This window comes from Oncorhynchus kisutch, linkage group LG4 (assembly GCF_002021735.2).
Source record: "Oncorhynchus kisutch isolate 150728-3 linkage group LG4, Okis_V2, whole genome shotgun sequence".
In the NCBI taxonomy this organism is placed as follows: domain Eukaryota; kingdom Metazoa; phylum Chordata; class Actinopteri; order Salmoniformes; family Salmonidae; genus Oncorhynchus; species Oncorhynchus kisutch.
The window spans coordinates 29,884,840-30,428,974 of NC_034177.2; the positions used below are offsets into that span (position 1 = coordinate 29,884,840).

Below are 544,135 nucleotides of genomic sequence, written 5' to 3' on the forward strand. Positions count from 1 at the left end.
CAAGAGTGTGCAAAGCTGTCATCAAGGCAAACGGTGGATATTTAAAATATATTTTGATTTGTTTAACACTTTTTTGGTTACTACATGATTCCATGTGTTCTTTCATAGTTTTGATGTCTTCACTATTATTCTACAATGTAAAAAATAAAAATAAAAATCCTTGAATGAGTAGGTGTTCTAAAACCTTTGACTGGTAGTGTATATACAGTGCCTTGCGAAAGTATTCGGTCCCCTTGAACTTTGCGACCTTTTGCCACATTTCAGGCTTCAAACATAAAGATATAAAATTGTATTTTTTTGTGAAGAATCAACAACAAGTGGGACACAATCATGAAGTGGGAGGACATTTATTGGATATTTCAAACTTTTTTAACAAATCAAAAACTGAAAAATTGGGCGTGCAAAATTATTCAGCCCCTTTAAGTTAATACTTTGTAGCGCCACCTTTTGCTGCGATTACAGCTGTAAGTCGCTTGGGGTATGTCTCTATCAGTTTTGCACATCGAGAGACTGACATTTTTTCCCATTCCTCCTTGCAAAACAGCTCGAGCTCAGTGAGGTTGGATGGAGAGCATTTGTGAACAGCAGTTTTCAGTTCTTTCCACTGATTCTCGATTGGATTCAGGTCTGGACTTTAACTTGGCCATTCTAACACCTGGATATGTTTATTTTTGAACCATTCCATTGTAGATTTTGCTTTATGTTTTGGATCATTGTCTTGTTGGAAGACAAATCTCCGTCCCAGTCTCAGGTCTTTTGCAGACTCCATCAGGTTTTCTTCCAGAATGGTCCTGTATTTGGCTCCATCCATCTTCCCATCAATTTTAACCATCTTCCCTGTCCCTGCTGAAGAAAAGCAGGCCCAAACCATGATGCTGCCACCACCATGTTTGACAGTGGGGATAGGGTGTTTAGGGTGATGAGCTGTGTTGCTTTTACGCCAAACATAACGTTTTGCATTTTTGCCAAAAAGTTCAATTTTGGTTTCATCTGACCAGAGAACCTTCTTCCACATGTTTGGTGTGTCTCCCAGGTGGCTTGTGGCAAACTTTAAATGACACTTTTTATGGATATCTTTAAGAAATGGCTTTCTTCTTGCCACTCTTCCATAAAGGCCAGATTTGTGCAATATACGACTGATTGTTGTCCTATGGACAGAGTCTCCCACCTCAGCTGTAGATTTCTGCAGTTCATCCAGAGTGATCATGGGCCTCTTGGCTGCATCTCTGATCAGTCTTCTCCTTGTATGAGCTGAAAGTTTAGAGGGACGGCCAGGTCTTGGTAGATTTGCAGTGGTCTGATACTCCTTCCATTTCAATATTATCGCTTGCACAGTGCTCCTTGGGATGTTTAATGCTTGGGAAATCTTTTTGTATCCAAATCCGGCTTTAAACTTCTTCACAACAGTATCTCGGACCTGCCTGGTGTGTTCCTTGTTCTTCATGATGCTCTCTGCGCTTTTAACGGACCTCTGAGACTATCACAGTGCAGGTGCATTTATACGGATACTTGATTACACACAGGTGGATTGTATTTATCATCATTAGTCATTTAGGTCAACATTGGATCATTCAGAGATCCTCACTGAACTTCTGGAGAGAGTTTGCTGCACTGAAAGTATGATGCCAGCAGATTACAGATGGCCTTTGCCGAGCGCTCGTCATCTTCATCCATTAGTGAGTCGTTCACTGGAAACGGAATACAATGTAAAACTGTGCAGCAGTAAATACCAGCAGTCATTTATTTAAGCAATATTTTTAGCATTTTTAGGCCTACTTTACAGTATTGTTGTAGCCTACTGTACCTGTTAATTTTCCCGGGGTTTCACGTTCGGCGTAACACAGGAATCTGATGATTGTGTTTTCAAATAGCACTGTCCCATGACCAAGATCCCTAAGTCCACCAGTATTTTTGAAATGTCTCCAGTAGATTTTCCATTCCTCCTGAAAGCACTAATCTCCTGATTTAAATGAATAGAGATCCTGGTTATGGTGCTACAGTATGTTTCAGCATATTCAAAGTGAGGACAATCTGCGATCTGCTGTATACTTATGGCCTATTGTAACCTGAAAGTCAAACCTTTCCAGTACTCCTCATCCCGCCCCAAACGCCACCCATAACACAGTTACCATTCAAAATGAGCTGTTTATCTAAACAAAAAATGGGCTATTACAGTAGTTCTTCCTTTACAAGTTGTGGCGTTCTGCTGCACAGCTTGCGGGGGGCTACAGAATTCTATGGCACGTTGTTTAAGTGTCAGCCATTGTTGCCAGAATTACGCAATTTACCATAATCTGCCACCATCTACCACAAACGGTCGTGGCATAAGCTCAAAACTTTTAAAGGAAGAACCACTGTAGCAGGACAATATATATTGGTCATATTGGTCATGGCTTCCATGTGGCGCAGTGGTCTAAGGCACTGCATCTCAGTGCAAGAGGCATCACTACAGTCCCTGGTTTTAATCCAGGCTGTATCACATCTGACTGTGATTGGGTTTCCCATAGGGTGGTGCACATTGGCCCAGCGTTGTTCGGGTTAGGGGATAGTTTGGCCATCCAGGATGTCCTTGTCCAAAAAATAGGCATGGTGGGCTTTTGGTTTCTCTCCCTCTAAAAACAGAAATAAAAATGTTGGCCTTATCAGCCATATGCTCGATATGTCAGGCGTGAATAAGTCCCATATGACACCATTTCATCCTATGGGACGGCTGCACTGAGCACCTATGGGACGGCTGCACTAATCAGACGTTGGACAACATGATTAAAGCCCTCCCACCCAGCCCAAAATAGAACTGATCCCAGATGCTTCACATGCTTATCTTCATGTATAACTGCACTGCTCACGAAACAACCGTCCTTCCACCATTCTACTTTATGTTTGGCAAAGTTCCCTGCCCTGCATTCCTGTTGATGTGGTTTTCAAGAGTGTCCTGATGGAAGGAGGAGAAGTGACTTACCCAAAGCACATAGAATCTCTCCAGAAGGACCTGAGGAAAGTGATCGCCTTCACTGAAGCTCACACCATTAGAGAGCAGAAACATCAGGCAGATGTGAATAATAAGAGAGCAAAAGGATCCAGGATCAAGACCGGTGACAAGGTGCTCATGGCTAAGAAGGGAGAGCGTAGTTATCGGAAGGTTGCAGACAAATGGGAGAATGTCTACATTGTGGTGGATTGCAAACCACAGACTTACATCTACAAGAACGGGAACCCTGAGACTGGACAGTTGAAAGTAGTTCATCGCAATCTCCTGCACTGTGTCAACTTCCTTCCCCTGTCCTGTGAGTCAGAAGATGACTGTGAAGCCCTGAGAGTGATGTCTGGGGAAGATGCTGATGATTCCAAAGATTATTCTGAGGATGCAGCGAGTTCTGACAAGGAGGACTCTGAAGTTGATGTATGTTCCCCGGATGGTGATCGCCAGGATGAGGAACTCTCTCAGAATGGATTGGATGACCTGGAGACAAGCTCGCTCAGAGACCATATAGAAATAGAAGGAATATCAAGTGAAGAACAGGAAACCGTACTGCCTGAATATGAAGAATATCGGAACTTGTTGAAATGTCAGATGATGGACAAGAACCAGTCCAGAAACAGAACAGAGCAAGGTCAGAGATGGGACCTGTTGACGAAGAAGAGTCTAATACCCCTGGCCCCGCTGTAACTAGGTCCAGAGTTGGCAGACTCATAAAGCCAGTCTCATTTACTCATAAAGCCACCCGATGTCACAGGAAGGCCAAAAGGATCATCAAGGACAACAACCACCCGAGCCACTGCCTGTTCCCCCCGCTATCATCCAGAAGGCGAGGTCAGTTAACGTGCATCAAAGCTTGCACTGAGAGTCTAAAAAACAGCTTCTATCTCAAGGCAATCAGACTGTTAAACAGACATAACTAACATAGAGAGGCTGCTGCCAACATACATACCCAAATCACTGGCCACTTTAATAAATGGATTTAATAAAGGTATCACTAGTCACTTTAAATAACGCCACTTTAGTCATGTTTACGTATCCTACATATGTATATACTGTACTTCATACCATTTACTGCATCTTGCCTATGCCGCATGGCCATCGCTCATTCCATATATTTGTATGTATTTATTCTTATTCCATCCCTTTACATTTGTGTGTATAAGGCAGTTGTTGTGAATTTGTTAGATTACTTGTTAGATATTACTGCACTGTCTGAACTAGAAGCACAAGCATTTTGCTACACTTGCATTAACATCAGCTAACCATGTGTATGTGACAGATAACATTTGATTTGATTTTGATTTGAAATACATGCTTGCTAGCATCAGAAAACGAATCATTTTAACATCCATAATACATTCCAGTAATCTCCTTCAATCTCCTTGACATTTTAATGCACATGCGGGCTGATCAACAGTGCTACTAAACTAACAACTCTGCCATGTGTTGGATACCTGTGTGAAGATAGCCCCAATAAGGATTAGCCACAATAGTGGAATTTTTTGGTTCACCTTCAAAATAAAAGTCCCATATTGGAAGTGATTGAAACTGACACAGATAGTGGAATCATGTCATATTTGGACTAGATAATGCAAAACAAGTTCAGGACATTGAACAGCCCTTAGCCATGGTATATCGGCTATATACCCCCCCCAGGGTATAATGTTCTGTAATAATGTTGCATAATCACCTTCCAGTGTAAAAACAATGGAAATTAAAAACAAAAAATATGTTATAAGTGAGAATAGGCAATGGTCTGAAGCTGAAGAATTAAGAAAAATCACAAGTACCGCAATGCCTATTCCATCCATGCTCTATCAAGGTTTTCCAGCACACAGCTTTGACCAACTACAGTAGCTATGTTGTTGTTGTACTTCAAACTATGTGTAGACAGGTTGCTTAGGATTCAAACATTTTAAAACAGCCCAATTCATACTCTGAGGGATAATGGACTTTACAGTGTTCTGCTATTCAAATAATGTCTCAAGTTGCTTGCTGACTGCAGGAATGTCCACCAGAGCTGTTGCCAGATAAATTAATGTTAATTTCTCTACCATAAGCCACATACAATGTCGTTTTAGAGAATTTGTCAGTGTGCCTCACAACTGCCAACCACATGTAACCATGCCAGCCGAGGACCTACACATCCGGCTTCTTCACCTGTGGGATCGTCTGAGACCAGCCTCCCGGACAGCTGATGAAACTGAGGAGTATTTCTGTCTGTATTAAAGCCCTTTTGTGGGGAAAAACTAATTCTGATTGGCTAGGCCTGGCTCCCCAGTGGGTGGGCCTATGCCCTCCCATGGCATACAGTTATCGTCAGGCAATCGCATTTCTTAAATCATTTCAGGTTAAATTCCAGCTAAACTTGGAGAGGTCTGTAAACCTGGAGAGGCCTAACTACTTACAAAAAGCGTGCTTCCAACGAAGAGCTACTAAAGTAAGTAAATAGCCATATTATACTAAAAGATACAAGTTAATTTTGTCAAACTTGTGAGGCTCTCCATGCTCATTGTCGTCATATAGAGGAGACCAAGGTGCAGCGTGGTAAGTGTACATAGTTCTTTAATTAAAGAAAGAACACTGAACAAACTTTCAAAACGAACCGTGAAGTTAATATGCAAACAGGCAACTAAACAGAATAAGAACCCACAAAATATCCAAGGGATATGGCTTTTGAAGGGAGTGTAGCACTTTTTTTTCCAATGCCAGAAACGCATAAAATCGTAACTTAGAGCACCCCAAGAGAACATTCCCAAATTACAAACTCATAAATCCATTGATATATTATGTTGTTCTCAAAGTTGGTTTTGAGGTTTTCTCCAAATCAGCTCTAACTTCAGACAAAATCCCACAACGCCCTGCAGTCAGTGTCACATGGTGAATGAAAACTTCGTAAAAGTTGAATGAATTTGTGAGAATAAGGCAGAAAAATGGATCCCTTAACCACACTGCTTACCTTTGGCCTAACCATAACCTTAAATTAAGCAAATTTTTCTCTTAGTGAATTTTTACGATACAGACCATTTTGACTTGTGGTAATTACTTGAAATCTGGCGAATTGGGTGTCTATTAGTCAATCTGAAAGTCACATTTCATCCCTGAGAACTTCTATGGCTATCAACAATGGAAGGAGTGCTTCAGCAAGAAGTTGCTTCTCAAAGTGAATGCTGTCCCTACCATCAATGTGGCTTGTAAAGCATCTCAAAAAGCCAGCACCACCAGCAGAGATTGAGCATTTTCATGGGCTTCAGTGAGCATGGAGATCAACTGGGTAAGTGAAAGAGCTAGCTTGCTATTACACATTTAGCTCAAGTCTTCCATCTAAATAACACCGATAAAACGAACCAAATGTAAACTTGTCTACCAGCTGTTGGTAGCTAACTGCTGATGCTGTCATACTATAGATAGTACAAGCAATCAAACAAATGCCATTTTTATATCAGCAGATGTCACAAAGTGCTTATACAGATACCCAGCGTAAAACCCCAAACAGCAAGCAGCAAGCAATGCAGATGTGGAAGCACAATGTCTAGGATAAACCTCTTAGATAGTATACTGAGTTCAATACAAAACCTAGGAGGCTCATGGTTCTCACCCCTTCCATAGACTTAGACAGTAATTATGACAACTTCCAGAGGATGTCCTCCAGCCTATCAGCGCTCTTGCAGCATGAACTGACATGTTGTCCACACAATTAAAGGGTCAGAGAATAAATCTAGTACTGAAAGCATAAGCTGCAGCTAGCTAGCACTGCAGTGTAAAAAAAGGGTGAGTAGTTGACTCAAAGAGAGAGAAAGACTATGGGTGAACAGTATTGAACAAATACATTTCTTCCAAAATGAAGGAGAAGCAAGAGAGAAAAAGAGAGATTTCTTCATTTTTTTCAGTTTCACTTACTAGTTTAGCCTACTGAAACCCTGCTCAAACATAGGTATGCTATGTTAGATAGCTATGACTTTCCAACACAACACTGGAACTCTTCCAAGTCAAGGTAAGCTTTTGGTATTACAAATGTCTTGCCACCGGGGCCCACCGGTGTAACTGCTTACTGACTATACACGAACGTTACTGCATGATTGTAGCAAGTTTACCAGCGCTTTAGTTCTATTAGCTATACTGACTATGATGTTATTTTAGCTAATATGGTGACAATGATGTAGGCTGTGTGCAGCGGTTTGGCTTGGATTTTTTTTGTTGTCTGGTCACATACCGCTGATGTGTTTGTGCATTGAAGTCCACAAGCGAGGTGAAGAGGTGAGAGGAGGAGAGCACATAGATGCGAGAAGGAATACAACGTGGCTGCTATGAAAGTAAACGGTGTTTTACCCATGATTAGGGGTGTATTAATTTTTCCAATTCTGTTGAAATTGGAATGATTAAACCCTATATCAGATAGATGCAGGCAAGAGAGTGGAAGGTGGTATTAAATGTCACTGTCTGTTCATGTGTCACTGTCTGTCACCTCAAATGTGTCTTTCAACTTGTGTGCACCAATATTGTAAACTTTCATTCATAGGCTAGGTTGAAGCAACCTCATGATGGGTATAGGGAAAATTTGAGTATCATGTAGAATAAATAGCCTCCCTACTGTAATTTTTAACAGTATTTTTACTGTTATTTTTTAAAATTTACTTATCTATTTTTCACCTATTGAAATCTGCCATAGCCGTAACATGAAGCCAGCATAGACAGGCTAGTTTTGTCAAGATTCTAGCAGACGTATTTAGCACAAACTGAAGTTTATTTAGCATTTTATCCAGTTAGCCAGAGGGTAGAGCATTGCAGTAGTCAAATCTATAAGTTACAAAAGCATGGATTAGCATTTCTGCATTTCTGGACAAAAAGTATCATATTTTTGCAATGTTCTGAAGATGGAAAAAAGCTTCCCTTGAAATATTCTTGATATGTTCATCAAAAGAGAGATCAGGGTCCAGAGTAACGTCGAGGTCCTTCACAGTTTTATTTGAGACAACTGTACAACCATCAAGATTTATTGTCAAATCAAACAGCAGATCTTTGTTTCTTGAAACCTAGAAATAGCATCTCTGCTTTGTCTGAGTTTAAAGGTAGCCTACGGGAAAGGGTAATTTTGGCCAGGAAGGAGGTCACTTACCATATAGAGAAAGTTTTCAAGGCATTTGTGGGGCTGTGTGTTGCGGTAATTTGTCGTTCTGTGTTTTTGGGGGAGTTTTCTATACAGTCTGCCGAGTGCTGGCTTAACTGAAATGCGATGCCTCGGCCATGGATCCGATCATGGATCTGGTTGGATTTCAGAGAAGCCCCAGAGCCAGGGTTTCTTTGGAGGGGTGGATTGTGGATTTTGCTCCATGGAGAAAGTTTATTTTTGTCAATGTTGGTGCAGCTGCTAACGTTAGCTTGCTATAGATAGGTATCCTCTTCCTCCGTTTCTGAATACATTTGTGGCTATTTCTTTCTAGCTAGCAACATTTGTGAGCTAGATTTGGTTTGTCTACTGCCATATGTCGATAACATAGCTACTTTCTTCACTGGTATGGGCTAGTAAATATCCTAAACCTAGTCAACTAGATGGCAAGCTAAAACCGGGGAGAGAGGGAGGAGAGAATTCACTTTTTGTTACTGGCTTGGTACTGTTCACTCATATGTATTTCCACATTTATGTTCCACATTAATTTATGAAATTCAATTTTTATTCTATAAAAATTGTAATTGTCTATGTTGTGAATATTTTGAAAAATCTTCACAACCATTGTCCATGCTAAAAAGTGTCTACAGGCAATATGTTGGTCCACCGTGTGAGTCATAGAAATTACAATCTTCAGGCAGTCTTTGTGGATTTGATATATATGGGGAGTATACATTCGACAATTGTAAACAAAAAATATATAGAGTTGAAGTCGGAAGTGTACATACACCTTAACCAAATACATTTAAACTCTGACATTTAATCCTAGTAAATATTCCCTGTCTTAGGTCAGTTAGGATCACCACTTTATTTTAAGAATGTGAAATGTCAGAATAATAGGAGAGAGTGATTTATTTCAGCTTTAATTTCTTTCATCACATTCCCATTGGGTCAGAAGACTCAATTAGTATTTGGTATCATTGCCTTTAAAAATTTTAACTTGGGTCAAACATAATGGTTAGCCTTCTACAAGCTTCCCACAATAAGTTGGGTGAATTTTGGCCCATTCCTCCTGACAGAGCTGGTTTAACTGAGTCAGGTTTGTAGGATCCTTGCTCGCACACGCTTTTTCAGTTCTGCCCACTGAGGTTCTATGGGATTGAGGTCAGGGCTTTGTGACGGCCGTTCCAATGCCTTGACTTTGTTGTCCTTAAGCCATTTTGACACAACTTTGGAAGTATGCTTGAGGTCATTGTCCATTTGGAAAACACATTTCCTACCAAGCTTTAACTTCCTGACTGATGTCTTGAGATGTTGCTTCAATATATTCAATAAATTTTCCTACCTCATGATGCCATCTATTTTGTGAAGTGCACTAGTCCCTCCTGCAACAAAGCACCCCCATAACATGATGCTGCCACCCCCGTGCTTCACGGCTGGGATGGTGTTCTTCAGTCTGCAAGCATCCCCATTTTTCCTCCAAACTAAATGATGGTTATTATGGCCAAACAGTTATTTTTTTAATTCATCAGACCAGAGGACATTTCTCCTAAAAGTATGATCTTCGTCCCCATGTGCAGTTGCAAACCGTAGTCAGAATTTTTTTTGTGGCGGTTTTGGAGCAGTGGCTTCTTCCTTGGTGAGCGGCCTTTCAGGTTATGTCGATATAGGACTCATTTTACTGTGGATAACAGATACTTTTGTACCTGTTTTCTCCAGCATCTTCACAAGGTCCTTTGCTGTTGTTCTGGGATTGATTTGCACTTTTCGCACCAAAGTAGCGACAGAACGCGTCTCCTTCCTGAGCTGTATTACAGCTGCGTGGTCCCATGGTGTTTATACTTGCGCACTATTGTTTGTACAGATGAACGTGGGACCTTCAGGCATTTGGAAATTGCTCCCAAGGATGAACCAGACTTGTGGAGGTCTATAATGTTTTTCCGATTTCCTTTGATTTTCCCATGATGTCAAGCGAAGAGGCACTGATTTTGAAGGTAGGCCTTGAAATACATCCACAGGTACACCTCCAATTGACTCACATTATGTCAATTATCCTATCATAAGCTTCTAAAGCCATGATATAATTTACTGGAATTTTCCAAGCTGTTTAAAGGCACAGTCAACTTATTGCATGTAAACTTCTGACCCACTGGAATTGTAATACATTGAATTATAAGTGAAATAGTCTGTCTGTAAACAATTGTAGGAAAAGATACTTGTGTCATGCAAAAAGTAGATGTCCTAACCGACATGACAAAACTATAGTAGGTCAACAAGAAATTTGTGGAGTGGTTGAAAATGAGTTTTAATGACTCCAACCTAAGTGTATGTAAACTTCTGACTGCAACTGTATATATTCAGTTAGAACCCATGCATATTATTTCATATACAGCACCAACTACATACATATCTGTTAGGGTCCATTATCTGCTACCTGGACTTTAAAAGTCTCCCTTCGCCACTAGGCAGAATGTGCTTGGATTGAAACTAAATACAGGAAGGCTATTTAGTTTGTTAACCTCTTTCAGCTAGGGGGCACTATTTTATTGTTTGGAAAAATAACTTTCCCAAAGTAAACAGCCTATTTCTCAGGCCAAGATGCTATAATATGCATATAATTGACAGATTAGGATAGAAAACACTCTAAAGTTTCCAAAACGGTCAAAATATTGTCTGTGAGTATAACAGAACTGTTATTGCAGGCGAAAACCTGAGGAAAATCAAACCAGGAAGTGGCTTATATTTTGAAATATCCATGTTCCATAGCCTGCCTTCGCTCCATTTAAAGGGATATCAACCAGATTCCTTTTCCTATCACTTCCTCAAGGTGTCAACAGTCTTTAGACATAGTTTCAGGCTTTTATTTTGAAAAATGAGCGAGAAAGATAACATCGCGTCTGTGGATAGCTGGGTGTTCGCATGAGGTTTGCTTGTGCAACAGAGCGGGGCAGCCATTGTCTCTCCCTCTCCTATTGAAAAAGAGACCGTCGTGGTTGATATTATCGATTATATATTGTAAAAACAACCTGGGGATTGACTATAAAAAAAAACGTTTGACATGTTTCTGTGGACATTACGAATACTATTTGGAATTTTTGTCTGCATTGTCGTGACCGCTCGAGCCTGTGGATTTCTGAACATAACGAGCCAAACAAACATAGGTATTTTGGATATAAAAATAATCTTTATGGAACAAAAGGAACATTTATTGTGTAACTGGGAGTCTCGTGAGTGAAAACTTCCGAAGATAATCAAAGGTAAGCGATTCATTTTTATTGCTTTTCTGATTTTCATGACCAAGCTACTTTGATGCTAGGTGTTCATAATGTTTTGTCTAGTGATCGATAAACTTACACAACGCTTGGATTGCTTTCGCTGTAAAGCATATTTTCAAAATCTGACACGACAGGTGGATTAACAAAAAGCTAAGCTGTGTTTTACTATATTGCACATATTTTTTGTAATTTCTTTTGAATGTGGCGCTCTGCAATTCAGCGGTTGTTGATGAAAATGAACCGGCTAACGGGATCGGTTGCATCAAGAAGTTTACACCATCTTCTCTAATTTGGTAATGAAAAAGTAATTGAAGAAGCTCTAAATGCATATTCACATGAAAGGATGGAGATCAAAAGATAAACATGCAGATGCGGTTTGGACGTTTCACTAGTAAAAACTTGAAGATAACGCTTGTTGTATAAGATGAATGAGTATGATACTGTTTACACAATTTTACAATGTGATTTTGGACTGTTATTGAAGGAAAACTCAAAAAGGGAATTGGATTTGAACTAAATCAGAAGACTGCCCCTGAATCCAGTTAGGGTCAGACATCCTGGGACAGCACTTTTCTGCCATCCCGAATAAAACCCCCACTTGGGTTTTCGATCAGCAGACCGAGCTTACGTCAATTAAGGGGATGGCTAAAGGTTGCAGACCATGTTTCTCTCAATCACGGGAGTACAAAGGATGTAGACCATTGCTGAATCTTTTAACCATACCACGTGGTTAAACTCTTAGACTATCGATACCGCAAGAATAAGAACAAGTCTTTGATATTAATTACTAGTCTGCAGCTAGGAATTCAGTATCATTGAACGCGAAGAATGACAACCGCCGAAACATACATTCTATAACGAATGTCACTCTGAACTATCCCCTCTAACCACAACCGAGAGAGAGAGGGAGAGAGACGAGCAATTCTACAAAATAAACAAACTTGGATGACTCATAGTGAAGACTGGGTTTGTGCAGATAACCAACAATTTACGACGTTTGGAATGAGACTAATGTGAGGTAAAGTAAATAATTCATTCATTCAAAGACTAATCGATCAGATAAAATATCTGAAATGTTATTTTAGGAAATTATAACTTTGTAATCTGAATATTTTTCCTTGGTGCCCTGACCTAGTAGTTACATGACTAATCAGTCTAATCGCATAATAACTAATTACAGAGAATCTTTGTTAAAAAACTATCAGTCTTCAGTTAATGATAGTAAAGACACGACACAGGTAAAGTATATATTTTTTATTAGTATTCTAACTATTTAGTTATTGAAGCGTGATACGATCAATGCAAGCTGTAGAATCATTCCCAACTTAGAACACAGCAACCTTAGTATTGACATATGAGAGGAGCGCTTCTTTGCTTTATAGTTAATCAATGAGGTGCTCTTTGATGATTAGATTAAATTCTATAGAACAAAAACAAGTTGATGCTGGATAGTAAACAACACCAGAAAAGCTTTTATGCAAACAAACTTCCAGAAGTACTCAAGGCACTCATGTAGTGGAAAAATGTTAAAGCCTTTATTGATTTACAGTTTATGCATGGCAAGAATAAAAAAAACACAGACTCGTTGGGACTACAATAGCCAAGTAATGTAGCTAGCTTGCTAGTTAGCAACCAATATATATGTTGTTAGCTAGCATGAGCATGAGCATGAAATTGCTCCTTGTCCCAGAATGACTAGCTAGTGATAAAGCTATCTGCTTTATCACTAGCTAGTCATTCTGGGACAAGGAGCAATTTAGCAATCAGTATTTTTCTAATGTAAGTCTACAAAAATCTATAGGACAAGTAGTGTAAATCTAATAGTCATCAAGGCAGGACCCACTAATTACATTCACACTGACAAATAAGAAATGGCACATTATCCCATTAAATAGTTGGAGTAGGATGATTGCAGAGCTCCCGGCCTTAGACTCGGGGTGTTCATTTTCTAGCTCACAAACTACATTCATTTGCTGTGATTATTTATTTAATTAATTCTTGTCTCTCACTTTTGTCTCACATGATCTATTCAGGTCTCCTGTGTTCTGCTCCCAAAGATCAACCAAGTGCTATTCACCCAGCATTGGCTGATTCAGTCACTTGTGAGGAGAACCATCGTACTGCAGTTTGAACTAGCCCTGCCATCACTATTTAGACATTGGGACCACATATGGATTTGCCTGTTGTCTTTTCTTTGTGAGTTTTATCTTACACAATCTAGTGCATTTTAGAGATGAAGAACACCAACCTCAGATACACGTGCTTGTTTGAGCATCTCAAAGACTAAATTAAATGTAGAATCAGTTTAATACTAGAACAGCTGGACCTCGATGGACCCCCCTTCAAGCTAATGAGCTTCTGACTGCAACATTCTGACAGTGTACTTAATATATTTAATATATGCTATTGCAAAAATAACAATTTGGTTGTGTTTATGAAGGCAATAACACAATTGTATTTTCATTAGCTTATGTTATTTATTTCAGGCTGTGTGTTAAAACAAAAAGCATAAATTCAGGTGTACAACCCATTTTCTTTTTGGAGTGCCACAGAAAGCATATTTGTTGGAACACGATCACAATGTATTTTTATATTGACGTAATATAAATACCCTAACCACCAATAAGTACAGTCAAAAGATGCACGGTCAAATTATGAGATCAGTAGCCTTAACATCATTATAAGCACCAAATGGCCTTGATAAATAGTGAAACTCGGCACAAAAGCAATAATGGCATTATAATGAATATGTGTCGATATGACATGAATCAAAAATAGTAAATTATTGCCAGCTATTGCTTATATTGTGTGAATATTCACGCAATGGCATCAGTTGGATTTTATTTAGCTGTCATCTCTTGTCCTAACAGTTGACACAATTTACATAACTTTCACTTGCTTGACACACTTTGACATACCTTTGTTTGGTTTGTGGAGTACAACAGCTGTGCAGGTGCCTTATTTTGCTCAGAAGGAGGGACCTCCCGTTTCACTTTGTTCATGGTGCCGGCCAGACTTGTTTTCTTTGCAAGGAAATTGTTCACCAATGACAGTGAAGTTAAGAAATTGTCCATGGTGACATTTCTCCCCTTGCAAAAGGAAGATCTCCGACACTCGCTCACCTGCTGCCCGATGTGGATATTTTTCCAGATATTGAATGCCGTTCAGCATGTACAATTATGGACGCTCTCAATGTGTAGCCTGGTCCAAGACGGCCAGAGTAGAGTGATCAGACTGATATCGGGTACATACCATTGTAAGATTTTAATTAGAATGGATCAATACAATATAATGGCCCACCCTGTTCAACATTCACATTTGGTAATTACATAATTATGCATCATTTGCTTCTTCTACCTCATCAACTCACCCATTCTCCCCCTTTCTCCTCATCATTCTTAACTTTATTTATTTATTCTGTTGTCATTTGTGTGAAATTAGTTTCGGTATAGCTTAGGTTCAGTTTCGAGGCAATTATCGGCGGCATGACTTAAAAAATGGCAGAGTAATAAATACATAAAATTAATTAGCAGTCAAAATGACTGCTTTAGCAGTTCTAGTGTTAACAGCTGACAAACAGATAATTGTGCTATTGTAACATGCAGTGGGGAGAATTGTATTGTCCCTGTCAGGAGCCCAGCCTTTTGCCATAGATGGTAGAGTTCTCATCTCTGGACCACACACGCTTTAGACTGCATTCTGCAAAGGCACTTGTCTCTCTCCATACTTTGGTCAGCTATACCGGTGACCAGGGTGGGATCCTTTCGATACGCCTATGGGGCCTGGGCGCACAAATGCGCCTAGGAAGAAGGGGGGATACTGAAGCATACGTTAATGACAGTTCTACAGTCTCCATCAGAGGCCCAAGCTTTTGGCATAGATGGTAAGGCTCACATTTCTGGGCTGCAACATTGTAAGATTGTGCCCTCCACGACCCTTGAAATACTGTACATTGATTGGTAGGTTACACCATATTTAAATACGGAGAATAATACCTGAGACACCTTTGCTGTTTCCGTACTTAATAAATGGTGTAACACTTTTTTAATGGTGTTCTTTCTTTTCAAATGTATATACATGATACGTACATTAGGGACAACATGTCTCACACTCAGTCATAGTTAGTAGAATAATGGATGGATTAGCAAGATTTTGGCACCGTCAACTTTTAGGTTTGTAGGAAAGTTAATCATTTAAACCACCTAAATATACTTACATTCACTGAACATTTGGTATTTGAAACTCAAACAGCTTTTTCTATAATCCTACAGACTCTCTATCATTCTCCATACCTTATTTTCCAATACATCCAACATTATGCATGTCCACCATGGTATTGGGCAGCTGGTATTTGAGAACTCATCTGCTTTAGAAATCAGAATTTAATTTTTTGGAGAGTACATTGCACAACTGTTTTTAGAAAATATTGTATTACAAGGTTTGCTATAAATGTATGTGTAGACTATGACATATGCATATACAGCTGTCGTTTTTATACCTCCTTTCTAGCATATGTGACAAACACAGGGCTGCACATAGACACACGTTTCTATCTACATAGTTTTATTTGGGTTGCTATGCAAAGTATATGATTGAATGTTTCTTTAAGCCTGTAGCTAGTTACTTGAAATGAGACAAATAATCATGCCAAAACATGATTAAAACATGTAATTCACTGACAGAGAGCGAGTTAATGAAACACAAATTGACATTTAATGTAGCTGGCTAGGCTAGTCAAACTAGCTTTCAATACCTTGGCTAAATGGTTAACGGAGTTACATCTTCATACAATCAATTTGTGTTGCACGCTGCATATTTCAAGTGCACTCAAAAATATATATTAGGTTATCTTATTTTGGTCTTTGGGAGCGGTCACGAGGTCATACACGCAGCGCCTAGTCTGCAAATAGGAAGAGGCGGCTCTGATTGCCACAAAAAGTAACAACCAAGTGGGCAAGATGTCAGATCTACAAGTACATTAATTGCTTTTTGGTAGTTTGGTTGTCATGACTAGGGAAATTACTTTTTCCTGACTAGATGACTCAATTAGGAAAAACTCTGGGTCCTACATTCTGCCATTTTACCCATATGGTCAGAGAAACTCCTGGTCCTAGTCTTGAACAATATGCTATGATGACACAACATTAGAATTTAAGATGATGAACAAAGCATCATCAAAAAGACAAAGTAAATCAAATCAAATGTATTTATATAGCCCTTCGTACATCAGCAGATATCTCAAAGGGCTGTACAGAAACCCAGCCTAAAACCCCAAACAGCAAGCAATGCAGGTGTTGAAGCACGTTGGCTAGGAAAAACTCCCTAGAAAGGCCAAAACCTAGGAAGAAACCTAGAGAGAAACCAGGCTATGGGGGGTGGCCAGTCCTCTTCTGGCTGTGCCGGGTGGAGATTATAACAGAACATGGCCAAGATGTTCAAATGTTCATAAATGACCAGCATGGTCAAATAATAGGTCTGGGACAGGTAGCACGTCCGGTGAACAGGTCAGGATTCCATAGCCGCAGGCAGAACAGTTGAAACTGGAGCAGCAGCAAGGAGTCATCATGCCAGGTAGTCCTGAGGCATGGTCCTAGGGCTCAGGTCCTCCAAGAGAGAGAAAGAAAGAGAGATTTAGAGAGAGCATACTTAAATTCACACAGGACATCGGATAATATAGGAGAAGTACTCCAGATATAACAAACTGACCCTAGCCCCCCGACACATAAACTACTGCAGCATAAATACTGGAGGCTGAGACAGGAGGGGTCAGGGGACACTGTGGCCCCATCCGGTGATACCCCCGGACAGGGCCAAACAGGAAGGTTATAACCCCTCCCACTTTGCCAAAGCACAGCCCCCACACCACTAGAGGGATATCTTCAACCACCAACTTACCATCCTGAGAGAAGGCCGAGTATAGCCCACAAAGACCTCCTCCACGGCACAATCCAAAGGGGGGGGGGGCGCCAACAATCTGATCACAATTACAGGAATGTAACAAGCAAGGACGTCTAAGCATATCTCATCTTTGCTGTTGACTGCTTATCTGAATAGTGTGTGTCAGCTAGCCTGATTCATTATCACAATGAAAAGCCTGAAGTGAAACTCCTGCATATTTTTACTAATCTTCTCTGTCTTCTTGCACACATCTATGTACCAAAACTGGGAATAATTACATTTGTTCACATTCCACATTAATTATGATAGATTTGTTTAAACAGCCAAACTTTACAAAATAGTTGTTACTGTTACAAAAAAAGAGCTAATCTGAAAATCGCTTAATTCACCCATCTATTAATAGACTCATTCTTTCATAGTTTAATAATGAAGCTGACACATGAGTCTTTCCTCGGGCAGACTCCCCACTGCCACCCCTGCAGCATGTTCACATTAATGTGGATCACCTCACTTTGGTGTCTCTCCTGCTGAAACCTCAAACAGCGAAGCAGCAGGGGCTAACAGGCGCCTATCCACTTATTTCCAAGCCCTCTTCAGGTCTGCAATCATTTCTACTGCATGCCTTATTTACACATGCATCTATCCATGAAGGCTTCAACATCAATTTCATGTGTACACACACATGCACAAGACATACAGACATGACATGCCTGTACACAACACCTTATAGTGTCTTCAAGTGCTACAGATCTGCAGTTGTTATTTATTGAACATATATGGCATATTGATCTTAAACACATTTCTTAGAGCAAAGACCAACAGGATTGGTTAAAATAACCACAGTTGACCGTCGTATTACACAGTGAAAAGCCCAAGGCATACATAATAAAAAATTCAGTATACATTATGAATAGATATGGTGATCTGGTTGTCAGTAACCCCAGAAGTAATATACACTGGGTGTTCAAAAAATTAGGAACACATGCTCTTTCCATGACATAGACTGACCAGGTGAATCCAGGTAAAAGCTCTGATCCCTTATTGGTGTCACTTGTTAAATCCACATCAATCAGTGTAGATGAAGGGATGGAGACAGGTTAAAGAAGGTACACAGTGGCAACCAAGGCCGGAGGTGAGTGTCGGTATGTTCGCCATTCGAGGAAAGATGGTGGAAGCGAACGATGAAGTCGATTCTGAATCTAATGCAGGTAGAATCAAGGAGAATTGAAATATTGTCCAAAAGATTGGAAAACGGAGAAAAGTAGTGTACAGTGATGAGAATGTCCCTTCGTATCTTGTAGGAGTACAGTTTGGTAATGAGGAGTAGCTGATCGTATTACCAATCTTGAAGAATCTATTTGAGATATCCAAACTGGTGGAGAGAGTGCTGGGTAAAGTGAAGGCTGTGAGGATCACAAGAGCTGGGCTTTGTTTCGATTTTTTGTGCTTCTGTGGATCAGAAGGAATGTGTGTTGCGTCTCACTCGATTTGATAAGTTTGAAGTGTCATCTGTGTCTCTTCGAAACAGGGCACCCCTCAAGGGGGATATATCTGACGTCTCGTGGGAAGTCTATGTTGAAGAGATTAAAAAATATTCCTGGAGTGATTGATGCACATCGGATTAATCGTGTTGTGAATTTAGAGAAAGTGAAGAGTCTGTCTGCTATTTAGTTTTTGGATATGGAGTCTCTCCCTACTCATGTGCAGTTGGGGTATATCAGCTACAGAGTCAGAGCATTTATACCAAGACCAATGCAGTGAGATCACTGTAAAGCTTTTGGTAATGTTTCAAGTGTTTGCAGAAGGGAGAAGCCGAGATGTCCTAGTTGTGGAAAAGATCATGTGATGTGTTTTAAAAGTGATGAAAATGTTGCAATTGTGGTGGGAACCATGAAGCCAATTCTTTGGAATGCCCGACCAGGGTGAAAGAGAATGAGGTGGCCAAAGTCAGGGCTGTCCAGACCATTTCATATGCAGCAGCTGTTAAAAGGGTTGAGAGTTTGAATGGTGCACCTGAAGAGTCCATGGTGGTGGATATGCCTTCACTGAAAGGGGTTGTCTTTCAACAGCAAGTTCCGGAGAAGTTATATGGAATATTATCACAAGCCGTATCAAGCCATTCCCTATTACGTATGGACTTTCTTTTGACCTTGTTTTTGTTTTTTCAACCCATCCAATTGGTGGCAGCAGTCCACCATAAAACCCACAGAAGAAGAAGAAGGTTAAAGAAGGATTTTTACATCTTGAGACAATTGAGACTTGGATTGTGTTTGTGAGCCATTCAGAGGATGAATGGGCAAGCCAAACGATTGAAGTGCTTTTGATTGAGGTGGCAGTCGCATCGGGTTGAGTAATCAAGAACTGCAAAGCAACTGGGTTTCCACGCTCAACAGTTTCCTTTGTGTATCCAGAATGGTCCATCACATCTAGCCAACTTGACACAATGGTGGGAAGCATTGAAGTCAACATGGGCTATTGTCTCTTTGCAACGCTTTTTTTACCTTTTAGTCTGTGCACTGACAAATTGTGGCTGTTCTGAGGGCAAAAGAAGTTGCAAGTCAATATTATACTGAACAAAAATATAAACGCAGCATGCAACAATTTCAACAATTTTACAGAGTTACAGTTCATATGAGGAAATCAGTCAATTGAAATAAATAAATTAGGCCCTAATATATTTCACATGACTGGGAATACAGATATGCATCTGTTGATTATAGATACTTTAAAAAATAAATGCCTCACAATGGGCCTCAGGATCACGTTGCAGTATTTTTGTGCAATGCAATTGCAAAATGCAATTGTGTTTGTTGTCTACAGTTTATGCCTGGCCATACCATAACCCCACCTTCAGCATGGGGCACTCTGTTCATAATGTTGACATCAGCAAACCGCTCGGCCACACTATGCCAAACATGGTCTGCGTTTTTTTGGCCGGTTGGATGTACTGCTATAATCTCTAAAATGATGTTGGAGGCGGCCTATGGTAGAAAAATGAACATTCAATTCTCTGCCAACAGCTCTGGTGGACATTTCTGCTGTCAGCATGCCTATTGAAAGCACCCTCAAAACTTGAGACTTCTGGGGCAAACTGCACATTTTAGAGTGGCCTTTTATTGTTCCCAGCACAAGGTGCACCTGTGTAATGATCATTCTCTTTAATCAGCTTCTTGATATGCCACACCTGTCAGGTGGCTGGATTATCTTGGCAAAGGAAAAATGCTCACTAACAGGGATGTAAACCAATTTGTGCACAACATTTGAGAAACATAAGCATTTTGTGTGTATGGAACATTTCAGGGATATTTTATTTCAGCTAATGAAACCAACACTTAACATTTGAGTGTATAAAGGTATTGCTAATGTTTTGTACACTCAGTGTATATTTTAGACATTCTTGGATATATCCTACTGTCGTGTCTTTGGCTATGCCGGATTAAGTGATATGACATGCTATTCTATAAAATAATCTCTCCGTAATGAATATTACCTGATTGAGCTAATCATGTAAATGTAATTAACTAGAGAGTCTGGGCACCACAAAATAATATTTATAGAGCTGTTATCTTCCGAATAAACTCTTAAAGACCTAGTAATATTTTACATCAGTAGCAGTCAATATTAATCGTCACCTTAATTCAGTCTCATCTGAAAGTTGTAAATTCTTGGTTCTTCATAAACCCTGGCTATTCTTGGTTCTTCATAAACCCTGGCTAACAAGTTGAATCAGCAATGCAAAATTGGGTTTAATTATTCACTAAATACCTAACTAATCACACAGAATTACACATACACATAATTAATCATAACTTGATGACAAATTACGTCATAAAGGAAAACGTCCCTAGCGGGCGGAACCGATATGACAGCTTGTTACACAAAAGAAAAGGGGCTGGGTTTGAGAAAAAGAGCAGGAAGACTGAGTAACAAAGGAAGAAGCTGTGCTATCGTAAATACAGTATCTTATGCATTCTAAATTACCGCCCATTTGGAAAAGGAAAATGCAATAAATATTTACTCTGAGCTGCGCTCCAGTAGGTTGGTGGTAGATGGAAGGCCGTGTTGCCAAACCGAGTCCTTTGAAAAATGTCTCTGGTGGTCAATTGGATACGTTGTAGTAACGTTGTTGTGTGATAGACGGGATACTCTGTCTGTGCCTGCCTAACCCTCGTTTGCAGCTGCTGTTGCTAACTCAACGGCTAGGACGTATCACTTCTGTAGTGAATAAGAGTTCAAAGTTCATACCATTCGCAACCAAAGCTCACACTGATGTTGGCTTTGTTCTGTAGTTATTATCTGAACCATTCTGACATCGGACCGTCGTCCTCACATCCTCGGAACAGGAGGTTACATTTTTGTCAAGGCTTTATATAGTGGAGCGAGAAGGGTGTGTCTGAAAAGTTTTATAACCCATGACCCTTCACAGGGGCGGGCCACTGACTGAGCAGAGCCCTAACCTTATGAAAACCCAATTCTCACATTTCAGAAGCTAAAATCACATTTCATCCCATCACGAATAATTTCATATTCAAACATTTAAATTGAACAACAATTCCATGTGAATCTGATAACTCTGATGTGTAGACTGTAGAGTTTATGTCTTTTTATCATTGATGAGAATGTCTCAGATGACAACCGAACTGACATCATATTCATTAAGTACCACTGCATACAGTATGTTCAATTGGTCGGATAACTAGAAAATAGTTCATTTCCCCCCACGTTCTGATGTTCCCATAATCTCTATGTTAACCAAGGGGTTTGCAAATGTAACATCAGTAGGGTAGAAAGAGGAAAAAGGGGGGAAGAGGTATTTATGACTATCTCCAACCTACCCTCAGGCCAACGTCATGACATTACCAACGGGACATTAAAAACTGTAATATCTTATGTTTTACCGAGTCGTGGCTGAACCACGACATGAATAACATACAGCTTGCGGGTTATACACTGTATCGGCAGTATAGAACAGCATCCTCTAATAAGACAAGGGGTGACGGTCTCTGTATATTTGTATACAACAGCTGGTGCACAATATCTATGGAAGTCTCGAGGTTTTGCTGGCTTGAGGTATAGTATCTCATGATAAGCTGTAGATCACACTATCTACCTAGATAGTTTTCATCTATATTCTTCATAGCTGTCTATTTACCACCACAAACCAATGCTGGCAATAAGACCGCACTCAATGAGCTGTATATGGCCATAAGCAAACAGGAAAACGCTCCTCCAGAGGCGACGCTCCTCCAGAGGCGACGCTCCTAGTGGCCAGGGACTTTAATGCATGGAATCTTAAATCCGCTTTACCTAATGTCTACCAGCATGTTAAATGTGCATCCAGAGGAAAAAAACTCAAGACTACTTTTACTCCACACACAGGGAAATGTACAAAGCTCTCCCTCACCCTCCATTTGGCAAATGTGACCATAATTCTATCTTCCTGATTCCTGCTTACAAGCTAAAATTAAAGCAGACACGGTCAATAAAAAAGCGGTCAGAAGAGGCAGATGCTAAGCTATAGGATGGTTTTGCTAGCACAGATTGGAATATGCTCCGGGATTCTTCCGATGGATTTGAAGAATATACCACATCAGTCACTGGCTTCATCAGTAAGTGCATCGATGATGTCGTCCCCACAGTGACTGTACATACATACCCCAACCAGGAATCATGGATTACAGGCAACATACGCCCTGAGCTAAAGGGTAGAGCTGCCGCTTTCGAGGAATGAGACTTGAACCCAGAAGCTTATAACAATTCCCGCTATGCCCTCCGAAGCATCAAACAGGCTAAGCGTCAATACAGGAGTAAGATCGAATCACACTCGTCGCTTGTCGGATGTGGCAGAGCTTGCAAACTATTACAGACTACAAAGGGAAGCATAGTCAACAGCTGCCCAGTGACACAAGCCTACCAAACGAGAAATTACTTCTATGCTCGCTTTGAGGCAAGTAACATGCATGAGAGCATCAGCTGATCCGGACAACTGTGTGATCACACTCCGCAGCCGATATGTGTAAGACCTTTAACTTGTTATAGCTGCAATCCCACTAACGGGATAAGTGTCATCAACAACCACTGAATAGAATTGCGCTACATTCAATAAATATTACTACAAATATTTATATTCATGAAATCACAAGTGCAATATAGGAAAACACAGCTTAGTCTTTTGTTAATCCACCTGTCATGTCAGATTTAGAAATTATGCAGCGAAAGCAATCCAAGCGTTTGTGTAAGTTTATCGATCACACAAAGAAACAGTAAGTACACTTAGCATCAGGAATTTTGGTCACGAAAATCAGAAAAGCAATCAAGTTAATCGTTTACCTTTGATGATCTTCGTATGTTTTCACTCACGAGACTCAGTTACACAACAAATGTTCATTTTGTTCCATAATGTTATTTTTATATCCAAAATACCTCTGTTTGATTGTCGCGTTATGTTCAGAAATCCACAGGAAAGAGCGGTCACGATAACGCAGGCGAAAATTCCAAATAGTTTCCATAATGTCCACAGAAACATGTCAAACGTTTTTTTATAATCGATCCTAAAATATATAATCGATAATATGTCAACCGCAAATGTCTTTCACAGTAGGAGAGGGAAAAGCAATACCTATCCAAACTCTGTTGTGCGAGAAAAACTCATGTGACCACTTGACGCGATGTTATCGTTCTGGCTCATTTTTCAAAATAAAAGCCTGAAACGATGTCTGAAGACTGACACTTTGAGGAAGCAATAGGAAAATGAATCTTGTTCATATCCCTTTAAATCCAGCAAAGGGAGGCTATGGAACATGGAGTTTTCAAAATAGAAGCCACGTCCTGTTTTGATTTTCCTCAGGGTTTTGCCTGCAATATCAGTTCTGTTATACTCACAGACAATATTTTGACAGTTTTGGAAACTTTAGAGTGTTTTCTATCCAATACTAATAATAATATGCATATATTAGCAACTGAGACTGAGGAGCTGGCCATTTACAATGGGCACCTTTTCATCCAAGCTACTCAAATACTGCCCCTGCAGCCATAAAAAGTTAAACAGGTCAACATTCACAAAGCCGCAGGGCGAGACAGATTACCACGACGTGTAGTCTGAGCATGCACTGACCAACTGGCAAGTGTCTTCACTGAGTCTGTAATACCAACATGTTTCAAGCAGACCACCATAGTCCCTGTGCCCAAGAACACTAAGGTAAAATGACTACCGACCCGTAGTCTGTAGCCATGAAGTGCTTTGAAAGGCTGGTCATGGCTCACATCAACACCATTATCCCGGAAACCCTAGACCCACTCCAATTTGCATACTGCCTCACAACACGCCTCACGCCTCACCCACAACAATGAGACAGCCTATAAGGAGGAGGTCACTGACCTGACCGTGTGGTGCAAGGGCAACAACCTCTCCCTCAACGTGATCAAGACAAAGGAGATGATTGTGGCCTACAGGAAAACCAAGACCGAACACACCCCCATTCTCATCGGCGGGGCTGAGGTGGAGCAGGTTGAGAGCTTCAAGTTCCTTGGCTTCCACATCACCAACAAACTAACATGGTCCAAGCACACCAAGACAGTCATGAAGAGGGCACAACAAAACCTATTCCCCCTCAGGAGACTGAAAAGATTTGTCATGGGTCCTCAGTTCCTCAAATGATTCTACAGCTGCACCATCAAGAACATCCTGACAGATTGCATCACTGCCTGGTATGGCAACTGCTCGGCCTCCGACCGCAAGTCACTACAGAGGGTAGTGTGTACAGCCCAGTACATCCCTGTGGCCAAGCTTCCTGCCATCCAGGACCTCTATACCAGGCGGTGTCAGAGGAAGGCCCTAAAGGTTGTCAAGGACACCAGCCACCCTAGTCATAGACTGTTCTCTCTGCTACCGCACGGCAGCGGTACCTGAGTGTCAAGTCTAGGTCCAAAAGGCTTCTAAACAGCTTCTACCCCCAAGCCATAAGACTCCTGAACATCTAATCATATGGCTACCCAGACTATTTGCATTACCCCGCCTCCCTCTTTTATGCTGCTGCTACTCTGTTATTGTGTATGCATAGTCACTTCAATAACTCTACCTACATGTACATATTACCTCAATTACCTCGACTAACCGGTGCCCCCACACATTAACTCTTTACCGGTACCCCCCTGTATATGGTCTCGCTATTGTTATTTTACTGCTGCTCTTTTATTTGTTACTTTTATTTATTATAATTTTTTATTTTTTTCTTAACTGCATTGTTGGTCAAGGGCTCATAAGAAAGCATTTCACTGTAAGGTACCTGTAGTATTTGACACGTGACAAATCAAATTTGATTTGATTATGCATTCATATGTTTCTACTGAGATCAGTACTTGAATGAAATGACAGTGAATAGACAGTTCAGACACTAAATACACTAAAAAGTGTACATACATTTTGGATATAGTTGCGCCTGTTACGCACAGCAGTTTTCTCAATTTGTTTGTACAGAACTGATGAAGGCATAAAGCCGAAACATATGCTCCGTTCATTTTATTTTAAATGTATAGCATCTTGCACTTTCACTTTTTGTATTCTGGATTCAATTAATCTCAACCTCCTTGCGTTATTCCTTTTCATGATATTTCAAACCAGGCTATGAACTTATTCATTTACACAAAAATGAGATAATTCTCTTCCAAGCTGTCCACATGTGGAATGCTAGTTCCTAATTCCTTACTAATGTATTGTGACCCTTTGTGTAATATAAATACACTGTTAGGAAATTGGCTGGCAATGGGTGTCAAAAGACAGAGTACTGTACCATAGGATAGGAGCTTCCCAGTTGATTCTAAGAACATATTACAAGTGTTTATCTGTGTTTAATTAAGAGAGAGCGGGTGGGTCTGAGAGGGAGAGAGGGACTTATGAAGAGAGAAATAAGAGAGAGATGATTTTTTCAGATAAAGCACATTTGTTAATTATTTCAAGGGAATGTTGCTTTATCGATTTGACTTGTTTCTCAAAGACACCACCCCAAGACTATGGGTTCTCCTCTGCTGACCCCTGAACACCACTTCCAGCAAAATCTTGATTTTCCTAGTCCATTATAATTTGTTTTTCAATTGGACAATGACCCACAACACACCTCCAGGCTGTGTAAGGGCTGTTTTGACAAGAAGGAGAGGGATGGAGTGCTGCAACAGATGATCTCGCCTCCACAATCCACCGACCTCAACCCAGTTGAGATGGTTTGGGATGAGATGGACCGCAGAGTGAAGTAAAAGCAGCCAAAAAGTGCTCAGCATTTGTACGAACTCCTTCAAGATCGTTGGAGAAGCATTCTTGGTGAAGCTGATTGACAGCATGCCAAGAGTGTGCAAAGCTGTCAAAGGCAAAGGATGGCTGCTTTGAAGAAGAACACTTTTTTGGTTACTATATGATTCCATATGTGTTATTTCATATTTTTGATGCCTTCACTATTATTCAACAATGTAGAAAATAGTCAAACTAAAGAAAAACCTTGAGTAGGTGTGTCCAAAACTTTGACTGGTACTGTATGTCACAACAGATCTAAATATGTGTCATGACAGTGTTATGACAAGTTATATCAGCTGTTATGACATATTATGACATCATTATGACTGTGTAATAATGTGTTATGATGCTGGGTGTCAAGTAAAGTGGTACCAAATATGTACATGCTGTATCAATAGACTCTTCTTGGCCCAATCATAGCTTCTGAAGATTGCAACACATTGGCAGAAATACATTTTATATGTACAGTATATAAAGAGTATTTATGAGGATATATATATATATATACATATATTCAAATGAGTTTACACAATTTGACTGGTATTGAGGATCACCATCACGTTTCACACTGTTTCCATGGTTGTGTCCAACTTGGTCATTTTGCACATATATTAGATTTTTTGTAACTACTACATGTGCGCATCTCATTGATATCAAATCATTAGAAGTACAAAAGTTGTTTTTGATATAGGTCACTGTAATTAAATCTACGGCCACCGTGTCTGGCGCGTAATGGTCATATGGGCAGGTATTCTAATATAATATTTTTTACTGTTGCCTAGGTTTTAACTTGGACCCATTTGTATGTGTATAATCCTTTATGACCAGATGTACCTCTGTAATTAATTATGATTGGCTATGGGCAAAGTTAATTTAATTGTTTACACACACACCATGTGTCATGGGCGTAATGGTCAAATGAGGTGAAATGTGTACATTTTGGGATGTGAGCACACAGTCTGTTTGACCTGAGGAACATCAGTTTTGGATCGAAACGTAGTCAATAAAGAGGTGAATTAGGAGCATCAACAGGCCTTCCTGTTCTTTACATGTGTCCAACAGTTCTCATGGTGTTTTGTTTTTTCTATTTCATGCAAATAAACTCTAATTTCAAACCGGAATGGAAAGAAATCAGTCTTTCCTATTATTATTATAACAGTTTAAGGTTTTATCTGAATTAAAATGACTTGTAAATTGAGGCCAATTGGGTAATTGTTGTAATGGTCTTTGCCAGAGGACCTTACCTATTACATAACAGTGCTATTTGGCCACTTACATATCCATTAGTACCCTTGCAATAGAATGGAACCATGGAATTAAAGAAAATTATTTGCAGTCCAATTTTTTCATGTTCTTTCTTAGATATAATGTTTTAACTTCCATTGTCATTCTTGCATTGGAAAATAAAAATCCCACCCCCATCCCTCTGCATACAACAACTTACAAGAGGGGTGGTTATTTAAAGCTGCTCTGCCATTATCTCTGTGTTAGTACCCTGCAGCACAGATGATCATCATATCCTGACAAGGGTAAGAGTGGCAATCTAGCAACTACACCCAACCGTCTCATCCACAGATTATTCAAGAGCCATGGTGTCATTTATTATGCTGTATGAATGCACAAAAAATATGGTTGTTTATTTTCAATACACTTTTGTATAGACAAATCCTCAAACAATGTGGCTTATGAGCACATGATATTAGGTGTAAGATTTGAGTAGGAGGGGGCATTGCAAACAGTTTCCATTTTATTTTTGTTAGCCTGACCAAACGTTTTACTTGTTTGCTGTGTCTGTGTGTGGGAAAAAAAGAGAATGAGAGAGGTAGGAAGAAAGAGAGAGAATGCGAGAAAAAGAGGAACGGGGGGAGCGGGACAATTGGAAAGAATCAGAAGTGTTTTAAAAATGTTTTTTCTTTTGTAATTGATGTCATCTTTTTTTAAGAGAATCAGAAGTGCTTTAAAATTCTCTCATTCACTATTGTCCCTGTGCCCAAGAAAGCGAAGACAACCTGCCTAAATGATTACCGCCCCGTAACACTCATGTCAGTAGCCTTGAAGTGCTTTGAAAGTCTGGTTATGGCTCACATCAACACCATCATGCCAGAAACCCTTGACCCACTCCAATTTGCATACCACCCCAAAAGACCCACTGATGATGCAATCTCAAACGCACTCCACACTGCACTTTCACACCTGGATAAAAGTAACACATATAAGAGAATACTGTTCATTGACTACAACTTAGTGTTCATCACCATAGTGCCCACAAAGCTCACCACTAAGCTAAGGACCCTGAGACTTAACACCTCCCTCTGCAACTGGATCCTGGACATCCTGACGGGCCGCCCCCAGGTGGTAAGGGTAGGCAACAACACATATGCCACGCTGATCCTCAACACAGGGGCCCCTCAGGGGTGCGTGCTTAGTACCCTCCTGTACTCCCTGTTTACCCACTACTGCTGACGACACAACAGTGGTAGGCCTGATCACCAACAATGATGAGACAGCCTATAGGGAGGAGGTCAGAGACCTGGCGGTGTGGTGCCAGGACAACAACCTCTCCCTCAATGTGAGCAAGACAAAGGAGCTGATTGTGGACTATAGGAAAAGGAGGGCCGAACAGGACCCCATTAACATCAACGGGGCTGAAGTGGAGCAGGTCGAGAGTTTCAAGTTCCTTGGTATCCACATCACCAACAAACTATCATGGTCCAAACACACCAAGACAAGGTGTAAAGCGGGCACGACAACACCTTTTCCCCCTCAGGAGACTGAAAATATTTGGCTTCTGTCTCCAGATCCTCAAAAAGGTTTACAGCTGCACCATCGCCAGTCAGAATCTGACCGTAAGGCACTAATGAGGGTAGTGCATACGGGCCAATACATCACTGGGACCAAGCTTCCTGACATCCACGACCTACAATTGAAGTTGGAAGTTTACATACACTTAGGTTGGAGTCATTAAAACTAGTTTTTCAACCACTCCACAAATTTCTTGTTAACAAACTATAGTTTTGGCAAGTCGGTTAGGACATCTAGTTCGTGCATGACACAAGTAATTTTTCCAACAATTGTTTACAGACAGATTATTTCACTTATAATTCACTGTATCACAATATTCGTTTTGTTCGATTACGTCCATATTTATGTCCAAATACCTCCGTTTAGGTCGCACGTTTAGTTCACTATTCTAAAGGCACAATGCGCGAGCGCAAGGGTCAGAAGTTTACATACATTAAGTTGACTGTGCCTTTAAACATCTTGGAAAATTTCAGAAAATGATGTCATGGCTTTAGAAGCTTCTGATAGGCTAATTGACATCATTTGAGTCAATTGGAGTTGTACCTGTGGATGTATTCAAAGGTCTACCTTCAAACTCCATGCCGCTAGGCTTGACATCATGGGAAAATCAAAAGAAATCAGCCAAGACCTCCACAAGTCTGGTTCATCCTTGGGAGCAATTCCCAAACGTTCTGAAGGTACCACTTTCATCTGTACAAACAATAGTAGGCAAGTATAAACACCATGGGACCACGCAGCCATCATACCGCTAAGAAAGGAGATGCGTTCTGTCTCCTAGAGAAGAACATACTTTGGTGCGAAAAGTGCAAATCAATCACAGAACAACAGCAAAGGACCTTGTGAAGATGCTGGTAACATTGGATAGAAAACACTCTGACGTGTCTACAACTGTTAAACTAATGACTGTGAGTGTAACAGAACTGATATGGCAGGCAAAAACCCGAAGAAAATCCATCAGGAACTACTAACTCTTTTCAGATCACAGGCCATTTCAATGCAGGCCTATGGGATACAAAAAAATAGCTCCCAGATTGCAGTTCCAATGGCTTCCACTTGATGTCAACAGTCTTTAGACAGGGTTTTAGGTTTGTTTCTTGAAAAACAAACAAGTAGTTGTAGTATATCCAAGGTGTTCTCATCAGGACAGGCAGACTTTTGTCACGTGAAACAGGGCGAGCTCTTTGTTATTTTCCTTTTCTATTGAACACTGTTCTTTCTGTCTGAAATAGTATCATTTATTTACATATTAGGGTACCTGAGGATTGATTAGAAACATTGTTTGACTTGTTTGGATGAAGTTTACTGGTAGCTTTTTGGATTCCTTTGTATGTATGTTGAAGGAGTGGCTTACTGAAATCAATGGCACCAACTAAACAGACGTTTTGGATATAAAGAAGGACTTTATCGAACAAAACAAACATTCATTGTGTAGCTGGGACCCTTGGTATTGCAAACAGAGGGAGATGTTCAAAGGGAAGTGATTTATTTTATCGCAATTTGTTATTTTTGTGAAGCCAAGCCGGTGCTGGTTGAAAAAATATTTTGATGTGGGGTGCTGTGCTCAGATAATTGCCGTAAAGCCTTTTTGAAATCTGACAACGCGGTTGGATTAACAAGAAGTTATGTTTTTAAATTATGTTAGACACTTGTATGTTCATGAATGTTGCATTTTTTTTTTACTTAACTAGGTAAGTCAGTTAACATCTGCCTAAGTTACTGCCCAGATCTTCCAGTCTGGACGACCAGGTGACGGGTCTGGAATGGCGATCCCAATCTGGACCACACCAGAGGGGGACCGCAACGGCGCTCCCAATCTGGACATCCGCTGCCGAGCCATGAAGCGGACTTCTTAATTTGTAGACACTCTTTCCCGGGTCGACCACACCAGAGGGGGGACTGCAACAGCGATCACCAACTGGACATCTGCTGTCCAGCCATGGAGCGGACTTCTTTCGCAGAAACCCTACCCGGGTCGACCACCAGATGGGGACCACAATGATGGTTCACTACCAGGACAATCCACGGTAATTTTTATGTTGGTTTGCAACATGCAGGTTAATCGCAAGATTGAGCCCAACATGGGGGGACTGTCATGACGTTGGCCTGGGGTTAGGTTTATGACAGTCATAAATACCTCTTCCCCCCTTTTTCCTCTCTCTACCCTATTGATGTTACATTTGCAAACCCTTTGGTTAACATAGAGATTATGGGAACATCAGAAGGTGGGGAGAAATGAACTATATTCTGGTAATCCGACCAATTGAACATATGCAGTGGTACTTAATGAATATGATGTCAGTTCGGTTGTCATCTGAGACATTCTCATCAATGATAAGATGACATAAACTCTACAGTGGAAAGTCTACACATAAGAGTTATCGGATTCACAAGGAATTGTTGTTCAATTTAAATGTTTGAATATGAAATTATTCGTCATGGGAAGAAATGTCATTTTAGCTTCTAAAATGTGAGATTTGGGTTTTCATAAGGTTAGGGCTCTGCTCAATCAGTGGCCTGCCCCTATGAAGGGACATGGGCTATAAAACTTGTCAAACACGCCCTCCTCTCCCTTCCTATATAAAGCTTTGACGACAATATAACCTCCTGTTCCGAGGATGTGAGAACGACAGTCCGATATCAGAATGGTTCGGATAATAACTACAGAACAAGGCCAACATCAGTGTGAGCTTTGGTTGCGAATGGTCATTTTGAACTCTTATTCACTACAGAACGGATACCTCCGAGCCGTTGAGTTAGCAACAGCAGCTGCATACAAGGGTTAGGAAGGAACAGACAGAGTTTTCCGTCTATCACACAACAACGTTACTACAACATATCCAATTGACCACCAGAGACATTATTCAAAGGACAAAGGACTCGGTTTGGCAACACGGCCTTCCATCTACCACCAACCTACTGAAGCGCAGCTCAGAGTAAATATTTATTGCATTTTCCTTTTCCAAATGGGCGGTAATTTAGAATACATACGATACTTTATTTACGATAGCACAGCTTCTTCCTTTGTTACTCAGTCTTCCTGCTCTTTCACTCAAACCCCGCCCCTTTTCTTTTGTGTCACAAGCTGTCATATCTGTTCCGCCCGCTAGGGCCATTTTCCTTTATGATGTAATTTGTCATCAAGTTATGATTAATTATGTGTATGTGTAACTGTGTGATTAGTTAGGTATTTAGTAAATAAATAATTAAACCCAATTTTGCATTGCTGATTCAACTTGTTAGCCAGGGTTCGTGAAGAATTTACAACTTTCAGATGAGACTGAATTAAGGTGACGATTAATATTGACTGCTATTGATGTAAAATATTACTAGGTCTTTAAAGGTTTATTCAGAAGATAACAGCTCTATAAATATTATTTTGTGGTGCCCCGACTCTCTAGTTAATTACATTTACATGATTAGCTCAATCAGGTAATGTTAATTACGGATAAATTATTTTATAGAATAGCATGTCATATCACTTAATCACTTAAGCCAAAGACACGACACACCAAATTCCTATCCAGCGTTCATTGACCCCAACATATATAGTACATTCCTTATACATGTAAATTAATCAATAAGTTATAGTATTGTAACATGAATAAGTATATTTCAAGCTAGAATCCAACAGATTGCAATAGAGATTGCATCATCTGTGGATATGTTAGGGCGGAATGCGAATTGGAGTAGGTCCTGTGTGTCTGGGATAACTGTGTTGATTCTGAGCTGAAACTATTTTAACACTAGAGCCAAATTCACGGGACAAAAGTAAATTCAACATGCCACATTGGCTTCAGAACCGCCAAAAGCTTCCATTTACCACAGTGAGTGTTTATTTCTGTCTTTTCTCTTCTACTTTTCCTGGCTGGCAAAGAACCAAGATGTTGTGTCTGGGTTTGAATCTGAAATTAGAGAACTGTATTTGAAAACTTATTCTGAATGCATTTGAGAAGTTGAATTATTGAACTTTGATCAACTTGAAATATAGTTTGTAAACTTGATACACAGACAATGAATGCAATATCTACCATATTGCAACTGAATACATACAGTGCCTTGCGAAAGTATTCGGCCCCCTTGAACTTTGCGACCTTGTGCCACATTTCAGGCTTCAAACATAAAGATATAAAACTGTATTTGTTTGTGAAGAATCAACAACAAGTGGGACACAATCATGAAGTGGAACGACATTTATTGGATATTTCAAACCTTTTTAACAAATCAAAAACGGAAAAATTGGGCGTGCAAAATTATTCAGCCCCTTTACTTTCAGTGCAGCAAACTCTCTCCAGAAGTTCAGTGAGGATCTCTGAATGATCCAATGTTGACCTAAATGACTAATGATGATAAATAGAATCCACCTTTGTGTAATCAAGTCTCCGTATAAATGCACCTGCACTGTGATAGTCTCAGAGGTCCGTTAAAAGCGCAGAGAGCATCATGAAGAACAAGGAACACACCAGGCAGGTCCGAGATACTGTTGTGAAGAAGTTTAAAGCCGGATTTGGATACAAAAAGATTTCCCAAGCTTTAAACATCCCAAGGAGCACTGTGCAAGCGATAATATTGAAATGGAAGGAGTATCAGACCACTGCAAATCTACCAAGACCTGGCCGTCCCTCTAAACTTTCAGCTCATACAAGGAGAAGACTGATCAGAGATGCAGCCAAGAGGCCCATGATCACTCTGGATGAACTGCAGAGATCTACAGCTGAGGTGGGAGACTCTGTCCATACGACAACAATCAGTCGTATATTGCACAAATCTGGCCTTTATGGAAGAGTGGCAAGAAGAAAGCCATTTCGTAAAGATATCCATAAAAAGTGTCGTTTAAAGTTTGCCACAAGCCACCTGGGAGACACACCAAACATGTGGAAGAAGGTGCTCTGGTCAGATGAAACCAAAATTGAACTTTTTGGCAACAATGCAAAATGTTATGTTTGGCGTTAAAGCAACACAGCTCATCACCCTGAACAGACCATCCCCACTGTCAAACATGGGGGTGGCAGCATCATGGTTTGGGCCTGCTTTTCTTCAGCAGGGACAGGGAAGATGGTTAAAATTGATGGGAAGATGGATGGAGCCAAATACAGGACCATTCTGGAAGAAAACCTGATGGAGTCTGCAAAAGACCTGAGACTGGGACGGAGATTTGTCTTCCAACAAGACAATGATCCAAAACATAAAGCAAAATCTACAATGGAATGGTTCAAAAATAAACATATCCAGGTGTTAGAATGGCCAAGTCGAAGTCCAGACCTGAATCCAATCGAGAATCTGTGGAAAGAACTGAAAACTGCTGTTCACAAATGCTCTCCATCCAACCTCACTGAGCTCGAGCTGTTTTGCAAGGAGGAATGGGAAAGAAATTCAGTCTCTCGATGTGCAAAACTGATAGAGACATACCCCAAGCGACTTACAGCTGTAATCGCAGCAAAAGGTGGCGCTACAAAGTATTAACTTAAGGAGGCTGAATAATTTTGCACGCCCAATTCTTCAGTTTTTGATTTGTTAAAAAAGTTTGAAATGTCGTTCCACTTCATGATTGTGTCCCACTTGTTGTTGATTCTTCACAAAAAAATACGGTTTTATATCTTTATGTTTGAAGCCTGAAATGTGGCAAAAGGTCGCAAAGTTCAAGGGGGCCGAATACTTTCGCAAGGCACTGTATATTGAATATGAATGTTCAAATAGAATATTAAAACTGAATGCAGTGTTCACTCAATTCAGTTTTAAATCACAAAATAAAAGTACAATTTATGAATTCAATGATTCAATTTGTGCATTACAAATACAAATATTAAATTCTAATTCAATGTCCTAATGCAAATTCTAAATTATGGAATTCAAATACAATTTTTGTTGGCACTGAAATCGCTCCATAGAGTAGGCTACCAAGGCAGACAGTAGCTATGTTTCCATTATTACACAACACAGGATAAGACCCAGATGCAGACACAGGAGGCAGAGAGTTTGAATCTCAGATGTCTATTACAAAACAGGAGCAGGGAAACGGCAGGTCCAGGTCAGGCAGGGGTCGGTAACGAGTTGCAGGCGCCAGGTGGTGGGGTTGCCGGAGACGAGGCAACTAGTCCCGACTGGCCGTTAGACTGGGGGTGAAAACCGGAGGACAGCTTAGCCGACGACCCATTGAGGGTGCAGAACACCTTCCAGAACCAGGACGAGAACTGAGGACCGCGATGTTCACCGGAAGGCCATGGATCCGGGAGACATGCAGCACCATGAGCTGGGCCGTCTTCTTGGCTGAGGGGTAACTTGGGAAGGGGAAGGAAATGGGCAGCTTTGGAAAACCTATCCACCCCTGTAAGGATAGTGGTGTTGGCACCTGATGGAGGGAGACCAGTGACCAATCCAGGGATATATGGGACCAGGGGCAGTGAGGAACAAGGAGTGGTTGAACAAAGCCAGCCGAAGCTTGCCGAACGCGGAGACTTTAGGAACCATGGTGGGCCACCAAAAACGTTGTCGTACAATGTCCAGGGTCCGACGGGAGCCAGGATGGTAGGCAAGTCTGTCTGGGACAAACATCCGGTTAGCTCCCCACCACCCCACCCCACCAAGGGTCCGGCTGGGAACACTGTACCTCACCGACCTGGTTCTCTATACCCCAGATTAGGGCTGGGCGGTATACCGGAAAAAAAAACTATATACTGGTCTTCATTTATGTACAAGTTTGGAATTATACCTTACCTTCTGTACCGGTATTTTATTGTTTTCTATGTTAAATGTATTAATTTACAAATTACTGTGTCATTCTGCCAGCTGCATCAAATTAGAATAATCTCCCCTACCAGCATTGAAAAAAAACAACGCGCACTACGTGTTAATGCCGGTTGATGCAAACAAACACACGTGGGAAACAAACACCTAGAAGTCAGTTAGTAGTGGAAGAAAAACACGATGGAGGATGCAAGTAATAAAGTTTGAAGATAATCTGCCAATTCCCGCAGCAATTGAAGAATTTGTGGTTTAAAAAAGGTACAACGTCGATAGTGTGGACATGGTTTGGTTTTAAAAACATAATTTGCAAGTTATGCAAGCGGTCTGGGGTTGCATATGGGAGAAACACGAGTAGTCTCTATACCCACCTAAAAATCTACCATGTGGTCGTATATGGTGAAAGTATGAAGAAGCGTAAAAAACTCCAACGTCCACTGGTAGCAGGCCTAAAACGACATCAAGTTTGAACCAAAGCAGTTGCGTCATTTTCAAGTGGATGCCCGTACCACAAGAAATGCAAAAGTTGGAGGGACATTACGGATTCAGTAACTGTACATGACACCAAGGACATGGTCCCCGTTCAGACAGTGGAGAAGGAAGGATTTTAAAAACTTTGGATCCCAGGTATGTACTGCCTAGCCGAAAATACTTTAGCGGGACAGCCTTGCCAATTAAGTACACTGAATGCCATTAAGAGTGAAGACGGAGATTCAAAACGTGACACACTTTGCCAGCATAACGGACGTATGGTCAAGCCAAACATCCAAGCCTTACATTGGCCTAACTGTGCATTTTAGAACCGATGCCTGGAAGCTGAAGAGTAGAGTTTGCAAACAGTTTTTTTCCCCCCGAAAGACCATATAGGAGAGTTGCTTGCCCAACGGCTGCCCTAGAGTTATGGGGACTGAAAGAAGAACGACTTGTGTGTTTTACAACTGACAACGCATCAAACATGGTAAAAACCATGGAGCTGAACAACTGGACTAGACTGCAGTGTTTTGGTCACAGTCTTCATCTGGCCATCAGTAAATTTAAATAGTTGCCAAAATATTTTGCAGCTAATATGTTATACACTATCAGGAAGTTAGTTAAATTAATATGTATTCAATAACTATCTAGCCTCGCATTGTTGGGCAATTGTTGGATTCATAACTGAGTGTTCATCACATGAATTGAAATATATTTATTTTACTTTAAATAATTTAGCAATCCATTAAATCACAATTATTGTAATTATCCTTCACATGGAAAATGGTTAAATCAAATTTCATGTCATGTGTAATATACCTATTATTTATTATCTAGTGCTTTACTTTTTGGTTCTTGTTTCTATTTTGTCATCTGAATATAAGAAAAAAAGCTGAGTTAATATAGTAAATGGTTTTAAAGAGTGTTAAAGATCCCAGGATTGACCTGCAGTTGCTGTCTGCAAGAGAGTTGTCAGCGCCATTTCTATGTCCTGGAAAAAGAAAAAACCTATGAAAACTGCACAAGCTGAACTTGACTTGCCTGACCACTCACTTGTCGCTGAAACTCCAAACAGGAGAAGGCCATGTAATATTCATATGTGTAAAGATACTGAATTGTAATTCGATGCATTTTACCGCCGTATCATCATGTGCTATGATTGGTTAAGACCACCTGGATGGTTAGGTCATGGTTAGTTGATCATGGTTGGACATACGTGAACATGCCTGTTGTAGCTAGCTAATAAAGAGCTACATTAAGAAATATCCTGTAGTAGTGCATTTTATTATTTTGTATAAAGCGTGCAAAACAAGACAGGCCATAACTCAGGTCCTGGCTGCAGACAAGAAAACCAGGCATCTTGTAGGACATACAAGTCATTGAGTCGATCAACAAAGCCCTGGCTCCCCTGCAGGAGTTCACTGACACCTTGTCCGGAGAAGATTATGTAAGTGTCTCCTACCTGAAGCCTGTACTCCAGCTGTTAAACATCACTGTTTTGATTCTGGAAGAAGATGATCCACCCCTAACAAAGGACTTCAAGTGGACCATTCTTGACTATCTGAACAAAAAATACTCAGATCCTTCCACAGGTGACCTGTTGGACATAGCGTTCTTCCTAGTCCAACGCTTTAAGATCACATACATCAAGAGCAATAGGATGGACTACATGAAGACAAGAGCAGCAGCAGAGCTTCATAGACTGCTGACAGAGCAGGTGCCATCCATCTGAGAAACAGAATAATCACAGTCAGGAGCAGGAGGAGCGGAAGCACCAGGCCCAGTGGAACCAAAGAAGATTAAGAAGACACTTGGACGCTTTTTCAAAAAGGATAAACAAGCACCAGCAGCTTCCCTGTCTGACAGAGGGGCCATTGAAGCTGTACTGAATAGCTACCTGCAGACTGTTGATGCTGAAAGTGAGGCAGATCCCCTGGAGTGGTGGAGGGTCCATGAAGAGAACTTTCCAAGTGTGAGCAAACTGGCCAGTAAATTCCTTTTTATTCCTGCCACTAGTTAACCTTCCGTGGTGACATGCCACAGAGCTGCACTTAAGCCAGACACAGTAGATAGGCTTGTTTTTCTTTCCCATAACCTGTGAAACCAATATGATTGTTGGTTCTATACCAGGATTTAACAACCTGGTTAAATGAAAGTGGGATATTTTTGAAATTCATAAGCCTAAGCCCCTATTTGAAGCTGTGAACTTGCCCTGGTTGACTTGAATATTTACATTATTTTGTTGGAATTCTTTAAGTTATTCTGTTTGGTACCATTCAACAGCCTTTGCAATTTGCACATCGTGAAATAGTTGAACCCCAACCCTTGATAGAACCAACAGTTCAGTCGATAAGCGGATTGTGCTTCTGGAGCCATGACCTGAAGTACCTGAGGAGATTCGATGAGCAGAAATTGCATGGACTGTGGTTACATGACAGTCACAGGTTGATAGGAAACATATTGTGGGTGATTCTGCCAATAGAGTGCTCATCCAGTGCTTTTGATGTCCATGGGAATGGAGAGGGGTTGAGTGGGGATTCCCAGCTTTGACACCAGGGTAGTGTCCAGCAGATGTCACTAATGTGCAATGTTTTTAAAGCTCTGAGTAATTAACAGTTTTTTGGCACAATTTGGTGAAAGCCCCAGAGGGTTCAGAATGCCTCGGTTTCCCATCACTAAAATTTAACAAACATAACATACCCACATCGAACCACACCCCCAAGACCACATTTTTTTCCTGATCAGCATCGGTCTCTTCAGCCCCTATTTAAACGTTGGACTAGTAACCGGAAGGTTGCAAGTTCAAACCCCCGAGCTGACAAGGTACAAATCTGTCGTTCTGCCCCTGAACAGGCAGTTAACCCACTGTTCCTAGGCCGTCATTGAAAATAAGAATTTGTTCTTAACTGACTTGCCTAGTTAAATAAAGGTTAAAAAATAAAAAATAAAAAATAAAAAAAACAACCTAACCTATGATCTGACCCATCACTGTATACATTAGTGGCAAGAAGTAACATCTCAAAAAACACAACCTACTGTATGCAACACATAGACGGCTCCCAGCCTCCCATGCATACGCATCTTTCTGTCTTAAAACTTAAATTTAAACTGAAACTGAAACTAAATAATATAAAAACGAAATAGAAATGTTTTATCAAACTGAAACGGAATGAAAACAAGTAAAGTAGCCCTGAAAACTTATTGAAACTAAACAGAATTTCAAATGGAATTGAAATAAATGAATTGAAATAAAAACTAATATAAAAACATGAAACTATAATTAAGCATGGTTGTGATCAAAGTGACATGAGTGTTATGCCTCCAGCAGCAAAGCATCAGGCCAGCTAATCAGAGCAGACATTAATTCAGCTCAAACACTTTGTTTCCCAGAGGTGTAAACATCCCAGGAAACACATATCTAGTGGATATCTAAGGGTATGTGCTAGGTTTACAAATGGCTTGTAGTTGTTGTTAGCATGTTTGAAATTGACACCAAAAATATATTTGTGGAGTGTAAGTGGGGATGTAGATTTGTATGTAGGGTTGGTTGGTGCATATTGGGTTGGATATAAACACAAACAGTACACAAAACTTCTACATTTGGTTTGGAAACTTAAATTAGCTTCCATTAAAATTCTGAAAAAAGTGACAATAATGACTTCTCAAGAGGCTGTTCTGTGATGTGTAGAAAACATTAAGGACATCTTCCTAATATAGAGCTAACACCATAATTTGCAAATAAATTCATAAAAAATGATTTTCTGGATTTTTTTTCTTCTCATTTTGTCTGTCATAGTTGAAGTGTACCTATGATGAAAATTACAGGCCTCTCTCATCTTTTTAAGTGGGAGAACTTGCACAATTGGTGGCTGACTAAGTACTTTTTTGCCCCACTGTATGTAAAATAGTCTAGGACATTTTACCAAAGACTAGAGGGAATAACATATCCCTCTCACCACTGGAGGTATCTATTCTAACGAACACTCCAAGACAGAAAAGCTCTACTGCAAAGTACAGGAAACCAGAGTCTTACCAGAGTCTAACTTCACCATAGAACCATCGAGTTCAACAGAAAGACGACAAAGACATCTTTAAGTAAATATATACATTTCATTTATTTTCTGAATGAGCGGTCATTCATGTGCAAAGTATTCATATTCCTGTGAGCGTAGCTTCCAACTTTTCTCATGGTGCCCCAATTTCCTAATGAGTTAATTGTTAGATGATTCATTTAATCTAACAATAAACATAGTGGGTCATTATTTGATAAAGAACAGTCATCACATTAAGGATAGTCACGTCACGACACTGTTGTGATGATTCTAACGCGTTAACATTGCTTCCTTGACAAAGAAAGCCCCTTCATGTGTCAACCCACTAACTTAGCTGTACTCTGCTCACTGTGCAATAACACAGCTCAATCCTCTCCATTTTAATGAGAAAAATTATTGGCTCAAAAAAAGCTTGAAAAAGTGTGAAGGTTTTGGAATGATTGCTCTGGTATAATGAGAGCAGATAAAACAGTAAGGAGACTATTTGTTGAACATATGATGTGTTAGACAACTCTCCTGACAGCAGAAGGGAAAATGGTGTTCAATCTGGATCCATTTTTTTTTACTTTTCAAAGACAGAATAGAATAGACTGTCTGTCAGTCTAATATCACACTGAGTTTCTATTAAAAAGTAAAGGGGGGTGCACATTCTGATGGGAGCGCATGCTCATCCCTAGTTTTCATACAATACAATCCACAGTAAACACACACTGTTTGGTTGTAGTAACCACTTTCACTGCTCCAATCCTATTGAGACACATACAGTATAGTACCACTCACAGTGTACTCTAGTAACCATATTGGGATAAACAGTGTACCACAGTGTATAAACGGTGGTAAAAAGTGAACAACAAAAAATTGAGTTTCTGTACATTATCACAATCCCACCATGAGTAGTTAATCATTTAACATACACCTCTGCCTTTCTTCTTCCAGGAGAGTTTTTTTGTTCCTTTCTGTGCGATGTACTGAGAACCCAGCTGGCTGTATGGATGAGGACAGTATATCCGGAGAGAGCCATGATTCCGTGAAACAGAGAATGTTACAGTCCCTGATCTCTTTGGAAGGAGATCCTCACCCTGAGCTCATCTACTTTATTGTCCAGAGACTGAACATTAGTGAGTAAATACTCAGAAGTGGTGGATGGTGTGCACGCCTCCTGATTCAGACTAGAAGTCCACTCCGAATACCTCTTCTCCGCTGGCGGCATCTTGGAGCAGCCTCTGAGATAAGTTCAATTGCCAAGGGGGGTATGAACAAAGGATCAAATTCGTATCCCCGGTTGTAATGCTATTGAGTTAACGCCGCTCTGTTATTTCTGGCTGTATGTAATAGCACATAAAACTTCCTGGGCTAATAAAATAAGAAATAACACACACAAAAAAAATACTGCAAAGTTTCTCAGGAGCTAGAAGCAGAGCTGTTGGCGCCATCTTTAAAGCCCGTTGGGAATATACAATGCAATACAACGTCGCAACCCCCCAAAAAGTTATGAAAAAAAACCTTGCCAGACTGAAATAAAGGTGCTAGTGTGAGAGATTAAGTACAACCAAAAGGTTTTATTTGGCTCGCTCATTTGTGGCTTGACCAGTAAAAATAAAAACATACAGTGAGCTGCAAAAGTATTGGGACTGTGATACATTTTTGGTTGTTTTGGTGCTGTGCACTCTCCTCAAACAATAGCATGGTATTATTTCACTGTAATAGCTAATGTAAATTGGAAAGTGCAGTTAGATAAACAAGAATTTAAGCTTTCTGCCCATATCAGATATGTTTATGTCCTGGTTATTTTTCCTGTTACTTAAAACGTCATGCTACTCACATTAGCGCACGTTAGCTCAACTGTCCCGTGGGGGGGACACTAATACCATAGAGGTTTTAAAATGATACAATGACTGAGGCTTAAGTGCGGATTGTCAGCTTTAATTTGATGTTAATTTCATCCATATCGGGTCAAACCGTTTAGAAATGACATCACTTTTTGTATATAGTATATTTGTCCCTATACCATAAGTATAGGGACAAATTCACTTAAATAGTATATACAGTGCATTCAGAAAGTATTCAGACCCCTTCCCTTTTCTACATTATGTAACATTACAGCTTTATTCTAAAATGGTTTAAATATTTTTTGTTTTCCTCAATCAACAAACAATACCCCATAATGACAAAGCGAAAATAGTTAATAATTTTTGCACATTAAAACAGAAAAAACGTATTTACATAAGTGTCTTTAAAATTAATTATGTGAGAAATGGCAGTGGAAATGCTTTTAATGTGCAAATATTGATATAAGAACCATAATATTGAAGTAAACTTGGAGTCCCGCAATGACATGTTGTGTAGGCCTCTGACTACAACTTGGGTTTTTGGGTACAGATGAAATAAATAATAATGAACTTCACAGGTTGGTGAAAGTGAAAGGTGACAAGCTTGATGCTCCTTTCCAATAAATATTTCGGGTCTTATTCTGGTGACATGATGATCGATGCTTTGCTGCTGTTTGACAAATGAAAATAATCTAGCTATTTTGTCCATAATAATCTCATCATGTAGGCTATACCCACACTATATCTGCAAGCAGCTGGCTAAGGCACAGGTGCCAATACCAGAGTGGGCACATTCACTATATAATTTTTTTTAATGACAAAACCATCATTAGAGTTGAAAATGCAATGGAAACCCATTTAACTTTATACGGTACAATTAACTGCAAAAGTTATTTTTATGTGCACCATGTCATAATGCACAGCCTTTTATCCACAATAAGTCAATTTGATGGAAACACATCGCTGGATTTTATAATATTTGCATGAAAATCTGTCACCAGTTGGATGGAAACCTAGCAGAGTGTTCCAAATTATTAATTGTTCGTATTTTTATCGAAGCATTCCAACACCATCAGATATAATTGATAGCTAGCAGTTCACTGGAATGACATTCAGATGAACTGGAATGTCATTTACTCTCATGGGAAAGGTGGCCAAAAGAAAACGAACTGAAAGGCATACAGTACAGTGCCTTCAGAAAGTATTCTGACCCCTTGACTTTTTCAACATTTTATTACGTTACAGCCTTATTTAAAAATGGATTAAATAAAAACAATCCTCAGTAATCTACACACAATACCCCATAATGACAAAGCGAAAACACATTTTTTGGAAAACGTTGCACATTTATTACAAATTTAAAACATAAATACTTTATTTACATAAGTATTTAGCCTTTGCTATGAGACTCGAAATTGAGCTCAGTTGCATCCTGTTTCCATTGATCATCCTTGAGATGTTTCTACAACTTGATTGGAGTCCACCTGTGGTAAATTCAATTGATGAACATGATTTGGAAAGGCACACACCTGTCTATATAAGGGACGCGAGATCAGTGCTGGAAAGCCGGGTGGATGACTTTACTATCGGCCAGATGGGACGCCTCGGCGGAAATGGAGTCCCTAGAGAAAGCAAGAACAAGATAGTTGGCAGGAGTAGTGCAGTATTATTAGAAGGAGACGAATACGCCTCACAAGTCCTCAACTGGCAGCTTCATTAAATAGTACCTGCAAAACACTAGTCTTAACGTCAACAGTGAAGAGGCAACTCCAGGATGCGTTGAGACGGGTGTTTAGCGGGTAATATTTAATGAAGCTGCCAGTTAAGGACTTGTGAGGAATCTGTTTTTCAAACTAGACACTCTAATGTACTTGTCCTCTTGCTCAGTTGTGCACTGGGTCCTCCCACTCCTCTTTATATTCTGGTTAGAGACTGTCGGCACTGTTCTGTGAAGGGAATAGTATACGAGATCTTTCGTTTCTTGGCAATTTCTCGCATTGAATAGCCTTCATTTCTCAGAACAAGAATAGACTGGCGAGTTTTAGAAAAATATTTTTGTTTCTGGACATTTTGAGCCTGTAATCGAACCCACAAATGATGATACTCCAGATACTCAACTAGTCTAAAGAAGGCCAGTTTTATTGCTCCTTTAAATCAGTACAACAGTTTTCAGCTGTGCTAACATAATTGCAAAAGGGTTTTCTAATGTCAATTAGCCTAAACTTGGATTAGCTAACACAACGTGCCAGCCCGGTTCGACCTGAGCCTGCACTCTGGAGGGGCCGGTCTAAAGTGGGCATTCAGCATGGAGGAGTGGTGCCAAGGCTGCGCACCAGAGCTCCAGTGCTCCCCCACAGCCTGGCTCATCTGGTGCCTCCTCTACGCACCAGGCCTCCTGTAGGTCTCCCCAGCCTGGTGGGCCCTGTGGCAGCCCCACGCACCAGGCTGTCTCTGCGACTCCTTCCTCCAGAGTCGCCCTCCAGTCCAGAGCCTCCAGTGTCGCCCTCCAGTCAAGAACTTCCAGCGACACCCTCCAGTCCAGAGCCTCCAGTGTTGCCCTCTTGTCAGGAGCTTCCAGCGACACCCTCCAGTCCGGAACTGCCAACAAGGGTGCCCAGTCCAGGAGGCCTGGTGCCCACAACAAGAGTGCCCAGTCCAGGACCCACAATGAGGGTGCCCAGACCGGGGCCCGCTACGAGGGTCCCCAGTCTAGAGGCGCCACCTAAGTGGACCAAGCCAGAGGTGAAGCGGGGTCTACATCCATAACCAGAGCCGCCACCGCGGAGAAATGCCCACCCAGACCCTCCCCTATAGGTTCAGGTTTTGCGGCTGGAGTCCGCACCTTTGGGGGGGTACTGTCACGCCCTGAAAGCTTTTTATGTCTCTATTTTGGTTTGGTCAAGGTGTGATTTGGGTGGGCATTCTATGTTCTTTTTTCTATGTTTTTGTATTTCTTTGTTTTGGCCGGGTATGGTTCTCAATCAGGGACAGCTGTCTATCGTTGTCTCTGATTGGGAACCATACTTAGGTAGCTTTTTCCCACATGTTTTTTGTGTTTGTAGTTCATTTCTGATTAGTACTTTACAAGACTGTTTCGGTTATTCACTTTGTTATATTTGTTATTAGTGTTCAGTTCCAATAAACCGCATTGACACTTACCACCTTGCGCTTTGGTCCAATGATTCCTCTTCCTCTTCTTCAGACGAATACTGTTACACAATTGGGTACCGCCCCATGAGTCTCCCAGTTGCGGCAGGCTGCTACAGAGCCTGGACTCGAACCAGGATCTCTAGTGGCACAGCCTTAGGCCACTGCGCCACTCGGGAGGCCCACTTGAGGTGGTTTCACTGATAAAATGGCAGTATATCTACTGTGGAGAGACCAAAACGAGTTCCTCAGAGAACAATTAGAGACAGGTTGAATCATGTTGAGTTTTATGATATGAGTTTAAGGAGATACCGCTCTCCAAGGACTCTGTAATGCAACTGGAAATAAAGGTTGGACCAAACATTAAGCATGGGACTGATAGAAACGTGGCTATACCCCCACTACTTCAGCTCCTGTTGTCCCTGTGGTTCTATGCAACTGGATGTTTCCAGATGGTGGATGGGAAAATTTTTCGACTCCACAAGTCATCCGTCTTGAGGATTGTAGCCAGAGTATCCAGTGCTATTGCCAGTCTTAAGAATCAGTACATAAGTTTCAAACCTACAGAGGAAACAACAGCTTGATTTACAAGGGAACTAGATTCCCATTGTGTACTAGAGGCAATAGACTGTACACATATTCTTATTCCCATCCCTGGTGGTGAGAATGGAGAACTGTTCCCTAATCGGAAAGGTTTCTGCTCCATCAACTTGCAGACTGCCTGTGATGACAAAGGTCAGCTCACCAACATCGTAGGTAGATGGCCAGGATCCACCCATGACAGCAGAATCTTTAACAATAGTCCTCTGTGTGCAATGCTGGAAAGGGGGGCATACGAAGGCCACCTACTAGGTGACAATGGATATGAATGTTGTGGGTACCATACAACTCCCCTTTTAAACCCCCAGACACCTGAAGAGAGAAAATACACCTCTCAAATCCTGGCAAGAGGACTCTGAGAGTTTTTGAAGTATGGAAAAAAAGAATCCTTTTGTTTTTTGTTGTTTTCAATCTTCCCTGTGACCTGCCCTGTCTGGGACTGTGAGGAGCAACAGCTTAACCTACGTGGCTACCATGAAAAAGACCAAAGCAGACGGGAGTATGGTTGAGGACAGTGATGTTTCTCTATCACAGGTTAAGGATTTAGGGAGTGGCATCTAATGCTAGAAAGGAACCATTTGTTTTACTTTAAATATATAGTTTATTATATCAATGGCAGATGTAGGCTATTTTGGGGCATAATCAATATATCATTAATCTACCTGTCATCCTCAAATCAAATCAAATTGGAATGGTCACATGCAGATGTTAACGCGAGTGTAGCGAAATGCTTGTGTTTCTAGTTCCAACCGTGCAGTAATATCCAACAAGGAATCTAACAGTTTCACAACTACTTTATACACACAAGTGTAAAGGAATGAATAAGAATATGTACATACAAATATATGGATGAGCGATGGACATGCGGCATAGGAAAGATGCAATAGATGCTATAGAGTATAGTATATACATATGAGATGAGTAATGTAGGGTATGTAAACAATATACACTGCTCCAAAAAATAAAGGGAACACTAAAATAATACATCCTAGATCTGAATGAATCAAATATTATTTTTAAATACTTTTTTCTTTACATAGTTGAATGTGCTGACAACAGAATCGCACAAAAATGATCAATGAAAATCAAATTTATCAACACATGGAGGTCTGGATTTGGGGTCACACTCAAAATTAAAGTGGAAAACCACACTACAGGCGGATCCAACTTTGATGTAATGTCCTTAAAACAAGTCAAAATGAGGCTCAGTAGTGTGTGTGGCCTCCACGTGGCTGTCTGACCTCCCTACAACACCTGGGCATACACCTGATGAGGTGGCGAATGGTCTCCTGAGGGATCTCCTCCCAGACCTGGACTAAAGCATCCACCAACTCCTGGACAGTCTGTGGCGTTGGTGGATGGAGCGAGACATGATGTCCCAGATCTGCTCAATTGGATTCAGGTCTGGGGAACGGGCGGGCCAGTCCATAGCATAGCATCAATGCCTTCCTCTTGCAGGAACTGCTGACACACTCCAGCCACATGAGGTCTAGCATTGTCTTGCATTAGGAGGAACCCAGGGCCAACCGCACCAGCATATGGTCTCATAAAGCGGCCTGAGGATCTCATCTTGGTACCTAATGACAGTCAGGCTACCTCTGGCAAGCACATGGAGGGCTGTGCGGCCCACCAAAGAAATGCCACCCCACACCATGACTGACCCACCGCCAAACCGGTCATGCTGGAGGATGTTGCAGGCAGCAGAACGTTCTCCACGGCGTCTCCAGACTGTCACGTCTGTCACATGTGCTCAGTGTGAACCTGCTTTCATCTGTGAAGAGCACAGGGCGCCAGTGGCGAATTTGCCAATCTTGGTGTTCTCTGGCAAATGCCAAACGTCCTTCACGGTGTTGGGCTGTAAGCGCAACCCCCACCTGTGGACGTCGGGCCCTCATACCACCCTCATGGAGTCTGTTTCTGACCGTTTGAGCAGACACATGCACATTTGTGGCCTGCTGGAGGTCATTTTGCAGGACTCTGGCAGTGCTCCTCCTGCTCCTCCTTGCACAAAGGCAGAGGTAGCGGTCCTGCTGCTGGGTTGTTGCCCTCCTACGGCCTCCTCCACGTCTCCTGATGTACTGGCCTGTCTCCTGGTAGCACCTGGTAGCAAACCTTCTTGCCACAGCTCGCATTGATGTGCCATCCTGGATGAGCTGCACTACCTGAGCCACTTGTGTGGGTTGTAGACTCAAGCTATCACTAGAGTGAAAGCACCGCCAGCATTCAAAAGGGACCAAAACATCAGCAAGGAAGCATAGGAACTGAGAAGTGGTCTGAGTTTATCACCTGCAGAACCACTCCTTTATTGGGGGTGTCTTGCTAATTGCCTATAATTTCCATTTGTTGTCTATTCCATTTGCACAACAACATGTGACATTTATTGTCAATCAGTGTTGCTTCCTAAGTGGACAGTTTGATTTCACAGAAGTGTGATTGATTTGGAGTTACATTGTGTTGTTTAAGTGTTCCCTTTATTTTTTTGAGCAATGTATAAAGTGTCATTGTTTAAAGTGACTAGAGATATATATATTACATCCCATTTTACATTTTTTAAATGGCTAGAGATTTGAGTCAGTATGTTGGCAGCAGCCACTCAGTGTTAGTGATGGCTGTTTAACAGTCTGATGGCCTTGAGATAGAAGCTGTTCAGTTTGTCCGTGATGTGTATGCCGAGGAACTTAAAACGTTCCACCTTCTCCACTACTGTCCTGTCGATGTGGATAGGGGGGTGCTCACTGCTGTTTCCTGAAATCCATGATCATCTCATTTTGTTTTGTTGATGTTCGGTGTGAGGTTATTTTCCAAACACCGCACTCCAAAGGCACTCACCTCCTCCCTGTAGGCCGTCTCGTCGTTGTTGGTAAATCAAGCCTACCACTGTAGTGTCGTCTACAAACATGATGATTGAGTTGGAGGCGTGCATGGCCGCACAGTCATGGGTGAACAGGGAGTACAGGAGAGGGCTGAGAACGCACCCTTGTGGGGCCCCAGTGTTGAGGATCAGTGGGGGTGGAGATGTTGATTCAGCGGGGGTGGAGATTCCTACCCTCACAACCTGGGGGAGGCCCGTCAGAAAGTCCAGGACCCAGTTGCACAGGGCGGGATCGAGACCAGGGTCTCGAGCTTAATGATGAGTTGGAGGGTACTATGGTGTTAAATGCTGAGCTGTAATCGATGAACAGCATTCTTACGTAGGTATTCCTCTTGTCCAGATGGGTTAGGGCAGTGTGATTGTGATTGCGTCGTCTGTGGACCCATTGGAGCGGTAAGCAAATTGGAGTGGGTCTAGGGTGTTAGGTAGAGTGGAGGTGATATGATCCTTGACTAGTCTCTCAATGCACTTCATGATGACAGAAGTGAGTGCTACGGGGCTAGTCGTTTAGCTCAGTTACCTTTCTGTTCCTTTCTTGGAAACAGGAACAATGGTGGCCCTCTTGAAGCATGTGGGAACAGCAGACTGGGCGATTGATTGAATATGTCCGAAAACACACCAGCCAGCTGGTCTGCGCATGCTCTGAGGACGTGGCTAGGGATTTTGTCTGGGCAGGCAGCCTTGCGAGGTTTTAAACGTTTAAATGTTTTACTCACGTTGGCTGCGGTGAAGAAGAGCCTGCAGGTTTTGGTAGCGAGCTGTGTCAGTGGCACTATATTGTCCTCAAAGCGAGCAAAGATGTTGTTTACTTTGTCAATGATTGTAAATGCATAATGTCCACATGTGGTTGTATTGTGTTATTATATTGGCAATAAATTAAATTAAATTAAAATCCCAACAAATGTAATGCATTTATAGAATAACAAAAACAGCTTGCAGCCTCCGGCTGGCTGTGGTTAGCTGGAAGGTGGCAGGCTGAATTTGAGATTAGAGAAATTCCTTGCTATTGTTTTACTCATGGACAGATAGATTGCCTAGGGCTTAAAGCTGTCCTTTGAGTGGGGGCTACCTGGCAGAAATGCAATCACGTCTTGAACTGCAAACTTCACTCATCTACTGGTGGCAGGAATTTAAAGCCTTGGGCATAGTGAAAGCGGAGGTAATATCTTGTGTACTTGGAAGATAATGTTGAACATCTGAACGGGGCCTGTTTCCCAAAATAATCTTAAAGCTATGTTCATAGTGGAAAATGGGACCTGGTCATTAATCGGGTGTAATCGTTTATGCTGATTGTCAATCATTCATTATCAGTGAAGCATAGGAATTCTGACAGCGGAGTTATACAGGTATTGAGTACCACAGCATGAGTCATAATACACATAAAACCTAGAGGTAAAACCCAGAAATGGTTCCAATAGTTTTTCCATTTTCTGTTTGGAAAATTAGAGCTACAGGTCTGTGCTTCATGTAGGCTTACCCTGGTGTGATGTTTTGATAACCACACAAATCTCTCAAATCTCTCAATGTAACTTTTATCAATTTATATTTGCCTGTATTTACCCCCCAAAACGATTAGCCGTTAATGTGGTTATCATACAGAGCTACACATCTCGTTTCAAGCTTTGACATTATCCCTCAAGGCACATTTCTCCATGCACAATAAATACAAATCATTGACAAGTATCAAGTGCCCTAGCTAGCAGGTAGATTTTATAGCCTTTTTAGTTTATTGTGTAAATAATTGTTATTGTGTATTTGTCACGTGAATTCTTGTTTTAGCATTTTTCAAATGACCTAGCTAGATACCTTAGCATTTTTAAATTACTAAAATTAGTTTGAATCACCCTTTTTGGCCTTTGTAGCGAACTAGCTAACCTTAGGTCTGTCCGTCGATCAGAAGCCAGCATGGTGCTTCTACACCTGCATTGCTTGCTGTTTGGGGTTTTAGGCTGGGTTTCTGTACAGCACTTTGAGATATCAGCTGATGTACGAAGGGATATATAAATAAATTTGATTTGGTTCTGTGACATGTACCAGGATGGTTCTGTGACATGTAACCACTACTCAAATAAGTGCTCATGTGCATTTTAACGTTTTCCGACCTCTGTAATCAAGATAAAGTAAGCCCTGTTTGCTAGCTGCTAACAAGCTATATTTGTTAGGTCAAAGACCTGTGGTTATGAAAATTAGCTGTAGTTACGTGTACAACGCATGTTACCTTCCTTACAAGTAAAAAGATAGTCAGCATAGGCTAGCATAATGGCTGTTGTGACCTTTTTATTGACAAGTTTTTAGTGAATTAGCCAGCTAGCTAGCTCACGGTTAGTGTAATCATACTTTTTCATGTGGTGACATGCAAGCATTAGCCCACCAGGGAAGGGATATTTTGCTAGCTAGTTAACATTAACTCACAAATCAAATCAAATCAAATGTATTTATATAACCCTTCGTACATCAGCTGATATCTCAAAGTGCTGTACAGAAACCCAGCCTAAAACCCCAAACAGCAAGCAATGCAGGTGTAGAAGCACAGTGGCTAAAAACTCCCTAGAAAGGCCAAAACCTAGGAAGAAACCTAGAGAGGAACCAAGCTATGTGGGGTGGCCCGTCCTCTTCTGGCTGTGCCGGGTGGAGATTATAACAGAACATGGTCAAGATGTTCAAATGTTCATAAATTACCAGCATGGTCAAATAATAATAATCACAGGCAGAACAGTTGAAACTGGAGGTGGACTGGGGACAGCAAGGAGTCATCATGTCAGGTAGTCCTGAGGCATGGTCCTAGGGCTCAGGTCCTCCGAGAGAGAGAAAGAAAGAGGGAAAGAGATAGCATACTTAAGTTCACACAGGACACAGGATAGGACAGGAGAAGTACTCCAGATATAACAAACTGACCCTAGCCCCCCGACACATAAACTACTGCAGCATACATACTGGAGGCTGAGACAGGAGGGGTCAGGAGACACTGTGACCCCATCCGATGACACCCCCGGACAGGGCCAAACAGAAAGGATATAACCCCACCCACCAGTTTGTGTAGTCAGACTTGGTAGTTAACTTTAGGCCGGCACCATGTAAGGATAGTTTGTTAGAGTTAGAAAAGTCTGACTAAATGAATGGTGAGCTAATGTTAACTAGCTAGTTAGCTAAATATCCGCTGGTGGGCCAGCTAGTTAGGCACCTTGGTTGACTAGTTAGATATATTAGCTTGTGGACTCAATGTATTCCCATACAAAAAATGTACAGTTTTTTTCCACGATGCATCTGTTGTACATGACTAATCAATTGACCTGTGAAGTCAGTTAGAAATGTCAACAGCCCGAGGTCAGTACTTTTCAGACTGGGCTAGTAGACAATGTGCCAAATTAGCTTGACACAGCAGTGAAATATTGCCTTTACAAACTTCCCATGAAACAGATTTAGAATGTAGAAATTGTGGTCTGCTGGCCAGTGACCAGAATCCTTATGGTACATCCCAGCATGTAAGTCCCTTTCAGACAATCTCCTTATTGGTCCTCCTCAGTGGTTGGTCCTCCTCAGTGACCGCACGGCTGAGGGTTGTAACTTTCCTCTTGAGAATTAGTCAGAAGTACAGTCGTATTGTCACGTTCTGACCATAGTTCTTTTGTGTTTTCTTTGTTTTAGTGTTGGTCAGGACGTGAGCTGAGTGGGCATTCTATGTTTTGTGTTTCTATGTTGGGTTTGTTGTTTGGCCTGATATGGTTCTCAATCAGAGGCAGGTGTTTGTCATTGTCTCTGATTGGAAGCCATATTCAGGTAGCCTGTTTTGTGTTGGGTTTTGTGGGTGGTTGTCTTCTGTCTTTGTGTCTATGCACCAGATAGGACTGTTTTGGTTTTTTCACATTTGTTGTTTTGTATTTTGTAGTGTTCACGTTTATTGTCCTAAGGACGGCGCCCCACACACACAAGTATTACTAGCATTTTCCAACCAAGCATTAGCGTCACAAAAGTCAGAAATAACAATAAAATAAATCGCTTACCATTGAAGATCTTCCTCTGGTGGCAATGCCAGGTGTCCTAACTACACAGTGAATGTTCGTTTTGTTTGATAAAATCTATTTTTATAGCCTAACACGAAACATTTGTAAACCGGTTGCGTCGTGATTTCCGTCTCATTCAACTTTGGACGAAGCGTTCGTGGTAATTACACACACTAAACAAACATTTATCCAGTCATGGTTGGTTTCATTGCAATCCTCTGGTTGTTGCTAACACAACCATACATGATGGAAGACACCAATCAATGATCTCATTGCGCACCAATAGGACCGGTCTATCGTTGATTGACTGTATTTTGGCCCAATGACCACTGATCATCTTGAAATCTAGCTTGGAAGATAGCCAATGAGCTGAGGTAAACGGAAATATGTAATGGTTATACGTTCGAGGACCAGCCTTTGTCGGAGGCATGCATGGCCACACAGTCATGGGTGAACAGGGAGTACAGCAGAGGGCTGAGAACGCACCCTTGTGGGGCCCCAGTGTTGAGGATCAGTGGGGTGGAGATGTTGTTTCCTATCCTCACCACCTGGGGGCGGCCCATCAGAAAGTCCAGAACCCAGATGCACAGGGCGGGGTCGAGACCCAGGGTCTCAGGCTTATTGATGAGTTTGGAGGGTACTATGGTGTTAAATGCTGAGCTGTAGTAGATGAACAGCATTCTTACATAGGTATTCCTCATTTCCAGATGGGTTAGGCCAGTCTACATTCTGATTGCCATTGTATCGTCTGTGTACCTATTGGGGCGGTAAGCAAATTGGAGTAGGTCTAGGGTGTCAAGTAGGGTGGAGGTGATATGATCCTTGACTAGTCTCTCAAAGCAAAGTGAGTGCTATGGGGCAATAATCATTTAGCTCAGTTACCTTGGCTTTCTTGGGAACAGGAACAATGGTGGCCCTCTTGAAGCATGTGGGAACAGCAGACTGGGATCGGGATTGATTGAATATGTCCGTAAACACACCAGCCAACTGGTCTGCGCATGCTCTGAGGACGCGGCTAGGGATGCCGTCTGGGCCGTTAACACGTTTAAATGTTTTACTCACGTTGGCTGTGGTGAAGGAGAGCCTGCAGGTTTTTGGTAGCGAGCCGTGTCGGTGGCACTGTATTTTCCTCAAAGTTAAACAAAGAAGTTGTTTAGTTTGTCTGGAAGCAAGACAACGGGTTCCTCGATGGGGCTGGTTCAGTTTTTGTCATCCATGATTGACTGTAGACCCTGCCACATACCTCTCGTGTCTGAGCCGTTTAATTGCAACTCTAAAACAACACTCACGGTGTACAGATGTAAAAGAAATAAGGGTGTTTGCATCCTCAACACCATGCATCCCACTGTTGCCACCAGCAGTGACCAGAAGAAGAAACCGGAGACAGACTACTATCACACGAAGGTAAATATCTCTGCCATATATGGATAGCCTTTCCAAACACCAAATATTATCTCCTTTTATTATATTACATTAATATTATTACTATTAGTACTATTATTCTATGTAATTCTAACCTTTTCGATTATATTTTATTTTATGCAATAGGTTGGTGTGGATACACTTGACCAGATGGCAAGACTGTACACTGTAAAAGGAGGTACTCACTGTTGGCCTGTTATTGTGTTCTACAATGTGTTCGACATGGCTGCTATCAACGCGCACATGTTGTACAAGCAATGCCTTGACAAAACAGTCTGTAGGAGAATTTTCATCATGGATCTGGCATGTGAGATTAGTGAGAACCACATGAACGACAAGAAAGAAGCTACAGCCACCAAGCAGTCCGCCAAGGCAGCAGGACCTCCTGCTCTCCCTCTTCCCCAAGCACCACAGCTCCCACTCTGGAAAAAGAAGACTTGACTTGACTTGACGTTGTACACACGAAACAAGGCCCATGAAAACTGTGTGGAGTGCAACTGATTTGTTTGTTGGCTTGCTGTGTGCTGACTGTGGACCCAAAGCATAAAGAGAAGATGAGATTGATTCATGTGTAAAGACATGGGCATAAGGGCACAATACAAATTACTGTTTTTACATTTTGTCATTAATATATTTCCACAAATATTTGTTCATGCAATTCATCCTTTATTATTGTTCATGCACTGGTGCTTTTGTTTTGGAATACAGAAAATCATTTCACATGCACACCTGTCTGGTTATATTATTATTATTATCTTTTTAGTTTCTACCTTGTCAAAATAAGCCGTATGTCACGTGTACACCAGCTCCCCCTCTCCGGCGCTCGAAGTAGCCAGATTATTACACACACCTGCCACCATTGTTACGTGCACCTGCGCCTCATGAGATTCATCTGGACTCCATCATCTTCCTGATTACCTCCCCTATATCTGTCACTACCCTTGGTTCTTTCCTGAGGTGTTATTTATGCTGTTTCATGTCTGTACACTTTTTGTGTTTCTTGTTTTGTTCCATGTTTGTTTATTTATAAAATGATTCACTCCCTGTACATGCTTCCTGCCTCCCAGCATACACGTTACAGAATAACGCCTCAACAAAGGGAAGCAAAAGGGATAAAAACATTTTTTTTTTATTGATGACATCAGGTCCAAGTGCTGCCGCTGAGAAAAACAAAACTGATCCTCTATCTAACCCAAAATGCTAAATGAAGATCATTAAGGGTGGCATTAAAATTACATTAATTCATAATTTTGTTTTATTGTGGCATTGGAACCTTTGGGCCAGCATAGCACCCACCAAAATTGTAATGTCAAACACCTTACGAGAGCTTTTAAACGCAATCTCTACTTTCAGAGGTGGACACTTATCATTAGGATATCCTGTCAGAGCAGCAAGGACATTTTGGTAAGGAGAAGTTGCAAATAAGTATATATAAAAAAATATGGCTCAGTTTCATGACCTGGGGAAAATGAGCTAGATTTATTACATTGAAATTAAATCTGGGATTGTTTTTTTAAACTTTGTTTTACTCTGAGCCAAGAAAAACACTGGAAAACAAGTTTTATGCTCTGCTCCCTTTGAAACCGCTAACTCCATACAAAGTACATCTCAACTTTCAGTAGAGGTGGTAGCACATTACTGCCATCTAGTCTAATAAAAAGTGTACAGTACAACACAGGAGTATTATGTACATACACTTACAATTCAGCCATTTTGATATTTGACCCAGGATTGGCCCCATGTTTTTTTTTTTTTGCACTTTGCATTTACCGGTATCTCCAGCATGATCCACTAGGTTTGCTGCAGGTAGAAAATCAGAGGAAATGTTATTTAATTGAAACAAGCTGTCTCCAGTCGATGAATGGTTGCATCAGATGGTTGTGCTTGTGTGTTTGGTGGGGAGATCACATATGAAAGGGGAGGCAAATCTTAATCACATAAATTCTGTTCAAGGTCCCCAAAGCACACACATCCCTGGGTCGCTCCAGCTAGCGACTGGAACACGCTGCAAAAAACACTCAAACTGGACCATTTTATCTCTATTTCTTCATTCAAAGACTCAATCACAGGCACTTATTGACAGTTGTGGCTGCTTCGCTTGATGCATTGTTGTCTCTACCTTCTTGCCCTTTGTGCTGTTCCCGATAATGTTTGTACCATGTTTTATGTTGCTGCCATGCTTTTGTCTAAGGTCTCTCTTTATGTAGTGTATTTTTATTTTCAATCCCAGCCCCCGTCCCCACAGAAGGCCTTTTGGTATGCCATCATTGTAAATAAGATTTTCTTAACAGACTTGCCTAGTTAAATAAAGGTAAAATCAAATAAGCCTATTTGGCAGGGAATACCGTTTGTAGATCAGTGATTCACTTTGCTCAAGCTGATCCTCTCCAACAGACTCAGAAGTTGTAGCAAAAATTGGTAGTTTTAACCAAACATGAAAGTATATTGTAGCGAATTTGGGGGGGGGTTGACTCGACCGGGACTCGAACCTGGATCTAACGACTGTCAATCCAACACCTTAACTGAATGCAAAAAGTTTGAACCACACATACACACAGCAGTAGCCAACCAGTACTATCTAGCAAGCAAATGCAAGCCAACTTTGTTCCGCTGTTGAGTTTGTTCTATTGGCATGCTAACTTCATGATGAATTCTGCATCTTAGCTAACATTATTATTTGTATCTTCCTGTCAGACTCACACAGTCTAATCCATTCTTTGTGCTGCCAACCTAGGATGTGAACGCACCTCTTAAGCCTACTTCCGGGTATAAACTAATCAAAAATGAAATAGATTTAGTTTTCCGTTATTACATGTCCAATTCTGACAGTAATTTAGAAAACAAGTCGATTTTCGATTTTTGTTGTTCAAATTCAGAAACCAAAAACGAAAAATGTGACGTCTTTTCACTTGGTCTTTTGAATCATACAACCAATGAACGGATGTTACACAGACAAGTAGGCTACAGGATCCGATATGCGATGATAAAGATGCTGAGGAAGGGGTGAATCATGGAGTTATATCATTGCTATTGATGAAGTCTGATTATCGTCAATACTAAACATTCTCTCTATTATAAAAGCATTTCTAAAACCTGCTTCAACTTCAGGTAGAAAAGAACTGAGCGTGGACTCGTGTCAGTGTCCTTCACTGTTCTACTACGATAAGGCAAAAACTGTTTCTGCAGTGGCTTTGGAATAATCGATTTACGAGAAACAAACGAATATGTTTTTGATGGGGAATTGTCAGCCAATTCACAGGTCAGTAGTTTCTTCAGTCCAATTGGTAAACGTGGTATTAGGGGATTCTTGAAATCGGTGAAAAATAGAGTACAATCATATTAAACTTCTGTTATTCCAAGAGTTCATTATTAGTAAACTACTTCAAGGTCACACACAATGTTCCAGTTTTAAGGATGATTGGTTCCACATTTCTATTTATGCATACTAGTTGAGTTATGCTACATTATTAATGAGGTAGCTTCCTTACGCTGAGGAAATGGTCATTGTAATTAATGAACATTGACGTCTTAGCCCATTCATAGACGCCAACTACCTTTAGCGCCTATTGATATCTTCTGGTCGGTGAATTTAGTTAAGATCCCCAACGCTTTCTCTAAACCTTAACATTGCCTGCGGTACGGTTTTGGAAACATAAGGAAAGTATCTTACATATCAGCGATAAATGACTTTAAAAGGTTAAATTACTACCCACTTTATAGGGTTAGGGTTCCAACACGGCCATATTTCCATGTTACAGCACGTGTTTATGGAAAACCAACAGAAGTCAGACGACTAACTGTGCTCATTAACGATCATGCGTCTCTGAACACCTGTGTAAACGAAGATCGGACGGCACAATTGTATTGTCACAGAAAAACACTGTTGGCTGCAAATGTGTTAAAACCGGTACATACAGTAAGTGTATATTTAGTATTTGTTAAATAATTTGTGATATGAAAGTGGAGGGCTGTTTCTAGAACCGTACAATGATTCCATGGAGTATTTGTCTGATTTGGCTGCCAGAGCCAATTCGCCTCTAAACAGAACATGTAACATAATAGCTCCCCGATGGAATGTCCTAGGGTGAGTGATATATTTATATGTCATATGACCGTAGTGAACAAGGTGCATCTACCCCCCTAACTACTAAGGGTGCAGTTAGGGATGAAACATTCACCGATACGCATCGATCCCTTGTTCAAATGTTTAAGTTATGAGTGCATCGTTTCCAAATGTAACACCCATCGGTCCGAAAATCGATTCAAACGCTACGAATCACCTGTAAATGTTTTGCTCAAATTACTTTCTAACGTAACCTTCCAAAACGACCTGATCTTTTGTGACATTTGCATCCTCTCCTTCAGTGTTAAACTAAACACGTAATTATGTTGACAGTCATTTTGCATGCTGAACATCCCCGGACAATATCAGCAGCCAAATCAAATTGCGCGCTGTGTGCAGCTTCGCGCACTGCCCAACGAGGTAGGTCTATTCCTGATCACCTTCAGTATTCAAATGTTTGTAAAATGGCTTTTGCAATGTTATGCTTTATTAGTTGAGTAACAACAAATGTAAATTGCTATGTTATTTTTAAAATAAAATGTGGTGTTAAATTGTATTTTAATGGAATAAAAGTAGCCCATACTACCGCCAGAGACACAACTCTCATCTGGCTAAAGGTAGGCTACATGCTGATCGGGCTTATATTAGATTGTTCAGGTTCACCATCAGCAGTCCGTATACAGTACCAGTCAAGTGTGGACACACCTACTCAAGCAAGGGTTTTCTTTGATTCTACTATTTTCTATATCAAAACTACTAAATAACACATGGAATCATTTAGTAACCAAAATTGACCATTGTTAAACAAATATTATATAGCCACCCTTTGCCCTGATGACAGCTTTGCACATTCTTGTCATTCTCTCAACCGGCTTCACCTGGAATGCTTTTCCAACAGTCTTGTTCCCATATATGCTTAGCACTTGTTAGCTGCTTTTCCTTCACTCTGCGGTCCATCTCATCCCAAACCATCTCAATTGGGTTGAGGTCAGGTGATTGTGGAGGCCACGTCATCTGATGCAGCACTCTATCACTCTCCTTCTTGGTCAAAAAGCCCTTACACAGCCTGTAGATATGTTGGGTCATTGTCCTGTGGAAAAACCAATTATAGTTTCACTAAGTGAAAACCAGATGGGATGGCGTATCGCTACATAATGCTGTGGTAGCCGTACTGGTTAAGTGTGCTTGAATTCTAAATAAATGACAGTGTCACCAGCAAAGCACCATCACACCTCTTCCATGCTTCACAGTGGGAACTACACATGCGGAGATCATCCATTCACCTACTCTGCGTCTTCCAGAGACATGGTGGTTGGAACCAAAAATTGCAAATTTGGACTCCTCAGACCAAAGGACAGATTTCCATTGCTAATGTTTCTTGGCTCAAGCAAGTCTCTTCTTATTATTGATGTACTTTTATTAGTGGTTTATATTAGAGGTCAACCGACTATGATTTTTCAATACCGATTATTGGAGGACCAAAAAAAGCCGGTACCAATTAATTGGCCCATTTACATTTTTTACTTTTAATTTTTATATATATTTGTAATGACAATTACAACAATACTGAATCAACACTTTTTAACTTAATATAATACATGTAAAAATCTATTTAGCCTCATAAATAATGAAACATGTTCAATTTGCTATAAATAATGCAACAACAGTGTTGGAGAAGAAAGTAAAAGTGCAATATGTGCCATGTAAAAAATAAATAAAAAAGTTAAAAAGCTAATGTTTAAGTTCCTTGCTCAGAACATGAGAACATATGAAAGTTGGTGGTTCCTTTTAACATGAGTCTTCAATATTCCAAGGTAAGAGGTTTTAGGTTGTAGTTAATATAGTATTTATAGGACTATTTCTCTCTATACCATTTGTATTTCACATACCTTTGACTATTGGATGTTCTTATAGGCACTTTAGTATTGCCAGTGTAACAGTATAGCTTCCGTCCCTCTCCTCGCTCCTACCTGGGCTCGAACCAGGAACACATCGACAACAGCCACACTCGAAGCATCGTTACCCATGCAGAGGAAGGGGAACAACCACTCCAAGTCTCAGAGCGAGTGACGTTTGAAACGCTCTTAGCGCACACCCCGCTAACCAGCTAGCCATTTCACATTGGTTACACCAGCCTAATCTTGGGAGTTGATAGGCTTGAAGTCATAAACAGCGCTGCCTACCATCGCTCAGTCAGACTGCTATATAAAATCATAGACTTAATGATAACATAACACACAGAAATACGAGCCTTTGGTCATTAATATGGTCGAATCTGGAAACTATAATTTCGAAAACAAAATGATTATTATTTCAGTGCGGAACCATTCCGTATTTTATCTAACGGATGGCATCCATAAGTCTAAATATTCCTGTTACATTGTACAACCTTCAATGTTATGTCATAATTACGTGAAATTCTGGCAAATAAGTTCGTAATGAGCCAGGCTGCCCAAACTGTTGCATATACCCTGACTCTGCGTGCAATGAACGCAAGAGAAGTGACAAAATGTCACCTGTTTAATATTGCTTGCTAACCTGGATTACTTTTAGCTAAATATGCAGGTTTAAAAAATATATACTTCTGTGTATTGATTTTAAGAAAGTCATTGGTGTTTATGGTTAGGTACAGTTGTGCAACGATTGTGCTTTCTTCGCAAATGCTCTTTTGATAAATCATCCCCCTGCGTTGCATCGATTATATGCAATGCAGGACACGCTAGATAAACTAGTAATATCATCAACCATGTGTAGTTAACCTCTCTAGGGTATGTGGGGCGCTGGCCAACATCCAGTGAGATTGCAGAGCGCCAAATTCAAATGCAGAAATACTCATAAAAATTCAGAAAACAAAACATTTCACATAGGTTTAAAGATGAACTTCTTGTGAATCCAACCATGGTGTCAGATTTTTTAAAATGCTTTACGGCGAAAGCATACCTTACGATTATTTGAGAACATAGCCCAGTAGACAAATCATTACCAACAGTAACCAGCCAAGCAGAAGAGTTACAAAACTCAGAAATAGAGAGAAAATTAATCCCTTACCTTTGATGATCTTCATATGGTGCACTCAGAAGACATTAATTTACTCAATAAATGTTCCTTTTGTTAAATAAAGTCTCTTTATATCCCAAAACCTCAGTTTTGTTCAGTAATCCACAGTCTCAAACGCAGTCAAAACAAGCAGACAAAAAATCAAAATTGTATCCGTGAAGTTCATAGAAACATGTCAAACGATGTTTATATTCAATCCTCAGGTTGTTTTTAGCCTAAATGATCAATAATATTTCAACCGGACAATAACGTTGTCAATATAAAAGGTAAACAAGAAATGCACTCTCTCGGGATTGCACATGAGAACTTTCTGTGAAACGGCAGGGTCCACTCATTCAGACTGGTCTTACTCCCTCATTTATCAGAATACAAGCCTGAAACCATTTGTAAAGACGGTTTACATCTAGTGGAAGGCATAGGAATGGCAATTTGAGTCCTAAGTCAATGGATACTGTAATGGTATTAAATAGAAAACTACAAAACCAAAAAAGAAACTACTTCCTGACTGGATTTTTCTCAGGTTTTCGCCTGCCAAATCAGTTCTGTTCTACTCAGACACTATTTTAACAGTTTTGGATACTTTAGAGTGTTTTCTATCTAAATCTACCAGTATATGCATATCATATCTTCTGGCCTGCTACTTGGGCCCGTTAAATTTGGGCATGCTTTTCATCCAAAATTCCGAATGCTGCCCCCTACCCTAGAGAAGTTAAGGTAATGGGCTGATTCTCTTTGCTTATTTGAGCTGATGTGGTCATAAAAGGGCTATTTGGTAAAAGACCAAGTCCATATCTTCTGCATATCACCCCTACTTTGTCACAACACAACTGATTGGCTCAAATGCATAAAAAATGCATTTTTCAACAAGGCACACCTGTTAATAGAAATGCATTCCAGGTGACTACCTCATGAAGCTGGTTTAGAGAATGCGAAGCTGTCAAGGCAAAGGGTGGCTATTTGAAGAATCTCAAATATAAAATATATTTTGATTTGTTTCACACTTTTCTGGTTACTGCATGATTCCATATGTGTTATTTAGTCATTTTGATGTCTTCACTATTCTAAAATGTACAAAATAGGAAAATAAAGAACCCTTGAATGAGTAGGTGTCCAAACTTGTTCTTTATATGGTCATTTTTTAGATATACAGTGTAAAGTTAATAATTTCATAATGAGGACAGCCACTTACATGCTACCTGCGCTGCATGGTTGAAGAAGAGAAGCTCACTGAGTCAACTTCCAAATGGTCTAAACCGTTTCGATTATGAGACTGGGGTGAAATCCAAAGTTGTGCTACAGTATATATTCATTGGTTATTTCATAGCACATTTTTTAAAATAAATATTGATACATTAGTTACTAGCTCTAACACTTTTAATCTGCAAAAAGCAAACATTTCCCCCCCCCAAAACAAAACCTGATAGTTGGGTGGTAGATGACCAGTTTATTATATGGCTCAGCTCTGGTGCCTACATATAATTTATGCACATAGAAGTCAGGTCAGAGGTGCAGCAGCAGATTGTAATTTAGAATGGAAAGTGAACGTGTTCATGCAATGAATGCATCATATTGCATCTTTCATATACATCTAATCAAACCGAATCATTTCAAACTAAAACGTATCGTGTTGGAGCCCGAATCATTTTGAAAGGGAAAGATGCACATCTCTAGGTGCTATTTTTTTACCAATTTACAATCTGAGTTTTCAAAAGCTTCCTATCCAGGTAAAATAGAGATGTGAAGTCATTGACCCACCCCATCCATGCTACATTAATTAGAATTCCAGTTCACCACTTCCCTGATAAAAAAATAAAAAAAGTATTATATATTTTTTAAATAGCCATATTTCTTGTGATATGTCTAATTTTCAATACCTTCCTATCCATGAGCTACAGATCTATAGGCAAGGGCGGTGTGTTTCTTCACCTCTCTTATCAAAGGTACACCATTTAAAAAAAAAATGTATTCTTCCCTTTTGATTTCCTACAAATATTTGTCCTATTACGACTTTGGTTATTTTATTACGTACAGATCTCATTTTCAATAGCTTCCAGTCCAGTACAAAACATTAAGGACGTGCTCTTTTCATTACATAGCTTTCTGGAATAACCTAGTCAGTCTATGATCCATTATTGATGTGAATTCTTAAATCCACCTCAATCAGTGTAGAGGAAGGGGAGGAGACAGATTAAAGAAGGATTTTTTTTATCTTGAGACAATTGAAATCATGGATTGTGTGTGTGCCGTTCAGAGAGTGAATGGGCAAGACAATATTTGAACAGGGTGTGGTAATAGGTGCAAGGCGCACGTTTGTCAAGGAATGCAACGCTGCTTTTTTTCACACAAGTTTCCCGTCTGTATCAAGAATGGTCCACCACCCAAAGGACATCCAGCCAACTTCATACAACTGTGGTATGCATTGGTGTCAACACGGGCCAGCATCCCTGTGGAACGCTTTCGACACCTTGTAGAGTCCATGCCCCGACAAATTGAGGTTGTTCTGAATTCAAAATGAATTAAATATATTTTCTCACCCATCTACACACAATCTTGAAGATGGTGCCTAAGAACATGGCTAACATTTTACATTCTCCCAACCAATTGTGCTTTTTCTTTTTTTGTGTTTTGTGTAACTTATTTTAACTTATTGTGTCCATAATGTTGCTGCTACAGTCTCTATGACCAAAAATAAATTCTGGACATCAGAAAAGCGATTACTCAACACGGACTGGAAGAAACCTTTTCCTTTAATGAGTCCGACAAGAAGGATATCCTGCTTTCACTGGAACAGGCCCAAGCCTTTTGCGTGAATAAAAAACACTGTAAAAGTGGCTGCAGATCAGGCAACCTTCTGAGAATCCAGAGGCGTGCGAGTAAACTCCCATTGCCTTCCATTCTTCTTGATAATGTGCAGTCATTGGAAAATAAAATGGATGACCTACGATTAAGATTATCCTACCAACGGGACATTTAAAAATGGTAATATCTTGTTTCACCGAGACATGGCTGAACGAAGATACAGACAATATAGAGCTAGCAGGATTTTCCATGCACCGGCAGAGCAGACGCTACCTCTGGTAAGACTAGAGGTGGGGGGTTGTTTGTATTTTTGTAAATAACAGCTGGTGCGCGAGGTCTAATAATAAAGAAGTCTTGAGGTATTTCTTGCCTGAGGTAGAGTACCTTATGATAAGCTGTAGACCACACTATCTACCAAGAGTTCTCATCTGTATTTTTCGTAGCTGTCTTATTTATCCCCACAAAAGTGAAACTGGCACTAAGACCGCTCTCAACCAACTCTATAAGGCCATAAGCAAAGAAGAAAATGCACACCCAGAAGTGGTGCTCCTAGTGGCCGGGGAATTTATTGCAAACTGAAATCAGTTTTACCAAACCTTTACCAGCATGTGACGTGCAACCAGGGAAACATAAATCCTAGACCACCTTTACTCCACGCACAGAGATGTATACAAAACTCTCTCCCGCCCTCCATTTGGCAATTCTGACCATAATTCTATCCTCCTGATTCCTGCTTACAAGCAAAAACTAAAGCAGGAAGTACCAGTGAGTCCCATAATACGGAAGTGGTCAAATCACACGGATGCTACACTACAGGACTGTTTAACTAGCACAGACTGGAATATGTTCTGGGATTCATCCAATGGCATTGAGGAATACACCACCTCAGCCATCGGCTTCATCAATAAGTGCATTGACGACATCGTACCAGCAGTGATTGTACGTACATATCCCAACCAGAAGCCGTGGATTACAGGCAACTTCTGCATTGAACTAAAGGCTAGAGCTGCCACTGTCAAGGAGCAGGAGACTAATCAGGACGCTTATAAGAAATCCTGCTATGCCCTCAGATGAAACCTCAAACAAGCCAAGCTTAAATACAGGATTAAGATTGAATCCTGCTACTCTGATGCTTGTCGGATGTGGGCAGGGCTTGAAAACTATTACTGACTACAAAGGGAAACCCAGACAGGAGCTACCTAGTGACGCGAGCCTACCAGACTAGCTAAATGCCTTTTTATACTCGCGTCGAAGGCAAGCAACACTGAAGCATGCACGAGAGCACCCGCTATTTCTGGATGACTGTGATAATGTTCTCGGTAGCCGACGTGAACAAAACCTTTTAAACAGGTCAACATTCACAAAGCCGCTGGGCCAGATGGATTATCAGGATGTGTACTCAAAGCATGTGTGGACCAAATGTCAAGTGTCTTCACTGACATTTTCAACCCCATGACTGACTCTGTAATACCTACATGTTTCAAGCAGACCACCATAGTCCCTGTGCCCAAGGAAGGGAAGGTAACCTGCCTACATGATTACTGCCCCGTGACACTCACGTCGGTAGCCATGAAGTGCTTTGAAAGGCTGGTCATGGCTCACATCAACAGCATCCTCCCAGACACCGTAGACCCACTCCAATTCGCACACCGCCCTAACAGATCCACAGATGGCATAATCTCAATCCCACTCCACACTGCCCTTTCTCACCTGGACAAAAGGAACACCTATGTGATAATGCTGTTCATTGACTACAGCTCAGCATTCAACCCCATAGTGCCCACAAAGCTCAACGCTAAGCTAAGGACTCTGGGACTTAACACTTCCCTCTGCAACTGGATCCTGGCTACCCCCAAGTGGTAAGAGTAGGCAACAACACATCTGCCACTTCGCCCCCACCTACATGTACAGATTACCTCAACTAGCCTGTATCCCCGCACACTGACTCTGTACCGTTGCCCCCTGTATATAGCCTCGTTATTCTTATTGTGTTACTTTTTATTATTACTTTTTATTTTTGTCTACCTGGTAAATATTTTCTCCTTCTTGAACTGCATTGTTGGTTACGGGCTTGTAAGTCTGCACTTGTTTTATGTGACAAATGTAAGGTTTTATTTTGAATACCTCAAAATGACAAAGTGAAGACATGTTTTTCTTTCATTTTTGCAAATGTATTGAAAATGGAGTACAGAAATATGTCCTTTAAGTATTCACACCCCTGAGTCAATAGAATCACTTATGGCAGCAATTACAGCTGTGAATATTTCTGGTTAAGTCCCTAAGAGCTTTCCACACCTGGATTGTGCAACATTTGGCCATTTTTTTTTGTTCTTTTCAAATTCTTCAAGCTCCGTCGAATTGGTTGTTGATCATTGCTGGACAAACATTGTCAGGTCTTGCTGTAGATTAAAGTCAAAACTTTTAACTCCAGTGTAGATTTGGCCATGTGTTTTAGGTTATTGTCCTGCTGACAGCAGACTAAACCAGGTTTTCCTCTAGGATCTAGCCTTTGCTTAGCTCCATTCCTTTTTCCCCCTTTTTTTATCCATCTGGCAGTCCAAAGGACGAATCTGGGTATGGTGGATGGAAGGAGAACGCTACCTGCCCGACTGCATAGTGCTAACTATAACATTTGGTGGAGGAGGAATAATGGTCTGGGGCTATTTTTCATGGTTCTGGCTAGGCCCCTTAGTTCCAGTGAAGTGAAGTCTTAACGCTACAGCATACAATGACATTCAGACCTTGCTGTGCTTCAACTTTGTGGCAACAGTTTGGGGAAAGCCCTTTCTTGTTTCAGCATGACAATGCCCCCGTGCACAGAGCGAGGTCCATACAGAAATGTGATCAACCGGCTCAATTCGGTCTTATGTAGCAAAAATTAGAAATACAGTGCCTTGCGAAAGTATTCGGCCCCCTTGAACTTTGCGACCTTTTGCCACATTTCAGGCTTCAAACATAAAGATATAAAACTGTCTTTTTTTGTGAAGAATCAACAAGTGGGACACAATCATGAAGTGGAACGACATTTATTGGATATTTCAAACTTCTTTAACAAATCAAAAACTGGAAAATTGGGCGTGAAAAATTATTTAGCCCCTTTACTTTCAGTGCAGCAAACTCTCTCCAGAAGTTCAATGAGGATCTCTGAATGATCCAATGTTGACCTAAATGACTAATGATGATAAATACAATCCACCTGTGTGTAATCAAGTCTCCGTATAAATGCACCTGCACTGTGATAGTCTCAGAGGTCCGTTAAAAGCGCAGAGAGAATCATGAAGAACAAGGAACACACCAGGCAGGTTAGATACTGTTGTGAAGAAGTTTAAAGCCGGATTTGGATACAAAAAGATTTCCCAGGCTTTAAACATCCCAAGGAGCACTGTGCAAGCGATAATATTGAAATGGAAGGAGTATCAGACCACTGCAAATCTACCAAGACCTGGCCGTCCCTCAACTTTCAGCTCATACAAGGAGAAGACTGATCAGAGATTCAGCCAAGAGGCCCATGATCACTCTGGATGAACTGCAGAGATCTACAGCTGAGGTGGGAGACTCTGTCCATAGGACAACAATCAGTCGTATATTTCACAAATCTGGCCTTTATGGAAGAGTGGTAAGAAGAAAGACATTTCTTAAAGATATCCATAAAAAGTGTCGTTTAAAGTTTGCCACAAGCCACCTGGGAGACACACCAAACATGTGGAAGAAGGTGCTCTGGTCAGATGAAACCAAAATTGAACTTTTTGGCAACAATGCAAAACGTTATGTTTGGCGTAAAAGCAACACAGCCCATCACCCTGAATACCCCATCCCCACTGTCAAACATGGTGGTGGCAGCATCATGGTTTGGGCCTGCTTTTCTTCAGCAGGGACAGGGAAGATGGTTAAAATTGATGGGAAGATGGATGGAGCCAAATACAGGACCATTCTGGAAGAACCTGATGGAGTCTGCAAAAGACCTTAGACTGGGACGGAGATTTGTCTTCCAACAAGACAATGATCCAAAACATAAAGCAAAATCTACAATGGAATGGTTCAAAAATAAACATATCCAGGTGTTAGAATGGCCAAGTCAAAGTCCAGACCTGAATCCAATCGAGAATCTGTGGAAAGAACTGAAAACTGCTGTTCACAAATGCACTCCATCCAACCTCACTGAGCTCGAGCTGTTTTGCAAGGAGGAATGGGGAAAAAATTTCAGTCTCTCGATGTGCAAAACTGATAGACATACCCCAAGCGACTTACAGCTGTAATCGCAGCAAAAGGTGGCGCTACAAAGTATTAACTTAAAGGGGCTGAATAATTTTGCACACCCAATTTTTCAGTTTTTGATTTGTTAAAGAAGTTTGAAATATCCAATAAATGTCGTTCCACTTCATGATTGTGTCCCACTTGTTGTTGATTCTTCACAAAAAAATACAGTTTTATATCTTTATGTTTGAAGCCTGAAATGGGACAAAAGGTCGCAAATTTCAAGGGGGCCGAATACTTTTGCAAGGCACTGTATTTTTATTTTATTTTACATTGGATAAAAGTATAGAGTCAGAGCTAGAAACGTGTATCATACACTACTGTTGAGGAACAATAGTTAAGTCATTCTGCTTTGAATGTTGATAAACTTGTAACCTCACTTTTGAGAAAATGGCCCTTGAATGTTTTGGTATACCTAATGGGGATCTCTTTGTCTACACCCATTCAGTGTTGTTCACACCCTCTTAAGTTTTAGCCCCACCCAGCTCTTGAAGGATTCACATGTGTGGCCATGTACTAAACAACCAAAGATTTCAAGACTAAAGGCTGGTTTATACTGCAGGTGTTCGTAAATTCAATGTGGAGTGCCAGAGTATGCTCTGGGCGTCCGTAAACTGTGTTGTCAGATTGTCCATTCGTAAATTCAGGGCGTTTCGCTCTCGGAGCGTTCCGAGCACACACAAGATGCTCTGGCTGAGGAGTAGGGCATCTGAGCATTCTGACCCTAACAGCGGTAGTCAAGGACCCAAGCTAACTGGCTAGCTTGCTAGTTACTTCCAGACACAAATGAGAGAACAGCTCACTCTGACAATTTTACTCTGCCATGTAGAGCTGGTTAGGCTGTTATATTCTACAGAGCATTGGGGACTGCAATTGTGCTGCTGGCAACAATTTAATAATATATATTTTTGCCAACTTTTCCTCACACTGGCCATATTCAATGGGTGTTGAGTGTTTGTAAATTTGTCAGTTATTCTGCGCTCTGACACACTCAGACGAGTGCTCTGAAATTAGAGTAGATAGCCAGAAGTTGTCGCAGTGACATCATGAACAATCTATTGAAATGGTTACTTGCATAGTGGAGTAATTTTTTTGTTTAGCTAGCTAGTTAAACAATGAACCATAATCCCAACTCATAACTTTACTACCCAGTGTGACGACCCTCCCAGCCTGTCTGCCGTATTCTGTCTCTTTGCTCTTGTTTTCCCTAATAGGATGTCGTGGGCTGAGCCGGGAGGGTCGTCAGCGAAAGGGACACACCTGGGCTCGGGTGTGTCCCGGGATAAATACACCTCTTTCCCATTCATTGGGGAGACTCTCTCCATGCAGACACTGATAGATTTAGGTTGTGGTCGTTTTTTTGCTTTGGCACCTTTCAACCCCCCTCATTATCACATTTATGCACGCAAACACTCACTTACACTTTTGATTACTGACTACACACACACCATAGTTAATTGTATTTAGTTTACTTCAGTTAAGGAATAACAAAATATATTTATTATCTCCACATTGTCTCCCTTTTTGTTACAAACTTCGAGCCGGTTCGTGACACCCAGCATGAATCTGCAGGTAAATAACCAAACAGGTTCAATGTTAGCTAGCTAAAATTAGGCTACAGCTAGCAACGCAAATGGCTCCGAGTTTCGAATCATATCATACATGTAACGTTAGCTAGCGAGCCAGCCAGCTAACATTAGCTAGCTAACAGTACACTGTAACTTGAAATGTAGTTCAGAGACAGGTGATTTATACAACAGCCTTCTGTGTGTACTCTTTTGAACTCTGTCTGCAAATTTGCAATCAAATGCCAGAATCTCTTCAGCTGTCATACTCTAATTTCACCGTGCTTTCCACTGATTTCAGAACTCAGTCCTACAGAAGGTGGAGAGCAACACCTTTGCAGTTCTACTATGTGATATGTTTTTAAAAAGCAGTGTTAGAAAGGATTGCCTACATATACTGACCAGCTCATGTTATAGACAGAAAGAAGCATGCTATATGGCAGTCCAATCCAAACTTATCTCTCAGCATGTCCAGCCCAGCCATTATCTTAGGAGACTTCCCACTTCCCACTATGATTGACTGTCTTTTTCTGTGGCTAAACCAACAAGGCTTGTAATTTTAAACATTTTATTAGTATTTACAGATGGCATACAAGTTTGTTATTAAGGCACATGAAAGTTCACCCGTTCCAGATTGTATTTCTGGCAAAACAAAAACGGATGTTCAAATGGCTCTCCTGTGAATTAGTGACGAGCGACATACGCCTAGTTTCCTGAAATGAGTCACAAATGGTTTGTCGAGATCGGTGTGGAAGAACGTGACTGGCCTGCAGAGAGCCCTGAACTCAACCACATTGAACACCTTTGGGATGAATTGGAACGCCGACTGCGAGCCTGGCCTACTCGTCCAAGATCAGTGCCCAAAATCACTAATGCTCTTGTGGCTGAATGAAAGCAAGTTCCTGCAGCAATGTACCACAATCTAATGGAAAGCCTTCCCAGAAGAGTGGAGGTTGTTATAGTAGCGAAGGAGGTACCAACTCCATATTAATGCCCATGATTTTGGAATGAAATGTTCGACAAGCACATAGAATTGGTCATGTGTTTGTATAGTCAGTGTTTGCTTTTTTATTTTTACCCATGTACCAATAGGGCCCTTCTATTTGACACAATGGAAACCAGAGAACCTCTTTGGTTGAATCTGTGTTAGATATTCATTGCTCAACTGCTGGACCTTGCATGTGTGGGGTAAAGAAATTAGGTAATCATTCAAAATTCCATGAAACGTATTATATCGTGACATTTTTACTACTGAGCTTATTTATGCTCATAAAGGGATTGAATACTTATTGACGCAATACATTTCAGCTTCAATTTTATTAGTAATTTGTCAGAATTTCTAAAAACATAATTATAATTTTACATTATGGTGTGTTGTGTGTAAACCAGTGAAAAACCCCTCAATTTAATCTATTTTTAAATTCGGCCTGTAAGACAACAACATCTGGAGAATGTCAAGGGGTGTGAACTTTGAAGACACTGTGTATACACTGAAAAAATATAAACACAACATTTAACAATTTCAGAGATTTTACCGAGTTACAGTTCATATAAGGAAATCAGTTAATTGAAATAAATGAATTTGGGCCTAATCTATGGATTTCACGAGTTGATTGCAGATACCTTAAAAGGTAGGGCCATGGATCAGAGAACCAGTCTGTATCTGGTGTGACCACCATTTGCCTCATGCAACGTGTCACATTTCCTTCACATAGGGATGATCAGGTTGTTGGTTGTGGAATGTTGTCCCACTCTTCAATGGCTGTGCAAAGTTGCTGGATATTGGCGGAAACCGGAACACGCTCTTGATCAATGTGTACGGCAGCATCTCAAACATGCTCAATGGGTGACATGTCTAGTGAGTATGCAGGCCATGGAAGAACTGGGACTTTTTCAGCTTCCAGGAATTGTGTACAGATCCTTGCGACATTGGGCTGTGCATTATCATGCTGAAACATGAGGCGGTGGATCAATGGCATTACAATGGACCTCAGGATCTCGTTTTATCTCTGTGCGTTCAAATTTACATCAATAAAATGCTATTCTGTTTGTTGTCCGTAGCGTATGCCTGCCCATACTGTAACCCCACCGCCACCATCTGGCACTCTTTTCACAATGTTGACATCAGCCCGGTACAGTTGAAACCCGGGATTCAGCCGGGAAGAGGACACTTCTCCAGTGTGCCAGTGACCATCGAAGGTGAGCATTTGCCCACTGAAGTTGGTTACGACACCGAACTGCAGTCAGGTCAAGACCCTGGTGAGGACGACGAGCACGCAGATGCGCTTCACTGAGACTTTTCTGACTGTGCAGAAATTCTTAGGTTGTACAAATCCAGTTTTATCAGCTGTCTGCATAGCTGGTCTCAGACATCACACAGTTGAATAAGCCGGATGTGGCGGTCAGGGGCTGGCGTATTTACACTTGGTCTGCGGTTGTGAGGCCGGTTGGACGAACTGCCAAATTCTCTGATTTTTTTTTTTTGAGGCAGCTTATGGTAGTGACATTAACATAAAATTATCTGCCAACAGCTCTGGTTGCCAATATCTGCCAATTGCATGCTCCCTCAACTTGATGTCGTGTGACAAAACTGCCCATTTTAGGGGGCTTTTATTGTGCTCAGTACAAGGTGCTCATGTTGGTGATCATGTTATTTAATCAACTTCTTGATGTGCCACATCTGTCAGGTGGATGGATTATCTTGGCAAATGAGAAATGGTCACCTAACAGGGATGTAAACAAATTAGTGCACAAAATTTGAGAGAAATAAGCTTTTTGTGCATGTGGAAAATGTCTGGGATATATCATTAAACATGGGACCAACACTTTACATACTGTATTTTTGTTCCACTGTACGGTGCAATCGATCCAGCAACTTTTCGGTTACTGGCCCAATGCTCTAACCACTAGGCTACCTGCCGCACCGTTGTCTTGGTTGTGTGCTTAGTTGTTGTCCTGTTGGGAGGTGAACCTTCGCCCCAGTCGGAGGTCCTGAGCACTCTGGAGCAGGTTTTCATCAAGGATCTCTCTGTACTTTGCTCCGTTCATCTTTCCCTCGATCCTGACTAGTTTCCCAGTCCCTGCCGCCAAAAAACATCACCACAGCATGATGATGCCACCACCATGGTTCACCGTAGGGATGGTCCCAGGGTCCTCCAGGCGTGACGCTTGGCATTCAGGCAAAATATTTCAATTTTGGTTTCATCAAATCAAAAATCGAATCAAATTTATTTATATAGCCCTTCGTACATCAGCTGATATCTCAAAGTGCTGTACAGAAACCCAGCCTAATACCCCAAACAGCAAGCAATGCAGGTGTAGAAGCACGGTAGCTAGGAAAAACTCCCTAGAAAGGCCAAAACCTAGGAAGAAACCTAGAGAGGAACCAGGCTATGTGGGGTGGCCAGTCCTCTTCTGGCTGTGCCGGGTGGATATTATAACAGAACATGGCCAAGATGTTCAAATGTTCATAAATGACCAGCATGGTCCAATAATAATAAGGCAGAACAGTTGAAACTGGAGCAGCAGCACGGCCAGGTGGACTGGGGACAGCAAGGAGTCATCATGTCAGGTAGTCCTGAGGCATGGTCCTAGGGCTCAGGTCCTCCGAGAGAGAGAAAGAAAGAGAGAAGGAGAGAATTAGAGAGAGCACACTTAAATGGACACAGGACACCGAATAGGACAGGAGAAGTACTCCAGATATAACAAACTGACCCTAGCCCCCCGACACACAAACTACTGCAGCATAAATACTGGAGGCTGAGACAGGAGGGGTCAGGAGACACTGTGGCCCCATCCGAGGACACCCCCTGACAGGGCCAAACAGGAAGGATATAACCCCACCCACTTTGCCAAAGCACAGCCCCCACACAACTAGAGGGATATCTTCAACCACCAACTTACCATCCTGAGACAAGGCTGAGTATAGCCCACAAAGATCTCCGCCACGGCACAACCCAAGGGGGGGGGGGGGGGGCAACCCAGACAGGATGATCACATCAGTGACTCAACCCACTCAGGTGACGCACCCCTCCCAGGGACGGTATGAGAGAGCCCCAGTAAGCCAGTGACTCAGCCCCTGTAATAGGGTTAGAGGCAGAGAATCCCGTGGAAAGAGGGGAACCGGCCAGGCAGAGACAGCAAGGGTGGTTCATTGCTCCAAAGCCTTTCCGTTTACCTTCCCACTCCTGGGCCAGACTACACTCAATCATATGACCCACTGAAGAGATGAGTCTTCAGTAAAGACTTAAAGGTTGAGACCGAGTTTGCGTCTCTGACATGGGTAGGCAGACCGTTTCATAAAAATGGAGCTCTATAGGAGAAAGCCCTGCCTCCAGCTGTTTGCTTAGAAGTTCTAGGGACAATTAGGAGGCCTGCGTCTTGTGACCGTAGCGTACGTGTAGGTATGTACGGCAGGACCAAATCAGAGTGATAGGTAGGCGCAAGCCCATGTAATGCTTTGTAGGTTAGCAGTAAAACCTTGAAATCAGCCCTTGCTTTGACAGGAAGCCAGTGTAGGGAGGCTAGCACTGGAGTAATATGATAAAAAAAAATTGGTTCTAGTCAGGATTCTAGCAGCCATATTTAGCACTAACTGAAGTTTATTTAGTGCTTTATCCGGGTAGCCGGAAAGTAGAGCATTGCAGTAGTCTAACCTAGAAGTGACAAAAGCATGGATTAATTTTTCTGCATTTTTGGACAGAAAGTTTCTGATTTTTGCAATGTTACGTAGATGGAAAAAAGCTGTCCTTGAAATGGTCTTGATATGTTCTTCAAAAGAGAGATCAGGGTCCAGAGTAACGCCGATGTCCTTCAGTTTTATTTGAGACGACTGTACAACCATTAAGATTAATTGTCAGATTCAACAGAAGATCTCTTTGTTTCTTGGGACCTAGAACAAGCATCTCTGTTTTGTCCGAGTTTAAAAGTAGAAAGTTTGCAGCTATCCACTTCCTTATGTCTGAAACACATGCTTTTAGCGAGGGCAATTTTGGGGCTTCACCGTGTTTCATTGAAATGTACAGCTGTGTGTCTTCCGCATAGCAGTGAAAGTTAACATTATGTTTTCGAATGACATCCCCAAGAGGTAAAATATATAGTGAAAACAATAGTGGGCCTAAAACGGAACCTTGAGGAACACCGACATTTACAGTTGATTTGTCAGCGGTCAAACCATTCACAGAAACAAACTGATATCTTTCCAACAGATAAGATCTAAACCAGGCCAGAACTTGTCCGTGTAGACCAATTTGGGTTTCCAATCTCTCCAAAAGAATGTGGTGATCGATGGTATCAAAAGCAGCACTAAGGTCTAGGAGCACGAGGATAGATGCAGAGTCTGATGCCATTAAAAGGTAATTTACCACCTTCACAAGTGCAGTCTCAGTGCTATTATGGGGTCTAAAACCAGACTGAAGCATTTCGTATACATTGTTTGTCTTCAGGAAGGCAGTGAGTTGCTGCGCTACAGCCTTTTCTAAAAATTGATAGGAATGGAAGATTCGATATAGACCGATTTTAAGTTTTTTTATATTTTCTGGGTCAAGGTTTGGCTTTTTCAAGAGAGGCTTTATTTCTGCCACTTTTAGTGAGTTTGGTACACATCCGGTGGATAGAGAGCCGTTTATTATGTTCAACATAGGAGGGCCAAGCACAGGAAGAAGCTCTTTCAGTAGTTTAGTTGGAATAGGGTCCAGTATGCAGCTTGAAGGTTTAGAGGCCATGAATCTTTTCATCATTGTGTCAAGAGATATAGTACTAAAACACTTGAGTGTCTCCCTTGATCCTAGGTCCTGGCAGAGTTGTGCAGACTCAGGACAACTGAGCTTTGAAGGAATACGCAGATTTAAAGAGGAGTCCGTAATTTGCTTTCTAATAATCATGATCTTTTCCCCAAAGAAGTTCATGAATTTATCACTTCTAAAGTGAAAGCCATCCTCTCTTGGGGAATGCTGCTTTTTAGTTAGCTTTGCGACAGTATCAAAAAGGAATTTTGAATTGTTCTTATTTTCCTCAATTAAGTTAGAAAAATAGGATGATCGAGCAGCAGTAAGGGCTCTTCGGTACTGTCTTTCCAAGCTAGTCGGAAAACTTCCAGTTTGGTGTGGCGCCATTTCCGTTCCAATTTTCTGGAAGCTTGCTCAGGTATTTTCTGTGTACCAGGGAGCTAGTTTCTTATGAGAAATGTTTTTAGTTTTTAGGGGTGCAACTGCATCTAGGGTATTGCGCAAGTTTAAATTGAGTTCCTCAGTTAGGTGGTTAACAGATTTTTGTCCTCTGGTGTCCTTGGGTAGACATAGGGAATCTGGAAGGACATCAAGGAATCTTTGTGTTGTCTGTGAATTTATAGCACAACTTTTGATGTTCCTTGGTTGGGGTCTGAGCAGATTATTTGTTGCAATTGCAAACGTAATAAAATGGTGGTCCGATAGTCCAGGATTATGAGGAAAAACATTAAGATCCACAACATTTATTCCATGGGACAAAACTAGGTCCAGAGTATGACTGTGACAGTGAGTGGGTCCAGAGACATGTTGGACAAAACCCACTGAGTCGATGATGGCTCCGAAAGCCTTTTGGAGTGGGTCTGTGGACTTTTCCATGTGAATATTAAAGTCACCAAAAATTTGAATATTATCTGCTATGACTACAAGGTCATCAGACTAGAGAATCTTGTTGCGTGCCTTTTGGCAAACTCCAAGTGGGCTGTTATGTGCTTTTTACTGAGGAGTGGCTTCAATCTGGCCAGTCTACCATAAAGGCCTGATTAAGTGGAGTGCTGCAGAGATGGTTGTCCTTCCGGAAGGTTCTCCCATCTCCACAGGAACTGGAGCTCTGTCGGAGTGACCATCGGGTTCCTGATCACCTCCCTGACCATGGTCCTTCTCTCCCAATTTTACAGTTTGGCAGGACGGCCAGCTTTAGGGAGAGTCTTGGTGGTTCCAAATGTCTTCCATTTCAGAATGATGGAGGCCACTGTTCTTGGGGACCTTCAATGCTGCAGAAACGTTTTCGTACCCTTCCTCAGATCTTTGCCTCGAAACAATCCTGTCTCAGAGCTCTACGGACAATTCCTTCGACCTCATGACTTGGTTCTTGCTCTGACATGCGCTGTCAACTGTGGGACCTTATATAGACAGGTATGTTCCTTTCCAAATTGTGTTCAGTCAATTGAATTTACAACTGGTGGACTCGAATTTGTAGAAACATCTCATGGATGATCAATGAATATTGGATGCACCTGAGCTCAATTTTGAGTCTCATAGCAAATGGTCTGAATACTTATGTAAATAAGGTATTTCAGTTATCGCTTTGTCATTATGGGGTGTTGGGTGTAGATTGAGGAAAACAAATAATTTTATCAATTTTAGAATAAGGCTGTAACGCAACAATGTGAAAAGTCAAGGGGTCTGAATACTTTCCGAATGCACTGTGTATATACTACACTGAGTGTACAAAACATTAAGGACACCTTCCGAATATTGAGATGCACCCCCCCCCCCCCCTTGCCCTTGGAACAGCCTCAATTAGTTGAGGTATGGACTCTACAAGGTGTCGCAAGCATTCCTCAGGCCCGTGTTGATTCCAGTGCTTCCCACAGTTGTCAAGTTGGCTGGTTGTCCTTTGGGTGGTGGACCATTCATGATGCACTTGGGAAACTGTTGCGCATGAAAAACCCAACAACGTTGCAATTCTTGACACTAGCCTGACATGTCAACTCTTTAGGCTTAAAGATCCTTCTTTAACCTGTCTCTTCCACTTCATGTAAACTGACTTTGTAAATTCTAACAAATTACCATCAATAAGGGACCATATCTTTCACCTGGGCAGTCTGACATGGAAAGATCAGGTTTCCTTAATATTTTGTACTCTGTATTTTAATGCAAATCATAGCGTATAAATAAAGAGAAAACAATGCATTAAAAAATCATACCTGTAATTATTTTAATCTGGTGAAAGTGCGTAGCTTAAGCTTTATGGCCTGACCTGTACACTCCAAATACAAATGCTTTTGGGAACTTGGGCAGAAAAAGTTCATGTTTCTCTGCTGAGGCAAAAAGGAGAATGTCGGAGTTTAATTCAATAACAGAAAAGCTGTGAAATGGAGAGCTGAAAATAAATAGAAGGGAGGGCCAGAGGATGATAGCAGTGCCGGCTATGTTGTGTGATGATTGTGAGGCACTATAGAAATTTGATAGCCCCAAGACAAGGACTTCAAAATGGCACATCAAAGGAACTTTAGTTTAGGCCTACTGTTCAGATTAGGTAAATTGAATTACATTGACTGGAGGTCTATAACCTCTCACACAGCCTAAAATAGGGGGCATCAACAGGTCAATCTCCAAGGCATTCCCAGTCGATCACCAAACATTTATGTAAAAAACAACGATAAAGCCTTGCGTTCATTATAACATTTTTTTAATCAATTTCGCGCTTTTAGCGGAAGGTGCACTTGATTCAGCAGCCCTATCACCGGAATGTAAAGTGTTCCCATTTAAAAAAAATAATAATCATGTCTGAATGTAGAACCCAAATGTAGGCCCAAACAGCAAGTCAAGTGCACATATAGGCCTACCGCTGGCGAAATCATATTTTTATTTTTATTTCACCTTTACTTAACACGGTAGGCTAGTGGTTGAGAACAAGTTCTCATTTACAACTGCGACCTGGCCAAAATAAAGAAAAGCAGCTCGACACATACAACAACACAGAGTTACACATGGAATAAACAAACACAGTCAATAATATAGTAAAACAAGTTCATATACAGTGTGTGCAAATGAGGTAAGATAAGGGAGGTAAGGTAATAAATAGGCCATGGTGGCGAAGTAATTACAATATAGCAATTAAACACTGGAATGGTAGATGTGCAGAAGATGAATATGCAAGTAGAGATACTGCGGTGCAAAGGAGCAAGAAATAAATACAGTATCTGGATGGGCTAGGCAGGGTAGCCTAGTGGTTAGAGCGTTGGACTAGTAACCGAAAGGTTGCAAGTTCGAATCCCCGAGCTGACAAGGTACAAATCTGTCGTTCTGCCCCTGAACAGGCAGTTAACCCACTGTTCCTAGGCCGTCATTGAAAATAAGAATTTGTTCTTAACTGACTTGCCTAGTAAAATAAAGGTAAAATAAATAAAATAAAATATTTACAGATGGGCTATGTACAGGTGCAATGATCTGTGAGCTGCTCTGACAGCTGGTGCTTAAAGCTAGTGAGGGAGATATGTGTCTCCAGCTTCAGTGAATTTTGCAGTTCATTCCAGTCATTGGCAGCAGAGAACTGGAAGGGAAGGCGGCCAAAGAAGGAATTGGCTTTGGCGGTGACCAGTGAGATATACCTGCTGGAGCGCGTGCTGCTTTGGTGACCAGTGAGGTGAGATAAGGCGGGGCTTTACCTAGCAAAGACTTGTAGATGACCTGGAGCCAGTGGGTTTGGCGACGAGTATGAAGCGAGGGCCAGCCAACGAGTGCGTACAGGTCGCAGTGGTGGGTAGTATATGGGGCTTTGATGACAAAACGGATGGCACTGCGATAGACTGCATCCAATTTGTTGAGTAGAGTGTTGGAGGCTATTTTGTAAATGACATCACCGAAGTCTAGGATCGGTAGGATGGTCAGTTTTACGAGCATATGTTTGGCAGCATGAGTGAAGGCTGCTTTGTTGCGAAATAAGAAGCTGATTCTAGATTTAATTTTGGATTTGAGATGCTTAATGTGAGTCTGGAAGGAGAGTTTAGTCTAACCAGACACCTAAGAATATGTGAACAAATACCAAGTCAGAACCGTACAGAGTAGTGATGCTGGACGGGCAGGCAGGTGTGGTCAGCGATCGGTTGAAGAGCATGCATTTAGTTTAACTTGCATTTAAGAGCAGTTAGAGGCCACGAAAGGAGAGTTGTATGGCTATATAGCTCAGATTACCTTATCTGCAGTTTCCTTGTGCCATAGACTGTAAAAAGAAGCCTCGGGCGCACAGCAAAGTTGATACTGTGAGATTTCAAAGCTTTTAAAACCATGAGCTGCAGTTAAGATAAGTTATTCAGCACTGTCAACACTTTAATTTATAAGCCATAAAATGCACATTCTCTGTACTTCAACTCATGCTACAACCAGCACTGTAGCTGAAATTAATGAGTAGCAAAGTGTTTCGATAAGCTTGCATTGTTATTGTTAGTGGCTTTTGTCTTTTTTAATATCAAGGAATATGACTTTCTTTAGTTTTATAATTTCAAAATGGTCTGAGAACAACATTGACAGGGCAATTCAAGCATAGTCATTATGCAGTGATAATGTATTGGGCCTATAGCTTACTGCACAAACCTCATTGCTATAGAACTGTTTTTAATAGGTTCATGTTGCATAGCCTTACGTTTTTAAGTCATGTTTTTAAATAAATCTTGGCTTTGATTTTGATTCAGAATTGATCTTGACACTAACCTTTTCTGTGACTACTGGCCTAATATATAATATTAACTCCTGCAGAATTAAGCCTTCTTACAGTAAAATAATACACCAAATGTACATTTTGACTTGGAAACAGGCCTATGTAAAAAAAATTAAGACCTGTAAAAACATCACTCCACTGTTGTGCATTTTCTATATTTAGGGTTACTGTTGGGTGCTGGCCTCAGGTTTTCACTTCATCACATAGTCGGGCGGTTGTGAATGGGTTATTAGCAATTGCGGGCGGGTGAACAAGTGCAAAAACTGCATTCTTAACATCCATCTTTTCCAACCGTTTATTCTTACAGAGTGACCACAGTGTTCACATGAACACGTTGCTGGAGAACAACCAGAGAAGATATTGTCACTGCCTTTCCTGTGGGATATGAATGACAGCTTGAGAATGTCACCTGAGATCATGATGTTTCACCAAATGATGGAACAAGCTCAGAACGCCAGCTGTGAAGCCCTCGCCCACATCTGCAATAAGAGTGCAAGTAGAGACTCACTACAGCTGCCCACCTTCTCCACAGCAGCCAAAGTCCGAGTGATCATTACTTTTACTCTGTGTGCTATGTCAGCTGTCTGTAACCTCGCTGTGCTGTGGGCTGCCAATACTAACGGCAAGCGCAAGTCCCACGTTAGGATATTAATAATTAACCTGACTGTGGCAGACCTGCTGGTGACTTTCATAGTCATGCCTGTTGATGCTGTCTGGAATATCACAGTTCAGTGGCAGGCAGGAGACGTCGCCTGTAGGCTGCTGATGTTCATGAAACTTGTTGCCATGTACTCCTGTGCTTTTGTCACAGTGGTCATTAGCTTGGACCGCCAGTCTGCTATCCTCAACCCACTAGCCATCAATGAGGCCAAGAAGAGAAGCAAAATCATGTTGTCTGTGGCGTGGGCGATGAGTGTGATTCTGTCTGTTCCCCAGGTGAGGCTCTGGTTAAGAGAGGTTTCATGTTTTATCTCCTCAGCCTAATCTTAAGACACCACCACAAGGATACAACTATACTTCTGGTATACCCCAGTGATGTTAAATGTTTTAAGTAAAACATCAAATGACATAACCCTGCAGCAGCATTATAGCACATTACTGACTTAATGCACATTGTCAGGTTCACTTACCAAGAATAGAACATTTTGATCTTGACAGCAATTAGAAATGTAGTGATGGGAAGCACTAAGAAAACTAAACGCTTTCCTGAAGGGAATTTCAGTACAGGTGTTGCAGTTAATCAATATTGTCCATGGTTTAACCTTTTTAAATGTGATTGATAACTGGTGAATAGGGCCATCATTTACTGATTCCTGATTATGACAGTAATTTTACATTTGGAGGCTCTGCAATGAAATCCATTAAACTACATAGGCTTTGAGAAATGGAATCACCGAAAGAAGCCCTTACCTGCAATTAATTTCAAGCATTCAACGCTTGCCTCTTCACCTTTGTGCAAATTCAGTGAAATGAGCAATTAAACATGGTATTAGTCACATTGCAGACTAGGCAGGAGCAATTTTCTGCTGCATGAAACACTAGTATATTATGCAGTATATCACTTAAGCCAAGCAATAGATTTATGGTTAAAGACCATACTTTTTTTATTGTTAAAAACAAACGTTTCCTTTGTTGTCATAGATGCTGATATTCCACAGCGTGACCATCACAGTCCCAGAAAAGTTTACCCAGTGCACTACCCGTGGGAGCTTTGTCCAACACTGGCAGGAAACCATGTATAACATGTTCACCTTTGCCTGTCTATTCCTGCTTCCGCTGATCATCATGATCGTCTGTTACACACGGATCCTGGTGGAGATATCCAGTCGTATGACCCATGGAAACAGTAGGTCAAATTACATATATTACCCTCAATTGTACTATTCCTGTGGCAGTAGTGGTAGTTATTTCTAGGTGTAGTAGTATACAGTTGTTCGATAAAGGTCATATATATTGATGATAAAGGTCATATAAACATATTGACAAATATGGTGTTGAGATTAGGAGAAAGTGTTTATTTCCTTGTTTCAGTGTCTTCTAAGGAGATACATCTCAGACGCTCCCACAACAACATTCCAAAAGCACGGATGAGGACTTTGAAAATGAGCATTGTTATCGTGACTTCCTTCATCGTCTGCTGGACCCCTTACTACCTGTTGGGACTGTGGTACTGGTTCTTCCCAGACGATATGGATGAGATGGTCTCTCATTCTTTGACTCATATGCTCTTTATTTTTGGCCTCTTCAATGCCTGTTTGGACCCAATAACTTACGGCCTGTTCACTATCCATTTCCGCCATGGCCTGAAGCGCTACTGTCAGAGTGCAGTCGTGCTCAGCCGTGAGTCCGAGAACAACACTACCCTGACCGGCTCCTTCAGGTGCTCTTCCTTCCGCATGACACGGCTTACCCAGCAAGGCCAGACCACCAACACTGGCCAGATGGCAGAGGAGGAACAGGGCAAGAAGCCCTGCCGCTATAGCAACTACCTTACAGTTCACAGCAGTGGAGGTGACCCATGTCCGGCCAATCCTGAAAGCATGATATGAGGGATTAGAATAAATCCTACTTAAGAACATTGTTTTACCCTCATCTGTTGGCTGACAATGAATAACTTGAATACTTTTGTGCTGTAAGAAAGCACATTTTGCTTACATTTGCATTCAGCCAGACATGATTTTCACTTTAAGCCATAAGACACTTATCTGCATATTACTTCAAACAGTAGTACTCCCTTAGAGTGGTCTTTGGACTTGTCCTGGAAAAGCATTTTTCATTCAATAGAGCTGTACAGACCAAGTATACCAGGAAAAACAATATATCCAATTTCCTCAAGATGTGCAAAGGAGGAAGCCTATAAATGAATTGCTCTTTCATCTTGCAGGCAGAAATTATATATGCACTGTAAAAAGTGGGATGATGCTGTTGTTTATCTGAAGTGCTTTTACCTATTGGAATGATTGAAAATTATGCTTTGGTTTGTTCAACCTATTCTATAAAATCTGCCTGAGAATTTTTTTTTTGTTGAACAGATCAATTATGTTTTTTAAATTGAATGAAAGCTTCTAAATTGCTTTCAACACTGCATGTCCATTGAATAGTTGTGGGGGCAATGTAGCAGCCGCAGCCTATCAGAAGAGTTGGAGGCGTGACTTATTGGGAAGTGACTTTCAGGTTGCTGTTTTTTTCCCTCCTGTGAGAGTGAATGTCATTCCAGTTAATGTGGTCTACTTTAGTCACTTGTAATATGTGACTAAATACATGTAATGATACTTGCTTAAGAGCATGTGATACTGAAAACCCTGGTAAGATTTGTATATGTTAAGGTAGACAATGCTTGTTTGCAATATTGTAGCTACGAAATGTGAGTCTTTATGTAAAGAATGGTTGGAAAGGTTTTGAACAAGCTTTTTTATTTATTTACAGGAAATGTATTTAATTGCTTGTAACCCAGTTTGAAGAAATGTGGATATGTAATTCCAAATTTAAAATATGAAAAATGGGCTGTATTTAGGCTACATGGAATATTAGTTTGTATTTGTTATTTATTACTTTTAACCAAAGGGGACCAGTAAGTTGAGTGTTGAAATAAATAGGTTGAAACTTGAAATATAGTTTTGGTAATAATCAAATAAAACAGTTGGCATTGAATCTACTGTAGTCGTTATTCAAACTTAGTCTTGTACACTGCCAGCATATGTAATGATACTGGCATAAGAGCATGTGATACTGGAATTGCTTAGTTTCATCAAATCTAGCATTTTTCAATTGAGAACCTAACCCATTTACTTGTAACCAGTTGAAGTAATTTTTGGGGGTTGATCGAGTCATTTTAGACAGTGTGGACTTGGAACAAAACTGTAAATGTAGGAAAATTCAGTCTGACATCTAGATGCTCAACTTGTGGTTCATTGTACATAACAGCTTTTTGTGAATTCTATGATCAAATGAATGTTGTGATGCAGTAAATATTGTAATCCAACCGTATAGCAAAGTGTGAATCTACCTTACAGAAATATTTATAGTTTTGTTTGGTTCTTTAGTAATGTGTTACTTATGAAAGTTAGGTCCAGTGCCTCAGGGAAATCGCTGCATAGTGTATTGCATTGACATCAATCTGGAGACAACCAAACTGTAAAATGTGATTGGTTGGTTGGCTTGTCTCTAAAACTATATTGTGCGTGTGTTATACTTATGGCCACATTCTGTACATGTTACAGTAGAAGACAAACAGATACAGGTACTTTAATGTTGAATTTAATGGGACCCAAACATGTTGCAGAAAACCCCCGAAGACGCACTTTGTTAACTAATATTCGGTTGTATGCTTTTCTCTTAAATGTTAGCTTGTGTTCAAAGAAATAAGTTAAGGGGATAGCTATATTTGTGTGCATGATTGCAATATTTGTATTTGTGTACATTATTTAAATAAAGTTGTTCATTGTATTAATGCATACTAAGAAATTCCTAAATTCATTGAAAGTAATTAACACAATCATATGTGAGCTTGGGGGGGGGGGGGGGTCCGATTTAGTTGCATATCGCAATATTATTTGGGACTCAAAGTATTGATTTCCCCCCCAAGAAACATGCACTACCGTTCAAAAGTTTGGGGTAACATAGACGTTTCCTTGTTTAGAAAGAAAACACTTTTTTTTTAAATAACATCAAATTGATCAGAAATACAGTGTAGACATTGTTAATGTTGTAAATGACTACTGTAGCTGGAAACGCCAGATTAATTTTTATGGATATCTACAGAGGCCAATTATCAGCAACCATCACTCCTGTCTTCCAATGGCACGTTGAAGTGACTCCGGGATGCTGCTCTTCTAGGCAGAGTTGCAAAGAAAAAGCCATATCTGACTGGCCAATTAAAAGTAAATGATTTAAGATGGGGAAAAGAACAGACACTGGATAGAGGAACTCTGCCTAGAAGGCGAGCATCCCGGAGTTGCCTCTTCACTGTTGACGTTGAGACTGGTGTTTTTCAGGTGCTATTTAATGAAGCTGCCAGTTGAGGACTTGAGTCGTCGGTTTCTCAAAGACACTAAAGTACTTGTCATCTTGCACAGTTGTATCCCACTCTATTCTGGTTAGGGCCAGTTTGCACTGTTCTGTGAAGGGAGTAGTACACAGCATTGTAAGAGACCTTCAGTTTCTTAGCAATTTCTCGCATGGAATTGACTGACGAGTTTCAGAAAAAAGGTATTTGTTTCTGGCCATTTTGGGCCTGTAATCGAAACCCACAAATGCTGATGCTCCAGATACTCAACTAGTCTAAAAAAGGCCAGTTTGATTGCTTCTAATCAGTACAACAGTTTTCAGCTGTGCTAACAAAATTGCAAAAGGGTTTTCTAATGATCAATTAGCCTTTTAAAATTATAAACTTGGATTAGCTAACACCGCCCTATTGGAACACAGGAGTGATGGTTGCTGATAATGGGCCTCTGTACACCTATGTGGATATTCCATGAAAAATCAGCTGTTTCCAGCTACAATAGTCCTTTTCAACATTAACAATGTCTACACTGTATTTCTGATCGATATGGACAAAAAAAATGATTTTCTTTCAAAAACAAGGATATTTCTAAATGACCCCAAACTTGAATGGTAGTGTAATGTCACCTGGTAAATCCACTTCAATGAGTGTAGATGAAGGGGAGGAGACAAGTTAAAAATAAAAAAAGCCTTGACTATTCAAATCAAATTTGATTGGTCACATACACATGGTTAACAGATGTTAATGTGAGTGTAGCGAAATGCTTGTGACATTTAGACATGGATTGTGTATGTGTGCCGTTCAGAGGGTAAATTGGCAAGGCAAAAGATTTGTGCATTTGAACTGGGTATGGAAGTCGGTGCCAGGCGCACTGGTTTGAGTGTGTCAAAAACTGCAACACTAAGGGTTTTTTCATGCTCAACAGTTTCCTGTGTGTGTCAAAAATGGTCCACTACCTAAAAGACATCCAGCCAACTTGACACACCTGTGGGAAGCATTGAAGTCAATTTTGGTCACTGTCGCAGTGGACTGGCTGTTCTGAGGGCAAAAGCGGGTGCAAATCAATATTAGGAAGGTGTTCCGAATGTTTTTTTACACTTAGTGTATATATTTTTAGCTAGGTAGCATTAGCTAGTGTTAGTCTGCTTTACCTGCGCCAAAACGCTGGTATTTTTCATCCTATAGCTTGTTTACCAACAGTTATTTCCATGATTTACTATGCATATCCTATGAACATGTTTCAGCACCTAATATCATATTGTGAGGTCCTTGGCAGTTCCCAGTTCTAATGTGAGCCTGTTATTACAATACAGTTAAATTCGGTTCATCATCAGGCTGTGCAGATTGTCTTCTAATAGAACACTATCTCCGGACTGATCAAATATGTGATCTTATTCTGGATAGTGGTAATGTCCTTTGCATAAATAGTGTAGTATTATCTGATAAATCTATTTTTCATTTTCAGTGCATTGATCACACACTGACTGAATGGCAAATGCATCAAAATAAATGTCCTTGGACCCTACTGATTGCCAACTGTATGGAAAAACAACAATGTATCTTTATACAACGGGTGGTTCTAATCCTGAATGCTGATTGGTTAAAACTGCATTCCAGCCGGTGTCTATTCCACAAGTTACCACCAGCTAAGTCTATGACGTTAAAATGCCTTTTTTTTCTGTTCCATCTGACTACGCAATACACTGTCTTATCAGCCCAGCCAGGCAATGGTTGGCTAGCTAGCAAGCAAGGGATAAGAACGTTGCCAGCCAGTATGGCAATGGTACATTTAGAACGAACGAACGACTGGGTAGCGTCCATAGATGCAGAACAAAAAGACTGAACGACTCCGGCAACCGAACCGAACGACCAGGCTGTTTGGGTAGCAACCCTAGATTTGTGTCGGGATGATATGTTGTGGAAGGTTAAAATAGTATGAATAAATTGATCAAATGTATGTTTTTAATGAAAATGTCAATCATTATTTGAATATGTTAGTAACCCATTATATAAAAGTGATAATGCCCTCGAAGCTGGTGTTTGGAGTATATATTTGTCTCGGGCCGGCAAACCGTACCAATATATCCTCCAAACGCCAGCCTTCATTTATAAAGGCTATTCCAGGGAGTTAGCAGTTGTTTTGAATGTTTACCGCAACTAAATCTTTATGGCGATAGAGAACCAAACACATTCATTAATGATGCTTTATACTCAGGAAACTATTTCCGTTTTCCCCATGCTGTCAATGCATTTCTGAACCACAGCAATAAACAAGACATGGTTCAGTAAACCTAAACATTCGTATATATAATACAGGACATGTAGTTGTTGGAGGAATGTATATGTTTGACAACCTCATTAATATGGGTGCATCGGCTTCCCAGTCTGCAGCACTGTTGAGTGACACAACTGACAAAGGTCAGCAACGCTTTTTACACACCTGTATGGAATGACTAATGAGAAGGGCATTTCATTAATTCCCATCTAATAAATATGTATATCTGTCTGAGAATGCAGGGTACTCTCTGAGAGACATACATGATGATAGCCCTCTTGATTGATGCAGTTGTGTTTCCCTGTTTATCTAGTGAGACAAACATGTAATATTGTTAAGTCTCGATCCACTTTGTGGAACTTTAATTTCATGTCTGGTATTGTCTCAAAGCCCTTTGGAAGAACCCTCAGTGGCAGTTCTGATTTACGAAATTGTGAGTGATTGCCTGTCATTTTAACATGGAGCTTTTACTATGCAATAAGTCACAGGCTATGCTGTCCTGTACGGTCCTCCATCTGAGGGTGACTGTGTATTCTGTCTCACTTCAGAAACAATGCAAGTATAGATTCATATCTCCTACCACACAGGGACACTGTCAAGAAGGGAGCTAACATAACATTAATGATTTTGCCTCGTGTGGAGCTATGTGATGGTGATGTTCTGGTGGGCACTTCATAATATCAACCACAATTTAAAGCCATACACTGTTAAAACCTCTATGGGATTGGCGTGTCCCCCCACGGGACGGTTGAGATAATGTGATTAGCATGAGGTTGTAAGTAACAACAACAAAAAATCCCAGGACATAGATATATCTGAAATAGGCAGAAAGCTTAAATTCCTGTTAATCTAACTGCACTGTCCAATTTACAGTAGCTATTACAGTGAAAAAATACCATGCTATTGTTTGAGGAGAGTGCACAATTATGAACTTGAATGTATTAATAACCCAATTAGGCACATTTGGGCAGTCATGATACAACATTTTGAACATATATGCACTGGTTCATTGGATCAGTCTAAAACTTTGCACGTACACTAATGCAATCTAGTGGCCAAAATCTAAATTGTGCCTGGGCTGGAATAATACATTATGGCCTTTCTCTTGTATTTCAAAGATGTTACAAAAAAGTATTATCTTTTACCAGATCTAATGTGTTATATTCTGCTACATTAATTTCACATTTCCACAAACTTCAGTGTTTATTTTTTAATGGTATCAATCTGCATATCCTTGCTTCAGGTCCTGAGCTACATGCAGTTAGATTTGGGTATGTCATTTTAGGGGAAAATTGAAAAAAAGGGTTGGATCCTGAAGAGGCATTAAAATCTCTTTCCACCAGGAACGTCTTTTAGGACATTGAAAATTAGAAGTGTGCCAGCTCCCTTCAACTTTCATGTTTGTAAGGAGGGTTTGATTGTAACGAGAATTGAACTAGACATGATTTATTAAGAGTTCACAATGTTATATTGCAAGACACAATGCAGTTGTTCCCAAATGAATGTCAGTGTGTTAGTATATGACACATTATGTCCCATGCTGCTGAGTGAAGGTGTTGAGTTTTTAGGCTATTATGTTCTTAAATTGTAATGCAATAAGCAATCAAGCTCTGTTAAGTCATAAAATAGGAACTTATACTTGTTTGGTGCATCCTCTTTGCTGCAAAAACCTTACAGTGTAAAGGATGGTTCAGAGTTGCAATGCTACTTTAGTGTCATCAGACCTCTGCATAGATAGGTGGACCTTTTGTGACCTCAATGAGTTAAGCTTGTACTGAACATTGAGTGTACAAAAAATTAGGACCACCTTCCTAATATTGAGTTGCAACCCCTTTTGCCGTCAGAACAGCCTCAATTCATCAGGGCACGGACTTTACAAGGTGTTGAAAGTGTTCCACAGGGATCCTGGCCCATGTTGACTCCAATGCTTCCCACACTTGTGTCAAGTTGGCTGGATGTCCTTTAGGTGGAAGACCATTCTTGACACACACGGGAAACTGTTGAGAATGAAAAACCCATCAGTGTTGCAGTTCTTGACACACTCAAACCAGTGCACCTGGCACCTACTACCATACTCTGTTCAAAGGCACTTAAATGTTTTGCCCATTCACCCTCTGATTGTCACACACACAATTCATATATCCTCCATATATCTTTAACCTGTGTCATCCTCTTCATCTACACTGATTGAAGTCGATTCAACAATCAGGGATCATAGACTGACTCGGTGAATCCAGGTGAAAGCTATGTCATGAAAAGAGCAGGTGTTCCTAATGTTTTGTATACTGTATGTCTTGACAGAATCAAGAGGATCTTTGAACCCATTTTTGCCCGAGGAGTGGTCACATACGGTAGCAAAAGGACATGATTATCAAAACTAATGTCTGCTATGATTTGCAATCCAGTCGTGAAAATGTTAATTTCATTATTTTCATCTATACCAGACTACCATATCCAGACTGCCTTTATATCCACTTTAAAGTGTGCTGTTTCATAGCCATACACACTGAATGCATCACCGTTTTTCCTTTTAACAGATTTAAAACATTTGTTTGAGGTAACGAAGTCTAAGAGAGTAAATAGTTGATCATCAGTTTGGTATTAAACCATTTTTTTCTTGGTACTTGGGTCCCAGTAACACTTAAGGTTAATTGAATAGTTTACAGTAGTGAATTACTGTAGTCTATTGTTTTTTTTGTTTTTTTTACCTTTATTTTAATAAATGGGGATGCAATCAGACTTTAGAAGTTTCACATTTCAAGCACAAGTAAACATACATCATATCAGAGACTTTTGTGTTGCCAATTATGCAAGATCTGGCAAGACAATTGAAACTTCGTCTGGGTATAAATTGCAGCCAAAGTACGGGGAGGTAATATTGAAATATTATATTTTTGGTGAATAATCCTTTAATTACTTCAATAAAAACAATGACATTATGGCATTAATACTTACATTGTGAATAGTGCCACTGTCTCATGCAGCACACAATTTTGTGCCTCTCCGTAGACACATTTTTTGGCATGATTTTTTCCCCATCAAGTTTGGTTTGAAATTCTCTGTGGAATGTTGAGACCACAAAAACAGCAGGCAAAGTCCCACAGGCATGTTTCTGATTGTAACATTTTTTTTAAGAAGCCTTTGCTGCAAACTTTACTGTTACTGCCGCAGGAAGCTGGGATTGGAGAAATGTCATCACTCTCAAATTTATTGACAGAGCTATTGAAAGGACAGCTAAACAGGTGCTTTAAATATACGTCGTTTACATTCTCATTGTTTGTAAACATAGGATCAAAACAGCCTTGTATTTAGAATTACAATGAGGTTAGAAAGATGTGAAAGGCTCATAATCCATCAACAAGTCCAATTCTTCAAGTATATATTTAGACACATTCAAGGGTTTCTTTATTTTATTTTGACTATTTTCTACATTGTTGATTAGTGAAGACATCAAAACTACAAAATAAAGACATGGAATCATGCAGTAACAAAAAAAAAGTGTTAAACAAATCAACATATATGTTATATTTGAGATTCTTCAAAGTAGCCACCCTTTGCCTTTGACAGCTTTGCACACTCTTGGCATTCCCTCAACCAACTTCACCTTGAATCATTTAAATTAACAGGTGTTCCTTGTTAAAAGTTTATTTGTGCAATTTCTTTCCGTCGTTACGTTTGAGCTAATTAGTTGTGTTGTGACAAGGTAAGGGTGGTATACAGAAGATAGCCCTATTTGGGAAAAGACCAAGTCCATATCATGGCAAGAACAGCTCAAATAAGCAAAGAGAAACCACAGTCCATCATTACTTTAAGACATGAAGGTCAGTAAATGCCGGAAAATTATCAGATGGAAATTCTAACTATCAAGCTAGCTACACGGTGTCGCTCTAGCCTCCCATCTGGTGTGCTACGGGTGTCTCCGGTACACAGCAGGAGGGAGGCAGGGTTGACAGGTAGACCATGTCCTGCAGTTCTGTTAATGACGGTGAAGGCAGGTATTTGGCAGGCGGGAGCAAAGGACACTGTCTACTGGTACTGCTCCCGCTAGCTAGCAATGAAGCGGCGTTTGCCCACATGCAGGAATGCCCCGAATTGCCTCAGTTGCACACTTTTGAATTCATCCACCAGAATGACGTTGGAGTAGCCAGCTAACGTTAGCTTGCTAGCTAGGCTTGAATATTCCTAACTTGTAGCGAGTAACATTAGGTAGCTTTAGCTAACCATCGTCCTTACGATCAATGTTAGTTATGTTAGCTACCTACATGATGGATTTTTGTAGTCTTTGTTCATTGTTATCTAGTTGTTAGCTATGGTAATGTCAGAATTCAAGTTGTTTGCAGTGCAGTTATTTTTTTATTTTTTTATTATTTATCATACGCTTATTTGTATAGTAGTAATCATTGTACCTTAAGGTGGGTACAAATATTAACCTTTCTTCAGTCTGTGATTTTTCTATACCCTTTCAAAAGGTACATATTAGTACCTTTATGACATTTGTACTTTGGACAAAAACGTACCTTTACAGAACTGCTTTTTTTGAGAGTGTAGCAAGAGAACGGTGACTCACATAATCAACACTTTTGTCTTTCCACCCTTTCACTGTCTCTACCACCTGTTTACTTCATCTGCAATCTGTAGACAATAATATTTCATGAAAGAGAGTGCATCCAAGGAGATGAGGAACAATCCATTTTCTATGTATATGTTGAACTGAACTATTCCCCAAGCATCCGCTTTGATGGAAAATCAATCACTTGAGACCTGCTATGGAAATCAAAATGTTCAACCGATAGCTGAAGGGGCTATATGGGATGCTGTTTGAGATGCTCTCCATAAATGACATGGAAAATATTTTCTCCCTGTATTGTTCTTGACTGGTGTGTTATCCCCTGTCATTTTGATTAGGGGAGTCTTAGGAGCTCAATCAACCTATTTATTGTATTTGTAAACCTTAAATAATACATAAGAAACGCAATTACTATCAAATTAAAACACTCTTGTGGAGCCTAAACTCTAGGGTGCACGCACATACATACATTAATATTTTCCCTTAAGGTAATACTCCCTCATTCAAACACTCCTCTTGTGCAGTGAGAAAGCCTGAAAGAATGTTATTTGCAGTTTGGTTTATTTTTCCTTTTCACACAGTTATATTCTTGAGTGAAATAATCTCAAGCCTGAATTATTGTAGCACAAGGATAAGGTGTTTTAGGTGATGCATCTTGGGGTATTGCTATCCTTCACAATAAAATATAGAACAGATTTTCAAATATAAAATAATCAGGAATAATTGGGTAACAGAGTGCCTCGTGAGATAAATCAGCAAATGGGTATTTGCTCTAAATGGCATTTTATCCACCTACAAACATTTTCAGCTCTCGATGAAGAAATATCTAATTAGTCTGGTTAACACTGATTACCATTCTTTGATCCAGATGTTTTCATTGACTAAGGTCATAATTCGTTTTTTACTGTGTTATCCACAAACTGGAGTGAACTAAGCATGCCCCAACTAACAAGATCTGTTGAACTAAAATAGGCTAGAAGCAGGTAATCACAGTACTTGATGGCTGAGTACCTGCTTCTTATCTTGTGCTGTCCAATCTGGGTCAAGTAAGCCTGAGAGGGTGACTCAAGGCAGTGGGCAGTAGTTCAAACAGAGAGTGCTCTTATTCTAGTAGAAGGACACAACAGGATCCCAGTTTTCAGAGAGAAAACATTGATACTCTCTTTGGATATCTACATGCATGAGTAGTGCTACACTGAAGCTTGGGATGTTTTTCTCTCTTGGGTGCTTTCACATCTCTTGGGTGCTGTTAACTGTGTGGCATTTGAATCTAACTCTGCTGAAAGACACTATGCGTATGGAAACTGTATGCAAATTAGGCCTGACCATTTATGGTTCAGTGGCGCATCTCTGAATAACAATTGTCCCCTATAGTCCCTGATGCAGACCCCCAAATTTGGGCATTGCACTTGGGGTGATGCCCCTACAGTTAGAAAATGTGTGATAGCATTGCAGCAATGATAGCTTTCTGTGAGTTATTTCTATTTCTTTCATCCCATTCAGAAATCAGCAATTCTGACAGCTTTTTGGGCACATTCTTACAATTTTTCTGTTAATAATTTAACATCTTATATACAGTGCCTTGCAAAAGTATTCATTTATTTTTATTTTTTATTGTTTAACAAAGTGGGATTAAAATTAATTTAGTTGTATTTTATGTCAACAAAAAATACTCTAATGTCAAAGTGGAAAATATATATATATTTTTTAAGATGAATAGAAATAAAATAAAATATAGTCGTTGCATAATTATTCACCCCCGAGTCAATACATTTGGCAGCAATTACTGCTGTGAGTCTTCTTGGGTAAGACTAAGAGCTTTAAAAACTTGCACTGTGCAATATTAGCCCATTTATTATTTTCATAATTCGTCAAGATGTTGGTGATTATGGCTAGACAGAAATATTCACGTATTGCCATAGATTTTCAAGCTGAATTAAGTCAAAACTGTAACTTGGGGATTCAGGAACATTCACTGTCTTCTTGGTAAGGAACTCCAGTGTAGATTTGGCCTTGTGTTGTAGGTTATTGTCCCGCAGGATGGTGAATTTCTCCTAGTGTCTGGTGTAAGCTGACTGAAGCAGATTTTCCTTTAGGATTTTGACTGTGCTTAGCTCCATCCCATTTCTTTTTAAACTGAATAACTCCCCAGTATTTGCCAATGTCAAGCATCTATACCATGATGGAGCCACCACAATGCTTTAAAATAAAGAGGCAGTTGGATGGGCCCCAAACAAAAGGCTTTGCATTTGGATAAAAAAGTGTATTATTTTGCTGTGTTTTTTTGCAGTATTAGTTTAGTGCCTCGTTGAATGTTTGTGAAATATTTGCATTCTGTGTATTTGTATTTTTCTTTTAACTCTGTCATTTATGTCATTCTTTTGGAGTCACTACAATATTGTTGATCCATCCTGAGTTTTCCTGCAGCTCAGTTCAAAAGGAAGATTATTATTAACTTGACCATGCTTATAGAGATATTCAATGTCTGATTTGTTATTGTTACCCAAGGCCACTGCTCTTCTTTATGACACTTTTGAAAAAGCTCCTTGGTCTTTTTAGTTGAATCTGTGCTTGAAATTCAATATTTGACTGAGGGACCTCACAGATGTTGTACACTGCTCAAAAAAATAAAGGGAACACTTAAACAACACAATGTAACTCCAAGTCAATCACACTTCTGTGAAATCAAACTGTCCACTTAGGAAGCAACACTGATTGACAATAAATTTCACATGCTGTTGTGCAAATGGAATAGACAACAGGTGGAAATTAGAGGCAATTAGCAAGACACCCCCAATAAAGGAGTGGTTCTGCAGGTGGTGACCACAGACCACTTCTCAGTTCCTATGCTTCCTGGCTGATGTTTTGGTCACTTTTGAATGCTGGCGGTGCTTTCACTCTAGTGGTAGCATGAGACGGAGTCTACAACCCACACAAGTGGCTCAGGTAGTGCAGCTCATCCAGGATGGCACATCAATGCGAGCTGTGGCATGAAGGTTCGCTGTGTCTGTCAGCGTAGTGTCCAGAGCATGGAGGCGCTACCAGGAGACAGGGCAGTACATCAGGAGACGTGGAGGAGGCCGTAGGAGGGCAACAACCCAGCAGCAGGACCGCTACCTCCGCATTTGTGCAAGGAGGAGTAGGAGGAGCACTGCCAGAGCCGTGCAAAATGACCTCCAGCAGGCCACAAATGTGCATGTGTCTGCTCAAACGGTCAGAAACAGACTCCATGAGGGTGGTATGAGGGCCCGACATCCACAGGTGGGGGTTGTGCTTACATCCCAACACCGTGCAGGACGTTTGGCATTTGCCAGAGAACACCAAGATTGGCAAATTCGCCACTGGCGCCCTGTGTTCTTCACAGATGAAAGTAGGTTCACACTGAGCACATGTGACAGAGTCTGGAGACGCCGTGGAGAACATTCTGCTGCCTGCAACATCACCAGCATGACCGGTTTGGTGGTGGGTCAGTCATGGTGTGGGGTGGCATTTCTTTGGGGGGCCGCACAGCCCTCCATGTGCTCGCCAGAGGTAGCCTGACTGCCATTAGGTACCGAGATGAAATCCTCAGACCCCTTGTGAGACCATATGCTGGTCCGGTTGGCCCTGGGTTCCTCCTAATGCAAGACAATGCTAGACCTCATGTGGCTGGAGTGTGTCAGCAGTTCCTGCAAGAGGAAGGCATTGATGCTATGGACTGGCCCGCCCGTTCCCCAGACCCGAATCCAATTGAGCACATCTGGGACATCATGTCTCACTCCATCCACCAACGCCATGTTGCACCACAGACTGTCCAGGAGCTGGCATTTGCTTTAGTCCAGGTCTGGGAGGAGATCCCTCAGTAGACCATCCTCCACCTCATCAGGAGCATGCCTAGGTGTTGTAGGGAGGTCATACAGGCACGTGGAGGCCACACACACAACTGAGCCTCATTTTGACTTGTTTTAAGGACATTACATCAAAGTTGGATCAGCCTGTAATGTGGTTTTCCACTTTAATTTTGAGTGTGACTCCAAATCCAGACCTCCATGGGTTGATAAATTTGATTTCCATTGATAATATTTGTGTGATTTTGTTGTCAGCACATTCAACTATGCAAAGAAAAAAGTATTTAATAAGAATATTTCATTCATTCAGATCTAGGATGTGTTATTGTGGTGTTCCCTTTATTTTTTTGAGCAGTGTATATATGGGGGACAGAGGAAGTGTTAGTCATTCAAAAATACTGTCAAGCCCTATTGTTTCACAAATAGTGAATCCATGTAATTTATTATGTGATTTGTTAAGACAAATTTGACTCCTGCACTAATGTAGGCTTGTCTGAACAAAAAGGCTGAATACTTATGTAACGACTATATTTTATTTATCAAAATTTGTTTACTCTTTATAAAATAATCAATTGTTTTCCCACTTTGACATTAGAGTATTGTGAGTAGATTGTTGACAAAAAATGACAATCCAATAAGACCCGATTGAGTAGTTTGGCGGCAATATTTGAAAGAGTTCTCTGTGGGGTTAATGCTTGAATCCTATGATGGCCCTATATCGACAATTCTTTTAAAAACCCTGTTCTAGTTGTGTGTGTGAAATTTGGTTTCTCTGTCATCAAAGTTACAATCACAAAACATAGCTACTTCACTGGAATTTCATGGCTAAGCTTCCAACATTCTTATTCAATGGCACAATATGGGGGATTTTTAAGCAATCGTTGTAGCTGGTGCTTTCACATTTGGTTATATTATTTGAAAGGTATATTCATGACCTTTCAGAACCACTTGTCAAACAGAACCACTTGTCAAACATTATGAAAATGTTTCTGATGGATAGCTGTGAATCTAAGCGTTCCAATGATATATGAAGGCTATACATGAGCAATTACTTGTTGTATACGGACATTGTTATGGGAAATCGCTATGGGAAAAATTAATGGGATGGAGGAATAAAAGAAAGAGTGATGAACAAACAGAAAGTCACCATTGCTGCAATGCTATCACATATTTTCCAACTCTAGGGACATAGACCTAAAAATAAATCACACCAAGTGAGCCCGACCAACCCCCTTGACTCATGGACTACTATAAAGCCTTTAAGAATTCTCCCCCAGAGCTTAATTTTATCACTTTTAGTGAGTGTTTGTCTTTAAAGCTTCTGATGATTAAAATACATTAGACTAAACATAACAACTTAAATCTGAAATCCTTAATAGTGAAATTCACTGTTTGGCTGAGGGACCTTACAAAAAATTGTATGTGGGGGGGTACAGAGATGAGTTAGTCATGTTAAACACTATTATTGCACACAGAGTAAGTCCATGCAACTTATTATGTGACTTGTTAAGCAACCTTTTACTCCTGAATGTATTTAGGCTTTCCATAACAAAGGGGTTGAATACTTCTTGACGATTTCAGCTTTTCCTTTATAATTACAGAAAATAAAATAAAAACATTTTCAATTCCGGTTGTAACACAACAAAATGTGGAAGAAGTCAAGCGGTGTGAATACATTCTGAAGGCACTGTAGGTGCACAGGTCGAGAAACAAATTGGAGTAATCAAGGTGACAGACTGTGACATATTAAATACCGCCTTGCACACTTATGCCTGCATCTACTGTAGTAGATCTGGGGTGTAATCATTAGAACAAACCGGTTTGCAACTAAAACAAGAGTTTCTATTGGTCAAATTCAGTTAGGTCTCTCCCGGTTTTGTTCTGTTTGCTTCCGTTTAGGAAACGTTTTGCAACAAATCACCCGCACACACAGTTCACTTTCATAGCAGCCACATACAGCATAATCACTTTGCTCGTATAATTCCTTCTCGCATCTACGCGCTCCTATCCTCTCACCTTTTCCCTTCGCTTATGGACTTCTGTGCACAACACAACAGCTGTATGTGACCAGGTGCAAAAACATCCAAGCTAAATATACCATAACCGCTACACAGCCTACATTGTTGTCACCACATTAACGTTATAGTCAACAAACTATAACTAACATGTAACTAAACCTACCACAGGATGCCGAGGGAAGAACGGCTCATAATAATGGCTGGAACAGAGCAACTTTGATGGCATCAAACACCTGAAAATGATGTGCTTGATACAATTCCACTCCAGTTATTACCATGAGCCCGTTCTCCCCAATTAAGGTGCCACCAACCTCCTGTGAAACTCACAATCCAATCCATGTGTACTTACATGCAGTACAGTGTACAGCAATCTGTTTAGCAGTTATACCGGCAGACCCCAGTGCCAATAAATCCGAAGGCTTACCTTGACTTAGTTGGAAGAGTTGCAGTGTTGGATAGCCTTAGCGAGCTAGCTAACATAAATAGCATTCTTATAGCTAGCTCCCTCCTGCTTTCCATCATTTTTAAAGAAATTCATTTGTTCAAAGCTATTCAATTATTGTCTTTCTCTCTGTTTTAGTCAACTACCACATTTTATGCACTGCAATGCTAGCCAGCTGTAGCTTATGCTTTCAGTCCTAGATGCATTCTCTGATCCTTTGCTTGGATGGGCAACATGTCAGTTCATACTGCAAGAGCTCTGATAGGTTGGAGGACATCCTCTGGAAGTTATAATAATTGCTATGTATCTCTATGGAATGGGGTGAGAACCATGAGCCTCCAATGTTTTGTATTGAAGTCAATGTACCCAGAGGAGGACAGAAAATAGCTGTCCTCAGGCTATACCCTTGTGCTACCGTAGAGGGTGCTGTTGAGGCTACTGAGACCTTCAGTGCAAAACAATGTGTTTTAATCCGTTATTTGGTGACGTGAATATATTTAGTACAGTTTTATCTACAAAGGATAACTTTTAATGTTTCACAATTTGAATTTTTCTGAAATTCACTGAGAAGGATGGTCCTCCCCTTCCTCCTATGAGGAGCCTCAACTGGTCCATATTATTAGCAAAGTAATCAAACGCAAGGTAACTAACGCAGACTCTGGGAGTCGAGAAGCAAGTACAGGGGGTGAATTTAATAATACAACAGTACATGGAACAATACAAAACAAGAGTAGCGTCTGGACATGAAAAACATAACTAATACTGCCTGGGGACAGAGCCAAAAAGAGTGACAGTGGGTCTCATGAGGCGCAGGTGCTCGTAACGATGGAGGCAGGTGTGCATAATAAGTAAACTGGTGACGTCGAGCGCAACAGTAAAACATGAGAAAGAGGTCTTAAAGAACAATTGCCACTAAAAAACAACCAATCTCTTTGAAAATGGCCTACGTGGCATCAATAATATAAGTAAGATACACTAGTGTAAACATTTACTACAAAGTGGAAATAGGATCATTTTGGTCATAAAGTCAGTCTTGTCTAAAACAGAGTTTTTCCTGCTGATAAATATTATCTGTATTCATCAATCCTCTCTATCCCTCCCTCTCACCCCCTCTCTCACCTCCACCTGCCTCTCCCTTTCTCCACCTTCATCCCTCCACCTCTCCAGCCCCCTCCCCCCTTTTAATGATTGTGTTCTTTGTTGTAAGTGCTTGTTGCCGTTTTTGATATCTTGATGACAGAGGTGGGGGGGCTCCCACATGTAGCAGGCTGGTTCAAAGCCAGCCATTTTCACTGTCATAATGGAAGACCGGGTTCCATCAAAGGCCAAACTGTTTCTCATTTTGGTTTTGTTGAGCCCCACCACCCAGAAAACATGATCAGCATCCGCATCTGAGTGAGGAAGAATCAAGACCATCTTGGCAATGTTTGAGAGTCACCCAAATCTGTTTATCTCTGTCACCTACAAAGAATGTGCAAATAAGGCCTAATTGTTAACTTATCTAAAGTGCTTTAGCATCTAAGTTGATTAAGTCATTGTGCATATTGAAGAGGCCCCATAATATTTCTTACCTTATGCTTCAATGAGACCAGATGTCCCCAAAAGCTCTTAATGTCCTCTGTGGCTGGATTTTAAGGATCATCCATGAGTTGATAATCCAGGAACTACTTTGACAGATCCATGATATGGGAATAGGTGAGTGAAAATAAAAGATACACAGTATGCATTGATTTGAAATAGAGTAGTTTAAAGTAGTATTGAATTGTACAATCAAAAGAAAATATTAGCTTAAGAAGACATTAACTCTTACCTGTCCACAAAGTACAAGAGGTCTTCAACAGCACACTCTGACCTCTGCCGGACGTCCACAAATCTGGTTTCAGCACTGGCTCTGTCCACTGGCTCTGACAGCCTCCTCCAGAAATGAAACCGCAGCCTGGTGAAATGTATCCACTTTCCGTCGTATGATGTCTCCAGCCTCGAGAAGCCTGCTGAGCTTGGCTCTTATTGTAAAACCAACATTCAGCTTTGCTACTGCCCGACAGACATTAATGTTTTTATTTCACTGAATCTGCAGACAGTATTAAATCTAATGATTCATAAACAGCTTGTGTAATTCCACCTATTAACCATTACCTGACAGTTGGTTTGACTTTTCCTTGGAAAGGATTTCCTGTGGCTCTCGGTTCTGAAAATCAACAAGCTTCACAAACTTTGAGCAAGTTTGTCATCTACAACATGGTATTTTAGAAGGGATACACAAAATGTACATTTAATTCAGATTTTCTAAGTTAAATATAACATGGCTTAAGATGTAGTGTTGAATGTAGAAGAATAAAGAAACAATATTAAACATTAATGGAACTTGACAGAAGTATACCACCATCTCATTTTACCTCATGTAGTAGAAAGATGGAGGACTGCTCTCTCTGGAGTCGGAGATTGAAGCAGGAGAAGGCTGGGAGAGTAGCTTGGTTAAAGAGCAGGTTGATCTCAGTCATTGGGTCAGAGAATGCCTGCAAGAGCCTCTTATCTTAGAACTACCCATCCCGGATCCGGTATATTTGTCATCAGCAACGCTGAATAGCATAGAGCAACAGTCAGAAGATATTACTAGAAAATATTCATATTCATGAAATCACAAGTGAAATATAGCAAAACACAGCTTAGCCTTTTGTTAATCACCCTGTCGTCTCAGATTTAAAATTATGCTTTACAGCGAAACAATACAAGCGTTTGTGTAAGTTTATAGTTTATAGCATCAGGAAGCTTGGTCACGAAAATCAGAAAAGCAATCAAATTAATCGTTTACCTTTGATGAGCTTCGGATGTTTTCACTCACGAGACTCCCAGTTAGACAGCAAATGTTCCTTTTGTTCCATAAAGATATTTTTATATCCAAATCCCTCCGTTAGTTTGATGCGTTATGCCTAGGAATCCACCAGAAATAGTGGTCACGACAACGCAGACAAAAATTCAAAATTATATCCATAATATCGATAGAAACATGGCAAACGTTTTTTATAATCAATCCTCAAGGTGTTTTTCAAATATCTATTTGATAATCAACCGGGACAGTTGGCTTTTCACTAGGACCGGGAGGAAAAATGGCTACCTCTCTGTGTTGCGCAAAAATCACAATGAGAGCCAACAACAGACCACTTACCCAATGTGAATGTTTACACGCATTCTTCAGAATAAAGGCCTGAAACTATGTCTAAAGGCTGTAGAAACCTTAGGGAAGCCACAGAAAAAGGAATCTGGTTGATATCCCTTTCAATGGGCAATAGGGATGCATAGAAAGACAGGGGTTTCAAAATAAGACTCACTTCCTGATTCGATTTTTCTCAGGATTTCACCTGCAATATCAGTTCGGTTATACTCACAGACTATTTTTACAGTTTTGGAAACTTTAGCGTGTTTTCTATCCTAAGCTGTCAATTTATATGCATATTATAGCATCTGGTCCTGAGAAATAGGCCATTTACTTTGGGCACGTTATTTTTCCAAAAATGAAAATAGAGCCCCCTAGCTTCAAGAGGTTTTTAAACCTTGGTTGTTTCTCATTTATATTTTTTAAATCACTCAAAATGACTTAATTTGACATAACTGGCCAGTGGTTCATACTTCTGTAGAATCCTACTGACAATTATCCAAGCTCAGCCATCTCACAGAGACATGGGGGAGCATCTCCATGTGTTCATTTTCATGAAGCTCACACAAGATGACATGCTAATTTCAATCCATTCAAATGTACTGTGTTGGGTCTTTCAACAGCTACGACAATAGAGGTGGTTGTGTGGGCAGACTTGTAGTCTTTAGTAATCTGTGAATCAGTGAAGCACTCCTTGAAGAGGCCCTGGGTGATCCGCCACCGCCAACAGCACATTGTGTTCAACCAATAACACGGTCACCTTAACCTCTGCCCTCCTTGTCTGCAACAGAAAATACTGTAGTTATTTGTGATAGATTTAACAGTGTTACCAGTGTTCATGTTACATTCAGCCCTACACTTGTTTTCCCGATTTATACTGATAGTGTACTTTGGCTTCTTGTGTAGACATCCCACCAACAGAAGCAATTCTGGCTTCTCTGAATGATTGCTGATGTCTTTTTTTGTTGGGGGCTAATCATTTGCTGCCCACATTGAAAATAATGTTCTCTCCCCTGCCACATTACATAGCATCCTTAAAATAGACATTGATTGCATTAGCTGAAGTTACATCGAACAATGTCTAAATATCAATAGCTACACTATATATACACACTGCTCCGGTCAACTGTGGAAACCCATACAAATTAGTGATTCCGCTATTTCAGCCATACCCGTTGCTGACAGGTGTATAAAATCTAGCATACAACCATGCAATCTCTATAGAGAAGCATTGTCAGTACAATGGCCTTACTGAAGAGCTCAGTGACATTCAACGTGGAACCGTCATATGATGCCTCCTTCCAAACATTGGGTTCGTCAAATTTCTGCCCTGCTAGAGCTGATCCAGTCAACTGTAAGTGCTGTTATTGTGAAGTGGAAATGTCTAGGAGCAACAATGGCTCAGCTGGGAAGTGGAAGGCCACAGAAGCTCACAGAATGAGACCACCGAGTGCTGAAGCATGTAGCTCACAATAATCATCTGTCCTCTGTTGCAACATTCACTACTGAGTTCCAAACTGCCTCTGGAAGCAACGTCAGCAACAACCATTTGTCTGGAGCTTCATGAAATGGGTTTACACCACTCCAGCATCTGCTGGAGTGGTGTAAAGCTTGCCGCCATTGAGCAGTGAAAATGCATTCTCTGAAGTGATGAATCACACTTCATCATCTGGCAGTCTGACGGACAAATCTGTGTTTTGGCGGATGCCAGGAGAATGCTACCTTCCCAAATGCATAGTGCCAACTATAACGATTGGTGGAGGAGGAATAATGGTCTAGGGCTGTTTTTCATGGTTCTGGCTAGGCACCTTAGTTCCTGTGAAGGGAAAACTTAATGCTATAGTACACAATGGCATTCTAGAAGACTCTGTGCTTCCAACTTTGTGGCAACAGTTTGGGGAAGGCTCTTTCCTTTTTCAGCATGACAATGCCCTTGTGCACAAAGCGAGGTCCATATAGAAATGGTTTATCGAGATCGGTGTGGAAGAACTTGACTAGCCTGCTCAGAGCCCTGACCTCAACCCCATTGAACACCGACTGCAAGCCAGGCCTAATCTCTCAACATAAGTGCCCTATCTCACTAGTGCTCTTGTGGCTGAATGAAATAAATTCCCCAACATCAGGTGGAAAGCCTTCCCAGAAGAGTGGAGGCCATTATTTCAGCAAAAGGGGGACCAACTCCATATTAACACACATGATTTTGGAATTAAAAAAAATTGACAAGCAGGTGTCCACATACTTTGTGTAATGTAGTGTAGCTAGCTGATCTAATTAATCACCACCGTAATTTCTCAAAGGAGAGAAGGATGCCTCGACTGTGATCCGCAATATCCAAAAACAAAGAGGGGATGCTTTTATACTTTTTAGGGGAAACTTGTCTCTTTGGCAAGCCAGCACTAGTAGACTATCTAGCTAGCATGTAGCTAAGCTAACCTACCTAACCTACCTAAATGTTAGCTAGCTTTCTAGGTAGCCAACATAAACCCAACATTATGCCCCACATTGCATTTTCTGTCAGTGATAACGCCGACTATATTGCTACATTGCTTTCTTTGATGTGATTTCTCTCTCCGGACTTGCAGTGTGTTTTTATGAGAGCTGACCACTAAATTCTGTCAATGAAGTGTGACAACAATGCGTGAGTTCAGCCTGTATTAGCTTTCACCATAGCAATAAGTAGGAGGGGTGTTGTTTGGGCTTGCAGTAGATAGTGCAGTAGTACTGATGATTGCGTTTGGAGAGATGCTGCCTTCATTTTCATACCTGCACACAATTCATGAAAATAAAGCACACAACACTGTTTTGGGATTCCAACATGAGATATAAGAGGTGTAGTTAGAGAGCATGTGATCAGAGTCAATTGCGTGTGTTTCACAGTGAATGCGTGAGAGTTGGCAGCTCTGAGGTTGGGTTTGAATTACAATTATGTCAACAATTCACGCCCCCTTTGGCAAAGCTCCACGTGCCAGTCATCCCTCTGCCCACCTCGCTTTCCTTCATTGAAGGGGGCTCCGTTGTTTCATCACCCCCAATGTGTTCAAAGCTACAGGCTAGCTAACAATCACCTACAAGTTGGATTTGCAAGTTAGTTTGTAGCTCATACAAGTGTATTCTGTATTGTCTAGGGCAAAACGAAATAATGGATGCAGCTGTGGTTACTTCCACCATGCTAATCATAACTACCATTGATAATGTAATCAGTGCTCAGTGTGTGTGTTTGTGTGTGTGACCGACCAGTATCTTTGATGAGGGGCCAGGAGCTGATCTACTCTGCCATGTCCATCAATAGGGCGCTGACAAAGACCTTTCCTCAAGCCTCACCTCTTGCCTGCTCACAGTTGTCGATAGGGAGACCAGAATTCGGTAGGTTTAGTCTGGCCTGTTCAAACTTCAACATAGTATATGTTTGTTTGTCAGATATCACCTATCCTAACTGCCACTGGTAATAGAACAACGACTGCGTATGTTTTCACAGATGCATCTATGGAGCCAGCACTTGGAGACTTGCAAGATGTGATGGAATCCTGACCGACAGACAGGCTTGATACTGACTTCTCTGAATGGAGAGAGACCTGCCACTCAACACATCCACAATGTGGGACAGAAGGTGATTACTAATAATACAGTACATCAAAAATGTTCAGTATTTGTAACACCCTTTTCATTCCATGTGTCACTGATGAACTCTGCCTTAACTAGCTATTTCTACAGATGGAGAGAACTTTATGCTTTTGCCAGACGCCAGCCTCGGTTGTTTGAAGGGGAGAGCATAATTGGGTAGGTTTTATCTGACCTGTTAACATAATACCTGTTTGTGTGTCAGATATTGCCTATCCTGACTGCCATTGGTAATAAAACAGTGCCCATGTGTGTATGTGTTCACAGAAACATGTATGGAGCCAGAACATGAAGACTTGCAAGATGATGTGATAAAGCCCAGACTGACAGACAGGGTTGATACTGATGTGTATAAACGGAGAGAAACCTGGCACTTGCCATTAGACTTTTACTAGACACAACTTTTACTTGTATTGTCTTTTTTTATTTCCAATATGGGGAGGGAGAAACCCTGTGTATTCTGCACCAGGATCAGGAAACTCCTTTTGTATATGAGACGGTATGACCATTCTGACATGTTTGCCAAGGTAGCCTCATTACCACCAGACAAAATGCCGATAGGCACAGTATCTGAATTGGCTGGGAATGAAAAGTGAAAGTGCACATTGTTATATTAGCAGAAAACTGCTTCTATGGTGTTATGATAAGGGTTGTTTATTCTACATCGGCCTGTTGGTACATTTGAAAGTTATCAAAACACTTAGTTTAGAATATCTACATAAATTCAGTAATTGCACTCTTCTGATATTACTCTGTAGGTTACTGACCTATCCAAAGCTTCCACCAGCATCTCACCATACATCTGCCTGTAGTTATTGAACTCAACCTGCAGGATGTTAGCTTGTTTTCATTGAGTAGGGAAACAGCTGTGGGCATGGTTCTGACAGATTGGTGTGACTCGGTGGTGGCAAGGACCCACCCAACAAACCCCCACATTAAACCACACCCCCATGGCTTCTGTCATGGCCGCCAGCATGTCTTGAGGAGCAAGACAAACTAGGCCAAATCAGCCGGTGCAGTTCCTCTTTAATGAAATCTGTCGCCTTGAATCCACAATGTGTAAATACGTAACTGAGGTAAACTTAATCTACCATGGGATGGGCCCATACAGCGTGAAATAAACCAGATACATCTAGCTATAGTGGAACAGACAGAACCAGAGCCTTCAATTGAATAGGGAAGAAAAGTACAATGTCAAATTTAAGCTTGACATCTAGTGGTTTGGCAAGGTCTTCAATTGCTGTGTATCATTTATTAATTTTGCTTTCCTTTCTAAATTGTTAAAACACCTGCTGCAGTAGCCTTGATGAAGTAGTTATTTGACAGTATGCTGCCTGGGAGAATTCAACACTGGGAGAAACTGATGTGCTTTTATGCACCTGTCATGTGTAAGAAGTCATGACAGCAGTGTATAAGATTACAGCAGTGATGAGCTAATTGGATGTCAATGGTGGACAGCTGTCATCTCCCAGGCACATCTTGACATGACATGGGACTGCAGTATCTTTTGTCAGCAGGACATTATGAGTCAGAAGTGCTGCGAGCGCCATTTATGCAACAACAGAGGAGGGCTGGCGAATCTTTCTGTTACGCAAGATACGTCTACGCTTTAATTTCAAAAGTTCTAATTATAAAAAGTGACTTCTTAATAGAGTGATTAAGTTGTTTTATCTTGTTCCGTCTGAGGAAAATGCAGTGTGTGAACTTCACTTGCAGTCCAAGGTTTGGTCATTTCAAATGGAATGAGATTTAACAGGTTATTCTGCCCAATGCATTCAGAGGACTACAGGAGCACACAGTTCACACCTGTGTTTGTCAGCATATTGGAGGTCATCGTTCTGCTAGAAGGCACCTGCAGCAGCTATATTAAGATGTTGGTGCTTCAGTCTATGTCTACATCATAGGTCGAATGATGTTGCCCTCAGCCTGTTGATTTAAGTGGATGCTGACTCATAAGATGTGTCTTTCTACTCAGGGCCAGTTTAGCTGTTCTATGCAATCGACTGCTTTGACAGTGATAAGAGCATCAAAGGAAAAGGACAGACAATGTTTTCAAATGAAACAATACAGCACAGTAAACAACTGTGCAAGTACTGTATACGAATGAAAATTAACATACCTGAAACAAAATAGGAAAATCAGTTTTCAGTTATTGATTAAATTATTGTACAATCTCTAAAGCAGTGTAAAACAAACCCAAAAGTCACTAATGTGAATATCTAAAAAGTGCATGCTTGTGATACTAGACCAAAATAAATGAAGAAATCTAAGGAATGCATATTTAAAACGTGATTGGGCCATACTTGAGAACATAAGAAAAGGTTTAAGTTGTTTCTCCATCACAAAATGCGCACCAGCCAATTCAATTGTCGATTCACTTGCACGTGATAAAAGCGTTAGCCAATTAAAATCGTTAACATAGTTAGTTGGCTTCTTCCGCTCTGTGAAAGTGCACTTAACAGAAGTCCAATGTCACGTTCTGATAATCAAAGGAACAAGATCACATTCATTTCACTGAGTGCTCATATGCACTGAACAAAAATAAACGCATTATGGAAGATAATTTCATTTCATATAAGGACCTTAGTCAATTGAAATAAATTCATTAGGCCTTAATCTATGTTGGTCACAGATACTGTGCCTTACAAATAAGGCAGGGCCGTGGATCAGAAAACCAGTCAGTATCTGGTGTGATCACCATTTGCCACATGCAGCGCGACAGATCTCCTTTGAATAGAGTTGATCAGGCTGTTGATTGTGGCCTGTGAAAGTTGTCCCACTCCTCTTCAATGACTGTGCGAAGTTGCTGGATATTAGCGGGAAATTGAACACGCCATCATATACGTAAATCCAGAGCATCCCAAACGTGCTCAATGAGTGACATTCCTGGTGAGTATGCAGGCCATGGAAGAATAAGAAATAAAAGTAACAAGTAGTTAAAGAGCAGCAGTAAAATAATAGCAAGACTATATACAGGGGGTACCGATACAAAGTCAATGTGCGGGGGCACCGGTTAGTCGAGGTAATATGTACATGTACTGGAGGTAGAGTTATTAAAGTGACTATGCACAGAGAATAGCAGTGGCGTAAAAGAGATGGGGGGGCGGAAAAGCAAATAGTCTGGGTAGCCATTTGATTAGATGTTCAGGACTCTTGTGGTTTGGGGGTAGAAGCTGTTAAGAAGCCTCTTGGACCTAGACTTGGCGCTACGGTACCGCTTGTCGTGCGGTAGCAAAAGGAATAGTCTATGACAATTTTTAGGGCCTTCCTCTGACACCGCCTGGTATAGAGGTCCTGAATGGCAGGAAGCTTGGCCCCAGTGATGTACTGGGCCGTACGCACTACCCTCTGTAGTGTCTTGCGGTCGGAGGCTGAGTAGTTGCCATACCAGGCAGTGATGCAACCCGTCAGGATGCTCTCGATGGTGCAACTGTAGAATCTTGAGGATCTCAGGACGCATGCCAAATCTTTTCAGTCTCCTGAGGGGGAATAGGTTTTTTCGTGCCCTCTTCAAGACTGGTCCAAGCACAACAAGACATGTTAGTTTGTTGGTGATGTGGACACCAAGGAACTTGAAGCTCTCAACCTGCTCCACTACAGCCCTGTAAATGAGAATGGGGGTGTGTTCAGTTCTCCTTTTCCTGTAGTCCACAATTATCTCCTTTGTCTTGATCACATTGAGGGAGAAGTTGTCTTGGCAACACACTCCCAGAGCCCTCACCTCCTCCCTGTAGGTCTCGTCATCGTTGGTACTCAAGCCTACCACTGCCCTTGGGGGGCCCAGTGTTGAGGATCAGCGGAGTGGAGGTGATGTTTCCTACCTTCACCACCTGGGAGCGGCCCGTCAGGAAGTCCAGGACCCAGTTGCACAGGGTGGGGTTCAGACCCTGGGCCTCGATCTTAATAATGTACTTGGAGGGTGCTATGGTGTTGAATGCTGAGCTATAGTCAACAGCTTTCTTAAATATGTATTCCTCTAGTCCAGATTGGATAGGGCAGTGTGCAGAGTGATGGCAATTGCATCATCTGTGGCTCTATTGGGGCCATCTTGAAGCATGTGGGGACAGCAGACTGGGATAGGGAGAGATTGAATATGCCCGTAAACACACTAGCCAGCTGGTCTGCGCATGCTCTGAGGACGTGTCTGGACCGGCAGCCTTGCGAGGGTTAAACATTTAAATGTTTTACTCAAGTCGGCCACTGAGAAGTAGAGCCCCCAGTCCTTGGTGGTGGGCCACGTCGGTGGCACGGTGTTATTAGAGTGTGCGAAGAATGTGTTTAGCCTGTCCGGGAAGCAAGAAGTTGGTCTCGGCGACGTGGCTGGTTTTCCTTTTGTCGTCTGTAGTCCCTGCCACATACGTCTCATGTCTGAACCGTTGAATTGCGACACTTTATCTCTATACCAACGTTGATGTTTGTTTGATTGCCTTGCGGAGTGAATAACTACACGGTTTATATTCTGCCATATTATCAGTCGCCTTGCCATTGTTAAATGCGGTGGTTCGCACTTTCAGTGTCGGGCAAAATACTAACATCTATCCAGGGTTTCTGATTAGAGTAGGTTTTAATAGTCACAGTGGGTACTACAACTCCTATGTACTTCTTTATGAACTCAGTCACCGTATCTGTGTACGCATCTAGATTATTTTTGCATGCTACCTGGAACATATCCACGTGATCAAAACAATCCTGAAGCGTGGATTCTGATTGGTCAGACCAGCGTTGAATAGTACTAAATACTACCTATAGGACGGGAGGAGCAAGATGGCGTCGTGGTCAGATTTGCCGAAAGGAGGGGGGAGGGCCTTGTAAGCATCCCGGAAGTCTTAGTAGCGCGAGTAGGACAGTCAATATGTTGGTCGAATTTTGGCAGCCTCGTCCTCAGATGTACTTTGTTAAAATCCGACTGTTATAAATGTGACTCTCAACCTGGATTCTGTCTTATGTAGCAACATTTGAATTTCAGTTTTTTTTACATTGGATAAAAGAAGAGACTCAGAGCTACAAAATGCTGTATCATACACAGCATTTGAGTAAACAAGTTGATCAACTTGTAAACGCACTTTTGAGAACTGTTTTGGTGCTACTTTTGGAGAGCCCTTCTTTGTCTACACCCATTCAGCATTGTTCACACCCTCTTAGGCCTTAGTACAGAAAGGTTGGATCAACCCTTAATGAGATGGGTGGGGCTAACTTGCCAGCTACTTCCAGACATCTAAGAGAGAGAGAGAGAGAGAGCGAGAACAGCTCACTGAACATTACTCGCCCTATCGCTCTGTGGTTTTGCGTTCAGAGCGCACACTGGATGCTCTGACCAATAAGTAGGGTCTCGAAAGCTCTGACAACTCTCACAACTACAGTCAAGCACCCAAGCTAACATTGGCTAGCTACTTCCAGACACATAATGAGAGAACACCCCACTCTGACCATTTTACTCGCCTTAGCAGAGCTAGTTAGGCTTTTTTTCATGTTATCCAGAGCGTTGGTGACTAACTGTGCTGCTGGTAACAATTTAATTATGCTTTGTTTCCGATGTTTACTGACACCAGACATATTCAACAGGTGTTGAGCATTCAAAAATTCATGATTTATTCTGCACTATGGCACACTAAGACGAGAGACTTTTGTTAAGAAATTTAGCTAGATAGCTAGGTAAACAATGAGTCCCAACGCATGACGGAACGTTAGTTAGCAAGCAAGCCAGCTAAGGTTAGGTAGCTAGCTAACAGTACACTTGAACTTGAAGTGAAAATACTTTGTCAAAATTAGACTGGAGTCTTTTGAGACATACAGCTAGCTAGCTAGCTAGCTAAACAATGGACCATAATCACAACTCATAACATTATTGCCATGCATTAATCTGCAGGTAGCTAACCAACCAGGTTCTATGGCTATAAGTAGTCAAGCAAATGTGTCTGAGATACAAAGAATAAGATCATACACATAATGGTAGCTAGCAACCCAGCCAGCTAATGTTAGCTAGCTAACAGTACATTTGAAATGAAAGCACTTTGTCAAAATTAGAATGTGTAATATCTGAAAATCGTACCAGTACAGATCATGGTTGGACGCGTTTCCTGTCCGATGCCATACTTGGTTGCCTTAGTTTGATGATGTAATCCAGACTGGTGTTTTCTCCATCTCCTTAGCTATCATACTCGAATTCCACTGATTTCAAAACTTAGTCCTCCAGAAAGTGGAGAGCATACACATTACGTTAGCTAGTGAGCCAGCTAATGTTAGCTAGCTAACAGTACACTTTAACTTGACATTAGGTTTATACAGTTTTACTATCCAATAAAAAAAAATGTAAAGCCGCGTTTGACACGATTACCTAAACATACTGACCAGCGCCAATAGACAGACATGGTATATGGTAGACCAATCCGAACTCATCTCTCGGCTGCTTCCCGGAGAGATGTTAATTCCTGTCTGCGCGATATACTGAGAATCCTGCTGGCTTTACTGACTCTGACAGAGTATCCAAGAGAGCCATGTTTCCATGAAACAAAGTATTATACAGGCCCCGATTTCTCTCTGGAAAGAAATCCTTGCTCTAAGCTCATCAACTTTATTATCCAAAGACTGAACATTAGCGAGTAATATACATGGAACCGATGGGTGGTGTACACGCCTCCTAAGTCGAACCAGTACGCCGCCTCGAGTGCCTCTCCTCCGCCGTCGCCAATGTTTTGGGTCGGCCTCTGGAATAAGTTCAATTGCTCTGGGGAGTGTGCAGGTAGTTCTGGTGAGTTACCGCCGCTCTAATATCCAATAGTTCTTCCCGGCTGTATGTACTGACACAACATTTCCTGAGCTAAATGAAAAAAATAAAAGAATAGTACATAAAAATTAAAAAATACTGCAAAGTTATCAAAGAGCTAGTCACAATGCTGCCATCTCCGTCGGCGCCATCTTCAAACAATGAGCTGGCCTCAGGATCGCAGAATCTCTGTACCTTCGAATTTCCATTGATAAAATGCTAATTGTGTTCATTGTCTGTAGCTTATGCCTGCCCATACCATAACCCCCACCACGGGGCACTCTGTTCACAACGCTGACAGCTAACCGCTCGCCCACACGAAGCCAAACATGCTGCCTGCCATCTGCCTGGTAAAGTTGAAACTGGGATTCATCTGTGAAGAGTGCAGTTCTCCAGCATGCCAGTGCCCATTGAAGGAGAGCAATTGCCCACTGAAGTCGGTTACGATGCCAAACTGCAGTCAGGTCAAGACCCTGGTGAGGAAGACGAGCACGAGTTGAGGAAGACAAGTTGAGCTTCCCTGAGATAGTTTCTGACAATTTGGGAAGACATTCTTCGGTTGTTTAAACCTGCAGTTTCATTGGCAGGCCGAGTGGCTGGTCTCAGATAATCCTGCAAGTGAAGAAGCCAGATGTGGAGGTCCTGGGCTGGCGTAGTTACACGTGGTCTGCAGTTGTGAGGCCGGTTGGACGTACTGCCAAGTTCTCCAAAACGACATTTGAGGCAGCTTATGGTAGAGAAATAAACAAATTCCCTTTAACAGCTCTGGTGGACATTCCTGCAGCAAGCTTGACAATTCTTCGCTCCCTAAAATCTTGAGACATTTGTGGCATTGGGTTGTGTGACAAAACTACTAATTTTAGAGAGGACTTGGATTGTCCCCATTACAAGGTGCACCTGTCTAATGATCATGCTATTTAATAATCAGCTTCTTGATATGCCTCACATGGAACCCATGTTTATATTTTTGTTCGGCATTGGTCTCAGTGTAGAGTGCCTAGCTTCTCATAATTGATGCAGATTGTGGCAAGGGTTTGAATCCCATACAAGTTTTTTTAATCATTTGAAATGTAGAATAACATTTATTGTGTTAGTGTGTTGAGAAGAGAATTACAGTGCCTTGCGATAGTATTCGGCCCCCTTGAACTTTGCGACCTTTTGCCACATTTCAGGCTTCAATCATAAAGATATAAAACTGTATTTTTTTGTGAAGAATCAACAACAAGTGGGTGTAACGGTTCTCTTGTGGTGAAGGAGAGTCGGACCAAAATGCAGCGTGATGATGATTCATGATATTTTAATGAAGGAAAAACTATACATGAAGAAACTACAAAGCAATGAAATGTGAAAACCAAAACAGCCCTATCTGGTGCAAAGACAGGAACAAGGACACTAAGGACAATCACCCACCCAACACTCAAAGAATATGGCTGCCTAAATATGGTTCCCAATCAGAGACAACGATAAACACCTGCCTCTGATTGAGAACCACTCCAGACAGCCATAGACTTTGCTAGATACCTCCACTAAGCCACACACCCAATGACTAACAAAACCCCAAGACAAAACACACCACAATAAACCCATGTCACACCCCGGCCTGACCAAATAAATAAAGACAAACACCATATACTTCGACCAGCGCGTGACAGTGGGACACAATCATGAAGTGGAACGACATTTATTGGATATTTCAAACTTTTTTAACAAATCAAAAACTGAAAAATTGGGCGTGCAAAATTATTCAGCCCCTTTACTCTCAGTGCAGCAAACTCTCTCCAGAAGTTCAGTGAGGATCTCTGAATGATCCAATGTTGACCTAAATGACTAATGATGATAAATACAAGCCACCTGTGTGTAATCAAGTCTCTGTATAAATGCACCTGCACTGTGATAGTCTCAGAGGTCCGTTAAAAGCGCAGAGAGCATCATGAAGAACAAGGAACACACCAGGCAGGTCCGAGATACTGTTGTGAAGAAGTTTAAAGCCGGATTTGGATACAAAAAGATTTCCCAAGCTTTAAACATCCCAAGGAGCACTGTGCAAGCGATAATATTGAAATGGAAGGAGTATCAGACCACTGCAAATCTACCAAGACCTGGCCGTCCCTCTAAACGTTCAGCTCATACAAGGAGAAGACTGATCAGAGATGCAGCCAAGAGGCCCATGATCACTCTGGATGAACTGCAGAGATCTACAGCTGAGGTGGGAGACTCTGTCCATAGGACAACAATCAGTCGTATATTGCACAAATCTGGCCTTTATGGAAGAGTGGCAAGAAGAAAGCCATTTCTTAAAGATATCCATAAAAAGTATTGTTTAAAGTTTGCCACAAGCCACCTGGGAGACACACCAAACATGTGGAAGAAGGTGCTCTGGTCAGATGAAACCAAAATGGAACTTTTTGGCAACAATGCAAAACGTTATGTTTGGCGTAAAAGCAACACAGCTCATCGCCCTGAACACACCCTCCCCACTGTCAAACATGGTGGTGGCAGCATCATGGTTTGGGCCTGCTTTTCTTCAGCAGGGACAGGGAAGATGGTTAAAATTGATGGGAAGATGGATGGAGCCAAATACAGGACCATTCTGGAAGAAAACCTGATGGAGTCTGCAAAAGCCCTGAGACTGGGATGGAGATTTGTCTTCCAACAAGACAATGATCCAAAACATAAAGCAAAATCTACAATGGTATGGTTCAAAAATAAACATAACCAGGTGTTAGAATGGCCAAAGTCCAGACCTGAATCCAATCGAGATGTGTGGAAAGAACTGAAAACTGCTGTTCACAAATGCTCTCCATCCAACCTCACTGAGCTCGAGCTGTTTTGCAAGGAGGAATGGGAAAAAATGTCAGTCTCTCGATGTGCAAAACTGATAGAGACATACCCCAAGCGACTTACAGCTGTAATCGCAGCAAAAGGTGGCGCTACAAAGTATTAACTTAAGGGGGATTAATAATTTTGCACGCCTAATATTTCAGTTTTTGATTTGTTAAAAAAGTTAATATCCAATAAATGTCGTTCCACTTCATGATTGTGTCCCACTTGTTGTTGATTCTTCACAAAAAAATACAGTTTTATATCTTTATGTTTGAGGCCTGAAATGTGGCAAAAGGTCGCAAAGTTCAAGGGGGCCGAATACTTTCGCAAGGCCATCATATCTGGCCATCTTTGGGCTTACCGCCTTAGTGAATCACACAACCAATTAGTGAAAGCAGCCATGGGTAAATCACAACCATTTGACAAGGCCACGAGCGTCTTGAATGTTTTTTTTTATGACGTAGGCCTACGCAAATATAAAACGTACATGTTGTACAATCCTTCTACATCTTAATTGCTGTGTGCCAAACAGATAGGCAAAATGTAGGATTTTGTCATGTCTGAGAACTTGACTTTTAATTAGGAACCCATTATCAGCCTCAAAAGGTCATCCTGTGACGTTTGTGCAAAAATATTATCACCACAACATATGACACTTATGCCAATACATTGCAGTCAATGGAAAAAGATGAGTGTCACAGGGTTGATACTGCAGTCAATACATTGCATTCTCTCTCCCACCTGTCTGACTGTTGACTCTCTACCCCTCTCTCCTTCACCCTCTCTTTTTCACCTCTCTCCACCTCACTGAATTCAATTTAAATTTTAATATAAGGGCTTTATTGGCATGGGAAACATGTTAACATTGCCAAAGGAAGTGAAGAAGATAAACTAAAGTGAAATAAACAATCCAAATTAACATTACACTCACAAAAGTTCCAAAAGAATAAAGACATTTCAAATGCCATATTATATGCAAATTGCTAAACTACAAAAGGAAAAATAAATGTATTTACAATGCTGTTTGTTCTTCACTGGTTGCCCTTTTCTTCTGGCAACAGGTCACAGATCTTGCTGCTGTGATGGCACACTGTGATATTTCACCCAGTAGATATTGCAGTTTATCAAAATTGGGTTTGTTTTCCAATCTTTGTGGATCTGTGTAAGCAGAGGTAAATATGTGTCTAATATGGTCATACAATTAGCAGGAGATTAGGAAGTGCAGCTCGGTTTCCACCTCATTTTGTGAGCAGTGTGCACATAGCCTGTATTCTCTTGAGTACCAGGTCTGCCTATGGCAGCCTTTCTCAATAGCAAAGCTATGCTCACTGAGTCTGTACATAGTCTAAGCCTTCCTTAAGTTTGGGTCAGTCACTGTGGTCATGTATTCTGCCACTGTGTACTCTCTGTTTAGGGCCAAATAGCATTCTAGTTTTTTTTTGTGTGACTACTTCTCATTTTTTGTATTATCTTTTACCAGATCTATTCTGTTATATTCTCCTACATTCCTTTCACATTTCCACAAAGTGTTTTCAAATGGTACCAAGAACATGCATATCCTTGCTTCAGGGCCTGTGCTAAAGATTTAGGTATGTCATTTTAGGCAAATTTTTAAAAAAAAGGGGGTATTGGCCTAATTCTACTCTGCATGCATTATTTGGTGTTTTACGTTGTACATGGAGGATATTTTTGCAGAATTTGGTTTTGTTATATATTGTGAAATCTTGGTTGGTGAGCGGACCCCAGACCTCACAACCATAAAGGGCAATGGATTCTATATATTATTCAAGTATTTTTTGCCAGATCCTAATTGTTAAGTTACATTTTATGTTCTTTTTGATTGCATAGACGGCCCTTCTTGCCTTGTCTCTCAGCTCGTTCACAGCTTTGTGGAAGTTACCCGTGGTGCGGTTGTTTAGGCCAAGGTATGTATAGTTTTTTGTGTGATCTAGGGCAACGGTGTCTAGATGGAATTTGTATTTGTGGCTCTGGCAACTGAACCTTTTTGGAACACCATTATTTTTGTCTTACTCAGATTTACTCTCAGGGCCCAGGTCTGACGGAATCTATGCAGAGGGTCTAGGTGCTGCTGTAGGCCCTCCTTGGTTGGGGACAGAAGCACTAGATCATCAGCAAACAGTAGACATTTGACTTCAGATTCCAGTAGTCACTTTCCCCCTTCTCCATTCTCACTCACTCCCCCCCCTCTCTCTCCCCCTCTCTCTAACCCCCACAGACAGCTCGTCTTTTCAGTTCGCTGTAGCTAGCGACTGGAACGAGCTGCAACAAAACCCTCAAACTGGACAGATTTATCTCAATCTCTTCATTCAAAGACTCAATCATGGACACCCTTACTGACAGTTGTGGCTGATTTGCGTTATTTGTTGGCTCTACCTTCTTTGCCCTTTGTGCTGTTGTCTGTACCCAACAATGTTGGTACCCTGTTTTGTGCTGCCATGTTGTCATCATGTTGCTACCATGCTATGTTCTCGTCTCTCTTTATGTAGTGTTGTCTCTCTTGTGATGTGTTTTGTATTTTTATTTATTTGTAATCCCAGCCCTCATCCCCGCCCTCATCCCCGCAGGAGGCCTTTGGTAGGCTGTCATCAAATAAGAATGTGTTCTTAACTGACTTTCCTACTTTCCTTTTTCCTAATAAAAAAGAGATTGATGCATAAATATGCCTTAAGGGCATTGACACAAGTCAATCCATTGCTTTCAAAGCAAAAAAGGTTGGTGATACAGCTGCAATGGGTAAATTGATGAAAGACAGGCTGAGGAGAGAGAGGTGGGAGAGGGAGAGATGTAAAAGAGGGAGGAGAGGGTGAAGGAGGGAGGAGGAAAGAGAGGATTGTGGGGAGAGAGAAATAGAGGGAGAGATAGATGGTGCGTTTCATGTCCACAACGCAATTCTCTAGGCTTACATATTGTGATGCTAATCTTCTCCCATCGATTGCAATGCTCGTCTTTTCCCATTGACTATGTATTAACAAAAACGTAAATTGGTTGACATTCATCTTTTCCCAAGTTGTGAAGCTTGTGTTTTTGCGAAAACAGAGGATGATTTTTTCCTATGATGTAATGTTGCAGCCGTCTGTTAGTAGCTAATGGTATCCTAGTCAAGGTGCATGCAATATTGGGACAAAACCCTTACAAACCTACTGGAACAAAAGTAAACCTTGAATAATCCCTCTGCTAGCCAAATCAACCTTTATGAAATGCCATTGGTTTGCGGGTAAAAAGGTCTAAGTTCTTTGATAGTACGTGGAATTTGTTACACAAAATAATCACTGTCAGCATAGGGTTGATGTGCACCAGCTTATCTGATGCAATATTATAGCGTTTTATCACGTGCAAGTAAATCAATGATTTTAATTATTGGCTGATGCAGAGATTGACAGTTAAGTGAAACTTTTTAATAAATCAGAAGTATGGCCCCTGAAGAGTCTTCAGGGTGTCATAGTACAAGATGAACTTAAGCCAATTACTCCCACCCTTAGTAAAACTTCTTCCCTGTGTGAACTAGTTTAAACTCGATCGCATTGCTTTAGCTCTAACATTGTCGAGCTACCTCCCCCATGGCTGTGAAACATCAAAACCGGTACAGAAATTCATTTATAATAAGAAACAGACCTAAGGGGTTCTGGTTGATACAGCCAACCTAATACCAGGCCCTGAATCAGCCGTGGAGCCTCACTCTTTCCAATATAATATTGCTTTTTTGTTTTGTTTTGAACCCTCTGAAAAGCAAATGCTGTTTAATGTATTTGTTCCATTGAGAGTGTTGGTCAGGATTTGTCTAGTGTAGCTATGCCTTTCACCATACTGTTGAAGTTATTTTGATTTGTTGTTCTGTTTGAGTCAGTAAGGAAAATAACTTCAGTAATGGATTGGTAGTCCTAGACACAAGAACAATTGTATTGAATGCTATACTGTCTGCATTTCAAATATTCTCAGTGGTGGAAAAAGTACTCAATTGTCACGAGTAAAAGTAAAGAACTTATTAGAAAATGACTAAAGTAAAAGTCAACCAGTAAAAGTATTTGGTTTGAAATATGCTTAAGTTGTCACGCCTTGGTCTTAGTATTTTGTGTTTTCTTTAATTATTTGGTCAGGCCAGGGTGTGACATGGGTTATTGTGGTGTGTTTTTGTCTTAGGGGTTTTGTGGGGTGTCTACGTAGTCTATGGCTGCCTGAGGCGGTTCTCAATCAGAGTCAGGTGATTATCGTTGTCTCTGATTGGGAACCATATTTAGGCAGCCATATTCTGTGAGTGTTTTCGTGGGTGATTGTTCCTGTCTTTGTGTTTGCACCAGATAGGGCTGTTTCGGTTTTCATTATTTCATTTCGTTAGTTTTGTAGTTTCTGTATGTATAGGTTTTCCTTCATTAAAACATATCATGAATCATCATCACGCTGCATTTTGGTCCGATCCTTGTTCTACCTCTTCGTCAGAGGAGGAGACAAGTATCAAAAGTAAATTGTGACAACGTGCGTCTAGGTGGTAGGTGTCGGAGTCAGGCACAGGAGAGCAGGGATGTCGGGGAAGCGTGTTTAATAAGAAAGTCCACCAACACAGGAATGGCACAAGCAAAAAGGTACAACGCCCTCGACAACAGAAAACGAATACAAACATACGGAGGAACAAAGTGCCGACACTCATACTACAGAACCCATGAAAACAAATAACGGTAATACTTAATCGAGCACCTCACAATCAACAACTAATCCCGCACAAACTTAGGCAGGCAACAGGTTACAATTATACACACAGAAATTAAACGCAAATGAAACCAGGTTTGAAAAAGAACCAGACGAAAAAGAAAAAAAAAAGGAAATCGGTGATGGCTAGTAGACCGGCGACGCCAGACCACCGCCCAAGCGGGGAGAGGAGCTACCGTCGGTAGAAGTCGTGACATAAATGTAATTGCTGAAATGCAGTTACAGTGGGGCAAAAAAGTATTTAGTCAACCACCAATAGTGCATGTTCTCCTGTAATACTACATGTAGTGCATGTAGGCCTGTAATTTTCATCATAGGTACACTTCAACTATGACAGACAGAATTAGGGGGAAAAAATCCAGAAAATCACATTGTAGGATTTTTTATGATTTTATTTGCAAATGATGGTTTCACAGACCTGTAACTTCTCCTTTAAGAGGCTCCTCTGTCCTCTACTCGTTACCTGTATTAATGGCACCTGTTTGAACTTGTTATGAGTATAAAAGACACCTGTCCACAACCTCAAACAGTCACACTCCAAACTCCACTATGGCCAAGACCAAAGAGCTGTCAAAGGACACCAGAAACAAAATTGTAGACCTGCACCAGGCTGGGAAGACTGCATCTGCAATAGGTAAGCAGCTTGGTTTGAAGAAATCAACTGTGGGAGCAATTATTAGGAAATGGAAGACATACAAGACCACTGATAATCTCCCTCGATCTGGGGCTCCACGCAAGATCGTCGTGTTTGGAGGACAAAGACTGCTGAGTTGCATCCAAAGAACACCATACCTACTGTGAAGCATAGGGGTAGAAACATCATGCTTTGGGGCTGTTTTTATGCAAAGGGACCAGGACGACTGATCCGTGTAAAGGAAAGAATGGGGGCCATGTGTCGTGGGATTTTGAGTGAAAACCTCCTTCCATCAGCAAGGGCATTGATGATGAAACGTGGCTGGGTCTTTCAGCATGACAATGATCCCAAACACACGAAAGAGTGGCTTCGTAAGAAGCATTTCAAGGTCCTGGAGTGGCCTAGCCAGTCTCCAGATCTCAACCCCATAGAAAATCTTTGGAGGGAGTTGAAAGTCTGTGTTGCCCAGCAACAGCCCCAAAACATCACTGCATGGAGGAATGGGCCAAAATACCAGCAACAGTGTGTGAAAGCCTTGTGAAGACTTACAGAAAACGTTTGACCTCTGTCATTGCCAACAAAGGGTATATAACAAAGTATTGAGATAAACTTTTGTTATTGACCAAATACTTATTTTCCACCATAATTTGCAAATAAATTCATAAAAAATCCTACAATGTGATTTTCTGGATTTATTTTTGTCATTTTGTCTGTCATAGTTGAAGTGTACCTATGATGAAAATTACAGGCCTCTCTCATCTTTTAAGTGGGAGAACTTGCACAATTGGTGGCTGACTAAATACTTTTTTGCCCCACTGTAAGTATTAACAGTAGAAATCATTTCAACTTTCTTATCAAGCCAGAGGCATAATTTCTTTATTAAATGTAGTGAAGTTAGTTGTCTAAAATATAAATAGTAAAGTAAAGTACAGATACCCCCTGAAAAAAATACTTTAGTACTTTTACACCACTGTCAGGGGGTAATACACACTTATAGAATTGATACCACATGTGTGATGGGAGTCTGAGGTAGTGGAACTCATAACATATTTAACCTTCATTATATGGCTGCATTCACATCAATGTCACACTGAAAAAAAAAAACAGCCTTCCAGCTGGTGTCATGAATAATATCTATATCCTGCACCGAGAGAGAGGAAGAACAAGATTTTATTCAATACTCATACATACCAAATGGAACTATCAAAGCAGACCTCTTAATCAAGGCTCACAATTGTTTGTCATATACTGTTATGTTACATACATTGTAGAGGTTTTTTTAATGGAAAACTCACCATGTTGCAATTTATGTACTGACATTTTTTTTCCTCCAAGTTTCTGCTAGCTTACTCTACCCAGAAGGAAAGGTGAGCTAAAACAATTAAATACTGCCACACAATTCTTCCTACAAAAAGTCTTAACCCAGGCTTAGTTTAAGCCTGGACATTTATTGCCAATCATTTATTTAACCAGGTAGGCCAGTTGAGAACAAGTTCTCATTTACAACTGCTACCTGGCCAAGATAAAGCAAAGCAGTGCGGCAAAAGCAGTGTTACACAAACAGTCAATAACGAAATAGAAATATCTATGTACAGTGTGTGCAAATGAAGAGTAGGGAGGTAAGCAATATGATACAATGTATAAATCTAGCAAAATGCATAGTGATAAGCCATTAATGACCAGAGTCCCATGAGGGGGACCTTGTGACATTGCCATTATAGGTTGTGACAAACCTGCAGGTCTCTCCATGACAGAGGGATTACTCAGGCTCATCATAGCAAATGTAGCACAAATACTGTAACAGTACATCATGAGGTGGTTGTCAACAATGACTGCTTTTGAACACAGGGACATCTCAGTTCACAGCACCCATACCAAAACCTAGACCAGAATTTATATGCAGGGAAATGTAGCACAGTAAAATAAGTCAAACTCCAGTAATGCAGTCCTAAAGTTACTTTACTTCAATAATCATACTAACTATATACTGTATAAACAAAGCAAATACTACGTTACTTGGTTTCAAAACGTTTTTACAATGTTCTTACTGGAGTGATTACATCATTGCTACAGGTACACTTCAGGTGTTACCTAACACAAGGTCCATATTTTCTTCATGTGAAGTATATACTGTACAAAGACAACTAATCTCCTCCATTCACTCTCATACTTCTCACCTGTCACTGTAGCCCAGGGCTCTCCAAAATTGTTCCTGGAGCACTACCCTCCTGTAGGTTTACCCACCAACTCCAGTTTTATCTGACCTGATTCAGCTTATCAACGAGCTAATTATTAGAATCAGTTGTGCTATATTAGGGTTGGAGCGAAAACCTACAGGACGGTAGCTCTCCAGGAACAGGGTTGGAGAGTCCTGCTGTAGCCTGTTTCAAGCTCTGAATATTGGTACTCTCATTTTCTGAAGGATTTCCTATCAAAACGAATGGCCATACCTAACCCGTCTTACATAGGTCTTGGCAATCTGCTGGCATGTGATAAATGTAGCAGCCCACAGCCTGACAGGTCCCTGGATCACCGCTGTGTGCTGCATCCCTCGGGATCATTATTGCAGCTTCAGGTCTCAGCTTGGCAGTAGCAGACAACATTACTTGTGGCTCAAGGTGCATTATAAGTGTTGATTTAGTGTGGCACCATGTCAGATCAGCTCATGTCCCACAGGCGAGCAGAACCTCCTGCTGTAGATCTTCAGTCAGACTCAAATTAAATCAAATGTGATTTGTCACATGCTTTGTAAACAACAGGTGTAGGCTAACAGTGAAATACTTACTTACGGGTCCTTCCCAACAATGCAGAGAGAAAATAGAGAAATAGAAAAATAATAACACCAGGAATAAATACACAATGAGTAACAATAACTTGGCTATGTACACACGGTACCATTACTGAGTCGATGTGCAGTTGTACGAGGTAATTGAAGTAGATATGTACATAGAGGTAGGGATAAAATGACTAGGCAAACAGGATAGATAATAAACAGTAGGAGCAGCGTATGTGATGAGTCAAAAGAGCAAAAAGGGTCGATGTGGATTGTCCGGGTAGTTATTTAGTTAATTAGCTATCTTATGGCTTGGGGGTAAAATCTGTTCAGGGTCCTGTTGGTTCCAGTACCACTTACCGTGCAGTAACAGAGAGAACAGTCTATGACTTGCGTGGCCTGAGTTTTTTTTACCATTTTTAGGGTCTTCCTTTGACACTCCCTGGTATAGAGGTCCTGGATGGCAGGGAGCTCGGAACCAGGGATGTATTAAGCCATATACACTACCCTCTGTAGCACCTTGCGGTTGGATGTCAAGCAGTTGCCATACTAAGCAGTGATGCAGCCAGTTAAGATGTTCTCAATGGTGCAACTGTAGAACTTTTTGAGGATCTGATGGCCCATGCCAAATCTTTTCAGCCTCCTGAGGGGAAAGAGGTGTTGTCGTACCTTCTTCACGGCTGTGTTGGGTGTGTGGACATTTATAATTCCTTAGTGATGTGGAGACATAAGAACTTAAAGCTCTGGATCCACTCCACTACAGCCCCGTCGATGTGGATGGGGTCGTGCTCTGTCTTCCGTTTCCTGTTGTCCACAATCAGCTCCTTTGTATTGCTGGCGTTGAGGGAGAGGTTGTTGTCCTGGCACCACACTGCTAGGTCACTAAAATCCTCCCTATAGGCTGTCTCATCATCATCGGTGTCAGCACTTATTGATGGTGTTGGAGTCATCCGCGGCCACGCAATGGTGCAGTGAACCAGGTCTATATGCTGCAAAGGGCAGCTTGGATGAGAGTCCATCAAGGTCATAAAAGCCAAGAAGCATTGGCAATAACTGAGTGGGTTGAGGAATGCAAATCCCACAACTGTCTGGGGCATAGTTCCTTTCCTTGGCTTCTTTGAAACTTGACATTCACTCAACCATCTGCTCATTGCACTTCAAATATGCCCAAGGACCAATTATTTTTGAGTTCTACTTCAAATTGCTAATAATTCAGTAAGCACAGCGCTAGTTAATACAGGGAACCCAAGTATTGGTTTCAGTCATCATCGCACTAATCATATTCTAAAAAGAGGTCATACCTTAATATGCCTGTCTATTTAGCTGATCAGTTTTGCTCACTCATTTTTTGCCACCTCTACAGCTGTTCGTTGCACGATAGTATGCGGTTGCATTTCTTGTACCCACCCAACACCCCAGCCTCCACCTGTTAAGTTCTGTGTTTCCTTTGTGCATGGGGATTGGTGCCTGTGTACCTTGCTCACTGTCTGTAATTATTAAACAAATATGGGGCGTTTCCTGTCTGAAATGCATTTATTCCCCATACAAAGGGTGGCTACATTGAAGAATCTTAAATATAAAATATATTTTTATTTGTTTAACACTTTTGGTTACTACATGATTTCATATGTGTTATTTCATAGTTTCGAACTCTTCACTATTATTTTACAATGTACAAAATAGTAAAAATAAAGAAAAACCCTTGAATGAGTGGATGTGTCCAAACTTTTGACTGGTGCTGTATTTGTCAGTCAACATTCTAATTTCATCATATTGATGTGTTCCTGTATATCCAGATAGTCTGTTGTCATGGTTATCACCACTAAGAACTCTGTTTGAGCAGCTGGCTCAGTTGAGCTATTTCTGCTTTCAATACAGTAGTGCCCTCCAATCTCATCAAGTTAAGGACCCCCATATGTGTTATTTCATAGTTTTAAGTTTTCAGACCCCTTGACTTACTTTACAGCCTTATTCTAAAATGGATTACATTTTTATTTTTCCTCATCTATCTGCACACAATACCCCGTAATGACAAAGTAATTACAGGATTTCAGGAATTTTTGCAGATGTATAAAACTAAAAAAACTGAAAAATTACATTTACATAAGTATTCAGACCCTTTACTCAGTACTTTGTTGAAGCACCTTTGGCAGCGATTACAGACTCAAGTCTTCTTGTATATGTCGCTACAAGCTTGGCACACCTGTATTTGGGGAGTTTCTCCCATTCTTCTCTGCAAATCCTTTCAAGATCTGTCAGGTTGGATGGGTATTGTCGCTGCACAGCTATTTTCAGGTCTCTCCAGAGATGTTCAAGTCCGGGCTCTGGCTGGTCCACTCAAGGACATTCAGAGACTTGTCCCGAAGCCATTCCTGCTGTGTGCTTAGGTTTGTTGTCCTGTTGGAATGTGAACCGTCGCCCCAATCTGAGGTCCCAAGAGCTCTTGAGCAGGCCTTCATCAAGGATCTCTCTGTACTTTGTTTTGGTGGTTCCAAATCTCAACAGAGGAACTCTGTACATCTGTCAGAGTGACCATAGGGTCCTTGGTCACCTCCCTGACCAAGGCCCGTCTCCCCAATTGCTCAGTTTGGCTGGGTAACCAGCTCTAGGAAGAGTCTTGGTGGTTCCAAACTTCCTCCATTTAAGAATGACGGAGGCTACTGTGTACTTGGGGATTTTCAATACTGCAGAATGTTTTTGGTACCTTTCCCCATGTCACGTTCTGACCTTTATTTCCTTTGTTTTGTATTTATTTAGTATGGTCAGGGCGTAAGTTGGGTGGGCAGTCTATGTTTGTTTTTCTATAATTTGGGTATTTTCTATGTTTCGGCCTAGTATGGTTCTCAATCAGAGGCAGGTGTCATTAGTTGTCTCTGATTGAGAATCATACTTAGGTAGCCTGGGTTTCACTGTGTGTTTGTGGGTGATTGTTCCTGTCTCTGTGTTTTGCACCAGATAGGGCTGTTTTGAGTTTTCACATTTCTTGTTTTTGTTAGTTTGTTCATGTGAAGGGATTTATTAAAACATGAATCAAAACAACCACGCTGTGCTTTGGTCCGCCTCTCGTTCAGAAGTTTTTTCTTCATCATTATGGTTTATTGTGTGTAGATTGATGGGGATTTGTTTTATTTTATACATTTAAAATAAGACTGTAACATAAACAAATGTGGAACAATTCAAGGGGTCTGGATACTCTCCAAATGCACTGTATATGGCATTTTAAGTATTATTTTGTCTGCTTAAAATGCGTATTGCTCATACATGACTGATATGGTGAAGTGGTCCTGAACATGAAAATATAAAATGCCTTATTTCAGATATTTTATTTATTACCAACTTTTTGTTTAGTTTGTATTTTTATCAGAAGTGGGGGTGGTCTCTGGTCCTTGTGCATGGAGGGCGGGGGTATTGGGTATAACGTTCAGGTACAGGTAACAGTCTAAGTCATATTCATTCAGATATATTGATACAGTGCCTTTGGACAGTATTCAGAGCGAGAACAAAGCGAGAACAGGTTTTTAGAAATGTTTCAGTTATCATATATGCCACTCGAAAGAAAAAGAAAAAAAACCAACAGTTTTGTTATATTTTGTATGCAAGAGAAATAAACAAAAATGGCTCCCCCTCTCCACCTGGGAAACCATGTTATTTAGATGTATTTTATAACTGAAGAAAGAGCTCAATTTGTATTTGATCTTCAAAGCTTTTGGGAGAGATTGAGATACATTGTCTAGATTAAGTGAGATATTTTCTGCGTATAATGAGATGATGTGATCTGTAAAATTGAGAGATATTGGTGTAATTTCTTTCGATTGTCAAATTGCCTGGGCCAAGAGACAATAAAAATAGCAGAGGTGAGGTGGTCGCCTGCTACTTCTACTTATTCTGAACGGAGGAATGCAGGTATTACCTGTTATTACTATGACTTAGGGACTGACATATAGTCGTTTAATCATATTAATGAAATTGGAGCCAAGTCCCATATGTTCCAATGACCCTTCTAGTCAATCAATCTGCGTTGAAAGATATGACGGCCCAAGGAGCTTTAATTTCTGATGAAGGATGAAAGATATGTAAAAGAAGCAAAATTATTGCTGCTTTTGCATCCCTTCCAAATAAACCTTTGTGAACGACCTGTTGTTAATCATTTAGAATAATAGTTGATATAATTGGCTCCAAAATTTAAAAAAAGTTATCAATTCACATATTGGGTTAATGGAGAGAAACTTTAGATTTTGAACTTCAGAGAGGATATTGATTTCACAAGTTCAGAATACTGTAGGTTTACATCATCCCCATGCTAACAGTGTGTTTGCTTTAGCACTTCTCAACAAACCTGATGATCCCCTTGTCCCACATCAAGTAATGAAATGATATGGAGTATAATATCTCAAAAATTAAAAGTTTGTTTAATAAAGAATAGACATTTGAGATGCCAAAGTTTCAAAAACAGCATAATTTCTCTCCTGCTCAGCCTTCTAAAATTTTATTTGACATAAATTAGATTATGGCTCTTTAAACCCTTAACCTAGGCACAAAGTAACTCTTGACTTCCCTAATCATACATATTTAAAGTAAAGTTAATTCACCCTAATATGGCTGTTTTTAGAGTATATTTGCATTTGTCTATATAATGTTAACAAAGCACAAATATTTTGCAGCCTTTGTCCACAAGTGGAAACATTTCTTATAGTATCCTATTTCCCGATAACACAAGTTGCTCCAGTCATTGTAAATGTACAGTATATTACAGTAAGCCTGCTTTAGATATCATACTGTCGATCTCCACACTTCAGACTCAGTTGCATTCACTGACTATTGGCAGTATTTGCTGCATATTCCTTTTAGAGAATGAATTAGTTTAGATGCAAAGCACCTGGAATGCAGTGCATAAAGGTTGAACGGCCGGAAATGTTATTACTGAAAAGAGGATGTTTAATTCAGCTGTTAAACATTTAAAGCTTTAAACCATGCATAATTATGCACACGGAGGTACTGTACATGCTGATCCGTCCTCTGAACGCAACATAAACTAGCCAGCTATCTAGCTACTAGCTAGAAGACTGCTAGCGGTCATCAGCTACCTTTAGCCCGGACAACTCTCGCCAGTCTGCACAGCGAAACTCAAACCAGAGAAAATGTGACTTATTTTTCTTCAAATCTCCGGATTCCTACCGCAAGCTCTGAACCTTTTTTTCCCCCACCTGGATTATCGCAGCTAGCAGCTGATATCCGAGTGGCCACTCCTGGCTAACGTCTCTGTCCCAAAGCAAGAACCAATTAGCCTGGAACTAGCCTTGCTAGGCCCATCTGCTAGGCCCATCTCCCGGTCCATCAGCCACTCCTTGGTCTTCAATACCTATTTTGCCGACTGGGCTGGACCCCGACCGACCCATCACGACTGGACTACCAACGTGATTCACCCGAGGGGGCCTCTCAACTGGCTCCTCCGTCGTGACGTCCCTTGAATGCCTAGCCGCGGCCCGCTAGCTGTCTAGAGCACATCGGACTGTTAGCTTAAGAGGCCCATCGGACAAATTCTTTGGCCACTATACCAATTTTGTCAATTGGCCTGGTTTACCACAAGGAGCCCTGCTGATCCGTCTGCCGACGTAACTGCAAAAGGGGGCCACAACAGACTTTCATTCCATCGCGACGTCCCTCAAAGGCCCTTCTGCCTGCTTGCTATCGCCGACCCGCTAGCTGCCTGAAGCCACTCACTGGACTCCTATGATCACTCGGCTACGCATGCCTCTTCCTAACGTCAATATACCTTGTCCATTGCTGTTTTGGTTAGTAAACCTTACCTTATTTCACTCTAGAGCCTCCAGGCATGCTCAATACGCCTTAGTTAACACTTTAGTTCCACCTCCCACACATGCGGTGACATCACCTAGTTTAAATTATATTTCTAGAGACCATATCTCTTTCATTGTCACTGTATGCACATAAACAAGGTCACCCTCATAGATATCATCCTAACCAACCTGCCCTCCAAATACACCTCTGCTGTCTTCAACCAGTCAGCGATCACTGCCTCATTGCCTGCATCCGTAATGGGTCTGCGGTCAAGCGACCACCCCTCATCACTGTCAAACGCTCCCTAAAACAATTCAGCAAGCAGGCTTTTTCGAATCAATCTGGCCCGGGTATCCTGGAAGGATATTGACTTCATTCCGTCAGTAGAGGACGCCTGGTTGTTATTTAAAAGTGCTTTCCTCACCATCTTAAATAAGCATGCCCTGTTCAAAACATTTAGAGCCAGGAACAGATATAGCCCTTGGTTCACTCCAGACCTGACTGCCATTGACCAGAACAAAAACATCCTGTGGCGTACTGCATTAGCATCGAATAGCCCCCGCGATATGCAACTTTTCAGGGAAGTTAGGAACCAATATGCACAGGCAGTTAGGAATAAGAGTACCTCGTCCCAGCTGCCTACTGCACTGAGGCTAGGAAACATTGTCACCACTGATAAATCCGCAATAATTGAGAATTTCAATAAGCATTTTTCTACGGCTGGCCATGCTTTCCACCTGGCTACCCCTACCCCGGTCAACAGCCATGCACCCCTCACTGTAACATGCCCAAGCCTCCCCATTTCTCCTTCACCCATATCCAGATAGCTGATGTTCTGAAAGAGCTGCAAAAACTGGATCCATACAAATAAGCCGGGCTCGACAATCTGGACCCTCTCTTCCTAAAATTATCAGCCGAAATTGTTGCAACCCCTATTACTAGCTTGTTCAACCTCTATTTCATATCGTCTGAGATCTCCAAAGATAGCTGCCACGGTCATCCCCCTCTTCTAAGGGGGAGACACTCTAGACCCAAACTGCTACAGACCTATATCTATCCTAACCTGCCTTTCTAAGGTCTTTGAAAGCCAAGTTAACAAACAGATCACCCAACATTTCGAATCCCACCGTATCTTCTCCACTATGCAATCTGGTTTCCGAGCTGGTCATGGGTGCACCTCAGCCACGCTCAAGGTCCTAAACGATATCATAACCGCCGTCGATAAGAGACATTACTGTGCAGCCGTCTTCATTGACCTGGCCAAGGCTTTCGACTCTGTCAATCACCATAATCTTATCGGAAAACTCAACAGCCTTGGTTTCTCAAATGACTGCCTCGCCTGGTTTACCAACTACTTCTCTGACAGAGTTCAGTGTGTGAAATCGGAGGGCCTGTTGTCCGGACCTCTGGCAGTCTCTATGGGGTGCCACAGGGTTCAATCCTCGAGCCGACTCTTTTCTCTGTACACGTCAATGATGTCGCTCTTGCTGCTAGTCCACCTCTACGCAGACGACACCATTCTGTATACTTCTTGCCCTTCTTTGAACATTGTGTTAACTAACCTCCAGACGAACTTCAACGCCATACAACTCTCCTTTCATGGCCTCCAAGTACTCTTCAATGAAAGCAAAACTAAGTGCATGCTCTTCAACCAATCGCTGCTCACACCTACCTGCCCGTCCAGCATCACTACTCTGGACGGTTCTGACTTAGAATATGTGGACAACTACAAATACCTAGGTGTCTGGTTAGACTGTAAACTCTCCTTCCAGACTCACACTAAGCATCTCCAATCCAAAATTAAAGCTTTAAGCACCAGCTGTCAGAGCAGCTCACAGATCACTGCACATATGCACAGCCAATCTGTAAATAGCCCATCCAACTACCTCATCACCATTTTGTTATTTATTTGAATTATTTTGCTCCTTTGCACCCCAGTACCACTACTTGCACACTCATCTTCTGCACATCTATCATCCCAGTGTTTAATTTGCCATACTGTAATAATTTTGCCACTATGGCCTATGTATTGCCTCACCCCCCTCATCCTACCTCATTTGACTGTATGTTTGTTTATTCCAGACCAAAACATCTACACTTATCAAAGGGACAGCCATTGTTTTACACTATCACAGTAAAGATACCCAAACAACACAGACAGGCAGACTTATCCACAGTTTCTATCTGCAACAGCCCTTATTTTCTCTGTTGAGTGCATTCTTAATGTGGAACTTAATTGGAAGAGAAAAGGGGTCAGTTAAAATTAATTGAACCCTATCGGCATCCAAACAATCCCCCTCACACACACACACGCAAATGCAAATGCCTGTAAATAATTATTGTGTTCCTTCTTCGCTCTTTCATCCTCATTATTCTTTCACATTTCAAGATATATTTGAATATGCATGTGGTAGCTCAAACATGTTAATTTTAACACAGCCCTAAAACAAGACCTTCAAGAGAATTGTAATTGTGTTCCTACTACCCTTTTTCATTCTCATTATTCTTTCACATTTCAAGATAGTCTTGAATATGCATGTAGTAGCCCAAACATGTTCATTTGAATTCTGTCAGGACATACAGTCACCTCGAAAATTATTGGTAAACCTTGATAAAGCTGAGCAAAAAACACTGTATAAAATAAATCATACAAATTCGAAGTCTTTTTAATGATATAATTTCATTCTAATACAAATTGCTCAGATAATAAACAAAACTCTCAAAAAGATAGGTGTCAAAACTATTGCCACCAGTTTTCAATACTTTGTGCACCCTCCCCATGCGAGGAAAACAGCACTTAGCCTTTTTTTATAACGCTTTATGAGAAGATTGGAGGGGATTAAAGATTGGAGGGGATCTTAGACTATTCCTCCAGAATCTTTCCAGATCCTTGATATACAGGTATTTCAGTCTGTGCTGAAATAGACCGCCCTATTCAAATCATACCACATGTTTTCAATGGGGTTTTCAATTAACAATTTAACAATTTATTTGTCGAATTTGATGTGTGATTGGGGTCATTGTCTTGCTGGAAGATCCACTTGCCGCCAAGTTTCAGCCTCCTGGCAGAGGCAACAATATTTTTTTGTATTTTTAATACAACATAGCTCGCTATTTGGGTTGTATATTTTATACACTCTTTTTTGCTAATCTTTATCAAGGGTGGCAACATTTTTGTAGGTGACTGTATATTAAGTCATAAAGCATGTACCATCCTGTCTGTGATAAAAAGGATTTACTTTGAGAGCAGTTAGTTAGTCATCACCAGCTTTCATCTTGTGAAGATACGATATTATACTGTATGTTTTCTCTCTGGCACCTTATATACAGAACCAGGCTTACATGATTATCTAGTCTTACATCTTTGGATAATGTCGTCCCTATTGGATATCTCAAAGCAAACAAATCTATTAAATAAAATGAAAACTATGGTCAAATATTGACGGACTTGCTGAATTCAACTTGACCAGACAACCTTGTTGACTTACAGTACCAGTTAAAAGTTTTTGACACAACTTCTCATTCCAGGTTTTTCTTTATTTTTTACAATTTTCTACATTGAAGAATTATAGTGAATACATCAAAACTATGAAATAACACATATGGAATCATGTAGTAACCAAAAAAGTGTTAAACAAATCTTTACCTTGATGACAGCTTTGCACACTCTTGGCATTCTCTCAACCCGCTTCATGAGGTAGAATGCGTTTCAATTAACAGGTGTGCCTTGCTAGAAGTTCATTTGTGGAATTTATTTCTCTCTTAATGTGTTTGAGCCAATCAGTTGTGTTTTGGCAAGGTAGGGGTGGTATACTGAAGATAGCCCTATTTGGTAAAAGACCAAGGGAAGAATAGATAAATTAGCAAAGAGAAATGACGTGATGATGTGCATTATTACTTTAAGACATGAAGGTCAGTCAATCTGGAAAATTTCAAGAACTTTTAAAGTTTCTTCAAGTGCAGTCGTAAAAACCAAGCGCTTTGATGAAACTGGCTCTCATGAGGACTGCCACAGGAAAGGAAGACCCAGAGTTAAATCTGCTGCAGAGGATAAGTTCATTAGAGTTAACTGCACCTCAGATTGCAGCCCAAATAAATTATTCAGAGTTCAAGTAACAGACACATCAACTGTTCAGAGGAGACTGCGTCAATCAGGCCTTAATGGTTAAATTGTTTCTAAGTAACCACTACTAAAGAACACCAATAATAAGAAGAGACTTGCTTGGGTCAAGAAAAACACGAGTAATGGACAATCGACCGGTTGAAATCTGTCCTTTGGTCTGATGAGTCCAAATTTGAACGAATGATCTTTGCATGTGTGGTTCCCACCGTAAAGCATGGAGGAGTAGGTGTAATGGTGTGAGGGTGCTTTGCTGGTGACACTGTTTGTTGTTTAGACTTCAAAGCACACTTAACTAGCATGGCCACCACAGCATTCTGCAGCAATACGCCATCCCATCTGGTTTGCGCTTAGTGGGACTATCATTTGTATTTCAACAGGACAATGACCCAACACACCTCCAGGCTGTCTAAGGTTTGACCAAGAAGGAGAGTGATGGAGTGCTGCATCAGATGACCTGGCCTCCACAATCACCTGACCTCAACCCAATTGAGATGGTTTGGGATGAGTTGGTCCGCAGAGTGAAGGAAACACAAAGAACAAGTGCTCAGCATATGTTGGAATCCCTTCAAGACTGTTGGAAAAACATTCCTCATTAAGCTGGTGGAGAGAATGCCAAGAGTACGTAAAGCTGTCATCAAGGCAAAGGGTGGATACCTTCAAGAATGTAAAAACAAAAATATATTTTGATTTGTTCAACACATTTTTGGTTACTACATGATTCCATATGTGTTAATTCAGAGTTTTGATGTGTTCAATATTATTCTACATTGTAGAAAATAGTCAAAATAATGAAAAACCCTTGACTTAGTAGGTGTTTCCAAACTTAGGTTCTATCAAACTAATTGAGATAAATTGAGATAAAATCCTGAAATCCTTTCCCAGTATTTCACAAGGTAAATCTAGATTAAGATTACAGGCTAATGCTACTGTAGAAAATTACTTGTTGGAAGGTGGACCTTTGCCCCAGTCTTTCTTCAAGGATCTCTCAATCCTGACTAGTCTCCCAGTCCCTGCCGCTGAAAAACATCCCCACAGCATGATTCTGCCACGACCATGCTTCACTGTAGGGATGGTGTCAGGTTTCCTCCAGGCGTGACACTTGGCATTCAGAGAAAGAGTTCAATCTGGGTTTCATCAGACCAGAGAATCTTGTTTCTCGTGATCTGAGAGTCCTTTAGGTGCCTTTTTGGCAAACTCCAAGCAGGCTATAATGTGCCTTTCACTGAGGGGTGGTTTCCATCCGGCCACTACCATTAAGGCCTGATTGGTGGAGTGCTGCAGAAATGGTTGTCCTTCAGGAAAGGTTCTCCCATCTCAACAGAGGAACTCTGTAGATCTGTCAGAGTGACCATAGGGTCCTTGGTCAACTCCCTGACCAAGGCCCTACTCCCCAATTGTTCAGTTTGGCTTGGTAACCAGCTCTTGGAAGAGTCTTGGTGGTTACAACCTTCCTTCATTTAAGAATGGTGGAGGCCACTGTGTTCTTGGGGACCTTCAATGCTGCAGGATCTTTTTTGGTACCCTTCCCCAGAATTCTGTCTCGACACAATCCTGTCTCAGATCTCTACCGACAATTCCTTCAACGTCATAGCTTGGTTTTTGCTCTGACATGCACTGTCAACTGTTGGACCTTCTCCACTGTGCAATCTGGTTTCCGAGCTGGTCATGGGTGCACCTCAGCCACGCTCACGGTCATAAACTATATCATAACTGCCATTGATAAAATACAGTACTGTGCAGCTGTCTTCATCAACCTGGCCAAGGCTTTCGACTCTGTCAATCACTGTATTCTTATCGGAAGACTCAATAGCCTTTGTTTCTCAAATGACTGCCTCGCCTGGTTCACCAACTCCAACTCAGATAGAGTTCAGTGTGTCAAATCGGAGGGCGTGTTGTCCGGACCTCTGGCAGTCTCTATGGGGGTACCACAGGATTCAATTCTCAGGCCGACTCTTTTCTCTGTATATATCAATGATGTCGCTCTTGCTACTGGTGATTCTCTGATCCACCTCTACGCAGACGACACCATTCTGTATATATCTGGACCTTCTTTGGACACTGTGCTAACAAACCTCCCAACAAGCTTCAACACCATACAACACTCCTTCCGTGGCCTCCAACTGCTTTTAAATTCTAGTAAAACTAAGTGCATGCTCTTCAACCGATTGCTGCCCGCACCCTCCCGCCCTACTAGCACTACTCTGGACTGTCCTGACCTAGAATATGTGGACTACAAAACTACAAATACCTAGGTGTCTGGTTAGACTGTAAACTTTCCTTCCAGACTCACATTAAGCATCTCCAATCCAAAATTAAATCTAGAATCGGCTTCCTATTTCGCAACAAAGCCTCCTTCACTCATGCTGCCAAACATACCCTTGTAAAACTGACTATCCTACCGATCCTTGACTTCGGCAATGTTATTTACAAAATAGCCCCCAACAATCTACTCAGCAAATTGGATGTAGTCTATCTTGGTGCCATCCGTTTTATCATCAAACCCCCATATACTACCCACCAATGTGACATGTATGCTCTCGTTGGCTGGCCCTCAATACATATCCGTCGCCAAACCCACTGGCTCCAGGTCATCTATAAGTCTTTGCTAGGTAAAGCCCTGCCTTATCTTAGCTCACTGGTCGCCATAGCAACACTCACCCGTAGCACTTGCTCCAGCAGGTATATTGCCCTGGTCATCCCCGAAGTCAACTCTTCCTTTGGCCGCTTTTCCTTGCAGTTCTCTGCTGCCAATGTCGTGAACGAATTGCAAAAATCTCTGAAGCTGGAGACTTTTACCTCCCTCACTAGCTTACAGTGTCCCAGAACTTTTTTGAGTTTGTACTACAGGATGCAAATTTCTGATTGAAAAAGCTAGCCTTTGCTTTCCTAACTGCCTGTGTATATTGGTTCCTAACTTCCCTGAAAAGTTACATATCACCACAGGTGGACTCCAATCAAGTTGTAGAAACATCTCAAGGATGATGAAAGGAACAGGATGCACCTGAGCTCAATTTTGAGTATCATAGTGAAGGGTCTGAATGCTTTTGTAAATAAGGTATAGGAGTCATAGTGACTGCTTTGCACCTAACATATAAAGCTGGATGTCTTGGACTACCTCATAATAAGATGTATTATTGGGCTGCACAACTGCGTTCAATTAAACAATGGACAGCAAACTATCAAGTATTGAAGCCATAATTGTAATACCTTATAATTTTAATATATTCACTAAATGTGTTTTGTATGTGCTCATAAACAAAAACTGTGTTGTCATATTTGTTGCATAATGGTATTTTGGTCTTATTGTTTATTTATTTTTGCTTTGCTTTATTTTTGCCTTCCAGGGTACAAAACTTCTTACTCTCTTAACCTATATTTTGAAGTTTACCTTAATATTTTTTTATAGATCAATTTTGTATGAGTGGGAAGGTGTCACGCCCTGGTCTTAGTATTTTGTGTTTTCTAATTTTATTTGGCCAGGCCAGGGTGTGACATGGGTTTATTTTATTTTGCGTTGTGTTTATGTATGGGGGTTTTCGTAGGTTTTGGGATTGTGGCTTAGTGGAGTGTTCTAGCAAAGTCTATGGTTGCCTGAGGCGGTTCTCAATCAGAGGCAGGTGATTCTCGTTGTCTCTGATTGGGAACCATATTTAGGCAGCCATATTCTTTGAGTGTTTCGTGGGTGATTGTTCCTGTCTCAGTGTTTGTATTCACCAGATAGGCTGTATAGGTTTTCACGTTCCGTTTATTGTTTTGTATTGTTAGTGTTTATTCTTCATTAAACATGTATCGAATTAACCATGCTGCATTTTGGTCCGACTCTCCTTCAACGGAAGAAAGCCGTAACAGAAGGGAAGTAGGGAGGGTGTGGGAAAGGGATATTTATTGACATATGCTTGATTGAATATTATGGAAAAAAAAAAGGTTGAATAAAATATTGTTATAACACTTTTCATTATTCCATAGAGTATCATTATTGATTATTGGATTGTGGCTCTATCCCATTCATATTTGCAATATTTGAATGTTTAGTCTATAATGTTGCTTGATCCGCATTAGGCTATTAGCTGGACAAAAGTAGGCAACATGAAGTGCAATACTGTTAATATAACCGTGTGTTAGTGCGGGTTTTCAGTAAATTTATGTAAATCACAAAGCTCATCTTCATTTCAAGAAAATTGTCAGCAACAAAAGAGTGATCAAACTTGTATACCATGTAGAGCCTTTATTGGGGTATTTTCTTCCAGATGCACAATATAATGACTAACATTTCACCTCAATTTCAATATTTTCCTCTGATCCCACAATAGATCATCATAATGTTCATATTCAGACAGCCGTAAATGGTTTCAAAACTCCTTTAAGATATTGGTGGAGAAATAAGAAAGAATAGGCCTCCCGGGTGGCGCAGTGGTTAAGGGCGCTGTACTGCAGCGCCAGCTGTGCCACCAGAGACTCTGGGTTCGTGCCCAGGCTCTGTCGCGACCGGGAGGTCTGTGGGGTGACGCACAATTGGCCTCGCGTTGTCCGGGTTAGGGAGGGTTTGGCGGTAGGGAAATCCTTGTCTCATCGCGCACCAGCGACTCCTGTGGCGGGCTGGGCGCAGTGCGCGCTAACCAAGGTTGCCAGGTGCACGGTGTTTCCTCTGACACATTGGTGCGGCTGGCTTCCGGGTTGGATGGTGCTGTGTTAAGAAGCAGTGTGGCTTGGTTGTGTATCGGAGGACGCATGACTTTCAACCTTCGTCTCTCCCGAGCCCGTACGGGAGTTGTAGCGATGAGACAAGATAGTAGCTACTAAACAATTGGATACCACGAAATTGGGGAGAAAAAGGGGTAAAATAAAAAAAGAGAAAGAAGAAAGAATCAAGTGAAATATGACTATGCCAGACAGACTTCCTTTGGGAGGCATCTGTAATTGCACAGCAAGATGAGACAGTTGTGTAATGGCTGTCGTCGGTTGAAGAAGGTGAGGACCAAGGTGCAGCGTCGTAAGTGTTATTGATTTTTTCTAATAATCAAAACTGAACACTGAATAACAAAACAACAAAGAAACAACCAAAACAGTTCTGTCTGGTGTAGACACACAAAGACTGAAAACAACCACTCACAAAACACAGTCGAAAGGCTACCTAAATATGGTTCTCAATCAGGGACAACAATTGACAGTTGCCTCTGATTGAGAACCATACCAGGCCAAACACAGAAATAGAAAATCATAGACAAACTAACATAGACAACCCACCCAACTCACGCCCTGACCATACTAAAACAAAAGACAAAACAAAGGAACTAAGGTCAGAACGTGACAAGTTGTAACTGTCTTTAAAAAAAATTCTTTTTTAAACTTACATTAACATATTCTGCTTCATTATTAGAAAAAGTATAGCATCACCAAAATCTTATCCTCATCTCTCTGGAAACAAATACTGGAATTTCTTTGTAATCCACCTATAATTCTGTAAAAACATAATTATACTCATCTGCAATGTTCTCAAAGAGGTTGTTATTTGGACATCCATAGACATCAATTCCTGGCAATGAAACCATGGCCATCTGCCCGCTCTTGAAATGATTTATCCCACTGCAGTAAAAGGTTAAGAAGAGCACATTACGGCTCAAATTAACTGCTTTAAGTTTAAACATACATTTCAAATGGATATTAAGAATGAGCAAATTGTCTATCACGGATTCTCCTTGAGTGATACAACAAAGATAGAGTAAATGTAATTATTCTGGACATGTTCTGTCTATAGAAATACAGTATTAATGTATTGATATAATTCTCACATTAAAATGGACCCTCAAGGTATTGGAACATAATAGAATAGAATGTATATAAATGTATTTCAACTTTTTTTATTTGCAGTTTACTTTGTTTTAATGTTTTATGTAGTCACAAAATGGCTTCCTTAAAAGCAGTGGTTTAATTCCATGATAAGACTAGTTAACCATCATACATCTGACATCTTCTGTGAGATAGCTGACTTCTGCGTCATCTAGCTACTATGGATATTTTTTCCAAATGTGTCATCTATTGTGATAAGGTGCGTCTCGGTGAGAGGTGTAGGAGTCAGGCGCAGGAGAGCAGGGATTTCTGAGAAGCGTGTTTAATATAGATATATGTATGCATAGTCCACCAATACAACATTGGCCCAGGTGAATATCCAAACTACGCTCTCGAAGGAACGGAAACTCGTGTCAATACACGGAGGAACAACCACAGTTCCGACACTACATACACATACGTAAATGCGAAAACAATAAACAGCATAGAATACCGAACGCAAATACCCACAAGCTTAATCCTGCACGAGCGCCGCCCGAACAGGGAGAGGAGTTACCTTCGGTTGAAGTCGTGACATCTATCCCTATTTTTCCTTTCTCAAATGAGTGATAATCTGTATTCTACCTTAAATCCCCCTTTGCCATCCAACAATAATAGACAAGAAAGCCACTTATTTCCTTAAGATAATACTTTAGATAATATAATACAGTTCTGAAGTGTTAGTCTTACCATGTTAACAAGTCTTACAATGTTAACAGTAATTTCACTGCAGTCTATTCTACACCATTTTAAGAGACAGGCAAACATAATCAAGTTACCGACATGGGACAAGAGGAAAATGTAATCTATCCACAAACTTCTGATCATTACGAGTTACATTATTAATAAACATACAGTACCAGTCAAAAGTGTAGCATACTCCTTCAAGACTGTTGGAAAAGTATTCCAGGTGAAGCTGGTTGACAGAATGCCAAGAGTGTGAAAAGCTGTCATCAAGGCAAAGGGTGGCTACTTTGAATAATCTCAAATATAAATTACATTTTGATTAACACTCAAATAAACGTGTTTAGACATGTTAATAAAAAGTTATGGTTAAAATTGTGAGAGTCATTCGTGCTTGTCAAATTGTCAGCCTATTTAAGCTTGGTAGAATAATACTATAGATGCACTTAAAATGGTCATAAGACCAACTGTTACTCCATCATGCAACCTTGCAAGGGTTTCACTGTTGAGGAACATTCTCACTTTTGTGTAGGATGCAATGGTGCAATTATATATTTATCCCAGGAATTAAGGCATCATGTCAAGATCTGCCAATCCGTGCAACATGCTCGAAATAACGATGACCTCGTACCTATCCACATGTGGTGACAATGAGGTCATGCAACAGTGTGCAAAGAATGAGGTCGAAAAGGTCAGTGTGCAAAATCCAGACATGAAAGATTGCTGCAAAAGAAACAAAGTCTGGTAGATCAAAAACATCAACACAGGAGAGAGAAAGTAAGTTTTTCATGCAATTTGTTTAGCTTTTTTGGATACATTAATTCTGGTGTATGATTTAGCATAGGTAGTTAGCTAACATTTGCTAGCCAAGATTATCGATATACTAACCAGATACATGTCTCTCCGCCCCAACAATGGGAGTCGTTGTCCACAAAGATGCATGGCGGGCAGTCGGTGGTATATTAGTGTGTTTATTTTCACACTTGGATAGCGCTTTCAGAAGCGAACTATTAGATTGTCAGAATGGGTAGCTTACTTTGTAGATACACAATAATTACAAGGAAGTACCCCTCCAGATACACATCATTTTAACTCTCTAAATCCTGTGTAACACCTAGTAATTACATTGTGCATTTGCATATATTACATCTACTTTGTGGTGTACATGTATATTTATACTCTCACTTGTATGGCAAGTGGTTAGAGCATTGGACTAGTAACCGAAAGGTTGCAAGTTCAAATCCCTGAGCTGACAAGGTACAAAATCTGTCGTTCTGCCCTTGAACAGGCAGTTAACCCACTGTTCCTATGCCGTCATTGAAAATAAGAATTTGTTCTTAACTGACTTGCCTAGTCATAATGGGCAACATACACATTAATTCTAAGTAATTTTTCTATTATAATCTGGGATGACACCCATATGGTAGACCCCAGTAAGTGAGGTTGACTTATATCTGTTTTCGTAAACTCAACCAAGATAACCCAGATGGTACACTTTTTGGGGGCAACTGCTAGCAGCAACATTGAGTGGAGATTTTGAAGTGTGCACATTCACAGGTAGGTAATTAGAGCATATTGAGCCTCCATTCTGTGTAATCTCAGACACCCAGTGCATCTGTCCACAAAAGATTACAAGCTTGTGACAGTTATTACTGAATCAGATGCAACTGAGAAGAAACTAAACACTAAATTGGTGATTTTAATGGAAACTCGTTTGTAACAAGCATGGAAGCAAGCATTTGTTGTTACACCTCTGTAATTACAGAATGCAATTACCAACATTTACATGTTGATATAACATATAAATATGAGTTATTATGATTCACTACAATACTCATTATCGTGTAATTACACATTTAATTACACGGTAATAAGGACCCTTTAAAAATAAGTGTTACCCAATATTGCCCCCTTTAGATTTTATATTGTAATTACATTCAGTAATGCACTTTCTCCTAAGCACTCTGAATGTTTTCTCAGTCAATACATACAAGCCTCAAAGTTTGTTTTATAACTACTTGTAGAAGAACTCTAGAACCACACACCTATTTCTGAATGACCTCCAAGCTCTCTTAGGCAAGAGTTTTTGAGAAATGAATACACTGAGAGTGCCGCTAAACTCCTTCACACCCCCACTCAGTTAAGATCCTCACTTAGATCCTGATGGTATAAGCCTGTTCCACTACCTACTTCTCTACTTGACTCATCACTCGGAGCCCTAGAAGTAGTGAACATGGATTATAGGGTTATGTCAGTGTACATGGATTGTAGGGTTAGGGTACATGATGAAGATAATCATTGGTTAGGGCCAGTGTACATGAATTTCACACACACAGGGAAAAGGACCCCATCTACTGGACGCAGGCCTTATTGCAACTTCAATAAGGCCTGTGGACAGATTGTTCTGTTGGCATGGTTTGCCACTTTCTTCCACTTACAGTCAATTCATTATTAATTGACTATAGGTGGAAGAAAAAGGCAAACCTACTGATTCCCAAACATTTGGTTTTCAGAAACAAACTTCAATATTCCTGAAACTTTGAAAAGAAACATGACTGGGACTTAGGCCAGGATTGAATCACATCAGTGGTAACCTGCATTAGCAAAACAAACATGTAGCTTTTCATTGCTTTTGTTTAAGGGTGTCGGAGGTCAAATCCACAATTGGATGCACCAAGTCATGTTAGTAGAAATATCATTCATTACAAGTTCGAACACTCGAATGTGTGAGGTAATCTACACCTTGAATAGGCTGATATAAATCAAAATGATTGAGCTTATTTATTTTAAATTTGAGTGTCATTATTTCTATATCGCCTACACTTTCTTGCTCTGAACTTCTAATGCGGGTTTGATATAGGGATGGTTTTAGTGACAGCCGTTCATGGATTTGACAGCTCTAATGCAGTTACACCTCTGACACCACCTAAACAAAAGCAATGAAAAAGCTAAAACAAGTTGCCGGTGACCTATGTGAGAATGCTGTAAATTGACTACAGCTCAGCGTTCAACACCATTGTACCCACAAAGTTTATCACTAAGCTAAGGACCCCGGGACTAAACACCTCCCTCTGCAACTGGATCCTGAACATCCTGATGGGCTGCCCCCAGGTTGTAAGAGTAGGAAACAACACATTTTCCATGCTTATCATCAACACTGGGGCCCCTCAGGTTGCGTGCTTTGTCCCCTCCTGTACTCCCTGTTCACCCACGACTGCGTGGCCAAGCACGACTCCAACACAATCATTAAGTTTGCTGACGACACAACTGTGGTAGGCCTGATCATCGACAACATTGAGACAGCCTATATGGAGGAGTTGAGAGACCTGGAGCCGGAGCACCGGAGTCTAGTCCGAGCACCAAGTCTAGTTCCAAAAGGCTTCTTAACAGCTTCTTACACCAAGCCTTAAGACTGTTGAGCAATTAATGAAATGGCTACCCAGACTATTTACATTGACCCCCCCTCCTTTGTTTTTACACTGATGCTACCCGCTGCTTATTATCTAAGTTGAAGATTATCTGGTTGAAGATATCCCTCTGGTGGTGTGGGGGCTGTGCTTTGGCAGAGTGGGTGGGGTTCCTGTTTGGCCCTGTCCGGGGGTGTCCTCGGATGGGGCCACAGTGTCTCCTGACCTCTCCTGTCTCAGCCTCCAGTATTTATGCTGCAGTAGTTTATGTGTCGGGGGGCTAGGGTCAGTTTGTTATATCTGGAGTACCTCTCCTGTCCTATTCGGTGTCCTGTGTGAATCTAAGTGTGCGTTCTCTAATTCTCTCTTTTTCTCTCTCTCTCGGAGGACCTGAGCCCTAGGACCATGCCCCAGGACTACCTGACATGATGACTCCTTGCTGTCCCCAGTCCACCTGGCCGTGCTGCTGCTCCAGTTTCAACTGACCTGAGTCCTAGGACCATGCCCCAGGACTACCTGACATGATGACTCCTTGCTGTCCCCAGTCCACCTGGCCGTGCTGCTGCTCCAGTTTCAACTGTTCTGCCTTATTATTATTTGACCATGCTGGTCATTTATGAACATTTGAACATCTTGGCCATGCTCTGTTATAATCTCCACCCGGCACAGCCAGAAGAGGACTGGCCACCCCACATATGCTCTCTCTAATTCTCTCTTTCTTTCTCTCTCTCGGAGGACCTGAGCCCTAGGACCATGCCTCAGGACTACCTGACATGATGACTCCTTGCTGCCCCAGTCCCCCTGGCCGTGCTGCTGCTCCAGTTTCAACTGACCTGAGTCCTAGGACCATGCCCCAGGACTACCTGACATGATGACTCCTTGCTGTCCCCAGTCCACCTGACCGTGCTGCTGCTCCAGTTTCAACTGTTCTGCCTTATTATTATTCGACCATGCTGGTCATTTATGAACATTTGAACATCTTGGCCATGTTCTGTTATAATCTCCACCCGGCACAGCCAGAAGAGGACTGGCCACCCCACATAGCCTGGTTCCTCTCTAGGTTTCTTCCTAGGTTTTGGCCTTTCTAGGGAGTTTTTCCTAGCCACCGTGCTTCTACACCTGCATTGCTTGCTGTTTGTGGTTTTAGGCTGGGTTTCTGTACAGCACTTTGAGATATCAGCTGATGTACGAAGGGCTATATAAATACATTTGATTTGATTTGATCTATGCATGGTCACTTTACCTCTACCAACATGAACAAATTAGCTCAATTAACCTGTACCCCCGCACATTGACTCGGTACCGGTACCCCCTGTATATATTTTTGTTATTATTATGTAATTTTCTTGTGTTACTTTATTTTGTTTACTTTAATTTATTTCGTAAATATTTGCTGAACTCTATTTCTTGAACTGCATTGTTGGTTAAGCATTTCACAGTAAGGTCTACACCTGTTGTATTCGGAGCATGTGACAACTAAAATGAGATTTGATTTGATCAAATTGAACTCTGGCCTGTATCAGGTAGGCCTAAGGAACCTGTGTATTGAACTACTGCAGTACCTTCAGAAAGTATTTATACCCCTTGACTTATTCCCCATTTTTTTGCGTTAGAGCTTGAATTTAAAAAAAAACTAGTTTTAAGAAAGTTTTGCAAATTTATAGAAATTGAAATACAGTAATGTTTAATTTCCATAAGTTTTCACACCCCTGAGTCAATACTTTGTAGAAACACATTTGGCAGCGATTACAGCAGTGAGTATTTCTGGGTAAGTCTGTAAGAGCTTTCCACACCTAGATTGTGCAACATTTGCATATTATTATTTTCAAAATTCTTCAAGCTCTGTCAAATTGGTTGTTGATCTTGGCTAGACAACCATTTTCAGTTCTTGCCATAGATTTTCAAGTAGATTTAAGTCAAAACTGTAACTCGGCCACTCAAGAACATTCACTGTCTTCTTGGTACATTAAGCAACTCCAGTGTATATTTGGGCTTGTGTTTTAGGTTATTGTCCTGCTGAAATGTGAATTTGTCTTCCAGTTACTGGTGGAAAGCAGACTAAACAAGGTTTTCGTCTAGGATTTTGCCCGTGCATTCCGTTTATTTTTTGGCCTGAAAAATTCCCCACTCCTTAACGATTACAGGCATACCCATAACATGATGCAGCCACCACTACGCTTGAAAATATTCAGGACAAAAAGTTAATTGCTTTGCCGCATTTTATAAAAGTTTTACTACCTTAGTGCGTTGTTGGAAACAGGATGCATGTTTTGGTATATTTTTATTCTGTACAGGCTTCCTACTTTTAACTCTGTCAATTAGGTTAGTATTGTGGAGAAACTACAGTACAATGTGTTGATCCATCCTCAGTTTTCTCCTATCACAGCCATTAAACTCTGTAACTGTTAGTCACCATTGGCCTTATGGTGATCCCTGAGTGGTTTCCTTCCTTTCCGGCAAGTTAGGAAGGATGCCTGTATCTTTGTAGTGACAGGGTGTATTTATACACCATCCAAAGTGTAATGTTTGTTTCTTTATAGTTTTTTTGGGGGGGGGGGTATTCAAAAATACAATCTACCTGCAGTGAAGCCACTCAACATTTACATTACAATCAGTCATCTAACAGACTCCCATCCGGAGCGACCCACAGAAGCAACCAGGGTCAACGCCCTGCTTAAGGCCACGTCGACAGATCTCCCACAGGGTCAAAAACGGGGATCCGAACCAGCGACATATCAGCCACTGGCCCAAGCTCCCAACCCGCCAGGTCACCAGCCCTCCAAGATCCCCCCCCAACAACCAACAAAATTAACAAAAGAGAAAAAAGACAAAGAGAAAGGAAAACAGAAAACAATGCAAAAAACAAATTATATCAAGGACAACAAAAATCACAGCAAGGTCCACTGAATACATTTAAGTGCATGTATGGTGCATGTAAGAGTAATTAATAACTTCACCATGCTTAAAACCTCTTGGGGCTAGGGGGGAGAATTTTCACTGTTGGATAAATAGCGTGCCCAATTTCAACTTCCTCCTACTCATGCCAAGAATATAAGATATGCATATTATTCATAGATTTGGATAGAAAACAAACACTCTGAAGTTTCTAAAACTGTTTGAATCATGTCTGTGAGTATAACAGAACTTATGTAGCAGGCAAAACCCAGAGGACTAACTGGTCAGATTGTTTTCTTCCTCTCTCTGTTCCCTGGGTTGTCATTGCCCAGGGATATTTCTTAGGGACCTGTTTTCAGTTCCTACCGCTTCCACTGGATGTCACCAGTCTTTGGAATTTGGTTGAGGTTATTCCTTTGTGCAATGAAGAAGTAGGCCAACTAGGAACTGGGTACACTGTTGAGAGTTGCGCAAGACGTAAAAAGTATCGCTGGTTTGTTTTCATTCCTGTATTGAACACAGAAAGACCAGTCTACAATTTGATAGATTATTAACATTTAAACATACCTAAAGTTGTATTACAAAAGTAGTTTGAAATATTTTGGCAAAGTTTATAGGCAACTTTTGAAATATTTTGTAGCGACGTTGTGTTTTTTGTAAGCTGTTTTTTCTGGATCAAACGCGCTTTATAAATTGACATTTTGGATATATATGGACAGAATTAATCGAACAAAAGGACCAATTGTGATGCTTATGGGACATATTGGAGTGCCAACAAAAGAAGCTTGTCAAAAGGTAATGCATGTTTTATATTTTATTTCAGCGTTTTGTGTAGCGCCTGTAGGGCTGAAATATGCTAACCCCTTTGTTTACTGCTGATGCTATCATCAGATAATAGCTTCTTATGCTTTCGCCGAAAAGCATTTAAAAAATCTGACATGTTGGCTGGATTCACAACAAGTGTAGTTTTAATTGAGTATCTTACATGTGTGATTTAATGAAAGTTTGAATTTTATAGTATTTTATTTGAATCTGGTGCTCTGCATTTCCCCTGGCAATTGGCCAGTTGAGACATTTGCATCCCACCTATCCCAAAGAGGTTAAAGGGATAATCCAATGACTGCTTTTTATTTTGGCCCATCTACCAATAGATGGGTGCCCTTCTTTGGATGGCAATGGTAAACCTCCCTGAGGGACCTTTTAGATAATTACATGTGTGGGGTACAGAGATGAGGAAGTCATTCAAAAATCACGTCAAACAATATTATTGCACACAGAGTGAGTCCATGCAACTTATTATGTGACTTGTTAAGCACATTTTTACTCCTGAACTGATTTAGACTTTCAAAAAACATAATTCCACTTTGAGATTTTTGTCAATGTAATCAATTTAAAATGTGTGCTGTAACACAACAAAAGTCAAGGGTTGTGGATACTTTCTGAAGGCACTGTATCTGTGTAGTCGCAGGGCTCGCCAACCCTGTTCCTGGAGAACTACCGTCCTGTAGTGTTTTTGCTCCAACCCTAATCTAGCACACCTGATTCTAATATAGCTGGTTGATAAACTGAATCAGGTTAGTTACAGCTGGGGTAAGATTGAAAACCTACAGGAGGGTAGCACTCCAGGATCAGGTTTGGAGAGCCCTGATGTAGTGTATTGTATAAAAGGAGACAGACAATAGAGAGACAACCAGAAATTAAGAGCCCATTACAAGCGGGAAATTTTATTATGGGATAACAGCACATAAAGCACATCTAAAATCGATGTGTCCAATGCACTTTTAATAAAGGTAATATTAAAGGTACAGTTTCTAAGTACAATATAACAACATTCATATTAGAATGGAAAGTATTTCAAAGACAACATTGCATTTCTTATTTTTCTTTACACCTGTATGTACAAAATGAATCAAAATACTTATTTCCATATTTAAGAATCAGACAAGAAGGAGCAAAACTACTTTTGTGAATAGACTACCTGCTAAAGAGAGCTCAAAAGAGCTGGATAAAAAGGTACATGATCATCTGTTCCCATCGTAAGTAGCAAACATGTGACTTAAAAATTTGTGACAACCACATACCGGTTTCTGCTTTCTACAGTTCATACTGCTTTCACAAGGAGAAATATCCCACCCACACTCGACCCATCATGAAGTTACCCCAACCCCTTGAGCTTACATTAAACACAGAACATTAAAGAAATTCAGATGTGTTGTATGCATCTTTTGCATACACATATGAATATTTGAAATACAATGCATTAGTCAATTATCTGTTCTCAATAAAGAAATCATCATTTTATGATCACAAAACAAAGTGAAAAACATCAACGTGGATTGTCCATTCTTTTGTCAAATCCAGAACCTGGATCAGCAGGTCATCTTTTATGCAATATTGTCAGCCAGAATGTACTTCATCGATTTGACCATTTTACATTACGACATCCTTCCCAGTTATGCTACTCAGACGAGAGGGAGAAACGTATTTATATCATCTGAATATCTAACATGGTGCCTTAAATAAATAAGAAAATGTGTACTTTATAAAGACAGAATATGAGAAATGTAGTAACACATAGGTGACAGAGTTAACCTACGTGCAAATACATTGTCAGCTGAGTACATGTTCGGAAAACAAAAACAATAACATTGATTACCATTTATGCATCCTGTAACACTGAGAGGCACTCAGTGTAGTACATTGTGTATTATTGCAAGCACATTCTGGCTGATATTTGCTACTGAGTGAAAAGGAAAAAAAAAGGTTACAAAAAATATCTAACCTCTAACGGTGATCTTTTTCATGTCCATTTTTTCTAATAACACAATGGTGGTGCCAAAGGTCTAAACTGGTCGAAAGAAAAACACTGTTTCAGGGCAGACTAACTTTGAAATAAGGAAGCCATTTAAATGGACAATAGCACAGTACTTTCCTATGTAAAGTAAAGTACTACACAGCTTGAAGAGGTAAATACTCCGCATTTGCAAATATGACCAGCTACAGCCTCAGCAAGTGGTTTTTTACAATCAGAACAAAGAAAAACAATACTGCTGTTTTAGACTTTTTTTTCAGAAATCAGAAGAGCAACCCTTAAATAACCTGTTCATTAGTAGATACTGGTTTTGATAATAATTTAAGTGAGAAGGAAATAAGAGCCTTACCCCAGGACTAGCACACTGATACAGGTACTGTACTGGCTGGGTTTTGAAGTAAATTTACCACTATCATCATCATTATCATTACCATGATTATTTATTGTCCTAATATCAATAATGCACCAATACTTAATGAAATGAATGGACTAATAGGGTGGCCAAGTCTAGGAATCAAGACTTTGTCCACAAAAGGAACTTACCTAGCACCACACATCAAGATAACACAAAATAAATGTTGGCACACCCTACCACTATCAATCTAATCCTAAAGGAGAGAAGGATATTAAAATCAGAGATATTGTACAGCATGGTGTATTTGATAAACATGTAAATATTTGTAGGCCTTAGTAGCAGTATTTTCTCCTTACCTATACAGACAGAAGTTACAAAGTTACCTTTATACATGTGATCAATAATAACATTAAATATTGTGGATTAAAAGTTGAGGATGAGGGAGAGAGAGAAATGAAGATATATAGTTTACAGGTCATGAGGTTTAATCCTCCACCTGGGAACAGAACCAATCAAATATACTGACTAAACAATATAACAACCAAAACCAAATAACACAAATTAAAACAAAAACAAAAGTGATAAATAAGAAGTGTATTTACATGCAGATGTCCAAAGCCTATGCACAAAAATAAAATAATGCACCACATATTATTGCTTGACATTCGATTATGGCTAGAGGTTTTTTTTTCTCAATTTTCCATTTTTACTATATTCTAAAATGTTTTTTTTCAATATTTTTTTAAATCTTAAAACTGTATTAGCTGTGCTTTGGAAAATGAGAGTATTGTTAAAATGCAATTCAACTGACTGATAGATCTGGGTAACTCTTCAATACAGCACAGTTGTAAGCATGACATCACACATACCTTTACAATCTATATTCTATGTCAAATAAATAGGAGTCCCATGATTCCTAGGCAGTCAAATCATCTCAAGATAACATGTATGACATGCAGGATGGTGTGTCAACTTGTCTCTTTTTCTACCAATTACTCTGCACTGAACACGTCATGAGACTGAGTGGTTAGTCATTTGCTCCAGTGCGCTTTGAAGGACTATAAATTGTAAAGAGGTATTATGTCATGCTTATAACACTTAAACCCTATACGGGATGGAACAAATCTCTGTGTTACCGAATCCAGGGAAAGACCTACCAGACTCCTCAGTCACATAACCCTTTCCCTCTTAGTTTATTAAAGCCTTGTCTGGGATTTATCTTATGCACACAGTGAGTACACAAACACACACACACACAAACACACGCACACTATTGCTTGTTTACACGAGTGACACAGAGACAGAAGGACCATAAGGTGTTATTCACATTGATACACTAGCAGACTCAGCAGCAATCCTTTGCTACATATGTCTAAAATGAAAGCATGCAGGATGATGTATCCCTCCACGCAATGTGGGTGCAGAGATGTTTGTTGAAACTGACAGACACAATGCCTCTGATAATTTCCCATTGTCAAATCAATATTGCTATCAAACTGTACACAAACAAAGACTAAAAGGAGGACATAACACAGTGAACAGACCTATAATTTAGGACCAGTTTGATAGACATAGAGACAGAGAATGACATCTGTGTTTCAGGAAATGGGATTCCACTCCAGTGGCTACCTGGCAGAAACCTATCATAGTTACTTACACACAGCTACCAAATAGTTCTTGGCTGAGAATATGCTAGGGGGCAAGCGTAGAAAAAGACTTAGTGAAAAGAAGGTACAGTACTGCATGTCCAATGTGCTACGAAAATGTTAACCTGCCTCCCATAATAAATCGAGAGCTGTCTAAGAGTATGAGAAGCTCATAAATGAATGAAATAGCAAAGCATACATTATGTCCAGAGGAAAGAGTCCTGCTTCCCCGGTCTGTCTGTATGTTACCTCCCTGAGCATCCATGTCTCTCTCACTGGGCCACAGGGCAGGCCCGCTATCACCTGGATTGTCAATCACTGTTTGAGACAGACTGGGTTTCACTGGTTGGGAGTAGTGGTTACTGGTGGTCACCCAGGCCCTTATTTAAGCACAGCATTAATACAGCCGAAAGAAGAGATATTTTATATTGCGTAAGTATATTTGGTTTATCTAACACAGAGGGTAATCATAATAATACATTTGTGACAATGGCCCTGGTGACATTGGAGTCCACATGAAGAACGTTATCATTGGAATTGTATCTAATAGAAATATAGTGTAGATAAAATAATAACTATTCTGTATGGCCAATGGGAAAACTGACTGTAAACATGGAAAAAAATAAAGTTAGTTTTTGTTATGAGCTTGACTTCTAGTTCTGGTGCTTAGCCAAACAGCCCCTTACGTACTTTACATCAGCAATGGAAAATACTACTCAGTAATGAATTTAACATGTTCTTCTTAACCACTTAATATTGAACATCCCTGAACAAAACACAAACTAAACCTAATGAGGACCAACAACACAAGAGATCAAATTTCAAACAGAAAGCGTAAAATAACTCTTCCCTGAGGGGTGACAGCACAAGATTCTCTGTCTTGTACAAATTTCACGGCAGAGGAATGATCGTGTGCAAAATAAAATAAAAACAACACTATGGTGAGGGTTGTGTCTAAACTGCACCCATGCTGTTATGGGTTATCTAAAGGGATATCAGGATTAAATGGGAATTCTCTACAAGCCACCACTGAGTTTTCTGGAATGTCAGAACAATTAATTCTATATTATGGGCATGTAAACGGCAAAGCAGGAGAAACAACTTACTATATGACACATCCAGAGGGTTTTCTACCGCTTCTCTACCACACCGACAAGACACACGCAACAAAACCACAACAACAAATCATTCTGAAAATAGCACTTGTTCTACCATTGTCATGTTTCTCTACTAGTCATACAAACCGCTTCTCTAATTATTGCAGGAATATAGTAAGTGCTACCTGACTTCTCTTTCTCTCCCCCTCTCTTTCATGAGTTTAATTCACTCTACATGTTACAAAAATAGAAGCTTTACTACCAGACAAGGCTTTTAATATTACATCTCATTCTTCCCCCTTTTCTGTCCCATAACAAATGGCATAGCTTGGCTGAGGCCTTGGGGAAGAGGCAGTCACAGTCACTCCTCCACAATGATAACACAAACACACTAACGTGTAAGGGTAAACAGAAGGATCAACAGATGGTCTGAGGCCTGTGTGGACCACTCTCTAATCGGCATTGTACTGTATTTCAAAAGTTCTCTATCACATGGCCTTCTGTGTCTCCACTTTCCACTAGATGGAGACGTTGGATTGAGCAGGAAACATCTTCAGCATCAGCAATTCAGCCCAGGTTTATTTTGCATGTGTGCTTTTGTTTGAGAGTGCATGCATGTGTGTCGGCGGTATTAAACTAATAGGTGATGGAGTGAATGTGACTTGCCTGCCTCTCCAGAACATAACATCCTAGCAATCTCACAGCCGAACCCAAACTAGCCAAAACAAACCCCCACCCAGAACAGCATTGTCTGCAGCTCTAAGGACTAGCCTCTGTGACCATGGTTCAACTGGTATTTCTTGTGCACATGCAACACATCACTAGGTAATATACAAGTCTTAAATTAAAGAAAGGTGCAAATAAAAGTGCCTTATCAATTCAACAATTAAGAATTGTCTAACTACTAATATCATACATTTTATTTAAAATAGAATCTATAAACATTACTTTTTTTCTGTATAGTAAGTACTTATACGTATACCCTGTAGTACATTATAAAACAGGTGGAATGGACCCTTATTGTTGTGGCGGTGCCCTATGTTTCTCCAGGGTATCTCTCCACACAAGGATTAATAGCAGATGGCCTTACATGATTTCACTAAGCAACCATGGTAGATGGAGTCTTTGACAGCTAAAATCATTGTGTTTTGACTAGAATTACCAGAATTCTACTTTTCTTTTTAGATGATTGTCCCATAGAGAGGTGCCGTTTACATTGCCTCACACTGAAGGAGCCTCTCTCAAAGTCGCTGCGAGTTCTCATTCTAAACACTGCATTCCAAACATACAACTAAACACAAGAGAACAGGGGCTGAACTTGACCAGGACATGCACATTAGCAGCAATGTATTTCTATTTGTGATTCTCACAGAAGCTTTACCAAGGATTAATGGAGGATAAACATGCCCTGGCAGCTATCTTCGTTGGTGTATATGATACAGTTTAGATTGAAACTGTATTCCAATGCAATAAGACATGGGACATTGAAGCTCCAGAGGAGAAGTGGAGAGCCAGATCGTTGGTTGCTGAGGAGAATTTTAAGTTAGGCATGTGCACAGACATATTCAATAATTTTATCCATACAGTAAATGATCTTTTGTGGAAACAAGTCCAAACAATGAGTGCTAAACAGTGTGAGACATCCTGGGAACATGCTGGAATGATGTGCATGAGAGGGTCAAGTTCATCCAAAAAGAAAGCATTGTCTCCAACTTTTCTTCATGTCCCCTGGGCTTAGAGTCCCACCTGGGTTCTAAACAGAGACAACTAAACCCAGTGAAGTAAACAGACAGAATCAAACCCCCCCAACCCTCCCCTCCAGAAAGAAAAATAGATAAAAGTGTGCAGTGTGCCGTCCATCCTGGTTTGTGCAGGGCACCGTTAAAGTGTCTCAGATTCATGCTCCCTATGACATTCCCCGCGTGGCCACACTGGCACCTGGCAGGGCTACTGGCTACCCGTCAATGGGCATGGACTGCTCAAAGTCCGATCCGAAGAGCTCCTTGTATAACGGGGGAAAGTGGGAACGCACAATGTCTGGGTATATTGCTTTGAAAGCCGTCAACTTCTCTGTATGCCTGCTGCACAGCGCTCGCAGTGTTGACACTTTGCATATCAACTGTGTGAGAAAAGAAAAGAGACAGGCTGTTATTTAGATTCACAGTAAGGCAAGGACATGGAGATACGCTAAAGAAAAACATCTCTAAATTCACTTTCACACAGGGGCAAACAGACTGGTAAATATTGATACAGGCACTCAAGCAGGGGAAACCTTGACACTTCTTATGGAGCTTGCATGCCATTGTTACATATCTTCTCATCTCTGCTCAAAAATATGAACTTAGTTTAGCTTGCGTATGCTGCCAACCATGAAATCTACTGCTTGATTTTCATACAATAATGGATCACTGCATTACTGTAAACAATATTTTTCAGAGTTCAGGAGAGGTTTCGATAATCCAGCTGAGTTCAGGTCTTTATAGTGTCCCTTATAGATGACAGATACAGTTAGAGTAGGTGTATGGGTGTGAGGTGTACCTTGGTGAGTATGCCATCCTCTCTGTGGTTCTTCTGCAGGACATGCTGCAGTGCCAGCTGGATCTTCTGCTGGAGTTTCTCCACCTTCACCTTCTCCTGGAGCCAGGACCGGTCTACACAGAGAATAAGAAACACACTCATTATCAGCACTGCAATGTTTACAGAATCTACAGTTGATGAATACACTGAGTATACCAAACATTAGGAACACCTTCCAAATGGCTCACATCAACACCATTATCCCAGAAACCTAGACTCACTCCAATTCGCATACCGTCCTAACAGATGATGCAATCTCAATTGCACGCCACACTGCCCTTTTCCACCAGGACAAAAGGAACACCTATGCGAGAATGCTGTTCATTGACTACAGCTCAGCATTCCCACAAAGCTCATCACTAAGCTAAGGACCCTGGGACTAAACACCTCCCTCTGCAATTGGATCCTGGACTTCCTGACGGGTCACGCCCAGGTGGTAAGAGTAGGCAACAACACATCTGCCACGCTGATCCTCAACAAGGAGGCCCATCAGGGGTGCGTGCTTAGTCCCCACCTGTACTCCCTGTTCACCCACGACTGCGTGGCCAAGCACAACCAACACCATCATTAAGTTTGAGTACAACACAATGTGGTAGGCCTGATCACCGACAATGATGAGACAGCCTACAGTGACTTGCGAAACTATTCACCCCCCTTGGCATTTTTCATATTTTGTTGCCTTACAACCTGGAATTAAAATGTATTTCTTGGGGTGTTTGTATTATTGATTTACACAATATGCCTATCACTTTGAAGATGCAAAATCCTTTTTATTGTAAAAAAAACACAAGAAATAATAAGAAAAAAAAACAGAAGACATGAGCGTGCATAACTATTCACCCCCCCAAAGTCAATACTTTGTAGAGCCTACTTTTGCAGCAATTACAGCTGCAAGTCTCTTGGGGTATGTCTCTGTAAGCTTGGCACATCTAGCCATTGGGATTTTTGCCCATTCTTTAAGGCAAAACTGCTCCAGCTCCTTCAAGTTGGATGGGTTCCGCTGGTGTACAGCAATCTTTAAGTCATACTACAAATTCTCAATTGGATTGAGGTCTGGGCTTTGACTAGGCCATTCCAAGACATGTAATGTTTCCCCTTAAACCACTCGAATGTTCCTTTAGCAGTATGCTTAGTGTCAATGTCCTGCTGGAAGGTGAACCTCCATCCCAGTCTCAAATCTCTGGACGACAAACAGGCTTCCCTCAAGAATATCCCTGTATTTACTGCCATCCATCATTCCTTCAATTCTGACCAATTTCCCAGTCCCTGCCGATGAAAAACATCATCACAGCATGATGCTGCCACCCCCATGCTTCACTGTGGGGACAGTGTTCTCGGGGTGAAGAGAGGTGTTGAGTTTGCGCCAGACAGCATTTTCCTTGATGGCCAAAAAGCTCTGTCTCATCTGACCAGAGTACCTTCTATATGTTTGGGGAGTCTCCCACATGTCTTTTAGCGAACACCAAACCTGTTTGCTTATTTTTTTTCTTTAAGCAATGGCTTTTTTCTGCCACTCTTCAGTAAAGCCCAGCTCTGTGGTGTGTACAGCTTAAAGTGGTCCGATGGACAGATACTCCAATCTCCACTATGGAGCTTTGCAGCTCCTTCAGGGTTATCTTTGGTCTCTTTGTTGCTTCTCTGATTAATTCCCTCCTTGCCTGGTGAGCGGACCTCACTTGGTAGCTTTGTTGTGGTGCCATATTCTTTCCATTTTCTAATAATGGATTTAATGGTGCTCCGTGGGATGTTCAAAGTTTCTGATATGTTTTTATAACTAAACCCTGATCTGTACATCTCCACAACTTTGTCCCTGACCTGTTTGGAGAGCTCCTTGGTGTTCATGGTGCCGCTTGCTTGGTGGTGCCCCTTGCTTAGTGGTGTTGCAGACTCTGGGGCCTTTCAGAACAGGTGTATATATACTGATCATGTGACACTTAAACTCCAACTGTGTGCAATCAAACTAATTATGTGACTTCTGAAGGTAATTGGTTGCAACAGATCGTATTTAGGGGCTTCATGGCAAATACATATGCATGCACCACTTTTCCATTTTTCATTTCTCTTCACCAATTTGGACTATTTTGTGTATGTTCATTACATGAAATCCAAATAAAAATCAATTTAAATTACAGGTAATTTAACAAAATAGGAAAAATGCCAAGGGGGATGAATACTTTTGCAAGGCACTGTATAGGGAGGAGGTCAGAGACATTGTAGTGTGGTGCCAGGACAACAACCTCTCCCTCAATGTGCTGATCATGGACTACAAGAAAAGGCCAAACAGGCCCCCATTAACATTGACGGGGCTGAAGTGGAGCGGGTCGAGAGCTTGAAGTTCCTTGGTGTCCACATCACCAACAAACTATCATGGTCCAAACACACCAAGACTGTGGTGAAGAGGGCACGACAATGCCTATTCCCCCTCAGAAGAATGAAAAGATTTGCCATGGACCCCAGATCATCAAAAGGTTCTACAGCTACACCCTCGAGAGCATTCTGAGCGGTTGCATCAATGCCTGGTATGGCAACTGCTCGGCATTCGACAGTAAGGTGCTACAGAAGGTAGTGCGTACGGCTCAATACATCACTGGGGCCAACATTCCTGCCATCCAGGACCTCTATACTAGGCGGTGTCAGAGTAAGGCCCAAAAAATTGTCAAAGACTCCAGTCACCCAAGTCATAGACTGTTCTCTCTGCTATTGCATGGCAGGCGGTACCAGAGTGCCAAGTCTAGGTCCAAAAGGCTCCTTAACTGCTTTTACCCCCAATAAGACTGCTGAACAATTAATCAAATGGCCACCCAGACTATTTGCATTGACACCCCCCTCCTTGGTTTTACACTGCTGCTACTTGCTGTTCATTATCTACTTTACCCCTACCCACACGTACAAATGACCTCGACTAACCTGTATCCTCGCAGATTGACTCGGTACCGGTATTCCCGGTATATAGCCTTGTTATTGTTAGTGTATTGTGTTACATATTTTCTAAATAAACTAAAGTTTAAAAAAAGTATTTTCTTCAAACTGCATTGTTGGTTAAGGGCTTGTAAGTAAGTATTTCACGGTAAGATCTACACCTGTTGTATTCGGCACATGTGACAAACAAAATTTGATTTGATTTAATATTGAGTTGCACCCACTTTTGCCCTCGTCGGGGCATGGACTCTACAAGGTGTCGAATGCGTTCTACAGGGATGCTGGCCCATATTGACTCCAATGCTTCTCACAGTTGTGTCAAGTTGGCCGGATGTCTTTTGGGTGGTGGATCATTCTTGATGTATAAGGGAAACTGTGTTGCAGTTCTTGACACAAACCGGTTCGCCTGGCACCTACTACCATACCCCTTTCAAAGGCACTTATTAAGTCTTTCCCTGTGAATGGCACAATGTTTAAAAATCATTCTTTAACATGTCTCCCCCCCTTCATCTACACTGATTTAAGTGGATTTAACAAGGGATCGTAACTTTCATCTGGATTCACTTGGTCAGTCTATGTCATGGAAAGAACAGGTGTCCTTAATGTTTCGTCAACTCAGTGTATGTTGTACTCAGCAACACTCAGTAATCAGATAAACTGATTTCTCGCTTCTGTGTCTAATTGAGGGACATGCTGGATGGATGGTGTTCAATGGAATGCTGTTTGGAGAAGTTTCAGGGCAAGAGGGTACATTAGAGACCATGCAGTGTGTATCTGCAAATCTGTCATTTCTTGTACTGCGAACGACACCTACCTGCAGACATCAACACGAACGCGGAGAACAGGGCGATCTCATCCTCAGACAGGTGCATAGAACACAAGTTCTTCCCAAACTCGAAGACGGAGCTGATCAAATCGTCACAGCCTGCCACAGCAAAGGACACAGACACAGAGACAGTGGGTTGGGGATGAGGGTGAGGCAGACCAAAGAGCAAGTCACACTCTTGATCTTTATTGGGAGAGAGGCACACAGGCAGAGAGGGGAGAGGTGCAGTGCACTGACAGCACAGGGGAGTGTCTGAGGCTTTTACGACATCCCTCCCCGACAAGTCCCATTCTGGCAGTTGGGTGGAATTACGCAACATGGAATGAGGTCACAAATTAGTCTTTTAGTTAGATAAATTATTGGGGTTGTGAGAGACAGGCTAATGCCAGCTAATGCCAGTGCAACTCTGGAGCCCCATCACTCTGCTGCCTCCCCTGTTCCGGCCCCAAGCCTCTCCATTCTGGAGCACTGTCTGTCTGACTGACTGACTGAGGACACTGGAAGGCTTGTTTGGGAAGCCACATTCAAGACACTGAATAGCACAGCACTGTTCCTCTTCAGTCTTGCACACACGCATGAACGTGCATGCACAACGCACACACAGACAGACCGGTTTATGCATTCACACTATGCTTTCACACCGGTGCTAGGACACATTAATTTCCTCCAAAGGCATTTGGATGCACGGGAGAATGCACTGTAGAGAGTCTTAGTAATGTCATGGCATTCAAAAGCAAATGCTATTTGCTTCCACCTGAGATATTCTATGGCTGACTTTCAATGATGGTTTTGATATAACTCTCCCAAAGGGCATTCAATCTGGCTTTATTTATTGCAGCCTAACAGGAGTTATATGGAGCAGCAGTGATTCAGTAAGAATGTTATTCTGCCATATGTATCCACTGGGGAGAGGAGAGAGCCAGGTGAGGCAGGGATGAGTTCTCAGTGTTAGCTTCCTGGCTCTCATTACAACTTTGTCTGTTATAAAGCAATGCAAGCTTGTGCAAATAAGTGCTACACACACACACAAGCTCACATTTGCAGACACACTTGCGCACACACACGTGCACAGCATTGGACTCTTGCAGCACTTACCTAATGACTTAAACACATCGGGCCCAGCATACTTTCCATCGAAATAGACTGTGTTGTTTTGAGAGTCGAAGGCACGGCACATTCTGACAAACACAACCTCCAAAGAGCCTGCAGAGGAGACAGAAATACCATAATGCAAAATTCTTCTCTTCCACAGATCGAGTTAGAGTTGCCAGTCTTGCATCACTAGGCCCAACACACCATATGCAATATTTTATCGTTTTTCCTCCTTCATTTGTGTGTTATACCCCCGATTCCTTTTAAACAGAAACCCATGACATAAAAGACTGGAACTAGTAATAACATTACATTTATATACTGAAAATTGTTACCCCAATAAAAAAGGATAGTGAAACACAATGCTGTATACGGCTGTGCTGTGTGGGACTGGATTGGAGGATAAAAGAGGTGTAATAGAAAATATTAGTGCACTTTATGAGATGGCACTGGTTTAAAATGTCACATGAGACAAGAGATCTCTGTCGCCATTTCCTTATTAATATTGGCAATGCTAATGCATATAAAAACCCAGGGAAAACTGAGATAAATACCCATGGGAGGCGGATGGGTTTGTCTATTTCTTTGTGTACGTATGTGTGTGTGTTCTTGTGTGTGTGCATTGAGAAGCTATTAGTTTGGGCAGATATCATCAACGGCAGAGCAGAGAGAGGAGGCAGCCTTCATGATAGCTAGTGTCTCAGCTCAGCAACACTGTAGTCCCTTTAATGCCTATAAGCCGGAATACTGTTATTCTGTAATGAGCAGAGAGACAGGGACATAGAGGGACAGAGACACAGAAGGAAAGAGACACAGATGAGCTGTGGAACAGAGGGAGAAAGCAGGCAGGGTGGAGCCTCCTGGCTCTGTGACACACACAGTCAGTATGTGAGGGAGGCTTTGTATAGTCAGGTCAGCTATGCCCTTGTGACAACGCCTGAGGGGGGTGAAGGGGGATGTGGGAGAGAGACGGCAGTGGGCCGTGTTGACGGGCTGTCATACCTGCTTTCAGAAGCACTATCTGATCGTTCTGACACAGCTCCATGAAGCCGTCGATGCGCTTGGCAAACTCCACCACGTACTGGATGGCCTCTGTGATTTTGATAGCACACAGCTGCCACATGACCTCCCGGGGCTAGGGGGAATGAGAGAGAAAAGGCTTATCTGGTGTAGAAAAGGACGGGATGGAATTAGCTAGTTGGGTCGTTCCACGAAATGACTCCCTTTTGGGTAGTGTAACTTGAAGAGCACATGTTTTCCCTAGTAAGAGGTTAAATAAGAGGTTAAATAAATACAAATACCATAGTTGAATGGAATGGAAGCTTGTTGTGTGCAACAGGGAGGTGCAATTGAACGCTTCAAATAATATTTTCAATTGTTAAAACATTTCTAGCCTGTCTATCTATGGGTAACAGGTTTGACGTGTTCTTTTAACCTTTATTTAACTAGGCTAGTCAATTCTTATTTACAACCGGGGAACAGTAGGTTAACGGCCTTGTTATGCTCGAACCGCTCAGTTTTCCACCACAAAACACCAGAAAATGTCAAAAAATAGTAGAACCAGCTTACCTGCTTTTACACTATGATTTGACTATCAGATCTTCAATGTTCATTTTCAATGTTTCAAATTGTATTTAAAAAGGAATAGTTGTACAAGAGTTCAGTTCACATACTGTAACAGGGTTGACCTTAAAATGAGGAACGGATTTTTTGCACCTTAAAATGTATCAATAAACACATGAAATAAATAATCTTCAGAAAGGACTTTGTCAAACCAACAAAACACAATGATGGTGAAAATGTGGAGAAATGTTTGGGATTATCTTCCTAGAAGTCACAGAATTCATACAGAGGGAAATGTCAAAATGCTGAATTTTGGCATTTAGCAAGTCTTTATTCATATGAAAAACCTGATTTATTGAATTTTCCATATGGTCTATATTAAAGGCCACTTTGTTTAATATATTACGGGATTTAAAATTCAATATGAGTGCACGATTTCTACTTAATATACCTGTATATACACTGAGTATACAAAACTTTAAGAACACCTTCCTAATATTGAGCTGCATCCCCCCTCCAAGGTGTCGAAAGCATTATACAGGGATGCAGGCCCATGTTGACTCCAATGCTTTCCACAATTGTGTAAAGTTGGCTGGATGTCCTTGGTGGATCATTCTTGATACACACAGGAAATTGATGAGTGTGAAAAACCCAGCAGCTTTGCAGTTCTTGACACAAACCGGTGTGCCTGGCACCTCCTACCATACCCAGTTCAAAGTAACTTAAATCTTTTGTCTTGCCCATTCACCCTCTGAATGGCACACATACAGGATCCATGTTTCAATTGTCTCATGGCTTAAAAGTATTATTTAACCTGTCTCTTCCCCTTAATCTACATTAAATAAAGTGTATTTAACAGTTGACATCAATAAGGGATCATAGCTTTCACCTGGTCAGTCTGTCATGGAAAGAGCAGGTGTCCTAATGTTTTGTATACTCAAAGGGATGCAAAAGGGACTCATTTTGTGGAAAGACCCAGGAGTTGTGTTGTGTTATGTTTGCAGAACAGTGAGTACTGTTCATATGGTCGTGATACTGGTGATGGAAGGTGGAAGTTTACCATACCTTGGTCTGGTAGCTCTCCATCTCCTCCTGCAGGAAGGCCTGCCAGGTCATCTGCTGCAGCTCCTCTCTCAGGTACTGACACGTCTCCATGTGGGACTTGGAGATGTTCTGGGCCAGGTGCTCTGCAACACAACCACATTGCACAGCACAGCACAGCACATCAGAACAGTGTCAGACCTGAATGCTGCTCCCAGGGAATGGGAAGACCTCACAGATGAACTACACCATATAAAAATACAATTTATTTACTGAGCTTTCAACTAGGAGGAGGAGAGTGTGGCCTTTTTTTTGACTGGGAAGAGGCTTGTTGACATTTCCTTTTACTGCCTCCAGGAAGCTCCCAGCTGAAGCTTCAGTCAAACCCAATCTAGCTGTGACCCAAACAGAGGGGGAGGTGGGGCAGTCAGCCGCACAATATTACTCACTGAAACAAAGGTCACATTTGCTCAGAGAGAAATATTGAGTATAAAAATGTAAATGATTTTGAAAACACATCTGTTAAAAGGAGTTTCAAGGCACAGGGGAGCCTAAAAAAATGATTTCCCCAGATGAGTGCCCTGCTGGATCCTGATTGGCCCTAATTAATGGAAACTAATTACAAAAAAGAGGCTATTTTAATGAGTGTTGGAGATGAGTCTCCAACCTCCTGCTATTTTAAGAAACCTTTGTGTCGTTTGCCCCACGGTTGAGTTGTTCTCCCCCTCCTCCCGTCTCCCCCTGCTCCTCACCTAGCTCAGCCATGGACACGGTGGGGGATGTCTCTCCGTTGGTAAAGGAGCAGTAGGGGAAGAAGCCTGAGCCGGGGGCGAAGTCGCAGATGGGCTCAGGCTTGATGCCATTGATGTCCAGGCCGGACTGGTCAGGGGAGGGCTGGATGTCCAGGTAGAAGCTGCTGACTGCTGAGTCGGGCTTGTTGCCATCGGGGGTGTGGCTGTCCATATAGCCACTGAGGTCATCGTGGAGCTCTGTGAGGCCATTGGCCGAGAGGCCGTAGGTGGGTGTGAGTGGCTCGGCCTCGCCGGGCTGCTGCTGGTGGTCACGCTGCGCCTGCTGCAGCCGGTGTTTCTGCACCTCCGCATACAGGCTGTCCCGCTGCTTCTTCGACATGCGCCCAAACTTCACCGCTGTAGGTGAGAGAGGGAGGGAGAGAGCAGACACTCCTTTACTACTGAAACTGACATAACACTGGCCTGTGTCTCAAGTTTAGCCTGTCTATAACAGGTAAGGAGATGTATGTGTTTCAGTGGGTATTAGCGAAACCTTAAACACTAACATCTTTATTGCATAAAAACTCCAACAAGGGAGCAACCTACAGTAAGCCCGAATTAGTCACAGCCTACGGGGCAACTCATACCCATTTCAGACAGAAGATTTATCTGTAAAAATACAATGCAATGTATATACGAACCCCTTTCAAACAGCCCCTTATTTACAATTTTCTTGCAGATACACCCATTTCATACATATCAGTGGGAAACTGGCAAATTGGGAGGGGTGGGGGTGTTCAAATCAAATAAAATGTTATTGGTCACATACACATGGTTAGCAGATGTTATTGCAGTGTAGCGAAATGCTTGTGCTTCTAGTTCCGACAGTGTAGCAATATCTAACAAGTAACATCTAACAATTCCACAACAACTACCTAATACACACATCTAAGTAAAGGAATAAGAATATATAAATATAAATATATGGATGAGCAACGTCAGAGCAGCATAGGCTAGGATGCAATAGATAGTATAGAATACAGTATATACATATGAGTAATGTAAGATATGTAAACATTATTAAAGTGACATTATTAAATTAACTAGTGTTCCAGTTATTAAAGTAGCGAATGATTTCAAGTCTGTACTGTATGTACTGTAGGCAGCAGCCTGCCTCTCTGTGCTACTGATAAACCATTGGGGGCGTTTTGCATTTCAAATTAGAGAGGTGTTAAACAATGGACGTGTTAATTTATTTACTGGGAAAAAAAGCTGAGAACTATTCACACAGACCTGATACCTGTATTTTGGTTACACAATTGAGAAAATGGAGGAACCAGGATTAGGCCTTTAGGTGGCTTTAATTGACCATTTTTACCCCTACCCCTTACAGGTATACCAAAAAGCTGACAGAAAAAGCAGGCATGGTAAAATAATGAGATCTTGGTTTGTGTATGACAGGGATATCAGATACAAGACAGGCTTTGTGTTTCACGGAGTCCTGCAGACTAAACAGAGCTGGTCATGAGAGTGAGCCCCCCTCTCAGACAGTGTTCTGGGGACTGAACATTTAGATTTTTGCCCATTGCATACACAGCTTATTCAAATAATCAAAGCTAGAATATGAGCTGGTTATTTGAATCAGCTGTGTAGTGCTAGGGCAAAGTTGGGGAAACCCTGGTCTAGACCATAATTCTCAACTCTGACCCCCCTCCTCCCCCATAGACACTCACCTGTGTGCTCCCATCCCCCCGCCTCACCTGCACCAGTCCAGCACTAATGAAACCTCCTAACCACCCTCTATTCATCAGACCTACTTTCTGTCACACCTGCCAACTTACCCCCACGGCCACGCCAATTACTAGTGGAACGTACACAGGCAGCGACATCACTGACGTTTGTCTAGACCACCATTTCCTACTCTAACCACATTAAGAGTGATGTCCGTTATGATATAACAATCTGTTACATCTATTGGTAATTCAGTCAGAGCATATTCCAGTTGTTCTACTTGTCTATAATGTTCTATTCACTTTCATGGGTTGTTCTGCCTTAGAAGCATGTCTGTCCCCTCCTGTCGACTAGACGCTGTACGTACCATCCCGTGACATGCCCACTGCCAGACACTTCTGCAGCCGGCAGTGCTGGCAGCGGTTGCGGCTGGTGCGGTCGATCAAGCAGTTCTTCTGACGGGGGCATGAGTAGGCCGCATTGCTCTGTTGACTCCTCCTGAAGAAGCCCTAAGACCGGAGAGAGGGAGGGGGAGACCGCACTGATTATAATATTAACCACAGTGGCCCTGCTGTATCCAATGACTGATTGGCTTTTATTCCTGTAAACATAAAAGGATCTTGTGTTTCACTGGGTACTTATTGAGAGAGATGAAGCCGACAATATTCATCACTATGGAGGGTACTGTCGCTGAAATAAATGTACAAGAATACTGCCATGCCAGTGCTTTGCAGGCTATTGAGTTCTAGTGTCAGTTGTATAAAGCTCTATGTTGTTTTATTGAAGGAGTGGTGTGTTTTAACAATGTGTACTGCGGGGGGTGGTGTGTTTGGCTGTGATCGTAATGGTAGGCAGTATATTTCTATAGTCTGGGTTATTAGTGTTGATTAACAGGGCTCCAACATGTGCGGCGCTAAAGGATGGCACACAGGATGGCACACGCACCCCGATTGGATTCCTCATCCTTTGACTTAATGAATTGATTCCGGCACATCATTAACATGCCCCACTCCACTGCTCCATACACATATGTCTTAATTAGCTGCTCATTGGCTGTTTAATTACAAGAAAACAGCTGACAGCTGCCAAGTTGCTTCATAATGGCAGCCATTACGGGAGCCTGGCTAGAACTGCTAGTGACAAGCAGCACTCTTTAATAATGCTGTGATTTATGGTCCAAACTCTTGTACTCGCACATATCATTAAATGCCTCTCTGCCTGGAGTAATTAGCAATCATTAAAGATACATTTCAGCAGCTTATTCTTCAGCGTTTTGTTTTTCCCGGCAGCTAGCTCCTGTCTGAGGGAGAGAGAGAGAGGCGCTCTGAGGAGCAGCTGAATGAGCCCCTGTCTCTCTGTAACACAGGAGGAAAACAGCAAAGGTGCTGCTGCCTGTCAGAGGAATACTAATGACTCGCCTGGTGACAAGCACAGGATCAAGAATACACTAGAAGCACAAGATACATTCCCCTCAACGTGAATGCCTGGTGTATTTGAAACAGTACAAAAGCTTCAATAAAAGCGGCATACAGCCAACAATCCGTTATAATTCAAAGAACTTCTTCTTTTGATGATTTTATTTCAAGAAAAACAAGCTGCAGCAGAAGGAGAAACACTGAAGCAGCATGTCCCTGGGAAGGGAGGCAGTACAAGGCAGAGGAGTCACTTTGTCCTGCTAATAGTGAGGCTCTGTGATGTCCTCTGTGTGGCTTGACCATTTTAATGACGATGCTCTCTGTGTGTTTACATTTTATAGTCTCTCGCAAGATTGTTTAAAAAGTTAGACAACATGTTCAAAGGTATTTCTTTGTAAGTTTCTCCACTTTTTCTGCTTCCTGTCTCTCTCCTTTCCCCCTAACACCCACATGTTCGTTTTCTGGGAGCTTACCTTACAGCCTTCGCATGTTATCACACCGTAATGGATGCCTGATGATTTGTCTCCACAGATCTTGCAGGGAATTATTTCGATTTGAGCTGGAGAGAAAAAAAAAAAATCAACATTTTGCTGTCACAAGTTACAGAACACCACCTTCACCTTGGATGCATGCTGATACATGAAAGAGAACTGTGCTTGAAAAATATCTCATCCATTTGCTTTGAATCCTCACTTCTACACAACACATCGAGTCGTGCATGAAGGAGGCCATTTTAAGTCTTCACTGAGCCACGTGCCAACCACTGTAAACAAAGTGTAAATTTATATTGCAGGCACAAATTACATAAGGAAAAGTCACAGCGACCCACAAACCCCATTCCACTACACAGTGGTAATCCTAGCCCTACTGAATGACAGACTATTATTCTCCAGTGGAAAACATGACTTCAAAACCCGCCAAACCCAAGCAGTAAGCCCAGATTAAATTCATTATGGCCACAAAAATGATAACATTCCTATTGGGCTGGTGAGTAGCTATATGAGACCCAGAGAGGTGGTTGGAAGGGGATGGAGGCTGTTGGTTGAAACAGTAGTAAAGTGCAGTAGAGTTCAGTGGGGGTGACAGTGTTCCAATGCTGACAGGCCTGTGTGTGATTTAGCGGGCACAGAGGACACAGGCATGTGGGGGCAGGTCTCATCCATCCCGGTCTCCTGCACAGGAGTAGAGCAGCACGCCACAGGGCAGCAGGACACAGAGAGGCAGCTGAGACACAGAACACCCAGCCTGTGCTACAGCTCTCATGCTTTATCACTGCGGCCTCTGACGCCACGTCTCTCTCTGCCTCGACACTAGATCTGTATCTATAATGCCAGCATCTTAGGCTGCCACCGCTACAGCACTCCGTAGCACCAGACAAACTAAGCTATCTGATCTACACGGAGGAAAGATTACAGTTGGATTCCTGCTCTATAGTGGCTCCCTACAACTGCACAGATAGTGCTCTGTGCTTTGATTGGCTATCAAACCGCCTTCTCTTACTTGTGCTGAAAATGTATAATTTTACTCTTCATGAGCCATTCCAACCAGTGCACGCTATGACAAAGTAGTCTCTCCACTAGCTTTAAACACCAGGCCTAGTCCTCTTCTAGAGCGGTCGGTCTTTCAGGCCAGGGTAGACTGGAGCTCTGTATTACCTTCACATCCAATCCCTTCAAATGAATTTGATCACATCAAATGGGCCTTCACTGAGGCTCCATCCAGAGGACTCATCAGCTGCCTGAGAGCGTCTGTTGTGTCATGTGGATAATGTCAGTGTCCCTGAGGCATGCCCAGGGGATGGCCGCTGATCTACTAACCCTGTACCACTTTACACACACAGTCCCTCCATTCAGGAATCGCTGTTAGCCTGCACTCTTATCACTGGTAGAGTCAACTAGACCTCGCCCCTAAAAGCAGAATTAGCCTACATTTCAGTAAAATGAACAAAGAGAGCAGTGGCACAGGCGCTAGTCAGTTCTCATATGGAAAACACCTAGATGGTTGTGTATCCTGCGGTACAATGGAGGCTAATGCACATAGTCTGCCTAGATTAGAGGGAAAACGTACCAGGAGCCAGGTTTTGACAGGCTCGCTGAGAGGGTTACTTTATAATTAATCATTATGAATTTCTGCATTGTGTCGAGTCGGTTGTTGTTTTGGTTAACTCTGTATGAACACTGGCATTAAGGGCAGTGCACTCCATTGTTTGTTTTTGTGTTCTACCTGCATGAGCATTTGAGGTGCAGTGTGTTGCGAATTTTCAGCCTCATTACTTACATAATAAGTGAAGCGTGCAGTAATTAAAGGCCCAATGCAGCCATTTTTATATCAATACCAAATCATTTCTGGGTAGCAAGCAAAAAAACTATTTCTCAAGCAAGAATTTTGCTAGGACTGTCTGGGAGTGTTTTAAGGGGGAGAGGAAAACTTAAAACTAACGGTTAGTGGCAGATTGGTTTGGAACTATCTTTGTTATTGGTCTATACATAAATTTACCACTTGGTCATGTCACCAGGCAAGACGGCAATGAAAACAGGCTTTTTAGAAGGTCCTGTGTAGATAGTTGCTGGTTGAAAATACAATCAGGAAATAACACTGATCACATTTTATCACACTTTTACAGACTTAGTTTCATTAGCTATTGTACAATATGATACAAAACACAGTAAAACAGAATCTTGACTACAATGGGCCTTTAGAACTTGCTGGGGTGGTGGTGGAGAAACAGGGCTGTGTTGACGGGCCCTGGCCATTGGGTGGCAGTGCAGGGCTGTCACTATGACTGTGTCTATAGCCGCCTCCTCTCCACTGAGGCCAGTTCCCAGCTCCCAGCTCTCAGCCCCCTCTCTTGCCCATAGGCTCCAGGCTCTGAGCTCCTCCAGGCTTAAGCTGCTGCTTGTCTCCTCTAACCCCCCCCCCCCCCCCCCCCCCCCTAGCTGCGAGAAGAAGCAGGACTGGCTGGATGCTCGCTCAGGCCTGACAGAGACTGTGCCACATCAGGTGAGGGAGTGGAAACGGCGGTACGCTGGGCTAGGCTGGGCACACACACCGATGAGGATAGCTCACAAAGCCCTATCTGCAGCAGCGAGGACTTGAGTGCACAAAGCCTCACCAGCTAACACCTTCTACTCCACTACTACACAAACCTCTGAATGCTTGGTGCACTCAACAGTAAAAAAGGGTTTCTTTCCATTCTGACTAGGTAGAGGCTTTGTGGTTTGCTATGTAAAAAAAGAACACAATCTAAATCTATGGTCATTTTAACAGTGAAATAAGCAGTTTTCTGGTAGAGATACATGAAGAATAAATACAGAATAATGACATCAAATCAGCCATTAAGTCACCTACGCCATCAGTTCAAGTCAATATTTGGGTATAACTGAGCAAGCTGCCCTGATGAATGGCTGATCTTGGGGCTCCCAGTCAGACTACACTTCAAATAGTGTGAGTGGTTTAAAATGAATTCCCGCAGGGGGCGATGGTCAGACAGAAAGGCACTGTGACTAAGTACTTCAGATCTGGGAGTCAATATCTATTGACACGAGCTGTGGTGTTAACTGCCTCTCCGTGTGAGGCAGGCAGCTGCTGGCTCTGTGTCTGGGCTTGACCAGCGCTGCTCACTGCTGCTGAACCCATTCGCTGTGCCTGCCTGTCTGTCTCCCTGCCTGCCTGTCGGCCTCCCTACCTGTCTGCCTGCCTGTCTCCCTGCCTGTCTCCCTCCCTGCCTGTCGGCCTCCATGCCTGTCTCCCTGCCTGTCTGCCTCCCTGCCTGTCTCCCTGCCTGTCTCCCTCCCTGCCTGTCTCCCTGTCTGCCTGCCTGTCTGCCTGCCTGTCTGTCTGTCTGTCGGCCTTCCTGCCTGTCTGCCTGCCCGTCGGCCTGCTTGCCTGTCTGCCTGCCTGTCTGTCTTCCTGGCTGTCTATCTTCCCTGTCTGCCTGCCATGTTCCCTCACTGCCTCTGCCTCTGCCTGCCTCTCTGCCTGCCTGCCAGGCAGCCCTGCCGCCTGCTTAGGACATCAAAGCCAGGCACAGTGAGACGGGCAGTCATGCTAAAGCCCATCTCAGCTGCCTCCCATTACTCACAACACTGTGAGATGGCCTCCACACACAGGCCACATCAAAGAGAAGGGGGACCTGCTGAGGTACACAGATAATGTACTGTGAATCCTACCGCAGCATTCACGCCATCACAAAATATCCATCCACAGAAAGAATGAAAAAGGTAATGACTAAGATCCTCGGTGGAGGATAAAACTCTGGTGTGGCTGGCTTTGGATTTCACAATGGATAGAGTATGGTGAGAGGACTGTGTAGTAGCCTAGCCTCATGTTGTATTGAAGTCCAGCTCCTCATAGGGCACAGCTTGTTAGAGGGGCTCTGTCTGTGTTCGTCGCTGTGCAGTTCAAGGACACTGATTCACATCACATAAAGGCCCTTTGGAGACTGAGGATGACGTGTCACTCAGAGCACATGTACAATTGAAGCCCCCTCTGTGTCCCCCTCTGCCCTTCATTGTGTACCAAACAGCCCTGAGATCAAAGCCCACACGAAGAGAACACTGCACTTATTAAAGCCCAGAAAATGAACAGAAAATCGTTTACAAAAAGAAAACAAAGGTTTTGCCTTACCCATGCTAACTGCTCCCCGGGACTCTGTCATAGCGTACTGCTTTCTGTAACTAGTGCTTTAGCGCTGACATAAGCACCACAAAGACAGTTGTTGTCAGAGTGAGCATTTTCCCCTGCGCCTCTCAAATATGCTATAGCTTCATTTGTACCTGGAGAGCATAATTTATGAGCGAGGAAAAGTGTGGTGTTGACTAAATATATTGAAGATATATCAATTATTAAAGGTTGATCCTTTAATGGTGAATATTGGATGTGAATTCTTAATGCTACATTACAACTCATTGGAGACAAGGTTTTTCTTTTCAGAATGGGATTTTTCATATCCCCCAGATCTAATTCTAGCAAGGCATTTTTTTTTTCAGACCAAAAAACGATATTCTGTAGAAATTGAATAGCACAGGAATTTGCAGCAGTGCAAATATTGACATACAAATCACTACAGCGGCTCTATCTCCTAGTTATTCCCACTGCAAGCTCAGATTTTCCTCGACCACTGGACTACTGTACTGACATAACCTTCAGAAGATTAGGGTGATCCCTTACATTACAGTCACAAACTGAGGCTGACAGCTATTAGATCACTGGACTACTGCACCTACTACAAGGGTGTTACACGTAGAGTAATAAAATACATACCATATCTCTGAGTGATGGAAGACCTCATAGAGTAAGGAGTACTGTCTTCATCTGCCGTTTCATTGGACACAACATCTGTGGTGTGTATTCTAACATCACTAAATGGATCATTCATTTGACGTGTATATGTGTGGTACATGTAACAGCCTCTTACCAAGAGGCAGAATATGTAAGACTGCAGCTATAGTGATGGGAATGTTGGGGGTGTGAGTGTGTGTTGACAGCTGTCAGTGACCAAATGACGCAAGCCAGTGGGCTCATATTGGAGATTATGTAAGTGATTGGACAGCGATTCTGGGCCTTTGTACAGAGCAGCATTATGGGCAGATTAACAATGGCTCTCCATTCCAACAAACAGGGACAAAACAGTTTAATCAAATTCTCTACTAAACATTTCACAACACAACAACAAGGCAAATGTTGAAAACGAACACATGACTACACACAGGGCTACAATACAGGAACCTGTTAGTATAATCTCTTACTAGATACAGTTCACACAGGAAAAATACCATTTGTACGGTCCGTGGACTAGCTGGCAAGTGCTCAGAAGCAACATTTTTATACAATAGTTTCCCCCCCATTTTGACTGCTAGATTAATTTCCCCCTTTGCCAGTGAAGATCAGCTGTAGTTTGATTAACATAGTCTATGCTAAATTGAAACCCATGACTGTCAGACAGACAGCATAACAAGAGCTAGAATCAGATCCTGCCTCTTTTCATCTGCCAAGGCACTGCTGTCATGTTGTAGTCTAACAGAACAGAATGAGCACTTTTTTTTATTCCCAATTGCACAGCAGAAGAAAGGTTATTTGAATGTCAGTGGCAAAGGACAGCAGTGGTACAGAGCACAGACAGAATAGTATAAATGTGTTATTTGTTTGGGGATTTGGCTTATTACTATGAGGCTGTCCTCATGACATTTCTACTCCAGTGCAGCTCAGAGATACCACACTCAGATATTCACCTGCAAAGGAAAATCCTGTATCATCATTTTAAACCGCCTCTGTCCATTCAACAGACAAACCAGCTGAAGTCATCAACAATGTTTATACCATGAGGACTAGAACAGAGAAAAAAATAATTGATACATTTTTTGATGTCTCTATGCTAACTCCTCTTTATCAACTGCCAGCCTAAGCTATGATCCCCCATCACTCGAGACCAGCAGCCATATTTGAAGCGATATTCTAGTTTCAGTGGAACAGCTCTGAGCTTCCCTATTATTCCTGCATAGCACTGCAAACAGAAATTAATTTGCTAAAACCCAGGTCTGGATGATAGCCCTGGGCTGCTTTTGGGATGAACTCATGCATGTGTCTCTGTGTTTGTTTGTGTGTGAGGCCATTCATATTTCAACACTGCCAAACATGAGATGCCTGTACAACACAGCAGCATTTCTCTGCCTCTGTTTTTACTTGACTGCCTTATTGAAAGGCATTCTGACACCCTCAATGCAGGGAGCAGGAGAAAGAAAGAGTCATTTGGTCTCATTTATGTGTTGTTATGGCAAAAATTTACGAGCTTCCTGACTGGGAGTCTGTGTGTTGCCCTCTTGGGGAAACAACAAAAGGGTTTATAGAGAAGACAAGCCTGCGAAGGGGAGCATGTGTGGCTCCCCCCTCCTCTGTTCAGTGACAGGTGAAGGAAGCTGTGCCCCGGTACGCCCACTCTCTGTCTGTCACTGTGTATCTGGGTCCCAGTCCCAGAGGAGGACATGGACAGGAGGGAGAGAGAGGCACACTGCATGCTCGGCTCTGATGCCACAACACAGTCAATCTGGAGACTGCTGTACTCACTTATGCATTCATTCTGATTCTGCCTGCTCTGCTCCTTATCCCAGTAAGTCATCGTAAGGTGAGCGGCAAACATTCAACATTTAAATGGAATGAAATGGAATTCAATGAATTGTTTACATGCTTTTATAACACACTACATGTACTTAAAATTATCTGATGTAACACAGATTGTAAAGTTTAGTTGTTGTGTTTTCTTGGCAGATACACACTGAAGCATGGCACCGGACTTAAGCGGAACTCAAAATCGCTGAGGCTGAAATCACAGAGGACCAGCTGATTGACTGCTTCCGTCGGTTCGGAAGCTGTTTAAATTCAGAGCTATGGAAGGGGGACGTCTCCTCTCCTATTTCTGAACCTTCGCCGGACACTTTAGCTGAGAAGGCTGTGGTTAAAGACTTGATTGAGACTTGTCATTGGCAAAGTGCCTTAGACCCTTTTTAGACTAGAGGGCATCTCAAGACATTCTCGAAAGGTATCAGAAAAAAAATCCAGAGAATACACCTTTTACTGTGATGTAAAACTGTGAAACGCACACGTCTCGCCCGCTACCTCAGGAGGTCGCGGTCGAGCCTTCTTCGAGAGTCACCCCCCTCCGAGCATTGCAGTGTCAATAGAAATAGAATTGTCTCATTGAGCCAAATGCTCTACAGTAAAATATTTAATAGCAGAGCAATGTTTTTTAAATAGCTGAAATATGGTGTTTTCCTTATTATTAGAAACTTGTTTTATTGAGATTTTACCTGAAATTGTAGGAACAGCCTGTTACATTCTGAAATTGTCACAGTACCTTTAAGAAAAGTAATCTCAACTGTATGTTTTTTGCTTGGCTGTGCAGAGCCACCATCCTGAGGCAAAAAGCTTTGCAAGCAAGCAGCAGGAGTTAGCTGTGTATTGTCAGCTAATTTAATGTGTATGGATGAGAAAATAAACCCTTTAATTGCTTGCACATGCTTGTGAATTGTTGCATTATTCAAGAGTTGAATATATCTTAGAAGAAAAGTAGCTGGTATTGTTGAATAGTTTGTAGCTAGCTATTCTTACTGGCTAGTAGAAGTGGCTACTATGAGTGAAGGCTAGGGCCATTCCCCCCAGAAAAGTCTGGGAACTTGCAGGTGCCTTGGTGGAAGAGTGGGGTAACATCTCACAGCAAGAATTGGCAAATCTGGTGCAGTCCATGAGGAGATGCACTGTGGTACTTAATACAGCTGGTGGCCACACCAGATACTGACCGTTACTTTTGATTTTGACCCCCCCCCCCTTTGTTCAGGGACACATTATTCAATTTATGTTAGTCACATGCCTGTGGAATTTGTTCAGTTTATGTCTCAGTTGTTGAATCTTATGTTCATAAACATATTTACACATGTTAAGTTTGCTGAAAATAAAAGCAGTTGACAGTGAGAGGAAGTCAATTTTTTTGCTGAGTTTACATACATCTTCAGAAAGTATTCACACCCTTTGACATTTTCCAAATTTTGTTGTTACAAAGGGCGATTAAAATATATTTAATGGTAATTTTTTTGTCAACAATCTACACAAAATACTTTAATGTCAAAGTGTAAAAAATATATGAAAAATACTACATGACCAAGAGTATGTGGACACCTGCTTGTCGAACATCTCATTCCATTATCCCTCCTAATTCCATTTAATGTGGAAAAAGTCAAGGGGTCTGAATACTTTCTGAAGGCACTGTAAAGAATGAAACCTTCTATACATCCAGTGCAATTACACAGAGAAAGCTTTACATATCAATAAAGAGGCTTGTTTCATAGATCAGGGGAATTCACCACTGCCACACTGTACCACTTCCCTTTTCCTTTAATTGCTGCATTAGTATGCATTATTGTAAGAAGCTTGACTGCTGCTGGGCTTAATTTAATGTGATCCTATAAGACTATTCTTCACAGAGAGATGTAAAGTTATGTATGACAACATACAGCAGACTGACATCGAGACAACGTCCTGTGGGTGTCACGTGTGTGGTAATAATGTGGCTCATTCGTATGTTACATCTACGAGAAATATGTGTGTGGTACTGAACCTGTGTGTGTGTGTGTGTGTGTGTGTGTGTGTGTGTGTGGAGGGGTAATGTGCCTAAGTCCCATCCACTGGGACCTACCCTTGGCAGACTGTGTGAGAGGCAACTGATGCCCAGGGGTCAGTGGGTCAGGGGCACAGAGTCAGAAAACACATGGAGAACAGGCAGGAAAAATTTTCGGCTGCCAGTAATTGTCCCTCTGTGCTCTCCTTAGGAAAACATGTTTCCACACACCGAGTTACTTCCACAGACTAGCCCGAGACACCAATCATCAACTTGATTTGCGCCGTCCAACAGGGAAGCTCCACATGAGCCAGAAGCCAATTGCGGCGAGCTTTAAACCACTCTAGCCGACGCTTGGCATGGCGGATGGTGATCTTATGCTTGTGTACAGCTGCTCGGCCATGGAAACCCATTTCATGAAGCTTCCTACGAACAGTTCTTGTGCTGAACAGTTCTTGTGCTGACGTTGCTTCCAGAGGAAGTTTGGATCTCGGTAGTGAGTGTTGCAACCGAGGACAGACGATTTTTACATGCTCAGAGTAGGCATCCTTTGCCATGATGACAGCTTTGCACGCTCTTGACATTCTCTCAACCAGCTTCACCTGGAATGCTTTTCCAACAGTCTTGAAGGAGTTCCCACATATGCTGAGCACTTGTTGGCTGCTTGGCCTCTGTGGTCCAAATCCTCCCAAACCATCTCAATTGGGTTGAGGTTGGGTGATTGCGGAGGCCAGGACATGTGATGCAGCACTCCATTACTCTCCTTACACAGCCTGGAGGTGTGTTGGGTCATTGTCCTGTTGAAATACAAATGATAGTCCCACTAAGTGCAAACCAGATGGGATGGTGTATTGCCGCAGAATGCTGTGGTAGCCATGTTGGTTAAGTGTGCCTTGAATTCTAAATAAATCACAGACAATATCACCAGCAAAGCACCCCCACACCATTACACCTCCTCCTCCATGCTTCACAGTGGGAACCACACATGCGGAGTTCATCCGTTCACCTTGTTCATCAAAAATTGTGAATATCTCACCACGGATTAATGAGAAGTGTGTGCTTGAAAGGATGCACATAACTCTACAATGTTGGGTTGTATTGGAGAGAGTCTCAGTCTTAAATAATTTCCCACACACAGTCTGTGCCTGTGTTTAGCTTTCATGCTAGTGAGGGCCGAGAATCCAGGGCATCAGTGTCTAACAGCCCGATTTTCCAAGGCAAGAAACTCTGAGCGCAGCCCTATCCAGAAATCTGGCAGTGGCTTCTGATTAAATTATATTTTCACAGAACCTCTTGTTGCAATTTCGATGAGGCTCTCTTGTTCAGATATCGGTAAGTGAAGTGGAGGCAGGGCATGAAAGGGATAACGAATCCAGTTGTTTGTGTCGTTGTTTTCGGGAAAGTACCTGCATAATTGCACAACCAGCCCACTCAGGTGCTTTGCTATATCACATTTGACATTTTCCATAAGATTGAGTTCATTTGCACACAAAAGAAAATCATACAATGATGGAAAGACCTGTGTGTTGTCCTTGTTAATGCAGACAGAAAAGAGCTCCAACTTCTTAATCACACATTGAATATAGTTGCGGAGAGTCCCTGTAATCCTAGATTCAGATCATTCAGGCGAGAAAAAACATCAACCAGAAAGGCCAGTCGTGTGAGAAACACGTCATCATGCAAGCGGTCAGACAAGTGAAAATTATGGTCAGTAAAGAAAACTTTAAGCTCGTCTCTCAATAAAAAAACGTGTCAATACTTCTCCCCTTGATAACCAGCGAACTTCTGTATGTTGTAAAAGCATTACATGGTCGCTGCCCATATCATTGCATAAAGCAGAAAATACACAAGAGTTCAGGGGCCTTGCTTTAACAAAGTTAACCATTTGCACTGTGGTGTCCAAAACATCTTTCAAAGCTGTCAGGCATTCCCTTGGCAGCAAGAGCCTCTTGGTGGATGTTGCAGTGTACCCAAGTGGCGCCGGGAGCAACTGCTTGCACGCTCGTTACCACTCCACTATGTCTCCCTGTCATGGCTTTTGCGCCATCAGTACAGATACCAACACATCTTGACCACCAAAGTCCATTTGATGTCACAAATGATAGTTTCCGGATTTGACCATATTAATGACCTAATATTTCTGTGTGTTATTATGTTATAATTAAGTCTAAGATTTGATATTTGATAGAGCAGACTGACTGAGCGGTGGTCGGCAGCAGCAGGCTCGTAAGCATTCATCCATGCATTGGCCAGCAGCTCTTCGCAATGCTTCAAGCATTGCGCTGTTTATGATTTCAAGCCTATCAACTCCCGAGATTAGGCTGGTATAACCGATGTGAAATGGCTAGCTAGGTAGCAGGGTTTGCTAATAGCGTTTCAAACGTCACTCGCTCTGAGACTTGAGGTAGTTGTTCCCCTTGCTCCGCAAGGGCCGCGGCTTTTGTGGAGCGATGGATAACGATGTTTGAGGGCTATTGTCGATGTGATCCTGGTTCGAGCTCAGGTAGGGGGCGAGGAGAGGGACGGAAGCTATACTGTTACACTGTCAATACTGAAGTGCCTATAAGAACATCCAATAGTCAAAGGTATATGAAATACAAATGGTATAGAGAGAAATAATAATAGTCCTATAATTCCTACAATAACCTCAGCCTAAAACTTCTTACCTGAGAATATTGAAGACAAATGTTAAAAGGAACCACCAGCTTTCATATGTTCTCATGTTCTGAGCAAGGAACTTAAACGTTAGCTTTTTTACATGGCACATATTGCACTTTTACATTCTTCTCCAACACTTTGTTTTTGCATAATTAAACCAAATTAAAGATGTTTCATTATTTATTTGAGGCTAAATTGATTTGATTGATGTATTATATTAAGTTAAAATAAACTAAAAGTGTTCATTCAGTATTGTTGTAACTGTCATTATTACAAATAAATGAATAAATAAAATTTAAAATCGTCCGATTAATCGGTATCAGCTTTTTTTGGGTCCTCCAATAACCGGTATCGGCGTTGAAAACTCATAGTCGGTCGACCTCTAGTTGAGATGTGTCTGTTACCTGAACTCTGTGAAGCATTTATTTAGGCTGCAATTTCTGAGGCTGGTAACTCTAATTAACATCCTCTGCAGCAGAGGTAACTCTTGGTCTTCATTTCCTGTGGCGTTCCTCATGAGAGCCAGTTTTATTATAGCGCTTGATGGTTTTTGCAACTGCACTAGAATAAACTTTCAAAGTTCTTGAAGTTTTCCAGATTGACTGACCTACAATGTAGAAATTAGTAAAAATAAAACAAAAACTCTGGAATGAGTAGGTGTGTCCAAACTTTGACTGGTACTGTATTTTGTTTTTTTACTGCAGCCTCCAACCAAAGGAGGATTCAGCAGTCCACTCTCAATGAGTGTAGACAGACTGCTGCTGCCTGCTGTTGCTCTGCTAATCATCAGATGGGTGGAGGAGAGGAGGTAGGGGGAACGTGGGTAACTGGGGAGCCCTGCCTTGTTTGGGTAACTGATTAATATAAAATTAAGAATTTCTTCATAAATGTGACTGGTCAATTGTGTGAGTCAGGGGCTGGGCCCAAGCCCATACGGGGCCCAAGAGGCAACAAAAAAATTTTGTACACTTAACAAAAATATAAATGCAACATGTGGTCCAATGTTTCATGAATGAGCTGAAAAAAAAAGATCACAGCAATGTTCCATACACCCAAAGGAAAGGGGGGTACCTAGTCAGTTGTACAACTGAATGTGTCTTCCGCATTTAACCCTCTGAATCCGAGCGGTGCGGGGGGCTGCCTTAATCAACATCCACGGCGCCCGGGGAACCGTGGGTTAACTGCCTTGCTCAGGGGCAGAACGCCAGATTTTTACCTTGTCAGCTCGGGGATTCAATCTAGCAACCTTTCGGTTATTGGCCCAACGCTCTAACCACTAGGATACTTGCCCCTCAAATAGGGAAAGGAAAAGCTTTTTTTCTCTCAAATGTTGTGGACAAATGTGTTTACGTCCCTGTTAGTGAGCATTTTATCCTTTGTCAAGATAATATCTTCACCTGACAGGTGTGGCATATCAAGAAGCTGATTAAACAGCATGATCATTACACAGGTGCACCCTATGCTGGAGACAATAGAAGGTCACTTTTAACAGATCTGTGAGAGCTGGAATTCTTACTGGTTGGTAGGATATCAAATACTTATGTCATGCAATAAAATGCAAATTAATTACTTAAAAATCATACAATGTGATTTTCTGGATTTTTTTGATTCCGTCCCTCACAGTTGAAGTGTACCTATGATAAAAATTACAAACCTCTACATGCTTTGTAAGTAGGAAAACCTGCAAAATCGGGAGTGTATCAAATACTTGTTCTCCCCACTGTATTTAAAAAAAAAAGTGCAACAACTCCCATTTTTTTTGTGCAAAAAGCAGCACTGTTTTTCAAAGTAGCTCATCTTGAGATAGGCTGTTGCCAAGACGAGCCCCCATCAGCCATCACTCATCTTCATCATTAGGTGAGTTAGTGAGCCACTGGAAATGTTATTTAGTAACCTACTGATATACTGTGTATATATATATATATATATATATATATATATATATTTCCTCCTATTATTGTATAATCACTTCATTGGCCTGGGCTGTTGTTTATTTGAATTCAAGACCAGATTGATCACATTTCTGTCATTTGTGTGGGGTGTTAAAAAAGATTCAGCTATTGTCTTCTATGTAAATGACGTAGAATTGCATGAAATGCGTTTTAAAAATGTGTTTTTCTTCACGTTCCCCATGTGTGGATATCGCAAAAACGACTCTGCTCAACAGTAGGATATACCACACCACAAATGTTATGATGGCTTAATTATAATTAATTATAATTATATCTGCTTTTTCATCAACAGTAAATTTACCATGCATCGAATTGCATCTTGGTGCATGGATTTGTGTACAGAAATGTATGGTGTACCGGGAAGTGGGGGCTATAAAAAAAACTAAGCCCCGGGGCCTTTGATTTCTTAGTCCAATCCTGCCTGACCCTCAGCTAAATCCATAGATACAGCACTATGATATTCCCCCTGACATCATGGTGGCGTTGTGTCTTAAGAGATGAATCAAAGAACAGTCACAGAGTATGTCAAAGTCCTGAATATCTGTTTACACAACATGTTCTGTGGATTGTGCTGTGCTGTACCCCAAGGCCAACTATCAGGCTGCTAGAGAGATGTTGGAATCGGAGCTTTGAGAGAGACTTTGATAAGAGAATGTTGTCACCGATTTCTCAGCGGATGTTATTCTAGTTATGCCCAAGCCTTTAATACACAATAGTTAATACTAATAGTAAGCTGACAAGTGACATTCCAGCAACTCTGCCACTCTGTTTGAAGGTCTTGTGTTCTCATCAGCACGGAAAGAGAAGGCAAGGACAGGCAAGACGAATGACATCAACGGTCAGGCGATATTTCCAGGGACGTGTGATTGAGACAAATGGGGCTTGTTACATTAGCAGGAATACCTGTCCCCCACAGATCCAGGGGAGATAGAGCTGAAACTAGAGGCACCCAACCTTTCCAGGGATCAGCGGTGTCATGGAACCTCAGAAAAATAGCTTTCTCAAACACTGGATCCAGTCACTGTCTCACTGCTTTTTCACTCAGCACTTTTGTCTTCCACCATGCGAGCCCTATTCAGATACCTTGACTTGGTCCTCTCCTGTAAGCCCAGAGAGCGAAATTTACAGATCCATTAACGAAACCCTTCACTATTAGTGTCTTAAGTAACTGAACATTTCCATCACGCATCATTTACCTATAATTATACTAAATGTGCAAAACGATTTGACTCCAAACACTTGATTGCCATAATGTTAAACACTTACTTCTGATTAAATTTGCAAGGCACTTTTAAAAATAAATGTATTTATTCAATTTTGCTACTGGCAATATCTGTCTGGCTGATTAAAGCCACATGAATTACTATCAATATGAATGACTTGACAGAGTCCTTATCATTGTGGAAACCACTTTTATATTGCTGTAAAACTAGCATGTATTCACAGGTAGATACTGCATTATACTGGAAGCATTATCATGAAATAATGTCACTTATTTTTTAAATACACCTGCATCCCTGGGTATACAAAGTACGTAAATGAATGCCTATTCACTGCAGAGGAACTGCACCACAACAGTAGTTCCTTGCTCTTTAACAGTTGAGCCGGGCTATAAAAGGCACATTCCAAGATAGCAGGGGAGTATGGGAAGATGTCTGCTGTGACAGTGAGTTCACAGACTACTTACAGCATGTGAGGCACAGTCCCCCTGCTCCATTCCCTTGCACAGTCCCACTGTGTTCATAGTCCTACATACACTGGCCTGGTTTTGTTTATCATGGCAGGATTAAGCAGCCATGCACAAAGCATGCTTCTCTCCTTACACGCTTTGTTTGCAGAAGGGGGCCAGAGCGAGGCGTTCGCTGCCTAGCTGCCTGCTACCTTTGGGTGAACCTGCTTCAGTGGCTGTAGATGAATGTGCCATGGAGCTTAATCCCAGGCAAATAAAGAAGTGGCAAGATTAATGTTTGCATAAACACATCCCAAAACCCCTTGAATAATAATCAGTACTTCAGCCCATTCTGTTCAGATGCAAAGGCTCTTAGAGTCAGGTGACAGTAAATCCCTCCCTCCCCACCACCTCACCAGAACCAGGAAGCAGCCATGCTTTGTTGCTTCATCAACACCAGAAAGCAGTCAATAATTTCCACTGGAGAGGCAGGATACACCATGCAGGCTACACCGGGAGAGAACTACTGAGACAGAGCTGGAGACAGACAGGGACTTGCACAGTACTACAGTGGCTCTCCTCTCCTCCCCCTCCTACCACAGTGTGTCAAGTCCACAGCGCTCAATCTCTGGCCCTCAGAGCAAGGCCCACAGCAGACGCCTGTCATAGCCACTAATGAACACAGGATGGTTTGTCAAAAAGCTTCCTTTTTAACACGATCCATAGAAGTCTGTCAACCTGTTATTCATTACAAGTTCTCAGAAGAGAAGGAACTTCAAGACCGTGCAAAAACAGTTCAATTGATGTCAAGAAATACAAAACCAATCTTATCGCTGGTTTGTACAGCAATAAATCACAGGTCCAAACCAAACAAGGCCATTAAAATGCCATTAGGGGCATGCTCCCGTCCCAATGTCCACGTGATCCTGTCATCTCTATGGAGCTTCACAGCTGGTTCCTCCCAGACAACCCAGTCTCTGATAAGGCCTGGTACAGTATAGAATTGAGAGGGGAGTATGGAGTCAGGTCTGATACAGACAAAGAGCAGGATGGAGAGAGAAGGGAGGAGGAGAAGCGGGGGTCCAGGCCAGGGTGGGGGAGCGTGGGACGTGGAGCTAGGGTAGATGGGGTGTGAGGGCTCCCTCTCCAGAAGCCTGCTCCAAAGTATGAGCACAGAAAAAGCCCCCCTGCCTAATGAGGGGTGAAGTGGAGCCCCCTGTGGGCCCCCCCAGGCACATTCATTAGGAGATGAAAAACCATTTCCTGCAGAAGAGAAAGCACTTGCCTTAGCCCAGACATGTTTAATTTAGGGCCATGTGAAGAGAAGCCAGATTGGCCAGGTCCAATCTACCAGGCCAGGGAAGCCGAAACAGACAGGGCCTGCTGAGCCCGAGGAGGAGAGAGTACTGTACTATATTGTGGCTCCATTGTGCTATTCTCCTATTGACAGAGGTTGTAATGACTATCAGCACATGCCAAGCCTACAATAGTCAGATAAATAAATTGAACAGGAGGTTGAGTACGTAAAACAATAGAAAATACAATAATCCACAGTAACTCTGTATGAGGTAACAGAGAAACTAAGAGGATGATTTTAAGTTCAGTTTAATTCATTGCATTTTGGTGCATACTGCTGTTATCATCTATCATGCTCAAGGCAAAAAATAATAGATTAATTTAGCTAGTGGTGGTTAGTGGAATGGAACTACCCACTGGGTACACACTGGTTGAATCAACATTATTTTCACGTCATTTCAATGAAATTAGGTGGAACCAACGTGGAATAGATGTTAAATTGACTGCCCAGTGGGTAGGCAATATGATAATGCAACTTCATATTCTGCTGGTAGAATGTGGTAACAAGCATTTGTGACACTACAGAGACTCGCAAATTAAATCAAGGTATAACGTTCTAAGACATAATATTGAAAATATACACTGAGTATTAAAAACATTAAGCACAAAACATTTCCATGACATAGACTTACCAGGTGAATCCAGGGGAAAGCTATTATCCCTTAAACCCTCTTCAATCAGTGTAGATGAAGGGGAGGAGACAGGTTAAAGAAGGATTTTTAAGCCTTGAGACAATTGAGACATGGATTGTGTATGTGTGCCATTCAGAGGGTGAATGGGCAAGACAAAAGATTTAAGTGTCTTTGAACAGGGCATGGTAGTAGGTGCCAGTCACACCGGTTTGTGTCCAGAACTGCAACACAGTTTCCCATGTGTATCAAGAATGATCCACCACCCAAAGGACATCCAGCCAACTTGACACAACTGTTAGAAGCAGTGGAGTCAACATAGGCCAGCATCCTTGTGGAAGGCTTTCGACACGCTTTCGACACCATGCCCTGACAAATTGAGGCTCTTCTGAGGGCAAAAGGGGAGGAGGCAACTCAATACTAGATAGGTGTTCCTAATGTCTGGTATATGTCTGTATATCTGTGAATGCAATAGAGAAAGCACAGCTCCAATCCATTCACACTGCAACACATAAATAGAAGAGGGGGATAACAGGGTATCTCTCCATGAGAAATCAAATACATTGCTTCTAATCGTAACTGCATATCCTTGTTCCTTATCAATCCTCTTATTTATTATGGCGGTTCGTTGCCTTGTTAGATATGTAGAAGCAAGCTCCCGTAATTAGCAACTGCTCACCTTTGGGATGCTAATCCCCTGTGAATTGTGGATTTGTACATCAAAGCAACACTCTTCCATATAGCTGGTTCTTGAAATTACAGTCAGTCGATTTCAAACCTGCAATTATTTGTATAGCATGGATGCAAACAGCCTCCTCTTTTATGTATCACAGATTTCCGTGAGTTTTCAGTAAATAATACTTAATCTAGCTTTGGGACACAACATCGGGAGTCTGTATATTGGTTGGACTCCCTGAGTTGTGCATAGTTCTGCTGGGTGGCGACGGAAAGTAACCCTATTACAATATAGCCGGCTTCACGAAAAAAAAGTTCTGTCAACAAAGATATATGTATAATCTCTAGGAACTATACTTAAGTAAAGTGAAATGTGTCCCTCGCTATCAAATAAACATCTGAATCCAACTTTTGTCCGGAACCGCAACATGTTCCTGCTGTGTAGATAGAGGTAGATTTCGTGGTAGGAAGTGCATGGTCTAATGGCAGCCCGCTGTCTAACTCAGCAGGAATATGGTGCGGTTCATACAAAAGTTGGATTCAGACGTACACAGACTCCCGATGTTGTGTCCCAAAGCTAACATAATCCACTCCAGTGGAATCCAAATATAGAGTTAACACTAGATTCCAAAATTCAAGTGCCTGCTGTGCATGTAAAGTGGAAAAAGCTTCCTCTTTCGCATCATAAAGATTCGATTTCTTTGGTGACTTCGATGCATCACATAAGAAGCAGGCAATTGCTATGGGGGATCAGATCAAACATGCTTAATTAAACAATGAAGCATGACTACATTGCCAGTTGTCAGACTGTCCTTTTCCCAGGCATTAATTGAAAGTTAATTAAACAATCAATGTATGCCTCTATGTCTAATTTAAGGGCTTGTCCAGGGGTGCATACTCTGATGTTTAGATTAGAGGTCGACCGATTATGATTTTTCAACGCCGATACCAATGCCGATTATTGGAGGACCATAAAAGCCGATACCGATTAAATCGGGTGATTTATTTATTTATTTGTAATAATGACAATTACAACAATACTGAACGAACACTTATTTTAACTTAATATAATACATCAATAAAATAAATTTAGCCTCAAGTAAATTATGAAACATGTTCAATTTGGTTTAAATAATGCAAAAACAAAGTTTTGGAGAAGAAAGTAAAAGTGCAATATGTTCCATGTAAAATATGTGCCATGTAAGTTCCTTGTTCAGAACATGAGAACATATGAAAGCTGGTGGTTCCTTTTAACATGAGTCTTCAATATTCCCAGGTAAGAAGTTTTAGGTTGTAGTTATTATAGGAATTATAGGACAATTTCCCTCTATACCATTTGTATTTCATTAACCTTTGACTATTGGATGTTCTTATAGGCACTTTAGTATTGCCAGTGTAACAGTATAGCTTCCGTCCCTCTCCTCGCTCCTCCCTGGGCTCGAACCAGAAACACATCAACAATTAGCGTGCGCTAACTAGCTAGCCATTTCACTTCGGTTACAAGAGCCTCATCTCGGGAGTTGATAGGCTTGAAGTCATAAACAGCACAATGCTTGACGCACAACGAAGGGCTGCTGGCAAAACGCACAAAAGTGCTGTTTGAATGAATGTTTACGTGCCTGTTTCTGCCTACCACCGCTCAGTCAGATACTTGTATGCTCAGTCAGATTATATGCAACGCAGGACACGCTAGATAATATCTAGTAATATCATCAACCATGTGTAGTTAACTAGTGATTATGATTGATTGTTTTTTACAAGATAAGTTTAATGCTAGCTAGCAACTTAACATGGCTTACTGCATTCGCATAACTCCTTGTGGAGTGCAACGAGAGAGAGGCAGGTCATTATTGCGTTGGACTAGTTAAGGTTGCAAGATTGGATCCCCCGAGCTGACAAGTGAAAATCTGTTGTTCTGCCCCTGAACAAGGCAGTTAACCCACTGTTCCTAGGCCATCATTGAAAATAAGAATGTGTTCTTAACTGACTTGCCTAGTTAAATAAAGACTAAATAAAGGTGTAAAAAATACCGATTTCCGATTGTTATGAAAAATTAATCGGCCATTCCGATTAATCGGTCGACCTCTAGTTTAGATGCTGCAGAAATGTGTGCCCTTTCCCATTCAAGGCCAGGCTAAATAAATTGTGCAGAGAAGGTGGAGATTATACGAAGAGGGAAAACATCAGATGTTCACAGAGCTTCCCCCACACGCATGCACATGCACTCTCACACAGGAAGCGGGAGAAGGCATCTTTGAGAATTCACAGGCAAGGTGCTTCCAGCATAAATGTTTCCTAATGAGGAACATGAGTAACACATATGTCAGAGATGTGCACCAGGGGAGAGAGGTGGGGTTTCATTCTGTCAATCCAATACATTTCTCCGTCTATCACATCAATGTCATATGTTATTGTGGTTAAGTATCATATATAAAAAAAAGTGGATGGATTGGATAAGTGCCACACTCAGTCAATTTTGTTTGTATACAGTTAAACCAGGACTACATGCTTATCTTTTACATGTTCAATTGTATGACATCCTCTGTAGATTAAGGGACTTTATTTACATGGATTTTCAAAACGTGGGACATGCATCACAAACGTGGGACATGCATCACAAACGTGGGACATGCATCACAAACGTGGGACATGCATCACAAACGTGGAACAAGAATCTTAAAACTGGAAATAAAAGGGATTATCTTGTGAAACAGGGTGACATAAAGATCACCCTGCTATACTCCTATTGGTTAGTGGTTAAAAAGCGATGAATTAACAATGTTGTTGTTAAGTATTTAGAGGCAATCCTACACCTCCACTAAAACATAAGCTACTCGTGGAAATCTCTTTGCTTACCTTGCTGTAACAGGGATCAAATAAAAAATGTAATCAAATCAAATTTTATTTGTCACATGAGCCGAATCCAACAGGTTTACATCTTACAGTGAAATGCTTACTTACAAGCCCTTAACCAACAATGCAGTTCTAAGAAGTTAGAGTTTGGAGTATATATATATATATATATATTACGTTTATTTAAATAGACAAGTCAGTTAAGAATTATTTACAATGACGGGCTACCAAAAGGAAAAAGGCCTCATGCGGGGACAGGGGGCTGGGATTAAAAATAAAATACAATTGGGCACAGACAAGGGTAAGAAGGTAGAGTCAACAATACATCACACGAAGCAGCCGCAACTGTCAGTAAGAATGTCCATGATTGAGTCTTTGAATGAAGAGATGGTGATAAAACTGTCCAGTTTGAGTGTTTTTTTGCAGCTTGTTCCAGTCACTAGCTGCAAAGAACTGAACAGAGGAGCGACCCAATGTCAATGTCAATGTGCGGGGGTACAGGTTACACTTAGATGACCATGTTAAATGGTAACTGACAGCATAGCCCAGAACACCTGACATAAAATGCATGCATAAGTGGGCAAGTGTGTTTCAATGTCATGGAAAACCTGAGCGTGACAGGTGGAATCAAGATTCATATAGCTGTCCACTCTGTGTGTCAGACCAGACATAACTTAGCGCTTAGCGGGTGGCTGAATCTTCCAAATTCCTCCCCACATATGTGCAGTGATGTCAGATTTATAGTCAGATAAAAAGGTAACATTATGAAAAACTCTGAGGATTGGCTTTGAGCGATAGCAATAACCTTGCATGTAGCAGAATGATGATTTATGCACCATGGCTTGGGAGAGCAGTAATGTAAATGTGTATGGTAACTGGGCTGCTGCTACCTGACTGTAACATTGATGGGGCAGACTCAGAGAAAAGACTCAGAACTAAATAGCTTAATCTGTTTACCATTCCTTTTGGAGTTTATGGAAAAGAGTAAAAGACAGACAAACAGAGGCTGATATTTTGCCCTCATGTCATGCATTCACACACAGATCCTTCTCTCACTTTAGAAGCCAAATGATACGCCTAATTTTCTGCGAGCACAGTTATTTTTAACTTCTCCAGCTGTCGGATAATATAGCTTGACTGTCAGAGCTGGTGTGCATGTTAAAATGTTGCAAACTCTTTTCAATTTACCGTTCTCTTTGAGCGAATTACAAAATGCACATTCCATTAGTTTGGCTGATTGACATTCCTTTTCCCTTATCAGAACCAAAGGGAGATTAAAAAGACAGTTGACTGGATGGAAATGGAGACTTCCAAAGAGCTGAATTTGGCTTTGCCTTGAAAAGTTCTCAGAAATCACTTGGGAGAATAGGCTCTGCTTATTAATTGGATAGAACAATGTCTTCTCCAGACTATATTCTGTTCTGAATGATCAAGCATTCTAATATGCTATAAAGGCTTTTGTCCTTGCTATTCATTGCATTGTGATGTTCACAGATTTTTATAGTAGGTCCTCTACAGTTGCTCTTACATTAACCTGCTTGACCAATGTCAAGACCTGACAGCTTTGAACATTCAAACTACAGATCTTATTTAGCTTATTTTACACAAAGACAATGTCCCTTACGGCCCTGGCTCTTTTAAATAGCAACAGAGGCTCTCAAACACAGGCTCTTAAAAAGTAAGTTATCTAACATCCAGTCAAACTGTCATTAATCAATCCATCCAGTTGCATTGTGAAGTTGTGGCATCTAGGCCAAGGGGTCTAACTGATGTAATATAGATGGGCGCTAATGGATCCTGTAGCTCTAGCTCATCAGAAAATAATGTAAATCACAGGCCTCTGAGTGGGTGTGCAGGTAAGTCTACACCCACAGCCAGTGCCCCACTAACAGCGACATTTACATGCCGTTGAATTGATTAAGTCATGGTAAGACATTGGCTTATTATGTCCTTAGGACCATAACAGGGGGGTATAGAGCTAGCCCCCTCTCCACAGAGCTAGCTATAGAGTTAGCCTCCTCTCCATAGAGCTAGCCTCCCCTCCAAAGAGCTAGCCTCCTCTCCACAGAGCTAGCTATAGAGCTAGCCTCTCCATAGAACTAGCCTTCTCTGCGTAGAGATAGCATCCTCTCTATAGAGCTAGCCTCCTCTCCATAAAGCTAGCCTCCTCTCCATAGAGCTAGCTATAGAGCTAGCCTCTCCATAGAACTAGCATCCTCTCTATAGAGCTAGCTTCTCCATAGAGCTGACCTCCTCTCCATAGAGCTAGCCTCCTCTCCATAGAGATAGCTATAGAGCTAGCCTCTCCATAGAACTAGCCTTCTCTGCGTAGAGATAGCATCCTCTCTATAGAGCTAGCCTCCTCTCCATAAAGCTAGCCTCCTCTCCATAGAGCTAGCTATAGAGCTAGCCTCTCCATAGAACTAGCATCCTCTCTATAGAGCTAGCTTCTCCATAGAGCTGACCTCTCCATAGAGCTAGCCTCCTCTCCATAGAGCTAGCCTCCTCTCTATAGAGCTAGCCTCCTCTCTATAGAGCTAGCCTCCTCTCCATAGAGATAGCCTCTTCTCCATAGAGCCAGCTTTCTCTCCATAGAACTAGCCTCCTCTTTATAGAGCTTGCCTACTCTCCATAGAGCTAGCTATAGAGCTAGCCTCTCCATAGAGCTAGCCCCCTCTCTATAGAGCTAGCATTCTCTCTGCACAGCACATCAAGCAGCTATGCACGGAGCTCCCGTTAAAGCACGTCCCACTGTCCTAATAACCACCTGACCTGACCCCTATTGCTTGCCCAGTAAAAAGAACTGCAACAGGTTATGTAACTGCAGCAGGCAGCAGGCAGCAGGCATCTGGGGACTGGGTCTGTTCACTAGGCCTGGACTGTCACTCAGTCAGCTGCCTGCATGGTCTGCCTGACTGGTCTCTGGAAATAAACCAGACCCTGACACACCATGACAGGGATTAGGCCTGAGCTGGCCATTCGAGTAAAACAAGAGAAATACTAGACTTAGCCACAACCCTGGGATTTCCACCCCTCAGCCACGGTAACCATACCTGGGCTCAGGTTTACCTTTGTAACAATGATGTCCTAACCTGTATGTCTAACAGTGAATTATGGTGGTTAGCAGACAGAAGATTTTCTGTGGATGTTCCATCAGAACCAAAAGCAGGCCAGGGCGGAGGGTTCCTGGAGCGCTAGTTCACCATGACAACAGGAATCCAAGACATTGTAACATCATATGGCAAACCTTAATCCCTTACACTACACACACTTTATATACAAAGGTATGTGGACACCCCTTCAAATTAGTGGTTGCTGACAGTTGTATAAAATTGAGCACACAGCCATGCAATCTCCGTAGACAAAAATTGGCAGTAGAATTGCCTTACTGAAGAGCTTAGTGACTTTTAACGTGGCACCTTCATTGGATGTCACCTTTCCAACAAGTCAGTTCATCAAATTTCTGCCCCAGTCAACTTTAACTGCTGGTATTGTGAAGTGGAAACGTCTAGGAGCATTACAGGCTCGCAGAAAGGGACTGCCAAGTGCTGAAGCGCATAAAAAACATCTGTCCTCAGTTGCAACACTAACTACCGAGTTCAAAACTGCATCTGGAAGCAACGTCAGCAGAAGAAATGTTCATCGGGAGCTTCATGAAATGGGTTTCCATGGCTGAGCAGCTGCACACAAGCCTAAGATCACATGCGCAATGCCAAGCATCAGCTGGTTTGGTGTAAAGCTTGCCGCCACTGGACCCTGGAGCAGAGGAAACGCGTTCTCTGGAGTGATGAATCACGCTTCATCATCTCGGAGTACGATGGACCAATCTGGGTTTGGCGGATGCCAGGAGAACGCTACCTGCCCCAATGCATAGTGCCAACTATAAAGTTTTGTGGAGGGGAATAATGATCTGGGGCTGTTTTTCATGGTTCGGGCTACGCGCATTAGTTCCACTGAAGGGACAACTTGACACTACAGCATACAATGACATTCTAGACGTTTCTGTGCTTCCAACTTTGTGGCAACAGTCTGGGGATGGCCCTTTCCTGTTTCAGAATGACAATGCCCCTGTGCACAAAGAGAGGTCCATACAGAAATGGTTTGTCGTCATCGGTGTGGAAGATCTTGACTGGCCTACACAGAGGCCTGACCTCAACCACATCAAACACTTTTGGGATGAATTGGAATGCTCGCTGCGAGCCGGGCCTAATTGCCCAACATCATTGCCCGACCTCACTAATGCTCTTGTGGATGAATGGAGCAAGTCCCCGCAGCAATGTTCCAACATCTAGTGGAAAGCCTTCCCAGAGGAGTGAAGGCAGTTATAGCAGCAAAGGGGGGACCAACTCCATATTAATGCTCATGATTTTGGAATTAGATGTTTGACAAGCAAGTGTCCACATACGTTTGTTTGGTCATGTAGTGTAGAATACTTCTGAATTTCACAAGCAAGTCTCGTCTTGGTACAGTTGGGCCAAAGTCAAGGCATATACTGTACTGTAAATGCATTACTTCATTGTTTGGATTCAGATCCTATGACCTCACATTAAAAGCATACTTTATGCCAATGATTGTGCCCCTTTTTATTGAGAGAGAATAAGAATCATGTGTTTGTGTTCATGAGGCACCAATAATGTTAATGCAAGGCATAAGTATGCCAAGAAGCTTTCATAACAATAGACCATTATTCTTGTTAAATCATATTTGGATGTTTGCTGTTAGCCAACTAGTTGGAATAGCCTTGCTTAAAAAACTTTTTCCTCTAACCAAAAGCTCATTGTACAGTATTTACTGAGACAATGGCATTGTATTTTCTACCTGTTTTTTAAGATTTCCACACATTACAGCACATTACCAATTGGCCAGCTCTACCCCTGCATTGTTAATAAGCCTGCGTATTGGCAGGATCTCCTTTCTCACCTCATATGGCAGCAAGTCAACACACTCAGGTGCCAATGGCTTATTACTCTTTAAGGGTTACATGAGTATGGACTAATGGCAGCGGAGAAGCTTTCATGATCCAATCCTCAGGGGAAACACGATCCACCGCTACAACTGTCTACATGCTCTCTTGGCCCCAGTGAGACCAGGCTTCTTGCTTAGCACAGCTCAATATGTAACATTACACCCTTTATAACTCTAAATAAACCACATAGTGATGAAGAGCAAGTCTCTTTCTTTCTCTGAAGAAAACACCATATCAATTACAGTCAGAGGCTGTACTGGTGGCATGACTGGCTCCCCGCCGTAAAAGAATACATGGCTCGGGGAGTTTTCGAGAAAGCCATTGCAATCCTTCTCCGTGCTAGTTAAATTACAGAGGAGATCGCGGCGGGGGACTCCTGCACTACTCCAAGTCGACGGCAACAATTCTCATGGTGTGTTTGTCAACATGGCTGCCTTGTGTAATTGGCATAATTGTCAGGTTAGAGCCGGGAACAAACGGGGCGTCCTCTTGGCGAGTGCAGGGCCGTGTCATTAAAGGGCCATCTTTCTGGAGGCGCATCTGGGGACATGTGTATGAGCATTTTCGAGAGACAGCTTGCTTGATAAAATGGCTGCCTCTTATCTCTGCTATACATATGCCTTCTCCATGACAGATTCTATGCCTCGTCACCGTGCGATTTGCCCAGATACATGACAACAGAAAAAACTATGTAGTGCATACATAGCCCCATCTACCACTGTCAGCATCCACATTGATGTGTGTGTGTGTGTGTCTACATGTGTATGTCTGCGCGTCTACGTGTGTGTGTGTGTGTGTGTGTGTGTGTGTGTGTGTGTGTGTGTGTGTGTGTGTGTGTGTGTGTGTGTGTGTGTGTGTGTGTGTGTGTGTGTGTGTGTGTGCAGGTTATGCTGTGTGTATGAGAGAACAAATACAGAAAGAGAGGGGGAGTTTTAATGACGTCCCTCTAAAAAAACCTTTGTGGTTGCATTCAGTGGATAATATATGTGTTCTTACCCTGTCCTTCACAGCAATTTTGACAAAATGGTCAGCACAGAGAAATTGGCAACTCGATTATTGCCATAGTCTGTAGTGAATACTTGATATAATAATGATATAGTATGTATAACTACCATGATGAGGTGGGTCATGTTGGGATTTAATAATTTGTATCTTCACTGCTGGGTAGCGTAGCATGCTTATTAATCTGTCAACACTCTTATTAACAATGGTTGTTTATTTTCTCCAATTGCTCCTTTACTCCCAAAATGAACAAGATGGCTCCTTTGAGTTAAAGCTGTATCATTTGTTGGAGCAGAAAAGGCATTTATCTATTTATTTTCAATTTGAGGTAAGCTGCAGTCATGAAAGCAAAGTCACCAGCAAGGAGCAGATTATTCGAATTACTTAGCAGCTGTCGCACATGCAATTTGAGCAGTTTGAGCACAGGATGTGTCAGAATACAATTCAAGTAGCAAGACAAAAACTATTTTGTTCAAATGTTCAATCTCCACACACTGAGGCCCAGGTATGTCTGTCTCAAACCAGTCTAACCAATGCAGCACTAGACATAAACAGGTATAGGCTGCAGGGTGTAGCCTTTAAAGAGTTCTTCTGAGCTACTGGAAAACCATTAAAGCTTTCATTCACCATTTTCACCATTAATTGACAAAATACTTCCTCCATTTAAGGAAGGCTTTACTTTGTGCCCCTCAACCAAAAAATGTATCTTGGGATATCCAGTGTACAGTACCAGATTGTGTTATATGACCTACAGTCATTTCACTGGAGCATGTTGACCAGCTGACAGATAGAGAACGAGCATAAAGCCAGACTAATGTTGACCAGTCGCTGATCATAAGATCAGGTTTAGGCTACTAGCAGAATAAATAGATGAGGGAAAGTACTGAATGTCCAGTACTGGACTGTACTGCTGCAGTTCAGCCACAAAGACCAGCTCAATAGAAGCCCAAAGGATTTGGCCTTGAAAATGGAGACTGTAACTGGGATTTTTCCATCAAAACTATGTCTGAATTAGACCAATGACAGCATGTATGTGTCTCTGGGGTTTTCCTCTGCCATTTGCTTTGGTGCCTCAATTTCTCTGACGGCCTTGTTTTTGGCTCTACTGCCATCAGATTACTGAACGGTGTCTCCAATCATTACTCCTTCCCAAAGAACAACAATGGGCTTACATCCATCACAGGCTCACATTAACCAGGCTCTCTTCTTAACAAACAGGCTTTTTCAAAAGAGCCACTCTCTCCTGGTGGCCAGGCAGCAGATCCATACTCTGATTCAGAATGCCAAGGAAATGGCTTGTGATGGGATGGAATAAACACCTCCAGAATAGGATGTTGGACCTGGTGGACCTCCGACCACAATGCCCACCATTTTCACACAAAAGGTATGGCCCTCCCACATAGACTGTACTGGATGGAGCATTCACATACAACCTCTCAGCATCTCTCCTACGCATATTGTATATGTTGCCAACCTACCAAGAGCATGGATAACTCTCCCAGTGAGACCCATTGGTGAGGTTACATTCACAAAACAGTTCTTCCACACCTACACACAAGCAAACAAAGTGCAATGTAATACATAATGCTGCCCAGAAATCCTGCCAGGAATGAGGAAAAGCAAAGCCTTATCCTTATTAAGCTCTCATTCCACTTCCCATCAAAATTCCTCCTTTAATGCAGGAACAAAGTAGCTAGGCTCTGAGGGAACCTTAAAAACAGACAGCTGTCAGTCACTGCTACTCTGACTACGTATTCCCTATGTCAGAACCTGAGGAAGGGAAAATGTGCAATATTCTGATAATAATATTCTGTGCACATTACTGAAACTAAGGACAGTTCCCTACTGGCCAGAAGGAGGGGAAATGAGAACAGGTAAATATTGAATGGCCCTATGGCAAGAAATAATAGAGATTTCAGCGAGCTGAGATATTTAGCCCTGCTAATGAAGGCCCATGTTTAGGGAGCACCCAGGCAGAAGGGAGGGAAAGGAAGAAGGTGGAGGAGAGGAGGGGGAACCTCACTGTGTTCAGACAGAAGGTATGTCCTGATAAGACCCTGTTACATAATACGGTGGTCAGTCCCAGACTCATTCTGCCTGTCTATGTTTGTTTAGACTGCAGCTTACTGTCCCTTATATATTTCTTTATACCCATTCACACACTCGGCATTGCCTGGACAAATAGAGATGGCTTTACACTGCGTGTGAGGACTGGAGAGTGGGGGGAAATGTACCTATACATCAATATTCAGTCATGTAAATCTGAGTGAATCACCATTGACTGGTGGTCATCATCAAACTGAATGTTCATTAGGCTGCAAAAAAGAATAATCTCATGGAAGTTAATACAATGTTCAGTCAAATGGATTGTCTTGTAGTCAACTTACCACTTACATGTTCAGTTAGAGTACTAGCGTCCAGAAGTTGCTGTTAACAAATGCTTGTGAACCTTTTGTATATGCAGCCCTTCCCCCTGATGGATATGAAATGTTAAACATGTCATTAGGATTCACACGCATTCCCTTGCCAGACCTGCTCACAGACATCAGAACTGCACATTTTCCGGTTAGCCCAAGAAAACGAGCTGGTTGGTCTAGGAGGGAATGAATAGAAACAGGAGTCTGATTTGTCCAGATAACCTTGAACCGCTAAAGCTAGCTTCCTGTGAATGTGCGCAGTTCAATCAGCCTCTTTTTACCATGTTAATCTGAGCCTCGCTCTGTCTGTCCGTCTGTCTGTCCGTTGCAGAGTAATAGCCTAGCTGTCTCTATTATGACCTACCATAACCAACCATCAGAATCCCAACCTGACTACCACACATTGTCAGTAAGCCATTCACTTTCCCTATAATGAAAAATGGACAAATAAAACACAATGGTTTCAGAAGATAGATGAACTATACAATTCCATTGAAAATGTATCTTGTAAAATCTTAATTTTCCATTGTGCAACATATAGCTCTATAGATAAGGGATTGTGGACACATCGTCAGGCATGCTAAAGAATACAGCTCCTGACAGGACAATGACTCAGCAGAGATGTGAAATTACAATTGGCTAGGGTAAGCAGTTTAGCTTTGATAGTGATTTGACTGGACTGACTGGTATAGGGCTAGTCATGACTGATACATGTATAATCACAGACAAAGGTGCCCTCTCAACAAATAGCAAAACATTCTACAGCATCTAGAATCAGCATAAATATTTTTTTATTAAACTATCTATTTAGCTAGATGATGATATTCCTGACAAAAAAAAGAGTCCTTACAGATGGAAAGGTTTCATTAATGCTACAGTATTTATGATGAGGAGAAGCTAATTGTGAGACTATGTGGGTCTGTTCTATGACAGGTCCATCATGAGAGCTGGCCTCCTGCTATTAAAAGAATCAGAGTGGAGATCTATCATTGGACGGGAGGGATGGAGCGACGGGGGTGGAGCGCTCACTGTTTCCTATCACAGCCTTAGCTGTGCACAGACACGCTCCGCCATCTTTCACCCAGCCGCACGCCTGCCCGCCCGCAGTGCCCGGCCAGTGCACGCCGCTGACAACACATCTATCTACTCCCCATAGGATCCTGCCTCTGAGGCCTGTTTAAGGGATGCAAAACCTAACAGCTTCTCTCACATACTGTATGCACACGCACACGCAACTGAACATGAACACACACACGCACAGCGTTCACTTGTCACATAATTAAATGCTTCATTTAAAATCAGGCTTTGATGATTTCTCTAGTAACACCTTGTCATGGCGCACGGCTAGGCTTGAGGGAGAGTGATAATTGCATCCCTGTAGAACGGCTGGTTGACTGGGAGGATATGCAGAGCAGTAGGGAATTACCACACAGCACAGGTCCACTGCTTCCTCCCTGCAAAACTCGCTGCTGCTGAAACACACTCACAAGACTCAGGGAGGGTATACATAAGGATGTAGTGTGTGTGTGTGTGTGTGTTCAAGCGAGAATTCCTGTGTGTTCCACGCATAAATACACAATTTAACAGGCTAATGTGTGAGCAGTATGTGTGACCACAGTTAAATGTGTTTCGTGATGTTTTCCACAACAAAGTACCACCTCCAATATCTGAGCCTCTAGGCATGATTTCATTCCAACCTGAAGATGCTGCATTTGTCTTCGAAAGGGAAGGAAGCAATGGATGGATGCAGCAGAACAGATGGAGATCCTGGAAACGTACTGGAATTATTAATGGCATGCTATGATCCCAAAATGACCTTCAGCAAATAGTCTCCTAGCCCAGGAGTATACAGCGAGCCCTCCACATTCATATTGTATTTAGACAACAAACATGGGTCAATGGAGAAACACTGAGCTGTCATTACTGTACTTCAGACTCTAATCCAATCAGGTAGCTCTCTTCCATTTCGCTCAGAGGCGCTGCAAACATCAAATCACGTTAAACACAATCATATGTTCCAGGAATAGATTTGAGATTCATGCAGCAAACACACTAATTCCATAAAGCCCAATTTGTTTCCTCCACAAAGGGAGCCATACACTGAAATTAATCTGAAGAATGCCTTTCCTGTAGTTAAAATAAAAATAAACCTAATTTGAGACTTGTATAGTTATTTGTAGTCACTCAAGGGATATGCTGTTGTGATATGAAATCTATCTTACGAGCAATCAGATGCTGTATTTTACTCCAAAGTCGACAAGTCTTTGTTTAACAGGATGTCTATGTTTTGAATGTAATCATCTTAAAAGTATGATGCGGCACTGAACAGCAATACTACCAGATAATTGTAACCGCAGTGCTGTAACTAATGGTGTAAGTTAATTTTTTCCTTTATGAGTACAATGGGGTTTGTTCAGTTCTTAAATTATATATCAGATTGCTTAGGAAACAAAGAATTTGTCCAGAAATATTTGTCTATAAAACATCTGCAGCCCTAGGTTGTATGAAAAAGTACTAGCAGTAGTAGTGTTTTTCCAAAGCTACATCTGAGGGAGAAATTTGTCAAACATATATTCTCACACTCTTCGAGAGTATAAGTGAACACATTATTTGAATTTTGTCTTTCCATCCATATACAGTGCCTTCAGAAAGTATTCTTACCCCTTGACTTATTCCACATTTTGTTATGTTGCAGCCTGAATTCAAAATGTATTAAATATATATTTTTTACACACAAATATTTTTTACACAAAAACATGTTTTTAGCCATTTTTGGAAATGTATTGAAAATTAAATACAGAAATGTATATAAGTATTCACACCCCTAATACTTCGTAGAAGCACCTTTGGCAGTGATTACAGCTGTGAGTCTTTCTGGGTATGTCTCGTAGAGCTTTCCACATCTGAATTGTGCAACATTTACCCATTATTATTTTCTAAATTCTTCAAGCTCTGTCAAATTGGGTGTTGGTCATTGCTAGACAACCATTTTCTGGTATTGTCTTAGATTTTCAAGTAGATTTAAGTTTCAATTCCAACTCAGCCACTCAGGAACATTGTGCCGATTTGGCCTTGTGTTTTAGGTAATTGTGCTTGAGCGGTTTCCTTCTTCTCCGGAAACTGAGTTAGGAAGGACGCCTGTACACTATCCAAAGTGTAATTAATAACCATCATGCTCAAAGCATACTCAAAAGGATATTCAACGTCTGTATTTTCTAACATTTTACCAATACTGTAGGTGCCCTTCTTTGCAAGACATTGGAAACCCTCCCTGGTTCTACCTATAACAAAAAAGGGTGATCCTATGGGGACAGCCAAAGAACCCATTTGGAACCCTTTTTTCTAATAGTGTTCCCTGTTTAATTTCTATAGGAGATGCCAATGATATAAATAATATGAACAGAGACAATAGCCCAGTGTTTTTACTTAAGATTGCTCAAGCTTGGCAAAAAAACAAATCCCTCATGTATAAATTATAATAATCTCAGAACCAGAGAATCAAGAATCAACATTTTCCACTGTTAGATCAAAGACTAAAGCATCATATAATCAATGCCCATGAAATGTGTCAAAGATCAAAACAGAGTTCTCATCCCTGCATTGCCCTTTGAGGTGGTATCGTATCCCAAAGGTACTTTGCTGCAGATCATCAGTCTGATCATCGTCTACTGTAGTACACAGGTTGTAATGGTACCAATTTAGAGACCAGTAAGGTTTGGGGATTATATTCTGCAAAATATGCAATTTCATGTAACTTGATATTGCACAAAAATCCAACAGGCAAGCAAGCAAGAAAGCAAATAATCAATCCCAGAAATGCAAATACAGCTCACAAATGAATTAATTTCTTCATCCCAGACACACAGAGTCCATAAAATGACATGCCCCCCACCATACGAGCGTTAGATGCAAAGTGAACGCATCCTTCTCTCGATGTCTCTCACACTCAGCAACAAAAATACAGCCCCCCCTCTGTGTCTGGGAGGCTCTCCCCAGCCGTCTGTGGTTAGGGCTCTCACATGGAACATGTGTCTCTCTCATCACAGCAGTGGATCTGCTGAAACATTTCATTTACTAAAGGTAGCCGAGCACAGACGATGTGAGCACTGATGGTGCCTCATCTACTCCTCTATTAACTTTAGTGTAAAGCACAGATATAGTCATCGCAGCATAGATATGCTATAAATTAGCTTTCAAGTGTGCAGGAATGTATGAACACATGAATACATGAAGGTTCTTTCTCTCCCTGTGTGTGTGTGTGTGTGTGTGTGTGTGTGTGTGTGTGTGTGTGTGTGTGTGTGTGTGTGTGTGTGTGTGTGTGTGTAAGAGCAGATAAAGCTTGGTTGGGTATACATGTGTGTATATGCAAGAATGTATGTGTGTGTTTCCCAGCAATCATAAAGTACTGTATATTGCTCTGCCGAACCATACATTAAGATATGTATAACATTCAATATATTGTATTGTACGTCTAGTAGATGACAGAGTGGACTCCATGGCTTTGATAATAATTGAGAACACTTTTGGCAGATTCCTTCTCAGTCACCCTAAAGTTACACATGAAAGGCATTAATACAGCCACCAGTGCAGAGGAAACAGGACTGAACCATGCAGAGCTCCACTCCCCTCCAACTATTTATAAGAAGACAGCGGCTGATTTGTAACTTTGTGACAGATCCCTTCAAGCAAGTAAAGCAGTCATGCCAGCTTTTCTGAAAAAAAAAAAATAATTTGTTCACTGCTGCAAATATCAATTAAACAGCCAGCAAATTGTGCCTAATATAGAGTTCAATAAAATTCTAAAACACAAGTTCTCTTGAACAGCAGAGGAGCAATTTATTTTAATTTATCTGATGCTTCTGTTCCCTGTATTGGTGTCTGGGAGCTCTGAAAATGAGCAAAGAGCTTTTTTCATATCTGGGATGAAGTACATTTTTCTGCCAAAATTGGTCTCCTCCTGTAAGAGGGTGATCATAAGCACATCCTGGGACTTTGAGCGAGGGGCTGTGCTGACGCTGCTGTTGTTCAGCAGGCTGGGCCGGGCTGGGCTGCAGCAGCCGGGAAGCCAGGCAGACAAGGACCTGCGCTCAGCACACGGAGCGCTCTCATCCTGAAACAAGAATAGCCCAGGGGAACCAAGACATCAACACCCCCCAAAAACGACTTCAAAACAAAAACAAAACAACAACCCAAAAAGACTCTCGAGCCAGCACTGGGTGATTGCCAGCTGCACTCTAGATTACCAGGCTCTGCGAGAGCCTTTTTGCAATCTCTCTGAGATGTAGAATCTTTAGCTCCTTACATTAATCAGTTCAGCTGGGAAGGGATGGATGGCGACATGCAAACCACTCAGCACGACGGGGAGGGAACTCATAATCAGCAATCAGATATTCTATGTAGCCATAGGGGGCGGGGTGAGGGCTCATCTCAGAAAGGTCAAGGGCTTCTCTACTGCCAGCCTACCACCACCCTCCCTCCCGCTCACTGAGACCTGACACACCCATACATTGTCTCTGTCAGATTCCTCCTGTGTTGGCCCCACTGCTCCACTCACTGTGGAGCAAATCAACTGGAATGTTTGTTTGATGTCATTTTAAGTGAACCAAAACAATCTGTAGGGTCAAAGGATCACACTGGTTTGAATACATTTGGGCTTATTTACAAATTGAAAAAAAGTAGTCAATAAATTATTGGCTCACAAAAAGTTTTTTTTCAATAGCATTATGCTCCTGAATATGCTATGTCCTTTGTTTTCAAACTAAGTTCATTGCACTGCATAACATCATTTAAATCCTTTCATCTTGTAATTAGTACTGAAGCAGCATTTATTTTATTTCTAACAAATATATGTGCATAAAAATCAAATCTAAGTGGCCTGTTAAAACAAAGCTGTTTTCCTTTGTTATTTATGACGATCATAATAAGATGCATGGAGAAGTAGTTCCTAAAGCCTGTAACCTTGAGAGAAAGTTTCACTCTGGGCCCTGCATGCGGCTCTATGAGGCATTCCTCCCTCCTCTGCTCCATTCTGCTGTGTTGTGGCAACACTATCCAGAGTCAGGACAGAGGCTCTCGGATGGGGAGGGCCCAGAGGTTACCGTTTCATTCTGGGGGTTTTTCCATTACCTACAGCGCCTCATAGTGCTGTGGAGTACTACTCCACCTGAGGTTGGTTGTGTTTCTCTATATGCTTAAGGACATGCAGGTTCCTGGTCTAAATGATGCCATCCCACAAGTAGCCCTGAAGGCAGGGACATATAATCAATCCGCTTACACTGTTCCCTGCATTTTGTACTCACATTGTGTCACGGTGACACAGTCTTGAGACGATCTTTGTTAAATGTGGCTTTTCCCCTGCCTGTTTCCTGATTTAATCAAAATTCCAGCTACTACTCATTCATCAGCCCTCATCCCTTCCCTGGATCCATTTATGAGCTATAGCAGTTCTCCATGGAGACGAGATGCATAACCCAGCATCTTTAACCTCTGACATGAGGTACCCCTGTCCCGCTTACCATGTTAATCTACTGTAGCTAGCTATAACATGCATGTAACATAATATAACATAACAGTGCTGAGTAGAACAGGGAGAGGGTGGTGTCAGCTCTATTCAGAAAGGGACTTGCTTATATCACTCTGAGGTCATTTACAGCCAACCCTTGAGATAGGAGAAGTCAGGGTAAAACAGCACACAAACAATGATCCTCTTCTCTTCCAGCCTGCCACTCCACACTTACAGTTGAAGTCGGAAGTTTACATACACTTAGGTTGGAGTCATTAAAACTCGTTTTTCAACCACTCCACAAATTTCTTGTTAACAAACTACAGTTTCATCGTTCATCTGTGCAAACAATAGTACGTAAGTATAAACACCATGGGACCACGCAGCCGTCATACCGCTCAGGAAGGAGGCGCGTTTGGTGTGAAAAGTGCAAATCAATCCCAGAACAACAGCAAAGGACCTTCTGAAGATGGTGGAGGAAACAGATGCAAAAGTATCTATATCCACAGTAAAACAAGTCCTATATTGACATAACCTGAAAAGCCGCTCAGCAAGAAAGAAGCCACTGCTCCAAAACCGCCATAAAAGATCCAGACTACGGTTTGCAACTGCACATGGGGACAAAGATTGTACTTTTTGGAGAAATGTCCTCTGGTCTGATGAAACAAAAATACAACTGTTTGGCCATAATGACTATCGTTATGTTTGGAGGAAAAAGGGGGAGGCTTGCAAGTCGAAGAACACCATCCCAACCGTGAAGCACGGGGGTGGCAGCATCATGTTGTGGGGGTGCTTTGCTGCAGGAGGGAAAATTATGTGGATATATTGAAGCAACATCTCAAGACATCTCAATCAGGAAGGTAAAGCTTGGTCGCAAATGGGTCTTCAAAATGAACAATGACCCCAAGCGTACTTCCAAAGTTGTGGCAAAACCTCTTGATGATAGGGAATAATAATAATAATAACGTGCCCAAAGTAAACAGCCTATCTCTCAGGACCAGATGCTAGAATATGCATATAATTGACAGTTTAGGATAGAAAACACTCTAAAGTTTCCAAAACTGTAAAAATATTGTCTGTGAGTATAACAGAACTGATATTGCAGGCGAATCATGTTTTGAACCCGTTGTGTAACCTATGCACCCCTATTGGCCATTGAAAGGGATATCAACCAGATTCCTTTTTCTACATATTCCCTAAGGTTTCTACAGCATTTTGACGTAGTTTCACGCCTTTATGTTGAAGAATGAGCGTAAACGATTACATTGCGTAAGTGGCCAGCTGAGGGCTCTCAGAGTGATTATTGCGTAAAAGACAGAGGTAGTTATTTTTCCTCTCGCTCGTACTGAAAAGCCAATTGTCCCGGTTGATATATTATCGAATAGATATTTGAAAAACACCTTGAGGATTTATTATAAAAAACGTTTGCCATGTTTCTGCCGATATTATGGATATAATTTTGAATTTTTGGGGGCATTGTCGTAACCGCTATTTCCGGTGGATTTCTCAACATAACGTGACCAGCAAACAGAGGTATTTGGGTATAAAAATAATCTTTATGGAACAAAAGGAACATTTTCTGTCTAACTGGGAGTCTCGTGAGTGAAAACATCCGAAGCTCATCAAAGGTAAACAAATAATTTGATTGCTTTTCTGATTTTCATGACCAAGCTTCCTGCTGCTAGCTGGACATAATGCTATGCTAGGCTATCGATAAACTTACACAAACGATTGTCTTGCTTTGGCTGTAAAGCATAATTTCAAAATCTGAGATGACAGGGTGATTAACAAAAGGCAAAGCTGTGTTTCACTATATTTAACTTGTGATTTCATGAATATGAATATTTTCTAGTCATATTTTTGGACCGTTGCGCTATGCTAATTAGTGTAGTTGATGACAATTCTCCCGGATCCGGGATGGGTAGTTCCAAGAGGTAAGGACAACAAAGTCAAGGTATTTGAGTGGTCATCACAAAGCCCTGACTTCAAACCTATAGAAAATATGTGGTCAGAACTGAAAAAGCATGTGCAAGCAAGGAGGCCTACAAACCTGACTCAGTTCCAGCTCTGTCAGGAGGAATGGGTCAAAATTCACCCAACTTATTGTGGGAAGTTTGTGGAAGGCTACCCACAATGTTTGACCCAAATTAAAACAAATACAAATACTAATTGAGTGTATTTAAACTTCTGACCCACTGGTAATGTGATGAAAGAAATAAAAGCTGAAATATATCATTCTATCTACTATTATTCTGACATTTCACATTCTAAAAATATAGTGGTGAGCCGAACTGACCTAAAACAGGGAATCTTTACTAGGATTAAATGTCAGGAATTGTGAAAAACTGAGTTTAAATGTATTTGGCAAAGGTGTATGTAAACTTCCGATTTCAACTGTACCTAGAGCACAAGTTTGATTACAGCTAAGAACTGAGCAGCTTGGCTTTTCAGAGAAAAGCAGGTCAACTGCGGGATGCTGTGAGATGATGACACCAACCTGATAGAGTCGGAGATAAGATACCTGACATGGAGGTGGAGAGACTCGAGAGGTCTGTCTCTTTAATGGGCTTTATTTACTGCAGCATTGGAGAGGAGCACAAAGGTAGCTACCAGGAGAAACAGCCAGACTGAACAGAGCAGGAGGCTCTGGGGAGAGATGCATTAACTGTCTGGAGTTCCTTACCTATACGTCTCTATCATTCCCTCAACTCTCCATCTCCCTCCCCCTCTCTCTCAGAGCACCGCCGATGCCAACACCTCTCTCCTTATGTGTCTTTATTCCTCAGCATTTGAGTCAGACAAAACGCAAAATCAATAATGCCCCCCCCCCCCCCATTTCCTCTTTGATGCTACTTCAAAAGGCCAGTGGACAGCCCTCGAGAGACCTGCGGAGAAAAAAGGCAATGCAACAAGACACGCACAGAATAAAAGTACTCAGAAAACCTTTCCCTTCTTCAATCCGCTAAACCGCTGTTAACTTCTTGGCCCCGGCAGAAAGAGCTTGGGAGGGCACTGCAGGTTCAGGAGAGTGCCAGCAACGATGCACAGAGAAACACACCATGGATAAAATATCAGATCGATAACATATAGAACATCAAATTACATTGTGTTGAAATGATATCCATTGTGAAAGTGTAGGCATATCATGGAAATAGTGTAATGCACAGCCAGACAATAGGGCAAGGATACTGAGACCACAGATAAACACTGATGCTGCATACAAAGCTGTCCCTTTCCAAAGGCCCTTTGAAGACTGACAGTAACAGCAGTAATCCCCTCTCTACTCTTAGTGCACAATCCATTGGGTACTCTCAATACACTCCTCTAATCTCTCTCCCTTCCTCCCTCCCTCTCTATCTGTCCCTCTCTCTCCGTATTTCCCTACCTATCTCTGCCTTTATCTCTCAAAGATGAAAAACAATTGTTCATCTACATTCCTGTGTAAAATAATACATTCTCCTCCATATTTCAATGTTGCAGTGGAGTGATTTGGTCGTGGCAGCAGGACCTGGTGGACCTGTGCAGAGTGTGTTATGAGGTATGCTGAAGGAGTATTATAGCACTATTGTACAGTAGGCACTAATAAATGCTGTAGGATGGGAAGACACTTCAAAGCATCCATATGAGTGTGCACTTAAAAACAGAAAAAGCAGGAAATGAGCCACAACTAAGACAGGTGAGTGTGATCCGATACAACCTCAAGTCAGTGAGTGTGACTGGCACCTAGTTGCTTTGCCAAGCTGTCAGGCATCCGCAAGTGCTAGGGTGGAGGCCTGGACATATCAGTGCACAGTATAGCCATAGCCACAGCCATAGAAGGCAGGGTACAGGGTACAGGGTAGGAGCATCGGTGCTGGGTTCTGCCCTGGCTGTGTCAGGCTCAGTCTCCTTCTTGCAGTCTCCTCTCTCACTCCAGACTACACGTCCCTGTCCTCGGAGCCTCTCTGGAGCTAAATCAAAAATCCATGCTCTCAATGGGCAGTCAATATTTCATTAACCAGTCCGTCTACACGCAGCCAGGACGTGTCACAAAGCACGCTCCAGACAGCGCCACAACTCACACACTAATAACCTGTGGAAATGCTACTCCTCTTCCTTAACAAAGACACTTGTGCAGGGAGAGATCTGAGCATACATGGCTCCAAAACACACCACATCTCTGTCAGAAGAAACGGCTGCTAGCATTAGTAATAATGGATGGTTGGATGGGCTATGAGAATACGAAATCTAACAAAAATATTTGCATAAACAAATGGGCAATTTAATAGAATAAGATACAAAATTATACGAAAATTCTTATTTTGATTTTAATGAAATTTCAGACGAAATTATGTTCATTTTTGTTGATCTGATATGAATACAAAACGGGATCTTGTAACAAACATCCTTACCTGGTAACTCTTATTTGTAATCCTCGCTGGTGGGCTAAAATTTGCCTTCCCCTTAATCTGTGGTGATTTTTGCCTGGCTTTCAGTGTCCTCAGTCCCTAACTGGATAATAGCCAATCTTGTTAACCTCTGCTGTGATGTGGGAAGCCTTGCAGCACGCAGGCGCTAGACAAGAGCACTTCACCCGCTTGCTGATAGGAAGAGACAAAGAGCACCAAACCTACAGCAAATATTTACTGCCTTGTTAACGTACCCTTAAACCACCCATCACATGGAATTTAGCTGTATGTTGTCTCCATCCCCTGAACATTATTTACAATCTAGTAGACACTTGTGGTAAATCACATAGTTATGCGCTGCCTGTATGCAACACAACAGCTTGGTATTGGAATGATCCGTTTGGAGTGGTTTCAAAAAGCACTGCTACGTCCCTCTACATTAATGCTCTTGATGAAGTGTTAGTTTTAAGGGTTTCTTGAAGGGTTCATTTTAATGTAGATGAAATACACTTATTTCTTTCTGTCTTTTGGTACATCAAACGTCTTTCTTTAATTATGTAATTAATATTTGGAATTTTCATCTTAATTGTGTTGAGTAGGCTAGCTAATTTGCATGGGGTAATGAGAGGGATGTTTCCATTACAGGAAATTAGGTACTTGAGAGGCAGTGGTGTCGTTGTGAGTCTGGAGAGAGAGAGAGAGAGAGAGAGAGAGAGAGAGAGAGAGAGAGAGAGAGAGAGAGAGAGACAGAGAGACAGAGAGACAGAGAGACAGAGAGAGAGAGAGACCATGACCATATCTCTGTTGGAAGGTAGCGACGTTTAAAACACATTCATCTCTTGTATAACAAATGTCAGTACATAACTCCTCTATCTTAGCCATCAAACAGATATCTGTTTGGAAAGGCTTCAAATTCTCGAAAAATCTATTCCAGCTCATTTATGTATTGTGATGAGATAAATTGAACTGAATAATGACACTATTGGTGTATGGATTCATTTTAGACCTGCCGTTATAAAGTAATACATACACATTGACTCAATGCCGACCTGCCCTTATAAAGTAATAAATACATATGGACTCAATACAGACCTGCCCTTATAAAGTAATAAATACATATGGACTCAATGCAGACCTGCCCTTATAAAGTAATACATACATATTGACTCAATACAGACCTGCCCTTATAAAGTAATACATACACATTGACTCAATGCTGACCTGCCCTTAAAAAGTAATAAATACATATTGACTCAATGCAGACCTGCCCTTAAAAAGTAATAAATACACATTGACTCAATGCTGACCTGCCCTTATAAAGTAATAAATACATATTGACTCAATACAGACCTGCCCTTAAAAAGTAATAAATACACATTGACTCAATGCAGACCTGCCCTTATGAAGTAATAAATACATATTGACTCAATACAGACCTGCCCTTATAAAGTAAGAAATACATATTGACTCAATACAGACCTGCCCTTATAAAGTAATACATACACATTGACTCAATGCTGACCTGCCCTTAAAAAGTAATAAATACACATTGACTCAATGCTGACCTGCCCTTATAAAGTAATAAATACATATTGACTCAATACAGACCTGCCCTTAAAAAGTAATAAATACACATTGACTCAATGCAGACCTGCCCTTATAAAGTAATAAATACATATTGACTCAATACAGACCTGCCCTTATAAAGTAAGAAATACATATTGACTCAATGCAGACCTGCCCTTATAAAGTAATAAATACATATTGACTCAATACAGACCTGCCCTTATAAAGTAAGAAATACATATTGACTCAATGCAGACCTGCCCTTATAAAGTAATAAATACATATTGACTCAATGCCGACCTGCCCTTATAAAGTAATACATACATATTGACTCAATGCAGACCTGCCCTTATAAAGTAATAAATACATATTGACTCAATGCAGACCTGCCCTTAAAAAGTAATAAATACATATTGACTCAATGCAGACCTGCCCTTATAAAGTAATAAATACATATTGACTCAATGCAGACCTGCCCTTAAAAAGTAATAAATACATATTGACTCAATACAGACCTGCCCTTAAAAAGTGATAAATATATAGACTCAATGCAGACCTGCCCTTATAAAGTAATACATACATATTGACTCAATGCAGACCTGCCCTTATGAAGTAATAAATACATATTGACTCAATGCCAACCTGCCTTTATACGGTAATAAATACGTCTTGAATAATAACGGAAGTTGCATCTAAAAACAAAAAAGGGAAAAAAATAGATTGGATTTTGGACAGTCACACCCATAAATAAATACAAATTTCCCCATTTTCTATATTCAAGATAAAAGTCTATAAAAAAGGGCATTGGGTCAGAGTGCTGATTTTTCATAATTGCCTCAGGGTCACATGTCACTCTCCCATAACTTCCCACAATTCTCACACATCACTGTCAACTATGTAATCTCACTTTATCACAAGATTCTCACAAATTGTCATCAAGTGCATATTCAAATAATTGTCACACAATTCCCCCTCCCTGTACAGAGGTGGTCAAGATCATATTCTCAGAATTCTCAAGGCTCAGTGTATTGTACATCATCTAAATGTATTCATGTCTATAAATATGAAATAAGAACGTGGTGGAAAATGCACAAATATGTTTCCACACACTGTATGTATTAGACATGCACTGAGTGGTAAGGATATAGCAATGCAGACAGTGAGTCAGAAGGGCAAAGAACAGAGGCATCAGAAGCACTACTAATGTTAGGATCCAATTGCTGTTTTCCTTTCCTGCAACTTCCCATCTAATACACAATGACAGCTGCCTGTGCTTCATGTGACTATTTTCTGTGTGTGTGCGTGTGTGTGTGTGGGGGGGGGGTATGCATGTGTGTAAATGCAAGAAAGAGTGTGTGTGTGGGGGGAGGGGTGTGTGTGTGTGTGTGTGTGTGTGTGTGTGTGTGTGTGTGTGTGTGTGTGTGTGTGTGTGTGTGTGTGTGTGTGTGTGTGTGTGTGTGTGTGTGTGTGTGTGTGTGATAGGGGGTGGGGAGGGGGATGACTGGGATTATGCATGCAGGATCATGACACTGAGACTGGGAGGAAAACCCAGCCTTGCTCCCATGGCCATGCATGTATACCCTACTACCCAACAAATAGGTCAGTGGAACACAACTCACAGGCACACACCAGTATCAACTCAAAGAATCCCAGTCTGCCAGTGGGGCCAGCCAGTGCCTTGTCACCTTGTCTGAGACCCACATTCAACACTGCCAGTCTACCACGCAATTCAACCCTCCGAACAGACAGAAACATCCTCTGGACTAGAACAACCAGATTAAGAGCCAAGGAGAAGGAACTGCGACAGAAACACCTGAACCCCCTCGTCCTCCCTCCCTCGTCACTCCAGGACTTCCTCTCCTCTCACCTCGTCCACTCCCCTATGTCTACCCCCCGAAAATGTGAAACTGTTTCAAGAGCTTGAGGGCTGTATTTCACATCAAACAGAGATCAGTATGAGCACACTGGCTGTTATTTCTTAAACGCACACACACCAGCACAGAGAGTAACAATCCTATTCACTTTAGAGAAACATCCAAACATCCCATTTACACACGTCTAATCATCCGTTTAGAATTTCAAACTTAATTTCCTTCCAGAATAGGAAATCAAAAATAGCTGCTCCTGGAGGAAAATATATATTTCAACAGCTTAATTCCCTGGTAATAAACACATTCAGAGGCAGTTACTCTCTTACCCCTCTCTCTCTCTCTCTCTCCCTCCCACTCTCTTACACTCTTTTCTTACAAGCGGCTGAAATTGAGTTGGCAGGCAGTGAATAGAGAGAAGCTTCACTTCCCTATGTGTTACTCTGGCTGCCTATTGCACCGTGGAAACAGCATGCATGCATTCTGCTCTTACCTTTCATAGCTGAAATCACAAAATACATCATTAAGCTCCGAGTCCATAAGAGAGCACTATCACCAGCTCAAAGCCCTCCACTGCTGTCTCAGCAGCAGCTGGCCAGCACAGCTCTGTCTCTCTGCCTCCGAGCATGACCACACGAGAATCCATGTGACTGTGACATCAGCGCTAATGTCTGCCTGCTCCCCGCCCCCTGCCCTTGATTGGCACAGCAGGCAGCCAGTGGGGGCGCTGACAGCTCAGGCAGGGAACCTGGCCCCTTTCCCACTGATTGCAGTACTGAGGCTTGTCTGAGGGCTTGATAGGCACAGCACACTCTTACTATCTTGTCTTGCTTATCTTATAGTGCCAGGATAAAGTCATAACAGTAGCTCTGCCAGATATTTTTTCAATTCCCTTTTCCTCTGCTTTCATAATGTTAAGAAAATAGGAAAACAGAAGGAGAAAGAGAGACTGGAATAGAGAGAAAGGGGAAGAGAAATACAAGTAGATGAATAGGTTCAATAAGAGAATGAGGGAAGGAGATAATGTAGAAAAAGAGAGAAAAAGTGAGAGAATATAGAGAAAGGCTGTCTATTTCCCTGTGGCTCAGTGATAGCAGAAGCCGTCTCTTCCTCTCCTCTCTGAGTGTGTAGATAGATATTGCTACTCAGTCTGCCTCCAGATGTCTGCCTCCAGAGCAGCAGTGGAGCATTCCAGAGCCCAGACAAACGAGTGGAGGTTCAGCCCCTTCCCCTGACCTCTCCACAGGACTCACACACCTCTCTCCTCCTCTCCCCCTCTCCCTAGGCTCACACACACAGGCTCTGGCAGGTGAGGAAGGAGAGATAGTGACGAAAGGGTTTGGCTGATCCCCTCCACCCCACAGTGACTGGCGGATGAGTTTCTGTATCGTTTTCTACCACCCTCCCTCTCGTTCTCTCTCCCTCTCTCACTCACTCCTCGCTCTCTCCCTCACTCCTCTCCCTCCATCCCTTCCTCCCTCATATGATAATCTGTTCAGACCCCTTACCAGCTGGCACTTTCTGATACAATATTCTGGTTTTAGTGCAATCCGGCTCTGGCCAATAACCGGGTTTCATTTAGAATGTCCATAAATAAGCTGGTGTTCATATCATCCCTTCTCAAGATAAATCAAAAGCTTGGGACTATAAGGTTCTATCTATATTTTTGTTCAATGTTCTCTACCTACTGTATATAGTACTCTAAATACCACAATTCATGTTGTTAAGTTCAAAAGAATACAATAATAAAATTGCTGACACTATTCAAACCAATGAGAGTTCAGAAATGTAAAGCCAATTATCTCAGAATAATATTTTTTTGCTGATAAAACCTTTTTGTCCCAAGCTCTCGAAATGCAAAATATTTCATTGCATTATTTATTTCATGGCAATATCTTTCAGACATATTTTCATGTTAAACGTTTAGAATTATTCAGTTTTACCAAATTAATTTGCTATTTTTGACATGTCCAGTCAACATTGATTTTGACATTAGTATCAAACATTGATTTGGCAAACATAATGTTCCATATTTACTTGCCTGACTACGCAGACCGCTTGATCTGGCCAAACGCTACACCACACCCACTGACGTTAGTTTCTTCTCCGCAATGAGTCTGGATCTCCCCAATCCCTTCACCGAATGCAAACATATTCGGGGCCGTCCGATTGGTCAAGAAACCGATGGAATGGGCCTGAGCCAGAACACACGTGGGTAAAGCAGAGGTTTGAAAATTCTTCATGATACTATGATTGGTTTGAGACGATCCAATCGCTGATGACTTTGTTTGGTACAATGCCCCTTGTGCACCTCGTCACCACAAACAACTTCAATGATGGCAGTCTCAGACTAAAGTATGTAGCGAACGACAGAGCAGCGGATGTCATCAGGCTACCATATTCCACCATGTGTATACGTCGACCTATGATACATCAAGTATGCAAATTAAACTCCTGCCCAAAACGCCATAAATCTAGCAAATGAACGTGTTTCATTACAACCTCTACATGATCCATTAGAGGCACAATTAACACATTATCTCAGGTAATGTCAGAACCGGACTGTCACTGCATAAAACATCATTCAGATGCAGATATCCTCAAACGAAGCGTGTCATGGTTACAAACGAGTGAAAACAATGTGGTGGTAAACACATTTCAATCCTCTGTCACACTGAAACCTAGTGTTTGTTTCTCATGCTGGGTTTCTAACCACAAGCTCTCTACATGAGACAGTCTGCTGGCCTACGCAGGGCCAGGTTAAACTGTCACTTTCAGCACAGACAAGAATGTGGTGTGGTTGCCTTGGCCATGTGCTGCTACTTGCTACAGTATCAGTCAGTCTTAAACCATGGGCCATCTCACTGCTGTTGCTGTGAGTTCCTTGTTTATAAAACCGCATGGCTTTGGCCCCTGGGCGACCGGGCCCCACTGTGACCTCACACACACCCACTCTCTTCTGGCTGCACTCTGCTCTGCACTCTGCTCTGCACTCTCTTCCCAATTGTTCAGATGACTGCAGATAACAACAGTTTAGCTTAAATGAAAGGAACATCTACACTACAGTGTCTGTGTGTGAAAGAGAGAGTGGAATGGATAGAGGGGTGAGCGCATGCAACTGCTTGAGTTTGTTTATGTGGATTGTGTCTGTGGCGGGTGTATGTTCACTGTATGTGAATATGTATGAGTTTTGTAAAACCTTGGTTGAGGACATTGTGTGAAAGCATCAGGACAGACATGACATACAAGCCACAATGCATCCTGAGAGTGACATATAAACTCAGCAAAAAAAGATACGTCCCTTTTTCAGGACTATGTCTTTCAAAGATAATTCGTAAAAATACAAATAACATCACAGATCTTCAATGTAAAGGGTTTAAACACTGTTTCCCATGCTTGTTCAATGAACCAGAAACAATGATTTAACATGCACCTGTGGAACGGTCGTTAAGACACTAAAAGCTTAAAGATGTTAGGCAATTAAGGACACAGTTATGAAAACTTATGACACTAAAGAGGCCTTTCCACTGACTCTGGGACCTGTTGGATCGGAGGGTGAGGGCTAGGGCCATTCCCCCAGAAATGTCCGGGAACTTGCAGGTGCCTTGGTGGAAGAGTAGGGTAACATCTCACAGCAAGAATTGGCATTACATGAGGAGGAGATGCACTGCAGTACTTAATGTAGCTGGTGGCCACACCAGATACTGAGTGTTACTTTTGATTTTGACCCCCTTTGGTTCAGGGACACATTATTCCATTTCTGTTAGTCACATGTCTGTGGAACTTTTTCAGTTTCTGTATCAGTTGTTGAATCTTGTTACGTTCATACAAAAATTGACACGTTAAGTTTGCTGAAAATAAACGCAGTTGACAGTGAGAGGACGTTTCTTTTTTGCTGAGTTTAGAAACATGATCGTTTGTGATTGTAATAATCGGTCTCAATAAAGGTCACCTCTGGATAAAGTTACATTATCCTGGGCACAGTGAGAAGTACAGGCATTCTGGACCAGCTGCAATCAGGAGTGGTGTTTCTGAGCACAGCTGCTGCCTTACACAATGATGGAACATTCCCCTGACTACAACCCATTCACAATAACAGTATGCCAATACTGAGGTGTTGCTGAACTCATTGACTAAATCACTGACATTGACTAAATCACAAAACAAATGTATTTTTATGAATGTGATGATATAATGTAAGATCAATAATATGATTGTAATCTGTGAACTGTGCAACGTTACTCTGCTGTCATTGGTTTACATTTTCTGTTGTGTGTGTATTATACCACCTCCACACATTATGACATTGGATATCCTCCTGGGTTTTGATCAACAAATATCCCAGGTGATGTAACTCTTTGATCTCTATTCAGTTCCACCTCGAGATGGACTGGTACCCATCATTTCTTGCATAAGTGTTCACTGAACCTATCCAAAATCAGAGAGGTAAGAAATATCAATGGCTCCCTGATGTGTGTGCAGAGCCAGTGTCAGTGTGTCCACAGACAACCAGCTCTAGCTGTAGTTAGGAGCAGTCAAGAGCTGAGCAGAGCTGGGCTGTGCCGGGCTGCAGTGGGCCCATACTCACTGCCTCTCTGCATAAACACCGATCCAGTCAAGTGTCTCGCGCTCCTCGCTGATTAATTCAAGCAAATGTATTTATTGTAAACAAGCCCTGTGGGATGGAATTCAATTGAGAGGAGACGCGGAGCCTCTACTGGTGCCCCAGAGGAGAGGAGAGGACCAGAGCCGATAATGGCCTCATTAGCAGTCTGTCAGTAGACATCCCGCACCCCACGCCTTCCCTCGCTGGCTGGGCTGGGCTGGCTTGGGACACAGCTGATCCACATTAACTCCTACGGTACCATACCACTGCCACAGCTCTCCAGACCACAGATCATAGAGTGCATGGGGACTCAGCACTCACCCTCCTCTGTATCCCAGGAAAAAGACACATATCAGTGATAGATACAACAACAAATAATCCGTACAGTGACATGGACGATGTGTGTGTGTGTATTGCCAGCCCCCAGCTGAAGTAGAATTAACAACGTCCAACAGACACCCAATGAAAACAATACAGGTCGATTTAATATAAACGCCAAGGAGTGGAGGCCATAATATCAAACCATAACAGCACCAACCCATACGAGACAATCATAAACCAATTTAGAGCCATTCCAGGCAATTTCCTGGGGCTTCCACTTGTGGGGAAGACTTCAATAAATCACACTGACAACAAAGGGAATATCTATTTCAGGGAAAATAAAAGAGGTTTCATTCGGTGGGGTGGGGAGCAGAGCATTTAAAGAGGTTTAAATGTGAGCGTGGAGAGCTTAGAAACATACATGTATGCTGTCATGCCTGCAGAGGAGTGCAGTGCGGTATAGTGAGGCAGGCAGAGAGGCAGCTGTAGTGGAGAGTGGTGGGTGGTAGTGGGGGTTGTGGGCTGCTGACTGACTGACACACAGTGACAGTGTGATTAGTGGCCTCTCCATTAGTGACTGCTCTCCATATGTGGAGCCCCACGCCAGCCCAGCATCAGCCTCAGCCCAGCTCACAAACCCATACATATTTATAGAGCAGTAAGGCCAGACAGACGAAAGACAAAAGCCTCAGTAAAAAGACATATATGAGCCGGTCCACCATTACTACAACTACAGGAGGAGGTGCATTAGGTTACGTCTATGCCACAGCTATCAGTGACATAATAACTGCATACACAAAGTCAATAAAAGTCACGACAGTCTATTTACTATAATGTGGTTGAATAAAACTTGACTCCAACCTCTGCTACTAGGTCTACAACCAACATCATTTACAGAGTAGAGCTAGAAAACATTGTTTTGTGTCCAAGCTCATCCAATCTCGGATAGAGCAATCATACATTCTAATATTTACAAGTCAATGACATCAAAGTGTTTACAGTACGTGCTAAATAAGGATGAGAAGAGAAGAGTTGTGACATCAGCCACAGAAGAGGGTTCAGTAGACTTGAAAAGATGTGTGTCATGATGGAGATAAACAATGAAAATATCAAAAGACCAAGATATATATTAAAATGGCCAGCACAGCCAAAAATGTGATTTTCCTGTGTTTTACACACTGAGTGTACAAATCATTAGGAACACCTTTCCATGATACAATGACCAGGTGAATCCAGTTGAAAGCTATGATCCCTTATTGATGTCACTTGTTAAAAATCCACTTCAATCAATATAGATGAAGTGGAAGAGACATGTTAAATAAAGATTTTTAAGCTTTAAGATAATTGAGACTTGGATCGTGTATGTGTGCCATTCAGATGGTGAATGGGCAAGACAAAATATTAATTTTCCTTTGCACGGGGTATGGTAGTAGGTGCCAGGCACACTGGTTTGAGTGTCAACGGCAGTCACCTGTTCGCACCCTGTACAATGGATTAAAGTAAGCAAAAATAAATACATCTCTGCATTATATTGTCGAGTGCTCTAACTCCTTTTTACCTCAAATTAGTCCGTTTGGAAGCTTTTCTTGGTAAGCCATTCTCATGATTTTTGTCATTAATATTGAGCACCGCTCATTTCCTTTGGTTGCTGAAGTACAAAGGCCCACCTGAACTCCTACCAGTTTGAGTGTGTCAAGAACTCTAATGTTGCTGAGTTTTTCACGATCAAGAGTTTCCTGTCTGTATAAAGAATGGTCCACCACCCAAAGGACGTCCAGCCAACTTGACACAAGTGTGGGAAGCATTGGAGTCAACATTGGTCAGCATCCCTGTGGAACGCTTTCGACGCCTTGTAGAGTCCATGTCCCAACAAATTGAGGTTGTTCTGAGGGCAAAAAGGGGGGTGCAACTCAATATTAGGAAGGTGTCCTCTATGTTTTGTACACTCAGTGTATATTTTTTCCACACTATGAGCTTGGAATATTGTTCCATTTGTTCCATTTAACATTGAATGTAAATGTCCTTTTAGTGTAAGAGCTGTTTGAAAAGAACGCCTGAAATGTCAGTCTGTTTTGGTGGGATGGAGTTTTGTCCTGCCTGGTGACATCCCCAGGTGGTAAATTAGTTAAAAGACAAATAAGAAAGAGAGTTCCACACCTTTCTGCCAATAACAGCTAGTTTTCATTTTTCACCTCAACGCTCGCAGACAGTTCTACAGTAGCATAATTCTTGCTTGAGAATTTGCTTTTTGCTAAGAAGCTATTTTAGTTTAATTTTTTTACCATTTAAATTTGAAACAATCACAGTTAGGTAGTTGTTACCCAGAAATTATTTTATATTGAGCTAAAAAATGGCTGCCTTGGTCCTTTAACATGCACTTACCCAAGCCACAGATAACGTTGTGCAGGATAGTTCATGTCTGCTCCAAATTAAATTAGGACCCTTCCAGGTATTAAGGAATACAGAGACATTTGGTAGTAAACAATTTGATAAGTAACACACTTCTCTAATTGAAAACATCAGATGCCCCCCCCAGCAGCTAGTTTGTATTGGTTTGACGTTGTTGATGTTGTCATCGCTCCATTAGGTTTAATAGACTGGAATGACAGGGCGATTCCTTTATCTTTACTTATTTTGTAATAAGAGAATTATGACAAAGAGGCAATAAATGTGTTTACAAGAAACAATAGAATTGGCTCCTCATTTGATCAAAATGGGTCAAGACAATACATTTTTACAGTGAAAAGTATTTGATTACGGATTACAAAGAGGTTGCCGTTAGAATACAAAAAATGGAGTGTACTAGTAAACTAATGTAATTGGTAGAGCTTCAAATGAATGCAAACTCTGCTCAATGCACATTCACATTAGGCTATATTTATAGAGATCATGAAAAACGGACAGAAATCTTTCGTAGAACTAAACAGGCATGTTTGATAGTGACTGACAATTGTTTTGGAAATACATCTCCAACAAATCAATGGACATAACATTTGAACTATGTGTACTGACTGTCTTTAGCGCAGAGCTGTCTGTGGGGATAGAGGGGAAGCCATATGAGGCTTGAGAGAGAGGGAGAGAGATTATAGGAGGCATCCCAGCCTGTGCAAGAGGCTTAGTCTGGCTAGGCGGGGAGGTGGAACCCTGTGAATTCTAATGAACTGGCAAGACTCCCCAAAACCAGCCTCTCCATCTTCAACAGGACAGAGAGGGGTAGGTGATTAGGGGCGCTGCATCCCTCTGCACCGCCTCCACGGCAAACCAAATAGAGCAGGTCATTTTCCCTGTGATAATTATGCCCAGAACCAGGCATGAGGGATTGGTAATGGACCTGCTTATTCTTCATGTGCTGCAGAGGAACCGACTGAGAAAAAAGCATGATTATGTGGGTGACTCTAGTAAGAGTAGCAGTGGCTGTTGAAAAACTTAGCCTTTGAGGGGGAGGTTAACGAATGAACTTCATTATTGAGGAGCATACCAGGGAGACCCCCTGGAGCTTGTGATATATTACCTAGCGTCAAACCTACACACTCCCACATCACCACTATAGAGCAACATCAACTCTGGGGGAGGGAGGCATGTAAACTAAAATAGTTAACCTTCTCGCTTGAGGGGAGAAAAAAAACTAAGCGCAACAAACAAGGATGTACACAGGTTTAATATATATTTCTGTTTGGAAAAAAAATTCAATGAGCTCCTTTGTGAAACTAAATGTGTATTATTGCTTTTAAATTAGAAAGTGCACTATTGATTTTCTGTCTTAATTCACAGAACCCTTCTCTCTGGATACAAAACAGTGAATATCCTCTGCACAGAAAACCTCAGAAGAAAAAAATGTTTTAGGCTTAAACTAACAGTGTTTAATGTTCTGTCTGTAACTGAGAAGAGGCAGTCCAGATCACACTGTATATATTACACTCATTTGTTAAAAATAACTCTGCTCAAGCATGAAAGTTACTTTTTCAAAGTTTACAGCACTCTATAAATCCAGTGACCCACTAGAAGGACTAGATTTTTCTTTAAGATGGAGGGAGATCTTCAGGCTATGGAGGCAAACAGCACTTAGCCTTCCCCCTTCCGTTGTGCCTTGCTGGAGTTTCTCCATGGCGGACGGAGGGAGCTAGCACTTTTAGCCAGCAAGCTATGAACACTTTTACTCTTGACTTATGAGGATGCCATGGGTGTGGCGGAGTGATTCATCACACGGTGTGCTCCTCCTGCACCCTCACACATTAGTAATGTGGTCCACAGAGGATGAGGCCTGTCACTACTCTGTACCTGGACCCCACGAACAAGGTAGGTCAACAGGAGGCATCAGCGCCTGGCCCACTTTTAGTCTTTCACAGCACCTTTAAGTTTCCTCGGGCTCCACCAGCCCAGAGCAGGGAGAGACAGACATGCTGAGATGGGGCTGGGCCGGGTGGTCACAGTGAAAAGCTGTACTGTATGAAAATATCATGCTGTACATACCAGCGGCATACCAGCCTGCATCCCACTGCTAGCTTGCCTCTAAGCAGGGTTGGTCCTGGTCAGTCCCTGGATGGGAGACCAGATGGTGTTGGAGGGCCACAAGGAGGCACCTTTTCCTCTGGACTAAAAAAATATTAGAATAATAATATCCCAATGCCCCAGAGCAGTGATTGGGGACATTGCCTTGTGCATGGTGCGGTCTTTCGGATGGGAAGTTAAACAGGTGTCCTGACTCTCTGTGGTCACTAAAGATCCCATGTCACTTATTGTAAGAGTAGGGGTGTTAACCCTGGTGTCCTGCCTAAATTCTCAATCTGGCCATCATACCATCACGGTCACCTAATCATCCCCAGCTTACAGTTGGCTCATTAATTCCCCTGTAACTATTCCCCAGGTCGTTGTTGCAAATGGGAATGTGTTCTCAGTCAACTTACCTGGTATAATATGGGTTGAATACAAATAAAACATACATACAGGACAAACCACTGATATGAGCAATATCTCATATAGGAGATCCAAAATAAGTTCTTAATATGTATCATAGAATGAGTGAAACTTGGTCAATGTCCAACGTAGCATAAAGGAATGAGTCTGCCTCAAAGAAGACAGGAGTGAGATTTTCTAAGAGAAGATTCCAGATTTTCACCTCTAAACCAACACAAGCCTGAGGGAGCTTCATCAGAAGGCTGGGTAGTCTTCTGTAATACCAGCGTAACAGAATGTTATGAGCACCAAGCACATGATCATCTGTTCTTTCATATAATATAGAGCCACTTTAAGTCAGTATAAGCCTTTGACCTGAACACTGCAGGTAATGCAAGTTTAAACACCTACCTCCGTATTCATGTTTGTCATTTTACTAGTGAAGATTAGGTGAAAAAGGCTATTTGAAACCACAACACAGGATTAAGGGATAATGCTGCTCTGTGTCTTCTGAGTCGACCTTGATTCTGTAATCCAGCACAATACTGGGTAACAGCGTATTTCCCTCTCTCTTACAGTACAACTGTTCACTTAGACATAATGGCAAACACTTAATGATACAATTCTAACTGAGGGAGAAATCTACATCGACCAGATCTTTGCTGTATACACTTGGAATCCAAGGAAAATAACTGCAAAAAGTGACAATATTTTACCGCAATTGATTTGTTTTATATTTCTGTTTCCTTTTCTTTGAATGTAATTCAATATTTTATCCTGTTACATAAATTGCAAAAACAAAGGAGAAGAAAACAAAGTGAAAGTTGGATCATCAAACAAAGAAGGAAACATTGTCTTTAGTCTCAGAGAGAAAAATCACCAGTAAGTTGATTTGAATTACTCAGGCTCGCACTTTAATGACCGGGGGTGAGAAATGAAGTTGATCTTTAAAGTGAGCCAACCTGCAGTCAGCCACGGCATCGTTAAGGAGACTACCACTTAATCAGAGAGAGGACACCAATTTAGCAGGAAGCTAACTATGCAGGAGGAGTCATCGACCCATTATCAAGCATCATAACATGACATATGACCAGGTAGGTTATACAGCAAGCATTTCTCAGCTAGCCATTTTTACTGACTCCCTCTCTCTCACACAGTTTTCATTTTTTCACCTCTCTGCCGCAGACACAGTAGAATGAGAACATCCTTTGATGTCTGGGATCCTATAATGCTAAGGCGTTGAAATCTGCATGCTTGTTATCTATGGAATCTTAATGATCACAGCTAACATCACAATGGGTTAACCACATTCTTCTGTCCAGAAACATTAATAACAGAACAGCACCAGGGGCCGGATTCACAAAACATTACTCACGAAAAAACGTAAGAAGTTTCTTAAGGAAAAAAATAGAAAGTTCATGAGATAGTTCGTAATCTAATTCCTCAAAATGTTCTTTAATTCCTCAAAATGTTCTTAGAAATTCGTCGTTTTCTTTGGATCTTCGTAAATATCTTCTTATGTTGCACTGACATTAGTGACGTGCTTGAAACCAATAAATAAGCCTATGTGACAGGGATGATTGGATTTGGTTATTTCGTTATAATTCACACATTATCAGACTAGCTATATCAAAATCAAAAATGGATGTCGTCCATCATAGAGATGGTGGTAGAGGGACTGCGCGACCGGTAAGTTAGTTAGCTACTTTAGCTAGTAAAGACATTATAGCCAAAATAGCTAACGATGTCAACGTTAGCTAACTTAGCCAAGTTCTTCTTTGCAAATTGACGAGATAGCGCTAGCTATTTAACACTTCTAGAATATTGTAATATATTGTTAATTACTAGCTAGCTTGATAATGCGTGTTTAATTTGTATTCTTGCTGTATTTAAATACCCGGTAGCCAACTGTGTCTGTGCCGCAAGAAAACGTTAATGGTTCCAAAAGTATCCATTTGTCTCAAGACAAGGGTTTAACTGTCCTAAAACTAAGTACATTTCCAAGAAAAAATCCCAAAGCATTATTTTCAAGAATCCCATTTCTTCTAAACTTTTTTCTCAGGAAAAACCTTAAGAACACATTTCCAATAACTTTATTGAGGAATAGCAACTTTGCTTAACTTTCTTCAATAGTTAAAGAAAAAATGGCAGTTACAAAGAAATTTAGTGGATCCGGCCCCAGATCTCTAATGAAAGTAATCCAATACAATGCTCACATGTGATCAACTACAATGAATAGATCACCAACAGCTTCACTGTAATTTTTTCTTGTCAATAGTAGTGATGCCTTTATGTATCCCTGTGTCTTCACTGAATAAAAGTGTGCTCTATATTTCAGCTTGCTATTGCATATGCTCTAGTCCAGGGGTGTCAAACACATTTTTGTCAGAGTGGTGCATTCGGTCTTCAATGAGGTCCGGAGGGCCGCACTGAAAATTGGTTATATTTCCTAGCCGTCAAAATGTGTAAAAAATTGTCCTCTATCCGTTTTTGGAATTTGTGTATGCTGTCTGACTGTCTAGCTTTCATGTAGGTGATTATTTGCGAGCTGGACACAGTCAAGAAATGGTATACATGTATGTTCATTATAATTTCTACAGTTATGATTTGGTTTATGTCATTTCCACCCCCCCCCCCCAAACTGAAACCCCTTCGCAGTATCTGGGCAGTATGTTTGACACCCCTGTCTATTTGATTAAAAAAATTCTACCAACCAGCAGTTCTATCGCTAAAATAAATACAATTAACATTGCCTCCTCAAATTCACATTACTTCTATGCAGTTAGATTTTTTTGTCTTATTCTGCTAAAGAAACAATCACAATTAAACACAACTATGACAATGAACAGCTTAGTCTGCATAGTTTATTCAACAATATTACATCTGAATAATTCAGGAATTAAATAATATATGTTAATTATGGGCCACATTATTCAAACATGATATCATTTCATCTGCATTTTCATAGTTATTATAATTGCAAATCTCATAATAAAATACTTTTGATCGTAGAAATAAGATCTCCACCGTGGATGTTGTCAACTGAGCAGTACAATTACTATAATTCTTTCCGGGTGTACCACGAATTTCATAGAGAATGGAGGCAAGAAAAATTAAAAAAATGTTAGCCTGAGTGTGGTCTGTGTGTAGGAGAGGAGAATGAGAGAGCCTGCCTGGGTGTGGCCTACCTCTTCTCTTCTCCAGAGGTAGTTAATGATGGTACAAGGACATTTAATTATGGCACCCATCTTAAAGCTTCCCCGTCAGCATCACTCAGGATCATATCCGGAGGAGCTCTATGACTTCCTCTTCTGTCACCCTCCATGAATCAAAGCTTTTATTACATGCTGACACTCTTGTCCTGCATTGGCTGGACGATGTACACGCACCCTGGGAAAGTGATGAGGCACAGGAAACCTGACGAGTGACAGATAACCTGCGCTGCAAGGCTGGCCCTACTCACTCTGTGGCATGGTGCGTGTGTGACGGTCTGCTTTACCCTGCCTTGCCAGTCATGCCAACCTGCCGACCCTACCTAACCATGCCATCTCAGCAACCCCTCAGCCCCTCACCTGGGGTGGCAGGCAGCCTGCAGAAGAGAAATCGCTCACAGCAGATGGGGCCAGTAATTTTAGCCGGCCTGTCCGAGCATTGTGTCCTTGTCACATGTCACTTACTCTTGTTTTCTGGTCTGACAACACTTCAAGACAGGGCCTTTCAGGTTGGGGTGAGACATAAAGAGACAGGGTGAGGCCTCTCTCCTCTTCTCCTCTCTTCGCTCTGGCTCAGGCACTCACAAAGACACAGCACTAGAGAAGAACCAGATTAAGGGCCCACAAAGACAGCCTCCCAGCCCTACAAAGACAGCCCTCTAGCACCACAAAACGCTGCGGCAACCCCCCCCCCCCTCCCAGCTCCCCACGTCACTCTTCCTTTCACACACACTGTAGCCCCAGGAGGTGATAAAGAACCCACTCCATTCTGACAAACGTATGCAAAGAAAGTGCATTTTACAAAGGACATTTGTAATTTTATAAAATAGCAGACATAATGCTTTCACTGCAAACTCATATTGTGTGGGAGAGAAAAAAACGTACAGTGGAGAGGAAAAATTGAGAAAAATCATGCTGGCCTGGTTTACGACAAATAGATAGCTCTATTGATTTCCTTTTACCAGCGGCTGTCCATCCCTCACTGTGGTGATTATACTGACCTATTTCACAAAAAATGGCTGTCTATTATGGATTAAACCAAAGTGTCCAAAAAAATGTCTTATTCTTTTCACGGAGCAAACAAATAGACTAAGATGAATGATGATCTATTATAAAGAAAAATAAAAGATGGTGAGTGTTCAGTGTTTTTCAGGGAGAAACAAAATGCAAGCTTGAGCTCCATATTGAGAGTGTTCAGCAGCAGAACAGGCTTCTCTTGGTTGGGGCATTCGACAGCCAATTTAAATCAATCATAACAAAATATGTAATTCTCAAATGTATTTTATAACATAATAAGGATGCAGTTAATGTGTAAAAAAATATTACAGTTGTAAACATATCTGCATTTATAGTATACTATAAATACAATGAATTAATGTAATAGTTTTCTTTTTGTATTTTCCTCTGAGTACTGCTACTGTATATGTGATGCAGCAGTGTATGAGTGTTGTGTCTGTCACTAGTGACTAGTAGTATCTCACTGTGTAGCACTGAGACTCTGCCCCAGCTAAATAATGTACGTAGGTACTGGATGCACTTCCCACATGAGTGCAACTAACAAATCCCTGCAGAGCTGAATCAAGGCAACGATGTGATGAAACACCTTCAAACAAACACTGAGCAGGGAATATTGAGCTACACTCTGCCCCAGGCTATTCCACAGCAGTATGCCTGTTGCCAAGCAAAATTAGATAGCAACTGGGACATATTATTCTTCCAAATTGGCACTGTACAGCAGGATTAAGGACTATCAATCTCATGTTCGATAATCACAAATATTTAAGCTCAGAGTAGCAATAAATAACCCCTCTCAACAGAGGAATAATGGGATCTGATGTGTCATAATAACAAGTTAAGTAGATGTTTCACATGGGGAGGTAGCCTAGCAGTTAAGAGTGTTGTGCCAGCAACCGAAAGGTCATTGGTTTGAATCCCAGAGCCAACTATGTGAAACATCGACAGAGTTGCAAGGCACTTAACCCTAAATAATATGAATAAAAAAAATGTCTGTAGTGCGTACTGGGCTGTATGCACTACCTAATACATCACTCCAAGATGGCGTAGCAGTGAAGACGTGTTTGTTTTGTCCTCTCGTGTACATTTGTATTTTTCATATTTTTTGTATATATATTTCAATTTTTTTTCAATCTCTTTTCAATTTCTTTATTCGATTATACCTTCCGGTAACCTGCCTCACCCAATGTGATACGGAATCGCTCTTATTTTCAGCTAATTAGCTACAAGCTATTTAGTCATTGTTAGCCACTGCTAGCAGATTTTACCTTCTGCACAGATACCAGCCCTGTTTTTAGCCAGGATAATACTCACTAGTCTACCAATATCAGACTGTCTCTCCACAACGCCGGATTCCTGCCGTAATCCCTGGACCACTACTTCTGATCTTCACAGCTAGCTTGAAGCTAGCTAGCTAGCTCACAGCTTGCAGCTAGCTAGCTCATAGCTAGCTTTCACTCACCGTGGCATCCAGTACCAAAGCTATCCTTGAGGCCCACCTCCCGGCCTATTCAGCTGTTCATTTTTTTTTATTTTACCTTTATTTAACCAGGCAAGTCAGTTAAGAACAAATTCTTATTTTCAATTACAGCCTAGGAACAGTGGGTTAACTGCCTGTTCAGGGGCAGAACGACAGATTTGTACCTTGTCAGCTCGGGGGTTTGAACTTGCAACCTTCCGGTTCCTAGTCCAACGCTCTAACCACGAGGCTACCCTGCCGCCCCAACAACTCATACACGGCTAGAGCCCAAAACTCCACCGGATCCTTGCTGTAAACTCTGGACCGTGGCACCGGATCACTGCTGCTACTGATTGGATATAGCTAACGCCACTGCCACGAAGCTAGCACCAATTAGCCGTGTGCCAGGCACATCTCCCGGCCAGCAAACTAAATTCCACAATACCTTTCACCATCTGGCTTGGATTCTCTGTCGACACGGCGCCCCGCCGCACCACCACGACTGGTCTGCCGATGAATACTCCATCCGCTGTGCCTTCATCCGGCCTAAGTCGGAGCAGACGCTCCTACTAGCCCAGGGCTACTAACTTTAAACGCTGTGTCACTAGCGTAGTGGCGGCTCCCCTGTCTCATCTACTGCTGCCCCCTGGACACTATGATCACTTGGCTACATAGCTGATTGCTGCTGGACTGTCCATTAATCACGGTACTCCATTCTGTTTATTTATTTGTTATCTGTCGGCCCCAGCCGCGAACTCAGGCTCTGTGTGTAGTTAATAGTCTACACACAGTCTTCGCCATTTTACCTGCTGTTGTTGTGTTAGCTGATTAGCTGTTGTTGTCTCACCTGTTGTTTTAGCTAGCTCTCCCAATCAACACCTGCGATTACTTTATGCCTCGCTATATGTCTCTCTCAAATGTCAATATACCTTGTATACTGTTGTTCAGGTTAGTTATCATTGTTTTAGTTTACAATGGACCCCCTAGTTCCACTCTTCATACCTCTGATACCTCCTTTGCCCCACCTCCCACACATGCGGTGACCTCACCCATTACAACCAGCATGTCCAGAGACACAACCTCTCTTATCATCACCCAGTGCCTGGGCTTACCTCCGCTGTACCCGCACCCCACCATACTCCTGTCTGTGCATTATGCCCTGAATATATTCTACCATGCCCAGAAATCTGCTCCTTTTATTCTTTGTCCCCAACGCTCTAGGCGACCAGTTTTGATAGCCTTTAGCCGCACCCTCATCCTACTCCTCCTCTGTTGCACAGGTGATGTGGAGGTAAACCCAGGCCCTGCATGTCCCCAGGCACCCTCATTTGTTAACTTCTGTGATAAAAAAAGCCTTGGTTTCATGCATGTCAACATCAGAAGCCTCCTCCCTAAGTTTGTTTTACACACTGCTTTAGCACACTCTGCAAACCTTGATGTCCTTGCTGTGTCTGAATCCTGGCTTAGGAAGGCTACCAAAAATCTGAGATTTCCATACCCAACTATAACATTTTCCGTCAAGATAGAACTGCCAAAGGGGAGTTGCAGTCTACTGCAGAGATAGCCTGCAAAGTAATGTCATACTTTCCAGGTCCATACCCAAACAGTTCGAACTTCTAATTTAAAAAATTAATCTCTCCAGAAATAAGTCTCTCACTGTTGCCGCCTGCTACCGACCCCCTCAGCTCCCAGCTGTGCCCTGGACACCATTGTGAATTGATCGCCCCCCATCTAGCTTCAGAGTTTGTTCTGTTAAGTGACCTAAACTGGGATATGCTTAACACCCCGGCAGTCCTACAATCTAAGATAGATGCCCTCAATCTCAAGGAACCCACCAGGTACAACCCTAAATCTGTAAACAAGGGTACCCTGGTACACAGAAAATACCCGAGCTCTGAAGCAAGCTTCCAGAAAATTGGAACGGAAATGGCGCCACACCAAACTGGAAGTCTTCCGACTAGCTTGGAAAGACAGTAACGTGCAGTACCGTAGAGCCCTTACTGCTGCTCGATCATCCTATTTTTCTAACTTAATTGAGGAAAATAAGAACAATCCGAAATTCCTTTTTGATACTGTCGCAAAGCTAACTAAAAAGCAGCATTCCCCAAGAGAGGATGACTTTCACTTTAGCAGTCATAAATTCATGAACTTCTTTGAGGAAAAGATTATGATTATTAGAAAGCAAATTACGGACTCCTCTTTAAATCTGCGTATTCCTTCAAAGCTCAGTTGTCCTGAGTCTGCACAACTCTCCCAGGACTTAGGATCAAAGGAGACACTCAAGTGGTTTAGTACTATATCTCTTGACACAATGATGGAAATAATCATGGCCTCTAAAACTTCAAGCTGCATACTGGACCCTATTCCAACTAAACTACTGAAAGAGCTGCTTCCTGTGCTTGGCCCTCCTATGTTGAACATAATAAATGGCTCTCTATCCACCGGATGTGTACCAAACTCACTAAAAGTGGCAGTAATAAAGCCTCTCTTGAAAAAGCCAAACCTTGACCCAGAAGGTCAATATCGACCTATATCGAATCTTCCATTCCTCTCAAAAATTTTACAAAAGGCTGTTGCGCAGCAACTTACTGCCTTCCTAAAGACAAACAATGTATACAAAATGCTTCAGTCTGGTTTTAGACCCCATCATAGCACTGAGACGGCACTTGTGAAGGTGGTAAAGGACATTTTAATGTCCTCGTGCTCCTAGACCTTAGTGCTGCTTTTGATACCATCGATCACCACATTCTTTTGGAGAGATTGGAAACCCAAATTGGTCTACACGGACAAGTTCTGGCCTGGTTTAGATCTTATCTGTCGGAAAGATATCAGTTTGTCTCTGTGAATGGTTTGTCCTCTGACAAATCAACTGTAAATTTCGGTGTTCCTCAAGGTTCCGTTTTAGGACCACTATTGTTTTCACTATATATTTTACCTCTTGGGGATGTTATTCGAAAACATAATCTTATCTTTCACTGCTATGCGGATGACACACAGCTGTACATTTCAATGAAACATGGTGAAGCCCCAAAATTGCCCTTGCTAGAAGCATGTGTTTCAGACATAAGGAAGTGGATAGCTGCAAACGTTCTACTTTTAAACTCGGACAAAACAGAGATGCTTATTCTAGGTCCCAAGAAACAAAGAGATCTTCTTTTGAATCTGACAATTAATCTTAATGGTTGTACAGTCGTCTCAAATAAAACTGTGAAGGACCTCGGCGTTACTCTGGACCCTGATCTCTCTTTTGAAGAACATATCAAGACCATTTCAAGGACAGCTTTTTTCCATCTATGTAACATTCCAAAAATCAGAAACTTTCTGTCCAAAAATGATGCAGAAAAATTAATCCATGCTTTTGTCACTTCTAGGTTAGACTACTGCAATGCTCTACTTTCCGGCTACCCGGATAAAGCACTAAATAAACTTCAGTTGGTGCTAAATAAGGCTGCTAGAATCCTGACTAGAAAGAAAAAATTTGATCATATTACTCCAGTGCTAGCCTCTCTACACTGGCTTCCTGTCAAAGCAAGGGCTGATTTCAAGGTTTTACTCCTAACCTACAAAGCATTACATGGGCTTGCTCCTACCCATCTCTCTGATTTGGTCCTGCCTTACATACCTACACGTACGCTACGGTCACAAGACGCAGGCCTCCTAATTGTCCCTAGAATTTCTAAGCAAACAGCTGGAGGCAGGGCTTTCTCCTATAGAGCTCCATTTTTATGGAACGGTCTGCCTACCCATGTCAGAGACGCAAACTCGGTCTCAACCTTTAAGTCTTTACTGAAGACTCATCTCTTCAGTGGGTCATATGATTGAGTGTAGTCTGGCCCAGGAGTGGGAAGGTGAACGGAAAGGCTCTGTAGCAACGAACCGCCCTTGCTGTCTCTGCCTGGCCGGTTCCCCTCTTTCCACTGGGATTCTCTGCCTCTAACCCTATTACAGGGGCTGAGTCACTGGTTTACTGGGGCTCTCTCATGCCGTCCCTGGAAGGGGTGCGTCACCTGAGTGGGTTGATTCACTGATGTGGTCATCCTGTCTGGGTTGGCGCCCCCCCTTGGGTTGTGCCATGGCGGAGATCTTTGTGGGCTATACTCGGCCTTGTCTCAGGATGGTAAGTTGGTGGTTGAAGATATCCCTCTAGTGGTGTGGGGGCTGTGCTTTGGCAGAGTGGGTGGGGTTATATCCTTCCTGTTTGGCCCTGTCCGGGGGTGTCCTCGGATGGGGCCACAGTGTCTCCTGACCCCTCCTGTCTCAGCCTCCAGTATTTATGCTGCAGTAGTTTATGTGACGGGGGGCTAGGGTCAGTTTGTTATATCTGGAGTACCTCTCCTGTCCTATTCGGTGTCCTGTGTGAATCTAAGTGTGCGTTCTCTAATTCTCTCTTTCTCTCTCTCTCTCGGAGGACCTGAGGCCTAGGACCATGCCCCAGGACTACCAGGCATGATGACTACTTGCTGTCCCCAGTCCACCTGGCCGTGCTGCTGCTCCAGTTTCAACTGTTCTGCCTTATTATTATTCGACCATGCTGGTCATTTATGAACATTTGAACATCTTGGCCATGTTCTGTTATAATCTCCACCCGGCACAGCCAGAAGAGGACTGGCCACCCCACATATGCTCTCTCTAATTCTCTCTTTCTTTCTCTCTCTCTCTCGGAGGACCTGAGCCCTAGGACCATGCCCCAGGACTACCTGACATGATGACTCCTTGCTGTCCCCAGTCCACCTTGCCGTGCTGCTGCTCCAGTTTCAACTGTTCTGCCTTATTATTATACGACCATGCTGGTTATTTATGAACATTTGAACATCTTGGCCATGTTCTGTTATAATCTCCACCTGGCACAGCCAGAAGAGGACTGGCCACCCCACATAGCCTGGTTCCTCTCTAGGTTTCTTCCTAGGTTTTGGCCTTTCTAGGGAGTTTTTCCTAGTCACCGTGCTTCTACACCTGCATTGCTTGCTGTTTGGGGTTTTAGGCTGGGTTTCTGTACAGCACTTTGAGATATCAGCTGATGTACGAAGGGCTATATACATACATTTGATTTGATTTGATTTACCCTCATAGACGTTATCCTGACCAACTGGCCCTCCAAATACACCTCCGCTGTCTTCAATCAGGATCTCAGCGATCACTGCCTCATTGCCTGTATCCGCTATGGGTCCGCAGTCAAACAACCAACCCTAATCACTGTCAAACGCTCCCTAAAACATGTCTGCGAGCAGGCCTTTCTAATCGACCTGGCCCGGGTATCCTGGAAGGATATTGACCTCATCCCGTCAGTTGAGGATGCCTGGTCATTCTTTAAAAGTAACTTCCTCACCATCTTAGATAAGCATGCTCCGTTCATAAAATGCAGAACTAAGAACAGATAAAGCCCCTGGTTCACTCCAGACCTGACTGCCCTCGACCAGCACAAAAACCTTCTGTGGCAGACTGCAATAGCATCGAATAGTCCCTGCGATATGCAACTGTTCAGGGAACAGGAACCAATACACACAGTCAGTCAGGAAAGCAAAGGCCAGCTTTTTCAAGCAGAAATGTGCATTCTGTAGCTCTAACTCCAAAAAGTTCTGGCAGGGTAGCCTAGTGGTTAGAGCATTGGACTAGTAACCGTAAGGTTGCAAGTTCAAACCCCCGAGCTGACAAGGTCTGTCGTTCTGCCCCTGAACAGGCAGTTAACCCACTGTTCCTTGGCTGTCATTGAAAATAAGAATTTGTTCTTAACTGACTTGCCTGGTTAAATAAAGATCAAATAAAAGTCCATGGAGAACAAGAGCACCTCCTCCCAGCTGCCCACTGCACTGGGGCTAGGTAACACGGTCACCACCGATAAATCCATGATAATCGAAAACTTCAACAAGCATTTCACAACGGCTGGCCATGCCTTCCTCCTGGCTACTCCAACCTCGGCCAACAGCTCCACCCCCCCGCAGCTACTCGCCCAAACCTCCCCAGCTTCTCCTTCACCCAGATAGCATATGTTCTGAAAGAGCTGCAAAACCTGGACCCGTACAAATCAGCTGGCTTGACAATCTGGACCCTCTATTTCTGAAACTATCCGCCGCCATTGTCGCAACCCCTATTACCAGCCTGTTCAACCTCTCTTTCATATCGTCTGAGATCCCCAAGGACTGGAAAGTTGCCGCGGTCATCCCCCCTCTTCAAAGGGGGAGACACCCTGGACCCAAACTGTTACAGACCAATATCCATCCTGCTCTGCCTATCTAAGTTCTTTGAAAGCCAAGTCAACAAACAGCTCACTGACCATCTCGAATCCCACTGTACCTTCTCCGCTGTGCAATCTGGTCACGGGTGCACCTCAGCCACGCTCAAGGTACTAAACAATATCATAACCGCCATCGATAAAAGACAGTACTGTGCAGCCGTCTTCATCGACCTGGCCAAGGCTTTCAACTCTGTCAATCACCATATTCTTATCGGCAGACCCAGTAGCCTCGGTTTTTCTAATGACTGCCTTGCCTGGTTCACCAACTACTTTGCAGACAGAGTTCAGTGTGTCAAATCGGAGGGCATGTTGTCCGGTCCTCTGGCTGTCTCTATGGGGGTGCCACAGGGTTCAATTCTTGGGCCGACTCTTTTCTCTGTATATATCAATGATGTTGCTCTTGCTGCGGGCGACTCCCTGATCCACCTCTACACAGATGACACCATTCTGTATACTTCTGGCCCTTCCTTGGACACTGTGCTATCTAACCTCCAAACGAGCTTCAACACCATACAACACTCCTTCCGTGGCCTCCAACTGCTCTTAAACGCTAGTAAAACCAAATGCATGCTTTTCAACCGTTCGCTGAATGCACCCGCATGCCCGACTAGCATCACCACCCTGGATGGTTCTGACCTAGAATATGTGGACATCTATAAGCACCTAGGTGTCTGGCTAGACTGTAAACTCTCCTTCTAGACACATATCAAACATCTCCAAACAAAATCAAATCTAGAATCTTCTTTCTATTTCGTAACAAAGCCTCCTTCACTCACGCCGCCAAACTTACCCTAGTAAAACTGACTATCCTACCGATCCTCGACTTCGGCGATGTCATCTACAAAATGGCTTCCAATACTCTACTCAGCAAACTGGATGCAGTTTATCACAGTGCCATCCGCTTTGTTACTAAAGCACCTTATACCACCCACCACTGCGACCTGTATGCTCTAGTCGGCTGGCCCTCGCTACATATTCGTCGCCAGACCCACTGGGACCAGGTCATCTACAAGTCCATGCTAGGTAAAGCTCCGGCTTATCTCAGTTCACTGGTCACGATGGCAACACCCACCCGTAGCACGCGCTCCAGCAGGTGTATCTCACTGATCATCCCTAAAGCCAACACCTCATTTGGACGAATTCCTTCCAGTTCTCTGCTGCTTGTGACTGGAAAGAATTGCAAAAATCATTGAAGTTGGAGACTTTTATCTCCCTCACCAACTTTAAACATCTGCTATCTGAGCAGCTAACCGATCGCTACAGCTGTACATAGTCCATCGGTAAATAGCCCACCCAATTTACCTACCTCATCCCCATACTGTTTTTATTTATTTACTTTTCTGCTCTTTTGCACACCAGTATCTCTACCTGTACATGACCATCTGATCATTTATCACTCCAGTGTTAATCTGCTAAATTGTAATTATTCACCTACCTCCTCATGCCTTTTGCACACAATGTATATCGACTCCTTTTTTTTCTTTTTCTATTTTTCTACTGTGTTATTGACTTGTTTATTGTTTACTCCATGTGTAACTCTGTGTTGCTGTCTGTTCACACTGCTATGCTTTATCTTGGCCAGGTTGCAGTTGTAAATGAGAACTTGTTCTCAACTAGCCTACCTGGTTAAATAAAGGTTAAATAAAAAAATTAAAATAAAAAAATGGAGCCAAGCTTCCTGCCATCCAAGACATCTATAGCAGGCGGTGTCAGAGGAAGGCCCTAAAAATTGCCAAAGACTCCAGCCACAGTAGTCATAGACTGTTCTCTCTGCTACCACATAGCAAGAGTTACTGGAGCAACAAGTCTTGGTGCAAAAGGCTTTTAACAGCTTCTACCCCCAAGCCATAAGACGCCTGAACAGCTAATCAAATGGCTACCTGGACTATTTGCATTGTCCCCCACCCCATTTTTACACTGCTGAAACTCTCTGTTTATTGTCTCTGCATAGACACTTTAATCCTACCTATATGTAAAAAAAAATCACCTTTATTTAACCAGGTAGGCTAGTTGAGAACAAGTTCTCATTTACAACTGCGACCTGGCCAAGATAAAGCAAAGCAGTGCACCACAAACAACAACACAGAGTTACAAATGGAAAAAACAAACACAGTCAGTACACAGTTTCTATACAATAGAAAAAGTCCATATACAGTGTGTGCAAATGAGGTAGGATAAGGGAGGTAAGGCAATAAATAGTTCATAGTGGCGAAATAATTACAACATGGCAATTAAACACTGGAGTGATAGATGTGCAGAAGACTAATGTGCAAGTAGAGATACTGTGGTGCAAAGGAGCAAAATAAATAAAACAGTATAGGGATGAGGTAGTTGGATGGGCTATTTACAGATGGGCTATGTACAGGTACAGTGATCTGTGAGCTGCTCTGACAGAGGGACATATGAGTCTCCAGCTTCAGTGATTTTTTTTGCAGTTCGTTCCAGTCATTGGCAGCAGAGAACTGGAAGGAAAGGTGGCCAAAAGAGGAATTGGCTTTGGGGGTTGACCAGTGAAATATACCTGCTGGAGCACATGCTACGGGTGGGTGCTGCTATGGTGACCAGTGAGCTGAGATAAGGCGGGGCTTTACCTAGCAAAGACTTATAGATGACCTGGAGCCAGTGGGTTTGGTGACGAGTATGAAGCGGGGGCCAGCCAATGAGTGCGTACAGGTCGCATTGGTGGATAGTTTTGGGGTCTTTGGTGACAAAACAGATGGCACTGTGATAGACTGCATCCAATTTGCTGAGTAGAGTGTTGGAGGCTATTTTGTAAATCGCTGAAGTCGAGGATCGGTAGGATAGTCAGTTTTACGAGGGTATGTTTGGCAGCATGAGTGGCTGCTTTGTTGCAAAATAGGAAGCTGACTCTAGATTTAATTTTGGATTGGAGATGCTTAATGTGAGTCTGGAAGAAGAGTTTACAGTCTAACCAGACACCTAGGTATTTGTAGTTGTCCACATATTCTAAGTCAGAACCGTCCAAAGTAGTGATGCTGGACAGGCGGGCAGGTATGGGGCGTCATTGATGGGGGGGCAGCAGCATAGGGGTTAGAGCATTGGACTAGTAACCGAAAGGTTGCAAGATCGAATCCCCGAGCTGACAAGGTACAAATCTGTCATTCTGCCCCTGAACTAAGCAGTTAACCCACTGTTCCTTGGCTGTTGAAAATAAGAATTTGTTCTTAACTGACTTGCCTAGTAAAATAAACATCAGCCTGAAAATTTAACCCTGTGGCACCCCCATAGAGACTGCCAGAGGTCCAGACAACAGGCCCTCCAATTTGACACACTGAACTCTATCTGAGTACACTAAGAATATTACCTCAATTACCTCTACTAACCTGTGCCCCCGCACAATGACCTGTGCGGGGGCACAGTAGCCTCGCTACTATTATTGTATTGTTGCCCTTTAAATATTTGTTATTTTTCAATTTTTTTACTTCAGATTATTTTAGTAAATACTTTCTTACCACTAATTCTTCTTAAAACTGCATTGGATAAGGGCTTGTAAGTAAGCATTTCACTCTAAGGTCTACCTTTTAAAATTAGACGCATGTGACAAATACAATTTGATTGATTGATTGATAATCGATCCTATAAGTCACTCTGGATAAGAGTGTCTCTAAAATGGGGAGGTATCCATCACCTGGTCGTGTCAAACACACCAGGAGTTGTGGTAAATATACAGTTTCGGAAGTTTACATTCACTTAGGTTGGAACGTACTTTGGTGAGAAAAGTGCAAATCAATCCCAGAACAATAGCAAAGGACCTTGTGAAGATGCTGGAGGAACCAGGTGCAAAAGTGTCTATATCCACAGTAAAACGAGTCCTATATCAACATAACCTGAAAGGCCACTCAGCAAGGAAGAAGCCACTGCTCCAAAACCGCCATAAAAAAGCCAGACGAGGGTTTGCAACTGCACATGGGGACAAAGATCGTACATTTTGGAGACATGTCCTCTCGTCTGATGAAACAAAAATAGAACTGTTTGGCCATAATGACCATCTTTATGTCTGGAGGAAAAAGGGGGAGGCTTGCAAAGCTGAAAACACCATCCCAACCGTGAAGCACAGGGGCGGCAGCATCATGTTGTGGGGGTGCTTTACTGCAGCAGGGACTGGTGCACTTCACAAAATAAATGGCATAATGAGGAAGGAAAATGATGTGGATATATTGAAGCAACATCTCAAGACATCCGTCAGGACGTTAAAGCTTGGTCGGAAATGGGTCTTCAAAATGGACAATGACCCAGAGCATACTTCCAAAGTCGTGTCAAAATGGCTTAAGGTCAACAAAGTCAAGGTATTGGAGTGGCCATCACAAAGCCCTGACCTCAATCCAATAGAACATTTGTGGGTGGAACTGAAAAAGCGTGTGCGAGCAAGGAGGCCTACAAACCTGACTCAGTTACACCAGCTCTGCCAGGAGGAATGGGCCAAAATTCACCCAACTTATTGTGGGAAGCTTGTAGAAGGTTACCCAAAACGTTTTACCCAAGTTAAACAATTTAAAGGAAATGCTACCAAATACTAATTGAGTGTGTGTAAACTTCTGACCCACGGGGAATGTGATGAAATAAATAAAAGCTGAAATAAATCATTCTCTCTACAATTATTCTGACATTTCACATTCTTAAAATAAAGTGGTTATCTTAACTGACCTATAACAGGGAATTTTTACTAGGATTAAATGTCAGGAATTGTGAAAAACTGAGTTTAAATGTGTATGTAAACTGAGGTGTATGTAAAATTCCGACTTCAGCTGTAGGTGCTAGTAGTAGTAGCAGTACATCTATTTACTGGTAAAATATACCTACCATTTCAAAGGCATTAGCTAAAACTAGCATATGGATCTATATTGTGATACATTTAATGATAACAAGTGTCATGGTTCCTCCTGGCACCAGAGGGTGGCAGAAACCGCACTAGAGACTTTTATTGGACTCAGTTGTGTATTATTATTTCATTATTGTGTTCCTGTTGAAATAGTTTTGTTTTCTGTGGTCCTTTGCAGAAGGTTGAATTGTTTACTGTGTGTGTTTGTTTCACGAGTGAGTTTTTTTTAAACTTAGTGTTTGTTTGTTTTTTCCCCCGAGTGTACTGTGATCCTGCGGCTCATGTCTATCAGTAACGTATTATGTTTTTCCTTAAACACTGATTCCTTGTCTGGTCTCATCTCTGCACCTGGGTCCAACCTTACCACTTCACAACAAGCTTCTGCCTCCAACATGGACCCAGCAGAGATCACTCATATCAGGAATGTTGTAACCCACCAAGGAGCACTGCTGGGGTGGCAGCAAGAACAACTCTCCAAAATACCGGGCGCTTACCAATTTCCTCCAACCACAGCCCCAACTCAGGAGGTGCCAATGCCCAAGTCTCATCGCCTAGTGCTACAGGCGTCGCTGTAGTTCCTCCAGGGAACCTGCACCAGAAACCCAAGATCTCAGCCCCATGACGGCCACTTGGGAGGATCAAGGGGTTCCTCACTCAGTGTTCTCTGGTGTTCGAGCTACAGTTCCCCAAGTTCCACACCGATTGGACCATGATCACCTACATCATCGCTCTCCTCTTGTGCAAGGACCTGGTGTGGGCAACAGCGGTGTGGGAACCGCAGCCACAATCCTGCACTCCATATTAGCCTTCATTGCTGAATTGTGCCGAGTCTTCGACCACCCAGTCGGCGGAAAAGAAGCGGCCAGCCGGCTGTTCAACACCAATGGCTGACATCGCCATTGAGTTCCGCACCATTGAGTTCCGCACCCTCGCCGCCGAGAGAGGGTGGAAAACGGAAGCCCTGGTCACCGCTTTCCATCAGGGTTTGTCTAACTCCATCAAGGATGAACTGGACTCTCGGGGAACTGGGAGAGGACCTGGAGTCCCTGATATCATTGGCAATCAGGATCGACAACCATTGTGGCTCCCGTGGTATGGAATATTGAGACCACGGTATGACAAGCACAGAACCGAGAACCTGACCCAGGCAGAGGTCCCACTAATAGACTTTATGTTCCGAGATCGGCCCGTTCTCGAGTACTACAATGGGGGCACTAATCTAAAATAACTGGGCATCCAGGGGTTAATCGGACACTGAAGTTCCTGAGGCGGAAATTCTCGTGGCCCAACATGATTGAGGATGTGAGATCCTTTGATGCGGCATGTTCCACCTGTGCCCAAAGCAAGTCATCACGACAGCGACCGGCTGGGTTGCTCCAACCTCTGTCCATCCCCAACCCGGCTCTGGTACCACCTGTCTGTAGACTTTTATCACAGGGTAACCTCCATCCCAAGGGCTTACCACTATCCTGGTGGTCGTCGATCATCTCTCCAAGGCAGCCCATTTCATCGCGTTACCCAAGTTATCCTCAGCGAAGGAGACCACTGATCTCATGATAATCCATGTCTTTCGACTCCACGGACTTCCATAGGACATTGTCTCAGATCTTGGGCCCCAGTTTGTCGCACGGTATCTGTAGGCCTTCTGCTCCCTGTTGGGGGTGTCGTTGAGTCTCTCCTCGTTGAGTCTCTCCACCCACAGTCGAATGGGCAAACTGAGCGGGCCAACCAGGAGCTGGAGGAGGTACTCTGGTGTTTCGTCTCCACTCAGTCCAGCAACTGGAGCAAGTTCCTCGTCTGGGTGGAATATTCTGATAACACACTGCCGAACTCAACCACTGGGTTGTCGCTGTTCGAGTGTCAGTTCGGGCCAGTGTACTGTGATCCTGTGGCTACTGTCTATCAGTAAAGTATTATGTTTATCCTTAATCACTGGTTTCTCGTCTCTGGACCTGGGTCCAACCTCACAATTCGCAATTTTCCAGACAGTTTTCAGGTCTACTGTGTGTGCTGTGATGTCTAAATCATGTGCTTGAGTTGAACAGAGGATCACCGTGTCTGTCTGCGTATCTCTGAGGAGAGCAACTCAATACACAGAGCAGGTAAATAAATGAAGACGCAGGGACGAGGCCATGTTTCTCAATTAGTGGAGGCTGCCTCTTGTCACAATGGAGATAAACACTCTGGAGCGCACTCATTGTATTTATGAGTCTGGGCTGTATAGTCTGTAGTACGCTCCACTCCTCTCCCCTCTCCTCTCCTCTCCTCTCCTCTCCTCTCCTCTCCTCTCCTCTCCTCTCCTCTCCTCTCCTCTCCTCTCCTCTCCTCTCCTCTCCTCTCCTCTCCTCTCCTCTCCTCTCCTCTCCTCTCCTCTCCTCTCCTCTCCTCTCCTCTCCTCTCCTCTCCTCTCCACTCCTCTCCTCTCCTCTCCTCTCCTCTCCCCTCTCCTCTCCTCTCCTCTCCTGCTCCGTGATATCGGTGATACTGCCTCCCTCTGGAAATTCTATACCCATGCAAGACATACAGTATGTATGGATCTCTAACCTGCTAAAATATGATAGGAACAAAATATTATTGCCAACAGTGTTATCCAGGCCTACTGTATTTACTGTGACAACAGAGTTATCCAAAGAAAGTTGGACAAATATCCCCGCACAATGAATCTTACGAAATCAATGGAGTCATCCATATGAATAGATGCACTGTAACAATGTTTCAACATTTCATATAATCCACAAACAGAACCCTTTAGGTGTACATTTTCTGTGCATTTTTATGTGTTTGTCATTACAGGAGAGCTGAAGTGAGAGGATTAACCATGGGTAATCAGGAGATCTTCTCTCTGAGAGGAAGAGCAGCATGGTAAGACAAGCTATCTGGCTGGTATGTCGGTCCTATCAGAGCTGTTAGAGAGCGAGCAGCTTCAGTCTGCTGATGGGAGATTGTAGGTGAGAACGCTAATCTGTCTGTATAATCGGCTAGTCCATCTGATCCACAGGTCTACACCATCTCCCTCAACATATTTTAACACAAACTAATCATATCACAGGTAGGCATTCTGGAGGGCGTGACCAATTATTGTAGTTGGTGGTGCTCCTTGTAATGTCAAATATTTCATTAATACCACAATACTGTAAAAACATGCAAAAGAAGATATTTAACACAATGCTATGTGCCTTGATGGCATGACTGTTGACCACTATTTATTTAAATTCCACTTCAACGTCTGCTTTGAGTACCTCAACATTTAATTGTTTAAATACAGCTGCCAAACAGCCATTTAGGGCCGTTCTGCAGCCCACTTTGCCATGCTGTAGCATTATGTAAACACAGCCTATAAAGCTGTCGGGGAAAATGTCAAGGAAAACCATACTTGATTCCTTACTGAGAATTATAGCTTTGTGGTAAGAGTTATATGGCCTGCTGGAGTCGGACCACCCCTAATGGTGGATGGAGTGAGAGGCACAAAATATACCCCCAAAAATGTGCATGCAAAAGTTCATAAAGAAAAACAATTATTGATGTGAGAATGTGCTCACCTCCCTTCTAAGTTTTGACCAGGCGTACACATATCTGCTAGTGGTTGAAATGATGTATTGCAAGCTGGCAAATAAGTATTTTGTGCAAATGGGGGATATGAAGAAAAGTTTATTCATAAAAAACACAACCATTTGCTGTTAGTGAGATGTGTGAAAATCTATGATTTATTTTTATTATAAAAAATAAGTTGACACAGGAATCTTTTTCCTATTTATTTTAATTTCATAACCATTGCACAACATACTTTTCGCCTCTGCCCGTGAAGGGTTCCTATTCCAGAAGGAGCCATCTCTCATTTAATTGGGTCTAGTAAATTGATAGTCTATATGTATTTCAAGTTTTGCAATATCATAGGCAGTGTGGTTTATAGTACCGGTATACAGTCAAATTTAACAACAGATGATTACATTGAAGTTAGGTTTTTACTGCCACGTGTACAGTGGAACGACTTGTTTGTTCTCTCCCAAAAAAGCAGTAATGAATATCAGTAGCACTATAAAAAACACTTTAACGTAAAGTAGAACAAAACTAACTACTGTAAGTAGGCCTACTGTAATGTTAAAGAATTTGCGGGCAATCCCTCACATTTAGGTTGGGGGAAAAGTCGATGCAAAACATTGTTGAATTCAAATGTTCTGCTGACAGGTCCACGACAATTTGCCATTGTTTTCTCTTTCAGAAACTGACACAGTCTTTTCCAGATACAGCATAAATGACTGCTTACAGAAGAAAACATTATGCCAACGCAGTTAATAGACCAGTAGCTTATGTAAAATATTTGACAGTATGGATAGGCTACAGTATTTCTGTGCGATAGGAGTGTGACATTGCCTATTTAATCTCAGATCCTATAGTCTACCATGGCAGTACATATAAACCCAATAACCTATTGATAAACTAAATATAACAAATCATAGTTTGTACATGCCAATAGTTCCAAATGATACAACAAATAAAGGGCGTTACTGTCACAATAAAACGTGATTAGAGGTATTTTACAGACACCGTTTAAATGCTCGTTCATGCACACACAATTCTACGGCAGGTCCGATTTTTAACAGAACACGCGCAAAGTTTATAAATCTCAATATTTTTGTATGTGTGCAGATTTGTCAGAAATGGCACACGCAGAAATGTAGTGTGAAATGTACACAACGGTTATATACTCTCATTCTCTATCACAGTCTGAAGAAGCCATGATGGTCTGCAGCACAATAAATGAAGTGTCTATTATCATCCAGAATATTTCACCTTCATAGGGCAGAGCACCCAGACATATAGGAGAGAGGAGATAGCATCTGCCAGGGAACAGATGCCCCTGTAATTTATATTGATGAGGGGACTGGCTGGTGTGGCTGCGTAGTAGGGAACTTCCAGGGGTCTGATCACTCAGGCAGGGAGAGGGGAGAGATAAGACAGAGGGATTGGCTCGGTCTCTGGGATCTCTGGGCTGGATGGGGAGGGAGGTTTCTTCCGGAGTCTGCTCAGCTCAGACCCCGGACACTCAGCACTGGCCAGCATGCCACTGCAGGAGCCACTATGGGAGAGCCGGGTCTGACTGACAGACTGAATGACTGACAGACTGAATGAAGTGATGGCAGTCAGTGTGTAGTTGTAGTTCGAGAGACATAAATAGTGCTGTATGTAGCCATCCTTAAACCACCATTTTGGGTGGGGCTATATCCACCTTATAACTTTAGTCTAGCCTGACATACTAGAGCTCCCCTCCCAATCCACCAGATCTTCCCTCAGTATCTGACCATTAAATGGCCTTTGAACCTTTCCCTGTGCATACACATCTTTGACTCGGGACTATCGCCTCTTCCTGTTTGCCCGGCACATCAATCATTGACTTGTAAAAGCACTTTACGATGATTTCTTGACACAGATCACATTTGAATATTTCTCATTGAAAAGAAAGTATGCAGTCCAGCCTCTGCCCAGGACTTTGAACCCAGAATCCTAAATGATGCTCTTTGATTTGAAACCCCTTTCGGTGTAGAGGTGCTTAGCTCTGGTCTAATTAAGACAGCAGTTGGGTATCGGATAAAGGGTCAAAGGACTTTGTCTTACCTTACAGAGAAGGGGAGGCCGAAAATCAAACATGCACACTTCAAACAACTCACTTCATCCATCCCTCTAGACGGGCAAATACCTTAACACAGTCATCTACTTGACCTTAACATTATTTTCAGAGACAGTTTACGTGGCTGCTTCAGTCAAGGGAAGGCTATAGGGCTGACTAGTGCAGACCGAGGACCATTTCCTCTGCTGTGCTCTGATGTTCAAAACAGCTTTTTAGGAGTGTTTTAAAGGGAGTGATCTAACCCTGCTCTCCCAGTCTGAGATAGTCAGACCGCTCTTATAGAAAGCCCTCTGGTCTTCCCTCTCCATAAGTTTCATCATGATGATCAGAGTGAAAGAACAGGCTTCAGGGCTTCTCTACCATTCATACACACATAGACAGAGATGCATGTGTACACAGAAGCCCATGCACCACACACACACGCACATGTTTCAATGTAAATATTGTGTGGCTTCAGTTTAAAGAGACAGAGAATCTCTGAGATGGCTTACTGTTTGAGTTTACATAGCATTCATAACACCATGCCGTGTCACAAACCATCTCTCTGTATTTCTCTGACAGCATCTCTTTTTCAGAAATACACAGTGCTTATAGGTAACCCAGCCTCTAAAGGTTACACACTAAAAACAAATTGCTCTATAGAGTGCAAAATAAGGGTTATTTGGCTTGCAACCATAGCAACAAAAACAATTTTTGGTGCTAACTGGAAACTATTTTGAGGGTTCTATAAAGAACCATGTTCAGAAGGTTCTAAATGTAACCTATAAGGTGCTATAAAGAATATTATCCTAAAGTTTTATAAAGAACCATTAAAAAGGTTATATATACAAAAGTATGTGGAGATCCATTCAAATTAGTGGATTCGGCTATATCAGCCACACCCGTTGCTGACAGGTGTATACAATCGAGTACACCACCATGCAATCTCCATAGACAAACATTGGCAGTAGAATGGCCTTACTGAAGAGTGACTTTCAACGTTGCACCGTCATAGGATGCTACCTTTGCAACAAGTCAGTTCGTCAAATTTCTGCCCTGCTAGAGCTGCCCTGGTCAACTGTAGGTGCTGTTATTGTGAAGTGAAAATATCTAGGAGTAACTTCACTCAGCCGTGAAGTGGTAGGCCACACAAGCTCACAGAACGGGACCACTGAGTGCTGAAGCACATAGCGTGTAAAAAATGTCTGTCCTCAGTTGCAACACTCATTACAGAGTTACAAATTGCCTCTGGAAGCAATGTCAGCACAATAACTGTTCATTTGGAGCTTTATGAAATGGGTTTCCATGGCTGAGCAGCCGCACACAAGCCTAAGATCACCATGCACAATGCCAAGCTCGCCGCCATTGGACTCTGGAGCAGTGGAAATGTGTTCATCTGGCAAATCTGGGTTTGGCGGGTGCCAGGAGAACGCTAAGTGCCCGAATGCATAATGCCTACTGTAAAGTTTGGTGGAGGAGGAATAATGGACTGGGGCTGTTTTTCATGTTTCCAGCTAGGCCCAATAGTTTCAGTGAAGGGAAATCTTAGTGCTACGGAATACAATTACATTCTGGACGATTCTGTGATTCCAACTTTGTGGCAGCAGTTTGGGAAAGGCCCTTTCCTGTTTCAGCCTGACACTGCCATGCACAAAGCGAGGTCCATACAGAAATGATTTGTCGAGATCAGTGTGAAAGACCTTGACTGGCCTGCACAGAGCCCTGACCTTAACCCCATCAAACACCTTTGGGATGAATTCGAACACCGACTGCGAGCCAGGCTTAAACGCCCAACATCAGTGCCCGACCTCACTAATGCTCTGTATGGACTTGTGGCTGAATGGAAGCAAGTCCACGCAGCAATGTTCCACCATCTAGTGGAAAGCCTTCCCAGAGGAGTAGAGGCTGTTATTGCAGAAACCACATATTAATGCCAATGATTTTGGAATGAGAGGTTCGGCGAGAAGGGGTCCACATACTTTTGGTAATGTAGTGTAGCACCAAAAAAGTGGCTACAACCCTTTTTGGGGTTATATTTTTAAGGTTCTTTATTGAAACTACATGATGATTTAGTTCTATAAAGAACCTTTCACAATCTCAAATGTTTGTAGAATGATTCAGTTTTTTGAAATGCTGATTTAATAGCCATATTAAAATTCCATAGGTTTTATTAGGGTGTTTATTAACAAGTTGATTCAGGTTTGATGGCTCTAGAACAGATGGGGATCCCTGAGGAGAGAATTAAGAACTACTGATTTAGAAAACCGTTCTAAATTGACACAAGGCCATATGTGAGTCTTTCATGAGACAACTTCACTGGTCATAGTCATATATATATATAATGTTTAATAGCATAACACAACAGATTAGTTCAACTGGAATGACACTCTCACTCACAGTTGCACAGAAAGAGCTGTCAGCAAAACACGCCCCAACATATTTGAATGACTCGCCGCCCCTACATTTGAATTATTGCTAAAATAGGAAAGAAACCTTTTTTGAACTGCAAAGAACTATTGCAGAGCTTAAAGGGTTCTTTGGGTCACTATGGTTCCACATAAAACAATCACTCTTCTCAAAGAACCCTTGACAAACCCTCATCTTTGTTTTTTCAGTTGCAAGCATTGCAGAGAACAAAGAGGAGCTTCAGCAAACTGTCTGGCTGGGATATCAGTGCATGATTTCAAACAGTCATATGACTGCATATCATTTCAATTTCCTCTCTGGCGTTATTAAAATATTCTCTCCAGTTCTACACACAGATAGGGAATAATGAAGAATAGCAATAATGAAAAAAAGTTGAGTTGAGAAAATGTGAAAGTATAAGGTTATGTTGCTGTTGGAGGTCAATGTGTGATGTGAGAACGGTATTCCCAGTACACACAGTAGGCCTACTATAGTAACAGTAGTAATACAAAACACAACATTCATTTAATCTTCTTTTCATCCTAAGTATAAGGTATAGGCCTATTGCAGTGTGTGATTTTAAAATGTGGTTTTATAAAAGTAGGCGAGTTATGTTGTTGTATTAATTTATAATCATGCAATAATGTCGGCTAATGTACATATTGTTATGCGTTTTGGTATTCATTTCAAACAAGTTGAATACATGTTTCCAAATGGTTTGTACTCACAGGTATGTGTCTTCTTTGTTACTGAAATACCTGAAAAACAGAGAGAAACAGATTTATTAAAACTTCCATTAAATCTGTAAATTAAGGACAGTCATACAATATCCCCAGGCCTAACTTAAACCCTTTGCGCACCATGGCTGTGTTGCTATGTGACTGGGCTGCTGTGGCCCTGTAGTGCTCCTGTCTGTCTCTCGGCTAGATCACAGAGGTCACAGAGGACCCATGTAGGCTCAGCGCAGTGGTGTGACTGGCTCTACGACTGAAAAACACATAGGAACAACCCTGGCAAGGTGGCTCCAACCCCACAGACAACAGCATCCAGATAGCGAAAATTCATACAAAAACAAACCAAGTCCGGAATACAAATCTGCACAAACATGGTAATGCCCCCACGTGTGACCTCACAAGGCCTATAGTCTGTACATGAGTAATTATTTTCCCCAGAGCGGGAAACGGCAGCCCTGTAACCTCACTGTGAGTCAGACCTGTGTTCTGAGGGTGAGGCGGAGCAGGAGAAGGAGCGCGACTGGCAGTCCTCAGCTTTCCCCCCTTCGGGTGTCAACTCATCTGATGAGCCTCCCTGGTCTAATGCCCTGGGAGCCCGACGCGGGCCATCGCACAGCCAACCATGGGCCCCAGTGGGTCCGGATGCTCATGCTTTGCAGGGTGAGAGCACACTAATAGATCCCACATGTCATGCGGAAGCAATGGCACATTTTTCTACAGCTTGCAGCTGAAACTCAGGGGATGACGGGCTGACATGATTCAATAATTCTCGTTGGGGGAAAAAAGAGCGACTGGCAGGAGATAACAATGTTTCAGACATATTTGAGGGGAAAGACCAACGATCGGGGAAACAAATAAGCCCGTCAGCTCTGTACACAGAAACACATCTGATATCAGGTCCAAGGAGCGTAAAGAGAGAGGGGAAACTATAGTGGGGCGAGATGATGACCTTGTTGGACTGTGATAGAGACAGCGTCACACGCTTTGAACCTAAAACGGTTCTACGGCTGTCCACATAGGAGAACCTTTTGAAGAACCCTTTTGGGTTCCAGGTAAAATCCTTTCCATAGAGGGTTCTACATGGAACCCAAAAGAGTTCTACCTGAAACCAAAAACGGTTCTACCTGGAACCAAAAATGTTTATCCTATGGGGACAGCCGAAGAGCCCTTTTGGAACCCTTTTTTCCCTAAGAGTGCAGGACTAACTAGCGTGGGATCATAGCGTGTGATCAGTCACGATTCATGATATTATCTAGAGAAATAACCATGTTTTACCATTTCAAAAAGCAAAGTACAGGAGACTGCATTTCGTTCCCTTCACCCTTAAGGCTGAAAGTGATTAAAAAACTGGACCTGACGTTGTGAATGTAATTGAATTAGTTTCTATTGTCATGTTTGGATGATTTCAATAGCTCTTAACGAGCTGTGCAGTTTGACATGTTTTTGTATTGTATGTGTAATGGAATATCCTTTTTAGAGTGACCTCGACTCTAAAAAGGATATGATGAAGAACACGCTATGATGGAACAATACTTGAGTTTTGGTGCTGGTACAGCCAACTTGCGCGAAAATAATATTGCGATATATTGTCAAAAATAATAGCCCGATATGTAACTATATCCATTTTTCCCCCACATCACTTCTTATCAGATGGGATAATGTCTGTGTCCTGTTGTTTCGAAGACATTTAGGAATGTGGTAATTAGTATCTGGGTGTGATGTCCTTTCTTTTGTTTTCGCAAGAAAACTGCAAATTAATGTTAATTTAGGTTGGGGGGTGAGTTTCTGTTTTTTCATGTATAAAATGTCTGAGTATCCTTTGGTTCATCAATGTCTTGTCTGCAAACTCCAGCGTAAAAACACTTTCTCTCTAAGAGATGATTCTGAACTGAAGACACGTGTAACCCCTTATTGGTGATAGAAATTGACTCCGTCTTATTTTGAAATGTATTCCATGAACACTCCTATTTTGGAAGTGTTAATTTATTCGTGACAAAAAAATCTATTAATTGATTCGAGTAAATGCATTCCTTATTTATAAAGTAACTATTTGTTTGACTACATGTTCATAATATTATATTTGTAAATCCTAAATTGTACAGTCATGTACACTACGCATAATAACAGGAATGGTGAGGCAATACTATATCTTGCTAGACCCACAAGAGACACTTCAGACCTATTGCTTTTATTCACATGGAGTCAGATTGATAAATCTAGCTTATTATTCAACATCATTTTAACTCAACTACAAAACAGCCACCTAGGGGCCAGGGCTCTGTGATCAGGCTCACGGCCAAACACTGTCTGTCCAACTGTGACATTACGCAAGGTTAAAAAACGGTAATCCTCCTGTAATATCTCAGTCAAATAACAGGGTATTCAGTGTGGCAGTCAGTCTTAGCCTCATAGGCCATGTGGGAGTGGTGGAGTCAACGCTCTATGTTAATGGGTGTGTTGGGCAGAAAAAAACCTTGTTTGTTGAAAGGTTAGAGGACTTAGAACTCTAATGCCATGTAAGGAACCTCTCTGGTTTCATGTTGTGGAAATGGAGTATCAGGACTGCATATCAAAATGGCAGCTATGTATTGGCTTCTCTTCAGATCTTAGAAACTGTATTATAGACACATAAAACAGACATTCTGACATTGGCACAATCAGGCTCTGGTTATTGTTTAGATACAGGATTCTAAGGCATGAGTTGTACTCCAGATATTTTACTGAAGACGCACAAAACAATTGGTAGAAAAAGCAGGGCTAATTCCAATTCTGCCCAATATGTCACACTATTAAATCAGCTTGCTGTTCCACAGAACTAGAAAATACAGCACCAGTCAAAAGTTTGGACACACCTACTCATTCCATGGTTTTTCTTTATTGTTACTATTTTCAACAAAAACAACAAAAAGTGTTAAACAAACCAGAATGTATTTTATATTTGAGATTCTTCAAAGTAGCCTTGATGACAGCTTTGCAAACTCTTGGCATTATCTCAACCAGCTTCATGAGGTAGGCACCTGGAATGCATTTCAATTAACAGGTGTGCATTCTTAAAAGTTAATTTGTGGAATTTCTTTCCTTCTTAATGCATTTGAGAAAATCAGTTAAGTTGTAACAAGGTAGGGGTGGTATACAGAAGATAGCCCTATTTTGTAAAAGACCAAGTCCATATTATGGCAAGAACAGCTCAAATAAGCAAAGAGGAACTACAGTCCATCGTTACTTTAAGACATGAAGGTCAGGCAACCTGGAACATTTCAAGTTTCTTCAAGTGCAGTCGTAAAAACCATCAAGCGCTTTGATGAAACTGGCACTCATGACAATCACCACAGGAAAGGAAGACCCAGAGTTACCTCTGCTGCAGAGGAAAAATTAATTAGAGTTACCTGCAACTCAGATTTCAGCCCAAATAAATGCTTCACAGAGTTCAAGTAACAGACACATGTTCTGAGGAGACCGCGTGAATCAGGCCTTCATGGTCGAATTTCTGCAAAGAAACCACTACTAAAGGACACCAATAAGAATAAGAGCAAAAAGAAACACAAGCTATTGACATTAGACAGGTGGAAATCTGTCCTTTGGTCCGATGAGCCCAAATTTGAGATTTTTGGTTCCAACCGCCGTGTCTTTGTGAGACGCAGAGTAGATGAATGGATGATCGATGATCGCAGCAAGTGTGGTTCCCACCGTGAAGCATGGAGGAGCACGTGAGATGGTGTGGGGTGCTTTCCTGGTGACAATGTCTGTGATTTATTTAGAATTCAAGGACACTAACCAGCATGGCTACCACACCTCCAGGCTGTGTAAGGGCTATTTGACCAAGAAGGAGAGTGATGGAGTGCTCCATCAGAAGACCTGGCCCCACAATCACCAGACCTCAACCCAACTGAGATGGTTTGGAATGAGTTGGACCGCAGAGTGAAGGAAAAGCAGCCGACAAGTGCTCAGCATATGTGAGAACTCCTTCAAGACTGTTGGAAAAGCATTCCTCGTGAAGCTGGTTGAGAGAATGCCAAGAGTGTGCAAAGCTGCAATCAAGACAAAGGGTGGCTACTTTGAAGAATCTAAAATATGAAATATATTTTGATTTGTTTAACACTTTTTTGGTTACTACATGATTCTATCAGAATAATGCCAATAGTGTTGATGTCTTCACTATTGTCATACAATATAGAAAATAGTCAAATAAAGAAAAACCCTTGAATGAGTAGGTGTGTCCAAACTTTTGACTGGTACTGTATATCTCAACATGTTGTTTCCTGCAGAAAAGGCAATGGGATGAGAAAGAATCTAAAGAATTAACATGGTGTACCCAATGATAAGGGAATATAATAGTGATGCTCCAGAGCAGTGTTGATAATAGCGAACGGTGAGAGCAACATGACATCTGTGTGTACCCAACAGTTTACCACAAAGCCACAAGCATTGAAAAGAGACACACTCTGATGCGCTAAACAAGACCAAACTAAGAAGGTCCATATTTTGTGCTCTTTCTGTTCCTAATTTTCTTATTATGTCTCCCTGTATCCCCCTGCACTGCACTGTGTATTTGCCCTGTGTATCTGAATCCTGTTGGCCCAGTCCTATCAGCTATTTGTCTCCCATCCTCCCCACGTCACGAACAGCCATTCTGTCAATGTCACTTAGAGATAAGAAAACTAATCGTTACACCAAAAATGTACTTAGACATAAAGGAGGAAATCATTACTGTCAACAGAGCTAAAGGCTCCATGGCAGGGGAGGGGAGGAGAGGAAGACGTGCACAGTTAGCCCACTTCCTCCTCTATGTGTTATTCAGAGACCTCTGATTGGAGGTGGCACAGGGTAGTGGCCGGGGAGCCAATATGTGAGTCGGGCTGTGGGAAGGGGAGGGGGGGGGTGGGCTTGGCTCTGGTGTTTTGGGCAGAAACAACCTCTGTGTCAATAAGGTATGTCTACTCCACTGGAGGGCAGGTTCAGAGGTCACTTTGTCTGTGATTCTCTCCTTGACAGACAGGCGATCTAACATAAACAAGCTTGCCGTTACTAGACCATAGTAGAGTGTATACAAGTCTATGGCCATTCATTTGTCCCTTTAGCCAAACATTTTGATAGTGTGATACATTAAACTTCCCTCATTTGACTACTGAGCTAATGAATATTTCTAGTAGAGATTACAATTTGTCACAATGGAAGGAGGGGATGACTGTCACCTTGAAACCTTTGATCATTCTGATTCTACCTCACAGTGGTAAACATTCACAGCACACGTTCTCTCCAGTCTCTTCTCATGAGAATTGCCACCTTGTCAGATCAGAAAGGAGTAGGTGTGCAGACGGCTGGAGGTTAACCTCCACTATATCTATCTGCAGGGTGCACACATCCTGTAAACATGCACTGAGACATTAGGGGAGCGGGCCGGGGAGCGGGCCGGGGAGCGGGCTGGGGAGCGGGCTGGGGCCAGGCCAAGCAGCCGAGTGGTGCTTCTCGGGGAAGACTGCAGCTCAAAGTGACAGCGCTGTAATGAAGTCTGAGGCGTGCGGCAGGCCATACGTCATAATTCCAAGTTTCTTAAAGCCTGACAGGGAATGATTATCACGGATGGTTATTGTCACTCTCCCTCCCTGGGAGACACCGTTGCATTCAGGGGTTGTTGCACCGTGACATTCAAAGTTACAGTCTCCTTCATATAATGGAGCTGTCCTCTCAGCGCGCTAATGGGAGCGATCCATTTAACCTGTGCCAGAAACACACAGACGAGGAAGTTCCTAATGCGAAGCCCCTCCCGCGGGGACGTCACACTCTCCCCCTGGCTGCTCCCTGCCTTCCTGCTGCTTGATTCATTGACTGGCGCTCCTCACTTATCCTCATTCACTGCTCAGTCTGGGGAGACAGGGAGGCCCACTTCCTCCAGTCCGCTTCCCGCTTCGCTCTGCTTGGCACTCCAACGTTCTACGCCCAATGCGCACAAGGACACGGCCAGCACAGACCAGACTAGAGCAGCACAGCAGCCCCAGCTACAGGAGGCCTCACACACTTGTGCCTGGTAGCGAATAGTGGGGTTCTCTTGAAATCATGGGCTATTGAACCCAAGTAGTCAGAGCCCATCAGTGTCCATTATTAGGGCCATCTTTTCTCTGATACACATTGGAACTGTAAATACAATTCACTTTCAGAGTAATTTACATCCAAAGCATCATGCCATACAAAGAAAAGAGTACAATACACTATATTGAGTGCCATATGAAAGAAATTATATAGTGCACTTTAGCTGGCTGTACTAAGAGTGAGGAGAGAGGTAAATGTTACAAGAAAGGTTCCCAATACAATAAGTACTCACATACACAATATACGGTAAGATGAATTGAGGAGCTAGCTCAGCTTCATACACAGCCACTCCAATAAGTGTCCCTTCTGTAGTGACACACTTAGCCTTATTATACTAGTAAAAACTATAAATGCAAAAATGTAATGATTAAAAAAGCATAATGGTTCTAATCAGCTGCCCCCTAATATACTAAAACACTTAATCCATGGAGAGGCCAACTCTCTAGGGAGGCGTAGGAGAAAGATGACTTCTCTGTCTCCAGGCACTGTTATTTCTGGTCATTTCTAATTGGTTTTAACTAAAAGCAACCACTCAGAGGGCTCCACAGGTTACTCCTATGCATCACTATGGAATTATCTACAAATAGAAGATTTACATCCAAATTAGTTTTAGAGGACACCACAATTGTCTTTCAAGAGAAGAGAGGAGAAAGAAGGAGAAAAAAAAACAATCATATATTTATCTCTATATATATTTTTATATAAGCCTGGATATCTAAAATTATCAGAATGGCTCCATGATTATCAGATAGAGCCCTTGTTGACCACAAGGGCTATCTTGCAGACTCTTCCCTCCCTACAGTATATTTTCCAAACTCCTGCACGCTTCTCCCCCTGTGCAGTTCTGCTTTATTGGGCCTGTGAGTCTCCAGGTGAGCCCTCAATGCGGTGTGTGGAGCTGTGTGGTGGCTCGTGAATTATACATGGTGGCAGAGGAATAGACGTGGCCCAGGAGGGCCGCGGGAACAGCAGGCATGGCTAGGAGGCAGATTGAATACTCTGACGGAATTTTAATTGTACCGCAGGGAGCTGAGCGATAAGCGCTATTGTTATTGGTGAGATGCCGCAGCCCAGGTTCACTCAGCTGAGTGCTTGAACAAATGGTGAGAGCCGCAAACATTCACGTAACGGTGCTGTAATGCTCCCGGCCTTAACGAGGGATCGCATTGCCTTTTGTAAGAGGCCATCGTGTGGAGGAAGGTTCATAACAACAACATAATATTAATATTTACAATGATACTAAATAATCTGTGAATCTTTAACACCATAGCTTACTGCCAAGTGTTGTTTCCTAACACTCTCAGAAGACCAATGAAGGTGAGCCGATTTCAGAAAAAGTGTGGTCTGAAAAATTATAAATAATTAACAACTTCCTTTTCATTCAGAAAAAAAACTGTCTGTAATTCGGTAAAAAGCCAAACGACAGTGTTTCTGCTGCTCCTGATCCTCCATGGCAGTCTACTACTCTGCAACCCTTTGAGAGCTGGTCCCTGGGGGCCGGTAGACACAGGAATCCCCTCTGTGCTGGTCAAAATGAGGCCAGGGGCACAGTACAGGCCTCTGTGTGTGTGTGGACTCTGAGCGGGCGATTCCTAGCTCTCAGTAATCTCCCTGTGATCCAGCCTGAACCACACACGAAACGCAATACCCTCTCAGCCTGAACAATAAATACAGCCCATCCAGACCAACCTGATTCTCTGTACTGTAGTGACCTGTACTATACTCTACAACACAGCATGCACTGACCACTACTGGGTGTGCTCATAGGCTCACACAAAACAACTACAGTGGGGAGAACAAGTATTTGATACACTGCCGATTTTGCAGATTTTCCTACTTACAAAGCATGTAGAGGTCTGTAATTTTATCATAGGTACACTTCAACTGTGAGGGATGGAATCTAAAACAAAATGCAGAAAATCACATTGTATGAATTTTAAGTAATTAATTTGCATTTTATTGGATGACATAAGTATTTGATACATCAGAAAAGCAGAACTTAATATTTGGTACAGAAACCATTGTTTGCAATCACAGAGATTATACATTTCCTGTAGTTCTTGACCAGGTTTGCACACACTGCAGCAGATCCTTCAGGTTACAGGGCTGTCGCTGGCCAATACGGACTTTCAGCTCCCTCCAAAGATTTTCTATTGGCTTCAGGTCTGGAGACTGGCTAGGCCACTCCAGGACCTTGAGATGCTTCTTACGGAGCCACTCCTTAGTTGCCCTGGTTGTGTGTTTCGGGTCGTTGTCATGCTGGAAGACCCAGCCACGACCCATCTTCAATGCTCTTACTGAGGGAAGGAGGTTGTTGGCCAAGGTCTCGAGATACATGGCCCCATCCATCCTCCCCTCAATACGGTGCAGTCGTCCTGTCCCCTTTGCAGAAAAGCATCCCCAAAGAGTGATGTTTCCACCTCCATGCTTCACGGTTGAGATGGTGTTCTTGGGGTTGTACTCATTCTTCTTCTTCCTCCAAACACGGCAAGTGGAGTTTAGACCAAAAGGCTCTATATTTGTCTCATCAGACACATTGACCTTCTCTCATTCCTCTTCTGGATCATCCAGATGGTCATTGGCAAACTTCAGACGGGCCTGGACATGCGCTGGCTTGAGCAGGGGGACCTTGCGTGCGCTGCAGGATTTTAATCCATGACGGCGTAGTGTGTTACTAATGGTTTTCTTTGAGACTGTGGTCCCAGCTCTCTTCAGGTCATTGACCAGGTTCTGCCGTGTAGTTCTGGGCTGATCCCACACCTTCCTCATGATCATTGATGTCCCACGAGCTGAAATCTGGCATGGAGCCCCAGACCGAGGGTGATTGACCGTCATCTTGAACTTCTTCCATTTTCTAATAATTGCACCAACAGTTGTTGCCTTCTCACCAAGCTGCTTGCCTATTGTCCTGTAGCCCATCCCAGCCTTGTGCAGGTCTACAATTGAAACCTGATGTCCTTACACAGCTCTCTGATCTTGGCCATTGTGGAGAGGTTCGAGTTTGTTTGATTGAGTGTGTGGACAGGTGTCTTTTATACAGGTAACGAGTTCAAACCGGTGCAATTAATACAGGTAATGAGTGGAGAACAGGAGGGCTTCTTAAAGAAAAACGAACAGGTCTGTGAGAGCCGGAATTCTTACTGGTTGGTAGGTGATCAAATACTTATGTCATGCAATAAAATGCAAATGATTTACTTAAAATTCACTCAATGTGATTTTCTGGATTTTTTATTTAGATTTCAGACCTCTACATGCTTTGTAAGTAGGGAAACCTGCAAAATCGGCCATTTATCAAATACTTGTTCTCAAAAAAGTATTTAGTCAGCAACCAATTGTGCAAGTTCTCCCACTTAAAAATATGAGAGAGGCCTGTAATTTTCATCATAGGTACACTTCAACTATGACAGACAAAATGAGAGAAACAAATCCAGAAAATCACATTGTAGGATTTTTAATGAATTAATTTGCAAATTATTTAGGAAAATAAGTATTTGGTCACCTACAAACAAGCAAGATTTCTGTCTCTCACAGACCTGTAACTTCTTCTTTAAGAGGCTCCTCTGTCCTCCACTCGTTACCTGTATTAATGGCACCTGTTTGAACTTGTTATCAGTATAAAACACACCTGTCCACAACCTCAAACAGTCACACTCCAAACTCCACTATGGCCAAGACCAAAGAGCTGTCGAAGGACACCAGAAACAAAATTGTAAACCTGCACCAGGCTGAAGAAGACTGAATCTGCAATAGGTAAGCAGCTTGGTTTGAAGAAATCAACTGTGGGAGCAATTATTAGGAAATGGAAGACATACAAGACCACTGATAATCTCCTTCGATCTTGGGCGCCACGCAAGATCTCACCCCGTGGGGTCAAAATGATCACAAGAACAGTGAGCAAAAATCCCAGAACCACACGGGGGGACCTAGTGAATGACCTGCAGAGAGCTGGGACCAAAGTAACAAAGCCTACCATCAGTAACACACTACGCCGCCAGGGACTCAAATCCTGCAGTGCCAGACGTGTCCCCCTGCTTAAGCCAGTACATGTCCAGGCCCGTCTGAAGTTTGCTAGAGAGGATTTGGATGATCCAGAAGAAGATTGGGAGAATGTCATATGGTCAGATGAAACCAAAATAGAACTTTTTGGTAAAAACTCAACTCGTCGTGTTTGGAGGACAAAGAATGCTGAGTTGCATCCAAAGAACACCATACCTACTGTGAAGCATGGGGGTGGAAACATCATGCTTTGGGGCTGTTTTTCTGCAAAGGGACCAGGACGACTGATCCGTGTAAAGGAAAGAATGAATGGGGCCATGTATCGTGAGATTTTGAGTGAAAACCTCCTTCCATCAGCAAGGGCATTGAAGATGAAACGTGGCTGGGTCTTTCAGCATGACAATGATCCCAAACACACCGCCCGGGCAACGAAGGAGTGACTTCATAAGAAGCATTTCAAGGTCCTGGAGTGGCTTAGCCAGTCTCCAGATCTCAACCCCATAGAAAATCTTTGGAGGGAGTTGAAAGTCCGTGTTGCCCAGCAACAGCCCCAAAACATCAATGCTCTAGAGGAGATCTGCATGGAGGAATGGGCCAAAATACCAGCAACAGTGTGTGAAAACCTTGTGAAGACTTACAGAAAACGTTTGACCTCTGTCATTGCCAACAAAGGGTATGTAACAAAGTATTGAGATAAACTTTTGTTATTGACCAAATACTTATTTTCCACCATAATTTGCAAATAAATTCATAAAAAATCCTACAATGTGATTGTCTTAATTTTTTTCTCTCATTATGTCTGTCATAGTTGAAGTGTACCTATGATGAAAATTACAGGCCTCTCTCATCTTTTTAAGTGGGAGAACTTGCACAATTGGTGGCTGACTAAATACTCCCCGCCCCCCCCCCCCCCCACTGTATATAGTACCAGTCAAAGGTTTGGACACACCTACTCATTCAAGGGTTTTTCTTTATGTTTTATTATTTTCTACATTGTCGGTGTGTTGGGTCATTAACCCGTTCAAAAACAAATGTTAGTCCCACTATCATTTGCGCAAACTAGATGGGATGGAGTATCGCTACAGAATGCAGTTAAGTGTGCCTTGAATTTAAAAAAAATCACTGACAGTGTCATCAGCAAAGCACCCCAACCCCATCACACCTCCTCCTCCATGCTTCACGGTGGGAACCACACGTGCGGAGATCATCCGTACACCTACTTGGCTTCTCACAAAGACACAGCGGTTGGAACCAAAAATGTCAAATTTGTACTCAGACCAAAGGACAGATTTCCACCCGTCTAATGTTCATTACTCGTGTTTCTTGGACCAAGTAAGACTCTTATTCTTATTGTTGTCCTCCATGAAGATCTGATTCATGCAGTCTCCTCTGAACAGTTGATGTTGATATGTGTCTGTTACTTGAACTCTGTGCAGCATTTATTTGGCTGCAATTTCTGAGGCTGGTAATGCTAATGAACGTAGCTCATCATAGAGCTTGATGGTTTTTGCGACTGCACTTGAAAAAACTTTCTTGAAGTTCTTGAAATTTTCCAGATTGACTGAAGTTTCTTCAAGTTAAATTCATTAGAGTTATTAGAGTTCATTAGAGTTGGTCTGCAGAGTGAAGTAAAACCAGCCAAAAGTGCTCAGCATATGTGGGAACTCCTTTGTTGGAAAAGCATTCCAGGTGAAGCTGGTTGAGAGAAGGCCAAGAGTGTGCAAAGCTTCTACTTCGAAGAATCTAAAATATATTTTGATTTGTTTAACACTTTTTTGGTTACTATCCATATGTGTTATTTCATAGTTTTGATGTCTTCACTATTATTATACAATGTAGAAAATAGTGAAAATTAAGAAAAACTTCCAACTTTTGACTGGTACTGAATATATTTAAATATATTCATGTTATATATATATATATATATATATATATATGTATATTATTTATTATTATTATTTTATTATTATTTTATGGATTCTGGAGTACATACATAGTTTTATGGATTCTGGAGTACGTACATAGTTCATCAACATTTTAAATGTTCTTCCTCGCAATGTTTCTAATAATTTCCATGTCAAACAGACATTACAGTATTACATGTATGTTTTTATCTATCTAATGATATGGCTTATCTCAAATGTTTACCAACAGTCAGTTAGAACAGCCAGAGCAGAACTGGACATTACAGAGGAAGCTGAATTTCATTACTCAGTCTGAGGGTTGGAGGCGATGACCTCTGACCTGGGTTCAGAAAATGAATTCCTGCTTGAATGTACTTCCTTTCTGAGAAACACGCACAGTACAGTCATTTCTTCAGCCTTTTCACATGAATACCTAGCATAGGAAGACCTTGAGGTTGTCGCGAGGATGGAAGTGAATGGTGGCCAGAAAAGTGAAGAAAGCAAAGGGCAAACACTACTTGCTACAGCCAATCTCCTCCCGCTCTCACCTCAAAGAAGTCAACATTCTAAAAAATTCATGCCTGCATCACCTCAGGAAGGTTACAGAAGGAAAAATTCCCAGGTTCAAGCTGAGAGCCAGACAACCCAACTGTTCCCTTAGGATAAGACCTTATGAATTCTAATTCAGAATTAACTGAGACCTACACAGGTAGCAATGTAAAGCTGAATGCAATTATACACATATATATTCATAATACTAGAGTTAATTATATCTCTCAATTATGTAACACTGGTAATATTAGATCATTTTTCGCAATGTGCTCTCTTGGGCTAACCAATTCAGTACGCCTAGAAAAATAACTAACTAAAGGTGATGAAGCTTTCAGATCAATCTTTTCAAAGCTCTGCTATGTTCTTCTCTGTGTGGTCTGCTGTTGTTGTGCATGTGCAGCACTAAGGATGTCTCACCACATAGACATCTCTACAGGAAACCACAACAGCATTGTCCATGCTACTAGGGTCCCGTGTGGCTCAGTTGGTAGAACATAGCACTTGCAAAGCCAGGGTTGCGGGTTTGATTCCCATGGGTGAACAGTACAAATGAAAATGTATACACTCACTACAATATAGTAGCTCTTGCCTAGTTAAATAAAGGTTAAATACTACAAGTCACTCTGGAGAGCATCTGCTAAATGACAAAAATGTAGACTGCCTATATATATATATATATATATACTGTATATATACAGTGGGGCAAAAAAGTATTTAGTCAGCCACCAATTGTGCAAGTTCTCCCACTTAAAAAGACGAGAGAGGCCTGTAATTTTCATCATAGGTACACTTCAACTATGAAAAATTGAGAAGAATGTAATTGTATGCTGTAGCATTAAGATTTCACTTCACTGGAACTAAGGGGCCTAGCCCACACCATAAAAAACAGCACTAGACTATTATTCCTCCTCCACCAAACTTTAGAGTTGGCACTATGCATTGGGGCAAGTAGAATTCTCCTGGCATCTGTCAAACCCAGATTCGTCGGTCGGATTGTCACATGGTGTAGCGTTATTCATCACTCCAGAGAACGCGTTTCCACTGCTCCAGAGTCCAATGGCAGGGCACTTTACACCAGTCCAGCCGAAGCTGTCATTAGGCTTGTGTGCAGCTGCTCGTCTATGGAAACCCATTTCATGAAGCTCCCAACGAACATTTATTGTCCTGACATTGCTTCCAGAGACAGTTGAAAACCCGGTAGTGAGTGTTGCAACCGAGGACAGATGATTGTCACGAGCTACGCGCTTCAGCACTCGACGGTCTGGTTCTATGAGCTTGTGTGGCCTACCACTGCTTAACAAGCAGTTAAAAGAGTGGTCCAGTGGGTACCTATGGCAAAATGATACATTAAGGAGGCAAAGAAAACCACTGAAGAATTTTAAAATCGACATACATTTCATACTATCACTCTCATCTAGGGTAGATCATGTGGAGTACTCTGATCCCTGAGTATAAATGCTGATCTAATATCTGTAGGCACTGTTGAGTCCATTGCAAATCTTCTTGTTACTTATGTGTCCTCCCAGTGGACTGAAGCGTGTGCTGATAAGGACTTGGCTGTAATTGTTCAGAAGGGAGAGAGCTGCAGCCCCGTTAGGACTGGTCATAGCGCTGGCCAATAATGCAAACTAGCCCTCTGAATCCTCCCATGTAATAACACATCCTGGGAGATGAATTACATGTCTGTCAATCCTCTAATTAAGATCATGCTCTTTCTTACTGTACTCTCTGTTGCTTAAAAGAGGGAGAGGCTGCAGCGTGAGGGATGTCAGAAGGTTTGTGAGTAGCATTTGAGGGAAAGAGAAAAAGAGGGAGAGACAGAGAGAGAAATACAGCAGAAGGAAGCTCACTGCACTGGCTGCTACAGCAAATCACTACCGTCATGGCTGGCACTTAGTGCGCCATCTATTTTTCATGTAAAGTATTTCGTCATTAAAACCTGTGCGCTCTGCAAGCCCTCCATGCGCCACCCAGATCAAAGGTAGTCATATTAGCAGGGAGTTCATCACAGGAGCCACTCTTCCATTTCCAGGCAACAGAGCTGTGCTTAAAGCACAAATATCCTGTAATTACACACATATGTGATAAGGGGACAGCTTGGGAGATGGACTATGATTAATAGAACACAGATCACAGTTCCCCCTCTGTTTTTCAAAGCTAACACAACAGAGGACTTTACACATGAGTACTGTATAAACCATCCACAGGAGATAAAGAGCTGGATGGAAGACTGAATACATATTTGAACACTGCTACAGTAGAGGTGGCACAGGTGGAGTGTTGCTTCAGTGTGCTGCCTCTTCTCCATGTAAATCTAACATGCTGAGACATGGTGCCTGCCTCCATACTGTGAGGAGAAGGAGAAGGGAAGTGAGCCTCCTTCCGATGGTGTAATCAACGGATTGGGCTGTGTTTATTTATTTATTTATCCCATTGACTCCTAAGTAACACAAGCCCACAGGGCTTTCCGTCTGAATGGGGCGCCTGCCTGTGAGACAGTATTTCCACCACGGAGGATCAGCTGACACAGGAACACAATCCCCTCTCCTACAAAATTAAGCCTGCTCAGGTTTGTGTTAGTGTTAAAATAATTACCATATTATTAACTAGTAATGATATCAGTATCACTATCATAATTTACATTCAACTACTTCATCCTATCTATGGACATTTAGCACAGTGCACACCACAAACAGGCCATTGACAACAAATTGTCCATTTTAAAAGAGACAGCCTCGTCATTGTTTTACCGTGTCAGAAATAGAGTAAGTCATAAGAGAATAATGCCATTATAAGGTTGTACATTTCCTTCATTCCTACTACAGTAGTTTGGTTGTTTATGCTTTCTAAATGAACCAGCCCCATTGTGGAGCCCTGTGAACAGTAGGACACAGCCTGTAGCCTACCCCTGGGCTGGCCAGGTCAACCACAGTTCACACCATTGTCTCACACTAACAACTGTACAAGGTAAGAGGAAGGGCTGCTGGTTTAGTGAGTAGAATGACAATCCTGGCTTCCTCTGTAGGTTATGAAAACAGTGTGACCGGAAAGGAATGTGACATAATACATACAAATCCAGGGACAGTTACAGGACAGGTTACTGAGAGGACAGTAGCCAGCATTAGCACCCTATAGATGGGATGTGTCATCCTACTGCCCTCCATCTAATACACATCAGATTGGACCAATACACATCAATGATGATGATGTTGGTCAGACAGGCTTGACAGCAGCTCAATCTTTTAACCTTCCCAATGGTGTTTCAAACACTTCCTGGATTGCTGGCCAATGACAGCATTTCTATCACACAGGACACTGCATTACTGTAGTGCTGAATATTATAGTAGATACAAGATGATTGAAGGTACTCAAAAGACACATTGACTGAGACATGCCACACACAAATACGGTTGAGCACAAACATTTATGGACGCATGCATACAGACGTTCCTCATCACATGCAGACAGCCTACATATGCACAAATGCAATCAGGTGAATCCAGAAAGCACAAGGGGACTGGGGATAAGCCTGGGACATGCATACACTACACTCTTAGAAGTAAGAGTTGTAAAAGGGTTCTCTGGCTGTCCCCATAGGAGAACCCTTTTTGGGTCCAGGCAGAACCCTCTGTGGATTGAACCCTACATGGAACCCAAAAGAGTTTTACCTGGAACCAAAAGGGATCTTCAAAAGGTTATCCTATGGGGACAGTCGAAGAACCCTTTTAGGTTCAAGATAGCACCTTTTTTTCTGAGTGTATACTGTAGCTCAGTGGCCATACCATCTCAGCAATATATAAGAGTAGTAGCCATGGTGATCAGTAATAATTAATAACGAAGTCTATAAGCATTCCATTAGGTGCAAGGAGCTGTCATAAACATCTTAATTAATTTACAAAGCAAGCAACTAGGGAATTAAGGCAATGTAGAAATCTGCTTCCTGCTGCCGCTCCATAGCACTGGAACAGATCGGGCTTTTACATTTTTAAACATGCCTTTCATGTTCTCTAGAGCACAAAAAAGCCTTTGAACAGTCAGCTTGTTAGGAGATGCACCTAGCAGCCCAGTACCTTGGGGTTGTCCCACTATTCTTTTCATACAGTGACGAGAGGTTCTGGGATCACTGTGCTGCTTGGGCTCTACACAAGGGTTCTTTATTCCTCTGACTCTCTGTCTGCTCTCCTTCAGGATCCCTCTTCCCTTTGTTAATGTCATTCACTGGCTGCTGCTGTTTTCCCTTTTTTGTGCATTTTCCTGCTTAATCCCTCCTTTCTCTCCCACTTTCTCTCGCCCCCCTCTCTCTGTCTCTCTCCCCTCTCTTTCTCCCTCTCTCTCTCCCTCTCTCTTATTCTTTCTCTCTCTCCCTCTCTCTTATTCTTTCTCTCTCTCCCTCTTCAGATCCATATGATGTCAAGCCTGGAGAACAAGCTAGTAAAACATTCACATTCTCAGTTGCTGACAATCAGAGCAATTTATTTTATGTTGAACGTGCCAGTGGGTAACATGCCTAATAGATTTTTAAAAAGGAGTCAGATTTCAAGACTAAACTAAATGATTTTAGATCCTCAAAACAACAGCTGCTGCTGTACAAATTGCGTAAATGTCCTCCTGAGGATATCTGCAGGGACAGTCTGGGGACAGTGGTGTGTGTGTGTGTGTGTTTGAGTGCGTCCGTGCACGGTGGGATGGGATAGTAAAATATATCCCTTTTACCTTCTCTCACTGAGAAGGCTGGATTAGTCTGGCCACTCTATTATGGGGGAAGCTTAAGATCAATTGAGAATGAGAATATCAGCCATTTGTGACATAAAGTAGGGCTGGCCCATCACTTTGAAGTGAGGCTATCAGCTGTTTGCCCATGCAGCTAAATTGCTGTGAGGCAGTCTGTGGACTTGTGGACTTGCTGTAAGGCAGTGACCACTTGTGCCATAGAAACAGTAGTCTCCATGGAAAAATTATATACATTACAGTATAATCACTTTGCACTTATCTATCTACAGTATATAAACAAATAATGTGTTTATTAACTATTTTGTATGTTCTAATGTACCCATTACTTTGTGTCTACTTTTTCTCTGGCTTTCTCCATCCTCTCCCCTATCTCTCCATTTCAGCCCTTGCCATATTTGCTTAACCAGCCAGTGACAGCACTCAATGCTAAAGCACTCCCAAGGCAGATGATCAAAGTCAGCAGTCAATTCACATTATAATGCATTAATTTGATGTTTTCTAACCTTCCAGGTCTTTATTTAACGCTGCCACGGGCCTCCAGGATATCTCTCTCTCTCTCTCTCTCTCTCTCTCTCTCTCTCTCTCTCTCTCTCTCTCTCTCTCTCTCTCTGTGTGTGTGTGTGTGTGTGTGCTGATGAAACTAATGATGAAGATCCTAAAAAGACTGACCAAAGAATTGGACAGACTAACAAAGATGTATGAGGTCTTTGGCTACCAATCAAATAAAACACATTCTCACCATGTAGTTACTACTATTAATTTGCTTGCTGTAGCTCATTTTGTGAGTGATGTTTTGGAGTAAATCACCACATAGTTTCTATACAGTACAGTTTGCTCACTCCTCATCATTTATTCATTTCCTATTCTTTATTGAGTTGGCTTCTGCGCTTTTAGAGACAACCATTTCTACCGCTCCAAGGGAATTTTCAGAGCATTTTCATGCTTTATTCAATTATGAGAACCTAATACAGTGGAAAGGTGTTCATAGAACTCACTCATAACCATGAATTATTTCACATACCTCTGCTTTGCTGGTTGCCATAGTTAGTCAAATGTGTGAAAGAGTCACATACACAGTTGATTCCTCTGTTTCCTGGCCCTGATCCCTGGAGTAGTGGCATGATGATGATGTGTATGTGTGTGTGTCTATGCGCGTGTGTGTGTGTGTGTGTGTGTTTACAGCGTGCCTGTATGTGCATCTGGCTGTGTGTGTGCCCGCCCCTCACCCCTCTGGAGCAACCGTGCCATTTCCTGTTTTTGGGGGAAGGGGAGTTTTGTCTTTTTTTTTGCGCTGGAAAGGGAGGGGAGGCTGTCAAAACATCTCAGCGTCAGGCCCTGGCACAATGACACACTGACCTACAATCACCAAGGAGAAGTTAGCTTAGTCTGCCTGAGAGCTGGATAAATAAATAAGTACTATTGATTTATGTAAGAGAAGCATTCCTTAAGCAGCATTAGTCATCATGGCTGTGTGTGTGTGTGTGTGTGTGTGTGTGTGTGTGTGTGTGTCTGTGTATGTGTGTGTGTGTGTGCCACAGAGATGCTGCTAGCTCTCTAATTATTCCTCTGGAGCCAGACTAACTCAGCGCAGCATCGCGTGAAGAGTTCCTATCGATTTCTGCCATGCAGACAGCTAGGACACAGTTACTTTATGGTAACTCAGTGAACGGGTGGCGGAAGGGGAAGACAGAGATGGTGCTTATGTTCTATCAGGTCTCCATGTGAGAGAGACACTACAGCTCCTTTGGTAAAGGAGATGAACTCTACATAAGCGATATGTCTCTCACCATGGAGACGGGCTGTGGGGGCGGGTGTTTAAGGCGTGGGACGGTTGTGTGACTGAATGCATCACACTCATGAGTGGCATATGTTATGACAAACCACACTGAGAGGTCCCTCCCACAGCAAGCCATAGTGGAAGGGATTGGCAAGCCTACTTGTATAGTGCAGAAGGCTGAGTATAGAGGCTGAGACAGGAGGAGAGGGCTGAGTACAGACAGTTATTTACAGGCTGGCATGTGATTGATCTGTGCACAGTGTGAAGTTCCATCTCAGTTCTGGAGTTGTTGTGATGGAGTAGTGCTAAGGTGGTCACGCATGTTCTTCACATGGTAAAATGAGCTGTTTTAACATATCCTGCCCAAAAAAACAACTCTCAGAATCAGAACACTGTTTAAAACCAAAAACAACACTAATCGTTTCCTATGACCTAAAAAAGCTTGTGGACATCAGAACAGCTATCACTAACCTCGATTTGGAAGAGGAGGCAAAATACATATGTGCCCCTTTGAAGAAGAATGTCGCACATCACTACTTCACAAGAGGCATTTGAGAGTTCTTATTTTGTATTTTTATCAAAATGTGTATTTTTTGGGCAGAAATGCGTTCTGGAACATATGAACTTTCATGTGCCTTAAAAACAAACGTATATGCCATCTGTAAATACGAATACAATTGTTCAATTATGAGCCTAGTTGATTTAGACACAGGAACCTTCCTGAGAGATGATTTCGCATTGCTCTGCGATGTAGCATGCTTTTGTCTATAACATCAGTTGCTCAGTATGTGTAGACAATCCGTTTTACCACAACTTTTTGTAGTAGGGTTTGGCCGGGGTAGGCCATCATTGTAAATAAGAATGTGATCTAGACTGATTTGCATAGTTAAATAAAGGTGGAGACAGAGGCCGAGATGCGGGATACCTGATGAGACTATGTCGGAGAGTGGATAAATCGCCTCTACCCTCCATTCTATTGGCGAACATGAAATCAATGGAGAATAAACTGGATGAGCTCTGTTCGAGACTATCCTGGCAACATGCTCTGAAAAACTGTAACATGGTAAATATGGCTGACATGGTAAATATAAAGTGCATTCGGAAAATATTTTCACCCCTTTAGTTTTTCCACATTTTGTTACTTTATTGCCTTATTCTAAAATGGACTAAATTGGGGGTTTTCCTCATCAATCTGCACACAATACCCTATAATGACGAAGCATTAACAAACTTTTTTGCAAATGTATTGCAAGAAATTTAAATATAAAATGTACATAAGTATTCATACCCTTTACTCAGTACTTTGTTGAAGTACATTTGGCAGCGATTAAAACCTTGAGTCTACCTGGGTATGATACTACAAGCTTGGCACAACTGGATTTGGGGAGTTTCTGCAATACTTCTCTGCAGATCCTCTCAATATCTGTCAGGTTGTTTGGAGAGCGTTGCTGCACAGCTATTTTGTCATGGTCTGAGAGTCCTTTAGATGGCTTTTGGCAAACTCCAAGCAAGCTGTTATGTGCCTTTTACTGAGGAGTGGCTTCCGTCTGGCCACTCTACCATAAAGGCCTGATTGGAGTGCTGCAGAGATGGTTGTCCTTCTGGAAGGTTCTCCCATCTCCACAGAGGAACTCTGGAGCTCTGTCAGAGTGACCATCAGGCTCTTTGTCCCCTCCCTGATCAAGGCCCTTCTCCCCAGATTTCTCAGTTTGGCCGGGCGGCCAGCTCTGGGAAGAGTCTTGGTGGTTCCAAACTTCTTCCATTTAAGAATGATGGAGACCACTGTGTTCTTGGGGTCCTTCAATGCTACATAATTATTTTGGTACCCTTTTCCAGATCTGTGCCTCGACACGATCCTGAGATCTACGGACAATTCCTTCGACCTCTTGGCTTGGTTTTTGTTCTGACATGCACTGCCAACTGTGGGACCTTATATAGACAGGTGAGTGCTGTTCCAAATCATGTCCAATCAATAGAATTTACCACAGGTGGACTCCAAACAAGTTGTAGAAACATCTCAAGGATGATTTCAAGTCTCATAGCAAGGGTCAGAATACTTATGTAAATAAGGTATCTGTTTTTTTTATTTTTAATACATTTGCCTAAAAAAATAAAAACCTGTTTTCGCTTTGTTATTATGGTGTATTGTGTGTAGATTGATTAGGGGGAAATGATTGTATCCATTTTAGAATAAGGCTGTAACGTAACAAAATGTGGAAATATCAAGGGATCTGAATACTTTAAGAATGCACTGTATTTCTGCCGACGCGCAAATAAGAAATGTAAATAAGTAGTAATGTTTAGAATAAACATGAGTGGGTTGCCTATTGGGCCTTTGTGATTGTAGTTGTGTGGAGGATATCGAGCTGTCTCATAACCCTCTCAGAGCAGTGAAGTTCTAGAGTAGTGCTGTGCTATGAGGCCTATTGTTATTTTATGAGTGGAGCTGAACAGAGCCAGAGCCCTGTGTGTGTGTGTGTGTGTGTGTGTGTGTGTGTGTGTGTGTGTGTGTGTGTGTGTGTGTGTGTGTGTGTGTGAGTGTGTGTGAGAGAGAGAGTGAGAGAGAGAGTGAGAGAGAGAGAGAGAGAGTGAGAGAGAGAGAGATTCCACGCATGGCAACAATACACAGACGTTACATTTAGAGACAACTCTTAACTAGATAATGGTTGCCGTGGTGAACCTACTAACCCTCCCATGCATGCCTTCTCCATGTCTATCCAGACTGCACTGGAAACCCCAGTTAAAAATGCATTTGGTAGAGGGGAGATGGAGGACTAGCCTCAGTGGAGGCCCGGTAAGTGGAGTGCCACTACTGTATGCCTCATCACCGCCGCCTCCCCTCCACTGCACTTACATAATTTACACAACTAGTGAGGGGAGGAGAGAACAGCAAGGGGCTGAACTACAGGGAGCTCACGTCCAGTCGTGTTTGGGCATGTGGAGAGACAAATACGGCAGTATGAGAGGAGCAAGGAGCGAGGAGCTCTGACCACAGCAATTCTTGACGGCTATGCGTTGAGATGCCTCTTCGACGCACTGATAGACGGGGAGAGCGATAGCTAAACCCCAACTATTTACAGAGCTTAGCTGAATTTAGACGCAGTAAAAACGAGACAAGGAATAGTAGCACATTAGAGGTATACTGATGCAAGACTATGGTATGGTTATTTTATGAATTAGCTGAGCTTAGCTAACTGCCTGCTTAGATGAGCTGCTTAACCCAGTTGCATTTTACCCATGGTTGTAGCATCAGTCCCAGTCCCAAGACAGCTACATTGTTGACGTAATGCAAGGCTTAATATACTGTAGTAGGGTTTTCACCCTTCAAATTGTCTTCTAATTTAATTTCATACAGTAATAGCAAACATCTGATTCCTTGATGTTGCTATTTCCCTATAGATCACAATATTGAAATACAAGTTCAATATTGAAAATACAGTTAGCAAATGGTCTGTTGTAATAAAGCCAATTGTAAATCCAAGTGTGCACATTTGGCAGTAAAATGCAGCATCAGTATACTATATCTTTAGATGTAACAAAAGTATATAAAAAAATAACATTCACACATTTGCACATATCTCCAGCAGCATCGTATTGTTGTCAGTAAATAGCCTACACTCCCACATAAACCAAAGCATGCCTTTCATGTTTTACTGTTTGAGTACAGTGGCATCACAATACTGACACGGACAATATTTTTTGTATTTTTTTGTGGGCCAATTTTAACACCTTACAGTTGAGGTGTTTGTACATTGAACTAGTGTATAGAAGCACAGCCCTTTAACAGAGACAAAACACATCTCCAATGGGCAGCAATTCTCCCCAATGAATGCAAACTCTGTCTCCTCCAGTGCTTTTTGGTCAGGCCAAGTAATACAAGGAAATAGCTGGCACATAACACTTTCTTTACCTGAGCACAAAGGCTGCCGTGCTTTGGAACACATCTTAGCCTGGAACTTGGGTTAAGGAAACAAATGGCTAGGATTTCACAGAGGGAGACTGGGGTTAGACTTTCCATTTGCTTATTTTGTTGATGCTGTCACGCCCTGATCTGTTTCACCTGTTCCTGTGATTGTCTCCACCCCTTCCAGGTGTCGCTTATTTCCCCCAGTGTATTTAACCCTTTGTTTCCTGTCTCTCTGTGCCAGTTGGTCTTGTATGTTTAGTCAAGTCAACCAGCATGTTTTTCCCGTACTCCTTTTTACTATTCTCCTTTTTACTATTCTCCTCCCGGTTTTGACCCTTGCCTGTTTCTGGACTCTGTACCCGCCTGCCTGACCTTTCTGCCTGCCTTGACCTAGACCTTTTGCCTGTCCACGACCATTCTCTTGCCTACCCATTTGGATTATTAAACATTGTAAGACTCCAACCATCTGTCTCCCGTCTCCTGTGTCTGCATCTGTGTCTCGCCTTGTGCTTTGATAGATGCTGGCTTTATAGTCTGAAGTGTTTTGGTGATTTCTTTCATTACTTCAGAAATCATTTAGGGAAGCGCCATGGAAAGGCAGTCGAAACTTCTGGAAGCATTTAGGAAACAGGCAGTGAGCAGGGAGGAGTTGGAATGTCAATGTGGTCATTACCAGACAGTTCCTTTCATCATTCCAGAGACTAACACATACGCTCTGTTTCCATGTCTTCTCCAGCACAGAGCTGAGAGAGCCTAAGCCACTTGGACAGTTCATTTAGGATAACGGAATGATGAGAAAGAGGAAGAATTCCTGTGCATATGCCAAATCATGTCTTGTACATGTAGCTATCCTAAATGCTGCCTCTGACTCAAAAGGCATTTTCGAGTTGAGATGCAAAAATGTCAGCCAAGACACAAGTGATTATTTTCATAACCAGCCGAAACACAGAAAGGCAATCTAAAACATGGACATATAATTATTTAATGAAGTCAAATGAAAAACACAAAAAAAGGATATTTCAAAGAAGATTCACACAAAAAGATGGAATACAAATTATCTGGGGGCTTTTTTCCTTTCTTCAGTCTTTGGAAAAGAGACATTTATTTCTGCCTTCATCTCTAAATTGGATGCAATTTATTGCCTCTCCAAAGCTCATTTTTCACTCTCTTGCAGGATCCATGGGCCATGGCAGGCAATGCGTATCTGCCTGCTTCCCCTGGCCTCGGGTGCTAATATGTGGAAACTGGCCCGGGGATATGGAGCCCAACCAACGGAAGAGGAGGCAGAGGGACAGAGGAAAGAATCAATCCCTAATCGCTGAGGAAAAGGGGGTAGGTGGAAGCAGAGGAGAAAAGTAGGAGAGAAGAGCGAGAGGGAGATGAGAAAGACTAGTGTTTACCAGCAGACATTTGGGCGGTGTCAGCTGACTGCCAGCTAGCGCTCCAGGATGTCAGGGGGAGAAGAGCAGTTATATAACAACAATGTTAAATCAGTGCACACACACAGAGAGAAAGAGGGAGAGAAACAGAGAGAGTGACAGAGAGATAGAGGAGGGGAAAGAAGAGAAAGAGAGGGGGGAGATGGCTGGACGAGACAGATCGGAAAAAAATGGGACAACAAAAGCGACAGGGACAGCATTGACAACAAAAACAAACAGAGCCTTGCCCCAGCAGGGAAGCAGGAAGAGGTGTGTGAAACTAGGGGACTGGGGGGAGATCTCATGTGAGTAGTTCAATATGCATGATGTGAGCACAGGTCAGAGTTCAGTGAATCCATCATGTATGCATTATCTTGACACAGTGACCCAATGTAAGCAATGCTTGCCTTCCCCTGATGTCACATGGCTGACTGTGTGTCTCTGAGCAGCATAGCTTTTGGGTGCTGTCCAAGCCAGGCAGAATGGAGTTTCAGATCAGCCAAGCCTCACTGCTAGCCAATACCAACTGAGTCCACTAACAGCCTCTAAAAGTCTGCTCAACCCCACAGAGCCCACCAAGACACAATCCTGGAACAACAATGTGTTATTAGTCATACAGTATCAATGCTGTAGCCTACCACTGATAATACTGTTCAGTAATGTCATCACACTTTTTTGTGGAACTTATTCTTTCAAAAAATATGACAACAAGGTGGCCTGCGTTGTAATATCTCTCTATCTCCACACATATGCGCCTCTCACAAGCCACTCACATGCATGGGCGCATGAACTCACACAAACCCACACACACTCACACTTTAAATACAGTTAGCTCAAGGTGCATTCGGTCCTGTGACCTTGCTGTTACACCTGTACGGAGCAATGAATAACTATCACATTTCTTTGGTTGACAGCTGACACCACGAGGTGATATACGAGACATGACAAGGGATTCTACTTAAATGTAGAGATGGTGGATGTAAAGTGGCAGGAAGGGAACACATCCTGTCCAGGCTGAGAGCACCGGGCAGACCAGAATGCACTGCTCCAGGGCTGTCAGGGAAGGGAAGGCTCTATTCCCTGGGGGGACTGACAGGTTTCAGCTGGATGGGAAAAAGCACACAACAAACCTCCGGCCCTTCCACAACAACAAACACATGACACACTGAGGCATGGCAACACCGATGCAAAGCAAATGCCAGGATGGTGTGTATTTGTCACATTGTTGAGTATTAACAAGGTACAAAGCACAGTGGTCTGATGGTATCCCCAGCCCGTATGAAACCTGTCATGAATGCATCATCTTCAGTGTGACTCATAGACTACGGAGGGGACACACGGCAGACACAGTCAACAGGAAGCAGGAAGAAAGACACCCTACTGTTAATGCTGCCTCCCCGTGTCACTTCACCACCCCCGTACTCACCCAAGATGGGCTGGGAACAAAGGGGCAAACATGGAAAGTGTTTTTCAGAGACAGAAGCATTTTTTTATTCAGGAGAGAAGAGGACTCAGCGGTATTCAGGGCTAACATGAGTATGTTGGTGTGTGACACAGGACTGCACTTTCCAGAGGACATTCAGTGGGCCTTCAGCCACCCAATCAGACCCTGGAGGACGGCCACACCACATTGGTTAACCCCCAACCCCTCTGGAACGACTTTGGTCCCCAAAGTCACAGTCAGCCGGCTGACAGCCAAACTAGATCCTCCGCTCGTCTTTGTCATCAGTGCAGGGAACGCCAATTGGCGCCTGCTCGGAAGAGAAGGAGCAGCATTCTGTCATAAACCCATCTCGAGCCCTGGCCAGAAAATCTGTGTTTGATAATACAAAGTCATGCCTAGCCGCTTTCTGTTCTCTCCTGCAGAGTCCAGTCTAACTTGATACATCTGGTTTGCAACCTGTCTGTTTTTCCACTATGGTAGCAGCATGATATAATGTCTGGAACACGGAAAGGCCTTCTCCCATATTTGAACACACTGGACAGGGAGGGGTGTAACACTGTACAGGACAGTGAGGGGTGTACACTATAGTCTCTTGGAACATTTTACTCTATAGAAATTATCCTGACACTCCATTTGCTGTATAAATTGGAGCGGTGACAGTCATTACCTTGCCAGGTCTGTGGACAGGTTCCATAGAGCCTTTCCCCTTACTAATCCACTGTAATGAATGTCACATAATTGGAAGAAAGACAGAGGGGCAGCAACTAGTGGAGCAAACACCTCCGAAAAATTAGTAACACTGAAAGCAGTGAATTCAGGGGTTTTAGGTCAGAGATGACAAATGGAAACTTGTTTTTTTCCTTTTCCTCAAACAGAGATATCAGCAGCAGAAGAACGAAAGAGAGTCCTTGCATCCTGGTTCTCCCTCACCTACTACATTATTAGCATAAATGGCATTCCAACTGGCCGTGTGCCAACAGAGCTGACTGAATCAGGAGAGAAAACATGACAAATAAAGTACCAGAGAAATACCATGTTACTGGCATTGGATAGGAAGTTTAGGGTTCTGAGTTTAGGGTTATCGGCAGTCTCCATGTTGCATTGCCTTGCAATTAAGTGGGGATTTTCTAGAACAGGGATCATCAACTAGATTCAGCTGCAGGCCGATGGTCAGCGGGCCGGAACATATTTAGAAATAATGACAAATATATTTTTTGATTCAACATAACTATTTAAACCTTGCTTACATTTGTATACTTTGGAACAGATTTCCCAAATTAAAATCATTTGGAGCAGATTTTATGTCCAACAATAAAAATATGTTTATTTGCTGAGAAAACTTGGGGGGCCAAATGATCCTGTTAAGGATCCCTCTTCTAGAACAGAGCGAATCGTAAAAGACTGCTGGGCATGCTCAGTGGAATGACTCAAGTCAGAGAAGTGCAGCTGAACAAACAGAGGTGTTTAGTGAGCAGCGATGGCAGCTCAATCTGGACAGCATTCTTGGTGATTAAAATAGAGGCGGCTTCATTCCTGCTTTATTATCCTAAAACTTGTGTGGTGTATTGAAAAGAAAGGACACAGTAAACAGAGGATGTCAAAAGGACATTCAGCAACGTTCCCATTAGGTCCCTTTAAGGGTGTCAGCGAGACACTATCCCAGTTTGGTCACAGTATAACGTTATAATAAGGTATTTTGATGTCTGTTAAGGAACAGTATGAAAAGGTTCCTATTTGATTATGAAAGGACATTTTCCATGGGGCATTCAGTGACGACAAAGAGACGTTTCATGATGGTCAAGGGGACGTCACGATGGTTTTGAGGGAACATTCATTTGGTCCCTAGGGAACTTACATTTGCTGTAAGCTACCATCACTGAGGACCATATCATGACTGTTTTAGGACATTCACATGCCTTTAATTTCACTAGTCATTAAGAGGTTGCGTGATAGTCCCAAGGGATCACTCATGCAAACAAAAATGTGTTGGTAAGACATCCTCCAAACGTCACAAAATGGTAATCTAAAGTGGTCAAGACATTGTGTCATGGTCCCTTGGAGGTTTTGTGTAGTTCCCGGTTTGTCCCGAGTACGTTAATTAGGACATTCATGGCATGTTGTTTCATGGTCCCCTGAAGGTTTTTTTTCTAGTTCCCAGTTTGTTCCTGGGACATCCCCGAGAATGTTTTTTGGACATTCTTGGGATATTGTGTCTTGGTCCTCTGGAGGATGGTCTAGTCGCTAAGAAACATTCTCCCAAATAAAGAAAATGTTCTACCCTGTGCACGGCAAACCTAGTTTCATTACACATCACCCCTTTTTACTGTTGCCAAGCCCAATCAAGGCCGGATTGTTGAACCACTAATCCATTTACTGCTCTTTGTAGACAAAAGTAGACAAAACCTACAGGGAACCATGACACAACGTCCTGACCACTTTAGGTGACCATTTTGTGACGTTCCGGAAATGTCCTAACGACTCATTTTTGTTTGCAGGGGAAACAGTAGGAGACCTGGAGGCCTTGATGAAGAGAGATTAAGAAGGGACATGTTCTTCCTTTGGTTATAGAGTAATGATATCTGTTTTACAAGGGCAAAAGGCCCTGAGATGTCATTTTCTTTTCACTTTTCATCTCCTGCTATTGCTTGGCCTCAGTCCATTCCCTCTCCCTGGCCCTCGTCTACCAGACCCTGCTACTGACCCCGCCCCCTGTCCAGCCCACAATCCCTCTATTTTGGGTGCTTCACAAAGCCGCTGATGTGATTAGAGAGGATGATGATTACAGTTACATAACAGCATCAAATTAATTTGGGGCCTGAACACAGCACAGAAGCAGCAGGAAATCACTCAGGATCTCAAATCTCCCTTTCTCTCTTGGTTGCTCCTGTGCACCCTCTCCCTCCCTCTGGCCCTCCTGCACCCAACACCCTCAACTCCCAATGCACACAGACACACCACTCTTTCCTCCCCACTCCTCCCTCTGGTCAATTAAAGTCACATCAAGGGATTAAGGCGAAGTAGGTCAGTGGAGCATTGCTGGGGGGAAAATGAAACAACCCTTGTCAGATGTCACCGTGGCGACCTTGTACACTGACAGAGGGGAGAACCCAGAGCCGGACCAGGGGAGAGTCATGGGAGAGCTGAGGGTGGAGCAGCAGAATGATCTCTCCCTCCCTGGGCTAGGGCTGGCTGGGGCTTGGTACACTGGCTGAGCCAGGCCCAGGCCTCCTATTCTGCCCTCCCCACCCTGCTGCAGTGCAGCTCACAGGAAGGCCCCCTGGCGGGGATCCTGGGGAGCTGGGCTCTGATGGTGGCAAAGCTGGATGCCCTCTATAGAGCACTTCCTCTCCACTCACTCAACCCCACGGATCCTCTTCAAATGCAGGATTAGATCGGTGCTCACGGCAATGAGAGGCCTATGGCCCCGGTGCGAACGGGCCATGCCAACAGCAGACAGAGACTGTGCAAGCAGAGACAATGCAGACTTGTTGTAAGGCCGTTTCAGAAGTGACCTCCATGCTGTGTGATGGAGACTCTGCAGGGAGTCGAGCAGGGAGGCCCTTCCCCTGTCAGCTTGGACAGAGGGAGGCTGATGTCAACATACTGTACCACTCAACCCTAATAGGCTCCATACCCACATGAGGGAAAATGGAAAAAAGACAACAAAGAAGTGAATGGGTGTACATTGAAGAGCAGCAGTTCAAATTACATGACGGACAGACGGATGGACGGACCGACAGATGGACAGACAAACAGGCCAGCCAGCAAGACAGACAGACAGACAGACAGACAGACAGACAGTTGTGGTGGTCTACTATAGTACTGTAAAGCACAGTATACTGTAGTATGTTGGTGTGTTCCTGAGGTAGGCCTTGTACTCAGCCTGAGGTTTAGACAAGCTGATGTAAGGTGTGGTCAGGTCAGGGGAGCCAAACTGCAGCCCCACCACAGTCAGGAGGATTTGCAGCGCCATGTCTAATTCTCCCTGATGACCACTAAAGGGCCTTAGAGCAGGAAATGAAATAATTCCTTTTGACATCAGATAATCCAAAGACTTCACAGAGTTGTGTGTATAATTCAGCACTCTAGAGCCAGTCTGTATCTCTCTAACACATCAGAGAGGCTGTCCATTATATAGTATGTATACTGAGGTGTATGTTTACCATGGCAGTGTGCCAGAAGCCTCTGTTGGGTTATTTCCTTTAACTTTCTTTGTTTTTCTTGCGTTTCCATTTTCACTGAACAAATCATGTCGATGATATTCCTTCTGTTGTCTAATAACCATTATGGGAAAACTAATACAAATATTGTATTATCTGTCTTGATGAAGCATGAAACAAAGCATATAAATCCATGCATTCTGCTGCGAAATATGAGCAGGCTCTCTTCACTTTAACGAGGTACACAGCAGTGATTTGGTATTTTATGGTTAGCTAGCCCATGCTTATAATTCCATACTGTGAGTAGTTGAAGGCTGCTCAGTGAGCATGTTTATTCCATTATTCTATTCATAGTGAGGTGCCCAACAAAACATTTTCTGAGAGTCAACTAAATCCCATAGAAAGGCAATGGTCACAAAGAGGACAGATCTATTTTCTCTATATTATTTTATATTGCAGATGGATGGAGCCCAATTCCTCATAAATAATAAACATCAGTGAAAAATAAGTAATTATCTAGGGATGTAGAGATTAACTGATAACACATTGGTCCATGATTCAAATGTTTAATTCAAATGTTTAAGATATAACAGCATTAGTATGACCGGAATATGCATCGATCAGAAAATGTATTAAAACTTAAAACGAATCGCCAATTCACAAAAATATTCCTTTCTTTCTACCTTCCGAAAAGACCTAATCTTTAGTGAAAACTGATGCGTCGTCTCCTTCATTGTCAAACTAAGCATGTACACAGTTAAAAGCACAAATTCACATGAGAGCACTTTACAAACGGAAATAACCAAAAGACATGTTGACAGTAATTTTGCATCCAGAACAACCCCAGGGAACATCAGTAGCCTTGTCAAACTGCGTAATTCCCAGCTTCGCGCACTGACCAAAGCGGGGTAGGCGGCCTGTTCCTGATCTTGCACATTTGTGCGGCACCTTCAACATTCAAATGCTAAAATGGCTTGCGCAATATTAGGCATTATTAGCTGAATGACAACCTACACTACATGTTCAAAAGTATGTGGACACCTGCTTGTTAAACATCTCATTCCAAAATCATGGGCATAAATATGGAGTTGGTCTCCCCCTTTACTGCCGATTTAACAGCCTCCACTCTTCTGGGAAGGCTTTCCACTAGATGTTAGAACATTTCTGCAGAGAGGTCAGGCACTGATGTTGGGCGATTAGGCCTGGTTAGCAGTCAGCGTTCCAATTCATCCCAAAAGTCTTCTATGAGGTTGAGGTCAGAGCACTGTGCAGGCCAGTCAAGTTCTTCCACACCGATCTCAACAACAGTTCTGATTGGACCTCGCTTTGTACACGGGGACTTTGTTGCCACAAAGGTCGAAGCACAGCATCCTCATTGTATACTGTAGCATTAAGGTTTCCTATCACTGGAACTAAGGTGCATAGCCCTAACCATGAAAAACAGCCCCAGGCCATTATTCCTCCTCCACCAAACTTTACAGTTGGCAATATGTATTCGGACAGGTAGCATTCTCCTGGCATTCACAAAACCCAGATTTGTCCGTCAGACTGCCAGATGGTGAAGCGTGATCCAACACTCCAGAGAAAGTGTTTCCACTGCTCCAGAGTCCAATGGCGGCGAGCTTTACACCACTCCAGCCGAAGCTTGGCATTGTACATGGTAGGCTTGTGTGCAGCTGCTTGGCCATGGAAACCCATTTCCTGAAGCTCCTGACGAACAATTATTCTGCTGACATTTCTCCCAGAGGCCGTATGGAACTCAGGGGTGAGTGTTGCAGCCGAAGACAGAATGTTTATACGCGCTACCCGCTTCAGCACTCGGCTGTACCGTTCTGTGAGCTTGTGTGGCCTACCACTTAGCGGTTGAGCCGTTGTTGATCCTAGGTGTTTGCACTTCACAATAACAGCACTTACAGTTGACCGGGGCAGCTCTAGCAGGGCAGAAATTTGATGAACTAATTTGTTGGAAAGGTGGCATCCTATGACGTGCCACATTGAAAGTCATTGAGCTCTTCAGTACGGGCCATTCTACTGCCGATGTTTGTCTATGGAGATTGCATGGCTGTGTGCTCAATTTTATACACCTGTCAGCAACGGTATGGCTGAAATAGCCAAATCCACTAATTTGAAGGGGTGTCCACATACACTATATTTACAAAAGTATCTACCCCTGTAAAACTCTTTCCATCCAATCTTTACAAGACCAGATAGGCCTACTATATTGATAACCCATTGTACACAATGGAACTGATGTCTGATAAGTCTGCTCTATGACAAGCAGTAAAAAGAGTGGTCCAGTGGGTACCTATGTCAAAATGATACATTAAGGATTTTATACACCTGTCAGCAACAGAGGTGTATAGCCAAATACACTAATTTGAAGGGGTGTCCACATACTTTGTATATATAGTGTATGTATTGAATCATCTTGAAGGGGATATATGCACATCCGTAATATGATCTATTGTTGTAATCTTCAAATCAACTCCAGTATACGCTATTGAACTCTCAACACAACTTAAGTACATAAGTTAGTAGCTAAAAGCAAATGGCTTCCCTGTAATTCAGGGGTATGCAGGGAACAATGTTATTGCCAGATGATGATATAACCAACCTCAGATGGGAGAGGAAAATACAGACAGACAATGGCTGACTCATCTGGTCTGGTCTGTCTGAGTGAAATCAAAAGCTGTTGCGACTGAGACATTGATTACTGATGAAGACATGGTCCAGGTTAGGCAATACTGACACATCAACACACTATTAGGGCAATGCCAAGGCAGTCATTTCAGCTCCTATTACTGCCTCCATACTGTAAGTAGCTTATAATATAGTGTATATGCAATGATTTCAATTACAGTTGGACAGCAATCGAGATATGATGTGCAACAGTTTACACCCCAGGAATCCCAACTGTTATCAGATGAGTATACAAATGAAACAAACATTATCAATTACGAGACCAATCGGAAGAGTTCATGGTTTAAACTAGCTAGAGAACCAATTCGTCTTGCCTATCACGTCACAGCAGAAAGTTGTTAGGCAGGTTATTTAGATTAGATTGAAGCTGTCGTCGACAAGTAACTCAATATCTATGGAGAGCACAGAAAGGTCTGCTATGCCTGTTTACAGTATAATATGTAATAAGGTAAAAGGCCAGGTCAGCAGGGTACAGACAAATATGGGCCTAATATAAATCTGCATTGTTCCTCACAAAACCAAATGGATTTTTAAAATTCATCCTTTGAACAACTGGCAAAAAAATGCATTTAATACATAAATAGTGGAACGGTTCAATTGAAAAGCAGAGTGCAGCATGTAAGAGTTGTCTGTCTAGACTTTAGTTGGACAATGTTAAATTGAGAGGTCTGCCCAGAGTATCAAGACAAAGGACCAAGACTCAAAATGATCAGACATACCACCAACAGCAAATCAAATCAAATCTTATTGGTCACATACACATATTTATCAGATTTTATTGGGGGGTAGCGAAATGCTTGTGTTTCTAGCTCCAACAGTGCAATAATATCTAATAATGCACAACAATACACACAAATCTAAAAGTGAAATAATGGAATAAAGATATTAATAAATAAATATATAAATAAATATAACATTTAGGACGAGTGGCATTGACTGAAATACAGTTGAATAGAATACAGTATACAGTGGGGCAAAAAAGTTCTCCCACTTAAAAAGATGAGAGAGGCCTGTAATGTTCATCATAGGTACACTTCAACTATGACAGACAAAATGAGAAAAGAAAATCCAGAAAATCACACTGTAGGATTTTGTATGAATTTATTTGCAAATTATGGTGGAAAATAAGTATTTGATCACCTACAAACAAGCAAGATTTCTGGCTCTCACAGACCTGTAACTTCTTCTTTAAGAGGCTCCTCTGTCCTCCACTTGCTACCTCTATTAATGGTACCTGTTTGAACTTGTTGTCAGTATAAAAGACACCTGTCCACAACCTCAAACAGTCACACTCCAAACTCCACTATGGCCAAGACCAAAGAGCTTTCAAAGGACACCAGACTGAATCTGCAATAGGTAAGCAGCTTGGTTTGAAGAAATCAACTGTGGGAGCAATTATTAGGAAATGGAAGACATACAAGACCACTGATAATCTCCCTCGATCTGGGGCTCCACGCAAGATCTCACCCCGGTGGGGTCAAAATGATCACAAGAACGGTGAGCAAAAATCCCAGAACCACACGGGGGGACCTAGTGAATGACCTGCAGAGAGCTGGGACCAAAGTAACAAAGCCTACCATCAGCAAGGGCATTGAAGATGAAACGTGGCTGGGTCTTTCAGCATGACAATGATCCCAAACACACCGCCCGGGCAACGAAGGAGTGGCTTCGTAAGAAGCATTTCAAGGTCCTGGAGTGGCCTAGCTAGTCTCCAGATCTCAACCCCATAGAAAATCTTTGGAGGGAGTTGAAAGTCCATGTTGCCCAGCAACAGCCCCAAAACATCATTGCTCTAGAGGAGATCTGCATGGAGGAATGGGACAAAATACCAGCAACAGTGTGTGAAAACCTCGTGAAGACTTACAGGAAACGATTGACCTCTGTCATTGCCAACAAAGGGTATATAACAATGTATTGAGATAAACTTTTGTTATTGACCAAATACTTATTTTCCACCATAATTTGCAAATAAATTCATAAAAAATCCTACAATGTGATTTTCTGTATTTTTTTTCTAATTTTGTCTGTCATAGTTGAAGTTTACCTATGATGAAAATTACAGGCCTCTCTCATCTTTTTAAGTGGGAGAACTTGCACAATTGGGGGCTGACTAAATACTTTTTTTGCCCCACTGTATAAATATAAAATGAGTAAAGCAGAATGTAAACATTATTAAAGAGACTAGTATTCCATTTTTAAAGTTACCAGTGATTCCATGTCTATGAAAATGGGGCAGCAGCCTCTAAGGTGCAGGGTTGAGTAACCGGGTGGTAGCCAGCTAGTGATGGCTATGTAACAGTCTGATGGCCTTGAGATAGAAGCTGTTTTTCAGTCTCTCAGTCCCAGCTTTGATGCACCTGTACTGACCTCACCTTCTGGATGATAGCGGGATGAACAGGCTGTGGCACGGGTGGTTGATGTCCTTGATTATCTTTTTGGCCTTCCTGTGACATCGGGTGCTGTAGGTGTTCTGGAGGGAAGGCAGTGTGCCCCCGGTGATACGTAGGGCTGACCGCATCACCCTCTGGAGAGCACTGCGGTTGCAGGCGGTGTAGTTTCTGTACCAGACGGTGATACAGCCCGACAGGATGCTCTCAATTGTGCATCTGTAAAGGTTTGTAAGGGTCTTAGGGGCCAAGCCAAATTTCTTCAGCCTCCTGAGGTTGATGAGGCGCTGTTGCGCCCTCTTCACCACACTGTCTGTGTGGGTGGACCATTTCAGATCGTCAGTGATGTGTACGCCGAGGAACTTGAAGCTTTCCACCTACTCCACTGGGGTCCCGTCAATGTGGATAGGGGCGTGCTCCTTCTGCTTTTTCCTGAAGTCCACAATCAGCTCTTTCATTTAGTTAACATTGAGGGAGAGGTTGGTTTTCCCTTTGTAATCCAATTTGGGAATGCCGATATTCCTGGTCGTATGTCGTAGTGCTGGTGAGTTACCGCCGCTCTGATAGTTATTTCTGAAGTTATTTCCGGCTGTGTATAATAACACAAAAAAACGTTCTGATCTAATAGTGAAAGAAATAACACACAAAAAAACTAAATACTGCAAAATTGCTTAGGAACTAGAAGCAGAGATGCCATGTCTGTCGGCGCCATCTTGCTGTAGAAGTGCAGAGAAGGGCATTTGGAAAGATAGGACTCTGTATGAATCTCCAGAGTGGCTCAATTCTGTGTATTACTGTTGAAATGTTTTGATATTATTTTGAAGGAAATAAAATAATAAAGAGAGAAATATTGCTGGAAAGATTAGCCAATCTGACCCTTTCGGGAAATGGCTGTGACAGTGTGAAATTCCACGGCCTCGTCGCTGAGGGATGAAAGTCTAAGAAAAGCAAGGGATGAAATCTGCATCCCAAAAAGAGCCTCTGTTGCTCTAATCTTTGCATTGTGAAGGCAAAAAGACGGGTGAGTCAGATTTACGTCACAATTTGTTTGGTCTTTCTTTTTTTCCCTCCCACAAACTCTCCTTCCTGCCTGTTTTTTCAGTCGAGCCTTTAGGAAATGAATCGGTTTACAGTCGGTTCCTTATTTAAATGAATGGGCGGGAGGCAGGAGGGTATTTTAATCACTTATATAAATATTTGCATTCACATGAGCTGACCCCTGGAATAGCCTATTACTTAATCTCTCTCACCCCCTGGCACCCACCTCTCATCCAGACACGCTTATTTACCTCCGCCACTCAGCCATTCAATAAAATTCCTCCCAGCCCAGAGACATTAGCATATCCACGCATAGCTCCACGGGCCAGACTGAGCCTACTCCAGCACCGCTTTGTTCTCAGCTTTGTTCTGAGGGGACACATATAAATGCCTGCTATGTGAGACTGAGAGGGGCGGGGAGGAGGGGTGCATTGGTGTGGGCTCGCTAGGGAAACTGGCAGGTCTTCGGCGTCTTCCCTCAAATGCTTTGACAGGGAGTAATAAATTGATCATAGCGTTGCGGTACGATGCTGACCTTGAGATTTCCTGCTTAAGTGCCTGCCTGCTATGCAGTGGAGCGCTGGAGGAAGAGGAGAGGTGGTCATCACATCGCTAAACTGCACCGTCTACAGTTATGCTGGGAAGGCAATGCATGTCGGTGATCAAGGATGGATCTCAGAAGAGACAAGGCTCCTGTATCTTTAATTGTTCCGAGGAACTGAGCCTCATCACAATTATAGAGCATTCAGGAAGACTCCAAACTCATTTAGCTCTCCCCATAAGGGAACAGGATTCCACTAAACACAAATTCCACTTATGCTGCCTGCGGCAAAAATAACCCCCACCCTCCACAAAAAAAATAAGATTCATAAGAAGGGAGATTTAAAAATATCCAAAAGAAGGAATAAAATATTTGTTATTGTACGTGAAATGTATTTCAGTGCTGGGGGGGGGGGGGGGCAGTTGGACAATACTTAAAATGTGTAATTGTCCTCGTAACCATGGCTGTGAATGAAAATGTATGCCCACCAGAGACCAACCTATACACAGAGCAATACACCTAGTATTCCTAATGAACCCCCTGCTCTCCCTCCCCCAGTACCTCTAATCTACTTTCCCTGTGCCGGATGAGGGGAATTACAGCTCTAAATGAAACACGTTCATCCAATGAGAACCGTATCATGCATGAGACGCATGATTGAGGAAGCAATAATGCATTAAAATAACAAAACACAAATTAATTAAAACAATGTTCTACACTGCACTTGTCACAGATTAAACACATAAACAATTTGTAAATCTAATCAGGAGAATACAAGCCTGATGATGGTGGCATTCTTGGAATATCACACCAGTGAAAACAATAGGGCCTTAGAGTGCTATTCTGGCTGTTGATAATGGAGGCTTCTGAATGACCTCACACCATAGGTCCCTGGATAGGTGTCCCAGGCCACCTGCAGTAAGTGCAGCCAAGAGTACTGTGAAATGCCATGGCTAACCCACAGTAAGATCCTGCAGCCCAGCATGAGTGCCAGTGTGAGGGAAAGGTGTAACCATGTCCAGCCGGCATGGTGTGGCTCTCGGCTTTGTGCACCCAGCACGTCCTCATACACACACACCTTATACACAACCTCACAGACAAACCTCATATACAGCTTCACAGCCACATGCGTCTCAGGGCACAGAAGCAGACCAGACCCAACTCCATCACTCTCTCCCCTCTCGACCTCTCTATTGACTATTTCAAGGGCCATGAAAGTGTATAAATATTTCAGCTAAAGTAAGTGTGCTTTACCTTTCAACAGTGTACATAATTCATGACTGGCCGTGCACTTTTTGTTCACTTTCGGGAGAGAAAATGTTTGCTTTGTTGAGTGATGGTTGCTGACAGGAGGGCATTGTTTCATCACTTTACAGTTTCAAAAACCCTTTTAAGGGATCAAGGTTCAGTTTGGGGTCCATGTGATTCTCTGAGTATTGTGTCCAAAAATATTTTTGCTTAAACATTGTAGCGCACCTTCATTGGCTGTGTGTAGTAAGATGGTGTCAATCACCATTTACTGTAGTAAAGATATACTGAAGAAAACGGTCACCATTGTAGTCCTGTAGAGGGCATTGTACTGCATAACCAGAGTACAGTGTCCCTGCTACATGCATGCCTCCTAGTCAGGGCTCTAAAGTGCAACCAATTTGGGTGCATATGTGGCAAAATATTTTGTGGTTTTATTTTGGGAGTTGTGCGACTAGCAGAAAATTCTCCCAGATAATAATTGTTGTAATGATTCACTGTACCATTGCTTCCGAGTGCCGTAGAGAAACAAACAAGTGCAGATTCGTTAGCGCCTTTGGTTGCACTATTACTACAGCGAAAACAGCCTGGGCTTGAGGAGACGATATCTCCACTGAAGCCCAGAATCCTTTAATTCAAAGTCTCATTAAACAGCTCTTCAAATGTTATAACTTAAAAATACATTCGGTACCAACCACAATATGGAGTTTCTTAGAGCAACTATCGTCATTATTTCATTTAATTTGTGATTAGGGAAAGGGGGATGTATTCAACTGAAATGTGTCTTCTGCATTTAACCCAACCCTCTGAATCAGAGAGGTGCGGGGGTCTGCCTTAATCGACATCCATGTCTTCGGCGCCCGGGGAAGTGTGTCAACTGCCTTACTACTGTTGTGCACTGTATGTACTTCCAAAAAAGGTAGAAATAAAAAATATCTCATTTTTATTTTTTTTACCAAGTGTGCATGTGTCAAATCTACCTTCGGGACATTCAATAAAATCACTCATTACTGCCATCCACAGGTCGGCTGATCCAGCAGCAGTATCCTGAAAGATCATTGATTGTATTTTTATTTAGACCTTTTTTGGAAGTACATACATGCAGAAGGGATCATTACAGGCAGTAATGATGATAGTTGCTATGTGAAACTACATATTTTGGTGAGTACCGAATGTATTTTGACATTATAAGGTTTACAGAGCTGATAAATGGGACTTAATCGCCAGGAAAGCATTTTACATTCATAAACCCTGTCGCGACAGGCCATTCGAAAACTACTCGCGCATCGTTAACCATTTGTTGTTTCAGTCACGTTACCACATTGGATAGCTAGCTAACGACCGGGTAACTTTACCAGTATACCCAAACATTTGGGGGAACAGAAAGAAAGGGAAAAGGGTAGCTTCTTCAGGAGCTCAATGATCATAACAGTGGATTAATGGCAGATCTCTTGCATGTCATCATCATAAACCTGACATTTTTTTAAGAGACAGTGTACAAATTTCAATGTAATGCATCTCATTGTGCTTTAAACACAATGTAGAAACCTAATATTCCACAAATTACTTTTTAATGACAGGTATTCATATTAACATTTTGGCTTTAATAGTAAACAAACGTCTTTACAATGTTACATATTTGTTTCTAGGGCACCCCGTGTGCTTCTTAAGTAGCTAGAATTCATATAGCCCCAATATGGGCTGTATCTCAATCAACTAAAACAAATGTTTTTTTACGTGCTCCTAAAAATACTTTTCTTAATTCCAGCACATCTATTTAATGTCTGACAGGCAGTCATCCTTACATATTTGATCTGGCTTTCTTCCCCTGCTGTGGAAAATGTAAACAGGCAGTTTGTGGCACGTTGTTAACGCAAATTATATGTGAGCCGAGTTCACACTCCAACCTGTGTCCCTGGGCTGGACACAGGACAGATTGTTCTCCTGGATTATGACAGTTTCACCCAAAACGCCTGATCTCATACGAGCTCCGGGACACAGAGCAAACAAAGGCTGGGATCACTTGGCAGCGCGGGGTGTGCTGAGAGCAGGGTCTGCCTGTTAAACTGAGTTGAGTGGTTACAGACACTGGAGAGCTAAGGTTGCATAACACCAGTGGCGTAAGAGTAATTCTGACTTGGAGGGCATTTTGCTACGGATGTTGGGTGAAGGTTTGATGAAGGTTTTAAATGCTAATTTCTAGTGACTTTTGAGAAAAGGATACAGACAATTATTAACTTACATATGGGCATATTTGCGAGGCTAAGGGGTCCTTGCAAAGGGTCACTTACTCTGGTACAGTCCAATCAGTCTTAGGGCCATGGCCATTCATACTGTACTGAATACCAGTGTGACTGTTAATGTAGAGATATTCAATTAAACAACCATTTTGTTCTCTTTCTCCGCTACTGTATGATTCATTCCTAGTATTTTCTCACTTACCCCATGTCAGGTTGTTATTACTGCTGCTCTACATACTGTATGGTTTAAACTTAACATAATAATTACAACTAATAAAACTGTAATAATAAACAGCAACATACACAGTTAAAAACTGTTTTAATTTAAAAAGAATGTAGGCATGAAACATCAAACTGAAATTAATCAATCTCCACTCTATCTCCACTCTCCACTCCAAAAATACAAAATCATCATGGCTGCCTCTCTCCTGCATGAGGTTAACACATGCAATCCAAGCTCTAGAGCAAGGAGGACAACTTTGATGGGGGTGGGGCCAAAATAAAATCTGAACTCATCATGAGGGGCCACAATGGCTCTCGGGTCTCCATACCCACACCCATGCAGTCAGAGCAGCCTTTGGGTGAGACAGCTAATTTCCTGCATTTCTACCCATTTTGCCATAGGTAGGCAAGAAATGTTTGCTGTTTTTAATATGATATTTTTGTGAGAGTGACTAACAAAGTCGATTGGTTTAGAAAGCTGACTAGACTAGCTTACCAATTATTATGTTTTATTGAACCTTTATTTAACTAGGCGAGTCAGTTAGGAAGAAATTCTTATTTGCAACGATGGCCTACCAGGGAACAGTGGGTTAACTGCCTTGTTCAGGGGCAGAACGACAGATTTTTACCTTGTCAGCTCAGGGATTCGATCTAGCAACCTTTCGGTTACTGGCCCAACGCTCTAACCACCAGGCTACCTGCCACCCCAATTAAAACATTTAGCTGACATGGGCTAATTGAATGACTTTCAGTGACTGCTATAGTAAGAGAAAAACTGGCCTCCCGGGTGGCGCATTCATCTAAGGCACTGCATCGCATCAGAGATTCTGGGTTCGAGCCCAGGCTCTGTCTCAGCCAGCCATGAACGGGAGGCCCATGGGGTGGTGCACAATTGGCCCAGCGTCATCCAGGTTTGGCCCGGCAGGGATATCCTTGTCTCATCGCACCCTAGCAACTCCTGTGGTGGGCTGGGCGCAGTGCACGCTGACCAGGTTGCCAGGTGTACGGTGTTTCCTCTGACACATTGGTGCGGCTGGCTTCCGGGTTGAATGTGCATTGTGTCAAGAAGCAGTGCGGCTTGGCTGGGTTGTGTTTCAGAGGACGCATGGCTCTCGACCTTCACCTCTCCCGAGTCCGTACGGGAGTTGCAGCGATGAGACAAGACTGTAACTACCAATTGGATACCATGAAATCGGGGTAAAAAAAAACAGCTTATGTATTTGACGAAAGCAAAGTTTGAAGGACACAATTATTATTTCAATTAAAAATAATTATGTATAACCTTGTCAACGTCTTGACTATATTTCCTATTCTTTTTATATATATATATATACACACTACCGTTGAAAAGTTTGGGGTCACTTAGAAATGTCCTTGTTTTCCATGAAAACATACATGAAATTAGTTGCAAAATGAATAGGAAATATAATCAAGACATTGACATGGTTGTAAACAATGATTTTTAATGAAATAATAATTGTGTCCTTCAAACTTTGCTTTCATCAAAGAATCCTCCATTTGCAGCAATTACAGCCTTGCAGATCTTTGGCATTCTAGTTGTCAATTTGTTGAGGTAATCTGAAGAGATTTCACCCCATGTTTCAGAAGCATCTCCCACAAGTTGGATTGGCTTGATGGGCACTTCTTACGTACCATACGGTCAAGCTGCTCCCACAACAGCTCAATAGGGTTGAGATCCAGTGATTGTGCAGGACACACCATTATAGACAGAATACCAGCTGCTTGCTTCTTCCCTAAATAGTTATTGCATAGTTTGGAGCTGTGCTTTCAATCATTGTCCTGTTGTAGGAGGAAATTAGCTCCAATTAAGCGCCGTCCACAGGGTATGGCATGGCGTTGTAAAATGGAGTGATAGCCTTCCTTCAAGATACCTTTTACCCTGTGCAAATCTCCCACTTTACCATCACCAAAGCACACCCAGACCATCACATTGCCTCCACCATGCTTGACCGATGGCGTCAATCACTCCTCTAGCATATGTTCATGTTTTCTACATCTCACGAATGTTCTTCTTTGTGATCAGAACATCTCAAACTGAGATGCGTCTGTGCATAACACTTTTTTCCAATCTTCCTCAGTCCAGTGTCTGTGTCCTTTTGCCCATCTAAATCTTTTATTTTTATTGGCCAGTCTGAGATATGGCTTTTTCTCTACAACTCTGCCTAGAAGGCTAGCATCCAGGAGTCATCTCTTCATGCTGCTGTTCCAGTTTCAACTGACCTGAGCCCTAGGACCATGCCCCAGGACTACCTGACATGATGACTCCTTGCTGTCCCCAGTCTACCTGGCCATGCTGCTGCTCCAGTTTCAACTTCCACCTGACTGTGCTGCTGCTCTAGTTTCAACTGTTCTGCCTTATTATTATTCGACCATGCTGGTCATTTATGAACATTGAACATCTTGACCATGTTCTGTTATAATCTCCACCCGGCACAGCCAGAAGAGGACTGGCCACCCCACATAGCCTGGTTCCTCTCTAGGTTTCTTCCTAGGTATTGGCCTTTCTAGGGAGTTTTTCCTAGCCACCGTGCTTCTCCACCTGCATTGCTTGCTGTTTGGGGTTTTAGGCTGGGTTTCTGTACAGCACTTTGAGATATCAGCTGATGTACGAAGGGCTATATAAATAAATTTGATTTGATTTGATTTGATTTGTTGACGATGAGACTGGTGTTTTGAGGGTACTATTGAATGAAGCTGCCAGTTGAGGACTTGGGAGGTGTCTGTTTCTCAAACTAGCCACTCTAATGTACTTGTCCTCTTGCTCAGTTGTGCACCGGGGCCTCCCACTTGTCTTTCTATTCTGGTTAGAGCTAGTTTGCGCTGTTCTGTGAAGGGAGTAGTACACAGCGTTGTACAAGATCTTCAGTTTCTTGGCAATTTCTGGCATGGAATAGCCTTCATTTCTCAGAACAAGAATAGACTGATGAGTTTCAGAAGGAAGTCCTTTGTTTCTGGCCATTTTGAGCCTGTAATCAAACCCACAAATGCTGATGCTCCAGATACTCAACTAGTCTAAAGAAGGCCAGTTGTATTGCTTCTTTAATCAGAACAACAGTTTTCAGCTGTGCTAACATAATTGCAAAAGGGTTTTATAATGATTAATTAGCCTTTTAAAATGATAAACATGGATTAGCTAACACAATGTGCCATTGGAACACAGGAGTGATGGTTGCTGATAATGGGCCTCTGTATGCCTACGTAGATATTCCAGCTACAATATTCATTTACAACATTAACAATGTCTACACTGTATTTCTGATCAATTTGACGTTATTTTATTATACAAAAAAAATAGCTTTTCTTCGAAAAACAAGGGCATTTCAAAGTGACCCCAAACTTTTGAACGGTAGTGTGTGTATATATATATATATATATATATCTATATATATATTATTTTTTTGGGGGGGGGGGGGGGGAGAGGACCATTTTACCTGCTTCTACTCCCCCCCACCCCCTGGGCTCCTACAGCCCTGCATAATACTGCTGCCGACTTCAAGGCTCCTTTTAAAGAGGAGCGAACCTTGAAATTCTACTCCCAATGAAGACGGGATTAAACAAGAGAGAAACGTACTTTGGGGGTGTAGGAATCCCATTTGTGTTTTCAAGATGAGTTGTTTGAGGTAGCGCTGTTGTTTGCAAGCTGATCGCTATGGAATGTTGTTAATAATCCTCTACTCAAGATATATTAAGTGGCTGTTTGAGACCTCTCGTTCAGCTGGTCTTCTGGCTCTCATCCCAAGGATTGGCATCATTTAGAAGAGTGAACATCGTGTTGGGTGACAGGTATCAAAGCTGAAAATACCATCGCTCCTGTAATCACGCAGATACTTCAGCACATGGCATGTAGTCATTTATCTCCTTCTCCTCAGAGGCAACTGAACCAACCCCCTATTAAAATGGACAAAACCCAGCGGGCCAACTACTGCTGTCTATACACCACCCTTCACAGCCAGAACTACACTGCAGCTAAAAGGAGAAGACAGCCAACCCCATTTAGGAATAGGTGTGTTGACACTGACAGACAAGTGAATTACACCCACATGTACAGTGCATTTGGAAAGTATTCAGACCCTTTTCCACATTCTAAAATTGAATTATGTAAAAAAACGTTCTGTATCAATCTACACACAATACCCCAAAATGACAAAGTGAAAACAGGTTTTTAGAAATGTTAGCAAATGTATTAGAAATAAAACCTTATTTGCTTAAGTATTCAGACCCTTTGCAATGAGACTCGAAATTGAGCTCAGCCCTGTTTCCATTGTTCATCCTTGAGATGTTTCTACAACTTGGAGTCCACCTGTGGTAAATTCAATTGATTGAACATGATTTGGAAAGGCACACACCTGTCTATATAAGGTCCCACAGTTGACAGTGCATGTCAGAACAAAAACCAAGCCATGAGGTCGAAGGAATTGTCCGTAGAGCCCAGAGACAGGATTGTGTCGAGGTACGTATCTGGGGAAGGGTACAAAAAATATTTCTGTAGCATTGTAGGTCCCCAAGAAGACAATGGTCTCCATCATTCTTAAATGGAATAAGTTTGGAACCACCAAGACTGTTCCTAGAGCTGGACACCCAGCCAAACTGAGCAATCGGGGGAGAAGGGCCTTGATCAGGGAGGTGACCAAGAACCCGATGTTCACTCTGACAGAGCTCCAGAGTTCCTCTGTGGAGATGGGAGAACCTTCCAGAAGGACAACCATCTCCGCAACACTCCACCAATCAGGCCTTTATGGTAGAGTGGCCAGACGGAAGCCACTCCTCAGTAAAAGGCACATGACAGCCGGCTTGGAGTTTTCTAAAAGGCACCCAAAGGACTCTCAGACTATGAGAAGCGAGATTCTCTTTGGCCTGCATATCAAGCGTCACGTATGGAGGAAACCTGGCACCATCCCCACGGTGAAGCATGGTGGTGGCAGCATAATGCTGTGGGGATGTTTTTCAGAGGCAGGGACTGGGAAACTAGTCAGGATCGAGGTAAAAATGAACAGAGCAAAGTACGGAGAGATCCTTGATGAAAACCTGCTCCAGAGCACTCAGGACCTCAGACTGGGGCAAAGATTCACCTTCCAATAGGACAACAACCCTAAGCACAAGTCAATGCAATGCTGAAGCGGCTTTGGGACAAGTCTCTGAATGTCCCTGAGTGGCCCAGCCAGAGCCCGGACTTGAACCCGTTCGAACATCTCTGGAGAGACCTGAAAATATCTGTGTGGCGACACTCCCTATCCAACCTGACAGAGCTTGAGAGGATCTACAGAGAAGAATGGGAGAAACTCCCCAAATACAGGTGTGCCAAGCTTGTAGCGTCATACCCAAGAAGACTGCAAGTTGTAATTGCTGCCAAGGGTGCTTCAACGAAGTACTGAGTAAAGGGTCTGAATACTTATCTAAATGTGATATTTCATTTTCATTGTAATAACCTTGCTCAAATTTCTAAAAACATGTTTTTCTTTGTCCTTAAGGGGTATTGTGTGGAGATTGATGTTGGAAAAAAACAGATTTAATACATTTTAGAATAAGGCTGTAACATAACAAAATGTGGAACAAGTCAAGGAGTCTGAATACTTTCCAAATGCACTGTATAAGGGAATAAAGAATCTAGCTATTTGTGTGGTGCCTTTCCTATAACTTACAATATAAGTTGCAAAGAGTGGTTTCTTAGGTAAAGTATACTTTTTGTGGGGTCTCTCCTCTCTCACCCTGCTTTGTGTGCTTGAGAGGGTGGGTTTAAGAGGTGGGGTATTATTTATGGCTCTTGCCACCCCAGTGCACTCTCAGGGATAATGTTCTTATTGGACGTGATCCTCCAACTGCAGAAGTCATGCTGTCTTTACTCAGAAAAGCAGGGGGGGGGAGATGGGGGGGTTGGTTTCTCTCCCTCAGATTTTAAAACCTAGTGCTCCGAAAGGACCCAATGTCTGAAGAAGAAAAAGATAGTGAAGGGTTTGGTAAAAAGCATTCAATCTGCTCAAAGAATCAACATAACAAAGCCATATATAATTCAGTTTGAAGTTCTGAGGACAGTGTATAGATAGTGAACTGCCCAACAAGGTCAAACATAAGGTAAAACTGAGTACTTCACTGCACTAAGTGTACACTAACTGAATTAACAGTTAGACTGAAATAGTTTAATAAGGTAAATCATTTCAATAAATCCATTGAAACTGTGGGTACATGAGTCTTCACTTAGCCTTCTCCACAGAATGCACCTGTTCCACGGTGGTCCAGCTTGCCAGCCAGACAAACAGTGTCATATGGACCAAAAAGAGAGCTTGAAATCTGTGCTCTGTACTGTGAACTTTCAGGAAGGCTTTCAGTGTAACAGAAAGTTAGGTCAATATTTGACTGTGACTGTGGCAGGATGTATAATATAACCCAGAGGGATATACAGTGCCATAACAGCGTTATAACAGACAAAAGTACAGTGTCCAATAACGCTGTATGAGCATATTGTATATGAAAAGATATATGGACATGTACTGTTATGTACGTTATGTATTAAGTAAACAACTTCAGCAGTCAAAAATGAAATATATACCGGCAGTACCAGGAGAGTACTGTATCTTGGTACTATATCGTGGTACTGTATCGTGGTACTGTATCTTGGTACTGTATCGTGATACTGTATCGTGGTACTGTATCTTGGTACCGTATATTGGTACTGTATCTTGGCCAAATCTAAGAATCTTTTGAAGAATAAATAAATGGTTTATGAAAACTTCAGGACGTGACAACAACACATCCTATCAGCCTCCTAAGATCTGATCAGGTCTATCGTTCTGCCTGTGGCTTGCAATCTGGGGATCAATTTCAATCTGGAGAAGTGATAAAGAGTCGACAATGTGCTTTTGGTTTGTGCCTGAGCAGTAAATACACCATGTCATGTCTGAAAATAACTGGTAAGAAATTATTTAAGCTTGAAATGTACACGTACTGTATTACTGTAGCCTTTCCTCTCAGTCTTCTGGCACAGTAATATCAACATCTTGTGTAATATCTACTATATCTATATTCAGTTTAGATAGATTATCAATTTTAATAGGAGTGAACTATGTATTAATACACACTTTATACCAATATTACAAAAAATAAACTGTTTCAGGGCAGTTTCAATTCCCAACTCCCAATTACTTAATCTAAATGAGGCAGTGACATTTTATACAAAAAATGTGTTCTTTATTAGCGAACAGCAATTGCACGGAGACAACTTTGCCAGACGCAGCTTGTTTCCCAGACTGAGGTGACTGACTGTGTTATCTCTGTGGCCGGCTGTGCAGCTCTGTCTCCATTGGGTTGGTTCCTGCAGCTCTACAGCTCTGGGTCTGTCCCTTACCTCGGAACGGCAGCCAGTCGGCAGTACAGTCACTACCACGAGCAAAGCACCTCAGAGCACTGCTTCTCCCCTGCACTCTAATTGCCTCCATTACTGTATCTGCAGTCAGATAAAATGCTAATTTCACAGCACATTAATTTCTTCAGGCTGAACAATAAGCAACACAAAGCCCAGGCTGCCTGGGCAGGCGCGTCTACAGCGCTGGGCTCCTTCCCAACGGTGGAGGAGTGAGAACGCCATTATGCACAGGTCAATGAAATTAAGGAAATATCCATCGATTCTACATTTGAAAAGAAAACGGAGGAGCGGCAGAGGGGCAGGGTGATTTATTAACCTCAGAAGGCCCTGGCAGCCAAGCCAGGAGAGGAGAGCAAGGGAGAGGAGAGAACTGGAGAGAAGAGCAGGTGAGAGGACTGAAGCTGAGGCTGAGCAGAGGATATATACTGCAGGCCCCTGTTGGTCTGCTGCTGCTCACGCTTACCACTCAGTCTAGTCAAATCCTCTGTCTAATTTGTAAAAATGTGGGTTCTTACACTATTGATGTTGGTAACATGCATATTCACATTCTACTGTATAATTTCACACTGACCTCATTTGGAGATAAAATAACATTGTTTTCTAGTTAAGGATTTCATTGATCATACATATTTTTATTGCTTAATTAGACCTGTCCGTCAACCTAATGTTCTCTTATGACATGCATGGCCTAATGCCACCCCCCCCCCCCCTCGCTCCAGCACCCTCAACTGGATTAGCCAGTCCACATCCCACTTCACAAATCAAAATGTTTAACATGATAGCTTCCGTCCTCTTAATAGCTACACAACACACTTAATTACTTATTCAAAAACTGTGGTTGAGACAATTATCAAATTCTGCTTAGTTCTACTCTGCCCTCCAGCATAGCAAGAGCACTGCAGGCTACAGTACAGTTACTCTATGCAGAATGCCTCTATATACCAGGAGCAGTGTGAATCCTGACTGCAGGACATACTGTCTTCCGAAAAGAGGCAGATTTCAGCCCTAGAGAGGAGAGAAGAGAGGCTGGCCCCTCCACGTTGTGATTAGCTCTTCATGTGAAGAGCACTGGAGGGCTCCCAAGTGTGTGCAGCAGCAGCAACATAAACACGTGATGTCACACACCTTTCATTCACACTGTGATGATACACTGAGGATGTGGGTTTAATTAATGTCAGATGAGGAATTCCTCCAACATCACAGTGGATGAAAATACTAAATGCAGGACAAGAAGGCTGGGACTGTGTCTCCAATGGGGCGGCAGGTAGTCTAGTGGTTAGAGTGTTGGACTAGTAACCGAGAGGTTGCAAGATCAAATCCCTGAGCTGACAAGAATCTGTCGTTCTGCCCCTGAACCCAGTTAATCCACTGTTCCTAGGCCATCATTGAAAATAAGAATTTGTTCTTAACTGACTTCCCTTGTAAAATATTTTTTTTTTAATGAGCACCACATGCAGGCCCTTAGGAGAGAAACCCCTCTTTGAGCTTCAACCCAGCAGTTTGTCATCCCCCGTGTGATGAACAAAGTGTGTAAGTATTGTGTCTAGACTATTGCGGAGAACAGAAACCAAATATAAAAAGCACATTTCTGGAGGAACTGTGTTCAAACTGCAGAAAGGCAGATTTTTCAATGTCTGTGGAATGGAGGAATAAGCAGCCCTTAAAACCCAGTCACCTTCTCCAGTGCAGGGCTTTTCTATGGCACACTAAATGAGTTACATCATCGTTGACATTAAAACCCTTGTTCTGGGTCTGCGCTGGCACATCCATGTGCTCCCGCCCGTTTTAATTGAGACTCTTAGAGTGTTGTGGAAGTGTTAACAGACTGAGCATGCCCGTGCTGGCTAGGGACTGGGTGGGGTTGGATGTGGAGGAAGAGGAAAGAGGAAGGAATTTTGGCCAAGGGCGCCACAGGCAGTGTGTGGAACAATGAACTGCCTCTGCTGCCCTTACTCAGTGGGAATCATGTCAGTATGAGCTCTACTAACAGCTTTAATAGGGGGAGAGGTGTCCATCTGCTAGTGTGGGACAAAGAGAGGTGTCTTTGGTTCAGAAATCACTCAGTAAATCGATATAGGAGCGATGGTATGGTGGGTGGTATGACATGATGCCTGCTAAACCTACTTCAAGATTTTGGAAATGAGGCCCTTTATCTACTTCCCTAGAGTCAGATGAACTCATGGATACAATTTCTATGTCTTCACGTGCAGTTTGAAGGAAACTGCTAACAAGCCTAACGCAATTGCTAACTAGCATTAGCGCAATGACTGGAAGTCTATTGGTATCTGCTAGCATGCAGATACCCATAGACTTCCAGTCATTGCGCTGACACTAGTTAGCATTGACTTGCAAAACCAGCTCTAACTTCCTTCATACTGGACACAGAGACATAAAAATGGAATCCATGAGTTCACCTGACTCTGGGGAAAAAGAGAAATCACGAAGTATCCCTTTAATTAAACCATTACTGCAGGGTGAGGAGAGTTACTGGGGATTATATAATGCACTCCAATGGGCTGGAGTGGGCCAGTCCCACAGGACAGAGAGGGAGGGAGGGATTAATTCCCTTTCATCTTTTCATCTGCTGAGTTAAGAACTATAAGAGGACTGTAGCTTTCTCTCACTCGCTCTCCCTCTCTTGCAGCGCCCTGTCTCTACTGCCTTTAGAAGGGCTCACGAGATCTGCATTAAAATGCCTGCGGAAGCCTCAAGCCCCCAATCCCCAGTGCTAAATGCAGGAATTTCAACGAATCACAGTTCAAAAGGGAAACACTCCGCTATCTGCTCTCACATTTCGACAAGACGTTTGTGGACAGGGACTCCAAAGACAAGAGTTGGTCATGGTTGCCGTCAGTATGTACTTCAACATACACTGGATTGTGTGAAGTGCTCCAGAAAATGTTTACATAGCTGTATACCAACGATAAGGCGCGGCAGGTAGCCTAGTGGTTAGAGCGTTGGGCCAGTAACCGAAAGGTTCCTAGATCGAATCCCCGAGCTGACAAGGTAGAAATCTGTTGTTCTGCCTCTGCAGAAGGCAACTAACCCACTGTTCCTAGGCTGTCATTGTAAATTAGAATTTATTCTTAACCTCTCTTGGGTAGGGGGCAGTGATTTGGATGTCTGGATGAAAAGTATGCCCAAAGTAAACTGCCTGTTACTCAGGCCCATAAGCTAGGATATGATTTGGATAGAAAACACTCTAAAGTTTCTAAAACTGTTAAAATTATGTCTGTGAGTATAACAGAACTGATGGCAGGCAAAACCCCAAGGACAAACCATCCCCCCAAAAAAACATTTCAGCCTACCACTGTTTTCAATGGCTGTCACTTTTATTATAAGGCGAAATCCTCCCAGATTGCAGTTCCTAGGGCTTCCACTAGATGTCAACAGTCTTTAGAAAGAGTTTCAGGCAGATTTTTGGAAAAATGAGCCAGAAATTGTAGTTCTTCTAGGTGGCTCCCATTTTGGCTGTAGTGTTTCCAAGCGCGTGGAAGAGAGTGCGTTCTTTGGTATTTTCTCCGGTAAAGACAGTAATGATTCTCCATCTTACATTTTATCGTTTATTTACGTATTTGGGTACCTAAGGTTTGATTAAAAACGTTGTTTGACTTGTTTGGAAAAGTTTATTCGTAATGTCTGGAATACATTCTGTATGCATTTTGATGGTCGGAAACTGGGTGGATTATTGACTGAAGCGCGCCAGCTAAACTGAGTTTTTATGGATATAAGGAAGGACATTATCGAATAAAAAGACCATTTGTGATGTATCTGGGACCTTTTGGAGTGCCAACAGAAGAATGTTTTTCATGCTTTTGTATGCGGGCCGCTGTCCTCAGATAATCGCATGGCGTGCTTTCGCCGTAGGGCCTTTTTGACATCTGACACAGCGGCTGGATTAACAAGAAGTTAAGCTTTATTTTGATGTATTACACTTGTGATTTTATGAAAGTTAAATATTTATAATTCTGTAGTTTGAATTTCACACACTGCAATTTCACCGGATGTTGGCCAGGTGGGATGCTACCGCCCCAGCTGCCCATAAGAAGTTAACAGACTTGCCTATTTAAAATCAAAAATAAGGGACAAGGGTGCATTTCGATACTATAGATTCATCATTGTATGCGAAAGAAAAAAGCAAGAGACTAAAGTTTAGGTGGTGAGAGGTCGAATACCATATCTGTTCTGTTTCTGCTTTCAGAGTCCCACAGGGAACAATTAATGTGTGAGTTAATAAAAAGAAAATCAAAGCCACAGGAACCTGATGAGGTAAACTATGTTGTCAGGGACCGGAAATGCAAACATGTGTTTATGAAGGCATTTCTCTAATGTCTTTCAGAATCCTGATTTCGTACCTCATCATAAACACATGCTGAATACATGTATCACTACAAGCCCAAGTCACAGGGTCATGACTAGGGAACTTCACTGAGACTGTCACGGCACTTTCTTTCTGCCCCTGAACAAACCCACTGTTCCTAGCACATCATTGAAAATAAGAGTTTGTTCTGAACTGACTTGCCTAGTTAAATAAAGGTAAAAAAAATCTATAAAAAATCAACTGAGGCCAAACTTCCTGCCATCCAGGACCTCTATACCAGGCGGTGTCAGAGGAAGGCTCTAAAAATAGTTACTCTCTGTTATTATCTATGCATAGTCACTTTAATAACTCTACCGACATGTACATATCACCTCGACTAACCGGTGCCCCCGCACATTGACTCTGTACCAGTACCCCCTGTATATAAACTCGCTATTGTTATTTTACTGCTGCTCTTTAATCACTTGTTCCTTTTATTTCTCATTCATCTTTTTTAAACTGCATAGTTGGTTAGGGGCTTGTAAGTAAGCATGTCACTGTAAGGTCTAGGACAGCATTGTTGTATTCAGCGCATGTGACTAATACAATTAGATTTGATTTGAAGATGGCACAAGCCACAGGAAAGACACATGTGCACAAGTAAATAGATATATTATTCCATATCTTTAGTGTGATGGAATTGTTTCCCTCACAGCCGAGGCAAGGGAGTGTATCACTACGATCATTCTCCTACAAACATATCCAGCTGAGACACACTCAGATTTGGGAGCCATCAGTCAAACCCAGAGAGAAAGACCACTCAGAGCCTCCTCATTGAGGAGCCAAGTGGACAGGGGAAAATCATCACATGAAATATGCCTATTCTCTGGCTGTAATCACAGGGGCCATCATATGATCATGGTAATATAGCAATCAAGCCAGGGCTTGTGATCTGTGTGAGTGTGTGTGTGTGTGTGTGTGTGTGTGTGTGTGTGTGTGTGTGTGTGTGTGTGTGTGTGTGTGTGTGTGTGTGTGTGTGTGTGTGTGTGTGTGTGTGTGTGTGTGTGTGTGTCAGCTCCACTGGGGCAGGTATTCTCCACTCAGCAGTGTTTGCTGAAATAAATCCTGCATCTCCAGCGGTTCCAGACACCAAACGCTGTCCTTGCCAGGTGTCTGCCACGCCGCAGTGACTGCTGACGGACCCACGGAACTCAGATCCTTGTTTTGACAACAGCTCCCGGTGTGGACCCTTGGCACAGCTGTTCCCCGGGTCCCCTTGGCCGCTTAAAAAAGGCAATAAATCAATCTAGGTACTCAATACAGCCGGAAAATTGACCAATTAAATAAAATAAAATAAAAATGCATTTGTCACATGCGCTGAATACATGCCCTTAACCAACAATGCAGTTTTAAAAAAGCAAGAAAAAATTATATCTAAATAGAATAAAGGAAAAATAGTAACAGAAAAAATAACAACAATGATGACGAATGTGAATACATGTACAGTTGAAGTCGGAGGTTTACATACACTTAGGTTGGAGTCATTCAAACTCGTTATTCAACCACTCCACAAATGTCTTCTTAACAAACTACAGTTTTGGCAAGTCAGTTAGGACATCTACTTTGTGCATGACACAAGTCATTTTTCCAACGATTGTTTACAGACAGATTATTTCACTTATAATTCACTGTATCACAATTCCAGTGGGTCAGAAGTTTACATATATTAAGTTGACTGTGCCTTTAAACAGTTTGGAAAATTCCAGAAAATTATGTCATGGCTTTAGAAGCTAATTGACATCATTTGAGTCAATTGGAGGTGCACCTCAAGGCATACCTTCAGTGCCTCTTTGCTTGACATCATGGAAAAATATAAAGAAATCAGAAAATAACTCAGAAAAATCATTTTAAAGTCTGGTTCATCCTTGGGACCAATTTCCAAACGCCTGAAAGTACTACGTTCATCTGGACAAAGAATAGTACGCAAGTATAAATACCATGGGACCACGCAGCCGTCATACCGCTCAGGATGGAGATCTCCTAGAGATGAATGTACTTTGGTGTGAAAAGTGCAAATCAATCACAGAACAGCAGCAAAGGACCTTCTGAAGATGCTGGAGGAAACAGGTACAAAAGTATCTATATCCACAGTCAAATGAGTCCAATATCGACATAACCTGAAAGGCCGCTCAGCAAGGAAGAAGCCACGGCTCCAAAACCACCATAGAAAAGCCAGACTACGGTTTGCAACTGCACATGGGAACAAAGGTCGTACTTTTTGGAGAAATGTCCTCTGCTATGATGAAACAAAAATAGAACTGTTTGGCCATAATGACCACTGTTATGTTTGTAAGAAAAAGGGGGAGGCTTGCAAGCCGAAGAACAACATTCCAACCGTGAAGCATGGGGGTGGCAGCATCATGTAGTGAGGGTGCTTTGCTGCAGGAGGGCCTGGTGCACTTCACAAAATAAATGGCACCACGAGGAAGGAAAATTACGTGGATCTATTGAAGCAACATCTCAAGACCTCAGTCAGGAAGTTAAAGCTTGGTCGCAAATGGGTCTTCCAAATGGAAAATGACCCCAAGCATACCTCCAAAGTTGTGGCAAAATGGCTTAAGGTCAACAAAGTCGAGGTATTGGAGTGGCCATCACAAACCCCTGACCTCAATCCCATAGAAAATTTGTTGGCAGAACTGAAAAAGCGTGTGCGAGCAAGGAGCCCTACAAACCTGACTCAGTTACAACAGCTCTGTCAGGAGGAATGGGCCAAAATTCACCCAAATTATTGTGAGAAGCTTGTGGAAGGCTACCTGAAACATTTGACCCAAGTTAAACAATTTAAAGACAATGCTACCAAATACTAATTGAGTGTATGTAAACTTCTGACCCACTGGGAATGTGATAAAATAAATAAAAGCTGAAATAAATACAATTTTACTATGATTAAATGTCAGCTATTGTGAAAAACAGAGTTTAAATGTATTTGGCTAAGGTGTATGTAAACTCCCAACTTCAACTGTATGTGTGTGTGTGTGTGTGTGTGTGTGTGTGTGTGTGTGTGTGTGTGTGTGTGTGTGTGTGTGTGTGTGTGTGTGTGTGTGTGTGTGTGTGTGTGTGTGTGTGTGTGTGTGTGTGTGTGTGTGTGTGTACATTAAGCAACAAATCATAATAGATAAGAATAAAATAAGTGGTTCAATGTAAATAGTCCAGGTAGCCATTTGATTAACTGTTCTGCAGTCTTATGGTTTTGGGGTAGAAGCTGTTAAGGAGCCTTTTTGTCCCAGACTTGGACGCTCCTGTACCGCTTCCCGTGTGGTAGCAAAGAGAACAGTCTATGACTTAGGTGGCTGGAGTCTTTGACAATTTGTCGGGCCTTCTTCTGACACCACCTGGTATAGAGGTCCTGGATGGCAGGGAGCTCGGTCCCAGTTATGTACTTGGCTGCACGCACTAGCCTCTGTAGCGCCTTGCGGTCGGATGCCGAGCAGTTGCCCTACCAAGCGGTGATGCAACCAGTGCATCATGCTCTCGATGGTGCAGCTGTAGAACTTTTAGAGGATCTGAGGACCCATGCCAAATCTTTTCAGACAGCCTCCTGAGGGGGAATAATCATTGTCGTGCCCTCCTCATTACTTTGTTGGTGTGTTTGAACCATAAAAAGTACTTAGTATTGTGGACACCAAGTAACTTGAAACTCTCGACCTTCTCCACTATAGTCCTGTCGATGTGAATGAGGGTGTGCTCGGCCCTCCTTTTCCTGTAGTCCACGATCAGCTCCTTTGTCTTGCTCACTTTTAGAGGTTTTTGTCCTGGCACCACACTGCCAGGTCTCTGACCTCCTCCCTATATGCTGTCTCATCGTGATCAGTCCTACCACAGTCGTGGCCACGCAGTCGTGAGTGAACAGGGATTACAGGAGGGGACTAAACATGCACCCCCTCTGTGCTGAGGGTCAGCGTGGCGGATGTGTTGTTGTCTACCCTCACCACCTGGGGGGTGGTCCGTCAGTGACCCAAGAGGCTTATGTTCAGGCAGAACATGTGATAAATTGGCCATCTACTGTATTTATATGAACACTGGGTCTCTGCAAGAAGACTCCACTCGCTACAGCGTTCTGCGATGCTGCTCCTTAATCACAAATCAACAACCCCGATTCTGCCATAGTCCTAGCATGGCTGTGGTGCCAACAGTACCGTATGTTAATGTCCATACATGAGCCATGCTTTCATAACTTATGTGAAGAGATCTAACCCATCAGAAACACAATGCCATGAGCATGTCAGACCTAAGATAAATCAATCTGGAAGGTTTTCCAATAATAATTGCCTCGTTATAATATATTTTCTATCCCGATTAGAGGATGATTTAATGTTTTTGCTAACTACACAGTACTGTGTGCCAACTCTTGCATTTACCAATATGTAACGTTAGATTCCTACAGCTACAGCTAGGTCATATTTCAGCGTTACTATGCTAGGAGTGTTATTATTTTGGCTCGGCATAATACAGAAGCACCATGTTAATATGTTATTCCTCCTGCCTTTCAGATACATTTGCACCCCAAAAACAACCACAGAGAAAAAGAACTCTGCAAAATGAGAAGTGCTACAGGTGTGCAGGCATCTGCTTGCAATCTGTCCATGTGCTGTTCTTTTTCATGCTCTGCCTAAAAAACATTTATTGTATCCTTCTGCATTAGCAAGGCTGAACATCATCCTCATTCCTTTATTCTCCTGATTATCAATCTCTAGGCAACAATCAAATAACAGGCTGGATGCACCTGCACGGCTGTGTCTCCATATGCTGCTCTCATAACAGGTATTACCTTTCCTCCAGATCCTATCACTGTTTGAATCAATGCTCAGGCTAGAGTGAGCCAGATATCAGTGGAGAGGAGAATGGTGGTTTTACGTCGCCATTGGCTGAATGTAGTAATACCTCACAATAGAGAAAGCCATAGCATACTCTCCTGACTGTATGCAAAATAATAATCTTAGCATATGCACAATGCTCCTCCCTCATGTTATTCAAAGAAGTACTGATCATTATTGTCATATACAGTAGTCTAAATGATAGACTTGCTTGCCATCATTCTTATAGCAGGCCTAGTCTTTATGTAACAGTACACTCCCTTCGACATCTAACCCAGCCGGCTGAGTTTGTCAATATACAGTATGTACACATTCTGGAATGAGACATTAACATTCAGAGTAAGTATCAACTGTCCCTCCACTGTCACACATGCATGAGAATGAATAAGAATAGGACCAAACAGTTGTGAGCAACATTGCTCCTAGGACGATCTCAGAGAGAGGTCTGGTGGACAAGACTAGAGGGAGTTCAGTGAGTGCTGTGCTGCGAGCCCTAGGGTGGCCCCTGGAGTGATAGGGAGAAACCCCACTCATCGTCCTAGTCCTAGGATCACTCACAGCCCTCTCTTCTGCATGTCTGCCTTGCCTCGCCTTATCACTGCAGCTCCCCGCCCATTGATTTATCTGAGCCCCAGATCCATGGGATCCCACTGTTCCTTTACTACCACTACAGTATCTGTTCACAGGACCTTATCAACGCATAACACAGCTTTAACCCCAGTAGATGAGTCACCAGAACAATGTGCTCCTTGGGACAGATCCAACTAAAAGCCATTTACGACTGTAATCTATAACTGTAATTATATCTGAGTGAGCCCTTCACAAACAGAGCGCAGCAGACGCAGCTTTAGTTTCAATCTGAATAAACTATTTCATGAAAGAAAGCGCTGTTTGGATGCATTCCTACCACTTAATTGCGGCACTATTACATACATTTAAATAATACAATAGAGTTCAAACACTTCCATTTTGATGCTATCAATTACCTCTTTATTCCTCAATTCCAGCCCCTTAAATATTAATATAATTCCATAATGAGGCTGAGTGGACGGAATCACTCAATGTCCCTTAGGGCGGCTCTGCTGTCGACCACGAGAGCACAGGCCTTGTCTGATGAATATAATCAGCACATTAAACTACACTTCACCACTCACTCCCGTCTGGTTAGATATATTTCTTCTTTGTCCGGGGAGAACAGTGAAAGGCTTGGAACCCAGTCTGCAAGTGCCTACTTTATAACAACATTCTTCAACGTTTCCATGTGTGTACAACACGGCCAAGTCAAATTAAAACATATTGTACCTCTGTGTTCCCATATATGTATGTGTGTGTGTGTGCGTGTGCGTGTGTACGTGTGTGTGCGTGTGCGTGCATGGCATGTGCGAGCGTGCGTGCGTGTGTGTTTATGTGTTGACTTTGAATTGGCCTACAAGGAGAGTTTAGTGTAGAGGACACCACATTTGACATTTAACAAGAAGCTAAAGCGGCTTAAACAATTACTAGCCAACAAAACTGTCATTTTGTGCCTGTTTCTTACAGGGATTCCTCCTGTGTCCCATTGGCCTAGAAGAGCAGCTCCACGTGCTTACATATGAACCCTGTGATAAATTCTGAGGGGTCAATGGTTTACAAGCAGAAGGAGGACCTTTCAATTAGTGCCTGCTGAGGGCTGAAAAGAGACACTCCGAGGTTGATGCAGAGCCACTGAGAAATTAGTCGCTTAAGATCATTGAAATTGTTACATTTCAAAAAGCAATTTCCTCAAATTGCTGAACAAGTTGCTAAAATCAGACATCCAATTAGAATGAGATTTTTGCAAGTGGAATTAGAGGAGTCGCTGTGCTATCAGCATTGTCTGGGGTACAGACAACCCCGACTCATCACCAGTGAGAAGCTTTCATGTGCAGGACCGCATATCACACAACATTCACAATCTAATTAGCTCCTCTCAAATGGTAGAATAGTGGTTTGGAAGCACTGCTGTAAACGGTAGCAGATAAATGGTTTGTGTTATTGTAGCATTTATCGACAGATCATTCCTTTTAAGTGTCATGTGAATATAAGAGAACATGTGACTGACTCAGACAGAAAGCTAATACACTGTGAAATGAGCACCATATTTAACACCATCACAGGGCAAAATAAATCAGTATACTTTGCATACAACTTTTGACAGGACCTTATATAATTTCTGTAGTACTGTGAACTCATGGTCCTCCATGTAATACTAGAATGGTCTCTTATTATCAAATAACATTTTATTTGTCACATGGGCCGAATACAACAAGTGTAGACCTTACTGTGAAATACTTACTTACTAGCCCTTAAACCAACAGTGCAGTTCAAGAAGAGGTAAGAAAATATTTACCAAGTAGACTAAAGTAAAAAGTAATAATAAAAAAGTAACAACAAGAATAACGAGGCTATATACAGGGGGTACTGGTACCGAGTCAGTGTGGAGGCTATATACAGGGGGTATGGGTACCGAGTCAATGTGGAGGCTATATACAGGGGGTATGGGTACCGAGTCAGTGTGGAGGCTATATACAGGGGGTATGGGTACCGAGTCAGTGTGGAGGCTATATACAGGGGGTATGGGTACCGAGTCAGTGTGGAGGCTATATACAGGGGGTATGGGTACCGAGTCAGTGTGGAGGCTATATACAGGGGGTATGGGTACCGAGTCAGTGTGGAGGCTATATACAGGGGGTATGGGTACCGAGTCAATGTGGAGGCTATATACAGGGGGTATGGGTACCGAGTCAGTGTGGAGGCTATATACAGGGGGCACCGGTACCGAGTCAGTGTGGAGGCTATATACAGGGGGCACCGGTACCGAGTCAGTGTGGAGGCTATATACAGGGGGCACCGGTACCGAGTCAATGTGGAGGCTATATACAGGGGGTATGGGTACCGAGTCAGTGTGCGGCCTGTTTGCCGAGGTCAGTTGAGGTAATTTGTACATGTAGGTGAGGGTGAAGTGACGATGCATAGATATTTAGAACCATCATGACCTTTTACTCTGCTACTTAAAGAGATACTTTGGGATTTTGGCAATTAAACCCTTTATCTACTTCCCCAGAGTCAGCTTAACTCATGAATAGATTGTTTATGTCTCTCTCTGTGCAGTTTGAAGGAAGTTGTAAAGTCGTGGTAGCGCAATTGCTAACTAGCATTAACACAATGATTGGAAATTATGGGTATCTTAGACTTCTAGTCATTACGCTAATGCTAGTTAGCATTGACTCACAAATCTACCTCTAACTTCCTTCATACTGGACACAGAGACATAAAAAAGGTATCCACAAGTTCATCTGACTCCGTGAAAGTAGGTAATGGGACTCATTGCCAAAATGCCGAAGTGCCCCTTTAAAGTTTATGTTCTTTAGCAACGCGCAGTGACTGCAGAATCATGCACATTCCCAATTACAATAGGCACACAAACAATGACTCACAATCACGCTCACACAGACAGACAGACACAAACAATGAGTATAGGCAACCAAAGATGAAACATCTTTATCCCTCTCTTTTCCCATAGCAACGAGTGAAATCATATTCCCTTTACAACTTTGTTCTCCACTCAACAATTTTACCATCTGCTAAAAACATATAGAGAAAAGAGAGCCAAAGAGAAAAGTTGTGATGAATATTTCAGAGGGCCTGCGCTGGCGGCTGCAGGTTTTATGGTCCCTGGCCAACAGTTTCCCAGGGGACAGAAAACTGCCACCTCCTCCCCCTCCATAGATAAAGCACACTGGGATGTCCTCCTTGGCGAGAAGGCTGCATACTGGTAGTTCCATAGGATCTGATTCTTTAACCAGGCTTTATGTCTCTCTTTCCACTGTATGTCCTACCTGACACATGAGAAGCCCAGCTGATTTGATGGACTGCTATAAAAAGTCACATTGTTCAGAGCTCTGAATCACACTTTATGGCCTCAATAGTTGGACCCCTACAGTAATTCTTTTTTTTTGTTAATCTACACTCCAGTGCTGTATGTTCCACTACTGCCAGACAGCTGGGCTGTGTTACAGGGAGGAAGCCTCGGACACAGCAGCACTGCTTAGACCGCTCTCCTCTCCTTCCCACTCTGGACCTGTGCCAGAGAGCTTCATATGAGCCGAAACCCCATTGTTTGCCGAGTTTCTTCCTGGTGCAATACATCATGGGCGGACAGAACACTACCCAGGAATAAAAGGTACAACTGAGACGGTATATTAAGTACAACAGCATCCAATCCATAAAAGTCAGCATTAATAGCCAGGCCAGACATTTAATTTTTCATCTACAATGAGGCCAATTAGAAGAGCTGAAATGAGCTGTTGGAGAGATGCCCATTCTTTATGGTCGTGTCACAAGACACAACCACATTATTTATTCCACCCACTGCCCCCTCACCTACCAGAATGAATGGCTCACAACAACCTCCTTATACTGGTTCATATGGATTATTATGTATGTTCCTCCTCTCCTGACCAATATCAACAGTTAGTGGAGCATACAGTATGTGTCAAGTCTGTGGTCTTCTGCTGACCTTGTGTCTAACATTATTCTGGAGGACTTACACTCCTCACAACAGATGGGGAAGACTTCCAACATATCTGTTTGACATTGTTTAATTTAGATGATTTTGTCTGGAAGCCAAATTTAGTTTGGTCTTAAGAGACTAAGAAGTGACATGTGGCCCACAGGAAATGTTTGTCTTGTTTGCTGACAAAATGTAATGACAACTTATGTTCAACCACAGGCATGAGCACTATTGTGCATTTCTGAGGTTATTCTGCTTCAGCGTGGTTTCTGGAATGTACTGTAGATACTTGTACTTTTTCAGCCCCCAGTTTACTGCAGAAGCTTAGCTCAGCTTCATAATGATTTCTGAGTGCAGTTACATGTATCACCATCCAATATATTGCAGAAAGTATCTTGTTCATGACATATTTGAATCATTATAGTAAATTTTAACAAAAAAGTGAAACCATTCATTTCCTTAATTGTCATCATAAACTTCTACAATAAGTTGTTGTGCACCTATTGCACATTATATTTCTATGTATTTTACCAGTAACTGGTAAACGTGTCATTTTCAAAATGTAAACAGAATGGCTAAAGATTGTATGCACCATGCTGTGGAGGAGCCCGTGTAGTAGATTTTGCATTATTCAATCGTCATTTTGCATCAAGCCTTTGTCCTTCTCAACGATAGAATACAAATGTACAGGTGCAGGACAAAGGTAACCCACTCAGCAATTGCCGCACCTGTTTTCAATGGCACCTGTTGAATGCCTGTTTGCTTCGAAACTACTAAGCTTCCTCTGTACTTTGAAAGTCTCTTCTACCGACAAACTGGAAGGGGAACATATGGTGCAGGTAACCCAGATACAATATATGTGTGGCCTAAAAATACATTGGAGAGTTGTGTGTCTTTGTCTTAGTGACAGTAGTATTGCCTCCTAACTATGTTACACTGACACCTGCTGGGAGCGGAGTGACTCAAGCCTAACTCAGCGGCAGGGAGGGAAGAGAGGAGTTCTGAGCCCGAGCAGAGGCTAGGAGACACACCAGAGAAACATTTTCTACAGTCTGAGACTGCAACAACTGGAGCCGCTGCTGCCATTATCAGTCAGACTGGGCCCTATGTCAAGCAAATGAGAACCTGTAGTCAGATACTGGACGTGGACTAAATATGTTTTTGTAAGTGAGGATGGTGCATGCAGAAGTTTAAAAGATAAATACTGTTACTTGTCCTCACTTGGTGACTAGAATCCTAGACTTAAGTCCAAAGTTTCACCTAGCCCTCTCTACCTCCTCACTGCAGCTTACATGTCCCAGGAGAGAGGATGTGGCACGGGGGTGTTTCATTTGGCACTTGTGGACCCATGAAGAGACAACTTTGCCTGCAAAATAATAAAAAATATAGTAGAAATGCCCCATTTTGAACAGCATGTTTCCTAATGTAAAAGTGGCAGGTGGCCCATTTCAGGTGGACTTTGATTGATCCCCAGCTGTTTGGGAAATTGTCCCTCTTCCCTGAATTGAGGTCAGAGTGATAAGCATTGTGGGCACCTCATCTAGGAGTGCTTCTCACATGCTCTCATCCAGGTGTGTGTGTGTGGCACCGCTGAGTCAGAATCAGCCTAGCCACATGTACTTCACTGACAGTCACTCTGCCCATGTACAAACACATTGGGAAGAAGGTGAATAAGACAACTTGAACACAATGGTAGATCTTTACACTCGTACCCGTATACGGCTTGAAAATGTCCGATTTGGACACTGACAAGCGCCTAGATTGTAACGCAGTGGCTGTACAGTAACATACTATATATGACATCAGAGATTAGGCCCTAAACTCTAAAGCGCTGTAACACCATCCATGACAAGAAGAGGCCCTCGGCTCTTCCACTAATTGGGCAACTTTTTCAAATGTTTTGCTGTTTTGAGTGAGGGAAGTGCTGTAAACTAAGAGGACTAAATTAATTTTGAAGGATGATATGTGGAGAATTATATAAATAAATCATAAATACTGCTTTGATGTCATACAAGGAAACCACAGGTCTGGCAGTCCAAAGATGTATTTCACATTTCAGTATCACAAAACATATCACATTTACAATGTTGAAGTTTACAGATGCAACGTGATATCTACAATTATAAACATGACATTGTCGGGTTCACCTAGGGGTCATGAAAAGTGTTGTACCAAAATGTTTGATGTATTAGAAAAAATGTATTATGCTTATGTTTTATTAATAGAAGGGGAGGGGTTAAAAGACCCCTCCCTCCTTATATTTATAGGATTTTAGACTACTGATTAACAATAGATATATTCATTGTAGAAGTTTAGTATTGTTCTACATTTGTATTTTAGTTCTCTCTCTTTTTCTGCCTCATTATAAAGAGGCCCTTAGACAGAACTCTGCAGGGGAGTGAAGGAGATAAGACTAGGTAAACATTCCACAATAAATCAACTTTGGGGGAAGGGGACATTTACTGCTAAGTGTTTAGCTAACAATGAAGGCCCTGTTTATACAGCTTTGTAGGCATGGTTTTGGTCCCAGGAGTGGAGGATGATGATATAGGCAGTGACATCACCAGGGCGCGACTTAGGGTTTAATAAAACCACTGGATGCAGAACTTACTCAGCAACATTTGTGCTATGTTCCTGTCTGTCTTCAATTGCATTAATAAAGGTTTTTGAACGATTTAATTAAAGATATTGTCATAATGCTAATTTCACCAATGAACCAATGATTGACAAGGAAGGACGTAAGGAACAAAACCCTAACAGCATGAAACAATAGTTTAGGTCGCCCTGAGAGAAATAAGCCTTATTTCACTACATTGGGATAGAAAATAGTGACTCCAGCCATTCCAGAATGCACCTTGTCCTTCCTACATGAATTAAAACTAATTGACTAATGTTTCCTTTTCAAAGCGGCAAGAAATCTGAACACTGGAATTTTGTATCATATAAAAAAGCCAGGTGAATAGTAAAGAAAATAAACGTTCAAACGTTACTTACATAATCAAGGCCTGGTGATCCTATAAAAGGGCATGTTAATCCATAACCCACCTCTTTGTGTTAGAAGGCGCACAAACTAAGCATTACGCACAGCATTACAAGAAAGACAACAGACTTCTTAAACTGATCTTGTTTTTGCTTCAGGACGGGGTAAAAGAACCCAAAATAATAATAACTGCTCCACAAATAATGTTGAAACTGGACTCAAATGACGAAAATCCTGCCTCCAGGGAATTGGCTATTTGATTGATAAGTATGCAATAATGTACTAGAATGATAATGGAATAGAAAAGGTATAGTCTTGCTAATTGTAATTTTAGCATTCATTTTTTTAACACATTGCAAGCAATTTCCCAAATACATTATTCCTCTATTTCACGTCACCTATTTGCAAAACTAAATATGTAACACAACATGTTGTCAACTAACCATAGAAGTTCAGTCCGACCAAATGCATATACCTCATTGTTCTTTTCTACTGCTTCCCCACAGGGATGACTCTCATGATGTGTATTGGAAACCAAGAACACCCCCCAAGACAAAATGGGTCTGCTCCATTTCCCCAACAGCTCCTCCAGAGGAAAACGGAACTGCTCCATTCCCCCAGCTACAACCTCCGCCAGAGGTAGAAGAAAAAAGACCTGCTCCAATCGTCCAGATGCAACCTCCTCAAGAGCAGAGGTAGAGGTAGAGGAAGAGCTCCAAAACGGTGGCGTGCAAGTGTCTCATCTCTCTGTGCGATGAGACAGGGGACAGGGCAATGGCTGAGTAGATCATATTTCCCTCCACAGTATAGGCTGAGCCCTTCTTGGATCCACTGTTGACATTCGATAGACGGGAAAGAGGCACATGGCCCAACTGCATGTGCACCCTCCGATCCAATAGGTCCCAGACGTGCTCAATGGGATTGAGATCCAGGCTCTTTGCTGGCCGTGGCAGAACACTGACGTTCCTGTCTTGCAGGAAATCATGCACAGGACAAGCAGTATGGCTGGCGGCATTCTCATGCTGGAGGGTCAAGTCAGGATGAGCCTGCAGGAAGGATACCACGAGGGAGGAGGATGTCTTCCCTGTAACGCACAGCGTTGAGATTGCCTGCAATGACAACAAGCTCAGTCCGATGTTGCTGTGACACACCGCCCCAGACCATGAAGGACCCATCACCTCCAAATCAATCCCGCTCCAGAGTACAGAGTACAGGCCTCGGGGTAACACTCATTCCTTCGACGATAAATCCAACCATCACCCCTGGTGAGACAAACCCGTGAAGAGCACCTTTTGGTCCAGTGACGGTGGGTTCGTGCCCATAGGCGACGTTGTTGCTGGTGATGTTTGGTGAGGACCTGCCTTACAACAGGCCTACAAGCCCTCAGTCCAGCCTCTCTCAACCTATTGCGGAGAGTATGAGCACTGATGGAGGGATTACGCGTTCCTGGTGTAACTCGGGCAGTTGTTGTTGCCATCTTGTACTTGTCCCGCAGGTGTGATGTTCGGATGTACCGATCCTGTGCAGTATTGTTACACGTGGTCTGCCACTGCGGGGATGATCAGCTGTCCATCCTGTCTCCCTGTGGCGCTGTCTTAGGCGTCTCACAGTACAGACATTGCAATTTATTGCCCTGGCCACATCTGCAGTCCTCATGCCTCCTTGCAGCATGCCTAAGGAATGTTCATGCAGATAAGCAGGGACCCTGGGCATCTTTCTTTGTGTTTTTCAGTCAGTAGAAAGGCCTCTTTAGTGTCCTAAGTTTTCATAAATGTGACCTTAATTGCCTACTGTCTGTAAGCTGTTTGTGTCTTAACGACCGTTCCACATGTGCATGTTCATTAATTGTTTATGGTTCATTGAACAAGATAGGGAAACCGTGTTTAAACCCTTTACAATGAAGATCTGTGAAGTTATTTGGATTTTTACGAATTATCTTTGAAAGACATGGTCCTGAAAAAGGGACGTTTCTTTTTTTACTGAGTTTAGTTCATGAACATGTGAACAGGCGGCAGATAGCCTAGCTTTTAGAGCGTTGGGCCAGTTACGGAAAGGTCGCAAGTTTGAATCCCTGACCCAACATGGTGAAAAATCTGTCGGTGCCCTTGAGCAAGGCACTTAACCCTAATTGCTTCTGTAAGTCACTCTGAAAAAGAGCGTCTGCTAAATGACTAAAATGATTTAAAAAATAAAAAATAAACAGGTCAAGACAATAGAGACCCTTCCGCTTAGCTAGATGTGCCTGGGGGGCGTGGGGGGTGGTTTGAGTTGATACAGTGGCTTACAAAAGTATTCCCCCCCCCCTATTAAAATAGATTTTTGCCTACCACTTTGAAGATGCTAAATATTTTTTATTGTGAAACAAACAAGAAATAAGACAAGAAAACTGAAAACTTGAGCGTGCAGCAATTACAGCTGCAAGTCTCTTGGGGTATGTCTCTGTAAGCTTGGCACATCTAGCCATTGGGATTTTTGCCCATTCTTCAAGGCAAAACTGCTCAGCCCCTTCAAGTTGGATTGGTTCCACTGGTGTACAGCAATCTTTAAGTCATACTACAAATTCCCAATTGGATTGAGGTCTGGGCTTTGACTAGGCCATTCCAAGACATTTAAATGTTTCCCCTTAACCCACTTGAGTATTGCTTTAGCAGTATGCTTAGGGTCATTCTCCTGCTGGAAGGTGAACCTCCGTCCCAGTCTCAAATCTCTGGAAGACTGAAACAGGTTTCCCCTCAAGGATTTCCCTGCATTTAGCGCCATCCATCATTCCTTCAATTCTGACCAGTTTCCCAGTCGCTGCCGATGTAAAACATCCCCTCAGCATGATGCTGCCACCACCATGCTTCACTGTGGAGATGTGTTCTCGGGGTGATGAGAGGTGTTGGGTTTGCACCAGACATAGCGTTTTCCTTGATGGCCAAAAAGGTCAATTTTAGTCTCATCTGACCACAGTATCATCTTCCATTTGTTTGGGGAGTCTCCCACATGCCTTTTGGCGAACACCAAACTTGTTTGCTTATTTTTTTATTTAAGCAATGGCTTTCTTATGTCCACTCTTTCGTAAAGCCCATTTCTGTGGAGTGTACGGCTTAAAGTGGTCCTATGGACAGATCCTCCAATCTCCGCTGTGGAGCTTTGCATCTCCTTCAGGATTATCGTTGGTCTCTTTGTTGCCTCTCTGATTAATGCCCTCCTTGCCTGGTCCATGGGTTTTGGTGGGCGACCCTCTCTTGGCAGGTTTGTTGTGGTGCCATATTCTTTCCATTTTTTATAATGGATGTAATGGTGCTCTGTTGGATGTTCAAAGTTTCTGATATTTTTTTATAACCCAACTCTGATCTGTACTTCTCCACATCTTTGTCCCTGACCTGTTTGGAGAGATCCTGGTTCTTCATGGTGCCGCTTGCTTGGTGATGTCCCTTGCTTAGTGGTGTTGATTTCTGAAGGTAATTGTTTGCACCATATCTTATTTAGGGGCTTCATAGGAAAGGGGGTGAAAACATATGCAAGTACCACTTTTCTTTTTTTTCTTCTTTTTTTGAAATAATTAAAATTTAAAAAATTACTTCACCAATTTGGATTCTTTTGTGTATGTCCATTACATGAAATAAATAAATAAAAACATTTAAATGACAGGTTGTAATACAACAAAATAGGAAAACCGCCAAGGGGGATGAATGCTTTTGCAAGGCACTGTATATAGTGTGTTTTCCAGAGACAATGTGAAGAACAACGTGTTAGGATATAGGCAAGTGTATTTTTCCTATTGTAGGCTACTACTTTCACCACTTGTTTAATACACTGCCTTAATCACCCAGTTTAGCACATGGCCTCACCTGAATACTTAAAATATATGGGTGGGGATAAGGCTTAAGAGGGTGTGAACAATGAGGGTGTGAGAAAAAGCGCTATCAAGCAAGTATGAAAAACGTTCAATGGGATTTTTTTTAATCACATTTCAAACAAGCCTAACTTGACCATGTTTTCCCCAACTGCAGGGTATGATATACAATTTTGAAGCTCTGAGTCTGTACTTTTATAACATTTACAAACATTGGAAATGGTACACAAGACTCAATTGGGAAATGTATTCAAAAAATATTGTGGAAATATTGTATTTTCTTTTTGTTTATTTATTTTATTGTTCAGGGGGGAAGGTTGTGGGGTAATCTTTTTTTCCTTTTCCTTACATACAATAAAAAACATTTACTAATCTCTACTTTGATCATTTCTATCTTCGTATGCATGTCTTTGTGTTTTCTTTTTAGTGGCAGCCCACAGGTACAACAACAATATATATGTCAAAATCTGAAAGGAAAAATATCTGTACCTGCAACCACCCAGGTAAAAATGACTAAATATATCAAATTAAAAGTTAGTCACAAAAATGTATTATTTTCATTGTAGTTGTTTTTTTGTGGTTTTTTTCCCCCAAAATTGTTGGTTATGGACTTTGGAAAGGCCATCTGGAGATCCAGGTTCTTCAATTCACTCTAACCTTTATAACTCTTCAGTCTTTTGAATTATCAACCTAATGTTTGGCACCAATATTATTGGCAAGTTGTTGAATACATTTGTAGTCATTCCATATAGCGTTGTCAAGAATTGTCTGAGGAATATGTTGTAGAAGATTACACTGTTGTAAAAAAACAACTAGTGGAATTGTGTTTGCTTCTCTTTCATTCGGATTCTGTAACACTAATTTAAGTCCTGAGTGTTTCCTCATTATCTCTAGTGTACGCTTTCAATTGATATCATGTTTGTGAATATACATCTCATATTTACTGAGTAGTAGGTGGTTAAACCTGGGCATGTTCATATCAGTGGAAATCCCTGAAATTAGCCACGAGTATAAGGGGTTAAGGCCTAAATAAAAATATATCATAAATGTAGGCTAATCGTTAGATATTCATTTACTTATATAATATTATGAAATTCCATAAACCATTATGAATTAACTCAAATTTAAAATTTAAAATAGTAAAATGTAATTTGTATCAAAGGTTCAATGCAGCCGTTTTTATCTCAAAATAAAATATTTTCTGGGTAACAGTTAAGTTCCTTACTGTGATTGTTTTCAATTAACATGGTCAAAAAGAAACAAAAATAGCTTCTTAGCAAAGAGCAATTTCTCAAGCAAGAATTTAGTATGGGAGTGGTCTGAGTGGGGAGGGGAAAACTGCATTGGGCCTTTAACACAAAGAAAATAAACATGTCAGGCATTCCAAAGCTAGATAAGTAACCTTACATTTAGTCTCAGTTCTTACCTTTCAAAACAGTGTTTTCCTTGAGAAAATCAAGTAATCATTGAAGATGTTGTCTTGGTGTATTTTCCAATCACCCATAATTTTGAGGAACATTTTCAACATGAGATTATTACCTGTACCCTAGAGCCACTAATATGGCTGACGTTTTCTGGTACGAGGAACCAACTTAAATATCCTGAGGTTCAACTGAGTTTGTTCGATTCATTGTTTCCTCAGTGCTACCATGAGAGTTAGACAAAATGATTACAAAATAACAACGGAGTTCTGCCATGAAAGGCATGTGCCATTTTAATTTGATTGAACCTCTATTTAAATAGGCAAGTCACTTAAGAACAAATGCTTATTTTACAATGAGGGCCTACCCTGGCCAAACCCTCCCCTAACCCGGACAGCGCTGGGCCATTAGTAACAGTGGCAGCTGTTACTTTTTTATATTTCAAATTTTTTCCAACCTGGAGGATAATCAAAGCCTTCCACAAAAGGAGGGGGACAGTGACAGAGAAATGAAATAAAAGCGACATGAACAGTCATACTTTTCTAATGGAACTCTTTTAATCTTGAAAGGGAGACTTTCAATAGTGAATTAGTCTTTTTTTTGTATTCCTTTAATGCTTCTCAGAGAAATATATGCAAATGTCTCTGGCTAATGCTAACAGTAGTGACAAAGGAGCCAGTTCTACTCTGCTAGTCTGTGCTATCCAACCAGGGGTCCTGTATGTGGCAAGCATAATGTACTGCCTGCAGACTCTAAGGCTGCAGAGCAGGGCCCTCTGGAACCACTCATGAAGACATCTGGATGGCCTCAGCAAAAACACAACTCTATCTTCTCCGAGAAAACACGTTGGTTTAGGCTTAACTTACAGTTTCTCTTCACTCGGTTGTCATTTTAAACAGGGTAATCAATGCCTCATTATGAACTATATTGAAACGCTATACAGTATTTCTTGTTTTCATATTTCAAAACCTGACTTTTGAGTGTGTTGCTAATGAAATTGTCACTATAGTTACACTATTTTAGTCATGGATTTAATTTAATTCAGAATTTCAGGAGCTTGACAGATCACTGGCAGTTTGAGTTGTAGAATATAGAATTTGTGGATGGGAGAGGAATCGCTGTGATTTCCAATGGATTTTACCTAATAACAATTTCAACATTGAGACATGTTGATACATTTTTTTAAAGATATCAAAAAAGTTACCATGTTACAGTACTTAGATTACTATAATTTTCAAATTAAAACAAATATATTAAAAGGAGAACTCAAATGTGTGTGTAGGAACCAGAAGTTGTGACAAATTGTTTAGACGTAAACATATGTTCCGTTTAAACAATGCAGTAATACATATCGATGACAAATAGGGACATAACTTGCATCATATAATTTAGAAGTTTCTGAGCTCAGAATCTATTCATACAAAAACCCAATAATGTAGGAATTAAACACACACCACGGGCAAGGAATGATGTTATTGTTCACTAAAGTAAAGCTATACTGGTATAATTTATAGATAGGCATGTAAAATAACACTATCGGTACTTCATCATTATTGAACAATCAATATCAAATTCTGTGCTAATCCAAGGAGAGACTTGCGTTATTACAGTATACCTGTTTCACATCCGTAATGAGACATGACTAAAACATATTGAAATAGGCATTGCAAATCCATACGTTTTTGGGTCTAGCTGGCTGGGTGTGAACGTGGTTAACTAGTAGAGGCTGAGTTAATCTTTTTATCTAGATCCCTGCTGCAGGGTGTCCCAAACGCTCCCTGATTAAAAAGGGAAATGTGGGCAACCAACAGTTTAAGAATGATGGGCTCTAAACAGATGAAGGCGGAACGTCGTGTTGCTATGGCAGTGCATATGCAATGACTTGACAGTGCCGCACTGTTCTCCCTGTCTAATATATTCACATTATTTATGAAATATTTCATAAGTGCTGTAGCATAGCAAATGCTAAATATAAAATCCCAGGGAGATGTTCCACCCTTTCTGCAGCTAGAGTCGTGGAATGGCACACAGTGCTCATGTTGTGCAACATCTCCTGTAGAAAAAGGGTGGTGTTTGTTCACAAGCTACACTGCTTTTCATTTCTTCATCCTCCTTCTCCTCCTCAATAAGGGAAAGCCCTCCACTCTGCCAAATAGAACCAGCGAACAAAAGAGGCGATTTGATCTGTTCATGTGGGAAATCAGATCGCCGTCAGCGTCTGAGATGTATCCAATGCGCTCCAGGATACTGTTATGCAACGGCCACAAATGAAAATTACAGTATAATATCATATAGAAATGCAGAGAGGATGGCTTACGTATATATAAGGTATAGAAACATGTCAATTATTCCTGAGATAAATCAGAACTATCCAACAGTGAGAGTGGACATAACATATACTGTAGCAACCAAGTAAAATAAATGCAAAAATATATTACTATTCAGGATCTGTGTATTAGCGTAACTGCCTCCTGCAAAGCACACAAAGTGAGGTACAGCAGAGGAGACATTCCCCCCCTCTCTCTATCTTGTGTGACGGGGCAGGACATTTCTCCTGTCAATACTCTCCCAACATCCATTTTCACCTGGCTGACACCTTTTACTGGTCAAGGGATGAATAAATCACACTTAGTGTTCTCCCCTGGTACTTTGACAACAACAAAAAAAGAATCTCAACATGAAGAAGGACTGCAGTGTTTCCCTGTCATCACTGCCCCTGAGGTACGGTGAAAAATTACCGCCCATAAAATAACATTTTTCAAAGAGCCTTATTGCCCTTTTAATCTATCTGCCACACTGGACGGCTTCAGGGATGCATTCCACTTCATCTGAAGACAAACAATCTTTCAAAGGGCTTAATAACAGTTACACAAATTAGCTTCATTAATTAGCTGCTAATGGAATAATAGCTCTGCCACCTTGTGCATCTCAACAACAGGAAAGGTGTTGGGCTGGAACAAAATATACATTTGTCTCTGAGCTTTATTAATGCACTAACAGAATGCTAAAGAATGCACACATCTAGAATGTAAATATGCTGATAGCACTCTCTCGGATTTTAGTTATCCATTTTATTTGTATTTGTTTTGCACATGCAGCGACACAAAAAGTATTCTACGAACAAGCAAGGCCATCACAAAGTGATGTAAATTATGTGGTATACTAACAATATTCATTTCCAAATACAATAGTGGACTGACACTTTAAATCTTAGCTGTATAAAATGTATTCAAAAAATGAACAATCCTCACACTAACAGCCCAAATAAATTCAAAATAAACAAAATATATATACACATATACATATTTATATTATCAAAGAATATACACATATACATATTTATATTATCAAAGAATATACACATATACATATTTATATTATCAAATCAACTTTACGGATAAAACTGATAAATAGAGATGGATTCAGTAGAGAAAATAGTAGTTAATGAATGATGAATTAGAGACTAGGCGAAGCATCATAAATTCTGACAACACAGTGTTGTCTAGCCGATGATAAACAGCACTCCTGGATCCGATCTGCCTGTGCCTGCATGTATCTTTCAGAAGCTCCCTGACACTTTATCTTTTCCATCCTGCTAGATTACACCTCCAGGGTTCAGGTGTGAATCCATCATTGCTATTATTACCTGAAGTCACAAGATGCATCTATCACGGCTAAGGTTACCATAACCTCAATATTAACAGAGAAAAGCCCCTCTAATAAACAGCAGAAAGGATGGCCCGGGTGGTGGGATTTCATCTTCCTTTCACTTTTAATAAGGTACTCAGAGGAATAAAGATTACAGGCCATATTTAGAATGCAGAACAAATCAGCCTTTTCTTCCCCATCCCTCCTCATTGTGGTTAGTCATTAGGATCTTAGGTTGGGGGGTTCTAGTGGAGAGAGGCATTCCCTGGTTCAACAGCTATCCAGCCTCGCTGCCTGTCTGCCTGCCGGGCTCTGTTCTGTTCCTGCTACAATGTTGTATCGCCTGCAGCGTCTCTTAATAAGGCTGGATGTATGGAAACGCAGTGGTGTGGCTCATCATGCCCAGCTGGACCAGTGGCAATCACAGTGCTGTAAACTGTGAGGGCCTGACTGGTTCAAGGCCTGAGGACAGTGGTGTTTTAATGATCATCCGGCTCTTTAATAATCCACCATTACACAAAGTTGGTAAAAACCAAATGCAGAGACAAGGAGGCATTAGGCTAAAATGGCTAAGCTTTCTTTGAGGATTAAGAGAATTTGGTCAAATAGGAGTCTCAGAGTGCATCAGTGCAGGAGTTGACACAAGGACATGTTTACACACAGCACCCCGTGACATGAATCATTCATTATCATTCAAATTAATATCAACAGCAAAATAAATTACCATCACTGCAGCCGGTCTCCATAATATACCTCCAATTACACTATGATCAGAGCATCAACTCTGATAATAGATTCAAAGTAATTAAGTTTGAATATATTCAAAGGACTTTTCACTTTGAAAACCAGTCTTGTTATTCCCCTGAACACCCAACAACAACACTCATTACAGTGGCTTGAAAACCAGAAGTGGAGAGACCATATAAATATTTATTCAGGAATGATTTGATGCACTAAATAAATAATCCCTTGTTAAATAAATGACACCCTAAATAAAACTTTAAAAACAGGATCTGGGGAAATGAAGATGAGATGAATCAGACGGGGAAGGATTCCGGCGAGAGGAGAAAATATCAGCTATCACTCCACCCCATTTGAATTTCTAATGGCAGACATGCAAACGCGACGTGCTAATTAAAGCACAGCGACCAATTAGATGAGCTTTAGCTGCACCTTTAGGGGGAGGTACCGTGGCAGAGCCTCAGAGGGGGATATGGATATCTGTTCAAAAGGTGGAGCAGAAGAGAGAAGCTACCAAAAACAATCCTCAGATGCCGCTACTTCTGCCTAACGGGGTAAAAGGTTAGCTGTTAACGGTTCAATGTTGGATAAACATGACCCCTTTCCACAGTGCCATCCATGTGGCAGTGTCTCACTGAGGACGTGGGGCAGCAGAGGACATCCAATGCATATTCAGCAGTAATTCTAGTCCACTGGCATTATAGTATCTCCTATAGACAGCCAGGCTGTTGCTTCAGCGTGGAACTATTAGTCTATATCAAACTAAAGATTGGGACATGCATTACAAATAAAATATACATAGCCTAAGTCTGGGCGATGTTCTCATAAAAAAAAGAAATATAGATGTTCCTATATAATACCTGTCTGCTCTGCGTCCTAAACCTGCCCTCTACTGACAGCACAGGACATAAGGGTGGTCCTATATGTTCACCCCACACAACACAGGAAAGAGGTAGTCCTGGGTCTGGCCTGGGCCCATTCTCCTTCCTGTCGGTCTGCCTCTCTCTGCTCTCTGGAGAGCCTTTATGCTGCCTGAGCCTGCCTTATCACACACTGTGAGACAGGAACAAGGCTTTTGTGATGGCCATGATTAGTCTTTTGTGTTCCCAGGTAGAAATAAGATGAACTTCTACAGGCAGTCATTGTGTTCCTATCTTCAGAACACTCAAAGAAAGATGTTGCGTTTTGAGGGGGTGAAATGAAGCCTGCAGGGCCTTGGCAGGCCTTGCTCTGTGGGGAAATACATGGTGAAAACACAATGGGAACAATCTTGTCCTTCAGTTTTCTTTGTACTCCATTGAACCTTAGTCAGTCCTGCCTATTTAGACATTTTGAACAGAGCACTATTTTCTTGCTGTACGGTCTCTGCTTCTCTCTTTTTCGGTGGGTTTCTGAGAAAGACCCAAAGGCTGATGAGAGAGATGACAGCAGCCACTTTGCCAGAGTCTGCCAGACCCTCCGGGTGTATCAGCCCCATCCCTCAAAGTGTCCCATATGCAAATAAAGTTTGGGATGGCAGCTTTCAGATGTGATAATTATGTATTTATTTGTAAGCTGTCACTTCTCTTAAAGCTCAGGGACATCAGAATAAGTTCAAATAGAAGCATCAGAGAGGATCACATTTGCTAGAGGACCACAGAGTCAAAGAACACGTGAAATCCATGATGCTGAAGGACTGTCAATAACCAGTCATTTAGACAGCAATGTGCTGCTGAGACCCTCACTGCATACAGCCTGGTTTGAAATATGCCGCTAAATATATTCAGATTTCACAATTTTCTTAGTTATTCCAACATTTACAGTTGTATCAGCGGGTGACATATTAACAAAGACAGAGAACCCATTTCCATCCCCATCTCTCCCTCCCAAATGGACTGTCTAGTACAGTATTATTCTTATTCTGTTTGATTAACAAATACAGGAATATCTGTTTACATGTTCACACTGTGGGAAGGGCACTGTGCTTTAGTATCTAGTTGAAGCATACCTCCCTGACATATTTTTAGAACTATCCTGTCTTTTTAGAACTATCCTGTCCCTTACATGGCTGCTAAACAGTCTCACTATAGAATAATATCATTGAATGAACAAGAGGGCAAATTATTACTGACAGTACACAAAAGGTGGGAGAAGAGCAACTACTTGAGACCTGACATCCCACTGGGCACACACTGGTTGAATCAACATTGTTTTCATGAAATTCCAATGAAATGACCTTACACCAGTGTGGAATAGACGTTGAATTGATGTCTGTGCCTAGTGGGAAGTGAATTTAAAAGGACAACAAAACACCTTGTAGTGATGAGAGGAGAGCTATTGTTCCATGTCGAGTGGCACTCCTCTCCACAGAAATAAGTGGGAAGTAGAGAGCGAGCGACACAGAGAAAGAGAAGCACAATCACCAGATGGTGCCGCAAAGTATTGGCAAAGTATTATGGGTTGCACCTCCATCACTCAGTTGCGTCATGCCATTGTTATCAACGTGCCACAGACGCCACAGTGCTCAAGTCTGAGTCACTGGGTCCACATTAACTCAAAATAAAGTCCAGTCAGATATAACATAGTGGAAAGAAGGATTTAGGCAATAAATTGTTTGCTATCACTTTTCCTTGATATGTTCACAGCTGTGGCTGCAGGGGAGGCCAGGGCACTGTGCATACTGCCTACGTGAGGCCGTGTCTAGACAATATTGTTCATGCAGCTTTAGTATTCTGATCACAGAGTTCTGATCACAGAGTTCTGATCATGGAATTCTGATCATGGAATTCCGAACGCATTATGCATCTACATTTAAATGTGTCTACCGTGTCCTCACTGTGTCCGGATTCCCTTTTCCCATGCTATATTAAAATGCCAGTATGCATTCTACAAACGGCAGAGTAGGCAAAGTATTACAATAACACAACAACAACTGATGGCAGTAGCTAACTAGTCAGATAACCTCTGTAGCTAGTCAGCAAGCTAGCAAGCAATGCTAAAGGGATTGCAAATGTGTAAGCATAACTTTAGCCAAAAATGTGTTTCTTTTTTATATTAGCTAGGAGGCCCAGCAAACACATTCCTCACATGCTAGGAACACATTTCCCCCAACGTTATAATGAAAAGGTGACTCTTGGTCCCAAAACAGGTTTTCTGGAGACTTGTGGAAGGAGTGCTGATGACGTTGCCCTCTATATACGCTTTCGGTAGCCTGATTGCTTCCAGACTGAGGAGAAATCCACACATAATGCATCCCTGACCACCTCCTGAAGTGGTCAGCCAGATATGAACTCAATCTGACCACAATGCAACTTTTGTACATCTAGACCTGTCTTTTCAATGCGATCTTCGTATTCTGATAGCAGGAGTTGTATGTAAGTGTCAAGTGTAGACACAACCTGAGACTGCCTGCCTGCCATGGCATCTCATCCCAGGCTCCCTCCCTGATGGAACTAAATGGATGTGCCTGGAGAATGATATCTCCTGCCTGCTCAATTCTCAAACATTGGCCTGTCCTCTTCCAGGAGAGTTCTCTGTCACTGTATAACTGCACATTAAGGGATAATAAAACTATGAAATCTACCCATCCATCTTGATTTGCCTGTGTTAGCGGGTGGCCAGTATTAGAACAAAATACCTGCCACTCAGTGGAAGAACACTGGAACTGTAGCTCTGCTCTGTGTGACTGCCTGGCAACAGCAGCAAGGGAACAGACTCCCTAACCAAATACCAAATGGAAGAATATTAAGTATTTTTCCTAATTTTCTTTTACATAAATATTTTGGTTATTTTGTTAGAAACTAATACAGTTACTTTTTGATGCAGACTGACACACAGTTATAATATGTAGTACACTTACCTTGCTTGTTCGTGAGTCCACCTACACAGAAGTACATATTTGGTGTTAATGTTATGAGTGTATAAAATGTTACGAATGTACATTTAGAAAGTGAGTAGTTCTGATTCCATACATCTCTTTTTCAGTAACTAAATGAGTGCTGACACTTACCTTTAGTACATGATGAGGTTCAGAAAGCAGGGAGGCACAGCACACCACAGAGAAGAACAAAGAGAGAAATAAAAACACGTTAATAATTTGGACAATGCAAGCAAACTATTATTTCACATTGCCTTCCTAACAATCTATTTCTGTGACTGATTGAACATATGTTAAAAAGACGCAATAGACTATGCTCTAGTAGTGGGTCTGTTTGGGACGAAGAGACATCCCGTTGCCGTGAAAAAAGCACAACATTTAAAAAGAACAGCATCGTTTGTTTTGCAGATACTTAACAGAATAGGCCTATATGCTTAACTAAAACTCAGTCAAGCAGTCTTCCTCTCACTCAGACACACACACACGAAAGGGGTAGCTCTCACAGTAATACCAAGGTCCTATTTTACAGTGACACTTGTGCTGCCTCAAAGCACACTCCCTCTATCTTCAGCACACAAGATAGCATCTGATGAGTAGTGCGATCTAATTGAAGTGTAGATTACTATCGCTTGTGAGCTTGCAGGATCAAAATCCTTTTAAAAAAGCATAGAAGGAGAAGATGGGAATGTTAGTGGTCCACTGTGATACAGTAGCAGTCCAGACTGAAAAACAATATCTAAAAGCCTCTCTGGAAGACACCCTGGTGCTTAGAAAGAGAATGGCCCCCACCGCAGCCCAGCTGTGTATGAGTCATGTGTGACAGACAGGTCCAGACATGTCCCTCTCTCACAGAGACACTGAGGGCTGAGTGTTGAGAGACAAAGTGTTAGAGGACATGGACGTCACTGAGAGCTGACTGGCAGCTGTGACAGGATTGAGATGAGCATAAGGGCTGGATGAGCCTAAGCACTTACAGTTCAAGGACATGGACACACGTTGGGACGTAGAGTCTGACAAAATCTACTGACACAAACTAACAAGTTCCTGCTCTGGTCCTGTGGATCAGAACTCAGCTAGTCGCGATGGGACATGTCTACAGTAGTATACACTAGAAATCTGCAATTATGCAATTATGCAGTCCTACAACTCTGAACGTAATTAGTCTATTCCTGCAGCATGAACACTGAAAATGCTAAAGCCAATCACTGGAAACAGAGAGGGAACAGAGAGGGAATCAATGAGAGAATGAGAGAGAGAGAGCGAGAGAGGGAACAGAGAGGGAATCGATGAGAGAGAGAGAGAGAGAGAGAGAGAGAGAGAAAATGAGAGAATGAGAGAGAGAGAGAGAGATAGAGCACAAAGATGAGGTTGACATAGCACCAAAAATGAGAAAATGATCAGGTTGACATGTCAGTCTGTCAGTGCTCTCAGGAAGAAAGGACTCATTACTGTACCTCGTGGGCACCCAGTCCAGTCAGCCTTTGAGGTACACCCTTCCATGAAACGAGCATTGCTAATCCATTTGTTAATCAAGCATTGTTAATCCACTTGTTAATCAAGTGTGTTTCTGAGCTCATATCTGAAGTGACCCTTTTCTCCTTGGGAATTTTTAACCTTTGTTTGGAGATTGTAGAGATATCAAAAAGAGGGTACATTTTCTACATAGGCATGCTTGTAGCATATCCTACAGTTGTGTACACCAGCTCATAATGCAATGTCATATCATGGAATGAATAAGCCTACTGAATTAATATCATAGAAAACATTTATGTAATTGCAAAAATATCTTGCAGCTATGTTCTTCTTGATTCCGAGCTCTAAAATGTGAACAGTGCATTCAGTCCCTTACAATACAAACCACAAGATGATTAAAACACTCCATGGACTAAAACAATACACAGGAGGAGATTGAAATAAGAATCCCTTTCAGGTTTTGAAGGAGGGAGCTTATATGTGAGAGGGGCTGGGCTGGGTGGGGGCCGCCTTTTCATGGTTGTCTTCCTCGTTTTCCATTCCGCCCCTGACAAGTGTGTTCTCTCACTCTTCTCCTCAGCAAACAGGAAACAGACAGACAGACGTGAGAATAGGACACCGCCTCTCCTCTCCTCCCAGCCCTGTGGGCTGCTGTGAGGCAGTGCCATGGAGGCCTAGCGCAGTCCAGCTCCCCCGCTGCGCCTACAATTCTCCTTTTCAGTTCAATTAATGAGCCATAAATAACCCAATGAAGGTGTCAACAGAGTGCAATTTATCATGGCTTTCACCACTGCACTTCATGTGAGGAGAATGCTCATCCTGCAGCCAACCGCTCGCCCAAATAGAGACAACATTGTAATAAAAAATATTTATAAAGTAATGCCGAACACGCCAACCTTAAATTTATCTTGAGCAGGGTGATCTTCACAAGTGCATCGATTTGACAAGTATGTTGGGAATCGTGGGCCTGCTCCATTTCTTAGGGTATCACGGACAGACTGGCAATACATTTGGTTAAGAGCAAGAGACAACATACTCACTAGGCTTCTGTGGGGCTGCCAAGACACTTCTTTCTGTCTGTTAAAGACGCTTCTTTCTGTCTGGGTCTACTCTGAGCCTGCATTGCAGATCACAAAGGCAGCCATGGTCTCTCCCAAAAAATTGGAACGCAAGTAATGGTGAATTTCTGTTCAGTCCTATGGAGTTGGTCTAAGCAGCAGGAAGAATTGCTTTATCAGTGTGTCCCACAAATGTCACTTTGAGTCAACTACATGGCGGAAACATATACAGTACTGAATAATATACAGTAGCCTGTGAATTGAATGGCTGCTAGAAGCAAGCTGAAACCAGAGGTAGTATGGTGTAGTGCTTCAGAGAATATAGGAAACTCGTTGAATAATATATGACAGCTTGGGTTTTTGAATCCAACATTAAAAGTGATGACGTGAGTACAAACTCTGCTTCATCTTAGACCCACAAATCAAAACCTAAGGCTTACAAGCAATGTTAAACAGCCTATCTTCACAGTGAGATCATTTCCTGGGAAAAGTAAGCAGTGGCTTCTGAATACATGTGAATACAAGCATTTTCAGCCTTGAAGCTAAGCCGGAACTTGAGTGCATACGAATCCTGCTAAACCAATTAATGGTTCCTGTTAACCCACTCATCTTAGGAGAGGATTGTTTTTCTAAATAATACAAGCAAACAGCCCACACAGACGCTTTGACAAAGACTAAGAGATTGGCACTTGAATCTGGGGGATTTTTCTTACACATCACAAACACACTCTTCAACTCACAGATCTTGCGTAGCATCACCAATACGGGAAACCTTTGTCTCAGTATCAAATGAATCCCCCAATCTGAACGCCTCTGTGCACCGAACACTTTGATGGTTTGTAATACATGATTAAGTTCAGCAGAATATAGAGTGGTTAGTGTATTCAGATTTTAAAGCACAATAACAGAGAACTAGGCTATATCAAAGCAATTACAATATTAACAGACTATCACCAAAGGGACATTAAGTACTACTATCTTACTGAAAAACACAACATTTCTACTATTTCACAAGGCACCCCGCAATGATATAAATTTCCACAAACCATAATCAGTCTGGGTTACAGACACGGCTAGAGAGCCGAGATAAATGACATTTTCCAAAATCACGCTGACATTTTCCCTTATCGAGCGCCAGGCACTGGCATGGCAAGAGCAGGCTTGTCAGTCAGTGGCAGACAGGCCTCACACCTTATCACAAGGGCACTCAGCATCTCTGGAGCTCGAGCTGGGGCTTGGGCTTGTGGCTGGTGCTGAAGGAAAAGGAGAAGAGGATGGGGCTGATGCTAGAGCCCCCATCGCTACTCTCTCATCCCCTCCTACAAGACTGCTCCTCCAGCCAGCCAGTCTCCCTCAGAAGCTAAATGTAATACTTAAGGTTGATAATGACGCTCTTCATTAAATAGTGATTCCAAATAAGGATGTGGGGTCCATAAATAAGGAAATAGAAGAGAGGTTAAAATTCAGACATTTTGAGTGGGTTTTGGGTGAGGGATAGGGATACATTTCTGGACCATGGGATCAAGACAACTAGTCACACAGACAGAGAGAGGGACTGTTTGCACGCTACTACATTACGTGTCAGAAGTATAGACCAGTGTTTCCCAACCAGCTGACAAGTTGAATCAGGTATGCTTGTCCAGGGTTACAATACAAATGTGTACTGTTTGGATATTTGTGGACCAGGGTTGGGAATCACTGGTATAGACTGATGATGATGTTGAGGAGCTGAGTACAGAGCTTCAATACAAGGAGCAGTAGGGATGGGGGCAGAGGTTATTGTGGCCATTCTCACTTCAACTCTAAAGAAAGTTATTTGGTACACTGAAAATACAGTACCAGTCAAAAGTTTGGACACACCTACTCATTCAAGGGTTTTTCTTTATTGTTACTATTTTCTACATTGCCAAGAGTGTGCAAAGCTGTCATCAAGGCAAAGGGTGGCTACTTTAAAGAATCTCAAACATAAAATATATTTTGATTTGTTTAACACTTTGGTTACTACATGATTCCATATGTGTTATTTCATAAATGTGATGTTTTCACTATTATTTTACAATGTAGAAAATAGTAAAAATAAAGAAAAACCCTTGAATGAGAGGGTGTGTCCAAACTTTTGACTGGTGCTGTATTCGTCAGTCAACATTCTAATTTCATCATATAGATGTGTTCCTGTATATCCAGATAGTGGTGATAACCATGACAACAGACTAAGAACTCTGTTCGAGCAGCTGGCTCAGTTTCGCTATATCTGCGTTCAACACCGTAGTGCCCTCCAAGCTCACCAAGTTAAGGACCCTGGGACTGAACACCTCCCTCTGCAACTGGATCCTGGACTTCATGACAGGACACACCCCGGTGGTAAGCGTAGGCTACAACACAGGGGGGCCCTCGTGGGTGTGGATTTAGTCCCCTACTCTACTCCCTGTTCACCCACGACTGCGTGTCCAAACAAGACTCTAACACCATCATTAAGTTTTCAGACGACAGTAGTAGGCTTGAACACCAGCGACAATGAGACGGCCTATACGGAGGAGGTCAGAGAACTGGCAGTGTGGTGCCAGGACAACAACCTCTCCCTCCATGTCAACTAGACAAAGGAGCTGATTCTGGACTTCAGGAAACAGAGGGCAGAGAGCGTCATGTTCCTCGGTGTCCACATCACTAAGGATCTATAATGGTCCACACACACCAAGATAGCCGTGAAGAGGGCACGACAATGTCTCTCCCCCCTCAAGAGGCTGCATGGAGTTGGCATGGGCCCTCAGATCCTCAAAACGTTCTACAGCTGCACCATCGGATGGGGCCACAGTGTCTCCTGACCCCTCCTGTCTCAGCCTCCAATATTTATGCTGCAGTAGTTTATGTGTCGGGGAGCTAGGGTCATTTTGTTATATCTGGAGTGCTTCTCCTGTCTTATCCGGTGTCCTGTGTGAATTTAAGTATGCTCTCTCTAATTCTCTCTTTCTTTCTCTCTCTTGGAGGACCTGAGCCCTAGGACCATGCCTCAGGACTACCTGGCATGAGGACTCCTTGCTGTCCCCAGTCCACCTGGCCGTGCTGCTGCTCCAGTTTCAACTGTTCTGCATGCGGCTATGGAATCCTGACCTGTTCACCGGACGTGCTACCTGCAGGAGTGGTAGAGATACTCTTAATGATCGGCTATGAAAAGCCAACTGACATTTTCTCCTGAGGTGCTGACTTGCTGCACCCTCGATAACTACTGTGATTATTATTATTTGACCATGCTGGTCATTTATGAACATTTGAACAGCTTGGCCATGTTCTGTTATTATCTCCACCCGGCAAAGCCAGAAGAGGACTGGCCACCCCTTATAGCCTGGTTCCTCTCTGGGTTTCTTCCTAGGTTTTGGCCTTTCTAGGGAGTTTTTCCTAGCCACCGTGCTTGTGCTTCTACACCTGAATTGCTTGCTGTTTGGGGTTTTAGGCTGGGTTTCTGTACAGCACTTTGAGATATCAGCTGATGTACGAAGGGCTATATAAATCAATTTGATCTGATTTGATTTGATTGAGAGCATCTAGACTGGCTGCATCACCACTTGGTATGGCAACTGCTTGGCATCCGACCGCAAAGTACTACAAAGTGTGGTGCATACGGCCCCGTACATCACTGGGGCTGAGCTCCCTGGCATCCAGGACCTCTATACCAGGCGGTGTCAGAGGAAGGATCTAAAATGATCAAAGACTTCAGCCACCCAAGTCATATATTGTTCTCTCTGCTACCGCACGACAAACAGTACCGATGCACCAAGTCTGGAACCAACAGGACCCCGAACAGCTTCTACCGCCAAGCCATAAGACTGCTAAATAGTTTGTTAAATAGTTAGCCAAACAGCTACACAGACTCTCTGCATTGACCCTTTTTGCACTAACTTTTTTGTCTCATAACATATCCTGCTGCTACTGTTTATTAACTGTCACTTCATTCCTAGTTATATGTACATATCTACCTCAATCACCTCGTACCCCTACACATCGACTGGTACCCCTTGTATATAGACAAGTTAGTCATTGTGTATCTATTATTACTTTTATGATTACATGGTTTACTTTTCTATTATTTCTCTATTTTCTTTCTCTCTACATTGTTGGGAAGGGCCTGTAAGTAAGCGTTTCTCTACTAGTCCACACCTGTTGTTTAAGAAGCATGTGACAAATACAATTAAATTGGATTTGATATCAGTAACAACTGTCTTTCAAATCTTTTTTTTTCTTGCACTGAACAGCATGCATTCAGTTGTTGTCGTATGAAAGGAAAATACCTTTCTTTTTAGTTTTACTAAGAAATCACCATCAACAAGTGGTGTAAAGTACTTAAGTAAAAATACTTTAAAGTACTATTTAAGTCGTTTTGGGGGTATCTGTACTTTACTATTTATACTTTTAATTCACTACATTCCTAAAGACAATTATGTACTTTTTACTCCATACATTTTCCCTGACACCCAAAAGTAAAAATGTCAAATTCACACACTTATCAAGAGAGCATCCCTGGTCATCACTACTGCCTCTGATCTGACCGACTCACTAAAAACAAATGCTTCGTTTGTACATTATGTCTGAGTGTTGGAGTGTTCCCCTGGCTATCAGTTCATTAAAAAAATAAGACAATTGTTCTGTCTGAATATATATAATATTTATACTTTTACTTTTAATACTTAAGTATATTTAGCAATTACATTTACTTTTGATACTTTAGTATATGTAAAACCAAATACTTTAGGACCTTTACTCAAGTAGTATTTTACTGGGTGACTTTCACTTGTACTTGAGTCATTTTCTATTAAGGTATCTTTACTTTTATTCAAGTATGACAATTGGGTACTTTTCCCACCACTGCCACGAACAAGTAGCAGCGTGGGGTGATGTTTTCCAGGAGAAAAAGAAACAGGGATGGTATGTGGGGCTCTTGGCGGACACGTTGTGGGGGTGAGACAATGCGTGGGTGAGTACAGAAGCATTGGCAGCTCATGTTTGAGTCAGAGGACCACATCCTCCTAAGTCTCTCTGAGTCACAGCAGAGCCCATAGAGAAGAGCTTCAGACATGGCTTTCTACTGAAAGGCATCCTTTCCCACGTCAAAAGCATCAGTTCAGAAACGTTGGGTTAAAATATGCATGAAATGAACGATTAATCGAATAATTGGGTGTTTATAGTAGCAGTACGTATGATTAACATTTGGTGTGATGAAGAACATCAGTTACGATGAACAATGAACTGCATTATAAGAAACTCACACTTTTAAGATACTTTTTCCACTAGCAATAGCAACACTGTCTCACACTTGTAGCTATGCTGGGAGGTGATGGATGACTTAACAAGATATCAATTATATAACAGCGGGTAAACTCAATACACTCATTAGTTTCCAATGTTTTTATTTTTCCCCAGGAGTAGCTTAGCTAATTGATGCCTCCCTCTTCCGTCGCTTTGTTTTCGCCCAACAGAAACAGTGAGATAAATTCACGCTTGACTGCCAGACTGGCACACAAAACAACACCACAGTGCTCGCCATAACAACACTGATCAAATTGAAACCTAGGTAAAAATTCTAATTTCAGGATTTTATTTGATGGACATAGTAATATTTTCACAAGTCCATGCTTTTTCTGTTTAAATTAATATTTATTTTTGAAACGTAACACATGATTTTAACTACCACCCCAATGTGAAATCGACTGGGCAAGATACTAGTATAAAAAGCTCTCGTTTTCCTATTTATTGAAAAACTGGGTGCCATTCTTTTTAACATTAACTCAAGTATGTCAGCAATCCAGACAGTTCATACAACGTGCTGAGAGAGACAGAACTCTACAGAGAGACAAACAGAATGGAGGAATGACTGTCAGGTCACTTCATGTAAGAGACTAGCTGAATGGATTACACAAGTGATTTCTCATGGAATGATGGAAATTCCAATGGACAGAATTTAAAAAATGACATACAATTTCACTCATAGGGTAAAAATCACACCGAACTATGACAATGTTCGCATGATACAAGTTGTGTTGTGTGTGAAACTTGCTGACGTCTAGTTACCACGATAGCATAGCTCTTTAATGTAATATCTCAAGACTGGTCAAATATTTACAGCACAGCCACAATATGAGACAACAGTCCCTCAAGCAGCAGATTTCATAGAGTATGATAACTTGTTGTTTTATGTCAGTAACTATAGCTTTAGGCTCTTCTCCCCACCATTATGCTTTCCAGCGATGGGCCTCATTCCATTCCATACAATGAAGTCATCATCTGCAATGCTCCAAATGTGAATGGACAACACAACAACAGAGAGAAGCCGTTTATCTCCTTCTGAGCATATGTGCTACCATTTCTCTTCATAGTCTCCATGAAACTCCAATCTAACAGTCTATTTCAGAGACACGGCTAAAACAAAGCCCAGTCCAAGCAAGGGACTGGGACATCATTCCTTTTAATTTCTCTCTGAGATATGTCTGATGGAGAGGAAGTCTGCATCTCAAGCCAAACATCCAGCCTGTTCCCCGTCCACTCTATTTCCACCCTATACTGCTATTATAACGAGGAGCTGAGGAGAGGCTGTTGCCAGGGCCGTAGAGTGAGAGAAAGGGAAATAAGTCATTTTACATTCAAAATATTTCAAACTGCAGCTAGTGCTGTATTATGGAACTACCCAGCAAAGATCATGACAAATAAATCAATTATAAATGTTAAAGAACGACATCAAATTGCCAATATGTAGGACAAGCATAATGTCCTTGAACAATTCCTAGAAATATCCGCCACTATATTTCTAACAAGAGTCCTACAGGGTCACAATATCGTGTCCTATAAGACATCTTACACATTGTAAAGTGGTTGTTACCTCTTCAAAACTCAATTTCAATGAACGCATTAAATATAATTACCCTGAAGTAAATGGTGTAAAATTTATAAATCATAAAAATATTTAGAGAAAGTGTTGTGTGTATTGACAGACATTGCCAATTTCCTGTTTTACTATGGATAGCCCTCAGCTTCACTGAGTGTGATGATGGTCTCCTTCAAAGATTTCCCTGTGATGCGTACCATTTGACATTCATTTTTCAGATAAGACATTTGACGCCCAGTCTACCACCAGTGATCAATATCTCATCTGGGGAAATAAATTGCAGCTGTTTCTCTTTCATCTTAGAGGAAATGTATAAGCACTGTGACAACACCGTGGAAGCATTAATCAAATAATAAAACATTGATTTGGGGGAGAGAAAAAAGAAGCGTAACCCGCTCTGATATTTACTGTGACCTAGTGCTGTTGACATGATGCATCTTGTATCACATCTTGTTGCTGCTGTGCAGTTAGGGAAACCTGAGCGGCGATCAGCTCTTCTCTTTGTCAGAAACCATGGCGATGAATTGGATATCTAAGAAAAGATACAGTTCCCCTGTGTACATTGTGAATAATATGCTGTAACATGTATGGATGTCATACGCTTGTACTTTTGACCTTCCTCTATCTGACAGTAAAGAACTATTTTTCCATTTATTCTCAGCCCTTGTCTTTGCAATTACCATGTTCCAATCTCGCCTTGTCCCTACAGTCACCGATAATACCCAGAAGGATCGGCAGTCTTTCTTCTGGTGTACCAATTACCGTCCCTATCCTTTTGAAACCAAAAGTTTGGTATAGGATATTAGAAAATGTCAAATTCAGGTTATATTTCACTTTAGTCCAAAGGTAACATGGTGCACTCTGGAAAACTATCGTCACAGCTGCTGAATAATGCATGAACCCTGTGGTCCAACACTACTGGCTGGGCTAAAATAGACTGTGTGCGTTGTTTACTGTCAGTAAGGTGTTTACATGACCAAATAATGAGCTGAGATTGATGTCTACATCACAGAAAATAAATTCATGAATTATATATCCGTATGATATTTATAAGCACTAACTGAATGTATTTACAAAAGGCTGTTTGTCATGTAAAAACTACTGCTCTTTAAGATTTGTAAAGGGAAAAAATAAGGACGCAAGGGAATTCATGACATTATCAATGGTTCTTTAATTTGACTTTTCTGTTCTATATCATGGTATTATCTTAAAGAATAACTTGTTAGGTGCTTATTAAATCTAGTCCTGCTCTCCCTGACTGATGAGCATGAACTGTGGGTTCTTATCAAGGTACTGCAGGACAGGCTAATCTACTCCCAGACATCCACCTGCATGCCTGGCATGCTTAGCTGGAGCTGATGATGAACATTCTCCTGTATGGCAAAGCACTGTCATTCATCCACTGCCTCGCTCAATTAAAAGTTAGCTCACACCTCAGCTTAAACATAACAGTTATTAACCATGGATAATAAGATCATTAAATATACACAGACATACACACAACTTTAATGTTGCAATAAAAGTGAAAATGAAGTTTAAAAAATCAACTTCTGTGTTTTTTACATGTCTGGTAGAATCAAATAAAATAAAATTGTATTTACACATAAATACATTTAGCAGATGTTATTGTGGGAAAGCGAAATGCTTGTGTTTCTAGCTCCAACAGTAGAGTAGTATCTACCAATTCACACACATACAAAAGTAAAAGAATGGAATAAAGAAATATATAAATATTAGGATGAGCAATGTCAGAGTGACATTGACTAAAATACAGTAGAATAGAATACAGTATATACAGTGGGGCAAAAAAGTATTTAGTCAGCCACCAATTGTGCAAGTTCTCCCACTTAAAAAGATGAGAGAGGCCTGTAATTTTCATCATAGGTACACTTCAACTATGACAGACAAAATGAGAAAAGAACATTCAGAAAATCACATTGTAGGATTTTTAATGAATTTATTTGCAAATTATTTCATATTTTTAAGTGTGAGAACTTGCACAATTGCTGGCTGACTAAATACTTTTTTGCCCCACTGTATATAGGGCAGCAGCCTCTAAGGTGCAGGGTTGAGTAGCTGGGTGGTAGCCGGCTAGTGATGTACTGACCTTGCCTTCTGGATGACAGCGGAGTGAACAAGCCGTGACTCGGGGGGTTGATGTTCTTGATGATCTTTTGGCCTTCCTGTGACATCGGGTGCTGTAGGTGTCCTGGAGGGCAGGCAGTGTGCCCCCGATGATGCGTTTGGCAGACCGTACCACCCTCTGGAGGGCCCTATGGTTGCGGGCGGTGCAGTTGCCGTAACAGGCGGTGATACAGCCCGGCAGGACGCTCTCAATTGTGCATCTGTAAACGTTTCTGGGGGTCTTAAGGGCCAAGTACAATTTGGAGGTTGAAGAGGCCCTGTTGCGCCTTCTTCACCACACTGTCTGTGTGGCTAGATCGTCAGTGATGTGTACGCCAAGGAACTTGAAGCTTTCCACCTTCTCTACTGCGGTCCCGTCAATGTGGATAGGGGTGTGCTCCTTCTGTTGTTTCCTGAAGTCCACGGTCAGCTCCTTCATTTTGTTGACGCTGAGGGAGAGGTTATTTTGCTGGCACCACTCCGCCAAGGCCCTCACCTCCTCCCTGTACGCTGTCTCGTCATTGTTGGTAATCAGCCCTACTACTGTTGTGTTGTCTGCAAACTTGATGATTGAGTTGGAGGCGTGTGTGGCCACGCAGTCATGGGTGAACAGGGAGTACAGGAAGAGGCTGAGCACGCACCCTTGTGGGGCCCCTGTGTTGAGGATCAACAAAGTGGAGGTGTTGTTCCTTCCTTCACCACTTGGGGGCGGCCCGGAAGTCCAGCACCCAGTTGCACAGAGCGGGGTTCAGACCCAGGGCCCCAAGCTTAATGATGAGCTTGGAGGGTACTATGGTGTTGAAGGCTGAGCTATAGTCAATGAACAGCATTCAGACGTAGGTATTCCCTCTTGTCCAGATGGGATAGGGCAGTGTGCAGTGCGATGCCGATTGCATCGTCTGTGGATCTATTGGGGCGGTAAGCAAATTGAAGTGGGTCTAGGGTGTCAGGTAAGGTGGAGGTAATATGATCCTTAACTAGCCTCTCAAAGCACTTCATGATGACAGAAGTGAGTGCTACGGGGCGATAGTCATTTAGTTCAGTTACCTTTGCTTTCTTGGGTGCATCTGGTATATCTATGTTTTGAACCACAGTGTAGCCTAGTAAATTGCTCTCAACCTTAAGCCAACAGAACAATTAGCTTTCCAGTACCATATTCATTGGAATAAATACACCAGCAATGGGGAACCAAAAGCAGCACCAGTCTGCGTGCTGAACCTTGACAACCAGTGTAGTTTCATTCGTCCAAGTCTCTGTGGCCAAATGGACATTTCTGGTGATGATGTAACAGCCTCTGAGTCTCAACATTCCGCTAACCGTTTCCCGGTGATTCCAACCTTTTCTCTTTTTCCTCCACATTTCAACGCAGTGATTATAAATACTGACAAAGCAGAGTGTCACAGAAGACTTTGGTCATGTGTCATGTTTCTAAAAATAGATATTTTCCAAGACTCGCACTTCTATGCAACGTCTCGTTTAAAATGAAAAGCCTTGTTGATGAGATCACCTCTCGTGGTGAAACCTAAACCAGCTTGGAGGGGCACTGTTATTGTTGTCATATGAAAGGAAAAGAGCTGTCTTACAAAGAGAACTTTAAGTCTGCGAGTGGAAATGGAGATCCGAAATCTGAATTCTACTAGTTTGCCTACATACTGTTTGTTCAGACTAGACCAGTACAGTTCAAGAAAGCAGGAGTTGCTATAGAAACAAAACAGGATGGACTGCAGTATTGTTGCTAGTCCAGGGTCCGGGTCTGGAAATAATATACTTCCATTGTAATATTGTAGTTGGGGATTTAAGCTGCACTCACTCAGACCCAATATCCTGTTTTGGCTGCGACATAGTTTATTTAACCTTTAACCCCCCCCATGTAATTTGTCAAGAAAAAAGTGAACAATACCAACTACCAAAGCAGCTAACCTGGACAACATGGATTAACTTGAAAAGGGAATGTGAGCTGAGCTACAGAGGGGGTCTACACCACATAAGAGTCAAGGTGGACAGATGGTGGTGGGGGTGTATTAGCGTCTTCATTTCTCCAGTGAAATAATGCAAACAAAACAACTGTCCTTATTACTAATCCCACTTTCTTTAAAGGAATGCTCAGAACACAATCCCAAACCGATTTCCAAATTGCATTAGGTGAACGAGCTGCGGTGAGGTTCATTACATTGACAATACACATTGTCATTTTCAATTCAGTGATGCCATCACATTTCACCATAGAACAAAGACGTTCTATTACCTGACCTCTCCCAACAGGGAGCCACTCTGTAACATCACAGCTTGCACAATCAATTAGTTGGGGTAGAAAATGTCTTAAAGGCTTTCAGGGTGAAGAGACTCAAACATGACAGAAGAATTAAGCTTGTTACAGACGGATTTCAACTTTACTTAATTCTGCCTCACATTACCTCCATCCCTCCACCTCACTGACTGTGTGTTTCCCCCCCCCAACACAGAGGCAGGATTTACATATTGCAGGTAAACTGGGGAATATAGAATGCAGATCCAATTAAACCTCTAGGGAGCTAATTAGTTACAATTAAGTTTCTGCTTCACTTGTTGTGCAGGATTATTTAGTAAACACCAACAGAATGCATCAAACTTGGCCTTTTCCCTGAACTTACAAAACACACCACCTTGTTCCCATTGTAAAATTGCCTGGTGTTTATTTTATAATATTAGTTCATATTTTAGGGTCCTGTTCTGTAGTGTGTTATTGACATAAAAAAAGAATGAAACCCCACTAAAGGAACATCTGTGCAACCCCATTGTATTTAAATGCCATAACACTGTGATGGATGACAAATGAATGGTGCAACCCGCCAGTGTTGAGACATACATGGTCTTGTGTGGTTATTAGAGAAGGGTAACACAGACATTGTATCACCATTGCTTCCTGGTGAGTTAATTGCATGTTGACTTCATTAACCTTGATCCTCAGTATTAAGATCCTCCTACTACTCCTCTCCCTCATTATCCCCTCTTATTTGAGAGAAAAACAAGGTAAACAAATTATACAGTCGACAAATATAAGTAAACACAGACAAGGACAATGTTCAGCATTAGGCTTTGTTGTTCACAGAATGCTGGACCATTAATAACCAACGAAAGAGACACATAATATAAGACCAGCATGTATCACAGGTGTGTCCAATGGCTTCACCTAATCCCAGGTGTGTCCACTGGCTTCACCCAATCCCAGGTGTGTCCACTGGCTTCACCCAATCCCAGGTGTGTCCACTGGCTTCACCCAATCCCAGGTGTGTCCACTGGCTTCACCTAATCCCAGGTGTGTCCACTGGCTTCACCTAATCCCAGGTGTGTCCACTGGCTTCACCTAATCCCAGGTGTGTCCACTGGCTCCACCCAATCCCAGGTGTGTCCACTGGCTTCACCTAATCCCAGGTGTGTCCACTGGCTTCACCTAATCCCAGGTGTGTCCACTGGCTTCACCTAATCCCAGGTGTGTCCACTGGCTTCACCCAATCACAGGTGTGTCCACTGACTTCACCTAATCCCAGGTGTGTCCACTGGCTTCACCTAATCCCAGGTGTGTCCACTGGCTTCACCTAATCCCAGGTGTGTCCACTGGCTTCACCTAATCCCAGGTGTGTCCACTGGCTTCACCTAATCCCAGGTGTGTCCACTGGCTTCACCCAATCCCAGGTGTGTCCACTGGCTTCACCTAATCCCAGGTGTGTCCACTGGCTTCACCCAATCACAGGTGTGTCCACTGACTTCACCCTGCCATCACACATCAGAATGAATGTGTGTGCTGTATGTTATCCTCTTGAAGCTAAGGGGCACTATTTTTATGTTTGGAAAAATAACATTCCCATTTCTCAGGACCAAATGCTAGAATATGCATATAATTGAAAGATTAGGATGACAAAACTGTCAACATTTTGTCTGTGAGTTAAACAGAACTGATATAGTGCCCCTGTTTTTGAAACCTCTCTGTTGTTATGCATCCCTATTGCCCATTTAAAGGGATATCAACCAACCTTTTTCTATGGCTTCCCTAAGGTGTCAACAGCCTTTAGACATGAGTTGTGCGCAAAAGAGAAAGGTGGCCATTGTTATTCTCGGTCCTAGTGAAAAGCCAACTGTCCCGGTTGATATATTATCGAATAGATATTTGAAAAACACCCTGAGGATTGATTATAAAAAACGTTTGACATTTTTCTGTGGACATTATGGATATAATTTTGAATTTTTGTCTGCGTTGTCGTGACTCTTTCCAGTGGATTCCTGGGCATAACGCACCAAACTAACGGAGGTATTTGGATACAAAAAAATATCTTTATGGAACAAAAGGAACATTTGTTCTCTAACTGGGAGTCTCGTGAGTGAAAACATCCGAAGATCATCAAAGGTAAATTATTAATTTGATTGGTTTTCTGATTTTCGTGACCAAGTTACCAGATGCTAAGTGTACTTATTGTTTTGTCGAGCAATCGATATACTTACACAAACGCTTGTATTGCTTTCGCTGTAAAGCATCATTTTAAAATCTGAGATGACAGGTGGATTAACAAAAGGCTAAGCTGTGTTTTGCAATATTGCACTTGTGATTTCATGAATATGAATATTTTCTAGTAATATTATTTGACTGTGGCGCTATGCTATTTAGCATTGCTGATGACAATTATACTGGATCCGGGATGGGTGGTTCAGAGAGGTTATGCAGTCCTACACAACGTGTCACTTCCTGTTACACTGCACCCAGAGTGACAAGCATAGAGCTTTAGCTGTCCTGGCACTGACTGAACAATGCACACACACCACATGCACAAAAAAACACAGAGAGGAAGCAAGATGGATATACAGCACTATACACAAACATATGCAAAGGAAATGTGAATTGACGTCTGTGCCCAGTGGGTTTATTCATGCTCCATGCATTACAGTATATGGGCCGTGTGCCTGGTTTGACATTGAACAAAGCAAACCACTTGACTTTCTTGTAATAAAAGTGCTTAAATCTCATGATGGAGATAGACATGGCAGCTGCTGGGAAAGTTTACATTGTAATGTAGCGTATTACTTCTCTCCACTCACAGTACAGAACAGGCCGCCCATCAAAGATCAGGACTCTTTTCACACCTTGTCAGATTGAGTAGCCTCTCCCTGTACTGAACAAGTTTGAGGGTTTTTCCTGTAAAGTGATGGCACTATTGAGCTGTTCGTTTGCTGGAAAAGGTGAACAGCTGACGTGCTTATTACAGTAAGACAACTGTCATCTTAAATCAGTGCGGGGTCATTGAAAAGGAATAAACATTTGAAGAGCTGCCATATACAGTAAGTATGAAGGAATTGGCCACAGACACAGTCAGGATTAACACCAGAATCCCCAATACTTTCAAATCATTCATTTGTTCGCTGCAAATACATCTGAGTCCGTCTCTGAAGCCAGTGACAAATGATTAAGTCATTGTTTTTTACTGTACAAGTTTCTTTGAGCATTACAGTGCACTCACAGCGTAATACTTTACAATCTACATATGTCAACAGACTGGTTCTCTCTCTCTTTCTTTCTCGCTGTGTGTGTGTGTGTGTGTGTGTGTGTGTGTGTGTGTGTGTGTGTGTGTGTGTGTGTGTGTGTGTGTGTGTGTGTAATACTAGCGTGTGCCTACACACCGCATAGAATTTACAATAAAAATATATATTCTAAATTGTATGTATGCATATTAACAAGAGTGCTGACAACAAAGATGTCCACAGGGAGAGTCTCATAATAAACTGTTCACTCTGCTACGGTGTCTGTGTCTACACAATACCTCTGCATACGCTCTGTTGAAAACAGAAATATGCACTCCAATGGAAAATGGAATAAATCTAAAAGCCAAGCACAATACCAAATCAATTATAATTGTCCTCCAGATTTAAATGTCTAATATCATTTAAAGTATATTATGCATACTGTCTGGTGTATTTTTTTCTTTATTGTCATACAAAGCTACTTTCAAAGTTGCATTGATACATCGAAGAAATGATGTGGCACTAACTCTAATGAAAGGTTGAAAAGGTTTAGAAAATGATTTTGAACAAATCCAAAGCTACAGTAAAACTGATCACATGAAAAGAAAGATTGCAACTTGCAAGCCTATTGCAAAAAGGTTTCATCATCCACACAAACTGAAATAAACTGTTCATAGTAAGAGACTTTCCCCCACTTGAATAATAGATCCACACAATGCCCTGTCTGACACTAAGCACCTATTCAGTATCACACCACATCCATTCTCCAGCAGGCTACAGTTGGGGTGTAGTAATGTATGTAGCATGATTCTATAAGTGATATATGATCTTTGAGGTCATATGTAACATAGATGGAAGAACACACACATATATATGCACATGCACGCGTAGAGAGACACTTGTAGAATAGTTGATTCATGTTATTGTGACTACAAAATGTTAATCTGTCCGGTTATGGACAGTATCATTGCTAGAGTAAAATGCCCTTTTTTTGCTAGGATATGGTAGCACAGGTAAAGCGACTTAAGAGACAGCATAAAAGATGCTGAGGTGTTGACCACAACATCTGGCCATCCAGAATAGCTGTAAAGATTGAGCTTAACGAGGCTTATATTAATTCTGTGTTAGAAGCCCTTCTCCATATGAAGAACCTGTTTTGTAAGGCAGTCAGGTTTGTGAATAGTTTTCACCTCAGGACGGAACACAACACATTCTGATGTTTCTCTAACTTCAGTTTGAGTGTGGAGAGGAAAAACTGAGGTGAATCTCTAAAACTTTCTTTCCTATGGTTTGCAAATAATGTTGTTGGTTAGAATAAAAAAAAATTCCACCTTTAAAATAAAATAAAATACATTTTAAAATGAAATATAATTTTAAATACTTAAAAGCAATTAAGGAAATAATCGAGGAAGAAATAATTATAGGAAAGGGCTTGTGTTACTGTAACAGGATATTACATTGACTTAAATATTGCATTTACTCGCAATTGATTCACTTAATCGACTTAAATGCACCGTATAGGATGTGGATACTTTTGCATTCTTTGTCATTGTGATTTGGACATATAGTAGAGCTTACATGTAAGCAATGCCGTGATTATGAGTGATACATCAAATTCTGCCACTAGAGAAAACCACACTCAAAGTTAAATATCCTCCAATACAACTAGATTACCAGTAAATCTGAGGACCTCCTGCCGTTAAGAGACCTAAAATATGTCACAGGAAACAACTCTGCCAGATGCCCAAGATGCTTATTTGCTATGAGGCAGTGCCAGGACAGACTCAGGCAGACTGACAGACAGATAAAAACAATTGTGAAAACGCTCTTAGACTGCACAAAAAGAGACAAAAATCAAGAGAGCGAGAAAATTTGTAGAAACTTTCATTGTCCTACACCTTCCCTCCGCACAGATGCGCAGCTGAGCCAGTGCAGCTGGTTGGCTGACAAATGGGAAAAAATAGTCCAATTTGAGCTGGTCGTTAGCAGTCGGAGAGCCGCATTCCAGATAAATGAGCGGCTGCCTCAGGTATGGCAGCAGGTCTTCCTGAAGCATTCCTGGGAGACCGGTCCATACCACAGCAGCCCATTCGCCATGCCTTCGATCCGACAGCCCTGGCCGACACTACAGCAGAGGTGACCTTGCAGCTCCGCTCCTGCAGGCCACCTTATTTTTACACTCACAACCCCCTTTTCCCTTGGTCTCAATTTCTCTTTTTGTAATCCCCACTTAAAGAGACAGTTTGCTGGTTCTTATATCATTAACTTCCTCTTTCTACTACTTTTTAGATACAAAGGGAGGGAGGAAGGAAGGGAGGGAGGAAGAGGAAGGGAGAGGGAGGAAGAGGGAGAAGGGAAAAGGAGAAAATAAAGAGGGGTGGCACACACTAAACTCCATCTGGTCTCATTCTTGGGTGAAGGGTGGAGAGCACACTCCATTAAAAGTGTCTATGAGGGGTTGAGCTGAGTCAAACACTTACTCAGACGTTTTGACTCCTCTGACACTCCCCTTGTTGATGCTATAAAAAGTATGTGTAAGGCTGTGTATGTGTGTGTGTGTGTGTGTGTGTGTGTGTGTGTGTGTGTGTGTGTGTGTGTGTGTGTGTGTGTGTGTGTGTGTGTGTGTGTGTGTGTGTGTGTGTGTGTGTGTGTGTGTGTGTGCTTGTGTGTCTGTGTGCTTGTGTGTCTGTGTGCTTGTGTGTGTGTGTGTCTCAGTTGCCAAAGTAAGGCAGCTTTCTTTTCTGTATACACACTGTGGTCTGTGGGATATCTGAAGAGGCTGCAAAATTATATATATATATATAATTATATATATATATTTTATATATAATGTAACGAGTGGACAAAACAAACAGACCTGTTTGATCCCACTTGTTTTACCCTCTATTTCAGGCCACTGTGTTGGTTGGTGAAACCATGTGTGAAAGGCAATATTTAGACTTCACCATATACTGTATAGGAGATATCTAGGAAACCGACTTAGACAGGGTTCCGTGTTCATTTTGGCACTCGTTTTTACATTTAGTCTAAAATATCATTAAGTCTTATTCACATTTTTGTAATAATGATTACGAAAACAGTGGGCCATTTTAGTCAACTAAATGCCCTTTCATTTTAGTCACATTTAAACGCATCACATGTATTGCCTCATTAACATATAGTAAACATAAATTCCTGACATCTATGTGCACATACATAGGCCGACATAGCATTGTCCTACCAACATATTTTTCTGCATTACATCCTATTATCTTCCCAACAGCAGAAACATGACAAACATACACTCACCGGACAGTTTATTAAGTACATCACCCGTTCACAAAAAATGGGTCGCTCCTACAGACAGTAAGGCACGTTGCCATGGCTTGCTATATAAAGCAGGCAGACAGGCATCAAGACATTCAGTTAGTGTTCGGTTGAACGTTAGAATGGGCAAAACGATTGACCTTAGCAACTATGAGTGTGGTATGATCATCGGTGCCAGGCATGCAGGACAAAGTATTTCAGAAAATACACCCTGCTGTGCTTTTCACACATGACAGTGTCTAGGGTTTACCTAGTACTAGATGGATGTACCTAATAAACTGGTAGGTGAGTGTATATAAGAATAATATTATATTATATAAGAATTATCTGTAAATTCCAAATTCAGGCCTACATAGATATTGCACATTACATACAAAACAAATGGGCACCTACAAGTGCAGAGAGAGAGAGAGAGAGAGAGAGAGAGAGAGAGAGAGAGAGAGAGAGAGAGAGAGAAGCACAATCACCAGATGGTGCCTCAAAGTATTATGGGTTGCACCTCCATCACTCAGTTGCGTCATGCCATTGTTATCAGCGTGCCACAGACGCCACAGTGCTCAAGTCTGAGTCACTGGGTCCACATTAACTCAAAATAAAGTTCATTGCCCAGTCAGATATAACAAAGTGGAAAGAGTAACTTGCTATCCCTTTTCCTTTCTTTCTGTGCCACCAACTGTTTGCATATATGCTGCTGGTAATGTTACCAGGGCCAATTTCAGTGGAAAAACATTATTAAACGTTGCAGATAGAAATTCCATGAATAGAGCTAATGGCTAGAATCAAGGCATTTTCTCAGTGAAAAAGAGGTAGACTTAGCTACGTTGGCTACAGAGCATGTACATGAAATGCAGTGGGAGAAGTGGGAGGGTTGAGTGAGACTACAAATTCAAAGACAGCCTACTTTTCCAGAGCAGTGGAGGCTGCTGAGGGGAGGACCGCTCATAATAAATGGCTGGAATGCAGTAAATGGAATGTCATCAAACACATGGAAACCACATATTTGATGTATTTGATACCATTCCACTAATTCTGCTCCAGCCATTACCACGAGCCCGTCCTCCCCAATTTAAGGTTCCACCAACCTCCTGTGTTCTATAGCCTACTCAAGAGAGATTAAAACATAGCTAGGCTGTTGTTTTACTATTAAACTCAATGCTGTTATTGTTTTTAATTTATTAAAGATTGTGTTTCTTAACCAGGCAAAGGGTAGCTAACGAGAAGGCTGGTGGTGACTGATTAGCTAAGGTGAAGCAAGAGAGTCACCTGCACGATATTTATAATCGGACGCAGAGCCAGAGCGTAAGCTGCCTGCGTGTCTACCCACAATCGCTTGCTCCCATGCAGCTCACCAGCTGATGTAGGCTGTTTGCCGGGTGTGACACGTTCTTCCCACTGCTGAACAGAACTGCGCTGATCATCTGTGCTGCTAATATTAATTGTGCTTATCACTGAAAAGCTCTCAACCTCTCCAAAAACTATTGTCCAGTCCACTTAGTCAGATTTTAGCCACACAGAAAATGTGAGTCTCATCTCATCAACTGAATTGAGAAATCATTTTTGTTACAGTTTTTTCTGGATCTGTTTAGTCAGTTATAGTCTTGTCAATTCATGGCTCTAGAGTGCGACCATTTTACTCGCATATGCACCTAATTATTTTGCTGTGCGACCTGAGATTTATATGTAGGAACATATAGGATTCTAGCTTAAATAGCTCAAATATTTGTTATCGTCCTACATTTCCTATTGTACGCCTAATGTTGATCAACCTAGGCAGAAGTGCTTCTTGCTAAAAAAAAAATCAGCTAAGAAACCCTGCGATTGACACTGAAAAATAGGTATCTGATGAATATTTTGAGTCATTATTTTTGTTGAAGAAATTAACAATGGTTCAAATGCCCTGGATGAACATCCATATGAAGATCCTAATGTGAACGAGCTGTAACATATTACTAAATACATTAGAGTTCATGGTCTACAACGAGCTGTTCATTTCAGATGAGGTTTTGGTTCATCCATTACCTTCTCATGGCTCCTGGTTAGAATAACTGTGCTCCATCTCATTAGACACTAATAAAAGCAGGAGAATGACATGATTGTCAAAAGCTTTTTCAACACTTCACAGAGCTACTTCCAAGCCACTACATTCTCTCAACTTCATAAATCATGACGGTTGATTTACATATGCATAGCTGTCTACATACGCCTATTTCTAGTTGTGTTTGTTAAATGCAAAGCTCATTTAGCAAGGGCCCTTTCATGTGAGTAATTGTGTCTCCTTGCAGCAACCCTTATACACCCTGCATATAAAATAGAGAATTCCATGTTGACTAAGAAATAAATGAATTGTGATGGAGTGCATTGAATCAATTATTGCCTTAAGGTCAGAACCTATTAAAAGTGTTTTCCCTCAGTTACCATTGATTATCTGTTCCCCTGTACGTGATCTCATTTGGTGTAGTAAAACATGCTGCAAAACACCCAAGGAATTGTTAATATTCTATTTATATATATATATACATATATATATTCATAGTTCTTTCCTTCCCTCAACTAATACTCTCCCTCGCAGCAGCAGTCCTATGCACACATGTATGTATGCATGAATGCATGATACAGAGCGAATTTGTACAGAATGTACTAAAGTACAGTATGTTCAATTAAACATGCTTTGCAGTGCCGTATAAAGTGTCCCCATGGTGAGGCCCCTTCATCTATGATAGCTTTTAGAATTTGGAATATTCTCAAACATTTTATGTAAACTAAAGAATCAAGAATACCAGAGACAGTGAGTCTTGCAAAAGAGGGGGAGTGAAGTTACTGTATATACATGTGGAAAAAGTCAAAACAAGCTCCACTTGCTTACTAACCAGAATGCCCAATCCTTATCCACTTTCCATTTTCAATCAAACTGTTAATATATATATTTTTTAGTTGGGGGTCTTCTTACACCTTCTCTTAGGCCACGTCGTCTCTCCCTACAGAGTAAATAGAGGAGTGCTGTTCTGAGCGAGAAGGGGGTAGCAGTAGGGCTGGGGTTCTGAAAGAGAGGATGGTAGCAGGGGTAGGAGTGGGATCCACCTGTCACAGTGGGGAGAGGGGGATCCTCTGGGAGCTGCTCAGTCACCTCAACACCACAATAAGCATATAGAACCTGTCAGATATGGATAGCTAGGCCTCCCCGGCCATCCCAACCAGTCCCTCCACTATCCTGCAAATGAGCTGGTACTCTGTCCAACAGGCCTGCACAATAAATGAGGACAGCCCTTCATAGGGGAAATGAAGGCAGCGCACCACACGTTAAGAAATACCAAGATTCTCTCTCACCCTCTCTCCCTCGATTTTTCTTTAAGTGGAAAGCAGAGGAGCAGCAGTGCTAGCGGAGGGTGAAAGCATCTGGATCATGACCTTTCCTCAGGCGCGCTGAGACAAATTAAAAGCAGACATCTGAAGAAACAGAGGAGTCCTTCCAACCCACTCTGAGCACCGCTCCAGAGTTCTCCACTCATTTGAACTCACAGCACAGGGGACAGGCTTCTATAACCGAACCCTAATTATTGATTATATCAGTTAACTAAATCAACAGAAACCATAGGTTTACTATTTCTATCTATTCTACAGTATTATGCCTACAACTAAGCAGACTCTTGCCATGGACAGCTGATTCCTCAATAAACCCTCTGTCCTCCATGATTTCATTAGTACAACATTAGAGGGGCATTAAACACGTACTGAAAATAGTAGTGGTCCATAAAAACAAATCTTTAGTCTGTCAGCACACTTCCAGTAATATTAAAATCCCCTTTGAATTGCATGATTAGTTTTGGGTCCAAGACGTTTTAAGGAGCAACAACAGATTATCTAAGCTGCTAGACTCATTGTTTCCATTTCAAAGCCAATTAGAGGTCCTGAGGAAACTCTGACAGTTGGACACCACAGGACCATACATCCTCCAGGAGCCCTGGAACTTAGCCTTCATTCCGGAATCTGATACTAGGATCTGTTTCTGTTCCACTGTCTGTTATTTAGATTCAGTTACCATCCTGGTTCATCTCTGTCGTTACAACAGGAGCGTGATAGTAAGGATTTGCTTGACCAGATTGAGCTTTGACTAGACTCTTAAATAAGTCCTCTTTCACAGTGTGTAATTGCTGAGGAGGACCAAGAGAACTGCTTCGATTACAAACAAGTGCTCAGTTTGGCTTGACTCAAATATAATTAACAGTGATTTCAGAGGGGGTGAAAGGACTTCATGTTTTTAGTCTGTAATAGAGGGTGCAGATTTAGATGTAATATGCAATTGCATTGGAATTAAACTGAAGTAATTGAGTTAAGTCCAAATGAGTTAGCTTTATGTAATGTCTTGAATAACATTTGGATGCTTATTGTACAGCTGTAGACATGCTCTCTTTAAGGCCTGGAGAATATATCTGGTAGTTCAGGCTTCATTTTGTCTGCTCACAAATAACACTGCATCAGTATAGTGTGCCATTGCATTTGTACTATGTACACCACATGGACAATGATTTAGTGTCTGAATGTTGTAGCTACTTCATATTGCACCATTCATGCTGTAGTCTATGTTCGCCAAAATATTTTCCTTACCTGGAGTCATGTAAACAACAGAGAGGCCACAGGCAGCAGGACATGGAGAGAAAAGAGAAGGGGAAAAAGTGACGATTAGACGTGGGTTCAGAGAAAGACAACTTGACATGAAAATCATTCGTGACTAGCCACAGATGTTACTGAAGATATAGAAGAGATGCATTCCAAGTGTTGTTGTCTGTACACCTGAGTGGTCTACACACCTTCCTAATTGGAGACGCATTGTGGTTTTGGCCTAACAAGTGGGGAGGAGGTAAGAATAGGGGGGAGTAGATAAAGTGACGAGAGAAGAGGCCTAGGCACGATACTACTGAGGCGAGTAATCTACTGAGGCGAGTTCAATCTCAAAATGCCACAATCTATAACCCCTTTACACTTGAATGGTTGCTATCCCAACACATTGCCTGCTTTCCCTAAAACCTCTCAATTTAAATATAATGGAGAAGTGCACATTTTGCACTTTGCATTCATGTGGACGCAGTTTACTTCTGCCATTGCAAAGCTAAAAGCAAACTGAATGGAAACAGTGTGTGAAATTAAAAACAGTTTTGGCAGGGCCTTCTTCTTATACCCATGTCTGGGCAGACAATCATCACTGCACACCACCACTTAAGACAACATCCATTTTGGGTAACATAAAGGGAACAATACCACTGCTAAAAGTCCAGTTTATTGTATGTAGGTTATTGTAAGGTTTGTTAAAACTTAATGGGGATCTATACACAGCACAACCAGGCCAGTCTCCCTCCCTATGTATGAGAGCCAGCTCTCACCCATAGCTGAATACTGATGTGTCTGACTGATTGCCATGTCAGTGGGATCTAATTTGAAAGGTGGACAGTGATGAATGTCTTTCCTCCACTTACTGGCCGTCTGATGTATAATGCATCCCCATCTGATCAGAGAGGCTGATGAGGCGCTCTGCAGAGGGGGGCGTCCATGTCCAACGCACCCTGACATTGGTTATATAAATGACTGCACCTCCCCGCTCTCATTTTCCACCACACAGGTCATGGGACCGGTTAATAGGGCCATCGGTAATAGGGGATGAATGACCTCAGCTGGGGCCGCCCTGCATTCTGGTGGTCTGTGAATATGACAAAGTCTCTTTTCATAGTGGCTGAACTATCCTCCCTGTCAAGACACCAGCCTAATTGTCATAGACACACCGTCAGCGACAGCCAACGGCTAGTGCTATCGACTGCCCAACAGCCACTGTGATCATCTGTCTGTGTGCATATTACTTCCTCAGAGAAAACAAGTTGTGTTCACTTCAGTTGCCTCATAGACAGAAGCCTGAGAAAATGACCCTTATCATTATTACCTGTCAGAGACAAAAACACAGGATTTAAGACTATTGCTTTGATCTGCGGCTACTGGGCAGACATGGTGTTTTGTGACATGTTGCCAGCCGTAAAGCTGAAGGACTGAAACCCTGCTATTAGCCTGTAGAAAAGAGAGAAGCCTAGCTGGCTGGTGCTGGGCTGTGTTTTGTTCTCTCCCCAGGAAAACAGCATGGCCAATTGTGGCTCTGCTGAGGGAGCAACCTCAGCTCCTTCTTTGTTTAAGTGTCTAACAGGAGAGCCCTCTCTGACACATCCAGGGCTCCTGAGCCCTATCAACCACACATTTGAACGTGCTGAAGTAATATTGACTGAGCCAGAGAAATAAAAGATCCATGCCCCCAGCTGGCTCCACGTGGGCCCTAACAAGGTTATGGTCGTCCTAATTTAGCCATTTTCACATCAGCGCCTGTTTTGTCAGATCAGGAACTGCTCTCACAGTCTCAGCTGTGATTTGTTTCTCTCAGTCAGCTCAGCTCACTGTAGCTGGTAACAACGCCATACACCAGAAGGTCAATGACAGACCCATTCACAGAAAGGCCAGATACTGACATACACCCTGGAAATACAAAACCTCTTGCTGATTAGACAAAACACAAGTGCAAAAGATGACAGTGATTAAGAGCTGCTTTGTGATATACCAACTTTGACATCTGCTTATGATTTCATAAACACTGTTTTGAATATCTTTTACTTTTAACCAGGCATTATCTGAAGTCTGCATTAAGCATGGCGCTTATTTGTATAAATCTGCATGTAAATGATGTAGCAGGCAGGCAGCCGTGTTTACCAGGCAAGGAGGGAGAAGGGAGCCATCTTTAATTCATTAGAAAAACACACTTTGCAAAAATACTTTCAGTGGAGGGTTAATATGAACCAGGCTGGCTTAATGAACCCTCAGTACATGCAGAGGTCTTTATTAAACCAGTGGGTAGTAGGTGAAAATGGCTTTAGTGAAATGCAGCCCCTTTTCCAATGAGCCATTCATGAGTGGTGAAGGAGGTGAATGGCGTGTTCAAAAGCTAAGGATTCTTTATTAATCATCCGAATAGGACTGCAAACTCGTCTTAGAGACACACAATTATCCCTCCTAAACCGTCCACTGCACCACACACCACCCCCCCCCCACCGCACAGTGGACCCTGCCTGGCTGGCTGCCGGGTGTCAGGGTGTCATTGTCAGCGAACCAGAGCGGATCTACATGACGAGCAGTACAGACTTAAGTTCAGGCCATGCTAACATGGTGTCAGTGTCACCACTCACAGGCCATCAGTCATCTTTTTCACAGCACTGCTCTGTGTCTTATAACCTAGCTAGCTGGCTATCCTTCTATTGGGCCATATCAGAGTGGTGTAATTAGAATGAAGGATGTGAATAGATTTCAGGAGAAGACTGTATGTGATCTAATTAGCATTGTATCAAAGCATTATATCAAAGTTTTAGCAAATTTGCTTTTGTTTCTTATTTATTTCATCTTCAGAGGGTTTGTTGTAAGAATTGTTCATGTCATTAACCTCACATGTAGACATTAAATTAACCAGAATTGTAAGCACTTGACTGACAGGATGACAGGATGAAAGGATGCTGTGCATGTTGGAGTTTTTGGTGGTCGTTGGTGGGATTGTGAAATGTAGGACATCAAAGGGGCATTGTTGCTGTTAAACGGGCCAACCACTGCTGTTGTTCATACTTAATGGAAATATTGTCCAACACCTGACAAATAAACCAAGAATTGGGGAAAATCTGTTGGAAATGTAGATCACTTGGTCCATAACTATTCAACCAGTCACTCTTCGTTGACAGTACTGTGTTGTGGTGATCATTTTGTAGTTAATCTACAGGACAGTATATTCAGACAACCAATTTAGGAAAAAACACAAAAAACACTTCCATAACAAGTTTAAGTGGGTTCTTTCGTTCATGACTGGAATCGAAGAACGGAATAGAAACCGTTTTCCTTGGATGGCTTTGTTATCGGCTTTTCCATACAACCTGTAACATACAACGGATGTGTTCTTTCAACATAACCAATATTCAGCAAAAACGAAATTGCAAAAACTACAGCAAAATGATGTTTGAGGAAAGCAGGCCTTGATGGCAAACTTCAGAGCGCTAGTCTGTGACAGGTGTGGCACGAGCAAAGACAAGACCAGCGAGGTATAAAACAGGAAGAAGAAGAGCATTCTATTGGGAAGGAGACAGGCTGCTCAGAGCTCAGTCTATTATTTCATGCTCATGCAAACATGAATACACACACAGTACACACACACACACACACACACACACACACAAACACACACATCACAAACGCACACACATTGCACACATACCACACACCAACTCCACTGTTAGCCCCTCATCTTTTTCCTTATTTATGTATAGTCTTCCTGTCGTAATACACTGATAAGAGGGAACAAGAGCAAAAGGAAGAAAGTAAGAAAACAACAGACATATAGTCATTTACAGGCAGTCTATTTTCAGTCAGGGACAGCTCCTTTCCCTGTTACTGAATTAATCAAATCCAAAGGACATCATCTTCAAACTCAACATCCCCCTAAAGGCGAGCATCTCATTCCGTATGCAGCCGAGGAAACTTCACAACATCCTAAAAATACTGGCGCTCCTGGAAGAGAGGTGCTCTACCAGTCTGAAGGGAAGCATGAGTAACTAGCAAGCTCATGGGAATAGACATTGTGATTAGATGCAAAAGCTCAGCTTTCATAAGCAGCATTAGTTCTTGTTAGACATCCCACCCCTCCTACAGATCCAAGGCCTCTCTGTTTTGCCAAGCAGGGAAGGAAGGCAGTGTGTGTGTGTGTTTTTTTTCTCCCAGGCTCTCTCTCTCTCTCTCTCTCTCTCTCTCCTCCTATGTTAAACACAACTGGGCACATGGTGTTCCTGTCAAGTAGGTGTTTGTACTGAGTGGACAGTCCATGTTTGCCGACTGGTTGCTGTCTTTGGTAACAAGGTGCGAATGCAGCTCTGTGACCAGAGACAAGGATTCACCCTGTTACCAACATCACATCAGCTGTGAGCTAATCAGGTTTGCTCCTGGATATAAAGCTCTCCTGTGGTCACATACTGGAAGTCCAATAAAAAGGGAAAATGCTTATTGAAAATTAATCCTGAAATGTGCGGTTTGGGAATCAGTTGATTAGCCTTTGATATTATGAATGTTCGCTCAATATGTTAGCTTGAAATGAAATATACTTTGAATAATATTTAGACATTTAAAGAGGGTGTCTCCAAGGACTTTAATGGCCTACTTATGGGGCAGTTTTCCAGAACATACTCTTAGACTGAAAAACCCTTCCCAGCTACGAGGAGAGTATTCTTCCTTTGTTTTCTGTCCACCCGATGGCGAGTGAGGGCTGGAGTTGCCATGGATACAAACAATATGACACAACCTGTATTTCAATTTCAAAAGGTAATGGGAGCAGGCATTTAGCACCCTATCACTCACTGTCAGCGCCAGTTATCAACACATCTGTCTTACTGTCAGTTAGTCACACTCTGGCTTATTACTCTGTCGCTCCAATTCAAGAAAACAACCCATTTGAAAAACAAAAAGACATTCTCTGCATTTTTATTAGCCTATAAGGAAGTGTTGAGAGTGTGCTGTGTCATGATTACAGTATACCTAACAGATGAACATAACACCACAGAAAGTTGGACTACACAATGTATAGATCGTATCTATTATGTATCTACAGTATCTCAGGTAAAAGTATTTTGTATCAACATTGTATATTGCGGTATTGGAACATATAGTTTGGTTAGGCCACTTAGGCAAGTTAACCTTCCAGGGATGTAACACTGCTTAGAGATGCTCTGTTGTCAGTTATCTTGTGACAAGGGCAGGTGAAAAACCAATTAACTACCTGTTGAAGATTCATGTCTCCTTTACTAAATTGGATTGCCAGTGTTTTTAGTTAGCTAAGTTAATAAACAAAACAAGTGCCCTGCAAAACAACAATATAAACATGGGCTTGACCATTCTTAAATACTGCACTGTATCACCACACTGCTTCCATTTCCATTTAGTCTTATCATAAAGCAAATGCTTGCCTTCCATTGGATAGCATCCTGCAACTGTCAGACCAATATGCATGGAGCCATTTTGTGTGCAGAGCTTTAGTAAAATGAAGTGTACAATATATCAACTAATAAAATGCAAGGTCTACTCCCCGCACCATGAATGAGTCTGTCCTACCATGGGGAGCCGGTGACATGATTGTGATTGGACAAGACATTGAGAATTCAGATCAAAGCAATCTCTAGTGTTTTGGCCCCTAGTGCAGTGTAGAGCTGGCCCACACGCACGCACAGACGCACACACACACACACACACACACACACACACACACACACACACACACACACACACACACACACACACACACACACACACACACACACACACACACACACACACACACACACACACACACACACACACACACACAGCCTCTCCCCCTCTCAAACGCATTGGATCTGGCGTTTGAGCTGAATGGGAGCATGAGGTCCTTGTAGTGCCTTCTATCTGACCTTGCCTGTGATAGAGCAGTGCCGTGGCTGGGGTAGTAGCTGTGGCTGTGGCTTTGACTGTGACTGTGTGTGAAGGAACAGACAGCCCCCGGACAGGCCCATATCATTAGAGAGGGCTGAAAGCTGAGCAGAACATGGTTGCAAGAACTTCGTCCTTATTTCATACTTTCTAGCGGTATCAGACAAATTTACATTTGCATTCCCGCCATCCCGTCAAATGGCAGCCTCCATTTAATTGCTTTCATATGGCTAATCCAAATTAACCATGCCCACAAAATAAGATATTCAATTTCATTTGGATGGCTGGTGATTCCACCAAATCTTTCCCTTTCCTTCAAAGTGTGTTTGCAATACCAATACATCTGAATGGCTAACTTTAATGTACAGAAAAACACTGCATTTTTAGTGAAGTTCTTTGCACAAGACAATATCATATTTGCAGAGGCACGAGTGCTGATTTTGAATGTGGTATTTTGAAGTTTCGTGGCTTAGAGAAAAGTTGGAAAAAGTTCAATTAAACCAGATGCTCCATTGTGTAACTAACAGCAGCATTCTTACTCAAAGCCAACAGAGCAGAAATGACTGTGTAATATCAAAAGAATGACAGAATCATCTTAATGCCATAATTCATGCAGTTCTCTTTACGTGTAAAGATTTATCTCAGCAGTAGTTGGTTTACATTTCCATAATCATAATCATGTGATGAAGGAGGAATTAGAGCATTCTTCATTAAAATATGTGCTTTCTCTCCTCTAGTCTCCCGAGTGGCGCAGCAGTCCAAGGTACTGTGTCTCAGTGGTAGAGGCATCACTACAGACCCTGGTTCGATTCCAGGCTGTATCACAACCGGCCGTGATTGAGAGTCCCAGTGGGCGGCACACAATTGGCCCAGAGGCCTGTCATTGTAAATAAGAATATGTTCTTAACTGACTTGCCTGGTTAAATAAAAAAATTAAAAAAGTCCTTCTGTACTCTAAAGCTGAAATGCATTTCGGATGTCTGTGTCTAGCACTGCATGTTAAAATAAATTTCAAATAATATTTTTCTCTAGCTTTGTACAGTGAACGTACAGGTAAATTCTTAAATAAAGGAAACAGCAACATAAGGTGTCTTAATAGGTTTTGGGCCACCACAAGCCCCCAGAACAGCTTCAATGCACCATGGCATAGATTCTGTCTGGTGTCTGGAACTCTATTGGAGGGATGCGACACCATTATTTCACGAGAAATTCCATCATTTGGTGTTTTGTTGATGGTGGAGAAATTGTCTCAGGCACAGCTAGGGGTGTGGGGGTCATGAAGTTTTATTAGCCGGTGATTGTCAAGCAAATAACTGTCAGTCACATGGTAATTGACTGTTAATTAATATAAACACATTTAGCATTTCCTGGCTTCCACGCATAGCATACAAGCTAGTGATGCAGACCTTTGGAACATCTACATTGAAAAACATCTAATAAATCCATGTAGTATAGCCTACACCATCACAATAAAGTCATTATTTATTTTAGACAGGTCTAAAGAAACACAATATGAAGAAAATGTTGTCTATTTCTTATGTTAGGCCCTGATTTGGCTATGTCATATGGCTGTGGGCTACACTAGTTAATTTAGCAGACAATATTTTCTTAGTATTCATGGCATTATTTTATATTATTTTATTATATGAAGAATAAATTGAACACAGCTGAATAAATTAGAAAGGATATTTTCTCCAAACGATTTGAGGGAGTGCACACATGCGGCTATACTGTGATGAGTGGTTAACAAAGACACAGGTACTCCTATATGCTTAATTTAGAGTTATTTATGTAACTAGTTGTGATACAAATTTTGGGCTATATGTTGTTATGTTAATACATTCTAAGGCTGCATGATGCGACTGTAATGATGATTTGAAAAAAGTAGCATGAAAGGCATGAGCTCTGCTTGGTTTTTGCGCAGGCTGCACACCTTTCATCAGTCTCTCATTCACAATTTGACAAGCATTTGATAATGCCTCAAATTTCCCGGCTGCATCCCCTTTGTGTGGTCGTAATAACCCCAAAAAGCTCCAGTTTCCCTTACTGTGTTCAATTGAGTTGAGATCTAGTGACTGAGACACACACACATACACACCCTTTAAACCACCTATGTTCCTCTGAGTCACTGAGATCCCTTCTTCTAGCCATAGTTGCCAAAATAATGGGCTGCTAGGCATTTTCATTCATGACCCTAGCCGGTTGGGATGTTAACTGTTTTCAATAAACTTTGTATCCCTCATTTACTCAAGTGTTTCCTTTATTTTGGCAGTTACCTGTACATTGTAATTATGGTATGTAGATTTGTAGATTTGTCATGAATACATTTTCAGCATATTCTTATCTAATTTAACAGTAAATGCCATGTTTTAAGATCACTGACCACTAAAACCTGGAACTGTGTGTATGTTGAGGAATACGAGGCGAGAGCGTTTTCAGCCGTGCTTTTCAGACCCTGGACTGTACTGTAGCGATAGTGGGGGTCCTTTCTTCTCCTCATAGAGGGCTGGTGCTGTCACAGAGGGAGTGCTACTACTCCTCAAAAATGGACAGGGCCTTCAAGGTCTGAAATTACCTCCTTTCTCCCGCTTTTCTTTCTCTCTCTAAGTCTTATGTGTGATTCCCACCGGCTGCTGTTGATTTATGTGCTACAATATGTTGGTGGGGTTCACGCAAGCCTCATTTCACTGTACCAAAGTCTGTGCTGCCTTTTCAACCTGTACCACTTCCTGATGGAATTCCCTGGTGTTGGAACCCTGTGCATACTCAATGATAACACTCAATAGGATGGTATCCGTCATATCAGCCTGCGTCATTGTGACAGATAAAACCACCTCCAAATAATAATCAAACATTTTATATTGACTCTACTCTAAGATTCAAAGTGTGAAAGAGATAAATGAGAGAGCAAGGTGCTCAGCAGAGTCATATCAGTCTCTCTTGGGTCTGGTACTCGTTGGGCTCAATGCAGAAAGTGAGTGAGTGAGTGAGGAACTTCTGAACTTCTATCTTCATCGTGACATGACTGGACCCCCCCCCCCCCCCCATGACCTGACCTGGAAGTGGTAAGGTCTGTTCGGGTAGAGGAAGAGGAGGATGACCCGGGGGTGCCAGGCTGAGGTGTGCCTAATTCTGAGAGTGTGACTCAGTTTGTCATTTTGGGTTCAAGTCAGGACATGCTCTCCAGCAGCTGGCTCTACAGGAGCTGTTGCGCAACAGCAGGGAAAGTAGAAAGAGGGCCCAAGCTCCTGTCCAATCGAGAGGCGCCTCAGTCAAATACATGGCTGAAGATCAGTTCACCATGGACCAGACTTATTAGAACATCTCACAGGGCCAGTGAACAGGTCCTACCGCTGTAGATGGAAATGTGAGAGAGTAAGGTTCTCAAACTTCCCAAATTCTAATCCCTTGAGACAGCAGAAAAATCATACAGGAAATAACCAAGAAGGAGGCGTTTTAATAGCTTGCCTTCGCAGGCAGAATATCTCATGTACAGTATGTTGACATTTAATGGACAGTTAACACTGATACCTTTAACTACCCAATATTAACTCAACATATTTCATAGATGATACTGGTCTCAGCCAAAAAGGCTTATCTAGTGAGTTGGTACATTAGAGTAGCAGCAGCTGAAACCCATCTGCTCTAGCCAGCGAAAGATCGGGCTGCCTTAATAAGTAGGCAAACTGTCATTGAGGATTAATGCTCTACCTTAAACCTGAGTTCATAATAAATGGTCTGTTTACTTGTTCAAGGAGAGGCCATAGATAACAGCCCTCAAAACCCCTCCTCTAAGTGCTAAAAAGATACATTCTGGTTAAGTGGGGACCTGTCTGCTTTGTGGCCTCCTGTTCCCCAATCATTACTAACAAAACAATAGTTTTTATCCCATTTACTAATAGGAAAAGGTCAGATTACATTCAAATATGCACTGCTATGGACATGAAGTCTGACATGCTGGACAATGTCCCGTCGGTGAACCTCAAGCCAGGTTCAGAATCTAAATGGTGCATTGTATGTAACTTATTTAATACATAATATTTCTGTTACCTTCTCTTATGACCGAAAAGAGCTTCTGAATTAATAGAACAGCGAGAATTTAACCCGACTCGACCATCCGTCCTATAAGCCAACGTACAGTCGCTGGACAATAAGCTGGGTGAGCTCCGATTGATAATTATCCTACAAACAGGACATTAAAAACTGTAATATCTTATGTTCCACCGAGTCGTGGCTGAACGACGACATGGATAATATACAGTTGGCTGGGTTATCCATGCATCGGCAAGACAGAACAGCTACCTCTGGTGAGACGAGGGGTGGTGGTCTGTGTTTATTTGTCAATAACAGCTGGAGCACGATCTCTAATATTAAGGAAGTCTCGAGGTTTTGCTCGCCTGAGGTAGAGAACCTCACGATAAGCTGTAGACCACACTATCTACAAAAATAGTTTTCATCTATATTTGTGACCTGTTTTAGGAAACTAGGCGTATGTCGCAGGTCACTACTTCACAGGAGAGATGTTTGAATGTACACTTATTTTTTTTATATCAAAATGCGTTTTTTGGCAGAAATGCCATCTCGAACATGTGAACTTTCATGTGCCTTAATAACAAATGTGTATGTCATCTGAAAAATACGAATACAATTGTTAAATTACGAGCCTCGTTGCTTTAGCCACAGAAAAAGTGAGGAACCTTCCCACTAGCCATGATTGGCTGAGATAATGAGTGGGCTGGACATGCCAAGATATTTGGATTGGTCTGCCATATAGCACGTTTCTGTCTATTGGAGCTGGTCAGTATGTCTAGGTAATCTTTTTTTGTATCGCATAGTAAAACTGCATAAGTGCTGCTCTCCACTTTCTGGAGTTTTGAAATCAGTGGAATTCGAGTATGATAGCTAAGGAGATGGATAAAACACCCGTCTCTGGATTACATCTTCAAACTAAGGGCAACCATGGCATCCAACAGGAGAAGCGTCCATCCATGATGTATACGGGTAAGATAGTCTAGCTAGCTTTCAATAGAATGTCACTGCAACAACTGTTGATAGATGTAACGTAAACTCAACCCATTCCGTAGAAATGTGCGTAACCGTGACATTCAAACGAGGCTACAAAGAAAACTAATGGGACTGTAGCTACTGTGTTGACTTCAAAATCGGGGGTGTGAACTAGGTTTCTATTCAAGCGTTGATCGACATGGTAATGGCTCTATAGTATTGGAGAAAAGTTGAAAAAACGGACCCTCCGTTACATCATGGCGTGTCATGTCGTAACGTACAGCATGCATAAAGCAACTATTTCTGTCTTACAATCTCTCTCCACCAGATATAGCACTTCTCTCATCGTTTAAAAACAAGAAATGGACAGTGACGGGGGTAAGGGGGGGATACCTAGTAATTTTTTGCGTCATCATTGCATGCGATCATCATTCTCAAAGCCTCTGTTTAACTTCTAAGATCACTTTAGCACCGCCCTAAAAACCTGATTCAAATTTGACACAAGCCTTCAAATAGGTATGTAATGACAAATTTTATAAACTCTTTATAGTGTTTTATTTACATTTTAGAGGCGATAAGGTGATAAGTTGGACAGATCGAGTGAAAAAAATAAGTTTTCCCAAACGACATCTCTCCTCCTCACTATCACGCATTAGTTTCGCTTCCCAACCGGACCAAGGTGATGTACGAGTTTACGTTACTAGCTGGTAAATTCGCTCTGGCTATGTACTCCGACCACGGGTAAGATAGTCTAGCTAGCTTTCAATAGAATGTCACTGCAACAACTGTTGATAGACGTACCAGCTGGTAAATTCGCTCTGGCTATGTACTCCAACCATGGGTAAGATAGTCTAGCTAGCTACATTTTAAAATATTACACTTTCAAATTTTGACAGAAAGTGGTTTCATTTCAAGTTAAAGTGTACTGCTAGTTAGCTAACGTTAGCTGTCTGGCTCGCTAGCTAATATTACGTGTATGACCTTATTATTCGTATCTCAGAGTTGTTGCTTGGCTAGTTATAGCCTAATGTTAGCTAGCTAACATTGATTATGGTTGGTTAGCTACCTGCAGATTCATGCAAGGTAGCAACGTCATGAGTTTTGTATTACAGTTCATTGTTTAGCTAGCTAGCTAAACAATGAACCAAATATTCTACTATGCAAGTAACCATTTTGGGTGCGTTCATAAATTCAGTCGGGTCATCTACTCCGATGAGCACTCTTGTCTGTATGTACCAGAGAGCAGAATAAGTGATGAATTTACGAACGCTCCACACCCGTTGAATATGGCCGGTGTCAGTAAATGTTGGCAAAAAGGCGTAATTCAATTGTTGCCAGCAGTACAGTTACAGTCACCAACATTCTGGCTAACATGAAATCAGCCTAACCAGCTCTGCTAGGGCGGATGGGATGATCTCTCATTTTTGTCTGGAAGTAGCTAGCAAGCTAACCAATGTTAGCCAGTTGGGTTGGGTGCTTGACTGCCGTTGTAAGGTCAGAAAATTCGGATCAACCCTACTCACTGGCCAGAGCCTCCAGTGTGTGCTCTGAACGCTCCGAGAGTGAAAGTCTCTGAATTAACGAACTGGCAATCTAACAGCACAGCTGCAGTCATCGAAGTTCTGGATACAATAACAGCCTAACCAGCTTTGCTAGAGCGAGTAATGTTCAGTGATCTGTTCACTCATTTGTGTCTGGAAGTAGCTAAAAAGTTAGCTTGGATGCTTGGCTGCTGTTGTTAGTACCGAAAGCTCGGATCAACCCTTAAAGCTAAAAACGTAATAGTGTGTGAACGATTCTGGATGGGTGTAGATAAAGAAGGGCTCTCCAGTCGTAGAACCAAAAAATATTCAAACTGTAGTGTATGATATACCATTTTGTAGCTCTGAGTTTCTACTTTTATCCAATGTAAAAAACACAGGCAACATCTGCACCGAGCTAAATGCTTTCAAGGATAGGGACACTAATCCAGACCCTTATAAGAAATCCCGATATGCCCTCAGATGAACCATCAAACAGGTAAAGCGTCAATACAGGACTAAGATTGAATCCTACTAAACAGGCTCTGAAGCTCGTTGGATGTAGCAGGGATGGCAAACTAATATGGACTACAACGTGAATCCCAGCCGCGAGCTGCCCAGTGACGCAAGCCTACCAGATGAGCAAAATGCCTTTTATAATCGCTTTGACCAACACTGAAGCATGCATGAGAGCACCAGCTGTTCCGGACGACTGTGTGATCATGCCCTCTGTATCCGATGAAACAGGGCCAAACAAATTACCAGGACATGTACTCAGAGCATGCGCGGAGCAACTGGCAAGTGTCTTCACTAATATTTTCAACCTCCCCCTGACCGAGTCTGTAATACCTACATGTTTTAAGCAGACCACCATAGTTCCTGTGCCAAAGAACACCAAGGTAACCTGCCTAAATGAATACAGCCCCGTGGCACTCACGTCTGTAGCCATGAAGTGCTTGAAAGGCATACCATGGCCAAGCACGAGTCCAACACCATCATTAAGTTTGCTGATTACACAACAGTGGTTGACCTGATCACCGACAACAATGAGACATCCTATAGGGAGGAGGTCAGAGACCTGGCAGTGTGGTGCCAGGATAACAATCTCTCCCTCAACGTGAGCAAGACAAAGGAGCTGATCATGGACTACAGGAAAAGGAGGGCCGGACACACCCCCATTAACATCAACAGGGCTGCAGTGGAGCCCGGTACATCACTGGGGCCAAGCTTCCTGCCATCCAGAACCTCTATACTAGGCTTGTCAGAGGAAGGCCCCAAAAAATGTCAAAGACTCCAGCCACCCAGACTGTTCTCTCTGCTACCGCACGGCAAGTGGTACCGAAGCGCTAAGTCTAGGTCCAAAAGGCTCCTTAACAGCTTTACCGACAAGCCATAAGACTGCTGAACAATTAATCAAATGGCCACCGGACTATTTGCATTGACCCCCCCCTTTTTTTATTTTACACTGCTGCTACTCACTGTTTATTATCTGTGCATAGTCACTTTACCCCTACCTACATGTACATATTACTTCAATTACCTCGACTAACCTGTACCCCTGTGTAACGGATGTGAAACGGCTAGCTTAGTTAGCGGTGCGCGCTAAATAGCATTTCAATCGGTGACGTCACTTGCTCTGAGACCTTGAAGTAGTAGTTCCCCTTGCACTGCAAGGGCCGCGGCTTTTGTGGAGCGATGGGTAACGATGCTTCGAGGGTGACTGTTGTTGATGTGTGCAGAGGGTCCCTGGTTCGAGCCCGGGTATGGGCGAGGGGACGGTCTAAAGTTATACTGTTACATTGATGCTGTTGACCCGGATAACTGGTTGCTGCGGAAAAGGAGGAAGGTCAAAAAGGGGGGTGAGTGTAACGGTTGTGAAACGGCTAGCTTAGTTAGCGGTGGTGCGCGCTAAATAGCGTTTCAATCGGTGATGTCACTTGCTCTGAGACCTTGAAGTAGTAGTTCCCCTTGTGGAGCGATGGGTAACGATGCTTCGTGGGTGACTGTTGTTGATGTGTGCAGAGGGTCCCTGGTTCACGCCCGGATATGGGCGAGGGGACGGTCTAAAGTTATACTGTTACACATGCACATTGACTCGGTACAAATTGTACTCTCACATATTGACCCATTGTACAGTATATAGCCTCATTATTGTTATTTTATTGTGTTCATTTTTTTAACTTTAGTTTATTTAGTAAATAATTTCCTAACACCTAAAATTGCATTGTTGGTTAAGGGCTTGTAAGTAAGAATTTCACGGTAAGGTTGTATTCCTGTTGTATTCAGCGCAAATAAAATTTGATTTGAAGATGATAAAGGCAACAAGATTAAAAAAATAATACTCTAGTTTGTAGTTGTCTATTGGCGCATTTCCATGCAGAATTTACCCCAGTGTTTTTCCCAAAAGGCTCAGACTTTTCGGTAGTGTATCAAATACTTGTTCTCCCCACTGTATATCTGATCCAGTGCCCTGTTGACGCCTTTTAAGAAAATCACACCAAAGGTTTGCGCAGAAACCCGAAGACGGCTTCAATACTGGCGACATGCATGCCCTCTCAGCTGCTGATGCATGCAAGAAAATGTCGGAAAGAAACCCCTGAGAAGGAGTCAAAGAAATGTCTTACTCTACCCCCTTTCTCTGCGGTGCTCCTGGAGGGCTGCATTAGCCCACGGTGGGGATTTAACTAATGAGCCTCTCTCCACTGGGGGCATCCCAAGACAGGCTTTCTCCTACAATTGGTTCCAAAGGGCTTAAACAATTGGTCGCAGCACAGCTCTTATCTGATTATAGTGTGATAGAATCAATAGGTATTGGATAATGAAAACCTTATAGATATGAATATATGTTTATATGTATAGGTTCTAAAAGATTTTGATTATCCAATACCTATATATGATCTACCCTCTTGTTTGATTCGGGTAACAACAGCAACAACAACAAAATCATATCTGATGGTTTAATATTTGAGCTAAACAATAGCTCAGTGTTCTTTACTAAATAAAACAGTCAATAAAAAAAGAGCAAAAAAATTTTATAAAAAATGTTTTTATTGTAGAGGTGATTGCTCTTAAATGGCACTGAAATATTTCGCTAACATGCCTAACTAACATTCCAGACTAGCATTTATTTTGTAGCAAAATGGGCTCCAATTCTTCAGGATACTTACTGTAGCTTCTCTACGCAGGTCCAAATATGCAAACAAAACCTGCTGTAATCCTTCCAATGTGTAGGCATAGGATTCTCCTCGCTGTTCTTGTAACACGTACAGCTGACAAAGAGTTTATCATCTTGGATTACTGCCTGGCTTTAAAGGTGTTTTTCCACATGAAAATGGTATTTATGATACAGCATCAAAGAGCAGGGTGTGGTATCTTACAAATCTCTCTCTCTTCCTAAATCTCCCTCGTTGTTATACCGTGACATGACTGAGTGGTTTTCATCAGCAGAGCTTGGATTACTGTAGTACTGACTGGCTACACTCTTAGAAAAAAGGTGCTATCTAGAACTTAGAAGGGTTCTTCATAGGAGAACAGTGAATAACCCTTTCTGGTTCCATGTTGAACCCGTTTGGTTCCAAGTAGAACCATTTTGGCTTCCATGTAAAACCCTTTCCCCGGAACATTTGTACATGAAGCACAAAAGGGTTCTACCTGGAACCAAAAATGGTTTTACCTTGAACCAAAAAGGGTTCTCCTATGAGGTTAGCCGAAGAACCTTTTAGGAGTGCATAGAGTTCATGTCAATACTCCATACCACCCATCCACGCCTTATGTTGAAAGAACATACGTATCATCATCTACCTTACAACTACCGAACACATTTATTCCGTAATCAAGAGCAGGAATCCACTAATATGCATTCAATCTGTGATGCAAAAAAAATTGAATTCATCTGAGACAGCGAGCTTGTCATCATTGAGCAATTACTGTACAAGTTGGCCAAGTCTCTAAAAGTTACATGGGTGTGTACCTCGACAAAGACGTCCGATTCAATAGCAACTGGCTGTGTTTTCCTGACAACCATTCATAAATAAACCACTTGAACTCAGAGCCACTCATACAGGACGTAGACTGGAGCTGTGGACCTACTCCATTAAAAAGGTGCGGTACTGTACCATTCAGGCAAGAAGAGCAAGTAGTTAGAGTCAGACTCCTTGAGCAGAGTGAGTCTAGCTTCAGTCAAAAGGCATTGAGAACTGTCTCCTCAACAAACTCCTATTCCTGGACAAACTTTTCTCAAAAATATTATAATTTCTCCTCATCTGTTCTGAGAATTTCTTATTCTTGGAAATGCATCCATGGGTTGTCCATTAGCAATGCTGAGAGGAAAATATCACCCTGAGCTGCTAATTCTCAGAGGTTTATCTGCTGGCATAAATCATTAAGACAGACGCTCCTCTGAGATGGTCAGAAGGTGCTCATATACATCTCGCACCAAAATGCATTTGATTTCACTTGCTCTCTGCTCCATCTTTATCAACATGCATAATTCGCTGGGTTATGCTAAAACTTAACCCCTTGTTGTGATGAATTGCATCGTTCTCGGCTGGATCTACAATGTGGTGCACTCAGTGATGGCTGATGTCTGATGAAATAGGACATTGTTTATTCAAATATGCACCATTAATCCTGAGATTGTTAAACAAACCAAGTTAATTCTGTCTAGTTCATGTGGTTAGGTGAGCTTTACATCTGAGGCAGACTGAGTGATGCATGGAGTATCCATTTTGAGGGAGCCATTGTTCTCATGTTAATCCAGGCTCAGCTCTGTAACCAACAAGCACACAGTAGATTTCAATGCACCAAGAGAACCAGCTCGTTCCCTTCTTTACTTTTTTCAACCAAATATCATCAACAGGCAGAGAAAGTAGGTCTGCGATTGAAATATGAGCTGTGTCTGAAGAAATGCATTGTGACTAGCCAATTAAATGTGGTATTTTCCCTCCTCCTTTCGGCACGCTCTCGTCTGCTGCCAGGAGGCATGCGGAGGCAACGCTGTGACTCTAGTGTCGTAGAGTACATCAAAGACAGGGGGCCTGTGAGAGGCCTGCTCTACCTTTGAACATGGAATGGGATTGGAGGAAGCGCATGCTCTCTGCAGGCAAGGCTCAGGCTGATCAGAGGCTACCCAGCGCTGCTACTGCAGCAGGCACAGGCACAAACACTCATACTACAGCCACTTTCAAAAGCCCTGTCTACCCACCACTGTTAGCCTGCACACTGAGAGAGCACACACTCCATGACAGAGGGAAACTGATACTGCAAGTTGAAGAACAGTCCTGCAGAGATAGGGTAACTCTCACAATGGAATAAAGCTCCTGCTTCCACAGACAGTCTCCATAGCATCCTAAGTAATGTGTGTCCCTCAATGGCATGCCAATGTGTGGAAATATGTCCAGTAGACCATCAATCAGACAAAAGTACTGCAATAGTGGTGTCAGTCAAATTAGAGAAGTAACATGTTGTGAGCTTTATATCCAGTAGACGCCTCATGCACACCTGTGTGGCTGCATTGGTGTGCAGAGATAAAGCCAGCTAGCTCTGACCTGTGGCCCAAAGCTTCATTCAATTAAAACTAGCTTTGTTTTTTTTGTTCATCTCTTTCTTCCACACAAAATATGAATTACATTAATTATAGTTCACAGTCTCCCAGTGAATTGTTCAGCAGTGGAGGATTTGACAGGCAGGGGCCCAGCTGAAGCCTGGGAGATGAACACAGGATTGGTGTGTGTGTGTGTGTGGGGGGTGGGGGTCTAATGTGTTTGTACTGTCACTGTACTGTGAAGCCCAGATGGGACCCCCATGCGTTGCCTGCTCTGCATTGCACTGAGCACCACCTTCCCCTCTGTCCACCTCATACTGTGTCATCCTACCCCAGCAACCCTCCACATTGTTCTCTTATAGCATATGACCAACTTTTCCTCTCTTTGTGGAATAATATCTTCAAGTAAGTGTACACTCACCGGCCAGTGTATTAGGTACACCCATGTAGTATCGGGTCAGACCCCCCTTTGCCTCCAGAATAGCCTGAATTCATCAGGGCATGGATACAAGGAGTCAGAAACGTTCCACAGGGATGTTGGTCCATGCTGACACAATGGTATCACACAGTTGCTGCAGATTGGACGGCGTACATTCATGCTGCGAACAGCTCGTTCTATCACATCCCAAAGATGCTCTATTGGGTTGGGGTCTGGAGAATGCACAGGCCACTCAAGTAAACTGAACTCGCTATCATATTTCAGGCAATGTTTTCCCACTCTTCAATTGTCCATTGCTGGTGATCGCGTGCCCACTGGAATCACTTCTTCTTGTTTTTAGCTGAAAAGAATGAAACCCGGTGTGGTCGTGTGCTGCAATAGCCCAAGACTGATGGTTTGTGCATTCTAAGATGCAGTTCTGCACACCGCTGTTGTACTGTGCCATTATTTGTCTGTTTGTGGCCCGCCTGTTAGCTTGCACGATTCTTGCCATTCTCCATCGACCTATCTCATCAACGAGCTATTTTCGCGGTTGCCGTTTCTGAGATACTGGATGCTTCGCGCCAGCAACCGACGATTACACCATGCTCAAAGTCGCTTAGGTCACTCGTTTTGCCCATTCTAACATTCATTCGAACAGTAACTGAATGCCTTGATGCCTGTCTGCCTGCTTTATATAGCAAGCCATGGCAAGGTGACTCACTGCCTGTAGGAGCAATCCATTTTCGTGAATGGGGTGGTCTACCTAATAAACTGTCAATTGAGTGTATATTTCAATGATCAGTTTGGTTGGATGGTGTTTCCGCACTAATTTACAATTATAAACTTGTTTCACCATGTTTTATAGCCAGTGGCAAAGAACAATATCAAATTATTATTGGGTATTTTTCATCTAGAAAATTATCTGAAAAAAAAGTATCTGGGTAAGACAGTTTGTTACCACAGATGATCAGGTTAACCAGAGAGAAGAAACAAGAGCTGGCAATTTGCTGGCTTCGTAATCTCTCAACTCCCTACATCTGTGTAACAAATGCAGTGTGGAATCCCCATCTTAAAATAAAAGGACCATATTCTGTCTGCATCCCTCCATTATGTTAATGTGCCTTTACTAAATCAGTGAGGGGCAGCAGCAGCAAGGCGCCCTACGGGGTAGCTAGGTCTACCGCCACACACACACACACACACACACACACACACACACACACACACACACACACACACACACACACACACACACACACACACACACACACACACACACACACACACACACACACACACACACACCATCTACTACCACACACACACCATCTACTACCACACACACACCATCTACTACCACACACACACACACACACCATCTACTACCAAACACACACACACACACACACACACACACACACACACACACACACACACACACACACGTTATTGGAAACAAGAAACATATAAGCATAATGACAGTCAACACCAGGAGGTAGTGAGAGGCCTCTGTTGACTACGCTCATGATTACAATATGTCACTAAACAGGTGGGACTCTGCCCTATGCAGTATCACTCCTTGATGAGGCTGGTTTAGGAATTACTTTCAGAGATTCCAGTAACTCAACACAGATATTTTTTTCTATGTGTAGAGCAATGTATGATTTTGTTAAAGTTAGTTCAATGCTTTGTTTATAACTAAATAACACAATTTAATGTGTGGCAGAAGGTTTCAAAACACAACATTATTACAATTGATCACAGATAAAGGCAGTCTCATTAGTATTGACTGCTATAGTTCCTAAGAAGGCCTGCCAGAGTGAGGAAACTGAGAAGGATTCCAAGCCCTTCAATGTGCAAGCCACTAAAAAATGCTAATGCCAGAGACAAAGCAGCTCGCTGACAGGATTTCGATATGGGGGTTGTTAAAAGTCAGAGAGGGAAAGCCGGATGCATCACTGCTCTAATCCCACCTGCCTATCTCATGCACTGGGGGAGAGGAGAGCCAGGCTGGCCCTAAGGAAGTTCAATATCTGCATCTGCTTGACCACATCTTGGCCCCCTACATGAGCAGCGGAGCCTCTGTGGCAGCCAGGCTGGCAGCAATGTGCCGGTGCCGAGGCCAGGGGAGAGCATTATTAAGCCAGCCTCTCCAGGCAGGCTTCACACGCAGAAGCACTCCACTGAAAGATTCTTAAGGCATGGAGACTGGCCCCAGCCTCTGATCCACGTGCAGGCCATCCAACTGAGACAGAAACCCCATCTGCTCTCTGAACAGGGGTGTCTGTGACGAGACCTCTCCCCCTGACTGCCAGGGGCACTGGGGCAATGGAGTCTTGGCCTGTCTACTTCTAGGGGGTTGAAGGTAGGTGGCCATGCTGAGGTCTTTGAGGGGGATTGTGGAGGTGAAGGCAGCCAGGCAGGCAGGGTTTCCTTTGACATGCAGTGTTTATTTCTCAGTGGTGAACAGAGGGCTGCTTGTGCCTCCGGAAAAGTAATCATGGGGCTGATGTGTGTATTGGAGAGCAGTTGGGCCAGACCATATTGCAGCAGTACAGCAGTGGACAAGTGGTACAGTACAGTAGGCATCGGGCAATTCCACAATAAAGGAATAATGTGGAGACTCACTTTAAAATGTATGCCAAACAAAAAACATTGATTTCAACATTGAACAAACCATACTACTCCATGCACAATGACTAGTTTGAACAATTTACACAGTTAAAAAAACTGCATTTACTGGAAAAACTTGGCAGATGCAAAGTTTGGTAAGAGAATTACAGTAAAATCTCCCTCCACTTTATTATGTTACCAAAAGTTGTATCTGCACAGTTCTTCCTGTAAATGTGTTTTTGTAAATTGTTAAAAGTAGTCATTTTTGGGTGGTATGCATGGATGTTTTGATAGCTAGGGTGCCCATGTGCCATGTTACTATAACACAAAGTTCAAAAACTTTACTTGGCAGCAATACTAATCAGTAGTGAATTATCCATACACAACCCAACCTTTTCCATTCTGTTTTCTGAGCCCTCTGCAATTGTTTTCCACTGCTATCCCTCCATGACATAGGTAGTGTGATTTTCATTTTCATTTCACACCTAACACCATCTGGGTTCTCATTGATTCTAATTAGCATGATTTACCTGCACATGTGAATAAACATGCCAGACTTGTGCAATTATGGCATGACTCATAGACTAGAGAAAAGTACTGAAATCCCCTCCCCCTTCAAGGCAGCATTGACTTTGTGTCTACCATACAGTATTTCTGCTGGGTCTCCTTTCCGTTCGGCTGCAATAGCGTCATCATCCTATTAAGGGGAAACAGCATTCCTCCTCGCAGTGAAGACAAGTCTGAGCTCAGCCATAAACACCTCTAAGAGAGGACAACAACGATGTACCATTTCCATCCGGAGGTTAAACGTAGGGAGAGATACACATTCATATTATGCCTAACTCAATAGTGTTTGCCAGGCAAATCGTTTTTGCATTTGTATGTGCCATTCTTTGTTAAGAGTGTGTGGCTTGTATTCCTGTGTAACTAAGTGTCTGCACAGTTCTTACACATCTGCACAGACTGACAGGCAGACTGATTCACTGTCTGGCCAGAGGCTACTGCAGCGCCTCCGAGAAGAGGAGTGAGGCAGAGGCCAGGCCAGGGAGGGTGAGGTGAGACATGGCCACAGCCTCTCCAATACCTTTGACCCACTGCTCTCCTTTAAGATCCCAGTACTACACAGACAGAGCAGGGCTCTGTTAATGTGAGCACTTCCAGAGGCAATCCATCTAAGACACCAATTACTCAGAGTTTTAAAGTCTCTAATTAAGGCCCTTCAGTCTGAATATGTTATTGCCACTTTGGATTCTGAAATGAAGACAGCATGCTCCAGCGTTTCCCCTAGGATTCTTTTCAGCAGAAGAGGTAAGGGAAGTGTGGTGGCAACAGTGGGCCGCCACTGCTAAATGAATACAGGGGAAACACTGTTTCAGAAGCAGTGCAGCAATGTTGCTTGCTCTGAGTGGTGTTAATAGCAGGATTGGCTGTAGTGCCTCTCAGGCTTTGGTTGAAAGAGAGTCCTCTTTCTAGACCACCTCTTCCTGGAGTGATAATCCTTATTTTGATACAGTGACTTATTACAATGCTAGTGGTAAACTTTGCATTTAACCACAGGCCCTGCTTGATGGGAGAAAAAAAGTCTCCCCCAGGAAATTGCCTATCATTTGTTGAGAATTATTAAGCTGAAAAATACACATGGACAAACATGTACATTAAAATAAATATTAATGTGCAGTATGTGCATTACTGATTGAGTAGTTTTACATTTCCACTACTTCGTAATCTGATATTTACTTCAGGGAATGTCATTTCAAATTTTAAAAAGAAACTTTTGCTCTTTTTACATTTCGCATTTTTGGAAGGTGAAAGACTGTGTGTAATATTCTGTCTAGCTAGATGCCTTGCGTTTGTTGACATGTAGGATAGCCAATATATAACTAAAATCAGAAAGTGAAGATGAGATGGAAGGTTGACTAGGAGAAATACATCAGAATGATTCAAGATTCTTGAAAATCAGAGCACTGATGAATTTTGTGGGACTTGAATTTCAATGCATGTCTAGAGCAGACTGAGATGAGTCCATGAGATCTCTAGTGCTCTGGTGTGGGTCACACTGAGATTTCCACAACTCCACATCCAAAAACAGCCACTAGACTCTCATTAGGCTCCCCATGTTGGAGAACATGAATAATGCAGTATACTCAGAACACTGGCCAGCGTCTGTACATTCACCACTGTGTTTGATCTTGTCAAGTTTATCTCACATTTTTGCATTTATTCTGTGGCGTTTAACTAAGCAAGTTCCCCCGAATGCACACAAGGGTGTCGCAGGCAGTCACTACTATTTGATGGGTATAAATATTGGAGCTTTTGAAGACTAACCCAGAAGACTAATGCGGGCTGTAACTCTTGCAATGGGTACATCAGCTAATGAGAAGCCAGCCCCGGTCTTTGGCCTCATAAACATTTTACCAAATATATTCCAAAGCCCCCTGGAAAAGTGTCTTGAGATTTCATCTCCTTATGTACTGTACTTCGTCTCATTACTAGAAGGCGTCAAAAACATCATCACTGTGTGTACTGAACCTTGTGCCAAAGAGGTGATGTATTGTTGTCTCTACCTTCTTGCCCTTTGTGCTGTTGTCTGTGCCCAATAATGTTTGTACCCTGTTTTGTGCTGCTACCATGTTGTGCTACTGCCATGTTATGTTGCTATCATGCTATGTTGCCATCTTAGGTCTCTCTTTATGTAGTGTTGTGTTGTCTCTCTTGTCATGATGTGTGTTTTGTCCTATGTTTTTATTTGATTTATTTGTATTCTTAAGCCCCCGTCCCCGCAGGAGGCCTTTTGCATTTTGGTAGGCCGCCATTGTAAATAAGATTTTGTTCTTAACTGACTTGCCTAGTTAAATAAAGGTTTAAAAAAAACATCTAAAGGAAGTTGGAATTAGTAATATCCCTCCTCAAAAGAGTCTGAATACTAGGGCATTACAAAGACATGCAGGTATTTACACAGTATGTGCACTACACGTGGTGTGAATAAATGAGGTGGAAATGAACAAATATAGGATACAGTGCACAGGTAGAGTGCTTAACCTATCCTGTGACACACTATACTGAAGGCTTTCTGTGGCATGCTGGACCAATAAAGTATGAGTATAGGGGCCAGTGATGACAGCTACTGATCAGCACTTCCTATCACGCCCAGTAAGTTTAGAAATGCCCTCAGCATGTGGCCAACTGGACATCAACACTAATGTCCTGTCCAACATTCAAGTTAAACAAATAACCAAACAGCCAAACTGTATCACGATGCATGGCTGATGGCAAACTGCAAATCTTGGCAGCAAAGACACAATCCCTCTCAGATCCAGATAGCACATTGGCTCACTTAGGGAAAGAGACAAGTGATTTAAATATGTTTTTTAAATATATTCTCAAAAGAAAATCCCTCCCTGAAAAACTATGTACGGATTTTATCCCAAAATATTTGTTGCATTGGAGGTTTATCATTGAGTTGACCAGCTTATCTAATATGTGTGGTAGTTCTCTTTGAGCACTTAGATACTTCACATCAAAACCCCTGGATGGCAGTAGAAAGTTTTCTTCAGAATGGCCTGAGAAACTGATCACAGAGGACAGCAGTTAATACCGAACCATCACGTTACGACCCAATTGATTTGAAAAGACTTGCGCAAAAAGGGGGAAATACAGGCATGTCAAGCTGAGCTTTATTGAAGGTCAGGATAGCCTATTTGCAGTGTGGGAAATCTTCCCCTTAAGTCATTTAGCTTTCATTTCCACATCTGATATCAGAAAACGTGGTCCCTGTAAGACGGATAAGCTTAGCATTGGCCGGAGCTAAAAATAATAAGCCTTAGATGTTAAGAGACCAGGGTTTGTTCTCCCAAGTCATTAGCTGTGATACCCGTTACTGACTTGTATTCCCTGAGAAGAGTAGTCGAGGAATGGTGCAACGGTTGTTCTTGCCATCAAAGTCATTCCAAAGAGTTTGGTTTTCACACCGAAATGGCACAATTCAAGGGACATTTTTTTACAGACACCCCCATAGTGTTCCACTTCCATTACATGCAATACTTTTCTACAATTCAGTTTACAAATGAACTCCTATTTCAATGCAATATTAAAATAGTCTTGAATGTAGTGTTAAGATTGGTCTATCAATTACATACAAAAAAAGCTTATCCAAAGGGCCTTATCCAAAGGGACGAGCTGCATCAGCTTTGTGTAGATAAGGCAAGTACACGCCAGGGAGATTCTGATGTTATCATTGCCCCTGCGAGAGCAACTCTGATGATCTCAACTTGTATTAATAAACACTCATCCAATAACTAATTTACAGTAAACAAGAATAATTAACATTTGTTGCCAGCAGATAATCAAAGTAGATTAATCTGATAAAAGCACAGTGCCCCCTGATACTGAGGTATAGAGTGCCACTGAAGGAATCAACTAATACTCTATGCCTAGTTTGATGCCTTCACTCTACAGTGGGCTACTTGATAAACAACCGCTCAGCCTGCCCCATTGATGGCAATGAAGTTTAAAAAGTTAGAGGCTATAAAAGTGATGCATGTGACAGAGCCATTTCATCATCTTGTACCAGCTCCCGGATACTGTAGCGAGTGTTAGCCTGGGACCCGGAGGAGCTTCTGTATCTCCATGATAAACTAATCTGGCATGATTTATTAACTAGTGGATCACACCGCTCTGTTCTCACTTCCCCAACACACACTTAGACTGTCTGGTACAGAAGGAGCCTTTCCACAGGGACACTCAAAGTCATTAGCAGCACATCCAAACTTTCTACACATACTGTACTTTCAACATTGTCCATACAAATGTTCTACACTGTCTCCACAAACTTTCTACACTGTCTATACAAACGTTCCACAGTGTCTACACAAACTTTCTACACGGTCTATACAAACGTTCTACACTGTCTACACAATCTTTCTACACTGTCTATACAAACTTTCTATACTATCTACACAAACTTTCTACACTGTCTATACAAATGTTCTACACTGTCTACACAAACTTTCTACACTGTCTATACAAACGTTCTAGTGTCTACACAAACTTTCTACACTGTCTATGCAAACGTTCTACACTGTCTACACAAACTTTCTACACTGTCTATACAAACTTTCTATACTATCTACACAAACTTTCTACACTGTCTATACAAACATTCTACACTGTCTAGACAAACGTCCTACACTGTCTATACAACGTTCTACACTGTCTACACAAACTTCCTACAATGTCTACACAAACTTCCTACACTGTCTATAAAAAACTTTCTACACTGTCTACACAAAGTCATTTAAAACATTGTTTCGATTCTAAAGTCAAAACATATGCTTGGAAAAGTTTCAGACAATACCATTATGTTCTAATCTTTAGTCGCCTTCAGCAGCAAATGGCACATTACATTTCATGATAATAATGTAAGCCATAACTAACTGGGGAAAAAAACTATTTCTCCACATACTGCTACCGAAGCATAATCTCAATAACTGATGTTTTCCTATGTCATTATTTATACAGGTATATTTTTTCTCATCAGTTTGATGGTCCAGTCTCCTGGTCTTCCCCAAAGTGACCTTGCAGTCTGTTGGTGAGGCTATAGAGTAAAACAGCTGTCTTCTCACATCGCTCCTGTCCTGGTCTCTTGTGGTCCACAGCAGAGTGCAGAGCTGGCACTGGACTGCACAAAGAATGCTGGCATCATTTCATTCTTTGAACCTCCATCTGCCACCACTCTGACCAAGGGGCTACTTCTAATTTTAGACCATCTATTCACATCCTCATCACTGTGTCTGTGTCCGCTAGCCTCACAGACCCCCACCACCCTAACACCCCTGTCCCACTTACCCCCCAGTCCCCTCCCTCCCATCCCCTCTTCAAATGCAAACTTTGCTTCCCATGGCGAGGCTGCACTCTACCAAGTAGACTAGAAGCAGCAGAGTGTCCTTCCTCAAACTTTTCCAGGTGAAGAATGGCTGCTTTGCTCAGTCTAATGGACAGGGCAGCTTTGTTCTTGAGCACTCTCTCACACATCAATTTAGAGGAAATCCCTGGCAGCTAGTAAAAGAGAAACACTCAATCACACAGATCACATTGTAATGTGCCGCAGGATGAAATATAGCAATTATGTAATAATCTTAATAGCCCAAAAACTCTTGCAACTCCAATATCTCCATCACTACTTGCCTGTTGGAGCGCACAGTATGACTGCAGCGGATAATTCATCATACATTGTCACGCTGTTGCTGCACAGACTAACTGTCTTTTAGATGTTTGTGCTCAATGTAAAAGTTATGTAGATCTATGTTGACTATATTTTTAAAAATTCACTGTAAGGCACATTTTTGGGTTCTGTATACACACTGTAGCACACTCTATAGCAGCCAGCAGTAACACACACACACACACACAGAGAGAGACGCACACCGCTCCGTTATGGCTGTGGCTTTGTTTAAAAATGCATCACACTTTTATTACTAGGCCTGGTGTAGCAGCTTGACAGGCCAGGCTGAGACCACAACATTCTATAATGATGGATGGCTTTCATGTTAAAGATATCTGTGCAAACCCCAAAAGAAATACAGTCTAAGTGACATCTATGTATTATCAAGGGAACGGTAGATCATAATTGAGTGCATATGTAGCCTGGCTGAGATCTGGCGAGCAGCTGACAGCTCTGCACAGGCCGTGTCATTTTAGATCAGATATAAAGAATGTGGCTCTATAGGATGAAAACCACAGAAAATATCAAAATATCTGGGCTACAACATGCTACACAGTAGCAGATATTTTATGTGGTGCCTATTGCGTTACATAACATAACATACATATTTTGTTGCACAGTTTCTTTTTGATGATTTCCTGGTGATTTTGACTAAGGTTTATGTTTGTACATTCAGCGTTAGCAATTAATTAAGCTCTTTTTAAAGATAGGACACGGGCTGTTGCATTTATACGGTAGGAAAGAAAACCGCTTCCTGTGAATTCATAAAGAGAGCTAAAAGAGGTGATGACGAGCTGACAGCTTCTGGAGGATGTGCTTCAAAATTGTTGCTTTTTTAACCATATTGTTGGCTGCAGTGGTAAGTGTAGCCACAGAGCCAAATCTGGCAGTGAAAGATTGCCAAAGAAATGTCTGGCAGACAGAAAAATTCTCTCCTGCTAGATGATCTGTACTGTGGAGAGAGAAGTCCACCTCAGGCCATTGCTGTACCAGAGCTGTTGAGTTTGACTTTTCACTGGTTCTACTCTCACAGGTTGGAATGACTTCACTGTAACCCTGCCCTCACTGTATCATTAGTCCATCTATTAAGGTATTAGAGCTGATACTTTGAGAGTGCACTACTTTGTGTTGGGCCGTATGCCTAATAAACTCATCCTCATCATCTAGGGAGAGTAAACTTGCCTGTGCCTCATACCAGTGACCCTCTCATGTTGAACCATTGGCTTCCACACTTCTGTTCCTCCTGTGTCCCCCAGCTACACGGTACTGTTATATTGTCCTCACTTTCCAGCAGTTATACCGAAGACAAAAAAGTGTTGCCTCTGAATTGTTCTGTGCATTGAGATTACTCCCCAGAGTGAGGGCTGTAACCCCAGATGGTTATGTTGGAATTTAAAAGAGTGCAGATTAATAAATCATAATCCCCCAACCCAGAACTCAGTCACCTTCTTTGTTGTATCTAACACCCGTATTCCCCGCGGGTCAGGCACAGTGAGGCATTTAAGATCTCCGCTGCTGAGGAGAAGGAAAACAAACAGGTGGCGTAAACCTCAACGGGCTGGTTGTCTCGCGCTACGCTCCACGCCGAGCCTCCCTGACTCGGTCCTATCAAAGCGGGTTGTGAGGCCTCGCTGCGCTGCTCCACTAGTCCCATAGCGGCCTCTGGGACCAACGCTCCAGGTGCTCATTGAATTGCATGAAGGCTGAGTTCATTTCTCACGCTACTGAATGCACAAGACTCATGAGCTGCCTATTGATTTGTTGCCGGTGATCTCGTGTTTCTCATCCACAAAGAAGATTAGATGATAATTAATTGAATGAAAATAAGTATCCTTCATTGGTCATTCATTTAATAGTTTTGCATAAGGATTGGCCAATACATTTTGTAAATATAGAAAAGCTATAGATTAAGCACTCAACAGATGTGAGAAAGTGAATAGGTGTGAGAGTATATGGTTAGTGTGTAGAGAATATGGACTGCCTTTACCCACGAGAGCTGTACAGCAACGCTTGCAGGTGCCGGCTGGACATCAGTGAGATCCCGTCTGGTTTCAAGGACACTGAAGATCCCAAGGTACTTGTTGAAGAGGAGGAATATTATTAACCCCAGTGGCATGGCCGTCCATTTCTTCCTATTTCACAGCCACAACCGTCAAAACCATTATATTGGAACATTTCTTTGAACGGTGAAAGCTAATTTGACTTGGGGGAAACTATTCCAAGTAAGGTCAAAACAATGCCACAACAATGGCGGAAATAGGGCATTGTAAAAATAACTACATGGGGAGAAACTTTTGCAACACAAACCGTTCTTTGTTTCTAGGGCAGTGTACACCAGCATGACTAGACACTTGTCTTTTTGAAAAAGGGAGGTAGATCACTTTACTTCTAAGAATACCGAGATGAAAGTTCATATTGAGATGCAAAACTTGTTTTTAGATTTTAGCTTTGACATTCATATTCTTTTAACTTTGAAAATGTCGACAGAAATTTCACCCTTTTCTTTAACTTATTAAATCTATGATATTACATCACATTGGACAAGTTGGAGCCCTGGGATGAAACTGTGTAGTACTCCATGTTAGGGGATATAGAGTTGATTGTTGTAGAGTGACTCTGTTCAAACTCAGGACAAGTAGAGGAGTGTGCCTTTCCTCTTGTCTTTGCTGTATAGGACATGGCAGTATGACAATATTCTGACTGCCATCCTCAAGACTCCTGAGCTCCACTATAATTAACCCTGGCCGGGCTCCAGGCCAGGTAGTGGAGACACTAGGCAGGCTGGAGTAGTGGAGCAGGGCAGGTGGCTGCCGGCGTGCCTGCCAGACGGCATCCATTCCCAGAGCCTGGAGTTGATCCTGCACGGGAGACGCTTTGACTCTCTCTACCGCATGCCTACACAGTGGACTCAGCAGAGCGCCCCAGCCAACAAACCCATCTGTGGAAGTCATTATTAGATCATCACTAAATGACTCAAGCAGGGCCCTCGATGTGACTCTCTGCAACTCATTCTCTGCACAATTCACCAAAATGCAGCCTATCCTTCCTACACTATAATCACTTCATGCTGAGAATTCACTCTTTTTATATTCATACTTACTGACATAATGGATGTCATCATAACTTAATGTACAGTAGCCTACCACAGGCTCACTCAGTAGCCTACCACAAGCTAAAACCAGTAGCCTCCCACAGGCTCAATCAGTAGCCTACCATAGACTCAATCAGATTTGCCACCAATGCTCCTTATAGGACACATCACTACACTCTATACTCTTCTGTAAACTGGTCATCTCTGTATACCTGTCACAAGACCCAATGGTTGATGCCTATTTATAAAACCCTCGTAGGCTTCACTCCCCCCTATCTGAGATATGTACTGCAGCCCTCAGACTCCACCTGTTCTGCCAGTCACTTTCTGTTAAAGGTCCCCAAAGCACTCACATCCATGGGTCGCTGGTCTTTTATTTATGTATCTGTTATTTTACCAGGTAAGTTGACTGAGAACACATTCTCATTTACAGCAATGACCTGGGGAATAGTTACAGGGGAGAGGAGGGGGATGACTGAGCCAATTATAAACAGGGGATTATTAGGTGACAGTATGAGGGCCAGATTGGGAATTTAGCCAAGACACCAGGATTAACACCCCTACTCTTACGATAAGTGCCATGGGATCTTTAATGACCTCAGAGAGCCAGGACAATCGCCTAACATCCCAACCGAAAGACAGCACCCTACACAGGGCAGTGTCCCCAATTACTTTTTTTTTGTTTTTACCAGAGAAAAGAGTGCCTCCTACTGGCCCTCCAACACCACTTCTAGCAGCATCTGGTCTCCCATCCAGAGACTGACCAGGACCAAACCTGCTTAGCTTCAGAAGAAAGCCAGCAGTGGTATGCAGGGTGGTATGCTGCTGGCAGTTTGAAGTAGCTAACGACTGGAACGAGCCGTAACAAACACTCAATCTGGACAGTTTTATCACAATCTCTTCATTCAAAGACTCAATCATGGACACTCTTACTGATAGTTGTGGCTACTTTGCGGGATGTATTGTTGTCTCTACCTTCTTGCCCTTTGTGCTGTTGTCTGTGCTCAATAATGTGTGTACCCTGTTTTATGCTGCTACCATGTTGTACTGCTGCCATGTGTGTTGCTACCATGTTGTTGTCATGTTGTGTTGATACCATGCTGTGTTGTCATGTGTTGCTGCCATGTTATGTAGTTGTCTTAGGTCTCTCTTTATCTAGTGTTGTGTTGTCTCTCTCGTTGTGATATTTTTCTTCAATGTATTTTTCTTTTTTAATCCCAGCCCCCGTCCCAGCAGGTGGCCATTTGCATTTTGGTAGGCCGTCATTGTAAATAAGAATTTGTTCTTAACTGACTAGTTAAATGAAGGTTAAATAATATACAGTTGAAGTCGGAAGTTTACATACACTTAGGTTGGAGTCATTAAAACTTGCTTTTTAACCACTCCACAAATTTCTTGTTAACAAACTATAGTTTTGGCAAGTCGGTTAGGACATCTACTTTGTGCAAGACACAAGTATTTTTTTCAACAAATGTTTACAGACAGATTGTTTCACTTATAATTCACTGTATCACAAGATTACATACACTAAGTTGACTGTGCCTTGAAACAGCTTGGAAAATTCCAGAATATGATGTTATGGCTTTGGAAGCTTCTGATGGGCTAATTGACATCATTTGAGTAAATTGGAAGTGTACCTGTGGATATACTTCAAGGCCTACCTTCAAACTCAGCGCCTCTTTGCTTGACATCATGGGAAAATCGAAAGATGTCTGCCAAGACCTCAGAAAGACAATTGTAGACCTCCACAAGTCTGGTTCATCCTTGGGAGCAATTTCCAAATGCCTGAAGGCACCATGTTCATCTGTACAAACAATAGTAAGCAAGAATAAACACTATGGGACCACGCAGCCATCATACTGCTCCGGAAAGAGAAGCGTTCTGTCTCCTAGAGATGAACATACTTTGGTGCGAAAGTGAAAATCAATCCCAGAGCAGCAGCAAAGGACCTTGTGAACTGTTTGGCCATAATGACCATCGTTATGTTTGGAGGAAAAGGGGATAGGCTTGCAAGCCGAAGAATACCATCCCAACCGTGACGCACGGGGGTGGCAGCATCATGTTGTGGGGGTGCTTTGCTGCAGGAGTGCCTGATGCACATCACAAAATAGATGGCATCATGAGGGAGTAAATTTATGTGGATATTTTGGAAGCAACATCTCAAGCCATCAGTCAGTCAGTGAAAGCTTGGTCGCAAATGGGTCTTCCAAATGGACAATGACACCACGCATACCTCCAAATTTGTGGCAAAGTGGCTTAATGTCAACAAAGTCAAAGTGGCTATCACAAAGCCTTGACCTGTTTATTTTTTTATTTTTTTATTTCACCTTTATTTAACCAGGTAGTCTAGTTGAGAACAAGTTCTCATTTGCAACTGCGACCTGGCCAAGATAGAGCAAAGCAGTTCGACACATACAACAACACAGAATTACACATGGAATAAACAAACATACAATCAGTGTCTCCTGACAGTGTCTCCTGACCCCTCCTGTCTCAGCCTCCAGTATTTATGCTGCAGTAGTTTATGTGTCGGGGGGCTAGGGTCAGTTTGTTATATCTGGAGTACTTCTCCTGTCCTATTCGGTGTCCTGTGTGAATTTAAGTGTGCTCTCTCTAATTCTCTCTTTCTCTCTTTCTTACTCTCTCTCAGAGGACCTGAGCCCTAGGACCATGCCTCAGGACTACCTGACATGATGACTCCTTGCTGTCCCCAGTCCACCTGGCCGTGCTGCTGCTCCAGTTTCAACTGTTCTGCCTTATTATAATTGGACCATGCTGGTCATTTATGAACATTTGAACATCTTGGCCATGTTCTGTTATAATCTCCACCCGGCACAGCCAGAATAGGACTGGCCACCCCACATAGCCTGGTTCCTCTCTAGGTTTCTTCCTAGGTTTTGGCCTTTCTAGGGAGTTTTTCCTAGCCACCGTGCTTCTACACCTGCATTGCTTGCTGTTTAGGGTTTTAGGCTGGGTTTCTGTACAGCACTTTGAGATATCAGCTGATGTACGAAGGGCTATATAAATACATTTGATTTGATTTGACAATCAATAATACAGTAGGCAAATATATATACAGCATGTGCAAATGAGGTAGGATAAGAGAGGTAAGGCAATAAATAGGCCATGGTGGCAAAGTAATTACAATAAAGCAATTAAACACTGGAATGGTAGATGTGCAGAGGATGAATGTGCAAGTTGAGATACTGGGGTGCAAAGGAGCAAGATAAATAAATAAATACAGTATGGGGATGAGGTAGACTGGATGGGCTATTTACAGATGAGCTATGTACAGGTGCAGTGATCTGTGAGCTGCTCTGACAGCTGGTGCTTAAAGCTAGTGAGGGAGGTAAGAGTCTCCAGCTTCAGAGAATTTTGCAGTTTGTCATTAGTCATTGGCAGCAGAGAACTGGAAGGAGAGGCAGCCAAAGGAGGAATTGGCATTGGGAGGGACCAGTGAGATATACCTGCTGGAGCGAGTGCTACGGGTGGGTGCTGCTATGGTGACCAGTGAGCTAAGGCAGGGCTTTACCTAGCAGAGACTTGTAGATGTGTGGGTTTGGCGATGAGTAAGAAGTGAGGTCCAGCCAATGAGAGCATACAGGTCGCAGTGGTTGGTAGTATATGGGGCTTTGATGACAAAACGGATGGCACTGTGATAGACTGCATCCAATTTGTTGAGTAGAGTGTTGGAGGCTATTTTGTAAATTACATCGCCAAAGTTGAGGATCGGTAGGATGGTCAGTTTTACGAAGGTATGTTTGCAGCATGAGTGAAAGATGCTTTGTTGCGAAATAGGAAGCCAATTCTAGATTTAATTTTGGATTGGAGATGTTTAAGGTGAGTCTGGAAGGAGAGTTTACAGTCTAACCAGACACCTAGGTATTTGTAGTTGTCCACATATTCTAAGTCAGAACCGTCCAGAGTAGTGATGCTGGACGGGCGGGCAGGTGTGGGCAGCGATCGGTTGAAGGGCATGCTTTTACTTGCACTTATTAAGAGCAGTTGGAGGCCACGGAAGGAGTGTTGAATGGTATTGAAGCTCATCTGGAGGTTAGTTAACACCGAGTCCAACGAAGGGCCAGAGGTATACAGAATGGTGTCGTCTGTGTGGAGGTGGATCAAAGAATCACCAGCAGCGAGAGCGACATCATTGATGTATACGGAGAAGAGAGTCGGCCCGAGAATTGAACCCTGTGGCACCACCATAGAGACTGCCAGAGGTCCGGACAACAGGCCCCCGATTTGACATACTGAACTCCGTCTGAGAAGTAGTTGGTGAACCAAGAGAGGCAATCATTTGAGAAACCAAGGCTGTTGAGTCTACCCATAAGAATGTTGTAATTGACAGAGTCGAAAGCCTTAGCCAGGTTGATGAATACAGCTGCACAGTAATGTCTCTTATCGATGGCGGATATGATATCGTTTAGGACCTTGAGCGTGGCTGAGGTGCACCCATGACCAGCTCTGAAACCAGATTGCATAGGGGAGAAGGTACGGTGAGATTCAAAATGGTCGGTAATCTGTTTGTTAACTTGGCTTTCAAAGGCAGGGTAGAATAGATATAGTTCTGTAGCAGTTTGGGTCTAGAGTGTCTCCCCCTTTTGAAGAGGGAGATGACCGCGGCAGCTTTCCAATCTATGGGAATCTCAGGCGATACGAAAGAGAGGTTGAAAAGGCTAGTAATAGGGGTTGCAACAATTTCGGCAGATCATTTTAGAAAGATAGGGTCCAGATTGTCAAGACCGGCTGATTTGTAGGGGTCCAGATATTGCAGCTCTTTCAGAACATTAGCTATCTGGATTTAGGTGAAGGAGATGTGGGGAAGGTTTGGGCGAGTTACTGTGGGGAGCGCAGGGCTGTTAACCCGGGGTAGGGGTAGCCAGTTGGAAAGCATGGCCAGCCGTAGAAAAATGCTTATTGAAATTCTCAACTATTGTGGATTTGTCGGTAGTGACAGTGTTTCCTAGCCTCAGTGCAGTGGGCAGCTGGGAGGAGGTGCTCTTATTCTCCATGGACTTTACAATGTCCCAGAACTTTTTTGAGTTTGTACTACAGGATGCAAATTTCTGTTTGAAAAAGCTAGCCTTAGCTTTCCTAACTGCCTGTGTATATTGTTTCCTAACTTCCCTGAACAGTTGCATATCACGGGGGCTAATCGATGTAGACCACCACAGGATGTTTTTGTGCTGGTCAAGGGCAGACAGGTCTGGAGTGAACCAAGGGCTATATCTATTCCTGGTTCTACATTTTTTGAATGGAGCATGCTTATTTAAGATGGTGAGGAAGGCACTTTTAAAGAATAACCAGGCATCCTCTACTGACGGGATGAGGTCAATGTCATTCCAGGATACCCCGACCAGGTCGATTAGAAAGGCCTGTTCGCTGAAGTGTTTAGAGAGCGTTTGACAGTGATGAGGGGTGGTCGTTTGACCGCAGACCCATTACAGATGCAGGCAATGAGGCAGTGATCGCTGAGATCTTGGTTTAAAACAGGTGTATATGGAGGGCGAGTTAGTTAGGATGATATCTATGAGGTTGGCCTTGTTTACGGATTTGGGGTTGTACCTGGTAGGTTCATAGATCATTTGTGTGAGATTGAGGGCATGAAGCTTAGATTGTAGGATGTCCGGGGTGTTAGGCATGTCCCAGTTTAGGTCACCTAGCAGCATGAGCTCTGAAGGTAGATGGGCGGCAATCAATTCACATATTGTGACCAGAGCACAGCTGGGGGCAGAGGGTGGTCTATAGCAAGTGGCAACGGTGAGAGACTTGTTTCTGGAAAGGTGAGTTTTTAGAAGTAGAAGCTCAAATTGTTTTGGTACAGACATGGATAGTAAGATAGCCTGAGTTCTGTATTACTATCTCTGCAGTAGATTGCAACACCACCCCCTTTGGCAGTTCTATCTTGGCTGAAAATGTTATAGTTATGGATGGAAATTTCAGGGTTTTTGGTGGTCTTCCTAAGCCAGGATTCAGACACGGCTAAGACATCCGGGTTGGCAGAATGTGCTAGAGCAGTGAATAAAGCAAACTCCTCTTGTAACTACCCATCCCGGATCCGGGAGCGTTGTCATCAACTGACACTAATTAGCATAACGCAACAGACATAAATATTATATTAAAATATTTATATTCATTAAATCACAAGTGAAATATATTGAAACACAGCTTAGCCTTTTGTTAATCACCCTGTCATCTCAGATTTTGAAAATATGCTTTACAGCCAAAGCAAGACAAGCATTTGTGTAAGTTTATCAATAGCCTAGCATAGCATCATGCCTAGCTAGCAGCAGGCTACCTGGTCAAGAAAATCAGAAAAGCAATCAAAATAAATTGTTTACCTTTGATGAGCTTTGGATATTTTCAATCACAAAACTCCCAGTTAGATAGCAAATGTTCCTTTTTTCCAAAAATATTATTTTTGTAGCCGGAATAACTCCGTTAGTTCGACCGGAGAATTCGACTGGAAATTGCGGTCACGACAACGGCGAAAAATATTCTAAATTAGCTCCATAATATCGACAGAAACATGGCAAAAGTTGTTTATAATCAAATCTCAAGGTGTTTTTCAAATATCTATTCGATAATATATCAACCGGGACAGGTGACTTCTTAGTAGGAAAGCGAGAAACAATGGCCGCATTTGTCTCTTACGCACAAAACACTCTGAGAGACTCCAGCAGACCACAGACGCAATGTTGACGTTCAGGCTCATTTTTCAAAATAAAAACCTGAAACTATGTATTGTGACACTAGACACATTAGGGAAGCCATAGAAAAATAAATCTGGTTGATATCTCATTCACTGCTCAATAGGGACGCATAAGAACGCAGAGCTTTCTAAATAAGTGTCCCTTCCTGATTGGATTTTTCTCAGGCTTTCGCCTGCAATATCAGTTCTGTTATACTAACAGACAATATTTTAGAGTGTTTTCTATCCTAAGCTGTCAATTATATGCATATTCTAGCATCTTGTCCTGACAAAATAGCCTGTTTACTTTGGGAACGTTATTTTTCCAAAAATGAAAATAGTGCCCCCTAGATTCAACAGGTTAAGGACTAGGCTGCATGAAACCAAGGCTTTTACGGTTACAGAAGAGAGCACCTGGGGAGTAGGAGTGGAGCTAGGCACTGCAGGTCCTGGATTAACCTCTACATCACCAGAGGAACAGAGGAGAAGTAGCATAAGGGTACGGCTAAAGGCGATAAGAACTGGCCATCTAGCACGTTCGGAACAGAGAGTAAAGGGAGCAGGTTTCTGAGCACGATAGCATAGATTCTAGGCATAATGTACAGACAAAGGTATGGTAGGAAGAGAGCTCATTGGAGGTAAACCTAGGCATTGAGTAATGATGAGAGATATATAGTTTCTAGAGATGTTTATATCATCGCATATGTGGGAGGTGGAACAACATGTTTGGTTAGGCATATTGAGCAGGGCATATTGAGCAGGCTCTACAATGAAATAAGACAGTGATCACTAACCAGGACAGTAATGGACAAGGCATATTGATATTAGGGAGAGGCATGTGTAGCCAAGTGATCGTATGGGTCCATTGAGTGGTTGGGCTGGCTGGGGACATGGCGATTCAGACAGTTAGCAGGCTGGAGCTAACAAGCTAGCAGGCTGGGGCTAGCAAGCTAGCATAAGGGCCTTAGATGGACGTTGCGATGGGGGAAAGTCTGTTTTTGCCTCCTCGTGCGGTGACGTTGATAGAACAGTCGTGGAATTAGTAGGGTTCCAAGTAGCAGAGGGGTCCAAGTCCAATTGGCAAAATTGGTATAGTGGTCCAAGAAACTGGCCGATGGATCAGCTTACAGTCCAATATGCTCTAGATAGCTAGCAGGCCATGGTTAGCAGAATGGGCCTTCAGGGGACGTTGCGCCTGAGGGGCCTGTTGGGATCCTTGGGCAGATTATGTCGGTATTCCAGTCATGAAGGATCTTCGGGGTTCTGTGCCCCGTACCGGCAGTAGAAGGGGTCCGGATATTGTAGCCGAAGAGTGGGCTTCAGGAGTAGCCCAGGAGCCCTAGCCGGGAGTTGGGTCTAGCATGGGCTAGCTCCAGGCTAGTTGGTGCTAGCTCCAGGACGGAAACATAGTGGGGAGTAGTCAAGCCGGGTTGCGGTCAGCTAGCTGCGATGATCCAGATGAAAAGGTTCAGAGTTTGCAGTAGGAATCCGGGCTTATGGAAAGAAAAATAGGTCTGGATTGCTCTGGTTTGAAACGTGTTGTACGAACTGGCGAGAGCTTTCCAAGCTAAAGGTTAGCTGATGACCGCTAGCAGGGGTTAGCTGACTGGTAGCTGATAGCTGGTAGCTAGTTAGCTAGCTAGGTTCAGTTGAGGTATTCCAGTTTGGAGGTAAACAGAAATACTTTAGAACAAAAACAGATCCACACCACATTGGGTGAGGCGGGTTGCAGGAGAGTATTTTGAAGAAAAAATATTAAAAAGAATGCGAAGAAAAATATATAAAAAGATATATACATGGGACGAGACAAGACAAAGACAAAGAAGTCTGACTGCTATTGGATAGATAGATAGGACCTCAATCCTATAGAAAATGTGTGGGCAGAACTGAAAAAGCGTATGCGAGCAAGGAGGCCTACAAACCTGACTAAGTTACACCAGCTCTGTCAGGAGGAATTGGCCAAAATTCACCCAACTTATTGTGGGAAGCATGTGGAAGGCTACCTGAAACGTTTGACCCAAGTTAAACAATTTAAAGGCAATGCTACCAAATACTAATTGAGTGTATGTAAACTTCTGACCCAGTGGAAAAGTGATTAAAGAAATAAAAGCTGAAATAAATCATTCTCTCAACTATTATTCTGACATTTCACATTCTTAAAATTAAGTGGTGATCCAAACTGACCTAAAACAGGGATTTTTTACAAGGATTAAATGTCAGGAATTGTGAAAAACTGAGTTTAAATGTATTTGGCTAAGGTGTATGTAAACTTCCGACTTCAACTATATATGTTTTTTTAAGTATCCAACCACAGGCTCAATCTCAGTGGCATATGTCCCCTGTCCAAAGGTAAGAATATAGGCAACAATAGCTAAACCATTAGGTTGGAAATTAAAGAAGAAACCATGATTACGGATTGTTTGATTTGAAAATAACTAATGATGTCCATAATGTTGTTATTATAAGACAGAGGAAATCCATTCACTGTGTCAAAAATGCTGAGCGTAGTTTTGCCTGGGTTTTCTTAAAAGGGCCCCCAAGACTTCTAACATTCTAGATATCATCTCAGTCATCCTGGGATAAAGAGAATACATAAGCCCCTCATTGTCTTCAGTTTGACCAGGTGCTTGGCACATACAGTAGAACCCGCACTGGCTCTGCCAAGAACTGCTGGCTCGCACACAACACCACAAATACATCCTTTCTCTCTATGCTGTGAAATGATTTAGAGAGGAGAGGACTCACTCTTGATGGCAGAAAGCAACCCGAGAATACCATGATGTTTTATCTATAGGATAAAGGATAAAGCAGAACATTGTTGGGATTAGGCCTATGTTAAGAAAACGGAATCCTAACACTTATTCTATGCTACTGTGTATGGCAGTTACAATCTCTTAAGAATTTCCATTCTTCCAGCACATAAATTAAATTTATCATGCATTCAGTACCACTCAGGTACCTAAGTAACCATAATTTAGCAGACAGCTCCATATAGTCTTTTGTATTTCAGAGCGACCATGATTTAGTAGTGAACTTCATGGATAACCTGTTCATCATGGAATGCGAGGCAGCAGTCACTTAATATTTAATTTGTCTGCAAGGAAACATGAGGCTTTAAGAATTTTACTGCAAGTTTTGAAGAGATGAACTTGCTGTTGCTGTTTCATAGGTCAACTTTAAACAAACACTCCTCTTTGATTTTTGCTTCCCTTTTAAAATGATCGATTCATGAGTGTATGTCTGCACAAACCTGGGGTGTAATGCACTATTTATTTAATGTGGCTAACACAATCTAAACAACATGATAACACTGTTTTGCTCAGGTTTTATTTTACTAAACCCATTAGAGCACAGTAGATAAGGGCTTTGCGATTCAATTAGGTGGTAGAAAACAAGATAATAATAGAAATCCTAGAAAACCAACAACAGTTTACTTTATTACTCAGCTACGCTGCTGTACTTCTCTTTCTTATTAGCATTACAATTGCTGAATTTAAATATGCTGACAAGCTGACCGACCTGCTGCAGATTTCTCACTTGCTTTATCCCTCCTTAAAGGCCCAATTCAGGTATTTGTATATCAGTATCAAATCATTTCTCGGTAAGTACCTTGTGTGACTGTTTCAATAGAAATTGCTTAAAAAAAGAAACAAAAATAGCTTCTTAGAAAAGATACATTTCTTAAGCAAGAATTTTTCTGGAACCGTCTAGGAGTGGTCTGAGTGGGGAGGGGAAAACTGAAAACTGGCTGTTATTGGCAGAGAGGTTTGGAACTCTCTTTCTTATTGGTATATTAACTAATTTACTGCCTGGTGATGTCACCAAGTAGGTCAAAACTCCATCCCAGCAAAACAGGATGAATTTTCAGGTGGTCTTTTCAAACAACTCATTTTCACAATTTCACAATATTATTCCAACTTCAGAGTGTGGAAATATTTATAAAACACAGGAACATAACTTTTTTGACTGTCCTGAGCATTTAAGTGGCACAGCGTTCTAAGGCACTGCATCTCAGTGCTTGAGGCATCACTACAAACACCCTGGTTCAAATCCAGGCTGTATCACAACTGGCCGGGATTGAGATTCTCATAGGGTGGCGCACAATTGGCCCAGTGTCGTCCGGGTTGGACCGTTCTAGGCCGTCATTGTAAATAAGAATTTGTTCTTAACTGACTTGCCTAGTTAAATAAAGGTATTCAAATGTAATGACAATTGCAGACAAACAATCAGAATCACTTAATCATCTTGTGACTTCTTTAATGGCAAACAATTTAGCTGATGATTTGATTTCCGTGTTTGCTCTTAAAGATTCAAATTATAACAAAGCAATCTCAAGTTAGCGTATTTGTATTTTGACAATGCATTTTCTGTTCCTCCTTATCATAGGGATGCATTACATATTCAAGATGTCTATAAAAGCAAAAAAGATTCAAATAAATAAACGTAATTAGCATGAGAATAACCCTGACAGCCCCCTCTCGTCTTCTCTACATTTGAATTCCAAGGACTTTCTTTCTGACGAACCTACAAGCAGCTACAAAGAGCATAAGAGGATTTTAATTACTGTGAAGAAAAATGTTCAGCTATACCGTTCAATCTATACCGACCTTTGACCATCATGGCAATTTAAAATTCCATTTTACTTTCCTTTTCCTTTAGCTTCTGTTAGGTAATGTTCAAAGAAACAAGGAATAAAAACAAGATGAGATCTTAGAGGCAATACTGGATCTTGTTTAAGGGGAAACAGCAATGCAAAGCAAACAGCCAGATTTCTACAGGTCCAGGGTCTGGACCTCATGGGTCCAGTTTCTGTTCCAGACTCTCCTGTCAGACCTTCTCTACATCTCATTGCCAGTGTCACCCGTTCAGTTCCTGACTTTCATCTTCAACACTTCAATGCCAACAATCTTGACTCACTTTTATTTAGTGGCTATGTCGTATTTTGAGCCAGCATTTCATGTGATACTGACCCTGCTTTTACTCACCTCTCCTGATTTTCCTTTTCAACTGACATAAATCATTTTTAAAAAGAACACATCATTGAAACAAGTGTCGTTAAGGGTCAAACGGAATACATGTATTACAAGAGGTTGAAACTACCCAGCACTCTCAGAGTCAGCTGGGCACAAAATACCCTTCTGTTCTCACTGTCACCTCCTGGTACCTTCACGCTATGTGGATAGATCTGGGAGGGATGGGGAGGAGGGGGTGTGGAGGGGGGGAGAGTTGAATTCCAGGGGGTGAGGCCGAGGAGGATGGATAAATTAGCCAAACCACTTAGGTGATTTCAACTAAAATTAGCAGTGCTGCCTGTGGGCTCCATCAATTTTCCAACTTACTCAAACTCTGACAAGCATGGAGGAACTTTCTCTCTCTGGCCCCTCCAGTATCTACGTGCCCCTTCTCCCTCTTCACTCCCCTATCCTCTACACACCCACTTCACTCCTCTATACTGTACTCCAATCAGGCCTCTGCTCAGCAATCCCAGTATAGGCACGGTGGGCTAATTTGGAAGTATATAAGGAAGACACCCTAAGAGTAAGATTCTCTCTGGTTTCTCTTCTTGGAATGCCATCATGGCCATCTTCCTCTGTACTTGAGCAACAGTTAAATGAATAATGTTTTATTGATAACTGAAAAGTTTTAATTTACTGCTTGATTAAATTCCACAATTAAATGTAGTCAGAACTTTTATTCAGGCCTCAAACAGAGCTTTGTGTCTCTTTTTCACAGGTGTTCATGGTTTCTGTTGATACACAGTAATCTGGTAGCAGAGACCACATCATTTCAAAACGCTGAATTACATTGGATATGAATTTCAATACGCTCCCTTTAAAGTAAGTCTTAAACAAATATTGCTCAGCATAGCAACTGGGAATCCCATGTTTCTATGTATATACTGTATGTGTGATACTGGTGAAAACAGGTCATAGAAAGAGAAGGAACATTGCTCCAACAATTAAATTGATTAAATGGAAAGGTTTGTCCAGCCTGTACAGGATGAATACCCAATTTCCTCCTTAATCAGATGACATAAGGGGCAAAATTTATCTACACCTGGTCCCCCCTGGCACCTTTTCTCTCTCCTTACCGAATGTCCAAATGTCCTACACCGACAGACAGGTGGACCACCTGCCCTAGAATATCTAATTCACATTTTATGGTTAGTGAGTGTCAACTCTTACTCTCTGGACAGCATTTACTATGGTGCAGCCTCCCATATGGTGTGTCTGGTAAACCAATTAACCAAAAAATTGATAAAATGATGCATTTAGTTTACGTGAAAAAAATCTGCCTGTCAAACACACTCAGTAGAAGGAAACTATGATTAAAACTAATACATATTGAAATATGACAAAGACGTTCAATCTCCTGGACCTACCAATACCAACACTGCATTGTTGTCAACAAGCTTGAAGCCATACTACAAAAATGTTATGTTACAAGGTTATGTTATAGAATCTGTTTTCCATTTCAGCAAACATGTCTCCATATGTGTTTGTGAAAGAATATAAAACACATTTCTAGATAAAAAAATAAATAAAAATCATGCTTAATTGCTCACAGTAGTAGACGCTGCAGGCAGAACACTGCATTTTGTTGTTAATCAGACAGCAGCTCATCAGCACAGACGGCAAACAGACTGAAACTGAGTACAGAGTGTGAACAAACGCACACACACACGTACACACACACGTACACACACAGCAAGAGCACAAGCAAAGCAACCCTTAAAAAGATACTGCCCTGACATGTACAGTAATCAGACATATTGGCTACCTAACTGACCAACCAGACCCACAGATCCTGAACAGATGAAAATGAAGCCATTTCATACAGACTGCTCAGACCAGCCAAGCACACTAAATTGACCTATTCCTTAATCGCTTATAATGAAGACAATGTGAGCCTTGAGTGGTGCAGAGACCTCGAGCACAAGAACAGCCCTCACACATCCTCTGACTGGCTGCCACACAAATTAAACAAAGCTGTTGGTGAATTCTAAATCGAAACGGTGAATTCCAAATCACCTCCCTGAGAGACTACCTGTCCCCCAACAGGCACCCTCTAATTTGTCCAATTAATGGGAATAGTGTTCCAATTAAAATGTCATATCCAAATTAATTTTATTTGAGATGAAAATCTGCCTGGCGAGGCTGCCTGGTGAGAGACCTTTAACAATACGCAAAACAAAAAAATGCACTTATATTCATTTATCCAACTAATAGCTTTTCATCTTTCTATGCACCTGAAGATCATGTTCAGAATTTAAAATAGCCATTGTTCAATCTGAAATACACACTGCCATCGGAAATGAAGGCAAGGTTAATTGTGCAGTGACAATATGTACAGTGCAGTGCACGTTAGTGGTGGTGGGGAAATCGATACAGTTACATATTGCAATATTATTCGTGGAGGATATTAATCTATACATAAAGAATTGTGAGAGCCATGAGAAACGCAATACATATCGTGATAATATCATATTGTGAGGTCCATGGCAATTCCCAGCCCTAGTGAACATTTGACTGTTTCTGCTCCTTTGCACTACCAGATTTTAAAAAGCTAAAAAAAAAATGATATACTTGTTAACACGCTTTGTTAAATTTAAGCCCTTGATTATCATTGTCATATGTGAAATATAAAGTGCTGCCAAATAATCTCAGCTCATCTTTTCATTTCTTGGATATGACTGCTAACATTCAGCAATACATTATACAAGTTCCTATGGTACAGTGTATGTTTGTATGGGACTAGTATATTCAGGGCCAATTTGCTCTTCTATTCCTTCATCCAGCAGACCTGCACAATGATGGGGGCCTGTGTTTTGTCAGCTCCAGCCGAGAGGCAGCCTTGGGATACCACTGAGACAGAGGGGTCAGCTTAAATTAAAACCTTTTGATCACATCACTGTACAACATCACAGCCGGCCGCCTCTTTCTTGGCTATTATGCAACCACTAACATCTGTTACTCCTTCCCAATCTTTATGTTTGGCCTAAGAGCTGCAATGCTATGCAATAGGTTAGAGCAAGAGCTTAGATCAACATCAAAACTGAGCAGCACACAGCAATGACCAGCCAGGCCAGGCTGAGATAGACAGGCAGCACTGTATAGGAATCTAGTCAGCCATTTAATAACCAAATAATGGAATACAAGGATAAGTGGTCTAACATGCAAATAGGGGAACTTTTTCTCTCCCCAGGTGAAATACATTTATTTTGTTTCAACCTCCATTTTCTTTTAGCCGGAACCGGTGAAAATGTATGCAGACAAAAGTTCTCATGTCTTCGGGACATTTCTCAGGGAATTGGCCAACGTTCCTTATGCTGCATAATATTTCCAGCAGCAAGCCTATGCCAATTGTTTGGAGCTGAAAAGGTGCTCCACGGAAGCCGATCAGCTCTTATATCAAATTCGCCATTATGACCTCCTACCTAGAAGGAAAAAAATGTGAGAGTGAAAGAGAGAGGGGGGGTGAAGACAAGAGAAGTTAGAGGGAGGAGACTTCCAAGGACATGTCCAACTTCCTAATGGAATCTCCAGAATGAAGGAAGCAGAGCTGGTGATGGTAACGAGGAGGGCAGGAAGAACAGGGTCTATCCCTGGAGGCAGAGGCCCTCCCACCACTCTGAGTTATACAGTACAGAGGGGACAGGGGTCAAGAGCACTACTCATTTCTTGACAGGATGGATAAATGTATTGAAAATGAAGCTAATTGAAAATATGAATCAACTTACTTGGTCAATTTTGGTTTTGTGACCAGATTTGTATTTTTGTGTGTGTGTGGGGGGGGGGGGGGGGTACACGTACAATATTAAATCTACCACCCTCCTCCCCATTTTACTTAGCTGTTCATATTACACTCTTAGAATTTGGTATCAGGGTTCTACCTGGTACCAAAAAGAGTTCTGCTATGGGGACAGCAGAGGAACCCTTTTGGAACCCCTTTTTTTCGAAGAGTGTAGCATAAAAAAATGTCAACAAAATTTGGTAAAGGAACTGGGTAGTGCACGAGTAGATAGAGAGATTGTTTTCTGCATGGGACATTATTATATTATTGGGCAACTGAATTTCAGGGGATAAATAAACTTAGTAGTGAATAAATATATTATTCTTAATTCACAATCTGTTATTTTGTCCTCCCTGAATTGCTGTAGAAAGTAATGATATTGTGACAAAGCATTTTCCATATGCCTACAGCCATCATCAAAATACTGTTTATATCTTTATTGGTAAATCATCAACTTTTATTTGAAAGTGAAACAAATGGCAGACGTGAGGGCCCCTTGGGGGACCATTGAGTGGGCAGAGCAGCAAAGATAGGCGGCCTGACGAATGCTCAGCCAAGCCAAGCTGGAGGGAAGTAAAAGACACTCCTCCTCAATCAACCCCATCGGCTTTCGAAGTAACCGCCATTAGTCAGTCCTCATCAAGCGGGACCAGGGGCTCGTTCCCCCACCGGGCTGAGGACAGCGGCTGGCCACAATGAGGAGGAGGACTACAGAGATGAGCCTTGCCTAGACCCAGTGGTGTCTCAGCGAAGAGACGCCACATGGCCCAGGCTCGTTCAATTCCCAGCTGTCACTGCTGGCACAGGGCTCAGGCCCTTCAAGCATATCATCTGTGCTCGTATGGCTGTTAACCACTATACCCCCCAGCCCTGAACATATCCTCTGGCATAGCATTGTTGTCTTTCTGGGCCGTTGTCCTCTCTGTCATCAGACTATACAAGGATACACAGAGACAATGTTATATCTTTATCCATAACAAGACAACTTGTGAACAACAGCCATGTCTCTATATCTGAAGTGATAAAGATAAATATTTCGAAATGCTGTACTGGTCAAAATGCATTAGTCATTTTTGGAGATGGCACTGATTCATACACACTCTATCAGTATCTACATAGGAGAGTAAGATGACCTCCTGAAACATTCTGCACAGTATGATGTTGGCTGTGCTCTGTACAGAGGAGGATGTACTGTATGTAGTGTGAGTGAGCTGAATGAGACTCCAGTGAGGCGGAGGATCACTGCATTAATCTCATTGAACACTGAGGGTTCTGCTGTGCTGCTGCAGCCTGGAGACTCCCACTGAAGCCAATCTCTCCCGATGACAGAGCAATAATGTCACATGAGTCCAGGTGAGCGAAAAATGGCAGCCTGGTTGATGCCCAGCCGGCTCCTTTAATTGGGTAAAACAAAGTAATTTGAGAGCAGCGTGGGGGGCATGAGGGGATAAATGACGGGACAGAAGGTCACTGCTTCTCTTTTACTCTGTCGTACACGATCCACCAACACTCCCAGCATGCTCTACAGTTAATATTGAGATCCATTATACGGCAGCCTTTCACCATCTGCTTCAAACACTAAGGACTCGTGCTACACTACTTGTTTTTCCAGAAAAGGACTTATTTCATATATTTTTCTTTGTTCTGAACAATATAAAACATGACATTACTACAGTCATAGCAGGCATTGTTTGTCTGTGTTGTGGTATAATAAAAAATACATCATTATGACTAACCACAGGTACAGATACATTTTCCATTGTAATCATCTCAATAGCCTCCATGATAATAGTGCATGTCTGTTCCTGTATTTACATAGACGGTGGGTATAGATAAGCAAGACTTATACATCCATTTGCATCCTATACACACTGTACAGATGTAGGATCTTAATTTGATCACTCTTTTGTTTATGAGAATGTTCCTGTTTAAAAAGGCTTCTAAAGTTTGTAATTTCCACTTTAAAATGTATCAACTCTACAAAAAAATGTCACGAATTACTGTATAATCAACATAATAATGGATATTTCCTGTTGCTGAAGGATTATCTACCTGAGGTAGCAAATTGGCTCCAAATAAATTCCTGCATCTGTATACCTTAGGACCTCAATCCTACGGCTATATCAATTTGAGAGGTGCGCTAAAGTTATTCCACAATGATTACTTCTCTACAACCTGCTTGGTCTATCACTAATAAATAATTCAGGAGATATTTTCAGCTTTATAGGTGAAATAGCAGTTGAGTGGTTTTCAAAGGACTCCTTCCAAGAAACATGTCAGGGTCAGAACAAGATGCCATTGTAGATCTTTTGAGCAGGCAGGGCAGGATGGTGCAGCATCAAACTGTGAAGATAACAGTGCGGTGAGATAATCACAGTGGTGCCTCAGGTGTACTGTACTGTACACACACAGAGGCCTCAGCATTGACCGACCGCTTACACATTCCCAGTCAGGTTTCATACGACAAATACTACGGCCAAACTACTGTACACATAGCTCAATTCCTGTAATTGTATGATAGCTGAAAGATACTGTATAGGTGGAACTGTATAGAACCTTGACTACTTATGATAATATTTACAATCAGGCATGTGTGTGCATTTGGTATCTTTTTGTGTGTCTGTGTGTGGTAGTGCATGATGTACAGTGGGGCAAAAAAGTATTTAGTCAGCCACCAATTGTGCAAGTTCTCCCACTTAAAAAGATGAGAGAGGCCTGTAATTTTCATCATAGGTACACTTCAACTATGACAGACAAAATGAGAAAATAAAATCCAGAAAATCACATTGTAGGATTTTTAATGAATTTATTTACAAATTATGGTGGAAAATAAGTATTTGGTCACCTACAAACAAGCAACATTTCTGGCTCTCACAGACCTGTAACTTCTTATTTCAGAGGCTCCTCTGTCCTCCACTCATTACCTGTATTAATGGCACCTGCTTGAACTTGTTATCAGTATAAAAGACACCTGTCCACAACCTCAAACAGTCACACTCCAAACTCCACTTTTGCCAAGGCCAAAGAGCTGTCAAAGGACACCAGAAACAAAATTGTAGACCTGCACCAGGCTGGGAAGACTGAATCTGCAATAGGTAAGCAGCTTGGTTTGAAGAAATCAACTGTGGGAGAAATTATTAGGAACTGGAAGACATACAAGACCACTGATAATCTCCCTCGATCTGGGGCTCCACGCAAGATCTCACCCCGTGGGGTCAAAATGATCACAAGAACGGTAAGCAAAAATCCCAGAACCACACGGGGGGACCTAGTGAATGACCTGCAGAGAGCTGGGACCAAAGTAACAAAGCCTACCATCAGTAACACACTACGCCGCCAGGGACTCAAATCCTGCAGTGTCAGACGTGTCCCCCTGTACATGTCCAGGCCCGTCTGAAGTTTGCTGGAGAGCATTTGGATGATCCAGAAGAAGATTGGGAGAATGTCATATGGTCAGATGAAACCAAAATTTAACTTTTTGGTTAAAACTCAACTCGTCGTGTTTGGAGGACAAAGAATGCTGAGCTGCATCCAAAGAACACCATACCTACTGTGGGTGGAAACTTCATGCTTTGGGGCTGTTTTTCTGCAAAGGGACCAGAACGACTGATCCGCGTAAAGGAAAGAATGAATGGGGTCATGTATCGTGAGATTTTGAGTGAAAATCTCCTTCCATCAGCAAGGGCATTGAAGATGAAACATGGCTGGGTCTTTCAGCATGACAATGATCCCAAACACACCGCCCGGGCAACGAAGGAGTGGCTTCGTAAGAAGCATTTCAAGGTCCTGGAGTGGCCTAGCCAGTCTCCAGATCTCAACCCCATAGAAAATCTTTGGAGGGAGTTGAAAGTCCATGTTGCCCAGCAACAGCCCCAAAACATCACTGCTCTAGAGGAGATCTGCATGGAGGAATGGGCCAAAATACCAGCAACAGTGTGTGAAAACCTTGTGAAGACTTACAGAAAACGTTTGACCTCTGTCATTGCCAATAAAGGGTATATAACAAAGTATTGAGATAAACTTTTGTTATTGACCAAATACTTATTTTCCACCATAATTTGCAAATAAATTCATTAAATATCCTACAATGTGATTTTCTGGATTTTTTTCTTCTAATTTTGTCTGTCATAGTTGAAGTGTACCTATGATGAAAATTACAGGCCTCTCTCATCTTTTTAAGTGGGAGAACTTGCACAATTGGTGGCTGACTAAATACTTTTTTGCCCCACTGTACTTCTGTGAATGGGCTCTATTCCTTGTGTGGGTTTTGTCCCAGGTGCAGCTGATGCATGGATTATGAGGTGCAAAGTGCTCAGGGCTTTGTTGCACAAGCATCCTGGGATCATCTCTGAATGTGTCCCTGCATTTGCATTAAGTGGAGGAATGGTTCACATCCTCAGTCTAGTCTGCTGTGTGTCTGAGGGCCAGTGGAGCTGCATGCTAGTCTAACCCCCTGCAGGCAAAATCAGGTGTTATCTGTCTGACTGGGGAGACCGCCATCAATCTCTCCTGGCCCTTCTCCTTCCCGGATTCAAATCAGCACATGGATATACATCTGTGCCGATGATGCAGACAAGACTCAAAATGTCAGCCAGATGTTTACTGTGTATTTGTCCCTGTTTATAAACATATGTCTTTCTAGTAATCTGGAAATCAATGCTGTATAGTGTGCCCCGGGCCACTAGGAGGCATGGAAAGAAACACTGAGAGAATGAGAGAGACAGATCACGAGAGAGAGGGAGAACGGGAGAGAGGCAGAGCGAGAGACAGACAGAGAGAGAGAGAGAGAGAGAGAGAGAGAGAGAGAGAGAGAGAGACAGAGAGACAGAGAGAGAGAGACAGAGAGACAGAGACAGAGACAGAGAGAGAGAAAAAGCTGTTGACACTTGTTCTGCCTGATGGTAATCTGATGTGTGAGAGATGGCTGAGAGTTTGGAAGGCACTTTGTCCAATTAGAACTGTGCAAATTTCCACCTGTCCCTGGCAGAGATGAAGTGGCTCTTTGAGAAGACATCGTGGCGCTACGCCAGGTAAGAGAGCCCAACACACTGCTTGTGGAGCAAGCTGCCATTTACGAGCATAGCAAGCCACCCCTAATTAATATTCCCTCACATTTAAAAACAGTATTGACATTCGTCTATTTTATTTATCAAAGTAAAAGACCTGAACTATATAAACACTGAACAAAAATATAAACACAACATGTAGTGTTGGTCCCATGTTTTATGAGCTGAAATAAAAGATCCCAGAAATGTTCCACACGAACAAAATCTTATTTCTCTATGTTGTGCTCAAATGTGTTTATTTTTTAAATTTAACCTTTATTGAACTAGGCAAGTCAGTTAAGAACAAATTCTTATTTACAATGACAGTCTACCAGGGAACAGTGGGTTAACTGCCTTGTTCAGGGGCAGAACGACAGATGTTTACCTCGTCAGCTCAGGGATTCAGTCCAGCAACCTTTCGGTTACTGGCCCAACGCTCTAACCACTAGGCTACCTGCCGCCTACCTGCCGTTTACATCCCTGTTAGTGAGCATTTCTGCTTTGCTAAGATGATCCATCCACCTGACAGGTGGGGCATATCAAGAAGCTGATTTAACAGCATGATCATTACACAGGTGCACCTTGTTTTGGAGATAATAAAGGCCACTCTAAAATGTGCAGTTTTGTCACACAACACAATGCCATAGATGTCTCAAGTTGAGGGAGCATACAATTGGCATGCTGGCTGACTGACTGCAGGAATGTCCACCAGAGCGGTTGCCAGATAATTTAATGTTCATTTCTCTATCATAAGCGCCCATGTAACCATGTAACCATGCCAGCCCAGGACCTCCACATTCCGGCTTCTTCACCTGCAGGATCGTCCGAGACGAGCCACCCAGACAGCTGAAGATACTGAGGACTATTTCAGTCTGTAATAAAGTTATTTTGTGGGGGAAAATGTATTTTGATTGGCTGGGCCTTGCTCCCCAGTGGGTGGGCCAGTCTCCCAAGTGGGTGGGCCTATGGCCTCCCAGGCCCACCCATGGCTGCGCCTCTGCCCAGTCATGTGAAATCCATAGATTAGGGCCTAATTAATTAATTTAAATTGACTGATTTCCTTATATGAACTGTAACTCAATAAAAAAAACATTGTTGCATGTTGCATTTATATTTTTTGTTCAGTATAATAATCTAATGTAAAATCCCTGTTGCGATCCCCATAGGATTCTATGAGGGCGCTCTGTCCTAATATCTCACTCTCAACAGGAACATTGACCCAGGACTTCCATCTTCCTATTTCTGTGTATCTATTTCTGTCTCTCACTTAAAAATAGCCTTTTAATATCCCGACATGCTGTTAATTATTGCTAATGTATTGTACTACATTAGGAAAATAAAGTAGCAAATATTGATCGATAAGACAGATCAACTTTTGTCAGAGGATGTGAGCATGATTGGTGTTGCAAACATGGTGAAGAGTGAGTCCAACTTTCAATCACTGTCTACCACAGATCTGCACATCAGCTTTGATGGAACCTCATGCTCTAGCAGCACCCACTCTATCTTAAAGCACCTCCTACAGCAATCAATCCACACAGACAATAATCATATATTCATTAGTGGCTTATTCATATTTAAAATCAGTTTTTTTAAATAACAAAGGGACAAATGTCCTCTTTATTATTTCTGAGAAAGATTATCATACTTTTTTGGATGATGAAAATGGAACAATTGGGATAAGAATTATTGTCAACATAAGTGGAGAATTAGAATCAATTCTGTTTATTGTCATTGTCTCTTAGTAAATGGGTGGAGTGCATATGAAACTGTAGCTTGGTTGTATGTTTACAGTATCTTATATCAAATGCAGTGTTTGTCTATGAAATAAATATAAATGTACTAGAAACCTGCAGAGGGCCTCTAGCCTTGGAAAAAAACAAGTGCACATGAATGCCAAGTCTCACAATTAGGAAGTAGTCGTTATGGAGGAAGCCTGAAGGGTCAGTAAAAGGCACGTCTTTGGACAATATGCTCCAGACACCTGTGTGATATTTAAATAAGAATAAGCTAATAGTTTCACATCCAATGTGATTCAACATGATGAATACGTATGGGTATTGTTTAACCACTCAAGTCCATTGGCATTCTGTAATTGGTGAAAAAGATGGAGAGATGGGTTCCAATATTAATAATTAGTTGGTTCTGCTCTCTAAAAAATTCTGTCCAACCTCGCCAGATTTTAATCAAACGCTGAAAATAGTAGCTGATTGTAATCGGCACTCAGAAGTCACCAGGGGTGTTTGAAGAATCCGTCAAGCCTGAGAGTGGCGCTAATTCGATTAAGTGGCAGCAGTACCTGCAGGGAATGAATCTGTATCTCTCTCTTTTTGATTCAGATACAAGATTAGGTCTCGCTTGTTACTCCAATATAAATACTCAAGCCAATGAAAATGACACTGATTTTCAAGTTGTTCATATTTTGTCTCAAAAAGTGACAAATAAACTTTGTTAAATGTGTAATACTCCAGTGTCTACTTGACAAAAGTGAACCAAAAGCACATTAATTAAAGGCTGAAACAATTGAATTCAAATGAATTATTCACATTACCTTAGCCCTTCTGTTAGAACCACAGCCCTGACAAATTGAGGCTGTTCTGAGGGCAAAAGGGGTTGCAACTCAATATTAGGGTGTTTTGTACAGTCAGTATATATTACATACAACATAGCTGCATAGTAAAGAAGCAACGCAAACATAGTTTGGTTTCAAGGAACTTGGGAGGTCGCATTATCCTAAACCCCCACAAATAAAGTGCAGTAAACACACACAAACATACAAACACATAGAACACAATATGCAAAGAAGCAACTAAACTGGTGTATTCAGACAAATAAAATGTCAAGTCAAGTTCCAGAAAATGTCTACCAAATTTGCTTTAACAACCATGTTTAATACATTTTGTGAACGGACATTTGAAGATGAAAACCTGAGACAATATCGCACAAATATTGCAAAAATATCCACAATCTCCATCCATTTAAAAAGACAGTTGGAGGATCAACATGACTTTCACCTCAGACTCAGTGGTGTGCAGTTTTCTACCGCTACATAGACAGGCTATATTTTGCATTTCTGTCTTAACTCACGGTCGTCCAACATAGTCCTTACAACACGGGACAACATGAGAGACATTTCACCAGAATAACAACAGCTAAGGGACTCTGGGGAGTGTTCTGCTCAAATACCACAGGTTTTACACTGTTACCTCTTGCTGTTTTAAAATACAGCACACGCACGTCAGGCCTGGGAAAGGCTCTATGGCACTCTGCATTTCAAGTGTTCAACACATGTTGGTGCTCCACTCCCTATATTAGGCTACACTAGGCTACACAGGCTACACATGTTGGTGCTCCACTCCCTATATTAGGAATAATATATGTGACTTTGCTTGAACGGTTTTATTGCATGCATGTCCAATTCACGTAAAACTTATGAAAAGACAAGTGTGAATATGGTGCAATGGTAGATTTTCACAAACTGCACAAAGACTTGATTACTTTCAGGTGATAGGAATTCGAGTTCATACCAATGTTGGATTGTTCATTGATCATAAGCCCCTGAAAACGTTCTCACTGAAGGAAACCTCACCTACCTTTTCAACTTCTGTACACTCTCCAGACCAGTAGAGCTGCTAAGGACTTGGCTTGGATGTGTCATAAGAATTCCATTGAGTGATCCCATATCCTCTACTCACCACCTCCCTCTCCCACGAGGCCTCTTCAGAGGGGTCCACTTCATATACTGCAGGGACATGCTATACAACAGCACTGCTTAGGTCACAGTGTGCAGCATTAAATATAGACTCCTTTAACACCCTCCAATAATGCATCTGGAGTATTTCAGTTCATTACTATTCAAACTTTCTATCTCAGATATTAACTTCAGTAAATGGGCCACAGATCAGAGCTGTCGCTCACCGCTGGAGATTTCACATCAAATCTGCTTCTAGTCACCAGCCGAGACTTCCTTGCCAGCCCCAGTTGAGCCACTGCTGACGCGGACTCCAAAAAAAAAACTGTCCCACAAGGACAAAACTTTCAGTGAAGTTTAAAAGCCAATAAACTATGTTTCGTCAATAAAGTAAATTGGGGCAAGCGATGGATCAACTTTGTTAATAAACTTTCGAATAGAAACAAATTATCAAACTTCATAGACCTAGCTTTTTCTCCTCAAATAACATAACCTGTAGGCCTACTTGGTACAAACAGAATAAGTTCTATAGAGCATCAATATCAAACACTCAAAGCTATCAAATACGTGTGAAGTTTGGAGCTATAACTCCAGATGTTTAGGCTTAACCAAAAAACACATTTTGGTCCATTGTTGATATAGTCCCTAAATGTTTTTCCTAAATGTCAGCAATCAAGTTTTCAAGATATAGAACTTTAAAAATACAGAAATACAGCCAGTATGATGCATTTTGCGTTTTGGGACACCTCACACTCCTCGAAGTATTAACAAAAGCAAGAGACAGAGACCATTATTTTGTCAAGGTCTATCTGCCAAAAAGAAAGACACAAACGAGTTGCTCTCCAGGATGTGCCCTGGCTGTCCGCATGGTGGCTACCTGCTGCTTGGCCCTCCTCATCGAGCAGAGAACCGTAATCCAGCTGGTATTTGAGAATGTCACAGTCTCACTTACGCTGCTGTCCAACGGGGTAGTGTGAGCACTGTGCCAGCTTCAGGCTTTCACAGGCTTTGTGCAGAACCTTGTTTAGAGGCCTCTGCTCCCCTGTGAGACATCCATCTTCTGTCAGCACAGAGTAAACACATGCCACAACTCCAGCCCACAGGGCTCCCTCCGTCCGCAACATAGAACCAATCGGCTGACTGTGGAGGTGAAAGTCCCCTTAAATGTTCAGAAAGGGAAAACCATACCATGACGTGGTTATTTTGGACCAACAATGTTAAGCCAAAGAAAACTGCATACGGAATGGTACCTAGAGTTGAAGTTGGAAGTTTACATACACTTAGGTTGGAATCATTAAAACTCCGTTTTCAGCCTCCCAGGTGGTGCAGTGGTCTAAGGCACTGCATCCCAGTGCTAGCTGTGCCACCAGAGATTCTGGGTTCGAGCCCAGGCTCTGTTGTAGCCGGCTGGGAGGCCCATGGGGCGGCACACGATTAACCGAGTGTTGTCCGGGTTAGGGAGGGTTTGGCCGGCAGGGATAACCTTGTCTCATCGCGTACTAGCGACACCTTTGGCGGGCCAGGTACAGTGCACGCTGACCAGGTCACCAGGTGTATAGTGTTTCCTCCGACACAATGGTGCGGCTGGCTTCCGGGTTGGATGGGCATTGTGTCAAGAAGCAGTGCGGCTTTGTTGGGTTGTGTTCCGGAGGACGCATGGCTCTTGACCTTCACCTCTCCCGAGTCCGTACGGGAGTTGCAGCGATGAGACAAGACTGTAACTACTACCAATTGGATTCCATGAAATTGGGGAGGAAAAAGGGGTAAAATTGAAAAAATTATTATTAACTCAGTTTTCAACCACTCCGCAAATGTCTTGTTAACAAACTATAGTTTTTGTAAGTCGATTAGGACATCTACTGTATGCATGACACAAGTAATTTTCCCAACAATTCTTTACAGACAGAGTAAATTATAAGTGAAATAATCTATCACAATTCCAGTGGGTCAGAAGTTCACATACACTAAGTTGACTGTGCCTTTAAACAGCTTGGAAAATTCCAGAAAATGATGTCATGGCTTTAGAAGCTTCTGATAGGCTAATTGACATAATTTCAGTCAATTGGAAGTGTACCTGTGGATCTACTTCAAGGCCTACCTTCAAACGTAGTGCCTCTTTGCTTGACAACATGGGCAAATCAAAAGAAATCAGCCAAGACCTCAGAAAAAAGTCTGGTTCATTCTTGGGAGCAATTTCCAAATGCCTGAAGGTACCACGTTCATCTGTACAAACAATAGTACGCAAGTATAAACACCATGGGACCACGCAGCCGTCATACCGCTCAGGAAAGAAACGCATTATGTCTCCTAGAGATGAACGTACTTTGGTGCAAAAAGTGCAAATCAATCCCAGAACAACAGCAAAGGACCTTGTGAAGATGGTGGAGGAAACAGTTACAAAATTATCTATATCTATAGTAAAACGAGTCCTATATCGACAAAGGCCGCTCGGCAAGGAAGAAGCCACTGCTCCAAAACCACCATTAAAAAAAGCCAGACTACGGTTTGCAACTGCACATGCGGACAAAGATTGTACTTTTTTTGAGAAATGTCCTTTGGTCTGATGAAACAAAATTAGAACTGTTTGGCCATAATGAACATCTTTATGTTTGGAGGAAAAAGGGAGAGGTTTGCAAGCCGAAGAATACCATCCCATCCGTGAAGAGCGGGGGTGGCAGCATCATGTTGTGGGGGTGCTTTGCTGCAGGAGGGACTGGTGCACTTCACAAAATAGATGGCATCATGAGGTAGGAAAATTATGTGGATATATTGAAGCAACATCTCAAGACATCAGTCAGGAAGTTAAAGCCTGGTCGCAAATGGGTCTTCCAAATGGACAATGACCCCAAGCATATTTCCAAAGTTGTGGCAAAATCGCATAAGGACAACAGAGTCAAGGTATTGGAGTGGCCATAACAAAGACCTGACCTCAATCCTATAGAAAATGTGTGTAGAACTGAAAAAGCGTGTGCGAGCAAGGAGGCCTACAAACCTGACTCAGTAACACCAGCACTGTCAGGAGGAATGGGCCAAAATGCACCCAACTTATTGTGGCAAGCTTGTGGAAGGCTACCCAAAACATTTGACCCAAGTTAAATAATTTAAAGGCAATGCTACCAAATATTAATTGAGTGTATGTAAACTTCTGACCCAGCTTGAATGTGAGGAAAGAAATAAAAGCTGAAATAAATCATTCTCTCTACTATTATTCTGACATTTCACATTCTTAAAATAAAGTGGTGATCCTAACTGACCTAAGACAGAGAATTTTTACTGGGATTAAATGTCAGGAATTGTGAAAAACTGAGTTTAAATGTATTTGGCTAAGGTGTATGTAAACTTCCGACTTCAACTGTATGTAGAAAGTGTCTAAGGCGTTGTATAACTTCAGCCTGCATGACAGACAGGAAACAGCTAACAAAGTTTGAGATAATAGGTAAGCCACCCTGCACAATCATCTGCTTTTGTGTGATATGGTTACATTGAGCTCTGTGGAAATATTTATGAGTGTATCACTGTCCTACCGAAAAATATACCTGCTGGAGTAAGCCTGTGTAACCGGTGTGAAGTGGTTACTAGTTAGCGGTGTGCGCTAGTATTGTTTCAATCGGTGACGTCACTCGCTCTGAGACCTTGAGGTAGTTGTTTCCCTTGCTGTGCAAAATTAGGGCTTTGATGGAGTGATAGATAACAATGCTTTGAGGGTGATTGTTGTTAATGTGTTTAGAGGGTCCTTGGTTCGAGACCAGGTTGGGGCAAGGAGAGGGATGGAAGCAATACTGTTACACCTGTCTGTCATTCCCTATATGAGGGCTTGTATAATGTTGCATTAAGGAGAAAACAAAATGATGTTATCTGGCATGCCAACTGATATGTTACTGGGGAAGTCCTGAACAGACGGCAGAAAATGATGTTACAACGGCACAGCACATTATGAATGAATATTAAAATCACATCTAAAGCCTGAGCTACAAGCATGCACCACAGTCATCACTACCCATAACATGATACCTTAGTCTTAACAGTTCAGGGCAGAGTCTCCATAGTGAGGTTATGTGTACACACACACACACACGAATCTGAGGCTCGTTCAAGGATAAACCGTGCAGAGTTTTGGACTGGGCATCATCACATCTGCAGCTTCCCTGAGTAACTCTGAGGCTTCATCCGGAGGCTGTCAACTTACATAACAAGCCATTAATATTGATTGTTTCCGAATTTGCTCCTCACGAACTGAGGGATCCTGCAATATGAAAACAACACCATTCTTTCCACTAATATCCACAGACCTCCCAGGCCCATTCTCTGACCCACTCAAGCCTTCTAGCACAGCTTCTGCTGAAGTAAGCCTTTCCTATAGGGTATTAGTGCTCGGGGTTAAAACATTAAATGGGCATCCTCCTCAATACACGGATGTGAAAAGGGAAAGGGTTCCTCAGTAAACGGCTAAGCGTCTGTTGTGTCTGATCCCAGCACTGTAATCCTGGAAATGCTTTACTTGGCATTTTTATTGTTTCACTTTTTTTTGTGATCTCATATTGGATTGTGCCACCAACCAATAGCAATAAGAAATATTTCTAATCAATTCATGTATAGTGGACAAAATACCTAACAATGTTTCATTTTCTATAAAAGCAATGTTTGAAAAAAAAGAAGCCTCTAGAACTGGGTTTCCCAAACTCGGTCTTGCCCTAGCAGGACACAGCTGATTCAAATAATCAAAGCTTGATGATGAGTTATTTGCAACAGCTGTGTAGTGCTAGGGCAAAAACCAAAACCAAAACCGGCACCCGAGGTGTGTGGGTGGGGCACCTACCCGGACCGAGTTTGGAATCACAGAAACCACACAAAAAGTGTTGATAATTGAAAAATCTTACTTTAGGATTTTATCATATTTGTTAGAATTATTATTAAAAGAAACAGCTGGGGAAGAATAATAATGCAGAAACATTTTTTTATTTGCCTGTTATTGAAAACTTGTTGAAGTGCTACAGGATAACTTTTGTGTCACACCCTGACCATAGTTTGCTTTGTATGTTTCTATGTTTTGGTTGGTCAGGGTGTGAACTGAGTGGGCATTCTATGTTACATGTCTAGTTTGTCTAGTTCTATGTTTGGCCTGATATGGTTCTCAATCAGAGGCAGGTGTTCGTCATTGTCTCTGATTGGGAACCATATTTAGGTAGCCTGTTTGGTGTTGGGTTTTGTGGGTGATTGTCCTTATTCTGTCTGTGTTACTTAGAACCAGTATTAGGCTGTTTCGGGTTACGTTTTTGATTCATGTTTTCATTAAACATGGATCGCAATAGCCACGCCGCATTTTGGTCTGACTCGCTTTGGCCTACAGAAAACCGTTACATTTTGCCAGCATACCAAGGATATTCAAAGGAAATATATGTTTTATTACTTGACAGACATGCGTGCTTCTATGTTTTATGGTAAAAAGAAGATAGAGGAAGATTTGTTTCCAATGACATCATCAACCAGTTAGTAGACAATTAGTTGGCAATGCCTACTCATAATTGGTTAAAACCACACAATGCACACTGATGATGTCATTGGAAACATTTATCTTCCTCTCTTTTTTACCACAAAACCTAGAAACACACAACGATAAATATGAAGTTGAACATTTTGGAAATGTCCCTTTAACTAAAGCATTCTGAATGAGGCTTGTCCCACTGAACATGCATTTTTTTACGCATTCAAGCATTACATAACAGAGCAAAGGCATTATTTTTCCTGTCTTCCTCTTCCAGACACTTTAATCCAATGCATAAATGGGTGGGGGTGAATATGGGTCAGCAGGTTAGGAGCGTCTAGAAGCCAGACCTCTTCATAAAACAGCCATGAGATCAACCTAAAAAGCTTTTGTCCAAAATGCCTTTATAACTACCTGCCTTTGCCCGGTATTACATAACGGAGCACTGGCTGGGATCTACCAAGTTTTTGTTTAATTTAGTACTATCTCTTCTTCACACAAATCATTATCTTATGCAGCTGGAATGAGTAGTGTTAAGAACCATTAGCCTACACATGTCTTGACCTCAGGAGTCAAGAACTCATCCACAAAGTGAAATAATATTTAATGATTTTCGCTTTCTCTCTCTCTTTCAGTGCGCGCCTCTGTTCATGGCTAAACCTGTTACATAACCAGCTTACATTCCACATTCACCATATCACACTCTAAACATAGGCTACCCCTTCCGCAGAGGAAATGTGCTCATGCAAACAACAGAGCAATGAATACACCGACATGTCTAATATGTCATTTAGTGTCATAATAGCATGTGAATATACTGTACTTTTGAGTATTATTCTATTCCATTTAACTTGGATGAACTAAATTGAATGGAAGCTGTCTAGAGGGGGTGTGGCTAAATACTGTCTGTACTGTACAACACGGACGGTACTCAATCTCGCATATTCGTAATACATGTATACGGGACCAACACAATAAAATAATTTCTTTGATAAATTATCACAGTGTCCACTGTCCATCATGTCCACCATCAGGCAATTGTCAACCCTTCATTTCTGTCCGCTACAATGTATCAGATCTGGCGCGCACACGCAAGGCAAGGTAAATCAAATTCCTGCTGCTGATGCGTCTATATCACACACACACACACACACAATTACAGACTATCTATTCTGTAGCCTGTCACTTCGAAACAAATACGACCATAAAATACATGTCGCTTTTAAAGTTGAAGGCACTGGTGGTCGATAGCATACAGTTTCCCAAAGTTCACTTGTCTTTAGCACCATTGTGTAGCCTGATACACGTGTACTACGATAATATAGCTAGTTGCCGTGCTTGCGTTTTAAGGCAATTGTAATCGACCTGTTTAATACACTATCCTAACTATAACTGTTTTATTCAGAGTTTGATTTGTCTCACAATGACACATCAACCGACAACGGTTGGACCTGTCAGTTCTCAGTTGTGCTTGAACACCTAAGGCAACACAGAAGCAACTCTCTCATCATAATAAATATGGTAAACATTAACAATGCAGCGCAATAAGAATACATCTTATGTTCCGGGTGGTTTTAAACATTTAGTTATACACATGGCTTATTTGAGACCTCCGTAATTTAAATTCTCCATATAAAGAATTCATTTTGAAGTTTGATGCATCAAATCGGTAATCAATCAATATTTCTCGTGATGTGAGATGTCGGCCTCTTACCTCTGTTGGTGCTTGAACAGGTCTGCCTTCGAACAGGGGCTGGATGGTCCGCTTTTCGGAGCGTCTCCAGGTTTACCGGGGTTTCCCTGGCCGGGGTAGCCGGCTCGGAGGCGCTGTTGGCCGGGTCGCTTGCTGGATCTGGAGGGGACTCCATGTTGAATTTCAGATTTACTGTTAAACTATTGCTAGTTTTTCAGGACAAGTCTCTATGATTTGTGAGCTCCGAGAGTCCGTTTAGCTATCTATATTATAGTAGAACTAAGAAATGAGAAAATGCGAGTGTGTCAAGAGGTGGGTGTGTTGGTTTGATTGTCCACCGGCAGCGCTAGAGAGAGCTTCAGTCATAGGCCTACAACTGAAAAGGGAGAGGTTGTCAATAGCCGATGAATAGATGTACAGTAAGTAGGCTAGTTAGTGCCTGCGAGTTTAGTTCATGTGATAGCAGTTTGATGCAGCCAACTCGCGTTTCTATTAAGTTTATCATCCCAATTTTCATTTTACAGGATAAAGTCTGATTGTAGGCTATAGTCTATCATCACTGTGTTCAAACATCATAATGTGTATATAGCCACATTGGGAGAGGTACCCAATATGCTATCTCTTGTTCATTTAAAAACCTGTACCTCTGAAGACTGCTCACAACTTCAACATCCCATTATATTATAGCCAATTTTTTATTGACCAAAAAAAATACAAAATCATAACTGACGAAGAATATGCCTCGGCTAATGCAACTACAACTATAGAGAGAAAAGGAAGAGAACATGTCCATGCCTGCACAGTCGATGGTCTGCAGAGCTGTTTTAGCTCTCATCAACACCACCATCATCATCTATATTTTAAGGTTTACAGTGTAAAAGCCCATGGAAGCGTGCATAATTGGTAGCACTAGAATTATTTACAAAGCTTTAAGGAAATTCTTTCAAATGTATTCTGCTGAGATAGGCCACCAAAAGTAATCATATTGACATGAGTAGGCTATCTATTGTCAATGTGATGATCATGAGGATGATGATGATATTGACGAGATGCTGAAGATGATGCTGTTAGTGACAATGCTGCTTATGGAGAATAATGTAAATGTATTATGTTTAATCCGAGCATGGGGCAGTAGATTAAGCTGGTCTGAAACGGACCTCCTCAAGCAGCTGATCAAAGCTGCTGGGTCCTGTCTTGCTTTCTAATTTTCATTTTACATCTGAGAGAAAAATAAATTTCTCCCGATGGCACGAAATTGCACACTTGTCTTTGCAGAGGATGTGCAATGCTATGTCTGCGTTTATGTGGTAGGATACACCGTGCATTCCATTCCCGCTCGGGCCTCTGTGTCTACGCCGTTTGTGGTGTAATTACAAACACCATGCCTTCTGCATGTGATCAGCAGCAAGGCGCCACAACAGAACCCCGCCCCTTCAAAGCCTTTCACGTGTACTTGGCCCTGCTTCTCTATTCACATCGGCTGTATTTATGATTGAAAGTAACTGTCCATTGTGTCCAGATTTCTATGAAATATGACCTAAAACGAATTACAATATGAGTGAAATAGTTATTCTTCCAAAAAAATGTAAATTAAAATGTACTATGCCGGCCATTTCCTGGTTGCTAAAATTCTAATAGTTCACCTAATTTCAGTTTATGTGACAATATCAGCAAGTATAGTGTAGAGAATCATTGTACCATCTAAACCGCTGCGAAATATCTTTTACATAATGCAAAACATTGTATTTTACAGCTGTTAGAAACGAGTGTACAAAACCAAAAGTAAAAGACCAAAACGATACTTAACATAGAACAGATCTACCACTTTCAATGAGAAGGACAGATTTATAACTCACATTCTATGCAGCTTTAAGTACTTTAAAAGCAGCTTTTCTGTGTTGGAATGGTGTGGGTTTACCCTAACGACAGAATGGTGTGGGCATATACCAGCCATTAAGACTATCCTCAGTAGGAAATAGCAAGCATTTTTTAAATGTCAGTTTGAGATAGAAGTTTGAGGGGTGGGTTTTGAAAAAAAAAAATCTCTCCAATTTATGCTTTGGCAGCAAATATGAGTATAGGATGAATCAACAGCATTATTTTTGTATACAAAATATGAACTTATAGAAGTGAGATTTTCACTAGACAGTTACTTTATGAATAACATATTTCAGACTTATTTAATGTTTTGTTATATGAACAGCAGGGAAATAATAATAATAATAATGATTATAATTGAATATAATTATTATTATTACTATTATTTCTATTATGCTGTTATTACTGTGCTTTGCTTTGTTATTCCTTCGGGGGGACTTTAAATGACAAATGATGACAACCAATAAAACTTCATACATTTTAGCTATAAATCCAATTATGGCATCATTATGCAGGTTAATCACAAGTCCTTACATTTTGGTCACATCACTGGGCTCTTTGGATGACTATTAAGCTAGATATGGATTAGTGTAAGTGACATAATTTGACTGATTTGAAAATCTTCCAATGTTAGCCTTGTTAAGTTATTCTCTCTTTTTACAAGGCTTCCAGTCTGCGTTTACACAGATGATGACCCCCAGTCAAATTAAATATGAGATCGAACTTCAAACCACAGCCAAACTGGCATTTCTTTCATACCCTTTTACACTGCTACCTCATTTTCACAATAAGGAATCAAGTTTGACATGCAGAGTAACATTTATTTTATATTGTTTATTTCATGGGGGAAACAATTGCCCGTTGTGCATTGCCTTGACATGACAAGGATTGTTATTCCAGTTTCAGATTTGCACTAGAAAAGGCCACAAATCAAGTAGAAATATCAAGTGGAGATATCTCCAGCCTTCCTAATAACCAACACATTATAGACATTACAACCATGCAACAAATCTATAACAACCACAGTGCACTATATTGTGGTGCAGTGGTGTTCAACAAAGTCTGCTAGGTTAGATAATAACATTGTGTAATGCTCATTTAGAAAAAAGAGAATATGTTTTTGTCTGCTCTGATGTACTGTACTATATATTCTGTTTCATATTTTAATAAACAAAGACAAAGTGCCTGCTATTTGCAATGTCAGCTGCTGTTGTGGATCTGAAGGTAAAATGTTGTCTTACCTAATGTAACTACAAACACTATATTTAGGCAGGAAATCACTTTCAATTTGCTTAGCTGAGTAAGAGTGCATCATTCATTCTCCATTCAATACTGTTTAGCAACATTCTTTTCATTGTCATTCAATTCAAAATGACCTGTGTGTGTTCCTGTAGCTGTACATGTGTAGTTTGATGGAGATAATTCTGCTGCTGGTATGCACTAGTACTTGTTGCATTGTTTAGATTGATACAGCTTTGGAAGTATATATTATTTTTATAGAAAAATAATACACAATTATGTATGTCATTTCTGTAAATAATTGTAGAAATTCCACACGGTACTGTATTCTCAGTGAGGGGCAAAATGTTTGATGAACTACAGAGTTACATCAACTGGATACAAACCTATTAGAAGAGTCTGATTGGCTTTCCATTATTTAATCATTTTCCTCTCTTTCCTCTGAGGGAACTATAATCACCACTTCCACATTTGGCCATAATAACCCCTCATGGTGTTATTCATCACTATCATCAGCTATGCAGTGCCTTTTGGATACAATAATATTTATCTTTTAAATATTGATTCAACATATCTGCTAGAGTTGTGAGTCATGTAAAGTCAAGCCATTAGCTTATCCAAACAGCACTCTACTTATCAGACACTCCTACAGCACTGAAACACTGGGATCTTACAGGTTTCACTAAAGTAGCCAATGGAGCAAAATATAACATTAAAGTAGCCAATGGAGCAAAATATAACATTACAAAATCAACCACTTCTTATCTTGATTTGTGTCAAATAAGAATTTCACAATAATGTTCATCCCTACTTTGTGATAAAGGAGTATCCCTTGATGGAGACTGACCTCACACCACTTCACACCTTATGTGTGAGTCATTCTACTGTATTTGGCAAGGTACGGTCATTTGCATGGCTAAGCCCTGTGTCTCAACTATGAACACCATTGGAAATGCCTTTGTTTTTTTTCCAGTTTCACTCCTGCCAACCTAAGGGTTCATTGGATTGCCATGGACCACACACATTCAATAATATACTTCATTTGCAATATTTAATGTCCCTCAATAAAATCAAACCACTGTGAAAAGACACATTGTCTGTATAAGTTTGGTGATTATGCAACAACTAGTTTCGGTTCTGCTAAGCAAAACTGGAGATGGGAATTTTGTCAGAACTGGGTACAGATCAGGTTTCACTGACATTATTTCAAACTCAGCCCTTTCGACAACAACAAACCCAATGCCTGTAATTCTCTATAACTGCTGCTAGAAAAATACCTAAGAAATACTGGATGTCTTAAGTTTCATGAGTTGTTGGTATGAAATAGTAAGCCAGTAGGAAATTTAACTGACCAATTCAAAAGTTATGTTTCACTTAATTGTACATTTAAACATTTCATATTTGATAATTAGCCAAATAGTTACATAGATTTGCTGGACCTATGATGGTGAGCCCTTGACCTGTTTGGTCAGTATAACAAATATATCCGGCAAAAAAGGAACACATAAGGAAATCAGACACTGAAAAGGTGAGCTGGCTCTGACTCCAGTGTTTAAACATTTACATGAAGATAATTAGTCCTCTAACATGACATTTTGGAGCACAAAGGTAGATATGGGGAAGAAACATTGGGGACAATGCGAGATGTCACATTCACACAGCCACATTTGATTTATCTTTAATTTCACCGAAAATATAACTTAATATATGGGCAGCTGTAAATCAAATATTGATAAAATTACCTACACCAAATTAGTTGATACAACTGCATATACACATCAAATCAAATGTAATCAAATTGTATTTGTCACATGCGCCGAATACAACAGGTGTAGGTAAACCTTACAGTGAAATGCTTACGGTACTTGCAAGCCCTTAACCAACAATGCAGTTTTAAGATTGTTATTTTTTGAAATATAAAAAATAATTCTGGAGCAACAATCAAATAACAGTAGCGAGGCGAGGCTATATACAGGGGGTTCCGGTACAGAGTCAATGTGCCGGGGCATCGATTAGTCAAGGTAATTCATTCATTAATATGTACATGTAGGTAGAGGTAAAATGACTATACATATTATACTATACATAATAAACAGAGAGTAGCAGCAGAGTAAAAATTGGGGATGGGGACAACGCAAATAGTCCGGGTAGCCATTTGATTAACTGTTCAAGAGTCTTATGGCTTGGGGGTAGAAGCTATTAGAAGCTTTTTTGACCTAGACGTGGTGCTACGGTACCACTTGCCGTGCGGTAGCAGAGAGAACAGCCTATGACTAGGGTGGCTGGAGTCCTTGGCAATTTATTGGGCCTTCTTCTTACACAGCCTGGTGTAGATGTCCTGGATGGCAGGAAGCTTGACCCCAGTGATGTACTGGGCCGTACGCATTACCCTCTGTAGTGCTTTGCTGATGGAGGCCGAGCAGCTCCTACCACTGTTGTGTCATCGGCAAACTTAATGTGTTGGAGTCGTGCTTGGCCATGCAGTCATGGGTGAACAGGGAGTACAGGAGGGGACAGAGCACGCACCCCTGGGGAGCCCCTGTGTTGAGGATCAGCGTGGCAGATGTGTTGTTATCTACCCTTACCACCTGGTGGCGGCCCATCAGGAAGTCCAGGATCCAGTTGCAGAGGGAGCTGTTTAGTCCCAGGGTCCTTAGCTTAGTGATGAGTTTTGAGGGCTCTATGGTGTTGAATGCTGAGCTGTAGTCAATGAATATCATTCTCACGTAGGTGTTCCTTTTGTCCAGGTGGGAAAGGGCAGTGTGGAGTGTATTAGAGATTGCATCTGTGGATCTGTTTGGGGCGGTATGCAAATTAGGGTGGGTTTCTGGGATAATTGTGTTGATGTGAAGCATGACCATCCTCTCAAAGCACTACATGGCTACAGAAATGAGTGCTACGGATCAGTAGTTATTCAGGCAGGTTAACTTGATGTTCTTGGGCACAGGGACTATGGTTGTCTGCTTGAAACATGTTGTTATTACAGACTCGGTCAGGTACCGGTTGAAAATTACAGTGAAGACACTTGCCAGTTGGTCAGAGCATGCTCAGAGTACACATCCTGGTAAGCCGTCTGGCCCTGCGGCCTTGTGAATGTTGACCTGTTTAAAGATCTTACTCACATCGGCTACGAAGACTGTGAATCTTAGTCCTGTATTGATGCTTTGCCTGTTTGATGGTTCGTCGGAGGGCATAGCGGGATTTACTATAAGTGTCCGCGTTAAAGTCCCGATCCTTGAAAGCGGCAACTCTACTATTTAGCTCAGTGCGGATGTTGTCTGTAATCCATGGCTTCTGGTTGGGGTATGTACGTATGATCACTGTGGGGATGGCGTCATCAATGCACTTATTGATGAAGTCAGTGACTGATGTGGTGTATTCCTCAATGCCATCGGAGGAATTCCGGAACATATTCCAGTCTGTGCTGGCAAAACAGTCCTGTAGCTTAGCATCTGCATCCTCTGACCACTTCCTTGATGAGCGAGTCACTGGAACTTCCTGCTTTCGTTTTTGCTTGTAAACCGGAATCAGGAGGAAGAACTTATGGCCGGATTTGCCAAATGGAGGGTTGTGTACTCATCTCTGTGTGTGCAATAAGGGTGGTCTAGAGTTTTTCTCTCTCTGTTTGCACATTTAAAATGCTGGTAGAAATGAGGTAATTAAAGTCCGGCATTAAAGTCCCAGGCTAATAGGAGCGTCGCATCTGGATGCGCATTTTCCTGTTTGCTTATGGCCCTATACAGCTCGTTGAGTGCCGTCTTATTGCCAGCATCGGTTTGTTGTGGTAAATAGACAGCTATGAAAAATATAAATGAAAACTCATAAGTTACCAACAACGCAAAAAAAAAAAAAAAATATCACAGTTGGTTCAAATGCACATAAAACTGCAGCCATCCCCTCTGGCGCCATTCCATTACTCCCTCACATCAGGATAATTGCAGTAGAGTTGACCAAAAGTAAAATAGCCAAAATTGTTATTTTGGTCATGCAAAGGAGTTATTTTGTTTGTACTAAAAAGTTTACAACTTACAAGCTCATAGCCCCTTATGAACTAACCACATGATCGTTGTGGAAAGAAGATACTTTCGGGAAAAGGAAGAATGAATCTCTCACTTGCCTGATATTAGGACTAATCCCTCTTCTTCTGCTTAGGCCTTTAACCTCCAAAACCCACTGCAATGTGACCCTGTGAACCTTACTTCAACATCTCTCTCTTTCTCAAGTTCAATGGCTTAACCAGGGAAAATTGAACTTGAAGGTACATACAGGAGCGGACTGTAAGCCCCCCCCCCCACACACACACAAACACACGCGTACTCACGCATGCACACACAGACACACAGACAGCTGCACACGCACACACCCTCCCCACCCCGCGTTTAAACACACAGAGGATGCAAGGACGAGTTTGATGATGCTGCTGGTTTAATTTTTGAGTTCTAATGAATTATGCCGCTGTCATCGACTGGAGCAGAGGAAGGATGTGCGGATGTGAGGCGGGCAGTGCTACATGGCTGCCTCTCTCCCTGTGTTTAAAAATGATTGATTAAGCTGACACCAGCTCAGGGGTGCACCACCACTCTATTTTTCTCCCTCATTATGTAAGGCAATATTTCAAATCAGGAGAGCACAGGAGGAAGACACTAGAGACACAAGGTAGGACACCCTTCAGAGAAAGTTTATCAGACAATAGAATAGCCTCTGAGACGGATGGACTTTTCAGCATGTCTTGGGAGTGCTTGTTATTGTCAGAGGGTACTTACTGACTGACTTACTGACATACTTACTTAGGCCCATCGCCCCATCAACGATGCCTCTCCAGCAAACTCAACTTTGGGCAGTTTTCTCCTTCCAAGAGTAGCCAATCTTTCTATGCCCTGGTAATGTCCTTGTGTTTTTATTTCAACGTATTGATCAAGTGAAGGTGTAAAGATTCAACCAATGGTTCAAGAGATTAAAACCAAAATCAAAAATAGAATATACTGTCCAATGTATAGTATGTGAGTAGTGGGAACAAATAGCAATAAATGAGAAAATTAGATTTTTCAATACGGATGTTTTCTCCAGTGGACATCATGACATCTCTTTGTTGCTTTACAAATCGGAAATCAGAATGGTTCCCCTCCAAACACAGATGCACTACAAATTATTTTCCTCTTGATGATGTACTGCAGTGTGGAGTGCCAGACCATAATGAAAGAGCTATATTAATGATGTTTCACTTATTCATGTGTAGGAAATGAAGAGGCACGGCAATGGATTGAAACAGTTGACAGAATAAAGACCCAACGTTGGGGTAATGATTGTATTTATGATGTCATTCTGACAGATCGTGGTATCAGGAGAGAAGCACAGTGACTCGTTTGTGACAGTTGAAAGTGTTAAATGATGTGATATATGGTGGAGTACTCTGACCTCAGGTAGTTCTGCCACCTCCAACTTTACGGGAGACAGCTTTGCAGTCAAAGGTTTGTGAATTTTAACATGAACATGTTATACACACAATAGTGTTTCAATTTAACTGAGATATTTTAAGGATGATGTATAGACTATCATGGTTAAATGTACCTGGAACTTTGTGTCTCACTCCATTGAATGAAACAATGCTACTGAACAGCACCACCTAGCAGCAACCTAACAATAGCAAATTCCGGAATTTACTATAAATAAAGGTTTAGATTTCCTTGTATAAGTGCTGCTGTACAGGCAGCTGTGCATTCCTAAGTGGGCTTATGTATGTTATTGAAGGGAAATATGTTTTTTCAAGATGACATCTAGATGACAGAAAAATGTAATTTATATTCTACTTTAAAGGACTACTGTAGCTGGTGGTAGTAATTAGTATTTCCAATCCATACAACCCATAATTACTTTCTATACAAACACAGATATGCAAAGTAAATTGCTCTACATTACATAGTCAATGTGTCTCTAGAACTGAGAAAATATCCTAAAGACACGACAAACTACAAAGAAAAACACATTTTCTGGTCATAAATCCGCTTTGTGTGAGGACAACATAATTGTCAGGTTACGGCCAACTATTTTCTGTCAGAGTTAGAATTGACTCATGGCATGTGTGTAGAGTTCATATGACTAGGGACCGGAGTGATTTTCTCAGTTAAAATCAGGAGGTGAAAAATTGCGTGGTTATTTGTACCTGACAGAAGTTAAGAGCTTCTCCCTGGGGCCCGCTTGCTCCCTGCTGACCGCAAGGCTGCCTTCTCCTCTCCTCTCCTCCAGCATCAGCTCACCTTGTGAGAGTACACTTCACTTCCCCACTGGCTGCTGGGATGGCCTGCTATCCGCTAACTCTACTCTGCTCTACTCTGGCTCTGGAGCTTAGCTGTCCTCATGGGTTGTTTCTGTCCATATGGGTTGTTTCTGTCCATATGGGTTGTTGCTGTCCATATGGGTTGTTGCTGTCCATATGGGTTGTTTCTGTCCATATGGGTTGTTGCTGTCCATATGGGTTGTTGCTGTCCATATGGGTTGTTTCTGTCCATATGGGTTGTTTCTCTCCATATGGGTTGTTTCTGTCCATATGGGTTGTTTCTGTCCATATGGGTTGTTGGTGTCCATATGAGTTGTTGCTGTCCATATGGGTTGTTGCTGTCCATATGGGTTGTTGCTGTCCATATGGGTTGTTTCTGTCCATATGGGTTGTTTCTGTCCTTATGGGTTGTTGCTGTCCTATGGGGGTATACGTGCGTGTGCCAATGACAGTAATAGCAATGGTGGAAAAAGTACCCAATTGTCATTGTCAAATTAAAGATACCTTAATCGGAAATGACTCAAGTAAAACTGAAAGTCACCCAGTAAAATACTACTTGAGTAAAATATTAAAAGTATTTGGTTTTAAATATACTTAAGAATCAAATGTCCATGTAATTGCTCAAATATGTTTTATATATATTTTTGGTTGCTTTATTTAACTAGGCAAGTCAGTTAAGAAGAAATTCTTATTTACAATGACGGCCTACCGGGGAACAGTGGGTTAACTGCCTTGTTCAGGGGCAGAACGACAGATTTTTACCTTGTCAATCTAGCAACCTTTTGGTTACTGCCCCAATGCTCTAACCACTAGGCGACCTGCCACACCAAATATACTTACGTATATATATAATATATATACGTATCAAAAGTAAAAGTATAAATAATACAAAAATATATAAAAATATAGATCAAACATATAGATCAAACAAGACAGCACCATGTTTTAAAAAATATAGTCAGGGGCACACTCCAACACAGGGGCACACTCCAACACAGGGGCACACTCCAACACAGGGGCACACTCCAACACTCAGACATCATTTACAAACAAAGCATTTGTTTTTAGTGAGTCCACCAGGTCAGAGGCAGTAGGGACGACCAGATGTTCTCTTAATACTGTAAGTGTGCAAATTGGACAATATTCCTGTCCCGCTAACCATTCAATATGTAATGAGTACTTTTGGGTGTCAGGGAAAATGTATGAAGTAAAAAGTACATCATTTTCTTTAGGAATGTATTGAAGTACAAGTAAAAGTAGTCAAAAATACAAATAGTAAAGTAAAGTACAGATACTCAAAAAAACGACTTAAGTGGTACTTTCAAGTATTTTTACTAAAGTACTTTACACCACTGCCTCTGGATGATAACTGGGTGAACAGGCCATGGCTCGGGTGGCTAAGGCTTTTGATGATCTTCTTGGCCTTCTTGGTACTGTAGATGTCCTGAAGGGCAGGGAGCGTAAAAGGAAAGGAAAGAAAGGCAGCACTGCTCTCAGATCAGCTTTCTAAATTAAAATGTTACCTTAACTACAGAGTTAACATTTCACAATACTGATGAAGGATCAGCTCCTAGAGAGATTTGACGCCTATGGCTGCCAATATTGAGGCAGCTTATTCTAATGCTACCCAATAATAATGCACTAAATCACAGATTTGACACATCACTGTGCACATGTTGTTACTCATCATGAAATGTACTGAGGCAAAAATTACAGACTCTAGCCTGCAATTAGCAAAATAGAAAAAAATTGTGAAAATTACATTTATTTAAATATATAAGCCTATGTAGCTTACAGTATACTGGAGTCATCTCGGCTTTAATTTGAAACAAGTTCAAAGACATTCCGAACTTCATATTTGTAGTGAACTTTGATCTGAAGTTATCGGCTGTCACAGAGAGACAGATAAACATCTTGATTCTAATTTTAGCGGAGATCTTATGTGTATAAAGTGACGCAGAAGGGGCAAAAAAATGATCTAACGACGCACTTAGCTGTTGTACAAGTGGTCTGAGGGAGTCGGTAAATAATAAGCGTTTTGAAGTGCAGCTCTACTAACGATGGTTTTGGGAAACAGCTAAAAAATGTAACGATGCTCCTACGAAGGTTCTAATGATGAACTTAGCCTTGAGATGCTTTTGGGAAATCGGGCCCTGCTCCATATGTCTCCTGATTACACTAATGACCCAGAGAATCCACTTCACCATAAATATTTTCATCATTTGAGGATCGCTGGGAGAACATTTAATCCCCATTTTGTTTTCCATGATACAGTCTTTGATATAAGACACTGGAATGGGGAAGCACAAAATGTAATGTCATAAAATTTTACAATCCTGCAATAAATTAGGAAAAGGAGAATTCCTTACATTTCTGATAGTGTATACTGTATATGACTGTGTGCAATTACCTCACCACATACACCAGTTTGGTAATCTTACTTGTGTAACCTTTATTTAACTAGGCAAGTCAGTTAAGAACAAATTGTTATTTACAATGACAGCCTTATATACTATATACTACTTATATACTAGAGAAGGTAGGTTTGGCTTTATCATTCATTTTATTTCAGCGTCTTTTAAGGGTCATGAAGCAAAAGCCACTGGTATGCATAGCAGCTTTGTTCACAAAGCAAAAAGCACATTGCTCAGCTGCCCATACATACACAACAACTTCTGATGAAAGACAGCAGCATACTGCCTGCACAATGCTGTCTGACAAATCCAGCCCATCAGACATTACCGTGAGGTCTCTGATGTTGGGGGGTTGCTAATTTAGCCTTTAGCTCCATGGTACCGTAAATCACAACACTCACGAAGACAAATGTCAGAACACATGTTGCCAGACTGTCTTTGAGCATACAGTAGGAATCCTTTAATTGGGTGTGCAGGGACTGGGTCCAATCCCCAGCAACCACTCTTCTTCTTCTTCTTCTCTCTCTCTCTCTCTCTGTTCACAAAAGGCTGAGAAATGAAAAAGACAGCATCAACCGATCCCTACTTTGTGCCATTATAGAACAGACACACTGGGGGTAAAGAGGTGTGATGGTGAACTTCAAGGAGAGCTTTTTATAACATATTTTTTGTCTCCATGACTTATGTTTATTTGACTTTTCCTTCCGCCCCTGATGTCTGATTGACACTGCTTCCTGTCATAATAACTATTTTTTATCAAACCTGCTCATATGGAATCCACTGATCGCTTCTGGATATATTTGTCTGAGTTCAGGAAAATGTGAAAAGAGTCAAAAAGCTCTCCAGTGTCTGAGCAGACAGTAGCATCTTATCAGAACTGTGATTCCAACCCTTCCCCCTTGCCTGCTCTCACATACTCTGAACTTCAGCACAGGGAATAGAGATCTTAAAGAGTAAAAGGCCTAAACACAAAAAAAATTCTCACAAGTATTCCACACTGTTGATCCACGGGGCTACAGAGGAAGGTTTCAATGTCCACATTCAGATAAAACAGTCTCATTTCTTGAAATACAGTAAGTTGTGACTTGGTACCTAATTTTGTAGTCAATTTCTATGTCCATTACAGCCTGATTCTGGATCATTTTGCGAATAACATCCATGAAGCTCACATTTACAGCATAGAAATACCATAAACACCCATGTAGTTCAAATACTGTGCCTTTGTTTCCTCAGAGAGCTTCTGACCTGTGATTCACCTCTCAGTTAGTTTAGCCCAAATCAGGCGTGGAGTAACAGACAGTGGGGAGCAGTGGGCCCTGAGCTGTACACTACAGCCCTACTACAATAATGAGCTGAACTGTACACACCTTGAGAAAGAGGACCTGGCCCCAATTCAATATCTCAGCCTAATGTCTGTCCCCTGTCTAGCACACAGAAATTCATTTCTGCTCCCTTCAGTAATTACTTAAGTGTGTTCCTTCTGTCCACAAATCAAATCAAATTGTATTTGTCACATGCTTCGTAAAACAGCAGTTGTAGACTAACAGTGAAATGCTTACATACGAAATGCATACTTAATTAATGCAGTAAGTCAATACTGAAAGACCTTTGTAGTAGTTATGATATTTCCAACCAGATATTACCTAATTACACAAGTAAATTATGATGTACTGTACTATGCTACAATATCAGATACAACAGCATTATTTAAGATAACTTTACCCTATTAGACCAAGAAGTCTAATTTAACAAATGAAAGTATTAACTGTAGGGCATCCATGGAGGAAATATAACTGTACTTTCTCTTGTGTTTATACATGTCGAAGACAATCAAAGTCAAATGATATTGAACAGGCTGAACAAACATTTATTGTAGAACAGATTTTTTTAAGGTGTTTGGGAGCCTTGAAAGGAACTGCTTCGGTTTCAAACCGACCAAAAATAGAGACCCTGTAAACAAATAATTTCAGAAAAACAAAAGCCGAAGCCAGTTTCCCCCAAGATTCTCTAAAGCTGGAATTGTTCACAGTTATGTTTGTCTTCGACATCAAAACAAGTCCCTTTTTTCTCTGTGTTTTTATTTCTCCCAGCCAGACCCCATGGTGAGCAGTAGGAACCTTTTATTGATCAACACAAAGTCCCAAATAAATGAGTGGAGAATGAGAGCTATGCTCCAGGGAGTTCAGGGGAACCTAGGCTCTATGGGCTCCCATCAATTTGAATCACTCCCCTAATGAAGAGGCTCCTCTCTGCTGGGCATCCATAACTCACCGTGGCAGAGCTACCTCCACCTCCACTGGTTCATTTCAATCATTTTTAAACAGACCCCTCCTCTTCTCTAGTCTAATGCCCTTTTCAAAATAAACAATACGTTAACTAATGGAATCAAGTAATTATTATAGATATGAATAGAACAATTCTTAGTTGGACAAAGGGAGTGTAAGCAGGACATATAGGGTTTATCAAGATGGCTCTCTGATATTTGTGCATCAATATTTATTTTTGTCAAGAGTCTAGTGTGCTATGGTTTAACAATAATATTACAGTGTGTGCATTATTGTATCAAGTTTCTTCAAGTACCGCAAAATAACATAGTCATTCCGAATGGAAATGGTTGTTCTTAAATGTATCCCCAATGCCATGCCCTACCAACTGACCATTAAGAGTGGCTCATAAAAAATATTTGAGCAAGGAGCAACAACTTTATTGGAAAAACAGTCATTGGTTATACACATTTATATATATATTTTCTTAGACTAGAATCACATTTTAAGTGGGTGCTTTGTAACTGAAATTAAATTGGCTCATAATACAATCAGTGAACATAATGAAATAATTGTTAATGATTCATCTGTTTAACAATTATAGCACACAGTATTTGATTTGAGTGGCCTTTGGTGTTGTTTAGTGGACAAAGGGAGTGTAAGGAACGCAATGTGTCACGAGTTCAGTAAATTGTTTTATGACATTTCCTATTGTAACACAATCTGATGGTCTGATACAACCACGGAAAATTGAAAATGTAATTTTTTCCCAATATATCAACAAATCTAACTTCCAGAAGTCAACTAATCTAACTAGAAATCTGGGCCTTCCTGGGGAGGTACTTTACACAGCATGAGGGTGTGTAACCTCGTTCTCTACTCACCCTCCAAGTATGGTAGAAGTTATTGAAACTTCAGAACTCTGAACTAGTGTATCACACACACTCATATTTTACTTCTAGTGACGTCCAAAATCTTTCTCCAGCATCTGCTCCTCTCACTGTGTGTAAGGGGGAAAATCCATCACCCTCCCCCAGGGTTTGCATAAGCCTCTCAGAGTGGTGGGGTGGGGCTGTTGGGCTATTTGTTGCCACGTCCTGGGATTTGCCCTGTCTTCTCATATTTGATATGTGAATTTGATACGTTTTCACCATCATTGTAAAGCCCTAGTTATTTTGTAACTGAAAAACAAAGTCATTTCTGAAGATGATTAGTTATTTAATGTGATTAGTGATTAATTTATGTCTGTCCCTCGTTTTAAGGTCAACCCTGTTACATGAACTGAACTCTTGTTTTAATATGGTGAAATTCATTATTTAAATGTAAAAAATTCAACAGAAACATTGAACATCTAATAGTCAAATCATAGTGTAAAAGCAGGTGAGCTGGTTCTACTGTTTTTAGCCATTTTCTGGTGTTTTGGGTTGAAAAACTGAGGGGCTCGAGCATAATACGTCAACCCTGTTACCCATAGATAGACAGGCTAGACATTTTTTAACAATTAATATTTTTTGGTTAAGCTTATATTTCATTGCCACTCCCTGTTGCACACAACACGTTTCCACAACAGGATTCATGGATGATTTAAGATGAAATTGTCAACCGTGTGTCACACCCTGACCATAGTTTGCTTTGTATGTTTCTATGTTTTGTTTGGTCAGGGTGTGATCTGAGTGGGAATTCTATGTTACATGTCTAGTTTGTCTATTTCTATGTTTGGCCTAATATGGTTCTCAATCAGAGGCAGGTGTTAGTCATTGTCTCTGATTGGGAACCATATTTAGGTAGCCTGTTTGGTGTTGGGTTTTGTGGGTGATTGTTCCTGTCTCTGTGTTTGCACCAGATAGGGCTGTTTTGGTTTTCCACATTTCTTGTTTTGTTAGTTTATTCATGTATAGTGTCTATATTAAAGAACCATGAATAACCACCACGCTGCGTTTTGGTCCGCCTCTCCATCACCTCAAGAAAACCGTTACAGAATCACCCACCACAACAGGACCAAGCGGAGTGGTGAAAAGCAGCAGCAACAGCAGGAGAGGCAGCAATGTCTGGACTATGCGACTTGAGAAGAGAGAGACAGGTGGGCGGTCGACCCAGGGAGAGTGCCGGAGCCCGCCTGGGATTCACTGGAGCAGTGCGAAGAGGGGTATATGAGAATGGAGTTGAAGAGACAAGCACGAGTCAGCCCCAAAACACAGGAAGTGTGGCGAAGCCAGGTAGGAGACCTGCGCCAACTTCCTGTGCTTACCGGGGGGCTAGAGAGACCGGGCAGGCACCGTGTTATGCTGTGAAGCGCACGGTGTCCCCAGAGTGGGCATCGAGCCAAGTGCCATGAAGCCGGCTCTACACAGCTGGTCTCCAGTGCGTGTCCTTGGGCCGGCTTACATGGCACCAGCCTTACGCATGGTGTCCCCGGTTCGCCTGCACAGCCCAGTGCGGGCTATTCCACCTCGCCGCACTGGTAGGGCGACCGGGAGCATTCAACCAGGTAAGGTTGGGCAGGCTCGGTGCTCAAGAGCTCCAGTGCGCCTGCACGGTCCGGTCTATCCGGTACCACCTCCACCAGCCCTCCGGGGGCAGCCCCCCGCACCAGGCTGTCTCTCCGTTTCATCCCTACAGCTGCTCCCGCCTGTCCGGCGCTGCCGGAGTCTCCTGCCTGTCCGGCGCTGCCGGAGTCTGAGGCGCCAGAGCCCCTCTGCCCCGAGCTGCCGCCAGAGCCCCTCTGCCCCGAGCTGCCGCCAGAGCCCCTCTGCCCTGAGGCGCCAGAGCCCCTCTGCCCCAAGCTGCCGCCCCTCTGCCCCGAGCTGCCCCTCCATCCAGTGGGGTCATTGAGAAGGGTTGCCATGGTTAGAAAGCCACGGAGGCGGACAATAAGACGGACTAAGACAATGGTGAAGTGGGGTCCGCATCCCGCGCCAGAGCCGCCACCGCGGACAGACGCCCACCCAGACCCTCCCCTATAGGTTAAGGTTTTGCGTCTGTAGTCAGCACCTTTGGGGGGGGTACTGTCACGTTCTGACCTTTTATTTCCTTTGTTTTGTCATTATTTAGTATGGTCAGGGCGTGAGTTGGGGTGGTTCTCAATCAGAGGCAGGTGTCATTAGTTGTCTCTGATTGAGAATCAGACTTAGGTAGCCTGGGTTGCACTGTTTGTGGGTGATTTTCTATGTTGATTGCTTGTTTCAGCACAGTTAGCATTAGCTTCACGGTTGTTGTTTCGTTTATTGTTTTTGTATAGTGTTTCAGTGTTTTCTTTATTAAAATTAATGGTGAACACATACCCTGCCGCATTTTGGTCCTCCGATCCTTCTCGCCTCTCCTCTTCAGATGAAGAGGAGGACGACCGTGACACCGTGCTACTTTATTTAGCATGCAATAGGCACTAACTATAGTATTTTTAAAAATAAAAACCTCTTGAGATGGGGAAACATGTTTTTTTTCTGAAGTTGAACATATGCTCATTATGACAGTTTCTTTAGACCAAGTTACTCTTCTCAAAAGGTACTGAATTGGTGGAATGACCCAAAGACGTACAGGTATATGCCAGCTACACTGCGCCTCCCAAAACCCTTTCCATCTGTTCTGTCCACTGCTGCATTTCCCTTTTCAATCCAAAACATCCCCTGTTGTGTGGATCTTTTTTTTAAAACTTGAATAAAAAAACACACACTTGACTGGCGTACACTGGGGATCCTCTTCTCTCAACTGGAACACATTATGTTCAGTGTGATTAACAGCTTGCTCAGAGGCCCTATGGTGAACATTGATGTTTGATCTTTCATTTGTGGTCTCACACATGGGGCGCTCTTGTATGTGTTGCTTTAGCCCATAGGCACAGTGTGCTCTGTGTACAGGCCAGTCAGGGGGCACTGGGCCAAATGGACAGAGAGACAGAGCTCTCATCTCTACAGCTGGGCTGACCCTCTCATACAGTCACATACGAGGAGTGTGTGACCGGAGCCAGCACAGCTGTTTAGACACAGGGCCCAAGAGGATGGGAGACAGGGAGTGGAATGACGGGAGGGGGAACCTGCTCAACAGGCAATCAGGCAAAGCTGTTCTGCGTGCTGCAGTTGTCAGATTCAATCCACAATTTGAGTTTCGAACATTTCCTTCCATGCATGGGGCAAGTTCACGTCAAGGCTTGAATTTTTATTTTTTATTTCACCTTTATTTAACCAGGCTAGTTGAGAACAAGTTCTCATTTACAACTGCGACCTGGCCAAGATAAAGCACAGAGGTTTGACACACAACACAGAGTTACACATGGAATAAACAAACATACAGTCAATGATACAGTAGAAAAAAATTAAACAAAAAGTCTATATACAGCGAGTGCAAATGAGGTTAGATAAGGGAGGTAAGGCAATAAATATGCCGAGGTGACAAAGTAATTACAATATAGCAATTAAACACTGGAATGATAGATGTGCAGAAGATGAATGTGCAAGTAGAGATACTGGGGTGCAAAGGAGCAAGATAAATAAATAAATACAGTATGGGGATGAGGTAGTTGGATAGGCTGTTTACAGATGGGCTATGTACAGGTGCTTAAAGCTAGCTTCAGTGATTTTTGCAGTTTGTTCCAGTCATTGGCAGCAGAGAACTGGAAGGAAAGGCGGACAAAGGAGAAATTGGCTTTGGGGGTGACCAGTGAGATATACCTGCTGGAGCGCATGCTACGGGTGGGTGCTGCTATGGTGACCAGTGAGCTGAGATAAGAATGCAAAATAACTTTTGGCAACTAGTAGTACCATTAAATACACTTTGCTCAGGTATGCTATCATATCTGTGCTTGACCAATTCTACTCTCTTGATATTCTGTTAAAAGTTACCCAAAAAGCCAAGGAAAAGATAATGACTGCAGGTATAACTGATGAATGAATTCTTACACCAGAACTCCCCCTGTTAAGTGTGTTCCTTATTATCGATCAAACTGAGTGAAAGTCACCTTGATGTAATTTTGGCAATCAATCATTTCCAAACCACTCTTAGTCGTGGTTGGCAGTGCCATTAGCATGTTTGGGGAAGGAAAGTGTACAGGGTCTATAGTGATTAACACGATGAAGTACCTTGTTTACCTACCCTACCCTCTATTGTCTATAGTTTCAGTTTTATTCACTAATTTCCCATGGATGGTTAATCCCTGATAATATTCTCATGGATTGGTTTCTCTCTCTTTCTCTCTCTCTCATGCATCATCAGAGAGAGTGAGACACGCTCAGACTCTCTGTCAGTCACTCAGTTAGTACAGCAGATTTAAAAAAAACTGAAAGATGGTGCCCAAAAAAGTTAGAGACAAAAAAAAAGGGTGCTTGAGGCCGACGCTGCTAAATGTGTGAAATTAACAATTTATTTACTAAAAGTTCTGGTTCTGCTGGTCCGAGTGCTGGTGTCTGTGTCTCTGAGAAATGACAGATCAACTGCTGCCACCACTGCAGCAGAGGACAGTGATGCTGCAGTCGAGGTGTGAAGAAAACAGAGAAAGACACACTGCACTGACACATATCATGTAGCCCAGTAAGCCTACTGCTGCCAGTTATGCCTAATATTTTGGCTGTATATTGTATGAAATAGTAGGTTAATTAACACTTAGGCATAATTATGGAAAGGGGGATTTGGGGGAACAGATATGACAGGCACTAACTTGCAATAGCCTAAAAAGTAGTTAGATTGCTTTTATAAAACATACGTAAGCCAATAGCCATCTATTAGACATTAAATACAGTGCTACTGCTTTTTGTTAAATACAAGTCAATGAAAGACTGAATGAATGCAAAATAATTGCTAAATAATCCTCTGTTAAAGGTCAATTCAGGGGCTGTCTGTGTATTTGAATTGTTTTATCAATGTTTATTTGCTTCTGAATCTCAGTCCCTTCAGCCAGCAAGTGGCTCTTAGTTCTTGTGCTGTAGTAACAGTGACTCTGGTGTCGGATTACATTACATAGCCACCGCCAATCGAGGCTGACCGGCCTCGCCTATTTCCCACCTATTTCATTAGCTGAAAAAGGCCCATCAATTCTTGACCAGAAAGATACGCATACGAGGCACTGTCAGATAAAGCACAAAGCTGGAAATCTTTCCACATCCACATAAACTAGTCCCGGCATCGTTCTATGACAAACACAGAAGGTTTTAAATTGCATTCAATAGAAGAAAACAGAGAGAGGGAGAGAGAGACTGACAGTTCCTTAATGTAGCCATTGGCTGGATTATACAGCCAAAACATTAAGGAACTCTCTCTCTCCTTCTCTCTCTGTTTTCTTCTATTGAACTATGTTTAGCCTAATATTTAAACACTTAACTAAGTGGGCTAGGGAAACACATGACAGGCACTAATTTGAAATGTGTACTTAAGCTTTTATAAGGTATTATATAAGCCAATGGTCATCTATAAGGCATTTATCTGCTGATTCTCCTCTTTGTCTAACATATGTGTTTATTCAATAACTAGGATAGTTAACACTTTTTTATAAGGATCCATAATAAACTTCTTTTTGAGGCATTTATAAATGGTGTGTTCATTAATCATTACTCATTAATAAACCATGTACTAATCATAAGTCAAGTATTTTTGCAGTCCCTAATCTAAAGTGAGTGTTATTTATACTTAATAAATTCTTTATAAACGTGTGACCAGTGCAATTTAGGAAGATTTGTGTCACGCCTTGATCTGTTTCACCTGTCCTTGTGCTTGTCTCCACCCCCCTCCAGGTGTCACCCATCTTACCCATTATCCCCTGGGTACTTATACCTGTGTTTTATGCCTGTCTGTGCCAGTTCCTTTTGATCGTTTAAACCTACCAGTGTTTTACCTTGCTCTTGTCTTTGCTTTAGTCCCTGTTTTCTAGTAGACCTTTTCTGCCTGCCCTGACGCTGAGCCTGCCTGCCGTCCTGTACCTTTGCCTCTACTCTGGATTACCGACCTCTGCCTGCCCTGACGCTGAGCCTGCCTGCCATCCTGTACCTTTGCCTCTACTCTGGATTACCGACCTCTGCCCGACCTGACCCTGAGCCTGCCTGCCTGCCGTCCTGTACCTTTGCCTCTACTCCTGATTACCGACCTCTGCCTGACCTGACCCTGAGCCTGCCTGCCGTCCTATACCTTTGCCTCTACTCTGGATTACCAACCTCTGGCCGACCTGACCCTGAGCCTGCCTGCCGTCCTATACCTTTGCCTCTACTCTGGATTACCGACCTCTGCCCGACCTGACCCTGAGCCTGCCTGCCGTCCTATACCTTTGCCTCTACTCTGGATTACCGACCTCTGCCTGACCTGACCCTGAGCCCGCCTGCTGTTCCGCTGCCTTACACCCTCTCTGGATCATTGACCTCTGCCTGCCTTGACCTGTCGTTTGCCTGCCCCGGTTTAAATAATAAACTTTTGTTTCTTCAACACTGTCTGCACCTGGGTCTTACCTTCAAACGTGATAATATGCAGATCCTTAAAAACGTGGGCTAATAAAGTATACTTCTAAAGAACCGGAAGGCCCGCACACTGTTTCTACAGGATGGCCAATACAGTCGGATACACAGGATCTGTGGTACACAGAGTGACTATGACAAACATGAGCTCTTCAGACATCAAGGTTACCCAAGTGGAATGGCTGCATGATGCACAGGACAGTTACAAAAATATGACACAGGATGAGAGCCTCAGCACTCCTCACTTGGCAAACAGTTTGACTGTATCATTAAAAAACACTGGCACATCTTAAGCACTGACCCACAACTGGATAGTACTTTTAAAGAACCCCCTGGGTAGTCTTCAGATACGCCAGTAACATCGGCAAATGGTGGTGAGGTCTGATATTCCACCAATGCCACATAGCACCTTCCTAGACAATGTGCCGAACTGTAATTACAGATTACAGAAGAACAAATGCACAATGTTCAATCACCCCATCACGGGCATGGCCATTAAGATTAAGAGTAGCATTACATGTTCTACAAAAAATATGGTAAATGTAGGAAAAAAATTAAACAAGCTCTGTAAACAAGGATGGCAGAACACAGGAGTAATATCAGGACACTTGACCAGAGAAACCCTGTGGCTGCGCAATTCATGAAGGCTCGTCACAAAATTAGCTCTCTTCGATAAATTGGTATTGAACATGTTCAGGCTCCTAGGAGGGGGGAGATACTGATAATCTGTTACTGAGAAGATAATTGTTTTGGATTCACTGTTTCTCCACCATGTCCCCTAAAAGGTCTGAACCAAGAGTTTGATTTTAGACCATTTCTTACATGGATAGGTTACGTTGATTTGTCTTGCCATCCAGGTCTCCACTTGGTCATTTTGTTTTTGAAATAGGTCAGTAATTATATTTATGGCCACCACGCGCGTAGTGGGCATATGGGAAGCTATTCCAACAGTTTCCAATGTAACCTTTTTAAATGTATTTTTTACTGTTCCCTAGGTTTTAACTTGGACTGACTTGTATGTATATAATCCTTTATGACTATATCTGCCTGTGTGATTAATTAAAGTTAATTGAATTGTTTCCACACCCACCATGCTTATGTGCGTAATGTCATGTGAGGGGAACAGTGTCATTTCTCGCAAAAAGACGGGCATGCCATTGGCAGACATTCCTGCAATACCTGGTAAAAGAATAAGCACACAACACAGGATGTTTAAGGAAATATATATACATGTGTGAATTTAATAGCTTACTAACATTTACAAATGTGGGAGTAATTATTAATCATGGTGAGCAAATGGTTTGTAAATGCCTTATATTTGCCTTATAAAGGGTTTATTATGGACCCTTAAAATAAAATTTTACCTACCGTAGGAGGATTCTGGGTGCAGCACATGCAGTGTGGTTCCCTGGTCTTCTGGTTCCAGTGATCCTGTGCACGTGCGATGATGTGGGCTGATAGGGTGAAAAATACAGGGCTGAATCTCTGTCCCACTCCGCCCCTATGTGTGTGTGTTAAGCCTTCTCTGCTCAAACCAGTTTTTCCATAATAGGGAAATCTACCATGGAAAACGTGTCAAGATTGAAAATCTAAGAAGCTCAGAGATTGCCTAAGCTTTCTTCACTAAATCCTGTAGCTAACAATAACCAAAGTTCAGGAAGCGGACATCACTTATTCGACATCGGCAATCTTTTCATAAAATCCCACACCTAATTCATGTATCTTGGAATTCATTGTCTGTACCACTTTAGTTGCTCAAAAGTATGTCTGTACCACATTTGTGGCTCAAAAAGTATCTCCACATATAAGCAAAAATATATTATGTCCCTCACTAATTCTGAATATGCACCATTCGTCTCTACATCAGTACAGTACAGCAGGGTTTTCCAAACTCTTTCCTGCTAGGGAAAAAAACGAAATGTGCAACCAGGGGGGCCCCAGGACAGAGTTTGGGATACCCTGCAGTACAGTACTGTACAGTGCCTGTACAATATCAATCTGGATGTAATGTTTTGTGGTCATGGTCATTGACTCCTCCATACACTGGAGCATTGTCTGTCTTCCTGCCAGCCTTCACTGCGACAACATAAGGAAAAAAACAACTTGCTGAACAGCTGGTCTGGGATCAGGGTGCAACACACTTGGCCTTCGGTCTCAGTTGGGCTGCAATGGGAGTGAAACCTATGGTTTCCTGACATAGTTTGTGTGTGATGGAGAGACATATGGCTGTGCCTGGCGTTATGTAACCCCAGCCCAAACCATCTGCCTGGAGGCCCAGGTGTGCAGAGCTTGCCAGACTCCATCTCAGTCCAACCACTTGAGCTCTGTCAGTCGTGGCTTTTTAATCTACCCACCATTCTTTGCCTTGTTCCACTTACCCAACATAAACATGTACAAATAAGCTGTATTAGTGTTACCTGCAGGCGCCCACACCTATTGGCTCAATTCTGGAAGGAACAGAGAAGCTGTTAAATATATATATATATATACATGTGTGTGTGTGTGTGTGTGTGTGTGTGTGTGTGTGTGTGTGTGTGTGTGTGTGTGTGTGTGTGTGTGTGTGTGTGTGTGTGTGTGTGTGTGTGTGAGTGAGTGAGTGAGTGAGTGAGTGAGTGAGTGAGTGAGTGAGTGAGTGAGTGAGTGAGTGAGAGAGAGAGAGAGAGAGAGAGAGAGAGAGAGAGAGAGAGAGAGAGAGAGAGAGAGAGAGGAGAGAGAGAGAGAGAGAGAGAGAGAGAGAGAGAGAGAGAGAGAGAGAGAGAGAGAGAGAGAGAGAGAGAGAGAGAGAGAGAGAGAGAGAGAGAGAGAGAGAGAGAGAGAGAGAGAGAGAGAGAGAGAGAGAGAGAGAGAGAGAGCGAGCTGGGGCTTGTGGTGCCCACAGTTTGTTGACAGGAGGGCCCAGTGCTCAATGCAAGCTGGGAGTTATTGGAAAATAAATCATAAATCATCTCACCTCAGTGACAGGGAGTGTCCCTCAGAGTGCAAATCTCCTGTGTGTCCGTCGACCTGCCTGTGTTCCTCCGATTGCTTCCCATCATAATGCACATGCTAATATCACTCTAACAGCCACTCATGCAGCACACCAATGGAATCCCTATGGCCTGAATAACATATTGACATATCTTACTGTGAGACACAAGCCCTCTCCATTATAAGGCACCTTGACTTACAAGGGAGGCACTTCGTACTCAGGGATGCTTTAGCAGGACATCGGAATCAGAATGTATCGAAGGACACAAAACATGCTGGGCGGCATTACAACTTAAGCCATGACAGGTTATAGTGAATACAGAGGCATAATTCTGAAACACCCATGAACAATTTCCCTTTACAGAGAACATGGAGACATTCTGGTGATAGAGGCTTTTGTAAATATTGAGAGGAGGGGTGTTCCGGTAACATGGTCTGCACATTCATCTGTGGAGAGAAGAGTACAAAGATGAGCACCCATGAGAATTCAGGGAGAGAGGATCTGTGTTTGATCACCCATCAGGTGTCAGCCATGTTCCGTCTGTTAATAAAAACACAGGAGAGGCTGCCGCTCGCTCTTGTTTGTGCCGAGCACATTTCTTCAAAGAGCCTCCACGGCTCTGTAGCTCCTCATTTAAATGGGGAAGTTTCTTTTAGCTGGTAGCGTTGGTGGAGCTCCTGTTGACACAGGACATTTCCCCATGAAAACACATTGCCATTGTTTTCCTCTCCTCTCCTCTGTGTTAGCGAAGGTGATTAATGACCACATCTGAGATCCAAAGGGTATCAAAGGATGTGTGACACTCTACAAATCTATCCTAATTACTACACATTGTTACATAGTAATGACAGAGCCAACTGTAGATGGGGAAATATTAAACACATCACATGCATGTTAGGAAAACCTGAATCTACATATTGACAAAAAAAAATAATTAAGAAGTCAATCTTTTATCCTTATCTCAGCATGTGTAATGATGCACAATTATTCCTGAATTTGGCCAGTAGCTTTTCACATACAATTTGTTTGGCAAGCATGTTCTTTTTTAAACATTTTTTATTGTAACATCATTAAGATACTGTATGCTCTCTTTGCAATATTCCTTGAGTTGAGGTTGCTGCCAGGCTTTTGTGAGTATATAGTAAGAAAGTACTGTCTTACCCCATGAAAACAGACAACTTTAAGTTTTAAAATAAAGTAATAAAAAAATAAAGAATGAAATGCATACTATGAAATGGTAAATGTTAGCACCTACTGCATCGTACTCCATATCACTTCACCTCATATGAAAAATAGTTTGCTATTTTGGAACCCCCTGGCAGCCATAGTGGATCACCACAGACCCAGAGCTCATTTATCTTTTGTCAGAGATGAAGCCAAACTAACGCCATCTCCTGAAGCCGCTAAAGAATGAGGAGGGACGTAGGGAGGGTAAAAATAAACCTGGAGCTCAGGTAACTATACAGAGAAGTCACTCCACAAGTAATGGGTGGCTTCTTTAAAGTGGAACTCTGTTTGGAACGGTCTCTCTCTCTCTCTCTCTCTCTCTCTCTCTCTGCTAGGGAATTATGCTGTTCAGTCTCCCAAAAACTTAATTTAGGCTCTTTTGCCAGTCTTCATTTAAAGGGAAAGAGAGCCTCATTTAAAAGAGTGGAATAATTAGTGTTTGACAAGCTGAAACATGTTGGATAATTATTCAAGACTTCGGTAAGCACCTCTCTGTAGGCACTCTGCTAGTGAACCAGTGAACAAGCCTTTACCAGACCACATTAGACTTCTGGAGTGAGGATGCACATCCGAGGCACATCCTGTGCAATATTGATGAACATGTATTGCAATTATGTGGATACTGGGCCACATTTCTTTAAAACAGTAAGATACTAATGTAAATATGTTTGATAGTATACAGCACTATCATTTCAACCAATTTAGTTTGAAAACAGATGATTCGGGGTTTGAGAGAGACCTAAGGGTAAATACATACAGTATGGTAGCTTTGAAATGACAGTCAGTGTCACTGCACCATGGATCACTCTGCTACCCCTACTGTACATCACCATCATGAATCCACAACCCATGTGACTGCCCATCCCTTCGAGCTCTGCAGCTCACAACAGGATTGAACAGGCCTGTAGTGTGATGAGCACTAGCATAAGAATAACACATCTCTCTGACAAGGCAATGATGGCTCAGACTCAGAATGAGCGGTCTGTGGATCCTAACTCTAAGCCACTTCTTGGTGATGCCCAGGTATGTCTGGAAGTCTCTGTGAGGCTGAGGCTGATCATGGTGTGGCGTGAGCACTGTTACAGAAGACCAACCCTGCTGTGGCTGACAATGGCTCCTTCTCTCCCTATCTGTCCTCTCTGTACCGCCACACTCCAGGGGAGCTCCAGTTCCAGCCCAGAGTCAGAGGCAGGTCCTGGGAAAGGGGATAAACACCCTTCCCACATGCACACACAGCCAGTGTGACTACACACCATGACTAAAGAAAGGCCCCACTGTGATTGCTTCGCCATGCCTGATATGGCCTGATGATGGCTCATGCCTGGCCCGGAGATGAGACCCTGATGAAATGTCAGGAGTCAAACAGCAGCAAATGAGAAATCAACAGACAAGCGCTGCATATGGGGGAACATTAGACGTCTTGGTCTTTGGATGTCTCTTCACAGGTGGTAATAGGGTAGTTGTGGTTGTGTTTGTCTTCTCTCTCAATCCTGCATTATGAGTAAAACCAACGCAACACTGGATACTCATCCAAAGTGGTTCTGAAGTTCAGCTAGTTTAGAAAGCATGGAGTTGTCACATTTATTCAACAAACCACCAACAACAGTTAAATAGAAATATTCACTTATTGGGGATTATTGAATAATGTAGCTTTTCATTAAATAGTGAGCTATATGAAATCTTCTTTGAAGCCAACCAAAATTCTTCCCGGTTAGGAACAGATTTCATCACTTTTGCAGTGCACATATCACCTTGACTTCGATCCTGACTTGTCTTTTTAATCAACTTCCCAGAAAGTCATCTTCATTGGTAAGTGCCCTGGCCAGCCAGGCAACACTCAGAGACATATGCTAAGTTTATCTTCAGCAAATAGATCAGCAGTGATTTAATATGTTTCCCCTGTAATGGTTTCCTTTCCCATTGCACTGGGCCCGTTTTGAGTTACTTGCTGCTGGGCATGGCTTCTTAATAGAATCTGAATTCCAATTTGACTCTTCAGATTAGCAGCCTTAATTTGAATGCAGGTGGTGTGCTGCCTGGGAATGTCGATGGCAGTTCACTTGTGCAGGCTCCTTTGCATTGCCTTTTTACTCAGTAATACAGAGCACAGAATTCCTAGTGAAGTTTTAGGAGAAATGCTTGACATGCTATTCCCTGTGGGTCATGTAAAACAGCCCACCCCACTGGGCACAGACATCAATTCAACATCTATTCCACGTTGGTTCAATGTCATTTCATTGAAAAGACCTGGAAACAATGTTGATTCAACGAGTGTGTGCCCAGTAGATCTGATCTGCCCACAATCCAATTGTTTGTGTATTTAGTAATCTATTTATTCTGTTTTAGTAATGACATGATTATAACAACAAGCGTGAGCTGTGATAGTGTCACCATCCCTCTTTTGGGGTAACATAGTTGGTCCATTGTTCCAGTCACCTTGCTACTCAAACTATTTCTCCTGAAAGATGAATGGGATGTTGACTTGATGAAATTATAAATGATTATTAAGAAGTGCACACTTCTTATTGTCAAATCCATCTGGAGTGTATACTGTTAACAGGCGGCTGGTGGCACCTTAATTGCGGAGGACAGGCTCATAGTAACGGTTGGAATGCAATTAATGGAACGGTATCAAACACGTGGTTTCCATGCGGTTGATGCCATTCCATTTACTCCATTCCAGACATTATTATTAGTCGTCCTCCCCGCACCAGCCTCCTGTGATACTGTATCATAGTTAACAATGTATTTTCCATGAATTTATTAAAAACAAAAATCCTACACTTTTAGTAGCCAGAATATCAATAATACAACATGAGCTTTCAGGCAACAGGCACAGAAAGAGGGCTCTAATTGAGTTCTTAATTAGCAGAGCTTGTGGGGAGGCAAAGTGGGTTATCAGGCCATGAACAAGTACGTGACCAGTGGGTCCTTGAAAAGGCCTTTGAACAATAAATCTCAAATACTTGATATTACAGGTTCAGAAAATGGTGGGTAGCTCGGTGGGAGGTCAGATTTTAATTAATCTGCAAGTAAAATACCTAACAATTACAGAAATATGAGAAATATTCTAAATCTGTGGAGAGGCAGAACAGAGATGTTGCAACTTCAGTCAGGGTAAACAGGGGTATACTGCATGATGTATGCATTCATTACCACTACCTTTACCGCATTCAAAGTCCCATAAAATACCTATTAAAATATCATGTTTGAGATAAAACAATATACCTTATTCCTTCTGGACATGTAGTCAAGAATAATGTGAGAACAAATACAGTAGTTATTTTTTTTTTTTACAATACAAGTAATATCAGAAGGGAGGATTCTATTCTGAGAAGGGAACAGAGTCTGTTTTTGTAGGTTTGCAGTATCGTTTGCCCATCACAGTATAAAGGTATTATAAAAGACATTGAGAGATGAAAAGATGAAGATGGAGCGATAGACGTGATATGCTCACTTGTTCATAGATATGAGATAGATATGTGATATGCTCACTTGTTCATAGATCTAAGATAGATAGGTAATGTGCTCACTTGTTCGTGTCATAAACGATCAGTGATAATAGTTGTATCACTCACCGACGGCAGCCAACGCAGTCATACAATAATGTAGTGAGTTAATGTATCATACACATAACTTGCACTGGGCCATGTGTAGTAAATTAACTGGATGTCAAAGATATCTGTGTACGCAAAGTGTATTTGAACTAATTGATTTCAGAAAGCAAACACCCTTACATCAACATGATGGCCACCAGTACTACTCAGGTCGGTCACTATTTGTTTAACAGAATGGAAACACGTTTTTCTTAGCAGTTAGAAAACTCATTGCTTGTCCACAGGGTCTGTCTAGCTTTCTCAAGCTTGTAAAAACCTTGCCTAATGGCCTTTGTTATGTGAGGCCACAGTCAAGGTTCAACCTAGTCTCCAGACAGTTGTAAATTCCAATAAAAGGTTCACGCCAAAGTGAGCGTGAGTGAGTTATTTTGTTAAAGAGGGAGGTGGGCCTTGCTCCAGTGGGCCCTCTTTCCATTACAACAGCTCCCCAGTGCCTAATGGCCTAGCCCCTCTCTGCTGGGTAAATGTTTACCCTGCCATAAGAAATCAAGAGACTCACCACAAACATGAATACAGAGGCCAGCATCGGCATGGGCAGGGAGATAATGAGGTACTATTACCCCGGTCTCCCTGCCTCGGACCCAGCCAACTCTCATTATAACTGAGGTGATGGGGAGGAGAGCCTAATCCGGTCAGTCAGGAGGATTTGCTCTCTTCCAGAGAGAGGTTGCCTACATACTAAAAAGGAGGGGAGGGAATCAACAGTGAAAATATTTGAACAGTCTATTCAAACACCTTGTGGATGGAGGGGAGGCAGGCGGCCAGAGAGCAGTTGTTGAGAATGGGAGATGAGGAGATGGCTAAGACACTCAGGCAGTTTCACTGGGATTTTGTCATGGGCTGCCAAAGTGCCTTTGATTTACTGAGGCAGCTATTGATAATTAATTGTATCATCTGTTTCCTCTCCCATTCAAGCCAAGAAAAGTGAACCCAAACTCCTCTTCAGAGGCCTGGGTACAATTCACACCATCATAGAGGGTGATTGGACTTGAGCTGGCTTGATGAGCATGTCAACAGATGGCAGTTATAACTACAACACTTTCAATTTCAATCCTAGGGAGAAAACCCACTCTCTTGAGCCCAGAACTTTGGCAAGGTATGGAGGCAACAATTAATATTCTTTTCATAAATATACTTCTATGGTTCTGACTGATCTGAACATACAGTATATAAACTTGAGGTTGAGATACATCCTCAAGCAGAATATTCCATATAATAGCTGACATAACAAGCATTCCTTTTGATTTCACCTGTCATTAATTCAGCCTGTCAAATATGGTTTATCACTGCTTCCTCTATCGCCCACGGTTATGGGTGTTCATGAGTTGAACAGTTTCTGTCTCACTGCTTTTTCACACAAACACAGCTAGCTCCCTAACGCGTCCAGAGAGTGGGCGATGTCTACAGCAGACTACATGGCCGTATATGGGAACATACTTTTTATCTCAATAATTCATAATCTTGGAGGGATGTTGAATAATTGAACTGAACTTGGAGGCCTTTCAGCTCAGTGGAGCTTTGCATGTGGCTGACGGATCTGTGGGATTCCATGCACATTACAGGGGGAGAGGGGAAACATAGTGATAAGCAGCATTTCTGTTTTCACTTCTCACGTATTGATCAATTATTCAGACAGAGCCTCTGATTGTGACCTGGGTTCTGAGAAGACAGAGCCCAAAGTCTTCCCAGCCAGAGACTTGTCCATGGCAAGCATCGCTCATCTCATTCTATGCCATTTCATGCTCCATCCAGCATGCTCTTATATCATACAAAACAGACTTGAACCTTTGAAAAATACACCCCTTTGTGTTCAGTTGCCGTGGATATTGGTTCAAATGTTGCTCTAACTGTCTTTCATCTTGAAAATTTGACGGATTGGTGGAGCAGCTTGGTGACATCATGACTGTCCACAAGAATCAAAATAGGTCAGATCAGGTTTGCAATGAATAACTTAAATTAGACCCCCTTTCACCCGTAGAGTGGGAAGGAAAGAACTAGTGGGGATTAACAACTCACATCCTGTTGTAAATCAAGGGAGAAGATCCAGTCTTGCGCTCTCCAAATTCACCAAAGGAATGTACTTTGTCTCAACAGACCTTTTTCCTGCGGAAACTAATGTGGGGAATGTTCAGAGGCGATCTATAGAATACTAGTGCCATTTTGTTTGTTATTTTGTGATGTCATTAAAAATGTTATAAAGGAAATACTGTAACTTGGAAAGTATACCCACTACATATATGAAGTTTCTGTAACGGTTTTCTTCCTGTGAAGGAGAGGAGGACCAAAATGCAGCGTATTTATAAACATCTTTAATGAAAGTTGAAAAACGTGAACACTATACAAAATACGAAAACGTGGAAAAACCGAAACAGTCCTAACTAGTGCAAAACACAGAGACAGGAACAATCACCCACAAAATACCTAAAGAATATGGCTGCCTAAATATGGTTCCCAATCAGAGACAACGATAAACACCTGCCTCTGATTGCGAACCACTCCAGGCAACCATAGTCTTACCTAGAACACTCAACTGAACACAACCCCATAGACTACAAAACCCCTAGACAAAACAAGACACATAAATCAACCATGTCACACCCTGGCCTAACCAACATAATAAAGAAAACACAGAATACTAAGGCCAGGGCGTGACAGTTTCCATACAATGCATTGTGCATGTAATATGAAAGGTTATGAAAGTGTTTTTTTATTCAGAGAGGGATGTGATTTGAGAAGCTATAAGAGATCATTGTTTTATATAACTTTGCACGGTGAGTAGTCACCGCCCCGGTGTGAGGTCAGGGAGTGTGCCAGCCTGCCAGAACTGCCACTTTCGAGCAAAAGATACAGTGAGGGGAAAAAAGTATTTGATCCCCTGCTGATTTTGTACGTTTGTCAACTGACAAAGAAATTATCAGACTATAATTTTAATGGTAGGTCTATATAAACAGTGAGAGACAGAATGAAAACAAAAAAATCCAGAAAAACGCATGTCAAAAATGTTATAAATTGATTTGCATTTTAATGAGGGAAATGAGTATTCGACCCCTCTGCAAAACATGACTTAGTACTTACTACTTGGCAATCACAGAGGTCAGATGTTTCTTGTAGTTGGCCACAAGGTTTGCACACATCTCAGGAGGGATTTTGTCCCACTCCTCTTTGCAGGTCTTCTCCAAGTCATTAAGGTTTCGAGGCTGACGTTTGGCAACTTTAACCTTCAGCTCCCTCTGCAGATTTTCTATGGGATTAAGGTCTGGAGACTCGCTAGGCCACTCCAGGACCTTAATGTGCTTCTTCTTGAGCCACTCCTTTGTTGCCTTGGCCGTGTGTTTTGGGTCATTATCATGCTGGAATACCCATCCACGACCCATTTTCAATGCCCTGGCTGAGGAAAGATGGTTCTCACCCAAGATTTGATGGTACATGGCCCCGTCCATCATTCCTTTGATGCGGTGAAGTTGTCCTGTCCCCTTAGCAGAAAAACACCCCCAAAGCACAATGTTTCCACCTCCATATTTGACGGTGGGGATGGTGTTCTTGTGGTCATAGGCAGCATTCCTCCTCCTCCAAACGAGTTGAGTTGATGCCAAAGAGCTCCATTTTGGTCTCATCTGACCACAACACTTTCACCCAGTTGTCCTCTGAATCATTCAAATGTTCATTGGCAAACTTCAGACGGGCATGTACATGTGCTTTCTTGAGCAGGGGGACCTTGCGGGTGCTGCAGGATTTCAGTCCTTCATGGTGTAGTGTGTTACCAATTGTTTTCTTGGTGACTATGGTCCCAGCTGCCTTGAGATCATTGACAAGATCCTCCTGTGTAGTTCTGGGCTGATTTCTCACCGTTCTCATGATCATTGCAACTCCACGAGGTGAGATCTTGCATGGAGCCCCAGGCCAAGGGAGATTGACTGTTCTTTTGTGTTTCTTCCATTTGCAAATAATCTCACCAACTGTTGTTACCTTCTCACCAAACTGCTTGGCGATGGTCTTGTAGCCCATTCCAGCCTTGTGTAGGTCTACAATCTTGTCCCTGACATCCTTGGAGAGCTCTTTGGTCTTGGCCATGGTGGAGAGTTTGGAATCTGATTGATTGATTGCTTCTGTGGACAGGTGTCTTTTATACAGGTAACAAACTGAGATGAGGAGCACTCACTTTAAGAGTGTGCTCCTAATCTCATCTCGTTACCTGTATAAAACACACCTGGGAGCCAGAAATCTTTCTGATTGAGAGGGGGTCAAATACTTATTTCCCTCATTAAAATGCAAATCAATTTATAACATTTTTGACAAGCGTTTTTCTGGATTTTTTTGTTATTATTTGTTATTATTCTTTGTCAGTGGGCAAACATACACAATCAGCAGGGGATCAAATTATTTTTTCCCTCACTGTATAAAGGATGCAACTGCACATTTAAAATGGTTAGAACTTTGAAACTCAACATGAGGTGGAGAAGATAAATTCACCTCCCGGACAATCACTAGTATCGCTGCTATCACTGGTATCTGTCCTAAGTAAAGTATCTTCAAGACCGAATGGAAGGAAAATCAACTCTGTATTTCTGTTCAGGACTTGTCACGACTTCCGCCCGAAGTCGGTCCCTCTCCTTGTTCGGGCGATGTTCGGCGGTCGACGTCACCAATCTTCTAGCCATCACTGATCCATTTTTAATTTTCCATTGGTTTTGTCTTGTCTTCCTTCACACCTGGTTCCAATCCCATCAATTACATGTTGTGTATTTAACCCTCTGTTTCCCATCATGTCCTTGTCGGAGATTGTTTGTTTCTATGTTCGTGTATTATGTATTGGTGCGTGACGGGTTCTTGTACTCACTTTTATTTATTTTCTCATTTTGTTTTAAGAGTTTTGTTAAGTCTATTAAACAACTCCATTTATACTAAGTTCAATTCTCCTGCGCCTGACTTCCCTGCCACCTACACACACGCTATTACAGGACTACACGACAAGTCACAGGATACAAGACAATTACAAAGAAGGACAACAGTAGAAGACTTGTTGGAACCATTTCGGACAATCAGAGCCTTACAAGCGTGCCGCGAAAAGGCCCAACCCCCTTTCCAAGGCTGCCCTGTTCACCGAGGGAACGTAAACACATTCATGATTTCTTACTTATAGCATGCTACGGTTTGTGTGGAAAGTATATGGTTACTGTAGGTGTGAGTAGTTTCTGAATGTACCAGTGTCTCTGTCCCTCTTTCCATCTCTTCTTTAACAAGCATCAATGTTGTTGTCATTCCGCAGAGTGTGTATGTTTATCCCGTGTTCCTATTTAAATAGCTGGTAAATAAATAATTAAACCAATTTGTGTAGTACTGAATCATAAGTAAGGCTTGGGTTTTTGCAGATGCAAGGAGGTTACACCTGTTCAGAATGATGATATGATTCAAGGTTATGATTAATAAGTTGACTGTTTATAGATGTGATCGGTAGACCTTTAAGAGTTTAATTCGGGAGAAGGTAACTCTTTAAAGAACTGCTCTCGTGGTGTCCCAGATCCTGATGAGTTAGTTGTTAATTGATTAATTTAATTGGGTAACAATTAAACATAGTTAGTTAATTAGATAAATAACAGTTTTCAGATTAATGTTAAAGTCAAGTCACGACAGTGAAAATACATATCAAATGATGGAGCAGCATGGGCACTCCAAGGCAGCTCTCTTGTTCTTCTCCCCTTTCCCCCCTCTCATCTGGGGGGAGGAGGACTGGGGGAGTGGATGGTGTCTTTTCTCTCTCTCTGAGAGCTGGGGGCTCTCCCAGTCAGGGCAGGGTTTTGTCACATGGACCTACTCTTGAGTGCGGGGCTCTTTTAATCAAAGGCATAATTTCAGAGGAAAGCCTAGTGTAGCCACTCTGATCCCTGGCTGTGAGTGGCTAATTAAAACAAAGGAAAGAGCTGAGTTTCCACAGAGGATCTGCAGCATGTACTCTGTGTCTGAAGAGCAAATAGCTACCCCAAGATTCACAAGATCAACACACTTGCTAAGATAGTTTAAAAAACGTGAACATGCATCCATTAAAGTGCATAGGCTACTGCACACAGGCCTACGTCATTAGTTAGAAATCCATGAGGACATTAGAGATGATTTCGTAGACATTGGTTTTACACATCACACGTGTATGAGGCAGTGGACTTAAACAAGAGAAGGAAGTTTTCAGGTCTGTACATGGTTATAGAATGATGCTCAAAGATAATATGTTATTGAAGTACATTAGCTCTGAGTTCTGAGGATGTACAGAACGTTCACCTCTCTTTGAAAGGATGGCATGAGCCATGGGACTAAAGCAAATATCGTTTGTTATTAAGAATTATAAACTGTGTGGTTCGAGCCCTGAATGCTGATTGTCTGATAGCCGTGGTATATCAGACCGTAAACCATGGGTATGACAAAACGTTTATTTTTACTGCTCTAATTACATTGGTAACCAGTTTATAATAGCAAGAAGACGCCTGTGATATATGGCCAATATATGGCCAATATTAGCCATGGTATATTGGCTACATACCACACCCCCTCTGGCCTTATTGCTTAATCAACCTATGGGATTTAGTCAACTATTGTTCAAAGCTCAAATGAAGCCAACCTAGCGATTGAGGTCAACCAACATCCCTTTAAACTCCTGAATCAGAATAACCTGATACACACCATATAGGGGTCATGCTGAGCTTTGTCTGATATGATTTATTATATAGTAGTTCACCTGTAGAGGACAATACATGTCATACAACATTGCTTTGTATAAAAAACTGTTTGATACCGTGTGATAGATGGATTTGAAGTAGCCCAGGCTTCCAGACACAAGGAGAGAATGTTTTAGACAGAGGTTTTTAATCTTAGTTTTATGCTCCTCACGTCTCCAGAGTTCCTTGATTTCCCGTATTGACTAAAATCTGCCCACCTTTCTGCTGTAAGAAGAACTTAGTGGGATTATTCAATGAAGAAAAACATGCCCATGTTTTTGTTCCACTGGTTGCCTTGTTCACTGGTGCAAGTACAGTATGTTACAAGTGGGTGACAATATCAGGTCACAATATTGGTCAGTAAAATCACTCTGACTTCTGAACCTATAAGTATATTTTACATTTGTATATTTGTCATTTAACAGATGCTCTTATCCAGAGTGATTTATAGTTAGTGCATTAATCTTAAAATAGCTAGGTGGGAGAACCACATTCCACAGGCATAGAAAGTACATTTTCCTTCAATAACACAGCTGTCAATAGAGTTAGAGCTAGAAGAGGGGGGGGGTCAACTGCAAGTGCTGGTTAAGTGTTTATTTTTGAGTGAGGAGGATTATTTAAGATACTGTTTGAAGAGGTAGGGTTTCAGATGTTTTCGGGAAAGATGGGCAGGGACTCTGCTGTCCTAGCTTCAGGGGGAAGCTGGTTCCCTTCAGGGGGTGCCAGGACAGAGAAAAGCATGGACTGGGCAGAGTGGGAGCTGGCCTCCCGTAGGGGCGGGAGGACCAAGAGACATGACGTAGCAGAACGGAGTGCTCGGGTTGGGGTGTCGGGTTTGAGCATAGCCTGAAGGTGGGGAGGGGTAGTTCCTCTTGCTGTTCCATAGGTAAACACCAAGTGAGAGTGTCCAGTCATTTGTCAAGGTGTCAAATCAAAATAAAATCAAAAATATTTGTCACATGCGCCACATGCAAGAGGTGTAGACCTTACCGTGACATTTTACTTAAGAGCCCTTTCCCAACAATGCAGAGTTCAAAAGAACAACATTTTGTAAATAGAATAGCAATAGTAGTAACACAATAAAAATAACAATAATGAGGCTAGATAATATGTACATGTAGGTAGTGTAATATGTAATATGTACATGTAGGTAGTGGAAAAAAATGACTAAGCAATCAGGATAGATAATTAACTGTCACGCCCTGACCTTAGTTATCTTTGTTTTCTTTATTATTTGGTTAGGTCAGGGTGTGACAAGGGTGGTTTGTGTAGTTTTGGATTGTCTAGGGGTTTTTGTATGTTCATCGGGTTTTCTAGATTGGTTCTCAATCAGAGGCAGCTGTTTATCATTGTCTCTGATTGGGGACCATATTTAGGTAGCCATATTCCTTGGATAGTTTGTGGGTTGTTATTCTATGTTTAGTTGCCTGTTCTGCACTAGCCATATACAGTGCCTTGCGAAAGTATTCGGCCCCCTTGAAATTTGCGACCTTTTGCCACATTTCAGGCTTCAAACATAAAGATATAAAACTGTATTTTTTTGTGAAGAATCAACAACAAGTGGGACACAATCATGAAGTGGAACGACATTTATTGGATATTTCAAACTTTTTTAACAAATCAAAAACTGAAAAATTGGGCGTGCAAAATTATTCAGCCCCTTTACTTTCAGTGCAGCAAACTCTCTCCAGAAGTTCAGTGAGGATCTCTGAATGATCCAATGTTGACCTAAATGACTAATGATGATAAATACAATCCACCTGTGTGTAATCAAGTCTCCGTATAAATGCACCTGCACTGTGATAGTCTCAGAGGTCCGTTAAAAGCGCAGAGAGCATCATGAAGAACAAGGAACACACCAGGCAGGTCCGAGATACTGTTGTGAAGAAGTTTAAAGCCGGATTTGGATACAAAAAGATTTCCCAAGCTTTAAACATCCCAAGGAGCACTGTGCAAGCGATAATATTGAAATGGAAGGAGTATCAGACCACTGCAAATCTACCAAGACCTGGCCGTCCCTCTAAACTTTCAGCTCATACAAGGAGAAGACTGATCAGAGATGCAGCCAAGAGGCCCATGATCACTCTGGATGAACTGCAGAGATCTACAGCTGAGGTAGGAGACTCTGTCCATAGGACAACAATCAGTCGTATATTGCACAAATCTGGCCTTTATGGAAGAGTGGCAAGAAGAAAGCCATTTCTTAAAGATATCCATAAAAAGTGTTGTTTAAAGTTTGCCACAAGCCACCTGGGAGACACACCAAACATGTGGAAGAAGGTGCTCTGGTCAGATGAAACCAAAATTGAACTTTTTGGCAACAATGCAAAACGTTATGTTTGGCGTAAAAGCAACACAGCTCATCACCCTGAACACAACATCCCCACTGTCAAACATGGTGGTGGCAGCATCATGGTTTGGGCCTGCTTTTCTTCAGCAGGGACAGGGAAGATGGTTAAAATTGATGGGAAGATGGATGGAGCCAAATACAGGACCATTCTGGAAGAAAACCTGATGGAGTCTGCAAAAGACCTGAGACTGGGACGGAGATTTGTCTTCCAACAAGACAATGATCCAAAACATAAAGCAAAATCTACAATGGAATGGTTCAAAAATAATTAGAATGGCCAAGTCAAAGTCCAGACCTGAATCCAATCGAGAATCTGTGGAAAGAACCGAAAACTGCTGTTCACAAATGCTCTCCATCCAACCTCACTGAGCTCGAGCTGTTTTGCAAGGAGGAATGGGAAGAAAAAAAACATACCCCAAGCGACTTACAGCTGTAATCGCAGCAAAAGGTGGCGCTACAAAGTATTAACTTAAGGGGGCTGAATAATTTTGCACGCCCAATTTTCCAGTTTTTGATTTGTTAAAAAAGTTTGAAATATCCAATAAATGTCGTTCCACTTCATGATTGTGTCCCACTTGTTGTTGATTCTTCACAAAAAAATACAGTTTTATATCTTTATGTTTGAAGCCTGAAATGTGGCAAAAGGTCGCAAAGTTCAAGGGGGCCGAATACTTTCGCAAGGCACTGTAATTAAGCTAGCCCAAGGCTAGTACTTTGTCTACTAGCCCAGCCTGAAATGTGCCAAACTAGCCTGATACAGCAGTGAAATGGCTAGCAGAAAATGTGCCAAACTAGCCTGACACAGCAGTGAAATGTTGCCTTAACAAACATCACATGACACAGATTTAGGACCTGAGTGTTATTCGGGCTAGTAGAAATTGTGGCCTGCTGGCCAGTGCCCCAAATCCTTATGTTCCAGCCCTGGATATCAGTCCCTTTCAGATGATCTCCCCCCCCCCAATCACTGTTGGTCCTCCTCAGTGACCTCACGGCTGAGGGTTTTAACTTTCCTTTTGAGAATTAGAATGACAAGTACAGTCTTATAGCTCATGGCAATACTTTACCTGTTCGGGCAAATATACCCTAGACTGTCCTGATCATCTAGTTGAGCATTCCAGATAATGACCTGCATCCCAGCACAAATGTCCCATCCACATATACTGAACACAAATATACACACAACATGTAAAGTGTTGGTCCCATGTTTGATAAGCTGAAATAAATGATTCCAGAAATGTTCCATAAGTACAAAAACCTTATTTATCACAAATTTGTTTACATCCCTGTTAGTGAGTATTTCTCCTTTGGCAAGATAATCCATCCACCTGACAGTTGTGGCATATCAAGAAGCTGATTAAATAGCATGATCATTACACATGGGCACCTTGTGCTGGGGACAATAAAAGGCCACTATAAATGTGCAGTTTTGTCACACAACACAATGCCACAGATGTTTAAAGTTTTGAAGGAGTGTGCAATTGGCATGCTGACTGCAGGAATGTCCACCAGAGCTGTTGCCATAGAATGAAATGTTCATTTCTTTACCATAAGTTGCGTCCAATGTCGTTTTAGAGAATTTGGCAGTAAGTCCAACCGGACTCACAACCGCAAACCACATTTAACCACGCCAGCCCAGGACCTCCACATCCGGCTTCTTCACCTGTGGGATTCTCTGAGATGAGCCACCCAGACAGCTGATGAAATTGTGGGTTTGCACTACCAAAGAATTCCTGCACAAACTGTCGGAAACCGTCTCATGGAAGCTCATCTGCGTGCTCGTCATCCTCACAGGGACTAGACCTGACTGCAGCAAGGCGTCATAACTCACCTTCGATGGCCACTGGCACATTGGAGAAGTGCGCTGTCAATTATATGCATAGTCGAGCATCTTTTCGTGACAAAATATCTTGTTTAAAACGGGAACGTTTTTCATCCAAAAATGAAATACTGCCCCCAGAGGATCAAGAGGTTAAGACAATCATGGTATGTTTGGACCATGATAGTTTGATGGTGATGTGGACTCCAAGGGACTTGGCTGTAGTGGACCCACTCCACTACAGCCACGTCGATGTTAATGGGGGCCTGTTCGGACCACTTTTTCCTGTAGTCTACGATCAGCTCCTTTGTCTTGATCACATTGAGAGAGAGGTTGTTGTCCTGGCACCACACTGCCAGTTCTCTGACTTCCTCCCTATAGGCCGTCTCATCGTTGTCAGTGATCAGACCTACCACTGTTGTGTTGTCCAGCAAACTTAATGATGGTGTTGGAGTCGTGTTTGGCAACGCAGTCATGGGTGAACAGGGAATACAGGAGGGGACTAAGTACACACCCCTGAGGGGCCCCAGTGTTGAGGATCAGTGTGGCAGATGTGTTGTTGCCTACTCTTACCACCTGGGGGCAACCCGTCAGGAAGTCCAGGATCCATTTGTAGAGGGAGGTGTTTAGTCCCAGAGTTTTTAGCTTAGTGATGAGCTTTGTGGGCACTATGGTGTTGAACGCTGAGCTGTAGTCAATGAACAGCATTCTCACATAGATGTTCTAGGTGAGAAAGGGTAGTGTAGAGTGTGATTGAGATTGCGTCATCTGTGGATCTGTTGGGGCAGTATGCGAATTGAAGTGGGTCTAGGGTGTCCGGGAAGATGCGGTTGATGTGATCTATGACCAGCCTTTCAAAGCACTTTGGTAGCCATGAACGGGAGTGCCACGGGGTGGTAATAATTTAGGCAGGTTGCCTTCGCTACCTTGGGCACAGGGACTATGGTCGTCTGCTTGAAACATGTAGGTATTACAAACTCGGTCAAGGAGAAGTTGAAAATATCAGTGAAGACATTTAACAGTTGGTCCGCATATGCTTTGAGTACACTTCGTGGTCATCCGTCTGGCCCAGCGGCTTTGTGAACGTTGGCCTGTTTAACCTTCCCGCTAGCGACCCAACTCAACAACATCCGGTGAAATTGCAGAGCGCGAAATTCAAATGACAGAAATAGAAATATTTAGCATTCATGAAAATACAAGTGTCATACATCAAAATAAAGCTGAACTTCTTGTTAAGGCTTTAATGTGAAAGCACACCATGCGATTATCTGAGGACAGTGCCCCACATACAAAAGCATGAAAAACATTTTTCAACCAGGCAGGTGCGCCACGAAAGTCAGAAATAGCGATATAATAAAAGCCTTACCTTTGAAGATCTTCTTCTGTTGGCACTCCAAAAGGTCCCTGCTACATCACAAATGGTCCTTTTGTTCGATAAAGTCCTTCTTTATAACCCCAAAAACTCAGTTTAGCTGGTGCGCTTCATTCAATAATCCAACGGTTTCCCTCCTTCAAAATGCATAAAAAATGTATCCCAAATGTTACCAATAAACTTCTCCAAACAAGTCAAACAACATTTATAATCAAACCTCAGGTACCCTAATACGTAAATAAATGATACAATTTAAGATGGAGAATCGTTATTGTCTTTACCGGAGATAAACAAGAGATAAACAACAAAGAACGCATACGCGTCATCCACGCGCATGAAAACACTACAGCCAAAATGGGAGCCACTTAGACAAAATCATTTTTCCAAAAGCAAACCGGAAACTCTTGACATCTAGGGGAAGCCCTAGATTAACATGATAGCCATTGGAAACAGTGGTAGGATTTTTTTGGGGGGGATGGTTTGTCCTCGGGGTTCCACCTGCCATATCAGTTCTGTTATACCCACAGACATTATTTTAACATTTTCTGAAACTTTAGAGTGTTTTCTATCCAATACTACCAATGTTATGCATATTCTAGCTTCTGGGCCTGAGTAACAGGCAGTTTACTTTGGGCACGCTTTTCATCCGGGACGTTTAAAATACTGCCCCCTTCATAGCGGGATTTCTTATAAGCGTCTGGAAATCGGCAACTCTAACCCTTAGCTCGATGCGGAAGTTGCCTGTACTCCATGGCTTCTGGTTGGGATATGTACGCACAGTCACTGTGGGGACGATGTCGTCGATGCACTTGTTGATGAAGCCGATGACTGAGGTGGTGTATTCCTCAATGCCATTAGACGAATCTCAGAACATATTCCAGTCTGTGCTAGCGAAACAGTCCTGTAGTGTAGCATCTGTGTCATCTGACCACTTCCGTATTGAGTGAGTCACTGGTACTTCCTGCTTTAGTTTTTAGCTTACAAGCATGGAATTCTGAGGATTTAATTATGGTCAGATTTGCCAAATGGAGGGCGGGGGACAGCTTCGTATGCACTGTGTGTGGAGTAAAGTTGGTCTAGTATTTTATTTCTCTGGTTGCACATGTGACATGCTGTTAAAAATTTGGTAAAAGTGATTTAAGTTTGTCTGCATTAAAGTACAAGGAGCGTCGCTTCTGGGTGAGCATTTTCGTCTTTGCTTATGGCCTTATAGAGTTGGTTGAGAGTAGTCTTAGTGCCAGCTTCGTTCTGTGGTGGTAAATAGACGACTACGAATAATATAGATGAGAACTCTTGGTAGATAGTGTGGTCTACAGCTTATCATAAGGTACTCTATTTCAGGTGAGCAATACCTAGAGAATTCTTTAATATTAGACATCAAGGCACCAGCTGTTATTGACAAATAGACACACACCCCCACCCCTCGTCTTACCAGAGGTAGCGTCTTTTTTCTGCCGGTGCATGGAATATCCCGCTAGCTCTATATTGTACTTATCGTCGTTCAGCCACATCTCTGTGAAACATAAGATGTTACAGTTTTTAATGTCCCGTTGGTAGGATAATCTTAATCTTAGGTCATCAATTTTATTTTCCAACTATTGTAAGTTAGCAAGAAGAATGGATGTCAGTGGGAGTTTACTCACTTGCCTACGGATTCTCAGAAGGCTGCCCGATCTGCGGCCCCTTTTCCAGCATCTTTTCTACATGCAAAAGTCAGGGATCTGGGCCTGTTCTATTGAAAGCAGGATATCCTTCTCGTCAAACTCGTTAAAGGAAAAAGTTTATTCCAGTCCGCGGTGAGTAATCGCTGTTCTAATGTCCTGAATGTATTTTCGGTCATAAGAGACGGTAGCAGCAACATTATGTACACAGTAAGTAAAAAAATAAGTTACACAAACCCCGAAAAACGAACAAAATAGCACACTTGTTTTGGAGAATGGAAAACGTCAGCCATGTTTTTGGGCGCCATCTTGTCACAGCACTTGGGTTTGAGCTGCCATTTTCTGGTGAAAAAGAAAAATGGCCCTGTATTTACCAGAAAAGGGTTGCTCATCCACCATGGCAGAAGACAAAGATCCAGACTGTTGATTGGGAAACAAGAACAAACAAGGAGGCATGAAGATTGAGTGTTGAGGGACCACTTATCACATTGTCCACGGTGGGTTTGTGTTATGATAAACAATTAATTCTCTGTCCAGATAAAGGTGTTGATACGGCATTGAAAAAGCCACACCACTGACCAAATGTCTCTTTGTTTTCCAGTCCAAAGTCAGTGAATCCCTCAGGCCATCCAGTACATAGATATCCTGTGCCAGTGTGCTCCGATCGCAAGCATCCCATTGTAGCAACTACAGCATACCGAGTCTCTCAGTAACTCAGTAACTCATCAAATGTAATACAACAATGCATTTGTAGGTCCAGTATATCTGCACAGAATGTTTGTCATGTTTGTGTATGGTTCTGTCCGGTTAAAGATGGTGATACAGCATTGAAAAATACCTACCACTGACCAAATGTCTCTTTGTTTTCCAGTCCAACAGGAGTGCTTCCTTCAGACCAACCAGTGTATGGACATCCTGTGCCAGTGTGATGCGAGCTTCCAGTTGTGGAGAATTCAGCACACCGAGCCTGTGGACAGACAGGTCAGTAACCCTTCAAATATGATACAAAAGTGTAAAACATTGAATATGTAGATACATACATTTTTTTGTATTTATGCCCACTTTTCCCCATGTTTTAGACATGAGGCGTGATATGCGGAACATCAGGCTCACCCCGCGAGAAGCAGTGCAAGATCAATGCCACTCTCAGCCAGGAGATCTGCTGGAAGTGATGTACTCTCTCTCTCTTACTCTTGGGTTAAGACATCATTTAAAAAAATACAAATCTAAATTCCCACTGTGCCCATGATACAATACAATGTGAAATGTGTTGTACTACTAAATTAAGCTGTGAAGAGATGCACTCAGACCAGCCTTTGTGATTTAACTTACATTAACCATATTACTTTAGTTGGCTGCTTTGATCAAAACTTGTAAGTAATATAACCTATTCTGGGAGCCTAGTGTGTGTGTATGAATTATGTGGTATATTTCTTTACCATTGGCTTCCCTAAAAACAGTTGCTGATAGGCAGATCAATATGAGTCTATCTGAGGTCATCACTCTGGATGGAGATGATGATGGAGGCTTTGGTGGTCCACACAATGAAGAAGCAGGTGTCCCTACCAGTAACGTGGAACTGACAGATGTATAGAACACATTATATTACTAAAATGCTCATACTTAACATAATAGCTACACTCACCAACACAGGATAAACTTTCTCCCTCATGCTGACCCTGACCGAACTGGTAAGTTGCCCTTCACTATAGCTGCACATGGCCAGACTTATAGTGGTCTTCTCCCCTTTTAATGTTCTTATGCTCATCATTGAAAAATACCATAAGGTCTGAAATAGACACCAAAGTCAACATACTGTATAAACAATTATCTAGGCTAAGCAAAATACAATTATTTTTTGATCTACTGCTCTGCTAACTAGCTAGCTAAAGTGTAGTCAGTGGCTAGCTAAGACAGAGAATGGGTACGGAAGAAGTTCAACACTTTATTCAATTAATTTCAATACAGCACATGGATTCATCATTGATTAGGCACAGGTCTCTGATCAGGGTAGCTGATAGTGTTGGCTAGAGATGACATGCAGGAGCATCCTGCAGGAATTTGTAGTCTTGCCAAGGTCTTCTCCGTTGCTAAGATTGAGGTGAATATATTGATAAAACTCACCTTGTTCGAGATAGAATTACACGCTTATCAAAATGTCACATTACTTAATTTGAAGTGTTTGTAAAATTCACTATGTGAAAAATTAATTGTGGAAAAACGATTGGAACCATTTCCATGTTTGAACATTCCATGATTAATAGGTATTATAACGCGTCCACTGTGGGGGACTATGGTGCAGTTGCATTTACTTTTTGAGGATCTGAGGGCCCATGCCAAATCTTCTCAGCCTGCTGGGGGGGAAGAGGCGTTGTCGTGCCTTCTTCACGACTGTGTTGGCGTGTGTGGACCATGTTAAATCAAATCAAATCAAATTGTATTTGTCACATGTGCCGAATACAACAGTGAAATGCTTACTTACAAGCCCTTAACCAACAATACAGTTTTAAGAAAATATCAAAAAAATTTATAAAAGTAACAAATAATTAAAGAGCAGCAGTACTATAACAATAGCGAGGCCATATACTACAGCGGGGTACCGTTACAGAGTCAATGTGCGGCGGCACACTTTAGTTGAGGTAATATGTACATGTAGGTAGAGTTTTAAAGTGACTATGCATAGATAATAACATAGAGTAGCAGTGGTGTAGAAAAGGGGCTTTAGTTTAGTAGGCAATACAAATAGTTTGGGTGGCCATTTCATTAGAAAAATCTAATCAATTTATTCCTTAGTGATGTGGACATCGAGGATCAAGCCAGCTTGCTAAGGACCATATATCGGCCTGCGTCAAAAGAGGCAGACCTCATAAGGTTGAAGATGGCTTGACCTTCCAAAGACAGGAACAACTTTTAACATAATTTCTTTGTGACCCCTGAGCTTCAGTCTAACTCAGAGCAAATGAAAGAGAGATTCAAACAGGGGATTACTTTGGAAATGAGCCATGCCATATCTCTAAAAACAGACTGTCCGAGGACTGGATAGCTTACCTTTTGTATTTTTTTCTGTTGCCGGAGATTAGGAAAATAATTTGAACACATATTCACAGGGTCGTGTCTGTGGGTATGTTCTACAAAGGTACTATGGCCACAACCACTTAATTTGTGATTAGGGCTTTATTCTGAGGTGTTTATTCCACAGGGAATGCATTAGATCCAGAGGCTCCTTCATTCTTTCCCTTCCTGCGCCTCGTTCCCCCTGTGAGGTGATTTAATGTTATTCTCTTGGTGATAAAGAACTGAAGAGCATGACCACAAATACACTGAATACATTATCTATTTTTTCCCTGCTCACCCGAGGAAGGTTATTCTATCATGCAAATTACTTCTGTGCTCCAACATATTTCTCAGGTGTTTCATTCCATAGACATCAAATTATTTTTGGTCTAATGCCAGGTGACTTATCTATAGTGATTCAACGTTGCCAAATTGAATGAAAACGATGCTATTGTGTTGAATACAATAGTATGAGAAATGTTTGTGGCATAAATTCAATATATTAGTTTTGGTCAAGGAAAATACTATATTCCAAATGCTACTCTGTCGCATTACATTGTCATGATATAACTTGGCCTTACAGTATCTGTATGTCTTTATCTTACAAATAAGATTACAGCAAATTGATGCTTACTGTACAATAACTGCAAAACAACACATTTTCCTTCTGTTTTTGTAAAGGTCATTCACACTGTGATTTAAAAGACCGAAATATCTATTTCATTCTGAATTTCAAAGAAATAGAAGGGATAACCTTTCTGAACGTTGTTGTGCTGTGAGTCCTTTTGAAAGACACTATTTAGGTTAGAGTTAATTTTCCTTCAACACTATAAATATATTTTCTATACTCAACAAAAGGGCTGTTAATTGAGTTACCTGTGGTTTATGACCAGGCCTTTGTTGGGTGATACAGTACATGCTCTCAGGGCTTGGTGGTTTATACACTGCCTTGAGCTGCAGCTCACCATCTGTGGCAGCCAAGGGGACAACTGTTGCTCACTAAATTAGCCAGCTCCATCATCCTGATGCATCAGTAGAGGACCTGAGCTCTCTGTGACCCCCACAACCAAGCCCTCTCCTCCACTAATATAGATGCAAACTCAACTAGGTCAAGCACCAGGTATAAATCTTCCTTGGCAAGGCGCAGTGGCGTATGCCAGGCATGCACTGCAGGCTGGCGTGACGGACTGTGATTGGAGCCGCGGCTCATGCTGGAGGCGGGTACGCCGTAGCCTCTGCCTGTGGGCTAGGACCAGCTTTCTACTGGCCGAAGGGCTTGGCTCCCGCATGGTGACCAGTTGGCTGCTACAGTGTGTTTTTGCTGATATTTGTTATCACTATTTGGCTGACTGTGCATTTACTGCACTCAGGAGCAGGAGCTATGTTGTGTAGCTCTTACTCAACACAACTTAAAACGCTGTAAGATAACTTACAGTACGTTTATGGCCATTAATTCCTTTTTGAAGGATTAAATGCAAATGTTATGATTTTCTAACCATTAATAAACGAGTATAAGGTAAGGTCCAGGGCATAACTTAACTGCTTTTACAATTTCTACAAGAAAATATATTACCCAGACATGGTTAACCAGAAAGCGTTATCAGTTATATTTACTGCCTGATTTAATGCTACACCAACGGAATATGACCTTTGACCTTTTACCGTAGACACACAGGTTGTTTTTAATATGTCAGTAAACCATTTCTCATGCTACTTACTATAATGACACTATACTGTAAACTGAAAGATATTAGCATAATGACTCTTTCTCCAGTTAACTTATTTTCAACATGAGTTGAATACAAACCCCATACCGTGATTAAAAACAAATATATCCATGATCTGATGCCAGCAAAGAAGTAGTGTACATGGCATAATGGTCCATGGGTCAGACAGCCAGCCAGCCAGCCACCTTGCCCTGAAGGGTATTTATAGGGGCATACTTATGTTGACATGATTTAAAATTACATTTGCTGAGACAGTGTTTTTCTTCTATGCATTGCTTTTAAGAGCACAGTGTTGTTGGAATGTTCCATTTGCAAATCCACAGGAGTGTCACTGTAGAGTGTGTCATGGGATGAGGCCCGCATCTCTAATGCATAGCCTATCATTCACCAACTGCCCAGACACCAAGTAACACCTGTGACAAATACATTTTTTCTTTTGAGCTCTCACAGTTACATAAGTGCTACAACTGCCCCTGGGTGTTATGAGGTAATGCTTGTTGAGAGCTGCCTGTCTTCACTTACAGTTTGTGTCCTCTTCGCTGCCTTTCTCTCAGAGCAAGGGACTGGTTGGAATGGCCCTTCAGGAGCACTGTGCCTCAAAGCCCGGGTCACAATGCTGACCCACTGATCTAAGGCACATTTCTCTCTGTAGCAAGCAGCTAAACAGGGTCTTTCTTTATTCGCCCATTGTCTGATCTAAAGTAATCATGGCACATACCAGAAATATCCATTTGGCTGAAAACCACACCAGTAAACCATTTTGCCTGGAACAAAGGGTTGTTTTCACTGTGAATCTACTTAAAGGCAACTTTCAATGAAAAACAGATAATTCCATGCCCCACTGGCATACCTCAGCCATATTTATCAGGGCTTAATACAAAATAAAAGAGAATAAATAAATACCATATCTCTTTCTTTATAGTTTGTAACTACCTTCAAATTGGAGAGTTGACACAAGTAGAACCAGGCTCCAAAGGTTGAGGAGACTGAGCAGAGGTGGTTGTGGTTACCGAGCGAGTATAACAAATGGAGTGTTGTATAGAGTTAGTAGGGCTGGAGCTGCAGGGCCAGGCAGGGGGTGATAAATCCACCTGTGTGAGAGCTTGCATCAGACAGACCCAGGTCAGTGCCAGATAAATCGTCCAGCCCGTGCCCTGACAGAGAGGAGCCCCTTTGGGCATTCCCGCTGCTGAGAGTTATATTTCCAGCACTGTCCCTCGCAGGTTGGAGCAGCGCTTCAGGATACGGCCAAGCTAAATGAAACGCTAATGCACTAAGTTTCCCATCAGAAATTTCCATAATTCATTTCCACACATTTCCTTGAGAGCACACTGCTCGGTTTTAGGGAGGGGCCGGGGATCTAAATGTACTCGCTACATGAAAGAGGAAATTCTGATCAACAACGGAAACCTAATAGTGAGAATCAATCAGCAGACAATAAGGTTCATAAGAAGTCTGTCAGGATTATTTTGTTGCATGTTTAATGATATATACTGAATGTATTTTGGTGTTCTCTGCCTAATGTGCCATGTCTGGCACCAGCCACGTTCAGCAAGAGCATTCCATTTTCCTTTCCTATATGCAAGAACAGCAGTTCTTATTTAATGTTGTACATTTAAAACAAATCCTTTTTCTGTCATTTCATTTTTATCAATAAATAAACTTTTTTCTTTTTATACATTTTTTCCAGTACTTGAATCTATGCTGAATGAATTGGGTTGCTCGAAAGTGCAGCAGCAATTATCTTTGGTTTTTGTTACTGCCCTCAACTGCTCACCAAAAGGTTTGGTTTTTCACCAAATAGGTCTCTCTTGGACTGTGGAGTAGATATTACTTTTGATGTGTTGTTTTCTCAGACCAAAGGCTGTTGGTATCTCATACACTATCTCACACTCACATCCAATAAAGCACATTCTCTGCTTAGTCGGTTACAATGGAAAACTCAAGTGTAATTTCTCAGGCCACGGGGTTGGATTTCGCAGCTTTGCTCATTTTCCAACACAAATGATTTAAAACATTTCTCATTTTAATATCTGACAGAAAATATAATCCTGACATACCCAGAAAAAAATCCTGATCTAGGAATAATTAACAGCAATAATTAACAGTAATAGAAGTTTTAGGATACAATCTAGGCTGGAGTACAACATGTTTGTACTGTTAGGGTTTGGAATACAGAAATAGTGTGGACACCTGGTGCTCCTAAAGATGTAGAACATTATTCCCTGCAGTGTGATGAATTGGTCTACTAAAGAGGGTATTCATCCAAAAAAACGGTACAGCATGCATTATGTGACGCCAAGACCTGGCAATCTTTCACAGATAATACATGTTCTTTATCAGTCTTTACGGTTTGTTTCTGTCTTGTTCTAACAGTTTATCATGAATTGTTTATTTATTTTTACACGGGTATTGTGTACAATATTGTATTGTAAAAGCTTTAACAGTACTGTGCTGTCTTTTAACTTTGTAAAAGTGGTATCATTATGTACAATTCATTTCATGTTGTTCAATTTGAAATTCGCAGTACCATATATTGTAGGTATAACTCATTTGGGACGCCTTTTGAATATGTAATATAATATATTAATGTTTATTTTATTTTCACATGCAAAAGAGATTTTGAGGCAGAATAAGATATTTACATACAGGCACAATACATCAGACAGAGCAAAGATGAGAAGGATGTACTGTCCTTAAAAGGCTAAGCCACTTTGCACGTTTTAATGTTTGAATATGGCATAAAACATATAGCATAAAAGAGGCATCGAAATCATTTCTGATTCAATACTATGGAAACCTTACAGTTCATTTCCCTTTGTCTGAGAAAACACAATTCAGTTTATAGTATTTTTGCTGTATAGGTAAAGAAGAGAAAAAAAATCTTCAAAGCAGGATTTTGCCTGAGGTAAGACACAGGTGGATGAAGCCTGGAGCAGGGTCACAGTAAAGATTTATACTATGTACAAAGTAAAGAGCAGAAGAAAAATGGCAGTTCATGTAGTGTCTCAGTGAAGCGAGTGAAACAGCTGTTCACGGAGTGAAGAAGTGGTCAGGTAAGACAGGCCTGGAAATAATAATCACAGGCCCATCTGCTGACCTGGGACTGCATGGCTACAGGGCTCCCGATACAGGCCCTCCGTATGGAGTACAGCACAGTCCCAACCCCAGGAAGCCTGGCCGGCGCCGCGCTAGGCTGCTGACACTGCCACATGCTCTGTTCTGGGGCTGCATGCGCACTCCCTCTGTCTCTTGCTCCATACTGTGCCGCTGCTACAACATGTAGAACAGTGGAGGCTCCTCAGTGGAGGAATGGAATGATCATCTTACTCAGTGAATTTCATGAAAATCCAAATAGTGAAACATTTAAAAAGTTATCCTTTTTGGATAAAACTGATAAATATATTCACATCTCACCAAATAACTGATTAAAACACACAGTTTTGCAATAAAGGTCTACAGTCCCCTCAACAGCACTCTCTGGGCTATTTTGTGTCCCTCTCTGTGTACATTGACTTCAAAACCTAGGAGGCTCATGGTTCTCACCGCCTTCCATAGACTTACACAGTAATTATGATGACTTCCAGAGGACGTCCTCTAACCTATCAGAGTTCTTGCAGCATGAACTGACATGTTGTCCTCCCAATCAAAGGATCAGAGAATGAATCTAGTACTGAAAGCATAAGCTACAGCTAGCTATCACTGCAGTGCATAACATGTAGTTGACTCAAAGAGAGAGAAAGACAATAGTTTAATAGTTTTCAATAAATTAATTTCTTCAAAAATTAACGAGAAACAGCAGACAGAGATAAAAAGAGAGAGAGCTAGATACAGTATATTTTAATTGTATTTATTTTCACTTTTACACACTTTGTTAGCTATTGCAGCTACCTCGTTTATCCTACTCAAACACCCAGCTCAAACAGAGAGGAATGCTATTTATGCTGGTTAGCTGGCTAAGCCTATCCAACAATGGAACTCTTACAAGTCAAGGTAAGCTTTCGGTTTCATAAATTTATACCCACCAGTATAACTGCTAAACTGCTTGCTGTACACTGTACTGCGTGATTGTATCGGGTTTACTAATGTGCCTGTTCTATTAGCTAAGTTGACTAGAACTTTAGCTAATATGGTGACAACGATGTAGGCTGTCTGTTGCGGTAAGCGGTTATGGTATGAAGGTTTGACTTGACAGCTGTTGTGTTGTGCATTGAAGTCCACAAACGAAGGAAAAGGGAGAAAGAAGGAGAGCGCTTAGAGTAGATGTGAGAATGGATTATGCAATGAGCAAAGTAATAAAGCAAACAGAATGAAACAGGGATAAACCTACCTGAATATGTTCAATAGAAACCATAATTTGCAAATGTTTGGACTAATGATTACAACCTAGATCAGCTAGCTGCAGGCAAGAGTGTGCAAGGTGGTACAGAAATTGTCACTGTCTTTCACCTTGATTACTCCAATTTGTCTCTCGACCTGTGCACCTACTGTATGTTATAAACATTCATTCGCAGGCGAGGTTGTAGCAACCTCATGATGGGTATAGGGATAATTTGAGTATCATGTAGTAGCCTAAACCTATCAACTTTACATTGAGCAGAATGGATGGAATATGAATCATCCAATATGCTTGAACAGAAATAAGGCCATGCTCATAAAAAATTATTGTCCTCCCCAAACTTAAACGGCACTGACTGCCACTGATGTAGAACCACTGACTCTCTGCTATAGAATGATGCACGGGCCCAGCTCCACAAGGTGGCAATTGTGGGCTTAACCTCCTCTGTTGAAACTTGTGCCCCCTCAGTTTTAGTATAATGTCCCCACATAAAAATAGCAAAAAAGTTTAATGAGCAGCAACAGCTGAGCCTACCCACCCTTCCACAAGCGCAACCAGGATAATGGCTCAACAGCCGCCTCCACCTCCAGACTGTTCCTGACGATCTTAGATGAGGCCCAGGTTAGCCTAGAATTCTAACCTAGCCACAGGTTTTCTGGACAAAAATGTTAATTTAATAGCAACTGGTTCATAGGAAGAGTGTGGCTGGTATATTTTATCACAGAAATAGATACATTCTATTATGGTTTTCTTGGTAGCCTATTGGCTTTCGTGGTTGTAAATGGATTCTCTATGTATTGGAAACGTGTTTATGGTAGGCTGGCATTGCTTAATTGATTATGTAGGTCGAATTTGATCCACAGAAGTGTATTGTGCCATATCACAGTATGTTGATGTACTCATGAGCGACATAATTGTCAATGTTGAAGCAGGCCTATAGGCCTGTTTGTTTGGCAAGACGACTGTGCATGGCTGCATCTCACTGTAGTAGGGTGTAGGCTATGTTTGGTTATTTGGATCTCCATTCGCTTTTTGTTTACAGCATTTGTTTAACTTAATGTAACTAGCCAAAATATAGATTGTGTCCTGCCTTTATCCATCTGATATTTTGCTTACTAGGCCTACTGGGTACCGCTGTTTTGTTCTGTTCGCGTTCATTTGTTTGCATTTTTGCAGTTGTGTTGATAAGTCAAAATGATCTTCAGTATTTTTGTTTTTCAGCATTTATTTAGCCTTATTTTTATAAGACAGCTGTGTGCACAGCTGCACTCACATAGGCTGTTTGTAATAGATGAATTACCCTATCTATCTTGTAGCCTATATTCATCACCAAAATGGCCTTGCTAGTGTGTAGGGCTCTGTCCATTGTCTTATACAGTGTAGCGGACATAGGCTACAGATTTTGTACCAACCTGTCACTTCAAAAGCACTCAATCAATGGTCTCGGAGTCTCGGCATTTGCACTTTGTGTTTATTGTGGTACAGCGTGATATAATCAGAACAAAAATATAAATGCAACATGCAACAATTTCAAAGACATAGTTCACATAAGGAAATCAGTCAATTGAAATAAATTCATTAGGTCCTAATCTATGGATTTCACCTGACTGGGAATACAGATTGGCATCTGTTGGTCACAGATACCTTAAAAAAAGGTAGGGTTGTGGATCAGAAAATGAGTCAGTGTCTGGTGTGACCATCATTTGCCTCATGCAGTGCAATTCATCCCTTCGCATAGAGTTGATTGTGGCCTGTGGAATGTTGTCTCTCTCCTCTTCAATGGCTGTGCGAAGTTGCTGGATATTGTCGGGAACTGGAACACGCTCTGGTACACAGACGTGCTCAATGGGTCACATGTCTGGTGAGTATGGAAGAACTGGGCCATTTTCATCTTCCAGGAATTGTGTACAGATCCTTGCAACATGGGACTGTGTGTTATCAAGTTGAAACATGAGGTGATGGTGGCAGATGAATCGCACGGCAATCGGTCTCAGGATCTCGTCGCAGTATTGCTGTGCATTCAAATTGCCATAGATAAAATGCAATTGGGTTCGTTGTCCGTAGCTTATGTCTGCCCATACCCCAGCGCCATCATGGGGCACTCTGTTCACAAAGTTGACATCAGCAAACTGCTTGCTAACATGACGCCATACACGCTGTCTGCCATCTGCCCAGCAGAGTGGAAACCGGTGTTCATCCGTGAAGAGCACACTTCGCCAGTGGCCATCAAAGGTGAGCATTTGACCACTGAAGTCGGTTACGACCCTGGTGAGGACGACGAGCTCGCAGTTTCACCAGCTGTCTGGGTGGCTGGTCTCAGACGATCCAGCAGGTGAAGAAGCCAGATGTGTAGGTTCTGGGCTGTTGTGGTTGCCGGTGGTCTGCTGTCTAAAACGGCGTTGGAGGCATTCAATTCTCTGGCAACAGCTCTGGTGGACATTCCTGCAGTCTGTATGCCAATTGCACGCTCCCTCAAAACTCCCAAAAAACATCTGTGGCATTGGGTTGTGTAACAAAACTGCACATTTTAGAATGGCCTTTTATTGTCCCCAGCAGAAAGTGCACCTGTGTATTTATCATGCTGTTTAAACAGCTTCTTCATATGCCACACCTGTGAGATGGACGGATTATCTTGACAAAGGAGAAATGCTCACAAACAGGGATGTAAACAAATTTGTGATAAGTAAGCTTTTTGTGTTTATGGAACATTTCTGGAATCATTTATTTCAGCTCATCAAACATGGGACCAACACTTTACATGTTGTGTTTATATTTGTGTTCAGCATATGTGGATGGGACATTTGTGCTGGGATGCAGGCCATTATCTGGAATGCTCAACTAGATGATCAGGACAATCTAGGGTATATTTTCTCGAACAGGTAAAGTATTGCCATGAGCTATAAGACTGTACTTGTTATTCTAAGTCTCAAAAGGAAAGTCAAAACCCTCAGCCGTGAGGTCACTGAGGAGGACCAACAGTTATTGGGGGATCAACTGAAAGGGACTGATATCCAGGGCTGGAACATGAGGATTTTGGGCACTGGCCAGCAGGCCACAATTTCTACTAGTCCGAGTAACATTCAGGTCCTAAATCTGTGTCATGTGATGTTTGTAAAGGAAAAATTCTTGAGAAATAAGCTTTTTGTGCGTATATGGAACATTTCTGAGATTTTCTATTTCAGCTGAGGACCAACACTTTACACGTTGCGTTTATATTTTTGTTCAGTATAATTGTGTCCCCTCACTGACTTCAACTGCCCCTTTAGTCACTTTATCTTGGCGCTGGGTCTGCACTGCAGGCCATGTCCATGTAAAGAAGTAAGCCTACCCGAGCTAATAAAACACTGCTACAGTAGGAAGAGACTTATGGAGCCTTTTGGAAAACGATGATTACATGTGGGCGTGTGTATCATTACACCTGCTGTTATTTGCTGATAAATTACTGTATTAAGATTCATTCAAAGAAACAGATTGATTTCATGTGTACACAGGCTGAAGAAAATGACCAAAAACAGGAGGCCCATCTCTTTAGCAGTCAAAATTGTTTAATTTAATCATTTATTTTGTGCTTTACTACAAGATGGTATTTTATGTTACGTGGGATTAAAACACATTTATCATATTAGTCTGTGTATGATGATTTCCTGCCTGTGTATCCTTAATGGTTTCTCCAGGGACAAATCAATATTGTGTTATAATTGAGTGATGAGGAGTGTGAAAAGCCTCATTATAATTATATGTGATGAAAATGAAGGGCCTATCAAACATGAAGGAAGACCGGGTCTCCTAAAGATGAATAGAACCGGCCAGAGCCATCACATACTCACTGAACCCCGACTCCAACTTTCTTTTTTTCCCTTTGAACTCACTTAACAGACCATATTGACAGCCTTAGACTCCTCTCTGTAGCCTGGCTGGCCTTTTAATTACCACCACTACTTCTTAGCAGAAGGGCTTGTGAGACCCTCTTCTTAGGAACCATGTGCTGCGAAGAGACGATCGAGTGATCATCATAATGACTAGAGAACGTCACTGCTGACTGTTGTCAGGGCACAATATTGCATAGTGTGTCTACACATGTGTGCTTGGTCGCACACACACACACAGACACAGCACACTGCAAATCAATGCTCACTGACATGCAGTCAAAGCACTTAACGCAAAGCAACTTTTAGTGTATCGTGAAGAAACCCGTAAACAGATTAGCATCACAACTATGACATCCTGAAATGATTTGTTTTATGCACAGTGGCTCTTTAAGTTTGCTGGCAGGCTGTCAGTGATGATAGTATTGATGCAAATGGCAGAGACTAAGAAAACAACAACTTTGCTGAGGTTCCCACTTTGAAATGGAAGGGGAACTTCTAAAAGCATAGGCAAATTTTAATTGTATCGATTCAGCCTTAGAAATGTACAATTCTCTGGAAAAGTGTGCAAGTCAGCAGTCTCCGCCTCCTCAGCCAAGGGGTGCAGGTTTGTTTTGTATAACCTTACACTCCACATAGGCACCACACAATCACAGGCGAGAAGCTTAGTTTTGCCTGATCCAACACAATACATGAAAGGTCTGTGACAGGAAAAGTGCACATTGTTCAAAGCTCTGTTTAAATATGATCAGCATTGCAAAATGCAAACAGAAAGATAAATATGAATTCTGTGCTGGCAATTTTGTGGCATTTCAAGGGGGTAATGGAGCTTTGAAGAGGCAGGGATAATGTTTGTCGTTCTTTTTGATAGCTGATTTGCAGGTAAATGTATTACATTTTTTACTGGGCGCATGAGAAATAATTCAAAGGCACCCTTTCAGAAAGTACCTCTTGATAAGGAAAGAGACAAAAGCTGGCTAAAACAAAACAGCTCCCAATTATGCCTACCAGCAGAGCTACACAACAACTCCTTTACTCTGTACTGGTCTGATTACTTTTCTATTTTCCTCAGGTAGATATGTAGCTACAGGGTTGGGTAGGTTACATTCTAAATGTAATCTGTTACAGTTACGTGTCCAAAATTACAATCAGTAACGTCATTTTTGGATTACCAAAACTCAGAAACGTAATTAGATTTACATTCCATTAGTTTTAGATTACTTTCCCCTTAACAGGCATTAGAAGAAGACACAAATGTATGTTACCAATTGAACAACATCTATTGCAGGATAAATCCATGTTAAAGTTTACATAGCTGGCCATATATGGATGTAAAATTGTACTTTATGGGTTGGTTATGTTGGCTTCTTCTAACCCATCGCTTTTACTACATATATTACGATTAAATTATATTTTTACATTTAAAAAAAAGTCTATCAGAATTCCAGTCATTCCAATAAATGTTACACCCCTTGATCTTCAAGAATAGGACTTGGAAATATGGAAGTACTGTATAGATTAGCCAAATTGTTTTACCTGAGCATAACCCCAAAACTAAGGACATATTAGCCAGCCCTAATCTGTTGTTTATGATTTGTTGTCATGGGAGGACTGATTGGGCTCGTTGACTTGAGGTGAAAAATAAATGCTGCGCTCATGGAATGGCATTCTTTGAGCACTACTGAAAAGTGATATTTACAGTTGAAGTCGGAAGTTTACATTTTCCTTAGCTAAATACATTTAAAATCTTTTTAAAATTTTTTATTCCTGATATTTAATCAAAGTAAAAATTCCCTATTTAAGGTCAGTTAAGATCACCAATTTATTTTAAGAATGTGAAATGTCAGAATAATTGTAGAGAGAATAATTTATTTCAGCTTTTATTTCTTTCATCACATTCCCAGTGGGTCAGATGTTTACATACACTCCATTAGCATTTGGTAGCATTGCCTTAAAATCGTTTAACTTGGGTCAAACGTTTCAGGTAGCCTTCCACAAGCTTCCCACAATAAGTTGGTGTAACTGAGTCAGGTTTGTAGGCCTCCTTGCCCGCACACACTTTTTCAGTTCTGCCCACACATTTTCTATGGGATTGAGGTCAGGGCTTTGTGGTGGCCACTCCAATACCTTGACTTTGTTGTAATTAAGCCATTTTGCCACAACTTTGGTATGCTTGGGGTCATTGTCCATTTGGAAGACCCATTTGCGACCAAGCTTTAACCTTGTGACTGATGTCTTGAGATGTTGCTTCAATATAGCCACATAATTTTCTTACCACAGGATGCCATCTATGGCAAAATAGTTATATTTTTGTTTCATCAGACCAGAGGACATCTCTCCAAAAATTATTAGTCTGGCCTTACTATGGCGGTTTTGGAGCAGTGGCTTCTTCCTTGCTGAGCGGCCTTTCAGGTTATGTTAATATAGGACTCGTTTTACTGTGGATATAGATCATGTTGTACCCATTTCCTCCAGTATCTTCACAAGGTCCTTTGCTGTTGTTCTGGGATTGATTTGCACTTTTCACACCAAAGCACGTTCATCTCTAGGAGACATAATGCTTTTCCTTCCTAAGTGGTATGACGGCTGCGTGGTCCCATGGTGTTAATACTTGCGTACTATTGTCTGTACAGATGAACGTGGTACCTTCAGGCATTTGGAAATTGCTCCCAAGGATCAACCAGACTTGTGGAGGTCTACAATGTTTTTTCTGAGGTTTTAGTGGATTACTTTTGATTTTCCCATGATGTCAAGCAAAGAGGCACTGAGTTTAAAGGTAGGCATTGAAATACATCCACAGGTACACCTCCAATTGACTCAAATCATGTCAATTAGCCTATCAGAAGCTTCTAAAGCCATGACATCATTTTCTGGAATTTTCCAAGCTGTTTAAAGGCACAGTCAACTTAGTATATTTAACTTCTGACCCACTGGAATTGTGATACAGTGAATTATAAATGAAATAATCTGTCTGTAAACAATGGTTGGAAAAATTACTTGTCATGCACAAAGTAGATGTCCTATCCGAATTGCTAAAACTATAGTTTGTTAACAAGAAGTTTGTGGAGTGGTTGAAAAACTAGTTTTAATGACTTTAACCTAAGCGTATGTAAACTTCCGACTTCAACTGTACATGTGAAAAATGAATGACATATGCTGCACTTGCCTTAGGCCTTTTGTTTACCTCTTTGTTTATATCTTGATCATATGCAGCTGTTTAAAGGGCAAATCCATGGAACAACAACAACAAAACGTCCGTCCCACCTCTGTTTTTGTAAAAACCTGAGGGATGGGACTGGAGATATGCATCCACTTTCAGATTAATAGACAGAGCTATGGATGCAAGCAGTGACCCTCCATTGTGAGGACAGACGACGGGAGATGAGAAGCAAGTACAGGGAGTGAATATTTAATAATTATAAATAACAGACATGAAACAAAACACGGACAGCTTCTTGACAAGGGAAGCATAGCGACATTAATGCTGACACGGGATCAAACTGAGGAATAGACAGATATAGGGGAGGCAATCATCATAAGTGATGGAGTCCAGGTGAGTCCAATGAAGCGCTGATGCGTGTAACGATGGTGACAGGAGTGCATAATGATTGGCCACCTCACGCCCTCGAGTGCCAGAGAGGCGGAGCTGGAGCAGGCGTGACAGTACCGTCTAGGGGCGCCACATGGCAAGCCTGAAGGGCCGGCTGAGGCGTGGGAGCCAGATGAGCCGGCTGAGGCGTGGGAGCCAGATGAGCCGGCTGAGGCGTGGGAGCCAGATGAGCCATCTGAGGCGTGGGAGCCCGACGAGCCGGCTGAGGCGTGGGAGCCCGACGAGCCGGCTGAGGCGTGGGAGCCAGATGAGCCGGCTGAGGCAACCCGGTTCCTTCGGGAGCGGAAACCCAAACCCCACGTCACCAACAAAAAAACTCCCTGATGCTTCCAATTGTGGTGTCAGCATTCTGTGATGACAGATGCTGGGAGGCAAGAAGCAAGTACAGGGAGTGAATATTTAATAAATAACAGACATGAAAGAAACATGGACAGTGTCTGGACACCGGAAACATAACGACATTAATGCTGACACAGGGATCAAACTGTGGAATAGACAGATATAGGGGAGGCAATCAATAAGTGATGGAGCCCAGGTCCAATGAAGTCCCACTCGACCTGTCACAATTCTCCTTCCCTGGCAATAGAGAACTGTAAAACTCCAGCCAACATGTTTGAAAAGGTCAAAGGTGACGTCAAATCTCCCAGCAATCCCATCAACCATTTACAACATTCCTCCACAAGAAAGGTGGGCCGCCTGGTGCCCTCGAGCAACTGAGAGGGGGAGGGAGAGCAGGTGTGACAATCCCTGATATCAAAATGATTGTTTTAACCATGTTGAGGCTATACATGTCACGCCTTGGTCTTAGTATTTTGTGTTTTCTTTAATTATTTGGTCAGGCCAGGGTGTGACATGGGTTATTGTGGTGTGTTTTTGTCTTAGGGGTTTTGTGGGGTGTCTAAGTAGTCTAGGGCTGCCTGAGGCGGTTCTCAATCAGAGTCAGGTGATTATCGTTGTCTCTGATTGGGAACCATATTTAGGCAGCCATATTCTGTGAGTGTTTTTGTGGGTGATTGTTCCTGTCTTTGTGTTTGCACCAGATAGGGCTGTTTCGGTTTTCGTTATTTCATTTCGTTATTTTTGTAGTTTCTGCTTGTATAGGGTTTTCCTTCATTTAAATAAATCATGAATCATCATCACGCTGCATTTTGGTCCGATCCTTGTTCTACCTCTTCGTCAGAGGAGGAGATAGAAGAGAGCCGTTACAATACAGTGTTTGTTTACATTTGATTTAAAAACAAGCTTATATTTTGGGTTCTCATTTAGTGTGACAGTCGAACTAAACTCATGAGGCATTTATAAGTTCTATTGTTCAAGAATCAATGGTACACTAGCGGTCAAAGGTTTAGAACACCTACTCATTCAAGGGTTCTTCTTTATTTTTAATATGTTCTACATTGTAGAATAATAGTTAAGACATCAAAACTATGAAATAACACATGGAATCATGTAGTAAACAAAAAAAGTGCTTTTTCAACACTCTTGAAGGAGTTCCCATATATGCTGAGCACTTGTTGGTTGCTTTTCCGTCACACTGCGGTCTGACTCATCCCTAACCATCTCATTTTGGTTTAGGTCAGTGGATTGTGGAGGCCAGGTCATCTGATGCAGCACTCAATCACTCTCCTTCTTGGTCAAATACACAGCCTGGAGGTGTGTTGGACCAAATGATAGTCCCACTAAGCCTAAACCAGATGGGACGGCGTATCGCTGCAGAATGCTGTGGTAGCCATGCTGGTTAATTGTGCCTTGAATTCTAAATAAATCACAGACAGTGTCACCAACAAAGCACCCCCACAACATAACACCTCCTCCTCCATGCTTTACGTTGGGAAATACACATGCGGAGATCATCCATTCACCCACACCATAACACCTCCTTCATGCTTTATGGTGGGAAATACACATGCAGAGATCATCCGTTCACCCACACCGCGTCTCACAAAGACACGGCAGTTGGAACCAAAAATCTCAAATTTGGACTCCAGACCAGAGGAGAAATTTCCACCGGTCTAACAACCATTGCTCGTGTTTCTTGGCCCAAGCAAATCTCTTCTTCCTATTGTGTCCTTTTGTAGTGGTTTCTTTGCAGTAATTTGACCGTGAAGGCCTGATTCACACAGTCTCCTCTGAACAGTTGATGTTGAGATGTGTCGGTTACTTGAGCTCTGTGAAGCATTTACTTGGGCTGATATTTGGGATGGTAACTCTGGGTCTTCCATTCCTGTGGCGTTCCTCATGAGAGCCAATTACGTCATAGTGCTTGATGATTTTTGCGACTGCACTTGAAGAAATTTTCCTCATAGACTGACCTTCATGTCTTAAAGTAATGATGGACTGTCGTCTCTCTTTGCTTATTTGAGCTGTTCTTGCCATAATATGGACTTGGTCTTTTACCAAATAGAGTCCCCCCTCCCCACCCACCCACCTACCCACCTTGTCACAACACAACTGATTGGCTCAAATGCAATAAGAAGGAAAGAAATTCCACAAATGAACTTTTAAGAAGGCACACCTAGTAATTGAAATGAATTCCTTGTGATGAAGCTGGTTGAGAGAATACCAAGAGTGTGCAAAGCTGTCATCAAGGCAAAGGGTGGCAATTTGAAGAATCTCAAATATAAAATATATTTATATATATATCAAAAACAATGATTGATAGGCAGCTTAAACTTCTTAAATTCAACCATTATTGGGTTCAAATACACATTTAGATTTGTGAACAGCCATCCACAATAACCACAATCCATAAGGCGCAAATATAACACTTCAACTATGACAGACAAAATGATATTTTTTTTCTCCAGAAAATCATATTGTAGGATTTTTAATGAATTTATTTGCAAATTATGGTGGAAAATAAGTATTTGGTCAATAACAAAAGTTTATCTCAATACTTTGTTATATACCCTTTGTTGGCAATGACAGTGGTCAAACGTTTTCTGTAAGTCTTCACAAGGTTTTCACACACTATTGCTGGTATTTTGTCCCATTCCTCCATGCAGATCTCCTCTAGAGCAGTGATGTTTTGGGGCTGTTGCTGGGCAACACGGACTTTCAACTCCTTCCAAAGATTTTCTATGGGGTTGAGATCTGGAGACTGGCTAGGCCACTCCAGGACCTTGAAATGCTTCTTACGAAGCCACTCCTTCGTTGCCCGGGCAATGTGTTTGGGATCATTGTCATGCTGAAAGACCCAGCCACGTTTCATCTTCAATGCCCTTGCTGATGGAAGGAGGTTTTCACTCAAAATCTCACGATACATGGCCCCATTCATACTTTCCTTTACACGGATCAGTCGTCGTGGTCCCTTTGCAGAAAAACAGCCCCAAAGCATGATGTTTCCGTATGGTGTTCTTTGGATGCAACTCAGCATTCTTTGTCCTCCAAACACGACAAGTTGAGTTTTTACCAAAAAGTTCTATTTTGGTTTCATCTGACCATATGACATTCTCCCAATCTTCTTCTGAATCATCCAAATGCTCTCTAGCAAACTTCAGACGGGCCTGGACATGTACTGGCTTAAGCAGGGGGACACGTCTGGCACTGCAGGATTTGAGTCCCTGGCGGCGTAGTGTGTTACTGATGGTAGGCTTTGTTACTTTGGTCCCAGCTCTCTGCAGGTCATTCACTAGGTCCCCCCGTGTGGTTCTGGGATTTTTGCTCACCGTTCTTGTGATCATTTTGACCCCACGGGGTGAGATCTTGCGTGGAGCCCCAGATCGAGGGAGATTATCAGTGGGCTTGTATGTCTTCCATTTCCTAATAATTGCTCCCACAGTTGATTTCTTCAAACCAAGCTGCTTACCTATTGCAGATTCAGTCTTCCCAGCCTGGGGCAGGTCTACAATTTTGTTTCTGGTGTCCTTTGACAGCTCTTTGGTCTTGGCCATAGTAGAGTTTGGAGTGTTACTGTTTGAGGTTGTGGATAGGTGTCTTTTATACTGATAACAAGTTCAAACAGGTGCCATTAATACAGGTAACAAGTGGAGAACAGAGGAGCCTCTTAAAGAAGAAAGTTACAGGTCTGTGAGAGCCAGAAATCTTGCTTGTTTGTAGGTGACCAAATACTTATTTTCCACCATAATTTGCAAATAAATTCATTAAAAATCCTACAATGTGATTTTCTGGATTTTTTCTCTCTCATTGTCTCTGTCATAGTTGAAGTGTACCAATGATGAAAATTACAGGCCTCTCTCATCTTTTTAAGTGGGAGATCTTGCACAATTGGTGGCTGACTAAATACTTTTTTGCCCCACTGTATATGATAGAGCAGCAGTGTGATTCACATCAATGCGCTATGTAGATATCAATAATAAGTTATATCCGTATCGCCGTAGACTACACCACTGCAGTCATCCTTATCACCAAGCATTTATTCAAGTTGGATAATCGTTGGAAGACATAGCTTGGACTGTAGCCTACAAAAGCCTATTCCTGCTCTTTTCCTGCGATCCATCGAACACATTTGGTGTGTCATCACAGTGGTCTCTGACTTATGGTCAGACTCGCTCACGTTGAACAAATGTATTATATATTATAGATGACCTGGAGGCAGTGGGTTTGGCGATGAATATGAAGCGAGGGCCAGCCGATGAGAGCATACAGGTCGCAATGGTGGGTATTATATGTGGCTTTGGTGACAAAATGGATGGCACTGTGATAGACTGCATCCAATTTGCTGAGTAGAGTGTAAATGACATCTTCGAAGTCAAGGATCGGTAGGATAGTTTGTTTTACGAGGGTATGTTTGGCAGCATGAGTGAAGGATGCTTCGTTGCGAAATAGGAAACTGATTCTAGATTTGATTTTGTATTGGAGATCCTTAATGTGAGTCTGGATGGAGAATTTACAGTCTAACCAGACACCTAGGTATTTGTAGTTGTCCACATATTCTAAGTCAGAACCGTCCAGAGTAGTGATGCTGGGCGGGCGGGCAGGTGTGGGCAGGGATCGGTTGAAGAGCAGGCATTTAGTTTTACTTGCATTTAAGAGCAGTTGGCGGCCACGGAAAGAGAGTTGTATGGCATTGAAGCTCGTCTGTAGGTTAGTTAACACCGTGTCCAAAGAAGGGCAAGAACTATACAGAATGGGGTTGTCTGCGTAGAAGTGGATCAGAGAGTCACCAAGAGCGACATCATTGATGTATACAGAGAAAAGAGTCGCCCGAGAATTGAACCCGGTGGCACCCCCATAGAGACTGCCAGAGGTCCGGACAACAGGCCCTCCAATTTGACACACTGAACTCTGTCTGAGAAGTATTTGGTGAACCAGGTGAGGCAGTCATTTGAGAAACCAAGGCTGTTGAGTCTGCCGATAAGAATGTGGTGATTAGGGACTCCCGGGTGGCGCAGTGGTTAAGGGCGCTGTACTACCAGAGACTCTGGGTTCGCGCCCAGGCTCTGTCGTAACCAGCCGCGACCGGGAGGTCCGAAGGGCGACGCACAATTGGCCTAGCGTCGTCCGGGTTAGGGAGGGGTTGGCCGGTAGGGATATCCTTGTCTCATCGCGCACCAGCGACTCTTGTGGCAGGCCGGGTGCAGTGCGCGCTAACCAAGGTTGCCAGGTGCACGGTGTTTCCTCCGACACATTTGTGCGGCTGGCTTCCGGGTTGGATGCGCGCTGTGTTAAGAAGCAGTTTGGTTGGGTTGTGTATCGGAGGACGCATGACTTTCAACCTTCGTCTCTCCCGAGCCCGTACGGGAGTTGTAGCGATGAGACAAGATAGTAGCTACTAAACATTGGATACCACGAAATTGGGGAGAAAATGGGGTAAAATTCAAAAAAATAAGAAAAAAAAGAAAAAAAATAAGGAATGTGGTGATTGACAGAGTCGAAAGCCAGGTCGATGAATACGGCTGCACAGTATTGTCTCTCATCGATGTCGGTTATGATATCATTTAGGACCTTGAGCGTGGCTAAGGAGCACCCAGCTCGGAAACCAGATAGTATAGCGGAGAAGGTACGTTGGGATTCGAAATGGTCGGTGATCTGTTGGTTAACTTGGCTTTCGAAGACCTTAGAAAGGCAGAGTAGGATAGATATAGGTCTGAGGCAGTTTGGGTCTAGAGTGTCTCCCCCTTTGAAGAGGGGGATGACCGCGGCAGCTTTCCAATCTTTGGGGATCGCAGACGATACGAAATAGAGGTTGAACAGGCTAGTAATAGGGGTTGCAACAATTTCAGTGGCTAATTTTAGAAAGAGAGGGTCCAGATTGTCTAGCTCGGCTGATTTGTAGGGGTCCAGATTTTGCAGCTCTTTCAGAACATCAGCTATCTGAATTTGGGTGAAGGAGAAGTGGGCGAGGCTTGGGCAAGTTGCTGTGGGGGTGAAGGGCTGATGACCAGGGTAGGGGTAGCCAGGTGGAAAGCATGGCCAGCTGGTGAAAAATGCTTATTAAAATTCTCAATTATCGCGGATTTATCGGTGGTGAGAGTGTTTCCTTTCCTAGTGCAGTTGGCAGCTGGGAGGAGGTTCTCTTATTCTCCGTGGACTTTATACTGTCCCAGAACTTTTTGGAGTTAGTGTTACAGGATGTACATTTCTGTTTGAAAAACCTAGCCTTTGCTTTCCTAACTGCCTGTGGATTTTGGTTCCTAACTTCCATGAAAAGTTGCATATCGCGGGGGCTATTCGATGCTAATGCAGTCCACCACAGGATGTTTTTGTGCTGGTCAAGGGCAGTCTGTTCTAGAGTGAACCAGGGGCTATATCTGTTACTGGTTCTACATTTTTTGAATGGGGCATGCTTATTTAAGATGGTGAGAAAAGCACTTTTAAAGAATAACCAGGCGTCCTCTACTGACGAAATGAGGTCAATGTCCTTCCAGGATACCAGGGCCAGGTCGGTTAGAAAGGCCTGCTTGCTGAAGTGTTTTAGGGAGCGTTTGACAGTGATGAGGGGTGGCCGTTTGACCGCATTTGGAGGGAAAGTTGGTTAGGATGATATCTATGAGGGTGTCCATGTTTACAGATTTGAGGTTGTACCTGGTAGGTTCATTGATAATTTGTGTGAGGTTGAGGGCATCTAGCTTAGATTGTAGAATGGCCGGGGTGTTAAGCATGTCCCAGTTTAGGTCACCTAACAGCACGAGCTCTGAAGAAAGATGGGGGGCAATCAATTCACATATGATGTCCAGGGCACAGCTGGGGGCAGAAGGTCGTCTATAGCAAGCGGCAATGGTGAGAGACTTGTTCCTGGAAAGGTGGATTTTTAAAAGGTTGATTTTTAAATGCTGATTTGAATGTCATTGAGAAAACAGACTTTTTTTGCGAACATCCTTTCTGAATTTAAAAGCAATCCTCAAAGTAATCATCTAGTTTTTCCAAAATATCTGTAATCTGATTACAATATTTTATCTGGTAACGTAACAGATTACAGTTACCGTTAAAAAAAACTTTACATGTAATAGATTATATGTAATCCGTTACTCCCCAACCCTGCGTTGCTATTTTATCAAAGAAAACATTTCATCATTATGTTAATTGAGACGGGAAAGAAAATAATATAATCACATCCATTCATTCAAAATTAGAGGAAACATTTGAGATATGTAAAAGAAAACATCTGCCACCCATTGACACAATGTTGAGTCTTCCCTGGTGGGAAAGCTTCTGATTTTGTAGCCTTGTTTCTGCTCTTAGCTCATAGCATGTTGTTCATGTTGGGTGAAATCATTAGACCTTAAACAACCCTTACCTCCAAACAGTGCTGTGTCTAAAATGTAACCTACTGTATTAGTGAAAAACACTGTATTTAGTGTGGCTACTACTTGTCATCAGCATTTCTATTATCGCTTCTGCATCTGAACACAAGGCCAGCACGGCTTCTATTGACATTATACATGAAGTCCATCCCCATGGATATTGTTTGTCCTCAGCTGCGATTATTGTTTGTGTGTGTGTGTGTGTGTGTGTGTGTGGGGGGGTGTGTGTGTGTGTGTGTGTGTGTGTGTGTGTGTGCCTTGCGTGTACCCACAGCCCATCAGAGCACATAATGAAGCCTTATGTTGACATGTGCAGTGGATGACAAACCACGTCTGATGGGAATGGTCATTTCCCAGGTAGACCGGACCCAGAGTGAGGGATGGTCTCTGTGTGGCTGTCAGAGGACGTTACAGAAGGCAGACACAACCACGAGGCCCTGAAGATGATCACATTTGATACACAGATGACATCCTTTCCCCTGCTGTGACTACATAGGCTCATTTCTCTACACTGACATCCTTTTCTGTGTGGGTCTTCTTCAAGTCAAATCTATCACTTTAATGGAGAGATATTCTCAAACCTGGGATATATTTATTGAAAAAAACATACCGTATCATTGAGATTTGATTTTGGGATAAAACATATTTGTGCTACCATCTATTTACGACAAAAATACAAGTGTTTATATTGTAGGAATGAATACAGTAATCACTAAACTACAAGGTAAAACACTGGCGTAAAGCCGCTATGACTATGTTGTTATGATGTTATCTTAATCCACTAGGTGGATTATGTAAGCGCACGTGGGACAATTATATCACCAATCATCTAACACCTACTACACACATACCTTATGGACTCATTAAGTAAATGAAATCATAGGGGTGATAAGTCCAGAACTCAATTTCAGAATTTGATTAATTACTTGTTGATCAAGTAATACCCTACCAATTACTATTTGGTCCAGGATATTCTTTAGATAACATAGTATTGTCCATCACAAAATGACACAAAGTGTATATGCCACAGGACCAAAGTACGCTCTTGAAAGTGAATCTTCAGAGGTTATGGTTGTTCTCTAGAAGTCTGACGAGGCTACAGTTTACATGCAACCAGAACACTAGCCACATTGGAGGATTCCAGCACATTGCTTGAACCATGGCCTCTGAAAGCACCATTAATTGCATCTGGGATTTCGTTCTTCAATCCCACAGTGCATTGCAGCCGGCCAGGGAGAAAGAGGCTGGTGAATTAGTGGCAGGCGGGTGGGTTGAGGGTTGTGCTTGCTGAAGCCTTGACGGTGCTTTGTACTGAAGGATTGTTCTCCACACAGCTAACTGAGGTACGGCAGGCAGACGCACACAAAGTTGTTTGAAAGCCCAAAAGGATATGCTGGCTGCATCATCAAAGTCCTTCCATGTGTCAGCAAGAGATGAAGCTCTTCCAGAGAGGGCAACGCCTCTGATCACACCATTCAATCGATGGGATTTGAATTAAGGAATAAAAGATCAGGCATTGTGCATCTCAGTGCTGTGTACGCCTGGAGAGAAGGATTAAGGCATGTTGGAGCTGCTATCTGTGACAGATGCCATCAATCACAAGTTCACTCCACTAGTTAGCTAAAGTTGATATTAGCCTAAATAGGACACATCTGTTTGTTGCTGCAGACTCTCAATTTAATTAATTCTCAAGTCGTGTTATTTTTAGGGGCTGGTTTATATTTGTTGCTGTGCTCCGAACATGTGTGCATAATGTAAATTGTACAGTGCCTTTGCACACAGTGAGGTGAACATGTATTGTTATACTGTGTTTGGAGCACACAGAGACAGACACAAACGCACACAAACACACACACAATAATTAAAGTCACTGTGGTAACAAACGTTGGTCTGAAAGCCTGCTTAAACCTTGTTCTCCTCTCAGTGTTATTATGTCCGAATGTCTTTCATAAGAGATTCACTCTGTTGGATAATAGTTTATTTTCTCTACTTTTGAAGAGAGAATGAGTTTATTCCCCGGGAGTGGAGTTCAAGGGCAGGTCTCTGTAACCCAGGCAGACGCTCTCACCAAGACCTTGGAATCAGACAGAGGAAACAGCCGAGGACGTTTTTCTGCCTGGATTGAGCTTGTCCAGAACACTAACCCGGTGCCCTGTCCAGGCAGTGCTGTATCCTCAGTTCAGGCACTTGGACTGTCCTTGGTACCGCAACCTCTGAAAGTGACCCGCATTGCTAATGGTTCTGCCATTCCTCAGCTAGCATCGGAACAGGAGTAGTTGCTTGGGTTATGGAGCAGCAACTCACCTGATGATCTGAATCCCAGAGATGTGATTTTCTCCTCACTACCACATGCTCTCCTTACCCCTATCATTGGCCTCTTTCACCCGTCACGTCCCACAGTGGGGCATAATTGCTAAAAGCCCCTACCTCGCCATGTTCTCCTATTATTAGCATGGCGTTTAAAGCTGTCCCTGGTCAGATGGTCAATGCTTGAGGGCAATGTGTCACACTGCATGGGCACAAAAGGTAGCCAAACAATGCCAAATCGAGGACCAGGTGCCACTATCTGCAGTAATACAATTTGGAAATCATACATCATTGAGGGCGACTGCGCACACTGATAGTTGTATGGCTGGTGATTGTGAGGCGCCATAATCCTAATATTTCAGGATATCTGCTCGGTGCAGTCCATGCGAGTTGTCAGGACAGCTGTTAGTCTAGAGCGGTGGTATTCAGTAGTATTTCAGTGGGGACCCCATTTTTTTGGCCAGAATTTCTATGGACCATTTTCTTTGCATGAATTTCTCACCCCAAATTCTATGAAAACCTGAAATGAACTACATTTAGATATGTTATCAAAACGAAATGAAATCAATAAATCATTTTACTCAAGACAATTTCATTTTTTAAATGATCTTTCTCAAAAATGTTTCTATATTATTTTCCAATACAATAATCTGTACTCTTTTTTTTGTTGTTGTTTTTTTTGCCAACACCACTGCCCTGCGACCCCGACTTTGAATACCACTGGTCTAGAGGAACCTGGTGCCCTTGACTGACTCATGTTCTGAAACGCCCTATGACAGAGATAGAGAGGAACGAAAAAGACAGCATCCATGTAAGAAACAAGAGGAAAAATGGTTGCGTCATTCGGATGGCCTTCTGTTTGTTCACTGCAAATTGCATTCTATGGATATGTCCTTGGATGGACTGGGTTGTTTCTATAATGATGTTTTGGAGCTGAGCAGCAAGGGATGAATTTGATGGGTCTTTATCCTCTTTACTCTTGTCATTATTTTCTGTACTTGAGTAAACTGCTCTTAGTGCAGCATTGACTAGAGAAAATGTGTTGTTGTTCAGCATGTCTTTCAATGTTAATGTAATGTAGAAGTGTTTCACCTTTTCATGCAATTGCCTTTTTATGTATTTCTCTAGTCTACAGAACCAAATCTGTGTCATTACGGTGTAAATACTTCTCTGCTCTGCTGCAAACAAAAATATGTTTATAGCTTAGTGGCTTAATATGTGGGCTTCTGTCTGTCTGTCTGCAAGCATAGTATTGTGAATGTTATTGTTTGATCAATGATTATTTCTAACATCTATAATGAAATAAGGATAGAAGCTGCAGTTATTTAATGCTGAAGATTTGGGAATTCACATTATTATACTAGTTATTTTCTCCATTGCTAACTTGTGATAGTAGAGTCATAATGTAATAATGTCTTCTATGATGCATTGTTTTATTTATGATGTAGGCTGTTGTGTTTTGTTGTGATGTAATTGTTTTCATCCTGTTTGGACCCCAGGAAGAGTAGCTCAGGTAATAGGGATACTAATAAATACTAAATACTAAACTTCCTGCATGCAATCAATATAATTACAGATATTATTACAATAATATTCCAATAATAAAAAATAAAAAATAAAAATAGGAAGCTTTCTATTTCATGGGGAATTATTATTTTATTACACTTTTACTGCGGAGGTGTTTGTGTGATTCGGTGATGATGTTAATACTGTGACTGTAGAGAGGCTGAACCCCCCCATAGGCACTGAAGGTGGATGTGGGGGAGGGAGATGCTTCATGGTCAGGGCCAGGGCCTGCTACAGCAGAGCAGCAGCCATAGCCCTGGATAAGAGCAGCGGGCCCCAGCCTGTTTACTTAAAGCCCGCTGGAGCAGGAGGTCGACACACACCTGAACCCCCCCTGCACTGCGGGCCGCTGGGCGCAGCACAGCCGACCCCCTTTGACCTCTCCTCCCCACACAGCCCCTGGGACACTAGCCAATCAGCTCAGGGACCACTCCCAGGCACTCTACTAACAGGAACGCTGCCTTCTCTACACCCTGGAGTGATGGAGAGCAGTATACAAACACGAATAAACACATACGCATGGTCATATCGTACACAGCTGCTCCTTAAGCACACATACATACTGTAGCTACATACTTACACACACATACACACATCAATTCACAAATACACAGCCATACAGAAAACATATCTTTTTGATGTTATTTCAAACAGGTTTTTTTCCATCTCTACCACACTCATTTTTGTGTCATGTACAGCCAGGTAGAAGAAAGACAGCTTTAGTTTGGTCAATATCTCCATCTTGTGGACACTTGGTATAATTTTATAGTTCAGGGTACTCAGCTCTGGAGACAGTACTAACCATGTGGATGGACACAGGATCAGCTGGGGTCAGAGCACTGCAAGCCTTTCTATTATCAAATGATGCATCTAATGTAATTCCTTATGCTCTATTCCAGTGTTTCCCAACTCCAGTCCTCAAGTGCCCCCAACAGCACACATTTTTGTTGTTGTCCTGGACAAACTCACCTGATTCAACTCATTGAGGGTTTGATGATTCGTTGACAAGTTGAATCAGGTGTGCTTGTACGGGGCTACAATACAAGTGTGACTGTTGGGGGAACTCGAGGACTGGAGATGGGTAACACTGCTTTATTATATGCATCCTATAAGACAGAGGTGTCAAACTCATTCCACAGAGGGCCAAGTGTCTGCGTGTTTTTGGTTTTTCTTTTCAATGAAGACTTAGACAACCAGGTGAGGGTAGTTCCTTGCTAATTAGTGACCTTAATTAGTCAATCAAGTACAAGGGTGGATGAAAACCCGCAGACAATTGCCCCTCTGTGGAATGAGATTGACACGTGCTATAAGAGGATACATAATCAGATGTGGCCACAGAATAGGTCAAGAAATAACCCTATGATTAATAATAACATTAAAATAATTGGGCTATAATAAAAATAAAAAGGTGGTGAAAAAAGTCTGAAGTAAACAATAGCCTTTCATGTGTGAACTCCTTCGTCCATAACCACACCCTCTCAGGGTCAAAGAGTAAGTGGGATGTCTTCATCATGAATGTCACTTTGTTTTTGGTCAGTTAGTCAGGCCCCTCTCTTGGATTGGCTTTTCGGATGACAGCACGGGTGAACCCCTCAGAGAGCCGCTCTCTGCTGTCTCTCCAAAACAGCCCTACTTTTTAAATATGCAACATCTGTGTCGAAAGATCCATCCAAAATGGCTGCTCCTCGGAGGATGATGGCAGAGTCTGCTCAAACTTGGGCTGGGGCATTTGGTACTGCAAGGTTCCTAACAGATGTTAGCATTCACAACACCCGGGAGGTCTATTTTGGGGGGATTTTGATTTGTAACTATACTTCCCAATGAGATCACTTAATCTCTAATTCTGGTTGTAATGATCCAACACATGGCTTGTTCACCTGAGCTAGGACTAGCCTCAGAACAGCCAGGTAGTGACCCACTGGGCACACACTGGTTGAATCAACACTGTTTCCATGTCATTTCAATTAAATTACTTTGAACCAATGTGGAATAGATGTTGAATTCACGTCTGTGCCCAGTGGGGAGGAGGTCACCCTAGCAGGGAACACTGGCTCCGACTCTGTTTGAAGGCTTGGAAGCCACAAATATGTTGCTGTCTCTGTAGCTGTTTCTGCTACATTTGTAACAAAGAATGAGCTCAGTAGCATACAGTGTTATGCTACTGATATGCTAATGACGCCGGAGGTGATGTCTGCCATTTTACGGTGCTATTGTGTGTATTTTTATATTATTTGTAACTTATTTTGTACATAATGTTTCTGCCACCGTCTCTTAAGACCAAATAAAGCTTCTGGATATCAGGACAGCGATTACTCACCTCGTACTAGACGAAGATTCTTTCTAACGAGTCGGACGCAAAGGATTTACTTCAGACACCGGACAAGGCCCAATCCCCGTCATTCGCATGAAGAAGAGATGGAGATATTGGGGACGTAGGTCGGGGTGCCTTGTAAGGATCCGACGGTGAGTGGTAATTCACCTCTACCATGAGTCCTATTAGCCAACATGTAATCATTGGATAACAAAATGGATGAGCTCCAATCAAGACTAACCTACCAATGGGACATTAAAAACTGCAATACCTTATGTTCCACCGAGTCGTGGCTGAACGACGACATGGATAACATACAGCTGGCTGAGTTTTCCGTGCATCGGCAAGATAGAACAGCTGCCTCCGGTAAGACAAGGGGTGGCGGTCTGTGTCTATTTGTAAATAACTGCTGGTGCACAAAATCTAATATTAAGGATGTTTTGAGGATTTGCTCGCCTGAGGTAGAGTACTGTATCTCATGATAAGCTGTAGACCATGCTATTTATTTTCGTAACTGTCTATTTACCACCACAAACCGATGCTGGCACTAAGACTGCACTCACCGAGCCATAATGCCGTAAGCAAACAAGAAAATGCTAAACCAGAGGAGGCGCTCCTAGTGCCCGGGGACTTTAATGCAGGGAAACTAAAAATAGGTTTTACCTCATTTCTACCAGCATGTTTACATGTGCAACCAGAGGAAAAAAACTCGTCCGCACACAGAAATGCAAACAAAGCTCTCCCTCACCCTCCATTTGGCAAATCTGATCATAACTATATCCTCCTGATTCCTGCTTATAGGCAAAAACTTAAACAGGACGTACCAGTGACTCGGTCAATATGGAAGTGGTCAGATGCCGCTAAACTACAGGACTGGTTTGCTAGCATAGACTGGAATATGTTCCCGGGATATTCAATGGCTTTGAGGAGTACACCACAGTCATTGGCTTCATCAATAAGTGCATCGATGACGATGTCCCCACAGTGACCATACGTACATACCCCAACCAGAAGCCATGGATTACAGGCTAAATCCACACTGAGCTAAAGAGTAGAGCTGCCGCTTTCAAGGAGCGGTACTCTAAACCGGACGCTTATAAGAAATCCCACTCTGCCCTGCGATGAACCATCGAACAGGCAAAGCGTCAATACAGGACTAAGATTGAATCATACTGGAACGGCTCCGACGCTCACCGGATGTGGCAGGGCTTGCAAACTATTACGGACTACAAAGGGAAGCACAGTCGTGAGCTGCCCAGTGACATGAGCCTACCAGATAGCTAAATTAGTTCTATGCTCGCTTTGAGCCAAGCAACACTGAAGCATTCATGAGAGAACCAGCTGTTCCGGATGACCACACCCTCCATAGCCAATGTGAGTAAGACTTTTAAACAGGTCAGCATTCACAAGGAAGCAAAGCCAGACGGATTAACTGGACGTGTACCTACATGTACATATTACCTTGACTAACCTGTGCCCTGCGCACATTGACTCTGTACCGGTGCCCCCTGTATATAGCCTCGCTACTGTTATTTTATTGTTGCTGTTTAAGTATTTGTACATTTATAATTTGTTCTTTTTTTTTACTTCAGTTTATTTTAGTAAATACTTTCTTAAAGCACTTATTTTTCTTAAAACTGCATTGTTGGTTAAGGGCTTGCAAGTGAGCATTTCACTGTATTCGGAGCATGTGACAAATAGAATTTGATTAGATGTTTTATTTATGCTCTTCCTACTCAGAGAATTGAGAATATTTCTAAACAGAAAAGCCATGACCTAAAGGCTCCTTGTCATCTGGATTATTCAACCAACTTTCAAATGAGACAGAAGACAGTGATACAGAGAGAGAGGGAGAGAGAGAGAGAGAGAGAGAGAGAGAGAGAGAGAGAGAGCGAGAGAGAGAGAGTGAAAGAGAGGAGAATAAAAGAGAGTGGAAGGGAGGAGAGTAGGGAGCTTAATGCATCACTTTTTTTTAAAGTTCATATTTCATGCTCATCATTAAGGCTGGGTTTGAGCATGGAAGGCGCTTCTGCTATTTTCCCACACCCCTTGAGCCAAGTCCTTGTGACAGCCCTCCACTACATCCTGGCAAATTATCTGCATGAGCTCCGGCGAACAAAAACAGCCCAGTGCGGGGGAAGCGAGTGAGACCCATCCACAGCTCTGCTCCTGTGATGGGGAGACACGTCACTTTGCATCAGCTCGAGCTCTCCAACTCACATCATCTAGTGGAGAAGAACAAGACCGCTCCAAAGACACAAAGAGAGGCTACTACAGCTAGCTGGGCCCTTATTGCCCAGTATAGCACCCTGTTATTAAGAAGTGATGAGGTAATAATTTAAATAGGAGTTTGGGAGAACACAAAGCTCAATGCCAGGCTCTCTAAAATACAGTGATTTACCTTAGGACTGGGAGATGCCTATTTGTGCGGCATGTACACAACATTGAGTGACTTGGAATTTCCTATGCAAATACGTTGTGCCACGAACAGTTATATATAAGCGTTCTCTTTTTCAGGTACATACAGAAACCACCAGACAGCACCTTCCCTAGTTAGTGCCTGACAATCCTAAAGCTAGTCTGATGAGAGGAATCAGATATCCAACAGGGTACCGGTAAACCCCCTAGTGGACCTGGAATGTACTGAAGGCATCCTGCATCTACTCCACTGTAAGCTGTATTCACACACTAGTTTAGAAATAGAAGTATATTTTCCCCTGGCCTCTTTCTCAAGGATATACACTGACACTCAAGGAGACTTGAAAAATGGAGTTTCACCAAAATAAACATGTCTTGCAAGATGCATGTGCTCCAAGCCCAAATTGGCCTATTTAAAGCCATATACATAGATATTTGAATAATATTGACTTGCAAACTATGCTGAGGACAGGAGGCTAGCCTGTCTATGTTAGGACATCATAAGTGATGCAGAGTCCATGCAGGTGAATGGAAAGTACATGCTGTATCCATTTCACCCTATTATAAGACAGTCACTCCCAAAAATGGGCTTGTGTGCATTAAGTAAAAATATGTATTATTACTTGAAAAATGATGTGACGTATCTGTACAGCACACACTGTAGGCCTGCAGAACTCTAACATACAGTCAACCAAACCAACCATGTAATACAGTTTTTCTCAATCACGTACAAGCATCTTTTGGAACTGTGGTTAAACGTACCTATAGCAAAACAGCAATCAGCAAATACTTAAACACATTTGCAGTTTGTCTGATCATTTTCTTGCCTTACATTTTCTTGCCTGCATACTGTATTTTAGACTCGCTTTTGCAAAACTTTAAATACAATCATCATCAATGAATTCAAAATTCACTGTGAAGTGTTTTGTTCACAGAATATCAACACAATATTTTTATCAGAAGAGAAAAGATTGCAATGTGTTCACTGTTTCCCGTCAATCAGTAAATACAACTGCACAAAATTGTAAATAGTTTTATCAGTGGTAAGGTAAAATGTACATGCAGAGATGCAGAGAATAATGTTGATCTTTGCTTTGGTATAGATTGAGACCTATAAACTCAGTTGTGTTCCTCCACTGTGTTCACCTTTCCTTATATCTATTGGGGATTGCATATCTACTTGCCAATGGAAAGTCTACAAACCTATGAGCAGAACAGCGTATGTACAGTTGAAGTCTGAAGTTTACATACACCTTAGCCAAATACATTTAAACTTAATTTTTCATAATTCCCGACATTTAAAAAGTAAAGATTCCTCGTCTTAGGTCAGTTAGGATCACAACTTTATTTTAAGAACGTGAAATGTCAGAATAATAGTAGAGAGAATGATTTATTTCAGCTTTTATTTCTTTCATCACATTCCCAGTGGGTCAGACGTTTCCATACACTCAATTGGTATTTAGTAGCATTGCCTTTAAATTGTTTAACTTGGGTCAAACGTTTTGGGTAGCCTTCCACAAGCTTCCACAATAAGTTGGGTGCATTTGGCCCATTCCTCCTGACAGAGCTAGAGTAAAGGAGTCAGGTTGATAGGCCTCCTAGCTCGCACACACTTTTTCAGTTCTGCCCACAAATTTTCTATGGGATTGAGGTCAGGGCTTTGTCATGGCCACTCCAATACCTTGACTTTGTTGTCCTTAAGCAATTTTGCTACAACTTTGGAAATATGCTTGGGGTCATTGTCCCCAAGCATATTTCTTCCTGACTGATGTCTTGAGATGTTGCTTCAATATATCCACATAATTTTACTCCCTTATGATGCCATCTATTTTGTAATGTGCACCAGTCCCTCCTGCAGCAAAGCACCCCCACAACATGATGCTGCCACTCCCGTGCTTCAAGGTTGGGATGGTGTTCTTCGGCTTGCAAGCATCCCCCTTTTTCCTCCATACATAACAATGGTCATTATAGCCAAACAATTCTATTTTTGTTTCATCAGAGCAGAGGACATTTCTCCAAAAAGTACGATCTTTGTCCCCATGTGCAGTTGCAAACCGTAGTCTGGTTTTTCTATGGCGGTTTTGGAGCCGTGGCTTCTTCCTTGTTGAGCGGCCTTTAGGTTAAAACTGTAATGAAAAAGTATAAGTGCATAACTGTCTAGCTACCTGAATGTCAACAAAATGTGAAAATTGGTAAATAATTACATTTCTCTGTCAACATATTTATGATGATGTATCTGTCGATGCAAATATGGTAGAATTATAGCAATTAGTTACATTTATATAGGCATAGACATTATGACACTGAGTTAGCTATTTACCAAAGCAGTTCAATGATCATTCAAAGCAACATTCATTTAGACTAATTTACACTTATTAATTTCTCACCATTTCCCCACATTTGGTAATCTCTCAATGTTACGATCAACTAGGAGTGGTGGTGGGTGGAATCAGGCGCAGAGAGCAGGGTTCAGTCTTTCCTTCAAATTTATTCCCCAGTGCAACAAAACAGTCACGCCGACACACAGGGCGTATAATAAGTTGCCGGTCCAAACAACAGAACAAAATAGTCAGGAGAAATAAATGTACGAATAACTCACACCATCAAACACAGAGTAACACAAACAAGCCCGCACAAATACCCAGCGGGCCTAGTGCCCTTAAATACCCTACAAACAAACCCTAATACAAAACAGGTGTACCCAATTACCCAATAACCAAAAACAAATGGAAAGGAAATCGATGGCAGCTAATAGGCCGGCAACGACAACCGCCGAGCACCGCCCGAACAGGAAGAGGCACCGTCTTCGGCAAGGTTCGTGACAGTACCCCCCCCTGACGACCCGGAGGACGAGGCGCAGGGCGATCCGGGTGGAGGCGATGAAAATCCCTCAAGAGGGAAAGATCTAAAATGTCCCTCCCCGGTACCCAGCACCTCTCCTCCGGACCGTACCCCTCCCAGTCCACGAGGTACTGCAGGCCCCTCACCCGGCGTCTCGAGTCCAGAATAGCTCGTACTGTGTACGCCGGGGACCCCTCGATGTCCAGAGGGGGTGGAGGGACCTCCGGTACCTCACTGTCTTGTAGGGGACCAGCTACCACCGGCCTGAGGAGAGACACATGAAACAAGGGGTTAATACGATAATAAGAGGGAAGTTGCAATCTATAACACACCTCGTTTATCCTCCTCAGGACTTTAAATGGCCCCACACACTGCGGCCCCAGCTTCCGGCAGGGCAGGCGGAGGGGCAGGTTTCGGGTCGAGAGCCAGACCCTGTCCCCTGGTGCGAACACCGGGGCCTCGCTGCGGTGGCGGTCAGCGTCTCTCTTCTGCCGTTCACTGGCCTGCCTGAGAGAATCCTGGACTGCCCGCCAGGTCTCTCTAGAGCGCTGTACCCACTCCTCCACCGCAGGAGCCTCGGCCTGACTCTGATGCCACGGAGCCAGGACCGGCTGGTAACCCAGTACGCATTCGAATGGCGACATATTCGTGGACGAATGCCGAAGAGAGTTCTGGGCTAACTCTGCCCACGGGACGTACCTCGCCCATTCTCCTGGCCGGTCCTGGCAATACGACCTCAGAAACCTGCCCACTTCCTGGTTTACTCTCTCCACCTGCCCATTACTTTCAGGGTGCGGGCCACCAGTATTTCCCCCTAAGACCCCTCACTGTCCTATCAATCCCCGGATGACCCGCAGACGGTAGTGTGTGGGCCCACCGAATCAACTTATCACGGACACCAAGCGGTACGTAACTTCTACCAGTCGGACACTGTGTAGGCGCAGGTTCAACCCTCAACGCTCGCTCGATGTCCGCGTCCACCTCCCATACCACTGGGGCCACCAGCCGAGAGGCTGGAAGGATGGGAGTGGGTTCGATGGACCGGTCCTCGGTGTCATAGAGACGGGACAGCGCGTCGGCCTTAGTGTTGAGGGAACCTGGTCTGTAAGAGATCGTAAATCTAAAACGTGTAAAGAACATGGCCCACCTAGCCTGACGCGGATTCAGTCTCCTCGCTGCTCGAATATACTCCAGATTACGGTGGTCAGTCCAGATGAGAAAAGGGTGTTTAGCCCCCTCTAGCCAGTGTCTCCACACCTTCAGGGCTTTTACCATAGCTAGTAACTCCCGGTCCCCCACATCATAGTTCCGCTCCGCCGGACCCAGCTTCTTAGAAAAGAAAGCGCAGGGACGGAGCTTCGGTGGCGTACCCGAGCGCTGAGACAGCACGGCTCCAACCCCAGCCTCGGACGCATCCACCTCCACTATGAATGCTAACGAAGGGTCCGGATGCGCCAACACGGGAGCCCCAGTGAACAGTGCCTTCAACTGGTTGAAGGCTCCATCAGCCTCTGCTGACCACTGCAGACGCACCGGCCCCCCCTTCAGCAGTGAGGTAATGGGCGCCGCTACTTGGCCAAAACCCCGGATAAACCTCAGGTAGTAATTGGCAAACCCTAAAAATCGCTGCACCTCCTTTACCGTGGTCGGAGTCGGCCAATTACGCACGGCGTTAACGCGGTCACACTCCATCATCATCCCCGAGCTGGAAATGCGATAACCCAGGAAGGAAACGGCTGGTTTGGAGAACACACATTTCTCAGCCTTGACTATAGGTCATGCTCCAGCAGTCGCCCAAGAACCCTGCGCACCAGGGAAACATGCGCGGCGCGTGTGGCAGAATAAATCAAGATGTCATCAATATACACTACCACACCCTGCCCGTGCAAGTCCCTGAGAATCTCATCTACAAAGGATTGGAAGACGGCTGGAGCATTCATCAACCCATACGGCATGACGAGGTACTCATAGTGGCCTGATGTGGTACTAAACGCTGTTTTCCACTCGTCTCCTCCCCGAATACGCACCAGATTATACGCGCTCCTGAGGTCCAGTTTTGTGAAGAAACGCGCTCCGTGGAATGATTCCACCGCCGTAGCGATGAGAGGTAGCGGATAACTAAAACCCACTGTGATCAAATTGAGACCTCGATAATCAATGCACGGACGCAGACCTCCCTCCTTTTTCCTCACAAAAAAGAAACTTGAGGAGACGGGTGACATGGAGGGCCGAATGTACCCCTGTCTCAGAGCTTCCGTGACATATGTCTCCATAGCCACCGTCTCCTCCTGTGACAGCGGGTACACATGACTCCGGGGAAGTGCAGCGTTCTCCTGGAGGTTTATCACGCAATCCCACCGTCGATGGGGTGGTAATTTGGTCGCCCTCTTCTTACTAAAAGCGATAGCCAAATCGGCATATTCTGGGGGAATGCGCAAGGTGGAAACCTGGTCTGGACTCTCCACCGTCGTGGCACCGATGGAAACTCCTATACACCTCTCTGAACACTCGTCTGACCACCCCTTAAGAGCCCCCTGTTTCCAGGAAATAAGGGGATTGTGAATAGCCAGCCAGGGAACCCCCAACACCACCGGAAACCCAGGTGAATCAATAAGGTAGAAACTGATCCTCTCCCTATGATTCCATTTCAGTGGTGCGGGCTTCTGTTACGATCAACTAGGAGTGGTGGTGGGTGGAATCAGGCGCAGAGAGCAGGGTTCAGTCTTTCCTTCAAATTTATTCCCCAGTGCAACAAAACAGTCACGCCGACACATGTATAATAAGTTGCCGGTCCAAACAACAGGACAAAATAGTCCGGAGAAATAAATGTACGAATAACTCACACCATCAAATCAAATCAAATCAAATGTATTTATATAGCCCTTCGTACATCAGCTGATATCTCAAAGTGCTGTACAGAAACCCAGCCTAAAACCCCAAACAGCAAGCAATGCAGGTGTAGAAGCACGGTGGCTAGGAAAAACTCCCTAGAAAGGCCAATACCTAGGAAGAAACCTAGAGAGGAACCAGGCTATGTGGGGTGGCCAGTCCTCTTCTGGCTGTGCCGGGTGGAGATTATAACAGAACATGGCCAAGATGTTCAAATGTTCATAAATGACCAGCATGGTCGAATAATAATAAGGCAGAACAGTTGAAACTGGAGCAGCAGCACAGTCAGGTGGAAGTTGAAACTGGAGCAGCAGCATGGCCAGGTGGACTGGGGACAGCAAGGAGTCATCATGTCAGGTAGTCCTGGGGCATGGTCCTAGGGCTCAGGTCAGTTGAAACTGGAACAGCAGCATGGCCAGGTGGACTGGGGACAGCAAGGAGTCATCATGTCAGGTAGTCCTGGGGCATGGTCCTAGGGCTCAGGTCCTCCGAGAGAGAGAAAGAAAGAGAGAAGGAGAGAATTAGAGAACGCACACTTAGATTCACACAGGACACCGAATAGGACAGGAGAAGTACTCCAGATATAACAAACTGACCCCAGCCCCCCGACACATAAACTACTGTAGCATAAATACTGGAGGCTGAGACAGGAGGGGTCAGGAGACACTGTGGCCCCATCCGAGGACACCCCCGGACAGGGCCAAACAGGAAGGATATAACCCCACCCACTTTGCCAAAGCACACCACTAGAGGGATATCTTCAACCACCAACTTACCATCCTGAGACAAGGCTGAGTATAGCCCACAAAGATCTCCGCCACGGCACAACCCAAGGGGGGGGGCACCAACCCAGACAGGATGACCACAACAGTGAATCAACCCACTCAGGTGACGCACCCCCTCCAGGGACGGCACGAGAGAGCCCCAGCAAGCCAGTGACTCAGCTCCTGTAATAGCCAACCATCAAACACAGAGTAACACAAACAAGCCCGCACAAATACCCAGCGGGCCTAGTGCCCTTAAATACCCTACAAACAAACCCTAATACAAAACAGGTGTACCCAATTACCCAATAACCAAAAACAAACGGAAAGGAAATCGATGGCAGCTAATAGGCCGGCGACGACGACCGCCGAGCACCGCCCGAACAGGAAGAGGCACCGTCTTCGGCAAGGTTCGTGACACTCAACTGGTCCCTCAGAATGTGCCTATAATTTAACTTTGCAGCAAATATATACTATTTTTAAAACAAATACATATTCATATAATCTATAATGAATGCCTATTTGCGCCATAATCAATTCTAGCAGCGAAATACTTGATCTATTTCTACAAGCCGTTAAGAAGAGAAGCAATATCCTCCACAGTTGAAGATAAGACTTAATAGATGCAAAATCCTAATTCATCGGCAATTTAAGATGTTCTCAGGAAGCGTGGCTTTACCCACAATATTATTCCCTCTTTATAAAATGCTCTCCTCTATTGGTGTTCTGACCTCTTTGGATAAAAAGGGCCATGGGTTTTCAATGGCTGTAGTTATTCATTCATTGGCACTCAAATTGATGCTGCAGTGCCTGTAGTATATAATGCTCTATAAACATCTACCATGTGTATAAACAGTGAAAATGCCACTATGGCAGGCATACAGTTTCAAAATATGTATTTGCATCATTATAGTAGTTTTGAAAAATCCCATTAACTCTGGTTGAGTGTCTATTGAATGCACGCACGCACACACGCACACACACGCCCTTTAAACCCTATATGCTCCTTTGAAACCACTCTTTCAAAGTCACTAAGATCTTTTCTTCTTGCCTTGGTAGCCAAAATAATGTGCAACTGGGCATTTTTATACATAACCCTAAGCATGACAGGATATTAATTGCTTGGGGATTTTGGCAATGAGTCAGAAACTCGTAGATACCATTTTTACATCTCTGTCTCCAGTATGAAGGAAGTTAGAGGTAGTTTCGTGAGCCAATTCTAACTAGCGGTAGGGCAATGACTGGAATTTCACAAGCGCTAGTTAGCAACTTCCTTTAAACTGCACGGAGAGACAAAAATGTTATCCACAAGTTCATCAAACTCTGGGTCAATAGATAAAGGGCCTCATTGTCAAAATCCAGAAGTATCCCTTTAACTCAGGAACCACACCTGTGTGGAAGCACCTGTTTTCAATTTTTCATTTACTCAAGTGTTTCCTTTATTTTGGCAGTTACCTGTATCTGCGAGTAGTCTGTCTAAACCCACTATGAACAGCAGAGCACACTATCCATATTCATGTGATATTTGCCGGAAGGCATTTGTGTCTCCTAAAATAGCATAGCGAGAAAAAGGGTCTCACAATGCATCCTAACGTTCATCATGAGTACAGTCCCTGCGATGTGTAGCACATTCATAATATGCTAATTACTACTACTAATATCATGTGTGTGTGTGTGTACTATTGGTGGTGCGGTGAAGTAGACTCTTATTTGTACCAGAGAGATCTAAAGCAAACATAAAAGGTGATATGAAAAGCATTTGGAAACCAATATTCTCAGACACACTTTGAGCCTAATTGCTTGTTATCTGTGCAAGATCCATTTATCTAAATGCTGTTGTTTAAACTCTTCCTGTTCTGCTGTATGGGGCCACACATGCCCACAGGTTATTTTATGCTGTGTGGTCACAAAGCCTCAGGTGCCAACAGGTCTCCAGCCCTGCACCAAAGGGCCCTAGCTGTGTGAATGGACACCTTGCTATCAAAGAGATGGCCTGTTACAGTCACACAGATAAACACAAACTAAGGACACATGAACCCAATCGAATGGCTTTTATCAAACATAACACTGTGATTGACGTTCATTTTCCTTCAAGAAGAAATCCTTTCCACCAGCGAATAATGAAAAGTTATAGCTATATGAAAATGTTTATTAGTTGAAAGCACTAGGGTTGTGGTTAATAATTGCCTATATAGGATATCGAACTCTTTCTGTCCATAGACATAAAACTAACCAGAAGAGGGAAGCATACACCAAGCTGCTACTACTGAAGGAAACATGCTGACTACACATGGACCATACATGAATGTGACATCCTGTTAAAAGAAACTTGTAGAAATACCGTTTGTGATATGAAAAATGTAATATCCCAATGAAAATGCAATGCAAATACATAAAGTGTACACAATATACAAAAGCCAAGAGCATTGGTGTCAACATTCAAATGATTTTTCCAACCACACAAATGTAACGTTGTATCTCTTCCTGATTCCATTCGCCTAAAATAATGTTTCCATGACAGTCCTTGTATGCGATCCTCACACTAACGGTGCAGCAGATCACTAAGGTCTCTAAAGGTAAATTCCTACAAGCATACAAAATAACTTGCATGCCTGACACACACGTATCTGGAAAAAAAAACGGTATGGAAACAGCGTCTTTGCAGTGAGTAAACAGCAGGAAGGTATGTGGAAGTTGGGAGATCAGTCATGGGGGTCAGGGCACTTAGTGCTGCTCTAAGGAGAGGACAGTTAGTGATAGTGGCCATATACATGCCTCTGGGATGCTTCTCAGGATGATGCAATGAGATAATGGCTTCATACATGCACCGTCAGCGTGCCTCAGTGAGGGCATCATTTCATAAGCTATTTATCTGATGACATGATGTCATACAATCAGTGAGTAACACAGTGGTGTCACAGTATATAGGCCAATCATTACAACAAACAATAAGAGTATGTCACATACTATGTATAAGTCATTTGATGATCTGTCATATATTGTGTCTCACTAATGTACCTGTGTCTCATCTTTGCCATTTAGAACGATTTGACCTGATTAACCTTAATAGCCAAATTGAGTCAATATAACAACTACAGTAACTGTAACGATTCATGTGTGCTACTTTAGTCTTGGGGCATGGTCTGTTGAATCAACTTCATTGACTACATTAACTGAACCTGAAATGCTGCACCATCACATTAATACTGAGGGAATAAGGTTTTGCCTGTATAAGGAGACTATGTAATTCCAAAGAGGAACGAGGAAGTTATAAGGATCAAGGCTTATCACCCATGCACACCCCTGATTTACACTATAATGACAGTGTGTACCTTCCATTGAGCAACGGCTTGGTAGTGACAAAGCACTCTGTGGGTGTGTTTCCACTGCCAGCGACCATGTTTTCCCTAATTAGCTTAAGTTTAGACAGCGTGTGTGGCAATTAGAGACCAATTGCCACACTCTCATGCTGTAATTTAGTCAGATATGCCTATTGAGATGCCAGCAGCTTCCCAATGCAGTGAGATTCCTGCCTTCATGGGACCATGTCTATGGTTCCCCACCCTCAGACAGAATGTCAGCTCTGATTCAATCAGAGAGAGACATGTATACAAACCTCCCCACATAGCCAAGGCTTTGTAAAGTACCTGCCATACCATGCTTTTAAATGGGAGCCCTGACCTTGAGGAGTTTAATCAAACACACAAACACATTTATACAGTATTGCTTGCAGGAAACACAATTTCACACAAACACACTAATACAGGTACATGCATACCCAATGTATAAAAATACACACTCACTCCTGACCACTCACAGGAATAGCCACTTGGACCCTCAATCTGCTTATATGACGCTATATCACAATAAACAAAGTTCAAATGCAAAGACTCCGAGATCATCGTGTTTTTGAAGTGACAAGTGGGTGCGAAATCTGTAGCCTATCTCCGCTTTGCTGTATCAGCGTAAAATAGGGTCCTTCCAACAGTCCTAAGGACAAACATTCAGCAGGAGGCAGGCAGGTAGAGGTGCAAATGAGTGTTGGATTTATTTACACAGCGCTGGTGTTTCAAAGATGATGGTGATATTTACAAATATATATTTAAAGTTCTGACAGCAAAATGTCGGCATTCAAAAGAAAAAGCCTCTCATCAGGCAAAACCTCTTAACCAATAAAGCACCGGTGGGGTTTATGAGGCTTCAGATACAGCCTCCCATTGAGTTACCCAAAAGTGAACTAACTAGACCAACCCCAAACGGCCACTTAAATACATTTGGCCACACCTATTCCTGGCGTGCAGGCCAGGTACACAGTTGAAGTCGGCAATTTACATACACCTTAGCCGAATACACTTAAACTCAGTTTTTCACAATTCCTGACACTTAATCCTAGTAAAAAAATCCCTTTCTTAGGTCAGTTAGGATCACCACTTTATTTTAAGAATGTGAAATGTCAGAATAATAGTAGAGAGAATGATTTATTTCAGCTTTTATTTCTTTCATCACATTCCAAGTGGGTCAGAAGTTCACATACACTCAAGTAGTATTGCCTTTAAATGGTTTAACTTGGGTCAAACGTTTCGGGTAGCCTTCCACAAGCTTCCCACAATAAGTTGGGTGCATTTTGGCAGAAACTGGCCCATTCCTCCTGACAGAGCTGGTGAAACTGAGTCAGGTTTGTAGGCCTTCTTGCTCGCACACACTTTCAGTGCTGCCCACAAATTTTCTATAGAATTGAGGTCAGGGCTTTGTAATGGCCACTCCAATACCTTGACTTTGTTGTCCTTAAGCCATTTTGCAACAACTTTGGAAGTATGCTTGGGGTCATTGTCCATTTGGAAGACCCATTTGCGACCAAGCTTTAACTTCCTGACTGATGTCTTGAGATGTTGCTTCAATTCATCCACATAATTTTCCCACCTCATGATGCCATCTATTTTCTGAAGTGCACCAGTCCCTCCTGCAGCAAAGCACCCCCACAACATGATGCTGCCACCACCGTGCTTCACGGTTGGGATGGTGTTCTTCGGCTTGCAAGAGTCCCCCTTTTTCCTCCAAACATAACGATGGTCGTTATAACCATACAGTTCTATTTATGTTTCATCAGAGCAGAGGACATTTCTCCAAAAAGTACGATCTCTGTCCCCATGTAAAGTTGCAAACCGTAGTCTGGCTTTTCTATGGCGGTTTTGGAGCAATTGCTTCTAAAGTACGTGCATCTCTAGGAGACAGAACGCGTCTCCTTCCTGAGTGGTATGATGGCTGTGTGTTCCCATGGTGTTAAACTTGAATACTATTGTTTGTACAGATGAATGTGGTATCTTCAGGCGTTTGGAAATTGCTCCCAATGATGAACCAGACTTGTGGAGGTCTACACATTTTCTTCATAGCTCTTGGATGATTTCTTTTGATTTTCCCATGATGTCAAGCAGAAAGGCACTGAGTTTGAAGGTAGGCCTTAAAATACATCCACAGGTACACCTCCAATTGACTCAAATAATGTCAATTAGCCTTTCAGAAGCTTCTAAAGCCATGACATTATTTCTGGAATTTTCCAAGCTGTTTAAAGGCAGTGTCAACTTAGTGTATGTAAACTTCTGACCCACTGGAATTGTGATACAGTGAATGAAGTGAAATAATGTCACGTTCTGACCTTAGTTCTTTTATTATGTCTTTGTTTTAGTATGGTCAGGGCATGCGTTGGGGGGGTTGTCTATGTTAGTTTTTCTATGATTTGCTATTTCTGTGTTTGGCCTGGTATGGTTCTCAATCAGAGGCAGCTGTCAATCGTTGTCCATGATTGAGAACCATATTTAGGTAGCCTGTTTTCTATTGTGTTCGTGGGTGATTATTTTCTGTTGTCTATTGTGTGTCTGCACCAGCCAAAACGGTTTTCGGTCGTTTCTCTTTGGTTATTTCCCTGTTCATTCTAATAAATATGGACACATACCACCCTGCACCTTGGTCCTCACCTTCTTCCACCAACAACGGACGTTACAAATAATCTGTCTGTAAACAAGTGTTGGAAAAATTACTTGTGTCATGCACAAAGTAGATGTCCTAATCGACTTGCCGAAACTATAGTTTGTTAACAAGAAATTTGTGGAGTGGTTGAAAAATGAGTTTTAATGACTCCAACCTAAGTATATGTAAACTTCCAACTTCAACTGTGAATAGAAAGTAACAATGATAAGACTATGACATTTGCGTTACTACAGTACACCTACTGACATCTCTCCTTCTCAGGACACAAAAGATGGAGAAGTCTCCAGGAAATGACCGGATGAGAATGGTACTGTATGTATGGAGCTATAGGTCAATACATCTCCAGGTGACAAGCACCTTGAATGAAAAGGAAACATTGTTAGCCAATATTTCATGTCACTCAAATCTAAGAATAATCTGAAACAGTCACTGGTCTAGGGAGGCAACCTGGTCTCTGAGCATTTCGTATTATTCTTTATGTAAATCCGAGACGCTCCATTTAGTGTGATATGTTATGTTTTGGATGGTTACACAAGACAGATGATTTAAGGCAAAAACTGGGGTGAATGGGTGGGCGTATAACACGAACGTCTAACAACTCAAAGGTTGAGAGTTGAATCTTGCCAATTTTTGCATTTGAGCTAATTAACTACTTTTCAACTACTTACTACTTTTTAGCTTACAACTACTTAGCATGTTAGCTAACCCTTCTCCAAACCATAACCTTAACCCTTTTAGCTAACCCTTCATCTAACCTTAAGCCTTTTAACGAACCCTTGCCCTAACCCTAAACCTAATCTTAACCCTTTAACCTAACTCCTAAACTTAACCCTAATACATAGCCTAGCTAATTTTAGCGAGATAGCTAACGTTAGTGACCTAAATTCGTAACATATTGTACGTTTAGCAAATTTATAACATATTGTACGTTTTGAAAATGTGGTACATATAGTACTAATTGTAATTCGTAACATATGATATGAAATGGGTGATAGATATCCACAAATTAATACATACCATACGAAACGTATCATACTAAATGGAGCGTCTCGGATTTATGTACAGAATAATATGAAATGCTATGAGACCAGGTTGAGGGAGAACAAAATGACTTCCCACCAGACAGAACACCGTCGGTTATATTTAGAGAACTGGAATATATCCAGTACTGTATGCTCAGGCTTATGTAAAATTCAAAGTTATTGTCTAATATTGTGGGACACAATATTACTTAGGACATCTAGTCTAGACACAAAAATAGATCTCTGGTGCACTTGACATTTCAATTGCCACCTTCAATCTCATGTTTACTAACAATGCATCTAGTGATGAAAAAGGCCTAAGTAAATGTATGTGGAAAGCACTCTCTCATTTCGTGAAACAGACACTGAGATGGCATTAATATTCATCCACCGGCAGCCTGTTTTGACTAACCTCTGAGTCTCATTAGCATGGCGTACCCAATCAGAGGCAGCCCTCAAGACTGCATGGGTGTGCACACAGCCCATCAGAACATTTTAAAGGCTTTGTTCGTGTGTTTGAAACCAACTCTGTAGCTACAAAAGTACAGGTTTTTCTTCCTTTTTTTAGATGATTCATCATGTAAGGTTATGATATCTGTAAACAAGTATGTTCTCAGTGAGGTATGAGAAAGAACAAACTGCACTCATGAGCACATAAGAAATAAACAAAGTCATAAAATCCTCTCATGGATCATTGCACTAAACACAGTTTGAACTTGCTACAGCAGTGATGACCGGCAGCACTGAGCTCTGATCTGAATCTCTGCTCTCCAGCCAGCACGCAAATAGAAACCACACAGCCTGACTGATGAGAGATTGATGTTCAATCAAATCAACAGCCTCACTCTCTGTGCTGGGTTTGCATGATGAAAATGGAAATTAAAAACATTAAAAACATAGATTTCCAAGTTATTGAAAACACTACCAACAAGGCATTGTGGTTAGTGTTACCCAACTGCTAGCAAGCTCTGATAGTACAAATGACATAGCCTGATGACTTCACTGCTCTGTCGTTCGCTACACACTTTAGTCTGAGACTGTCAACATTGAAGTAATTGGTGTGATGAAGGACATGAGGGGCGTGAAGTCAACAAAGTTATCAGCGATTGGATGATCTCTAACCAATCAGAGTTACCCACATGGTCTAAAGGCACTGCATCACAGTGCTAGATGCGTCACTATAGATCCGGGTTCGATCCCGGGATGTGTCGCAGCCGGCCATGACTGGGAGACCCATGAGGCGGCGAACAATTGGCCCAGTGTTGTTCGGGTTAGGGGAGGGTTTGGTCGGCCGGGATGTCCTTGTCCCATCATGCTCTAGCAACTCCTGTAGTGGGCCAGGTGCACGCATGCTGACACAGTTGCCAGTTGTACTCTTTCTTTCGACACATTGGAGCAGATGGCTTCCGGGTTAAGTGAACAGTGTGTCAAGAAGCAGTGCAGCTTGGCAGGGTTGTGTTTTGGAGGATGTGTGTCTCTCGGCCTTCGCTTCTCCAGAGTCCGTACAGGAGTTGCAGCGATGGGACAAGACTGTAACTAGCAATGGGATATCACTAAATAGGGGAGAAAAAGGGTTAAATATATATATATATATATATATATATATATATATATATATATATATATAGTTACCCCACGTGTGTTCTGGCTCTGGTCCAACCCATCAGTTTCTGGACCAATCAGAAGTCCCTGACTGTGTTCGCATTTGGAGAAGGGTCGGGGATGTACTCAGACTCACTGCGAACAAGAAACTAACGTCTGCGGGCATGGCGTAGTGTTTGACCGGCACAAGGAGTCTGGGTAGCCAGGCAACTAATGATATAGTCAGCCATGAATAACCAAAGAGTAAGGAGGTGTAAGTGTAAAGGCAGCATTCTCTCAATGCAGGGATGGCTTTATGGATAACCCAACCATAAGAGTTAAAGCAAAGCTTGCATTTCTTAGGGCTGGAGAACAATTGTAAAACATGACACTGCAATTCAGTTAGACCCATATCTGTCGTTGCCCTGAAAACCAATGGAAAACACATATCCATTACCGACCTTGCATATTTGCCTAGTTTGGAAGACAATGTTGTAGTACTCGATTCCAGCCTCCAGACCACATACTGACTGTCTCAGTGTTGGATTCACTTTTACTAGATCTTGACTCGGACAGTGAGGACTCATAATTTCTTCCTGAAACCAGCCTAGACCAGTGGAGTAAAAAAATCATACAGTAATTATCAGCTTCCATTCAGTTAGCGCATAAAATGGCATTGACAGGCAAAATATATACACTCCTTTCATAAAACATAAATATCATATCGCTTATTGAAACCTTAGCCTCCAACTTTACTCTTAACATTACTGTGCTTTACTTTCATTGAAAAGTATCCTCGAACTTAGTCGTGCTCGTAAGAATTTCCTTGATTCGCTGGAGATTGGGGGGAATTGGTTGAAAGTTGCACGCTCAATATTATTAGTAAGGTGAGACCGGGGAAATTGGAACAGTCTTTATATCTATTATAGACATGTTTGCACAGTGGCAAACCGTGGCTATGGGACCTAGGCCTTCAGTGGGAGAAAAAAATCTTCCAACATGTTTTACCAAACTCAAAAATCAAGAAAAATAACAGAAACATAGCATCACTTAATGCACCCAACTGAATCAAACAAGCCTGAGGCTGAGCCGAGCTTCGGGCTGCCACTCACAGAGACAGCACCCACATGGATCATGCTACCCACAAAAACAACCAACACCAAACTGCTTACACAACCTATTATAGCCTAACGCCATAGCTATCACGCTATAACCAAAAGTGACAACATTGACTCACACATCAAAGGATGTGTGTGACAGGCTCGTGATGCTGAAAGGACAGCAACCAACTGAATTTGGGAAACCCTGGCCTAACCAATGGCTGATTAAGCAAGCTAGATTTATCTCTCCAGAGACCACCAATGAAAAACTGAAAATCAGAGATTAAATCCGAACATAATTTTACTATTATTATTATTTTATAAATCCTTGGCCTTTCTCTGAAGACGTGGAAGGCCCTCATTGTTCCCCACTGTGTTTGTGTTAGTAACAATTTACAGATTGGCACTATTTGCCCTAACCATGTATTTTTTCACTATTCTGAATGTCTAAAATATGAAATATTAACAGAAATACTGGACATTTTGAACTTTTATTATGGTGGTGATATGACAAAATTACAATCATGATCTTGAATTGGACTCGCATTTTTCTGGTCTCGGTCTTGACTCGGTCTCGCCCCCCCCGCTTGTCTTGGTCTTAACTAGGACTCGATTCGGTCTTGAAGACACATTTTAGTTGAATGCATGCAGTTGTACAACTGACTAGGTATCCCCCTTTCCCTTTGTTCTTGAATCGATCTGGCTTTAGGTGGTTTCGAATACGACACTGGTGGAAGAACATGACTTTGTGGCACTGGAGGGCATTTTTATCTCCATGTATTGGTCAACCAAGATATCTTGGGCCATTATCCCTTCAGAAAGAATTCATACCTGTCACGTCCTGACCTTAGCTCCTTTTTATGTCTCTATTTTATTTTCTTGACTACTCTTCCTCAGATGACGAGGAGAATCGTTACAGAACTATCCACCACAAACGCACCAAGCAGCGTGGTGAAAGGGACTCCTGGACGGGTGAGCAGCGCTATCTGGAGTATGAGACAACCTGGGAGGAGATAGAGAGGTGGTCGATCAACCCAGGGAGAGTGCCGGAGCCCGCCTGGGATTCTCTAAAACAGTGTGAGGAGGGATACCGGAGAATGGAGTTGGCGACACAAACAAGGCAGCGCAACAGGCACAAGAGGCAGCCCCCCAAATGTTTTTTGGGGGGGGGCAGATGGGGAGATTGGCGGAGTCAAGCAATAGACCTGAGCCAACACCCCGTGCTTACCGGAAGAAGCGCAGTACTGGTTACGCACCGTGTTATGAGGTCAAGCGCACGGTGTCGCCAGTACGCACTCATAGCCCGGTGCGCTATAGGCCAGCCCCCCCCGCAAGTGCCATGCAAGAGAAGGCATCCAGCCAGGGCGTGTTGTGCCAGCTCATCGTGTTTGGTCTCCGGTACTGCCGTTTCGGCCCAGGGTATCCTGCGCCAGCGCTATGTGCTGTGTCTCCGGGGCGCTGGGAGGGTGCAGTTTGCCCTATGCCTGCGCTCCGCCCGTGCCTGGCGAATGTGGGCATTGAGACTAAGGGAGAGGTGCGAGTGGTATGCACCAGATCTCCAGTGCTCACCCACAGCCCGGTTCAACCTGTGCCTGCACTCTGGAGGGTCCGGGCTAAAGGGGTCATCTAGCCTGGAGGAGTGGTGCCAAGGCTGTGCACCAGAGCTCCCCTACTAGCTGCTAGCTTGTTTAGCACCGGCCTACTAACTGTTAGCTTGTTAGCCTGCTAACTGTCTGAATCGCCGTGTCCCCAGCCAGCCCAACCACTCACTGGACCCATATGTTCACTTGGCTACGCATGCCTCTCTCTAATATCAATATGCCTTGTCCATTATTGTCCTGCTTAGTGATTATTGTCTTGTTTCACTGTAGAGCGGCAGGGTAGCCTAGTGGTTAGAGCGGCGTACTAGTAACCGGAAAGTTACAAGTTCAAATCCACGAGCTGACAAGGTACAAATCTGTCGTTCTGCCCCTGAACAGGCAGTTAACCCACTGTTCCTAGGCCGTCATTGAAAATAAGAAATTGTTCTTAACTGGTTAAAAAAATGTTTTTAAGAAGAGCCTCTAGCCCTGCTCAATATGCCTTAACCAACCATGTTGTTCCACCTCCTACATATGCGATGACATCACCTGGTTTAAACATCTCTAGAGACTGTATCTCTCTCCTCATTACTCAATGCCTAGGTTTACCTCCAATGTACTCACATCCTACCTTACCTTTGTCTGAACACTATGCACTGAATCTATGCTATCGTGCCCAGAAACCTCCTCCTCTTACTCTCTGTTCTGAACGTGCTAGACGGCCAGTTCATATAGTCTTTAGTCGTACCCTTATCCTACTTCTCCTCTGGTGATGTGGAGCTTAATCCAGGTCCTGCAGTGCCTAGCTCCACTCCCACCCTCCAGGTTCTCTCATTTGTTGACTTAGGTAAACGTAAAAGCCTTGGTTTCATGCATGTTAATGACCATTTCGAATCCCACCATACCTTCTCCGCTATGCAATCTGGTTTCAGAGCTGGTCATGGGTTCACCTCAGCCACGCTCAAGGTGCTAAAAGACATCATAACCGCCATCGATAAGAGACATTACTGTGCAGCCGTATTAATCGGCCTGGCCAAGGCTTTCGACTCTGTCAATCACAACATTCGTATTGGCAGACTCGACAGCCTTGGTTTCTCAAATGATTGCCTCGCCTGGTTCACCAACTACTTCTCTGATAAGGTTCAGTGTGTCTGTGGGCCTGTTGTCCGGACCTCTGACAGTCTCTATGGGTGTGCCACTTCTGGCCCCTCCTTGGACACTGTGTTAACTAAACTCCAGACGAGCTTCAATGCCATACAACTCTCCTTCCATGGCCTCCAACTGCTCTTAAACGCAAGTAAAACTAAATGCATGCTATTCAATCGATCACTACCCGCACCTGCCCGCCCGTCCAGCATCACTACTCTGGACGGCTCTGACTTAGAATACGTGGACAACTACAAATACCTGGGTGTCTGGTTAGACTGTAAACTCTCCTTCCAGACTCACATTAAGCATCTCCAATCCAAAATTAAATCTAGAATCGGCTTCCTATATCGCAACAAAGCATCCTTCACTCATGCTGCAATACATACCCTCGCAAAACTGATCATCCTACCGATCCTTGACTTCGGTGATGTCATCTATAAAATAGCCTCCAAAACTCTACTCAACAAACTGGATGCAGTCTATCACTGTGCCATCCGTTTTGTCACCAAAGCCCCATACACTACCCACCATTGTGACCTGTATGCTCTCGTTGGTTGGCCCTCGCTTCATACTCGTCACCAAACCCACTGGCTACAGGTTATCTACAAGTCTCTGCTAGGTAAAGCCCCGCCTTATCTCAGCTCACTGGTCACCATAGCAGCACCCACTCGTGGCACGCGCTCCAGCAGGTATATCTCACTGGTCACCCGCAAAGACAATTCCTCCTTTGGTCGTCTTTCCTTCCAGTTCTCTGCTGCCCATGACTGGAACGAATTGCAAAAATCTCTGAAGCTGGAGACTCACATCTCCCTCACTAGCTTTAAGCACCAGCTGTCAGAGCAGCTTACAGATCACTGCACCTGTACATAGCACATCTGTAAACAGCCCATCTATCTACCTACCTCATCCCCATACTGGTATTTATTTATTTTGCTCCTTTGCACCCCAGTATCTCTACCTGCACATTCATCTTCTGCCGATCTACCATTCCAGTGTTTACTTGCTATATTGTAATTACTTTGCCACCATGGCCTATTTATTTCCTTAACTTACCTCATTTGCACTCACTGTATATAGACTTTTTGTTTTATTTTGTTCTACTGTATTATTGACTGTATGTTTTGTTCATTCCATGTGTAACTCTGTGTTGTTGTATGTGTCGAATTGCTACGCTTTATCTTGGCCAGGTCGCAGTTGCAAATGAGAACTTGTTCTCAACTAGCCTACCTGGTTAAATAAAAATAACTTCTAAAGTAATTCTTCCAAAGCATATAACAACAAATTGTGTGAGGGGGTGGGAATGGGATGATTTCTCCCTTCCATTCTCCTGCCATTGTATCGGGCAGTTCAATGGTGAGAAATGTCTCAGTCCCTTCAGCAAAAATGTTGTGCTATCCAGGAGCCCGAGTATGGGACATCAATAAGCTACCCCCAAACATTATAAACCAGCATCAGGAAATGTAGTCTATCATAGTTCATGTGGGATTCAATGACATTATGAAGAGCAGCTCAGAACAGCTGACGGTGGATTTTAAAGAACTGTTTGGGTCACTACTTAACAACAACAAACGCCCCATAATATCTGGCCCTCTGGCCTCCCTAAATTGTGGCATTGAACGGTTCATCAGACTTTTAGCCCTCCATAACTGTCTACGAGACCATTGCAGCTCTGTGGGTCTAACATTTGACAATTTTCAGACCTTCTAGAAATAAAGTTTGTATTATAAGAAGGATGGGATACACCCAAATCATTTGGGCTCCTGGATCCTTTCACAGAATTATAAGGCTGCGTTGAGACAATAACTTATCAATGACCCAAGCCCAGCTCATTTAATTCCTACCATTTAATTCCTACCATTGTGTCGCTGAGTTGTCATAATGCTTCAGCAAATGTGCATTATCCCAGGGGCACTGGAAGACAATGTAAGTAACCTAATTTATGTCCCTCTTACTGCCCTGAATGCCTCTGCTGATCCCACAGCTATTGTATGCAGTAATCATGTGCCTATGAACTAGAGTTATACTGTTAGCACTGAGGCGGTCTGCCCTAGTAGTATGCACTGTGTGCAACTCACCCTGAACTAAACTAAATAACATGAGCATGTCTACCTCTGCTAAGCATCCCAGTAAAGCAATACAATCAATTAAGCATCCCAGAAAGGTGCCCCCACAAAAAATGCAGAACACTGCTTCCACAGTATTATGTGAAGTATGATTTATTCTACATGGAACTGTTACGCTTGAAAGTTTTCAAAACACTTTAGAATATCTACATAAGTTCAGCAAATGCATTCTTCTCATATTACTCTGTAGGCTACTGACCAATTCAATGCTTCCTCCTGGAGGAAGCTTTGAATTGGTCAGTAGCCTACAGAACGGTATCAGAAGAATATAATTCCTCCTGCATCTCACATATATCTGTACTTATTGAACTCTGCCTACTGGACCCATGTTGAGGCACACTGTCATATCTAGGCTCGAGTGTCATGCACCTGTCCATAACCTGTAGTACATTAGATAAATGGGAGACTTGATGACACAGAGAGCTGTGCATGTCAGTGTGTGGTTAGACAGCCAAAACCTTTGATTTGGCCAAATAGAATGCCATTCTAGTTCTGTTTAGACAGCTGAAGCTGTACTCTACAGTTATTTGTATTTGCTAGGTAAGTGTAGGCATACTGTCTTTAAGCACATCAATATGATATTTAAAGTATAACATGTTTTGTCTCTGTCACAATTTAGTGTGAACCCCTTATAACTCCACCTAACAAAGGATTTAATGTTCTCCAGCACACAACCCCAACCAGTGGCAGTTCTAGCTTGTATGGCTCCCTGGGAAAACCTTCCCCCTTCAGCGCCACCCACCCATTTTTATTCAGACATTTGGAACACCACAATTATCATAACATTTAAAACTATATAAATGTATACAAAAATAAGACAAATATCAAAAGTAGTAACAAAGAAATAAAAACAAATGTGTTGATTTGGCACTTGAGCATCAATACCGTAACCATCCCCCCACTACTGTCAACCAAGAGTGAAGACTAAACCAATTCACCTTGGTGTGCAGACTGGTTTTATATTAACAATTTCTCACAAATTGTGGTTTATTAGGTAGCATTTCGTAGTGTGACTGATTTTACTAATTGCATTAGTACTATAAAGTTAGAAGTGCACTATTTGATAGAGTCCCGCACTCCCCCTCCCTCGGGCTTCCAGTGGGGAGACCTGAGGTCAACCTACCCCCACCCCATCTCGTACTTCTGAGTGGGAGACCTTCCCAGGAAGTAGCCTGCCTAGCTCACAAACTAGAATCAGGGTGCCCACTCCGACAAGGTTAATTGACCCACAGTTCCACACGGTGACATATCATTGACGTGCAAATGAGCAATAGAATTCAGATCATGCAAATGTCACCATCCCGATTTTATTGTGCAGGTGCCCCTTGTCACCCCCGACAAAATGCCGCACTAGGCGGCCTATACCTAAACCCGCAATTGACCCCAACACAGAAGACCAAGACAGGTAAGTGCGCTGAAGGTAAGTCTTATTTTCAAGACATGAGTTAACATGGATTGGACCCTGTCTCACAGCAGACTGTACAATTTCCCAGACTGTGTCGACACACTAGAGTCTCCCCTCAGGCAGGTTACCCTCCACCGTACTCCCGCAGGTAAGTATCAGGCTTGCAACACATTGCACACTGAATTATTCTGTAACAGCACTACAACAATATAGCTAGTCTAAGGGAAGGCACTGCAAACAATATGGTGAATAGCATTACAATCTCACTCTGGTGCTGCCCACAATATTGGACCCAACCTTGGTCCTGCTCTACCAACCCTTCTAAAGGACTCCTGTTAAGGGACAAAAATAGGGTGGGGAAAAGACAGACAAGACAACATATAGAGACGGTGGGGATAGGTTCTCGATTTCTAGGGCCCGATGAGAACCATATCCTCACAAACATTTTATAAATGTCTGTCTGGAAAATTCAGATCCGCACAGCTCCCTGTCCTGGAAAGCGTCCATTCTGAGACTCTGCTTGGCAACATCACCGAGCGTCCCACCTCTGGTGCTGAATGATGGTGAGACAGATGGCAGGGAAAGATGCCGACAGTAGTTGCTTTCAGTGGTGTGGCAAAACAGCAGAGAGAGAAAGTAGTGTAGGGGTAACAGGAAGAATCACGTCCCTTACTTGGCACAGTTAAAACTCTGAGATATTAGTTGTACAAATGCCTCTTGGTCCTCTGCTCTCAGATCACCGCTCAGCTCCACAGCCCCAGTTCGTCGTCGGCACAACCGTCCACTTCCTCACTCCAGTTTGCCAGTAAGACTTCTTGTCTGTCAGACACTGGTGCGGTGCAATCACCCATGACATGAGACCTGCATCGAAGGCAGATTCCACCACAGAGAGACATTCTCCGTTCAAATCCCACCACAAAAGACAGGGTTTTTAAATTAAATGACAGCCAATCCCCAGGTACCTGTCTGATTAGCTAACTCACTACAGGTGAATCTGATCATACCTACTTATCCACTTATCTACCAATCCATCTCATGACATCTTATTAACATGAACACACTCATAAGCTGTGTTCGAATACCCATACTAACATATGGTATATACTACATACTTAATGAGTATATACTAAGTACCCTGTCTTTCAAAGATAATGTAAAAATCCAAATAACTTCACAGATCTTCATTGTAAAGGGTTTAAACACCGTTTCCCATGCTTGTTCAATTAACCGTGTTCAATTAATGAACATGCACCTGTGGAACAGGTAGGCAATTAAGGTCACAGTTATGAAAACTTAGGACACTAAAGAGGCCTTTCTACTTACTCTGAAAAACACCAAAAGAAAGATGCCCAGGGTCCCTGCTCATCTGCGTGAATGTGCCATAGGCATGCTGTAAGGAGGCATGAGGACTGCAGATGTGGCTGGGCAATAAATTGCAATGTCTGTACTGTGAGACGCCTAAGACAGCGCTACAGGGAGACAGGACAGACAGCTGATCGTCGTCGCAGCGGTAGACCACGTGTAACAACACCTGCACAGGATCGGAACATCCGAACATCCCACCTGCGGGACAGGTACAGGATGGAAACAACAACTGCTGAAGTTACAACAGGAACGCACAATCCCTAGATCAGTGCTCAGACATTGCTTGCTAGTTAGCATAACAAATGACTAGTTAGACATTTTACGACATTGTGTGTGTTCTTAAATTCAGTGCCAGAGTGTGCTAGTAAATTCAGAGAGTTGTCAAATTGTCCATTGTAAATTCACACTGGACGCTCGGGCCTAGGAGTAGGGTTGATTTGAGCGTTCTTACCTAACAACGGCAGTCAAGCACCCAAACTAACATTGGCTAGCTTGCTAGCTATTTCCAGATACAAATGAGAACACTCTGAATATTTTACTCACCCTAGCAGAGCTGGTCAGGCAGTTTTCATGTTATCCAGAGCGTTGGTGACTAACTGTGCTGCTGGCAAAAAAAATATTTTGCTTTTTTGTCGGCATTTACTGACACCGGCCATATTCAATGGGTTTTGAGCCCTTGTAAATTCATTATTCTGTGCTCTAGTACACTCAGAGGAGAGTGCTCTGAAATCGGAGCAGATAGCCAGAACGAAATTTTGAAAGCACCCATTGAGAACGCACACGACTATACTAAGCTAAGAATGACGGGAATAATCAAGTCAAACGTTGCATAGTTAGAAAACCTGTAGTTAAAATACTGGCAAGTTTGATGTGTAAGTAGCCAACTAACATTAAGTAACTAGCTAACATAACGGTACATACTGCTGTAATGATATGCTATGTGGTTTGTAAGGACAGCGTAGCTAACAAATTGTCAGCCAACATAATATGTAAGGTAACTTATTTGAAAAGGCATTACTTGATTACATTCCTCAACATTTTCTTAACATTTGTCATCGTTGTACTTCTGCTGTATAATTTCCAACATTTTCTTCAAATCTGAAAATGATGTGAAGCCACGCCTGTAAGGGTCGATGCTGGTAGAGACAGGTACAGGGAGTGAACATTTAATGGCAACAGACATGGACCAGGACAGCGCCTGGACAAAAACACACAACAACATTAATGATGACACAGGGAGCTAACCAAAAAGACAGACAGCTATAGGAGGGGCAATCAACAAATTAAAGGAGTCCAGGTGAGTCCAATGATGCGCTGCTGCAAGTGATGTTGACCACTGATGAAGAGTAGGTGTACGTAACGATGGTGACAGGTGTGCGTAATTAAGGCAGTCTGGCACCCTCGAGCGCCAGAGGGAGAGCAGGAGCAGGCGCGACAACGCCCATTTCCTGAAGAATTGCATTATGGGCCCTAAAGTATGGAAATAGTGTCCTCTGCGTGTATACTTCATATTTTAGCAAATTTAGTTCGATACCCGGAAACTTTTGGCATACTAACTAAATCCATACTATGACCAATAAGCATACAATATACTCAATTCACGTCACAAATAGTACGGTTACTATGAGTATTCGAACACGGCTATAGATCTTTTGTTGATAAATGTATGTTTGCACAATGTCCACATGTAGCCTACACCTGTTGTAAGGATATTAGAAGTTCTGGGATTTGTCCCCTGGGAAAGATCTAACAGAGGACATAAGAAGAGACGAGACAAAACTTGCTGGTAATAGAAAATTGCATTGTAGGACAGCTGAGCTGACTCAAGACCAGGCATTCAACTAGCATTGGATACAGTTTTCACAGTAAGTTACTGTCATAGCGAGGTGTTGTAGAACGGAAGTCTTATGAAGCACATTCCAGACACTGGCTCTTGCTATCTTGCCATAACTGGTTTGACAGAGAAATATCAGCTAGATAGGATAGCCAGCTGCAGCTGTCACCAAGCTATGCTAGCCAGCTACTGTCAGCTTGGCTAAACACAAGGTCAGCGCAAGCTTTAGCCAACAGATTGAACTGATTTAGCTGACCATCTTGTCAAGGTGAGTCAGTCAGGATGGGGAAGTCCTCAACTTCAAAACTTTGTTCTCTCCATAGCAAAGCTAGTTTAGCTTACCTTGCTGTACTCACTACTGTCCTTGTTTGTTGTGATTGAATGGCATAGACACACCCAAGAAACACCCACATCAAAACATACCACCAAAACAACTCGTTTGCCTTCAGTCATGGCCGCTAGCATTTTTTTAATGAGCATTGATGAAAAACAAGGCCAAGTGCGGTTGCTCGCCCTTTAAAATTGCCCTTATCCACTTTATGTCTGCATTACATTAATGTAGGTGTTTTTGCACAACCTCCGGTTTAATTAGGTCTTTAAGGTTGAATTAATCCTGTTTGAAGCACTCGTAGCGCTTTGTAGAAGATGACAACCCCTGCAAATGGGAACCTATTCATACTGTACACAAACTTGATGCATGTCTCCAGATAGACCAATGATCATTAATGCACACAATAGAGTAAAACACTTGATGAATATATTAGATGTTGTTGTAGCTAATTAGTAAGTGTTTTCAAAGCTGCAGGTTTGAGGCATCTAATAAAACTAGTACATGGACCCTCTGCTAACCCTTTAGCCTGCAAAGTTAGCACAACATAACATTGGCAAAACCTAGTGTGGTACCGAACTTATCATTATCAAACAGAGCTGTGTTACAAGATTAGTAATCAAACTTAAATTATCTCCTTGAGTCTGAGGTAAGGTGGTCTCAAAGGTTGACTCGTGATGCTTTCAAACCTCATAAAACCTTTTAGCATGTGTGAGTGTATGGCAGCTTCCTCTGTGTGGGTTATTTGTGTTCCCTATCATCCAATGGCATACACATACTGGACATACAGTCATTTTCATAAGAGGGGATGATGTTATGTAGTAACAGGCCAGGTAGAGATTAGTGGTGGAGACAAGATACCTATTCTACATGAAATGAGAGCCAGTGAAGATCTCCTTTGATCACTAGACAAAATACTAGATCACTAGGTTTGACCTCAACATAAGGGTCTTAATTGGGCTCTTCGGGACTCATAATGTCATCAAACATATAAAGCAACGGACAGTCTGTGTAAATTACTAAAACATGTGCACCCAAGTCTTATGGATGGGATACTTCTAAGCACAGTATCAGATATTATACTGCTAATAAGACAATGTGTTAATAACAACAATCAAAAACATAATCTCTATTAAGAAACTAGGATAAATACCAAGGACAAACTTGTAACATTCATCCTGAACTGGCACAAAGGCTCACATAGTAAGGGAAGATGTAGTCCACTGTGGTTTGGAGGTTGAGAAGTGGATCCCAGTAAGTGGGACAGTTAGGAGGACACAGACAGACCTAAATGTGTCTCACTGCTTCTGCTGCTTCCTCCTCCCGGGAACTGGATCACAAGCTGCTACTGCACCAGTAGACTACCTGCAGGTAGAGCATATTATTAACTGATACGATCAAGGCCACACTGCAGTTTCAGCCCCAAAAAGTGTACTTTACTTTATTTATGAATTAGTCAGTCAGAATAATAATAATGTGATGTGATAATGCCAATGAGTCCCACAGTGGTCCATGTCCTTGCTGGGAGGAAGGTGCTTTTTTGAATAAAAATCAAATCAAATTAAAACACAATGCATGAGAGCACTCATTCTCCAACATGTTCAATCAAGAGTTGCCATTTATCCATTGACTCATTCAATAGATTTCTGATTCATATTTGGAGAAGGAACTCATGCCCTCTTAGGTTTGGGAGCTACAGTGTGATGGGGAGTTTTGGTGCACCAGATTAAAAGCAGACAGGTAGAGGCATTACCAGTGTACGTGTCTACATAAAAGGTTATGACACATGAAAGGCAGGATCTCCATGGTTTCTCCTTAGAGCTAGGCTTCATTGCCATGGGAGCAAAAGGGGAAAACACAGAGAAAGACAATGTGCCAGTCCCTCTGTCCAATACTCATTACTTTATTTGATCTTTCAGCTGCTGGTCATTGTTTGTGAACCATTCAATGGTTTTAGGCCTAAAACATCTGTAATTCATGTATACATGAACACATTATGCATAAACACACATGGACTGTTTTTGTGAGAAACATGAGAAAAGGAGAAAGGTAGATGCCAGTAACTGTGAACAAGTCTACAGATTCTTATAGCAACATTGATCATTCCTACAGTTCCCTCTACCAGAGACCCCAGACCACCCAACCAGGTCACATAACCCACTTACACGTCAGAGCTCTGTTGTCACAAAGCAAGTCACTGTTTGCCCTCTGCTTAATGGCTATTAAGACAACATTACGTAAGCCCATGAAATACAATTAACCTGGCAGGCAGGCAGCAGGCACCTGATCTGTGGTGTGAGGAAAGAGATGCGGCACTTGAACGGACCCTCAAACATACTGAAGAGAATCAGGTCCTATTAAGACAACTGATAATACTGCCTGTGGAAGAAATGGCATATTATGAATGCATTTATAGTGCCCTCCATCACATTGTGCATTCTAGGACTTTCCATTACCATGTTTACTGTAAACAGCCAATGTGCTAGAAAAGAACTCTGTACGGTTGAGTGAGTTCATACCTGCTTATATAAGTTAGATCCAATCAGAGGAAGTCCAAACTAGCTATGTGTGCTGTTGCTATGTACAGAGCAGGTCACGGTTGCGGCAGTTCCATACAGGGCCTGAGGTGATTGAGATGGCTATATAACTCAGGGCAGGTGCAGAAGCTTCCAGACACAGCCAGTACGTGCTGGGACATCATGCTTCAAGCAGCCTTCCAGACCTCATTATATCTTCTGCTGCCACATCATGAGCTAGAGGTCAGACCGTTGCAATATTGTATCAAAGGTCAGCAACCTTTCCTGAGTCAAGATCACATTCTGGGTCCAAAAGGAAGCCAAGATCTACCGCTCAGATTTTTATGAAACATGACATAAGCCTATGCAACATTAACCTATTAAAAGCAGTTCTGTAGCATTGAGGCGTGTGCAGTAGGTTACAAACCTCAATTAATTATCACTGTATATTCAGGCCATTTTCCAAATATATTTAAACGTTTTAGGTACAGTGCCTTGCGAAAGTATTCGGCCCCCTTGAACTTTGTGACCTTTTGCCACATTTCAGGCTTCAAACATAAAGATATAAAACTGTATTTGTTTGTGAAGAATCAACAACAAGTGGGACACAATCATGAAGTGGAACGACATTTATTGGATATTTCAAACTTTTTTAACAAATCAAAAACTGAAAAATTGGGCGTGCAAAATTATTCAGCCCCTTTAATTTCAGTGCAGCAAACTCTCTCCAGAAGTTCAGTGAGGATCTCTGAATGATCCAATGTTGACCTAAATGACTAATGATGATAAATACAATCCACCTGTGTGTAATCAAGTCTCCGTATAAATGCACCTGCACTGTGATAGTCTCAGAGGTCCGTTAAAAGCGCAGAGAGCATCATGAAGAACAAGGAACACACCAGGCAGGTCCGAGATACTGTTGTGAAGAAGTTTAAAGCCGGATTTGGATACAAAAAGATTTCCCAAGCTTTAAACATCCCAAGGAGCACTGTGCAAGCGATAATATTGAAATGGAAGGAGTATCAGACCACTGCAAATCTACCAAGACCTGGCCGTCCCTCTAAACTTTCAGCTCATACAAGGAGAAGACTGATCAGAGATGCAGCCAAGAGGCCCATGATCACTCTGGATGAACTGCAGAGATCTACAGCTGAGGTGGGAGACTCTGTCCATAGGACAACAATCAGTCGTATATTGCACAAATCTGGCCTTTATGGAAGAGTGGCAAGAAGAAAGCCATTTCTTAAAGATATCCATAAAAAGTGTTGTTTAAAGTTTGCCACATGCCACTGGGGAGACACACCAAACATGTGGAAGAAGGTGCTCTGGCAACAATGCAAAACGTTATGTTTGGCATAAAAGCAACACAGCTCATCACCCTGAACACACCCTCCCCACTGTCAAACATGGTGGTGGCAGCATCATGGTTTGGGCCTGCTTTTCTTCAGCAGGGACAGGGAAGATGGTTCAAATTGATGGGAAGATGGATAGAGCCAAATACAGGACCATTCTGGAAGAAAACCTGATGGAGTCTGCAAAAGACCTGAGACTGGGACAGAGATTTGTCTTCCAACAAGACAATGATCCAAAACATAAAGCAAAATCTACAATGGAATGGTTCAAAAATAAACATATCCAGGTGTTAGAATGGCCAAGTCAAAGTCCAGACCTGAATCCAATCGAGAATCTGTGGAAAGAACTGAAAACTGCTGTTCACAAATGCTCTCCATCCAACCTCACTGAGCTCGAGCTGTTTTGCAAGGAGGAATGGGAAAAAAATTCAGTCTCTCGATGTGCAAAACTGATAGAGACATACCCCAAGCGACTTACAGCTGTAATCGCAGCAAAAGGTGGCGCTACAAAGTATTAACTTAAGGGGGCTGAATAATTTTGCACACCCAATTTTTCCGTTTTTGATTTGTTAAAAAGTTTGAAATATCCAATAAATGTCGTTCCACTTCATGATTGTGTCCCACTTGTTGTTGATTCTTCACAAAAAAATACAGTTTTATATCTTTATGTTTGAAGCCTGAAATGTGGCAAAAGGTCGCAAAATTCAAGGGGGGCGAATACTTTCGCAAGGCACTGTATATGATCACACTGGTAATAGATCATTTGCTGTATTCATTGAATCTCCCTGTCTCAGCCTCCAGTCTTTATGCTGCAATAATTTATGTGTCGGGGGCTAGAGTTAGTCTGTTATATCTGGAGTATTTCTCCTGTCTTATGCTGTCTCTAGTATGCTGTCTCTAATTCTCTCTCTTTTTTTCTCTTTCTCTCTCTCAGCTCTCTCTGAGGACCTGAGCCCTAGGAACATTCCTCAGGACTACCTGGCCTGATGACTCCTTGCTGTCCCCAGTCCACATGGTTGTTCTGCTGCTCCAGTTTCAACTGTTCTGCCTGTGGCTATGGAATCCTGACCTGTTCACCAGACCTGCTACCTTGTCCCAGACCTGCTGTTTTCAACTCTCTAGAGACAGCAGGAGCGGTAGAGGTACTCTGAATGATCGGCTATGAAAAGCCAACTGACATTTACTCCTGAGGTGCTGACTTGTTGCACCCTCAACAACCACTGTGATTATTATTATTTGACCCTGCTGGTCATCTATGAACATTTGAACATCTTGGCCACGTTCTATTATAATCTCCACCCGGCACAGCCAGAAGAGGACTGGCCACCCCTCATAGCCTGCTTCCTCTCTAGTTTCTTCCTAGGTTCCTCACCACCGTGCTTCTACACCTGCATTGCTTGCTGTTTGGGGTTTTAGGCTGGGTTTTTGTATAGCACTTTGTGACATCAGCTGATGTAAAAAAGGGCTTTATAAATAAATGTGATTGATTTGATTGACATGCTCTCTGGGCCTGCCGAGTATGCAGAGTTCTATCTTCAGACACATTAAATGGTTCAAAATGGGAACACTTTCCTTCTCGGAGCTAAATGAAAAATGCAAGTGCAAAGGCTTTATTGTTGTTGTTTTTTTACATAAATGTTTGGTGATCAGCTACAAGTGCCTTGGAGATTGACTAGTCGATCACGATCGAAAGGTTGGTGGCCACTGCCGAAGGTGAAGATAGGATATAGCCTTTGCCAAATGAGACAGCTCTTAGTCTTACAGGAAACCCAAACTGGCTATGTTGCGTGCGCCAGCACTCATTTTATCGATCAATGCTTGCAAGCGTCTGCTTTGCTGAACGCTAACGGCCATGATCCACTATACCACTATCATTTGGAGAGCCACTCTAGCTTTGTCATCATGTGGGTGCTAGCAAGCTACTGTATGTAGTGCTAGGTATCAATAGCCAATCCAGTATGGGCTGAAAGCCATAGTGAGCTTCGATTGGTCAATCATGCCACGATATGGCAGAGTATTTGCAACTTAGGTCCCACCCTGTTCATGCTCCCTCGCCCATGCTCCCTCGCCCAAATTCGGGTCCCTCTGTTGAAAATAAATGGGGCTTCTGTTGTTTCATCTCCCCATCGTGGATGGTGGATCCGAGCTGTAAAATAGAACTTGGCACTATTTGAGACCCTTGACGCCCTTCAAGTCCCGCCGTCTCCATCTACTTATTGGTATTTACAAGCATACAAACCCATGTGGGTTCTTGAAAGACGAAGGAGAAGAGATAAATCAAAGATAACTAACTTAAACTTAACTAGGTGTCCTCTTTTATCTGTGGATCGTCGGATTATACAATCACATGATTTTGTATGACTCCAGGTCAAAATTCTACAAAGATTCTGCTACAAAAAGGACCAATTTCCCAGGACAAACTAGCTAGAAACAGAAAGCTAGCTATGTCCATACATTTTTAATGTGTGCTTTAACCTGCCCCGAAATTAATATAATTGGTTAACAGTTGGTTTTGGTATGTTAACCTATGTGTTATGAATGTGTCCGGTGTAGATCTTTGTGGGCTATACTCAGCCTTGTCTCAGGATGGTAAGTTGGTGGTTGAAGATATCCCTCTAGTGGTGTGGGGGCTGTGCTTTGGCAAAGTGGGTGGGGTTATATCCTTCCTGTTTGGCCCTGTCCGGGGGTGTCCTCGGATGGGGCCACAGTGTCTCCTGACCCCTCCTGTCTCAGCCTCCAGTATTTATGCTGCAGTAGTTTATGTGTCGGGGGGCTGGGGTCAGTTTGTTATATCTGGAGTACTTCTCCTGTCCTATTCGGTGTCCTGTGTGACTCTAAGTGTGCGTTCTCTAATTCTCTCCTTCTCTCTTTCTTTCTCTCTCTCGGAGGACCTGAGCCCTAGGACCATGCCCCAGGACTACCTGACATGATGACTCCTTGCTGTCCCCAGTCCACCTGGCCATGCTGCTGTTCCAGTTTCAACTGACCTGAGCCCTAGGACCATGCCCCAGGACTACCTGACATGATGACTCCTTGCTGTCCCCAGTCTACCTGGCCATGCTGCTGCTCCAGTTTCAACTTCCACCTGACTGTGCTGCTGCTCTAGTTTCAACTGTTCTGCCTTATTATTATTCGACCATGCTGGTCATTTATGAACATTGAACATCTTGACCATGTTCTGTTATAATCTCCACCCGGCACAGCCAGAAGAGGACTGGCCACCCCACATAGCCTGGTTCCTCTCTAGGTTTCTTCCTAGGTATTGGCCTTTCTAGGGAGTTTTTCCTAGCCACCGTGCTTCTACACCTGCATTGCTTGCTGTTTGGGGTTTTAGGCTGGGTTTCTGTACAGCACTTTGAGATATCAGCTGATGTACGAAGGGCTATATAAATAAATTTGATTTGATTTGATTTGATTTAGATAGATAAAAATTTCAGCCGTTTCGATTTAAATGTAAACCCCCTCGAGTCAAGGTCAGCACCCCCGTGAAAGTCAAATTAGCATAATAAAAAAATCTTCATCAAAATCTCTCTGTTTAAAGTAGAGATATTTGTTTCTGGTCTGCGTCTCAATCCAACACTTCTGCCGATGTCGGCCTTCCGCATCTGCGGTGGAAGGTGGCAGAGCTACATCACTGTTTGTCAGACCAGGCGACATCCCAAAAATCGGTCTTCTCGTCTGCAGTTTGGGATACTTCTGTCTTTAGCATCCGAACTGTTTGGGCTACACACTAATATGACCCCTCTATCGACACGGCACCAGGCCCAAAAAATTTATGGAAATTAATGGGGCATTTCCACGTGAAAGTTATACTGATAATTCCATGTTACATTTTTATTTGTTTTCGCTTTCTTAACTACCTTCTTAACTACCTTCGGAAAGTATTCAGACCCCTACACATTTTGTTACGTTACAGCCTTATTCTAAAATGGATTAAATAAATGTTTTCCCTAAGCAATCTACACACAATACCTCATAATGACAAAGCAAAAACAGGTTTTTAGACATTTAAGCAAAAACTGAAATACCTTAATTACATAAGTTTTCAGACCATTTGTTATCATCCTGTTTCCATTCTTCATCCTTGAGATGATTCTACAACTTGATTGGAGTCCACCTGTGGTAAATTCAATTGATTGGACATGATTTGGAAAGGCACACACCTGTCTATATAAGGTTCCACAGTTGACAGTGCATATCAGAGCAAAAAAAACAAGCCATGAGGCCGAAGGGATTGTCCCTAGAGCGCCGAGACAGGATTGTGTTTAGGAACAGATCTGGGGAAGGGTATCAAAATTATTCTGCAGCATTGAAGGGCCCCAAGAACACAGTGGCCTCCGTCATTCTTAAATAGAAGAAGTTTAGAACCACCAAGACCCTTCCTAGAGCTGGCCGCCCAGCCAAACTGAGCAATCAGGGGAGAAGGGCCTTGGTCAAGGAGGTGACCAAGAATCCGAAGGTCACTCTGACAGAACCTGATTGAATATCTCTGGAGAGAGCTAAAAATAGCTGTGTCCATCCAACCTAACAGAGGTTGAGAGGATCTGCAGAGAAGAATGGGAGAAACTCCCCAAATACAGGCATGTCAAGCTTGTAGCATCATACCTAAGAAGACTCAAGGCTGTAATCGCTGTCCAAGGTGCTTCAACAAAGTACTGAGTAAAGGGTCTGAATACTTATGTAAATTTAATATTTCAAGTTTTTTATTTGTAATAAATTAGCACAATTTCTAAACCTGTTTTTGCTTTGTCATCATGGGGTATTGTGTTTAGATTCGTGAATAAGGCTGTAACATGGAAATGTGGAAAAAGTCAAGGGGTCGGCATACTTCCTGAATCCACTGTACTTCAAAACATACAGCCTTTTGATTTATACTTCCATTTGATATATATTTTTTGTATCTGTTTATGTTTCTATGATCTAATATCAGTAAGGCTCAATTCATTGTTTCATCAAATATTTTTACCTACAGGGTTACCAAAATACTAAATAAAAAAGCTATTTATTAAAAAGTGGGGTGGAGATGAGGTGCGGGCAAGGGGAGTAGGGGCAGTGTAAGCAGGTCCGGAGCGGAATCCAAGGAAGCAGTAGAGCGGGGGTCCAGGGCAGGGAAGCAGGGCTGATGAGACAAGGGACTGGAGGCAGGGACCAGAGTCAGAGTGGACGGAACTATAGTGGAGAGAAAAGCAGCGTCAGGCTAGGGAAAAACTGGCACAACAGGATAACAAGATCTATGCAGGAACAAATGGCTTGAAATGCAGAATGAATGAGCAGAGGCTACAATCTGGCAGCGTGGAAGTGGCAGGGCTTAGTATTTGTAGAGGTCTTGATTATGGAACATGTTGCAGCTGGTGGGGATCCGCTCTGCCTCCAGCACACCTGTCTCCACTCACACCATCACATACACCCACACAGAGAGAAAGGGAGACAGCACTTGGGGAGTGGCAGCAGGTTAGGGAGACACAGGATGAGAAGTAGAAGGCATAGCAGGAGCAGATGTAACACTATCATTTAATGTAAACAAATCATTTATTTGTATTTATCTGACAACGGGAGAAAAATGTAATTGTTTTGTAAGTCTTGCATCAATTCTGTAACAATCAATTAACATGAGGGTACGTTTAGTGCATCTGCTTTGACTGTAATCACAGTCAGTCATAAACCTAAAAGAGGAACATCCTGATTCCCAGTCCTAATAAGTCAATAAAGAATCATCCCTGGCTTCAATCTACACAACACCACTCATAACACACAATTTCAACCCAGCAACCAGGCTCTATAGAAAAATCATTATTTAGAGAACAAACAAGCCATCTCCCTCCAGATGTAAATGACTTATTGGAGCGTCCAGACAAATTAGCTTCACTGCGGGCTGGCACACTGTAGGCCCTCATGCAGACATTGTGCAGTGACGTGGCACCGTCTCCGATGGCCACTCTGCATGACTGATCATGTTTCAGCTCACATGATGTGACGCAGGACCCTGATGCAGCTGTAATATTTATACCCCGGTGATTACTTCCAATGACTTAGCCTGGGTCTGGGCACATGGCAACCTTGATTTAGGCTGACTGTACCATAAACAAAGGACCCACCACTAACTCATGGTAACAGTTATATGTGATTGAATGACCACCTGTCATCCTCTCTATAACTAGATAAAAAAGTGATTTTGTATTTATTTAACACTCATTGAATTTTGATTTTGGTCCGTTTTGGGTTGAAATCCGGTTCAGTTACCACACTACTCATGGGCATGGTAGAACAAAGTCAGCAAGAGATTACATTGTCATTATGTGATGCTGTGAAGGTCAGTCGAGTACATCACTACATCCTCGACAGAGGAATCATCTTCCATCAATATAACAAATTAATTGGACAAAAAAGAGGAATGGGAGCAGCAGGTTGGAGCTTAGTACTTAGTATGGGTTGTGGCCAGAAAGATAGGCTAAATGTTGAGTTTAGGGGTCACATCACCTCGGTTCCCTGTGACAGTGGAGGCTAGAGGGTCGCAAGAATAATCAAAAGGCTTGTTGTTGGTCACATTTCTGACATTTTCTTAGATAGAATTCACCATTATTACTGACCTCAATGTAAATGGAACCTAATTATGACAAATGCATTATTGTCATATTTCATATTTCATTTTATGTAGCTAGGGAAAGGTGTATGTGGCCCATAGATGCAGACATTAATGATTTAACTGAAAGGAACTAAATACTTTTCCCATCACCTCTACAAAGAAGCGGCAAGACCTGAGAGTAAAAATGATACACCTGTGATAACCACCTGTCTGTCAACTCTGATGTCACTGAGCCCTGTCACATGCTTTGTTCTGTAAATGTCAATACAACACTGCTCAATTTAATCTGCCGTTTTTATTTGACTTGATGTAGATCATTGATATAACTGATGAGAATTCCAGTAAAACCCAACAGGAAGTGAAACCTGAAACCAAAACAGAGTATGTCACTGCAGTCTGCTTGCATTGTCCAATTCCAATTAACTGTTTTTTTTCATCCTGTGGGATATTATTTCGACTATATATTTTGGCAAGCTTAACAAAGTGTGATAAAATAGCATTTACAATAAGAAAGTAACACTTTTGCATTTCTCTTTGCATTCAAAGTGCTATTATAGCAGGTGAGGCTCTAAAATAAAAATGTGAGATAAGGAAGAAGAAGGAACTAGTGTATATTATTGGCATGAAAACAATCTACTTGAACATTGAGCATGTTTTGAACCGGTGTCCATTTCCAGATAAATTTAATATCAAGGTCCTAGGATCAAACACCAAGGTCATGGTTATTTATTTATTTATCTGGCCTTCTTTTAAACAACGTTCAGCTTATAAAGGTTTCATAAAGCCTTCATAATGCCTTCATGAACACTAGGTAAATGTGCTGTGTGTGTGTCTGTGGCATCAATATGCATTGTGTGTGTGTGTGTGTGTGTGTGTGTGTGTGTGTGTGTGTGTGTGTGTGTGTGTGTGTGTGTGTGTGTGTGTCAGTGTAGTATGTGTGAGAGTGTGGTTACAGTCCAGTGAGTGCCTGTGCAAGAGAGTCAGTGCAGAAAATAAGAATAAATAATATTAAAATAAGGGTGTCAATGCAAATAGCCCGGGTAGCCGTTTCATTAACCGTTTTATGTCAGCAGTCTTATGGCTTGGAGGTAGAATCTGTTGAGGAGGCTTTTGGTCCCGGACTTGCCACTCTGGTAACGCTTGCCATGCGGTAGCAGAGAGAACAGTCTATGACTTGGGTGGCTGGAGTATTTGGCAATTTTTAGGGCCTTCCTCTGACACCGCCTGGTATAAAGGTCCTGGATGAAAGTTGAGGTCAGGTCCAATATTGGAATATTAGAATTCCCTCCCCAAGAGAGAAAGAGGGTGGGCCATCCTAGAAATGTTTTAGATTAATATAGTATACTATATACAATTTAGCAGACACTTTTATCCAAAGTGACTTACAGTCATGCGTGCATCCATTTGTTCGTATGTGTGGTCCTGGGAATCGAACCCACTATCCTGGCATTGCAATGTTCTAACAAGATGCATGACAAGGTAATACATTTTTTGTGAAGCCTAAATTTATAATGATTTGATAAAGCCTTCATTAATGATAAAGCCTTCATTAAGCTGTACCTATGCCACCTTTTATAAAACACAGGCTTATGTCATATTTGACATGGGAAGTTATGTCACACAGTTATGCCACATTTATGAACCCTTTATAGAGCATGACATACGGTTATAGATGATTTGTGACACATTTATATTGTGTTCATGAAGGCTGTATTAAACCTTTATAAGCTGCATATTTTAAAGCGGGTCCCTTAAAAAAGTCCTTACTATGTTACTACATAACTACAAGCTGTGTTTATAAATAGTAGGAATATTCCTATTTCTGAGGATAGTTGCATATGCATGATGTAGCTCTTGATACCTGAGTCAGTCCCATTTGAGAGGAGCAGGTCAAACAAGATGTCATAAAACTGAGTAGATATCCAGGGGAGAAACATTAGTACATGTGCCACAGCCTCAATCTCATCTATGTTCACCGCTGCATCATTAATACAGGACAGGAATACTTTGATGTGGAATACCCAGAAACATGATTGTCATGCATATTTGCCAGTTTTAGAAAATCTAACTTTTGTTAATGGCATATGCCATGATATGGTTGGAACATCTAATCAGCTGTAACCTAAAGCAAATAGTAAACCATTACCCTTTATTTTTTCACACATATTGATGTTTATTCTTTTACTCCAATCATTCTGTTAATCTACTAAGCTGTTTGTAAAATCTAGGTTTGTTTGCAGTGTCTTTACTGATCAAGACACAATGTATTTTTGTTACAGTAGATTACAGACAGTGTGATTACAACAGAGTGGTTGCTAAGCAGCTTTGGTATGGAACACACCTCCCAAACCCAGATCAACCATTCAGGTTACAGACACTTTTACCTTGTAACAGCCTGTACTATTTATATTTAAATAAATGGTAGACCATTACTTCTTCCTTGTCTAGATTTATTTCTGTACTCAACACATGTCATTCCATACAAAAGACATGGTTGGGTTGCCTTTCAAAAGTATAATTTCCTTTTCATCTACTTTCATATTCCTTCATGCATTATACAAATGAAGTCGGAGGTTTAGCCAAATACATTGAAACTCAGCTTTTCACAATTCCTGATATTTAATCCTCGTAAAAAATCCCTGTTTTAGGTCAGTTAGGCTCACCACTTTATTGTAAGAATGTGAAATGTCAGAATAATTGTAGAGAGAATGATTTATTTCAACTTTTATTTCTTTCATCACATTCCCAGTGGGTCAGAAGTTAACATACACTCAATTAGTATTTGGTAGCATTGCGTATAAATTGTTTAACATGGGTCAAACATTTTGGGTAGCCTTCCACAAGCTTCCCACAATAAGTTGGGTGAATTTTGGCCCATTCCTCCTGACAGAGCTGGTGTTACTGAGTCAGGTTTGTAGGCCTCCTTGCTCGCACACGCTTTTTCAGTTCTGCCCACACATTTTCTATGGGATTGAGGTCAGGGCTTTGTGATGGCCGCTCCAATACCTTGACTTTGGAAGTATGTTTGGGGTCATTGCAACCAAGCTTTAACTTCCTGACTGATGTCTTGAGAAGTTGCTTCAATACATCCACATAATTTTCCTCCCTCATGTTGCCATCTATTTTGTGAAGTGCACCAGTCCCTCCTACAGCAAAGCACCCCCACAGCACGATGCTGCCATCCCCATGCTTCACGGTTGGGATGGTGTTCTTCGGCTTGCAAGCCTCCCCCTTTTTCCTCCAAACATAATGATGGTCATTATGGCCAAACAGATCTATTTTTGTTTCATCAGACCAGAGGACATTTCTCCAGAAAGTACGAACTTTGTCACCATGTGCAGTTGCAAACCGTAGTCTGGCTTTTTTAATGGCATTATTGGAGCAGTGGCTTCTTCCTTGCTGAGCAGCCTTTCAGGTTATGTCGATATAGGACTAATTTTACTGTGGATATAGATACTTTTGTACCTGTTTCCTCCAGCATCTTCACAAGGTCCTTTGCTGTTGTTCTGGGATGGATTTACACTTTTCGCACCAAAGTATGTTCATCTCTAGGAGACAGATGCGTCTCCTTCCTGAGCGGTATGACGTCTGCGTGGTCCCATGGTGTTTATGCTTGAGTACTATTGTTTGTACAGATGAACGTGGTACCTTCAGGTGTTTAGAAATAGCTCCCAAGGATGAACCACACTCGTGGAGGTCTACAATTGATTTTCTGAGGTCTTGGCTGATTCTTTTGATTTTCCCATGATGTTCCCATGATGTCAAGCACCTCCAATTGACTCAAATGATGTCAATTAACCTATCAGAAGCTTCTAAAGCCATGACATAATTTTCTGGAATTTTCCAAGCTGTTTAAAGGCACAATCAACTTAGTGTATGTAAACTTCTGACCCACTGGAATTGTGATACAGTGAATTATAAGTGAAATAATCTGTCTGTAAACAAGTGTTGGAAAAATTGTGTCATGCACAAAGTAGATGTCCTAACCGACTTTCCAAAACTATAGTTTGTTAGCAAGAAATTTGTGAAGTAGTTGAAAAACAAATTTTAATGACTCCAACAAAGTGTAGGTAAACTTCGACTTCAATTGTATGTGTGGTCTGTTCTGACAAAAGAAAGCTCATGGATGCTTTCGCGTGTCAGATAACTCTAAAGTATTCCTTAGTTGGTGGTATAGGTTTATAGTTTTTCAATTTGCTTGAAGGCTATATACTTGTAATTGCAAGTTAGACCTTAAGGTACCAAAAGAAAATGGTATCTGGCATATAACCTTAATAAGGCATGTCCATACAACCAAACATTTCCAGACTGATTGAGATGGCTCTGACTTAGAATACGTGGACAACTACAAATACTTAGGTGTCTGGTTAGACTGTAAACTCTCCTTCCAGACCCATATCAAACATCTCCAATCCAAAGTTAAATCTAGAATTGGCTTCCTATTTCGCAACAAAGCATCCTTCACTCATGCTGCCAAACATACCCTTGTAAAACTGACCGTCCTACCAATCCGACTTTGGCGATGTCATTTACAAAATAGCCTCCAATACCCTACTCAACAAATTGGATGCAGTCTATCACAGTGCAATCCGTTTTATCAGCAAAGCCCCATATACTACCCACCATTGCGACCTGTACGCTCTCATTGGCTGGCCCTCGCTTCATACTCGTCGCCAAACCCACTGGCTCCATGTCATCTACAAGACCCTGCTAGGTAAAGTCCCCCCTTATCTCAGCTCGCTGGTCACCATAGCATCTCCCACCTGTAGCACGCACTCCAGCAGGTATATCTCTCTAGTCACCCCCAAAACCAATTCTTTCTTTGGCCGCCTCTCCTTCCAGTTCTCTGCTGCCAATGACTGGAACGAACTACAAAAATCTCTGAAACTGGAAACACTTATCTCCCTCACTAGCTTTAAGCACCAACTGTCAGAGCAGCTCACAGATTACTGCACCTGTACATAGCCCACCTATAATTTAGCCCAAACAACTACCTCTTTCCCAACTGTATTTAATTTTAATTAATTTATTTATTTTGCTCCTTTGCACCCCATTATTTTTATTTCTACTTTGCACATTCTTCCATTGCAAAACTACCATTCCAGTGTTTTACTTGCTATATTGTATTTACTTTGCCACGATGGCCTTTTTTGCCTTTACCTCCCTTCTCACCTCATTTGCTCACATTGTGTATAGACTTGTTTATACTGTATTATTGACTGTATGTTTGTTTTACTCCATGTGTAACTCTGTGTCGTTGTATCTGTCGAACTGCTTTGCTTTATCTTGGCCAGGTCGCAATTGTAAATGAGAACTTGTTCTCAACTTGCCTACCTGGTTAAATAAAGGTAAAATAAAAAAATAAAATAAAATAAAAAGATGGACAATAAATGCAATCATTGCTTGCATCAGCTGCACAAGACCCTGCAGTGATTTCCATATTGTGCCTAAAGAAGAAAGGAACACCTAGGTAACCAGGCAACTGCTGTAACAAACAACAGCAGCCTTTCATTTTGAGACACTGGAGTCTAAACCCTGCTCTTCCCCTAATGCACTTTTACATTCATGATATGCACGGCAAGCCTCACGGTGCCCAAGGTGTAACACAGAGAGAGAAATCCCTGCCTCTGCCACTGCCCCCACCTTTAAATGGCTTCTGACTTTGGCTACTGTAGCTTTTTTACATGCATTCCGACTTCTGCCTCTCATAGAAGTCTGTTTTTGTTGTTTTTGAATTAATGTGTACGTGGTTAGAGCAGTAGCTAAGACCTCAGTGTTAGTCCAATGAGAATGTTTAGTTTGTGGTTATTATAATACTACTGTTGGAACATCTAATAAGCTGTGACCTAAAGCAAACAGTAAAACCATTACCCTTTATTATTTCACACATGAGGATGTTTGTTCTTATACTCTAATTGTTCTGTCCATCTACTAAGCTGTTGTTAGGATCTAGGTTTGTTTGCAGTGTCTTTATTGATCACGATACCATATAGCCTCCTCCCTAAGTTTGTTTTACTCACTGCTTTAGCACACTCCGCCAACCCTGATGTCCTTGCTGTGTCTGAATCCTGGTTTAGGAAGGCCACCAAAAATTCTGAGATTTCCATCCCCAACTACAACATTTTCCATCAAGATAGAACTGCCAAAGTGGGAGCAGTTGCAATCTACTGCAGATCACCCCCCTCAGATTCCAGCTGTGCCATGGATACCATATGTGAATTGATTGCGTCCCATCTATCTTCAGAGGTGGTTCTGTTAGGTAACCTAAACTGGGATATGTTTAACACCCCTGCAGTCCTACAATCTAAGCTAGATGCCCTCAATCTCACACAAATTATCAACGAACCCACCAGGTACAACCCTAAATCCGTAAACATGGGACCCTCACAGATATTATCCTGACCAACATGCCCTCCAAATACACCTCTGCTGTTTTCAATCAGGATCTCAGTGATCACTGCCTCATTACCTGCATCCGCTATGGGTCCGCGACCACCCCTCATCACTGCCAAATGCTCCCTAAATCACTTCTGCGAGCAGGCCTCTCTAATCGACCTGGCCCGGGTATCCTGGAAAGTTTTTGACCTCATACCGTCCGTCGAGGATGCCTAATTGTTCTTTAAATAATTTCCTCACCATCTTAAATAAGCATGCCCCTTTCAAAAAATGTAGAACTAAGAACAGATATAGGCCTTGGTTCACTCCACACCTGACTGCCCTCGGCCAGCACAAAAACATCCTGTGGCGGACTGCACTAGCATCGAATAGTCCCCACAATATGCAACTTTTCAGGGAAGTCAGGAACCAATACACGCAATCAGCCAGGAAAGCAAAGGCTAGCTTTTTCAAACAGAAATTTGTATTCTGTAGCTCTAACTCCAAAAAGTTGTGGGACACTGTAAAGTCCATGGAGAATAAGAGCACCTCCTCCCAGCTGCCCACTGCACTGAGGGTGGGTAACACTGTCACCACCGATAATCCACGATAATCGAGTTCGGGTCCGTCGAGGATGCCTAATTGTTCTTTCCGGCCAACAGCTCTGCACCCCCGCAGCTACTTGCCCAAGCCTCCCCAGCTTCTCCTCCACCCAAATCCAGATAGCAGACGTTCTGAAAGAGCTGCAAAACCTGGACCCGTACAAATCAGCTGGGCTAGACCATTTGGACCCTCTCTTCCTAAAATGATCTGCCGCCATTGTTGCAACCCCTATTACCAGTCTGTTCAACCTCTCTTTCGTATCGTCCGAGAGCCCCAAAGATTGGAAAGCTGCCGTGGTCATCCCCCTCCTCAAAGGGGGTGACACTCTAGACCCAAACTTTTATAGACCTATATCCATCCTGCCCTGCCTTTCTAAAGTCTTCGAAAGCCAAGTTAATAAACAGATCACTGACCATTTCGAATCCCACCGTACCTTCTCCACTGTGCAATCCGGTTCCCGAGATGGTCACGGGTGCACCTCAGCCAGATTCAAGGTCCTAAACGATATCGTAACCGCCATCAATAAAAGACAGTACTGTGCAGCCATCTTCATCGACCTGGCCAAGACTTTCGACTCTGTCAATCACTGTAATGTCATTGGTAGTCTCAACAGCCTTGGTTTCTCAAATGACTGCCTCGCTTGGTTCACCAACTACAACTCAGACAGAGTTCAGTGTGTCAAATCGGAGGGCCTGTTCTCCGGACCTCTGGCTGTCTCTATGGGGGCACCACAGGGTTCAATTCTTGGGCCGACTATTTTCGCTCGTTTGGCCGCCTTTCCTTCCAGTTCTCTGCTGCCTGTAAATGTTGTAACTTTAATGTGTTACAGAGTTAATGTTTAACCTCTAGCGTCGAGCAATCCCGTATCCGGGAGCGTAATTATAGCCTCAAGCTCAGTACCATAACGCAACGTTAACTATTCATGAAAATCGCAAATGAAATGAAATAAATATATTGGCTCACAAGCTTAGCCTTTTGTTAACAACACTGTCATCTCAGATTTTCAAAATATGCTTTTCAACCATAGCTACACAAGCATTTGTGTAAGAGTATTGATAGCTAGCATAGCATTAAGCCTAGCATTCAGCAGGCAACATTTTCACAAAAACAAGAAAAGCATTCAAATAAAATCATTTACCTTTGAAGAACTTCGGATGTTTTCAATGAGGAGACTCTCAGTTAGATAGCAAATGTTCAGTTTTTCCAAAAATATTATTTGTGTAGGAGAAATCGCTCCGTTTTGTTCATCACGTTTGGCTAAGAAGAAACCCCGAAAATTCTGTCATTACAACGCCTAACTTTTTTCCAAATTAACTCCATAATATCGACAGAAACATGGCAAACGTTGTTTAGAATCAATCCTCAAGGTGTTTTTCACATATCTATTCGATGATAAATCATATGTGGCAGTTTGGTTTCTCCTTTGAACCAAATGGAAAATTGCACGCAGCTGGAGATTACGCAATAATTTTGACGGAGGACACCAAGCGGGCACCTGGTAAATGTAGTCTCTTATGGTCAATCTTCCAATGATATGCCTACAAATACGTCACAATGCTGCAGACACCTTGGGGAAACGACAGAAAGTGTAGGCTCATTCCTGGCGCATTCACAGCCATATAAGGAGACATTGGAACACAGCGCCTTCAGAATCTGGGACATTTCCTGTTTGAAATTTCATCTTGGTTTCGCCTGTAGCATCAGTTCTGTGGCACTCACAGATAATATCTTTGCAGTTTTGGAAACTTCATAGTGTTTTCTTTCCAAAGCTGTCAATTATATGCATAGTGGAGCATCTTTTCGTGACAAAATATCTTGTTTAAACGGGAACGTTTTTTTATCCAAAAATTAAAAGAGTGCCCCCTATATCGAAGAAGTTAAGTTAATTCATTGAGCTGTATCTAAAGACATTTCTTTACAGTTATTTACATATGTAATTGTATTGGTTAGTATTGAATTACGCTTTCGGATGCAAGTTCCAGAATGCCTTGCGACAGGAATGAGAGAGTTAACACGCCAGTTATGTGCAGGTGCAAAGTGATTAAGCTGACTTTCCGCTTGCATCTTGTTTGCATTGCTCTGTAGAATCTAAAGTTGTTAATTGTAACGTGAACAAGTATTATTACTAAATGAAGCTTTCATATCAAACCCGATGTCCCGAGTCATTACTTTGAAGACAGTTAATCTAAAAGTGACTGGAACGAATTGCAAAAATCGCTGAAGCTGGAGACTTATATTTCCCCCACTAACTTTAAACATAAGCTATCTGAGCAGCTACCGATCGCTGCAGCTGTACATAGCCCATCTGTAATTAGCCCATCCAATCTACCTACCTCATCCCCCAATTATTTTTATTTACTTTTCTTCTCTTTTGCACACCAGTATTTCTACTTGCACATCATCATCTGCACATCTATCACTCCAGTGTTAATTTGCTAAATTGTAATTACTTCTCTACTCTATGGCCTATTTTTTGCCTTACCTCCTCACGCCATTTGCACACACTGTATGTAGACTTTCTTTTTTTCTATTGTGATATTGACTGTACACATGTTGTTTGTGTCACACTGCTTTGCTTTATCTTGGCCAGGTCGCAGTTGTAAATGAGAACTTGTTCTCAACTAGCCTACCTGGTTAAATAAAAGCTGAAATAAATAAACAAATCGATTTTTGTGACAGGCTGAAAGCCATTGTGAGCTTCGATTGGTCAATCATCCAATGATATCGCAGGGTATATGCCTAAAGTTCAGCTCTGGCCAACTTGGTTACTACTCTGTTCACGCTCCCTCGGCCATGCTCGCATGGCTCCAGGTCAGTCTGCACAATTTTTTCTCCATTGAAAATAAATGGAGCTTCTGTTGTTTCATCACCCCCATCATGGGTAGTGGATCCGGGCTGTAAATTAGAACTCTATTTGAGACCCTTGAAGCACTGCAAGTCCCACTTCTCCCATCTATTCATTTGGTATTTACGAGCATACAATTCCACATGGGTGCTTGAAAAATGGGCTTTTGATCTACGCACAATACAGTCAGTGCTGTAGGCACGTAAACAAGCCAAAATTAACACGGCATGTATTTATTAATGTATCAAGATAAAATATTGTAGTCAGGTAACATATGTGACCGACCGCCTTCATTCTGTATTATGTAGCAACATTTGTAATTGTGTTTTTTTTACATTGAATGAAAATCAAATCAAATGTTATTTGTCACATACACATGGTTAGCAGATGTTAATGCGAGTTTAGCGAAATGCTTGTGCTTCTAGTTCCGACAATGCAGTAATAACCGACGAGTAATCTAACCTAACAATTTCACAACAACTACCTTCTACACACAAGTGTAAAGGGGTGAAGAATATGTACATAAAGATATATGAATGAGTGATGGTACCGAACGGCAAGATGCAGTAGGTGGTATTGAGTACAGTATATACATATGAGATGAGTAATGTAGGGTATGTAAACATATAAAAGTGGCATTGATTAAGTGGCTATTGATACATGTATTACATAAAGATGGCAAGATGCAGTAGATGGTATAGAGTACAGTATATACATATGAGACATAGGGTATGTAAACATTATATTAAGTGGCATTGTTTAAAGTGGCTAGTGATACATTTATTACATAAATCTTTCCAGTATGTTGGCAGCAGCCACTTAATGTTAGTGGTGGCTGTTTAACAGTCTGATGGCCTTGAGATAGAAGCTGTTTTTCAGTCTCTCTGTCCCTGCTTTGATGCACCTGTACTGACCTCGCCTTCTGGATGATAGCGGGGTGAACAGGCAGTGGCTTGGGTGGTTGTTGTCCTTGATGATCTTTATGGCCTTCCTGTGACATCGGGTGGTGTAGGTGTCCTGGAGGGCAGGTAGTTTACCCCCGTGATGCGTTGTGCAGACCTCACTACCCTCTGGAGAGCCTTACGGTTGTGGGCGGAGCAGTTGCTGTACTAGGCGGTGAAACAGCCCGACAGGATGCTCTCGATTGTGCATCTGTAAAAGTCTGTGAGTGCTTTTGGTGACAAGCCGGATTTCTTCAGCCTCCTGAGATTGTAGCGCCTTCTTCACCATGCTGTCTGTGTGGGTGGACCAATTCAGTTTGTCCATGATGTGTACGCCGAGGAACTTAAAACTTACTACCCTCTCCACTACTGTCCCGTCGATGTGGATAGGGGTGTGCTCCCTCTGCTGTTTCCTGAAGTCCACGATCATCTCCTTTGTTTTGTTGACGTTGAGTTATTTTCCTGACACCACACTCTGAGGGCCCTCACCTCCTTCCTGTAGGCCATCTCGTCGTTGTTGGTAATCAAGCCTACCACTGTAGTGTAGTCCGCAAACTTGATGATTGAGTTGGAGGAGTGCATGGCCACGCAGTCGTGGGTGAACAGGGAGTACAGGAGAGGGCTCAGAACGCACCCTTGTGGGGCCCCAGTGTTGAGGATCAGCGGGGTGGAGATGTTGTTACCTACCCTCACCACCTGGGGGCGGCCCGTCAGGAAGTCCAGTACCCAGTTGCATAGGGCGGGGTCGAGACCCAGGGTCTCAAGCTTGATGACGAGTTTGGAGGGTAATGTGGTGTTAAATGCTGAGCTGTCGTCGATGAACAGCATTCTCACATAGGTATTCCTCTTGTCCAGATGTGTTAGGGCAGTGTGCAGTGTGGTTGCGATTGCGTCATCTGTGGACCTGTTGGGGCGGAGAGCAAATTGGAGTGGGTCTAGGGTGTCAGGTAGGGTGGAGGTGATATCGTCCTCGACTAGCCTCTCAAAGCACTTCATGATGACGGAAGTGAGTGCTACGGGGCGGTAGTCGTTTAGCCCAGTTACCTTAGCTTTCTTGGGAACAGGAACAATGGTGGCCCTCTTGAAGTATGTGGGAACAGCAGACTGGGATAAGGATTGATTGAATATGTCCGTAATCACACCAGCCAGCTGGTCTGTGCATGCTCTGAGGAGGCTGGGGATGCCGTCTGGGCCTGCAGCCTTGCAAGGGTTAACACGTTTAAATGTTTTACTCACGTCGGCTGCAGTGAAGGGAGTCCGCAGGTTTTTCGCCTGCCACATGAGTTCTGTTATACTCACAGACATCATTCAAACAGTTTTAGAAACTTCAGAGTGTTTTCTATCCAATACTACTAATAATATACATATATTAGCATCTGGGACAGAGTAGGAGGCAGTTCACTCTGGGCACGCTATTCATCTAAAAGTGAAAATGCTGACCACTATCTCAAAAAAGTTAAGGTCCCGGAACGCCCGGTCAGTGGCAGAGGATCATGTGAATGGAACCTTGGTAGAGGTGAGTGCAGACAGGGGGAGGCCAAGGTGCTATAACCCCGAATAAAGCGGTGATAAAAGTTGGAGAACACCAGGAAGCGTTGCAGCTGCATCCTGGACATAGGCTGAGGCCAATCCACCACTGCTCTCACCTTCTCGGGATCCATCTGGACACTCCCAGCAAAGATTATGTAGCCCAGAAAGGGAATTATGGAGCGATGGAACTCGCACTTTTCCACCTTAACAAACAACTGATTCTCCAGAAGGCACTGGAGAACCTGTCCGACGTGGAGCACGTGTTCTTGGGGAGAGCGAGAGAAGACGAGGATGTCATCAACGTAGACGAAGACAAACCAGTTCAACATGTCGCGAAGAACATAATTCACAAGAGCCTGGAACACGGCAGGGGTGTTGGTGAGGCCAAAGGCATGACGAGATATTCGCAGTGGCTGCGGGCGGTGTTGAAGGCGGTCTTCACCAGGTGTCAGGCGTTTCGTAGATCCAGCTTGGAGAAAACAGTGGCCCCTGGAGCGGCTCGAAGGCAGAGGAAATGAGTTAACGGATAACGGTTCTTCACAGTAATGTCATGGAGTCCCCGGCAGTCAATGCACGGGCGCAGGGTCTTGTCCTTTTTCACCCGCCAGTGGGAGAGGAAGAGGGACAGATAAATCCTGTAGCTATGGAGTCCCCAATGTAGGTCTCCATAGCCTTGGTCTCTGGTCCCGACAGAGAGTACAGACGTCCCAGGGGCGGCGTGGTTCTAGGGAGAAGGTCAATCCCGCAGTCATAGGGGCGGGGAAGGGAAGTGAATGGTCTCAAGCCAGCCAGCTAACATTAGCTAGCTCGCTAACAGTACACTTTAACTTGAAATGGAAAGACTATGTCAAAATTAGAAACATGTCATATCTGGAAATGTAGCTAGCTAGACTACCTTGCCCGTGGTCTGAAATCGAAGTAGAAAGCCAGAGTGAATTTACTAGCTAACGTTACGTTTATCAAGTTGTTGCAGTGACATTCTAATGAAACGGATACTTGCATAGTGGATTCTTTTGTTAAAACATGTAACCAGTTAGTTAGCTAGCTAAACAATGAACCATAATCCCAGCTCATGACGTTACAACCCTGCATGAATCTGCAGGTAGCTATCTGACCAGGTTCAATGTCAGCTAGCTAACATTAGGTTATAACTGGCCAAGCAAATGGCTCTGAGATACAAAGTGCGAGTTCCATCGCTCCATAATTCCCTTTCTGGGCTACATAATGTACATATTCTTTATCCCCCTACACTTGTGTGTATAAGACAGTAGTTTTGGAATTGTTAGTTAGATTACTTGTTGGTTATTACTGCATTGTCGGAACTAGAAGCACAAGCATTTCGCTACACTCGCATTAAGATCTGCATGTGACAAATATTCTTTTGATTTGATTTGATATAATAAGATCATACACGTAACGTTAGCTAGCAAGCCAGCTAACATTAGCTAGCTAACAGTACACTTTAACTTGAAGTAAAAACACTTTCTGTCAAAATAAGAAACGTGTAATATCTGAAAATTTCTTGTTAACAAACTATAGTTTTGGCAAGTCGGTTAGGACATCTACTTTGTGCATGACACAAGTAATTTTTCAAAAAATTGTTTACAGACAGATTATTTAACTTATAATTCACTGTATCACAATTCCAGTGGGGCAGAAAATAACATGCGCTAAGTTGACAGTACCTTTAAACAGCTTGCAAAATTCCAGAAAATTATCTCATGGCTTTAGAAGCTTCAATTAGAGGTGTACCTGAGTAAGTATTTCAAGACCTCCCTTCAAACTCTGTGCCTCTTTGCTTGACATCATGGGAAAGTTCAAATAAATCAGCCAAGACCTCAGAAAATAAATTGTAGACCTCCACAAGTCTGGTTCATCCTTGGGAGCAATTTCTAAACGCCTGAAGGTACCACGTTCATCTGTACAAACAATAGTACGCAAGCATAAACACCATGGGACCACGCAGACGCATTCTGTCTCCTAGAGATGAACATCCTTTGGTGTGAAAAGTGCAAATCCATCCCAGAACAACAGCAAAGGACCTTGTGAAGATGCTGGAGGAAACAGGTACAAAAGTATCTATATCCACAGTAAAATGAGTTCTATATCGGCATAACCTGAAAGTCCGCTCAGCAAGGAAGAAGCCAATTCTCCAAAACTGACATAAAAAAGCCAGACTACGGTTTGCAACTGCACATGGGGACAAGGATCGTACTTTTGAAGAAATGTCCTCTGCTCTGATGAAACAAAAATAGAACTGTTTGGCCATAATGACCATTGTTATGTATGGAGGAAAAAGGGGGAGGCTTGCAAGCCGAAGAACACCATCCCAACCGTGAAGCACGGGGATGGCAGCATCATGTTGTGGGAGTTCTTTTCTGCAGGAAGGACTGGTGCACTTCACAAAATAGATGGCATTATGAGGCAGGAAAATTATGTGGATATATTGAAGCAACATCGAAGTTAAACCTTGGTCGCAAATTGGTCTTCCAAATGGACAATGACACCAAGCATACTTCCAAAGTTTTGGCAAAATGGCTTAAGGACAACACAGTCTAGGTATTGGAGTGGCCATCACAAAGCCCTGACCGCAATCCTATAGAAAATTTGTGGGCAGAACTGAAAAAGTGTGTGTGAGCAAAGAGGCCTACAAACCTGACTCAGTTACACCAGCTCTGTCAGGAGGAATAGGCCAAAATCCACCCAAATTATTGTGGGAAGCTTGTGGAAGGCTACCCAAAATGTTTGACCCAAACAATTTAGACGCAATGCTACCAAATACTAATTGAGTGTATGTTAACTTCTGACCCACTGGGAATATTAAAAGCTGAAATAAATCATTATCTCTACAATTATTCTGACATTTCACATTCTTAAAATAAAGTGATGATCCTAACTGACCTAAGACAAGGACTTTTTACAAAGATTAAATGTCAGGAATTGTGAAAAACTGCATTTAAATGTATTTGGCGAAGGTGTATGTAAACCTCCGACTTCAACTGTACATCATAGATGGACGCGTCTCCTGTTAGTTTGAAGATGTCATCCGGAGACAGGTGTTTTCTCCATCTCCTTAGCTATCATACTCAAATTCCACTGATTTCAAAACTATATCCTCCAGAAAGTGGAGAGCAACACTTATTTTGTTTTATTACGTGATACATTTAAATAAAGCTGCATTAGACAGGATTACCTACACATATTGACCAGATCAAATAGACAAAAGCGTGCTATATGGCAGACCAATCTGCATGTCCAGCCTACTCATTATCTCAGTCAATCATGGCTAGCAGGTGTAACGGTTCTCTTGTGGTGAAGCGGACCAAAATGCGGCGTGTAGATTGCGATCCATGTTTAATAAACAAACGTAAACACGAATCAATACAAACACTACAAAACAAAGAACGTAACGAATACCGAAAGAGCCTATACTAGTGTAAACTAACACAGAGACAGGAACAAGGACACCCACAAAACACTCAAAGAATATGGCTGCCTAAATATGGTTCCCAATCAGACACAACGATAAACACCTGCCTCTGATTGAGAACCACTTCAGACAGCCATAGACTTAACTAGAACACCCCACTAAGCTCCAATCCCAATACATACACACCACATACAAAAACCCATGCCACACCCTGGCCTGACCAAATAAATGAAGATAAACACAAAATACTTCGATCAGGGCGTGACAGAACCCCCCCCCCCCCAAGGTGCGGACTCCCGAACGCACCTCAAACAATAGGGAGGGTCCGGGTGGGCGTCTGTCCATGGTGGCAGCTCCGGCGCGGGACGTGGACCCCACTCAATCAATGTCTTAGTCCCTTCTCCTCGCGTCCTTGGATAGTCCACCCTCGTCGCCGACCATGGCCTAGTAGTCCTCACCTAGAGCCCCACTGGACTGAGGAGCAGATCGGGACTGAGGGGCAGCTGGGGACTGAGGGGAAGCTCGGGACTGAGGGGAAGCTCGGGACTGAGGGGAAGCTCAGCACCGAGGGGAAGCTCAGCACCGAGGGGAAGCTCAGCACCGAGGGGAAGCTCAGCACTGAGGGGAAGCTCAGCACCGAGGGGAAGCTCAGGCAGGTAGCTGGATCCAGCAGATCCTGGCTGGCTGGCGGTTCTGGCAGATCCCGGCTGACTGGCAGATCTGGAAGAGTCTGGTTGACTGGCGGATCTGGAAGAGTCTGGTTGACTGGCGGATCTGGAAGAGTCTGGTTGACTGGCGGATCTGGAAGAGTCTGGTTGACTGGCGGATCTGGAAGAGTCTGGTTGACTGGCGGATCTGGAAGAGTCTGGTTGACTGGCGGATCTGGAAGAGTCTGGTTGACTGGCGGATCTGGAAGAGTCTGGTTGACTGGCGGATCTGGAAGAGTCTGGCTGACTGGCGGATCTGGAAGAGCCTGGCTGACTGGCGGATCCTGGCAGACTGACGGATCTGGCTGCTCCATGCAGACTGGCAGCTCTGGCGGCTCCGTGCAGACTGGCAGCTCCTTGCAGACTGACAGCTCTGGCTGCTCCATGCAGACTGACTTCTCTGGCTGCTCCATGCAGACTGACAGCTCTGGCTGCTCCATGCAGACTGACAGCTCTCGCTGCTTCATGCAGACTGACAGCTCTGGCTGCTCCATGCAGACTGACATCTCTGGCTGCTTCATGCAGACTGGCAGCTCTGGCTGCTTCATGCAGGCTGGCAGCTCTGGCTGCTTCATGCAGGCTGGCAGCTCTGGCTACTTCATGCAGGCTGGCAGCTCTGGCTGCTTCATGCAGGCTGGCAGCTCTGGCTGCTCCATGCAGGCTGGCAGCTCTGGCTGCTCCATGCAGGCTGGCAGCTCTGGCTGCTCCATGCAGGCTGGCAGCTCTGGCTGCGCTGAACAGGCGGGAGACTCCGGCAGCGCTGTAGAGGAGGAAGGCTCTGGCAGCGCTGAACAGGCGGGAGACTCCGGCTGCGCTGGAGATGAGGAAAGCTCTGACAGCGCTAGATAGGCGGGAGACTACGGCAGCGCTGGAGAGGCGAGGCGCACTATAGGCCTGATGCGTGGTGCTGGCACTGGTGGTACAGGACCGAGAACACGCACAGGTAGCCTGGTGCGGGGAGCTGCCACCGGAGGGCTGGTGCGTGAAGGTGGTACTGGATAGACCGGACCGTGCAGGCGCACTGGAGCTCTTGAGCACCGAGCCTGCCCAACCTTACCTGGCTCGATGCCCACTCTAGCCCGGCCGATACGAGGAGCTGGAATATACCGCACCGGGCTATGCACCCGCACTGGGGACACCGTGCGCACCACTGCATAACACGGTGCCTGCCCGGTCTCTCTAGCCCCCCGGTAAGCACAGGGAGTTTGCGCAGGTCTCCTACCTGGCGTAGCCATACTCCCTGTGAGCCCCCCCCCCCCTCCAATAAATTTTTGGGGCTGACTCCCGGGCTTCCTTGCGATCCCTTCCCGCCAGGATCTCCTCCCATGTGTAGCAACCCTTGCCATCCAATATATCGTCCCATGTCCAATCCTCATTGCGCCGCTGTTGCTGTTGCCTGTTGTCACGCTGCTTGGTCCTGTTGTGGTGGGTGATTCTGTAACGGTTCTCTTGTGGTGAAGGAGAAGCGGACCAAAATGTGGCGTGTAGATTGCGATCCATGTTTAATAAACAAACGTAAACACAAATCAATACAAACACTACAAAACAAAGAACGTAACGAAAACCGAAACAGCCTATACTAGTGTAAACTAACACAGCGACAGGAACAAGGACACTAAGGACAATCACCCACAAAACACTCAAAGAATATGACTGCCTAAATATGGTTCCCAATCAGAGACAACAATAAACACCTGCCTCTGATTGAGAACCACTTCAGACAGCCATAGACTTAACTAGAACACCCCACTAAGCTACAATCCCAATACATACACACCACATACAAAAACCCATGCCACACCCTGGCCTGACTAAATAAATGAAGATAAACACAAAATACTTCGACCAGGGCGTGACAGCAGGAAGGTTCCTGTCTTTTTTCATGGCTAAACCAACTAGGTTTGTAAATTAACAATAGTATTTGTATTTACAGATGACATACACATTTATTATTAAGGCACATGAAAGTTCACATGTTCGAGAAGGTATTTCTGTCAAAAATACACATTTTGATAAAATAAAATAAAGTTTACGTTCAAACAGCTCTCCTGTGAAGTAGTGACCCGCAACATACGCCTAGTTTCCTGAAACGGGTCACATATGAGATGTGAATAGGTAACATTTCATTCCGAAGTCGGAGTGTGTTTTTTCTCGCTTTAACTCGAATAATGGCCATGATGGATTTAAATACATTTTTTATGTGGTTGCGTCATATTTCTGTGCTTACTTTCCGTTGAAGCTTGCATCGATGCATGCTTCAAATGAAGTACGCATTTGAGAAGTGCCCTCCGTACTCCAATATGGGTGCTCGGATCACGGTAGCCTGCATTTTGAGAAATAACCAATGTGTTTCTATGGGCTAATAGCAGAAAGGCTAAATTCAATGTTTCATCATGTATATATTTTATACCTACAGGGGTCCTAATATGTAAAATAAAATAGCTAAATTTTCATTGGTATGACCATCTTAAAACCATTCCAAATGCTAACTTACAAGAAACCCAGACCTTCGACCTGGTGGTAATTGGGAGCATATATGTGTGTATGATCACAATCTTCTCATGAGAGGAGCTGACATTATTTGATGTAAACAAGGAAAGCACTTGACAACGGGAGAATAATACAATTGTTTTGTAAGTCTTGCATCAATTCTGAAACAATCAATTAACATGAGGGTACGTTTAGTGCATCTGCTTTGACTGTGTAATCACAGGCAGTCATAAACCTAAAAGAGGAACATCCTGATTCCCAATCAAACTAAGTCAATAAATCATCATCCCTGGCTTCAATCTACTCAACACCACTCATAGAATACAACCTCAACCCAGCAACCAGGCTCTATAGCAAAATCCTTATTCAAAGACCACACATGCCATCTCTTGTCCCACCAGATGTAAATTATTGGAGAGTCCCCACAAATTAGCATCACTGCGGGCTGACACACTGTAGGTCCTCACGCTGACATTGTACAGTGACATGGCACGGTCTCCGATGGCCACTCTGCATGACTGATCATGTTTCAGCTCACATGAAGTGAGGCAGGACCCTGATGCAGCTGTAGGTTTTATACACCGTTGATTACTTCCAATGAATTACCCTGAGTCTGGGCACATGGATTGACTTTGGCAACCTTGATTTAAGCTGACTGTGCCATAAACAAAGGGCCCACCACTAACTCATGGTAACAGTTATATCAGCGTGATTGAATGACCACCTGTCATCCTTTCCATCACTAGCTACAAAGTGATTTTGTATTTATTTAACACTCATTGAATTGGATTTCAATCTGTTTGGGGTTCAAATCTGGTTTAGTTACCACAGTACTACTCATGGGCATGGGAGATCAAAGTCAGCAAGAGATTACGTTGTTCTTATGTGATGCTGTGAAGGTCAGTTGAGTATATCACTACATCCTAGACTGGGGACAGAGGAATCATCTTCCATCAATGTAACAAATGAATTGGACAAAATGAGAAATGGGAGCAGCCGGTTGGAGCTTAGTACCTAGTATCGTCACCTCACATCACCTCGGTTCCCTGTGAGAGGGGAGGCTAGGGGGTCTGACTGGATAATCAAGGATAATCAAAAGGCTTATTGTTGATCATATTTCTAACATTTTAAGAACAACTTAGAAATAATTCACCATTATTACTGAACTTAATGTAAATGGAAACTAATTATGACAAATGCATTATTGTCAAATGTCAAATTTCACTTTATGTAGCTAGGGAAAGGCGTTTGTGGGTAATAGATGCAAACACTAATGATTTAATTGAAATAAACTAATTCCTCTTCCCATCTCCTCTACAAAGACCTGGCAAGACTTGACAGTAAAAAAAACAGAAACATATGTTCTCTTGGCAATCCTAGCCACATCCTACTATAACACCTCTGTAATAACCACGTCTGTCAGCTCCAACGTCACTGAGCCATGTTACATGCTTTGTTCTGTAAATGTCAATACTGTCATTATCATCATCTCTTATCTCACAGGTGAATGAATTTAAACCTCGGTTTTTATTTGAATTGATGTAACTGATCAGAATTCCAGTAAAATTAAACTCTTTGGATGTGAAACCTGAAACTGAAACAGAATATGTCACTGCAGTCTGCTTGCAATGTCCAATTCCAAAGAACTGTTTTTTCTTCCTGTGGGATATTATTTTGTGGTATATATTTTGGCAAGCTTAACAAAGTGTGATAAAACAGCATTTACGATAAGAAAGTAAAGCTCAGTATGGCTCTTTGTATTCAAAGAGTTATTATAGTAGGTGAGGCTCTAAAATAGACATGTGAGATAAGGAAGAGGAAGGAACTGGTGTGTTTTTTAGCACGAAAACAATCTACTTGAACATTTAGTACATTTTCATCTGGTTTCCATGTCACTACAGATAAATAACATTAAATCAGAGGCAAATAGAATTGACTGCACATTTGCCCTGGAAATGTACAGTAAAGATCCTAGGATCAAACACCACGTTCTTGATAAAAACATGTATATCTTTACTACTGTGTTTATAAATAGTAGGCCTACATTTCTACTTCTGAGGATAGTTGTATATGCATGATGTAGATCTTGATTCCTGAGTTCTGAATCCACGATTTGGCAGAGGTTGAAAAGCCATGGCACATAAGTTTTCCCAACAAAAGGTTATGGTCGATAATATCAACGGCTGCACTGAAATCTAACAGTACAGTTCCCACAATCTTCTTATGATCAATTTCTTTCAACCAATCATCAGTCATTTATGTCAGTGCAGTACTTGTTGAGTGCCCTTCTCTATAAGCATGCTGAAAGTCTGTTAATTGTTTACAGAGAAATAGCATTGTATTTGGTCAAACACAATTAACCAGTAAAGGCTGTTTTACCACACTTGGGTAGGCTTCACTCCAGGCCTGAGGACAATTACTTTTTTTCTAGGCTCAGATTAAAGATATGACAGATAGGAGTGGCCATAGAGTCAGCTACCATCTTCAGTAACTTTCCATCTATTGTACACTGAACAAAAATATAAACACATCTCCACCGAGGAGTATTTCTGACTCGTTTCAGGAAACCCGGCGTATGTCACACCTCACTACCTCACAGGAGAGGTAACTGAATATAAACAATTTACTATTTTTGACAGAAATGCCTTCTGGAACATGTGATCGTTAACAAACGTGTATGCCATATGTAAATACCAATACAATTGTTAAATCATGAACCTAGTTGGTTTATCAACGGAAAAAGTTCAGAACCTTTCCGCTAGCCATGATTGGCTGAGATAATGGCTGTGCTGGACATGCCGAGAGATGAGTTCAGATTGGTTTGCCATGTAGCACACTTGCCTATAACATGAGCTGGTCAGTATGTGTAGGTAATCCTTTCTAATGCTGTTTTTTTGAAAGATATCACATAGTAGAACTGCAAAAGGGTTGCTCTCCACTTTCTGGAGGACCGAATTTTGAAATCAGTGGAATCCATGGTGGAATTAGAGTATGATAGCTAAGGAGATGGAGACAATTCTGGCGTTTGATTGCGAATATGCAGAGAGAGTCGAAAAGAGAACACACAGAAGGCTATTAGATATATGTTATAATTTTGTCAGAAAGTTGTATTCATTTCAAGTTAAAGAGTACTGTTAGCTAGCTAACTAACGCTAGCTGGCTGGTTTGCTAGCTAACAGTACGTGTATGGTCTGTGTAGTAATATTATTCGTATCTCAGAGCCATTTGCATTGCTAGTTATAGCCTAATGTTAGCTAGCTAACAATGAACCAGGTTGGTTAGCCATGTGCAGATTCATGCAGGGTAGTAACATTATGATTATGGATCATTATTTAGCTAGCTAGCTACATGTCTAAAATAAGCAAGTAACCAT

General features: G+C 42.1%; 2 protein-coding genes across 4 annotated transcripts; one reads left to right on the forward strand and one right to left on the reverse strand.

The window, feature by feature from the left end:
- The first annotated feature begins 57,423 nt into the window (after window positions 1–57,423).
- Window positions 57,424–85,117, forward strand: gnrhr4 (gonadotropin releasing hormone receptor 4). 2 transcript variants are annotated; one of them, XM_020480734.2, is made up of 4 exons: window positions 57,424–57,736; window positions 80,969–81,597; window positions 82,303–82,507; window positions 82,693–85,117. In XM_020480734.2, exons 2-4 carry the CDS (start codon window positions 81,046–81,048, stop codon window positions 83,208–83,210), a joined length of 1,275 nt encoding a protein of 424 aa, XP_020336323.1. In that variant the 5' UTR covers window positions 57,424–57,736; window positions 80,969–81,045; the 3' UTR covers window positions 83,211–85,117. The 2 variants fall into 2 exon arrangements, with proteins under 2 accessions (XP_020336323.1, XP_031678630.1); XM_031822770.1 differs by lacking the exon at window positions 57,424–57,736 and adding an exon at window positions 58,037–58,393.
- A 62,593-nt stretch (window positions 85,118–147,710) lies between these two features.
- LOC109889362 (nuclear receptor ROR-alpha A) lies at window positions 147,711–409,624 on the reverse strand. Of its 2 annotated transcripts, XM_031822771.1 has the most exons (12): window positions 409,331–409,624; window positions 322,652–322,672; window positions 244,742–244,771; window positions 166,292–166,377; window positions 164,771–164,912; window positions 162,694–163,089; window positions 161,966–162,087; window positions 160,340–160,472; window positions 159,341–159,448; window positions 158,234–158,344; window positions 154,462–154,574; window positions 147,711–154,042 (listed from the first exon to the last, which is right to left on the reverse strand). In XM_031822771.1, exons 1-12 carry the CDS (start codon window positions 409,482–409,484, stop codon window positions 153,878–153,880), a joined length of 1,581 nt encoding a protein of 526 aa, XP_031678631.1. In that variant the 5' UTR covers window positions 409,485–409,624; the 3' UTR covers window positions 147,711–153,877. The 2 variants fall into 2 exon arrangements, with proteins under 2 accessions (XP_031678631.1, XP_031678632.1); XM_031822772.1 differs by lacking the exons at window positions 244,742–244,771; window positions 322,652–322,672; window positions 409,331–409,624 and adding an exon at window positions 209,919–210,070.
- Between the last annotated feature and the right edge of the window lie 134,511 nt (window positions 409,625–544,135).

Excerpts from the sequence above, each read along its gene's own strand:
- gnrhr4 (XM_020480734.2), top strand. The coding sequence starts at position 81,046 with ATGAATGACAGCTTGAGAATGTCACCTGAGATCATGATGTTTCACCAA. Across the intron at positions 81,598-82,302 it reads TGATTCTGTCTGTTCCCCAG|ATGCTGATATTCCACAGCGT; the intron begins GTGAGGCTCTGG and ends TTGTTGTCATAG. Across the intron at positions 82,508-82,692 it reads TCGTATGACCCATGGAAACA|TGTCTTCTAAGGAGATACAT; the intron begins GTAGGTCAAATT and ends TCCTTGTTTCAG.
- LOC109889362 (XM_031822771.1), bottom strand. The coding sequence starts at position 409,484 with ATGGAGTCCCCTCCAGATCCAGCAAGCGACCCGGCCAACAGCGCCTCC. Across the intron at positions 162,088-162,693 it reads CGTGTCCATGGCTGAGCTAG|AGCACCTGGCCCAGAACATC; the intron begins GTGAGGAGCAGG and ends GTTGTGTTGCAG. Across the intron at positions 158,345-159,340 it reads CGATGTGTTTAAGTCATTAG|GCTGTGACGATTTGATCAGC; the intron begins GTAAGTGCTGCA and ends TTGCTGTGGCAG.